The sequence below is a fragment of the Gallinula chloropus genome (genome assembly GCF_964237585.1).
Source record: "Gallinula chloropus genome assembly, chromosome: 4".
NCBI classification, from domain to species: Eukaryota; Metazoa; Chordata; class Aves; order Gruiformes; family Rallidae; genus Gallinula; species Gallinula chloropus.
In genome coordinates, this window is record NC_140088.1 from 50,643,789 (window position 1) to 51,220,504 (window position 576,716).

The 576,716-nt window shown below is 43.3% G+C and overlaps 6 protein-coding genes and 1 pseudogene across 8 annotated transcripts; 4 read left to right on the forward strand and 3 right to left on the reverse strand.

Moving 5' to 3' along the window:
* Positions 1-107,025: 107,025 nt before the first annotated feature.
* BBS12 (Bardet-Biedl syndrome 12) lies at positions 107,026-119,852 on the forward strand (the record flags this gene model as incomplete). Its single annotated transcript, XM_084263831.1, has 2 exons — positions 107,026-107,093; positions 117,695-119,852. Exon 2 carries the CDS (start codon positions 117,711-117,713, stop codon positions 119,850-119,852), a length of 2,142 nt encoding a protein of 713 aa, XP_084119957.1. The 5' UTR covers positions 107,026-107,093; positions 117,695-117,710.
* Positions 108,328-114,183, reverse strand: LOC311191868 (uncharacterized protein). The gene is made up of 5 exons (XM_084264188.1): positions 114,119-114,183; positions 112,877-113,032; positions 110,388-110,516; positions 110,144-110,281; positions 108,328-109,911 (listed from the first exon to the last, which is right to left on the reverse strand). Exons 1-5 carry the CDS (start codon positions 114,119-114,121, stop codon positions 109,822-109,824), a joined length of 516 nt encoding a protein of 171 aa, XP_084120314.1. The 5' UTR covers positions 114,122-114,183; the 3' UTR covers positions 108,328-109,821.
* Positions 119,853-150,335: 30,483 nt separating the features above from the next.
* Positions 150,336-177,840, forward strand: FGF2 (fibroblast growth factor 2; the record flags this gene model as incomplete). The annotated part of the gene is made up of 3 exons (XM_084262799.1): positions 150,336-150,522; positions 171,071-171,174; positions 177,655-177,840. 3 exons carry the CDS (start codon positions 150,336-150,338, stop codon positions 177,838-177,840), a joined length of 477 nt encoding a protein of 158 aa, XP_084118925.1.
* A 248-nt stretch (positions 177,841-178,088) lies between these two features.
* NUDT6 (nudix hydrolase 6) lies at positions 178,089-191,651 on the reverse strand (the record flags this gene model as incomplete). 2 transcript variants are annotated; one of them, XM_084263784.1, is made up of 5 exons in its annotated part: positions 178,089-178,699; positions 182,044-182,098; positions 184,919-184,974; positions 190,796-190,993; positions 191,486-191,651. In XM_084263784.1, 5 exons carry the CDS (start codon positions 191,649-191,651, stop codon positions 178,311-178,313), a joined length of 864 nt encoding a protein of 287 aa, XP_084119910.1. In that variant the 3' UTR covers positions 178,089-178,310. The 2 variants fall into 2 exon arrangements, with proteins under 2 accessions (XP_084119910.1, XP_084119911.1); XM_084263785.1 differs by having other exon boundaries at positions 190,796-190,999; positions 191,492-191,541.
* AFG2A (AFG2 AAA ATPase homolog A) lies at positions 191,635-397,311 on the forward strand. Its single transcript, XM_084263783.1, is given in 17 exon segments — positions 191,635-191,751; positions 191,754-191,892; positions 192,389-192,513; positions 193,596-193,753; positions 197,060-197,118; positions 198,720-199,361; positions 201,546-201,675; positions 202,314-202,370; positions 203,219-203,342; positions 205,119-205,374; positions 220,781-220,935; positions 229,263-229,472; positions 243,374-243,427; positions 243,815-243,894; positions 257,957-258,083; positions 358,632-358,796; positions 397,031-397,311. Coding segments are annotated over 17 exon segments (2,760 nt in total). The 5' UTR covers positions 191,635-191,649; the 3' UTR covers positions 397,208-397,311.
* On the reverse strand, positions 215,066-215,535 carry LOC311191569 (cytosolic iron-sulfur assembly component 2A-like; annotated as a pseudogene). Its single transcript has one exon. The product of its transcript is annotated as a cytosolic iron-sulfur assembly component 2A-like (transcript).
* Positions 397,312-428,145: 30,834 nt separating the features above from the next.
* Positions 428,146-434,698, forward strand: SPRY1 (sprouty RTK signaling antagonist 1). The gene is made up of 2 exons (XM_084262708.1): positions 428,146-428,250; positions 432,355-434,698. The coding sequence occupies exon 2, from the start codon at positions 432,410-432,412 to the stop codon at positions 433,370-433,372; it is 963 nt and encodes a 320-aa protein (XP_084118834.1). The 5' UTR covers positions 428,146-428,250; positions 432,355-432,409; the 3' UTR covers positions 433,373-434,698.
* Positions 434,699-576,716: the final 142,018 nt, after the last annotated feature.

A 576,716-nucleotide genomic window follows, 5' to 3' on the forward strand; every position in this document is an offset into this window, starting at 1 on the left:
AGAAGTGGTGCGCATGACAGCCATATCCTTACTAGCGGAGTTGATGACAACAGCGTGCATCCAGTCCCTGTGTCTGGATTTTTCTTTGAGTATCAGCATATGCAGAATGCACTGAGGTAGTAAGTGTAGGCAGGTACGTGTTCTAGCCCAGCTTTCTGCAGCTCCTTCAGTGATTCCAAAGTGTGTCATTTACAAGTGTGTGAGAGGCGAGAGTTCTGAGGCTCCAGCAGTGAGGCTGGAAATACATTACCGATGGATACATGCACACAGAACACGTATGCATATGTACAGGGCTGACTGCACTGACCATAAGCAAGCATGTGAACAAAACAGCACCAACAGCCTCTCCTCTGCTCGAGGAGAATTGAGGTCCAGGGGTGAGAGTATCTGTACGCATGGTCATATTCTCTCTCTCTATGCATACACACATGTACAGACACACCAGCTATACCTATATGCATGCACATAAGTGACATGTCAAATCTGTTACACATGTAACGTGGCACGTTGAGTCTAATGTGTCAGATCAGACATCACAGATGACATGTCACATGTGGGTCATGTCACACCTCGCATGCATGTTGTGTCACATTTGTCATGCACATCATCACTCCCACGATAGGCACGTTGCCTGTGATGTGCCAAATGCCCCACATCACATGTCAGTCACATGTAGCCTGTAACACAGCAGAGCATGGCTACTGTACAAAAGTCCCATGGCAGTCCCCGAAACTACTGCCAGAATAGCCAAAGCCTTTGCTTCCCTTGACTGTGAACTTGCAGCTGTCTCAGAATATTGCAGCCCAACTCCAAAGCAGTTTGTGCAGACCAGAACAAACAAAAAATCATGTGTGTATGTTTTCATACTGCATGTGATGCATTTCTGAAATTGTTACTGAGCTGTGGCTTCTATCTTGCCTTATGGATGTATGGATAAGTATCTCTTTACTGTCACTTCTTTCTGAAGTACTTGACTGTTCCTAACATTATCTTGCTGTTCAGGGACTTGGTAGAGGTCACCGTTATTCCCCATGAGTTGTCCCAACTGCATGCATTGACCTTAAGGTAGGTTTTACTAAGTCTTCAGAGTTGAGGTTTCACATGCTTCAGCAAATGATCAGTGAAGCCTCATTCATTAACAGAACAGTGTTCAATAAAAACTGGTCTCCTGATTGCTAAGAGCTCGGGCAGCAGTGCAAGTAGACATGCATGGCTGATGCTGGAACACATTTCTCTGCAAAGTCACGTGTTACGTGGGATGCTGTTACTTTAGGGTGTAGCTTTCTGCTCTAGATGCAACTTACTCAAATGCTGTTTATCAAGTCACTCAGTGGAAAAACTAGAAAATAATGGATAATTAAAGCAGCTGCATCACTGTTCCTAAATTATTTTATTTAGTATGCTTTTACCGTTGTAAATCTTACTTATTAGTCTTAAGTGATATAAATTCTTTACTATTGAGCTATAATTGTACTCCCATTCCCTCCCTAATACTCAGCATTAGAGTGCAAATCACCCACCCCCGCGCCTTCCCTGACCACCTTCCCACACTTAAGTCAGAATTTTTACAAATAGATTTCTTGCCTGTTGTTTCATCATCTATGTCATACTGTATTTAGGTTTTCATTTGGATGACATCTGATTTGAGAAGAGGGCGGAGCTGATCTCTGTGGCTAGGATGAGTGACAGTGTTCTGCCTTGTGGGTGGGGACTGAACGTGCCTTCGCTGTGGGAAGAGAAGTAGTGCAACAGGTACAGATACCAGCACTGTAAGTATTTTCCCGGTTTTGGCAGAAAGGTATCATTAACGCCTGTTTTCTCTTTGCAGCATTCAAGAAAACTGCTGTTTTTTCCATTGTTAGTCTGTTTTTAAGTGTAACTTGAAATACTCCATACCACACCCACCAGAAAAACACATCAAAGGCTAAATGATAGGCTGATAACTGCTGTAGTAGGCTTACTTTCATCAATTACAACTTGTGTTAGCATTGTGTGGTGGGGTTTGTATTGTAAAAAAAAACCCTGCTCCTCTTAGTTGTTTTTGCATAAAATGTACGCTCTCACATGGCTGGCTCCATCTTTATTTGAGGCAAGCACTTCTCTGAGGTTTCTCCAAATATTTTTTGTGAATACTTAGGGCGATAGATGCTCACATGGACTTGGATATTAATCATTAGTTTTCTGTCAGTTCTTGCTGGAAGGACTTGGCCATGTAAGTCTTCTCAGACACCAGTACCCCAGTTACTTGCATAGTTGTTACTTCATGTGTGATACTGTTTTAACGATGTTTCCCTGTCTCTGAAGATTTTTGAGTACTCGATGTTTTACTTTTACCAATGAGAAAAACTTAGCCTGCAAAAAAAACCCAGCAAAAATCTTGTATAGCTAAGTAGGACAGCTCAGAAGAAGTTTGGGGTTTTGGATTTCTCTTGGGGGGAAGCAGCTCGGTGCTGTTTCTTCTATACCTTGTGCTGTATGCCAGCATAAACTGGTATTTTATATTGCTTAGAAAACATTATCTGTAGGTGTCTTGAGTCTGATATCTTTATGGTTGTATACTGATAAAGGGTTTATTGTTGGTTGTTTGTGTTTTTTTAAAAAACGAGTAGTAATTCGCTGGTGGAAAAGGCAGAATCATTTAAAAAGGAGACTCCAGACATGATTTTTGTATGTTAATGAAATTTATTAAATACCATCTACATGTAACTTTCAGTAATTTTTTCAATAAATAGTTGTCTCTCTAAGTTCATTGCTGAAGTGAGAACCATTTAGTTTTCCAAAGTACATTTTGAGCCCGTAGGGCTTACAGAAAGGATCAGATATGATCTGAGAACACATTAAACTGTCTTGTCACTCAGTAAGAACACACTGTTGTCCGAAAATGGACAGCAGGCTAGTAAGCCACATATAAATTAGTCATAATTAATTAAATATTTAAATAAATAACATAGCAGTACAAATAAAAATTGTTGTCTGATTATTTTAGCATGGATATCAGGAAGTTGCGCAGTTCTTGGTGAAACACAGGAAATTGTTTCTTGTCATTAGCTTCACAGATCTTGCATCCAGTTCCTAGGGGAATTAGGTTCTGCAATACAAATATTTTTTTTTATTGGTGATAGCTCTCTTGCCCAGCTAGTTTCAGCAGTAATACATCAACTTCTGCATGTTATGTTTTTTGGTTAAGGAAGAAGGACCCTTAATGTTTCCAGGGATTGGCGATTTTTCAGTTGGTGTTAAGGAATGATATGATGAAGCTGCTGCTTATAAAGGAGAATTTTCTGAAAGGTAAATACTCTACAAGATAAACATGTTCCCTCTCTCTGATAAATACTGCAGGAGAGGCTGATCTTAGGATGAGAGGATGTCTAAAATAATACAAGGATCTCTTAGCTGTGGAATTTATGTAGCATACCAAGGTGTACTACGTTTGCTCTTGGGTCCTCAACAGCCCTAAATCTATGGCACAGCTTTCAGTGTTTCAGTTGCTTGTGTAAATAATTGTTTTGCTCCTAGAAGCAGTTCTCTGTCAGCAGGAGATGCCTTGAGTGATTCAGCAAATAAAATAAGTGTAGTATTTTTTAAAATGTTGATGTGTAAGTACTAGGTCTCAATTTTACTGTGTTAGATGATCATGCAAACAGATGTCGTCATACAGTTTAATGTTATGATATTTTTGCATAAAATCCTATATTCTCAAGAGATAACAGCACACAGACCTTGAACCATAACAACACAGATTCTAGCAATGTTTTTCATTAACCCCAAACCACTTCTTTTTTTTTTTTTTTTGCTATTTTCTATTTTAATTGGGTAAAAAGATTGCATACCATAAGACTCTGGAGATTCTTCTTTATATTCTGAAGGTTATCAGCATCCTCATCTTCAATTTCATTCTCCAGGGTGCCCATTTCTGTCAGGTAACACTGTAGAGTTCGCCAGCTGCACTCCTAAAACAGACAGCAAAATCATTATATATAAAAACTTGTTTCCTGAGGACAGTTGATTCAGATTTTTAAAAATTTCAGTTGCCTGTTGTTTTTAACTTCATGTGAGGAACTAGGCTGCTATTTTCTACAACATACAGTTCATTTGTTCCCCTTAAATTTGTATTATAAGTTGTTACACCTGGTCTTAGTTCTGTGGTAGATTATTGTAGCTTTTGAAACTTGAGTAATCTTTACAGGACACGCAGAAGTGTTGGGATGTTTCTTGGGAACACGAAGCTGTAGTATCTGCTCCTAAGCAGAGTGTTCCTCCTGGTCGTCCTGTAGAAATCGTGTCTTAGCAAAATGGTTAATAGTCAAAACCTCTGTCAGTTTTGTGGTGGCTTCTTCAGAGCTACTTTCAATTGATGCGCCTGGGTTGCTCGCTCTGAGGTCTGCATCTGATCTGGCATTTGAATGTGATAAGTAACTTTACACCTCACTCTTAAAAGCTATTTCAGGCACTTAGTATGTTACTAATCAGCCCTGTACATTTTAATTTAAGCTCTGGAGCTCTGAGATAGTTATATCTTGATGTTGCCAGCATATGAGAAAAATGACTCAGGTAAGGAAGTGGTTGCAGAATCTGGCTTTGAATCTTTACTGAAACAGAATTACAGTTACGTGAAAATTCTTCAGGATTAAAAATCTAATTGGAAGTTCTAAGTAGTTAACAGATAACTTCGGTAAAGACTTCAGCTACTTCACACTACTAAATGACTCGATGCTCTTGTTTGTTGGTATATTTGCCCACTGAATTAAAAAGAAAAGTAGCACAGACCAGCAGCCTGTCAGTGATGAAGTGTCTGTAGTAAAGCTGTACTTAGAACGCTGTCTGCATTCTCATGTGCATGTTTCTTTCAGAAGAAAGTAATGATATTCTTCTGGAACTAAGTTTTGTGTATTAAGTAAGTGCCATAACACATGAATATGTTGTTAAAATGTCTAGAATGGTTTAGTAAAGTTTTGTTTCTGAAAAGAAGTAGGTAGAGCATAACTGAGTTTCATCATTCGTGGGATTAAGATAATTTCTTAACTTTCTAGAGGCTCTGCATCTACTTTAGATAAAATATAGGCAGTTTAATAAAAATATTTCTTAGACATAATCTGTTCCTAAATCTAGTTTCATTCTCAAGTTTTTCTCATGCTGATGTTAATATAACAGTCTTGTTCTGCCCTTTGCAAATCTTACACAATGTTTAAATGATTCATAAAACGTTGTTTTCCCACGGATGAATAGGGAGGATTAATTTTGTGTTACATACTGCACAGAACTGCACATCAGCCAGTTAATGTTTGAGAGTACAAATCAGAAGCATCTTTAAGAAACTGCACTCCTTACACTGAATTCAAACTGCTCAGATTTGGTTTATATCTGCCCTTCTGATAAGCAAATTGTTTTGGAGCAACTCAATGTATCATTTTTAAATAGCCATACCTTAGAAATTCTTCTGAAATCAGAAGCTTTAAACTCACCTGTTTCTCATCTGGTGTGTAAAGGTCAAGATGAATCTTCTGTAGAGAGAGAAAAAGTTAATACTTGTGAAAAAAATACATAGGAAAAAAATAGATGAAAAAGCTAAATAGAAAAGGATCTTCTAATAAAAGAAAATCAATCACTTACATCCTTGCTTTTTTCCAGCATATTTAAATCGCTTATTAAAGCTTTAAGAAGGCTTATTTTCTCTGGTGATAGTGTGGCTCCATGAACTGCAGCCATAAGCATGACTGCTGAAATATAGCTCAGGATCAATACTTTGCACATCATGTCAGTGTTCTGATTGTCTGTATGCTAGTATTTGAGTTGTGATAGTGGATCAGATCTCATAAATTGTCATTAAGCTGTTTAGTGTATTTATACCCTTCTTCCTAGTGTGGGGGGGAAAAAGATGGGGGCGTCCCGTAATAGAGGCATATTACACATCTTTTCATATGTGCTACCTGTATGGCAAGAACTTTTTCCTCCCCTGATGACACTTTGGAATTTTTATAAAGTAAGAGGGATTTTACCTACATTCACTGGTATATGAGAAGCCCACACTCGCCTTTGGCAGTCTCCGTGTGATTTCTGCATGAAACACTTTTTCCCTCATGGGTTGTCCCACTCCCCCATAGAATATGCCATAGAATACACTACTGCCACACAAACTGTAGTTCTAAAGATGTATAATTTAACCACTTAGTTTGTTTCTCTCTCTATTGATCCTTCCACAAATCCCACGGCATTATTTAAACGAAGAAGAAAGACGCATTCTCAGTCATTGTTGATTAAACAACAGGAAGAAGTTGGCTTCCTGTCTGAAGGTGGTTTTACCTGTCATCTTTTGCAAAGACAGTTAGTGCAAGCTGAGGTGCGTAAGCCAGTCTTTATACCATCAAAATTAAATTGTTTGTGGAAAAAAACCCACCTCCCAGCAGGATTCTTTGTTTGTGGACGCTAAACTTTAATTTCTATTGCTGTGAAACTTAATGTTACTTTTTCCCCCTGTGTGCACCTTTCACTTTTCTCCATTTTACAATGAAAACACAATGCTTTCTGAAATATTTACAGATTTTCTTACTGATACCGAACCCACTGCATTTTGTGGTATCGATCACAGTGTTGAAGTTGAGAGGGAGCAGGCCTTTGACTCTGAACTCTTGCACAGTGGTGCTGAACTGTGTTTCTTCCCTGCTTCAGGGGTCTGAGGGCTGATACCTTTGGAATGCTACGTGCAGAGTTTAAAATACATAGTTTTTCTTCACTTTGAGTGTAGTTCTGAGCCAAACACTCCCCCTGCTGCCCAGAAGTCTCTAACATTATGTGAAACATGGCACTTCTGCTGGGTGAAGTTAGTTGCTGAAGCTGTGTGGAATAAATTCTGGGTTTGCACGCTGCTGTGGTTTGAAGTTCTCTTGCGTTCAGGATGGGCAGGACTGGGTGGGTAGCTACTTCACCTGCCATTGCGTACAAAACCAACTTCACATGTTCTGATCGTGTAATCTGCAGGGGGGTGGATATGTTCAGAGATGGTTAGAATATGGGTTTTGCTTGGATTAAAACCATTACCATCATTGTTTTTATTAGTGTCTGTCTGCTAACTATTAAACTCGTGTTAATTAGCAGTGGGATCCCAGCTTCTGGAGGTCTTGTATAATTTCCTGGTTTTGAAATAAGTGCAAACTTCTAATATGTATGGTCATACAGAAGTCCTAGTAGCTATTGTAGCCTGCAAGGTGTAGTATTTGTGTAGTCTAAAACCTTTTCTGGCACTGTATTTATTTTTCTCTCTTTTATTTACTTACAATCAAAAAGATTTATGACCACAGAGGTCAGCTGCTGAACACTGGACTATCAGCTTTTCTCCAGGGGGGCATAGGAAAGCTGGCCGTTTTATTCAAGGTGTTTTAGTTACTTGGTTTAAGTTAATGTGTTCTGACTGTATGAAGTGTGAAGAAGTACTTCAGCAGTGAACACAAGTCACATTTCTGTTTGAAATTATTGCTTACCATTTTCAGCACTACACAGCCTTTCTTATGTCAGCTCTGTAAAATTACAGATGGTTCTGTCTTCTTTACAAAATGCTCTGTGGAGATACACTTAGAAGCATTGAATTTGAGATTCCAGATCTGAGGCATTTCTGGAGTAGTTTTTAGCAGTTTAGATTAGAGGTTGCTCCAAGCACTTCCTTTGTGCTGGAGCCTTGGGGAGTTTTTTGCGCCAGTACTTACACAGGCACTTGCCAGTAGAACACAGCCAGCTTTCCAGTTTTCTTTTGCAAGTGTTGGGGCAGGATGGGGGGGAAAGCAAAACCAAAAAACAAGCCTGAGTACTCTGTCAGGTTTTTTGGCAAGTGTACAGATAGGTGTGCTGAAGCGCTAACACTGTTTAAGTCATTACCTCCCACACATCTCTGACCATAGGTCTCCCCGATAGCAGCTGGGGCCGGGCCCGGGCTGCGGGTGTGAGGCGGCCTCCCCGGGCCTGCCTGCGTGCCGCAAGCCCCGCTCCTCAGGAACTGGAGAGCGGCCTCTGTGGCGAGCGGGGCCGAGCGGCAGGGTGCTGCTTTATTTCTTCTCATTTTTTTTATTGGGGAGGTCCAGGAGCGGCTCAAAGGGATTAATGCACACAAATCCATGGGCCCAGATGGGTTACGTCCACGTGTGCTGAGGGAGCTGGCGGAGGTGATTGCTGAGCCACTCTCTGTCATCTTCAACAGGTCTTGGAGGACAGGAGAAGTGCCTGAGGACTGGAGGATAGCCAATGTCACTCCAGTCTTTAAAAAGGGCAAGAAGGAGGAACCTAGTAACTATAGGCCAGTCAGCCTCACCTCTGTCCCCGGAAAGGTAATGGAACAGCTTGTTCTGGATGCCATCTCCAAGCAATTGTAAGAGAAGAATCAGAATTATAGGGGTTGGAAGGGACCTCAAGAGATCATCGGGTCCAACCCCCCTGCCAAAGCAGGCTCCCTAGGACATATCACTCAGATAGGCGTCCAGACGGGTCTTGACTATCTCCAGAGATGGAGACTCCACCACCTCCCTGGGCAGCGTGTCCCAGTGCTCTGTCACCCTCACTGTGAAAAAGTTTTTTCGCATGTTGGTGCGGAACTTCCTATGCTCCAACTTGCAGCCATTGCCCCTTGTCCTATCCCCACAGACCACTGAAAAGGGGCTGGCTGATTCCCCCTGCATCCCCTGCTTCAGATAATTATAAACTTTAATTAGGTCCCCCCCTTAAGTCAAGGCTGAAGAGTCTCAGCATACTCAGCCTATCCTCATAGGGGAGATGTTCCAGGCCCCTAATCATCTTTGTGGCCCTTCTTTGGACTCTCACCAGGAGATCCTTTTTAAACCAAGGAGCCCAGAACTGGACACAATACTCCAGGTGGGGCCTGACCAGGGCAGAGTAGAGGGGGAGGATCACCTCCGTTGACCTGCTGGCTATTCATGAGGAGAGGTCAGCATGGATTCACCAAGGAGAGATGGTACTCGACCAATCTCATAGCCTTCTACGATCTCATGACAGGCTGGGTAGATGGAGGGAGAGCAGTGGATATCATCTACCTTGACCTCAGCAAGGCCTTTGATACTGTCTCCCATGACACCCTGATAGAAAAGCTGAGAGAGCACGGGATAGATGAGTGGACAGAGAGGTGGGTTGAGAACTGGCTGTCGGACCGAGCCCAGAGGGTTGTGATTCGTGGAGCAGAATCTGACTGAAGGCCTCTTACTAGCGGTGTTCCCCAGGGCTCAGTGTTTGGTCCAGTCCTGTTTAATATCTTCATTGACGACCTTGATGTGGGAATAGCATCCACCCTCAGCAAGTACCTGATGATACAAAGCTGGGAGGAGTGGCTGACACGTAGGAACAGTGTGCTGCCATCCAGAGAGACCTGGACAGGCTGGAGAGCTGGGCAGGGAGAAACTGGATGAAGTTCAACAACAGCAAGTGTAGAGTCTTGCACCTGGGAAGGAACAACCGCTTGTATCAGTACAGGCTGGGGGATGACCTGCTGCAGAAGAGCTCTGTGGAGAAGGACCTGGGGGTCCTGTTTGATGACAGGTTGGCCATGAGCCAGCAGTGTGCCCTGGGGGCTAAGAGAGCCAATGGGATCCTGGGGTGCATCCGGAGGAGTGTAGCTAGCAGGTCAAAGGAATTGATCCTCCCCCTCTGCTCTGGTCAGGCTCCACCTGGAATATTGTGTCCAGTTCTGAGCTCCTTGGTATAAAAAAGACAAGGATCTCCTGGAGAGAGTCCAGAGAAGGGCTACGAAGATGATTAAGGGCCTGGAACATCTCCCCTATGAGGAAAGGCTGAGTAAGTTGGGACTGTTCAGCCTTGAGAAGAGAAGACTTAAGGGGGGGACCTAATTAAAGTCTATAACTATCTGTTGCAGGGGGAACCAGCCAGCCCCTTTTCAGTGGTCTGTGGGGATAGGACAAGGGGCAATGGCTGCAAGTTGGAGTACAGGAAGTTCTGCACCAACATGCGGAAAAACTTTTTCCCAGTGAGAGTGACAGAGCCCTGGGACAAGCTGCCCAGGGAGGTGGTGGAGTCTCTTTCTCCAGAGAGATTCAAGCCCTGTCTGGACGCCTATCTGAGTGATATGTCCTAGGGAGCCTGCTTTGGCAGAGGGGTTGGACCCGATGGTCTCTCGAGGTCCCTTCCAACCCCTACAATTCTATGATTCTATGATTTTAAGATCACTTTCCTCTTAAGTCCTTTGTTGGCCATAGTGTACAAAACTATGATTTTAGCTGCAATCTAGTGTACTTGGAATCAGATTTTTATCCGTTAATTGCTTTGAAAGAATGAGAAGCTTGCATTTCAAAGTGGGGATGGTGTGTGCAGTACTTAGAGCTCTGCAGTGTTTGACACATTGTGCACAGAAATTTGAGTCATTAATTTTCTTGTAACATTTTGCTGCAGGCTTTGTGGTACAACAGGAGAAAGATACAGATCTTGCTTTGGCAGTTTTATTGGATGTGCCAGGTGAGAGGGAGATTGGCTTGGAGTGTGTTGGTAAACCCAGAAGCCACTCAAGCTTGCTAGTGCACAACTTAATTGGCATCATAGCTTAAGCATTGGTGGTCTGTCCTGTTTAAAAGTCTCGCTGCTGGCTAAGTAGATTCTGCAGTTGTTACATTGCTCTTAAGGGCTCTTCTGTCTTCAAGCAAGGCAAACCAATTCTGACCACAAGTGGCCAAAAGAAGTTGCATCTACAGGGACAAAGCTCGTGGTACTACTAAGACTTGTAGGCTGGGTGTACAGAGCCCTTTGTGTCATTGATGGTACGATTTTTTTACATTGATACAGTGTGATTGGTGTGCTGGCCTGATGGTATAAGCCCCTCAACAATTCCCAGCAGTGCTATTGCATTTGAATAGATTTGTGGTCAAAATGCCTTCGTGCTTTTATTAAATTAGGTTTTTCTTGCACATTTTTCACTTAAGTGCTGTTTGTCAGATTGTACCAGATCAGTAGGTCAGTGTGTGCTCAGGGGCTCATGTACTGTCAGAGATGGGTGTCTTTTTCTGCTTAGAATATTCTCATGTGCTGTAACTTGTAAATACAGCAGTGCTTCTCTCTGTATGGTGTTGGACTTCTATACTGGTCAGATTTCAGGAGTGATGCTCAATCTGAAGTATTTTTTTGTTGCACAAGGAATTACTTAGGGTTTTATTTAGAGGTATAGTGATATAGATCCCTCCTAGCTCCACCACAGAGTTTATTGCATTTTTATAGGAAATGGATTTACGCCTTTAAATTTTCTGGAATCATACAGGATAAAGTAGTGCTGTCAATGCTGAAGGCCCCATATCTTGCCTTTAAAAAGTATTTGGGAGCAGGTATTAGTGACTATGTCATACTGTGGGGATTTTGTTTGGATTTGGTTTTAATGCTCAATTACAAAAGATCAGTTGATCTATTATCTAATTTTCTCTAAGTGAAATATTGTTATGGTAAAATGACATAAGACAAACACTGTAAAATGCCCCATACCAGAAAAGCTTTAAGGAACACCTTTAAGGCCTTAGCTACACTTTCAGGAAAGGTAAATAAGCAGTAAAGGAAATACATTAAAGGTAAACAGTATTTGTGGATCAGGGAGCTGGGGAGGGAGAAGGATGTCTGTCCGTTGTCCATCTTGCTGTTCTTTCAGTGGATTGCTTGTATGTTCTGTAGTACTTACACCTATTGTAAATAAGGGCTCATTTTCTCTTTTAGAGAAAATGAGTAAAAAGAAATGACTAAACTCCTGATCTGTACAACTTCAAAGTCTGGAAAAGTTTTTACATAGGATCTGACTCCTCTTGTAGTTTTTGTGTATTTCTGAATCGAAAACCTGCAGGGTTTTTTTGGTTTGTTTTATTTTTTTTCCTTTTTCTTTTGCTTGCAAACCTGATGACTGGTGAATTTTGGAGGGAAGTTTTGGTTTCATTGAGGTATTTGGCATCTTGTTGATCAAGGTGCTTGCCACCCTTCTCCATCACCAGAACAAAGTAGTATTCAGCTAGCAGGTATCTTGTTTGGTCTGTAATTCATGTGCAGGTGTGTTTCAGACTCCTACTATAGTAGCATCCTTTTTATAAGATTACTGTCACTGGAGTGGTAGGAACCACAGCAAGAGTTCATACATCTGATGAAGGTGATAACCATCAACTGATGATCATGATCTGTTGATTTAACTCTTTCTATGTGTTCTAGGCCAGATTTAAAGAATTTTGCATAGCAGAGGTTGTCTTCTGTTTGCAGATCTCATAGTTCTGAGCAGTAACCTGTAGAAAGTAAGCCTTTGGTATTCTGCTCAGTAGGGAGATTCATGTTAGCATGTTGAAGACTTGAATAAATAGCTGAGTGGCAGTTGTTTTTAATTTGGTTTTGAAGCCATCATAGAATGCTTTGGGTTGGAAGGGACCTCAGAGATCATCTAGCTCCAACCCCCACTGCTGTAGGTAGGGACATCCTCACTAGACCAGGTTGCCCAAAGCCCCACCTAATCTGGCCTGAAATACCTCCAGGACAGGGCTTCCACAACCTCTCTGGGCAGCCTGTTCCAGTGCCTCACCACCCTCATAGTAAGGAATTTCTTCCTATTGTCTAATCTAAACCTTCACTTTTTCGTCTTGAAGCTATTGCCCCTTGTCCTATCACTACACTCCCTGGTGAACAGTACCTCTCCCGCTTTCCTGTAGGAAAAGTATTGGTAGGCCGTAATTAGGTGACCCCGGAGTCTTTTCTTCTCCAGACTGAGCAAGCCCAACTCTCCCAGCCTGTCATCATAGGAGAGGTGCTTCAGCCCCTTGGTCATTTTTGTGGTTCTCCTCTGGACTCACTCCAACAGGTCTACGTCTTTCCTGTACAGGTGACCCCAGAGCTAGCTGCAGTACTTCTGGTGAGGTCTTGTGAGAGCAGAGTAGGGGGGCAGAATCACCTCCCTTGACCTCCTGGACTTGCTGTTGTTGATGCTGCCCAGGACATGGCAGGTCTTCTGAGCTGCTAGCGCACACTGCTGGCTCGTGTTGAGCTTGTCATTGATGAGGACCCCTGAGTCCTCCTTCTCAGGGCTGCTCTCAATCCATTTTCTGCCCAGCCTGTAGTTGTGCTTGAGATTGTGCCAACTGACATGCAGGACCTTGCGCTTGGCCTGTTGAACTTCATGCAGTTCGCATGGGCCTATCTTTCTAGCCTGTCCAGGTCCCTCTGGATGGCATCCCTTTCCTCCAGTGTGTCGACCTCACCACACAGCTAGGTGTCTTAGGCAAACTTGTTGGGGGTACACTCAATTTCACGATGTCACCAACAAAGATATTGAACAGTGCTGGTCCCAGTACTGACCCCTAAGGAACATCACTCATCAGATACTTCCACGTGGACACTGAGCTGTTGACCACAACTCTTTGAGTGGGACCATCCCGCCAGTTTCTTATCCATCTGTCGAATCCGTGGCTCTCTGATTTAGAGACAAGGATGTTGTGCTGGGCAGCATTGAAGGAGGTAGCCACCTCTTCCCTTCTTCAGCCTGCTCTTGGTCTTAATCTCTTCTGTCAAGAAGTAGCAGAAGTTCGTGATCCTGTCAGCATTTAAGAAGTGGAAAATTAATTTTATTGAAGGTTTTAGGTTAATAACAAAAGACTAAAAGTTTAAAAGAGAAAAGCACTGAACTGTCTGAGTTTAATATATCCTGTAAAGTTCCCACGTGCATGTAATCCCAAACCCCAAAATCTCTAACCTGTTGAATAGGTGACTACTGTATTTTCTGTTGAGCAAGAGCAACCATGGCAATATCCAGGTTACAGCCAGCAAGGTGTGTTTCCCCACTGCAGTGCATTTTTCATGGATATTACAGGTAGAACAGTTTCCAGATGAGTGCAGTGGATTCCATAATATATTAGTATTTTAATATAGGAGTGAACTGGTGGCTGTGCTTATAAGGAAAGATAAAGAAAAGCAGGAGAAAGCATTATTTATTTATGTTTTCGTTACTGCTTGCTTCTGGTGGGATTATAGCACAAATTTTGCTGGTTCACCAGTATACACGGTATTGTTACTGCCTAGCTGTGTGGCCTGATTTTCTTTTTAGAGAAATAGTGTTTTACCATGCTGAGTCCATTTATTTCATTGCAAGTCAATATTGCACCAGATGACTTACAAATGCTGATGGTGTTGGCTCTTTCTTGAGAGGTTAAGAACCATCTCTAACTGAAATTTTCGAAGCAAACTTCACGAAATGTGGAACACCATTACCAGGTTTACTGTTGACAGCAGTGTGTTTTGATTATTCATTTCTGTTGGTATATGAAATACAGACAACCAAAGATCAGGGTGATTGTCTCCTCTGAGAGCAACAACAAAAACAAAAGGATGAGGGGAAGAATCTAAAGAGCCTAGAGGCTGGTTGCGGTCACCACAGTCCCTGGGGAAGTTACAGAGCAGGTCTTTGGGGACTTGAAGGAGAAGGAGGTGACTGGCATTGGGCCAGTATAGATTTACCAAAGGGCACCTGCTTTACCAACCTGATAGCCTTCTGTGGTAAGGTGGTTGAAAGAGAGAGCAGTGGATGTTGCCTATGTCAGCTTTAGCAAGGACAGTTGCTGATGATAACCTTTCAAGATTGTGGAGATATGGCCTGGATAGGAGGACTGTTGGCTTTTCAGAAGTTAAACTTACTTTGGTTATGAACTTAAGGCTCAGGGGTTTGGTTTATGGTAAAATTCTTGGTGGTGGCAAGTTTGAATTATTGTGAGGGTTAAAGTAAGCGGAGTTGATTAACCAAAGGGTAAGGACTCAGTGTCGTACAGGTTAAAGTCCTGTGTTGTATTTACAGAGGAAATAGTTGAATTTTTGAAGACTACTGGGTGAAGTTTAACAGCTGCTTTTTGTGTCCATGTAATCTGTATTCAGTTGGTCCAGCATGCATTTGCAAGGATCATTAGTCATGTTTGTTTGGTTTTTCCCCTTTTGTATCCAAATGGATTATGTAAGAGCTGTTGGCACGGGAAGTATTGCCAGTATCAAAACATCCTTGGTTGTTTTCTCTTGAGTTTTCAATTTCTTCTTGGTTGACTGTACACCAGACTTCTAAAAGTGTTCCTGATATACCCACAAAATAATACAAGTGTTAACCTCTACTAGTTTTGTTTCACACTTCTTTTTAGGTGAAGAACCATAGAGACCAATACAAATGCACGGCTGATGACACACAGTTCTGTCAGTCTGGCCCACTGATTTTGTTGGCATATGGGTGGAAAACTGTATAGGTCCTTCAAGTTCTTGTTCTTTATGACTTCCAAGAAGAAATATGTGCTCTGGACCTAGATGTTGTGTATGTGTCTATCATTATTGTTTTGCAGTGCGGAAGAGGTTGGTATATGCACCAGCAAACTAAGTTGTTGCCAAACTGTTCAGTCTCTGGATCTGAGAAACTTATGGTAAAATGAAAGTTGAAATTCCTTTACTAGGTCAAAAGGCCAGTGTCACATTGTAACAGTACAGGATGTGAACAAACCACAAAGTAAGACTATTGTTTTACCTTACTGAATGCCGTGATAACGCACATGCTATGTAGATGGCCTAGATTCATCACTAGATAGGGACAAAAGCTCTTGAGGTACAATCTCAGTGCTGGCTGGCAGGGATGAAGGTTCAAAATTCTATGTAGGCTTTTCTAGGACAATGTAGCTATTTTCTTAAAGTTCCATTTCTTGATTCCATTTTCTTCTTGCTCATTTTTGCCACTTGCTTCATACTGGATTTACGTGAGGGGGGAGGCAGGGGCTTCCCCACACGTGCTTATTTTGCCTCCTGTCATACCCATGGCCAGTTTTATACTCCAGTACATCCTGTAGAGCCTGCGTTCCTGGTTGAGTTCTGTAAGCATAATCACGGTAGAATTTTTGATCAGAGACTGCATTCCTCTTGGTCCATGTTAGCCACAGTGTCTCTAGAAGCAGGGTTGGAATTCAGTGGAGTTCTGCTGAAGATAAAAAGGGATTTGTTTTGAAATAGGCTAAACAATAACATTGGGAGGAGAAAACAAATCTTCTTAATTTCTGCTTCATCAGCTGAAGAGTCCGTTTAATTCCGTTCTTTCTCCAAAGGTGGCTGCAGTCAGAATCTTAGGATATATAATACTCTGAGTACTTTTCCAAATGCCAGCTGTTCTCAGCTCAGAGGAATTGCTCAGTCTGAAGTGGTTCCTTTGTATTGACAACCCCACATTTTATGTCCCTGCCCTGCCTGGAGCCATGCAGACTCAGCATCCACAGCACAAATGATGAGCAAGTTCCACAAATCTACCTCCTGTGGCTTCACTTACTTTGATCCTGGTTCCTGCTAGGTTTGTTTCATGGTGTTACCTTTCAGTCCCTTGAACTGGAAGAGGCAATGAGTCTTTCTGTCCTCTAGTGCTGTGACACTCAAAAATGCGTGGAAATTTTGTCCATGATAACTGCCTCTTTTCTAGGCTGTCACTCCTGTCCTACTTGTTCATTGTACAGGCCAGAAATGTGATTGTTCTTGTTACCCTTTCTTTAGCCCTCTGAAGTTCTGCTGTTCTCCTTTGGAAATGGGGAGGATGTGACTGATCTTTTTCTTTTCTCTCTTTGTTTTAATATTTTTTTCTCTCCATACAGCTGCATGATGCTATCTTCTGGTTCGTCCTGTGTTACTTTGTAGTTACTGAAATCAGATTAGCTTTTCTTAACAAAGGCAGTACACTGAATTGACACTGCTGGGACACTGTAACTCAAAGATCTTTCTTTTAATTGATTATCATGTTATAGGCTATCTCTTGGCTTGTTTTTGTTCTTACACATGCTGACTTGCATCCTTTGGTGAAAGTGACTGGTATTTTCAAGCAAGTATGTATCATATTCATCATCTGGATATAATCTGTCACTGTCAAATAGGTGGCTTATTCCAAATGTTTATTTCTCAGATTCTTGATTTCTTCAGCAATCACAGAAACAGTTTTTATCTCTGTAGTGTTGGTGGTTTATTGTCATTGTAGTGCTAACATCAACTTGGGTGTTACTCTTAAGATCTAACCCAGATACTCCTGAAAGAATTGTGCGGGGTGGTGTGCTTTGTTCTTCAGTCGTCTTCAAATACGTCAGAACCTGAAAGCAGCATCCTTTTAGAAAGAAGACTTTCTCTAGGTATCACAGAATCGTAGGGGTTGGAAGGGACCTCCAGAGATCATCGGGTCCAACCCCTCTGCCAAAGCAGGGTCCCTGGAACATGTTGCACAGGGAGGCATCCAGACGGGGCTTGAACATCTCCAGAGAAGGAGACTCCACGCACCCCTGGGCAGCCTGTCCCAGGGCTCTGTCATCCTCACCGGGAAAAAATTCTTCCACATATTGGTGTGGAACTTCCTGTGCTCCCAACTTGAGGCCATTGCCCCTTGTCCTGTCCCCACAGACCACTGAGAAGAGGCTGGCCATTTCCCCCTGTGTCCCACACTTGACATATTTATAAATATTGATCAGATCCCCTCTCAATCTTCTTTTCTCCAGGCTGAACAGCCCCAGGTGACTCAGCCTTTCCTCACAGGGGAGATGCTCCAGGCCCTTAATCATCTTCGTAGCCTTTCTACTGTACTCTCTCCAGGAGATCCCTGTATTTTTTGTACCAGGGAGCCCAGAACTGGACACAATACTCCAGGTGGGGCCTGACCAGGGCAGAGCATGCCCATGAAAAATACAATTATATTTACTTGTCGATGGTATTTTTTTAAATATCTTTATTTGGCACTGTGAAACTCCCTTCAGTGATAAGTGGTGCTCGTTACGGCCACTATACAAGTCATTTATGATGTAAATTGAGGGAGATAGTGTTTCTTAACTTATATGCTGTATTTGTCACTGTTACCGAAAGATTTGGTTCGGAGTTATCCTAGCTCCAGAAGAGAGTGAGGTGAACTTTTCAGAACTAGTTGGGTGTTACCTTCAGCAAAATGTGAGAGCTGCTATTTAGAGAGAATTGCGTGGATTTCATTTATCATCTCAGTAGTCTGTCATTTTGTGTTAAGGATGCATGACAGTGAATCTAGTTTCTTAACACCTAATTTTAGGAATTTTTGTAATGAATTGAAAAGATGATGTTATCTCACTGTTTTTCCCAGGTTCAGAGGTAAAAGGAATTCCATTTTCAGTGTTCTCGTTAGATGACATATATAATAGTCATAAAGAGACTTTTTTTCTACACGTGAACCTCTTGGTTGTGGTCTCTAAGGACTCCATGTTCTCTTGGTGCCCAAAAGGTATAGTTTTGCTAATTTTTCTGTCCTGCTGAAAACAACTAAATAGTGTTTGAGACACTGAAAATGCCATCAGGCACAGCCTGAACTGTGGACAAATGAGACCATTGTTTAGACACTTAATTTGTCATTAGGGTGGCTTCTGATAACTGGTGTATAACTAACAACGGTAAGTTATCTGCCTCAGTGTGGAGGGGTAATACAGCCTTTGCCTCTGGTAACGAATAAATTAGTCTTGCTCCCTGCTTAGTTTCAAAGTGGTGAAGCCCACCCTCATTAAATTTGCTTTCAGTGGGTGGATGATGGCAGGAAAGAGGTCTTTATCCTTAAAATGAAGATGTTTATCTAGTGAGTGGTGTGTGATCTCCTCCTGAATTCTAAGAATTGTGTCTGTGCACCTGCATGGAGGGAAGTGTTCAGAACCTCAGAGATAGTTGGTTACTTGTTTCTGCTCTGCGTTCAGCCTAAAATGCAGAAGGCTGTACCAGCATAGTGTTCTACCCATGCTGTGTTTCTTTCTAGGGGTTTTGGAATGTAAACTGGTAGTGACTACTGTATTTGCTGAGGGAAAAAAATTGATCCCTAGGTCTTCGTCATCCAATGTCTTTAAATGCTGCATAGTGTCTTCTTGTTCTGTCTGATTTGAAATTAATTCTTAAAGGAATAAAGTGATTAAATAATAATACATATCAAATGCACCTTGACCCTCTAACAGACTTCAATATTTTACTCTAAGAGTGCTGAAGCACTGGAACAGGCTGCCCAGAGAGGTTGTGGAAGCCCAGTCCCTGGATGTGTTCAAGGCTGGGTTGGATGAGGCTTTGGACAACCAGATCTAGTGGAGGGTGTCCTTGCCCATGGCAGGGAATTGGAACTAGATGATCTTTGAGGTCCCTTCCAACCCAAAGTGTTCTATGATCTGTATTTCAGCTGCCATGAGGAAGATGACTCTATGCAGTAACTCAGGCTGAGAATAACAGTTTGTCCTTTCTCTCACTTTCCTTGCATGTTTTATGTTGAAGAAATTACTTCCCTTACAGTTTCTGGAGTGCTGTACTATTGAATACCCTCTTCACACTTTGTGTGCTGTGTGACATGGGAGAAAGAGGCAGGTGACTAAATAGCTAGTTATTAGAGTAGAGTTTACTGTTGCATAATGGTTGAGATTGGAAGGCACCTCCAAGGATTGTTGAGTCCAAACCCCTGCTTACAGTACGTCAACTAGAGCAGGTTGCTCAGGTCTTGCCTAGGCAGGTTTTGAGCATCGCCACAGCCCTTCTGGACAGCCTATTCCAGTATGTGACTGCTGTTGACATTTTGATTAAAATGCTAAATGACTAAATCTTTTAAGTTTATGCGGAATTTCCTGTATTTCAGTTTCTGCACATTGCCTCTTGGCCTCTCACTGGGCACCATCTTGAAGAGTCTTGATCCGTGTTCTTTAGTCTTCCCCTTCCCCAAACCAGGTATTCATTCACCCTTAGAGGAACACATGAGCCTTGCCTTCTCTGGGGAGGATTATTTCTCACCATGTGAAGGACTTCATCTTTCCCTTTGTTGAACTTCATAAGGTTCTTAGCAAATTTCCTCAGCTCATCAGGGTCCCTCTGAATAGCAGCATAACCATCTTGTCTGTTAGCTGCTCTTCCCGGTTTTGTATCCTCTGAAAACATACTGAGGATACACTCTGACCCATTGTTCAGGTCACTAGGGAATATGTTAAATAGTCCTGGCCCCCTTTTGACCCCCTAGAGGATTAATGGGGCCATCACTGATGAGGGTACTCTGCCTTCCACCTTCTCTCTGCAGATGGAAGCCAGCTGTCATCTGCCCAGTGCATCATAGCTAAGCTGATTATGTGAATACAGAGGGTAGTTTAGGTGACAGTTGAGGATGTCAAGTAAGACTTCAGCTCATATGCAACAGAATGTCCTCTATTAGAATAACTTTGTTTGAATTGGGTCTAAGATAAAACTAAGGTGAGATTTACCTTAGATAGCTAAAATGTAGCTAGTGCCACTCAAGAAGGCTGTGATGGCATTAGAATAGTTTTGTTTGAATTTCATCTCAATACCTGCTGTTAATCAAGAAGCAGAATGCTGGGTACTCTAGGAAAGGAGAACAAAACTGCTGTGTCAATCTGAGGTGCGCCCACAGCTTCTGTAGTGCGTGTGGTTCTGGACCCACACCTGCACACACACACCAGAAAAGAGGATGACCAATGGAATGGAATAAAAACGCAAGAGACAGCTCAATAGGCTCAAAATCTTCCAACTGGTAAAGATGTGAATGATGAAGGGCATTAGAGGTCAATAAACTGTGAGCTGGCAGAGTATAGAGTGAGTATCTTTTTTTAGTTGAGGAATAAACAGAGAAGCAAGCTGAGATGTTTGGTTCCAAATGAAACAAAGCTTTCCTCCTCCTATCTCAATGCAGAGGAACTCCTTGCTATGGAACGTTGTGGGTACCAGAAGGTTCTGTAGTTTCCTAAAGCCATTAGACAAGTTTATAGCTCCAGTAGCATTTTTATTCCTTTAAAAACAAAGATGCTGCATTTTATTCATTATTATTTTTTTACTGAGGTGATCAGTGAAACAGGGGATGCTGGATCAAATGAGGAGGTGGTGGTTGCTTTTCCACTTAGCAGACATGGTGTGTGAATTCTGCCTTTGAAGCGTATCTGGTTTATGCCAAAGACAATACGTGAGATTTGTGGTAGTACCTTAGTCGTCTTGTACTCAACTGATTGATTAATTTATCAACTTAATAAAATAATAAAAAAAAAAACCACAAACCAGGGAAAAGTTGCAACTTGCTTCTGTCTTAGGAGGGGGAGTTTTAAGGGATACACCACAGAAATAATGAATACAAGTGGAAATTTAATAGTGATTACAAGCTTTCCATGCTGGTGATCTGGCATGATGTGAATTTGAAGATAAAGCCAAAGGAAAAAAAATCTTTGCTAGAAAAATCCTCTGTGGGTGTCAGTGGCTGATTCACAGCTAAGGAGTGTTCCTGGTTCTTCCCCTTTCACTCATGTTGAAAACCATTTCACTACTGACATAGATGGAGCAAAGCTGTCTTTGGTTCTAACACAAATACTGCAGTAGGCAAGCTGGATTTCATATGTGCCTGCAGTGCTTTACTGCTATTAAAATGGTTTTTCCCCACCTAGATTGCAGTTTTTTGTGAGTTTGTGTCTGTTCCTGTTAGGCACAGCTGTTCAGTATCTACTTTTTTAAAAAACCATAAGCCTGACACAAGGGGTTTGCTTCTTTATATATAGAAAAATCATGGAATCAGTTGATTTGGCATAAGGTCATCAGCACAGTCATCAGAGCTAAAGTTTTACATGTCTCAAGATCTCAATAGTATAGGTGTTAGCACTGGGGCTGACCACTTGACATGCTTGCAGTATGAAGCAATAGACTTGTCCTTGAAACATTCTAATTTTGTTATAATGGGTAATACTTGTTTCAGAATGGATTGATAAGCTTTTCAGGACAGGCCTCTCTGCAGCATGATGATGAGGAAGCTGAAGTTTCATGCAGCTGTTTCTGAAGTGTTGGTAGATGCTAGCTAGCAGAAACAGTGCTTTGGCTGTGTGACTTACATATGGGAAGAACTCCTGAATATATCCTGACTGATTCGGACCACCGTGCTGTGCGTTTCTGATAGCATACAAGTTATATCTTCCCCAGTCAGATTCCATTGAATTAATTAATCTTGAGGCATCATTGTTTGGGTGTTGACAATGACATGATGCTGTTTAATTAACTGTTTAACAACTGGGAGTTGAAGAAGGCAAATCTTGCCAAAACAAATGTCATATAAAATGTTATATTTATTTTCCATCTACTCCTAGCTTGCTAGGAGTAGTGGGTGCTGTGTTCTTTTAGACAAACTGATGAAAGGGGAAAAACTGTTCAGCAGTCCTCTCAGCAGGTTTTTGTTCACCTGTGTCTGCCTGTGCAAAGTTCTGGGCAGATAATGAAGGCATATTAGAGTTAATGTGGCATAAAGTTTGCATATCCTTACTTCGAGGAGAGCTGATGTGAATCAGAAAATGTGTGTATTATCTTCTCACAATCAAAAGCTGCTTTGCTTGCATGACATTGCAAGTGTTTTTCTTTCCAGATCTGTGCTCTGTGATCCCACACTGCAGAGTGTGAAAAATGCTTTTGGATAGCTGTAGATTAGTGGACACTGAGTTTCAAGCAATTAATGTCTGTGGTTTCTCTTTTCACTCCCATCTTCTATCAAGCTTTTGTCTCTTAGTGTCATTTTCAAAGCAAATATTGCTAGACAGTGCAGCTTTAAAAAGGGAAGAATGGTTTATGCTTCTTGGGGGGAAGAATAAATACAGCAGCTTCTGTATGGATATATCCATTTGTGTAATGAATTATCAGTCAAGACAATACAGGTGTGAGAAAGAGAAGGCTGAGACTGAGGAGACACTTCCTTCAGGTCCTGCTAGGCAGCCCCACTGTCTAGTATTACTTGAGACCTAGCCATCCAGACAAGGACAAGATGATGTACCAGTTCTCAGTGTGGAGAAGCACTTGGTCGCTTCTGCCCAGATAGGATTGTTGATCATTGACCTCTAGACAGGAGGTAGGAATAAAGACAACTCAAGGAACCAGTTTCAGGAAAAACAAAATGCTCCAGTGAACAGGTATTTTCAGTAAAATAAATTTGAACTCAGTCATGGAATACTGAAAATGAAATACTGATACCAGATTTTATGAGCTTAGTGGGAAGAATAGACTCTTCACAGGGAAATCTTTATGAGTATTGGGGATACTAGAAGCATTGTCAGATGGATAGTCTATCAGGAATAACCAGAGGTACATTGTGAGGTAGCAAAGGTGTTTTTTACCTTTGGGTGGAAACTGCCCTACCCGTCACAAAGTTAAGGCCACATAAACACCCATCAGTGAGGAGCCCTTTCTTACCTAACTCTACACATAGTGCTATAGTTTTGTAAATGTGACAAGACTATATACCTAATCTAAATGTAAATATGACAAGACTATATACCTAACCTGGTTCGTTCTTTTCTAATCTTACGTAAGCAGATCCAACTCTGTGGTCACTTGTAGCTGTAGATGCGGTTCTACACTTCTAACCATTTACCTTGACACCTTTTTGCTTTAACTTAGGCTAAAAGCCTCCCTTCATCCTAAGATTATTGAAAGTTCTGTGTAGGTAGTGTTTTCCTCCACAGGTAGTGTTTTCCTCCATCATTCCTACTCCAGGGAACGGGGAGGGATGGAAGAAGAGCCAGGAAGTTAATACCTGGCTCAGAGCATGGTGTAAGAAACAGAACTTTGGGTTCTTTGACAATGGGCTAGCTTCAGACTCATCAGCCTTGCTTTCCAGGGATGGGGAGAACTTATCCACAAGGGGCAGAAGGATATTGTCAAAGAAGCTAGCGGGGCTCATTAATAGAGCTTTAAACTAGATAAGAAGGGGGAGGGGGACAGGGCCAGGCTAGATGGAAAAAAAACTGGTTGTGGTGGTCAAGTTATTGAGGAATGGTGTGCTGGCAGTGACCTCTGGTCAGCCAGCCTAGTCAATCTGGGGGGTAGTGTGATAATTCAGAGTAGAAATGTAACTATTACCAAAAACAAGGCTTCCCTGAGGAGCATAACAAGATCAATAGACCAGATGAAGTGCATCTATACCAGTGCATGCAGCATGGGCAGTAAACAGGAGGAATTAGAAGTCCTTGTTAGTAAGGGAGACTATGATGTGATTGCCATCACTGAAATGTGGTGGGACAATTCACATGATTGGAGTACTGCAATTGCTGGTTACAAACTATACAGGCGTGACAGGCTGGGTAAGAGAGGAGGTGGGGTAGCCCTGTATGTCAGAGAATGTTTTGACAGCCTGGAGCTGGAGTATGATGATGAAAGGGTTGAGTGCCTCTGGGTAAAGATCAGAGGAAAAGGAAATCAGGGAGATATAGTGATGGGAGTCTACTGTAGACCACCTGATCAGGAGGAGGAAGCCAATGAGTTGGTTTTTAAACAACTGGGAGAAGTCTGATCACCAGCCCTCGTCCTTATTGGGGACTTCAATTTAGTGGATGTCTCCTGGAGGTACAATACAGCAGGAAGGAAGCAGTCTAGCAGGTTCCTGGAATGTCTGGAAGACAACTTTCTGACCCAGCTGGTGAATGAACCCACCAGGGAAGGTGCCCTGCTGGACTTGTTGTTTGTAAACAGAGAAGGCCTAGTGGGGGATGTGAAGGTTGGAGGATGCCTGGGGCATAGTGATCATGAGTTGATAGAATTCTTAGTACTGGGAGAAGTAAGAAAGGGAGACACCAGAACAAGCACCTTGGACTTCCGTAGGGCTGACTTTGGTCTGTTCAGGAAGCTGCTTAATAAGATTCCATGGGAGAGTGTAGAGTGCTGCACATGGGACATAACAACCCCATGCAACACGACAGGCTTGGGGGAGGTTGGCTGGAGAGCTGTCAAGAAGAGAAGGACCTGGGGGTGTTGGTTGACAGCAGGCTGAATATGCCAGCAGTGTGCCCGAACAGCCAAGAAGGCCAATGGCATCTTGGCTTGTATCAAAAACAGTGTGGCCAGTAGGTCTAGGGAGGTAATTGTGCCCCTGTACTCGGCATTGGTGAGGCCACACCTTGAGTACTGTGTGCAGTTCTGGGCTCCCCACCATAAGAAGGACATTGAGGTCCTTGAGCAAGTGCAGGGAAGGGCAACCAGGCTGGTGAAGGGGCTGGAGGGCAAATCATATGAGGAATGGCTGAGGGAGCTGGGGGATGTTCAGCCTCAAGAAGAGGAGGTTGAGGGGAGACCTTATCACCACCTACAACTACCTGAAGGGAGGTTGTGGAGAGGTGGGCGATGGTCTCTTCAGCCAGGTGACAGGAGATAGAACAAGGGGAAATGGCATAAAGCTGTGCCAGAGCAGGTTTAGATTGGCTATTAGAAAAAAATTTTTTACTGAAAGAGTTGTCAGGGCCTGGAACAGGCTGCCCAGGGAGGTGGTTGAGTCACCATCCCTGGATGTGTTCAAAGAAAGGGTAGATGAGGTACTTAGGGATATGGTTTAGCATAGGATGGGAATGGTTGGACTCGATGGTCTTCAAAGGTCTCTTCCAACCTTGTGATTCTGTGTCTGCAAAAGCCCTTTACCATTGCTGCTTCTCTAGTTTTCTTAATATAATTTCTGCCTTGCTCTTGAGGTTAGGAGTAGTCATTTTGTTCTGTTCGTGAAGCCCTTGGGATAACAGGAATTTGGGCTCAGGCTCACAACCTGAATGATGGGCTTGCTTTTGTACTACATGTTCAGGCAGCTGTTACCGTGCAGTGGTTGGGAGGTAAGGGCACTTGCTACTGGATCGCTAGAGAAGTTATTTGATTGGCACAGGTGATTTCCACAGTTGTATTGGTAATGTTCTGTAGTCTTTTCTGCAGTGAAATGACAAGCGTGTTTTCCTTTCATTTTTGTATGTGTTGCCAGTTTTTCCCCTTCTGCAGCTGCTCTGTGACCCAGCTTGGCTGGTGTCCTTGATTGAGAAAGCCTTCCTTGATTGAGGAATCCATGGGGATAGCAAAAGGAGTGTGGTGCTGTCATCTGAGTACTAACAGAGTACAGAAGAACAATGGAACATGTATTTGTGAGATTGAAAATAAGCTTGTCATGTCTAATATATAGAGCAGAGACTCATGGGAATAGCTAGGTTGCCTTTTATCTGTGCACAGTGGTTTTTATAAGCTTTGGGCAAACAAAGGGAGAGAGCTTTGCAGCTGAGCTAAAGGAGAAGGTGTCCTCAGATAGGAATGCCTAAAAGAAAGCTGCTACCAAATGATTCCTCTACTCAAGATAGCAGTTTCTAGGATATGCTATGCACCTAATTCTGGGAAAGGAAATGAAGTATATGAAAAAAATAGTGACACAGAAAAAAAATGATATGTTGTAGTATAGTAACAGTGTATTTCATAATGCAAATCCTGCAGCAGTTTTAAAAGAGCACATGCCCCTGAATCTGCATGTCTGCCCCTGCCACGTCATGATGCTCTACCCGTGCAGGACCCATATGTGCGTCACCTTCCCTCCTCTACCTTGGTTTTCTCAGAAAGGAAATGCAGTTGTGTGGGCTGGAAAGGAGATGCTGCGCATTCTAGCTAGGTTGTGATCTGGACGATTAATATAGCACCTGGAGCAGCTCATGCCCACCTCTCAGTCTAGATGGAGAAATCAGAAAACCCCGTTAGTTCCTCAAGAGCATCATAAAATGCCCTGAAAAATTTGAGGATCTTGGTAGAAGCAAGTTTTTCCAAGATTTGCTTGGGAACAGAGGGAGTAGTTTCGCTGGTAGGAGTTAGGAGACTGGGAGTGTGAAACTCCAAATCAGTGGAGACTACTTACCTGGCAAAATTGCAAGAGAGAGGAGAAACACTTGACCTAAACCATATTTTCTGTTGAAATGCATGCACTATTTTTTTTGTTATTCATGTAAGAATAATTCCCAAGCATGATGAGAATCCAAATTCTTTATGTTAATTTTATAAACATGGGAGGGGGGAAGCTACTGTTTTATTGCTGCTAATTAATGATAGGTAATAACATTTCCAGGAAAACTTGCAGTCAGTAGGGTTCAGGTGTTAAGTCTTGCACGTCTAGGTTTGCTGGAGTTTGAGAACAGCTTTCAGAGAGGCAGGGCTGAACAGCACAGTAGCAGAAAGAACATTGCTAGTTTTCACAGGAGAAACTGCACTTTTCTGATACAGTGGATTGTTATCCAAGGAAAGTGGGCTATATCCAAATACCATAACATCGTTTGATCTGCGACCTCATTATACCTGTACATTACCATTTACTTTTGATCATCAGTATTAAAAAGTGCAGGAAATTGAAACTTTGATCATGTAGTTAGAGGTTTCTGAAAGGACCACAATGATCTGATTAGACTTTATTCTTCTCTTGCTCTATTTTTGCAGTTGTGATAGAGTATGAGAAGTCTATTAAACCACAGAGTAGAAGTTTAAATTGCATACAAGTTCTGCCCAAGGTACAGGCTTATTTTGGGTGGTTCCCCATTTCAGTTGCTAGGTATGAAGGTCAGTAGGCTATAATGTGGAAAGTGAAGTGAAGTTTTAGTGCTGACTTCTGACTTGGTCTCTGGACTTTCTTATTGACAAATTTGGCAGTGGAAGCAAAAGTGATGCAGAAATTTGCTTGGGTATTGGTCTTCCCACCATTATTCAAATTACTGTACTTTTTACTTTCCATATCTTGCTGAAGGAAAGATTGACAGTGATTTATTGGTGGCAAATGCATCATAGCAACTTCAGTCATATCTTCCATAACCAAATGTGTGAGAGTAAGCATTTTGTCCCTGCACCCTGTTCAGATCCAGGTTCAAAAGTTGTAGTAATACAAACATTTTGGTAGAAATGCATAGGAACAGAGAGGCTCTTGAATTTATCATTTTGTGCCTGTTCAACTTTGAAGCTTTAAAAAACCCACCTTTTGGATTTGTTCTTCAGGATTAGCATATCAGTAGTACAGCACCCGTGAGAGGCTGGCTTCCATGAGATAAAGTGGGGAATTGTGATCAGTGAAAAGTTCCCTTTTTAACCGCAGAGAAAACCAGTCACTGAAACAAGTATAAAAATGACTGTGGCTTGCTTAGGCTCTAATCACCTAATCATCCTTTTGTCTAGGGACGAGCTGTCAGTGGAACAGACCTGACATTTACATCCAAATGTTAAGGTGTTCCTTTCTGGAACGCAGCGCTGCGCGGAAGGGAAACCAGAGTGGGAGAGGGGAACATGGGATGGACCAGAAAAGAAAAGATACAGTGAAGACAGATAACATGAATAACACCTTCCACTTGTGGAAAATGGCAAAGGACAGGACTTCAATCTGGTGCCTATTAGTACTGCAAATACAAATGGGGTGTAAATATTTTGGATGCTTCAGGGATAGTTGCACCTGAGGTGCTCAGTGCATGAAACTGCTCCCACGTGTTGTCGCAGTAATAATAAAAGGACTTAGCAGTGTCTTTGTCTCAGACTGAGAAGTCAGTGTGCAGAATTGTCATTATTTTTACTCTAGGAATCTGCGGTTACTTTTATGCTGGATTTATATAACATTTTCTTTTTATTGCAAATAATTCTTTTAGCCGTTAATGAACAGAGTGGTGTAATGGAAGCCATTTGTTCCTAATTGAGGTGTAGAGACTTGAGCCAGATACTAAAATAAAGCAGCAGACTTTGCTGCTGGCTCCTAATCCCTGCTTTGGAGAAGCCTTTTCTGGTAATCAGTTTCTGTGCGAAATAGGAGGCTTTGATCAGCCTCAGTCTTTGAGTGCCCCAGGGAAAGCTCTTGACATTTCCAGAAGGAAATGAAACATTACCTCTGTGAAACATCTCCTATTCCAAGGATTAGTGGTGTGATTGATTTTTTTTTTTTTTTCCATATTTTGACATGAAATTACCATCGGATATTTAATGCTGATGGTTCTTCCTGATCCTGTCAGGATACTGTAATTGGTTATGGAGTGTAAAACTCACTCTTTGCCAGCACTGAAGTATCCATCTGAAGATTGGAGTTGATGGAATTATAAATATCTGTGGGCGATTTTCTTCCTTTATGGTGACATGGGTTTAGTTTTGGAGATCTGGGGCGGTAAAAAACTTCATGGCTGAAAATGACTTCCCCTGATGGGAGAGGCAAGTGATAATATGCTTTGGAAAAGAGAGTCAATATGACCTGATAATATTAGACAGTAAAATCTCTTGAAATTCTCTCAATAAGCATTAAAGAAAATGAGAAAAATGTATTGATGAACTGACCAACCGTTTCCTAAACCAAAGAAACAGAGGCAAGAAGCATACATAGTGGAAGGAAGAAGGGAGTTCTTGGGAAGGTGTCACTTCTTAGGATGCCAACATCTAGACTATGTCAGGGGATTCTCTGACCTTTTTAATCCAAGATTCCATTCGCTGTTTTGTTTTTAGGTGTGACAATGAGACATTTAGCTTTTTAAACCTAGACTTTGACTGTGTTGCCAGATCAGTGGAAGAGCCCTCTTACTTTGAGAAATTCGAGTTGATAATGCATAGGGCAGTGGTAATGCAGGACTGGTACATAGGGGAAATCAGAATTGAATTGCAGGTGAAGATTCACAACTTGAGTCTTTCAGTACTTTAAATTTAATGTTTCTGTCTGTGAAATAAAACACTGTAGCATATCTCATGCTATTTAATGCCTGTGATTTCAGGAAGCTCATTTGGAAAGTGGATATGCATATGGGTGGTGTGAGTGTGGAATGCAGCATGCTGGTGAGATATTTTAACAGGAGCATGGAGATAGGTTCTGTCATCTCATAGGCTACATCTTCCAATATTAAAAGCACCTCTTTGAATCCTATCCAGTACTGTGACAGGTGGTGGCTAGCCTGACTGCTCACGATGTACTGATTTGCAGACCATTTTTGCAGCTGTGTTCGGGAGCATTATTAAATAAAACCATTTGCAGCACGACAGGCTTGGGGGAGACTGGCTGGAGAGCTGTCAGGCAGAGAAGGACCTGGGGGTGTTGGTTGACTGCAGACTGAGTATGAACTAGCAGTGGGGCCAGTAAAGCCAATGGCGTCCTGGCTTGTATCAAAAATAGTGTGGCCAGTAGGTCTGGGGAAGTGACTGTGCCCCTGTACTCGGCATTGGTGAGGCCGCACCTCGAGTGCTGTGTCCAGCTCTGGGCTCCTCACCATAAGAAGGACATTGAGGTCCTTGAGCGAGTCCAGAGAAGGGCAACCAGGCTGGTGAAGGGGCTGGATGGCAAGTCGTTGGAGGAGCAGCTGTGGGAGGTGGGGATGTTTAGCTTGGAGAAGAGGAGGCTGAGGGGAGACCTTATCACCGCCTGCAACTACCTGAAAGGAGATTGTAGAGAGGTGGGTGATGGTCTCTTCAGCCAGGTGAAATGGCCTCAAGCTGTGTCAGGGTAGAGTCAGATTAGATGTTAGGAAAAGGTTCTTCACTGGAAGAGTTGTCAGGGCCTGGAACAGGCTGCCCAGGGAGGTGGTTGAGTCACCCATCCCTGGCTGTGTTTAAACAAAAGGCAGATGACGTGCTCAGGAATATGGTTTAGCATAGGATGGGAATGGTTGGACTCGGTGATCTTAAAGGTCTTTTCCAACCTTGAGATTCTGTGAGTCTTGAAATACTCTCCTTCATGTTCCAAATGCACCTCAAATTATGTTGGTATGTAGGGACCACAGAGAGTGGCAGTGCCTGTGGCTTCACAACCAAATGTGAGACAGTAAACAAAAGAATGAGAGGAGGGCTGAGGGCTTCTGATCCAGGTGATGTAGGTAGCTCTAATACAATTAATGTTTTTTGAATTGTTCTTGGTTTGGGTTTTTTTCTCATTAATTTTATGCCAATTGTCTGTCCTTGACTTAACCACCAAGAACACAGTCTGTCTGAAATTTTCACTGCAAATCCTTATTATTCCAAATCTCAGGATATCTTCCAGTGCTAAAACTGATGGCTTGGTATCTCACAAACTTAATGTCCAAATTCTGCATAATTGAGTTAGATTTCTCGTACAGCGCAAGAAGCAATAGCAGTTTTGACCCCCTTTCCTATCAGCTTGATAAAAAAAAAGTTAGGATCAATGCAGAATACCTGTTGTGGTTGGGGTTCTGATTTCATTTTTGACAAAAGTGATTCATACATTGCATGTAGGGGTTTCCCCCTGTGCTCTATGGTATATCCCAGCTTGTGGTAATGCAGCGTTTTTCCCTTCCTGCGTGTTTAGTTTGGTGTATAGTGTAATTCTTCCTTTTCTCCTAGACAACTGTGTATTAATTTCTTCCTTTCTGTCCAGTGCTCATAGGTTTTTGCAGGATTACATTGTGTGGTGAACTATGACCTTAAGTAGGCATGTGGTTTAGAGACTCCCATGTTGTCACTCTAGCTATGACACTGCCTCCCCCGTTGCCTGGGGAAGTTGCTGACTCGTGCTTTAATCTTTGTGAGTAAATGAGAGTGAAATTTCACTGCTGCCTTTTGCAGGAACTTTGTGCCTAGTTCTGCATAATCCAGGTCTAATCCTGAGTTTATGGAAACCAACAAGTGTTATGCATTGATGAGTTGTTTCATCTTTTTGATGTACAGCTTTGGAGCACTTATCGTATAAATATCTCTTGATTTTGGGTCTAGGGTTTTTCCCCAATGGAATTGATGATAAACAGCTCTTAAAAGTAGGAATCAGGGATGTATCTCCCTCGAGGGCCAAGGTTAAATTTTGGTTGTAGCCCAAAAGGAAGGAAAGGTACATGATAGTTTAATGAAGAGGGTTTTGATGCAGAAGGGGTACAAAAAATGAGTATTGGTTCTCAGAAAAGTTCTTACAGTGACACTTCACTGCTTTTTCCATAAGGGTTGGTGATTTTAAGGTCTGTGTTTGATCTCTTGCCTGCCTCTCCCTGGGTCTTGCACTCGTTATGGCTCAGCTTGAAAGCTGGTAGCGCACACTTTTCCAAGGAGATGTCCTGAGACTTGGCAGTGAAGATGGAGAGAGGAAGATGAGTTTTCTGCCTTGGCTATCAAACCTCTTTTTGAGCAGCGTTACCTTGAGAGTGAGACAGGTTCTGACTACCCAGGAGTACTTGCATAATGTTAAAATAGATGTAGAATAACTCTGCTGAGTGTGCTACACATTTCTTATGCGCACTGAAGCCACCCATACTGTACCGGATCAGCTAATTGTATAGATCCACCTTCAGACCATCAGAGGGTTTTTTCAAACTGAGAGCTTTACACCTCATCCAGGTTGGCTAGAGATGCGCTGCTGCTGTCTTCTCGGCCTAGGTCTTGTCTTACTGACATTGCTTTCAGAGCATTTTCTACTGTATGGCTAGATGATTGTTCCCAGAATCACAGAACGTTAAGAGTTGGAAGGAACCTCTGGAGATAATCTAGTCCAACCCCCCTGCCAGAGCAGGATCACCCAGACTAAATCACACAGGAACACATCCAGGAGGGGTTTGAATGTCTCCAGAGAAGGAGACTCCACAGCCTCTCTGGGCAGCCTGTCCCAGTGCTCTGTCACCCTCACAGTGACAAAGTTCCTCCTTACATTCACATGGAACTTCCTCTGCTCCACCTTGCACCCATTGCCCCTTGTCCTGTCATTAGCCATCCCTGAGAAGAGCCTGGCTCCATCCCCCTGACTCTCACCCTTTACATATTTATAAACATTAATAAGGTCACCCCTCAGCCTCCTCCAGGCTAAAGAGGCCCAGCTCCCTCAGCCTCTCATAAGGAAGGTGCTCCACTCCATCATTTTGGTGGCCCTGCACTGGACTCTTTGAAGGAGTTCTGTGTCCTTCTTGAACTGAGGGGCCCAGAACTGGACCCAATGTTCTAGGTGTGGTCTCAGCAGGGCAGAGTAGAGGGGGAGAAGGGCCTCTCTTGACCTACTAACCCCACCCCTTCTAATACACCCCAGGATGCCATCAGCTGCCTTAGCCAAGAGGGCACATTGCTGGCTCATGGCCATCCTGCTGTCCCCCAGGTCCCTCTCACCCACCCTGCTCTCCAACAGGCCAGTCCCCAAGCTATACTGGTACCTGGGGCTGTTCTTCCCCAGCTGCACGACCCCACACTTGCCCCTGTTAAACCTCATTGAACTTCTCCCCGCCCAGCTCTCCAGCCTGTTTCAGTCTCACTGAATGGCAGCACAGTCCTCTACGGTGCCAGCCACCCCTCCCAGTTCTATGCCATCAACAGACTTGCTGATGTTCACTCTCTTCCCTCATTCAGGTCATCAGTGAATATATTGAGTGGTACAGGTCCCAGTGCCAACCCCTGAGGGACTCCAGTAGATACAGGATTTTTTCTTAGTTACAGATAGTTTCTTTAACCATACATTTCCTTAAATAGTTAATTTCTTTAACCTTGGTTTCTTTATCCCTGTAAAATTTAACAAGTGGTTATTAAATCACTTGTGTGGTGATTAAGTAGTTTACTCATGACTATTAAACTTTTTTTTCTTGAGCCCTTACAGGGGAGAGTCCACACAGTCATAGTTTAAAAAGGGGGGAAGAAAGCACTGCGGTCCAAAGGTCAGATCACAGCCCTAACAAGTAGAGTCACAATCTTCCTTGCAAAGTTCTCTGTGTTGAATCCTGATTCAGTGCAAGATGACATTATATGCAGGGGTTGTGGCATTGATCGCTGCTATCTGGGGTAGGGCATGGTTAGTGCCTAGGGAAGGGGAGGGGAAATCCCTTTGTTAAATGTCTCTGCAAGACAGCTCTCAAGTTAATGCCTGAAGTGTAGCGAAGGGTGTTATCTGTGAAAATCTGTGCACTGAAGTGCTACGTTCAGAGAAACCGGAGTATTTCACGATGCGCCTCGCAGAGCGCTGTTATTGCTGTGCCTCCACAAATCTTAGATACACATGGCTAAACAAAAATGTCAAAAGGTTCCATTTAAATGCCTAAGAAAAAGACCAAGACTGAAACTAAGATCTGGGGGAGACAAATTTCCGATGTTAAACAGGAAATATAAATATTCAACAGAAATGTTAGCAAAGCCATCATTAATAACTCTATAGCTGTTCATTTGCTCACTCATTTCCCCCCCAAGGATTATTATTTTATTCATGGGGAACTGAAAATAACGTGACCCATATGATATTAAAACTGGAAATTGCAAAAGTGAAAAGAAAGAAACTTTCTGTGTGTTTACTGAACACACAATGTTAGGAGGAAAATGAACCGGTGCTGTAGCCATGTAGTTTAGCTGCTGCTACAAAAGGAGTTGTGTTTACTGCTGAGTTCAACCATCGTATAACTGACGTTTGTGGTGTGCAGGTAGCTTCTTATTCCTGCTGTTCTGTAATAATACCTGATTCTCAACAAGCAGTGTTGTTTGGTACCCTTTAATGTGTTTTGCAGAGAAAGTTAGCAGAGGTTTTCCACATGCAGAATTTGAGACGGAGGCGAAAGTGGTTTCTGAAGTACCAGCAGCAAAATCAATAAGATGGCAGCGGTCTCTGAGGGTGTGTTGCTGTGTCTGTGATGTGCTGTTGTCTCATTCACATGGAAGCATATGAGTTTCTGTAAATAGCACGCTGTTGGGAAATTCCTGTATTTAAGACTATTCACTTCAAAACTGATGGCTTTTATCAAGGGGGCTGTCAGTTTTAATAATGAAATTGGAACAGGCTTGTAGGCACGTTGGAATTTGGAATGGGAACATGTGGTAATATAGTTAAAACAGAAAGGTCTAGATTTTTTTTTTTTGCTGTTTCTGCCATCTGTGTAAGAATACAGCCAATATAAGTTGTCGGTGTCTTAACTTCATTGTATGTGGAATGGGGATGATAATTCTTTTCAACATCTAGGTTCTTGGAGGAAAATTTAACAGTGTTCACAGGAATTGTTAATTCTTCATATTTAAATTTTGCGTTAATCTTTAGTAGTGTTTTTAAGTAGTCTGTTGCACAGAACTAAACCTTTTTAGCTTCTAAAGAGTTTTACTTTTTTTTTAAGGTTTCCTTTCAGTTCCCTTCTCCCCAGAAATGGTTTAGTACCAGGAAAAAGTTTTGTTCAGTTTTTTTGGAGGCCCGTGAGTTGAAATACAAGCTATTCGTACGCTACTTATGGTGTTCTTTGAGGTCCTGGCTGCAGAGGAGAGCAGACTCAGGTAATGGGAGTGTAGTAGTGACAGATTGAGAGGACAGCTGAGACTGGAAGAGGAAATGCTGCAAGAGCAGTGGCAATAAAAGACTTGGAGGGATGCCTGTAGGATACTGGGGGACAGAATGAGGTGGGAGGCAGCTGGCTCCAAGCAATGGGAGAGGTGGTGGCTGGGGCCACCAAGGCTTTGGGGAGAGCGGTGGATGTAGCTGGACAGAAAGCTGGTACTGGGAAGGGCTCTGGCTCTGGCATGAGGGGTCTGGGTGTGAAGAAAAATACTGACTGGCTGTGACAACTTGTAGTCTCCCCTACGAGGAAAGGCTGAGTGACCTGGGGCTGTTCAGCCTTGAGAAAAGAAGACTGAGAGGGGATCTGATCAATGTTTATAAAGATCTGAAGTGTGGGACACGGGGAAATGGCCAGCCTCTTCTCAGTGATCGGTGGGGACAGGACAAGGGGCAATGGCCTCAAGTTGGAGCACAGGAAATTCCGCACCAACATGCGGAAGAACTTTTTCCAAGTGAGGGTGACAGAGCCCTGGGACAGGCTGCCCGGGGGGGTGTGGAGTCTCCTTCTCTGGAGATACTCCAGCCCCATCTGGATGCCTCCCTGTGTGACCTATCTTAGGGAACCTGCTTTGGCAGGGGAGTTGGACTCTGATCTCTGGATGTCCCTTCCAACCCCTACGATTCTGTGAGTGGATTTTTGTTACTCAGTGGATCTGACTGTTCTCAGAAAATACGAGCTTGAAGTCCTTAGGGCACGTCTGCACAAGAAAGAAGTTACCAATCAGTAAAATTTGAGTTCTTTCTTTCTCCATGTTAATACTATTTTAGTATTCCTTATTCTATGCAATTTACTGTTTTCACAATCACATGGAATGCCTAAAATGCTGAGGAAGTAGAGGGTACTAATCTTGAGCATTTTAAAGCATACTAAAATATACTTCAGGTCACTGTCATTGTACCTGTGATTAGGACCTCACAGACCAACTCCTTTGCACACCAGCAATGGCTGACATGGAAAATAGTTTGCCCCTTTCTTGTCATTAACTTTAAATCCATGTGTGTCTGGGCGTTCTCTGCAAATCTATAGACGTAAAGAAGGGAGAAGAGAAACCACTACAAAACAGACCACCAGCAGGATCAAGCTCATTGGGTGTGGGAGAACTCAAGATGTGTCCTGCAGTGTGCAGGCAATGGGAGGCATTTCTCTTGTGGCTGTGGACAGAGGGGTACATGGGGCCTCTTGCACTGCAGCACTTGTGAGAATCCTGAATTCTAAGTAGGAGTAAAAGGACTTTGACTTGTGTTCAGAAACTAAGCTGATGTTTTTTTCCATCCAGAAAATGATTGAAAATTTGTAAAGAGAAAACAACAAAAGAAAAAGATCAGAGTAAGAAAATGAGTAGGCCTTGACTCAATGTTTTATTATATTTAAAAAGTACAGGTACATTAGTCATATTCTCTGAAGGATTTCTTGTAAAGGAACGTTGCTGTTTGTGAGCTTTTCCTGTCATTATTATTTTTTTTTTAATAGAAGGGTTGTTTTTTTTTTTTAAATTAAGTGAATTGCTACTTTGGAAATTGATAATTATGGAAACTGAAATTGTCTGCTCCTAAGTTTGAAGGACACTAAACAGTCAGAGCACTGTGCCGAGCACTGTGCAGAGGAAGCCATTTCTGCTGAGGTTGAGCCAGCTTGTGGTGCTCAGCAAACCCCAGGAGATGATACAGTATCTGTTCTGGGACACCATCTGCTGGTGCTTCCTCATCTGGCTGCTGTGTATGGCCGTATGTCGTGCTCCCTTAGAGCGTGGAGCACCCACAGCTCTCAGTGAGGTCAGATCCTTTGGCTTTCAGTGAAGGTGGTTGACGTTGCCCCTGGTTGTGTATAATCACGCCCCATGACTTGCACAGCAAAGTAGTAGTGGCCACTGCGTATTTATTGCAGTCAACTAATATATTGTGCCAATAATGTTTTGTTATTTTCTATATGAATTTACAGGAGAGGGGAAGGGAAGAATTGACTCCAGTCCTCCTAGATGAGGAAAAGATGTGGTGGTATCGGAGTCAGTAGACTTCTGCATGCTGTGTGTAACAGGTTTTGACATACTGGCATCTCCAAAAGGCAAGAGAAGGTATGCATAAGGCTGCAGGCTGCTACTCGCACTGTGGTGCACCAGCCAATTCATTAATCTGCTCTTCTCCCCTGTGCTAAAGGGCTGGATGCTGTGGGAGGTTGGAAGCCCGGAGCCTGCAGTCTGGAAGTGGGTTTGAGACCACTAGACAGAGTTACGCGAGGAAGTTGCCTGCTGCTGGGGGTGGAAGATGTAAATGAAAACAGAACCGTCACCACAAGGCAGGTGTGATGAGGGCAGTTCACAGGAGCAGTGTGAAGGTGACTGCCACTGTGACTTCACTGGGATGCTTTAGCTCTATGGGAAAGTCAGCAAAGGGTCCCTGCAAAGCCAAGCGTGCAGTACTTCAGGCACTTCAGCATGTTTCATTAACCACTGGACTCTTCCCAAGTACCCTTATCCTTGTGATCCCCTGCTGAGGGGCTACTTGCTAAGCTTTGTCCTGCAAAGCTGCCTTAGCAGCTCATTGCTGTGTTAGACTTTTAACCATAGTGATACAGGCAGAATAAAATTCCGTGCCGCTCGAGGCACCAGAGTTACCGTGACACAGTAGTACCAGGTAGTGAAGTTTAAAATTTTAGAACTTGAAATCCCAAGTTCTAAACCCTTTTTTTCCTCTTGCTTCCTATCAGCTTATGGGAGTCAAGAAACGTGCACTGACTCCATACCAGTACACCCATCCGACAAGCCTCTTTGTATTTACTGAAACCTTAGAAACCCCTTAACTTGGATGCTTCAAATACCACAGCTCTGGCTGTCGACAGAAATGAGCCCTCAGGCATTTTACCCCTCTCTCTTCGGGATATAAGCTGCTTCGGTCTTCAGGCGAGAGGTGTGCACAGGAGCAGCTGTCCTCAGGTGAGGCTCCATTTACCAAGCTCTAAGTTATGGAAGAGTAGTTGATGTAGAATTAATTTGTTCTGTTGCATTTACGGAGCGTAAGGTCTTTGGATATGACCTTTCCTGGTAAAAGCATATAAGACCCATGTCTTGGTTACTCACAGAGAGAATTAAATTGATACTTTGGAATAGTCTTTAATAGAGGCTTTAAGTAAAAGTATTTCATGAAATGGTCGTACCAGCAGAGAACTGGCTATTTATAGAAATGACTAAAACATACCACTAATTTTTGCAACCTCCAAAGGAATGGAATGGCACCCCGTGCTGGTGAGGTGCTGTTCCCTAACTGCCAAGGCAGGAGATACACAGCCAGCCCAGCTCCCTCATGGTGCTTGGCCTCCCTGCATAGGCTGCGGAGAGCCAAAGTGGTGTCTGGTTAACATGTATTAGTTTACACTGCCTCTGTTGAGAATACAATTTATGGAAGCAGCAAAGGCAGTCTCACTGGATTATTTTCTGAGCCTCCATTACTGAGTCTTTGACATGCTCATAGTGGAGAGGTGACAAGAGCATCATCTCCATCTGGTGTCTCCTTCGGCTTGCTCAGGGCCACCTCCTGTGTTTGTTACCTTTTAGGTCAGACATGAATGTTGCTGCAGTAGGTAAGACTAACGAGCGTTCTCCTTGTTGGGTGAAATTTGCCTGTTTGCTTCTAACACCAGTCAGTAAGACTTGCTTTTTTGAGAAATGTTGACAGTGGTGCTCTCTGTTTCAAAGTGTTTCTTCACTGTATGCCAGTGAGGACATACTCTGCCTATTTAAAACTCACATGGTAAAATAGGAAATAAGCTGTACAGTAGGGTTAGTAGTAGCCTAGGGATAAGTAGAGAGTAACAGGGAAGCCGGTTCCATTTCTGTAATGTTGCAAAGCAGGTAAAATTTATACGTCTGTGTAAGATAAAATGTATTAAATCTGTGTAAATAATAATTAACAAGAGGGACATGTTTCCCCCTTTACTCTGCCCTGGTCAGGCCCCACCTGAAGTATTGTGTCCAGTTCTGGGCTCCTGGGTATGAAAAAAGACAAGGATCTCCTGGAGAGAGTCCAGAGGAGGCTACAAAGATGATTAAGGACCTGGAGCATCTCCCCTGTGAGGAAAGGCTGAGTGACCTGGGGCTGTTCAGCCTGGAGAAAAGAAGATTGAGAGGGGATCTGATCAATTTTTGTAAATACGTCAAGTGTGGGACACGGGGAAATGGCCAGCCTCTTCTCAGTGGTCTGTGGGGACAGGACAAGGGGCAATGGCCTCAAGTTGGAGCACAGGAAGTTCTGCACCAATATGTGGAAGAACTTTTTCCCAGTGAGGGTGACAGAGCCCTGGGACAGGCTGCCCAGGGGTGTGTGGAGTCTCCTTCTCTGGAGATATTCAAGCCCCGTCGGGATGCCTCCCTGTGTGACCTGTCCTAGGAGCTGCTTTGTCATGGGGGTTGGACTCGATGATCTCTGGATGTCCCTTCCAACCCCTACGATTCTGTGATTGTGTGATTTGGTATAATTTTGGCTATCAGTGTCTGAGTCCTTTTAAGGTCATGTGCTAGAACCCATCTACATGACCAATTTTTAGCTGGTTGGTTGTGTCCATTTACTTGGGTCTGGTGAAAAGGGGAATCTGAAATTGGAAGTTTAACTCCATAATGTCAAAAGGCTGCAAAACAAACAAAAAAAATGGTAATTAGCACCAAATTGCTGCTTCTGCAACTGTTGTTATAGTAGGATTCAGGGTGTAGAATTCAAGCTAGGTGAACACTGTGCTGTTTTAAAAGTTTCCCTGTAGCGATACTTCAGTTTATCCTATAAAAACTCACATCCCCAGGCAGCAGGCTTAGAGAGAGGTAGCTCAGAAACTTCTGTCAAAAATGATTACACAAGTAAGACTGTAATCTTTGTGTGCTATGTATTAAGCTAAATAGGTTGCTCTGTAATGCCTTTTGTAGACCATGTGTGGGCCTGGTGACAGTGCTTAAAGGAATAAATACTGGGTTCAAAATGAATTTGGCTGAGTATAACTGCCAGCTTCAGCAATCTAATGTTCAATGCAGAGTATATTTTTCACTGTATAGTGTTGACTATTTTTCTGTTTATTTATCATGTGGTCCTGTCACTTTGGGACAGCCTAGTCTGGTACCATCTGTTGGACAGGCAGTGAAAGAGTATGCCTTTGGGAAGTGAGATATGACACATCCACACTAATTTTTCCAGTTGCCCTTCCTGTTCATAGGATTGGGGTGTGTGTATGTAAACTCTGTAGCTGGTCACATATGTCTGGATCATTTTTTATATGTAAGTAGCAAACAAATAGAGCAACGAAAAGAGCCACAATTTTAATCACAGCTTATGATGACAACTATAAAATACTGTGTTACAGATATATGGTACTACACATTTGTCTTAAACATACGAAGCTTAAAATATGTTTATCCTATATTTTAGAGCAGAAATCATCATTCCTTTAACTTAAAAACTGAGTATGAATTATCCAAAGTCATGTGACTGCTGATACCTGACTGCTGAGCAATTTCACTGAAGTGAATTAGTTGTGTTGGTGATTTGTCTCAGTGGAAAATAAGGAGATCTGTAGGGGCTGGGAAAACACCTTGTGTGCTTTTGATTGTGAAATGGGTTATTGATGGATCAGTACTCATACAGAAAGTTTTGTAGAGGGAAAAGTTGTAAATGAGATGATTATCCATTTTTTGTGTTCTGCTGCTACCTTTCCAACATGCAGGGGTTTTTTATTCCATAAAGGCATTTATTGTTTGCTCGTCTGCTGTTCGTCTGCCCTTCATCACTGTGCTGCCCGCTGAATTTGACTTAAGGGCTAAATAGGCAGATGCTTCAGGCTGGGAAATTTGCCAGAGAATGGTCTCAAACACTGAGGTAAATCTTAGGACAACCAGGTAGAACTAGCTAGAAAATATTTCCCCTTTCCACAAAAGTGTTATTTTTTCAATTTTGTGTCACACTGAAAATATGTTGAAAGCATTCAACTGTTTTAATAAGAAAACCCCTCAAGAAAGAGAAAGAGAGACTGATCTATAGCAGTCAGTAGCCTGTTGAGTAGCCACCTCCTCTGGCATCTTGCACTTCCAAATGGAAATGTCAGATCAAGAGAGCAGGACTTCCAGGCTGCACCTCCAGCAGTCACTTCTCTGGTGGACGCCTATCCCAGAAACCTGATCTCTACTCTGCTCCTGTGCACGTGCTCTTGGTTTGAATAGAAATTCCAACCTGGACCTGAGAAATGAGTTCTGTTTAGTCAGAATGTTTCAGTGAAAGTTGTAAATAAAAGTTTCAGTTTCAGCGAACTTTTATTCTCCAGTGGAAAAACATTTCACTGAAAAATTCCCAGCTCAGTCTACTTCTGAGTTTGCCTTGTATGACATCTTTTTAAGGAAAGTCTTATGAGGCAGAACATTCATGCTTGAGGAGGACCTTTTACAGGCATTTACTGATTAATCATTACCAAATCCAGGTGAGGTTCTTTTCTGTGTTTCTGCTGTGTGCTGCACCCAGCAGGCCAGCCTGACATAGGTACCACAGATGTGCAGCTGGGGCAGTGACCTCACCACAGCTGGAGCTCCTCGAGCTGACTGGGCTCATCTTTCTCCTGGTGCTTAATTCTTGTTCCCATCCTCTGGTCAGGCTAGTTTGTGTCATCCTGCAAGTTCACATCATGGTCCCAGTTCATGTGGTGCTGCAGTGTGTGTGTTAGGGTCAGAGAACTAACCCAGATCAAATATAACTTGCTTCCTTGCCCTCCCCCACCTTGCCTCCCCCAAAAAAAGGACAGCAACCCTTGGGGACTGGTGGTGGCAGAAGTGGCAATGGTTTAAGCCAGCCCTGCCCCAGTGAAACAGATGGAAAAGGTGTTTGAGGCATTGGGCCCCAGTACTTTGTTCTTCAGTGTCATAACAAATTCTTTACAGCCAAATACCAGGGTGGTACCTGGTATTTGCTCAGCTCTTTGTAGGGCCATGGTGTAAATCAGATGATGAATGGAACCCCCCAAGGCTGTTCTTAACTTGAGTCATTCCAGGTTTGAAAAGCGGTTGCAGTTACACTTGCCCAGGTGAGACAACAGTGAAGGATTGGGATTGAGTGAGTCGAAGAATGGATGTGGATGGGGAAAAAGAGAAACAATTCCTGGAGCTAGTCTTTCCACACAAAACCTCACCATGTACCTTTTTTCTAAAAATAGTCCTGCAGAGCTAGGGACTGGAAAAACTTGGGGGAATAGTAGAGCATAGCAGCTGTTTAACAGAACTTGGGACCAAGAGTTCAAGCAAAAATGCTGTGTCCACCAATTAGGGAAGCAGTAAGCCAACAAGGAATGCTCAGAGGTATTGTGCAGGTACTAGGTTAGTATTTCAAAAATGGGACGAGTGCTCCATGGCCAGGAGGGCAGCAGCGCTCTGTGCCACGGGAAGGGGGGCCACTGCCACCCCCAGTCCTCAGAGGGCAGGTTGAGTGATGACTCCAAAGGAGGTGTGCAAACCATTGAGCACTCCCATCTCTTCCTGCCCCACAAGCTCCTTGCCTTCTTTCCTAGCTCTTGGCTGACTCTGTCCCAGCTGTTTTCTTGCAAGAAATAGCTGCTGTTTTGTGCTGCATCTCATAATCTCTGTGAGAGGGAAACTCTGTTTGGAACTGTCAGAAGGGATGTGTGAGTTCTTCCAGGGATAGAAGAGCCTGTAAATTAAATTCTGCTTGTTCTTTTTCACTTGGATATATATTTGTTTTCAAGTGGTACTCCTCTTAATGCTGCATTAATGTTCCTGAGCTTTCATGAGTAGATTCCAGATTCTGAATGGCTTTTGCTGTTTTGTGGATAACAGGCTGTATTTAGCTGAGAAGCCAGCAGTGATACAGGTTCTTCCTAGCTGGTCAGTCCCCCAGCAGCAGAGGTTCATGTACAGGTAACATGCGATTTTCAACCTCTTATAAAAGCACACTGAAGTGGCCACTGGGAATAACTGTGGTGCTTCTCGGAGTATTAAAGGACCTGGGACAATTTTTTGGCAGTGCTTTGTCCTATATGACGTTCATGCAGAATTTGTAAATGTCATTAAACTGGTTTTATATAAAGGAGAGAAGAAGGGTAGAAGAAAAAGGAAGTGAAAGAATTAATGAGGAGGGAACAAATATTGGGAAAGACATTACTATAGAAAGAAGAAATAGAAATAACTATGCAGATGGCATTTGAAGAATGCCTAGAAAAGAGAACACAGAATCACAAGGTTGGAAAAGACCTTTAAGATCAAGTCCAACTGTTCCCATCCTATGCTAAACCATATCCCTAAGTACATGATCTACCCTTTTTTTAAACATATCCCAAAATGGTGACTCAACCCCCTCCCTGGGCAGCCTGTTTGAGGCCCTGACAACTCTTTCAGTGAAGAACTTTTTCCTAACGTCTAATCTGAACCTACCCTGACACAGCTTTGTGCTATTTCCCCTTGTTCTATCTCCTGTCACCTGGCTGAAGAGACCATCACCCACCTCTCTACAACGTCCTTTCAGGTAGTTGTAGGTGGTGTTACGGTCTCCCCTCAGCCTCCTCTTCTCCAGGCTAAACACCCCCAGCTCCCTCAGCCACTCCTCATAGGATTTCCCCTCCAGCCCCTTCACCATCCTCGTTGCCCTTCTCTGGACACACTTGAGGACCTCAATGTCTTTCTTGTAGTGAGGAGCCCAGAACTTGACCCAGCACTCAAAGTGCAGCCTTACCAAAGCCAAACACAGCGGCACAATCACCTCCCTGGACCTACTGGCCACACTATTTTTGATACAAGCCAGGATGCTGTTGGCTTTAACACAACATGGAATGAACAAACTCTTTTAGAACCTTGTAGGTAGGTTTATGCCTATTTGCAGTTTAAGTGAATAAATTTGATGGCAAGATAATTTTTGCTTAAGAATAAACAGTTTTACACTGAACTAACTCCTATTAAAAAGACTCCAAAACCCAACAATGCACGTTGCAAAAATGTTTGGTCTTTTCACAGAGTATGTTTGAGTGGTGGAGTAAATAGTGATGGGGGTTTTGGCTTTCCTGTCTGTTCTTTGCTTGCAGTACCTAGGCAAAGAGCCTTTAGTTTTCTTTTAGTCTAATACGCCAGCAGGTAAGCCAAATGTTTCTTGCTGCTTTGACTTGATTCACTGGTGTCTCTATGTATTCCTTTTCTTATGCAGCCTTGAAAAGAGAGATCCTAAGTGTGAGAGGGAACAAAATACTGTAGAAACTTCCAGCTTCCCTACAGACACTGTACTTAAAATTGGCCTCACCATTAGCAAGTGCACGGTGTCTGAATGGGGTGTCTTGTACCCTTGTGAAAAGCATTTGTAAGATGCTAGGTGAGCTGTTAGGAGGATGTGTGTGTGCTGGGTGTCATGTCTGCATGTCTTCATATGTTTCTGGTAATAAAGCTACTGGCCTGGATTCATCAGCATCATTTGGCTTTGCTCTATGCTTGTGATAGAGAGTTCATCTAAAGCTTTGGGAAAGGCATCTAATTTCTTTCTGCCTGAATTGGTAAAAAAATGCTAATAACAATACCAATGAGATTACTTATAAGACCCTCTTTACTAATACTATTCCTTGTCCCAGTTTTTAACCTGTCAGAATTAATGGTGTCTGTGCAGACATTATCCTCTTAATCAAAGAAAAGTAGGACCGATCAGATCTGTTCCGCAGAGTTAGAGCCATTGTCAGGTAAAATGTTGGATTTTCCCCCTAAGGAAGCTTGAAGTATCTTTGTACTGAAAAGGTCAGCTTTGTAATTTTTGATCATTAATTCCTTCTCAGAAATTGGGAGTATTGTAGCTCTTTTCAGTAAAGTACCTTTGTGAACATTATGTCCCTACATTTGAGGCTCAGTGAGATTACTTCTAAAAGCTGGTGCCAAGAGGAGCGGGCGAAGGTCCATGTTCCTTTCTCGCCTGTCTGCTGCCCTCTTGTGTTGTGGTCCGGTCTTCGCATCGGCGTGTGTAGTCGCCGTCCATCAAGGCAGTCGTAAGCCTCGAGTTGCTTCTCGATTTGATGATATGTTGTATTTGGTGTGCCAGCCTCACCTCACGTTTTCCTGTATTTCATTCCCTGCAGATACTGTCGTCCCTGCCTCAATATAAGGTCCCTGCAGTGACCCCTTAAGGGTTTTCAGGGAGGATGGGGGAGCAGCTCTGTCACAGTGTTCAAGCATTTGTCTGATCTGTTGTGATAAACTTGATATGAAATGTCTCTTCTGTTACATCTGGGTTTTGGTGGTCTCCTCACTTCCAGGGCTTAAAAGTTAAATTCCTTCTGGCTTGTTGCGAGGATGTTCTCCTGTGGATGGTCCTTTAACGTTCAGCAGAGAGAGGCTGCTGTGAGTTCATGAGCAATAATTTTTTCCTGTGTGAACTTACACCAATTGATGAACAGCAGCTGTGATGAATAGGGAGTTTATAAGGGCCACTAGGCATTAGCATTAAAGTTGTTATGTTCAACTGTTTTTCCATTTTTAATAGAACTCTGCAGCGGATGCTTATGTACCATGGGAGTGTCTGAAAACCCTTGAAAACAGAAAGGAAATTGGAGGAAGCATAACAGAAGGAAGAAGGTGAATGATGCTTTTGGGTCACATGATACTTGCACAGAATTCTCAACTCGTGGCTCGGGAGCAGTCAGGAAAGCGAGTTAAACGTTAGGAGCTTAGGAATAGAGAACGCAAATTAAGATCACTATACTGCTGTATTTGAGCAGGCAGTCACAGGCTGCTGGGCATAAAGATAGCAAGGTGCCTGAAGGCAGGGTGTGGTGAATATTTGGTCTTGATATACATTCAGAAGGAGGAACCTTACTCCCTTCTGATGGCATTGGTAAGAACAAGGACTGTATTTGCTGTATACCTTATTGAGTCCTGATTTAGGAGGATTCAGGAGTATACAAGTGATACAGAGATGCTCTGGGTTATTTCAGCTGACCATGCAGGTAAATTGTTACCTGTTGGCAAGTTGGTACCAGCACGAAGTTTTGAGAACTCCATGTGCTCTCTTACCACAGCATACAAGTCTTTATCATAATCAGTGTTGCTCTTGAAAAAGTTTTGGAGGTATTTGTTAAAGGTTATTGTTTGGGATATTTTCTATACTTGGAAGCATTGCTGCCCAAAGACAGTGCTGCAAGTAGCTGTTATCCATGTCATCTTCTCTGCAAACTTCTTTGCTTCTTGGGGCAACAGGCCAATGTCAGGATAAACACCCAGTGGTATGACCTGCCAACCAGGTTTGATCCAGTTCTGTTTTGAAGATGATTCATTAGGAAAATAAGCCAGCTAATGATGTGGTTATCCACATCATGTACACAAGCTAAACTGTATTAAACCCAGAGATGTTACTGTCCAAAAGAAAACAGAGAGACCTTAACCAGGCTCCAGAACATCTGTGTACAGGTAGTATGCTTTGACCTGTGCATATTATTCATCATTTAAGGTCATTTGTCTTACCTTTGTTTAAACTGAGTTTTCTGTGTGTCTCTGCATTGCCATACTTTCAGTCTTCTTCCCCACTTAATTCCTTCAGAACTCTCATCTACCCTGTAAAACCTTCATTCTCTCTAAGTTACTGCTACTCCAGTCTGTTCAAGAGTGGTGGAAAAGATGCTAAAGTGATGGAGTCCTGTGATACATAAATAGGTAGAAAAGAGAGATATGAGAACAGAGAATCAGAAATACAAAATTATGCTGTTTGAATACAGCAACTATCCTGTGTTTTGCGTTCTTAACATCTCTGAGGCCTAGAAAATAGAAACATTTTTGAGTAATTTTTAAGATTCCTTTATTCTGGGCTTTTTAAACACACGCCTCATTGTCTTACAGCAGTAACGCAGCTGGACAGGAAAAGACACTGTGAAGACTTCGGCTGTGTAAAGCAGAAGAAGGGAAAACTAAATGGTAAGTAAATAACTTGGTTGTTGTCTCTGTAGTGTATCTCAAAGCATACTGTCCCGAGAATGGTTCTTTCAGCTTACCCATGGATCTGGAACTGGTTTGAATTTCCATACAATTATCAACAGGTGGCAGTACAGCAATTCACGTCATTAGCTGGGCCCAGAAGGTGTTAAGAATAGGACGTGTTCTCTCACCTTTCTCCTTTTCCAGTATGGTTCAAAAGAGCAAGTACAAAGCAGGAACACTGTGACACAGTTTTGTTTTGTTCCCTGCCCCTACAGGTGTTGGGGCAACATGCAGGGAGTGTAAAAAACCCAAAAAACAACAATCCCCACAAACAAAACCCAAACAAAACACCACAAAACTTGACTGGGAGAAAGAACATGTCATTTCTGTGCAGTACAATCCAATGTGTTTAGATGTTCCAGCTCTGAAGGGGAGTGCTTTCACATCTATGCACCAGTGTCAGTGCACAGATCTCTTGTTCAATGTGGGCAAAATCGAGTCTAGGCTTCTCCGCACAGTTAAATAGTTGAGTTACTCTAGTGTGAGTAGAATTGTCTTTGGTTTGTGAGGCTCTGTTCTCTGCTGTGCCAGCCCATATCCATACAATTCGCAATGTAACCTCTCTGTTACAGCAAAAACTTCTCAATGTACCAGAAGCCTGAAGCTGTTGAAGCTCCTGTGTGATCTATTTCAGGTCCTATGAGGTCTGTTGCATGACAGTTTGAGTTGAGACTATGTCTAGACCTCGAACCATGTACTTAGGAAGACAAAGCAGCCTGGCCTTAGCGCTTCAGGATGTTTTTGCTTTGCTTTGTTTCCTTTGACTTTAAAAGCCAAGAAATAACTACTTCAGGGATTTTCTTTCCTATATTTTCTATCATGATTGTAGCTGTAGGTGGAAACACAAACAGATCGAAGTAAGAAGCACAAGCTGTCTGTATGTGGAAAATTAAGTATGTCATACCAGGAATGAGAGACTGTAGTGTGCACCCAGAGACAGAGCATCAGCCACAGAAAGTATTCTGAAGGTTTGTCTTGCGTCTAAATCCTAGGTAGTTTGAGTGAGATCCATCACATGTAATAACAGGCATCGAACACGGAGTTATCTGAGTAAGAACTATTCCCTGCGTTATTTCTTTTTCCAGTCACCTATACTACATACCGGGTTTGGAGACGGATGACTTCTTATTCCTGAGTATGTCTGTCTCTTCTCATTGAGTGGACAGGTGGCTCACAGTTCCCTAAATGTTAACTCTGGGGGAATCCCAGCATAGCTCACTCCCACCAGTCTCTTGTGTGCAAAAATTAGATTGGATTGCTTGGATTAGAGCCTATCCTTTTGCTCTTCACTCCAAAGACTGGTACTGGGTGATAACAGACTGTAAATTCAGGTGTCTGCCACCAGTGAACTATCTGGAAGCCAACAGGAGGCAACTGACACATCCAGTTCATTGGGAATAAGTCTTGTGGCTCTTTTAGAGGGGAAAATACCTACTGGGCAGAGCAGGACTGCTTGTCTTTTAGGAGAGAGATCATAGTGGCATTGTTCAGCACACTGTCCTTCTGGACTCCCGGATGAACAGTTAGTTTATGCCTGAAGTCTCTGTTGTTTTATGACACTTTCTCTTTGTTTTTATTTATTTGGGAAGGAATAGCTGTTCAACTGTTTAGCCATTGGTTTTGCTAGAGCTTTGTGCTTGTTTGTTGGAACAAAGTCCCTTTTTATTACATTTTAGGGAGGCATTTTAATAAAAGGTAAAATATAGCTAAAGTATAATAGCTAAGAATACTCCTTTTTTGGAGAACTTCAGTACATCCTATCGGATTGGGATGGGAAAAAGGATTGACACTTCAAAGCCAGAGAAGAGTAAGATGAGAGAGAACAGTGAAAACCCAGATAAATTGCTTCTAGAGTTAATTTTTCAGGTCTTCGTTTTGACTCAAAACATGAATTTACCTGGGTCTTTTTACAGCATAGGCTAATAGAGCTCACCAAGGGGTCTTGTCTCTTCCTACCCTTACCACTGTCAAGGTAGGAATGGTCAGAAGTTTTTAAAGAAGAGAATGAGAAAAATTGTATTAGCTAAAGTTATTTAATATCACAGACATATAAATAAATCAGACCACATAGTCTTTGGTATGAACATTCCATTCACAGAAATACAATAAATAATTAAATTAGGTTAATAAATCAGTATAAAAATAAAGAATCTTCTGAGGAAAAGTAAATTTACAGAATTGTGTATACCATGCTAAAACACATCTTGAAGTGCCTTTAAAGGGCACTTATTAATAAAATCATAAATATATTGTAAAACCTCCTTAGGAGGTAATGAGCTTCCACAGTTTACTCTATGTACAGAGTTAATGAAACAGACATTGCTTCTACAGAGAGTGCAGTTAGCACAAAGAGATATCTTAGGAGTAACAGTAAGTCACGATTGTGTACACATCTGGTATTGTGGCAACTAGCCCTTCCTAGGATCACAGGTTCCTCCTGGGGCATCTTCATCTTTTCTGCTGAGAATGATGTTGAAGAACAAGATGATGGTTTCATGAGGGCTGATCTGTCCTTTGCTGTTTTCCTGTTCTTCACTTGGGATTCAAATAACAACACCCTGAATAATTCACGCAGCCTTTCCTAACTCTTACAAGTTACTCTTGTGAGTAAGCCTTACATAACTTTTACAAGTGGAAGAGTCAGCCCAAGGCCTCAGCGTCCTGTAAGTTGAGGAGCATTTGAAGTCTCCACAGGTGCCCACGGTGATTGTACAGATACTGTCCCGAAACATGGCATTAACTAAAATCAGCTGTGATAATTCTATGATTAATATTCTCCATGCATGTCTGGACTGGATTGTCCAATAAATACAGTCTTCTGCAGGATCTCAGAACGCTTAACACTCGAACATGCATTGTTTTACAGTTTTGCCCTAGTTTTTGGAATCCTCTGACAGAGCTACTTTGAATGAAGTTGTTCTGGGAGTACAAGGAATGACATTTAAGACAATAAAGCCCTGCCCTTTAGCACTATGATTGAGGTGATAAGACCCATAGTTTATAAACTAAGTCACTGAACAGAAATTGTTATGTTATTTACTGCATTACATGCTGCCTCCTGTACGAAACCCAGAGCTTGTTCCAGTGCAGGCAGGAGTAACTAGTTAGCTTATGACATTCTGGTAGGAAATTGCATATCTGTCATAGAATACCCATCCTAGGTACAAAAGAATACTTCTCAGTGCCTTAATGATTGCTGATAAATACGTAATGTACAACGCTGTCTTTGCTAGGGCATGCTAATCACATTTTGTCTACATAACAGGAATTGTAACAGGCTCGTTTAGCATGCGGATTTGAACGCGTTTAGCAAATTACTGGAAAAGACATTTACAAATAAAAAACCCAAACAAACCAAAAATTAAGCTTTTCCCCCAAACTCTGCATATGCAACTATTCTGTGAAGGTGAATGAAAAGTGCTGGTTTATTGGTTGGCCTTCTAGAACTTGCCAAAAAGAGCACTTAGTTCATGATGAAGGCATCCAGTTAAACTCCTCCATAAAAATCTCAGTGTAACATTGTGGAAGCATCAGCAGGTACACTGAGATTGCAGGACTTGCTTAAATATTTTCCCTGAAATTGAGTTTTACTCTGACTTTGTCTGCTTCTGTAACTTTAAAATCCATTGCAGTCGCAGCAGCAGCTTTGCATATTGCTTAACAATTGGTGATTAACCGACTTAAAAAGAAAAATGAAGATAAAAGGTGCAGAGCAGCATTTTAAACTTACTTACTTATGTATGAGGGGTAGCTCACATTTAGGATGTTAATTCTCATGCAATAAGGTGGAAACGCTGGGGTATGAAAACATTACTTGGAGGAAAAGCAGGTTTTGGAAAAAAAACTTCAAAAATCCCCAAAATTTACCTAAATCAAGGTGGTCATCACTAGAAACAAGGAGAGCTCACTGTGGAAAATCGGTTCATTGTTGCCCTGTGGATCTTCCTTCCTCTTCTGACACAGGTTTTTGAGGAAATTCACAATTCAGGACAGCAAAAAAAGCTTTTTATATTAGTTTTCCTTTGGGCTGCCATCGGTAGGGATGGAAACATTTTTAATACTACCTCATTATTTTTGGAGGTAACCAAGTTTGTCATTTTCCATCGTAACGTTAGATGTAGTTTTCCAGTTTCCTCTCTGTACCATGTTTTTACTAAGTAGAGAGAAAATCAGTTGTAAAGAAAATTTTTACTGGAAGGCTTTACGCTCTCTTCCAAAATTAGTTTCCTCCTGTGGGGCTAGTATCTGTTTAGGGGTAAATGAGCAGTCAGCTCTCGGGTGGAAGAGTCTAGAGGTACAGAATCCTTCCAGGCAGAATGTGGTGATATATAATTACGCTGCTAAAGACTAGATTGAAGTGCTATGATAGCGCTTCTGTTTGAAAAGGTTTCAGTGGTACCCCTGGCCGTGGCTCCACAGAAATGGTCAGGATTCGGGAGCTGTACCGTCAGGTTGGCATGTAACAGAAAAATGTGGCATCAGGAGAAAAAAATTGCAAATAAAACTTAAAGCGTTGAACTGAATCAGAAGGAGAGAGAAGGAATAGTGTCAATGCTGCATGAATATGAGCGCAAAATACTGTCTTCTGGGAAAGAGCAATATGCATTTGAGCTGCTTCACTCTGAATAATCAGTTACTGTATTTGTCTGGCCTTCTGCAGTGTCTGGCCCTACCAGCCAGTCATGCCTCTGCTGTACTTATCACATTAAATTGAGGGAATCCTAGGTGGAATTCCATCTTCTGATGCGTGTTTCCCTTCACAGACTCCTGCAACTCCACTTAGAGCACGTGGGTTACTCCTCTCCCTATTGAAACCCATGGCAAATGTGCCGTTATCTTCCAGATGGACACAGGTCAGACCCGTGCCATACAGTATGATTTGTAAATGTTTTTCCAGTATTTATGAGGCAGTTAAATACAGGATATCTTTCCATAGTTAGCTAAGATACAGTCGAAGAACTTATAAATAAAATCGTGCGTATGGTATTATTGTGGGTAAGGAAATCAGTATGAGTAGATACCTTTGGAGGCTTCAGAGCCTCTGGTAATTATTTCTTTGTTTGTTTTCTTTAAAAGGTTTCAGACATACTTGCATGAGATTCATTTGCAATCAAAGCAAAAATACAGGAGTAGCCATATCATGTATTTTTAGTTCAGCAGAAGGTGACACTTAAGTACCTTAAGAGAACTTATTTTTTGTGAAATTATGATTTAATTTTCACTGGAAGGTGAGGCTAGGATCGCTTTCAGAGCAGAATCCATCTTATGAATAACCATCCAAATGAGATTCCTCAGTTTTTTGGGGAGAAGCTTTCACTTACCACACACACAGAGCACAGCATGGTAGCAACAGAAAACATTTAAATTTTTCATGTCGTCTTAAATAACATAGTGTCTGCATTAAATAGTAGATTTTCAATAGCCTTCAGCACTGGCGTGTCCTGTATCAGTCCTTGAATAACTGTAAAAACAGAAATAGTGTAAAACAAGGATATCTCTAATTGTTTGCAAGGTGTCAGAAAGCACCCAGGAGGAATCAGCTCTGCTGCTTACCTTTGTGATTAGTTTTGCAAAGCTCTTCAGAAACTCTTTGGGGGTTTTCTTCTCATAAGATTCACACGTAGACTCACAATGCTGGAAGATAAAATCATGCAGCTTGTAACAGAGCATTGAAATCATTAATCCTTCAAGCTTTCCTTAGTGAGAAATTGAGAGGGCTGCAATCAAAGCCTTTTACAAATGGAAAAGCTGAGGCATGGACTGTTCCAAAAAGGGGAAAGAATAGAGTAAAAACACCTTTCTTTCACATGTCTTGCTGCAATCCCTGTCAGTGTGCCTGGCACATCGTGTGACTGCCAAGCACACAGAAACAAGTGACTGGCAGGGTCAGAGTAAACAAACACCTCTCCCAGAAGTGCAGAAAATGGGACATTTTTAACTTCCAGAATAATGAAAAGGAGATTGCTTTTTTTTCTGAAGAGCTTGCTTTCTACACTTGCACCATTGCAGGTGGTGTCTGCTACAGAAAAGGAGCAATGATCACAGTTAGGAGAATTGTGAAGAAATCCTACCGTTCCAGTGTTGCTAATGGTGAATTTTTTCAAGATGTTAACGGTTTGGTTGAATTTAGGTTTTACTTGGTCATTTTCTGGCTGTAATTTCAGTGTGCCGTTGCGGAAGCAGGTCACAGCTGTGAACAGGCATTCATCCTAGGGCAGGAAAAGAAGGAACAGTTTTAAAACAAATGCTGCAGCGTTTTTTTTCTTGCATATGTTGGGTTGTGGTCCATGTGCAAAAGGACCTTAATTGAGAAGATTGACTTTTAAGTTAGTTTTAGATACGCAAGAGATCTTTAACCTTTAATTTGCCTGTTCTTTCATAATTAGTTAAGTATTTCCTTGTAAAATAAATGCTTAAAAAGTCTGCTTGGATATTAATTGTGACAGCAATTGAAAGAAAAGGGTACATATAGCAAGTTTACTCAGGCATGGGCATTTTCTTTTTAAAAAGTTGAGTAGCGCTTTGGGCTGTTCCTCAGTGCCGCACGTGGGGAATATGCTTTCTTCTTCCCAATTTTCATGCCATTTCTAATATTACCTGCTTAATAATTATACTTAGAATAGATCTAAAACTGCATGTTTTCAAATTCTATTGAGATGTTCTCGTTTGATGGTACAGGAAATAAAGGTGATGAACGGAAGGGAACGGAGGCATTGAGGATGAGAGGCAGGAAAAGGAGCTAGGCTCCTGGCTTGAATGGTCTTACTGTGTTCCTTTAAATTCAGGTGCACGTTGAGCCTAACTCAAGGAAAGCAAGTACCATCTGTATCTAACTTCAGAAGTCATCTGTTGTGAAGAGAGAAGCTTTCTGTTGCTGCTGCTTATCTGGAATTAAAGCAACCTGCCATTTTCCTTTCATGGTGCAGCTGCGTATTAATTTTACTGATGCTAACAGAAAGACTACAAGCTCTCCAGAGTCTCCTTTCCTGCACAGCGGCTGTTTTCCTTCGCTAAGCATGCAGCTATGGAAAATACCACCAGAACTATCCTATAGTCAACAGAGAAAAGAACAGCGGTGTTTAATGAAACCAGCTTCTCACTTGCTTTCTGTTTTCCCAAGACGGAAATATTTAGAACTGCTGAGTACACATATTAGAAAGGGTCCAAAGCCATCATCCCTGTTTTGCATACCAACTGCTACCGAAGCTGAACCTCCTCTAGTTGATTAGGTGCTGCTTTGACAAGGGCAGGGCAACCTTCGTCTCTGTTGCTTATAGCGAATTTTAATAGCAACATTTTTATATTGGTTAGATGCAAGATTTTATGTTCCTTAAAAACCACACATTTATGTTTGTTTCAAGCTTCTTACCGTAACCAGTCTTGCTTACTGGAAAAAAAAAAAAAGCACTCATCTTTTTTTTTTTAAAGAGATCAATTTTCCAGCTGAAACTGAAAACATTTTCTGCCTCATCCGTGATGAGCTGAGAAACCAGCATTTCTCATATATGCTGCCTTTTTTTCTCTCTTTTTTTTTTTTCTCTCTTTTTTTGCTGAATTAACAGTTAGCTGTAGGCAGGCCAACAGCCAGAGGACCACAAGGATTGTGGGTCACAGTAGGTCACGTTGGTTTAAGCACTTTGGTGAAGAGGCATTAAGCAGCGTAGACCACTCGCGATGTCTGACGGGGGCTAGGCAAGCATGTAAAATGTTCATATCGGAGGCAATGTGCAGCAGTACTCTGCATCTGACTTAAACTAACTTTACAGATTAGCCTGAAATGCCTTCACTTCCTGAATTAGCGATCATCGGGGCTAGACGCTGCGCTGATGTGCCACTGGCTTCAGCTGCAACATCAGTCACTGGCAGGTCTTGAATCACTTCATCCTTAAGGCTATGCTTTCGGCTTTGGCATGTTTTCCCTCAAGTTGATGTCCTCTGAGCTTTTAAACTTCTCACAAGAAGCTACTTCATTGTTGAGCAAACAAGAAAACTCTGTGGGATTGAATTGGGCTAACACTCGGTCCCCTCACAGGAACCTCAAGGGAAGTCAAAACAAACAGTGCCAAACCGCTGAATTTTAAAGGTTATAAAAGGTAGTCTTCTTTCTGAATAGTCAAGGTCAAATGTGAACCTGGCATAAGCAGGTTACACAGAAGCAGTATTTTGATACTGGAAATAAAATGAAACAGAAAAGACTTCTATTAAATCCAGTTTCACTGGGGTGTGATTGCACCTACCCGCCCTGAGCTCAGCTCTGGTACCCTGTGATTCCTGTCTCTGTGTTTGGACAATTTGGTAAACAAATTTCACCTTGCAGGCTGAAAGTCTGTTCATGTGGCTCCCGATAATAATAATTACTATGAGCAGACTAATCTGGGGTTTTTTTAAGTTTCTTCTCCGAGGTTGAACCTGTATCAACTTAGTGCCTTCTAGATATGTGAATTCTGTCTCCCCTAATTTTCAGCAAAGGTACCTGGGACCTCCCAGGATCAGACTGTAGAGCCCTAAGCTGCAAATGAATTGTTGTCTTCCTTCCTGAGGTGACCATGTTTTTTGAGACCAAAGAAAAAAAGCCACCCAACTGATTAAGCGATTAGTCAGTAGTTGTATTTGCTTTGTTTCAGAGGCAGCGACAAACACTGCAGTAAAATGACAGCTAATCATCTCCTCCTTTTCGCTCTGACACCACAAGTTAGAAAGAGTGTTAATGAGAAAAACCCCAGCAATTAGTTAGGGTGCACTAGGTTTTTGCAGTGCAGTTGTTTCTAGCAATGAGAAGGAGTGCGTATCTGTTTTGGTCATGCTTCTCTCTGTTTTTGGCAAGTAAAAAATGCACCCAAGAGTATAAAGCCTAGGAGGAGGCTAACAAAACCTGTGTGAAACGAGGTGAGTGTTTTTTTTCCTTTCTTCTTGTCGTTTTGCAAGAGAGTTTACAGTCCGGAGTAAATAGTTACATGTGCTGGGCATTTGTCAAAAAACAATGCATAATGACTGTTCTTACATGTTGGCCAAAATCGCTTGCTTTCTGAAGTCATTGTCAGGGCTCAAAAATCAAATTTACCTGTAATTTTAGGACAGCTCATAACAGGAGAAGTCTTAACATTAGATGAGCCGCTGCTAGCTCTAGACCTCGGTTGCATGGTGAGGATTATCAAAAGAAAGCAGGATGCATTTACCTTCTCGGCTTTTAAGGTGGGTTCTTACTGTTTCTAGCACTGAATTTCATGGTAAATCCCGTGTGCTGCTACTTTTGAGTATGCACACGCTTTCTGCTACTCTGGGGTGTGATTTACAGTATGTAAGAAGTTCCTGACCTCGGACCATGCGAAATACCAGCACTAAATAACATATAAATAAGTACCTGTATTTAAAAGGGATTCACAGGAACCTGATCTTGTTAGTTTAACCAGAGAATACTGGCAGAATGCAGCTTTATCTTCCTATTGATGGCATGACCCTCGCATGTGAGTAATCTCAGAGAGACTGGTGAATAAGAGAGGAAGCGCTATGTAATACAGCCTTACGGTGCCCCTCTTGGCATTTGGCTTCGGTGGGATGGAAGGGGGGTTCCCTCCGGTTCAGCTCAGAAGTGCTCCCAGCATGGCTGGTTCTCATGGCCCCTGGAGGCACTTCTACTCAAAAACCTCCATCCCCAAGAGCACTGCTACTTGTCTGGATCTTGTGTGAGTCCTCACTCTGAGCACCATTTCTTAAGCAAACGGAGTATGTACGAATTTGAATCTGTGGGTGTGTTAGGTCACACACACACACAGAGTCATGAAATAGTGGTTAGGATTGCATAATAGAAACACTTCTGCCATTAAAAATCCAGAAACAAGGAACTGTTATCCAAGTATTTTCTTTCTCAAGCTAGCTTGCATTAAGAGCACCAGGTCAGAGATGCGAAAGCATGTGCCACTTGTCAATGGAATCAACCAGTATAAAATCAGGTTTATATAATTAGAAAGAAATGTTAAAGCAGTCTCACCGCAGGGTTGTCTGGTGTGTGCAGCAATTCAGCATCCTAAAATAAAACAAGTCTAAGTTAGAAGAGCTTAACATTTGAAAGCGACATCCCTCAAAGTAAATTCTAAGCAATAGATCATAATCAAAAAATATTTAATCATTTCAATATTATGATGAGTACTTTGCTTACCTTATCTTTCACTGTAGTTTCCAGCAGTTTGATTGTCTTTAAAATCTGTTTGTACTTCGCAATTTTGTGTGGGGCTGTAGTCAGCACCATACTGGAACAGAAGAAGAGCATACAGAAAATAACCATCCTCTCCATACCGATGAGTATTGGGTTTAAAATGTGCCAGGAGCAAAGTTGTGCTATTCAAGATGAACCCTTGAGTTTGAGCTGTGCTCAGGTATGCTCTCTACCTACCTATATATTGCTCCTTTGTGGAGATGTAAAACCCACCCATTTCAGTTTGGAAAGCTTTGTAGAATGGATTAATGAGTAACCCTTTTTTCTTTTCCATTGGCTAGGTGCATGCATGCGAGCTCGTGCGTAGGGGGCAGGGATTGATGGAGTGAATGAAAAAAAAATATGCCCCATATGCACATTGGGCAGGAAAAAAAGAGAAAAGGGTGAATTCCCATTTTCACTTTGAGTCAAGAAATGAACATAGTAAAAAGTAGGTACTTAGAAACCACAAACCTAGGTAAACAAAGATTCTGCTTTTTTTTTTTTTTTTCCTGTTTCTTATAGCAATGAATCTCTCCAATCCATCTCAAGCTCTTCTGTACTGGAGAAATATGACAAAGCTTCTTTTCACAACTTAACTGTGTTTCTCCTACTTGCCTTATGGCTCCAAGGGATGTTTGTTAGCTAGTCTTCCCGGTGTCCGTGAACTGACACTTTTATGTTCTTACCTTGGTTTCTGCAACAGCTGTGAGTAAAAGTTCATCTCAGCATTTGAAGCCAGCTAAAGTTTGCTCTCTATTTACTTGGAACAGGTACCGGGTATTTTAACAGCATCGTAGAGAGTTCTGTCCGCTGGGACTGAAAGCTGCAGGGGGATGCATTGTCCTGGGAGAGGTGGATCCCAGTGCCGTGCCTGTTCCCAGGTGGGAGCGATACGGGAAGGTCAGGGACCAAATCCTGGTGAGTCCCAAGGGCCCCTGTGACTTTGGTCTGATGCTTGTGGCAGCTGGACACATCCAGTTACGTTCTGGAGCAGCTAAGCCTGAAGTTGGTTATGCAGTTCGGTGCAACTCCTTCAAAGGAGATACAAGAATGTAGAAGTGAATTTGTTTTGTGTGAAATCCACACAGAAGTGCATACTTCACAAAATGTAAAGCTGCAATAAAACCAGCACAATGAGCTGACTGTAGAAATAAGGCAGGATCTCATCATTTTCTTCAAAACCAACGCCTCTTGCAATGAATATATGTGCTGCTTTTGAGGAAATTTATTAAATATTTAACAGATGTGCATTAGCAAAGGGAATTCATTCCCAGCAAGTGCTGTGAATGAGTGTTGTCTTGTGCAGAGTTCCGCAGTGGCTTGCTTTCTGAAGACTGCCACTGAAGTTAAAGGTGTTTAAAGGTCGTTTTCTTGAGTATGCTTCTGTTTTATGTTAGTTGTCTTCAGCCAAGGTTTCTGTCACCCTCCCTGAGCTGCGCAGTTCTCAGTAAGGCTCTGTGGAGGCTCTAGGGACTCACTGGACGGTCAGTTCTAGGATCAGTTGATTTTCAAGTCATTATTCCTAATATTTTATCACAGAGTGGAAAATAATGACTGTAAATGGCTCCTACAAGTTATCATTAATAAATGGCTTGGCTCTTGTGTACTGTCATTCATAAATGGTTATCAGCACTGTGGTACTGCCAGCAAAAGTTGTCTCTGTGGAATTAAAGACACTTGGGACAACTTCACTATGGTGAATAAAATACTCTCAAGTGAAGTGTCTTTTGAATTGAATTTTTGCTTCTGGATGTCTGAAGGTTTCAGATGGCTTTGGAGATGCTTCACAAAATCTGCAGACATCATATAAAATAGACCTGTATGTTTCTGTCCTGTGGGTGGACCTGGGCAGTCAAGTTGGATCACTCATTTCTTGTCGTTCATTTCAAAAGGAGCATTTAATCTGACAAGAACTCTGTGTGGCAAACTCCAGTGTGTTTGTTTTCTGGATGCAAGTGATCATTTACTGTACGCTGTTTATGTGCTAAAGCTGTTTTTAATTTTTTAGCAAGTAGATAGCTTAAAGGAATAGGTTTTATAGGTGTATGTCCAGGTACACATACGGCACACGCTGTCTAACATGCAGACATAAAAGCTCTCCTGATGAAAGGGACAGCTAATCATGCCTGACAGAACAGACAGACGGAAAAAGAGAACTGAAATGAGTAAGAAAAAGAGTACTTTCTTCTACCACAAGTCTAAAATTTAATTTCTTGAAGACAAGGGTAGTGTGATCTTTGTTGTTAGTTATTTTGATGGATGTGTCTTGAACTAACTGTAGATAAGCAGCGCAGCTGGACTGAATTAGGGGATATCTCAGTCGGCTTTATTCAGAAGTTGTATTAATTTAGAGCTGAGGTTCATAAATGGAAACCAGCAGCATCTTTTGTTCAAGAATCCGTAGGGTGACCAGTGCTTATTTTTATCCTCCCCTATTCCCCTATCCCATTCATGTGAAGCCTTGCAAAAAAAATTATGTTTTAATCTATTGTTTAACACCACTGAGAGGCTGCTGAGAGGGTGGAGAGGCTATTTCTGATAGTGATGCTCTTTACTTGAAGAGGGTGCTTAGCTCTGCTCTTCTTCGCCATAACTTAACCTTCATCTTCTCTGTAGGTTATTGATTAGGAACTTGGATGAACTGTTTTGTATATGAACGTGCTTTGTATTCTCACTCCAGTTTTTGGCTGTTGTTGGAAGTGTTGACAGTCAAGGAGCACAGTGGTGACAGTGTCTGCTTCTGCTTTTCCTTGTCAGTATTTCAACTGTGAATTCTTCTGAGAAGTTCCTTTGAGCCCAGCTACTGTACGTGATGACACTGGGCCTGTCAGCCTTTATTTTATGCATCTTTATTTGGTTGATGACTTGGAAGCTTTCCATTTGCATATGGAGTATAACACTGCTAGCTCTGTCCTCATTAGGCAGTTGGCTGTTATTAACGCAGAAGTATCACTGCAGATTGTTTGCATTGACCAGAGAACTTCAGGACCTCTCAGGAACTTCATTTAATGCACAGTATGACTGTCCATCTATTTTCAGAAATGCAGGGCTTGAAAGGGCAGCATAGAGAGCACTGGGTCCTGCCATCATACAGCCACATACGGTGGCTTTAATATTCTATCACATCGGCTAGAAATGCAGACTAAAATTGTCTTTTTCTTTGTCCTTGGGATTTGCCAGACGAGAGCATACGTGACTGGATATAGCTGTGATACGTAACTGGATATAGCTGTGTCCCTGGAGTAATTTCCAGACCCCGGTTCTGGTCTATGCAGCCACTCAGAATGAGACCCTACAGCTCATGCTCAGCACATCACTAGTCTGGACAGTCTGGAGATCCTGCTGCTTTAGGAAAGAAGGAAAATACCATGGCAGACAAAGGCAGCTTTAACTCCACCAAACTGAGCTCAAGCCTGACAAGCACTCTTTTGAGGAGTTTGAGTCATCACAAGCTCCGCATGTAAACAAAGCTGTTACATTAGGCTGTGGTTCTCTCTTCACGTTCAGATTTCCTTAACAAGCCCGCAAGCTGAGTCCGAGTGGGAGAGCCCTGCCGGCGGCTCGCGGGTTGTGTGTTCTGTTTGTGGTACCAACGCAACAAACCCCCGGTTCCGCACTGCACTGCGAAAGGCGGGGGTATACAGGAGACACTGGCAGCAGTGAAGACAGCTGCATGTCTTACAGTGAAACCTACTGAGAGGAAGATTGGCTACACAGTAATTCTAGAGGCCGTTTGGGCAGTAAGTACTAAGTGAAGCATTGTCACTTTCTACCAGAAGCGTCACAGAAATACGGCAGAATTTACTCGTTTACTGGCTCAGGAGAATAATTCATGAGTTAGGTGGAGGTAAACCTCCGCCGGATTCATGAGAGGTGATGTGCCTCTGCCTGAGATATTCCTAAATTAAATGTATTATATCTGAAATGAGCTTTAAAGTTGGTGGGGTAATGAGAATGGAAAACCGAACAATAGTTATTGGGCAGTTCGGTAGAGCATGGTTGCATGTCGTGTCTCTAAAGCTGTACAGTCTCCTGTCTTGTGTTAGAGGCTGTAAGGCTACAATAATTGCTTGAAGGAAGGCACACTGTCAGAGAAAGTGAAATATAAGGACAAAAAAGAACTTCCTTTATGTCTAGGTAGTGGAGAAAACTCCTTGATATCCCTCTTATCAGATAAGAGTGAGCAGCAAGCTTTTTAAATACGTCACTTCTCTTTTGTGGCTTAGGAACATGCTGAGTCAAATAATGACACTCTCTCTCACACTGTCGCCTGCCCGGCCCCAAGAGGGATGGCTACAGAGTGGAAAGCTGAAAAACCTCCCATCCCAGGCCGGCGGGGCTGCGTCCTCCTCTTTCCCCTTTGCGACAGTGCCACCCAAGTGCTGAATGACTTCGACCCTGAAAGCCCGGTTCCCCCACCCACATTTTCCTTTACAGTACAGCTGAATGGAGGCTTTTCCCATAGCTTAGTCATTGCTATGGCTCAGCCAAAAAAAGCCTGTAATGTACGGGGCTGCTTTCAAAGAATTTTATACGTTTCATGGGTGTGCTGTCTGAGACTTGAGGTGTGGGATCACCGGAAAGCAAGGGGAGAGAGTTACACTGGAAAATGGGAGAATTAGGAAGAAGACTCCTGTATGCCACTAGTCTTTAAAATATTTCTCACAACTTTGCCAGTTAGTTCCACTATCTTTCAATTTTATTTTCTTATTATAAGCTTTGGAATAATCCTTCTGTCTTTTAACCTTGCTTTGAAGAGAGAAGATCAAACCCAGGGGAAAAAAAATCTATTCCTATAATATATTCCTGTTTTGCTATAAAAATCAGAGTAAGTGCAACTCTGAATGAGGTAACACAGACACTAAAATCTAACCAGCTGCATATGAAAATATAAAACCATTGATGTTCTTCATAACATTCCTCCAGAATTGACTTACAGCCAGTTTCTAATCCATACTGAGGTGGGTCTAACACTGGCTAATGAAAAGATCCCATGCAGTAAATGAAGGAATTTCAGGAAAAATAGAGCAACTCTTATGGCAAATTGTACATTTCTGTCCTGAAAGAACGTGCTGAGAATCAAAGGGATGCCAAGCAAAATCTTTTATTGCAGATTAGTTTTACATCATGTAAGGGTGATTTCTTTGAGGAAAAATATTTAAGACAATTTCCAGTTGCTGGAATGCAAGAAGAGCGTGACAAGTGCTCAGCTGGCTGTGCAGCAAAGGGAGTAGTTCTGTCTTCAAAGAACTTGTTTGAGTGCCAGACAACCTCTCCTACAGTTTGAGGTACCTGGAAACTGTCAGCACCTTTAAATACCATTCTCTTCTGCTTCTAGCAATGAGCATCACTGCCATTAGCATGATAATCTAAGGTTCTCAATCACAATTAAGGATGAGATGCAAAGCCACGTCACAGAAAAAGACATGACGAAAGAATGAAAAAGTCTTGGTTGATGGAAAGTAGAACCTGCTTACAAGAAGAGACCTAATCTTTCTGAATCTAATACAACCCAGTTTATGGTTTTATCTGAGCTTTAGAAACAGCTTCAGCCAGTGAAGATGCATGAGAAATGCAAAGGCAATTTGCAAATGTTCCTGCGTTGCCTCATTTGTACCAGCCATTGTTGTCTTTGTTGTCCCTGGTTCAGCAGAAATGGGTGACTCACTATAAAGCAAAGCAATTCAACTGCAGTTGTTTGTACATAAAATACCTGGTGCATCCTCTTCCTAGGTCTGCCCAACGATGCTTGCTATGCATGTAGCTTGGCTGATGTATTTCTAGCCTTATCAACTACTAATAACAAACCATATTGAGAAGGTGTCCTGTCAGCATCTGGAGCCTGAGACAAGCCTGGACTCGCTACAGAGAGAACCAGATATTCAGAAGAACTGAACTCGTGTGACCACGTGCTTTCAAGTCTTTCCTTCAATGCTGGAGCAGCCTCCCACTGCCCAGGTCACACCTTTCTCTGCGTGTAGGATGGAAGAAGCCTTGCTGGGTCGTCAAGTCTGGTCTTCTGCCGTTGCAGGCATCCACGTCATATAGTTCCTTTCACATCTCAGCTAAAAACTCCTGCATAAGGCCTTAGCAGTTCGATCTCTGTGATGATAAGAGCTCAGAGCTTTTTCTGTGCCTGAGCTGGGTTCCAGCTTTTATGGGGCAACTTAATTCTTCTTTACAGTGCTACTAATAATCTCTCCCCCTACCAGGAGACAGACACCTCCAGAAGACAAGGCAGGAAGTCAAGCTGCCACAGTTGTCTTAACAATTTGAGGGCAGAAAGTAGTTGATCAGCTGAAAGCCGCCAGCAGAGAGAGGTGGGGGGCAATAAGCCAGAGAAGTCACTGCTCCTTTCCTTGGTTGCAGCAATGGCTTCTCCTGCAGCAGTAGCATTTGATGGCACTGCAGTGCAGAACCTCAGGTCCCCTCATGAAACATGGCCCAGCAGCATGTGATCTTTCTACCACAGGATTGATTTCCTGACGACTCTGCCAAGAGATAGTATGGCCGATGGGCTGAACAGCGGTCATCTGGGAGTACTGAAACCCAACGGTATACGTCACGTTATTCAAAATGTTCAGAGAGACAAATCAGAAGAGGTCAATGCAGATGTTGGACAGAGAATGGAGGAAGCAGATTGGCACAATGTAAAATGCTGCCTTTCTTCATTTGCTGTTGTTAACAAACAGAAGTCAGAGGAGCATTAACTCCTGTGTTACATTCTCAGTAGCATAAAGCAAATAACCCCCAAGCCATTAGAGGCTCAAGACAGATGAGTCTGCTGTTTAACCTGTGGCAGCCTCTGGGAATGCACAGCATACCTAACTCTTCCAGTGGCAGTCGGGCCTTCCTCTATCCTCATATACCTTCCATAGTGATGGGTGTGACCCTACAGTTTGTGTTTCAGTGTCAGAATAAAAGGTTTGATGTGCAGATTAATTCAGAAGTCACTCCTGAGGTTCGGTGAGGTTGCAGCGCAGGTGTGGGATCTCCGCAGCAGTGCACAAAATCACAAGGTTGGAAAAGACCTTTGAGATCATTGAGTCCAACCGTTCCCATCCTATGCTAAACCATATCCCTGAGCACCTCATCTGCCCGTCTTTTAAACACATCCAGGGATGGTGACTCAACCCACTCCCTGGGCAGCCTGTTCCAGGCCCTGACAAGTCTGTCAGTGAAGAACTTTTTCCTGACATCTGATCTGACCCTGCTTTGGCACAGCTTAGTGCCATTTCCCCTTGTCCTATCTCCTCTCACTTTCTTACACAGTCCAGAGCAGAACAAGGGTGAGGTGCTATGTCCCCTTTTCCCTCCTCTCCAGCAAATCTTCCCTGACTTTATGTTCCTTACAAATACATTCTGCATAGAATTATCTTTAAAATAAAATGCAGGTTTTGACTTTTTTATTATGCTTTACCTTTTGGCATGTATTGGCAGAAGCAGATGACTGAATACCACTTTTATTTCTAAATAGTTTCACTTTCTGGTTCTCAGGTACTCCCAAAATGTTAACAGGTTGTGCCCTCTTTCATATATGAGTGTTTGCTGTGTCTACACAGTTTCTATTAGAATTATTTCTTTAATGATAGCGTTGGTTTCAAGTTCTGTAAACTCTTTTACGTTTTTCTCCTGTCCTTTTTGTTCTGTTTTCCCAGGCCCAGGAACAGTGTCATGTCATACTGTGCTGGGGCACCTCTGCGGCATGGCAAGAACAAGTGAGGACAGAGGAGCAGTGCGAGATAGCACTGGAAGATGTGGTCTGCCTCCCCTCTGAGCAGCTCCAAGGACCTGCTGGGATCAACTCCTGAACCCCACCGCTGTGTTAGCTGCAAACCACCGTGTCAGCTGTCAGATGCTGCCTGTACTTCAGCTCCCAGAGCAGCAGGCAAGAGGCTCTGGTGTCCTGCTGCATAGCCTAAGGGAAGGCTGAGGCAGAAGCCACCTCTGCAGATCTCAGCATGTCGTAAGGCAAGTGCTTGCTTAATCAGCAAAGCCATTTAAAGGTCTTTCTGCTTCAGGACACTGCTGCTCCTGCTGTATCTCTGCATCACAGTTTAATGTGGTCTGAGGAGCCTCTGGTACAGTAACTCGGGTCATTAAAATAATCTGGGTTAAAAACTGCTCTTGCCAAGGCCTTGATCGATAGTGTAGTTTGCTTTGTTTTGATTGGAATCATTTCACTGTCAACTCGACTCTCTCCTTAGCACAGCTGACAGATTGGCAGATAGAGTTGCTAGAAGTCAGAAACTCCACTTCTGCTGGCTTTACTACTGATCAAAACTGTGGATCGCCTACGCAGCAAGTACCTGCTTAGCACACCAGGCTGAGGGGGCCGGTGGGTATTGTTCAGCAACCTTATCCCAGAAGCAGCAACTCTCTGCCAGCGCGAACAGCATTCAGCCCTTCAGCCCTGACTGAGGTGCAGCTTCTGGAAGAATTGCTCTACAGAAGAGATCCAGGGAAGCCTTAACTCTGCAGTCTGATCTACGTTTATGACTTCTGCAGGTATAGTAGCATCACTCGGGCAGAATTTGTTGTTACTTTTCAGGCAGTTACATCGGTAAAATCTCTGACCTGGATTTTACTATACAGTATTATCTTAAACAGGAATACCAGGTATTCTGTTTCTTGTATGTTAATTACTCCTCTGGACTCGGTGATCTTAAAGGTCTTTTCCAACCTTGTAATTCTGTAATATCACAGAATTGTAGGGGTTGGAAGGGACCTCGAGAAATCATCGGGTCCAACCCCCCTGCCAAAGCAGGTTCCCTAGGACATAAATGCACTTCCTTATGACTTTACGCTAAAATAAATCTGTTGATTTTAAAACTGTTTAAAAAACTTAAACCCATTTTAAAACTTGAAGCTGTTTAATTGTTTGCAGTGGGTTAGGGAAGGCTCTGAGGTGACGAGCTCGCACTGTCCTTAATAGATAAAACTCAAATGCAGTATCTTTAAAAAAAACCAGCTTTTCTCAGTACTTTTTTCTTTTCTTTTCCAAATGTAACTAGACCTTATATAACAGGCACGAACGCGTGTGCCTGTGCCTACGGATAGACCTTTTCCCCTGCGCGTAGACACAGATTTGAAAAGCTATATAGCACGGCTGCTTTGCATAATGAGTTTCATTTCTTTTCACAGGTCAGCACCTTCAGCGGACTTTGGAAAAACTCTGGTGTGATCGGTCGTCGCGCTGAAGCGGCGGCACCCGTTTGGTAAAGGTAGTACTTGGATAAAAAGCTGAATGCTGTGGTTTCAGTGACTTGTCGTTGAAACCTTGTGGTTTCTGTGTAGGAGGCTGTATAAGCTGGACACGTTTGACATCCTTGTTTCTGAGCTGTGAAATCTGTACATCTAATTTATGAAAATTATCTCTGGTTTAATTTTAAATCTTCTTTTTTTAATGAAGTCAACGTATTTTCCTTGCATTCAGTGGAAACAATAATGGAAATGTTTTAAGATGTACTGTATGAGTCTGTTTTGACCTCAAAAAAGGAGAAGAATGAAGATACTCTTGATTATGATTACGGTCTAAGAAGGAAATTAAAATTAAATACAGGGAGTGAGAAGTGAGAGGAAAGCATTTCTCAAGCGTGGAGACAGAGAAATTAACTGTGGGAAATGACATTATAAAACAAAAATCTTCCATGTGAGAATTTGGTTTTTTTTTTAAACCCAAACTACTAAGTGAGGTAACTTAGAATAAGCCATGGTGCTGGTGTCATTTAGGGTAACCAGTCTTTACATGTAAGGCAAATCCAAGACTGATGAATCTAAAGGTAGGACGAAGAGGGAGCTGCAGCAGAAGCAGTTATAATCACCAACAAAAACCCCATAAGTGAGTATTTTTTTCCCTTTGTAGTAAAGTGTTCAGTGAATTGATTGAGTTTGTTAAAGAATGTGGTGTCCTAATGTTGGTGCAGTGGCTCTGGCCAGTACGCACAGCTGGACTTGGAAGGAGAGGAGAATGAGCTCCTTGGCTTTGCTGTGTAGGTGTGGCAGAAAGCCATCCATACCTGCATCACCAAACCGGAACCAGGAGAGCCATGGACCCGCCTGCATGAGCCTTCATTCCCTCCCCTGCTGTTCTCCCTTCTGCACCAGTGAGCACCCGCCGTCCTGTAACGCCCCAGAAAGCTGAGCTGAGGCGATACAGATACCTGAGTGCCTCATATTGGCAAACCCTGGTTCTTCCCTCGCCCTTGTGAGCAACGACTGCCCAAACCATGAGTTTTCACCACCAGCAGCTTTGTCTCTGGCAGGCAAGTTCCCAGAAGCGTGCACACCACACGTAAGTGAAGCTATGGAAATGGAATTAGAAACAAGCCAAAGACCTCTGAACAGAAGACAAAGGAGGAGAAAATGAATGTTCAAGGTGCAAACCAGAAGTTTCTTGCTGAAATATAAATGAAACAGCTGCTTGTGTGAAAATAGCTCTGCAAGTGCATTTGTGGGAGTACAGAAATCTGCCTGGAAATGTCAGTCAGAAGACTTCTGTGTGAGCAGAGGTTGAAAGTGTGCTCACCTGCTGTCAGTTAATTTCAGCAGGATGAGGGTGAGATTCATTGTAATAATTTGCAGTAATTTCTATATTGAAACTTCAATAGAAGATCGTAGGGTTTTCACCTGTGCTGCTGTCTCATCGGCCCTGACAGGGGAGTTGTTCATTGTTTCTCTTCAAGGAAAACCAAAACAAACAACCCCTCCAACAACAACAAAAACCATTACTCTAACAATGTATCTTTGACCAGAAACTTACTTTGTCTTGTCCTGCTTTGTTTTCTTTCCAGAAACCTGAGCCAGTAAACACAATCTGTAGGTGACTATACAGGAAAATAACAACATTGCTGTGTTAAAGTACTCTTCTGGATAATGACATTTTTCATGCCTGTTACTTATGTGTTTCTTGCAGACTTAAGTCTTAATACCCTGTTCCTCGAGCAGGCAGTGCTGTACCTCTGAACTTGCTTGTGGGAACCCAAGAGAAGAAGCTGTGCCTCCCCAGGGAGATGTGCTCCTTCCAGCTGAGAAATGCTTCTCTACAGCATGGGCAAATGACTAAGATAACAATGGAAGCTTGCCTTAGTGGTGTATTTTGTCATTTTCAGTTTTTTAAGGGCATCTTTCATCACTACACAGCCTAGATGGTTACACCTCCCCCGTCACCCTCCTCCCCCTTCATGGAGTCCTTACTTTAGCCTTAATTGTTTCAGGCGGTGATTTACAAGCGGATCATAGGCAGTTGTTGCTGCACCACTGGGCGTGGAGAGCTGTGACACCCAGCAGACACAAGGCAGAGAGGGGGAGGACCTGATCGTGTGGTACCCAGCCTTCACCCTCAAACTAGACCTTCACCTGCTGCTTCCATCAGCGGATGGAATCATCATGCTGGCAACGGCATGTGTGCTTGTAGCTCAGCCACAGGCGGGATCAAATGTGAAGAGCTCAGGTCACTGGGAACACTGGATGTTCCTTTCCCTGCGGGCCACTCAGGGAGCGTGGCGGTGCACAGAGCTGTGCGTCTGTGTCACGCACCGCGTGTATGGCGATGCGCTCTGGACTCCAGAGGCTGCAAAATAGTTGTACTTGATGTTGCTGCAACGAAGGGTGACAGCGTGAAGGGAAATGGAAACACTGAAGCTGAGAACAGGAAAACTCTTTGGTTATGTGAGAATGAGAATGTCGCAGATGGCCTGAAGAAAAAGGGACAAAGCTGTAATTTCCAAAACAACCAGAGATCAAAGGAGGCTGCTCTTTTTCTTCACTGTGAGGCGGTGAGGCCGTGGCACAGGCTGCTCAAAGAAACTGCGTCTGCCCCCTCCCTGGCAGTGTCCAAGGCCAGGTTGGATGGGGCTTTGGGCACCCTGGGCTAGTGGAGGGTGTCCCTGCCCATGGCAGAGGGTTGGGACCTCATGGACGTGGAGGTCTTCCAACCCAAACCAGTCTGTTTGATTCTTTCAAATCCCTGCTCGTGGTGGATCTGCAGGAGAAGGTTAAAGAACAACATTATTTTTAAAGGTGCTGTGAAAAATAGAGAGTATTGCAGAGAAGCTGTAGACCCTGTAGCTTTTTTTCTGGTCTCTCACCATTCTGAGTTCTTTCTAAGAGAAATTCCACAATTTGCTTCACTTTAAATTGTCCTAAATTGAGCAGAGATTAAACAGTTTTATCCTGTGATAGGTGTTATGGAACCTCTTCTTACGCATTCTCTGAACTACCTTGTTTTCTCCCCTGTTGCTAGATCTAGTTCAATGTTTTTAAGGATTGAACTGCACAGATTTTCCCTTTTAGCTCTGTTCTTTATCATGTCCTGATTGATTTTATTGATTTTGTCCCAATTTCTGTCAAAACTAATAAATAATTAGAAACACCAAAAAGTTTCATGCTGGCACTTTTCTTACGAGCATCTCACCTTGCCATTCATGGTATGTCATTAATAAGATTTGTTATATTTGAAATAGTTTTAAAAGCTGGGAAAGAAACATTTCTTCATAGTTTGCTACAGAATGTCCAACCTGAAGAGTGAGTTGGGTTTTTTTTTGCTTGGCTGTCTCAATAGTTGGGATGTGTGTTGTGCCACTTCAGATCTCTTCTGGCAACTGAAAAAATCAGGACACTCACCCAGTTTTAGGTGATCAGTCTAACATTTAATAGCCATTATCTGTGCTTTCTTAGAGGGTTATGATTCATGATACATGGCTCAGAAACATTTCTATGCTCACTTTGTTTTTTCAGAAGTGGGAAACAATGCCAGGGTTTTATACAGTGGAGAATCAGTATTCCCAAAAATGAAGGACAAAGAAGCAGCTATTAAAGTACACAAGAACAGCACCTGGCCCTTCAGTATATGCAAGCTCTGAAAACAGTCCTTTTCCTTCCTATTTCATACATGAGGGTTAGGTCATTCCATACAAAAGAGGTCAGCGAACTACATAAAATTACCCAGGGGCAGGGTTTTTTAAAAGGAGTATATAATGGCCCAGAATAATGCAGGTTGAAGAAAATACCAGAACTTGAAGGACTTTTGGGAAGAGGGGCTGGGAAACTGTGCTGTGGGGAGAGGTGTGGGCCCTTGACCCCAAATTATTTACTGTGGCAGTAAGCCTGGCACCATCCCCATGGCCAGTGCCTCTGCTTCCCTGGCGCTGCACATGTCTGCACCTGGCGCTGCTGTTAATCCTCCCTCAGATGCGCTGGGTGAGACATCTTGAGTCACCATGAGGAGCTGGGAGAGGGAACAGTTAGTCAGTGCCTCTCGGATTAGGTCTGGGGACTGGAGACAAGGTGATGGATGTCCTCCTGCCTTACTATTTGTTAACAGAGCCAGAGGAGTTTTCTTTAACGTACCAGACCAAGCTAGGGAATGTGGATTTACTAGCTGTTTTCACAGGTAGTAGTTTCCTTTCTCTTCTCTCACAGAAAGATAAATACTGGAGCTTTTGGAATCCAAACGATGTCAAAGAATCACAGAATCGTAGGGGTTGGAAGGGACCTCAAGAGATACATTTAGCTGTTCCTTGATGTTTAAAGACAGGCAAGTTTAACCTTTTTATAAGGCTAAGAGAACAGCCAGGATAAGCCAATACTTTATACAATAAATTGTCTTCTCTCTATAAAATCAGTTTTTATGCAATACATTGTCTTCTAATTAGTGTAAAGTTTTCTTCAGTGTTACATGACATCTTCCATAACTTAGTGGAAAATGGCCTACTCTAGCTTCATATGGACTGCTATGCCTTAACTAGTTCTTTAGACCTCCGCAGCACATCTTTGCACCTAATGGAAATGGGGTTAAAAAGCCCTATTTAGCTATTTTTCAGTTCCCATTTTATCTACTGACTGTGAAGACCAGGTCCTTTGGCTGCCTTTTGCTCTGGATGTCTTCCAAAGGCTCGCTTAAGGAAGAGCCTGCGACTCAGCCCTGCATCTCTGCAGTTTAAATGAAATATTCCAAATGGAACACGAGCCAGGATTTCTGTAAGAATGATGATGTGCAGGAGCAAGACCAGAGCGGTGCCAAGAAAGGGCTGTTACAGTGGTGTGAATCACAGCAGTGCGAACCCGCGCCTCCATCGCTTCTCAGTCGAGTACTGAAAAAGCTTTTCAGATCTGATTAGTCATTTGAGTTAAATGTAATAAATGTCAAGGAAACTAATTAAAACCCTGTCAGTAAATGTGAGGCATAGCTGCTCTCTAGTGGACTCGTGAATAGTGTCAGCAGCGTAAGAACACTGAAGGTCCACAGAAAATATCATGTAGGTACTCTACTGAGAGACACTGACAAGAGCTTCTAGATGTGTGAGTTCAGCTGCTGCTTGGTTTTCCAGCTGTTTCCCTCCTCATGTAGCTTATGCCAGGCTTACAGCGAGATGGCAGAAAGCAGCGGTGACTTGAAAAAAAGATCTCCTGTCCTGTGGTGAGCAGTATTTCATTACCTCTGTGTTGCAGTTCTGTTCGTAGATGATGGTGTTTCCATTTAGCTTCACGTGAAAGTGGCAAGTATCTTCGAGCTAAGGAAAACCCATTTATCAGAAAAGGGGAGGTGTAAAAGTACAAGTGATTGTTTCCTTGTGCTGTGCAGAAAACAGAGAAAGAAATACCTTCTGCAACATGGGACCTTCGCTTTTGGGGAGGTGAGATCATCTCAGGCTTTCTCAGGAGAAGAACTACTCCGTGGGATCGGCGTCAAGTCAGCAAGCGCAGGCACAAGTGCGCGCACGCAGAGGACCTCGGCAGCCCAGGCCCCTGAGGCAGGCTGTGGTACAGAGCAGTGCTCAGCCTACAGACACCCCCAGGGACAGCCCCAGGGGCTGAAACGCAGCACTTCTGTGCCTGACCTCTCTAAATCCACCAAAATGCCTGTAATTTATTTCTTGATGAGTAATCTTTGAAAGAATTTCAGAACAAACCTATCGGTTACGTCCTTTTATTACAGTAACTTCAGCAAAAATCAGTGAGAGGTTTCATAAGTAGCCCTGAAATAACTCGGGCAGGGAACAGCATGATTCAAACCCACTAAAGGTTTATGGGGTTGACTGAAAAAGTTAGTCTTTAATACAGCGAGCAAAGCTCTGCGTGCAACAAAGCAGCCTGCACTTAACCCAACGTTGGTCTCATACACATGCAAGGTTTGCGTAAGATGTAGAGTGTATTTCAAAAGCAGTTTTAGAAATAACCTGGGCATTTCTTAGATTTTTTTTTGGTAAATTACTGAGAAATGTGCTCTCACCATCAGGATATCTGGCAAAATACTAAAGTGAGGAGAGCATCCCATGCAACGAAGCCTTACACAACCAGAATAATTTGTGTGTAAACACGACAACTTTAATAACAAGTTGCTGTGGTGCAGTGGTTGTACTGCCTGGCTAAGTGTCAGGGTAACAGTACCCACCTTAGCCCACAGGAAGTTATAAAAACAAAGAATAAAAAATAAAAAGTATTTTCCTGATTAGCTGGGGAAAAAAAGAACGAGAAAGAGCAGAGGCAGTGAATGGCTTCTTCTGGTAGCCCTCCGGTCCCCTGCAAGGAAGAGGACCTGGCCAGGTCTCTCTGCAAGACTCTGCTTGCCTTGTGCTGTTCTGGTGAATGCAGATGTTGTAGCAGTAGTAGTGGTATGTGCCTGCTATAATGGAAAGTACAGTAGATGTAGATGTCGTCTTGCAATCACTTGTAAAAATACCAGAAGTAGGAAGATGGAAGCGAGAGTTAAGGTCGCTTGTGGTAGACGCAGCACCCCTTGTTGATGCAATTGCAGGAACAAAAAGTGTCCTTCATCAGTATAGCCCATCCTGCCCAGAAAAGGGGTCTATTATTTGTCGATGGGAGAAGGCTATAGGTTGGCTGTAGTTATAGCAGCAAGTCCTGTGAAGTATAAAAGTGTATGGCTCCCCTGTGATCAGTTCTTCAAGAACAGGCTGCCTGAAAGATGACTGGGCAGTCTAGGTGGTATTTCAGCAGGATTGGTGCTGTTAAAACCTCTGTCTGGAACCAGAGGATTTTTTAATTTGCTTTAAGAAATGCCACTACATTCCCTTCTCATGCCAGCGCTGCAGAAGCACCCAAGACATGGTTATGCGAGATCAGCGAGCACCCAAAACATACACACGACTACCTCAGCTTTGTCCAAGCACTAAGCTGTTTCCCAGTGTGATGGGTTGACCCCAGCCAACAGGTACGCAGCCCCACAGCTGCTCAATCCCTCCCCCCTTCCCTCGTGGACTGGGGGAAGAGAACAGGAGGAGCAAATGCAGAAAGGCTCATGCATCAAGACAGTGTTTGATTTTGAAGTGAAGGGCAGGGAGACAAGCAGTAGCTCCCACCCCAGTTTTTATTACTGAGTGTAACTTTATTGGGTATGGATGGTCTCTTTGGCTGGTTCATGTCAGCTGTCCAGGCTGTGTCCTCTCCCAGCTTCTTGCCCACACTCAGCCTAGTTGCTAGAGTGGGTGCTGGGACAAGGAGGAAGGCTTGCTGCTGTGCAAGCACTGTTCAGCCATAGACAAAGCACTGGTGTGCTACCTGCGTCTTGTAGTCCCAAATCCAAACTCCAGCACCGTATGTGCTGCAGTGAAGAAAGCTAACTCCATCCAAGCTGAAGCCAGTACACCCACAATGATTGAACTGCTTTGATTATGGATTATCTGATTGTACTAAACCACATTCAGGGACAAAGTCTAGGCTTTCTGATTGCTAACCTGTTTTTGCATCTCCCATTGGAGAAGAGTTCCCCCATCCTTGTCTCATCACATACCTAGAAAGGGGGTGGTATTTGGTTCTGTACCTGAACTGAGGATCTAAACTAAGAATGTGGAAGGGTTTCCACCTCTCCATCTGAGCAGATAGTAAATACTTTTATTCAGACTTAGGGAAGAATTCCTTGCCTTAGTAGAAGTAAGAACCTGGATTTTGTAGTCTGTATCCCCAAGTAAATGTTGCTTATTTTATTTAATTGCAGCGCTCCTCTCCTTGGAGCTTGGTTGCCAGAAGTTTTACAGCAGCCCTTATCAGCCACATTACAAATTTATAACCTCTTTGATGTTATGGATTTGGAATTTGGTTTTAAACTCAGACATTGGCCCTCGTCCCTTCCATTGCATGTGTGTTTGAAGATGTGTGTCCAAGGTGCTGATCTTTGGCATCACACAAACACAGCACGACACATATGTGCTATTTTCAGCAGATGTGTGGCCTCCTCTCTCAGGCAGACAGGTTGTCTTAACTTCAGCATGGGCAGTGTTGCAGGTGCCTGTTAGTGATGCCTGAGCCCCTAACCCTCCATGAGTGCTGTTGCTCAGAGAAGGCACGGCAGATTCTCCTACCATCCCTCAGGCTGTGGCTGCCCCTCTTCCCCAGACACAGAAACCCTGTCAGCTGTGGCACACCAACAGCCTGCTAATTAGGAAATGCCTAACTAAATCTGAGAGATAAGAGGTGACAGCATGCCATATCTGAAAGGCACAAAAGAAAGGAGTTAGGGGTGAAGATGTTCCTCCACAGGGGAAATGGCCAGCCTCTTCTCAGTGGTCTGTGGGGACAGGACAAGGGGCACTGGCCTCAAGCTGGAGCATAGGAAGTTCTGCATCAACATGCGGAAGAACCTGTTCCCAGTGAGGATGACAGAGCCCTGGGACAGGCTGCCCGGGGGGGCGGGGTGTGGAGTCTCCTTCTCTGGAGATATTCAAGCCACATCTGGATGCCTCCCTGAGTGACCTGTCCTAGGGAACCTGCTTTGGCAGGGGGTTTGGACCCGATGATCCCTGGAGGTCCCTTCCAACCCCTAGAATGCTGTGATTCTGTGATGTCTGCTTTCCTATTCACGTCACTGCCACCAGAAACATCTTTAAGCACCTTATGGTGGCACCACACTTCCCCAATTCAAAGGCAGTTCCCACTGCACTGATTTCACCCCTGTAAGCTGATTGTGTTCATCAGCATCTCTGCAGTATTACAGCAAGTAACCTCCCCGTTCCACACAGCCTGTTAAAAAGAGGACATGCTGAATGGAAACCATATGAGCCTTGCTAAATCAGAAGAAAGATGCTTGGAAAAAAATGCATGCTCCTGTTGGTTACAGCCTGGGTGATTCCAGGTGGCTTGTTTGGAGGGAATGGGAAGTGAACCTGGCTTTCACTGTGCTTGAATCCTTCGGTTCAGTGGGATTGAGGCAACAGTGGTTTAAATGAAGAAGGATCAAACTTGCACAGTAAAAATAGGAAATGCTTTTTGCCTCAGTAGCGAATTTACCAGGCTTGTCTGAAGGATAACTGTGATGTGTAAAACTATGCCAGGGTAGTAGTTTTTGTAACATGCCAGTCTGAACTGCTCAGAGGTCAAAATATATATATGAAAACTAATATTTTCTATTTCCTTTTTGTTCAGCTTCCTGTATGCTGAGCCCAGGTTGTTTATTCTTCTGAATGATGCAATGGGTTAACGGATAGTATGTGGGTTATCAGTAAGGAAATCTGAAGGTACAAGGACCATAACAGTACCTAATGTTTCACTTTGATTAAACTGGTGGAATTCCGTGTAAATGGAAAATTGTGAAGGCGTTCAGCCTTCATTGTATCAAGAGGATACAGTAGGAAGTAAGTGAAAACACAAAGCATTGTTTATTTCTAAATAATGAAATGTCTTGTAGTGTTTAAATTCAAAATCCATGCGGTCTTTCTATAGAAGATAAAGTGCATACTTAGTCCTTCCTGCAAGGGCTGAGGCTTAGGGAGATGTGAGGCTCAGGGAAGGGGTCTGATGGATTTACTTAGGAAACCAAGATAGGTCACCAGGAGGCTGCCATTCTCTGACTTAGCTTGCACAAGCTAATGGGTGAGTTCCCTTCTGGAGAATGCTTTCTGCTACAGGCAGCATGGACAAGCACTTTGTTTGCTTCAGAAATCTAAGTGAATGGAGGATATTTTAAACCAAACTTCTTTTTATTAAGTATCTCTCCCTTTTTTGTTTCTTTGCTTCTTTAGAGTGTGTACAGTGAGGCAGGGTAAGCTCAGTTGCCTTTCAGCAATAAAAAGAGTCGCTGCACGGGGAAGCTGCCCTACCCCCCCGAACCCGAGAGCCTCAACATGTGACACACAAGAGCTTGGCAGAGCTTCCCTCACGGGAACCTGCACCAGGCCAGGCATCATCCCAGACCTCATGCAATCCAACCTGCTCCCCTCCAGGTAAGCCATGAAAGACACCTGAGCATCTCTGAGGAAAGGCACACAGGTGTACCAGCGGTAGGACCCTTTCAGGAATTCCATGCACCAGCCTGCAGCTGGGTGGTTCTGCAGTCTGTAGGGATATTAGGAACGAGCCGTTTGTGTCTGTGCAAAAACAGTTGATGCTGCATGTGGCCAGCAGCAGAGATGTTCTTTGAGGTGGGTGTGATATACATTACTTTTTCTCTTAACCACTGTTGCTCAAATAAAGATCAATAATAATGTTTCTTTAAAAACAGCAGGGAGGGAATGCCCTTGGTTTACCCCACCTTAGTGCTGCATGTTGGTGTTTTGAAACTAGGGTGGGGTGGTTTATATTTTGATAGACCATTATCTAGGAGGGAAGCAAATAACCTGAAACCTCGACCTTTCAAGTGCCTGCGACCTGAAGTGTTTTGTTCCTCCCCAGCTTTGTCGCTTCTGTGCCACACGGCTGCCTGTGAGGGCAGCTGGGAGCTGAGGAGGGTCCTTTACACTAAAGGCTTCAGGTGTCCCTTCCTGTGACATGACTCGGTGTGGAGGACAGCAGCGACAAAATACCGTCCTTCACCTGAGTTGTCTTCTCTTTATACTCCACACACATTGCAATGCTGTAAGTGGAGTCTGTAGGTAGTAACCCTTGCTGGTCACCAGGGAATAAATGAGCAGCAAAATGTTTAAAACTAATGGAGAAGGTGGCAGCATGTAAATCTTGTGCAGGGTGCATAGAGGCACTGGTGGCTCATGCCTGAGCACCTCATGGGGCCACTTGGTCCCCTAGGGCAAACCTTTTGCACTGCTCCTCTCTCCTGCAAGCTGTTGGAGAGTGACTTCTTATCCTCTGTGAAGAGCTTTGAGTGAAAAATGTTACAGGAGAGCCCTACTGTTGCTACTGGTAGAGTCTTTTACACAACTCTGGACCAGACGTAAACGAAGTGTACTTAGGTTAGGGGTGTCCTTTCTGGAAGATGTTGACTCTGGTATTGAAGTGGTTACCTAAACTTTCAGTGTGTTGGACAGCAGAATAAGCAGGGCTTAAAGTATGTAAGCTACAGCAGTCCTCTGGGCAGTACCATACTGTAGAGGGTGAGTGGAACCGAGTCTGCTCTGACTTCCTTTCTCTGGTAGCCTGTGCATCTTGATGTGTTGATTTTACGTAGCCCAGGAATTTGTCTCGAAGCTCCTTGCATGGACAGAGTGAAGTGTCTCTTGGTTTAGGTTCCCAAAAGCTGGCTTGTAGTGGTGCAGACCCACATCAGTGCAAGAGAAACAACTCAGACCCACAACTGGTTAAATAACCCTCTGGTGCCCATTTGGAAAGCTGGACAGGCGTTGTACGGATTGTGCCTGAATGCAGGACACATTACTGGTTCGTTGGACAATCTGTGAGTGACATCAAAGCCACTCTCCATAGGCTCCTCCTACTGTTGCGTTTGTTGCTCACATCTGGCGGAGAAAAGGAAATACTAAGTTCTGTGCTTTTGATGCTGCCATGCCTGTTCAGAAAAAGGAAACATCATTGGACACATGTGGGACATGACTTAGGGCAGCATTCGAAGGACCCTTGAGAGGTCCATATGTGGTAGACTCTGTTTATTTGTAATAAATGGCAAGAGCAGCCAATCTAAAGAGAAAAGCAGGGCGCTCAGCCATCCAGGAGGTCCAGGAACACACTACAGCATGCTAATGCCAACAAAGGAAGTAAAGGTTCCCATATACTTTTCCCCTGCTCCGGCTCCCCAGAGCCCGCAAGGCACACAAGTATGAAGGTGATCACCTTATAAATGGCTAGAGGTAAAGAAAGGAGCTGTAGGTTAGGTTCAAAGGGACTCTTCCAATAGGAAGAAGAGGTATCTTAATGTCTTTTTGGAACATATCTCTACTTATCTCTTCCCATAATTTTCTTCTGTATTCCCATCCCCCTGAATTTCCTCTTTCTCCTCTCACTTGTATGAGGAGGACTTTTGTCCTTGCTTTTTGCTCTCTGTTCTACAGCAGCACTGGAGCACTCCAGCATCTTTCACCCTTGCACCAAGCAGTAAATGCCTTTGGGTTATGGGAGGTGGCAGGTTTTTTCTGGGGAGCCACGTAGCTGAGATACATCCCTCCTGGTCACGAACATGGGTCTTAACAATTGAGAGAAGAACAACACCTAATAGTTTGAGACTGAGAAAGGACCTCTAATGCTCAAGTCACCTCCAACTGCAATTCGAAGGGCTCAAGATGTGGTTAGAGTGCATGTCTTGGAGAAGAGAGGGTGACACTAGAGAGGTGAAGTAAGAGTCCAAGACCCTTTCTGCTTGGACGAATACCATCATGACTCAGGAGCACACCTGTAGGAGACAGCTACCCATAGATGCTGAGCCCTGTGTTAGATGACCAAAGAGGTTCTTAAAAATTTGGGCTTCTTGGTAAGATTTGCAGGCCAGCAGGCAAAGGCAGGGCCAGGTCCCAGGTGGTTGCAGAGCACAGGATGTCACCTGCTTGCTCTTGGCTGGGCATGCTGGGCATGCTGCACCTACCTGAATCCCTGCCTGCCTGTCTTATCTTCTCCAGGAGGCAACATCTCTAGTGCCCTTGGGAACGGCTGCTGTAATGGAGGCACCAAATCATCCTCTTCTCCTTCTTCAAGTCCTTCCTGGCAAACAGTTTTCCTGGTATGACTTCACCAAGTAAATTATTTTGCCCAAGGCTCTGTGAATGAGTTGTACAGGCAATATTTCCCTTCTAAGTCTGTAGAAGTACATGAATAAGGGACTTCAGTGCCTAGCGTGTACCTCCTGCTGTGAGTGGCAGGACCTGCACATTCTCAGCACCAGTGAGACTCTGTGGCATTAGTCACAACTGGCAGCTACTCACAGTCACTCTGCCTGTCTGAGCGAGAAAAGTTGTGGTTTTTATTTCAGCTTCCTTGCTAGGAGTCTCAAAGCCATGCCCATTTTGGGCAAGACATCCCCTCCCAAGCTTGATTTACCCCTCTTACTACTTGTCATTTTAGCATCTGTTTCCTCCTTGCCTTTGACTTGATGCTGCCCTTCGCGTTGGCCCCATGAGCACGTCAGAGCGTGGTGCTCCCACAGCATTACATGCTGCCTTGATGGTATCGCCGCATCCTCATCCACCGCTTCCTCCCTGCTCGCCCCAGCTCCTGCCACCCCACTGCATTCGTGACATCACCAGCCGGTGCCTGCGACAAAACCGGTGCCTTCATGTCACAAGCTCTGCACTCCCCTGATGACTAAGAAACAACTCCCAAATACCTCACAGCTTTTAAAGCCCATGTCCCCCAGTTTCATCTTTTCACCTAATACTGAATGTTTCTTGTTGCCGTCAAAGACTTTCTTTCTGTTTAGAGCAGATTAATTTTCTATACCTCGAGAGAGGCTTTTTTGGTACAGCTGTGCCTCACCGATTCTCCACTTCTTCCTAAATCTCAGATGGAAAATGCCTCTTCCTGTCCCCAGACTTGTTTTTCTGCTGGGACTGATATAGCTGGTTATTATTCTGCGCTTCCAACGTTGCTCAAAAGATGCTGAAGAAAACAAAGTTGTATTGTATTGAAACAGAAAACAATTTCAGAATGGGATGAATCACCCTTTCTTCAACCCCCAGCTAAAAATAAAATAAGAAAAAAAAAAAAAAAGATGATTCACTGTAGAAAGTCTGTGTGAGGTTTCTCAAATTCGTTTCTGGTTTATTATCTGTAAGGCAATTCTTCGCTTGTCATTCTGGCAATGTGGTATCATTTTACTTGAAAATGGCCCAGTGGTTTTATCGATTCATTCTGGGAGATGACTTCATTAAATAGGAAGGCTATTTTTTTTGCAGCTTTTGTGAGGCATTTGAAGCATATCTTTTATTTCAGACTATAGAGTATTTTGGAAAATTTAAGTAAATATATAATAAAACATAAGAGGTGTAATAAAAATAAAAACACACCACACACAGCCAGTGCATGGCCACGCTTTTTTTTGCAGCGCACAGGCAATCTGGGTGTTTGCCCCAATATCATTGAGGGCAAAATCTTTGTGAGATTCAGAATGACTCACCCTGATATCATCTATAGTTAAACTACAGAAAATAGATAAAAAGCAAACATCAAAACTGGGGGCAGTGATGCCTGCAGCACATTCCTTGGGCAGGCTCCCAATGTTCTCAGTGGGTGCTGGCCTGGTTTTCAATGCCCTCTACCCCGGTCCTGGCAGAGGCTGCAGCCTCACTATTGCAGTTCCTCAGTGTTGTAGTTCTGCGTGGCTGGGTTCTGGTGGAGAAGGAGGGCTGCGGGGGTGGCTTCTGCAAGAAGCAGCCAGAAGCTCTCTGCAGGCCCCACAGAGCAAACACCAGCCAGCTCAAGGCCAGAGTCTTTGCTGACCAAGGCCGAGCCCATCAGCAATCAACATTCCACCCCTCACCTCTGCAAATCGTGTATTTAAGAATCATCATTAAAATCCCCATCCCACCAGAATTTCCCCACAATGATTACGCTCACCAGCTGTGTTCAGTCTGTTCTGCCCTTTCCCTCTTCCAATTCTTGTCCTTATCTCAAATTCCTTGAACTCCATGTTTTGTGTCAAAAAGGCCTGTGGTGATTTGGCCCTGGCTGGAGGCCAGACACCCACCAAAGCCGCTCTGTCACTCCCCTTTTCAGCCAGAAAGGGGAGAAAATAGATATTGAGAGGTTGAGGAGTGGCAATAAGGCCAGGGAGAGATCATTCCACAATCAGTGTCATGGGCAGAACAGACTCAGCATGGAATAGAGGAAAGAAACTCTCTTAAGTGATGACCCTGCCCTGCACAGCCAGTGACACCAGAGTCAAGTTATGAGAAGTGCAGCCAGATCTTAAAGCACCTCCCCCCACCTCAACAGACTTCACTTTAGCCATGATTTCGCTCCCTTCTTCCCCCCATTGTGGCATGGGGAGGGGCAGGGACTGGGGGAATGGGGGTTTTGGTCAGCTCCTCACAAGCTGTTTCCCTTCTTGGCTGGCGTGGGGGCATTCCTCACACCCTTTCCCTGCTGCACCATAGAGTCCCACCCATGGGAGACAGTCCTCCGTGAACTTCTCCAGCGTGACTCTTTTCCCTTGGGGCTTCAGCTCCTCACTGCTATGGGTGCAGTCACCCAAAACTACAACATTCATCAAGCTGGATCAATGCCTGGATGGGGTGGGTGGTTTGCTGGCTGACTTGCAGTCCGTTGGAGCTTTGATTGAGGGACAGCACTCCCTCTACCTCACCAAAACTCCTGGCCCTATATGGCAAATAAAACCAAAAGTTTGATCCCCAAAGAGGACAACCACCAAACAGCTTCAGTGGAGGTCAAGTTGTGTGTATTAACTGTGGGAGTACTCTGGAGACCCTGCAGCTGTTTTGGGGGGATTGGGTGCATTTTGGGGGTTGGTCAGGGAGGGTAAGAGAAGATCCTTAAGCTTACAGAAAATTGTGCTTGACTTAAATTAAAAAATTAGTTCCAGTATTGAAATGCTATTTAATTTGTGTTTCCCTACCAGGCTTCTTCTCAAAATTATTCCCAAAACAATTGTGAAGTAACGAAGCATTGCTACCCAGGTGAGAGGAAAGTGAGAAGGGGCACACACCTCCCTTTGCAGCATGGTTCCTGCAGCCTCAGCCCCTGAGCAGCTCCTCCGCCAGCCCCAGCACCGGCAGGTCAGTGCAGCGCTGGGTGGCTCGAGGAGAGAGTGTGACTAAGAGGGTGACAAAAGCTAGTGAAGACTTCCATGAAGCCCTGCCACGCGCAAGGGGTGATATTTATGGCAGTGCTGACGTGTGTGCTGTGAACTGATGAGAAAAGGGCACATGAGGTCAAGCAGCCTGGCTTTTTGGCTCTTCTTTGCCAAGGGCTCTCCGGAGCAGCAATCAGACTACTGCAGGGTGTAAACCTTTTTATGAATGGCTTTTGATTAATACTTGTGAGGCTGGTGGGAGGGGGAAATATGAAGAGCAACCAGTGCTGAGTGTGGCCAGAAGCGTTGCTGCTGACAGGGCAAACTTTCCCCGTTGGCAGAGGCAGGACAGCTGCAGTGCTGTATGGAGATCTGCGTGTGCACGTCAACCGTGCGCGCTGGCAGTTTCCCCAGACAAACAGACTGTCAAACTGCCTCTTAACCTAATTTTCACAGTCTTCACACTTTACTAGAGCTAATTTTGATGTGTGTGTCAACCGACTTTACTGTAAGGCAGCAAACGTGATTTGTTTATGATTTATTCAGAGATGGTTTCATACGAGTTAACCAGCGTGCTTTGCTCGGAGGAGTTTGCTTCCTGCTGTGCTAGAAGTAAGTCATGTTCACGCGGGGAAACCTGAAAATCCCTCAATCCCTAACTGAATTACAAGCTGTATATATCACAGAGAGAAAACAAGATACTTATTTTTCATGCTTTTCATGTGTTCTAAGTCTGTGAGATGTCAAACCAATAAGTGCCCATCTCTTAGGGGCAGAAATGGGAGTGCCCAACCCCTTTTCAGAACGGAACGCTCAGCCAAATGCTTTCTCCAGGCTTAAGATGGTGAATTTTAATTGCGAGCGTTGCTGGAAGCGGGATCAGCTTGCGAAGGACATCAGTTACTTCCAGAGAGAGTGGGGACTGTTGGGCAGGCAAAGCATTGGACGTTATGTGGTGCTTCACAGGTGTCATAGTGTTATAGTGAAGAAGGACAACGCAGGCCAGCGTTTGCAGTTACAGCACTTAGCCAAGCTGTGGTAGCCAGACATGGGAACGCTCCTGGTTCTGTTCTGTCCTAGAGCAGTTGCATAGCAGCACACCAAGGTACTGTACTGTTTGTCAGCTGGCAAGTGCTTCCTACTATCATCTTCTTCCTCTCTGCTCTTTGCTCACTGGTAAATATAAAGGGACCGATCTTTGGTTCCAGCTGCTGTGGCCGTTTTCACGCTTAATGTACGCTGAATGGGCAAAGCCTGGTGAGGCGTAACAGCGTGTTCCATCTCTTGAGTTACACTGCAGTGCCACCTCAGCCGGTTCTCTCACGGAGATGGCTGAGGTTGGTGTATCAGACGGGAAATCTGGCTTGCTGAGAAAGGCTGAGTCGAAGCTGAGACTCCTTCCCAGGAACCAACACCTCCGGCTTCCCAGGAAAGACACTATGTCTGTTTTGGTAGCTGCTGATACCCAACCTTAGTATCAGCTGGGACCATCCCTCACATAACTGCAGCTGCATTTTCAAACTTGCGTTTCCCAGGCAGTTCTGTGAGTTTGTCTTCTGTGCTGGTTCTTGGCAGTGGACTGAGCCAAACATGGTTTTGCTACCGGTGGGAGTGATTTTTTTTCAAAGGACTGTTAGATGATGATATGTCTATGCAGCGAAGGGCAACAGAGCCCAGAAAAAAGATGCCAAGGTGAGCTTAGATGGCAAATCACAGAATCACAGAACCACAGAACTGTAGGGGTTGTAAGGGACCTCCAGAGATCATTGGGTCCACCCTCCCTAGGACAGCTCACACAGAGACGCGTCCAGACGGAGCTTGAATATCTCCAGAGAAGGAGACTCCACACCCCCCTGGGCAGCCTGTCCCAGAGCTCTGTCACCCTCACTGGGAACAAGTTCTTCTGCAAACTAGATGTAGGGCAACAAAAATGGTGCATAGGAGTCATCACAAGAACAAGAGAGAATTCATGTGCTTTGTTCTGGGGAGACTGGAGATGTGAGTGGTTCAAAACTGGCAAGAGCAGTGATGATTATTCAGCCTGAAAAGAAGTAGGGGGAGATTGGATGGAGGCTTCCACCCAGCTGCCGTCAGGCTGACAAGGTGTGCATCACAGTCCTGGATTCACTCGGACCCACAGCTCGTTGCACCTACAGGAACAGGAGTACCACCGTTTCTACTAGGGTGCCAGTGGTTCCTTTCATGCGCAGGCTGGTGCCCCTTTCCTCAGAATATCCAGAAACTGTTAGTAAACAGCTCTGTGTCTACGGGTGTTAAAACCCACACCTTCAGAAACCCCGCTGGGGTTTGCGGTCACAGGTGCTCACACCTGGGCACATGCTGCTGTCAGTTTGTTCCCCGGCGGTGTTTTTGGGAGCGCGAGTGCCAGCATGCAAACTTGTGGTGAAAGGGGACACGGGGACAGTCGCGCATCCTTTTTTTGGGTGCCTTTTCCTGAGAAACTTACCCCTTCAATATCGGATGCTGAGTAAGATATGACCCAACCTGCGTGCTGCAACTGCCAACACACAATGGGGCGACGGGGCAGGGGTTTTAGAGGAACTGTTATGAACAAGCTGGCAGAGTGCGAGATTTAGAGAGTTCTTGTTTTAGTGAGGTGAAATACAAAAATGTAGCCTGATCTTCTGTCACTGAGTCCTGGTTTCAGCGAGGATAGAGTTAACTTCTTTCTAGCAGCAGATGGAACGCAGTGTTTGGGAGTCAGGAGCAGAGCAGTGCTGATAACACACGATGTTTTAGTTCCTGCCAAGCAATCAAGGACTTTGCAGTTGTTCATATTTCCCTGCTAATGAGAACGGAGGGGACACAGCCAGGACAGGTGACCTGAACTGGATAAAGGGGGTATTCTATGCCAATTACATCATGCTCAGCATAAAAGGGGGGCTGGTGGGAGGAGGAGCAGGCAGCTCCAGGGTGTGCAGTTTTGGGGATGGTCTGGTTTCGGGACAGTTCTGAGCTGTACGGCCTGAGTTTGTGCAGTTCATTGAGAAACTGCATTGTGCATCATCAGTTTAATATATTTTGCTATAAGGTCCTGTTATTATTATATATCTGTCTTTCTGCTATCCCAGTAAACTATCCTTATCCCAACCCATGACGGTTTGGTTCCTTGGGTTTTCTTCTCTCTCCCTTCCCCCTCACCTGCCCTACTCCCTTTTAAAGAACAAGCAGCTATGTGGTACCCAGTTCTCAGCTGGGGCAAAACCACAACACACCACTTACTTGCTTTGTGTTTTGCAGTCCCCCATGTCAACAGCCATATATTTGTATTCTAACACAAACGTACTCACAGATTTAAATTTCTGAGGGTAAAAGTTCCTTCTTGACAGGCAGACAGGTATTCGGTAGATTTTTGCAATTGTGGGCAAAGACAAATATGTCTCCCAAACCTGAGAGTTTTCCAGTGGCAGGTAGTTCTCAGATGCTGAAAAAGTCAACAGATGTCAAAGTTTCTCGTTCTAGATTGCCTTTAAAATTCTATTGCCTGCCTGCCGCAAACGTTTGCTCCCTGAAGGCTGTGGCAGTAGTCTTTCCTTAGGGGTTACCTCTGCTATGGGGAACAGCACAAGAGGTTTTTACTCAGTGGCCATCGTAGAAGGTCAGGTTTCATGGAGCAGACTGGGACTCAGACACTGCACACAGTTCTCAGCTGAATGAAATATAAAGCTTCTCAGTGTCAATGAACGTGAAGTTAACTTCAATTTACATTTCTGCGAATTTAAGGCCTAGGTAACCTAAACTAAAGAATTCTACACTCACCATACAATTTGGAAAGGTTCTTTGTTCTGTAGCATAACCAAATGAATGCCTTTCCTCTGCACACAGAATCAGGCTTGGGGGGTAGAAACTTACATTGCTGAGTAATTGCTCCTACTAAGGAAACCAGACTGCTTCGATTTGTAACTCGTTTTTTTTTGTAACCTGACGTGCTGCTGCTGTTCATCCTACGTGGAGTTTAGCTTTAGTGTTTGTTCTTACAGATCTGGGCTCCCTGGTGTAGAAAAGACAGGGATCTCCTGGAAAGAGTCCAGTGGAGGGCTACGAAGATGATTAAAGGCCTGGAACATCTCCCCTACAAGGATAGGGTGAAAGAACTCGGGCTGTTCAGCCTTGAAAAAAAAGAAGTCTGAAGTGTCGGACACAGAGGGGAGATAGACAGGCTCTTTTCAGTGGTCTGTGGGGACAGGACAAGGGGCAATGGCCTCAAGTTGGAGCACAGGAAGTTCCGCACCAATATGCGGAAGAACTTTTTCCCAGTGAGGGTGACAGAGCCCTGGGACAGGCTGCCCAGGGGGGTGTGGAGTCTTCTTCTCTGGAGATATTCAAGCCCCGTCTGGATGCCTCCCTGTGTGACCTGTCCTAGGGAACCTGCTTTGGCAGGGGAGTTGGACCTGATGATCTCTGGAGGTCCCTTCCAATGCCTACACTTCTGTGGTTCTGTGATTCTGTGATCTTCCTGTTGTGCCAAATCATGCCTATGTTGCTTGCTACAGCAATGGTGGTAATTTCTGTGGTTGGTTTTGGCGCTAATATGGTTGGAAAAAGTATCAGAAAATATTTGCATGTTTTATATCCCAGTATAAAAATGAGAGGGATGGCAGAAGGTTTCTGCCAGACCAATGCCAACTACATTACGTGCCATAAGGAATGACCTGAACAATGGGATGGGTTTATAAATACAGCAAAAACCTGTTGAAGAAAAATGGTTTTATCCACATACTCATGGAGTAAGATTATAACATGGCCAATTTTACCAAGTTTCACAATGAATAGTAAGTGGGAACTGAAAAAAACAAACAGTTGCCCAAACATTGTTACCGTAAATGTAAAGGAAAAGAAACACTGTAGGTGGGGATAGTATTTCTGAGCCATTCCTTTGGTGTCTTATATGTAACTGTCCCAAAAAACCCCAACAGGACTTCACCGTCAGAAATCTCCCGTTCTTCAGACTGCCTGTCATCTGTTCTTGCCTCATTGGCCACAACCCCTGAGCACGTCTGATGACAAAAAAGAAAGAAAGAGAGAAAAAAAAGCGCATCATTTGACGTATTTCACATTTCCACTTCTGTTCAGGGCTCTTTTTTCCTTCTGTCTGCGGTTGTTTAACCTTGATCCAGTCATTCAGGTGAGAACAGAGAAAAGCGGAAACGAGCCTGTGCTGGGTTTTTTCCCCATGCATGTCGAGGCACAGCGCGGCCACCGTCTCTTGGCATGGTCAGAGATGGACCCAATGGCCTCCAATGCTAAAAGTATTCTTTAAAAACAAAACAGTATTTTGCTTATGGCTCAGCAATACCTAATTTTAAGAGTAATTATTTTACCAGAGGGAGGATATGAATTAGGGGTGGCACTGACGGTAAATGCTGCAATGACCCATGCTGTATTGGTACCAGTTGGTTTTCCCTTTGCCGAAAACAGCGACTGTTGAATTTTGCCCCAACTATGACTTCTGGCAAAGCACCATTCAGGTGCCAAGCTCCAGAAGCTGCAGTGTAACCAACAGTGAGCCCCATGTTTTGCAGAATCTTCCTCTGTGTCTCGTATGCTGTGCCTGTTTGGACCTTCTTCTTTGCAGAAGGTTGGCAGAACAGGGAGCAGAGCATCGTGCTTTGAGACAAAAGCTGAGCCGATGTTTCCAGCCTGCAATTTGGCTACATTACACTGGCATCTACGAGTTAGGTGACTCAGTCCTGTGCGGTCACATTCTGTCAGAAAATAGCAACACTTGTAGCACGCAGAGTGGTATGACCGGTCCCATGCTACTCAGAAAAATCAGTGTTTAAACTGACCATTGCGCTTTTCCTTTCCCTGGTGCAACACCCCGACCAGCCAGCTTAACTTTTTGATATCCTAGCCTAGTGGTGAATATTTGGGCCGGTGCTTTCAAAAGTAAGTCTTGGAAATTGTGTTGTGAAAGTTGCCCCCTCCATGTAGACACCTAAACAAGTGCCTGCCTCCAGATACGCAGTTCTGAAAACCCCGGACTTGATCATTAGTGACATTTTGTTGAGATCTGTTATCTGTGCAGTTCCACAAGTGACCTAGAATAAGAAGAGCAGAATTCTTGTTCTTAGAAATGGAAAAAATTGCCCTTTAGGGAGTACTCCACGACACAGAAATATTCAGGCATGTAGAGGGTGGCCGCTCGCCCTTGCTCCAAGTGTCATCTCGTAGGATGCTCTTTTCTGGGTGGTGGTGGAATTGCCCGGTGGCAATCGGCACGCTGCAAAAGCAGCTGGACATGATTCAGGATGGTTTTGTTGGCAGCGTCACTGCCCCTGGGGCGAGCAGGTTTGGGGAGGATAGATAGACTGCAGCAGGGTGGCAGGGCAGGGGGAGTTCATGGCACGCCGCAACACTTGTTGTGACAGCTGCAGCCTGCAGCCATGGTGGGCATTTGAGGTTGCCCTCGGATTTTTCAGGGATTTCTTTTAGTCTGTCTGCAGCCAAAGAATCATCTGTCTGGGCTCTGTTTTAGCTTCACTTTAGAAGAGCCAAAGCAGATTTCCCCGTGTTAGCGACAGCAGGGTGCTGAGGCTCGGGACAGGGCTCGTGCTTAACGTACCAGAGCAGCACACAGGTCCCGGGTGCTTAGCACAGTTCAGGGGACTTGTGTGGGCAGCTAAAGATGTCAGACAGGTTTTGGCTGCCTATTTCTACTGTTTCATGTTGCACGGAGCCTGGCTGTGTATTTATATCACTCAGGAGTCAGGAAGCATCAAAATACCATACAAGCAGTTGCTTTGATCGTTGTTATTACAAATACAGCACCCCAAAAACCCTAATTCTGGGTGCTGGTTTATAGGAAAACTAGGCCCTGCCTAAACTACATTAGGACTGTGCTTCCAGTTAGTCAGCACTGATTAAGATTACTTACTTTTTTCAGAGGCGAGCCAAGAGCTGGAGGTACAGCCCTTACCGAAAGGGGTACCTCTGAAATTACTGCTTGTGGAGGGGTGTTGTAGGACTCAGTCTCTACGGTGGAGGGTTGGTCAAAGTTCGCTAAGGAAGGGGTCTTTAATTCGAGTTTGTATCCTTAGGAACAATCCTGCAGCTTCCAAAACATAATCCTTTTCTGACTGTATAATGAAGGGGAAAACCTCTGCCAAAAGGGCACATGAAAGGCAGAGCACTGTCTGATATGTCATCAGGACAGAGTTACATTAGGAAAAGCAAGACTTACAGGAGACTTTGAACTATTTTTCCTGGCGGCAATATGCAGAAAGAATCGCCAGGCAACGCCTGCTCATTCATTCTACAAGCTCAATATTTAGAACTTCTTCAGGGTCTTCCTCTCCTTTGGCAACCGACATCAGAAAGAATAAAAAAGAATAAACTCTAAGGGGACCCATCACTCTTAATCCAGAACACAGCTGTCTGCACACAGTGTTACTCAGAAAGATAAATTCTTCAGCAGATCCCAGACTCTACTCTTAGAAATTTGTAGCAGGAACATCAGCTTAAACCAAAGCTAGTCACCCCAAAGCTAAACGGATACTATTCTGCAGTCTTACCTTTTTAGTGTGTGTTCTTCCTCCAAATTACTCATCCATAAAAATGCAAATGTCAGTACTGAAATGAAAGCTGCTACAAGGGAAAAAAAATGGTGATTAATCCATTTGCCTTTGTCAGTGGCTTGAAGACAAAACCCCATAGCTGCAGCTCTGCGTTTCTTTGGTATAGGAAGCAAACAAGTCGGCAACAAGGCTTCTCAAAATTAAAAATTAAAAAAACCCAATAGTGTAACTGCTGGTTCTTGTTCTGCCTGTGTATTAGTACGTCTCTTGGCTTGTGGGGGCTTCTCTTACTCAGAATTGAACCGAGACTGACAGGAACATTTGTTTACTACCTATCTGATCAATCATATAGAACTTTCGCCAAAGATGGTATAAAAAGAAAATAAAGAAGAACAGCACAACGAAATACCAACTCAAGTCTCCAGCTACAGATCAGATACTTTACTGCTTAAATAGACTGTGCTTCATCCCTCTGAATTCAAGTTTCCAATGTTGGGCTTCAGAATTCCTGAAATTTGCATGAGACACAGCCAAGGGCTCATAATGTGTCGAATGAAAAGGAGCTAATAGCCAAGGACCTGCGGAGAAAACCTGGCATCATGCTCAGAGAATATTTTTTATCTCAAAGGATTGTGCCTGCTTTGGAGTGAATTATTCCAAACAAAAAAACCCTAAGAGATTTCCTTAGAAGAGAGGTGGAGGCTTTGGGGTCTATTTGCTTTGGAGTGTGGATTGCAGCCAGGGCAGGTAGCAATGCCCGCTGGTACTCCTGCCCAGCACTTTGTTTGCAGCTCACACTGGCAGGAGTTTTTTATGTCAGGCAGTGGAGTGATTATCACCATCATTAAACTTCTCTTCAAGTGTTAGAAATCAGATAAATCAACTTTTCCCTTCCACCAAAAGAAATGCTGATGAAAGCTTGTTCAGAGGTCAGAATCCTGTGCTCAAGAGTTAAGACATTCCCTGACAGCTTTACAGCTCCAGCAAGACACTGGTATGCTTATGTTCTTTCCACCCACCTTTGCTTTTTATGCCTCCAGCTATGGTTTGCACTCCGAGGAAAAGCCTTTGGGAGTCCCCAGGAGTGTGAAAATCATTAGTCACCTCTCAAAAGAGTGGTGAGGGGGATTGTGAATTTTATTTTCAAATCCATGAAACGCTCAGACACCTTTTATCGGTGCGTATGCATTAAGGCAGCAGTATTAATTCTTTGGCCTCTGGGTAGGGTATGTCTGATGGTTTGGGGCTTTCAGCTGCTCTCTAGATTCCCAAACCTGAAGTTAGGCTTTGCCCTCTCTCTCCCTCCCCTCCCTTCTGTTCCTTATCCCCACAATTAACTCTGCCCCTAATTTGATCATCCCTCACCAACCTCCTCTCAGAAGGCATATATAGAAGCCATTTTGCTTACACAAGCTCCCAGCCTTTGCCTCCCAGGCTCCATGTAACACCAAACAAGCTGTAAGGACTGAGATGTATTTATTTTTTTTGCAACACAGAGCCAGATGCCCAGCTCATGATGTCCCCAGGGCCTGGATGAGAAGGTGAGCACTATCAGCCATTAGGAAGCTGTGCCCTCACGCTAGGTATCGGCACAAAATATAGAAAAGTTGGCAAGGTTGTGTAATTCAAAACTAGTAGTGGGGCTCAGCAGCACACTGAATTAAGGTAAAGTAAGCAAATAGAGAGATTTTTCTTCTTAACTGTGAAAGCTTGGCTTGGCAAGAGTACTGCCTTTCTGTGGCAATATTCTGTGCCTCCAGAGAGCTGTTGCCTCCTGATGAATTATTAATTAGTCACGCCATTCTTGGAGTTGGAGATTTGCTTGAGAGTCCAGTTTTACTCCAAAAGTGCAATGCTACTCTCTGCCATAAAACCTGTGAAGTTAAACTGTGGCATAATGAGAGCTGTCGAATGGGGGAGCATACTAAGGAAATCCTAGCCTCTTTCACCTCGTCTTCACAGGGCTTGGTCTAAAGGCTGAGTGACCTGCAGTTGTTCAGCCTTGAGAAAAGAAGACTGAGAGGGGATCTGATTAATGGTTATAAATACCTAAAATGTGGGACACAGAGGGGAAATGGCCAGCCTCTTCTCAGTGGTCTGTGAAGTTAACTTCAATTTACATTTCTGCGAATTTAAGGCCTAGGTAACCTAAACTAAAGAATTCTACATTCACCATACAGTTTGGAAAGGTTCTTTGTTCTGTAGCATAACCAAATGAATGCCTTTCCTCTGCACACAGAATCAGGCTTGGGGGGTAGAAACTTACATTTCCAAGTAATTGCTCCTACTAAGGAAACCGGACTCCTTCGATTTGTACCTCATTTTTTGTAACCTGACATGCTGCTGCCGTTCATCCTACGTGGAGTTTAGCTTTAGTGTTTGTTCTTACAGATCTGGGCTCCCTGGTGTAGAAAAGACAGGGATCTCCTGGAAAGAGTCCAGTGGAGGGCTACGAAGATGATTAAAGGCCTGGAACATCTCCCCTACAAGGACAGGGTGAAAGAACTCGGGCTGTTCAGCCTTGAAAAAAAGAAGTTTAAGAGGGATCTTATTAATATTTATAAATATCTGAAGTGTAGGACACAGGGGGAAATGGCCAGCCTCTTCTCAGTGGTCTGTGGAGACAGGACAAGGGGCAATGGCCTCAAGTTGGAGCACAGGAAGTTCCACACCAACATACGGAAGAACTTTTTCCCAGTGAGGGTGACAGAGCCCTGGGACAGGCTGCCCAGGGTGGTGTGGAGTCTCCTTCTCTGGAGATATTCAAGCCCCGTCTGGATGCCTCCCTGTGCGACCTGTCCTAGGGAACCTGCTTTGGCAGGGGAGTTGGACCTGATGATCCCTGGAGGTCCCTTCCAACCCCGACAACTCTGTGATTCTGTGAAAATCTCAAACTTTTCCCAGCTCTTCCCCTATTTTGGACTTCTGCCATTCATGTGCAGGAATTTTAGAGATTTCATTTTTGGGTCCTTTGAACTGGCTGAAGTAAAACTTGAGACGTTGTGCTGACCTCAGAGTCCTCCCATGTCTGGAAACTCTGAAACACGAGTTGTCTTCTTTGCAGGTAGGACACAGTTGTGTGCTCGCAGCTCTCATCCATCGCAAAACCAAATCCTGCAGATGATCCTGGTGCTGCTACAGAAATGCCTTTGTAATGAACCAGACAGAGTCTGCTCAGGTAGAAGCTGCTTTGCTCTGCTCTGAATTTGTCTTTGCAGGCTGCCTGATGTGGAAGGGCTAGCCTTCCACAGGTGGAGTTGTGGTGTATGCCTGCACGCTCTTAACTTTTTTTCTCTCTGCATTAGTCTCTTGCTCCTAACCTCTGTTTTCCTCCATCTTCCCATGATTCTGTACTAGAATATATCTTGGTTTTAAAGAGATAGGGATGAGGAGGAGGTGGTTGAAGCAGCTTCACAGGGTTTCTGTGTACAAAAGCATTTCTCAACTAGTTAAAATCCTTTGATTAAAGCAGATAACTATCTGCCAAAAATAATCGCTCAGATGCATTTCCACAGCCACATAAAACAAGCAGCCACCTGTGATCAAATCCTGTGAGTGGTGCAAGCTGTGTAAAACCACCAGGATCTCATTTTCCCTCACCTGTTGTGTCCTCAGTTATGCCGTGGAAGCTGCATTTGACAGCAAGTGCTATGATGTAATATAAATAAATCAGCCACACATAAACAGTTCTACAAATTGTTTTGCCATTTCCCCTTGTCCTGTCACCTGTGACCTGGCTGAAGGGACCATCATCTCTACACCTTTCTTTCAGGTAGTTGTAGGCAGTGATAAGGCCCCCTTATCAGCACATGTTCATTAAGAAAGCTGACAGAGGAAAGGCATGCAGGCCTAAGATGGTGTGAAACGCCTTGGTTTAGCACCACAATTTTCATATTGTAATTAACATAACTTGTCTGGTCTGCTGAAGAAGAAATTATCAAGGGCTTCCATCTTTTGATCGTTAATAGTAAGAAACTGACTTAAATTAGGAAGGAAGTAAAGAGCATCAGTGGAAAATTATCACTGAAAACCACCTTGTTCTTTATGCCTGCAGACTTCTCTGGGTATCCAATAAGCTGCTGAGTCACTCATGTCAGACCTCAGGCTGCGAAAGGACTGATGCTGCGTGCCAGCGTTTAAAAGGTCAAATGGAAAGCGTGACAACTGATAGATTTACCACACGAGTGTCCGTTGCTGGTCTGAGCCAACAAATCAGAGGATCGTGTGTTGTTTTGCGCTCAGTCTTTATCAGTGCTCTAACCAAAGCCTCACTCCCTGTTCCTTCCCTTTAATATGTGAAGATAAATCTTTTATTGCATGTGAGCGAAGCACACAGAATCAGAAGGTTGGAAAAGACCTTTGAGATCATCGAGTCCAACCATTCCCATCCTATGCTAAACCATATCCCTAAGTACCTCATCTACCCATACTTAAACACATCCAGGGATGGTGACTCAACCCCTTCCCTGGGCAGCCTGTTCCAGGTCCTGACAACTCTTTCAGTGAAGAACTTTTTCTTAACAGGGACATAACGAATAACAAATGAACAAAGAAAGAGTGCATGCCATTGGAGATGCTCAAGACATAAGCTGAATAGCACCGGACCTCTGCTTGCTGCCAGATCAAAGACAAACCTCTGGAGCCAACAGCTGCTGTTAGTTTCAGAGAAGCTTACTGCTTCCCTGTGCTTTGGCTTGTGCACATCTGAATTTTAACATAAATTACCTCTCTGAAGCCATGGAGGATATAGTATTTGTTAGCTCCTATTTGGTGTCTTGGTCTTATGAACAGAGTATCTGTTGCACCACTAAAGAGTAAGAAATGAGAGTGTGTGGTGTAGCCAATCAACACTGGGCATTGTAAAATCAAGGACTGAGTGACTGAAGGAAACCCTTCTTAATCCAGAGAGGGGGGAAAAAATGGTGATGGAGGTTGTTTGCAGAAACCGGTGTTGGTTTGTGAATGAGCCGCGGATCCCTGGGCTGAGGTAGGCTGATAATCTATTCACACTTAAGAATTTTATGGTTCAGATAGATCAGCCTTCTGCTTTTACCTTGGAGACATCCTAAACGAGTTACACCCAAGTGAACTCTGATGAGCCCTGTTTTCACCTGGCTTGTAGGATGGGACAGGGCAATGTCTTAGCTTGTGAGCAAGTTTTCCTCCTTCAGGCTATCAGGAGGAGGTCTCTGTTGGGGAGCCCTTGGCTTCCAGACAGGGAATGAGCTCTTTCCAGGTCTCATCTGTTGTCCAAGAAGCAGTGCAGAGCTAGGGCCAGCTGGAGAAACGAGGATATTATGTAAAAATCACCTTAGGAGAAGCTGTGAGCAAGGGTTTTAGTCCTGTACCTTGCCCTGAGAGAAAGCTCAGAGCTTTCTCTGGGGGGAGCTGTTGCTGGAGGAGATTCTCCGAACACAAAGCAGGGAAGGGGGGAAGATGCCAATCATCTGGTTAAAGTGGATCAGTATCTGCTAAAAATAATCCCTCCGAGGCATTTCCAGAGGCACATAAAAAAGCAGCTGCCTGTGGCTAAGGAGTGCAATGCATCCTGTATTTAAAGATGGTTTCTACCTTTGTGCCCATCTAGTTTGGGTGTTGGAAGGGATTTGGAGTCAGAAGTTGCTCAAGTGACTGTGGCAGTTTCCCTCCTTTTGCTCCTAAGGCTTGTGGGATCTTTCTCCATTCGTCTCTGGTGTATGCCTCTTGTTTGTGATTTTAAATGATCTTCTGGTGTGTTACTCTTTAGATAAAGGTAAAAATTAATCCAAATCTCCTTTAGAATTCAGGTTTAACCTTTAAAAAAGAATTTTGGAAAAATTTCCAGAATGTACTATTAGAGGTCAGACTGAGGGTAAGCAGAACTTGTGCTTCTAACTCCTGTGGATGTTTTGTGCTCCATCTCCCCACTGACTGTGACTGACTTTGCCTCTTTGGGCAGTTTGGAATGAGGGGAACATGTGAAAGTGCATCTTGAGGCAGACACTAGGCTGTAAGAGTATGGACTCTGAAGCAGGAGCATACCCACTCTTGCTAAAACCAACTGGCCAGATACGAACAATAAGCAGGAGCCTGGTGTGCTTGCAGTAGTAAGAGTGACGTGCTACTGACACGTAAGTACACAGAGGACCCGGGACTTTGAAAGCCCTGCTTCTGGTGACTGATGCCTGGTTTTTCTCATAGTTGAAGCGAACATAAAGATGAAGGTTAGACATACATAATTCCCCTTTTCCTGCAGTGTATGTATATAAGGAAGGGAGAAATGGAAAAACACAGATGACTCTGGCATCAGTTCAGATTAACCCCATTACCTGCCATAGCTCACAGACCCCCAAGGTCATGCAGGCATCCGTGTATGGTGTGAAGTCGCTGCCCTGCTATAGACTCTGCTTGCTTGGTTCAGGACTGCCCCGGATGGCCTGTCTTTGCTTGGCTTCCCACCTGGCCATGGGAAGGTGCTTCAGCTCACCCATCTCTTGCCTAAGGCTGGGTATGAGGTGAGGTTGCTCTGTGCTTTGCTATGCAGAGTCTCTTACTGGGTAATTAATGAGTTACTCATTGCACCTGTGACTGCCAGATCCTTTTCTCTAGCAATATTTGGAAGGGGGTGGGGGGGATACATTCTGAATCGGCCGTAGCTCTGCCTTCTGTACAGCTCATTCTGCAGGCAGCTGCAAACAGCGGGCTCATGCATCAGTTGTGCCAAGCGAACAAAAACCTGGCTGAAGTACTACAGCACCCTCAGGGGTCTCTGTAACATCTGCACATAGCTATATCTGGTCATCTTGCATCCTAAAGGACAGGGGTGAAAGAGGCCCTGTGCTATTCTGAGGGCTTGTATTACTGTAAGAGCATAACATGAGTCTAGAAACTGGTGCAAATCCCTGTGTAGCGGCGGTGATGTGAAGCAGCTGACGGTGTAGGAGGAGGTGCAGAATGAGGTGGAGAAAGAGCGAGGTTCACTGAGGGTCAGCTGAGCGCAGTGATGTGAACAGGCAGGGGATGCGCTGGCTTTAGGGGAGGGCTTTGGCAGGGGTGGCAAGCACCCCCAGGGAGGAGGCCTGTGAATTGCCTGGCTTTGGGGAGCAGCAGTGGTTACTGCACAGCACTATGCCTGAGGCAGTGAGAAACGTTCCAGGGGCGTATGTGGCAGCAGGCTAGCAGAGAGACATTAAGAGCAGTCTGGTGATGGGGAAGCGCTTTGCAGAAGCAACAGCAGAGCTGGCTGCACGGTGGCTAGTCAGGGATATAAGTGCAGGGTCACAACTGAACCGTCGAGTGAGAAAAGTGACCGTGACTGGGGAAGCAGGAGGAATTGGCAGCCCCTTGTCATGTCCTCCCCTTTTTCTGCTGGTGGCTGCGTGGGCTTCTCGAGGCACAGAATGGGATTCTTGCCCTTTGTGTCCCACCTGCTAGGCTGTCACACTTAGAAAGGATCTTAAGAGTTCTCATGAGCACAGCAGAGCGTCACGTTAGTCATAGCGCTGTGGTTACTGACAGCTCCCCACTGCTAAACCCAGGAAGGTACAGGAAGCACGGTGGAGTACGTGACCCAGCACAAAGCAGTAAGAGGGAACCTTCAGTCCCCTGGACGTTGTAGCCACCCCAAATTCTTGATAGGTCAGTGTCAGGCTGGGTCCTTTGAGTCCGAGGAGGATTAAGGCAGTCTCTGGTAAACTCCAGCTCAAGCACAGCTAGCACATTGTACCATTTACCACTAATCTGATGCTTGTGTGGCAGTCTGGGTAAAGAAGGGGCTGGAAGGTCCACATTGGGACAAAAGCAAATAGCAGAGGGTACACAGGAGGGTGTGACGTATGGCCACCTCAGCCTGTCTGCAGCGAGATGGAGCAAGATGAATCATGCCTGTCCCAGCTTCCCCCTGCCTGGAGTGTCAGCTCCATGGCCCCTGTCTCCATTCAGATCGCTCCGGTGTCCATCCAGCCTTGTACCACTCGTGCTGCCAGACTTCTGCCGGTTCCACGTGGTTGCAAAGCCTTTGATTCCTTTCCCAAGTGCTCCAGGAACTCAAAACTCTGAGCAGCCCCAGGCAAAAGCACCGAAGCTGCGTTTGGTCAGGACATAGAGAGCTGCACAGTTTTGCTTGGCCTGTGCCTGTGTCTGGTGGCTCTGCTCTGGGACTCCTCCAGTGTCCTCTCCACACTGGCAGCGTGGCTACTCTGCAACATGGATCAGGCAGCCACTGGCAACAGAGCTCTGGCTGTTCTTGCTGTTGGAGTATTAAAGCCTTGGCATCTCGCTTCTCGCTGAGACTTGCAACTTGGGCTTCATCTTTGGCTGGGACTGCTCCATACCCAGATAATGCTTGAATCTGGGCATGTGATTCAGTAATGTAAAGGTTTTATTTGGGGTTAAACTTTCATCTAACATCTCTCTTATTGCAGGGCTCCTCTTGGCTTTCCTGTAATCTTTGCCTGCCCTACTGTAAAGCTAATTTTCCAAGCCTGCCTCTCTGCTCAAATAATTTCTGTGATAGCTCTCTGCTCTGCTGTGTTAGATGCAGGTAAAATGCCTGTTCATCCAAGGCCAGCTCTGATGTTCTCTTGGGTTCACCATCATCTCTCACTCACTGTTGGTGTGTTCCCTTCTGCCTTTTACTGACTCACATTCCAAGGCTCTTAACACCCTCCTGGTACATATTTAAGAGTGCATGCTTTTTGATATTTCCAAAGCATCCCAATTTCAACCTTCTTCAGGTGGCTTTGGAAGCATTCCTTTTCTAAGAAATGGGTGTTAACGTTCCTTGGGTTTCTGGCCAATACTGCCTTGTGTATCACAGAATGATAGGGGCTGGAAGGGACCTCAAAAGCCCATACAGTCCAACCCCCCCACCACCAGTGCAGGATCAGCTAGAGTAGGTCACAGAGCAGCCTGTCCAGGTGGGTTTTAAATGTCTCCAGAGAACGTTAGCAGCTGTCTTCCGTTGAAGTTGAAAGCTTTCTAGGGCATGGGGCTATTACTGTTCTGTTTGGATAGTCCCTAAAAATCTCATATGCAAATAATAAATAGTGGTAATTGCTAGGAACTCAGTGAGTGTTATCAAGTAAAATCTACTGAAGTTGATGTAATGTTTTCAACGATGCAGTGCCTTTAACAAGCCAATTTCTCAATGGAAACTGCTGAAATAAGTGTCAAATGATTTCATTTTTGTCAAAATCTTATGCCGCCTTTTGAACTATCAAAGTTTCAGGATGGCAACAATGCCACAAAAATTACTGTCCTAGACTCCATTTTCCATTAAATACCTAGATTCGGTTTGAATCACTGCTTCGCTCTTAAAAACAAATTATTTTGTAGGTTAAAAGGAACTCATCTGCCACCTTTACATTTTCAGGTGGTATTCAAAAACCACCTTAAACTTTTGAACTCCAGGACAATGAGCCAGCAGGCTCACATGCCATTTATTGATATAAATTCATTCGAACTCCAACCTGTCTATGGAAATTCACCCCAAGAATGCAGCTGCAGGTATTTAGAAGCGCCCCAGACGGTGGGCATGAAGTACCCGTAACCAACTACCTGGCCGTCACTACAAAATAGTTTGCCTGGTGATGAAGGCAGTGAAGAGGAGCTGGGCCGATGGCAGACCCAACCCTTGTGACACCTCCTCAGAAGAGGGTGCTGGTGCTGAACACGAGTGTTAAAACATCCAGGAGGTGACCCAGTCATGGTGAAGTATTTTTCAGGCCTTGTTTCTCCCTTGTTGGCATAGACTACAAAGGCAGGTTGTCTAGTCTGCCCACCAGGTTGGGTCAAAGGCACTTGGTCTAGTAAATGCCAAGAAAGGGTTAGGAAAGGCTGGTTTGTTTTTCCCTTGGCTTGTAGCTCTTTTTCCCTGTCTGTGCTTTCCTGTTTGGGTCAATATGAGCATGGAACAAATGTGACAGGGAATGGATGCCAGGAGAATTTTTCTCTCCCTTACTTCCTGCATGGTCTCACTTCTTAACCTTCCTAGGAGAAGTTCAGATGGCTGAACAGAAGGGGGGTGTGGTGGGGGTGGAAATACAGGAGATGCAGGGGCAGCAGCTCTGCCAAGGAGGCATGCAGAGGAAGAGGAGAAGCTTCCAAGGTAGCGTGGTGCTAGTGAAGAAGGATCATGTTAGGGCTGTGGGATTGGCTGGGAAGCTGATGTCACTTCTGAGCTAAAAGGCCTGTAAGCCATTGGGGACTTGGTAGGAAGGCTTGTTTGATTGCTTTTCTAAGGCAATCCCTCCTGGTGCCAGCTGTGCTGCAACCTGCGTGTGAGCATGCATTTGGGGATGGCAGGTCTGACTCCTGGTTAACTTCACAGGAGCACCTTCTCAAAAGAGCTTTTGTCTGGAGTGGCTGCCCAGACAGCTTGGCAAACCCATGGCAGTCTGTCCCCCGCTGCTTTCTTCCCAAGAGCAATAGGCTTGCGGTCTTCTCAGAATAACACCACCCTCAACATAAGCTTGGAAAGTGCCACACAGACCTTGTAGAAGGGAACAGTATGGATCTGTGAGCAATGTCTTCAGTTGCTTTCCCAGCAGTATGCTTACAGAACCATCATCTGAAGCACAGTTGGTGGCATTCGACCGGCCTTGGCAAATTCAGAGACTGGAGCAGCCCTGGCTGATTACAGCCATCTCTGTAATCGTCTGCTCACAGTAAGAGTGAGCAGAGATTGATTGGAAGTGAGAGAAACATCTCTGGTGACCTTCACTGGAGCCCAGACTGGAGCAGCCCTGGCTGATTACAGCCATCTCTGTAATCGTCTGCTCACAGTAAGAGTGAGCAGAGATTGATTGGAAGTGAGAGAAACGTCTCTGGTGACCTTCACTGGAGCCCACCAGAGCTGTGCTGGCCGCAACAGCACAGCAAGACTAGCGACTTGCTCCATACTCAAAGGCAAACAGCCTGGGCTGGATGGCTCACAGGGGAGACGGGCTGGGTGTGACCTCCCACTCGCCAAAGAGCAGAGAGACAGGGTAAGGTGGGACAGGAGATGTGGTTTCCTGGTGGCCCTGGAAGATTCCCCTGAAGGGAGGTAGTGCCGGTCACGTGCCTCACAGCATCGGGGTTGGTGAATTGGTGGGGCCGTGGGCAGGCATGCAGGCAGCATTGGCTGTGGCCTCCGCTCTCAGCACCTTGTGCCCTGAGAGGGTGTCACTGAGGTCCCGGGCCACTGGCCCTGAGCCTGTGGACACCACCTGCACCACAGTCTCCCCTTTGTTTTCAGTGGCGACACATCCAGAGGCTGTAGCCGCCTTTCCTACACCCACTGAGAGGATGTGGGATTTTCCTGGCTGCAAGGCAGAGGACGGCTGCGAAACACAGCAGTGAGAAGCTTTGCAGGCCGGGCCAGTGACTCAGCTGCTGGCGATGGACAGGGGCCGGTCCAGACGGGCTCTCCCCTCTCAGTGCGCTCAGCAACCCAAGCCACAGGGCCTCAGCAACCATTAATCCTTTTGTTTTGCATCCTGCTCTTAATTTTGCCGCAAAAGGGGCAAAGAAATGAATCTCACCAGCAGGAGCTACCCTAACTGGTTTGGAGAAACAAACACATGATTTTTATTTAAAAAACATTTCATTCCTTTCATCATAGTCATTTCTGCAGAACACACAGTCAGAAGTTGCTGTGTAGGAGTATGGATTTCTGGTAACAAGGCCACCTACACAAATCCACTGCAGGAAATAGGAAGCTCGTAGCTACAGCATTCATTGTCTAGGGCCCAGTTTTGCAAAAAGAGCTAAGCACCGCTTGGTCCCGGTGAAGGCAATGGGAATAGATGATGCTGAGCCCTTAGCAGGAGGTGGTCAGGATTGAACCATCCTGAATCTTGACTCAGTGAGTCATAGTATTACATGGCATTCGATCATCGGGAGAATTCTGAATCTTTGCGCAAAAATCCCCAAGTAATAAAAAAAAATATCCTGTTTAATACATCTATTGCATTTTGTTTTGGTACTAGGAAGAATATAAATACTAGCTTCTTCCCACCCTGTTTCTAAAAACCGTTTTGATTCTGGGAAAAGCTCCTTTAACTTTGATACATAAGCATTTTCAACTCAGGTTTTCTCATGGATTTGTAATGTAACTGGGCTTTAACACTGCAAGCGATAACAAAATGGGTTTATGCAGAAGGATCTGAAGTGTTTACTTCTCTCAGGCAGTGACTTGTTTTACTGGCATTCAACAAAGAGTGTCTATGTATTTCGCAGTGCGAGCAGAAGTAACATTCAGACCTGTCAGCCATTTTGTTGACAGCCATTTTGGCCCCTGCTATGAAGGAGGAAGCTGAAAAGTGGCTGTGTGAGGGAGCTGTAAGGGAGCTGTTTACCAAACGCTGCTCACAATTGTGGTAACTTTCTGCTCAGAGAAATTAACTGTAGGTTTTAGACCCACTTCACCTGTTATTTCCAGGTGTGTAGGTCTGCTCTAGATGGACACTAGCTCCATTAACATGGAATTTTTTCATCTAGGGAAAAAACATCCTGTTCTGCTTCTGCAAAATGTACCTGATGTTCCACAAGTGACAGATGAGACAACTGGAACTGAAAAGAGTAATTGAAAAAAAACCACATCTTTGCGCACTTACTGTGCTCATTTTAAGCAAAGCTGGTTTCTGTTTCCTCATGTAACTGATTTAGCCATCAAGAGTTGAGTTAATTGAAACAGCTTTGGAAATGGTAAGTGACAAGGAGAGAAATGCTTCAAAAATAATGGCTGTTAACATCTGCTTTAATCGGTCCTGCCTACTCAAAGTTGCAGAGAGGCCTCATCGGAAATCTCAAGTGGAAGGAACGAAAGAAATACAGGTGTTGAGTTTGGTGGATCCCTTTGTAAAGGTGAAGAGGATAGTTCTGCGTGACCCATTTTTTTTGGACCTATCAATATGTGGGTCCTCTACTAATTTAGTTAACTTGACAGGAGAAAACAACCCCACCAAACCCAGTTTAATTTATCCACCTTCCTTTCCAAAAGGAGCTATGCTACAGCAGTCATCTTCCAACTCACACAACTGACTACGTTGTATAAACTGACTCAAAAAATATCCAAAAGCTGCATGGAAACCATGTCTCTTTGGGTTTCTTCTTTGGCCAATCATGTCACAAACTCCTTAAGGAGGAAACATCTGACACCTTAGCTTTTGTTTTAACATGGGGAACACAGGCACTTGAAACCAGAGAGATCTGATACCGCATTTTTAGAAGGCGGTATCAATGTCAGTTGTTTGTACTGAAATACCTTCTAGTCTTTATAATCAGGTCTGTGATGTTCGCAGTCATTTTTTTTCTTGGTGTTTAGATCCTTCATTGGTGCTTCTTTCTCATTTGGAGGTCTGAAAGAATTAGCAGGGAAGCTTGTATCTGTTTTCTCTGTGGTGAGGGAACTGAGCTGGGGCAGGTGGAGAAGAAAGACTAGGAAGGACCTTCATACAGTAGCATGCATAAAGGTATAAATGTTGCTGGTTTGAGCTAAGCTAGTTTTTTTGAGCAGCCTGTGCTTTAAAACAATGCTGGGAACAGGCTAGGTTGGCATTGGCTTCCTACAGAAACCCTTTTTTTCCCCTCTTAATTTAATGTTGGGGAATAGGGGGGTGCTTTTTGTAGTGAAACCTCTGTCACTACCAGAACCAGTCTGAAGCTTTCAAAGGAGATAAAAGTGGCCCTGAGAACAAGGGCCAGCTCACTGAGACTGTCCCAGTTTGTTGCAGCCGCTGAGCCTGGTACAGGGAGTTCCCACACCAGTTCCCACAGCCCTTGCTGGCCCGGTGGGACCTTCACTCCAGGGAAATAAGGGCTAGCCTTGTGCTGGGAAATAATAAGGGCTAGCCTTGCGCTGCGCAATAACTCTACGGTACACAGATCCTACCCTATTTGGGACTAAAATGTTACAGCATGCACCCCCTCCCTCCCAAACGTGCTTGCCTTTGTACTCTGCATATCAAAAGCACACGAAACCCTCAGCAGTGACAAGACTGCGAGATTCACACGTGTGTGTATGTGTGATATGCACGTGCACCCAGCATGGGGAGGATGATGGATGCATGTGGTGTGCAACTCTTCTGGCTGTGCCCAGAATTCTGCAGGCTTGCTGCTCGTGTTTGACAGCTTCACTTTGTCAAATCTAAGTCAGACAAGCAGAGAAACAGCCTTAGTAATTTTAGGTTTAGTAATTAGTGGCAGAACTCCAAAGAGGGCAAGAGCTATAGTTTTAGATCCCAAACTCCACTCCAGCAGACCCCTGAAATCATTGAGGGCTGAGGCTCTTAAAGGTTGGCACCATGTCGGTGCCATGGGGATGGGGTCTGAACGTGTTGTGCTGCCCTGCATGGGAGCAGGTGTGCTTCTAACTGGAAGCTCTGCTGAGAGATTTGGATCCTCCTTCAAAGTCCCTCTTCCTCTCTCTACTGCTAAAGGAATTTGGGCAGATGGCTTGGTCACACTCCACCCCACAAGGCCAGTGGAATAAGACACATCCCAGCGCAGACAACCTCCTAAAGGGTGAGTACACTCACCTTGGGGACAGGAGTCTAATTCTCAAATCCTTGTTGTTCTTGATCCAGGCCATGATGCCAGCTTTCCTGCATCCCAAGGAAGGGCCACAAGCATCCTGCTGTGGGCCTGGCTCTTCTTGAAATGGTCCCATCTGATATCGGTATTCCCAAAATGAGAAAATAACTCCATGGAGTAGTGGTCAGAGTGCCTGGGGGGACTGTGTGAAAGGTAAGTTCAGTTCTCCCCTCCTCTGACAGCGTGTCTGTAATTAGTGATACAGAGTGGGAGTTTCAGAAAGTGTGGTTTTGGGGGTTTAGCTTTGAACAACTGACTAATAGTTTACATCGTTTTTGCACTTGAGTTGTGTGAGAAGCTTTGTGTGCTTTTTTTTTCAGCAAACACAAATTATGTATCCAACCACATACATTGAGCCCCAGCTGGATGGTGTTTGTTAGCCTACTTTTGTTGTTAAAAGCCACAGTGGAGGGAAATGCACGTTGCTCGTCTTACACGTTAGTAACTGGATGCCCTCTAGCGAGAGTGTGGCACTGTCAGAGCTATCAGTTCTTTATTCACTTGTAAGAGAGAGAGAAAAGTCTTCTACACTTCTCCTTGATGTAAAAATTTAGGAGTGCATCCTGTAGTTAAGCCAAGTGTGTCCAGTTCTGGGCTCCTCACTACAAGAAGGACATTGAGGTCCTCGAGCGAGTCCAGAGAAGGGCAACCAGGCTGGGAAAGGGGCTGGATGGCAAATCTTGTGAGGAGCAGCTGAGGGAGCTGGGGATGTTTAGCCTGGAGAAGAGGAGGCTGAGGGGAGACCTTATCACTGCCTACAACTCCCTGTAGTTGTAGGCAGGGTGTAGAGAGGTGGTCTCTTCAGCCAGGTGACAGGAGATAGGACAAGGGGAAATGGCACAAAGCTGTGCCAGGGCAGGGCCAGATTAGATGTTAGGAAAAAGCTCTTCACTGAAAGAGTTGTCTGGATGTGGAACAGGCTGCCCAGGGAGGGGGTTGAGTCACTATCCCTGGATGTGTTTAACAGATGGGTAGATGAGGTACTTAGGGATATGGTTTAGCATAGGACAGGAACGGTTGGACTTGATGATCTTAAAGGTCCTTTCCAACCTTGTGTCTGTGATTCTGAGTGTATGATGCCCACAGAAGGCAGAGTTTAATGTCTGCACAGCAGTGACCTGCAGAGAAACTTTGGACTGTAGCAAAGGGGCAGTCCGGGGCCCTCTGCCCTCTGGAGCAACTGGGAGGTGTGTGCCTAATCACCCTGGCAAACAGCAGTGTCGTTTGGTGTGACTGTCCACACACAGCTATGCTATTGATATATATAACAAAAAGGAAGGTACCACAGCAGGATTGGCCTCATAGGGTTTCTTTCCTCAAGTGCTGAGGATCATTGCAGCCTGCAGACCTAGCAGCTTGTTTGTTCCCTGCACCAGGAGGCATGTGGGTTGTGCCTGCCCAGTCCCTCGTGATGAAGGATGCTCTGAAGAACATCCCTAACTGATTTTTGGAAGTTGTGTCGGGCAGCTGCAACTAGTTTCTGTTAGCATTTTAACTAGGTTTTGAAACAAAGCTCGTGTTTTGAAGTGTCTCAGGGGCAGTACTTTTACTTCTCTTCATTCGTTATTGTCTGCATAAGGAAAGAAAATCAATTTTCAGACAGATATTAGCAGGAAGAAGGAGTTCTGAGTGAGCAGGAGGGCCACCGGCCACGACACCTGGGTGCAATCTCCAAGGTCAGACTGGGCGTTAACGCTGATGCTTGGGGAGCAGAGACATCTGCAAAAAATGCACCACCTAAAGGCAGTATGTTGTGCTGACGGCCCTGCAAAGGCTGCCCAACGTCTCAGCCAGCGCACGGAAGGGGTTCAGGTCATATGCTATCACAGAGGTTTTGTTGGGGTCACAGATTTAACCTGTGTCAAAGAAAATGTGTGTTCTGGCAGCATTTCCATGCAGCAATGGTGAATTCTGGCCCAGAGCGCTTTCTACTGCTAGAGTCCTCCTCAAAATCCAGTTAGGCTATCCAGGGAGGTTTAAAAGCAAATACCATGTGATGCTGCTGGATTTTTACAAACTCTGTGAGGAGGTTTCCTGGCAATCCATACCTCACGTTCCAGATATGTGGTGTGACTTCACCAGGCAGTTTGCAGGACGTGGGAGTTATTCTTCAAAGCTGTAAATGACCAATTTAAGTATTTAAATATTAATTGCCTTCTCAGTTTCTTGAAATGCTTGGGCTCTGTTAGTAGGTTTCTTGGCACATGAAAGTACCCAAAGGGCTGCTTCTGTTGCTTTCCCCCACCCCCTTTTAAATACCAAGATCGGGGCTGACTTGACATGAAGCTGTTCTTTTTTGGCAGATGACCCTGTGCTTCCTGCTCTACCAGCGAACCCACACTTAGTGAAGAGAGTGGCACTCATTACCAGTTAACTGCATGGCTGGCCTGTTGTTGTACTCACATCTAGCAGGGGTCTGACTGCAAAGTGGTGAATTAATGGCTTTGAGGTTGCTGCCTTTATCCACTTTCCACTGTGATGTGGTAAGGAGGCACAACAAGTCCAGTGTCTTATGTTGCCAGCTCAGAGCACTTGAAACACCTTTGCACACCAAGTAGTCACATTTTGTTGCTTTTTTCCTAAAGCCAGCTGAAGATTTGCCGTACTGTGGGGCTGAAGTAGGATAAAGAACTTAAAAGTTGCATGGTAGAGATAAAAGCAAAGGTTAGTATTTTTAGTCTCTTGAACTATTTTGTATTTTACTAAAAGCTCGGTGCATTTAAGAACCTTTTTCATTGGAAGTCACCTGCAGTATTATCTCCTAAGCAGCTTATCATCCTTATCGGTGCTTTGATACAAAACTGCAGTTCCACTTTCCTTTTTGTACAGTACCTGCCTAGCACAAACACTCAAACTGAAAGTCAAGCTTTGCTGATGCTGCAGAAGGGTCTCAGCTGGATGCCCGCACTGCAGCACCTGGATTGCAACCATCCGAGGGGAATTTGCAAAATGCCAGGTAAGAACCAAGCCTCCCTGTTGGCATGAAGAGGAAAAGGGATGCAAAGGATGAGGTTCAGAGCCGTGTGCCTCCCCCCATGCCCCTGGAGCTTCCCTGGGTCAGTCTGAGGGGAACACGAAACAGGGCTGGGATCCAAGTCTGTCTTCCCTCCTGCATCAGATGCCAGTTGGAATGTGTGCGCAGTGATGACCGCGCGGATTCGGGTGCCGTGAGGGATGGGTCCTTTCGTACAAGGCAATCCAGATCACTGCTTTGCCTCCTCTTTGGTGCTTTAGTGCAAAGGAGTTGAATCCTGGAAGTAGCCCAGCTCTTATTTTTGAGTACAGAGTGAATGGGAGGAGGAAGAGGAGAAGAGGGGTGCAGGTGATCTGTCTCCTCTAGCCAAATCCCTCTGTTTAGGGTAAGCTACTTGAGTAGGTGCTAGAACAGAGCCCAGGGAAAATGTCTGCTGGTCCCTTCCCTTCAGTGATCTGGGTAACATTCTCCAGCACAGTAAAAAGATGAAATTCTTGAGTGGGCAGTTCAGCACCTGCTCCTCCCACAACCTGAGTTCTGCCATTGGCTTCCATCAGGTGCTTTTCCCTCCACCACGCAGAGAGATGTAGCTGAGGAGTGGGCAAGGTAGCCCTCCCTACCGTGTCACCTAAAGCAGCATGAGACACTTGTTCTGTTACGTTAATGGTCCCCGGTTTTGTGCTAATTCAGCCGCTGCCTGACATTCCAGACTTAAGAGATTAGTGGGCAAACCAGAAATAATATTTCACCATTGTGCTATACGTGGTAGGGATGATTGGGTGTCTTTTTCCTACCTTCACCAAGTCAGGTAATGGGAATAGAAGCGGAAGAGAGAGAGGTGACATGCATCATAGGTAAACAACAGTCATCAATCTCTTCCTGTGGCAGCATTAAGAAAAAGTACAGTCACTCTAATAGGCTCCGGGATTCCCCGCGATCAACTAGAACTTCAAATTTCCCTTCCTGAATAGAAGTGGTTAGTACTAGAAAATTTTAATCAGCATAGTGGAAGAGGGAGAGGGATTATGTGATAGACTGCTGCAGCTAAGATTGTCCCTCTCAGAAAGGCAAGATAAATGATAAAGATAAAAGGGGACTTGGTGAGCCACTTAATACTGCAAAATTATTTCTGAATATTTAGTTTTCATAGTGAACACACAAAGCCCTTACCTTGCAAAACAGTTTTATTTCACACTTGTACAAAGTCAATAGGCATTTTAAAACACTTAGCAGTACTACAGGTTACATCTGCTGCCACTGAGTATGTTAATAGGGGACTTCACAGGTCTCAATCTTGAGTTTACCAGGATCCTATGGAATCCCTGTTCTCTCACAGGCTTAAGCCTACTTCTGTGCAAGCTAGAGGTGGGCTATTTAGAGTTGTTCAGAGTACAAACCTTGCAGGGCTGGGCCAGAACATGGCCAGGTCTGCATCTGCACACCAAGAACCAGTAAATGAACGCTTCTTTCCCCTCCCGAAACTAATTCTCCCCCCCTCTGGGCTCTTACAGCTCAGAAGGGCTGAAGCAGCTGTAATGAGGAGCTAGTTCAGGGGCTGGGGCTCTTCCTTCCTTCTACAAACCTCGTTAGTGCTGCACACATGCAGGATTATACCATTTTCCGTGCAGCATCTAATTGGGACCAGAGGGTAAACCCTCTTGTAATCAGATGTCATGTTGTGTATCACTGGTCCGTCACTGTGATACAGGACATGCAGTTCTCTGGTAAATCAGAGACTGCAAGAAATATTCAAGAAAATGAAGGTAGTCCTTAAAAAAAAAAAAACAAACCCACAAAAAACCCCCCAAACCTGTGATGTCTGAAATGCATCTGGATTGCAGGGATCTGAATACATTCAGTGTTTGTTCCAGAGATCTCCAAGATGAGCTATTTTTTCACTTCAGACTGAGTCCTCCCCACAACTTGACTGTAAACAGCCAAAGACAAACTTTACCTTAGTGTGCCACAGAACTGAACTTTTTCAGCTCCTAAACCACTGCGTAACAGCAGCTCTGCAATGTCCTGGGAGTAACAACAATGGCACGAGGTGTTGAGTGGTTATACAATAAACATCATCAATCCAAGCGGGTTACATTCAAGTAAAACTGGGTTTCAGACGATCGGACGACCAGAGGAACATCTGCTGATGGCACATGGCTCCAAGTGACGAACCCAATCTGGTTATCTATCTCCGCTTCTTGCTAGGTCTTGCCAGGGGATGGTAAGAGTGTTTCATACAAAAATACAGATATGCAATGGGCTTTACAGTCTCTCAGGGACATAAACAAAAGGAGACAAACACCAAAAGATAACCTAAAAAGCCTTTAAAGGAATTAAAAATACTGTGCTTGTACCTTTGTTCTGCAGCCTTAGGCAAGTCAAAAGCGGCCTTTCCCAAGTGAAGCTTCTTTCAGTTAAGTAGTTGAACCGCAACTATCTTTATCCAACATGGCAATCAGCACAGGAGGGACCCTGCCTTCCAGGTTCAGTTCATCCTTCCTTTTCGCTTCTGCAGTATCTCATTCTCACTGTATCTCACTGTGGGTACTGAAGCCCCTATTCCCCAATTACCTTGCTGAGAAAGAAGAAAGAACCAAAAATCTGTCCTTTCAGACTTTCTATGACAGAAAATATGCAGGAGACACAAGCCCAGTCCTTAAGTCCTTTCTAGGTTATCTTTTGGAGGGGCTGTATAGCAAAGCAACAAATACTAATATAAGCTAGTTTTCTTCATGATTCTCAAAAATTCTTGCTCACTTACTTCCCCATCTCCATCTCGATCAGCTTCATCAATCATTTCCTACAAAACATATTGTGTATTTGGTCAGGCACTGGACTTTACATGCAAGATCTTTCATTCAATAAAACAACAAATCAGTAACAGTTCATCTAAAACTGTAACTATGTATTTGATTGTGTTTATTTCTGACCTCTTCAGCCCTTTTTCTATAGGCATAAATTTCCACCCAATCTTTTGGAGCTACAGAGTTGGTCTGTGCCTGGAGGAAAAGCTCTGGCAAATCAGAATTTACCTGAAGTTCTTCATCTGTTAAATTTTCTCCCAGCTCCTTGGCAACTCTTTTCAAGTTTTTGAATGAAATTTTTCCTGTCCCATCATCATCAAATAATCTGAAAGCTTTCAAGATTTCTTCTTTTGAATCCTTCTCACTCTAAAACAAGAGTAAACCATACATCCATTAGGTAACACTTGCCACAGAGATGTTCCTTTTCAATATTTTTTATGCTGTAACAGGACCTTCTATTAAGAATTCCTACCATTTTTTGCGTCATCATAGCCAAAAAGTCTTCGAAGTCAATGGTGCCACTTCCTTCTTTGTCAATATCTGCTATCATTTTCTTAATTTCTTCCTTCTTTGGCTCAAAGCCTAAAGCACGCATCGCAACCTGCACCAAAAAGCAGTTCTGTTAGAAGGCCACAGGAATGACAGTGACAGCAGCTGCACTACACTTTAATTGCCTTGAACAAAACTGTAATAACAACTAACTGCAATGAAAACATCTTGATATCCCTTACCAGCTTCTTTCACCTTTCCAGACAGGAATAGTGAGGTTTGAGATTCTTAAGACTCAGGACATAGTTGCTGTTTACAACCATGTAGCACATGGATGTATTTCTGAAACTTAAGAGAAACTTTCCACCTCTGGCTGGGTAAGGGGGGCTGGAGGGCAAATCCTATGAGGAGCAGCTGAGGGAGCTGGGGGTGTTCAGCCTGGAGAAGAGGAGGCTGAGGGGAGACTTTATCACTGCCTACAACTACCTGAAAGGAGGGTGTAGAGAGGTGGGTGATGGTCTCTTCAGCCAGGTGACAGGAGGCAGGACAAGGGGATATGGCCTCAAGCTGCACCAGGGCAGGGTCATTAGATGTTAGAAAAAAGCTCTTCACTTTTAGGAGTTGCCAGAGCCTGAACAGGCTGCCCAGGGAGGGGTTTGAGTCACCGACCCTGGATGTGTTTAAAAAAAGGGTAGATGAGGTACTTAGGGATATGGTTTAGCATAGGACAGGAATAGTTGGACTTGATATCTTAAAAATCATTTCCAATCTTGTAATTCTGTTGATAAGGTAAACAAAGGTTCCAACTACACAGTTCCTAAGGGGACTGGATTATCAAAATGGGACTGCAAGTGAGGTTGGAGACCAGGGATGATATCTCACTCTGTTGGAAATTTAGGGCAGAATACCCAGTGATTCTGATGGGTGCAGATTTACATACAGTTAACTCGCATAATCCAGTACAGAGAGATAGAAGAATTTGGCCCTTTTGGCTAGGTGGTGGGGAGGGGTGTGGGAGTGGGTGGGAACTGACACTAGTCTGTCTCATCAACTCAAAGACTGGCTGCTGTGCTAATTGAGGAAGAGACAAGCAAACCTTACGAGCCTTACAGTGCACAAGCAAAACATTACTGTAAAAACAGTTGTGTGGATTGTTGTACAGAGGCTTAATACTCACATTGTTTCTAAAAAAATCCCACCCCAGGCTCTGGCATTTCACCAGCCTAGAGCAATGATTTTGCTACTCGGGGTGGTTGTTAGTAATTTCACACTCCCTGTTGTGCCAGATGAATACAGCATAGTTAATTCAGACTGAAGTTTCGAGAACATGTAGCTAGAGGAAGATGTGAACTGTGAGCATTTGTTCTTCCTATAAGCTCTAGTGGAAATGAATAGCTAATATTAGGCAGAAATTTTCTCACTAGACGCTCTTCTACTGGAAAATACCAACTCACCAGAAACTTAACATTTAACTGAAGTGTGTTTTCTGACCAGTTTCTTGCAGTGGGACAACTAAAAATGTTCCATTTTGTCTTTCAGAGGGGAACACTTGCTATTGTACAACATCCATTATGTTGATATAATTTTGAGCAAGGAAGACATAGGGTTAAATGGCTGATGGTAAAACATTCCAGTCCACTTCAAGAACTGTATTTTAACAATTATAAGGTGCATTCAGAGAACATGTTCTCCTTAACGGAGGGTGAGTACTTCCAAATAAATCCTGAGATAAGCCACAAGCTGAGGCATCTCAGGTTTCTAGGTTACACGTGCAGACATGGAGGCAGAGTGTGGGTACGTAAGAAATCAAGCTCAGGGAGATAATTAAGAGTCACACTTACAAAAAGATGAGATGACAATAAAACATGGGGACAGAACTGAGAATGATCTCCCCTTTGTACTACCGTGTGTATATGCATGTGAACACACTCTACTTGAATTGTTACTGAAATGCAACCTAGATCTCGGGTTTATTCTTTTTAAATTAAAAAACAAGTCATTTTAATTACATATATGAAAATAATGTTGTATCTTTTCAGAATGTGTGCACAATCTGTGGGGTTAGTTCTTAGATGAAGAAAAAAATAGGTATTCTGACATTCATCCCAGAAGAACAGAAGCCCATGTCCCAGTAACAATAATCTTGGCCAGTCGTGGAAACTGGAATGTGTACTGTGTGTACCTGAACAGAAGAACCATTTAGTTCCCCCAATGCTCATACTCAGAGCTGTCTGACCTGCTGTCTGTGCTAGAGAAGCCTACCTGCTCTGAAGCAGACAGAGCTTTCTGAGGTTAATGGTGTAGCACAGCCCTAACTGAGTCATGACAGCAAGCTGTTACTCTCATGTGTACCCTACAGCTATTTAAATGGCTTTAGTTATGGCCAGGCAAACCAAAACACCAGCTATAGTTCTGAGACCAAAAATATTTCCATTCAAGGTTGGGGGGGTGGGGGGGTAGGAACTTTAAAACCTTCAGTTCTTTGATGTCGATGCTTCCAGACCCATCAGTGTCGAACAAATCAAAAGCTTCTCTGATCTCCTGCTTTTGCTCTTCCGTAAGTTCAGGTTTCAAGCCGCTTTTCTTGCGCTGGGCTGCACTCAAGCCAGGTTTTCTGTAGTTGGATGTCTTCAAAAAGTAAACAAGAGGAAAGATGGGTAATAGCCTGCTCTTGGGAAGGTTCAAAACACAACTAAATCACAAATAACAACAGTGGAGCTGTAGCAGAAGCAAGAGACATTGCTGCAAGTGGTAGCTCCTATCCTTAGGTTGTTCTAGAAAGAAAACAAGCCGAAGGCTTTGTTCCAGGAGAATGTTTTAAACGGAAAGATTGTATATATAAAGGAGCGATACCAGAAAAACAGGTGGGCAGCCCGAAAACGAACTGCTGAGGTGACTGAGGCCCTCTGTGCACCTCCTGCCGGCTGCCCTGAGGCGCTCGGGAGTGCTTTCACCTTGAAGGCGGCAGGAAGCCGTCCCTAGGGGTAAACAAGGCTGGTCGTATGTGGGTCTCGGCTGTCGACGGGCCCCAAACTCCTCAAAGCGCTTGGAACGGGATGTCGGAGCAAGCTTGAGGGGATGAGCGAAGCTCTACCCGTGGTAGCCCGGAGACCTGCCAGAACCAGCCCTATGCGGAGCAGCAGCAGCCTGCTGGTGCAAGCTGGGGTAGCACAGAGCGTCCCCTTTCCCCATCCTTATCTTAAAAAGTAGGATTTATTTTTACTCCCTGCGTTCCACTCCGGGAGGGACCCCCCGAGATGCCTTCCCGGTTGTAGAGACCCCGCCCTTCCCCCCCAACACGCTGCCCGAGCCCCCCGCGGCAGCAGTCTGGGTTTCGTCGCCGGAGCGTGCCCCACGCCGTAGGGGGCCGGAGGGAGCGGGGCAGCTCCGGGCGCTCAGCTAAGATCAGGCGGGCGCGTCTCCGCCGGCTCGCCCCTGAAAGCGGGCGGCTACCGGGGCGCTTTCCCTGGCGCCAAGCCGCTGGGCTTGGTTTGGGCCCCCCACCCCCCCCAACCCCGGGAGGGGGCGGGGCGGGGGAGGACGCGGGCACTCCTCTCCTTTTTCGGCCGGGGCGCTGGCTTCCGCGTCGCGCGAGGGAACGAAGCCGCGGAGACGGCCCCGGCGGCTCCCGCACCAGTCCCTTGCGGCCCTTCGGGGGCTCCCGGGAGGGGCGTGGGGGGAAGCGGGCCTGCAGCAGGGGGTTAGGACGCTCACCATCTGGCAGCGAGGGTCTCACACCGGGGCAGCCCGCTCGGCCTCGCCGCTCCTAGCGATCCCTCCCACACCACCGCGGCACGCAACGGCCGCAGGCCGCCCAATGAGCACGACCGGCGTGCAGGCGGGCCCGCCCCTCCCTCGTAGGCCGGGCCAATGGCGCCTGGCGGGCTCGTGGCGTCAGCGAGGGCGCGGGGGGAGCAGCTTCGCCCGCCGGCTGTACAAACAAGCCGTGGCGGCGGTATCCTGGCAACGGGGCGCGCGCGGCGGCCGTTGGTGGCGCGCGGCGGGGCTGCCTGTTGCCGGCCCGCCTTAGCTTGCCTCGCCTTAGCCTGGCCGCGGGGAGTGGGGGAAAGCGCCGCCACCATTAGTGAAGACCCAGCACCTGGCCGCCGCAGGACCGGCCGGCCGGCGGCCTCTGCCCGTCTTCAGCTGGGAGGAAGTGGGCGGGGCCCCACCGGGCCCCAGCAGGGCAGCTCCGGGCGCCTGCCTTGCTGTTTCGGCCCCTGCCTGCCGCTCCGCCTGCGTGCTGGCTGCTGCCCGCCTCCAGGCCGCGAGTGACGCGGGGCGTTTGGGTTTGCTACACGGGCCTGGCAAGTTGTCTGTGGCCGTAGGTTAGTAGCGGTAATGCTGGCTCGTGGGTAGGCCAGGTAAGATGTGGCCGTTGCATGGGCACGTGGGGTTTTAGCTGTGGGCAAGCCGTTTTCTGCCCGTTTTGTGCTTGCAGAGCACCAGTGCTGGTGTCAGAGGATGTGTGTATGTGTGCAAGGCTCTTCGCTGGTGCTTCACTGAAATACATCAGCTTGTAAAACTGGTCTGAGAATGTGTTGCATTAGCCTAGCCCTTGTGGCTGAGCCACTGTACGACAACGTGAGTAATAAGTGCTTGGCATACTTGTATTCCAGAGTCCTTGAGGTGCCTAAAATCTGTGTGTGTAAGCATAAACCCCGTGTAAGGTTTATTTTGTTTGCAGAGGTAGATAACAATGTAGATGGTGGTAGGTCAGTGAGCATGTTAGCTTAACTGAAGCCATCTGTGTCCTGTACATGGCTGTCCTCCACTACAAGTTTTTTCATCCCTTCTTCTCCAGGATGCTTTCTCCACTTTGCAGGCCTCATGTGTTTCACTTCAAAATGTAATTCCACTAAACCCTTTGGCTTTTCTATCTCGGTGTGGGTGCAAAAAGAGGTAAAAGGTCAGGGCATAGAAGGGATGAGAAGTTGAATTTTGGGTCTGCTCTGTATTGGTTCCTACAGCATAGATTAGAATGATGTTTTTGCCAAAACAACAGATGTAAAACAAAAGAGGGGGGATGGGGAAATATCACAAAAATCATAAATTGCACGTGAAGAGGTTGTGCAAGCAATGACATAAAAAAAAGAAAACCTCTGTAAGCTGTGCTCTGCAGCCAAGCCCTGGGTCCATTTGGCTCAGGTTTATGGACCTGCAGAAATACAGACTGGCATCAAAAATGACAGTACAATTTTAAAGTACAAGTTTAAGCTGAAAGTAAGTGGCACGTTTTTTCACTTATATTTCAGATAAAATTTTAGGAAAACAGCTTGTAGTTGGCTGCACTGAGGTTTGGTGGAAGTGTGTTGACTTGATAGATGTTGCTGCGCTAACTCTAATCGTTTCTCAAGCAGTCCTGGCATCACATTCTTTGAAATAAAAAGGCCGTTCTAATGAGATTTCAGCTCAGCAGTATGAGCTGCTCTCTTGTTTGGGAGTGACCAGGGAGTCAGGAGTTCATTGTACTGTCAAATGGAAACCTCTTTCCCACCAGTCCTTCCATAGTTGTCTCCCATCCAAGCAGCAGCATGGTCTGCTGCCCAGAACAATGTGCCAAGGGTCTAGGTAGCAAGAGCATTACTTGCCTCACAGCATAGCTAAGTTAGTGCTTCGGGAAATTCTATGAAGAGAACCACAAATTGGTTATTTGCTGCTCTTCTACAAAAACAAGAGAGGTTGAGAAGTGACCATTGCTAGTTGAGAACTGCCTGAATTTGGAAACGGTGATCTCAAAAATAAAATTAAAAAACTCCTCCACAGCAACAAAAAAACCCCAAGCAAAGCAATCCCCTGCTACCCGAAAATTAAAACCAACAACAAAATCCCAAGTGACCCCTCCAAGGGAAAAAAACTCCAAACGTAGGGCCGTAGTAAATCCTTAAGAGAAATCGGATGGAGTAAGTTTTTGGGGTGCGAAGAAACATGTTTTCTATTGGATTCTATGGATCAATTATTATTATTTAATCACTTTCATTTTTTGTGTCTATTTCAAAACAAACTACCTGTGATAAGGATTCCAGTTAAGGAAAAAGGGGCTCTTTTATTACTATGGGAAGCACTGATATGGATACATAGCATGGCTAGAGCATTATCATAATGTGCTCCCAAGAAAGATTTCTAGCAAAATCTGTAAGCAGTTTGGACGCGTACTCCCAATGCAGCTTCAAAGTAAAAAGTACTTGCTTATCTAAAAGCCCTTTTCTTACATTGCTGATTACAGCTAACTATAGATTAAGATAACTTCTTTGCTGATGTGTATGGTAATTAAAGGGAATTTCTGTCTTCAGTTTGGACTAGTCGAGAACTTTGAGTTGGTCAGCATATAAAGGTTATTTCTGACTGCCTACTATGCTTTTTAAATGAACACTGTGCCTTCATGTGACTTTATGTAGAGATGGGCTTTCATTGAGTACGGTGGCAAAAGAGGTTGGATTTTTTTTTTAATTTGGAATAGTTTTGCAAAGGACTTTCAGGGCAATGAAATAAATTATTTGAATCTCAGCATAAAAGGTGTATGGCTAAGGCATCTTAATTCTTGGTGTGGATACTTTTCATTTAAAAAAAGAAAAAAGGTAAAGAAGGTTTAGTTTAATCCAGATGGTCTACCACAGTAGTGTGGTATGGAAGAGATTCCAAGGGAAAGAGACTTATTTTTGGTATGCTAACACTGAGTAGCACATAAAAACCCTAAAGTCTTGGCAGTTTGCTTTGTGAAGTATAAAGAAGTGGTATTCCTTTTCACATTTAATGAAGTATTGGTGCACAGAACTGGAATAAGAGAATTGGAAAAAAATAAGTTTGATTATCTTTTTCCATATGTGAAAGTCAGTGGCATAACTGTTGGTACCAAGATGCATCTGTACAGAGCGCTTTGGTTCTACACATACTTGACCATTCTGCTCTAAGGAGCTTTGCCTCTGAGTAAGGCAAATAATAACTGAAATTCTAGATAAGTGGGTCAGGAAAGAAATGGTAGCTTTATAGAATCTATACTGCCTCGTTTAAGAAACCACTGCAATTAACAGCACTGTCTGCCAGCAAGAAAAAATTCCCTGGTATTTTAGCAACGCACCATTTCAGCAACTTCGTGCATCAGTATCATGCAGTCCACTGGTTGTTATACAGTCAGCATCACTGTGTGAGGCTCTCAACAAGGGAGAGCAGTTATACAGTCAGCCTCACCGTGTGAGGGCTGTGTTCAATGTTAGACTGATCATTTTTTTCTGTGATATAAGCTTTGGAGTGCTAAGAGAATGGGGCAATAAGTTTGTGTTCTGTTCACAGATGCTGTCTGCTGCCCATGGCTTTCAGGGATGTGAATGCAAGAAGGCATATTGGACTTCAGCAACTCTCATCCTTGGCATTAGCGGGAAGAACGTTACTGGGGCCAATGAAATCATGTAAATTCATTGTGGATGAAAGCACCAACCAAAGCACGTTGATTTGTTCTGCTGTTAGACTGGTTGAAAGTTTGGATTTAACTAGTGCTGCTGGGCAGCTTCTTAATGAAACCATTCAGGCACAAAACAAGGAGTTTAAGACTGGGATGAGTACCCTGTTGTTTCTTGTCAGTGCGTGGAGCAATGCTGTACTGGAGTGCCTCCAGCAAAATGTTCCTGTTTCAGCAATTGTTTCTGTCATGTCTGAGGGGTTGCGCTCTTGCTGTGAGAGAGTCCAGTGTCTTCAAATTCCAATACATGATGTAAAGAAAGAGCTGTGTTCTAGCTGTGTTAGGCCAAATGCTTTTAAAAGCAAAGTTTACCCAACTGAACATGATGATCTTCTAAATCCTCAGATTTTCTTGTATGTACAGAAAGATATTTCTGCACCAGAAGAAGTAATTCCAGTAAATTCTTCTTCCTGTCAAGGGGATAATTGTAATTTTAACAAGTGCCTTCTTTCACCTTTGGACAGCTCTGGTTCAATAGCTTCTCTTGTCAAACCAGTGAGTGACAAAAGCACGTCTGTGCTTTCTGGAAATGGTGCTACTGCGTCCAGCTGTAACAAACAAAAGTTAACCCATAGCAGATACTTCAGCACTCCAGGAAAAAGCCATTTTTCAAGACAGCAAGATAATTTTGAGGGACACCATTCAGGACAGTCAGCAGATCCATATGAATGTTGTGGTTTAGGATGCTTGGCAATGACTCTGAGCCATGGAAATCAGACAAGCACAAAACTGCTACAAAGCATTGCTGCATATCAACAAGGGAGAGCAGAAGGCAGTGGCTCTTCCCAGCTTAATCTTGCAGAAATTGTGACATGCTGTTTATTGGGCCTTCCTGAAAGCTATTCTTGTGCCTCCCCGGGCTTTGTCACATTAGTATCGCCGGAACAAGCCACGATTATCAAATACTTTGAAGACAAACCCCTTCGGATTCTGCTAATGGATGGTGACCTAACTGAACAATACCGTCACTTAGGTTTTAATAGACCGTGCAATGTACGAACTGTATTGGAGCATCCTAGCCTACAGGAAGGCAGAGCTGGAAACTTGTGGCTAAGCAGTATGCTAGATATTCTGATGCGCTTTGAAGTAAACTTGGTTTTGGTCAAAGGAAGCGTGTGTGAAAACTTAATGGAAAAATGCATAGCAAACACTATATTGGTCATTGGTTCTGTGGCTCGGGATGTGTTGTGTGCCTTTGGGGAGGTCACCAATGCCCGGCCAGTGACATACCTCACCCAGCTGAATGCTTCTTGCGTGGGGAGCGGGGCCCGCGCAGAGCTGTGGAAGGCCTGCGATGGGCGCGCAGTGGACCTGGGCGAGCTTGTGCCAGTCAGGATAAAAGTGCAAGGAATTCCACTGCTCACGGCTGTGCTCACCACAACTGTAGCTTCAAAGATGCAGCTTATTGAAGACCAGTTTTGGACTTTAGTGTATCGGCTCCATAATGCTTTGGAGGATGAGAAGGTTTTTCTTGGTGGTGGTGCAGTGGAGCTCTTGTGCCTTAGTCACATTCGGATGCTTGCAGAACAGCCTTTACAACCAGCAAATACAAAAGCTGTGAGTGAGTTTCACAGTCAATGGGTGGCAGCATCTGCGACAGAGTATAAATCAGTTGTGCTCCAAGCATTAGCGAGCGGCTGGAATCAGTATCTCTCAGCCGTGATGTGTAACGCTGCCAAAGCTGCATCAGAATTGGAAGCGTGCACCTCAGTTGATCATCACCTCAAACAAGCAGCCAACTGCGGCTCTACCTCGGCATATATATTGAAAGAGTTTAGAAGAGGTGGTCTGCTCGGGGGTGCTTCTGGTCCACTTGCTGACCACAGAGAAGGTTTGAAGGTTTATGATAATGTTACAGCCAAGATAGAGGCATGGCGGAGAGCTCTGGACTTGGTGTTGCTTGTGCTTCAATCAGATGTCGAAATTATCACGGGTCCCAAAAGGAATCAGCTGTTGAGCTCAGATGCGTCAAGTGAATTTATGTTTTTATAGGACTTGCAGGCTTTATTTATAAGGCTATGAGTCAGTGGAAGAAGTCCAGGTGCAACCTACGTTTCTTCACAGTTTATAAAGCAAATATTTAGATGGGATTATGACTTTGGAGTCTAACAGCGGAAATCAGAATGCAAGACAGTCACAAGGTAGTTATAATTTCCCATTTCTAGAATGGGAGTTAAGTAACAAAAATCACTTGTGGGTTTCCCTCTAACCCCAGCCATGTGTTTCTAACTAATGATACTGTCTGTATGGAAAGATCATTCTGGTCCAACTGACCGGATCTAATCTCATTTAGTGGAGCAGATGTGCGTTTATTTTTTTCATTAGAATGAGGAGCACTGGCCAGGTGGGTACGTGTTGAGCATCGACGGAGAAGAGTTTGATGCTGTATATATGCTTATGTTCTAAACATATCTGTATAAGGCTTTTGTACTTCGTTCTTTAAATTAGTCTTGTTTAATGTCTTTTAATGTCTTCTAAAAAAGGCTAGAGATTTCTTACCTAACGTTGGCTTACTTGTGTTAAATAAAAGTATATTATGTAATTTTTAATTAATATCTTGCTCTTAATTTCTGCACATCACAAATATAAGAGTTCAACTTGCAATAATTTATGAATGTTATATTTTACACTAAGCGATAGTATTAGGATGTTCTACTTTTGCATATTTCTGTGAGCCATATATCTCCTGCTTTCAAATACATATCCTTTGGAATGCCTCTCGTTTTGACAGAAATTCGGGGTTATTATAGAATGGATGTGTCTCTACACAGAGGTTTCTTTTACATCATGAGGTGGATTTTTAGCTTTAGTTTCCTTCGGGTTCTTCCAGTTATCCTTGTGGAGAGGAAAATGTTCATGTTTTAGCTGTTGGCTGTAAACCTAAAATGTGTCTATCATGAAGATTGAGGCAAGGTGTTTTTGCTGTGTTTCAGCACTGAGAACTTGAAAGCAGAGCCACAGAGAACTGGCACTTTGTTGCAAGACAGAGGTGTGTAATGATGGAGATATTTTTTTTTCTAAAACTGGAATTCTGAATCACACTTAAAGTGAAATGTCTCCCAGCCTGGTGAAAGCAGAAAGGAAAAAGAATGGAAACAGTGATACTAAAGCATACTTTTGCTTTTAGGAACTTTTGCATTAACATGCTAATGGCTGGCTGTGCTGGGGTTAAGCACTTGCTCATTTGATTGCTGGTGGCCCAGAGTGCTTCTGTTGTGAAAGCTAAGAATTGGAGTGGGCTAAAGCATGTTTTCTGAGTCATGATTCTGTGGAAAGACCGACAAAACCCAAGGGGGTTTTACAGTTAGAGACTTTGCTGCTAATTATTTACTATTTTAAGTGGATGTTTTTCCTTCTAGACATGTGGTATCTCCCCACTGCAGAAGACATCTCAGAGCAGAGCCATCAGCTGCCTCAAACCCCCATGACCACTGGCAGTTCCCCAGTTGACTTGTACTGGAGCCTTGACACGGTTCTCTGCATCTGTTCCTGTTGGCGTTGCTCCTTCCTCTGGGAAGGCACTTCCATTCTACACATGCATTTCATGGTTCCTAATTCCAGAAGGCTCGAGTTAATGAAAAGGAAAGACAGTTCCTAAAATGTCCCTCTCTCCTGTGATGCCAACACTTAGGCATTCTGTCCCATTGTAATTGTCAGTAGGTATTTGGCCGTATCTCCTATTTTCTGCCTCTCTCGTGTTCTCCAAATGTTTTTGCTTCTTTCGAGGTATTCATCCCCATAACACGTAACTCCATAAGCTATGCCGCATTCTACTAAAAACAGCTCTTTTTGAGACTTGCTTCCAGCTTGTGGGTCTCCATAGCTGGGAGTTCCCCACAGAGCTGGGGCAATCTACTGAGGTGCTAAATTAGCATTAAGCAGGGGATGAATCTGGGATCCTTAGAAACAGTTTTGAGTGTGGAACTGACCAGAAATTGTAACTTCATTTTTATGTAGAGAAGTATCCGTCTGAATGAATTTTATCCTGGAGCTTGCTTCTATGCTAATACGTATTGTATCAAATTACATACTCAGATCTTTCACAGAGCACTTTACCCAGTGGTTTATCCTAGGTGAATAATTGGTATATTCGGTGTATAAGGAAAAGTAAGATGCAGGTAATGAAATTCATCCTCTACTGTAGCTATGTGTGCAAGTGTGTATTAGTGTTAACACAGTGTGTTTTCAGTGGTTGCATTCTGAGCTCTCATTGATGAGTTGCATATTTTCATCTTAGTATTCTACTTGTGTGTAACTAGAAAGCCCTTAAGGAGGTCAAGGGAGCATATTAATAGCAGTTGCCTTTTAGAAACATAAGACAAAAGCTTTTTCGTATGTAGGAAAGCTGTGCTCTTAGTATTTAGCTATCTCTGCCCTGAAACTGTAAATATTTTGGTTGTCTAACAAACTCCAGAATTCAGTGGATTTTGGCAAAATCTCATCAGTGCTATCTTGGGGGGGTTCATTTTAATTTGAAACAGTAGTTCCTAGCAGCATAGGGATCTAGTTACATGAAAGCTTTGCTCACCCTGTAATTATATTTTCATTATTAATCAGTTAGTTGTTTGCTGCTTGGCCACACTCTCCATCTACTAAGACATGAGGAGAAAGAGTTTGGTAGATCAAGAGAGAAAAAAGGAGCTAGGGGATGTTAGGTGAGAAAGAAATGGAAATACAGCATATAAACAAATACAAACAAATTCCACTGCTCTGCAGGTGTTTGCAGCTCATGGATGGCTTTATACTGTTTTACTTGACTTTCCTGTACCAACCGTTGCATAATCCCTGTTCCTAAGAAAAGAGCCAGTTGCACTTTATTTGAATAATAGAGTTAAGTGGATTATGGAAAAACTGCATACAGGAATTGCATTGCGGTGGTCCAAGCATCTATTTATAGGGCTCTTAAGGCACAGAGCTGACGCACCAAATGTTGAGAAAATCCAAAATGATGTAATTTTTCCAATCAGGCTTTTTAAAAAGCACATAATGATATATTTAAATATTGTGATGCAGAGGTTTTCTAAAACACTGTAAGACATAGTATTTTGATGATTTAATGCTTTTCTACAGGCCAACAAAATGGAACTAGCTAAATATTGTATCCTGAATTACTTGAAACTGTTTCTTTAATATGTATGGCAGGTTAACATGCATGCTGCCCTTGAGGAATCTTCCTTCAGCAGTGGAAATACAGTAGGTATGTGTGGCTTCCTCACCTTCAAGTGTCTCAAACCTCTTTGCAACACAGTGAGGTCCTGTGCTTGTCTGCCATGGTTCTCAGTGCAAGGAATGATGTCAACAAGTGCCATGGGCAATTTCAGTTTCTCCCAGGCAGAGGCGCCTCCCAGGGTACACAAAGGCTGTTTGTGTAGAGTATGATGTGACAGAAGAGCTAAGAGTTTACATGTGGTGTGTCTGGGAAATTGGGAAATGGCAGAGATTTTAGGGAAGGGATTGTCCTGGGGAGCTGGCAGCGTCTTACTTCTTGCTGAAGCCCTGTCCTACTCAGGCGTCTTGTTTGTTCCTTGCATCCCAGTATCATCATTCCTGCCTCATTCCTCCTTGTGTTTAGGGCTGATATAATCTTATTTAACATTTATTATAAGGCAAACTTTTTAGGTCTCTCTGCTCCTTCATGAGTTCCTGAAATGCAGTAGAGGTTTTAGTCATAGCAGCAAAACCCTTCTCTCAATCTGGGATAGCCTAGAGGGCCAGAGGGCATAGCCTGCTTGCAAATTCTGGTCCCATAAGGACCGATAGACTCCTGATCAGTGGTTGTCAGGAGGCATGTGATAATTTGTCTGCTGCCAAGCATGCTGATAAAAGTAGCCTAGAAAATGTATGAGGCAATGGTCCCCAGGTGGGCCAGGAGAGCACTGTGGGAGAGTGGAGGCTGGGGAGAGTAAGGTAGGTGAGCTTGCTAGGGACTTGGGAGAGTCAAGGCAGTCTATTTGTACTCCCCTCCTTTTGATATCCCAGCCCAGGGCTCCTGAGGGAGTGGGGGGACATTTCTCTGTTTTAGGGGAGGGAGGCAGAGAGGCAGACCTAATACAGGAGAAAATTTACAGAGTGACAAGTGACTTTCAGCTCTCCTCACAAGGATGAAGTGACTGGTAGACCTGAGTTAACCCATCAGTTGAAGGACTGATGTAGAAGGTGCATCCCTGCCCCAAGGGGTTACGTGTCCCACCACACAAGCCAGGGGCAAGCTACAAGATGGGTAACAATATAGATTACATGTGCTAGGCGAATGAAATAAACCCCTGACCACTGAAGAAGTGTGCTCGGGCTGAATCTGACTTGACTTGTGGTTCAGGTGTTTGTCACCCTCGCTGTTGCTTTCTCTATATAACTTTATTTCCTAATAGAGCTTCACTGAACCCAAAATTTACTTATGCCTTACAGAGTACGAGCTAGCAAGAAGCTGGTGAGGCGTTTCAGCTGTGCTGTTCAAGTAATTGCTTTCCTGTTTCTATCCCTCTAGAGTTTATGGTGCAAGGAGAGTTTTTTTTAGAGGATTCAGCATTTCAAAAATCTGCCAATTGTCTTGTGCTCCTCATTCAGGGGAAATAACATGGTTTGACTTCTTATTTAGAAGCATCACCTGTCCAGCATGTTCCCTTTTCAGGTGTTGGGGTTTGTAATTGGCAAGACTAGATAACCTTTTTGCTACCTTACTATGGGAAACTGATGTGAACTTGCACAAAAATATTTTTGAGCAATGTAAAATGAAACTAGCAGGTACAAATTTTATCTTTTATATATCTTCTGTACTCTCCAAGCGCTCCTAGGCACCCACAAAATGTCTCAGGGTGGAGTTAGTAGTAGCGTTACATGAGTAAGAAAAAACGTTGCTCTGGAGCCTGTGATTGGAAGCTACCAAACATCTTTATTTCCTTTTTAACTTCTTGATTTATACCTGCCAGTGTTTGTTTTGGAACAAACATTCTCAGCGTGTGTCCCAGTGTTGTTAAGGAGTTTCCTTGTCTAAGGCTTTTTGCCATAGTCAAAGTAACTGGGAATCTTGCAGCAAGCCAACATCAAGAACTGACCTTCCTAGAACCATCTCCGGCAGGACCTCTAGAGAAGTTGCACTAACTCTGCCAGGTCACGAATGAAGTAAATGTCTCATTGACTTTTATTTTTACTTATTTAAATCTTGCATGTGTTTAAACTCTGTAACACCCTGCTAAGTGAGAGTGCTGTAGTCGAGTGTGACTGAGCTGCTGCTTCAAGGATGTGCTTGCTGTTACTGGAACCTGTGGTGTTGCCAGGATACACAACAGGCACTTTGGGGAGAACCTTTAACAGCCGAGACTTCTTACAAGCTTTACAATTTGTGTAAGGCAAATTGATAGGGAGTGTTAAATTGTTCAGTTGGTTTTATACAGCTAATAGAAAAACATGGATCCACTTTTTTTCTTCTTTTTTGTACCAAAACCACAGGCTTCGTGGGATATTTTTAACTTTGTAAGGGATCAGGGTATCATGGAATGTTCAAAAATGTGGCACAGTGATAGATTTGCTCTGTCCCTTGCAGAACTTCTTTTGCTAATTCATTACCTTGGGAGTAAAGCTAAACTTTTTAGCTTTTGGTACCTTCCAGAATGTGATAATCTCCACTGTGGTTTCTACAGCTCTTTCCTCAAAGTCATTTGTACGTATGTAATTTACTGATACTATTTGAAGCAGAGAGAGTATATTTCAGTTTTAATCCTTTCTCTCTGTAGATCACGAATCCTTTGAGATCATTTCCATAGTAATACAGCCAGAGCATAGTTAGTATGACACAAATTTGGAAAAATCCAAAAATCACAGACTAAATTCTGCCACTTGCCACCAGCGTCGCTGCATTAATTGACTATTGCAAAGCTGCAGGATAGAGGTCCTTTTCTTTCAAGATGGTGTGCTAACCAAGTATGAATAGGTCTGCAGTCTCAAAGAACTTTGCAGATAATACTGTTTCAGCACATTTGAAGGGAAAGTGAGAATAGCTCAGGTATGTGCACAAACTGGGGACTGGTTTTGACCCTGAATGGCAGAAGGAAAAAAAAAGAACACTCTGCTCTAACTATTTTGGTTTCCTGTCTGTTGATTCCATTAGTAATACCCATTCCTTTAGACTTGAAAAACACCTACAGTGGTGTCTTTAGCGGCGTTTTACTGATGGTTTGCTGTGGGAAGTGGGATTCAGTTTGTTGCATTCCTGAGACTTTTGTTGGTTTTGGTGTCGTTTCCCTTCTGAAAGCTGCAGTTAGCATTTGTGGCTGTCCACGTGTGCGTGTTTTGCAGATTCTGGATGTGTATTCCACAGTGCCCAGCAGAGCTGGAACTGTTACATGTGTTATAATAAGCCTTAAGAACATAACTTGAGCTGGAAGCTTCTGCAAGTACTGCTGCAAGTCCTTAGACAGCCGGGTTGGATGGCTCTTTGGGCAACTTGGTCTAGTGTAGGGTGCCCCTGCCTAGGGCAGGGGGTTTGGGAGTAGGTATTCCTTAAAGTCCCCTCCAACCCAAACCATTGTACAATTCTGTAAGATACAGCAGGGACTAGACAGGGGTGTGGAGCCAGAGGAAATAATGTCTGAGGTGCAACTACACTTCTGTTCCCCTGCAAGCACTCCCTTTTCCAAGCATGTAGAGTTCCAAGGTTTAGCAGAGGGATGAAAAAAATAAGTTAATCATCACCTGTCTGCATTGTTGAGTACTTTGGTGGCTTCTGAAAAGCCAGTTTTTCTTTGAAAGAAGATTCTAGTGGTTTGCTGTTCAAAGACATTGCCATTTTAAAATAGTCACAGTGAAAATTCTGCAGACTAACACGTTTTCTCTGTGGGGCAAGTGTTGATTGCAGCATTTACAGTCCCCCTTGCATTAATGCCTTTGAGTTCACAGCACTGGATCCCCACAGAGGAGATGTCAGGGAACATCTTGAGTCCCAGAGAGACATGTACGTGCAGAAGAGTCCCAGAAAGTACATGCAGAAGAGTGAGCAGTGAGTTCATTAGTGCACGGATTTACAGACAGAAACCCTGTGGAGCAGCTCTAGTCTATGGAACAGTCGTTGAAACAGAGAGTGCACAGAAAACTTGTACAAGTTTCACTGCCTGCTGCGATGGTCTGGAGCAGAAGGGGAGGGAGTAACAGGGCCTTCCCTGTCACATGCTGCTCAGGGAGGGACAAGGGCTGGTCAGGAATTGGTGTTTCTCTGAGTGGAGAGGAATCCCCAAATTCTCCCTCCCGAGTCTGGCCCCTGATGGCCCCTGGGGAGTGGCTTCATGTCACATTTAATCCAACCCCAAGTTCATGGCACCATCCCCAGCAGCCCGATGGTCACATGATGAGACAAGTTTGGGAGGAATCCTGTGCTTTTAAGAGTGATGGAAAGAAAGGCTGCGCTGTGATCATGCACAGATGGTGAAAGAGCTCGGGAGAAGCAGGGGAACCAAGCAAAGGAGGCCTGTATTTGGTTTCCCTGCCTGGCAGAGATTCAAAACTAAAGTAAAAATCTGTTTAGCTGGAAAGGAATTCTTTCCTTGGGGACCAAGTGCTACTCCAAACAATGGGATTATTTTTTAATTATTGCAAGAGAATAAAAGCCATCATGCAGTTTTTATTTAGAAGTAATAGGAAGATTGGTCCCTGACAGTCTTTTATTTTAGTTCAAATCAGTAGGTTGAGGTTTAGTGCTGTTCACGACTTTTGTCTGCTGTGTTGTGAGAACAAATATTTAACCAGTGTTGCAGATTTGAAGAGATGACTCAAAATAGCACAGTTGGTGAACTGATTTATTTCGAAGGTGTAATCTGAGTCACTGCTTTCACTGACTAAACTGAAAAACAAAACAAACAACAGAAACCCCCTATTTTATAGTACTGGAGAGCCAGACTAACTCCAGTGGAGTTGCATAAATTGAATCATATATATATATATTTGTGTATATATATACACACACACACACATATTCTAGAACACAACAGACACAGTTGATCAGTTAGCAGCACTAACCTATAGTCTAGTCATACAATCCTGAGCTAGGGCAGTTAATCAACTTTCCTCCTGTTTACATCAAAGAAAACCACCCAAATAAGTCTCCTTTTTCAGGATAATTTACCTATTATCAGTAAATCCTATTTTTTTTATGTGCAGTCTTTTATAAATAGAACCCCTCTGGTAAAGTGAAATGAATTATGTCATGTTTGGGTTATTAATCTATTTTGTTTACTGCTGCCTGCCTTTGCAGTTCTGTCTGTGTGTTGCAGCTTAAATATATGCCTATACCATGCACGTACTATTTTAGGGAAAGCAGCTGTGAACACAATTGGGTGTGTATAATTCCATATCAGTATAATGTGTTTGATTCCCTACAGTGATGAAAATGAGACCTGTGCACCTGCAACAATATAGACATGCTGATTAGATCAGTTTAATTGACTGGCAAAGATCTCCAGTATAACATTGCAGTTCCTTAAGTATGCCTTGCAGAAGATAAAAGGCAGTCAGCATTCAGTACTTAACTTCTTGCTGCCCTTCATCTCTTAATTTGTGTAAACACTTGTTTAAATAACCATCCCAAGCATATCATGCAAGTTGTTCTTTTTTAAGGAGATGTGTTTTCTGGAGCCATTTAGCTGTGACAGTGTGTTGATGCTGCCAGAAGCCAGGAAACTCAGATGTATTTGGCAGTAAGAGAGCTTTACTGGAAAAGAAACTCAAATCTCTGTTTATCTGAAGTACCAGGCAATTAAGTTAAAAATGGTTTTATGTGTGACTCTGGCTATGCAGTTATTCTGGTTTGTATTTTCAAAGTATCTTACATCTCAGAGCAGTGCTGTAAATAGGCTCAACAGAATTGCCAAATGTCAGATCAGTAATTACTATACATGGAGTTGCTGTGGCTAATAAGGAAATAGCTTTCAAATCAGCTCCAGTGATGGATACTTTGGACTGTTTCCCTACAGATTTTGAGGAGGACCTTCAGCATTCCAGATTCCTCTCTCAACCATTCATAAGGCTGGTGAAACTGTGGGAGTGAGGAGTTTAAATGCCGGGAGAAGCTGGAGGAAATTACTCAAAATCTGTCATTCCAGTGTCTCTTATTTGTTCATGTCTGATAATTAAGCAGACTTGTTATTAAACTGCTGAAGAAAGATCTTCCAGAAGACAGGGGCTAATGTAAAAGTACGTGACTTGTGTCTGTGCCAAGGGCTGCTGCTTTAATTAACTGTGTTTGCTTGCACGTGAAATAGAACTTTAGACTGCCCTACTACATGATACTTGGAACCTAACATGTGCCCGTGATGTGAAGAAGCATTATACAAATAAGATGTTCCATTCCCTGCCTTCCCTCAAATGCTCACGTTCCTTGTCTTCAGCTAACAAGTTAGAATGGGATTTGTTATGAATTCGATTTTCTTTTAAAAGGCCAATCAAGCTATTTTCTTTCTGTTTGATGGGTTGTTATGAGCCACTACCACAAATTCAGTTCTCAAATTAGAATTTACAAATGCTTCTGGTGATGTACACGTGTGAAAAGATGTTATTTTGCTGATATGTTTTTCTCAGGAGACTGGAGGGGAAGGAGGAATCATGCTTTGGTTGTGAATTAATACAGGAACCGATCACTTTTTCATTAAAAACATCAGTGAAGTTTCCGTTGCTTTGGGGAATTAGAAGCCTTGGTCCCTAAGAAACAGATTATTGCAAAACCATGATTTACCTTCCTCACTCTCCTGAATACTGGAAAAGAATGTCTTTCTGGTAATTTCTTAGTGGAAAGAAATGTAAAATTGAGGCCTGCTAATGCTGATGAGGAGTGCAACCTTCATGAAAAGCTGTTCTTTCCTGGAGGAACCTCTACCAAGCTCTAATATAAGCAGCAATTGAGTATTTAATGATGACCTGGAAAAAATATGCTTCAGAGATGCAGTAGGTTGAGCCATCCTTTCTACTGAAGAATTTGATGAGGATTAAGAGCCCAGTGTTCCTAGTGGTTAAAGAATGTCTGCTGCAGGGAATGTCACTTAGGGAGAGTAGTCAGCTTTGGAGACAGTCTGTTTGCTTATCTCTAAAATGCCTAACTCTAGAGAAGCAACTCTTTATGTAGCATGCAACAGTATGAGGCCTTGGATAACAAATAGGAGTCAGAGTTATTGTAGTAATGAATGAATGTTTGATGTCACTTAAGATTTGGCTTCTTCACCTCAAAAACCATTTCCTTTATTTGCATACCTGATAAAGCTGATGGAATTTGTTTAAAAACCTCCTGCATTGCTTGGCGGTGCAGAATTCCCACAAGACTGGACTCTGTAAGGGTAATACGTAGGACAGGATAGTTCTTAGAGGGCAGTAGTAAACTTTGTCAATGAACACTGTTGCTCTTTTTTGGAATATAGGGTGAAGATTAAGCCACAGTAGTTATGAGCTACTAGTAGTCATACAAGACACAGTGCAAACTCAGTGGAGCCAAGCAGTTTCTCTGCATATAAACAGGCATACTGGCAGGCTGGAATGAATGTCGTCTTTTTAAATAGTGTGGAAATGAAATGAGACTGCAATCTTGGGGGGGGGGGGGGGGGGGGGAGAGTGTGTTTTGAGTTTCACTAGTTCTTTTTACTATCTCTTTTAAAGAATTTCCAGTCACTTACTTTACATGTGATCTCTTTATGGCTTTAATATTAATCTCCATTGCTGGATCTCTGTCTTTTTGTCTTGGTCTGACAAAAGTGTAGGAAGTTGTCCCTTGTCATGTTTCATGTATTGCAATTGTGATGCAGTGCTGGGTCAGATACTTTTTACAGCAATGGCTTTAATACTGCAAGCAGGAAAACAATAGACTTTATTGCTACAGGCTTGAGGAAAATCCTTACCTTTTCTGTCCTCTTCTGTTTGATTTTGTGTGTGACAGGGAGGGGTTTATGGGTTTTGTTGTTGGTTTTTTTTTAAGTGGAAACTTAAATTGCTTTTTTAGAATTACGCTTTCATCTGCGTCTGGCTCTTACCCGTTCTGTTTGCTCTTGAGTCCCCAAAATTAGCAAGAGTAGTGTTCTAGTTTGCAGCGCAGTAGGAAAGAATAACTTGACTTTTTAAAATGTAATAAACAGTGCAAGACCTGGAACAAGTACAAAACCTTCAGACAAGGTGAAAGCCCCCAGAAGAATACCTCTATTCAAAAATGTCTGTGGATGTCTGCAAATACTGCCAGGAGCTTAAGTCTTCTCCTCTTCCTTTCCAAACATGTGTATTAGGTTTTTCTTTTAAAAATACATACTGTATCCTTGAACTCTTCCATGCTTCTAGTCAAAGGAGGTAGTATTTCCTTTAGACTAGTTGATTCATACATAAAATAAAATCTGTGAGACATTATTTTGGTCTTGGTTATTTCCCTCTTGTGATACTGGATGGAAAACAGTCTTTTTGACATATTCAAGCTTTGAAAAACAGTGAGTGTTTCTAGCTATTGAGGAGTTTTTGAGTGGGCTGTAAAAATAAAGTGCTCTTAATTATGCTTCCTTTAGAATAGGTTCATACCCTGTTTTGCTTTCCTCATTTACAGATACATTGCTTTCAGCAGGAATCCTGAATGGATGAAAACCTACCTGCTTTATTTAAATATTTAATCTGAAAAAAACCCTGAATCTGAAAATAAACAAAGCCAAAACCCAAACAAATTTTCTGAGGAGAAAATACACTAGAAGTTACCTGGCTCAACATCTCAGGAATTTTACTGGGTTTGAATCCAGTTTGAACTGAACTGATCCAGCTTTGTTTAAAATGCCACTTATCCTCTAGGACCTATTTGCTGTACAGATAATTTTCTCCTGCCATGGTCAGTGTTGGGCTGAGTCTTCTGTGGCTGGTTGTCCCTGGGATCTGGCCCAGTAAAGGACCTCATTCAGGAAAATATTCTGTACTGTACCATGAATAATAATCAGATAAATAGTCTGCTCAACTATCAGGCTTTGTGTCTATCTTTGTGGGACTTGCAGGAACATGGGACTACCCTCCCCCATGCATGTAGCAGTTGTAAACAAATGTTTTAAGCCGCTGTGCATTGCTCTGCTGATGCCCCTTCGAGAGAAGCAGAGTAAATCTGCTGGGATTGCTTTCCCGTTAGCCGGTTTCTCTTCTTTCATTGCACTTGATTTCTCCTTCATGTCTTGTTTTTAAATGGGGCTAATTATAATCCTCCCTCTTCTTCTTTGTGCAGCAAAAGATCTTCATTAGACAGATCAAAAAGGTATTGTTTTGTGTAGGAAGCTCATTCAGTCTTTCCATAATGCCTATAGGTTAATTTAAAGTTGATGAAACTCTTGTATCACACAATTTGTTCTGTACCTATGTCTCTAAAGCACATGGGATGATTTATATAATATGCATAGCAGATTGTAGTAATTTTTTCCTTAAATATGACCTTTGTCATTCTTTTGGGATCAAATATGATGGAGTGAGAGACTGTCTGATGTTTCATGTGTCATCTGTTCCACCTGGGTGACACCCATCTGTTTGAATGTCACAAGCAGAAGCTAATTTTGTAGCTGTGCTGTTGCCAGCAGCTAAGAAGGATTCTTTGTGGCATTTATTTACTGCTTTTTATTTGCCTTGAAATCACTGCTGATTGCAGCCTGAGTTTCTCTTTGCAGTCCATTGGGAACAATAGCATAATTCCCATTGAAATTTACTGGGAAGGAGTCATAAGTGCTGCATAGGATTTATTCTTGGATTGCTTTCCTATGTCACCATCTGATAATTGCATGACAAGACAGTTAAAGTGTATCTTCTGCAGCAGAGGTTGTCTGTACATGAGGAGATTTTTATATGAAAAATCTAGGTGAGAGAGAATTCTTTGTAGGCCTCCAAAATGTGTGTGAAAGGAAGGGATTCATATAATCATAATCTGATCTAGCCTAAATCCTTTTGGATGTGCCAGCTCCAGAAATTCTTCCAACTTACTTTCTTACAGTCCCCTCTGTATTCTGCTTCTAATGAAGTCCTGTAAGACAGACTGCAACAGATCAGAAAATGAACTCAGTTTTGAATCACATTTGGAAGTGGTAGGAAAGTGAGGGACTTAAAGCCAAACCCCACAACATTCTCAAATATGAAATATTTGGGATCAAAATCCCGGTGTTTTCTTCTGAGAAGAACTAGGGCTACTTGTGATTTGCTGCAATCAATCAGGAGTTTTCAGTCCTGTAAAAGAAGTTAATGTAAGACAGACTCACTGTGAAGCCTTGTCTGGAGACAATACCAGCAGTGGATGGGACTTATTCCCTGGCATTATCTGGAGTATTACATAAACAGGGCTGTAGAATATCAGGAGTCAGTTTTTTGTTGATGCTGTTTTGGTTTGATTTTTTGATAAATTGATTACCAGAGGTTGGCTACAGTTGATATTTGGGATATCCACAGAAGCCATGTGACCTTCTCAGACCAGTGCATTGTCTGTGGGGACTCCAGTGTGCCCTGAGGGGAGCTGCCCACAGGCTGTGCAGTCACTGAACTAACTCTAACTAATGAACTAACAGAACTAATTCTGTATGTATGTATTGTCCTTCTTCCCTTTCAGGGAGAAAATCTCCACTCACATTTTTCCAGTTTACCAGGTGAGCCCAGAAACCATGCCTTGCCTCCAAGTAGGTCGTTAAAGGTTTATTACTTCATTGTAATAATGAATGTCTGCTCATTGCCTTACAGGTATGTTTAAGGCAGCAAAGATCAGCTACAGCAGACTAATAATAAATAGTGATTCCTTATGAATTTGTAGTATGTGCAATTACAACAGACAATCTCTTACTGTCAGATCAGACGTCATTCTGAAGGCGTTACATATTGCTGGTGTTCCAAAGCATACTTAGAGATTGATAGGATATGTATGTTGCAGGCTTTGCATTAATCTGAAGCATGTCAGTTCCACACGAAATCCTGGACACATGTAACTGGCTGAAGCTAAAAAATGTTCCACTGTTGGTATTGCTCTTTTTAAAATTGTATTTTAAAATCTTGCAATTAATGCTTTTAAAATTAAAAAAGGCAAAATGCAAATACAGACCAGCTGTGAAACATGAACTCTGAAAATCTGCATCTATGGGGACATCTGGGCCAAGTGCCGTAACACAACTAAGCATTGAGCCAGCATGATAGAATTATAAATTAAACATCTCTAAATAAAACAAAGTCTAAGGTGAAAATAAAATTAAAACCTGTCACTTCTCCTTAGTTATTTGTGGTAGAGCATCACATTAATATCAGTTTGAGAAATTACCATCTATCCTCCTGCATACTGCAAGGTGCGTGGTGTCTGCGTGCTCTCTACAATTGGGATTTCTTGAGGGGGCACCTCACTGGGCTTTGCTCAAGTCCACATTTCGATCCAAGTAGGCTGAATTCAGGAGGATTTAGAACTAGTCTGGAGCTCGCTGTTTTTTCCAGGGATACTGCATAGCAGTATGCAATCATATTCGACGTTTATGACACATATAAATGCACCTCCTGTCCTGGAAAATGGTATATTCAGATCATATCAACTGGTCAATTTAAATAAAGGGTCAGTGACAATGATATATTGAGACATAATCTTTTTACACTTAAACTAGAACACAGTTTCTAATACTTTTTTAATTTCCTGTAGGTTTTTTGAGTAACATATCCTTTATGTCACGTTTATCTAAAGGGACTTCTTGCTTTTAATGTTAGACAGAACCTTTAAGCCAAACTGGATCTGATGACCCTGGAGACACTCTTCAGAGAAATACATTTTCAGCAGTGTCATTTAAGTATTTGTAATAACAACTTATGTTATCCTTTACTGCTGTATTTCCAGGAGGAGCAAGAACAAGAAGTTGAAACTTTAGTTACAGAAAAAGAAAAGCCAGAAAAAAATGTAAATCTTGTAAATAAATTAAATGGATACTGACACAGTGTTGAAGACATAGCTGAACATTTTCTTTAATGTAAACCAGATTTATTTTAAAATTTTCTACACATGCCTTCATCTCTCATAGAACAATTGTCCCCTGTTTTAGAGGTTAGATCCGTATGTTCAACTGATCTCTTTCCTTCATCAAAACCAGAAGGATTCATTGAAATTGAGGATTATTATAATAAAACAAAATTCTCCAGAATAGCATTTCTTTCGGTAGATCAGAGCAATGATAAGACTAAAATAAACAGATTACTTTGTTGTGGACGTTCAAAATTGCTGCAAGAAAATGGTTTCACCAGTCAGGTACACAATAGCACACCAATGATTACACAATTTTTGGAACCTTAATAATTTAAAAAAAAAATCCTGAATACATAATCAGTGACTAAGATGTTTTGAGTAGGAAAAACTGAATTTTGTGCTTTGAAGGGGTGCATAAAGCAATGGCTTTTAAAGGAAGACTTAGCAGGTGAGCTCTCTGCTCCAAGTCAATTAAGGTGTCCATGGTAAACGCAAGTACTGTAACAAATATAAAAATGTAAAAATTCAAGATTTTGTACTTGCTGATCAGATGTTTTGTTTTACCCTTGTGACACTGTTACAGAAATTGAGATCATGTACTGTGAATTTCTGTACTTGGTTTTGGAACTTAAACCCTAAATTTTTCTTAGGTGTTTCAATAGCTGTAAAGGAATCTGATTTAATTTCAGAATTCTCTCTATTGTGCGTTTTAAGCTTTACTTTGATCATAACTGATTTTCTTTCTGATTGTAAGCCAATAGTTAACTGAAATTTCTTCTGGTTTGCAATGAGTAAAGAAAATATTTCATCCTTTTTCCTTCCTATCTTTTTAAAAAAGCTGCAGCATTCATAACAGCTCATTACTGCTCACTCTCCTAGAAAGAACAGGAAATTAGAGCTCTGAAATGAAAGTAATTTAAGAATAATAGTAGGAAAGTAATGTAGCATAGCAACAAAGGTTGTATTTCATCGTCTACTAAATAGGTAATTCTGAAGCACTGAACAGATGAGTTTCTTGGTCCTGTTTCAAGGTAGTATAAGTATACCACCAATGTATTTTTTTTCTAGAAGGGTTGGCTGGGGATATCAATGGTATTACTTATATCTTTCTTTGTTTCCTAGGTGTGCTACATCATCAAGTCTTAGCACTGCTGTCATCCGGTCTGTACTTTCTGGCGCTCTACCATCTGAAAATCTATCCTCTGCACAAACTGGATTTTGAAGTAAGTCTCCGTGTGCCTCATGGGATAACATGAACAGCAGCAGCCCAGAGCTCTTTTGCTTAGTCAATGTAAAATGACAGCAGCTGTTGATAACAATTAGAACTTGTTAACACCAATATTGCATTGGTGATTCTTAAAAAATAAATGCCTGCTAATTCAATGGTTACTTAATTGAAACCACATATTAAGTAGCCAACAACAGCGGTGACTGGAGAAAGACGATGAGTCCAGCTAACTTCCCCCAGTCTCAATTCTTCAGAGACTGCCTATTGAGATTTTTTGACTCTCCAGTGAATAAGAAATGCTGAGTAAAAGATGTTACATAAACCGGCTGACATTTGCAGTGGACTAGCTAATTCTTCTTGTCGTGTGTGTGGTGGCTGTGTGTATGTGCACATGTGCCTGGTATTGTCAATGAGCTCCCGACCCACTCCCCTCTGCTCCCAGCCAGCTGTTGTGAGACTGAATTTTGGGAGTTACGTAAGAGATGATCCAGGAAAACATGCTGGGCTTTTTGGAATTTACCCTCAGCACTAACTTCTTTCCTCCATTGTGTCATACACTCAAAAAAATTTTGTTGCTGTTTTGTGGCGTGTTGGGTTGTATCTAATCTGAAAGAATTATGTCTGTTTTGGGGAGGGAATTGGGTGTAGCAAAAGACTTTTGCTTGCTTTTGCCTTCCATGGGCTGTGGCTGCAGTTCCTCGAGTCAAAAATCTATTTTTTTCCCCTAAGACTTGGGAATTGAAGATGAACAAGGGCAATAGTGCACTGAAGGGAGGTTAAAAAGCATAAGGGAGTTGCTTAGGGCTGTGTCTTTACTGGACTGGTTGGTGCACAATTGCCCTGCAAAGGGCAACTGCATCCTGGGACAGGGCTAGCAGCAGATGCTATGTCTAAGAATAGTTACTCTTTTCTTCTTTCTGACAAATGATTTGCCTTAAAAATAATGTTGTGAGATTATACTTTAAGGTCAGTGATGATGGAGTTACTTCTAGAGAGAACAGACCAATTAGAAAATCCTAAAGCCTGTGTTCCAGTGAGAGAAAGCACATCTCATGCGTTCCAACGTGAATATTGTTTGCTTGCTGTGTGTAACCCTTCTCTGAGCTGTGCCCATTCTGAATGCTGGTTTATATTCCTACATGTTTGTAAGGATTTGTAACCGTTCTGAACTTGATCTTCTGCAGGTTGGAGTCAATGACACTTTTAACTACAACAGAGTAGGAGTTACAGCTAAATTACTCCCAGGACCACTGCTTTTCATATGCTGAGATCCATAGATCAAATTCAGATATGAGGTAAGTAAATTCAACTCCTTTGTTTATATTCATTTGTACTGTATCTGAATTCTGGCCAATTCCATCTAGTGTATTAAGATAATTGCCTACAGTTTGTTCCAGTCTTTTCATTTAATTGCTTACAGCACGAATTGCCTTTTTGCATGTAACCATCTTGGAAAAAAGTTCTGAGAGGTAACATAGTGTGCTTTCAATTATCCCACATGGTAGTAATCCAAACATTGTCATATATGCTAATCTTTTTTTTTTTTTTTTAAGACAATAAGCAAAGTACAAAAAGACTGGAATAAAAAGTTAGATATTATTCAGTGCTCCTCTATTGTGTATGTAAATGGAAGGGCAAAAGTAGCTTGCTTTACTGATTTTAACAACCAAAATTTTCCACCTCTGTCACCTCCTGACACATGGTACAGTAGCACCAAGTTGCAGCTTTATTCCTAGACCACTAAGAATTTGGTACTGTGTCTTGGGCATCTGGCAGCCAAAATGCATTTGTTCACCCCTTCATAAAATCTCAGGGGCCTCTTTTTCTTCCTCCTTTCTAGAAAAAAATGCTTTCATCTGCTTAGTATAATTGCTTAAAAGAGAACTGGATAAGGCTACAAGTTTTGCTAACTTTTGTTTCTTCACCAATATGTCTGACACATCTTTACTCATGTGCCCTCACTATGTGTCCTAGAACCAAGGTTTCACATATGTGTTATCCTGCATTGGGCCAGGGCTTCTAGTGGGAACTGGCTAGTGTATCAGAAATGTTAAAACAAATGGCTACAATGATCAGTTGATTTTTAATGAATTTGGATCGAGGCCTGGATTGACTCCAGCTTTATTGGTGCTTAACTTGGGGAGGATGGCAGATGTTGTATGGGAATCACATGTTTAAAAATAGTAGGCAAAATGGAGATACCCTGACATATTAAAATTCTCTAGGAATATATGCTCAGGATATTGAAAGTAAGAGTGTAAGGAAGGCTTGTCATCAAATTAACAACTCCAGGGAAAGGAATTTAATTGCAATTAATCCGTAAGATTGAAAAAAGTTTTAAATAAAGCTCCCAAATGGACCCCATTGACTCCTGAAAATACTCATGGGGTATGTCTGCCAGTTGTGTGACACTGGCTGCATTAAATATGGAATCAAGTTAGCTCAAAATAATAGTTGAACTAATTATTTTAAAATACTACAGGTTGTCTTACATGATTAACCTGACTGTGTTTGTTATAAGCTCTTGAGAAAACATGCATTGTCAGTTAACTCATTCCTTTTATTGCATTTTGCAGTTCTCTCTGCTCTCCTAACCCGTGCTCCTGAGAGCTTTGTTATGATACTTAGGATGCCTCATCTATTGCCCTTAATGAGCATAGACTTCTCCTAGAAACCAGACTAAAGAACACATGTGAAAAAGACTGGCTCTAGTGCTTACAGAAAAAGCTTTTCTGGCTTTCCTAAACAAATGTCTTTGGGCTGTACTCTGCAGGTTCACCGATTTTATTTTATATTTTTTTCTCCTTGTTCGTTTGGTTTTTGTTTTTACTGTCTAATAGTAGAAAGCTTGCTCTTCCCATCCTGGTGACTGTTGTGATGAGAAGACAGACTGCATTTACCCCACAGTTCTCCCTTGGAATTTCAGAGACTCTGCTAAAGAGCGCAGTTCTCTGCTACTCTGCTCTGTTCTCCATTCCACAGCCACAGCTGGGAAAAGTATTTATGCTGTGTGGTGAAACTAGCCACTAGGAAAAGAAACAATGTTCCCTAAAAATAACTGTGCTCAATAATGAATTTGCTCATGAGTTTGTATTCTCAATCTGAAAACAAGTATGAGACTTCTTAACATTTGGTGGGTTTGTTCTGTTTTGTTTCTTTTTTTTTTAAAAAAGAAACAAGTCCAAAGAAGTAGTGAGCAGTATACGAGGAAGAAAGAACTAATTAATGCTTTCTAGGCTGTTTGGTGCAACTGCAAAAAGGAGAAGAGAATAAGTAATTGTCCTTGAAAACCATCTCCACATACCTCCTTTGCAAAAATGAAGTAGTTGGCATGGCATTGATGCCATCGTACAGTATCTGTAACAGTATGGATTGTGACGAGACACTTCCTTAACAAAAGCCCATATTGTAGGAATTCTGTTCAGAACACGCTGAAGTAATTTTACATAGGGCCATAAAGGCTCTTGTACACTTTTCTCAGGAACTTGCAAGTGCTGTGGGTAAAAACACTGCTGTACTTTCATTAATTGTCATCTGTATGCGCTGAAAATAAAATCTTGAGGTGACTGCCAAAGAAATCAGTGGAGAGGTGCTATTTGAGACCTGAGAGTAAAAAGTATTGGTTTCATAAATTCTAGACAAATAGGTGAGGTAGCCTGGGGATATAGCCCAGGGATATACCCTCTGCATTTCCTGTCCTTCCTTCTGCATGCCATTGTGCACAGAGACTTGCTAGCTATGCAGTTAGCCTTTTCCTTTGCATGGTAGACCTCTGCCTTGCCTGCTTTGAGGAACAGCATTGTGGTAGCTTTGGAGACACCAGGGAAGACAATGGGTTTACTCTTGTGGAAAGTAAAAACCGAAAAGGGATGATTTCATCACTTTCTCCTTTCTTGTATTCAAATTATCCCAGAGCAAATTTTCTTACGTCAGTAAAAATGAGAAAGGATGTTGGCTCTGAAATGTTAAAGCGCTACTCGAATTGGCTAGCAAACTCTTGTCTGCAAAACTGCCACCACCCTCCCAAGTCTCGTCTGGACAAACAGAAAGTTCTCCCTCGTTGCGTTATGAAGAGCTGACCCCCAGCAGCTGACACCCACAAGCGCACGCTCTGGTGGGCTGAAGCTCCTCAAGGGACCCATTTCATCTGCGCAGCTGAATACGCATTGTTGCTGTTTTGTATGAAGCTCACCACATGACAGATTACATCTTGCTTTCTCTGGGCCCACACAGATGGTGCAAGTGACTAACTGATGCCTCGATTTTGCACAGCCTACACACTGATGTCATAAGAAAAAGCTAATACATCTGAGGTGAGTGTCCTTATTTGTTTGTATTCCAACAAGAGTGGGAAACACAACAATGGGGAAGAAATTAATTAAAGAAAAAACAACTTTGTGTTAGGAGCAACTGACATAAAAAGTGATGTAACCCAGAGAAAAGAGTCATCAATATTAATTTTTACTTTATAAAATAAATGAATCATTAGATGACAAAGCCCATAAATTGATTCATAAACTGCTGTCATTTTAATACAAAGTCTTTGAGATTATTCTGTCTGAAAAACTGCAGTTCAATTATTAGTGGAAATAGCAGCTAAAATCCAGCATTCATCTTGGCCAGGATGCCCAGAGAATTTTACACACTAGACTTCTAAGCACTCGGTTATATGTATATATATGTATAATAAATGCACACAAACATATGCACAAAAAAAAAACTAGTCAGCCACCTTGCTTTCATTTAACTCATTAATATCATTAACTGCAATGAACTTGACTTGCTGGTCCTCGAGGGAAAGGATTTTATCATCATTCACTTACTGAGTGGTTTTGTTGATTTTGCAAGTTACTTGTTGACTCCGGTGAAATGACTCAAGGTGTGTGATCAGTCAGAATGAAAGCCCGTTATATTTATGGCAGTAAAGTTACCCACATATAGCTCTGTTATTTTTCCCCCAGTGAAGCACTCCTAGATGATGTATGAGTTTGTGACTGGCTGCAGTTGCTGAGGTCACATACGCAGTAATATCTTCTATGAAGAGTTTTTTAATAAGAGTTTTATGGCAGTTGTATGAGTTTTAAAACTTGTTTCAGTTTGTCAAGCTTTTTATTAGAAAGGAATTCGTGTGAGCTTGGAACTGATCAGTTAAAATTGCATCTCGTTCCACAAAGTTTTAGGGGCAACTGATTTTGTTACAACCGTTAAACTTGTTCAGATACTTTAGAATAGCCTCAATTAAAACTTCCATCTCAAAGAAGGGCTGGAGAATAGTTGAAAGGGAAATACCAAACAGGCCAAACCAGCCTCCCTTTTCCTCTGCCCCCTCCTTCACATTCTGGGGACAGTAAGTCCAAAGTGATGCGACAGCGTGGAGCAGTGTTGGGTCCCTTGGCCTCCTGTATGCCAGGAAGAAAGGGCTAAGGGGTGGCCTGAGGAGCAGGAGCTGGCTGGAGATGGTCCAGGGTTACCTGTAGTATGTAGCCAGGTGTGCCAGCATGATGGTGACAGGCAGTCTGATGGGACTGGAGGCTACCGCCCTGCAAGGAGAATGAGAGTCAAGAACTACCATGAGGAGGAAAAGTGCTAGGAGAAAGGAAAATTAAAAAAGTGTATGGAAAAACTAAACTACAGGGTTATGAGGATTGGCTGGGGAATGAGAACATGGGCTTTGAACTCAAAGAAAGGAGGCAGGGGTTAAGAAGTGGGAAATGGAAACCCAGCTATGGAGCAGATGGCTAGAAGCCATGGTGAGATACAAAGGAAAAGTAGTCCAGAGGACAGAGCTTGGCATGAGCAGCTGAGGAAAGATTTAGAAACAGGCTAGAAACCTGTGCCTGACAGCAAGGGAAAGGAAAGGAACAGGGTGGGGACAAAGGATGAGGAGACAGACAGGCTGGGGGTGGAGGGTGGGGCAGACAAGAGAAAGGAAGATGAGTCTGTGCCTATTTCAGTGTCCTCCTGGTTCTCATTCCTGGGTCTGGGGAGGATTACCCAGCCTCTCCCTTTCTCTGCTGCTGGAAGACTGTGAAATCCATTGATAAAATGCATACATTGACCTCTAGTGTTAATGCTACAGAGTAATTGTGGCCTGTGGCAAAGAAAGTGGGTCTGGCTTTATCTCTGTGATAGCTGATAGCCCTTTTAGGGTATTGGTAGATAATCTCTGAGTTTTAGATTAGGGCAAATTAACAGACCCCTTAGGCTTCAAAGCAGCTGGTTTACACTGGTAATGGCACCTGTAATTCATGCTTTTCACCTTTAAGGCTCTGTTGCTTGGAGTCTGCACCTTCAGCATTCTCTTTAAGGCACAGCTAGCTTTTCTTGCATGCGATTTTTAACCTTACAGGGGTCTGTGGAGAAGTTTATGCAAACACAGTCTGATGTATGGAATGGATGAATTCGTAGCTGCAGTTGAACAAGGCAGAGGTCATAGCAAGGCACATTAGTGTCAGAGCAAACTTCCCCTTGAGCCTTTGCTGGTGGTTCTTTGACAAGCTTCTACACAGAAAATTAACATGCAACCAGTACAGCAGGAGCAGGTCCTCCTTCTACTGCTTCCTGTGTTATCTGCTGTCACATCTGAAAGCAGTGGTATCTTCACATTGATATTTGACTAGTGGCAAAAAAGCAAACTTTGTGCATCAATCACAGTCGCTGGGATAAGGACTACATAGCAACATACTCACCCTTTTTGCTCTTTAGGTTGCTTTCAAAGACGTGTTCTCAGAAAGTTTCCATCAAGTTCTTGGTGGAACACTGAACTTGATAAACTAATGGGGGTAGAAGGAAGTGGTGTATGCAGGCATTCATTCTCTGATTTTTCCTGAGGGGGGTAAAAATTAATGTAAACTAAATGGTGGTTCTCATGTAATGAGTATTCCTTTTGCTTAGCAAATGACGAGAGATCACTGAGTGGTTTAACCTCCCAGATGGTTGCAAGTTAATTACTGCAGGTCAGGATTGAGATAATAGCCCGGACAGTGTTGGGAAAGTAATTTTTTGGCAGACAACAAATTCTGTTTTGGCATATGGAGAGCAGATTAGTTCTTTAAACTACCACGCAGAAATGTGCGTCTCTCCAAGAAACAAACAAGATTTCACAAGAGTCAGTTGGCTTGAGTTGGACTTACAGTACTTGTAACTTCAGATACTGTAGGAGGTGTAGGTTCATCCGCAGTAACAGTGAAGTTAAAGGCATATAGGAATGATTTCATAGCTGAGAAAGGGGAGAGTTGCAGAAAGCGTTTTACCTAAGCTAGCTGTTGCACGGATGCATGAGTTGGGGTGTGGTGGAACAATAATAACTATATCCACCCCAGCACTAAATGCTGCCTCAGACTCATTTGGGATAGTTCTCCCTCCCTAGAAGTAAAAGCTAATACAGCACGAGGGACTGCATAATTTATTTGCCTGTCTCTATTCCCTCAAATACTGGTGTGCTGTACTAGTGTGCTGATGTCCTAAGCAGTAAATTGGATTTGCAAGATGTTTAATGTGTTGACTGTGCTACTGGAGTTGCGTTTGTGTTTGACATGTGATGCCAGGTCTGTGACCTGCTGCTGCTTGGTGACATGCTCTGGGGAGCCCTTCAGTGGGGCCTAGGTTTGGGTATCCATGGAAACCATCCTGAAACAAAGAGAAAACAAATGGGAGAGTTGTTGTGACATTCCTTCTGGAATACTATCAGTACAGATTGTTACTGAGAGAAAGAGTTTTGGTTTTGTTTTTTCATTCTTGCTAGTTTCTACCTACCACCTAACGTACCCTACAGAAATAACGCAGAGCAAGATTGTGGTTGAGCAACTGGTAGAAACTAAATCCAGGATATAATAAAATAACATGTTTTGGGGTTTGCTTTTTGTTTTTCCTATGTAATGTCTTGCTGATCTCATCTCTCCTTGCCCTTAAATGTGAAATGATGAAAGCTGCGTGATGTGGTAACTCCTGTTCCTTGGGAATTGTCTTTGCTGTATTCCTCTGTGAAGCTAGATTTGCCTCGTACTGTAACATACCAGTGAACAAAAAGAGTTTTTTCCTCACTTCCACCTAGATTTTAATTTCCAAGTGCAGTCCTGTAAATAATTTAGCATTTCCAGATTATCCCATATGGAAGTTATAAATCTTACGACCCTTTTAAGACAAGAACCTAATGATAAAAAGGATAAAGAAAAATCTGCCACACATCTCTCACTATTTCCTGATCACTTGCTGCAGCGTAACACAGAGAGACAGTTTTTAAGCCAGAGTGGTTTGTAGTTGATGTGGGAATGTTTAGGGTGAAAAATGTTAGAATTGTTACAAGTAGACCTGTTGCAACTGGTTCAAATGGCCCTGCTTGAGGTGGGCCAGACCATCTCCAGAGGTGCCTTCTGCACACATGGGCTGTATTCTTGTATCTGCCTCACAATAATTTTATTCCCCACACTATAGGAAAATAAGGTCTCCCTATAGTGTTCTAAGGTCTCTTCAAGCATTTCCAGTTCAAGGGCAACCCTGCTTTAGTGATCCAGTGAAAGTGAAACATATCTTGAGGAGGGGATAAGTTACTTTGGGGCGACTGACAGGACTACTGTCTTAACATAAAGGTCTTTAAACGGCCTTGACACAGAGCCCATGCAGGGGCAGTTCAGCTACTGCTGTCCTGGAGACCACCAGCCAGACCACTGCCCTTCCAGTGGCCTGGGATCAGGAGAGACACATCCATAAAATCATGGTGGCCTCATTAGAATGCAATGCTGTGAATAAATGATGTGGGTTTATGATTGTTCCCACTAAAGAATCTCTTACCTTAATACGTTTGAAATCCAGTATTAACTCAAATTATTTTAGTTTATGATGTTTGATTTCAGAGTATTTTTTTGAAACTTGTCTTTTTTGATTAATATTATCATGCTTTATATTGACATTGTTTGTTTTCTTAGTCTGCAGACATTTTTCTAATTTATATGTATTACTCTATAATGTGGATAGAGAGAGGGTGTGTATATGTGTTTGTGTGTACATGAGAGAAGGGAGAGTAGTGATTTTACTAATTTTGAACTCTAACCTCCATAAATATTTGTACTTAGAACACTATTTCTTGTTTCTCATAAGTTGAGGTCACTACTATATCTTTTACATCTGCAACAGCTGTCACTGCTTCTAGACAGTTCAGTTCTTTTTCCAAGTGCAATCATTTTGGATCCTAACAAATTTGATTTCCTGCCAGTTTAAGCCTCACTGGATTGCTAGTTCTCTTATCTTTGGCCATCCTGAGCTGTTATGTTTCTAACATCAACCATTTGCAAAGACGACCCAGAACAAAGTTTTGGCCATCTGTGGTCTTATCTAGATTAAGCATATATTCAGAAAACATCGCTTTGGAAGGACATAAACAAGTGTCCAGTAGGGCTTTACAGGATCAAGTTCTCTTCAGAACTGGAATGGAAACTACAATAGAGAGGTTCATTACATGGAAATTATTTCTCCTGTTAATGTGATTATTTTTGTTCTACTATTTGTACCAGAAAAAAAAAAAAAGATGAAGGGGGAAGAACTAAGTTGGTTTTCTTTTAATAAAAGGACTTTTCTAGACACTTAATAATTCAGTCTGTTATAGACATATTTGTGGCTGTATGCTTCCATCATGTAAAGCAGCTGAAGCATGCATTTTAAGTCCTGTAGTAAGCTGAGGAATGCCAAGAATATAAATATTAGCTGTCAGTGGTGAAAGAACTAAGAATTCTGGGGAATAAATTGCCACTGAATTCTTAAACTAATGCTCAGACTTTGAAGGAAAGGACTATATTGGAAGTTAAGCAGTAACTTTTTTTCCCCACAAGTGTGTTCTTAAACATAAAATATTTACTAAGTGATGAAGACATTAACTACATTTTAGCTATCCAGGTGTTTGCCTGGACTGCCTACACAAAAGCCATTGTCTCACATTAAGGTTGTCTTCTACTTGGAGGGAACATTGAGGTGGATTTATTCAGGGCCATCTATATCATGCCTATTTTGTGATTTATGTTTTGAGGCTGGGGGAGACATCTGGAGCAGAGAATTGTGACATCCGAGAGTGGGAGAGAGACTGCTCTTTCCCCTTTCTGATCCTAGTACAACTCTATTTTTTGGAAAACACCAGAGCTACAAATTGCCTTTCTCTCACTTTGCAAGCCCCTCTTCCACAGAGTTATTTGGAGGAAGAAACAGCCTTCCTTAATGCTTAGGATTTACCAAGTAAGGCTGAATGAGAACAACTGCAACTCATTGTCAGAGAAGTCCAGCTAGACCTTGGCTGTGTATATGGTCTCTTACCAATGTCTTCTTGAGATTCAGGAGAAGGTGTGTGATCTAACACTGATATTCATTGATGATCTGGAGAGCATGAAGCTTATCCGAACAAAGGCACTGTGTGAGGCCAGATGACATGAAGACTATTCCCTACTCCAACTGAGACCTGGCACTCCCTGGTAGGGTGTTAGTGGCCATCTGGCAGCTCTTGTGTTCCTCTAAAGCAAGGGCCAGACTGTGGACTAGCGTAATGTTGAAGTCAAAGACGCTTACAGAAGATTTGGCCGTGAGTGTTGAACTCTGCAGAGGACATTGCCTTTGACAAGTGAACGTCTGAGAATTTGGTGGAAGGTATTCAGCATCGAGCTGATGAAGCAAGGGATGTTTTTTCCACTGCTAGTGGAGCACTAGACAACACAGGAAAAACTACAAAAGAGACATGGCCAACCCATCTCTTTTGGCTAATCGTTACTTGGATATGGATCAAAGAGAGGAACTGGGAAGCCAAGAATCACAGAGGATCAAATAGTGCTGTGATGGACTGGAGGCCTGGGGCTAATGTTACATTTCTACTACTTGGAAGCATTTCCTGCTGCCATAGCAATACAAACCACCTGCTGATATGTCTTAATGATGGGAAGATGGATGAGCTGGGGGTTCTGATGTGTCTTCCCTGTAGTTTTAATTGGTTTTCAAAAGTGAGGGCTTACTTTGCTTAGTTCTAATTTTATAGTAAATCAAATCTTCTGCATGTCAATTTAGTGAGGTTTTCAAACACCATCTTCATGATACTTGTGTGAACAAACAAGTCCTATCAAACTGTCGTGATATGTGGCTGAAAGCTCTCTAAAAGCAGCTTCCTTGAAAGGGGATTGGAATTTTCTGGGGTTGACGTATGGCAGGATCTGTGGTACTAACTTCTGTAAAGTCTGAGAAAGTTGTAGGCTGGGTTCTTGCACTTAGAATAAAAATTAAAAGCTGATGGAACTGATGGATTTTGCTACTTGTAATCTGAAATATCTCAAAAGTTATTCTTGCATTTCTCTAAGTTTTTCTATAACTAGTCCAGCAATATAGTTTGGGTTTGGTTGTGTGGTTTTATTTTTGGTTTATTGGGGTTTTTTTTGGTTTGCTTTTTTAGGTGTTCCAAGTGTGGTGCTACTGAAGGACTCTAGAAATGTCAGTGCTATGGTCCACGGTTACCTACCATCAGAATGGAGAGGATGTCTTATTTGCAAAGCGCCTTGTATTCAGTATGACCCTTGAGTATGAAAGCAGCATGGGGCAAAACAGGATTTTCTCTCTTTAAGAGACAAGCTAATGAAAAGTCTATCTGGTTACAAGACAAACACAAATGGGTAGATGACTTAGACCTATTCTCTAACCTGCTCCATTTATCTCTAAGATATATTTTTGAAGAAGGAAAGTAGGGTTTAAGGCGCTTTAACATGGAGTTAGGCAGGCCAAGAGAACGCTTATGAATGGGGTTGGAAGCTGGGATAATTAATGGTTTGGGTGGAGGGGAAGTAGCTGCATGGGTGTAATTGTGTGCAAGATCTCAGTTGAGGAAGGGTGGTGGTATGGATAAAGTGGTTGAGGCCACAAGAAAGGAAAATGCTACTGCCAAAGTTGCTTTATTCAATGTTAAAAGAAATATTAATGACCATGTAAGAGTGCAGAAGAAAGCAGAATGGAGAAAAATCCCATTCTCTTTTGCATTTGAAGAAAGAAAAGGAAAATATTAAAAAAAAAAAAAAGAAAATTGGCAGGTCTTGAATCAAGTGTAGATATGGGGAATATGACCTTCCATTTTAGGTTTGTTGCCTTTTATTTCTAGGTCCCACAGATACAAGCCCAAATGACAAACTTCTAAAGAGCCCTCAAGCCCCATAATTTTCCTGGTAGCCAATTACAGCTGCACAAGTTTTCATAAGGATAATTCGGTGATGAATTAGAGCTGATTACCTTCCAAGGTGAGTGCAAGCTGCACTTGTGTGGGGTGCTCCTGGGGTGCAGGGACTCACTCCTGTCCTGCTGGCAGTGTCCTTCTTCCCAGAAGATGGAGCACTGACCTATGAGATTGTAAAACTGGATTGCCCAGGGCAGTGTTCAGGGCTTGATACTGAGTGCTGTGTGTGCAGAGGAGGACAGGTTCAGAAATGGCTGAGGGAAGTTATGGATATTTAGTCTGTGGAACAGGTTTATTTTTTGGATTTTGGTTTTTCAAAGAAATTTCTTACAGGTTTAAAATATCATTTTCACCTCTTTCCCTTGCTGAATCTACCTTCATCTTCTCTTTATCTACCTCCCAAGAAAGAGGCAAGGACTTTGGAAGACTTTATAGTGAAAGGAAACAAAATGACCTGAGTGCAGTTTCCATTGCAGAACAGCAAGAGGAAATGAGGAGGGTCTTCATTCAGAACTCCCAGGTCCAGCAGTAACAATGGGGTTCCAAGAGAAATAGCAGAAAGTGTCCTAAATGTGGATGGAAAGCAGAAAGTGAGATCTGGAGAATGTAAGGAGGGGTGGGGATGCTTTGTGTGATGGGGCTGAAATCCCCATGCGTGGAGAATGACGGCAAACCCATGATGCTTGGCCATGTGTGCCCGCCGCGCTGCTGGGAGGGGGCAGCTGGCTGACACGGGGGTGAACCTGTGCCTGCCCTGGGCCGGGCCGCGCCGGGCTGTGCTTTGCCTGTTCCATTCATCGTGATTAAGCCTCTGGAGTGAGGGTGTGGGAAACAGCGTAATTGTCCCTGATTCCGGTAAAGAGTTACAATTTATGGCTTGTGAGGGGTCAGACTTGGGAAGGGAAGTTGACAAGTATTACACATTGTGCGTGCTGTGCAGTGCATCTCACTTTGTTTCTTTGTGCTGTACGTTGGCTCTGTGAAATGAAAAGACCAGTGTTAGTTAGATGTGCTGGTTAGGATGGTCCAGGGCTGCTGCTGCTGCCCGTGAAGTCACAGAGCTGCTCCAGGTACATGCGTGAACCACTAGTCAGCAGGTTTGGGGTACAAACCATGGATTTGGGAACAAACCTCTTCACCCTGTTTTGTTGTCAGCCTCAAGCCCATAGTGTGACTGATGGGTCGATACGCTTTACAAACTGCTTTACAAACTGCGTAGGGCATTGTGTTAGAAATACTTGCAGTGCTGTTAGAAGGCCGGTGCCAGAATTTTGTAGGTACTAACTGAGCAGTTTGGAACCGAGCGAGTTTCTTTCTGGTAAATGCAACCAAGTGAAATGGTTGTGGTGTGGATTTTAATATGCCACCACGTTTCACTGTACTGTGATTTAAACAATTCAACAAGATACAGAGGCCACATCACTACCGCTGCCTTAAATCCCCTCTCCAGTTACTTTATTCACAAAGCCTGAGGAGAAGATGTCCGACCCTGAATCAGGCAAGTCGTTCCTAGCGCTGCCGGCTGACCGGCGGCAGGCGCCGATGCGCAGCTCAGCTGCGGAACGGAACGAAGCCCCGCCATTCAGGCAGGAGTTCCCCCCGCCCCGCTCCCGGGACGGCCCGGCCCGGCCCGGCGCCGGGACCTGCTGCCGCCCCCCGCACGGGCCTGGTCTGGCCGCCCCCCCTTCCCCGCTCTATCCCTCGGGGCCAGCCGGCTTCCTGGGCCGCGCCGGCCAAGTAAGTGCCGCACCGCCGCCGCCTCCTCCGGCCGCTGACCCGCCGGACGCGGCGGCAGGGAGCGGCCCCCGGCGCGGAGCGGAGGCGGGCGGGGGCGGGGCGGTGGCAGCCCGGTGCCGCCGGGGAGCCCGTCTTCGGCGTGCTCAGCTCTGCCTGCCCGCTCTCCTCCCGCTGGCCGGCAGCGCAGTTGCGCAGCTCCCGCGGACGGCACGGGACTGGACCTTCGGCCGCGCCGGGCAGTGGAGCCGGCCGGGTACAGCTTGGAGCCGGCAGCGGCGAGGGGAGTCGAGGCTGGACGGCCGCGGCAGGGGACGAGGCCGCCCGGGGCTGGCCGCGGGGGGCGGCGGGGGCCCGGGGCGGCGAGACGCCGCCGGGGCTCGGCGCATGGCGGCAGGGGCGGCGGGGAGCATCACCACGCTGCCGGCGCTGCCCGACGACGGGGGCAGCGGTGCTTTCCCCCCCGGGCATTTCAAGGACCCCAAACGGCTCTACTGCAAGAACGGCGGCTTCTTCCTGCGCATCAACCCCGACGGCAGGGTGGACGGCGTCCGGGAGAAGAGCGACCCTCACAGTGAGTGTCCGTCCCGCCGGGCCGGGGCAGCGGGGCTCCCAAGAGGAGTCGGCAGCCGTCCGGCCCTGCCGAAGCATCGGCAGCGGGCTTTGCTCAGAAAGCCCGTGGAAATACGCACGCACTCGTACCTAAATAAACATGTATGTACAGTCATATGTGTTATTCATATGCGCGTACAGGCGTGCATCGCAGCTGGTGGCGCCAGACTGCGCCGGTGGGATGTCCCGCTCGCTGCGAGCGCTTGTCGGCGTCGCCGCCTTCAACCTGCTGCGGTACAGAGCTTGTCAAACACGCAAGAGGTTTGCTTGCGCGCTAGGACGTGCCTGAAGTTATTTGCGTGGCTCATTATCTGGGTGTAATGGTGCTTGACTCCTTACACGGCGGTAAATACATCACCGTCATAAAGGTGGAGGGGGTTTTCCCTGGTGAGAGTAAGTTCTCATGAGTAGAAATACTCCGAGTGTACAGGTGCTCTTAGGATCAGAGGTGTAAATTTGTTCAAGGAATCATGGTTTATGACAAAGTTCTGTCAAAGCACCATTTCGGCTTAAAACGTTGTAGGTTGTGATTATTTTTTTTTAACCTCGATTAAGGATGGGTAAAATCCAGCTGTAACAAACCTTGCGGATTCCAGCAGGAACAGTTTGCGCTGATCTCTTGAGAGAGGAAGAAGCTCCTGAGTGGGGAGCACTGCCAGTGGGTTGAGTGGTTAGTGTGGTCTGAGGGTGCGTGACCTGAGCTTGCCTCTCCTGCCTGTGGTGCCAGGTGCTCCCCGACAGACGGTCTTGCAGGGACCGTGAGGCAGATTACTGTTGCAAACACTGGCTGTTCTTTGTCCCAACAACAAAATGCCTTTTTGTAGACCTCAGAATTCTATTTTGGAAGTATTCAGTACGGAGTTTTTGCAGATGTAGTGGTAAGGTTTATTTAAATGCCTGTGAGGTATGTCCTTCAGAAAACAGGTACAAGGGGTGTAGCTGTCTGTCTGATGGATAGTCTTTGTGATTCCTGGTCTGAGAAAAATTGTTACTAATGAACGTGTGCACCGGGACCAGGTACCCGGCATAAAGTGCAGGTGAAACGTCTTACTGGGATTCTTTGTATGCTTGGCACGTGTGCTCTGAGTGATGAACACACAGATGGAGGACTGAAGTCAGAGGACAGAGGAGAAAGAAGTGATGGGACAGAACTTGCTGTTACTTTCAACTTCGGGCATTCACCATTTGCAAAAACAAGTTTCCACTAATTCCAAAGAAATACTGTAACAGGCTGTTGCTGACTGATGGTATTACTAAGCTGGGCTTGTGCCTGAGGCTATTTTATTTTATGACTCTTTGTAGAAATATTGTACATACGGTGGACTGAAAATATATGTGGAACAGTATATTTTAGGAAAATTAGCATCTTTTATTAGGCCAAAAAGTGTGTTGGGAAAAAGCTATAGGGAGCTTTCAGGCTTGACCTACGTGTTTGCATTTTTCTTTCTGGAATAGTGGTTTAAAAGGAAGTGTTGTTGATGTTGTGTGAGTAGTAACAAACCATATTTATTCAGTGCAGTAAATTATTATATATGGACTTTTCAAACCATGATGCCTAAAAGGAAGTGTTAATTTCCTATATAGATAAGGGGTTTGATTTTTATGTGCACCAGTTGGCTACAACGCAGGATCAAGTCCTGCTGGAAAACATGCCTTACAGCTTGCTTTAGCCTTTTGTATTTGGGAAATATGGGAATTATTACAGGAAATAAGTCTTGTTAGTTCACCAAGCATACCATCTCAACCCTGGAAGCAGCTGTGAAAAGGTGCTGGAAATCTGCTGTAGAGGGAGGTGATGCCAGGCTGGGGACATACAAGGCTGAAGCAGGGTTTCCGGACATTGCCATATCAGGTTCCTGCCCATTTAGTACTCTTTGTGGTGAAAAATGCCAGTGCATGTTGTTTAGTGCTCACCTGGCTGGGCCGAGCTGCTGCGAGTGGTGGTGGTATCACTGTCACTGTCCTTTTAATCACAGAGCTCCCCTAAAATCATGTCTTCCTCCTCCCCCCCCCCTTTTTTTTTTTTCTATTACTCTGCCAGGAAAACTAGTACTGTGTTTATGTTCTTGACTCGTTTGCTGTTCCTTTTAAGCCTTATCAATGGTATGCATGATTTAACTTTCTCCTGCTGCTTCCCTAGTAGTGAATTATGTCTGCAGGTCTTTCTGGTGTTGGCGGTACTGTGTTACTCTTTCCTTTTCAGTTTTCTCTATCCTCCTCTGCAACTTTAATTTTGCTGTCATTTCTGCCTCTCCATTTTCCCTCTGTACTCTTTCTTCTCTGCCTCTTCAGGCTGCTAGTAATCTTTCCCCTTTTCATTAGCACTTGTCTCTCTGAAGCCCCTTTTTCTTCCTACCCTCTTTCCTCTTGAATGAATGGTGGCAACAGGTAGAAGAAAATTTGAGTTAGAAAAAACTAATGTGGCCTCTGCCCTGTGCTGCAAAGTCAGCTGCCGGGGAGCTCCTCAGGTACCACCAGCTTGGCAATCTGGCCATCTCTAGAAAATGCTGTTGTTTAAAAAGAGCAGTTTCTAAGTGGGTACAGCTGAAGGGCTGGTGGGATTCACTTCCAGCAAGAACACCTAGGCACACGAGTGCCACTGTGCCCAAGCTGATCCCTTGTCCGCTGCTGTCACGCATTTCTTTCCTCATTAACAGACAGCGCCTTGTTTTTTTTAGGGGGGCTGGTTTGTATGTTTGTTTTGGTGTTTTGTTTCATTTTCCTGGAAGAACTCTAGTTCTGGGAAGTAGAGAAAGCAGTGTTTGAAGCGTCAGCAAGACATGCTGCTACGGCATTACATGGTTCACGTCTTTAGCATCTTTGTTGAAAGTACGTCATTCGGTACGAATCTGCGTGACGCTGAACTCTGACCTGGTGAATGCTGCTCTCTGGAAGTCCCTGTGAAATCTTATGGTATGCCTGGCGGGTCACGTTGGTGTGGCAGATGGCAAGAAATCTTGGACAACATGAGAATATTAAAAAATAACCCCCAACCAACCAAAACCCGCCGAAAACCACCCAAAGTATATACCTCAAATAACTCACGGTGTTTTTTTAGTTACATAAAACGTTTTTAAAAATGATTTTGAGAGAAAAAATAATAATGGCTGCTGAGAATTTGGTTTAGAAATCTAATTAAAGGACACTTAGGAGAAATGCTTGTGGTAGCCGCTACTATGAATTAATTGTACAAAACAGCATTTGATTAGCACATCCTCAGTTTTACTTTTAAAGGAAGTTATTTTAGAAGATGAATTACTGTCTCTTTATGTTTCAGACTAATATCTAATGCTGGAAACCAGTTTCCATTATCCATGTACTATTTTGTCATGCCCTTCCTGCTCCCCTGCCTTTAGTACTAGGGATGGCTTGTTTGAAGCATGTGGGCTGTTTTCTGTCAGGGCACCGAGAGTTCTGGCTGGTTTACCCCATTCACCTTGGTGTATTCGTAATTGTTTGGAAGTTGGCGTCCTCTGTGCTGGAGGGTTGGAGTCCTGATTCATGCAGCTAAAAACCAGAACAATACGTCTTCCGTGGTCGATATTGCCACATCAGATGTGTGTTGTACAGTGACCAGCGAAATGCCCCTCTGAACGCACCCTGGGGACTTCTGCTGAGTTTTTTTTCCCTTGAAGAGGTATGTTTCAGGCAAACAGGGAACAGAAGGCACTTAGTTTTGTTGCTTAAAGCAAAACAAAACCCATGTTTGTCTTTGTTGTTGTTGATCAACAGCTTTTGATTTATGCCTTGGAAAACATGCAAATAACGCAGTCTTTTTGGAAAGGCTTTCAGAAGCCCTCCGGAGGTGTTTTGCCTGGAAGCGGCTACAGTGAAGGGGAAAAGCAAGGGGAATGGAAAGAGAATGCTTATCCGTGTAGTTTAGAAAAAGTCTAATAGCACAGCTGGTTCCCTTCACAGTTTCCCTCTCCGAGGAATGGTTGGCATTTATATATTTCCATAATTTCTCAAGCAGCTTTATTTCATAGCGAGCATAAACCAAGGCGTCCAAGGAATCCTGAGCCATTCTTGTCTGCTCATTAACAAGGTGACAAGGCTCCAGCCTGTCACTCGAAAAGGATTCAGCAGCTTAAGCTTTTTATCAGCCCTGCAGATGTGTGAAATACCTTCTTTGTGCTCAGTACCTGGCTACTCTTCCACAAATATCTGAAAAAAACTGTAAAATAGGCTAATACTGGTCCAGGAAAAATTCATCTTAAGAAAAGTTCCTTTCATAAGTAGTTGTTAATGTTATAATTTTTACTTGTATCACATGCAACATTTAAATGCTTATGCAGTGGATATTTTGGAAAGACTATACTGAAGTACATACAGACTTTTAGAGCGTACCGGGTTAGTCTAGAAGATAGAAATCTGATCTCTCTGCCAATGGAGGGAAACCTATCTGTGGTCATCAGAAAGAAAAATGTGAGCAAAAGCCAAGAAGTGTTTTAGTATGAAGGTTCAGTACCTGGTGCTTCAGCTTTTATAGGTGTATAAGTTATTTGGGACTCGGAAGATCTCTCCCATTTTGGGATCCTGCAGACATGGCCAGAGCTGTTGACAGGGGATCCTGTTCCAAATCTCAGCACTAGCTGGAAGTGGACTTTTTATAAAATCCTGGTACCAAATGGCCAAATATATTGCTTTTACCCCAGTCCTCCAAAAATGGACTCTTTTTGCATTACGTTTGATTTGTTGCACAGGCCTTAAGCCATTTGCCAAGTACCGACGCTTTGTGGCATAGTCAATGCAGAAATTCCTCCTGGGACTCAGATGGAGGTGGATTTAGGGAATGAGGTAGCAGGGAGCTCCCGAGCACAAAACATTAAAAAGTTGAAAATATGCTTCCTTTGGGTCTTTTGCTTACTTTGTCATAGAAATACAGCTGTGCTGTTTTATGCCCGGTCCTGTGGGGGAAAGGAACACAGCAAATAAATTGCTTATGGTGACAAGGCATGCTGAGGAAGAGTACTGTTCAGGGCAGGATGCTTTCTCATCCATCCTTGTTGCTGCTACTTCTCTTACCTAGATTTTAGTGAGTCTTACGCTCCCCGAAGGTGTGTGACTGGGGAGCGGATACAATCTGAAGATACAGAGCAAGGCAAATACAACATGTTTTTGGTGGGCAATGAGTGAGCTGTCTTGTCTCTCCCGGCTGTTTTCCACTTGGTTTGCAAAGGGCTGTTGGAAGACTGTGGAAGGTTCACAGGGCACCACCATCCACAGGTACACTAGAGGGCAGGATTCAGCTCTTAAATCTCTTGAGCTTCAGAAATCAAGAGCTCTACAGGTACTTATATTTTATTGTTTACAGAAAAAAGTCAACTCCTGCTCAGCTGTTGCACGGCCACACTGAATGGATAAGACCAACGCAGGTAGCAGATAGTACTCTGACAACATGTAATGAAATTATGGAGATAACCACGTAGACGCAGATTCTTGCAAAGACTGTCTTTATTACCCCCTTTCATAGCATCACAGAATGATCTGGGTTGGAAGGGATGCCAAGGATCACAGAGTTCCAACCCCCTGCCACAGGCAGGGCCACCAACCTCCAGGCCTGGATCTACACAAGGTTGCCCAGGGCCCTATCCAACCTGGCCTTGAACACCTCCAGGGATGGGGCATCCACCACCTCTCTGGGCAGGCCATTCCAGCACCTCTCTCTGTAGAGAACTTCCCCCTAATATCTCATCTAAACGTTCTCTCCTTTAGCTTCAATCCATTCCCCCTTGTCCTGCCATTATCTACGCTTTTAAAAAGTTGATTCCCCTCCTGTTTGTATGCTCCCTTCTGATACTTATGTGGGTATGTTTCATCAAAAGTACAATGACACCTGCATGACATTGAGGGATGCTAGACTGGAGACTCTGGAGCATTTATTGTCTCTATAAAATGGGGCAATTTACTCCTCCTGAACTGCTCATTAAGAAAATGATCAAATGGCTCCTCATGGGTTTTATTTGGCCAGTGAATGCTTGAAATTTGTGCACTTGGATCTAAGAAGTTTACCCTGTGGTGGACATATATTTAAAAGCATTTTACAGAAAGTAAACTATGTGAGTAATGTTTTTTAAAGGTAATGATTTCTTTTGACATAGTGAGGGACTAAATAGCAATTAGCTAAAATCTGTGGGGTTCTTGCTCTCTTTTTTTATTTTTAAGTGTGTTTGGGGTATGTGAAGAGTTTTAAAAGTTGTAGTAGTGTGATAAAACCAAGTGCAGGTTCTGAGCAAGAGAATTGCCAAATGTACCAACAGTTGGATGGCCAAGAAGAGATGGGAACGCTGGGTTTGGCACTAGAATGAGCAGTCACAGGGTTCAGAAGGTTCTTGAAGATAAACCCTAGAAAAATGCCCTCCTCTTGTGTTCAGTTTTTCCAGAATATATACACCGTTTGTTCCACTGTAGGATTTGAGCAGAATTATCTTTTACTGCCCTTTAATCAAGTTCTCAAACTGCATTTTAAATGTTAACCTTTGAAGTGGCACATTGTTTCCATAAGATTTCCCAACTTCCTTGGATTACATATATGGTCAACAGTTTTTTAAAAAAATTATTAAGTGGTTTCTATACGTTTAGCTGTTAACACCCTGAAATGAGCCATATAACAAGAGTTTCTTTGAAAGCTTTTCTCCAAACTTAATATTTTTTACACTTTTCTTAATTTTTCTTCCCAGAAAAAATATTTTTCTTATATTGCCTCATTTGTTCAAGCAGCTTGAACTAAATCCGTTAATCCATCCACTACTTCTGATGTGAATAAAAGAAGACTGAAACTTGTATTTTGATTACTATGGTTTTTAGCACTCTGGGGAGTGTTGCCGTGGGATTACTGGCCATCTGTTGTTTCAGAATACAAGGTGATTGAGCCTACTAAACTGATTAGTAACCCTAAACCAGTTGAGCTTTTGGCAGTGTGCTTAGTGCAGTTATCTAGTAAACCTGAGGACTATATACCCTTAGTGGGTATTCTGAGAACGGCCAAGGTGCTGTTAGGGACAAAAGGATGTACGTCCATGAAATCTCCGACCTGAATATCTCTACAGGGTGCTATTGGAAATGTTTATGCAATGACTTTTGAAGCCCAAAAGTTGGTAATGAAATTGCATTTCGATTCGGCTGGAGAATTAATAGCCTTTACTTTTATTAGGATCTGTGTATTTAAAACCAAAGCAACTTGTCATTCTCAGTAGTGTGTTTTGTGAGGATATATGGGTAAACTCGAGTTCCTGTCTGTCTCCTCCACTGCCTCCTGACTTCTCAATAAAAAAATATTTAAAGGGTGACTCTTGGGAGTGCTGGTGGCTTTTCAGGATTAATACCTTATGTAGTTTTTTTTGTTTGTTCAGGGAAGGGCCACATTTTGACTGGAGCCTGATACGATCGTCCGAGAATATAAATGAGATGATGTCTGCAAAGTTGGGTGGAGGTCATCTTGCACAAACTGTCGTGGTACGCTTCTGGTCGAGTGATCCTCTATGAACTTATCACTCATGTTTGACTTTTAGAGCTCGAAAACCACATTGCTTGAGTGATTCAAAGGAGAAAAGATATTAAGGGTGCTAGGAAAGGGCAAAAGTAAGAGCTAGACTCCATAGCCATTTGCTATGAAATGTGGTGGAATTATCATCTTGTATTGTGGAGTTTGTTAGCTTGCCAAGACTTGAGCAGATCCCATAAAACAGCAATCTTTAGGATTCCAACTGGAATGTGCAAATCACAAAATCCCGATGCTTGCGGTGATAAAATATTACGCGGTGGCGTGTTTTGTAAAAGCAAGGATAGGTATCAGCTGTGATACAGCTAGAAAGTATTTGAAGGCAATTTCTTGACTCTCTACTCCCAGGCTGACCTGACCTGGTGCCCATGATGCCTGGTGCCCACCTGCAAACCACATGATGATGTGTTTAATGGACGTTCTGTGGTGCTGTAGCTCTGTGCTTGTTTTTGCTGATAAGGCTGTCCTTAATGTACTCCAGTGCGTAGGCATCACGGCGTCTCGACCTGCGTTTTGTAGACATTTTGGGGAAATGTCTGTAGCATCCCTTGGGACAGGCACCAATTACTTTTTTTGGTAGCCACTATCTTTTCTTGGTGTTTGTGGGTATTGGGGGACAAATATTCAAGAGTTTGATTTCTATCCACATGTCCCCTTTCTGCCTTCCTCTCCGACCCCCCAGAGTTGTGTTTTAACGCCACCTGTTACGTTATCAGCTGTGACTGGCCAAGGGATCCTTTGGTCAGACACTTCAGCTGATCTAACATATCTCTGCTGCTAAAAGGGGTGGTCTCTCCTCTTCCTTTCCCCAGATGCTGTAGTTGGCACCACCTCTGGCACCAAGTTCAGTGAAGGGGCCTCTTGGTTTGCTGAATTGGCAGAAAAGCATTTTCACCCCTTCCACTGCATTAGTGGGAATCCCGCTGCACGGACTTGTTTGGCTGAGCAGTTGCTGGGAAGCAGTATATGGATTTGGTTCATTTGTTTTCCCTAACTAATGGAGCATTGGATGACTAGCTGAACATGTGTCTGGCTGTGCCTCTGAGCACGTAAGCATGAAGGATTTATCTTGTGGTTCTACAGATATTTACAGAATCGCTCTGGGGGTCTTACTAACAGTAAGGTAGTTCGGTCAGGAAAAATGAGGAAAAAGACCTACAGCACTTACATCCTTAGAAATTTGGGAATTCCTAGAAGTTGAAGAGATGTACAAGACTGTCCCGTGTTGCCAGTTTTAATTGATCTCAGTCCAACCTTCTGCTTGCTTTCCTGCTTCAAGAAGCAGTGTGTTCCAGGGCATTCAGCTGTGCTTGAGCAGTACCAGTGATTGGAAGGTGTTACTACGTGTGATTGGAGAGCAGAGTGAGGTGTCTCAAAATGCAGCTGCATTTCAGTGATGAGGCTCGAGCAACATGGAGCGGTGTTGTCTGTGTGATGGTATGGCAGGAAAAGTTGCTGTTAGGAGCAAGAGACATTTGGCCTGCCTGCCTGCTGATTTGATGTGACACCACGCAAGACAGTGTGATTGCTGGTGCTTGTAGGCAAGGTGTGATGCGGGAGCATGTGCTTGCAGTGATGTCTGAAGCAGCATGGATATTCAAGTGAGCAAATGGATTTAAACCTCCATAGTGAGTACCAGCAATGGTCCAGCTGAAGCGGGAGAGGGCCAAGTAAGTTCTTCCAAGCTGCACATTGTAAAGTCTCTCATGTTATCAGGAAAGTGCTCATGTCCCTTCTCGTTACCATTTGAAGGTATTCACAACAAGCAGAGGGGGTTTATTGTGAGAGCTGAAACCTGGGGAAGTGACCACAGCCCAATCCCTCTCTCTGTGGTGCTGCAAATCCAAGGGTTTGGCTTTCCTGTACATGCTGGGTCCTACGGTGTGTTCTGTCTGCCCCCTCACAGTGATCGTGGGGGTCTGTAAGAGTATTTGAAGGGAAGTCTAAAAATGCACTGGGCGTTTTATTTTTCAGCGTTGGGAAATGTGGTTTCTTTCAAAGAACTCCATGTGCTCAAGTGAGGCTGCATACAGAAGCAAATTAGAGCCTTTTTATGAAAACTGGGGTTCAGTACTGTTGTGGGTCAGCAGTGATTGACAGCTGTTGTCCTTCACTGCAGCTCATGATGTTCTCCTGGGGATGCATTGTTTAAATGTCAGCATAGGGTGGATACCCAGCTTGATGGAAGGGGGTAAAATGGGGACTGGAGTAAGTCTGTGGGCTTAGTGTTATTTTTGTATTATCCTTGCAGTAAATGAGGTGGATGGGCACCAGTGAAATACTGAGTGCATGTACATTGGTTTTGATTGGGTTTTGTTGTTGGTTTTTTTTTGCAAAAGTCTTTATTAAACTCAGTGGTTAATTCTGTTTCATTGGCATTGGAGATGGGGAAATGCAAAACCAATGTAGTTCACAGTCTCTGAACATTTTGGCCAGATTCTGAGTAATCAGCTCCAAAGGGCAGCTTAATTCATAGGATCTCCTCCTTACCAACTTGTTCTTTCTTCCTATTCCTGTCTGCTGTGCTGCCTCCCTGGCGCCCTGGGTGCCTGGCACAGTTCCTCGTTCACCGCTGTGCTTCACACTCTTGAAATTCTACTTGCTGGTTCCTCTTGGCAGTCCTAAAATCCATCTTTCCCTTTCCAGCTGTGACACTAGGGCTTAGGAAGCCTATGGGTTGGCAGTCTCTCACCACTGCTCTGGCAGCCTTTTCCTTTCATCTCATCAAATCTGTTACTGCTCCGACAGTAACATGACAGTAATACTCTGCCCTACTGAATAGCTGTTGGGTGAGTTGCACATGAAGAAGGAGTGCTAAAATAGCTTTTAAAATGATACTTACTGTCTCTGTCTTCTGAAGTGATGTTCTTGAGGTTGTCTCAGGTTGTCCCTGTTTTTGCATCTGTTTATTTTGCTGGAAGTGAAAACCAGGTCATCATTACACAGAGATCAGCAAATGCACGGTAAACATAAAGAGCTGAAATTCTCCAAGTTCTGTATGCATCTGCTGCTATTAGTGACACTAATAATAGCTAAACACTTGCACCAGGGATTTTTTTAAAGCTAAAAAACTGAAATTGGTTATTCAGCGATTTACTTCAGTAAATACTAAATGAAGTGAGAGCAGTTGAAAGAAACACGATGGATTACCTTACCCTTGTTAAGAAGAGCCCTTTCAGAGAAGTCCTAAAACCCACGTGTGCGCATGCATTTGTTGTTTTGATGGGGAAACTCTCAAACATTGTTCTGAATTGAGAATTTGGGGTAAAGGCATCAGTAACTGGGAGAAGAGCCTTTATTACCCCCAGTAACGGATGAGATTCTTCTCTGGTAAAGCTAGTACTTTTTTTTTCTGCTTGATTTTCCCCTCTTGACTCTTACTGATGCAGCCAGCTCACCCACAGCGGCAAGGAGACTGCGAGTAGTGTTGCAGCTAGATGTTCAGAAGAATTCCGTGTGACGGTGTACTCGCAGGGCCTGGCGTTTGGAGTCCTTACGTAATGCCACACAGTTGCTGTTTATTTGGCAGCACAAAGTACCCAGGCTGTGTTTTGCAAACAGAATGCAGAAAGTCCAGTGCTTTTAATATTTGATGAAGTTTGATGAACCGTATCACTCAAGCTGTGTGGAATGGGAGAAGTGTAACTCTGTGGTGTCTTATGTGCTGGCATTAGGCAAGGAGCACTGAGCCAGGGTGTAGCCAGGAACGTGTATTCTGAGATTGTTCTTCAGCAGGATGTCCTTTCGGTGAAATTTATCGGCAGTATTTGGTAATCAGTGTCCCCTGGGGAGGATTCCCAGTATGATGAGTATACGGTAGGTGGAATCAGCTGTTTGTAGGAATTGAGGTTAAGATGTAGATGATAATATATGAACAACCAGGATAGGGAAATAATATTCATCATGTTCAGGATTTGTACTACTGTGAATGTCCATGCTATGTGGCGGACTGGGTTAGTGGGGTTACACAAATGATTATTCTGTGTGAAGCCTTGGATTTACTCTTAAGTGTAACCGGAACTTGTGAAGTGTTCATATTTCAGAAGTGTATATTTTTGTTGTACATGTTTACATTTTCAAGACCTTAGCCCTGTCTGTGAGTGGTTTTACGCCTCTGGCTGGCAAAAAGGAAAATGATACACTTAGAATGTTGTCATGCAAAAGCAAAGAAATGTGCCTTTGTATGGGAGCGTGACTCACTGTTTCTCAGTGTGACACTTCATGTGCTTGATTGTTTTTGTTGCTGTTCCGTGGTTTTTGTTTATTTAAAGCCCACCTCTTCTGCAAAGGTTGCCTTGCTGTTTTTCCTATCTGTTTCTCCTTTCTTGCCCACACACGTGTTGCAGGTTTTAGGCAGCATGCATTTCAGCAGCTCTGGTGATGGCACAGTTGTTTTATGATGAGGTTATGAAAATGAGGAAACAATTGGTTTTGTGTTTGCAGTCGTAAGACTGGGGACGCCTCGTATGTAAACATGGAGTTTATCAGTTAGGAGAAGGTGTTAATATGCTTAATATGTCTTTGTGAAAGAGAATCAAAAAGCCTCAGAGACTGGATGTGGGGGAGAGAGAGAGAAAGATGTTTCTCATTCCTAGAGATAAGTTGCAGTAGGCATCCCAAGCTCTGGGCCAGGGTTTGGATCTGACCCAGTGGTCAGCGTTGGCTCTGGAAGTGCCAAAATAGGGGGGGTTACTCTGTGTGTGTGTGTGTGTGTGTGTGTGTGTGTGTGTGTGTATACATGCCTGTGTGTCTTTGATGAACCAGCCCTTGGGTTTGGGAGGGATTGTGATGTTAGGTGTGGAGTTAGTACGTCTTAATCTATGTGTCTTGCTTGAACACCTGGCTGGGAATAGATGCTGCCCCCAAGCATGAAGGAATCATCCAGCTTCAGCCATAGAGTATGTGGGAGTGGGAATTGGGTTGTAGGGTGTTGCAGTTAGTAAAGTGTTGATTTTTATTTTTCCCTCCTTTTCTTTATGAACTTCTTTGCATTTCTGAATCTTATTCCCTCCAGAGGTGATCCGCCTCTGTAGCAGTGAGACCACAAAATAGTTGCTGATTTGTTCTATCCTGCGGGCATGGAGGTGCAGGAGGACGAGGGATGGGGAGCTGGCGCGATCGCTTCACCACAGTGTCATACAGGGGCCTCATGGAAGGATTTTCCTTACGGGGCCTCTGAAAATATGTTGGAGATGGGCCTGAGCCTTTTGGCTTGGGTTTAGCTTTTCCACAGCAGCGCCTGTAGTAACACTGGCCATTGATCCAGAGACGTGCAGCCTCAGATTTTTCAGGGGGTACATAAACTCTGCTTTTTGGAAACTGAGTGCGAGGTGTTTTGCTAGTGACCTTTTAACTTCAAATGAAGTAGCTGTGTGTTAGTGAAAACAGGGGCTGAAATAGTATCAGAGTCCTCCTCACAGGGTCTTTAAGTTGCTCTGTTAGTTGCTCTGTCTGGGTAAGGCACGTGTTTGCTGTTGAGACATTCACAAACTCCAACTAATCTCTTGTAATGTTGGCTGATCGATATTTTTGGGCCCAGAGTCATCTTGGTAAAAAGTTGTATTTCACATCATGTTCTCGCAGGGTGTTAACAGAGGTGTTAGAGTCACGCAGGCAGCTTCTCTTTCCTGCTGTCTTACAGAGGCTGTTTAAGTGAGAGAGGCAAATGGGCAGTGTAATGATGCTGGTGCCTCATCTCAGGATATTCTGGGTGGCCTTTGGGGTCCTGCAGGGAAGGGCAGAGGTGCAGAAAGTGGGTATCCAGGTTGTGCCCTGGGAATGTCATTTTGGTGTGGTGGGAAAGCCCTGCAGAGCATGAAGGCAGCCTCTGCGTGTGTATGCGTGTGTGGGATGCTGTGGTTGTGCCTCATGGCAGGAAGAAGTACGACTGCAGGAAACCTCAGTGAACATTGTGAGCTGTGGTTCAGCTGGCATGTACATGTGACAGTGAAAATATGGCAGCAGGGTTTTCACCGTGAAGTGATGGAGACCCTCGAGCAGGAGGCTGGGCTAGATAGGGTCCTTCTGACCTGAGTTTTGTGCAGTTCTGATTCTGGCAGGGTACTCACGGTTTTAGTCTGCACTGAAGTCTGCTTGTAGGGAACTTAACTAAGTAGACCATAGTGTAGAAGTATAGCTTAGGCTTTAAACATGCCTTTATTTGCTGCATGTGTATCCAAAGCCAGAAGCTCATGGTTGGTTTTTATTTTAGGGTTTCCCTGATGTAGTCGATAGATTCCCCATTTCCTTGTGGAAGAGTAGGAAAACAGGGATTTTATGAATCCATTTGGCTGATACATCTCAAATTCCACCTCTGTGTGGTGTGGGGGTCTGCTGCATGCTCCAGTACAGCACCCTCATGTCCTGTATACACTTACCCTGCCCCTTCTTCACTGCTGCTTGCTCTTTACGTCTCTGTCTCTCTTTCCTAATGTGTTCCTGTCCTTTTCGTTCCCCACTCTGACCTTTGCTTTCCCTCTGCCTTAGTGTTCTGGGCAGGAGTATGCCACAGTACCGTCTTGGCCAACGCAGCTGCTATGAGTAAGATAGCAGCACATGGCTTTGCATACACAGATGGCCTCAGGCAAAGGGCTTGGGATGCAGGAGACTGCTCCTCTGCGGCTGCCAGGAGATTTCCAGTGGGAGCGTGTGAGAAAGGTGGTACGAGCTCAGCAGCAAATAACTCCCAAAATCTTCAGCATTCTTCTGAAGTATTAAGTTACTAGATTTTGTCAAGATCTTTTAAATAAACCAATTTTGAAGGGAATTTTTGGCCGAACCAATGAAACCATTTGGGACCATTTAAGTTAGTGTAGTATTATTTGGTCTGGGCCATTACAACAACTTCGCTGGGTTGGGAGGACTGTAAGAGGGCTTTAGAGTTTTCTCTGTACATGTAATGTTTCGGTTCTAGTGCTCAGGGCAATAAAAGAACTTACGGAAAATGTACGTGTTTTCTGTGTTCTCCATGTTTGCTGGCCTCTTCTCTGTCAGTGTTGTGCTGCTCCTCCATAAAATTCTTCTCTCCAATGCAGCTTTGCATACAGCAGTGGAAATAATTTTTTGAGCTCTTCAGGCAAAGATGGGGAAGATCCAGTTCATAATGAAATTCTGCAGCCTTGCCAACCACGATGCTGTTAAACACCATTATTCTTAGGAAAGCATCTCAGAATTGTGAAATAAATGTCCATTTGTAACTCTCTCTCAAACGTGCTGACTGTTGTAACCTGCAGCTTGTCCATTGTTGTAACCTGACCTTGTGAAAGAGGGATAGTTGTGTATGTGCAATTTCATGTCCGCAATCCACCGATGACATGCATGCACGCAGAAATCCGTGCCTGCTGAGCGCTGCTGCCTGACAGGGAGGACATGTCAGTGTTCTGTCCCTGTTTAACATAACACGGGATCAGGACATGACCTAAAAGACACCAGCCCCGAACTGTTGAATCTATTGTAAGTATACATCAGGGAGCAGTCTGGAAGAGGTTTGATCTTCTTTAAATTGTCTTGCAGCAGAAATGAAATAGGCTGTTTATCTGGTGCTGGTAAGGATCTATCTCTCTGCCTGAGCATTGCTATTGGAAAGAGTGCACCTGGGGACTTTCTGTGATAAGGGAGAGGAAGCTGGCAAAAATACCAGGTTCATCTTGTGTGATCATCAGTGTGCACGTACATGGATCACCTGTATTTCTCCAGGAGGGGCTGTGTGTCATGGGAGGTGGAGAAAACTCTGCCAGGCATCTTGGTGCATGTTGCAGTTCGGTTTAGCATCCTTTAATGCCACAGGTTGTACTAGGTGTACAACACAGCTGCTATGTGTTCTGAAGATTAAATGTTGCCTTGTATGCTTTTTTTTTTGGACTACTGGAAGGCACACTAGTTTTACTCCGAAGTGAAGTGTTTTCCTACTTAATGGTTGTAAATGCTGCTGTTTGGATAATCTGCCATATAGAAATGTAGATGGTATTATAAGCAAGAAGAGATATGACTGTAAAATAAAATCTGCACTGGATATTTCAAGTATTACATTACCCTTACAGCTTTAGAAGGTGCTGCATGTGTGTGTATACATATGTATATATACACACAGTCTTTACGATAGCATTAACAATGTTAGGGCTTCTTTTGCATGTCCTGTCAAAAATGAACATGGTCAAAAACTTCACAGCATTGAGTCTTCCTTTATTTTGGCTCAGCTATGGTTCACTAACCTTGCTGTGAAAAATCATTGACAAACCACTGATGTTCTTCGTTTTGACTGAGTGGAGATGCAGACGTTGCCACAGATGCTGGCAGAAGAGCTGGGGCTCAGCGAGCACTCTCAGCTCAGCTGCTGTAATATGCAGAATTTCCTTGTTCTGGAAAACAGGGATGCACCACCCTCAGCAGCTGGAGACAGGGTTTGGATGCAGCCTGCTTGTGGGAAGCCTTTTGCAGTTCAGAATGGGAATCCTTTTGCAGAGCTCAAGGCAGAACGTGTTACGCTAGGAGAGTGACTAACAGCTGTCTCTGGACTCGTCACTAACCACTTTGGACTTGCACATCTGCAGGGTTTTCCTGTGCTGAACGCTGAAGCTTTGTGATCTGACCTGGGGGACGGTGGTGCTGCTGTGTGTGAGTTCACTGAGAAAGGGCCATGGCAGAGCTGGAGTTACTTCACTCCTGCGCTCATTAGAGCACAGAGGAGTTGGAAAGTGCAGTCGCAAGGAGAAGAGTGGGATGGGACCTCCTCATGTCACGGGCAGGGTGAACGAGGAGAGATTTCTTGTCATGTAATGTTGGACACGGTGTATCTTTTCCCTGTGTCTGGAACATTTATAGGTGTTTCTTGCTTTTGAGCCAGGTAGCTTTTAAAGTATCCCCTTCTGATTAAAATGTGTTTAATGCCTTCTGTCCTGCAGGCTGCAAATACCTACTGCTTTACCTTTACACGGCTTGTCCTCTTTCCCTCCTTATGCTGCCGTATCTGGCTTTGCACTTCCAACTGGAGAGCTTGTCAGAGGGCTGTAGGGTGGCGGCTGCTTCCGGGCTGGGCGTCTTTTCTGGAAAAATCTTCACTGCAGTATTATGGACCGTGTTCATGACAAAATGGAAGTCAGGGATTTTACTCTTAACAGATATGCTTGTTCAGGTAACAGGTGTGTGACTGTGCTGAATACAGGAACAAAGAAAGGCCTCAAAGGAGTTTTATGTAAGGATACTCTTATAAGATTTTATCTTACTGTATTACAAGTTTGGGTCAAAAGAAGGTTTTAAATCTTTTTCCTGAGTTACAGTTCAGTGCTTTAACTTTATTTCATTCCTATCTTCTTCTCAAAGAGACAACTTTATCCTTCTTCCTCAGAGTTCCTAGCCTGGCATGAAATTACATGTGTGTGTCTTGCTCCTTGCGTTTTCTTACTCAGCAGAGAAAGGGAAGGTTACTGTACCACAGCTTATAATGAAGAGATACAACAGAAAGTCTTAATAGTAGTAGTAAACTTACCGAGGCCTTTTTAGTCGCTGGTGCGTAAAGGTCGCATGTGCTAATTGGGATAGGATGTTTTTTATTTCATAACTCTGTGATGACTTTGCCTCAGTTCTCGGGATGTTTGTTCAGTGCGCCGAGTTCTTTGCTGTCACAGAACCAGCAGGCATCCGCCGCTGCCTGGCAGTTGGTGTTCATCACAAATTACAGGGCATGCTAGGAGTGCGCCGAGCTGGAGGGGGGGGCCTCCCAAAGGGGAGGTGTGACTGGGAGAACGTGCCTTTTTGGCCCTCTGCTCATTAATTGCCTGTTTCACAGCAGCCTGTGCTACTGCTTTGGGTTTCAGACTTTTTAGTTGGTTTACTTTCACAGATCTGGGTTTGAGGCTTAGGTATGCCCAAAACAAATATTAGGAGTAGATCTGAACCGATGGCCCATGTCTGAACTGTTACTATAGGACCTAGAGGCTGCAAAAGATACGGATCATACATGTCAAGTGTTACATTTCCCTTCTGACTGATTGTACCTGGCTGCATTGAGCAGCAGTTGTTGCTTCTGGCCATGATTGCGTGGTCAGAATGTGATTAGTGAGGCTGTATTGCATCTTGGCGTCTCCAGATCAACGTAACAGCATGGCAAATACTTGCCTACCGTTAATGAAGCTGTAAAATAATGCTGAAACCTGAAAAATCAACAGTACTGTTCTGGGTCTGTTTATTCATGTGGTTTCCGAGTTGGAGAGGAAAATGCAGTGAAGTTGATTTTGTTTTTGGGGCTTTAAGTACCACAGTGCTTTTCAAACTGCAGGAAAACAGTAGGGCTTTTTCCCTCCTTTTAAAGAGTAACGCTTTTTACAAGCTCCTCCAAACTATACAAATATTTTTCCAGGCCTTAAAAACCTTTACTAAAAGTTTGTTTTTACAGAATCTGAACCGCTGTAGGAGTTGGTTGTGCCTTTTTTATCAAGAGAAAGTCAGGAAGTGTAGTAAGTTGGTACTGCAGTAATTAATGCTACTTCTCTGCTGCTTCATACAGCTGTTTCTTGTTCAGTGTGTGGTGAAAGCTGTGTGCTTGGGCACTGCTCAAAGGCCCTTTCCCCGGTGCCTGCCCTGTGCGCTCCTCCGTGTTCTTACTTCTCCGCATTCTTGCTTCCCCAGAGCGTGAGGGGTTGTGCTGAAGGTTTTTTGAAGCTCTTCACAAGTCTGATTTTGGCCAAATAACTACGGAGGACTGCATTTTGGATACTTGATTCTGGGATGAAATCAAACATTTCCTGAGCTTTTTAGAACTACGGAGGTTTCTGTGTTCCTTGGAAGTCTGGACGCACTAGTGAATGATGAGAGGGCTCCTGGATTTCTGTTTTATTTGCGCAAAATGGGGACAGGCACACAATTCCTAAGCAACTGTTTTATCTTTTTCAGCCTGCAGCGCTTGTGTTAATGTGGCTTCAGTGTTGTATTCAAATTAGTGGATGTACAAACAACTTTCACTGCTATCTATCTATATCTAGGGGAAAATCACAGGAAATAACTTTAATGCTTAAAAAAGGGTTTGCAGCAATTTTTCCTACAGATTTCCTGTTCCTGGTATTCTTACTTGAGTTTCTTCAGGCCCGTTTTGAGGAGCAACAGAGGTAAACCAACAAAGCTTTCAGTTGTACTGCGAAAATCATTTTCCCTGCAACAAAATGCCAAATAAGCAGCAACCTCCCTCTGAATCTCAGGAGGTGCTACCACTCCAAAATTTCTGGTCACTTCAGGCATTTATCCTGGTGGCTCAAAAGGTCCAGTTTTTTAGAACTGCATTGTTAAATAGAAAAAACCCTCTATGTGCCACAAAAGCGGGTAGGTGAACGAAGCTCACGTGTAGGGTGATGTATGCCAGTACATGCCTGCAATTCTTTGGCAAAAGTCATCTTTGCCTTTATACATCCCAAGAAGGTGAGAAGCAGCTTTTTAACTTTACCTCATTTTTTGATGCTTGTGTTGGTCTTGCTTCCTGCTATGGAAGTACAGTTGCTCTTACAGATCCCTGAGTCCTCATTTGGGCTTGCTTCTTGTTGCTTTCAGTGCAAGGGTTTGCAGATGTGGGTTTCCCTGGAAATAACCGCCATCCAGAACAGAGGAACACCCATTTCTTGGGTTCCGCTGTTACTGTGGTGGTTGGGACTGTGCTGGCAGAACCCAGGTGGGATCGTAGTGCCCAGGTGAGCTGGCTTAGTGGGATGGGGATGCAGGGAACAGGCACGTGTTCTCTGTGAAAGGGAGGAGGAAGGAACCACATGTCAGGTGAGTTCCTACGTCAGCCTCTTCCCCTTTAAGTGATGTTTTAAGTAATCAAAGTTAGGTTTTCGGAGGGAGATGACCTAAAAATGGTTGGAAAAGAGCAGCATCTTCTGTGGGGCATAGGAGGACATGTAATTTGCTTCCTTTTCCTTCTCTTTGCCAGAAAAATGCCAGTTCCAACAGAGTGTTTATGTTTCTACTGAGCCACAGGTACCTGAGTCCCACAGGAGATATCTGGTGGGCTTCCCCATGGTATTACATGGTTCCTTGTATGGCACTGGCGAATGGGTGAAAAACCCGAACCCTGAGGTACAGTGTCCCTGATAAGGTTAGGCTGAAATACAGCAGAGATGCTTTAACCACTTAAAGGCTTAATTAATTTCTCTGAGTCATGGAGGGAGAGAAAAGAAGAAAACCAGCAAACAGGTGGAGGGTGCTTTTGGCTTATGCCTTGAAAAAAGCTGTGGGCAAACACTTGTGTGTTAATCTAAACTACTGGATGTCATTGGTGGTAAGAAAAATGAGCTGATGAGACCTGTGTTAATTCACAGGCAGGAGCTAGAAGCGATGTGATGTGACCTTACAGACTTCTAAAAAACATGACTGTTGGGGTTTTGGGGAGTTTTGTAATTGATTCAAATAAACCCACTTTTCTTATTCCTAACTTTCGCAACACTATTTCCTGTTCCTCTGCTAACCCCATCTTCTTTTATAGTTCTGTGTTTATTCTAACTACTTGTTCTTTGTATGATGTAAACTAATTGATACTTTTCTGCTGGGAACCACTATGATGTTCATTCAGTGAGTGATCCAGTTCTGAAAAGTCATAATCATAGGCCAGAGTCATGGTGCTCTGACAGCTTGGCTGTATAGAGCTGCATGGGTTCGATGTCCCATTCTGTTCTGTAAGAAGTGTCTCTAAGAAAATTGCCATGAAAAATTCCTGTTTTCTACCAGCAGTTGGCTGTGCCGTAAGTGGTCCTCTGAGGAATTTTGTGAGTTTTTAAATTGCTTCTTTGTGAAATGAAGACAAGTACCTAGGGTTTATTGTTACCAATTCAACAATAACTTTGTAATAAGCATTTCCTTTAAAAGATGGTATCAGAAAGCTAGAGGTCAGAGGTTGCCTGCCTTCGCTACAAGCTGAAGCTCAGGCGTCCTCTGGTTTTTAGGTTTGAAGCAGTAACTGACTTTGCTGTCAAGTGCTGAAATACCATGATGGCTGTGAAAAACCTACTTCTGTCTTTTTTGTTCACAGTCAAACTGCAACTTCAGGCAGAAGAAAGAGGAGTGGTGTCAATCAAAGGCTTAAGTGCAAATCGTTTTCTGGCTATGAAGGAGGATGGCAGATTGCTGGCCTTGGTAAGCAGCGGGGTTTTCAGTATTTCTCTGTGTGTCTGTCTGTGGTGGTGGGTCCTCTCCTCAGTCTGTATCTAGTGACTTCTACTCCAGCAGGACTCATCTTTTCCATATGTGATTTATTGGGGAGAAAATAGCTCTAGACAATTTCGGTCCATTGCTTGAACTACTACTTGAACTAGGAGGAGGTGGGTATGTCTGCCTAAAAACCACAAAAGTTAACTGGAATAGTCTGAGAGAGAAAAGTCTTAGTCACCGTGTAGAGGGCAATGATAACAAATGAGGAATGAAGTCTCCCCTCTTTTCTCCCCCAAATAATTTCTACCCTTAGAAGTCACCTAAAGTGACTGTAAAGGCTCTTTTCAAATAGGAAGTAAACCAGTTTAAGAAAAAACCCACAGTTTTATGGTTTTGATTGTATTCTGTATTAATTCTTGTCTCTTTTTCCTCTTTGCAAAGAATCAAGTTCTTTTGGTCGTGTATATTTTTCAAACTAGAAAATTGGCGATAAAAAGCATTTCTGAAAATGAGATGATAAAAGGAAATAAAAAAAGTTATTGGACGTGGTTAAATTTAACTAGTCTCTAATGACAGTAGTTTTAAAATCCACGTGTTTTATTGGTATCAGCTTAGTATTTAACTGTGCTTTAAAGTCAAGATTTTGGCAGACTCTGAACATGCCAAAGGTCTCTTAGAGCTAGATTATACATTTTGCTTGAAGAGCTGCAGTTACCCTATTTTGCTTACGAGACACAGACTCTGTAAACCTCTCATCCATGTTCAACCTGCAGTTCAGGCAGACTTCCAGCACCTGTGAAGGACACCTTACTAGAATTTTAGTTTGAAATAATCCCTGACTTAGTGTCTTGAATGCAGCTCCCTTCAGCTTCTGTGCAGTAACGGGTGTGAGTAATAAAGTGAATTCCCAACTCCAGCAGAACAGTGTCTAATGCAAGACCCATGCCAAGGGCTGTGCAGAAACTAGTTCTGATTCCCCTCGGACCAGCCCAAGTGGAATTAGTCTGAAGGCAAACAAAACACTCGAGTGGTTTTAGGTGAGCCCAGATCCTTGGTGTGCTCCTCGGCACCGCACATCTCTGGCTTCTGGAAGCCCATTTGGTTTATTCCTGTGGATGCAGCTAAAGAACCTGTTTCAAGTTACAGTGTTACTTGGGTATTGCGTGACAGCTCAGTTGAAGAAAATGTGAGGAGCAGCCCTCTGTGCTATTCTTGAGTTAGGGATAATTGGGAATTTCCTGTGGTGCTGGTGTGGTGGCATTTGCCTTCCTGTTCAAATTGCCCTCCTTACCTTGAGTGACAATGAACAGCCAAAACAGGGTGTTTGGCATGATACATAAAATGATAAACCCCGGGTGTGTTTTCTATTTGGGATTTCCAGCCCACTGTCACGCGGTGGGTTTTGGTTGTAGGATGTGCTTCTTGTGCAGCTATACACAGCGATTTCATCTGTGTAGTCCTTGCAAGGCGATATGCTTGGGAAGTGTCTGCCCTTTGCTTGAATTACTCTCAGAACCTGGTAAAGTTGGGTCGTTTCATGCTTCCCACTCGAGTGTAGCAAACATGAGTTTCATTTTGCTTTTTCTGGAGAGGGCTATTGAATCGTGTTTCCTGCAACTGCTTCCTACTCAGCTTCGTTTTTCCTATCTGTAGGTGAAAACTCCTTACTCTTCAGGCAGCCTAATGAATACTTCTGCAGTTTTATGATTGCTTTCTGCAGTGCAGGCAGTGTTTTTTCCATGAGGATTTCTGTACTTCCAACAGTTCGTGGCCAATTGTGCCTCTACTGTTTTCTGCCTATAAACACATTCACAGAACTGCTCCTAATTGCCAGCACTTTTTTTTTTCCCCAGTTTGAGCAGTGTTGTGTTTCAGTGAGAGCTTTGAAAGAGCATATGCTGGAAATCTTTGTGGTGAAGTGATCTCATCAGTGCACATGGATTTGTAACTGCTGAAACCTTTGACTGTTTCTTTTAAAACATTATGGAGCTTTAATTTCTAAACATCGAATTAGTTCCTTAATCCATAGTTGCTCAAGTACTATTCTGCCCTCTGTAACATCTGGTTTGTTTCTTCTTTGTTACTTTTCAGTTCCAAGATTGATTTGTGTGGTGTCCTTGTTTTACATGTATATCAATGTCTTCAAAAAAGCTTTCACAAATCATTATTCAGTCCTGTTCTTCATCTAGTTGGATGTTTTCATAATTACTTTCCTGAGACATGTCTTTCTGTTCTGAATTGGGTTTTGCAAAATGATTTATTGCATAGCTGGAGCATCGCTGCTTACACCAGTGATTTATGTGGTGGTGCAGCGCTCTGAGTTCTTGTCTTGGAATCCGGGTGACGAGGCTTTTAATTTACCAGTTTCATGCTGTTTACTAACAGACTCAGGTGGGTACCTCTCCACTCGGGGTAGAGGAAGCTTTACCAGTTTGGGCACTGGAGGAAATGGACGGTTGTTAATACAGCTAATCAGAACTTCCCCTTGTAAAACGCTGTTTTACCTGAAAATATTTATGCAGAAATGTGTCTGTTGCACAAGATTTTTAACGGGAACGTTTCACTTCTGATATGGCTCATTTTGACTTTCCAATTTAATTTAATTTTAGGAATGAAATATTTGCACTTCATGAACTTAAATGCGTTTGATTATTTAGTTTAATCAAGAAATTTTTCAAAATTTCCTATGAAAAAAAAGAATGGTGCTTCTGACTAACGTTTCTGTTTCCTGAGAAATAATTTGGCATCTGAGGATATGAGCCGTTTGTTCTGTCTGTCATGCTGCTGTGGTTTTGCTTTTGCCAGGCTGAAGAACTTCACTTAAAGGGAAATTCCCTTTTGATGTTACGGATTGAAATTGGAGTGCACAAGTGTTGGTGAGAATAACCTTCATTTCCTGGCCCTTCCATAGTTCCTGGGTCATACTTCACCTCCTGTGGGAGTTAGATGTTAGCCCTTCCAGTTTCAATTTTGAGAACCACCAAACTTGAGGAATTTAAAATTCTAATTGGGAGTCCAAAATGTCAAAGAGAATTAATTGGCAGAGTGGGATATTAAGGCAGATGCAGGTTGCACTAAAAAGCCAATCGAGGGAGGGAGGAAAAACACTGTTGCAGGAAGTTGATGCCTCTTTCCATCAGTTGATCTGCCCTGGATGCTCACCTCGAGGATCCCGGCGGTCGAGTAGTGGAGGCACGCGGCAGGCTGTAGTACCAGTGTGGCTACGACCAGCATTGCTGACGTTAGAAACTCCTGCATTCAGTGTTGTGTTTAGTTGCTCTGACTTCTGGCTTGGCAGCAGCCCAAGCACCGATGGGTGGCTGGGCAGGTGCTGAGTGGCACTTGCTCCCCACCACTGGCGCCAGTGTTTGCCCTTCCTTTGCCCTTTTCATGAGGGGCCGCAGGGTTCAGGTGTTGCATGGTGCGCTGTGAAAGCTCTCGCTGCCGGATCACCGCTGGGAATGCAGCCTAGACCAAAGTGTATTAAAAACCCCCAACTCATCCACATCCAGGGTTTTTCCAGGAGTTGAGGCTCACAGCACGGTGGCTGGCATCCCACTCCCGCTGGACAGGAGTCTGGCTGCTGGAATGTCCCTCTTGGCAGAGGCTAAGGAATAGTTCATGAAGCCCGAACTATCATTTGTCACCCAAATGCTCAGAATATTTACATTGGTATCACGTATGCTTTGTGGAGAAGTAAGGGCAGGACTGTTCAGAATGAATCGTATGGCACCTTTCATAATATATTAATATTTAAAAAAATAATATTTGTCACCTTTTAAAAAATAATTTTTATATGACTCATAAATTGCCTGGAAATCTGTTTGAGTACAATATTTTGGTTTTAAACTCGAGTGATAGGAGAGATGCTAACTAAAAGTGAGGTGTTTCTCCAAGCTGGGACTGAGCTTACTTTGTGGATTTAGTGTATCCGAGAGGGGGGTCGTGTGAACTTGCCTGTTGTCTGTATGTGGGGTCTTGTAGCGGCTACTTAAATTCACCCCGGACGTACTGGCAGCCAGTTCCTTCCTAGCAGAGTTGTAAAGACTCAGTTCCCACAGGCATCATGCATCTGATCCCGCTCCCCAGCTGTGCCTGACTGGGAGCGCCAAGAAGTGTTCAATAGGAAACCAGGTGCTGCAGCACCAGTGGGCCAGTACCTCCCCAATGCCTGCTCTTCTGGTGCTTCCAGAAGTGCTGCTGCTCCACGTAGGAGGTGAAGGTGAGGTGTGAGCTGGCCGTGATGGTCTCTTTGCCCAAATTTCCATCTTGGGCAATTGTATTGAACTTGCCTAAATGCTGCTTAAAGTTTGGGTTTTGTTCTTCAGTGTTTCTTTTCTATATGTTTTCTCTGCCCTGTAATCCATTTCAGGCTTGGCTCTGTGCCTGGAGATTGTTATGCCTCTGGTCACGGGTTGTTGGAATGCAAGGCACTAAACTGTGACTTAGCTTGAGAAAGATTACAAATGATATGGAAATTGTTAATTTAATTTCTGCTATTTGAAATGTAAAAATACTAGTTGTTACAGAAATGAGAAAATGCACATGGATTTTCAGTTTCTCTTGTAAGTTCTTTTCCTTAGAAACCAAAATTCACGTCTGAAAATTGCTGAAGGAGCAAACCTATTTGAAGGCACGTGTTTGAGACAGATCATTTTATTCCAGGCTGCATTTGAATGACTTAATTGCTTGTAGCTACAGAAACTTAGAGTATACGAGGGATTACTTTCCTCCTGTATGTTTTCGTGCACACTGTATGAAATCTAGTTGTTCCAAGCTCACTCTTCAGTTCTAGTTGGATACTTTATTAATATTAATACGAGGCTGTAACAGAGACCAGCCTGCTCCTTTAGGAAATTGCTTCACATTGCCTGACTCCTCTCCAAGATTTTTACATGCTTTTAATGACTTTTCTCCTCTGGCATTCCCCAGAATTTTCTGGGCTAATGAGTAAGACTGAATTGGTGGACTGACAGATGATGTCTATGAAAAGAAAGTGCTCCCCCCTGCCCCAGTAAAGTTCCTGTTGTCTTGGACTTCTGCTGTCTTTGTATTGGAGAAAATGATTTCTGTTACCTAAAGCACGGGTTCTGCAGGCAGGTTCGCCCCATGACCACTACGAGGGCATAGCTGCCCACCGAGGGGCTCTGCTGTACCATGGGATAAATGCAGTTGAACACTGATGGTGGTCCCCTTCCTATAGAGTGTGGGGCTCTTTGTACATCCTCTTGCTTTTGATACTCAGTGTGTAAGACAAGACGTACATAGCAAGTTCCTGTATTGGTCTCCCAACCTCTGACCAATCTCAGCTTTGGGGCCTTCTCAGCCAAGAATGGGTTCTACCTATTTCTTTTCCATTAACTTGTCCAAAAGTGACACGAATTCCCATGAAGTGGGGAAAACTGTAACTTCTTATGACAAGGGGCTCCACAGCTTAACCTTTCCCCGTGGTGTGAAGAACGACCTGTTTTATTTGTACGTTCATTCCCTGTAGGCAGTGTTGGTTCTGATGACTTCCAGAAGCCGAATAATTTAGTAGCTGTGCCTCTAGACACTAGTAGAGTATGCTTGGGCCTTAAGAGGAGCAGGCCTCTTTGCCAGGTCTGCTATGATCAGACAGATGCAGGCGTGCCGCTGTTTCAGAGCACTACAGTACCAATAGCGTTGGGATAGTTAAACTTCAAGATTAGAAAAGGCTGAAACTGCGCAATACCGTGTCTCAACCAGTAAAAAGGTTAGTTTGTGGAAGGCGAGGGAAACACTCCCTTTTCTTACACCCTGCTTTTCTTTCTGGTTAAATTGTAACCTAGGATGAGATGGCAAAAACTGCCGATAAATATCTCAAGTGTGGGAGACAGGGGGAAATGGCCAGCCTCTTCTCAGTGGTCTGTGGGGACAGGACAAGGGGCAATGGCCTCAAGTTGGAGCACAGGAAGTTCTGCACCAACATGTGGAAGAACTTTTTCCCAGTGAGAGTGACAGAGCCCTGGGACAGGCTGCCCAGGGGAGTGTGGAGTCTCCTTCTCTGGAGATATTCAAGACCTGTCTGGATGCCTCCCTGTGTGACCTGTCCTAGGGACCCTGCTTTGGCAGAGGGGTTGGACCCGATGATCTCTGGAGGTCCCTTCCAACTCTTACAGTTCTGTGATTCTGTGAGCTTGGAAGTTGGGATCTGTCAGTAAGTGCCAAAGGACAGGCTTCTTCATTTGCCTGGTTGAGCTTCAGAATAAAGAATCACATAGTGATGACAGACCAGACTCTGCTTGGTCTGTGTTAAAGACAATAAGTGAATCCTAGTTAAAGACTGCTAAAAACTGTATTCTAACAGTAACTCTTCCTTTAGACAGGACACGTTTGATGTGAAACTGAATGTTTTGCCATGTTCTTGCTACGTTAATCCCATGAATCCAAATAATTGATCTGTTGTGATGGAATATGACTAATATTCTTCTCTTTCCCTTTTAGAAATGTGCGACAGAAGAATGTTTCTTTTTTGAGCGTTTGGAATCTAATAACTATAACACCTACCGATCACGGAAATACTCCGATTGGTATGTGGCACTGAAAAGAACTGGACAGTACAAACCTGGACCCAAAACTGGACCTGGACAGAAAGCTATCCTTTTCCTTCCCATGTCTGCTAAAAGTTGATTTCCATGGCGGATTCCGAGCACATCATTAAAGACATCGAGTTTGCTACTCCTCTCTGAAGTAACAACAATCTAAGCAATTACTTGCTGATATTAACTACTTTTGCAGATGCCAGATTAAACCATGAATGTTTTATGCTGTCTTTACATTGCTCTTTAAACCTATTGTGCCAGTGGGCGTGGAGGTAACCTGACACAGAAAATGTATCTTCAGGATTAATAACAGTCCTGTTTTCTGCTAGATATCGTTGTAGCGCTATTTTATTTACCTTATGTTTGCTTCACAGAGTAAAGGAAAACAAATCAATGCACAATTATAGCAATATTTTCCTTTAAAAATAATTTATAGCTTATTAGAGCATAATTACTTTCTAATAATTACCTAAAGAGAAGTCCATGGATAATATTAATATGATTATGAAGATAATAGTTCTAGATGATTACTCTAATGAAATGTGAAAAGTGTTGCTCTCATGTAATGTTTCTGTAGGACTCGGGCAGCTCCCTGTGGTAGAGTTTGTAGAACAGGCCTGTGTAGACAGCTGGGAACTCCCTCATGGTTATGTCGATCTTCCCAAAGCCTTCCCGGTATCCATACAGTAGCAGTTTAGCTACGCTGCTGGTGATGGGAGTAGCGTGTGTGGTCCTAGCAAGCTCGTCCAGGTCCATCCACTCACACCTCAGGCACTCCTGCTGGCAGAAGCTGATGTCAAAGGAGGAGGGCTCCAGGCGACAGATGATGTACATATCCGACTTCCCAAAGGCTCCGGGGTGTTTGTGTTGCTGCCTTATGCTTAGGATGGACTTGAACTCTGACTTAATGCCAGTCTCTTCAAAAACCTCTCGAACTGCTGTGTCTCCTGGGTGAAAAGAGCAATCTTTACAATACATAAAAGAATAGCTTAACATTCTCTATGCTTTTTGATCATCGAAAATTTCTGACTCAGAGCATGTTCTCTGTTCTGCTCTGTAAACTTTTCAGAGTGCAAGCCTGTTTGTTTCAACACAAGGATAAGCTAATTTTTGAGTCCCTGAACAAAGCTAATTGTGATGTGCCTTTCTTGTGTAGAAACTACAAAATGACAAGGTAAGAAACTTGGTAATACTGCACAGGGTGTGGCTTTGAAACGGATGTTCTGATAGTCAATGGCTCCACTGAGCTCTGAATCCAAGAAAGCATCACACCCTCGTCAGTCCCTCCACTTCATCCCCGTCTCTCCTTGCCTCTACCCAGGTTCAGACCCTGTGCAGCTGAACACCTGTACCTATGTCAGGTTGCTTGATCTAATCAAGCTCCACGGAGTAACAACGTGGCTGAACTGCTGTGTGCAGCAGGTGGAAGCTGGCACTAACCCTTTTCACAAGGTATCTTGTGTGTCTAGTAAGATCTGAAGTATGCCTGAATCCCAGTCTAGCACGCAGCCGGTTCTTGCCGGAAACATCCTGCACCCCACGCTATATGTCTACATGTTTTGTACATCAACCACACCATCAACCAACTAATTCGATGTTTAGTGTTAACATTCCTCCTTAGAGAAGCAGCTCTAATTTCAAGGGTCTAGAGGGTCTGTGTGCTGCAGCTGCAGCCAGAGCATCAGCCATCTATCCAGTCCTCTTCTCTTGATTTCCAATACTTTTCGTACTTTCCCCAAATTTTGCAGTTTTGTTGTAGTAAAGTCAAATCCTGCTTGCCTGGGGTAACTACTGGTAGGTAATGTGTAAGCTCATAGTTGTGCCTTGTTTGAGTGGTAAATGTGTAGCTGTTTTGCAGCATTACCTGCTTTATTTCATTTTCAGTAAGAGATGAGTGTGGTGACTTCCAAAAGGAACGTGTTTTAGGAGACCTTGTAGAGATCTGCCTTCCTACAGAAGCGTGTGTCTGGATGTGCCAGACATGAACAAAGAGACATCTTAGGACATGCAGTGGCTGGCAGTGTATAACCGTAACTCTTTATCCAGCAGAGCTGCACAGCTGTATGTTAATGGCCCTGACTGCACATACTTCTGCCTCAGCCCAAGTTCCATCTTGCAGTGGAACAAGCTGTAAGAGACCCATTATTACATGGTGCCTGCAGAACATCCATGCTTGTGGCTTTACTACAGCATTAAGTAGTGAAAAGGCTACTGCACAGGGGGAAGAACTGCACGGGGAAGAGACTTATTTACCTTTACTGACCCCAGGGGTGACTGCATGTCATGTTGCCCAGAGAGGCCTCTGCGGTCCTCTGGTTTGATACAGTGTCTGCTGGGCAGGCAGTTTTGTTGTTGGGCAAGGGGCTGTACTGCACAGAGGTGGCTGAGGCAGGCTACAGTAAGGAGTATTAAATAATTAGGGATTTAGTTGAAGCTTTGAGCTTTGCTTTTAGATGCGCCTTGTCCTGTTTCCCTTTTATTTAAACGTGTGTATATATATAAATATATAATGACATTTAAAATAGAAGAAACACTAGAGTCTGAGTTTCAGAAACACTAAAATTCAAAAATGAGTGCACTGTGCTTACCCTGCATTATGAAATGATTCAAGTCACTTTGTACGATTAAAGGAGGCAGCCATATATTTTATCACTTCATATAATCATGGATCTTCAAGCATTGTAACTGCAGTTTGTAACTGTAATTTGAAACTTAGTCCCTTGAATGACTGTGAGTTTATAAAGTTTGATGTAGGATTAAAAAAGAAAAATTAAGCTCTATTATATTATTGCTTCACTAATTTATATCTTGTAATATGAAGATGTGATGCAGAGAATCATCACTTTTATTGTTATATACATTAGTAGTGGTAGGAGGGGAGCTGTAAGAGAGTTGTTCCCTCCCAGGTGTTGACCACTGGCTCACTTGGTGTTCCTCACGGGAAGCTGCTGCCAGTGCCTGTCACTCTTTCGGTACAAAACTCCCTCTGGAGTTCAGTACTTTTCCAGTACAAAGTTAGGTCACTTTTTTAGTACAAAACTCCCTCCCCCAGAAGTGTGTGGGAGCTTGGCTAGACAGCAGACACGGCCTTTCAGAGCCTTGTGCTCTTGACAAGTACGGATCCCTTTCACTACATGAGATGTATTTGCATTGTCAAGCAAATAATTTTGATTTCTAGCATCGTGTTTGACATAGAGAGTTCAATGCAGCTGATGGAAAGTGCAACTCGGCCATGTCCTGCCAACAAGAACCTTTCTCTGTGTGTGGAAATGAACTGGAATAGAGCCCTCGCACGTTGTTGTAGGAAGACTGCTAAAAACAGCAGGTATTTCTAAGGTGTGAAATAGTCAGGAAACCTGGGCTTGCTTTTTGCCAGAGATGCTGCATTGCTCTGGGCAGTATTTTTGAGTTCTGCACTTTAGAGTTATTGGAAGGGCACACTCACATCTGAATGCTGATGTGGGGCTAAATTAATGTGAGGAAATGTAACTTTGGAAAGCAAGACCTAACTAACAGCCACAGTGAAACTTTGGAACTCAACAGCCCTTGGACCGTAATTTTCAGGGGCGAGATAAGAGGAGGAAAAGCACAATTTTCGCTCTCTTCATTAGCTCCCTTGTTCATTCAGCCCAGAACACCATGGCAGCAGTGTTCATCGCCCCCTGCACTACGCTGGGTGGAAGCAATAGGTTTCCTCCCATCACTGTTGTGTTTTAATAAAGGAATGCCTTGCGTCTCTGGCTGGATGCAGGTGCGTGCCCACAAGACTTGGGTGCTGTACTTAATGCTGCTGGTCCTGGGCCGAAGAGCTCTTAATCTAAACAAACGAAATGAACAAGGGTGGAAGGAAGTGTGTGAGTGTGTGTTTCTGGTTTGCACATAAAAATGGAGAGGTGGAAATTTTTGCTCAGTAGATCTCACTGCCCTGTATTCTGGTGAGAGCTGAGGGCTAGCATTTTGGTTTTACTGGGGTTACGTGCCGACCACCTTAATTCTCTGTACTTCTGGCTCACTACAGCGTGTCTAACGAGCCTACAGAAATAAGCTGGCTTCAAGTGCTCCGTCAAAGGGAATTGTGAAAAAGGGTAAATCTTACAAATACAAAGCTGCTCTGCCCTGAAGGTAATGTTATCCTGTTATCAGGGATGTCATGGGATCACGTCACTTCATCTCTCCATCATGAATTCAAAGAAGCGATTAGTCATAGGAGTGATGAGGGTCACAATGTGTTTCAGTACTGTTAATGTCTTTGTAATTCTGTTGATGGCTGACCTGTTACCCTAGGACTTACCGATATCTTCTCCTGGATTAGACAGACCTCCTGGAAATTTCCATGCATTTAGAGTCTGTACTGGAGGAAAAAAATCCATTAATGAAGTATGCAGCCTGTTCTGCGCTCCAATACAGAGACAACTAACACGTGATTTTTTTCTTCTGAAGTTGCAGTATTGTAATTACACTCACACATCAGCAAGGCTATAGAAGTAGGAACTTCTTTGTTCTTGCTAATGTGATGATCAGAGATACCTACAGTCTGTATGAAATATTGGAACAAAACAGCTACTGATCCAAAAAAAACTGTCTAACGGTCATTAGACAACATGATGCTGCTAGATAACTAGATAGAGTAGTTGAATATTATTAAAGCTGCTATAGACTATATAATCTTATATTTCATCACTAATGTATTCCAATTCCATGGTTTTGGCTTTTTAAAAATGTATATATATTTAATCTTACATACAGTTATTACAATTGTAGTACTGTTCTATACTGCACTGGCTTTAAGATGACTTCGTGTGTCTGTAATAACCATGTAGTGTAACTTGTTTGTTTTCATGGAATACAAAACCCGGGGCGTTGTGTGAGATTTATATATAGAAGCATTTATTGACTTGTAATAAAGTTCAGTACTTGGAACATGAAGTGCAGACTCGGTGCTATTGATATTGGTGAGGGAGTCCCACCCAGTTCTTACGCCCCTTGCATATGCATTAAGATGTGTAGGCTTTACATCTATGTACTGTTCTTTTCTTTTCCTTTATGGAGGAGGAAGTTAACTTTCAACTAGAAATTAACACAGTAAAAGGTACACTCAGGGAGGGGGGAAGAGGTAACTTTTCTTGTACATGCAGCAGAGGGAGGGAAGTTTTGTGCTTTCCAGTGATTTGAAACCCCACTGACTACACTGGAAAATGTTTTTTTTTTTTTCCTGGGTACTACTGAAAGGGCTTGGATGGGAATTTAAAGTAATAGATTAAAAATAGCGCGGATGGAAAATACATACATTTGCTGGCTTTCAGACTTGCTTTCAGTTCCTGGAAATCTTTCTTTGTGTGCTGTGGAATAGGCTTCATGATAAAACCCAAGCAGCTACTAAAATTCCACTAGCTTTTATTTTTTTATTTCTTAATCTTTCAGAACATAATTTATACAATCAAGTTACCATTTCAGGGAAAAACGTGTTCATACTCTTAATTTTATCCACTCGGCAAGAGAGCTGTGCAGAGAGGAAGCAGCATTAATAGGTTTTTCCTAGGTGTCAGCTTCATTCAGGAAAGGTGAGCTGATGTACCCATCCCACCTTTCAGCATTGAGCAGAGGGTGCCAGGCTGGTCTGCTTGTGTTCTGGGGCCGGAGTAAGGTCTGGAGAGTATGGGACTGGACCAAGGGCCTCAATAGAGCATCTGAAGTCTCACTGTAAAACTGGGTAGAGATATCTGTGCTTAAAACAGCTGTGAGTGAGCCTTAACGAAACCACAGTGTGAAGAAGTTAAACTTCAGGCCTCCTGGGCTCTTAGGAAACTTTCCTTCTAAATATGCAGAATGTGCCATTTCTGTTTTCACTCTGAGAGCTGCTTAAGATACTCGCTTAAAAGGTAAGTGGCAGTTTTGTCATCTCTGTGTGCATGAAAAAAGAAAAGCAAAGGTAACATTTCTGAACTTTACAGTGTGCTGTTATGTTCATGGGGGCTCCCTGGAACTGGAACTGCCCTTGGAGCCTATAGCTTGCATGCTTTTGTCAGTTAATTACCAAATGTAAGCCAGACTGTCGGTCCTGCTGTAGAGAAGTCCTTGGGATTTTACTTCATGGCAAGTAAAACTATAAAATGAATAGTTTGCCGGAAACAAGAAAAGGGTGTTTCTCTTCCTGGGAATTCTTGCGTTACAAATTGAACATGTTGCATGATGGAACCTGTCCAAGAAAGCACCCTTTCACCCAATGCCTGAACGCTGGTGGTGAAGTGATGGGTTTGGTCCTGAGGACAGATCTCCCAAGTGGCTGGTTCACAAAAGAGAAGCACGTAGCCAGTAAGATTCTGGCCCATATAAATGGAAATGATGCATCCAGGCACACAGGCTGCGTATGCAAGTTCTGACTGTGCCCATGTTACAGGTGGTGTTTAATCTCAATGGACTAGAGATGCTTTTATTTAATTTGCAAATGAAAGGGTAATTGAAACGCGGTGTGTTTCAAACAGAACTGCACAGGCAGCTGGTAATGAGCTAGTTCTACACGTGCTGTATCAACACCTCGGCTAGCCTGGCAGAGGCTGGAAACCCTGACTGGTGATGGGTGTTTGGTTACCTCATGCCACATCACACGCCCCACCATCACCCCACCAACACGCTCTGGTTTGGCATTCTCAGTAGTGAGGCCAAGCACTTCACTCTGCGAGCAATTACTGCTCTTTACACCTGCAGTACAACGGTGGTCTCGGGGTCACGGCTGACCACGTTAGTGCTTACTTAAAGCCACAGATATGCCTGGAATTTTCAAAACCAAACCGAGTCAGAATCCCTCTCCTGAAATCTGCTCTGAGCCACGTGGGTGTGGCTGACAGACCTCTGTCTGCAAGGATCCAAACGCAAGATGCCGATTCTTGGGTCAGTTGCAGCAGAAAACAGCAAATCAGAAGAAGGAAGGATACTTAACTGTGCTGATTCAATCACCAGTTATAATTAACATCAAAGCCATCGATTTTCAAAGTCTTTCTTTTGCCCTGAAACGCGACACAACAGTCTCTTGATAGACGTGTTCCAAGACACACACAAGTTAGTGCCGTTTTTGGACCAGAATGAACAGGAAAAGACCTTTATCTGATACTACAGTGTAGCCCTATCTAAATGAACTTCTCTATTTAATAATGCTGTAACAAACTTACCCTATTTCTGTCTTGTACAACCAACACCTTTCCAGTGCTTTCATCTAGAACAGCGCCTAGCAGTGAGAGAATAGCAAAACAGATTGTTAGGCACCTATGTCCAATCTTCACCGTAATTTAAGAGTTCTGATAAAACATGACAAACCCCTGATGGCCCTCAGCTTGCAGTTAGCAGGATCTGTCTGGATGAATTACAGAAAAGTGGTTTGTTGGCAGAAAACCGATACACAATAAAATAGGAAAAAAAAGGTTAAGTTTCCTATATAAAAAGTCAAAGCTAGCAGTACCAAGATAAATACTGCTCACAGTTAAACTCCAGGAATAAAAAGAATAATTTGCTTGTTTTAATATTATCAGAAATGAGGAATGCAAGATCAAGATATCCTCCAAATAATCTAGCAAATCTGCTTGGTGCAGCAGAGACATGCCTGTAATCTTGCTCAAGTAACAGGAATTTTTCCAGTGCCTCTGGCTGAGTAGTCACCGTGGGCAGGAACCCTTCTCCAGTGAAATTCATGACAAAAATCCTGCTTGAGCATTTCCTGATTAAACAACACACAACGTTTGGTACCCGATGTGCTGACACTACTGATGATGTTCAGCCAGCTGACCATCAACTCAGTACTGTACTACACAGCTAACAACTCATGATAGGAGCTGTGTGGTAACCCCAGACAATTTCTTAATCAAAAGGCATTGCTTCCAAGCGGAGAAGTGAGACTTTCACTTGATTCATACACCCCGATTTATTTAAGTTCAGCTTTTCCTTGTGTCTTCGTGCTCAGCCCATGACTTTCCCCCACAGATTACAAGTTTTCCTGCTTGTTAAAACCAAAGTGCTTTCATGTTTAATCATCATGTCATGCCTTCAAAAACGGCTTGTCTTTACAACATGTATTTTTCTCAGATTTCCAAGCACGCTGTGGTAGGCAGAATGAGCACAGTGGTGCAGGCTCTTTTCCACATCACTCATGGATGGGTTTCAAATTAGTAGGTAATGGTAAAAAAACCCTGTTTGTATCATTTTACCGCAGTAGGAAGAGTATATGGACAGATCTGTGATGACATACGCATTTAAAATGCTACAGGAAGTATTTCCACAGAAAGGAATTATTAAGGAATGACTGTCCAGTTCAAAACAGCCTGTTTTTTAATAATACATGGCAGACTTCTGTGTAGGAGGGCTACTTAAAAGATAAGTTACCAGTCTTCCTTCAAGATATGTCAAAGGACGTGCTTTAAGAGGGTAGTCATGTATCTGCCTCCCCAGGGCTTGTGACTGTATGATTTCATTCCTCCTGTAAATATTTAGCAGTGTCCAGGTTCATGTACTGTGCTCATTAAAAGAGTGACCAAGAGGAAATTGGGAGCAACTTTGATGCAAGCTGTGAGTGTAGGGGTTATTTTCTAGAAAAGACATTCTCCAGCCAAATAGTTTGCTGAGACCAAGGAGGACTGCTGAAGATAGGAAACTGCAGTTTGAATCAAACAGAACGTTCTCTCTCTCCTCTTTTCCCCAGAAATCAACGCCTGTGAATGTATCTTTTGCCAGTGACGTTCTCTGTGAGATGTCCAGAGAATCACACAATCACAGAATCGTAGGGGTTGGAAGGGACCTCCAGAGATCATCAGGTCCAACCCCCCTGCCAAAGCAGGGTCCCTAGGACAGGTCACACAGGGAAGCATCCAGACAGGGCTTGAATATCTCCAGAGAAGGAGACTCCACACTCCCCTGGGCAGCCTGTCCCAGGGCTCTGTCACCCTCACTGGAAAAAAGTTCTTCCGCATATTGGTGCGGAACTTCCTGTGCTCCAACTTGAGGCCATTGCCCCTTGTCCTGTCCCCACAGACCACTGAGAAGAGGCTGGCCATTTCCCCCTGTCCCCCACACTTCAGATATTTATAAACATTGATCAGATCCCCTCTCAGTCTTCTTTTCTCAAGGCTGAACAGCTCCAGGTCACTCAGCCTTTCCTCGTAGGAGAGGTGCTCCAGTCCCGCTCTGCTAGCTGATACCTAAATCTAAAGCAAGAAGAGTAACACCAAGGGGAGTGCTGTCTGGTCTCATTCTCCCAGGTGCAGCTGGAGAGTCCCTCTGCTGAGGCTCGCATGGCCACACCTGGTTAGCATCGGTGAGGTCAGAGCTTGGCTGCAGGCTTCCAACTGCGGTTTTAAAGATTCTCCTTCCTGCTATAAATGTGGTACCCAGAGCTTTAAATCATCCAATGCCAGGATGACTTCCTGGAAAAGTTTGCACTTGTAACCTACCCAAGTAGCTGCTATTACAACACTGTTGTTTTGAATGTTCTCTTTTGGGAAACAGGTATGAAAACTGTATGAAAAGAAAATATCCCGTAACTCCAGACAATGAGTAATAGAGGGGAAAAATATCTTCATTCTACCTGTTTTATGTATGACTGATGAAAAGGTGTTCAGGGTTGAAAAGCATTTGTCACCCATGTAATGAGCACACACAACCACTTGCATCATAAACATCATCAGACAGGAATAGGCATTACTTTGTCAAGTAACTTGGGAGCTGCATCTCCCTGTGCAATCTGACATGTATGTAGCTGCTCACTTCACACATGTCCGTAAGCAACACCGCTGACCCTGGCTGATGCATGTGCATGAGAGCGTGGAGACCCTTCTCCCTCCTTGATAACTTTGTTTCAACTATCGGATTAAGGAAGGTAGCAATGAAAATAACAGCTGTCTCGTGAGGCTTCTACTATGCATGAAGGAGACGAGAATGACTTTTACTTTTCTTCCTCAACTTGTCTTCCTATGCCATTGTCATGCAGTGCATTTACAAGCATGTCACTTTTGTGGCTGGCAGACCGCTTCCCCCAGGAGGTGGAGAACTTTGGAAATGCTTTTCACAAACATCTTAATCCCTTCATGCACCAGAAGTCTTTCTGCACCTTTACATATTTGGAAAATCCTGCCGCCTACAAGCGGATGCAGTAAGTTAGCTGGAAGATGCATCACATATTCCACTATTTCTAAACAATAACGGCCAAGCCCAATGAGTAACGTTTGTTACTCTCTGCTTGGCGACTCTGATCTAGTCTGGCAAAACATGACCTGACCTTGCTTATTCACACCTTGGTCATCACTTGGCGGGATGGTGCCAAGGCACCGGCCCTGGCTGCGCAGCGTTCACGGGGTGAGAAACTCCAGGCAGGAAGAAAACCAGCTGCTGGACTACTTGGCAAGGCAGGCTAGCAAACCACTTGCAACATCTCTGCTTTTTATCTTCAGGCTGCTCGAGGGACTGAGCTGCCCTGTGCTGAACTGACTGGCCACAGCTCTGAGATGAAGACTCTGGCCGGCAGACTCGCTTCTCTGTACTGCGGACACTGTCTAAAATGCAGCGCTTTGTGCAGGGAATAAAAGTGCCTGGGGCTTGGCACATACATGGGATAGAACTTCAGGTATTTCATTAATTTAATCTTTCAACAAAGGCAACTCAAAGTAGAACAAAGCCCTTCACTACTCAAAGTCTCCCTCCTGAAGTAGGACAATGCAATAAACATATGCCAGGTGGTATCCATGCTGCTTGGTGTATTCTTGGAGCGTGCACCCCATCCACTGAGTGTGAGTGGAACAGAAGGAAAAAACAAATTAGTGTTGCGGTCATTATTCCACATACAGAATTCTGTTTACCTGCACAACTGCCTTGAGACTCTACCTCTTTTAAAGAAACTCCCAACAGCGAACAAAACTGTACAGGTTTGAAGGGTGGCAGCAAAGAGTACATACACACCGTGCAGTTTTTTAAATCTGCGCAATAAAGGATGGAATCCCTATACCTGCATTTAGGAAACTTTCTTTCCTTAGAGTTTTTTCTTACTTGTGGAGTGCAGAGTGTTCATCTCAAAGTACAACAGCTAATTATGCCCTGAGAGCACATTTGGTTTTGTATTTGCAGATGTTTATTTGAGAGCTTTTCAAAGTTAGGGTTTTTCTCATCTTAAAACCTCCCTGAGAACCGTCAGGGTCACAACACATCCATCACACGTTTTTCTTTTAAATAGCACTTTCAGCTATGCAAACCCCACTGCAGGAAACCCCCTTCCAGTTAGTCACACTTCCTCAGGCCCGCGAGTTGTAACAGTAAGGAGCAACGCGGCGCTTTTTCTAGAAGGCATTATCTTACCCGAGTCTAATGCCACATATTTCAGCGGTGAGGTTTTCATACCTCAGGGAAACATGCTCTAACATGTCCATTGACAAAAATTCAAGCCCGTCTTCAGCTTCTACGCTGCCCTCTGCTGACTTTGTAACAGAAAACCACCAAGAGCAGTAGCGGTGTACCAGAACCCAAGGAGTTTTCCAAATCTTACCTTCACCTGACCTGCCGCTACAGAGAGTATTACAGCTCCTGGGAGTCTTTCCTAACTGCGTCTTTCTAATTGCTCTTTATGGGCCTTAACACAACTTGGCAAAGACTGGACACGTCCCTGTAAGCCAAGGACAAACTAGTCAGGCTTGCAATGGAAGAGGTTTGCTGTCTCTGCTGTAATGCTGAGTGTTAGGTATGCAAGGGGTATGGGTATTGAACCAGACAGGAGATTCCTGAGTGATGGGACAGGTAATTGCGTATCTGTGGAAGACTGCTGAGACAGGTGGGGCAAAAACATTCAGATTGGTGAAGCTGAGTTTGAGCATTCATCAGTTCCTTGTACTGCACTGTATTTAAGAAAGAAAAAGATAAAAAAAAAGGGCAGGGAAGAAAAAAAAAGGGAAGGGAAAAGAAAAAAAGAAAAAAAAAAGAGGAACAACATCTTGACTACTTCCTTGGGAATGTCCTCAGTTTTTAGAAGCAAACACTTTCCAACTGTGAGAGATCTAGATGGGTAAGAGTATGGCATCCCTGTGTTTGTAAAATAGATTTGTGCTGTGGACTTCTAGACACAGTTTAGAGCAGCTTTTGGTCTGTTGTAATTAGGCTAATAGCTGTGCTAGCTCCTGAACAATCTGTTTGGTCAAGTTTTCCCCATTTACAGACCTTAACCTGAACACTGTGTAGGCAAATGCATATATGAAACACCTACAGTAAAGATGGGGAACAAAGCATCCTGGTTCTGGCCAGGCCAGAGTTGCCCCCCACACACCCCTCACCAGCAGCCAGCACAGGTGAGCTGAGTTAGCCCAAGCTGTTTCCACACCACCTGACATCACTCCCCCATAAAAGGGGCTGGTCAGGGAAGGGTGCTCCTGAGTGAATTCAGAGCTGTGGTGTTGGTGCAGTCCTTGTATTGTGTGGTACTCTTATTGTTCTCCTTTCATGGTGATTTTTGCCAGCAAACTGTCCTTATCCCAACCTGGGGAGGCTCCACCTTTTTCTCCTCTGCCAGTGAGTGTGCAGCATGTGGTGCTAAGCTGCTGTTTGGGGATGAACCACCGCACAGAGAAATGATTAATTTTTTTCTAAAATGCTCATAGTTACCTTTTTACTTTTAAAAAACTGCTCAAACCCTGGAATCCTATCTCTCTCAACTGCAAGGTGAAAGCCAAGATATGTTTCTCAAAATTGTGCTTAAAAACATTTGTGAGGTAAAGTTTAAAGCTTCAGGACCTCATTTTTCTCGCCCTGGGCTGTTGGTGGTTTTTTGAAAAAAAAGTTTTGAGTTCTGAGAAACCTCTTTATCAAAGAATCATAGATTTATTGGCCTGTTCTTAGCAATATGCGTGGTTGTACAGATCTAGTCATGAAAGACACATTTCATTTTGTAAAGTTACCCACAAAGTAAGCAGCTGGTTCAGGTGCTGGTTTCAATGTTTTCTCTACACACCCAATTCCCTACAGAACCAGGTCCTAAGGGCTGGTTCAAAAATCTTTTTGTGAGTCCAACAGCCTTGGTAACTAACCTGCAACTCCCAGCTGGTGGGTGGCATACCCTGGCAGCCTGCTGGGCCCTTCTCCCAGCCACAGTGTCAAGGTGGATGAGCCCTGCTCAGCATGGTGGAAAACAAAACCTTGCGAAGCAGCCGCTGCTGCAAACTGGCTCTGGAAGATGGGGACATGCAGCCAGACAGCGACACGGCCTTCATCCCGCCAGCGGGCCACTGCGCCTGCAAGAGACAGCGAGGGGAGGAGGGTAAAGGCCACTGCTGCCCCTTAGAGAGCCCCTTGCCCCTTCTGCTTTTAAGCCTTCTCACACAGATGCCAGCTAGGATTAACGTGTGGAAATCTGTATTTTTACCTCGTGTACCACGGGGTTAAACTGCCATGGGCGTGAGAAACGTGGTGGGAGGTGCTGAGGTGCTGCCAGCCCGGCATTTTGTGTGGTACCGTTTGGTGTTCGCACATAAACCGTTGGCTTTTAGGCCTGGACCCGCCATGAGGCACTGGGAAAGCCAATCTCTGCTCCCCTTTGCTGCACCGCACGGACCCGGCTGTGCGTGTGAGGGGCGACGGCTGCCTCCCGCCCAGCGCGGCTGAGGGAGCTGCCTCACGGGCCGAGCGCCATAAGGAGACCCGTCACGGCCCGCCCGTCCGCCTGCCCTGCTGCCCCGGCAGTCCCGTTCCTCCCCCCCGCCCTCGGCTCGCCGCCTGACACTTGCCCCGTAGCCACCGCCCGAAGGCCGCCCGCTCCATGCGGAGTGGGCGGCGGAGCTCGGCCAGGTCCACGCTGACCCCCCCGAATTTGTCCGGTCGCGCCCGCAGCCCGGCCAGGGCCCCCCAGCCCCGCGCCCGCAGCAACGCACAGCACAGCCGGACCATGGCGCTGCGCGGAGCGGAGCCGAGCCGGGCCGGGCGGGAAACGGCCCTCCCCGGGGTGGTGCCGGCCTCTGCTCCCGGAAGCGCTCGGCGGCAGCCGGCTAAGGCAGCATGTCCGCCTCCTCCAGAAGGAAGAGTAAAGGGCGAACAGTCCCGGGCGGCGGTAGCTCCCCGCGGACTGCCCCTCCCGGGGCCACCGAGGGCGGGCCGCCGGCGCTGGGAGTCACCGATGCCCTGGAGTCAGGTACGAGGGTGCGAGTGGCGGGGGTGGGCTGGTGCGTGCTCCAGCCCGGCGTGCTGAGACGGCTCGTTTAAAAATGAGTTCCCGCGAAGCCGGGCTCCCGCTCCCCGCGGCCGCTGGAGCTCCCCCGTCCCCTTGCCAGGGCGCGTACCGAGGGGCTTTCTTAGGGCTGAGGACCCGTGAAGTCTGCGCGTTCCTCACGGCGTCGAAGAATAACGACCGCCGTAGGTGGGTGCCGCGGGTACCTGAGACGAATTGGAAAAACCCAGCGAGCAACAGCACGTATCCATGTGCGTTCCCTGCCCCGCCAGGAACGCTGTCCCGTTACAGCGCGGTTTCCCCTCAGGAAGGTCCCTGGGCTACCCTCACGGATGGGTGCTGCCTCTCTGAGGGACTGGTAGGGTTTTATTAGGTGTACTGGTTGGGGAGGGGGAGAAATACCGGGTTAGTCTGACAGGTAGGAAAAAACGATGTCTGTTTTTTCTCTTGAAAACGTTAGGAGATGATAAAGTTCCAAAAATGTTGCGAAGAGCCCTCGCCCAGCTGTCGCTGAGCAGCATGAAGTCTCTGAACGCCTGCATAGGTCGTCCGGTCTTGCTAACCTCCGCTGGTGGGCGACAGGAGGTGAGACAAGTGCTTTCCTTGTGTTTCCAGGGTGTTCTGGTTGTACTCGAGTGCTGGGTTCAGATTTGGGCCCCTCACTACAAGAAGGACATGGAGGTTCTGGAGTGTGTACAGAGAAGGGCAACCAGGCTGGTGAAGGGGCTGGAGAGCAAACCTTAGGAGGCTGAGGGAGCTGGGGATGGTTAGCCTGGAGAAGAGGAGGCTGAGGGGAGACTGCCTACAATTACCTGAAAGGAGGTTGTAGGGAAGTGGGCGATGGTCTCTTCAGCCAGGGGACAGGTGATGGAATGAGGGGGGAATGGCCTTAAGCTGTGCCAGGGCAGGTTCAGACTAGACATTCGGAAAAACTTCTTCACTGAAAGGGTTATCGGGCACTGGAACAGGCTGCCCAGGAAGGGGGTTAAGTCACTGTCCCCGGCTGTGTTTAAAAGATGGGTAGACAAGGTACTTAGGGATATGGTTTAGTAGAGGATAGGTATGGTTGGACTCGATGATCTTAAAGGTCTTTTCCCGTCTAGTGATTCTGTATTCAATAGGCACCAAAATGGAGCACGCCTTGAATAAAGAAGCGTGCACTGAGAGAGAGAACAAATGTGCTTTTCCATGGTTTCTACACTGTAGTTACATCTTTATTCTCATAGTACTGGAAAAAAATTCATGCTGCTGACTTTTTTCAAGAAACTTAGAGGACGCAAGTGTGAATATATGTGTTGTATATTATATATGCAGACACACATATTTTACTTGCAAACCAAGAGTATAACCCTATGCTCTTCTTCACTGATGAGCATCATTTCCTAGTCAGCACAGTGCATGCTTTTGTGTTACTGCAGAATTTGTAGAGTCCTGGTGAATTTTTTTATCTCCTTTGTAGGGAAAATATAACCCCTTCCTTCTTGACAAAAGTTTTGGATGATATCTTAAGAACTCAGTGCTACTTCTATCTTCCAGTTTTAACCTAACCCTTCTTCATCCCTCAGTCCATGGTTTTCATAAGGAAGCATTGCTTATTTTAACTGGAGGACTGGAAACAGGGGGCAGAAATCTCAACTGACTGTTGTTTGCCTTGAATCTTTTCTTAGGTCTGTACTGCTTGGCCCACCGCAGGCTTTCCAGGTGGGAAAGTTGGGCTGAGTGAAACCACACAGAGGAATCTGAAAGTAAATCCAGGTGATGCTGTCACCGTGCAGCCTGTGACTGGTGCAGTCATCCAGGCAGAGGAAGTTGATGTAAAGTTGAGGTATGCAACTTGTCATAACCTAGTGATGTGCTATAAGGTGTCTGCTTTTTCACTGCAGACTTTAACCTCCTATGAGATGCTGGTTTTCTCTCTTGCTTTGATGAAATTAGTGTCCAGACAGTGTCAAACATGTGCAGATGTTTGTAGGATGAAGATTAAAGCTTAGTAACTGTTGGCCAACTGTTACCTCTTTGTGGGTGTTAGAGCAGCTCAGCTGTTGTACAGAAACTCAGCTGAGAAGTGGTGGAGAAGATAATGAATAAGCTTATTAGCCTTAAGAGATTCTTCATTTCATGTTAAATAGCAGTGATAGCCCAGCACCTCCTGCAGCAGAGGTCAAGATGCCTACGTTGTATTGGCATTAGGCAAGGCTGTATAACTGCATGATTAAGGTAGATTCTTTAAATGTCTAAGTCACTTATAATGGATGAGGATGATCTATGTGCATAGAGTTGCAGCTGTGTTGCAGCTGTTGCCGTTACAAGTGTACTGCAAGCTGCTATCGGAGAAGCCCTTGTTGAAAAGTCCTCTTGTGGTTAAGAGAACTGCTGGCTGACACATTGGGGAGTGTGAAGTGATTTTTTTTTTTTTTTTCTTATTCACTTCCCTTCAAAAATTCACCTTTATATGTATGTGGTTTTGTGCTCTGCATTTATTTACTGGAATATTTTTTAGGATTGGAAACTCAGAGATGTGGTTTTGGGCTTTAATGGGAATTCACTCAAAGAAAGGAGCAAAAAGTGCGAATCATAGTTGTCTTGCAATCGTGAATGCTTTGAGAAATCGGGTTTTACTGATACGCTGAATGACTTCTATGTCTGTAATTCCAACAACATGCTGAGGAGTCACTTGAATTTTTACAAATCAACCTTGCTTCCCTGTCAAACCTCTTGTTTTCAAACATGGGGTTTTCATTCCCCGTTTTTTTTGTCATACTCTCCGAAATATAGCTGGGGCTGATCTTGCTTTTTGGGAGTAATATAATTAGTTTTGCTTTAATTACAGTTTCACTGGTTAACTTGGCTGCACATGGTATGCTGACCTCCTGCTTTGCCCTCCATGACTCCCTTCTCACCAGAAAATGAGAAAAATTCCCAAGCCAAACAACTTTATGGCTCTTTGTTATGGATAATTAAGTCCTATAGGAAGTTTTATTGTTATTATGACACACTGTTTGGTTATAGAGGTGGTTGAAAACACTCATTTCACTAAAAAGCAACCTTGTATTATACTAAATAATTAAACCTATCCTATTTAGGATATCTCTCTACAGAGAGAGTGGTGAGGTGCTGGAACGGGCTGCCCAGAGAGGTGGTGGATGCCCCATCCCTGGGAGTGTTCAAGGCCAGGTTGGATGGGGCCCTGGACAACCTTGTGTAGATCTAGGCCTGGAGGTTGGTGGAGCTGCCTGTGGCAGGGGGGTTGGAGCATTATGATCCTTGGGGTCCCTTCTGACCCAGACCATTCTATGATTCTATGGTTTATATTTCCCCATGTTAATAATATGCAGTGCACTATTTCTTTATAGCTGTGCCCTTTGCTGAAGCAGAAGCTAAAGATAAGGTCAGAGGAATTGCCTGTAACTTCTGAAATATTTGAGATGGCTGTAATTTTTTGGGAAGCTTCCATAGCCAGAGTTTTCCCCCCTCAGCCAGTCAGGCTTTGAGGACTGTTAAACATATGTGCCACTAGTGTAATTCTTGAAAAATAATTTATATGATTTTTAATCTAGGAGAGAAAATAGCAAAAGTGTAATGGGTCTGTTTTAAGCCTGTTTTAACTCATTACAAACCACAGTTCCATCCTATAGGGGAAAAATAGATGTTATTAAAAAGAGAGAGACGTCTTTTTATTCAAGCACTGCCTAGGTTTCTAACCCCTTTACAGGTGTAGTTCCTTCTTTGCAAGTTAATACATCTGTGGAGCTGCTTGCACCCATAATTTAGCTTTTTCTTCCTATTAGAAGATGGGTCTCCAATGTCAGACCCCAACAACATAATTGTGTGTGTGTTTACTTGTCAGGAATGGCTGTGATGACTCCAGAGTTCTTGTCTAAATAAGTATCATACCCCTCTTTCCCTCAAGTTGCTTTCTTATCAGTAAATTTGATAACAGGTTGTGTTTTTTTTTTAATTTGTAGGTTTAGAGCTCCCCCTCTTGATCATACTTTTATTTGCAGCAGCTGTATCTTTTTAAATACCTTTGGTGCCTCTGCTGTTGGGTTCCTGGTGTAATGATTTTCCTCATACAGGTATAACATGTGGGTACAAAGGTTGTAGGCATTCATCTGTGAAACGGGTACAGGGAAACATTTTATTTCGTTGTGAAAACAGAAGGGCTAATGGGTACAAATTGGCTGAGGGGGGCAAATCCTAAGGAACTTTAAAAAAAATCAGTTTAATGGGGTTTAGTAAAAGGTGAAGCTGGCAGTGGAAGAGGAAAATGATTGCATTAATAAAGCATCACTAAAAAATGATTGAATATACACAGCCTTACAGGTTGCAGCGTATGTGAAGCACAGGGAGAGTTGATGCCTGTGCTCAGTGAGCTGTATATGTGGCATAAAACACTTCGATATGGAAGCCAGAGAAAGACATTCACATAAAGCACCTTTTGCCTTTCATTTGCTTTGGCCTGAGGGGAGGTATGCTCAGTCGTGTGTTAAATCCCAGCGTTGAGACAGTGTTTGAGACAATGCTGCAGGCCAGGGCTGGAGAGGGAAGTGGCTTAAGGCTTATCTGTGAAGTCACTTAGACTCCATGACATGTAAGACTAGAAGATGCATCGTGGGGGAAACTTGTACTGGTTTGATAGTGGATGCACAGTGCTTAAGACGTGCATGGCTGTGCAAGTGCTGAAGGTGCTAGTTTAGCCAGTAAAAGACGTGTATGTGTGTTTGGAGGGCTGAAAAAGATGGACCTTATCTGGTTGTGGTTTTTTTTCAATTCAGTAAATACAGTGATGGCTGTTCTGCTGGGTGAGATGAGAAGCATGCATTCCATGTTTGTAGTATTAAGAAATGATAAATATAACCTGTGATATTGTTTGTTAGAGCATTTTTTATGGGAAGACTAACCCAAAAGTAAACATGTACACTTCTTTTGTTACTACGTGTCTGCTAGTTTCAGAGTTGAAATCAAATGGTCTGAAGACTGTAAAGGTCTCACTCATCTTTTTTGTCTGTGAGGTTAAATCATTAACTGTGGAATAGGTGGTATTTGTTATCCTGGTGCCTGAGTGGTGTGGACTCTTGGTTTTGAAGTAATTGCTGCTTGGAAAAATCTTATTGTTTTTCTTCTACCACAGGGACAAAGATGCCACTGTTAATCCTGAGGAGATGTCTGTCTGTCTACTGAGAAACCTAGGTATAAGTTCTGTTGCTTCTCTTTTGACTGCTTATCTTTAGTAGTAGATGAAATAAGTCTCTAATTTCCATTAATCCTGGTTCCATCTCTTCTATTATACCAATTGCTGGCTACAGTTATGGTTGTTTATCAGTCATTGCTGGCCTTCTGGCTGAAACGCTTCAGAATTGTCTGGCACCGGGAAGCACAATACTGTGTATTGAAAACAAGATAAGGGGTCAGTATTACAAAGAAATCCCATACTCTGAATCTTTTTTTACGTTGCTGGTAAATAAGCAAAAATGCTATTCATTGGGTGGTAGATATGGATAAGTAAGGCAAAAAGCAAAGTTATTCAAGGAGGTGCTACTCAAAGCACTCACTGGAAATTGTTCTACTCAGTATCTTCTGTTTTAGGAATTAATAACAGTATTGCTGTGCTAAAAAGCAGGAAACATGAACTTGCCCTCATGGCTAAGAAGGCCAATGGCATCCTGGGGTGTGTTAGAAGGGGTGGCATTAGTAGGTCAAGAGAGGTCCTTCTCCCTCTCTATTCTGTCCTGCTGAAACTGCACCTGGAGTATTGGGTCCACTTCTGGGCCCCTCATGTCAGGAAGGACACAGAACTCTTTGAAAGAGCCCAGTGCAGGGCCACCAAGGTGATGAAAGGGGTGGAACACCTTGCTTATGAGGAGAGGCTGAGGGAGCTGGGCCGCTTTAGCCTGGAGGAGGCTGAGGGGTGACCTGATTAATGTCTATAAATATGCGAAGGGTGAGAGTCAGGAGGATGGAGCCAGGCTCTTCTCAGTGATTGACAGTGATAGGACAAGGGGCAACAGGTGCAAGCTGGAGCAGAGGAAGTTCCATGTGAATGTAAGGAGGAACTTTGTCACTTTGAGGGTGATGAAGTAGTGGGACAGGCTGCCCAGAGAGGTTGTAAAGTCTCCTTCTCTGGAGACATTCAAACCCTGCCTTGATGCGTTCCTGTGTGACTTAGTCTGGATGATCCTGCTCTGGCAGGGGGGGTTGGACTAGATGATCTTTTGAGGTCCCTTCCGACTCCCAACGTTCTGTGATTACTGTGTTCCAAACTTGTGAATTTGTCTGGAAATAATAAATCTTGTTTACATTTTTGCCTTTGTATTTTTGTGCCTGTAGAGTGCATTCAGATAGCCTTTTCATTGACAGAGAAAGGTCAGGAAATGCAAAAATGTCACTTTTTTTAGGCCAAGACTCAAAAAAGGTGGGCTAAACGTGGCCTATTGTGAACCTGTGAGCCACAGAGGAAATACAAAATTTTTTACTTCTGAACAACACTAATTCCGTAATCTCCCGTTATATGTTGTATGAAATTAGGAGTTTTGAATGAGTATGAGTTTAGTATGAAAGATTACGTATGATAGTGACAAATGCTGATCCACTGAAGTGTGTTTGTGTACAAATGATCATTTAAATGAAGTGGAATTACATTGAAATGACCTAACTATCTTTTGTTATGGTAATTCATAGTGCACACACCTGCTTCCTGATAAAGAATTCTTCTGATACAAGAATGTCTGAATGCTGCCAAAGTAGATTGACATTTCTTTCTTTGTCTTTTTTTCCCCCAAATCTTGTCACAGATGGGAAGATAGTTTTACCAGGAAACCTCTTGGCTTTCAATTTCTATGGCAAGCTTTGTAACATTGTGGTGATGAAAGTGAAAGGAACTGATGGTGCAGAGCTGACTGCCCAGGGCAGTGCCATTTCCAGTGACATGCTTGAGCCAGACCTCAGAAGATCTGGTTGGGAGACAAGTACATTAGATTTGTCCTTACAGCTCGGTGAGATGGACATTGGTGATAGTCCAGAGGTGGTATCTGTGAAGACACCGTGCAAACCCATGGATCCAGTTACCAGTTCACCAGTTACACCCAGTTCTGCAGTGTCAGTCAGTGGCCAAGACTCTGGTCAGGGAGATAAAGCCCACAGCGAAGGAGATGGTGCCGACCTCAGCGATGATTTGGAGCTGGCTGGGAAAGGAAGCAGTGAGAGACTCCTGTTAACTGGCAATACTGGAGCGATAAGCAATACAGATGCTTTTTATTTCATTTCTTCAAGAACTAGGATCAATTTCATTGAAACGAGGATGGATGTAGCAGAAGATAGCGACTGTGAATCCCGAGTCACCTATGATATGATAGGAGGTTTAAGCAGCCAGCTCAGGACTATTAGAGAAACGGTTGAATTGCCCTTGAAGCAAGCTGAACTGTTCAAGAGTTACGGTATGATGCCCGAGAGTTGGCTTTTTCTATTTGATACCAGTTTTTCTCTTTGATGTGCATTTTCTTTCTTTGTTTTTTTTTTAAAGCCAAGTTAGTTCAGGAATATGCACTGAATATTGTGAAGCGCTAATCTGATATGCTTGTGTGTCCAAACAACATCAAACTTTTATAATTATACTATATGGATACTATGAAGATGTTACGATTAGCTTGCATGAAAAATAACTGAATAATCAAGAAATGTGTGTGTCTAAGAAAATTCAGGGGTGCATTAGCAGAATTTATAGCAAATAGGAAAGATTTCTATATTTGGGCATTTGAAAGGTGCAGATGTCTGTGTCATAAGACTTAAAAAATGTAATTAGCTGACTCTACCAAAACAAATTAAGTTGAACAAAAACTCAGTAATATTAATTTCTGTGCTGTTTTTATCCCTGTGTCTTGTAGGGTTCCTGCAAAATTTTAAGGATATGTTTGAGGCTGTTTATTCAAACTGCTCAGTGTGTTTGGTACAGAATTACAAGGTGGAAAAAGTATCATGATTACTGTTACCATATATATGTTATAACTAAGGTATATATGAATTTAGAGGATTGTTGTGACAAAGATAAAACTGTATCTGTATTTATTACAAATGGGTATGTATAGAGAACAGGCATGTTTGTTCACTGTACTTCCGAGGGCTGCATCACTGTGAGACAGTGCTTTACCTTTTTCCCTTATGTAAGATCTAGAGAGGAGGTGATTTCAGTGGTTACTGGGACAATTTCCATAATACACTGGTGGTTCTTTTCAAGTGTGTTGCTTGGGCATGATCGACAGGTGTCAGTGGGATGTTGTGAGGTATCTTCATCTGTGTGTCGTCCAGCTCAATTCATTGGCCTCTAACCTCAGCATCACCACGTTGTTTTATGTTAGGAGAAAGTTTGCTTCGGCATCAACAGCCTTCATATTTAGCCCCAAAAGTGCTTGATCAGGTTCTGCACTAATGGTGTGAGAGGTGGTGATGTTTCCTCACCAGTTACCTCTAGTAACCCCAACTGTTGAGAGCCCTTTGTGGACTGTCAGCCGAGGGTGAGACCTTCCGTTCAGCAGCTGTTTCTTGCCAGTCAGTACCAGAAGCACCACATGAGGGAGCAGCGTGCGCTTTAACGGACTGGTGTGAAGTAACCTGCTCATAAAGACACTTCATTCCAGTCCTCTGTCAGTTAGTACGGCTTGCTTGTTTGTTTCTGAGTATTTTAGTTCCTAAGATTCGGGCTTCATTCTGCACCAGCTCTATTATTCTGTCAGCACTGGGAGCTGACCTGCCCTTCAAGCATCATTTCCTATCTGGTATTACAGGACCCAACTGCTGTTCCTTCTCTGGTTGTGTCTCAGCAATGTCTTTTGGGACAGCATCAGTCCTTTGTCAAACATTTCTCTCTTCTTTTTGCTTTCTAATTTTTCACCTTCTGTTTCAGCTTTGTCTCGTTTAATTTGGCTTTGAGGTTCTGAAACTTTTGGGATTTTTGGCTCTTTACCACAGACGATAATGTTACTTCGCACCTGTCCAGGTTTAACTGTGCACAGTAGTACCTTGTTCTTCTAGTGTCCCTTATGTTCTGTGCCTGAATGTTTCTGTTTCAGCTCTTAACATTTGCCATTAAAGAGGCAAATTCATCCTCTTGATTTGTATTTTTCAGGTTTCTGTAAGTATTCTTGAATCGAGCCTCAGTATTTCTGAATTTTTTTGGACACTTGAAGAGAAGTGGTTTTCTGGTGTTGGAAATTTGTAATGATGACTCTGTAAGAATCATTAATAACTTAATAAAGGAGGTTTATGGATGTTAGGTACTCAGTCCAGTAATTTTTTGTAAAAAAGTATGCCAATAAATGCTATAACATATAGGTAGAATTATAATGTTCAACTACTGACAAACAGAATTATTTTAACAGCTGCTTTTTCAACAGAATTGTTTGAACTCTAAAGTGAAAAATATAGATGTATGTCTGATAGAGTGCTCTTCCCACTGAAAGCCTGTAATTTTATCATAATGATCTATCTGTTAAAGGCATTAACACTGAGGTCATGTTGTAATTGGTAATATCTGGGGCAGTCGAGTGTGCAAGTGCAGATTGTTCAGCCCAGCATTTATCACAAATAACTTTCTTCTCTGTTTGTGTGCATGTGCTTGCTTAAAGGAATCCCTCCTCCTAGAGGAGTGCTATTATATGGCCCTCCAGGTACCGGGAAGACTATGATTGCCAAAGCCATTGGAAATGAGGTTGGCGCTCACGTTACTGTTATTAATGGTCCTGAAATAATAAGCAAGTAAGTCCACCCAATTTATTTTCATTAATTCTATAAATGTATTAGCCCGAAATCTGTTCTGGCATCTATCCATTGGATAGATGCAGATGGAGAATTGGCTGTGGGCTGTCTGCCCAAGAGAGTCAAAACCAAACAAATGGGAAAGGGTTCTCTCAAGTAGGGCTTATGTTTCTTCTTGCAATATAAAAGGTTTATGGGATTTGGCCAAGAAACTTGTGTAAGGCATGGACTAAATTAAGGAGGGGACTAAAACTGCATCTGCAGTTGTGTATTAGTTCTGCAACAAGGGGACAGACTTGTTAAAGCGTATGTGAAAGGAAAGACGATACTGCACAGATTAATGTCTCCAGGGAGCTAATTTTTGGTTTGTTGTTATAGGTAAAATTGTTTCTAACATAGAATAGAGAAGCTTTTCCTTTTAATCACTTTTCTAGTTACAAGATGGTTTTATCTTGGGCCTGTGCCCCATTTTATGTTAATTTCTTGTCCTTGTGGAAATAAAGATGATTGTAGATTTGCATATACTTTGAAAAAGGGTATCCTATGGCTTTTTGGAGCGCACAAACAATAATTTTACAAGTTGCCTGGAAAAGACCAAAAAAAAAAGTTTTTTTATTAAAATATTTAAATCATTGTAGGTTTTATGGGGAGTCTGAATCAAGATTGCGTCAGATATTTGCTGAAGCTGCTCAGCGGTATGTTCTCTTGGATGATTTTATTCGCCCTCACTTACTTGTGGTGTCGGTTCCAGCATTAATGTTCTTAAAAGAAAAACATTTGCAAGAATCTTTGAATTGTAATTTTTTTTCCTGCAGTCGTTTTAAAAAGGAAATAAATTTGTTTATATAGAGCTTAGCTAGAAGGAAAGCAGTGAAATTCTAGTATGCCTATTAAATGTTTTTGGATACTATCCTTTTTAAGGGACTGTTACAGATGGTGCCAAATTGCTCAATCTGTATCGTTAGTGTATTGTACGCTTACTTCAACAGATGGAAGCGTGAGCCAGTGTTTCACCTGGATCCAAATTTTTATGCCTAGTTTTATCTTTGTCCTGAGACGTGGAAGCCAGCTCTAAATGAACTAGTGTTGGTACTGGATATGGTGTGCCTCTAGATTAGGGTGGCATTCTGCCCAAATTTATTAGACCTGGTTAAGGCAGACTTCAGCCTTCAAATGATTGTTCTTCGTAACACACTAGCAAAAGACCATCACATCCCACGTTTTTTGGAAGTGTCAGATAAAGTCTTTATTCATGGAACTGGTATATTTAGCATGGAGGCTTTGAGAGTCATAGAACAGTAGATTGGTAGGTCATCTTTAAGGCATTAAAGATGGCATTAATATGTTAGTCATTTTAGTTATGTCTTTGAGTAACACCACATTCAGGGTCGAAACTTTCAGTTGCCCAGAGGAGTAGGATGCTTGTTAATTTTTGTAGGAAATTGATGTTTTCCGTAAACAGCTTTGTGCTTCTCTGCCTTGGTGATTTAAATCTTCCTGAGAACCTTAACTTTTTTTCCCCACTTTCCTCCCCTCGGCCCAGTCACCCCTCCATTATATTTATAGATGAGTTGGATGCTCTCTGCCCAAAGAGGGAAGGGGCTCAGAATGAAGTTGAGAAGAGAGTTGTTGCTTCATTGCTGACGTTAATGGATGGCATTGGCTCAGTAAGTAGACCACATTGAGACAGTGTCTATGGGGACTAGCTGAAAAAAGTAATTTTACTTCTATCATGCAGTCAATTGTAGATGCATTGTTGTGAGGGAAAACAATCATAGGGGTTAGAAGGGACCTCGAGAAATCATCGGGTCCAACCACCCTGCCAAAGCAGGGTCCCTAGCTCATATTGCACAGGTAGGCGTCCAGATGGGTCTGGAATATCTCCAGAGAAGGAGACTCCACATCCCCCTGGGCAGCCTATTCCAGTGCTCCGTCACCCTCATTGTGTAAAAGTTCTTCTACATGTTGGTGCAGAACTTCCTGTGCTCCAACTTGAGGCCATTGCTCCTTGTCCTGTCTTCATAGACCACTGAAAAGGGGCTGGCTATTTCCCCCTGCATCCCATACTTAAGATATTTATAAACATTAACAAGGTCCCCCCTTAGTCTTCTTTTCTCTAGGCTGAACAGTCCCAGCTCACTCAGCCTTTCCTCATAGGGGAGATGCTCCAGGCCCTTAATCATCTTTGTAGCCCTCTCTGGACTCTCTCCAGGAGATCCCTGTCCTTTTTATACCAGGGAGCCTAGAACTGGACACAAAACTCCAGGTGGGGCCTGACCAGGGCAGAGTAGAGGAGGAGGATCACCTCCTTTGACCTGCTGGCCACACTCCTCCTGATGTACCCCAGGATCCCATTGGCTTTCTTAGCCATCAGGGCACACTGCTGGCTTATGGCCAACCTGTCATCTACTAGGACCCCCAGGTCCTTCTCCACAGAACTCCTCTCCAGCAGGTCATCCCCCAGGCTGTCCTGATTCAAGCGGTTAAGAAAATAGGCTTAGGCAAGACTTTATGTAGTAATCTAATGCTTTATTGTATGCAAGGCAGAAGAGTCAAGAGGGGAGTTTCTCCTCATAACTGCCATTAAAAGAAAGCCAGTTTTCCTCCATGCACTGTTTTTCCTTTGCCTTCTCCCACTGTCGTAGTTTTGGAGATAAACCAGAAATTTTAGTGAAAGCCCATCGTTGAACTAAGCCAGGTATTTTTAGTTGTTCTGGAAACAAAGTTGTCGAAATACTTCTGGTGGTAGGTATGCAGGTTGGATTATTTCTCATTATTTTCCCATGTGATAGGTGGAGCTGCTTCGCCTGGAGTTGTTCACAGGCAGAATGTATTTTTCTGATGGCAAAAGCTGATGGGTACTCTTTCTGTATAAAGTGTTTTGTTCACAAAAAAGAGCTTGGCACTGCAAGAGACCTCCTAGCTGATTTTGTCTTGCTCTAAAAGTGAAAAAATAGAGCTTAAAGAAATTGGTTAGCATGTTTGACCTTGCTTTTCTTGCTGAACCTACAGGAAGCCTTATAACAAACCTCCTGTCTCTGCTGGTTTTGATACCTTAAATGATTTGTTTTCCAACCTCATTTACTCAAGGTCTGTTCAAACCTTTTTATTCTTGTGTGGTGCTTACTTTCCTGAAATAGGAAAACAGGTTCTTGGGGATGAGAGTGGGAGAGGGGGGGATGAGGGCATCTAGGAGTAAAGCTTCTCTTGTGTTAACCATATGTGTGTGCAACCTACAGTATTCCTAAATTGCGATTAGGGATAGACTGGATAGGATCATTTGTGGGCTACATATTCTGGAAAGTTTGCTTTATTTCTTTAGAGCTAGGATCAGGATTTTAGTGTGTGTTATATTTGGAAGACGTAAACAAGAAGTATGTTTATAAGCTGTGTGACATGATTGTATTTTAAAATTAATATTTTGAATTGTTTGATGCCTTCAGGAGGGCAGTGAAGGGCAGCTCTTGGTTCTTGGGGCTACTAACCGTCCTCATGCACTGGACGCAGCGCTGCGCAGACCTGGGCGTTTTGATAAAGAGATAGAAATTGGAATTCCCAATGCCCAAGACCGTCTGGACATACTTCAGAAGCTTCTCAAAAAAGTCCCCCATTCCCTCACAGCAGAACAGCTGGTGCAACTGGCTGATAGTGCACATGGTTACGTGGGTGCGGACTTAGCAGCCTTGTGCAAGGAAGCAGGTAAGACTTTGTGTGTCTTATTTAGGATCCTACTTTATTTGTCTCTGTATTTTTTTTTTTTTTTTAAAAAAAAGAGCACAGCCGGTGATAATAGCTTTTGGACCAATGAGATCTGATTAGTTGTTGTGTCAAAGAAAGTATGGCCAGGTATGGAATTTAAGGAACACCAGTCTGTTCCTGGGAAGACCAGAAAAACTCTTTTGAGTATTAACAGATTCTAAACCTGAGTTTTTAAGATTAATAACACTGGGGAATCCCCTGTGCCATCTCTAGCATGTTAGCTACCTAGCTGTCTCTCAATTTACCAGAGGTTTAGTGAGTTAAGTGACGTACCCCTGTGAGCTTTTCTGCTCTAGAGCCTTTCCTTTCTGTACAAAACTGCCAAGTCATTCAGGCTAGACAGCTTGTCCTGCAGGTCTTTGCTCCCAGGATATTGACTGGGAGCCTGAGTGGTGTTTACTGTGGCTCCCTCCTGTGTTTTGTGCTCCTCTTTCCGCAGGCAAGTGTATTGTGGCAGGACCTAGGGGACTGTATACACCTGGGTTGGGTCCTGCAGTGGAGCTGGGAGAACTGCAGTGCGTGCCCTGAGCTGTGGAAAGTTTCCCTTGGCCTCCAGTACACGCATAGCCCTGGAGAATTATCCACGCAGCCAGGGTTCAGTATGTTCCAGGGAATACTTAAACACGAGTTCACTTCTGTTTTCATTGGATGAAAGATTAAAAGTACTTTCTATCCCTTCTTACAGTTTGCTAAAATGTGTCTAGGCAGTTTAAGTGTTGGACCTTAAATCTACCCATTTTAAACCAGTCTAGTCAAAATATGACTCTTCAGCTCTGCTTATGCATATTTGTTCCCTTGTAGTTCACAAATACAACTTTGCTGCATGTGCTGGTTACTTTTATTTCCCTTGGCACTGGGACAACTTCCTCTGGCAGTGTGGCAGTGCATGGCTAATTCTTGCATCAGGATTAACTATGAAGATGACAAAAGTTTTATTAGGGGTGATGGCACCTGGAACAGCAAGGTTTTTACTTGCCGGTTTCTGGAATGTCTAAGGGATAGCTCTTAAATATAAATCTGTGGACTTTTATTTGGATCAAGACAAAACAATATGTACTAACACGGACTTTTCTTTTTATAGTACTCTTCTGTTGGCCTCGGTTGTGTTTTAAGCTCTAAGTTAGCTAACATTCTTTTAAAACAAATATATATATAAACAACAACAGAAGATAAACTCATTTTTTATTTTCCTTCCTCTGTGTTTTTGGAAGCCTGTCAGTCTGCTTGTGTCACAGCCTTTGCATAGCAAATACTTAACTAATGTAATCTAACATTTTCAGTGAAAAGTGGTGTGGTTTCAATTCCAAACATGACCTAGCCTGGGCTTTACTTGTGCATGAGCACATTGGTTCTGTACACTTCATAGTCCAGCTGCAAATAGGCAATATTTACCTCGATATTTACCACTTCATGAGAGCCTTTTAGAAAAGAAAATCAAACATTGTGCAAATTGAACGTTACTTGTTATGTAGATCCAAAGCTTCTGGCATGTACCTGCAACTTATTTCAGGACACACTCATATGGGAGGTTTGGATCCAAAGCCAGTGCTGGGAGTGAGGGAAGGAGGGTGTCTCCTCGCTACTGATGTTCTTTCATAAAGTTTCAATGGATGCTGTAAATTTCCTTGTAATTTTTTAACTTGGAGTGACCTCTGCTGGGGAGAAGACAGTCCAGTGCCGTTCACCCTTGGCAGCCCACATGTATTTCTCCTTTTCAAGTAGCAGAAACATGATTTGATTGGAGTGCTACGTGAACTGAATTTACATTGCTCGTGATTAAGGAATGTTCTTATCTGTGGTTTTTGGGTTTGTGGGGTTGTGTTTTTTTATTAAGCTCTTGATATCTATTTTTTATGTGAAGTTTTCACTACCTTTTAAAATGTTAACGCTTTCACTGGAGTTAAACTTAGAGAAGACTAGCCTTTATGAGGTAGTGTTTCTCCTCAGAAGAGGGAGGTTATTGCATATGGCAAGCTTTCCAGTGTTTTGTCTAGTCTTGTTGTTCCAAGCAGTGGGCTCCTATTGCTCCACTTAAGAAGCTGTGCTGTGGGCCAAGATAGCTTGCTGTCCAGGAATGCTCTCTGGTACTCAGCCTAAGTTTTCCTTGTTTAGTTTTATCCTATTATTTCTATTTACATCCTTGTATAACACGTTTGCTCTCCCTCCGTCGTGTTTACACCCTTCAGATATCTCTAGGCTGTTCTCATGTCCCCTACCTCCTCATTCATTACTGAGCCAAACTATAAATATTTAGCTCTTTTAATCTTTCCTCATAAATAAGTCCTTCCTGCCTTCTGAGAAATTATGTTGATTTTCTCTGAACTCCCTCCAGTTTGTCAACCTTTTGGTCATGTAGGGCTCAGAATTGAACATAATATTTTGCATATATGACAACATAAAACATGATATGAACATATCGTTTATATCGCGAAGTTAAGAGTTCTTTCAGAAATTTTAAGGTTATTTGTGCTGCTTTTACACATAATCTGTGTGTAAGTACAAGTGACGCATGGAAACTGATTTAGAATCAGGAATTAAGTCAGAAATACAGGTTCAGTTTTTGGTACAGGACTCTAGTTGCTTGCTAACTGTATTGTGGCAGTGGTCTTAGGGATACTCTTGAGTCCTGGTTACCCCATTTGTATCTTTAGGTACTTCATTTGTGGGTGGAAAGACTGAGAGTTTACAAGCTAAATATGTTTATGTTCTTAATACAAAGTTTAGATAAGAAAGGATAAGTCCTTTGGAAGTTATCTTTATGCTTCAAGTCTATGTTTATGATATGTATATTCTCCTCATAAAAACCAAGGAGGCAGTAATTAATGTAACACGGTAAATGTAGTAATTGCAGGGCTATGATAGGTAAACTTTTCATTATTTCATCTATAGATAGGTTTCCTAAGATACTTCACTTATCTATCAGCTTTGATGTTTGTCTTCTATATAATTCTGAAGAACATAGATTAAAGAAAAAGAAATAGCGGTTGTAGAGGTAAACATATCCCAACTGTTTTCTTGGCCAAAGTTCTCCAGTGCAAGAACTGCGCAGTGGTACTTCTGGGTTCAGACAGGCAAGTGCTCTATTCTGTTCAGCCTTTAATTGTTTAGGAGCCTATAGCATTCAGCTAGCACTGAATGCTTCTAGCCCCTGTGTGTATGGTGTGTACAGAAGTGCAGTGTTGTGAATGCTGGAATGGACAAGGAGAGGCAAGGTGGATGGGAAACCTGGAGAATCTCTGCAGTGCACTCTGGATTCTCCCAAACATGATGACCAACATCTGTGAAATATTTGTGTTTGTGTGTGTGTATATATATATATAAAATCAATGTGATTTATATATAATACATATAATAACCAATTATTATATAATATTTGAGTATGATTATAATAATATATAACATAGAATCGATTATTATAACAATAAATCATGATATATAATATATATCAATTATATAATATATATTATATATAATAATCAATATATATCAATTATATTATATATATCATAATCGATTAAGGGTGGGTGTATTTAATCTGCTGGATTTTTAAATTATTAGTGGATTTTTCTTCCAATACTTTCTTTTCCTCTATAAAAGATACAGTTTGTTGTGAAATGTTGTGACTTTCCAGGAGAAATGCTAGAAATCACACAGCTTACAGCATTGTGGCAGGTGTTGACAATAGGGTGATGGGCATCAGCTCTGAGTGTATATCTTTGCCATAATTGTTGTGCAGAGTACCTGTATCTCCCCCTCACGTGCTGAGTAAGTAGTAGTTGTCTTAAAAATAATCACAGCCATTCACTCAAAATGAGAACTGGTATTTCTAACATGACATGCATTGCTAGCTTCGATGCAGTGCTTTCACAATCGGTGTGCCTGATCTCTGTTTGAGGCTGCGTTATCTGTAGTGGCTGTGTTGGGCAAATTGGGATCTGCTGTGATTCTCTGCTGCCTAGCAATACACTTGTGATTTTCCCAGTTAATTCCACATATAGGCTAACAGCATAGTGTGGAAAACCTGTAAATACCTTGATGGGTACTGGACCACATTCTGTGGACATCAGGTTGCAACAGGCTCCTCGTGATAGACTCTTGAAAGCTTGAGGTACCCTCTGAGGGATTCATGTGCACAGAGTTCTTGATAAGAGAAGGGCTTAGTTATGTGCACAGCTGAGAGTCATGCTCTCAAGATTGGGAGAGGTCTACTGTGTCCTAAATTATTTAGTAGACTACCTTTTAGTGTGAACAGCTGCCTTCTGAATTGTTTTATCTCAAGCAGAGGCATAGCCTTGAAGATAGACTCTGCCACATCCTGGTATATAATGTCAGTATACATATGGCCCTAGGATCTTGTTGCTGCTTCTTTAATTAATTGGCCACACAGTCTCTTATTAATTCCCTTAAAAAAAAAAAAAGTTTTGATTCAACAACAAAGATAAGCACTGCACTTTTTTTTTTCTAAAACATATGAAATGTTAATTATGTAGCAGGGACACGAATGGTATAAACTGTACTGAATGTTAGAAGATGCTTAGCAACAAAGGTTTCCAAATATAGCAATTTATTATAAACTTATCCTTCTATGGCTGCCTGTAGCATTTCAAGAGGGTGAATATAAATATAGCTTGATTTCTTCAAGAAGTGGGTTCAGTTGTATTGTGTACAGAGAAAGGAAGTATTTGCTTTGTAACTCTTAGAATTTATCTTGAACATCCTTGTTCGTTACACATAATTTCAGTGTGCTGATATAAAACACTTGGGCTGTGATAAGATAGCATCATGAGGAGAGGAAGAACAAATGTCTTTGTTTAAACAACAGTCTCTCTTGCAATAACATCTATTTGGTTCCAGTGAGGATGTTGCATTGTAACCACTGAAATGGAGACTTCTGTGAAAGGAGTGCTGGTTGTGTTTTTATTTTGAATTAAAGTTTCATTAAATTACCCAATTGTAATGCAGTTAAAGGTATCACTGTGCTTACCCTTTAGGATTATAACAGTGCACTGGCTTGAGCTGGCCGTTACAAAAAAACCTTACAGAAATAAGAAACTGAGCTGCATCTTTAACCAGTATGAATTGGTGTTACTCTGCTGGATCTGTGAAGCTGCTTGCATAGCCATACACTCTCTTGTCTTCTGACCATAACTTTGAGTCCTGTTGTTTGGCGGTCGTGATTCTCTGTGGCCCTTTTATTACCCCTGTGTTCTCACAAATAATACAGCTAGGGTGGAGAGTCCTTTTATTGCTGTTTAATTGATAGCTCTGTATATTGATTATATGGAGATACTAGATCTGAAAAAGACCTTTTTCCCAGTGAGGGTGACAGAGCCCTGGGACAGGCTGCCCAGGGGGGTGTGGAGTCTCCTCCTCTGGAGATATTCAAGACCCGTCTGGATGCCTCCCTGTGCGACCTGTCCAAGGGAACCTGCTTTGGCAGGGGAGTTGGACTCGATCTCTGGAGGTCCCTTCCAACCCCTACTACTCTGTGATTCTGTGAAAAGATATTTAGGAGGGTACTCTATTCACTTATGCTGGAAGTGAGAAACTTCCTGCTGTGTCTTTTATGACGCAAAAAAGTTTCTGCAATCCACTCCAATTAAAAAGAGAAATTAGAAAAAATAAGCAATTGAAGGGCTGGCTCCTAGATGTTTTTTGGTTTGTGGGTTGTTTTTTTTTTTTCCATATAATCAGTTGGGGAGTAAATTCTCCTGAAACCCAGGAATGTCTCTTTGTTACATCTATGTGGTTGGGGTTTTTTTGTCACGTTCCCCTCTGCCCCCCCAGGTTCTGCAGTTTTGGGAGCCTGACCACCTGCAGGAAACACGAGCTGTTTGGGCTAATGTGATTAACAGTGAGTCTCTGTGCACCCTCAGGACCAGCTTCTGACTGGTCTTTCAATTAGACAAACGCTGCGTTCAGTATGTGGCTTCAACCCTGTGTCTCATATATGAGCTCTTCGCTTCAGCTCACAGTGCTGATGAAACAGCCCAGTGTTAGGGCACCACGAGTATCTATCCTTTCTTTAAGCCATAAAGGTTCAGTCTGAACCTTTCCCAACACAGTTTGGACCCGAGTTCTGCTGGTGGTGTACAATAAATCTAACTTTTAAAAAAAATTGTAATCTTAAACATAGGAATAGGGCTGAGATGCTTTTGGAAGTGTAGATTTTGGTTGATGACCAAGGCAATGGGATTGTTTTCAAATTAACTGACTGCAGTTACAGTATTTAAAGGGAAAGCACTATATAACTGGAGTTATTCCCATCTGGAAAGAGATTGAAAATACAGTGTCTGTGGTGGTGTTTCAATTGGTTGGGTTTGGTTGTTTGGGGGGGTGTTTATAGCACAAAAAATATTGTAATTATGCTGTTGCAAATGATCTCCTGTTGTATTCTTTAACTGAATTCTGGTCCCTGTGGGGCGTTCAAAATGAGGTGGGAAAGGCTGCTTGCCTTTTTTATGAAAAGGTCACGTAGAATCTGGGGTGGGGGTGGTGTTGGGGAATATTAATAATGTGCGTAATGAGATTGTCAATACCAAAAAATGTGTTCTTATGGAATCGAGATATTTTTGCAGAAATGGCAGAATGCTGGATTTTGAAATACTCTGAAAAGTCGAGACACAATACAGGAGTAAAGCTACAGATTAATTTTAGGACTGGAACAACTGAGTTTTCCAACACTGTGTTCTGTCATGCTAAATTATGGTGTAAGAGGACCAAGAAAATCCAATCTCTGTCTTCAGCGCTCGTGAGTTTGAAGTTAGTGCTTTGTTTTCTGTAATTTTAAAGCTATGTCCTTAATGCAGAAGCTGTTTTTAAACCAAAGCAAATGACCTAGTTTGACATCTAAACAGGTTATGAACAAATGTGTCCTTGCTTCAGGAACACGTAACAAAGTGGCTTTTTGGACTTGAACTGTAACATGGTTTTGGATTGTTTCTTAGAGGACGAACTCAGAATGATGGCTTTTGTGCAGAAATGGCCACGTCTGGATGCTGCTGAGCAGCTTGAAGACTTGCTTGAGACTGGGAGGAATGCGTTGACCTTATTCCTGTCAGTGGGATCCCTTGTCCTCTTTCATAGGATTTCCTCCTGCCAACATTTTGTGGGGCAAAGACAAAGTCAGAATTGGTTTCAGAATTGCTGTCTTAAATGTCTAAAATAGTTGAACTGCTTTCCTAAGATTCCACAAAAAAACCGTGCTAGTTTCACTACATAGGGTTAGGCTCTCACCCTTTTACTTCGGTTCAATGTCATTCTAATGTGACTGCAAAATTTCTCAATCTCTTTTTTTTTTTTTTCTCTTCCCCTCCCGCTGTGTCTTTGCATATGCTGAGTGCACAGATGTTTCCTTAGTGTGACTGTATTTGTACCCAGAGAGGTCTTGCTCTGTTTGCCTCTCTGAGGAGATGTGGGTGCACGTTGCTTTTTGTATGTGTTTTTTTTTCTTACATAAAATCTTTGGTCTTTTTTGGTTTGTTTTGTAACTGTACTTGATTTATCTTTTTCTATGGAGAGCACTGCACGTAACGTTGTTGGGGCATATGAACTTCTGGGTTTCGTCATAAACTGATTTTAAGTGTGTTTTGATCTGAAACTGGCTTGCTGACTTCATATACACAGTTGTGGGTTGAGCACTTAATAATCTGTTTAAAGCACGTCCCATTCTGTCTGCTGATATTTATATAAGAATGAAATAGAGAGTATTTTCAGAAGAGCTGATCAATAACTGTCACTAACATTTTAAATTAACTTCCATGGCAGATAGACACCGTGTTCTTGCTTCTGCGCTTTGAGTGGTGCTGAAAAAATGATATTATTCATGTGTGGCAATGCATATAGAGAAGCTTCTGTGTCTTTAATAGATTGGTCAGCCCCAAAACAAGTTGTCGTGATTTGAAGGGTGAGGGGGGTGCAGGATGCCAGAGTGGCCTGCACTGGTGCAGTCCTTCCTGTGCAGACTGAAGTGGGCTGTGAAATATCAGTCAAAATGCCATTCATCAGCTTGAGGATCTTGAAAATTTAGCATTACGTCATTTTGCTTAAGAACAGAGTAAGTTTAGGGCAGATACTGTCTCAGGTTAGGCCATCAGCCTAGCTGTGGTGGGAACAGTCAGTTCTGTGTGGTCCTGTTTGTTTTCTAGAGCTGGGAATCAACACAGTGTTTGTAACGCAGCTCCAAGGCACGTTCACAGGAATGATGTGGTCACTGTTCTTCTGCTTATCAGTCTGTCAGAAGCTTCAGCTCCCTAGATGTGAAGCTGGAAAAGAGCAATGTGTGCCAGGCAACAGAAGAAATCATCAGCTGTCTATATAGCACCTTCGATTTGACAAAGACTAAACTGATTTTTGAAAACACTTTGCAGTTTGCTATCTTTTAACTTCTCCTGTAGCCTTGTATTTTTCCTACAGTGATCTGAGCTGCTTGCTCCTCTGTTAACTTTAAAGCTAAAAACTGAAGAGGACTTCCTGACCTTATCACAGGCGAATCAGACTCGGTTCCTTGTGATGCAGAAAGTCATGAATTGAAATTTGGACTAAAACTATTTCCCCCCCCCCCCCCCCTTCCAAGATACAAGCATACTTTTGGGGGAATTAGTGGTCTGAAGCCTTAGTATGTTTATAGAAGCCTTCAGTAACTTTTTAAATTTTGGAAAGGCTTTTCATTCTGTTCTTTGTTTTCATTTTTGTTGGTGTGTCTAATACTCATTACTTAGTCTTGTTTTAGGAAGAACTGGATTTAACACAGTTGTTTCTAGATTCAGATACCTTTTCGATTTTGACTAAGACTTCTCTCTGTAGTTGTCTCAAATTTTCTTTAATCACTTGGCTTGCTCTTACATTCTTTGAGCGACCAAAATAGGGGAACATCGAGAGCTCAAGTACAATGCTGTCTCTGTGAAGCATTTGGTATGCATTTTTTTCCTTTCAGCTTCTGTGCTGAGTCTGGTTTCACATGTAACTTGAACAGCAATGGGAATCGAATCCATTTCAAATACATTTGAAGTGACATTCTTCCTGCACTAAAATATCTATAGGAGTTTTGTCCGCCTCATAGAGGAATGGACGGTGTTATCATTTTTTTTTAATCCATCTTGCTTTGCTGGCTTTCAAAAGATCTGAACTAACCTGCTTAGAGTGGATGTTTGTCTTCAGCTTAGGATGTGAAAGCAGTCTTCATTCTGTTGTTTAATCAATAAAAGATAATAAAAGATCCTCTGGTGGAATTTAGCTTAATTTGTACGTCTGTGTTAGTTCTTAAGGAGTAAAATCAGCAGTAGGAATTTGTGCATAGAATGGATAGAGGCTCTTGGGGACAGAGCTTACATGTTTTCAGGCAAAGTTTTCACAAGTCTCCTGATTTTAACTTCTAGACCAGCATTTAATTGTAAATATTTCTCTGGACACCAGAAATTACAAAACCTTAACATTATGTACTTCGCTTTATTTTAGAGGCTAATTTGTCATAATTTAAATCTATTTTAGAAACAATTTCTTTTAAAATATGTGGAAGATAAAAAGAATTCAATAATAATTAAGGCCTTGAGTTTAATAGTTATTGTTTTCCTTTTTTTAAAACAGGTATTTTAAGAAATGTATCAAAATAACTCTGTGGGTATTACAGGTACTAGTCAGACTCTGCAACACACTGCTCCACAATTTCACGCAAGTTTTGATTCTCCATCACAGCTGCTACTCTCTCTTTGTGATTGATTTGCTTTTTGATGTCATCTTAGATGGAATGTGTACCTTCAGATATGTAGATATCCAGCTTATGTCTAAAAGGCAAATATCTCTAGAGTTTAATTCTTTAGTGGAGGCCAGTGAGAATGGCCAAAGAGCAATGAGGTACTGTTGGTGTAAAGCTGATCATAACCAGATATTCATCTTCACCAATGTCATGTGCTTCAACACAGCTTTCTGTTACCACTTCCAGTTCTCCTCAAGTATTAAGTTTCTCTGGGTCCCGGATAGTACAGATTATATTGTAAACCTGGAGTGCCTTGTCCTGCTCCATGGCCTGGCATGGCAGCCCCTACACAGCCCAGAGTACCGCAGCACCCTGCTCAGCATGTGTGACAGCAGCAACAGCGACATCCTCCTGCTCCACCACGGGAGGCGTGAACCGCATTGGACCTAACTGTTGCTTCTTGTCTACCTGTCCTTGCTGCTCTGTTAGCCTGGCAGTCCCTGGTTTTCTTCTAACACACATAGGAGTAAGCTCAGGTTAGGTACGTTTACTTATGAGAGCAGGCAGTCGGTCTGGTGTTCCTTTTTTGTCTCTGTTGTCATTGTTTTAGGATAAATGACGTGTGGGTACCTGATCTGTGAATAAACTATTTCCTGTGTGAAAGAAATTTGGAAAATACAGTTCTTCCTTCCTTCCTTCCTTTCCCTCCCCTGTAGTACCTCTCAGCAACTTTTCAGTCAGCTCCATAGACATGTTCCAGCAAATGCCGGAGCTCTTCACGAGGGCCTATAAATTGTGTACATAATCCCTACAGTAGATTAGTGCTCAGGTTAGCCGAGTGAATTTGCAATGTTATGGTTACAAGGGATTTAAGGGCATTATCTTTCCTGTGCAAACAGTATATGAAAGTTCTTTGGGGATTTTCCCATATAGCGCTGGCAACTAAAGACAGATTGCAGAATATGGGTTCAAGAGCAAAAGTAAGGGTTTCTGCTCCCTAGTCTTTTTTTCTAAATGCGTATGCATTTTACGTACAGATTAAATAAAAATAAGTAAGTTTTAAAATGTATTTATAGGAGTTTGGTCCATGGATTTATTTTAATTGGGATTTTTTTTATTTCTTGGTAAATTTGGTGTGTTTGATTTCACACTTGGGGAAAAACAAAACAAAATCAACCAAACCAGACAATCCCAAATAACCAAGATACTCCAAACCCCCTCCAAACAGTAAGGTTTTTAGGATGCAAATGGAAGAACACACCTAAATTTTGCAGCTATTTAGAATCATGGGTCCTGCCCCCAGGTCCGAGAAAAGCTTACCAATAGTCCCCAGGCATTAGGTGCTTGCTTGGGGCTGTTGTTCCTTTATCTGGGGAGTAAAGGGAAAGAGTCTTTGCCCAGACTCTGTCTATGGGATGTTTTAAGTGGAGCAGTGGTCCTTACAGGTGACGGTGAGACTTCTGTCTGCTAGGACAACAGGCTTGTCTGTGGTGTTGTATATTTACGTGTAATGGTAAACAACCTACACGCATGTGATCTTTTGTTCCCCTACTTGGATTTGTCCATCCAGTATCCTGATGTAATGAAGTGCTGTAAACTCCCTTTGTTTATGAGACTACATGTTCAAGAATGCATGTGATCTATAGTTGAAGTTCTAGCTAAGATTTCCTAGGATCATTTTGGGATGGTTGTCACGAATGAGTGCAGAAAGCCATGCAGATTAAATATTGCCAAATATAAAGCAGAAGAGACCCTTATCTCAAAAATACTAAACACAGGAATAACTTTCATATCTGGCGTGTGTGAAGTCAGGTATGCTCCTTTTATGGCTTCTAAAGTTCAAAACTGTTTTTAAATTCTATGAAATTCTTTTCCTATGCATAAAATTTTTAAAGGTTGAAGTATAGTATTTAAATGTCTAGAAGTAGGGGAAGATGCCCCACTCAGTGCCATTAGAAAGCTGAAATCTGTCCATACACAGTCAGGCATGCCATTTCCGGCCACATAGGAATGTATCATGGCAGATCTGACAGCTGTCACGGGGAGAAATCGTGTGTGTCCTCTGAGTTTGATCATAATAATTTGGGAGGGAAATGCCAGATTAGCAGGGAAAGAAGAAACGTTTCCTCCTGTAAACAATCTTACAAGATTATGATTTTATTTTGAAGCTACTTAAAAATTCTGCATTTTGGTTGAGTGAATTCAGACAAGATGGATTTACAGAAGAAATAGCTGCTGGGCCGTGAAAGATGCCTGATGAACAGTTTTGTTTTGTTCAGTTCATTTCCTCAAGTGTTGTGTATATTCTGGTACTGAAACCTAAAGTATGTATGTTTGTCATTTTGAGTGGATGCTTTCTATTATTTACAGTAGCATATAATTATGCACAGACTGACAAATATAGCAGTATTGTAGAGCCTGGTTTTAGGCTCAGACATTTGTGACTGAGGTCTAATGTGCAAGAAAGCATTCCAGGGAAGCAATGCTATCGACCTCATACATAGCCTGGTACTAAACAAGGTTCGTCTGTAACAGAACAGGGCGTTCTGCTGATCTTTTTTGTTTTATCCCCCTCCTCTGTCCACTTAGTTTCCTCTGTTCTAGACAGACAGGATGAGTTGGTGAGGTAGAGCACATAGCTGCTGGACTGGAACAAATTGTTTATTTTCCATTGTTTGTAATCATGCATGACATATTATGCTTGTTTCTTTATTATTATTTTTTTTTCCCCTGGGATTTTCCATTTATACTCCAGTGGGAATCAGTGTCATTCACTCCTGCAGAGGCTGTCTTCTGAGTTAAGTTCCTAAGCCCTGATGAGGGTAGTCCCACTGACCACACAGCAGGCTGACTTCGTATGTGTCCTTCCTCCCTCCTTCTGAGCTTCCAGTCACTGCCAAAAGACTATTGATAGTTATTAATCCTTAAGAATGGAGCAGCATCTGAAAAGGAGGGAGCAAAGCTTAAACAAATGCTGAGCTCAGAGTCAGTTTATAGCAATGACATATACTCAAACCAAAACGTTCCCGTGTAACGATACCCAACCTGAAGCTCAGATGCTCAATGTTTCCTGGGGTAGTATGTCTGAATCTTCAGTTTATCCGCATTATAACTTGCAGTGTTTTCACCTTCTTTGCCCTCTGCGTTGCTTCTAGCAGCATGCTTTGCACTGTACCCAGCATTTCCCTACATTAAATAGATCTTTCAGTGTCTTGAGACAAGGATGTGTTTTTCTGCCTCCGGCAAGTCACTGGTTATATTCTTCTCCTGTTAATAGGACTTTCCCCCCGCCCCCACCCCCTTGCTCTGGTTAGAGGTCAATCTGAAGAGCAGGAAAGAACGATTATGATAACAGGAGGAAACAGGAAGAATCATGCTTTCTTTTTCAATCTGTTTTTTATTATTGTTTTAATGTAAAACATTGTTTCAATTAAATGCTGACCTGTGTGGTGTGTGTGTGCACATGCTGAAATGAATTCAGGCTTTGTTTGGAAAGCTGTGACCTCTTTATTCCTGTTCTGGATCAAGGCTGTTGCATTACATACTGCTGAGGACAGAAATTTCACTCGTTTTTCTAGTAGCACTGGCAGTAACGATCATTAAGAGCAGTGTTCTCCTTGTGCATGTTTATGTGCTGTTCTCTCTCAGTTGTTAAAATAGATTTGTTTGGTTTTAAGAATTCATCGTGTCACAGAGAAAAGCCAACCACGACATAATTAAAATGCATCAGATGGGCACTGAGTTAAGCTGGTACCTGGTAGAGCAGATACCTATAGAAATGAGGAGCAGAGATCTCTATCAGTCACTTGCTTTTTCCAGGATTTAATTTCATACTATATTATTTTTTTTTTGAGAGTGCCATATGAATTGACTTTGCCAAGAAAAATAAGTAGGACTCAACCCCAGTACTTGCTTTCACCCCCCCGCCCCCCCCCAAGCATTAGCTGCAGTGACACTAGAATAAGACTGAGTCTGCTAGTTGCTTGGATATAAATTTTAAATCTGGAGGGGGGGTGGGGAGTTGGTGATGTTCTTGCTTAAGCTTCTTGTTTCCTTAAAATGAACTGTTTCAGAGGAAGGAAGGAGGAGAGAGGAGTAACATGGCAATTGTCTTTCTTGTTAAAATGAGTCAGTTACATTTTATACCTGTCCTCTGGTGACCACATTTTCATTTTTCTCCTTGGCCTCGTGGAATGTTTTTATTTATATGTGTTATTAGCTCTGGATGTTCTGAGCGAGGGGAAACCTGAATTAGAAGGTTTTTTTAAATTATTATTATTGTATTAAGAGCCTGGGTATTGAATGCAGGTGCTCAGACTCCCCCATAATTGGCAGTTTATGGAGAGACACCAGCTGTACTGCTTCACAGGGGAGATATTATATCTCTTCACACGTTGTATATATTGGAGGAAATGCAGAATTCCTGTAACTGTCAGGGACTTTGCATGTCTGCATCTACCAGTGCCCCTGAAGAAAAAGAGACAACAATCTGCTGAAGGTTAAAACCATGTCTGCTTTCAGAAATGGCTTATCCCTTGTATTGTCCTTTCATGTAGCACTAATTGAGGTTTTGTTTGATTAAATATAGGAAAAAAATTGACAAATATTTGTCTTTTTATGGTCACACAGGGCGAACTGGTGCACAGCCTGCCTTTTTTGTAACACATGTCAGGTTCTATTACGTACCTGCATGTGTGTGGATGTGGGTATACAAGACTCTACTCACCATGTAGCAATATAGTAAATCACACCTTCACTGGTTTCAGTTCACAGAACAGGGCTGGAAATGGAAGCAATAGAACTCGAAATTGTATCAGACCTTAAAAGGCATAATTTAACAGTGGATAAAACCATGATGCTTTTGGGCATCTTATGCAAATGGGGGCCATAATTGCTTCCGCCTGGGACCTATTCTTCTTGGGCACTTGGTTCTGCCCAAGAAGAATAGATATAGTCATGTGTGGGACCTGAGTGGCTTTTGAAGGATTGAATTATAGGGGGAAGCTAGGAACTAGCATTAAGATTTATAGGTACCAAAGGAGAAAATAAAAGCTATGCCTGTCTTTGAAAAGTGTCATCACTGAAGGGAACGAAGAGCTGTTGAGTGTTGCAGGGAATATTTGTTGCAGATCAAGAAAACTACAGGTATCTGGCATCTTACTAGATAGCAAAATAGGGTCCCAAGGAAAGTAAAAGGCATTGGTTTGGTTTTAAGAGCATGTTGGAAAATGCAGGAATGGACAAGGTCACAGATATCTTAAGCAAATTCATTTAATATTTGCTGCAAATATTCATTATCCGTCTTCCTTTGTGGTCTAAAACACAATTAAATCCATGCACGTATGTTTGGAGGTTTTGCCCTGGTAGCTGCACCTCTGGGAACTTGGGAACAGGGCTGTTTCATTCTCTGTTTTGGAACAGATTTAGTTTATATTCTGTCTGCTGTTAAATATAAAAATTCCCTTTTTCTTGTTTTCTCATCAGATGATGTTTTTTGCATGTTTTTTGACCTAGTTAAGGCCCAGCATCGAGACGTTCTTTTGAACATCATTTCCTTTCCAGTTCTGTTTGTCTCATACACTTTCTGTTTGTGAGAACCAGGAGGAAGTCTACATATTTCCATGTTGGTTTTTTTTTTTTAATTTTCAATAGGTTTGTACGCATTGCAGAGAGCACTGGGAAAAAGACCTAACCTATTAGACAACGAGGTGGCTGGGTCAGTGATGATTGCTTTCAACGACTTCCTGCAGGGGATGAATGATGTCAGGCCCAGCGCCATGAGGGAGGTGGCAGTTGATGTGCCAAAAGTAAGTTATTTTTTTATAATATGCTAGCAACATTGTTAGAGCCATGTTAAGACTTGCAGCTAGACGTTGAAATGGCCTACCAAAAGAGAGAAATTTTGTGAAGTGGGAGCCTCAAATTACCAATACATGTTGTACATCATCTTATTGTTTGCATATTTGTTTAATTATATTTTTGAAGACCCATTTACAGAAGCTTAAGTTCCTAATTTTGTAGGAAGAGATGGTAGTACAGGACCATATCTCTTGATCCAGAATTTTAAATACTGAGTAGGATAATGGGTACCTGTGAAAGCTGGAGCCTTTTGTAAAGCAGACACAAACTTAAGCAGAAACCAACTGTTAGAGCATTTGTAACCACAGTGTGTTGGAACAAAGCTATATAGACATTGATTGCTGTGATTTTATGTAAAGCAGTTGACTAATTCTCCATGCTGTTCATGCTTCTGTGACATGAATATCTTCAGTTGTCGTTACATGACTTTAACTGAGGGCACACTTAGGTAATGTAGGGAGGTTGCCACTGCCAAGCAGTTACCCATTGGGGGCTGTCATTATATGAACAGTTCTTTTGACAGTGCTAGGTTCATCTTCACCCTGCTGACTGCCCTCTCAGTTATATATTACAGTCTTCAGGAACAGACACAACATACATTGAGCTGGGGAACTGATCTGGTTTAAAATGACTCTAATCTGGTTTAAGAAGATTCAGTGCTATGTTTAATCTTACTGAATCTCAAGGCTCTAGGAGCTGGCGTTTCTCAGCAGCTCCCCGAATCCTGGAATAAAACACTTATGTATCATTGCATGACAACGAGTCATCTGGGAATTTGATTGCACAACTGTAGACCCTTATTCCCAAACTACAGGAATGGGAAATAAAATCTGTGAACAGGATGCTGTGCGCAGCCAGCTCGGATATCACACTTGGCTTGTTAAGAGCCCACGCTGTGCAGTGAAGTGATGGGTGGAAATGCCTGGGCTGGCCCCAGACAGCCTTTCCTGAAAATGGTGTAGTGGCATCAATATCCGCAAGAGCTAATTAGTTCTGCAGAGAACCAAGATTACTAATTCTCTCACTGCTTATTGTGCTACCAGCGCTTGGGCTTATGTCATTATCACCATGCTGTGCTTTTTGGACATACCAGCCTATTTGGAGGCAGGCCAGAGTGCTGCTAGACAGCATAAGAAAGTCATGGAGAAACAAGGTCTCCAGGTACTGCAGGAAATCTCTTCTGAATCCATGTTCAACCTACTACCCAGGCTCCTGTTGTCCACTAAACCATCATGCCAGCGGCTTCTTTGATTGCCGCTTGTTTTTATTTGTTAAACACCAGCTGAGTCACTGGAATGCTACTGAAATGCATTGCTTTTTTTGAAGGGGAGATGAAACATAGTACAGATTCCTTTTGTGCTGACAAGACCTAAATTTTTTGCAAAATAATGCATATTCTGGGAAAATGTAGGATAAATTTCAGGCCATTTGCTTGGTGCTTTGGGTTTAAAGTGGAATGTGCCCTCCCACATCTACCAAAAGGCGGTGGTGGAATTCAGTTTAACCATTATTTTCGGCTGCAGAACTACCTGCTTACCAAGGTGAAGGTACCCGTGCATGCTCATTAGCAGTCTGAATATCTGGGAATACTGACACAGGGGTCCATGAAAGTCACAGTACTCTAAACCCACTGTTGTAACACCACTGCCCTCAAGGCTACTTACCACATTACCAGTTGTATTCGAGGTGGGTAAGTGCTTTAAATCAACTCAAGTCCGTGGATTCATTGAAGGAACTTGTTTATGCTACAGCTAGGTGTTGGGGAATGGCAGTACAGGGGAAGCAAGTAACAGGAATCCAAACTGCAGTTTCCAGGTTACGCATCCTCGCTGGGGATGCTTGGGATATGATCTAGGAACACTTGTAAACATCTGAAACTCATTGATACACAACTACAGTAAAATGTAGTAATTTAAAAAAAATAAGATCACTACATGGTTTATAGACATTCACGAGCAAAAAGAAATGGGAAAAAATTATTATTGTTATTCAGCTTAGGTTACTGTAGCTTGCTCTTTATTAGTAAACGTGTATTCTCACCTGATTGTTAGTGTCTGAGTGCTAGTCCCTTGGCATTGAATGTGCTGTTTAAGTGGCTGATTTGTTGTTTGGAACACAGACTGCAGCACAAAATGTGATGCAGCTTCTAATTCCTTAGATACCTTTTCTTAAGAGTAGTATGCAAAATTGTGTGTCATGCTTCCAGTGATGATTTTTAGGTATATCATAATCTGCATCTCTGATTAAAGCTGTGTGTTCATCTGTTCTGGTGGAAGCTGTGTGTTTGTGCTAAAGTTTGTGATTCATTTGGTGTTGTAGTACTTGGTTTCAGTAGAAACCAAGTATCTGAGAAGGCAAATGTATGCAACTGCAGAGCCATTAATTAGTTGCATCATCTTCTGTTGATGATCATAGAATCATAGAATGCCTTTAGGTTGTAAGGGACCTCTAAAGGTCAGCTAGTCCAACCCCCCTGCAGTAAGCAGGGACACCTTTAACTACATCAGGTTGCTCAGAGCTCCATCAAGCCTGACCTTGACTATCTCCAGGGATGGGGCCTCCACCACCTCTCTGGGCAACCTGTTCCAGTGTCTCACCACCCTCATAGTGAGGGTGCTTTGCTATTTAGTATAGTTATGCTTGAATATCTACTCCTGCAACACCTGTGGGAAAGCATAAACTTGCTTGCCTCAGAACTGATGATAATAGTCCTAATTTCTATAAGAAGTTCTTCCTTTTTGCTAGTTTACCCTTCTTTCTGGTGCTTCCAGTCCATGGACTTGGGCCACTTACCCATTCAACGCTTTCCGCTAGTGGGCTGTTTGCCATGGTGTACTCTGATATGTTACCTGCTTTGGGTGTAATTTATACCAACAGAAGCTTCCTTGTTTACACCTTTTGCTGCATTCTTATCAACATGTGAAGGTTTTATGGCTGGGTGTGTGGGAAACAAACAAGAAACAGATAGCATAAACCAGATAGGAGTTCAGCTTTCTCCAGCAAACCTAGAACATGTGGGTTTTTTCTGTTTCATCTTTGGGCAATCATCATGTATTGCCTAATTCCAGAATCTTTCTGTCTGTAAGGATAGGTTTTTCTTCCCATCCTTTCCTTGCCCCAGATGCTATTCAGGTAGACAGTTAATTGTGTGGGTGATTTTGTTAGAAAATCAGGGGTTACATTCCTTCATGTTTTGAAGTCTGACCTTAACACTGTAATCTAAAAACTCCTTGCTAAAAATAGCTTCAAACCCTAAATAATTATCAGTTATGAATTTGTTTCCAAAGAGAAAATGGAAGTCCAAGCTACATAACCAATATCTGCATTATTGCTGATTCCCTTGGCAGACCCCTTGGTGTGGATGGAATGCATGGGCTATGCAGTTAGTTACAAGTAAACACAGGATCATTCAGTATCTCCACCTTCTCAGCATCCCCCGTTACCAGGATGCCTGCCTCATTCAGCAGGGGACACACATTATCCCTAGTCTTCCTCTTGCTGTTCACATACCTAAAAATTACCCTTTTTATTATCCTTTATGTCCTTTGTTAGCTTCATTTCCAGGTGGGCTTTAGCCTTCCTGGTGCTACAGGCTTGGGGGAGACTGGCTGGAGAGCTGTCAGGCAGAGAAGGACCTGGGGGTGTTGCCTGACTGCAGGCTGAACATGAGCCAGCAGTGTGCCCAGGTGTCCAGGAAGGCCAATGGCATCCTGACTTGTGTCAGAAACAGCATGGCCACCCAAACAAGTCACTTCCTGGTGTTTGATATTTGCTAACCTTTATAGAATGCTTTGCAGTCTATTTCTGAAAAGAGCTCCAGCAAAAAAGGTAGTTATTGGGGTTTGTCATCAACGTAAATTGAACTAATTGAACTGCCTTTTTTTTTTTTCCTTTTTGTTCCCAGCCTATTCAGAATGACTGGTGCAGAAAATAGCCAGAATGGAGTGAGTTTGGGGCAGTAGACAGTGAGGCGGTGTTGGAGGTGCCACCACATATACTTTTTTGTGTTCCTCCTTTCTGCATTCGTTTGTCCTTCCACTTGTGCCCAGATTGCTGTGTGTGTTGGCTGTGACTAAGGCAAATGCAAAATACTTGCTGCCTGGTTCCACCTAGCACCTTGGTTTCCACTTTTACAGAATCTTTCTTGAACTTTGCTACGTTACAAACTTTTTGGAAGGCTGCTTTTTCTGCAGCAGGGATTTAAGGAAGCACATTATAAATCAGGAAGTTAATATTTCAACTCTGTGGAGATTTGTACTGTAGTTGCTGTTCCTCCCTCTCCTGTGGGTCTTCCTGAAATTTTTGTAGGCTGCTATGGGTTTTGGTTGCCTGTTTCACTCCCTTCACTGTAATTCAGTGCTCAGATTTGTGACTTTGCAGCCAAAAGGTTCTGGATGAGACATCCTTTCCACGTCTGCTTTATTTCTTTATTGCTGCTGCTTAACCACCTCTGGGGAGTTGCTGCTCCGCATCGTGTTCTGAGCTCTGTTGACCTGGGGAGAGCTAAAGATTACGGCAGTAATGAAATCTTGCTGTCTTACACGCAGTAACAGAGCACTGTCTTTGTATGAGTAAGCTCAGCCTGAAGGCTAGTCTGTAAAACCATTTCCACCCTGACAGAATATCCCACTTTATTGCTGACGTTGCAAATAAACTTCCCTTTGAGTTTATGTGCAGGTAAAAGTAGTTCAGCTGTCTGAATGAGCACACTTGAGTTTGTGTTAATTGCAGTCAGGAAATTACTGAGGAGTCATTCGTGTGCAAAACCACTTAGTTCTTCCAAGCTTACCTGAATCTAAAATCTTTCTTGAACTGTTGTTCCTCCCCCTTCTCTATCCTTTTGAAAGAGGGGAAAAAAAATGTTCTAGCACTTGACCAGAATGTGAAGGTAGAGTTTTATTTGGTATTTTTGCTTTTAATACCATTGATGCTTGAATTTGGTATCTCATGTTATAGAAATTCTAAGTAATTAAACAAAAATTGACTGGTTAATTTTCTTTTTTAACTCCTAATGGGCAAACTGACACTTAGTGGCCCTGTTTGTACATCCTGGTCCAGTTGTCTCCCCTTCCTCTTCTTCCTGATTTTAAACATAAGCAAAATCAGTAAATTTCTAGATTACTGAAAACATCCTTCATGTACAACTTCTGTGTGCACTTCCATGGCTTGTGTTGATGTATGACAACTACTGAGTCTGAAAGAATCCTTTGAGTAATGCCTCAGGAGACTTGTGCATTATTACCCTGAATATTTGTGAGAGGGTAAAAATAACATTTTAAGTGTTTTCTCCCTGACATTTTATATGCATGCAAAGTATGGATTTTGCCTTCTATTGCTGGAAGTTATAGGGACTTCCTGATGCTTAATTTATTGTTCTTGTTCACGCTTGTCAAAATCATTGTCTGGCTAGAAGGACACGATGATAGGAATGACTAGTACATGAGTAAGGGTTGATACCTAAACGTGAGGAGGAACTTTTTTACTGTGAGGGTGACTGTCCTGGTTCTGGCCAGGCCAGAGTAACTCTCCCTAGGCAGCCACCCCAGGTAAGTTGAGTTACCCCAGGTCAGCTGAGTTAGTTTTCCTCACCACTGTCCTCATCCCAACCTATGGAGGCTCTGTCACTCCAGGAGTGAGTGAGCGTCTTGGGGCTGAACCACCACAGTGACAGAGCACAGTGACAGGCTGCCCAGGGAGGTTGTGGAGTCTCCGTCTCTGGAGACATTCACACCCCACCATGCTGTCCTGTGCAACCTGCTCTAGGTGATCCTGCTCTGGCTGGGGTCTCTGGGATCTCCAGAGGTCACTTCCAACCCCCATCATTCTGTGATACTGAAACATGAGAACAGGCTTCTGTCATATATTATCTTCCCTAGGAAAACATTATTTAAAACTCTTAAGATTTAGTTCTGTGCAGTTTACAGAGGTGCTAGTTAAAATTAAGGGCTGTGGAAATAGGTAATCTGTGTTTTAAAAATGCATTTTCAAATACTGTCACTGTTTCAGATCTGACTTGGAAGCACCAGCTTTTAGAATAAGGGCAGACTGAGATTAACTGTCCGGAGTTAAATTACAGTTGTGAACCATGAAATTTAAGTGGAAGGGTCTGGTCTGCCTGGGTGGAACAGTGGCAAGATGCAAGTGAGGTATCATGCCTTCTCTTTTTATAAACCTGTATGTTTGCTTCAGTCATTAAAAATATGCAGGTGGATTTGCCTCTTATTGTGAGGGGAGGATTCTTCTTACCTTAAGCACATGCCTGAAGTGCCTCCATTGGACACCTCCTCACTGCATGTTCCCTGTAAAGGAAAGAGGGAGGTTGTCTGTGAGACCACCTGTCTGCCTTCTGAAAGAGAGTTTGTACCACAGCCAAATTGCTCGGTGAAGGCCTGTCTCTTTGGGCTGTGTTGGTAGGAGAGTTTCTTCCTTTACTGGTTTTGTTGAATTCATAGAAACACTTGTGACGTGTCCACAGACTGTTTTCATCTGTTCACCACCACTCCTTTAATCTGATTTGTGCAGTTGGTCCTGCTTGGAAGCTGCCAGAAGTTGCGTGCTGCTGAAATCCTTCACTCACCCTGGCTACTATGATATTCCGCTGTGCCTGATTCAATCTTTACTTTGCTCTGACCCTCACTGAATGTGTGTTTCTTCTTTGGTTTGTTGCTGTTGCTTTTTCTTCCCTGCCCCCCCTTTCCTCCATAAGGGAATCCTGCCTTTGGCACATCCTCAAATCCTTTTTAGTCATCGGTGGCGATTTGCTATACATATTTCATACTTCCCCAGGCTTATAAAGTAATTATTTAAGACCTAGAAGCTGCTGATCACTAAGAAAGGGCTGGGGTGTGTTTGGTGCAGGTTTTGTTTGGTTTTTTAGAGCTCCTCTAAAATATTCCTGGTGTGAGTGAGATGTCATTCTGCATGTGTGGCAGCTCCTCACCTTACAGTTAGTCTTTAAACTCAGCGTGTTTCTGAGGGGTCGACCTATGCATATTATTCTTTGGTCTTTCCTCTCTGCTGTCTTTGTAATTTCCTTCTATGTCAAAGACTGTCCACTGAGGGATTTCATTTGTTGTGCAGTTTGCTTGGACTTAAGCAGAAGTACTTGCACCAAATCCAAAGGCTTTTTTCTGAATCGCCTCTTCCAGGGACTTTCAACTTGTAGTTTCCACTCTGCGAACCGGTATCAGGGCAATGGCACCAGGGACAAGCTAGGGGTAACACCAGTTTTCCTATCAGGAGAAAGGCAATAGATACGTTGCCTCTTAGGAGTACCCTGCTTGCTTAGGAGTAACCTCTTAGGAGTACCCTGCTTGCTTTTCGAGTGTAGCTGGATTTGCAGAGCTGAAGCATGATTTATGCCTAGAAAACTTCCGGAGGAGTGTTTTAAACAGAAGATCATTTGATTTAGGTGCGTTTCGACATCTTTAATATTTGAAGTGGATGGGAATGGATGATGACAGGACAAAGAACAGGCAGGGGACGTGGGGAAAAAGTCTCAGGCTTGTTGACAGCAATGAGTGGAGAGGTTTAGGTATAGCAGATTTTAGATCCACCTGCTGTTGTTTTGGGTAGGATATATTAGTTCTGTCCTAATACACGCCTGGCAAGGTTGTCCTGTGTCTTCAGCACAGCAAATTGAACTGCAGTTGGGTCTGAATGTGGCTTTTTTGTGTGTGTGTGTGTGTGTGTGTGTGTTTGTTCTTTTCAAAGATACCTGTCTGTTTGGAGGATTGTTTGATTTTAAGCTTCTATTCAAATCTCCAGAGCCCAAGTTCTGTATAGGAGCGACAGTGTTGGCAAGTGGAGGAACCCCCAGAACTTCTAAAGCTCAGTCCTGTTCAGCTTGGTGGGATTGTACAGCTGGGACCAGGGCCTTACTTTGTAGCTATATATGACACCAGCTTGAGAGGATAGTCTTTTCCTTCAGGGAAGACATCAAAGTAATTCACAAATTCTACATTGGCATCGTGTTAAAAAACAAGAGAACTTTGCTGGTGATCTCAGAGTGTTGCTACCTGTGGGATCATGCTGTCATTTTATTGCTATATTCGTGTATTTTGCTATTGACCTTTGAAGAAGATACGAAATTTTTCCCACATCACCAGCATAAAGCAAGTCTAATCCTATTTACTTTGTGCGACTTTATTAACAAAGTAGCTCATGAGAAACAGCTTCATGAAATAACTAGTACACATTTTACAGATAATTTTGGTTTTCTTTTTTAATAGTTTTGCTCCATTGTATAAACTAAGCAAAATTTTCTGCTTTGCAGGTATCTTGGTCAGACATAGGAGGACTAGAAGATGTCAAGCTGAAATTGAAGCAGGCTGTTGAGTGGCCTCTCAAGCATCCCAATTCCTTCATCCGAATGGGGATTCAGCCTCCAAAAGGTGTGCTGCTTTATGGACCTCCTGGGTGCTCAAAAACAATGATCGCAAAAGCTTTGGCTCATGAAAGCGGACTCAACTTCTTGGCAGTGAAGGTAAGCTGTTTAGCCTTACGTTTGCTTAACCCCTGCATACAATTGACATCTTACCCATTTCCACTGTTAAAATCCAGTGGCTCTTACTGTTTCTGATCATTACAAATGCTACAGCAAACACCGTGATAAATATCAAGTAAGGTTTGTGTTTTCTTGTATGCTTTTAAAAAAGTTATTGTTTATATTATCTCAGGACAGAAATTTTATTGCAGATGGGTGGGTGAGCTGTACAATGGCATCTTAATTATTTGTGTTATTAAATCTTTTTTTAAATGGAAGCAATTAAATTCTTAAAGCACTGTAAGTGAAATACAGCTCTGGATAGTGGGTAGCTCATCAGCTTCTAGAAAGTTTGCAGAATCAGTTATATCTGGAGTACTCTTTGTATGGGTGGGGTATTCTCTCAGCATAAGAAACACTTTAGTATAGAAAACTTTTGGATTTCATTGCCTATGGATCAGTGTAATTGATTACTGGGGGGTTGTATGGAAAATGCTTGAATGGAAGTTATTTAATAATTAAATGGAGCTTCAACGTGTAGGAAGGAAAAAAAGATAGCAGAGTGATTTCACATGATTTTCACACACTGCCTTGCAGCTGTGTCAGTGTTAATGAAATGCAAGAAAAAACAGTTAAGTAATTTAAAAGTAACATCTCCTCAGCAGTAAGATCACGTACTCTTGTCTGTTGACCATCTCTTCACTCACAAAGCTGCCTGTGTTAGCAGTTTCTACACAGCTTCCTCCTCTGCCTGTCCTTTCTGACACACTCTTAACTGTAGCTCTGGATCCTGTGCTCTCTGGGAGCAGAGGCAGGTATCCACTGGCCCTGAAGCCAGCAGCCCCTCACTGCTTGTGCTTCCTGGTACCACACACAGGCCTCACATCAAGAGCAGCCCTGTAAAGCTCAGCCCTTAAGAAACACAACCTTTACTGCCTCTTCCAAAAACACAAAGTAGTTCTTTGTACCTCCAGAGTTACAGGTTTCCTCCTGCACCCCTCAGAAGAAAACATTCCTCTTTGTCTCTTGCAAAGCACTGATGCCTGAGGGGGAGGAAAGGTGTCAGACTGAAAAAGAAAAAACAAAAACTAATGAAAAGCAGTTAAAGATGAATGTTGTTGCTATCGTGTAATCATCAGTCATAGCTACATCAGACCTTTTTGGATCAGTAAAATTTAATTGTCTGAAAGTAACAGGTGGCTCATGCTGAATAGAATCATACAATGGTCTGGGCTGGAAGGAACCCCAAGGATCACAGAGTTCCAACCCCCTGCCACAGGCAGGGACACCAACCTTCAGGCCTGGATCTACACAAGGTTGCCCAGGGCCCCATCCAACCTGGCCTTGAACACCACCAGGAACGGGGCACCCACCACATCTCTGGGCAGCCTGTTCCAGCACCTCACTACACTCTCTGTAAAAAAAACTTCCCCCTAATATCTCATCTGAACCTTCCCTCCTTTAGCTTCAATCCATTCCTCCTTGTCCTGCCATTGTCTGCCCTTTTAAAAAGTTGATTCCCCTCCTGTTTATACGCTCCCTTCAGGTACTGGAAGGCTGCAATGAGATCCCCCCACAGCCTTCTCTTCTTCAGGCTGAATAAGCCCAGCTCCTTCAGCCTCTCTTTGTAGGGGAGAAGCCGAAGGTGCACTGATGTGAATGCTTTTGTGGAGTGATGAAGTGTTTCTTCATGGTGGAGTCAATGATTGTGCAAACCCACTACAATGGTGGAAACCCCACTGTCATTTACAAGCTGCAGTAAAACTGGCTGGCTTGGGCAAACTGCCTTTTATCCCCTGTCAGCTTAAATCCCTTGGCCTGGGACTGATGGAATAGCCCAATGTACAGATGTCTTGAGCAGCACATCTCTAGAGCATGTTCAGCCTTGGATATGTTGACTCCAGGAAGGGAATATAGCCTGCTTTCTCTAACTTCACATTTGCTTCCTGGACAGAAAAGGCAACATCCATCTTGTACTAAATGTGTTAAACGTCATTGTCTGTAGCACTTTGGAAAGCACAACAGTCACAAATTAATTTCCACTCTGTGTTCCTGCAATAAATCTAAAGTAGATGAGTATGTGAGCTTTCTTTGGGTTTTATTTGAGAGAGGATTTTTCTTTTCTTGCTTAAAGTCCTATAAATTTTCCCTATTCTCTACTGTGTCTCAAATATCTGTCCCTGGAACTGATACCAGGCTTTTTTTGAAATGGAAGTTCATTTCTTGGTAATTTACTTCACAGACTTGCATTTTCCTTCCAGCCTCTCCTGCCCCAAATAATTTTGATGAGACATGTCTGCTGAACAGCCTGTAGGATCTGAGTGCTCTTTCAGGATAGTTCAGGTGGCTCAGGTTCTTGTGCCGGTCTGGAGAACAGACTGCAGACGGGAGGCATAGCTCTGGCTTTGGGAGCTGGCTGCTGGCTCTCCCCATGTCTGAAACCTGAGAGGACATTCAGTATGTTATGTGTAGTGCTTACTCGGTCCAGTGATTATTTTTCTTTTTGGAAGATGAACCTTTTATGTCTGCATGCTACACTAAGTCCAACACACTCAAGAAGTGCTGAATGAACTCTGCTTGCCTAAGTTGTCTGTCCTGCTTGGGTGCAACAGGTATCACCCCTGTCCCAGCCTGACTCCAGGAAGGATTTGCACTTGGGTCTACACAATGCCTGTGCAGTTTGGACAGCTGACTCAGTTAAATGAAGTACTTCAGCTGGGTTAAATGTCATCTGTTAAAATGTGACGTTTCCATGTGTCTTGGGCATGGACGGTTGCCATAGTGCTGTGTGGGGCATGGTCAAAACGGCACAGCCTCCAACCCACGTCTAACTTGCCTCTTACAAGGTTTGGAAGATGGGCAGAGTCTTGATGTAATTTCTGGGCAGAGGAGCTGAAGAAAATAACGTGGTAACAGATGTTTGACGTTGCATCCTGTTCTCTCCTGAAATCTATTGTGAAGTTTGAATGGTTCGGCTTACAATGAACGCAGCCTTTTTGTAAACATGCTCTTTGATACTTGGCCAAAGCTTTTTATAGCTATATTTTCACCAAGATTGGTGACCTTTTGCTTTTCCAGGGAAAAGCAGTTGCTTGGTTTGTTTGTTGTACAAAGCAATCTTGCGTATCATTCTTAAGGGGAATTGTTTATTTTTATTCCTTCACTTGACTTTCTTTGTCTCTAATACAATATATCTGCTAAATTTACTGGGGACGAGGAGGTTATCAACTATTTTCCAGGGGATGACTCTCCCTGATCCCTCCCACCAGCCCATTCTCTAGATGTCTTGCAGCGTTGAGGCTTTTTGGGGTTTTAGTGGTCATCTTGATTAATTCCCCCTCCCAAACCTCTGTGGCAGACAACTGAATTGTTCTCAACTTGCAGGGCTTTCAGTATTGTGTGGTCATGGGTATAAGTGAGCATGATAACCCAATTCATTCCTTCACACAGTAACTTTTTCATTCATTAGGATTAATGAGAAGTTGAATTAGCAATAGTTTTTAATCTGATCAAATTCTTATTTCAGTCAGCCTTCTATGCACTTTGGGCTTCTTCATACTCCTTTTGTGTTCACCCCAAAGCTTGTGGCTTTCTTCTGATATGTAGATTAGATGTTTGGAAAAAAATTTTTACTGGAAGAGTTGTCAGGGCCTGGAACAGGCTGCCCATGGAGTTGAGTCACCATCCCTTGGATGTGTCTAGACAACGGATAGATGAGGTACTTAGGAATATGGTTTAGCATAGGACGGGAACGGTTGGACTTGATGATCTTAAGGGTCTTTTCCTACCTTGTAATTCTGTGATTCTATGCATCTTATGCATTTCTTTTCCTGGTAGGGAAAGAAAATTGTATACAGGTATCAAACCTATCAGTATTAATAGAATGGGGGATGCAGCTTCTGCTAGGCTTATGACCCATTGCTGAAATACACAACTGTGCCTGTGACTTCTCTGCTGGAGATACCATCTAGTTTTCTGAAATGGGACACGATGAAAATGAAACCCTTTGTCACTGTTATTCTGTGGGATTTATTTCCCCTCTTTTGACTGTTTATGTGGCGCCATATCTCCACAGTTTTGACAGCTCCTGAACTCAAGGTCAGCTTTGACTGGCTACTTTTTTGACACTTTTGTTGATTAGACCACTAAGATTTTTCTAGTGATACTGTAAGAATAAATTTAGAGGAAACTGCCGTATCTTCCTGTACGGTGTAGATAATTGTGTCTGCATTTGTCTTGAATCTTAGTTTATTTAGATTTGTTATGACTACCCTCTTGGATTTTATTTTTTTACATCTTATTTTTAGGAAATCCTGCTTCATTGTGTCCAGCTAAGAACATAGTGAATATTACTTCATGTATTTTCTATTGCTTTTCTGGGAAGCAACTTGCAGGGAATCTCTGTGGATTTCCTCCCCCCCCCCCCCCCCCCCCCCCCCCTTATTATTGCAGCATCTAGGTAATAAGCTTTATTACCAAACAAGAAAACCCTTGTGCTGTTTTGTTTTTAACCTCGTTGAAAGTGAATGCTGAAGTTTGCTCTTAGCTTGTCCAGGCTGGGAGGCAGCACTGTGGTACCCACCCAGATAAACCCCATCATCCAGTTACAATGTGCTTCTTAGCTGATGGTCTTAAAAGTGCTGTGGGAATTGTAAAATCCTTCTGCCCCTTGAGTTGCCCATTAGCCCAGGATCCTGCATACTAGAGGGGCTGTATGCTATTGATGATATCTTGCATTGCATTACCTTCTACTCAGCCAGCTAAAACCAGAGGGAGCCTTTCTGCTGATTTCAGGAGGCTTTTTCTCAGGGTTATATCAACAGGGGACTCTGACTTCTCTGACTTCTGCGTTGTATCCGACAAGCAGATTACCTGAGTTTGCAAAATAAACAAGAAGAAAAATTATGTAACTTCTGTGTTCTTGTAATGGTTTTGGAAGCATCTTTCCTCTTGCTGCTTAGTGCTTTTTAGTATTTGTCTGTTTAAAATAAAAACTGAGGCCAAAACTCAGCGATAGTGACTTAAAACAGCTTAAATGTTCAGAAAATGTAGATCTTCTCTCTTGGAATTCAGATTCTTGTTTATAAAAATAAATTTTTATAAAACCCCCAAAATTCTTGTAAACAAAGTGAAGCAACATTTAAAAAACCAACCCTAAACCCACCCTTAGTGGCAAGTAACATCTAAGGATGTTAACACCAAGCAAACCAATGGCACAGATGGTGTGTACTATGTTGCTCCAAAACATTATTTGCATCGGTTAAGAGTTCTAGCTATGGCAGGGGGGGAAAATTGGTTAGAAAATATTCCTGACACTTATTTGCTGTTACTTAAAGGCTTGAGCTGAAGCAATCTTTTCTTTTTTCAATTAGCAGTAATTTACAAAAATAGACACTGAGCTCTGACTTCACCTTGGCTTGATATAACTTCCTGTATCACCCTGCTGATGCTTTTGTCCCGCTCCCCGTGCTTGACATGTGCTTAAGCTTAGTTTGTCATCTGGGTGAATTACGTCAAAATATTTTCCAGTTGAAGTTTCCTCTGCTTTTCCCTTCAGCTCTTGGCTTCAGCAGCTCAAACAGATTAATGAGGCTTGGAAAGGCCAACTGCTTTACTTCGTGAAAAACTGTCACTGAATTTTTGGGAAGGTTGTTTAGCTTTTTGGGGGTTTCAGTGGGCAGAAATGTGAAATAAGAAAGCTTGGTGACTGTAACTAGCTAAACGAAACATTTAAGATGAAAAAAAAAGCAGCCTTCTGGTTTTATGAGAAACTGATAAATGATAAAATTTCCCTCAGTTCCCTATCAGTTCATTTACAGTAACTTGTTAATGAGCAGATAGTGAAAATAAGTGGATCCGAAAATGTTTAAATTTTTTTTTCAAAGGATAACAATTTGAGATACTTTAATGAAAGCTTTTAATACTGAAGCTCTCTGTATGTTTTACTCAATTCAAATTAAAATAAAGCATTTCTCCATTCTTACCATAAGGTTCCCAACAGTGAATGGGCAGGCAGAAAAAGATTAAAAGGTAATTCTCTGTATCTGTTTCCTTGTCCCTTCTCAATTACAGTGGAAGATTAATTTTTGCTAGTGCTTGGCTTCTCCCTGTCCAGTTACCAAGGGTTTGTCAGCAGGCAGGTAAGAGTACCAATGACAGAATGGAGTGTTGCTAGAGGGGTAAAGTGTCAGTGGCCAAATATGTTCTGCAGCGTGGATGGCTAATTTTGTGTTGTTTTACTGTGTGACTTTTTTTTTTTTTTTGATCCCATGTGTTATCCTGTGTGGATACTGTCCTGATGGTGCCAAGAAGGGGCCCACACAGAGCAGTGGCTGGCAGCTGTTCAGCCTGTAGCTAAAAGCGGCAGTGAATAGGGACGGGTGCTGAAAATCCCTCATGAACTGGGATGAGTTGTAAAGGTGGTCAGTGCAGGTGAGCAGGATGAGTTACTTTTAGATCTGCTTCAATTTTGTTGGTGACACTTAGCTGAGTGGTGAAGTTAATCTGCTGGAGGGATGGGATGCTATCCAGAGGGACCTGGACAGGCTGAAGAAGCGAACCTCAGGTGAACCTCAGGAGGCTCAACAAAGCCAAGTGTAGGGTTCTGCACCTGGGTCAGAACACCTCCGTTATCCATAAGGTTAGGAGGTTATATGTTTGAAAGGAGCCCTGAGGAAAGGGACTTGGGAATACTTGTGGGTGGAGAAGATGGACAGGAACCACCAACGTGCATCTACAGCCCAGAAGGACAATCACATCCTGGGCTGCATCACAAGTGTGGGCCAGAAGATCAAGAGAGGGGATTCTATCCCTCTGCTCTGGTGAGACATCACCTGGAGTACTGTGTCCAGCTCTGCAGCCCTCAACACAAGAAGGACATGGACCTGTTGGAGCATGTCTAGAGGAGGCTACAAAAATAATCAAAGGGCTGGAGCACCTTTTCTAGGAAGACAGGCTGAGAGAGTTGGGCTTCTTCAGTCTGGAGAAGAGAAGGCTTCGGGGGGACCTTATAGTTTCCAGTGCCTGAAAGGTACCTATGAGAAAGCTGGGGAGGAACTGTTCAGGAGGACATGTAGCAATAGGATGAGGGGTAGTGGTTTTAAAGCTGAAAAGGGGAGATTTAGGTTGGCTATTAGGGAAAAGTTCATCAATATGAGGATGTTGGATTACTGGAACAGGTTGCCCAGAGACACAGTAGAGGCCCCATCCCTGGAGACGTTCAAGGTGGTGCTTGATGGAGCTCTGAGCAACCTGATTTAGTGAAGATGTTCCTGCTTACTGCAGGGACAGTTGGACTAGATGAACTGTAAAGGTCCCTTCCAACATTACACATTCTCTGATTCTCTAATTCTGCAGGGATAGAATTTCACCTCTGACTTGATACTGTTGTGCCTGTGCTGATGCAGCACTTCCACTCAAGTTGACATGGATTTTGCAGGCTTTGGCAGCTGTGCCAGAGTGCTGAATGGGCCCTCTGAAGGCGCTGGTGCATGCAGTGAATTTAACTCACTGTTTAGATGAGATACTGGGGGGAAGTTCTTTACAGAGAGAGTGGTGAGGGGCTGGAATGGGCTGCCCAGAGAGGTGGTGAATGCCCCTTCCCTGGAGGTGTTCAAGGCCAGGTTGGATGGGGCCCTGGGCAACCTTGTGTAGATCCAGGCCTGGAGGTTGGTGCCCCTGCCTGTGGCAGGGTGTTGGAACTCTGTGATCCTTGGGGTCCCTTCCAACCCAGACCTTTCTATGATTCTATGACTTCCAGTCAGTTCAGTCCACGCTACAAGTAACTGGCTTCTGGCAAACAAGTGAATTCGGAGGCACGATGAGTGTTTGATTGTGCTGCTTCTAGCAACTACACCGCAAGGATTGAGGGTGACATTTTTGTGTCAGCCTACTCCCTCGGATGCTTTGGAGACCACAAGCACCTGTTGAAATTGGAAGTTTTTAAAACACCAGACAGGTGTCAACAAGTCTTTAAGGTCCTGTGGAATGCAGGGCAGAGGGAGAGGAAGTGATTAAAGCAGCTCACAGTGCTCAGCCTGGAGTTTGTCTGCTGAGAAGCTGGAGTAATGCAGATTAAATCATTAAACAGCATTGAAAGAGAAGTAGGCTTTATCCTTAACAAGCAAATATACTGTGTTTTCTGAGCAAATATTGTTCTATGTAGCGTAACCTATTAGCAAATCACACATGTACAACCTCTGCATTAGAAACAGCCTTACTGTTGGAGTAAGGGCAGGCTCACTGTTTATCTTGTGAACTCTTTCCTATGGCTGGCCTGTTGTCGCTTTGGTTTGGCTGTAGTATGGATGGGATAGCATTTTGCCATTGAGATTCCAGTATTGAAAGATTCTGTAACTAGTTTTGGAGTCTCTTCCAAATCAGGCAATGTTGTTAGAGTAGATCATCTCACCTGCATGCAACTAGAAAGAAGAACTAAAAAGGAGGCGAGAATGCTGGCTTTATCACAGGCTGATAGGGGTTGGAAGGGACCTCCAGAGATCATAGGGTCCAACCACCCTGCCAAAGCAGGGTCCCTAGGACAGGGCACAGAGAGAGATGTCCAGACAGGGCTTGAGTATCTCCAGAGAAGGAGACTCCACACCCCCCTGGGCAGCCTGTCCCAGGGCTCTTTCACCCTCACTGGGTAAAAGTTCTTCTGCATATTGGTGCAGAACTTCCTGTGCTGCAACTTGAGGCCATTGCCCCTTGTCCTGTCCCCACAGACACTGAGCAGAGGTTGGCCATTTCCCTTCGTCTACCACACTTCAGATATTTATAACCATTGATCAGATGCCCTCTTAGTCTTTTCACCTGGAATGGTGTGCTGGTAGGGGTGGGTGCAAGCTTTGCTTCTCTGAGCTGTCTGACTGCTCTCCTCCTGCAGTCTGATGAGAAGCTAGCACATCAGTGAGGCGCACAGAATTTGAGATAGATGCAGGTCTCTAAAGTGGTTAATGTGAACATCTAACTCACATGCAGATGACTTGAGTGTGGGCAATGAACATTGCCCTAGGTATGTATTGTGAACAGTTGAAGACTAATTTTGATACCTCCTCTCTTTTTTCTTTTCTTTTTGAGATTCAGAGTGTAGAGCTCGGTTTCCAGATGCTGCATTTGAAATAAAATAATAATTATGACTGATATTTTAATGCCTGCATGATGTTCAAAGTAGAAACTACAGCACTGAAGAAATTGTTTGTGATATGTTGTAGATGAATAATATCTTTTGTGTGGCTCTTCTTTCAAGAACTTATTCCAATCCTGTTTTGAATGTAAGGAATTTTCTTTTTTCCCTTGATTTTTTTTTTATTTAAAAAGAAAATTTAAAGGAGGGAAGGTTTAGATGAGATATTAGGGGGAAAATCTTTACAGAGAGAACGGTGAGTGGCTGGAATGGGCTGCCCAGAGAGGTGGTAGATGCCCTGTCCCTGGGGGTGTTCAAGGCCAGGTTGGATGGGGCCCTGGGCAACCTTGTGTAGATCCAGGCCTGGAGGTTGGTGTCCCTGCCTGTGGCAGGGGGGTTGGAAGTCTGTGATCCTTAGAGTCACTTCCAACCAGGCCATTCTATGATTTAAAAATTGGCACTCAATCCAGACCATAAGCAAATGGAAGGTTTGTGATACAAGGGGAATGTATCTTGTAAATGGGGATGGGATCGCTTCCAAACAGAGGATACCTAGAAACTGTTTCTACTTTGAGGCTGAATAAGCAAAACTCAGCTGATACTGTGGGCCCAAATCAGCAGTTTTTATACTATTATTCTGGGTTGTAGCTCACAGGTGCTACAATGTGCATGGCTACAGTGTACATGGCTAAGCTACAACTGCTGCTGCAAATTTCCTGCTCCAAATGTTTTGCTGATTTTGGGAGCCGCTGTGCAAACGACCAGAAGGAACAGGTTTTAATTCTCCGTGTCCCTTCATATGGAAGATGGCTTGTTGCAGGAGAGAACAGAGCTATGCATCATTAAACCGGGCCATTTGTTACTCGCACCTCTGGGTCAGTGTATCAACAGCTGTGAACAGCTTTTAAAGGAATCTGTATGTTCACCTCTGGGCCAAAAAACAGTGTTTCAACCAATGTCGACTTGCTGATTAAGTCAGCCTCATGTTGCTTGGGGTTTTTTTAAAGCATTAGAAAAGCATTGAAAATCAAAAATAAATAAATTGTAAATAAACCCAAGACATCTTCCTGGTGTCTCTTAAGTGGCCTCCAACTTCAAAACCAACTTCCTAAATTAAAAAAAAAAAAAAAAAAAAGAGCTTTGTGAAAATTGGAAACCAGGTCAGGTGACTTTGGGGTGGCCTGCAGGCAACTTGTCATGCAGATCTGGATTTTGAAAGAGTTCCGTCAGTCTCAGCTAAGGGACATAGCCCATTTGTGGACAGCGTCAGGCTGGGGGTTCAGCTCAGGTGGGACCAGAGCTAACCCAGTTCAGTTTCTGCATGCAGCTGATTTGAATGCTTCTGGGTTTTGTGTTGTGGTTTGAAGTGTTTGAATGAGATGAAGTGTATACTGATTCCTCCTTTTTCCTCTTTCTCTTACTATGGAGTCTTTTTCCTTTATGGCCACATATACTCAGACTTCCAAGCTGCTTGTGATAAAAATGTTATTCTGAACAGCAGTTTTGATATGAGTGGTAAAGTAGGATACCTTGAAATGAATTTTCCTCAAAATTCTCCTTGAAGAAGTACAGGTCATTAATACGTAATGGTTTTTCACCTTGAGTTGCTGCTTAATGAAGAGAAAAATGGAGAAAAACTTCAAGTCAAAGCTTACAGAAAAACCATGCATTCAAAATAATTCTCTTTGGAAACATTTTAAACAGTATTTATTGCTTTGATGTTGCCTTGATCGTATTTTAGTGCTTAATTAAAAATAAAACTCTGAGCATCTGAAACTATATTGTACCTTAAAGCTCAAAGAGAGTAGTTATGGTTTTAAGTTGGGTTTTTTTGTGCAGGCAAAAGACAATGTCAGAGTATTTGATGTTGTGTCATATTAGAGGACTACTCTATTGGCATTGATGTAGATGCTGTTGGCTTCCATGAGAATACTGATGTGAGTGAAGATTACTTAGGAGAATAAGGGCATGAAGGAGAAGGTCCACAGGTTCCAAGAAAAAGTTTGTAAAGGAAGTCTATAATGGTAGGTAGAACCTACAGGGGCTTGTCAGTGTTTCAGCTGAGTTTAGCTGAAAGCTAGACAGAAAGATAAGACTGCTCTCATTCCTTAAGGATGTATTAGGCCTGTGCTATTGGATTCCTCATCACTGAGCGTGATGGATGGCAAGGGCCTGGAGCAGCTGGATGCTGTCTCTTTGAGCTGCCAGCCTGTTCCACACAAACCCCTGTGTGCTCTTAATGTTGAGTGCCCACAGTCAATAGTAGGAAAAGGCTTTGTGATTCTTTCGCTTAACTTTTTCTTTCTTTCTATCTTTTCCCTGTGTTTTTCCATCAGTAATGTTGATGAATAATTCTGTTTTCATGCAAGTATCCAACAGTCTCAAATTCTGAGGCTGTCAAAACCCTGCAGGTGACGCTTCAGCTACCATGGCCATTGCTTTAAGGGTGGATGTTCATGAAAGGAAGAAGCAGTGCTAATTGCATCCTGTTTCCTAGGGGCAAGGCCCTGGTACTCTTCTTCCAGTCTTTATACAGTTGCTTTTGCCCACGTGGTATCTGAGGTCTGGACACTGCTGTTTCTCACCTGGTCCTTTGGGTAATGGGCTGCTATTTCAAAGTAAATAAATAAAACTAGTGCCATAGCCTGGATGCTTTGCTGATGCCAGGTAACTTGTGCTTTTCTCTTTAGAGCTTACATTCTTGTCCATGCAGAGGTGCAGGTACTTTCCAGTGGTGCTACTGTCACGACAAAGCCAGTGTATTAACTGTTACTGCAAGGATGAAAAGAAGTGCGGGGAGGGTAGACTGCAAAACCTCAGCATGCTGCTTTTGTAGAGTAATGAGTCTGTTATGCAGATTTGGGTCCCACTGAAAGAGGGGCTGTAACAAGCTCTGTTGCTGCCAATGTAGATCTGTGCACCTGCCATGTGTTCTTAATTTTAGCATACCCATCATTTAAAGCTGTGCTGCTTCTCTGAGCCAAGAGTTTGTCCTGGTTCTGGTCAGGATGGAGTTAATTTCATTTGTAACAGCAGATGAATGCTGTGTTTGAGAGTAAAATGGGAGTAGTGCTGATAACACCCTGATGTTTCTAGTTGCTGTCAGACAGTCAAGGACTTTCTCAGCTCTTCATGAGAAAGGAGGGCGAAGCCAGGACAGGTGACCGAACTGACCAAAGAGAGTATTCCATGCCAGTTACGTCCTGCCCAGGATATCGGGGGCTGACGGGAGGAAGGCCTGGGGCGGCTCCGGGACACGCGGTTCTTGGGGGACGGTCGGGTTCTGGGACGGCTCTGGGTGGCACGGCCTGAGTTGTGTGGTTTGGTGAGAAACTGCATTGTGTATCAACAGCTTCATATATTTTGCTTTGAAGTCCTGTTAGTATTGTTACATTGTATCTTTCTGTTATCTTAGTAAACTATCCTTATCCCAACCCACGGGCCTCTTAATTTCTTGATTTTGGGGTTATTTGCCCCTTTCTCTTCCTTTTTTCCCTTCCCTTACTTCTCACCCCCCTTCCCTCTTCCCTTTAACCTGCTCTTTTCCTTAAAGGAGCAGGCAGCTGCGTGGATCTTGGCCCTCATCCGGGGTGAAACCACGACAGAGTTACAGAGTTGTAGGGGTTGGAAGGGACCTCCAGAGATAATTGAGTCCAACCCTCCTGCCAAAGCAGGGTCCCTAGGACAGGTCACACAGGGAGGCATCCAGATGGGTCTTGAGTATCTTCAGAGATGGGGAGTACCTGAAGGTACTCTTGTTTGTGAAACATAGAAGGGTTGTTCAGTTTTCAGACTATGAAGAAGGATGTTGTTTTGGCTAGTGGAATTAGGAGGACACCTGTTCCCTGGAAAATAAGTTGAACTTGATGGCTTCTTTCGTTCAGGGCAGTGGATAATCATCGTTGGTTGTGGCTGCGGGTCAGTGTTAATGCAAGCCAGGCTCAAGTCAGTGAATCATTACCAATCCCATGAGAATCTCAGTGCCATTAGGAAGCATTATTTAAGCAGCCTATCCTACAGGATATAGCAGAACAGAAAATGCTTTGAGAATTCTCTATTGTTTAACTTACTATAATTGTAAGTACTTGTTCAAGACCTGCACGTTGACCCTGTGCTCTCTGGTCTGTCCTAGTGGACAGGGCTGTGAGTATAAACAGGCGCAGTGGCAGCCGGCACTGATAATCACGCTGGGCAGTCTCAGCAGAGGGGAGAAAGAATGTGAATGAGCAAAGACACTGAACAGCTTTCTTGCTGGGGATGGAGCACCTCGTGGATGGGTTTCAGGTGTGGTGCTGCGGCAGCTGCTTCTTTCTGGACCTGCAAACTGTCAAGTTCCAAGAAGCGCTGCTAAACGTTGGTTTCAGTCACTGCTTTGGTGCTTGGCTGGACAGGATGTGTGTTGAGAGCACAGTGCTTTTCTGTAGTTCATCTTTTTGGCCAGTTTGCAGCCCCTTTGTTGCTGTTGTTGAACCAAGAATATTTGAGAAGCCCTGACCTTTTATTTTCTTGGTTAATTCTGTTTCTCTTGAAAGTAATGTGATAATACTAGTGTGAAAGGATTAACCTACTTGCATAGTTACGGGCATGCACAGTGCTATTAGAAATGGAGGAAAACTTGGTGCAGGTAAAAGGTAAGTCTGAAAAATGCACAAATAAGACTTGCAAGTGACAAATTACAAAAATTCCTTGCCGCAGAGCACTGGTAATGTAGCTTGTCTCAGTCATTTTCTATACAAATGTAATGTGCTTTTTAAACTAATTTTCTCAAATTTTGCAGGGCCCTGAGCTGATGAATAAATATGTTGGTGAGTCTGAACGAGCAGTAAGAGAGGTGAGAAAAGGGCAAGCTACACATAACATTGTATGCTAAGCTTTCCTGGCATTCAGATTCTTCTCTGCTTACAAGGCTACCTTTAAGCTGTCCAAAAAAACTTCCATCTGGCTTAAATTTAAAAATGAAAAAAAAATGCAGAAGGGGTATTTTGTGTTGTTTAACTTCCTTCTGCATCGGCGTAGGGTTACATGTCAAATTTGGGATCTGATAGCAGGTGTCACTGTAAGCATGTATCCTGCAGTATCACCAGTAACTTCTGAGGTCTGTTTAAAAAAGGCTTATGACTGTTCTGTAATGCTCTCTGGTTTTGGAGGTGTGTGTGGGGCGACAGCGTTCTGCAAACATTTTCCATCCCTTAAAATTGTTTCATTGTTGTTTTTCTAGATCTTTAGAAAAGCCAGAACGGTGTCTCCTTCAATTCTTTTCTTTGATGAAATAGATGCCTTGGCAGTTGAGAGGGGAAAGTAAGTAATCCTGTTACAAAAATCAGACATTATTTTCAGATAAATTACTCTTACATTGTGCAATCACCAGCATAATACCTTGCTAGAATTATTTAATATGCTCGTTCCACATGCAGAAGGATAGCATTTGTGACTTCTTCCCAAGCGTATTTAACTTGGTATAAACAGGTAAGCCAGTGGAATTCCTCTTTTCTCATTTCATTAGCAGGAATGATTCTGCTGGTTCTCATGCCCTCTGGCAGTTTTCTGTGGTTTTAGTTTGCATTTATTTCCAGTAACTAACTCCCTCCTTTTCCCAGGGTTGTTGCACTGGCCTAATATAGCGTTTCCATCAAGTAAACAATATTGTATGCTATGTAACATGAATTACCAAGGAGACTGCTCATGTCCCTGAATTTACACATACATGGAAACATTGCTGGGAAAAACTTCATGGAAAGATTAGGAATGCTTAGGTCTCTTCATCTGTGATGTTAAAAAGGGAATGTTGTGTTAGCAGCTAACACTGTTTTTTAAAATATCCTCCTTTTTGATGATTCCGAGATACATTTAGCTATAATCTGAAGGAGGATTATAGCAGGTTTTCATTGCTGCTGTAGCAGTTAAGATTTGACAAGCTAGTCAAAGTGGTCTATCTTGAGGGATACCTTCTTATAAAATACTAGTACTTCTTGTGAGCAAGTACTTTTTTCCGGTTTGTTTTGGAGGAGTGATCCCCTGTGTGCCCAGCGCTGTAATAAAGGATACCTGTTTCCTAGTCACCAAGGCTAGTGAGTTTTGATTCTGGCTTTTCAAGGCTTCACAAGAAGAATTATGTGCATATAGAAAGTATTTGTCCAGTTTAAAGGTGCATCACAACTTCACCATTTTTCTGGAGAAGAAGCTGCCTTGGCATCCTCACAGAATGCTTTGTATTGCAAAAAGGCCTTTTGTATCTGCAGGAAAGGACAGAAGATGTCATTCTGATGTTGCAGAGGCACAAATCGCTTACGTTGTAGGAGTCAGCACAGAGCTGCCCTGTGAAACTGCTAAGAAATGAACACACTTTGTGTTGAATAAGTAAAATCTGGTAGGAGATGTCTTCAAAGATCAGCATCCTGCTCGTACACAATGTGTTCAGGTGAACTTTGTAAGCTTCCTAGAAACACTAGCCACCCTGCAGTACGTGCTCAAACACCTGCCTCCTTACTGAAACAGAAAAGTTGCAAAGATGTGCGCTGGAATCAAGCCAGTGCAGGTTGTGAGGGGGAAATATCCATCCTGCAGTTCTAAATTATGTTTAGCTTTCAGAAACACCACTTCATCAAGAGAAAAACCTTTCGGAAGAGTAAGCTCTAATATCTTTCAATCAGCCTTTTCACACAGTGTCCTGCAGGTGTTGTTTGTTTGTTTGTTTGCTTTATTCTTTTAGGCAGTAAACAACCCAATTTTCCTTTTACCTGGAACTGTCTGTGGTGGGTAGTAGGCCTGGCACGGCTTGCTGAAGAATGTGGTATGACCTGCTGCAGCCGTGTTGTGCTGGAGACATCTGGTTTTGGAGCTTTAAAAAGAACAGGGTGGGACGCACAAATATTTCATTGTCAAATCTGAACCAGATGGGAGGTAAAATATGTAGCAGAGTTCTCATAAAATGCATCTGAAATTAAATGGTGTAGGAAACCAGACAAGGCACTTATTAGAAATGGCCCCCTTTTTTTTTTTACAGGCTGACTTTGCACAGTAGGAATTTGCAAATGCATTAGAGATGCTAACGATTTGTGGCCTCTGGAGATCCATTTCCTGTACTATTACTAACCATACTGAAGTTTGCAAGGAAACACCTGTTTATATTGTCTCCCTATTCCCTCTGTTGGTTGAATTAGTTTTCTCTGCCTTGGCAGTGAAAAACACTGTAATACAGCTTTGTAAAAGTTTTTCAGCTCAGTTTAAATCCTTATTGGGATTCTGTGGGCTTTGTGCAGAATGTGCTGTATCCCAAATCTCTGGGGTAGGTAACCTCTTATGATCCTAACGGGACGTGTCCAGAGATACAGAGAAGCCTAAACTGTGAAGCTGTAAGAATAGTTTAATGCGTCATTCAGATTGGAAATACAGATGTGAAATAACATTGAGTAAATTCTTCATGCTTTTGCTCTTCAAAGCACTTTGCCAAGTATTCATTAACCCATTTTTGCTTGTTTAGATTTCGCGATAGCATGCAGGTTTAAAACACAAATATTTGGCTCGCAGCCTTCTGTGGAGATCACTAAGCAATTCCTTCTCATGGGGAGGCACATGCTAACTAATTAATTATAACACAGATAAATCAAGAAAGCACAGAGATTTTCTTGTTTATGCCATTCAATAGAATGTCATCTTTGCATCCTGTAGCGGAGCCTCTGTCACTGCACAAGCCGCTACTTCATGGCAAACGCTGTGGCTGCATTGGGATACGGCACAAGAGTTGGTTTTATATTGCACATTGCCGAGCTACAACCCGTAACTGCGATACATCTAGCGCTCTGCCTAATGTAACTGCCTCGTGTAGAGGTTTGCTTTGCAAAGTATATTTATGTGCATATATCAGCTACAAGAAATAATTCTTTAAAGTCGGCATAAGTTGGATTGATTGATGTTGTTCAGTGTCAAAATATATTGTTTCTGAAAATGCTTTCTTTTTTTTTTTTTTTTGGTCCAGCTTACTTAGAAGTTGGATATGTTTCATATACATGAAATAAGCTCCTGGGTTTTTCTTCTTGTCTGTCCACACCCCCTACATTGTTCTACTTGTAGGCAACAAATTCATACATATTAATCAAAGAATTAAAAAAGTAGTCTGGATGTACGTACCAGCCTGAAAGAGGATTTACAAAAATAAATCCTGAACCTCTGATGAAAAATAGCCTAAGGAGCAGTCGCTTGATGGAGAAGTCTGGATATCCTTCCTGCAAGAAAATGAGAGGGTGATTCTGAATGGACTTGAGTTTCCAATGCGGCAGTAAAGACAGATAACTTGAGCTGTATTGATTTCTGCATTTTGTTCTGTTATGTTGCACTTTAGCACCCTTGGAAGACTCTTCCTTCTCTGACTGGTTTATGTTGAGATGTTAGAAGAAGTTTAGAAAGGACTGAAAATAAAAGATCAGAGGCCAAATGGAGTGACTGTGAAGAAAAAGAGGGAGTCCGTGTAAGTGATACTAAAGAACAGATGATACACCTGCAGAGGAAAAGAGGGCAGAAAGTTAGAGGCGTCACAGTCAGTTTTTGTGTAGGAAGAATTATTGAGATAGGAAAAACTGCAAATCAGAAAGGCTTTCGTTAGAGAATTCTTCTTCGCTGTGAGCCATGTGGCAAACTCTCCAGCCCTTGACATTTTTAAAGGGAAACTGACTTTTCAAGGATTAACGTGCAGCATCAAGCAGTTGTACACTGGAAGAAGTGACCTATGTGATGTACGGAGCCTTTTCCACCACTCTGTGGTTCTAATCAGCGTTTGCTCCCACAAGCAGGTTGTGACTTTTTTATCTCTCCCTTTCTCCTCACTTTTGAAAGGTTTTCTGACTTCTTGTAGGAGAGACTGTACTGAAGCGAGAGCCATAGGACTGCTCCAGATACAGCAGCACGTGAGGAGGAAAGTTTGCCTTGCAGTAATCCCATGCCCAGGCGAAGCTTGAGAGGCTTTACAGATTGCACAGCTGCAAAGAGTTATGGGTATTTGTTATCCCTTGGTATCCTGACCATGTAAAACCTAATTCTTCTGGCCATTAGAGGTTGCCAAGAGGGAAATGGCTTGGTAATTAGACTTGAAAGTGATGAATGAATGTGGCTCTGTGTAAATGCAGTACAGACAGTCTGTTTGCTGAACTTCAGAAATCTCTGTGCTTTGGAAATGGGACATTGTTTATGTAAGTGGGATTTTTGGGATTTTTGGGCAAGACATATATTTGTTCCTTTTCTTCTTTTTCAGAAGCAAAGCATTTTCCCCTTTAACTGCAAATCATTGTAACATAAGATGGGAAATGTTGTAGACTGATGTGAAAGGCGCTGATAAATTAATTTTTCAAAGGGGGGTTGGAAAAGAAAGGCAAGGGACAAAATCAGCACCTTGCATTTGAAATGGGGAGGCCAAGACAAGTTGGCAGATGAATAATGCTAACATTTTCAGAGTGAGGGTAGAAGTGGCAGAGCAGAGGGAACCAATCCCCTGAAGCTACAATATGATGATGCTTTTCTGAGGTATGTTATCTTGTATGCTGGGAGGAGGACAGATACATTCCCAAGCCACAACTTAAAATGCTCAAAACCTCTGAAAGATGTACTGGTTTTGCTTTAGGTATTAAAATATTTGCAGTCTTAACTTTTGAGGCCCTCAGGCTTCTGAATGAAGCTGTGAAGAGCAGCAGCTTCTCTTCTGTACTGTGCCAGCTCTGCTTCTAACAGGGACTGTGATAAATCTTCTGGTTTTTACACCAAGCTCTCTGTCTTTTTGGAATATTTTAGCACATATTTATTTTGTACACTTATTATACTGTACATATTACATTGTACTATATATACCGTACATATTACACTTGAACATACTGTTGCATTTCTGTATCTATGCAATTTCCCCAATGTAATTAGCAGCCTCTGCCATGAAGGAGGTGAACATGTTGCATCCTAACAGTGAAACCTATGTGCTGGACCCTGCAGTGACAGAGCAAAGTGGCATTGGATACGATAGAAGTTCTCAGCTGAAAGCCACCTTGCAAAGGGTAAATTACCCATAGTAGAGCTGGGGGAGGGAGGTATTGTCACCTTAATATTACTCATGCAAAAGGAAGTGAATAAAGAACAGAGTGAAGAAATGGAGCTTCCCTGTGCTATACTTGTGTTTGAGGGACCTGATTCTAGCACCTGGCTCAGGCAAGGTCTTTGTGTTTCTGGCTTATGTTGGCACTGGTTGTTGCTGAATTGGGGAATGTCAGCTGATCCCCTGCAGTACCTCAGCTGTCTGGATGTGAAGGATTTGAAGCATTCAGAACTTTTGTGACTGCTGTGTGTATTCTTTAAAGTTTTGGAATTTGGTATCCAAATAGAAATACTGTCTGGGAAAAAGGCTGCCTGCCTAGTGCCAGCTTTCTATTTTAGGCCTAGCAAGGGGTGGTGAAATGTAAAGTTTTCAAATTATTTAATCATTCAGTAGAACTTTTAATTTTGCTTTGGAATAGCAATTGGAACAAATAGCATTACCTAGAGGTTCTGTGTATATATGATAAATGTCTGCAATCTCTTTAATTTTAAAACAAACTCAATGCTTCTTGTCTAGCAAGAACCCTTTATTGCTATGTGTTTTAAACCTATTTTTCTTCCTTTTTGTTTAAAAAAACCCCAATAATTGCTAACTTTGCTGGCCTGTATCATAGTTTAGACATTTGAAAGTCAGTAGAGACTTTCACTGGCATCCAGCAGGACTGGATCTCTAAAACATATTCTTGAATTTGAATTCAAGTGCCTGGATGAATGTACAGGGCGTAGAGGGACTAACCAAGGCAGTTTACATAGATAAGCCCATTCTGCAGTGTTTGGGAGTGCTATGGCAAAGTTGGCCTGCAGCTTACCCACACTAAATGGGCCCAAACAGGCTACAACTGTCTGAAGGGTTAGGCCTATAATGATTTGAAGTCTTTTTCTGTTTATTTATTTATTTATTTTAAATGAAATACAAGGGGAAACAAAGTTGTAACTAAGACTTATAAATGGAACTTACTCCAGATGAAAGCGAACCTCTTATACTTAAATATTGTTATAATGAAATGAAATCTAGTGTACTTAGTTGCTTCTAGGTCTGTAATACTTCCAACCTAAACTGTGCTTGCTTCCCTGGTAGACATGATTGATTACAGTTTTCAATTTGATTAAATTCCAGGAATGTACAGAGGAGAAATGCTGAGGGAAACAGAAAAAAAAGGAAATGGGAAATTTACTGTGCACCGTGTGTGTTTGGGGTTGTTTAGTGTTGGAGGGTTTTTTTATGGCAAGGTCAGTGTTAACAGATCAGGAGGACTCTTGATGTTAGCATCCTTCCTGTTTCAGCTAGACAGTGCCAGGGCCAGATGAAAGCAAGGTCTGACATCCATCTTTCATGGATGTGTGTCTGGAATTAGTTGCAGGCTTATGGAAATGGATGATGGATCACCACATAGGGATGTGCTTGGGGAAAGCCCTCTGGAAGAAACCCTGTTGATTCCAAACCTGTCTCAAACGCCTCCTTTCCTCCTTTCCTCTCGTTTCATTGCATTTCATTTTTCTGGGCATAAATTCCTAACTTCTGGCAGCTGCAGGAGTAAGAAGTTTAGGCAAATGGTTGCATGACTGCAGGTGATAATGAAAAAGCTTTTCACAGCAGTCTGTAGGCCATTTGTTTCAGTTACCTGTGGAGACCTGAGTGCTGTTTCCTGATTTCACAAAGCTCATCTTCTCCTTTTAGGAAATTTGCTTAGAGGTTGAAGGCCACTCAAGGAGGTCTAGGACCTCTTATTTTTCTATGCTTTTTTAATGTCTTAAAAAACAAATTACATGAATCTCATGTAATCAGCAAATTGACGATTGGCAAAACATCAGTTTTTCCTGGGGATGACCATAAAGCTAAATATCTTTTCCAATCTCTGAATGTCCCAGACTTTCCTAGGTTTTCTCTGGAGGTGGCCCTTCAGTAGCAGTTGAATTTTGCTCTTGAGGAAACAAGGAAGATGTGAAACAATAGCAGTGGGTAATAGCTGGTACAGGTGTATATGGAATACAGCAGCATCTAATTACAGCGTGCTGATGGAGGAAGCGGTTTGGGGTTTATCTGCTTTCAGAGTTTTTCTGGTGACACAGGCGTCTGCTGCAATGGAGAATGTTAATTATTCTAGCCATTGAAGGGGGGTTTGTTTATTTCTTTATTTTAATGAAGTACTGTACATTTGCCAGAAGTGAATTTGGCCTGGTGTTTTACTAACAGTCACTTAGGCCTGGGTATGCTCACTGTGCCTTTTGGTTCTATGAAATACCTCTTCTGTGAGAGCACATATGGAGAGGAATCAGGTAATAGCTGTGGGTGACAGTTTTGTGTCTCAAAATGGGCATTGTGCTTGTAAGAATAAGTAAGGGTATGATGTAAAAGGTGTGATTTTGCAAGGAAGAGGGAAAACTGCTGTAGGGGGGAAAAATAGTGATGTTGTGCTGCTTATGTTAATGTGCGTGTGTCTCTCTGTAAGCCTAGCATATTCAGTAAAGTTTGGGGTTGGAGCCTCAGTAGCATTCAAGTGAAATGAAATACTAATGCAAAGGCCCGCTCTGATATCCTTGATATAAGAATATTCTGACTTAATTAATATTTTAGCAGAGTATATCTGTGTGGAAGAGCCTGAGTTTTCTAACTGGCATGGTGATGTCGGTCCTGTTGGACAAAACGCCCCACTGACAGGATTTTTGAGTGAAATTAGTTATCTGGGAAGATGCTGCAATTATTATTTTTCTGGTAATGCTATTGAAGTAGAACTCCCTCCCTCTGCTCCCACTTCCCCCCCCAGATGCTATGGAAAACCTTGACCTGCCAAAGCTATATTTCACCAGAGTTTTTGAGGGAAGGAAATAAAGCAGTGTGACAGGTAATTACCGTCACGGCAGTTGGACTGAAAAGACGGACTTGGCAGGTGCTTCTTGCTGACAGGTTACCCCTGCAAAGCCCTGACAGAAATGTCAGACTCAATAAAAATCCTTCAGACTGTGCAAGCGAGGAGACTCTCGCGTGGGAGCATGCTGGCAGGGGGCTTTGGTATTTCAGGAACCTTTTACCTCAGTACTTTGCTGAGAAGCAGAGTCCTGCCAGAAAGGTCTATTTCAACCCATATTAATTTTTTTGATACCAACCATTTTGTCATGTCAATGAGTTTTACATTTGTTTTGATAGGAAATTATTTCCAGAGATTCCAGTGAGAGAATTATTTGAGATGATATCCAGTCCATGAATATTTTTAAAACCTGTAAATTTTGATTATGATTGCAGTTCTATTGTTGGGGGGGAGAGAAGAAGAAAGGCAGCTTTTATCTGTATGTAAATCTTGCCTGATACGACGTTTTGGAAAAGAAGGTGAGCTGTACTCCCTTCTCAAAACCTGCGTTTTAGATTTCAGCTGTGTGGAGATTAATCCCTCTGCCGTAATTTATCCCGGATACTCCTCCTGAGGTCTGCCTCTTTGACCTCGCAGATCTGCCTGAGGTAGGGTCATCTGTGCAGAAATGGGGCTTTTCAGGAGAGGGGCCTTCCCCAGCTTCATTTTGGTTTTGTGGCTTCATGGTTGCTGTGAATTTAAGCGTGCTCAAAATGTTATTGTTCGAATATTTCCTGCATTTCCATGTCTACAGTTTAGCGGCACAACTAAATTAATGGCCTGATTCTAAAGCTTAGGCGTTCGGACAGGCTTCAATGCTGTCAAAGTCAGTGGTGGGATGGAGTCATTGGTTCTCCTTTACAGGATTTAAATGGTGATTGAGACTTAAATATGTTTTCCAATGGAAATGACATCTGGTATTCTGAAAAAACATTCATTCCTTTGGCTTTGGAAGTGTTCTGGGTTGTCAGATGATGCAAGTGTACGTTTGCATTAGCTCACAGTGGTGATGCTTACCAAACTTCATCATGAGGTGAAACAGCACTAACTGCATTCTCAGACTATTGATAGTTTTCAAATATTAAAAAATGTTAGATAAAGGGGAGGGAAAGTTAAAGGAAGTTAAATGGAAGATCTGGAAAATCTAGTAGTGAGTTCTGACAGGTCGTGATGTGGATTGAGATCTGGTTGAAGGGAAGAAGCCAGCAAGTTTTGATCAATGGGACAGAGTCCCATTGGCTGGAGGCCTATATCTAGTGGAGTCCATCAGGGGTCGGCACTGCGATCTGTACTGTTCAATATATTCACTGATGACCTGGGTGAAGGAAGAGGGTGTACGTCAGCAAGTCTGCTGATGAAACAGGACTCGGAGGGGTGGCTGACATCCCAGAGGGCTGTGCTGCCATTCAGTGAGACTGAAACAGGCTGGAGAGCTGGGCAGGGAGGAGTTTAATGAGTTTTAACAGGGGCAAGTGTAGGGTCTTGCATATGGGGAAGAACAGCCCCAGGTACCAGTATAGCTTGGGGACTGGCCTGTTGGAGAGCAACATGGGTGAGAGTGACCTGGGGGTCCTGGTGGACAGCAGCATGACCATGAGCCAGCCATGTGCCCTTGTGGCCAAGAAGGTTGATGGCATCCTGGGGTGTATTAGGAAGAGTGGCGTTGGTAGTTCAAGAGAGGTCCTTCTTCCCCTCTACTCTGCCCTGCTGAGACCACACCTGGAATATTGGATCCAGTTCTGGGCCCCTCAAGTCAAGAAGGACATAGAACTCCTTGAAAGAGTCCAGTGCAGGGCCACCAAGTTGATGGAGTGGAGCACCTTTCTTATGAGGAAAGGTTGAGGGAGCTGGGCCTCTAGCTTGGAGAAGAGACTGAGGGTGTGATTTTATTAATGTCTGTAAATATGTAAAGGGTGAGAGTCAGGAGGACGGAGCCAGGCTCTTCTCAGTGATGACCAGAGGTAGGTCAAGGGCAACGGGTGCAAGCTGGAGCAGAGGAAGTTCCAAGTGAATGTAAGGAGGAACTTTGTCACTGTGAGAGTGACAAAGCACTGGAACAGAGTGCCCAGAGAGTCTGTGGAGTTTCCTTCTCTGGAGACATTAAAACCCTGCCTGGATGTGTTTCTGTGCAATTTAGTCTGGGTGATCCTGCTCTTGGAGGGGGGGTTGGACTAGATGATCTTTTGAGGTCCCTTCCAACTCTTAATGTTCTGTGATTCTGTGAAATAAGTAAAAATGTACAAAGCAAGAAGTCAGTTGCAGTCAAAAAAATGCCTATAGCAAGAAGGGTCACATTTATATCTGGTGACTTCATACATCTGGTTATGTCTGGAAACAAAATCTCCTTGGCTTGGAGAACTGTGTAAGGTATGTGCTCCTCGATGCAGTGATAGAATCAGGCTGCAGTTGCTTTTATATCCCTAGCAAATAAGTATGAGATCGGCTTAAGATGTTCAAGAGGAAATGTCGGTGCCTGCTGAGATCTGAATCCAGCTGGTTAGAACGGTGATTGGATAAACTGAAATGAGAAAAAGAGAAGGTGCTATGGAGAGCCCTCACCTGCATTTGGGGCTGGGGTTCACAGTCCTTCAATTCCATCAGACGTACTGTGAGGCTTCGGTGCACTGTAGAATGCATGCTTTACTCTCTGGAAATGTGTTTTGGAAGTGTCTTTAGCCAAGAAAAAACAGCAACAAACAGAGTGGAGTTTTTATCATGTTCACCTTCGGTAGTCTGCTTTAATCCATGGGCTTTTACCACTCAGGGAGCTTCTCTGGTCAAGTGAAGTGCGTGTGCAGTTACGTTGAGACCGGTAGGACACTTGCAGGATTAGAATCATAGAATGGTCTGGGTTGGAAGGGCCAAGGATCCTTGGGGTTGGACCCCAAGGATCACAGACTTCCAACCCCCCTGCCACAGGCAGGGCCACCAACCTCCAGGCCTGGATCTACACAAGGTTGCCCAGGGCCCCATCCAACTTGGCCTTGAACATCTCCAGGGACAGGGCATCCACCACCTCTCTGGGCAAGATATCGCACGTGTGAGGATATCTGGCCCATCTGAAGTAATGAAGAAGTAAGCAAAGACCTTTTTTTGTTTTTAAAACTCCTTCATTGAGGATTTTAAAGAAAGAGGGATTGGTAGAAAGATTGAAATAACACATAGCCTACAGCCTGGTGTATTTCATTAGGACAACACAAGAGATCGCTTGACATTCTCAGGCCTTTTTGGAGCAGCCAGACTCCTCTTTGATCATGCTTTTTTTGTTGTTTTGGAGTTGAAGGTATTCCTGTTGCAGGAATGGCTCTTGCACACACGGCCCCATGTGGATTATGTGAGGGACTTCATTCGCACTGCCTGGATTTGCAAGCGACGTGTTGACAGGAAATTAGTTTGTAACGGGACATGCCTTTTGAGGACTATTTCCATGCAGTTGTGATGATGACATCAATGTTTGGAGGTCAGGTGGTGGGGGCAAAGACGGCCCCTTGGCTGGAAGTTGGTTTTGGCAGTGCCTCTGTGGGACTGGAGGGTTAATCATAATTTGTTTCTCTGGCTGCTGTTTGCGTCAAAAGTCCGGGCAGCCTTAATGAACGCTGCCTGCATTAATTTGAAACCCTTGCTGGGAAATCATGGGAAAATGGAAAAATGCATATTTGTGTGTCACCCTTCAGATTAACAGCTTGGGCAGCGCTGGAGTTCTTGCAGCACATGGTGTGGCTCTGATGCAGCTCCCAGCAGCTGGTAAAGAGATCTCTCACTGTAAACGTGGGTCCGCCTCTGGTTTTTATAGGCTCTCCTGCTAAGCCAAAAGCTAATTTGCTGTAGACTCTGCTAAAAATGGTGCTTCGTGTGGCAGCTTAGTGAAATATGTAAATAAAAGCACTGAAACTGGAAATTCCTGGTGTCGCAGGTTCCTGACACCTCTTTATTTGATGGTGTTTTTGTTATTGGTATTTTTTACATGCATAGCTTTAAAACTGGTTTTAATCCACTTTAAAGAGATGATAGTAAACCCCTTAGTAATGCACTGGTATCCCCCCTCATTGTTTGAGTGGAGTTATGCCATCAGTAATTTCTGAACTGCAATTTTCTGATTAGACCCTAATTGCATGAAAGCCTTTGCAGTGTCCGGTTGCCCAAAACAGGGGGGAGCGTTCTTTAGAATAAACACTTCATTTTTTTTCCTGTCTGAAACTCGTAAGAGAAACACTTTTATTGGGGTAAGATGTAATATCCGTTGTAGTCATCTCTCCCTCAAAGTCTTGTAGCTTCATGTTATATCATACAATGTTAGCATTTTGGTCCCAGTCTTGCCATTACTTTTCCCCTTTGCTTGGCTGGGTTTTTTTGTGTGCAGTCTATTGGGTATAAATTTGAGTAACTGTGAAACTTCTGCGAGATGGGAGGCCTGAATCTCCACCAAGACTAGCTTATGTTACAAAGGTGACTTTCATTTCCTTTAAGCTCCGTGTCCCTCAAAAAGCATTTACTATTCTTGTCCAACACCTGAAGTGTTTTATCATCCTCATCCCTTTATAAGTCAATGGGTCCGTGCCCCATGGGTATGTTAGAAAAGCTCTGATATTGCTTGGGAATCTCCTAAAGCGGCTGCAGCAGCTGAAAAGCTGGCAACTAGCTAACCCAAGTCCCTTCTCTAGTATCTCTTAGCAACCTAAATATTCTGCTAGCCAACATTTATTATAGCTCCTCACGGATATTTTCCAGACTAGGTCTGATGAGTTGACTGCTTTATACTGGAAAATTGCAGAACCGGATGCAGAAGAGAAAGAGGATTTATTTGGAGGATAGCTATACAGCAGTGATGGAGTCATTACTGTTGCTTTGGCTCTGGGATGTTTAGGAAGCTCTTTGGTTGCAGGCATGCTGGTGGTGTATGCAGCACTGCAGCAGTATATATGTGTGTAGTAATTGTATATGTGTATATTCTCTATCTGTTGGAAATAATTGCAGTGGCTCTGTTTTAAAATAAAATACTTCTTTTTGGAAACGTGCTTGGCAGGATAATTGTTCGGCATTTGTGTGTATAAGTGTCTGTGTATCTGTATAAACATTTAAAAGTACTTTTGGAAAAGGACTTAAAAAAAATTGAGATTAAAACATTTTCTTAATCCTGTGTAGATATGGGATGACAGTATAAAAACGTACATTGCAGGAAGAAACGCAGCTTCATTTTAAATATCAGGCTTGTTTTCACTTCTTAGCATGAAGTTCCCTCTGGCTCTGCTCAGCAGAGGGATCTTTGGGACGAGCCTGTGCTTGCCTCGACCTCTCCTCTATTTATATAGAGCTGGGTGCTGCAAGGACACATGCATCATTGCGTAATGTGTCTGCCAACATGTGAGTTATCTGTGATGCTCCTGGTATCTCCTAAATCTAGTATCCTTTCAAAAAATCAAAAGTTACATGGTATGTGATCATGCCACTTTCAGAAATAAAGCCTCTTTACGTTTTAAAGCGCACAGCCATTCAGGAAACCTGTTAGATTTATCACAATGTATATGCTAGGTCTCTTGATGTGGTTTATGCAGTGTCTTCCTTTTCTGCACTTTGTTACACGTGTGAATACGTGCGCACACATATAGGTATGCGCACACGTACTTGTGCATCAGAGAACTGCCTAGGAAGAAGATGCTACATCATTTGGTTATTCTTTCCAAAATACTAGGAGAACAGGAATAACAGTTCTATAATGCATTTTGTTACAATTTATTAAGCAATTTGAGCAAATTTTCTGTAAACTTCAAGGTTACCAGAGTTAATTGCAAGCTAAAACAATAAATGATAGTTTATGCCTTGTCTGTTTTGGTTTTTCGCATATTGGTGACTTCAGAACTGGAGTTTTCCATTTCTCAGCCTTGGTTTGTTTTTTTCCCTGGTGTCTGGAAAATCAACTGAGTTAAAGGACTGACTCTTCTATTATGAAGGCAGCTAGTCAACAATCAATGGGGAGAACAAAACATTGTAGAACGAGTTTGCAAAATACATAACTACCCAATGTTTTATACTGCAGAAGGTGGTGCACACGTTCATTTGGATGGTGCTAAAAAGGAAAGTTTGACTACTAAAGAGGCTGTGTGAATTTTGTTATCTTCAAAATGTTTATTCCAGACATCCATGTTGTGTTAAACTCTTTACAACTGTTCGTAGCAGGGTAGTAAGTAAAAAACCCAAACCCCTTAGTTGCTTTACCAGATACCAAGAAATCTTTTGATGGATGAATTCTCTGATTTGCTTTTACTTACTTTGTTTGTCTGATACCATTTCAGGGATTGAAGGTGAAAATAAAAATCACAAAGAATTAAGATAAAACGATGGATCCGTGTAAATTGAAAGGAAGAGTGTATCTCTGTTTTTCTCCAGTTTTCTAGGAAGGGAAAGCTAATGCTGTGACTTTATTTTTTTTTCCCTTTCCTTTAAATCAGCTCTTCTGGTGCTGGAAATGTAGCAGACCGTGTCTTGGCTCAGTTGTTAACAGAAATGGATGGGATAGAGCAGCTGAAGGACGTGACAATTTTGGCGGCTACAAACAGACCAGACATGATAGACAAGGTACTAATAGATGCACTGTTGTATATCCTGTTCTCTTGAGAAGACCAGATTTTGTTACAATTCCGTTCTCTTTTACTCTCCCAACTGTTGCGTAGTCACTATAATGCTTAAGATTAGAAGTCTGAAAATGAAGACAAGGCAAAGGGAAGGATTATATACACATCACTTCTTGTTTTCCCTCCACAGCATTTTTAACAGGAACAAAATGTTTTGTGATAGCCTTAAGTATCTGTTTCCTAGAAGAGATTTTCCTTAAATCAAGCTCACTGAACTTGTGCAACAACATTTCTGTCAAACTACTTCTGTGGTTTTCGCTTCTGTTGTGTTTGTTTATGCAGGAGTTCGGTGGAGTTTGTTGGTTTCATTAGTTACTTCCTTTCAAAAGATTAAATATCTCCTCTGTGCCATTAGCCCACTGCCAGCAATAGGGTTTCCAACTGTAAACAGTGCAGTTTCTCTTTGGATCCTGCAGGAGCTCCGCTGGAGCGACAGAAACATTTCAAGCTTTTAAAAACAGGAAGGTTGTAACTTCTACTGCAGAAAACTTCCGAACACTTAACCAGCCCAGCAGCCCTCTAGAAAATCCACATAGAAATTGTCTTCAATTGTGTTCTCACAGCTAAACACAGTAGGCGGGCCAGCCTGAAGTTATTTCCTTTAAGATACATTTTTTAGTGTTGGTAATGTGCTTATTCCCACAACATTTCACTTTCATGAAGTCTTGAGGGGGAATAAAACCCCTTGTATTTTGGCTCCAGCACACAGCCTTTTCCCTTTTGAACTGAAGGAAGTCACACAGCTCATGGTGTCCTGACAAAGATGTAGTCAGGGCTTGCTTAGTCACTGTCTGTGTGCCTGCTGTGCTGAAGTAGAGCTAGCAAAGGCTTCTCAGTAGAAGACAATGAAACTTATCAGTGAAAAAATATGCTTGTGCAAAATTGAAATGTTCGCGATTCCACTTCTGTCAAATGGATTTCAGTTTTCTTTGGTGGCTATCCTTTGGGGGCAGAAATAAGCTGAATATGAATTTTTGTTCTGTTTGTTGAACAGAAAGGAAATTTCCTTCTGAGTCTGCTCCACAATGTGCCTTATCCCCATCTCCATCTGGGAATTCAGTTCTCTGGCATTCTCCTTTTTGCTGGGTTACTCTTGGACCTACAGTTAATGCTGTTTTCTTGTATTTTAGTTTTTATGATGTCTGATATACTTTGTGCGACTGTCTTTAGCTTTTTAAACTGGGAAATGTTGGAGGATTGCACGCAGTGTAAATGTGGTCTTACATGCTTACCAAATTGGTAATAATCCATTCGACATCTTCATTTATAAAGTTCAATGATAGCATGAAATATTACTCCAGCCTTAAGTTCTGTCCTGTGTTTGTAGCACTTAGCTACTTTGCATCCCATTCATGTGATGCTGGAAATACTTTGAGATAGTTTCAAGTTTTCAGAAGAAAACAAACCCAGCACGTACTGTTTGCAGTTATGTATGATACAGAAAGGGATATTTCTTGGAAGGGAAATATTCTGGAACGAGATGTTCCGTACATTCTTTGAAAATGATACAGAAACAAAACGTTTTGAGTGAGTAATAGAAGTAAAATCTTCCCTCTTATTCTTCATTCTATAAGTAGAATTGATGAGCAGTAATTGCAAAAGTGCTTTTCATTTTTGGCGATTTACCCACTCAGGAGTGATTTTTTTCATACCTAAAATACTTTGCAGTAGCTTTATGGAGCTGCTTACCATTCAAACCTTGTCTCTGTTTTCCCATGCATCATTTGGCCTAACAAGAGGGATCCCCATGAATCTCGCGTTAAATGCTTTGAATGCTACTCTGTCACAATAAGGGTGACAGAACCCTGGGACAGGCTGCCCGGGGGGGTGTGGAGTCTCCTTCTCTGGAGATATTCAAGACCCGTCTGGATGCCTCCCTGTGTGACCTGTCCTAGGGACCCTGCTTTGGCAGGGGGGTTGGACCCGATGATCTCTGGAGGTCCCTTCCAACCCCTACGGTTCTGTGATTCTGTACAGGTGGACAAGCTTCGCGATGCGGTCTGACATGTTTCCATGGAAGAAACCCTAGACCAGCTCATAAGGATTTGAGTCCTTTTTCTCCTTTTTCAGCGCATCCTGTTTTCCCACCCTTTTAGTACTGGGCTTTTTTCTTGGGTGAGAAGGCTGAACTGCTATCGTTACCTCCCCATGCAGATATCTTCCCCCCTCCAGCCCTCCTCCTTAAGCAGTGTTTCAGTCTCCATTAACAAGAGTGAAAGGGAGGAAGAGAGAGACTGTCAGATCCCCAGGAACCTGGGTGAATGTTTTAGCACAGGAAGCAAGATGTGATGTTCCTGTAGACTCAGATAGCTTTACCTCCTGCTGGGTCAGGTTTGAATGTCAGACACATTAGCTGTGATGTAGAACACAAGGCGCTGAGTGAAGTGATGGCCTGTGGTATAGAATGACATCCTGATACTCCTGACAGCCTTGCTTCTTATCAGGGGGTGCAGAAAAGATGTATCCTCAAATATGCTATTTGCATAAGAATGACAGGATGTGATAGGACAAATGAAGATTAATGAGATGCTGTGCTGTCAGTGTTGCCCATTGTCTCTAGATTGATGATGGTCTGGATTTTGTCCCGTGTTTGTGGGCTTCAGTATAGCTTAAACAAGAATTTATCCTGGTGCAGTGAATACTGAAGAGCTGAATCCTTACGAAAGCTTTGTTAGCACAGGAGGGCTTTGAAGCATCATGCGTGCTGCTATAAGAACATGTGTTCTGTGTATTGTGCCAGCACAGAGGAGTTTTGCTGCTTCCTTTTGCATATTTATTTTGCTTTTTAAAACCTTCCTGCTCCCTAGCCCTCCCCTCGTTTTCTTCCTCTTCTTGCCCACTTTCAAGTTTTGCTGTTCCTTAGATAATCTCTGTGGTTATCAGTGTATTAACCACTGAGTTTAATTTCACCTTGTTTTAAAGAACCATGTGGATATGGATACTACTGAGTTGTCTGTTCTGCTTATGTGAACAAAACAGAGAAAAGACTGCAGCCTGTATTCTTCCTAGCAACTGCCAAGCTTGAGAAAAGGGAATGAAACTCCCTTTCCTCATCGCTTACTTGCATTCTGCTGTAAGGTGGCCACTGCTTTTGTAAGGCAGCAGAAGATGCTTGCATTGGCAGGAGGTAGGCAATAAATGTCATTCCAATTCTACTGAATTTGGATGATACAGGTGAGGTGGGTGGGGATATGGCAAACAAATCTAGGTAGAAGTATAGGTGAAAATGACAACGAGAATTAAGGAAAATAAAGCCAAACAAAGCTTAACAACAGCAAAGATAAAAATGTATTGAATTGGACCTTTGCAAAAGGTGTTGGATGTTGGCATCTGGTCCTGTGGAGTTGGGGGTTGGACTCAATGTTCCTTCTGGGTCCCTTCCAACTGAGGATGTTCTATGATTCATTTGGATTTGGAGAATTCTTTCAAGCAGAGAAGTCAAATGGAGGTTCATGGAGTTCATCTAGCCCTCAGAAGGTTGATTACTGTATAGTTACAGGACAACCTTAATTTAAAGTGGCTTGTTTTGATGGAAATGAAAAAAAATGCATGATAGAGCCATTTGGCTGAATCAGTGAAGAAATTACAATTTCTTGCCTGCAGCAAAAGTAAATAATCTTTCCTCTTTAAAAACATCAAAGTTCTGTCTTTCTGAAGGCTTATGGAATAAATTCAAATATGTAGGTTTTCAGTTTTAGAAGTTAAAAGGAATAGGAAAGAAGCTTGTCTATAAATTCGTTATTGTCTGGAAATGTGTATGTGCTGTTACAGAGCAGGTGATGCTACAAGTATATTTAGCGGTCAGATGCAGTGGCACAAACTGAATTCACTGCCAGGTAATTTCTTTCCTTATTTACATATTTGCTCATTTCTGATTTCCATTTTGGTCACGTATATCTTACTAAAGGTTCTTCCTGTACTACAGCTTTGACTTGGTAGGGTTTCATTTTTCCCAGATGCAGGGTAGGAATGTAGAGTTACAAACTGCATAATCCATCAGTTGTGTGCTGCATCTCCCTGTGTGACACCTCTCCACCCCCTGGTTTGATCAAAGATCGTAAAATACTCCAGGTTGGAAGGGGGCCACTGGGGGTCTCCTGCGCTCCTGTTTGCGCAGGGCCAACTTCAGTGTTAGGTGAGGGTGCTCGAGGCTTGTCCTTCTTTCACTGTGAGTTTCTCCAAGGATGGAGATTCCACAGCCTCTGGGCATATGCTGTTTGACCACCTTCATCAAGAAGACTTTTCCCTTATGTCTAGCAGTCTAGCTTGCTGTAACTTGTGCCTGGTTCTGTCTTCTCCACAACCCATCTCGCTACTCCCTGCTGCTTCAGGTACCTGAACAGAGATGGAGTTGTATGTGGAATTGTGAAAGAGAACTTTGATTTTATTTTTTTTTTCTCCTGTCCCTAGTGCTCAGGTGGGAAATTCCCTAATCAAGCTGTGCTTGAAAGAAGGTCCCACCTATGCAGTTCAGGACCCTGGAAATGTAAATATCTAGTGTTCTGTGTTGGATTTGGCCTAAGGATGAGAGCTCGAATGTCCACCAGCCAGATCATAGGCTAAACTGCTTGCCCAGATTACCCTAATACTGAAATCAGTCTTCATTTGCAGATGGGCTTTGTAGGCATTGTGAGAATAGAACAGGTGGGAAAGTATTTCAGAGTAGGAATCAAAGTATGTAAAGGCAATTGCCATGTCTCTCCACACTGCTGAACCATCAGTTACTTAATTTTCTTTTTCCGTTAAATGCTGAAATACCTCTCTGCTTGTCAAGGACACTCCTTGTATTCATGTAAAGCTCTGGGATTAAAAACAGAGACCGAGACTTTTGGGGGTCTCCTTTTCAGTCAGCCAGCACCTAGAGCACTTACATCGTTTTGCCCATGTGCAAGTGTGGTTCTTTGAAATAGCAGAAGATGTAGGATTTCTTTTGAAGACAAGATTGTTCTGGAGCATATAATAAATTTTCAGAAAATTAAGCCTTAGGGGAAAATGATATCAAGCTACATGAGGATCTGAAATTCTAAAATAGTTTTGCAATCTTGGCACAATCATGTTTTCCATCAATTTGTTTTCTCTGGTATGTGTTTGGGTTTTTACCCTTAATCTCGTTAAACTTGCAACTCTGACTAGGGCAAAGAGGTGCTCTGGAAAGTAGCTGTTTCTCAAAGGTCTAATGCTGCTTTTATTAATATCAGCACTGTTTTTTACTGGTCAAGACTTCCAAGTTGATGATTTGAGGCTGGATTGCGTAGTGAACCCCCAGTCCCTAAAAAGCCTGCCTGCTCTGAACGCAGAGGTAGTTTATCTGCTCATGTGCATATGCATGAAGTTTCTCTTTAAGTTGAGGGGTAGGTTTTGATTCACCTGAATCCCCTGTCTTGTATTCTATCCCTTGTCCACCCTCCCCCCCCCCCCCCCCCTACTCTGTTGAAAACTCTGTTTTCTCATGAGTGCAGCAAATAAAATATTTCCAGGTGTGCGAAAGTGATTTTTGTTTCCAACTATTCGATTGTCAGAGCGTGGAGGGCTGAGTAGTAAATCAGCCTTAAGGCTGCTGCAGTTTTAAAAAACAAAATCTCAGTGGTGACAGCTGAAGAGCATGGTGACTTTTTCACTCAAGATTTATTGCTTGCCTGAAAAGAAGGGTTGGAGGGAAAACTTGTTGGGCTGCATATTTTCACCTTTAACAGATAGACTGTAGAGCCTGGATAAGTTGGCTTTATTTTGTCTGTGAAAACATACATCCAAACAATGTATGTAAAAACATGTAATAGTTTTACTTCAAATGGAACAGAAAAGTAAATATGCCTCCTCTTACCCTTTATAATGGAAAGCATTCCTCACGTTGACTCAGTCCTGTATTTTAGCATCATTGATACTTCCACAAACTTCTTTGCACCACACGCCAGAAAACTTACTTGAAGGTATTCAAATGTGTTCATTTTATTTGGAAAAGTTCAAAGATGGGAAGGGAAAGGACAAGGGCCAAAGTGTGTTCTTATTCGTACCTCATAGACTCACAAAGTCCAGATAAGGAACACAGCATGTTAGAAAGCCTCCAGATTATCAACAAGGTAGGAAATTCAAAAGGCTGTCAGATTCCTGTTTGCTCTGCAAAGACTAGCCTTCAATTCAGTGAGTGTGACTGTGATACCAGGTGGGGTGCTTTGGGTTGATTGGTTGGGGTTTACTGTTTGTTTAACAGTAACATGGAAATGGCACTGTATTTGTAAGATGACTTGGGAATGTAGGGGATTCAATGAATCATAGCTCTAAAAATGAGGTGCAGTGTGTGGAGACCAGGTATAAATTCAATCATCACAGAATCACTAGGTTGCAGAAGACCTTTAGGATCAAGTCCAACCATTCCTGTCCTATGCTAAACCATATCCCTAAGTACCTCATCTACCCCCTTTTTTTTTTTTTAAACACATCCAGGGATAGTGACTCAATCCCCTCCCTGGGCAGCCTGTTGGATGGCACGAGTCTTGTATTTAATAAGCTTCATTAGGGTAGTGATAACAGTTAAGGAAGAGACACTCCAAAAAGTCTTGGGTTTTTAAACATTTATGGGAGCGATGCTGAAAAAGATGTTAGTGTAATACTGTGAGCTACAGAAGCTATAGGAACGGCTGCAATTGTGGTGCTTGGGCTACAGCCATGGACACATTTAGGACTTGCTTTGCAGTTGGTCTTATGCCCAGCTTTCTTCTTTGCGAGTGCAGAATACCCAGTGTGTCTGTAGCTTTTTGGGTATGCTGTATTAAATCAGTGTTACAGCACATGTTGTGTTTGCGGAGCACCCCTGAGTTATGAACTGCCATAGGTAAAATTACAGGTACAATCTTCATTCTTTTCTATGTATGTACAGCCTAATGCAATCTTTAATTACATTAATTAAAGTGGTATTCATTGTGCATGATTAATTAAATTACATTAATTTAGAAAATTATTTTTACAAGTCATTATGATCGCCTCTACTTTAATTACATTAATATTCACATTTCCTTATTTTTGAGGGCTTTGATTTATGCTGTTTAAAAATCAGATGAACAGTTACTAGCTTCTGGGATGGAGTATCCAGAGTCCATCATGTGGTGTCATACTGAGATCTTCACGGTTATCAGCAGTCTGGAACCCTCTAGCTCTGCCTTGGAAATCTTTCTCCTTTGATATAGGTAAATTGAAAACAATATTAAACTCCTTGGCTGTTCTTTGGGGTCTGTTATGCAACAATGGGACTTAGTTAACTGTTAGCCAGGATATTTTCTGACAACATAAGAATGGGTAGATGAATTGCTTTTTCAGTACTAACTTTTCTTCCAACTTTCCATCAGCGTAACTCCTTCCTAATATTCTTTCCTTGATGTTTCTTCCTCTTTGATTTGCCTGCTCTCTCTTTATGCAATATTGTCTTGATCTGTATTGCTGATGTCTACTGAGTAGACTGATCTCTACTTCATAATCTTCAGTAGACTATTAATCTAATCTCAGTTTGATTCTGGCTTCTTGTCTTTTTGCTCAATCGATGTCAACTTTTTTTCCCCCGTGTTTGTACTTCTCATCGGGTGCATCTATGATCAGTCAGGATTCCCTTAATCCTCTTCTTCCTTCCAGGCTTCAACGTCTAGGCTCCTTCCTTAATGAGCGTCAGTTTTGCCCCAGTGTCCAGACTCCAGATTTTCAATGTATTCACTTCTCATATCAGGTTTTTTTTTATGTAGAGTCAGTTCTGGTGTCCTCCTGGTCCTCCTCCTGTTTGACTAGATTCAGGGAGAGGTGTTTTTCCTTCCAGCATTTTGGGAGCCTGGATTGAGCATGGCCTCCAGACTCCCTGAGCCTTGGTAGGATCAGTCTGTGAGTGGTCAGCACTTGGAAAACGTGTCTAATAAATGTCAGGAAACCTCACAAAGCTTTTTCAAATTGAGATGTTTCAAGTTTTTCTAATGTGGTCAGATCTCAAGACTTTCCTCCAAAGGTTAGGGTGAAATAGTTTTATTTTTGTTAAGTTTTAAAAATTGTAAATAAAGTGACATTATTTCCTGGTCTCCTTCTCATGCAACAGCTGAAATGTTTTGACTGGAACCTTACAAAACAAATCAGTCCAAGGCAGGCAGCCAGCTTGGAAAGGACAAGAAGGTCAAAGCTCAGAAATAGCATAAGCTACTAAATGCATTATCTTGTAATGTAAAATGTTGAGTGACTTCTATATTAAGTGTTGATACTTATCTCTCCCCTAAAAGGGTGGAAGCTGTTTCAGTAAAAATGGGAGTCCTGGTGAAAGTCTTACAATGAGCAAGTTGGAATATGATCAAGCTCTCTCATTAGTAAAGTGTTCTAAAGAGCAATTAAATGTAAGGATTAGCTGACTTGCACTTGTTTCTTAGTAAGCATATCAGTCATCTTTTGCTTAAGGATCTTTATGGATATTAGATGCTATCATTAGTCCACTCAGTTGATTCGGACCATTTATTTTGTTTGTGAAATCTCTGTTGGGAGATGGAAAATTAGAACATCATAGGCAGAATTTCCACTAGTTGCCTCTGTTAGGTTTTGCTTGCTCCTTCAGTGATGAAAGCTGGATGTCTCACACGTGTGATGTACAGACTGCTTCAGTAGAAATACCATTCATGTGCAGTACATGAAAGATAATAGGTTTGTTCAGGAAAAACAGGTTCTTTCTGCAAGATCATAGTTATTTAAAAAAATGTAATTAACATCAAGCTAAATGAAGGCAGGACTGTAATAACATAGCATAAGAGAAAAGGGAACAACATGGGGGTCGTTGATTCGTCGTATATCATTTTCATAAGGTATGTGGGAGGATTGTTACTCATACATGCAGGAGCTAAAGCTAGGGCTTTCTTCATGTCCAAATGAGACATTGACATCTCTTATGAACAACAATAACATCTCTTATGAACAGGGGAAACTTGGTGGATGACTATTCAGGTCACTGGAGTACCTCAGGGTTGCATATGCCAACGACGTAATTTAATAGGAAAAGCTTGCTTGAAGCTCCGTATGATTTGGTGTATGTACAGCTGTAAGAGTTGACTCAGAATCAAGATGGTTTGCTAGAGTTTTGGGATAATCTGCAAACAGCATAGACCACAAGGTGTTTGAAGCCTAGAAAGAAGGTTCTGAAAGTCAAATAGGTATTTTGAGTGGTGCCAGTAGGACTCCACTCAGCAGTTCTGAAAATCTGAAGTGACTGTTCCTCTTGAGGGGTTGTCTGTTAGATGTTCTTACTTAGCTAAGGAGTTGCATTCAACAGGGTGTTCCTACTCCTTCCTCTCTTTCAAAAGTAGCTGTAGTCCCTCCGTGGCAAATTAGGCTTTGTGCTAACAAGAAGCCTCTCCCAGATGTACAGAAAAGATCTTGAAAAAGCCCTACCTTAATTCTGCTTTGTACAGTCACTAGTGGGGTTCCCCGGGGTTCCATTGTAGGTCCAGTTCTTTTTAATATTTTCGTCAACACCCTGGACATGGGACTAGAGGTTGTCTTAAGTAAATTTGCAGATGACACCAAATTGGGAGGAGCTGTTGACTCCATTGAGGGTGGAGAAGCCTTGCAGGGAGACCTGGACAGATCAGAGAGTGGGGCAGTTGCCAACAGCATGAACTTTAACAAGGGCAAGTGCCCAATTCTGCTCCTGGGAAGGGGCAGCCCCTGGCTCCACGTACAGACTTGGGGGATCAGATGCTGGAGGCTAGCTGTGCTAAGAGGCATTTGGGGGTCTTGGTCAGCAGCAAGGTAACCATGAGCCAGCAGTGTGCCCAGGCAGCCAGGAGGGTCAACCCTGTACTGGGGTGCATCAAGCACAGCATGGCCAGCTGGTGCAGGGAGGGGATCGTCCTGCTCTACATTGCGCTGGTGTGGCCTCCCCTTGAGTCCTGGGTGCAGTTTTGGGCTCCACACTACAAGAGGGACACAAAACTGTTGGAGAGTGTCTAGAGTAGGGCAGTTAGGATGGAGAAGGGTCTGGAGAGGAAAGCCTTACAAGGAGAGGCCCTTGGTTTTTTCAGCCTGGAGAAGAGGAGGTTGAGGGTAGTCCTCACTGCAGTCTGTAACTTCCTGACGAGGGAGAGTGAAGGGGCAGCGCCAATCTCCTCTCTTTGGTGACCAGTGATGGAACCTAAGGGAATGGTATGAAGCTGCGGCAGGGGAGGTTTAGGTTGGATATTAGGAAGAGGCTCTTCACTGAGAGGGTGTTGCGTCATTGGAAGAGGCTCCCCAGGGAAGTGGGCACAGCACTGAGCTGGGCTGAGGGCAAGAAGCGTCTGGGAGATGCCCTCAGTCCCATATTCTGACTTGGCTGGCCCTTTGTGGAGCCAGGAGTTGAACTCAATAATCTTCATGGGTTCCTTCCAACTCAGGAGATTCTAGGATTTTATAATATCCTGATTGCTGCAAACAGCATCTTCTTGAATTGACTGTTCCCTGTCAGGTGCTAGAAAAGTGATTTTGGGAACTCTGCTTTTATTTTGATGATCACTTGATACCTCCAATTCTTGCTTCGTATTACTCTTTTAAATCTACAGATGTGCTGCTTTGGTTTTACTCACCACTACTTCAGATAGGATGTGTGTTCCATTTCCCCATTAATAACTTCATCCACAGTTATAATTCCAACATAAATGTAACAAAAATTATTTTAGAAAAATAGAAGAGTATCTTATGAAATTAATTATGTACATTCAAGTTATGCTCCTACTGTTGGCGTCTTTTCCCTGTAACCTCACATCAACAGCTGTACCTCTCTGTAACAAATCATTTCCATCCTTATACCCTTGTGTTTCTTCTCTCTTCTCCACTCCCTGTCTGCTTTATCTCCTGCATGGGGAGTTTTGCTTTGGAAACTGTTGTTTCACTTTTCTCAGGTGAAGTTGCAGAGACAGAGAGGTAACGGAGTACAAAGGTAAATAGAAGTAAAGAAACTAGGTGAAACACTGGACTGTTTATGCAGAGGGCTGTAGCTGGTGCTGTCTTAGGCGTTATGGCCTGTGTACAAATACCATTGCCTGCAGTTGTACCTTCTACAGCACTGCTAAGGGAAGGGAAGGCAATTTAAGTAACCATTACTTCATGGATTGAAGAGATGAAACTTCACCGTGGCTTCCTTATTCATATTTTATGGGCAAGCCAATAACCAAAAGAATTTAATGGGCATTTTAGAACCTGTTTCGGAACAGAGATGGTGATAGTTTTTCACATTCTCATAGGAAATAAACAATAATGATGCTTTTCATGCCAGACCATGCCTTTGTATCCCATTCCATACATCTCTGTGCTTTATTTCTGGGGAAGCAGCTGGTACAACTGATGTGCAAACCTGAAACTTCACCTTTCCCCTTCTACCTTGCCACGAAGCTATATAATGTTTTCTTTATCTTTTTTTTAAAGTAGTCAATTTCTGAATAACTGGAGAAGGTGAACAAGGTGGTCCTATGCAGAATGAAAGGAAAGCCAGCTGTTAAGCCTTAAGCAAAACCTGTTTTATGCCTTTGGTCATCCTCGCTGTCCTTCTCTGAACCTTTTCCGTCTCTATTGTAGCCTTTCTGAGAGAAAGGGACCGGGACTGCCTACAGTATCCAAGGCGTGGGTGCAACATGGGTTTGTATGTGTGCATAATGATGCTTTCTGCTTTGGTCTTTACTCTTTCATTAGCAGTTCTTTATTTTTAATGTGTGTTTTGCTTTTTTGACTGCTGCCAAGAACTGAGTTAAAGTTTTCATCACTGTCTGTTAAAAACTAGAAGTGGTAATGATTCATCTCACAACCTATCCTTTTATATATGAAGGAAGGATTGAATTTCCCATGTTCATTGCTTTGCATTTACTTAGATTGAGGATTATCCAGTAGCTAAGGCTCCTGAGAGTCTTGGACTGTTCATTTCCTTACCCTTAGTTTTAATCCTTGTTGCTTGGAATAACTGTATCATCAGGAATCATATCTCCTGTATTACATAATTTCTTTGGTATCAGACCTCATAAAGGGGATGCAGACTGGAGGAATAGGCAAGATGAAGGGGTCTGTATTGTGTCGCAATAGAGAGGTAACATAGGAAAGGTCTCAGCCCTGCCAGTGCATGCTGTTATCTATAGACGGATCCCAACAAGCACAGTTGGACACTTAATGAAAACAGAGGCATGAGAGATAAAGCATCACACACAATATAATGAGCTTAAGAGAATTTGAATTCCTCTTGTACATTGGTTCTCAATAAAGAAAGAGGGAAGAATAAGCAAAGCATGGCACTGGCTTTGCTATGTCTTGTCAGAAACAGCCACAATAGGTGAGCTGCTGGTTGTGGTGTTGATATCTATATGGAATTAAATCCTGTGACTAAAAAAAATTTAAAAAAAAAAAAATAGATTGGCTTCCAGCAGGCTGAGAAGTTAATTTTCTACAAAGCATGCCTTTCTGTTACTGCTATTATACACTAGACAGTAAAAATAAAACAAAATTAAATTAAAATAAATTGAAAAAAACAATGCTAAAAGGAGGCCATCTGCACACCATGGTATACCTTGTCACAGTGTGGAGAGCATGAGGACACCCTTTTTTTTTTTAAAGGGAGAAATTAGTGAAACAGGTAGTTATGGAGAGTAACTAGCTGGTGCGGAAAAAGCAATATGGAAGGAAGACCATGCCTTTACGATAGGCAGCAATGCATGCAGAAGAATGCTGAATGCCACCCCAGTCTGGAGCAGAACACATGGAAACCACGTCTGACAGTGGTACAGAGCATGCAGGCTATCAAAGAGTTGGGTATTGCAGACAGAGAGAGAGCGTACCTAAGACTGCAAAAGTCTTCACTCTGTTACAGAGGTTGTTTTTCTTAGCAGTGAATGTTTTTTGCAGAAGTCACTGAGTGAGAAGTGGCAGCATTAGCCAGTTTGCAAGGCAAGTCTTATTCCATTACTTAACAGGGAGGCACGTGAGATATGTAAGCAAGAACACATGCCAGGGTGTGTGTGTGTTCATCAGTCAACATATGAGGTGTGTGTAATTGGCACACACGCACCTTGGAACATGTTACTGCACTTATAAAATGGCCATTTATTTTAGTTTTATTAAGGAATGTAAGTGCTCTCTGGTTGCTTACAACATTCTCCTTTTTTTAAGTTCAATTGGAACACCATTCTTTCATGCATTTAATACTGAAGTGTGTTAAAGTCTTTAAATACCTGTTTTAGTGCTTAAGTACCATTTTGATTTGATATCTGAACTTCTGTGTTGACTTCGTGCACTAACGATGCCATTTGAGTGGGTGTGAGGAAACGTAACTGGCTTCACCCTAGATTTCCCTATCGATTCTTATTCCTTGTGCTCTTCTGAGCTTCCCAGCCTGTGTTCTCAGGAACAATGCGTTTCCCAGGCAAGCTAGAGTGCAAGCCTCACTCTTCACCCAGAAACATTGGCTAGAGAGGATATCGCTCTTAAATAATGGTTTGGTTCTGTGCAACAGAGAGCAGGATAAACACTTCATTCCTTGAATGAAAGGTATGTCTTAGGTAGGTTCAGCAGTACTAGCGCGCGCTAAATAATACGCTTTTGCTATTTGGAAGATATGAGGGTTGTTCGTGTGTTTTGCTCTCAGAAGGTAGACCCCACACCATCTGGGAGATGTTTTATGGCATGTGCCTGCTCTCCAGAAAGTGTTGTCAAGGTCTGGAGGAATGCGAAGGTTTGGTGTGAAGTGGAAGTAGGTTGTGCTCCTCTCTGCAATTAGGGCTAGCGTAGCGCCTAGAGAGGAGCGATGCCTTCTTATTGAAACCTCTTTCTCCTTTGTGCGTCCCAAACAAGAGCATTTGTAATAGTGATGGGAACAAAGTAAAATAGCCATAATTGCTCTAGGCCCAGAGGACAAAATTCTCCTGTTTTCTACAGTTGTGCAACCCTGCTGTGTCTTAAGAGATTTCAGAATTGGGACTGAAAGGGAAGTCTTGAGTTTTCTTTGTTTGGGTTGCTTTTATTTCTAGCAGGCAGAGCAAGAAAAGGAAGGAAGCCACCACTGAAGGTCCTAAGTCACTTGCAGGATTTGTACAATATCCTTTACAGGTTTTGTAGACAACAGGAGTCTGTTCTGTCTTTGTTTTGCCTGTGAAATTAGAGCGCATTTCACAGAAGGTGCCACATCACAAATAAAGAGACTGCTTAGGCAGACGCATTTCCACAACAAAGGCATATTTTGACGTGGTCTGCCGGCAATGCTGTCACAGAACACAAATAGTCTAAGTTCCTGGGAAAGGAAAAATAGAAATTGGAACCACAAACCTTCTGAGACACTGATTATATTTTAAAATAAATTATTTTAATTAGTACTGTTCTTTTTTTGTGGTGGGTTTTTTTTTTATTCATGTGGGTCTTATTCTCCTACAAATAACGATACAGAAGATCTTAACCTGGAACTTGAGTATGTTTGCTGAAACTCCTTCAGTCCACACTTAAACTTTTATAACTGTTTTCTTTTCCCATAAGGCAAAGATGGCATTTGTTTCCAACACTGGGATCACTTAGGCATTAGCTTAAAGGTAAGGCTAAGCATATATTTGAATGTTTGCAGAATTAGAATTTTAGGAACTAGAAAAAGGTGACTAAAGTTAGTATCTGATGAGGCAGAAATGTACCAAGGGTCCTTGTTTTTGGCAAGTTTTTGACCCTTTGGCTTTTAATAATCACTTGTTTTTTCTACCTGCCTCATATAATATGGAGTGAAAGAACTATAGTTTTGCTGAAGGAACAAATTGAGAAGGAAGGTAGGACATAAGAGCTCTCCCACCTCATCAAAGATGAGGGAGTGAAAATGAACCAGGTATTTTCTCAGCCAGATGGTCCTGATGCCCTGATATAGTAACTTTCTGTATGTGCAGAGACTGCTCAGTCATCTGTTGTAGACACACAAGCTAAAGCTGTTTTTACTAGGACAACTCTTCCTATATGGAACAGGAGAATAAGTCATTTAAAGTCCTGTCCTCATCCATGGTGTGGTCACATCCAAATAGGCTGGTAGGTTTGGTTGTATTCACATCCCCATTCCATCAGTTCAGCAGCAGCACCTCATTCATCCCTTCACAAAGTATAGCCTGATCTTGAAGGAAAGAAAAAAGTAACATGTGAGGGTCCTGAAAGTGAATTAATTTTGTGTGTGTGTGTATGTGTGGGATACAATGAAACAATAACTTTACATGATAACAATTTTTTTTGTGGCAAAATGGATTGTGGTGATGTTCTACCTTACAAAGAAGTATAAAGGTCTAGTCTGTTTCGATTTTAGGCTTGTTTTTTTAATAGCTGCTGCAACTGTGCTTCTCTTTAAAGGCCTAGGTGTTGTAACTGATTCTCTGTTTCTTACTGTCACTGCGGTCCTGTGTGTTGCGTGCTTAATTGCCATCTTCTTAATGCACACAAAATTATTTCATTTGCTGTGTGTGTTTATCTGAAAAATAGGTAAGGATGCTAAGTACCAGAACATTTTGTCTACTTTGATTTCTCTAAACATAAGTAGCTGTTATCACTAATTCTCTAATTTCCTTGTTATCAAGAGCTGGAAGAATAAACACAGAATAATTTTGAAAGCTTTGCTTGCACGTTCTTACATGAGTCCTTGGGTTCCCAAAACACGGGATCAGCAGATGGCAGTCAAACTAAAGTTCAGCCTGTTAGCTAGCTTGCATGAAGGTTTCAAAATGCTGTGCCTCTATGAGAAATGGAGAGTGAGAGACAGCATGGCTGAGTGGTGTCAGAGGAGGTGTTCTTACACATTTCTAAATAGATATAGGTTTGTCAGACCTTAGAAAAGAGGAGCTTTGATTTCTGCCCATCTGGGATTTGCGTGTGTTTTGTTTCAGGTCTTTGTACTTGGGAAGCTCTTGGAGTTTTTGACTGCAGCTGGGGATATTGTGAAAGGAGCAAACTGGTGATTTAGTTTCTCACTTGTATTCTAGAAATCTCCCTGGTTAAAAATACTTTTCTATTCCACATGTGTGAGCAAAGAGCTTTGCTTTTATGCCTGGAGTGTCTGTCTCAGTATGGGATAATGTTTGTTTTTATTAATTGGTTTGTGGTGGTTTTTTATATTAAAAATGGGTTTATATAAAAACCCATGTGTTTCTCTAATTCACATTTTCTAATACTTATGAAAATATTTTGATATTTTTTAATTTTTACTTCAGTCATGCTATGTTGTAGAATACCAGCTAAGAGGCTGAAGAATGTTCAGTATTATTTGCCCTTTTTCTTTACATCCTGCTCTAAATAGTTAGGACACTTGTACACCAGTATAGAGGTATGTGAATAGTTGATGGAGAAGTTTCCTGAAGGTGCACCTTCCACATGGCATAGTCATTGCAAAGGTAGTGAAAGCATGGGAACCGAGCGTTTATTGTTTTATTATTCTATTTTCATGTTGGTTTGTTGGTGTTTTTTCCCCCACTCTACAACAGGTCATCAAACTTCAGTCCTTGCTTTTTCTCATTTTCTAATTTATATTGCAAATTCCTCTATTATGTTTTTTCCTGTTACAAGGGAGGGAGGGAAAAATAAAAATCCCAAAACCAAAACAAGCCAATGAACCAAAACCAAAAAACCTCGTGGGAAAAATACTCAAAGGTTTTATCATGAGTCAGTATTTTCAGTTCGCGCTTCACATCTCCCTTTCCCCTAAAGGGGTTAACACTGCTTATTAATTGAAGAGCACAGTTTATACTAAGCATTATTTCAGATATACTGGTGGTATTACTGTACTTCCTGTTTTGTGTTCGCAATAATAGGTTGCTGAAGAGTTCCCTTTGTATAAATACCTCGCTGACATCTTAGGCAAGTATATTCTTGTCTTGGAGTAAGCACGAAAGAGTAATGTGTTGGAACACTGCTAAAGAAGGAAATCTCTTTGTGTTTCATAAATGATACCCCTAAAGCCTTTTAAGAATATATATTTTTAAATGACAGCTAGGCATTTGTTTTGTTTCTTTACTTTTTTTTTGTTATTCTGGCTTGAATTGGCTCTAATAAGCCAAAAAGGGGAAAACTGTAGTTTCAGCAAGGAATCGTCCCTGTCAGTGTAGCGCTCTGCTGGTAAGCCTGAAATACTGTCATGTTCTGCAGACTTGCTTTTCACAGAATCATAGAAAGGTCTGGGTTGGAAGGGACCCCAAGGATCACAGAGCTCCAACCCCCTCCCACAGGCAGGGCCACCAACCTCCAGGCCTGGATCTACACAAGGTTGCTTTTCCCTGTATCTGTGTCTAAAGGAAGCAAAAGCTTCAGGACAAACCTGAGCTATTAATGCAAGTGCTGATTTCCTTGTGTATCTATCAGTCTCATTTAAAGTCACTTGCACAAAAAGTAAGGGAGCTGAGGGGAACCCAGGGAGTAAGGGCTTTCACCGGACTTTGTGTCCGAGTTCTGTCTATAGTGGTTGCGGAACTGCAAAGTTCCTGTGTTGGCCGAAGCTGATAATACACAACGGAGATCAGGTCAGAACTAATTAGATTTTATTATCAAAAGCCATTTTCCAGTGCTTACTGACCATCTGGTTATTTCTGAGATTGATTTGGAGTCTATAGAAGGAGGAAAGCATTATGGATTTTCTTTAAATTAATTTTGTAAGTAATAGAAAATATTTAGCTTCTGTCAAGGAGTTTAAAGTCTTGTGGCAATATTTGAATTTGTTATTTATTCATTTAGAGTGTGCAAAATTTGCATCTTTGAAGCATCTAAAAGAGTAATTTTGCAGATGACCCTTTCTGAGTCTTCTTTGCCCCCCTGGGTATTATTTGCACGTACTGTTTGCACCATCTGAACTTACATGGGCATTAGTGGTGTCCAGCTGCTGTGGGGTGGAGGAAAATGCAGTGAAGGGAGCCTCCTCTTCTTCAGAGTAGCTCAGCAAGCCCACATGCCGGCCCTGCTTACGATCTGCTTTGCACCTTGCCCAAACCAAAAGCTCGGGGATATAAACTATGCCTGACGTGACGTGGTGGCATTTAACATTTCCTCTGTGAGGTGACCCTTGGTCTGGGACTAAGTGACATGCCTGGCAGCGGCAAGCTGGAGGTCTCAAGTGGAGCTGAGCCAAGCCTCTGGCGCTGTCAGCTGCTGTGGTCCCTCTGTCCCCTCCTGGCTTGTGCCCAGCTGTCATCTCCTCCAATCCTTTCAGCTGTGTGCTGCAAACTGGTGAAAAACACCCACTTCAGTCTGAAAGAGCCTGCTCAAGGGCCCGATGTTCTCTGAGCCTCTGAACACTCTAAATCTCCTCAGCAAAAAAATACGTGGTGGATCTGTAAGGACTGATAAGACTGGCTTCTGCCGTGGTAGAGAGAGGATGTTTTGCCTTTTCTGAGGTGGCCTGATCTATGTACGTGGTAAAGAAATACTTGTTTTGCTCAGGAAAACATGTTTTAGTTGAATTCTGCCCCTCTGGATTGCCAGAGAAACGCAGTGCAGCTTTTGTCATAAGTGAGAAGGAAGGTGAAGTTCTTAAGGATCTTTATGATCCTGTTCTGGCTTTTGAAAGTAAGACGTAAGAGCCTGGATGCTCTGGGCATAATCCCTGCTGCTTTTCTTCCTTGAAGAAAGGGAAAAACCATGCAAGGCTCCTGGAAAACAGTACCCATCAGAGCCACGGGCACTGGGCTTCGAAAGGATTTTTGTCCAGCTCTTTTTAGCACTAACTGCTGACCAATTCTTGTGTAGCACAGAAAGGTTACACCTTATCTCATTTTAAATTGCATATGGTTACTGTAATGCTGTTTGCCCTGATAGCAAGTGATGCCCCCCATGTACCCTTCCCTTCCTGTACTCCATCCTTCAGCCTCTTGCTGAGGGACCATGGGCACAATTTTTGCCAGCAAGCAGTGGCTGCCCAGTATTCTCCATGCAATCACGTGGCAGCGGTGAGAATCCTGTCTAACCAGATATCCCCATCTAAGTAGATGCTCTAAAAATAAGTCCCCATCACGTGGCAGTGACAGAAGATGCAAGGAACTGAGAAGGCAAGTCAGTCAAGGGGAAAGAGCAATTGAACAAAACTAAAAATCATTGGTCAGAGAGTCCAGTGGAGAGTTATGAAGATGATTAAGGGACTGGCACTTCTCCCCTGTGAGGAAAGGCTGAGTGACCTGGGGCTGTTCAGCCTTGATAAGAGAAGGCTAATCGGGGATCTTATTAATGTTTATAAATATCTCAAGTGTGGAACACAGAGGGAAATAGCCAGCCTCTTCTCAGTGGTCTGTGGGGACAGGACAAGGGGCACTGACCTCAAATTGCAGCACAGGAAGTTCCGCACCAATATGCGGAAGAACTTTTTCCCAGTGAGGGTGACAGAGCCCTGGGACAGGCTGCCCAGGGGAGTGTGGAGTCTCCTTCTCTGGAGATATTCAAGCCCCATCTGGACGTCTCTATCTGTGACCTGTCCTAGGGACCCTGCTTTGGCAGGGGGTTGGACCCAATGATCTCTGGAGGCTCCTACAATTCTGTGATTCTTTCAGTGGGAGGATGCTGTTGCCATTACAGCTGTGGTTTGAAGTAACTGTGCTTACTTCTACAGCAGCACTTTGTTCTGCCAACCAGGCAGTCCAACAGTATGGTGTGTCTGAACATTGGTGGCAGGAGCAAGCAAGGAAAGAGAAGTATGGGATGTAAAAGACAATGATTTGGGTCAGGGTTACTAGAACAAGAGTATTGCTGTGGTCTGACACAACACTGTTTAGACTGGGACATATCACTGGCTCTGTTTTCTTTACCTTGTGATTAAATTCACTGTATCGTACAGGCGCACAACTGCTCTCCAGGATGTGCAGAGTGGTCTCTCTCATTACAAAATGCATAGGAAAAAGTAAACCAAATCACCAGGAAGATAGTTTGTTGTTGGCTTTCTTCTCTTTCAAATTTAAGCTGCCAACTGTGACTTTATGTATTTGAAGGTTAAATTCTCTGATATACTGTGAAAAAACAGTTTGCTGTGTTCGTGCTCTCACGTCACTTTTCATCCCAAAGATATCATGTGTTTAATCCTGGAATCATCTTCATCCTGTTTTATAGTCTGACAGAAGGGAAAGTTAAAAAAAAAAAGGGGGGGATTTTCCTTTTGAGATACCCGTGTTTCCTGCCTTCTTTTTAATCTGCATACAAGATAGGCTTCCTAGAGAAATGTCAGCTGGCAAAAGAGTAGCTCCAGTGGATATGCAGGCCCTGAAATGAAAAGGTATTCAATCATTGTGTTTTTGTGCAAGGTAATGCAAATTATACACGAACTCTAATTAACAGACCTTTACCTCAGCAGTCAATCTCTGCTGTGCACTGACTTTGAGCTGCTTGTCTGACATCCTGCTCCTTTCTGGTCTGCTCTGCCAGGTTGGTACAGTTGTGACCGTGCTGATGTAGTGCTGAACGTCTTCAAGAGCCTCGTTTCTTTACTGGTCTGTCAGAAGACTTTGGCGTAGCAGCAGCATATTCATACAGGAGATTTTCTGCTGATATCACTGTCTCTTTTCCCCAAAGTCCAAATTCTTTCTCATTCTTTGACTGCTGTGCTATCAAAACCTATAGGTACCACTAAGGAAATAACCTCCAGTGTTAGCCCCTTGCTTTTTGCTTTGGGATGACTTGTTTCTTTAAGCTTTCATGACAATGGTGCAGTTGATTCTGAGAATTCAAAACAAAACCAAAGGGAATAGCTTATCAAGATTAAATCAAGTCTGAAAAACTCCAGGCTCTTCATCTTTGGAGCACTGGTGATGATCCAAACAGAATTGCTTTCCCTTGCAGTATTCACCTAGGTTTGGCCATGGAAAATATATTTGCTCAGCAAATTTAATCAGCTTATCGCAAAGTTCTGCAAACTTCTTCTCTGTGTTTTGGGTAGTCTGGACAACGTACTGCTTTCTGTGTATTAACTGCAGCCTCATCTTCCAGGTTGTCTTTTCTCTGCAAAGCACAACATTAGACTTTGGGCTTTGGGGAGAGGGAGGAGGTGAGTCTTCAGAAGCCCCCATGCTGTCCTTTGTGGTAAAGGGCAAAAGCATCCCAAAAAAACCTATGTGTGTATCAGTCTCCTGAGTGACTGTGAATTCTCTGCATTTCATAGCGGTTGTGGCATGGTATTGCAGATAGAAGGCAAGCAAGGAGCACTCGCCCGGCTTGCAAATGACATGATTGAGATGTTGCTTGTGGTCATATTAGATACTTGTGGAGAAGCAGAGGTCTAATTGTAACTGTACCAGAGCTCTTAAATAGCATCCATTTAGTCACCCAGGCTTTCAGAGAAGTCTGTGTTTGGTTGTGATGCTGGTAACCACTGGACCACATTCCTCCTTAGGGGCCAGAAAAAGAAGCCAACTCTTAAATAATTTCTCTGCTGCCTCGCAAATGGTATAATCCACAGGGTATGTATCTGTGGTAGGGCGTTTGAGTGGCTGGTCTACGTACGGAATAACATCCTCCTGCTACCCTAAATTGTTCTCTTCATCCAGATGGAAAAGTGTCTGGTCTGTGGATTGGCTATTTATTTTGGTATATGCAGGAAGGCTAGTGAGAGCCCTGCTGATAGACCAGGACTGGATTGTGTTGGGCACTGTACAGAGAAAACCCCTGTCCCTTGCCACCATCAGAGGTGAGGACCCCAAATTCCCACTTTGTCAGCAGTGTGTCATGTGATAGACTCTCTGGTTTTCTTTGCAGATAACTCTTCTTTTAAGCTTCAAACACACAGACACACACACACCCCCCAAAGAAAAAAAACAACCCAAAACCCAGTAGAATCTGATAAAAGATGCTTCAAGTTTGTAAAGCCAGACTCTGCAAGTTTACCAGACCTGCATGGGCAGCTGCAACCTTATTTTGTTCTCCTTTATGTGCATGTTGTAGGGTCCTGCCCGAGATTTCATGAGCGCAAGGTACTTGTTTGAGGGATTACTTATGGATGGCTCGATGCCAGTGAAAATATCTGCTCTGAGTGCAGCAACAGTCAAAAAACAAACAAAGCTTTAAGATATAAGCTGAACAGTATAGGGATGCTATAAAAATAGTTCAGTGTTATGTTCTCCAATGGAACAATGTGGCCCGTGCTGATAAGGTGCCATGGAGGAGGTTCGGAGATCAGCAGTCTCGATTGTCCGGGGAGTGCAACAGCTTCCAGATAGGAGAATGTGTCTTTTATCATTCTAATACTAATCTTGCCTGAATGGGAGTAAGAAGAAGGCAAAAGCAAGCGCAACAGCAAGTAGAAAAGAAGGTAGACTGAAACTACCTATTTGTGTTCCCTATAACTTGGAGATGATTATGGTGGGTAGGTAAGTGGCCAACTGGCGGCTGAAGGTGTGAAGTCAGCAAAGAGAGAAATAGTTCAGAGCGCTTGTTGTTATACAGTGTCACTGAGATGAGCATCTTGGGTTATGCAATGCCCTTTACATCTCTTCAGGTAATAAAACTGTCCAAATTTAAGAAGAAATATTATATAAATGTGTTTTGTCATGTCTGTGTTTTAAAATTACCGTCTTTGTAAATTAGTCACCTTTTGCTTCCTGGAGCTCGGAGGATCCTCACCAAGTAGCGACTGAACGTTTTGATATGCATCTTCGTATGGAGGGTGGGAAGCAGCAACAGTGGTCACCTGCATGGTGGTAACTCTTTCTGGGCATGGTGCATCCTGTGGATAAACCTGTGGTAACTTACGCGCTTCAATTTGAGTCACAAGCCTCGTTGTGGGGGAACTGTGTGTCCAGCCGCCACTGCAGCGAAGTTGAGAGGCAAGACATGGTTGCTTCTCGTCATCGAATGAGTCATGGTGGTTCCAAGTCTGTAGGTACATGCCCAGCTCGAAGGATGGAAAGTACACAGGTAATGTTTCTTAGCTCTTGACAAACTCTCTGTCAGATACACATGGAATGAGATGTTAAAATAGACAGGTACTGGTTTTATCTAATATTGGCTGCTGGTTTTGGGGGTTGTTTTGGGGTTTTTTGGTGTGTTTGTTTCTTTAGAGCAGTTTCTTGCTTTTTAAGATACTTTATGAGAGATTGTGTTATTGCAGGCGTTTTAATTATTCTGGTATTTTTATTGTTGCTTTTGCCATAGCTGCAGAAGTAGTGCCAAATCCTCCTTGGTGTGCTGTAGCAAAACCCTGTGGGATTAATCAATATGCTAAATAATATCTATTCTTTCACTTTTATAGGGTAGGAACCCTATAAAGGTCTTTTCCAACCTTGTGGTTCTGTGAATCCTGTCTGCACGTGTCAGTTGCATTCAAGGAAAGTTTTCTTTTGCACTGTTATTTCTCACAGAAGTAGAAATATTATAATTGCATTGTTTAATCTTTTCTTTGATTTTTTTTTTTTTCGGTGTCCAACACTTACTGTGAAGGTAAATAGAAACAATTTTTTTTGTTGTTGATTAGTTGCTTCTTTAAATGTCAAAAAGCCCAAACATAAGCTACCTTCTCCTGCTTTGTTTCCCTCTCCTTCCTCTTTTCTTTTTTTCCCTGTGCTTTGAAATACTGTAGATGCATTGGATGATGTTCTCTCCTTTGCTGCTTTGGAGCTGTCTCCTCCGCAGTACCATGCTGGCAATTAACAGGGGCAAAAATTAAACCCAACTTCTATGCAGTATGAATAGGCAAGCAGAAAAGCGATACAAAACTATTGCCCTCTGTGCCCTGCATGCATCAGGTGAATATTGGCACATTTGGTTTACATGCAAATAATTTTGCATCGTGTAGGCACGTACAAATTACATTTATACCAGCTCAGATGTATTTGATAACTTCTGGAGAAGTTGGAAATAGCACAGTAAGGAGCAATTGGGTTCTTACATGGTTCTGGAAGGCTTGCTTGCAACTGGCAGTGGTGGCCAAACGAAGAATGTTTCATTCTACTTACCTGATTCTTCATATCTTAGTGTAGGTATCTCTGAATGCTTGCTTTAGTTATGTTCTCCTGTCCCCACTTAGCTCAGCTTTTAATTTTGGCATGTCAGGGAGGAGGAAGAAGAGAGACTGCAAATGTTGCAGGGACAGTCTAGTGCCTATGGAACAGATTACCTCAGGGACATACAGCTAAAAGTTCAAAATGCCTTTGAGTTTGGCAGCTTTCCCTTTGCTTTCCCTTTTCCTTCCTTTTTTAGTCTTCCAGTAATAGCTCCCTTGTTCCAAAGAACAAAACCAGCACTTAGTGGTCATTCAGAAAGATTCATTAAAAACAGGAATGGAGTAATTGTAAACAGGCACCCAGCGTCCTATCATCCCCCCTTCCATTCTAGCCTAGGGCACAGCAGCCTTGTGTTGTCTGCCTCCAGACAATTTTTAGGAGAATAAAAGGAACAATAATCTTTGGAGGTTAAAATAACCGTTCCTTATTCAGTTGTTACAGTACTTCCTTAGAAAACTGAAGACAATCACCCCAATTTTATTATTATTTTTTTTTAAACACACACTTTAACTGATAGAATTTATCTTGTAGTAAAATCATAGCATGGCTCTCATGGTAAAACAGAAGTAGTAAGCACACTAAGATTTTATTACAGGAGGGAAGAAAGATGGCAAAAAGCAAGAGGAAGGTTAGTTATGGCAGCTTTCTTACTGACTGGGTTAATTGATAGCTAATAAAGCTGTGATTCACACACAACATGTCATTTTTACAAGAGCCATCCAGTAAGCATTGCGGGTTTGCTAACCTTTGTGCTTACCAAGAATTATTGGCAGTGGTATAGGTTGTGAGGAGCAGCATTAAGTTGCTGGATAGGTGGCATTCATGGAAATTCTTTCATCACAGAGAGCTTTTTTTTTTAAATTAAGAGAGTTATGGCAGGGAGCTGCAGAGATGCTCTGCATCCCTCTCCTCCTCCCCTCCCCTCTGCGGAGCCCTTGCAGAGTGCATCCTGCCTTCCCCACCCTCATCAGTTCTTCCCAGGACTGCACTGAAGCTGCTAAAATGGCAGGGCTTTAGATGCAAAAGCAGGTGCAGAGTATTTTTAACACTTGCAACTGCACCAAGCTTGAGCAGCTTATTGGTAGCAAGTGGTGGGTGCTGAGCAGCGGGTAGGTAATAAACAATTGCAGCATTTTTGAGAGACAGATGGGTTGGTGGTGCTTATTCTAGAAACTTTTTTGTTACTAAAGCCTAAATCCATTTAATTTATTCACTGCTGTTACACGAGTGATCGGGAGGAAATTAGATGGTTAGCATGCTGATGAAGCATTTCCTTTGGTTACGATTTATTCCATTTAAAGGCCTCTGAGTGCCCTTTTTTCTCTCCCCCCCTCCCCTTCCCTTTTTTTACCCCTCTCTTTCTTTTTCTTTCCCTAAAGCAGAAGAGGCCAAAGCAGGAACGCCCGGGGAGGGACAGCACGTATAGGGGTCTCTTCTTGTAACAAATGCAAAGAGACAGGTTTTGTGTGCATGCTGCCAGATTGATAGGTTGTGGCACGGCTTCTTTCACCTCCAGCCTAACCTAGTGGCACAGAACGGTAGAAGCGGTCCCTTAAGTGATAGGTACATAATGGGAAGTCGTGCGTGGCTGTTGAGTCAAAGCTCCACACCTGTTCTGTGTCATAACAGCTTCCTTCGCGCATGGGGGGAGCAGTGGAGGGGAAGCCAAGTGCCCTACTTTCTTGCAGGATCGCCGGAGGCCCAGTAGCTTTGAGTCAGTAAAAGCTCTTGGGGTAAGGGCTGGCATTAAAGAAATCAGCTCGTAGCTGTACAGCTTGATCTTCACGTGCTCAAGACATGGCTTCGTAGCCGCTGTTTTATCACAGAAGTGAGTTCCTTGTAATCTGAGAATCACAGAATGGTCTGGGTTGGAAGGGACCCCAAGGATCACAGAGTTCCACCCCCCTGCCACAGGCATGTTTTGTTATGCGCTCCTGTCTGAAGTGCTTCGGGTTTTTGCAAAAATTACTGTCGATGAAAAAATACATTGCCTGAGTTCTTAAATTATTCATTGAGTTGGAGAACTAGGTCCTGAGGCCTTTCCTCTTTCTGAAAAGCCAGAATAATTTTCTGATCTGTCAGCAAAACTGTGACGCAACTCCCTTTGGCTTGTCCTCATGAGCTTCCTTACAACGATGTGAACGTCTGCAAAGGCCGTTATTATAAAGGCCTCTGAAACCGTACGGTGGTGAAGGATAAACATTTCTTTCTACACAACTTTGTTTTCTTTTGGCTTCATTAAGCAAGCCAAGAGTTCTCAGGAAAAATTGAGAGCCTTTATTTCTCTCCCTCCTTTTTTTTTTTTTTTTTTTAAATTTTTAAATAATGTTGGTTAAATTAGTGTCGTGAGGTAATTTGGTGCTTCAGGGAATGGATGTCTCACATGATGAATTATGGAAGAACATACTAATCACACACCAAGCTTGCTGTGCTCTTGCCCCTTTCCCCATACCTTTTGTTCTGGAGCTGACCCAATTTGATTTTTCCAGGACAGCATTTTCAGTCAGAGACTGAAACAGAATCACAGCTTGGCAGCATCCTCATGCCCACACAGCCATGTTTTTCTGTGGTGTTTGATTTATTAATCTGAATCCTTCATTGGTTCATATGTGGTTATGCTGTACCTTTTGGAGAGCATTGCCAGAGCTGTGTGCTTCAGCTTACTGTTAGTGATGATGGAGTTTCTCCCCAAATCTGTTCAAATCACGTGAAAAGTGAGCAGAATAATGTAATCATCATCCTAACAACAGTAGTAATTTGGGTCAGATGCAGCATAAACTTTGGTAAATAGTCATAAATGCAAGCACAGCCAGGGTGTTTTACAGCTCACCTTCGTGAAGGGCTTATGCTGATGTGACTCTGAGTGGTACTTGAGGGCTTTCCTTTATAATGATGCACATATTCAGTTTATTGTGCTGCGATGATTTTAAAGCTCAGGTTAGCATGGCACTATATATCTATATACCTCATTCTCATCTATATCTTCTTTCACCCAGATATTTGTTTTAAATTGCTTACATTCTTTGTGGTGAAAGACACCTAATAAGAGTGACTGAGCTTGGGATTCCATGATTAGTACTATCCTGGATCTACAGATACCATTTAAACAGATGAACCCTGTTGTTTGTCTGATATGGGGCCCTGGTTTGCATCAGAATTGCTTGAGAAATTTGTGTTTAGTGTCTTCTAAAAATTTCTAAATATGCTTTGAAGGAGTGAAACCTGGGGTTTAAAAAAAAAAAAGTCATGACACATTATTGCTGTCACATTATTGTGATAGTTTGGTAACAGAAAGCATGCGATTTCTTCTTGTCGCAGAAGATGCCTGTGCTGTCAAATATGAAGGTGTATATGGAGTACCTTGGCTTTCTCTGTTTGGGATCCATGTTTTCAGCGTGACTTCCACCGTCGACATTTTTCACGCTAGCTTCTGTAATATGTAACTAGGGAGGGAGTCTGATAAAAGGGAGAAGGTAGGACATGGTCTCACAGAGAGGAGATAACACTAGATTTAAAAGAAACGAGAAAAAAAAAAGCACATGGGCGATATAAATTATACGGATGCAGTTAGTTTTGAAGTGGTAAGTGCTGCAGTATTATCATAGTTGCTCTTTCTTGCCTTTATTCTGTCATTACCTAAGAAGAGCTTGTTGTTGGATAAACAATGTGCAGCGCTGGATGCCAGATGAAAGCATAGCCAAGAGATTAGATTACATTATTAAGGGAGAGGGGAAGGAAGATGCATTGAGAATGGATCTGTTACAAGTCACCAGGTAATTATCAAGCTCCGTAATTATGAAGGGGTAGCCTCTCCTTTCTAATGTCTGTTTTTAAATGTTAGCTGTGATTAAAAGCAGATTATTAAGGGGGATGGGTGGGGAAGGAGGAGAAAACTTTGGGGTTTTTTTCTCCATTCAGAATGTCATTTAAACAAAGAAAAGCTGCAAAAATGCAAGAAGTCACCTCATCGTGTGTATATAGGTGCTTGTTTAGAGAGCAAAGACAAAGGAGATTGTGAGAGCTCTGAACTTTCATTTCCTCAGCAAAGGGTGTGTAAAAATCAATCTGAAAATAAAGTGTGGCATGGAAAACATTACTTTGTCTTCTGGTAGTGAAGTCACAGGTCTGGATAGCCAATGTGCAGAGAGAGACCTATGTCAAGAGAACCATTTTTCAGGCAGTGATGTATGACTGTCTTGAAGATCAAAGAAGCATCAATCCCAAGAGCCCAACAGCCTTGTACTCCCATGAATCCAAGGTTGATACTGGTGTGATACATTGGAGTATCTCCACCTCTGCTGTCAACATAGGTTTCAAAACTGAGGGAAAGTTCAAAATAGCAGGGAGCATATTGCACCTAATGCTGGTACCTTCACTGACAGACAACTTTATTTTGTCATGTGCCATGTTTTTTCCTCTGTCAGAGTTCATTATAAAGATAAATTTATTTTTCTTGCTAGCTGCAATTACCATAGACTTAAATATATATTGACATATATAAATAGTTTAGAGCAAAAGGAGAATACCAGAATACAACTCAAGGAGTCCCTAGCATTGTGCCAGTACTGTTTCAACCATTCTGTCCATCTGTCTTCTATTTTTTTGAATTACTACTCATTTTAATGAGATATTGAAAGCTGGAGAGGGACTTCTTACAAAGGCATGTAGTGGTAGGACAAGGGGTAATGATTTTAAACTGAAGGATGAGAGAGTTAGACTAAATATCAGGAAGAAACTCTTCATTGTGTGGTGGTAGGGCCCTGGCACAGGCTGCTCAGAGAAGCTGCATCTGTCCCTGGATCCCTGGCAGTGTCCAAGGCCAGGTTGGATGGGGCTTTGGGCAACCTGGGCTAATGGAGGGTGTCCCTGCCCATGGCAGGGGTTTGGGATTAGGTGGGTTTTGAGGTCCCTTCCAACCCAAGCCAGTTTATCATGATTCTGTGTCCTCTTATTTTCAGAAGGGCATCATTTAATCCAATTGCAGTACTCGTAGTAGCAGGCCATCTCTTATTGATCAGAGCATAAAATGTTGGGGCAAACTTCATCATTCTTTCTGGTCCTATGTTATGCTTCCAGTCTTCCCGCTTGTGGCAGTCCTAGATGTAAATAAAAATACTAATCACTGGGTTCTCAGCCATAAACCTCTGAAGCTCAACCTAACCAGTGTGTATCTTCTACATTATGAAGGGCCAAGCTCTGCTTTCTGATTGGGTTTTTTTGGGCAGTGTCTGGAGATAATGGAAAGAAAACTCTTCTTTCTGTACCCATAACACTGGTTTGTGCCTTTGTGTAGAATAATTCTATATCGATCCCCTGGCTTTGCGGTGCAGGGAGTTTGGAGGAGGGAAATCCAAGTGAACTGAGTGCTGAGTTGAAAAGCTCTCTGTTGCTGAAAAGCTATCTAATCGATGCAATTGCAAGTTAAAGCTCTCATGGCACAAGAGGTAATACAGAGTTGTTGTCTTCTTACCCTTTCTTGCAGAACTTGCCTAAAACTTAATGTTATGTCTGAATTATGAGCTCTGGTTTTTTGTTTGCTAGTCACAGAGGCAGCAGATGCTGACAGTACGGTGAAATGTCCTTGCAGGTTTTCAACTGAAAAAGTATTAGATAAAATAAGGAGTAGCCAGTATTTTGTGAGATAGATTTCAGGGGAAACCTGCAAAATACCTGATCATGGAGAACATGTACCTTTATTTCACATGTAGGAAGCCCAAAATTTAGGTTTTTTGATAGTTACTTGCTTTATGGAACTTGCAAGGCGATTGTTAGATGTTGTCTATTAAAAAAATTAAGCATATAGTAATTTCATTGCCAATGGTAATCCTTTCCAATCATATTTCCAATGGAGTTGCTCATGTTCTCTGTTGTGGTTACTGAGTTCTAATCATCCATGCCCTTCCAATATACAGCTGGCTTCTCCCATAACACTAACTGTAGAAAGGAGATCATTCCTGACATGGTGCAGATTGTTCTGTTCTTTGAAATGTATCGTAGTATTGCAGTTCTACCATGCATATAAAACTGTTGATAGTAAAATGGTATATTTTTATATTATATTACTATTAGTATTAAAAGGGATATAAAACCCCTATATCTGTAGCTGAATAAAAGTATTTTTTTTGGCGCATAGGCTGCTCTGTTCTCATGTTTGCCCTGCCAAATACTATAACGCCAAAAAATCCACATAAAACTGTCTAAAATCCCACAAATAATGCTGTGGAAAATGCCTGTATACCCACTTCTCCTGACTGTGCCGTATCATCTTAGATTTGGGAGCATGACCTAAATTTTCAAGCACCAAGTATTTAGTCTTTGTGCTAGGAATATGGATGTTTTTAAACTGCATAGTTTTTGTAAATTGTAAATGTGAAGTGTAAAGTCAAATGGTCAGTTCTCAGCTGTTAACATGAGTTGCTTGTGTCACTTCAGTAAGCAGCATTAAGTTAATGAGCTTCACGTACAAAATCTGCCATTGAGAATTCCTCCTTTCAGAGAAGCCCTTCTGCCAGAATACCTTTCGGACAACATGTCCTGGAGAGCCAAGGAAAGAACAGGCTATGGCTGGAAACATACTTTAATTGAAAGAACATCAAGGTGCCTTAGAAAGGGGAGGGAGGAAAAGGAAAAGGAAACCAAATTATCCTTATGGGTCCCTTCCAACTCAGGATATTCTGTGGTTCTATTCTGTGAAAAAAAAAAAAAGGACAGTGAAGCAGCATTCAGAAGCATGAGAGACCTCCTGATTTGGGCTCAGACCTGTAATATGCTTTAGATCTCAGGCCACTACCTCAAGGTCAATTGCAGAAGAGAGCAGATGCATGCCTTTGGAAGCCAAAGGGAACTACTGACCAGAAAGCTGCTTTAGATAGTTCTTCCATTCCTAACAAACAATACTGTTAAAGAGGATGAGGATGCTGTTTTTAATGACATTCTAACCCATGACTGGAACAGCTTCAACAAAGCAAAATCTCATGTTTTACTTAAAGCTTTGTGAATGGTACTGAAACTGTAATTGTGGTCAGGGCTATTGTGAGATGACAACATTTGAAGATGTGATCTGCAGTATGAGTTTTCATGTGCTCTTTTTTATGTGCCTGGTGGCTCAGGTAGGAAAGCCTTGTCAAGCTTTGAAGAGCAGGGAGCAAATTAACTTGCCGGGCACTCACTCTTCAGACAGCGTACAAATTGCTGTGAACTCAGCAGCATTTCTTGCGTGGGCTGCTGTATGTTTTGCACAGTACTGCTCAAGTGCTGTGTCCAGTTCTGGGCTCCTCACTACAAGAAAGACATCGAGGTCCTGGAGTGAGTTCAGAGAAGGGCAGTAAGGCTGGGGAAGGGGCTGGAGAGCAAATCCTATGAGGATTGGCAGAGGGAGCTGGGGATGTTTAGCCTGGAGAAGAGGAGGCTGAGGGGAGACCTTATCACTGTCAACAATTACCTGAAGGAAGGTTGTAGAGCAGTGGGCGATGGTCTCTTCAGCCAGGTGACAGGACAAGGGGAAATGGCACAAAGCTGTGCCAGGGCAGGTTCAGATTAGATGTTAGGAAAAAGTTCTTCACTGAAAGAGTTGTCGGGGCCTGGAACAGGCTGCCCAGGGAGGGGGTTGAGTCACCATCCCTGGATGTGTTTAAAAGACGGGTAGATGAGATGCTCAGGGATGTGGTTTAGCATAGGACAGGAACGGTTGGACTTGATGATCTTAAAGGTCTTTTCCAACCTTGTGATTCTGTGATTTCTGGCTACTCTAGAAATAATTTTTAAATACTCCGATTTAGATTCCTGCATTAGACGTGATTCTCTTTCAGTTGATTAAGAATATGCAGGATATTTTTTGATGTTCAGTACTGTATGTAGTCAACATAACATGGGCTTGTCTGTGGGAAGCAGCCTGGCCCGATTAAGTAGTGCTTAATATGGTCCCAGCCTTACCAAAAAGCTTCTCTCCCCCTCCCCCAACTTTTTTCTTTCTCTTCTCTCTCTCTCTTTATTTTTTAAATAGGTTTTGTGGCAGTGAAGTTTTACTATGGTATTTCAGAACAAATTCTTCAGACCTTAAAAAAAGTAAAAATGAAAAGAAAAGGGAAAAAAAAAAGGGGGGAGGGAAAAGAGGGATGGAGGTAGAGAAAAGCTCCACATGGTAAACCATTGTCTCTTGAAATCAAACATGCCCACAAGGTATTTTTCCATTGGAAACTATTGAATTAGTCCTCTGCATCCTGATCAGAGAGACCATATAAAAGTAGGATGCTTGCAGTGAATAGACTTTTTTTTGTTGTCAATAGCTTTGAAACCGCCTGCCGGAGCCCGCATGCTATTGTGAGGTAATTTATCATTACTTCCTTCCTATGAAAACAGAATGAAAGGAGTGAGGAGGAAAAAACCCACCACGTTTGGATGAGATTTAACAGTCTGAATTGTTTTGTAGGAATAATTTGATGGTGTGCATCTGTTCCCTTGTGCAGTGGGAACCTGGAGAGGAATAGCTGCTGTGCTCTTCAGGAGGTGGAAAAGCAGCAGGATGCTCTGTGTCTGCAGGGGACACGGTCTCTTAAAACATGAAAGAGTAAACTGCATTGAACTAGGGTCTTGAAATGCTTCCACATCATACAGGAAAAAGGTGCTTGGCAGCACAAATTAGCTGCATCTCATGACTACAGCAATACGACAGCGTACACAGTGCAAGTATGGATTGGCAGTCACAAGTCACGGAGTTATTGGGTTGCCTGACTTTCCTACCCCTGAGCTAGGAATTGCTGCTGAGATGAAGTAACTGAATTACATGTGGGCTCTTCTCCTGTGCCAAAGCAAGCGTCATAGCTTGAGCTGTGAAGGTGATTTGACTACGCTCATTTTGCCTGGGATTAATTGCGGTGTGTTAGGATTGAGGAGGTCAATCGCTGTGCTTCAGTAGCAGGGGAGGAACTTCACTGAGACCAAGTAACTCCAGTTGCTTTTCATTGTCTGCCTGTACTTTTATTCAGGTAGTTAAGACCTGGACCTGCTGCTGGCACCGGAGGTTTAAGTCTTGCAGCCTCTAAGAAGCATTTCTTGTCTCTGCACAGGAATTCACTATTGTTCTCATTGTCCCTTTTTTTTGAGGGGGAACATTCTTTAGACAGATTTAATTTAAATTCTGAAAAATGTGAAATAACAGCCCTGAGAAATTAAGCCTTTCCTACAGCTCCCTGCCTTACTTGCTCAAGTCTGCTAACAAGTCTTAAAATTAATTTGAGGAAACTGCTTCCTACATCATGCAGTGTATTTTTTGGGTTTCAAATATGGGAATGCTTGTCTTTATAGGTCCCTATATTTATGCTCTCATTCTGGCATAGGGCTACTGGTTTCATTTTGTCTGTGCTTTTGGCCCACCTTAATTGCCTTAGCCACTAATGGCAATGAAAGTGAAAGATACTTATCTTTAACTGGGCTATGTCTGTGTGCACAGAGTTAAATTTAGGATTCAGGACCTCAGTGATTGTTTATCAGTGTAAACGCAGATTTTAACTGGAGTCAGAATTAGGCCTTCCGGTGTGAATTTAGGTGGAGGGTGATATCTTCAGGCAGACAACACTTTGGTTGATCCCTCTTCTTTAATGGCAGTGTCTAAGTGAGGAATGTCACAGCAGGTTGGTGGCGGAGGTGGGATGACTGAACAACCATTCATACAAGCTAGTGAGTTGGGCACAAACCCATTTAACCAAACAGCTAGGAAGTAACAGTCATGGGTTTAGATCTCAAAAGAGTAAGTTGGTGACCTTCAACATTAAGCCCTCCCTATCCCATCCCTTGAGTGGCCTTGTCTCTGGAGCGATAGGGGTGTTCATATTTTTTAATGTTCAAAAGAGAAGGCATCATTTCAGTCAGATCATCTTTAACAAAATAACTTCTTTTACAGGCAAGTGCAGCACAGACTCAGTTAAAAAAGTTGAACATCCCTATTGTTATATACAAGAATTTGTTATTAATTTCTGTTCTGATAGCATGTTAGCTGTTTCTATTCAGATAGCTCTTACTTTGGGAGGTGGTTTAGAGGTTACGGTGGTGTAGGGCTGACGGTTGGACTCAATGACCTTGAAAGTCTTTTCCTACCTTGATGATCCTATGATTCTATGTAATGCCTGGTTTTTTTCATGTAGGCTTGACATAGTCAATAAAACATTATAATTAAAGAAAAAACATCTCAAAATATAGTTTGTTTATCATTGAGAGGAAGTGGGTGAGGGCATCAGAGTGAGTGGTACACTTGGCGGTGATGAGACCATCGTAGCCTTACATAAGCTGTCAGCACCAGTGATGTACAGAGAGCCTGGAAAGCGCAATGCGTTTTCCATAGCGAGTCATGGGTGATTAGCAGTTGGCAATGAGCTGATATGAAATGATAATTCCAGAGTGGCTGTGGTAATTGTTGTGTTGTCTGTGTTTCAGGAAGAGGTGTGGCTGCCTCTTGCCTGCAGTAAAATTGATGACATGGTCTGATAGACAAGTGCTACATAAAGAGTGAGAGGAATTTATAGGCACCTGAAGGCAATACAAGCCGATGATGAAAGGCGTTCTCGATGTTAGACACTAATTCATAGTGAAGTGAAATCCTCACAAGGGCTTTGTGTCTGCCATACAGCTTACCAGGATGAAAGCCCACCTAAATGGCAGCAGGTTGTAATTCAGACATGGTTTGGTGCCATGTTGAGGTTCACAAGAAAAAAAAAAAAAGTTAAAGTATCAAATAGACCTTATCCACAAACTTCTCCCTGCAGCTCGTTCATAAGAATCTCGGCTATTCCACCTTCTGCTCTTAATTAGTTATTTTACTGTCTGCTTTTTCCCTTTTGGTTTTCTTAAAGGTATGTATTCAATAGACTGACTAATTGGGTTAGAATTATACGATCGCTCTCCTGCTCTTCACATTATGTTCTGGGGAATAACAGATGTTTTCTCCGTCTTGTTCTCTGCCCCCGAAGCCTGATATCTTTATGCAGTTCATCAGGTTTCTGTGAAATGGTAGTAAAGTGCCACATTCAAAAGATTCAGTAGTGTTTAAGAGCAATTTCACTTCTTAAAATGTTGCTGTAAATTAGCCCTACTTACCTTATTTTTTTTTTCTTCCAGAAAGTATCAATTTCCAGTGATAACCCAAAGAATTTTTACAATACCAAATGCAGAATAGATGACCAGGGCAATTTATGTGAGTGAATTAATTACTGTTATGTCCTGTGTTGGAATTGTGTTTAAGGTCATCGTGGTCTGGGTCTGTAAGAAAGGCAAAGCTTCTAGAGAAATATGTTCAAGAAATGGAAGAACTTTCAGGCATATGCTCCCTTGCTCTAGAGAGCCAGGTATATTTGCCAGGAACCTTATTCTTACCAGGGCACAGTCTTTCATTTCGCACACAGTAGCTGCTGAATTCCAATGTGTGCCATAATTCTGAGACTGCATTTTTATGTATGTATAAATGTAATTGCACTGTAAGGTTGGAATTTTGCTCCCTTTTCCCCTCAGATACTCAAAATCTCTTTGTTTTCCCGCTTACGATCTGTATCGGTAGGTTTGCTTGTAGAGCAAAAAGCAGCGGAGTGGCAGAGTTAGACATGTTAGATAGAGATGCCAACAGTTACGGTGTTGATCAAAGCTCACAAGCGTTGGATTCTTTTTATTACTTCAAAACTCATTTCTTTCACAGCCAGCCTTTACTCCTTGTCTTCTTGTAAGTTCCAAGAGTGTTGGACAGAATCTTTATGTCCTGTAAAAGGCTGCCGACTTGTACTTCAATGCCTAAAGTTATCTGAGGCTCTTCTCAAATATGCTGGACAAGTTCTCCATTTCCAAGGTCAAAATCCACTAGATTCCAGTGACTCTGGAGTCCTTTTTTTCTGTTCAAACCATCTTGCTGTTCTCTGGATGGCACCTTCTCTATGCTCTTTCAGTTCATTCACTTGAGTCAGTCTTTACCAAAATCTGTGTGGTTTTTGTTCCCCCTCCTCTCTGCTTCCCCCCTCCCCCAAATCTTTCTCAATTGTTTTTCTCTGAACCACAACTTGCCCTTTTCCACCACTAATGGTGCTTTTCCTTCTGACTTGCTCCTTTTGTGAACACTGGCCTATTCAACGACTGAATTTCTCTGTGGCTCCCAGCTTGACCTTTCTTCATTCTGTTGACTTCATGCTTTCAAATTTTCCCCTGCTTTTCCTCCCTCTCTTTTTGTACTTCTTCTCTTGTCTCTTCTCTGGCACTGTATTTCTCCATCTCAGTGTGTCTCACCCTTCCTGTTCATGTTAGCTGCCTCTCGTTTTGTCACGTCTGGCAAAATCAAACACCTCTGTAAGGAAATCATCAATTGTATTTTCCTTTCCTTCTTTTTTTTTTGTTTTTGCTTTGTATATGGTTTCTCTGATTCTGCCCCCTCTCCAGTAATCATTTATTATCTGAAGTTTTACTAATTAGTAGATTAAACATTTTGACTCACTACCTCTTCTCATCATTATTCTCAAAAAGTGAAAAGAAGTGGTAAATTAAAAAAAAAAAGTCTTGAAAATAACTAATGGCATCAGGATTAGCTTTTTCACAACAGCATCCTTTCTGCCCAGAACTAAACCAAGCAGTTCCACAACACTATAAGCAATAATTAAACTTCTGATGAATTTGTTCATCTCCTGGTTAACTGGCTGCTTCCGCTGAATTTTAGGAATGCAGCAGCTGAATTTATGGCATATTAAACACCACAACACTCGCAGCAGGAAAGAAACATGTCTGATCGAGTCACTATCTCCTCTCTGCTGGCCTCCAGTCATGGCACAGGTCTGCCCTTCTGATGCATATGGGTAATGTGGGCTGGTGTTAAGGATGATACTGGCTCAGTTATCCTTGGATGTGGTGTGATGACTGGGACCTAATTTCCTGGTGAAACCAGACCAAAATATGTCAACAGTCTCATGATTTAGCAGATTACAATTCAGAAACTGAAGACTGATATATGTTGGTGTTGGGTATTTTGGGTTTTTTGGTTTGTTTTTTTTTTAACTACCTTGTTCCAGATTTCAAGGCTTTGGGTATTTTTCTGAGGTCTTTTTTCTTCTGATTCCTTTTACCCACATCCAAAAGTTTCTTCAGTTGTATTTCTTTCTTTACTGACCACTGTCTCCTCCCTACCTCTGCGCTTCCTTCCCAGACTTCATTTTCTGGTGTTTCAGGTTTTGAACTGATGGTTGCTCAGTTATATATCTGGGCTTTTTTCTGAAACTCTGTCAGTGAGTTTTGTTTCTTATCCTCTCATCTCTACTCTTTGTGACTTCTCCCTTGCTTCTCCCCACTGCCTAAGCGAAGTCATTGTGTTTTAAATTCACATTATTGCTGCGTTTTGACCACTCAGTCCCTTTTCTGAGACGGGTAAGTGGTTTCTTCAGTAACAAAAGTGGCGATGCCACCGCGCTGCTCCTTCCCTCTCCCTGCAATAACCAGTGAATTAATGTTACAACAAAAGGAGAATCGGAAAAGAACTTGTGATGGCAGAAGTGGGTAGCAGTGGTGCTTTGGTTGTCATAGAAACCGAGTTGCCCATTTTTGGCACGGAGCATGAAGTATCAAGAGATTTAAGTAATGACATCTATTAAAATATATCGTGGGTTTCCTGCAAGTGAGCCACGTAGCCATGTGATTATTCTCAGCTATCTGGGGTGGGGTTTTTTTGGCTGCTCTCTTAACCTTCCTGTTTGACCTGTTTGCAAAAACACTCTGTATCCCCTCACTGCCTTCCAATCGGCAGCAGCCCGGAGGGTAAAGTTCACCGTATAATTCCGCAAGTGCTTATGGACAATGCGTATTATAAAGGTGCATAGAAGACTGTTGTACTTGCTCTGCAAGTGTTAATGGAGCCAGTGTATTTGTCAAGAGGGGAAAATACAGCTACCCCTGTGTAGAAAGCAAGCACGCCGACTACTGCTGTGGCTTTTGCAGAGTTTCTCAGACTTGAGATACTCAGCTAATTAAGGACCTGGAGGGGAATAAATTAGCAGTGTGTTTCATGGTGGAGGTGTTGATTTCTTAGGCTGGTGTCTGAAAGGCATTTTGCTGTCGACTTGGACATTTGGGCCTGTTTGCAGACGTATCCACAGGTACAGCTTTTTAGAAGGTGATTTTTCTTTTGTCCACGGTGACATTACATAGATGTTTGACTCATTTATTTGCACTTTTGGAATCAGAGGGACTTTTTGTCACCAGGTACTTTTGTCAGCAGAGGGAACCTTAGCAAACAATTCCAGATGAGATCATGACATAATCATATTAAAGTAAGCATCAACTTTTCTAATCTTATCTGCTCAGTAAGGAGGGAGAACATTCACTTTGTGAATTACTTTTGATAATTTCTGTGCCTAGAAATTAGAGTATTAAATATAACAATATTGCTTTATTTAAAGCCCTGTTGTTGTTTTTTCTCCTTGGAAGTACAGTACTTGTTGTCAGGGAATACCAACATAGAGCCTTCATGTAAACCTGCTACCGGAGCTACATAAATAAAGCTCTCAGCTGCTTGGAAATTCCAGGCAGCTTGAACCCATGAGAATGCTTCCTATAGAAAGAATGCCACTTAGGCACTCTGAAATTCTCTTGGTGGTCGAGGAAATAACCTGTTATGTAGGTCATGGAACATTTTTCTCCCTTACTTTGTTTGTACCCGTTGCACCAAATAAGGCTTCCCCTCTCTTAAATGTTACTTTTTACGGTTGCTAAAGAGACGCTTTTATGCCTTGCGTTTATTGTAGCTATTGGCAGGGGGCAACAGGGACTAAACATGTTCTGAGTCTAATTGCGAGCGATTGGTTTTTCATTTTTCCTTACGTGCCATTGTTTAAATTCTGCTCTTTTGACATGTTTTGTCCTAGAGTGCTGCCTGTTTACAATTCAGTACTTCTATTAGCTTAAGGCCCAGCTAAGCAAATCCTGTTCTGTGTTAGTAAATGCCTTAGCTCTTGACGGACGTTGCTGGAGGAATCTGATGGATATGGCATCTGCAGCGGTAGAGCTACAACCATGAGAAATAATCTGTATCTTGTCATCTTATGCTACAATGAGACCTCTCTTTTACTGAAACAGTGCAGTAGTCCTTTCCCGCTGCAAGTAACACTTTTTGTTTATTTTATTGGTTTGTTTTGTGGGGTTTTGTTTTTTAAATTTAGTGGAGAAAAAGAAGAGCAAGCCTCTCCCACAATCTGAATTTGTAAAATAAATCGTAGTTGTTAAAAAAAACCCTTAAGTGTTTGGTTCCATAAGCATGAGGAGATAAACATCAGTATTTCTCAGACTCGGCAGGCTAATTTCTAGTCTTTGTTTTATGCCCCAGATGATTTGGATTTACTGGGTCTACACTAAAAACCGTGGGTGAATTTGGCTTAGAAACTACATGACTTAATCACAAAAAATTGTGTTATCTTGGGAGAGAGAAAATTTTCATGATAAGATGTAGTAATCCCTGAGCTGTCCAGCGGTTTCCTAACTAGCAGTCAGGAGAACTGCTGGTGTTAGCTTCCCTTTTCCTTTTAAGTTAACAGCAAAGGAACAGATGAGCAGCAGAGATAAAAGGCTTTATTCTCCAAGGAAGCTCCTTCATCCTGTGGTGGCTGTTCCAGTGTAAATCCTCACAAGGACTTGGTTGAAGATTCCCTTTTTTTTCTGTTTTTGCTGTGTACAAAATACAAGTAGAAGAGGCATTAATACTGGAACATGTGTCCCACCAGGATTAGCATAGCCATTAATGTCTTTGTAGACAAGCCTGAGAAGAGAGTCTGTATTCTCTTAATTTTCTTCTGAAAGTTCAAAACACCCATTACCATGCCCAAGTCAAAGTTCCAAGTTGAGGGATACTTCATTGTGGTAATTTTTCCATACCTTACTGTACTCATCCTTGTGGGTGTGACAAAGAAGTTTGTGTGTATCAGGAGAGGTGAGATGCTGTCTACAGAAACGCAACCTTTGCTATGAAGTGGTGTGAGAAGCTGCTTGGAGCTCCAAAAACACCAGTGTGGGAGAGGGGCAGGACCTACTGAGCTCGGTGGAAAGTTTCCCAGGGCACATTCCTGTCGACATATACCACATCCAGAATTTGCAGCACCTGCTCACCTGTAACACTCGCAGACTTAGGTGGTGGGGAACCACCAAGGTAGCTTTGCTGTGAGGCGAAGTAATACGAGATACGTCTTGCTTCCAGAGCTTGGGGTTATTTAGCATGCACAGTCATTGCTGACTGACTTTCTTTGTTTCTCTCTTCAGTGAGGTTGTGATTTTTAAGGACAGAAGTCACAGTGGCCTGAATAACAAGGAAGCTGCTGATAGGTTTACTGGTCTCTTTAATTGTTGTTATTCTCTGCTGGCAATGTTGCTGTTCCAAAAGTATTTCTCTGGGCAGTGGGACTCTGAAAATCACTCCCCGAGTGTTTAAAAGATGCTGTATTTTGTCAGTGAATCGTTTACCTTTTTTCTGAATTATGCTAGCATGGAACTTGCTGTTCACTTTTCTGAACGCACACTACCCTGAAATTGTCCCCACTCTGCCTTATAGCTGGCATTCTGGTTTGTGCACAGCTACTAGTTCTCTAGGAATATCGGATCCTCAACAGTAACAGCTGGAATTGTAAAGTATTTTTCCAAACTCCCATACAGGCAAAGCAATGTCCTTGCTTTATCAAGAAGTGGCTGAGTAAATCATAACTGTCAATTGTGGGAGCATTCTTAAAACTTGTGTGGCACATCCAGTCATACCGAGGGCATGAATCACAGATCAGAGGGCTTGGAAGGGACCTCAAGAGATCATCGAGTCCAACCCCAAATGTTATCAAGGTTTTCATGTTTTAAGAAATAAGTCTTCTGAAGCCAATTACATTTATAATATATATCATGTGTGGAGCATTGTGCCTTATTCTTAATTACACTGTGCAGGTTGCTGATTACATGTACCCTTTGAGTACATCCTTTGGCATGAACAAAGCCACACCGTGTTCTCCTCTACCAGCAGTGTTATGTGTTTGTCATTTAACTAAACAGCCTTTGGTTCTTCATGGGTTTCCCTCTCTTTTAATGAGATTGGAGATTAAGAATCGAATTAAAGAGGAAATGTGGGTTGATATAAGAACCTGTTAATAAATAAGTGAAGCTACCAGTCTTTTCAGTTGAAGGCTTTGAAGAAACAGTTTTAATAGCTTATGAGCTGTTTGCTTTCTTTTGACACTGCTGAACCATTGGGAGTAACTTTTTTCTTATGATTGTAACCTCTAAGGAATAATCGGCCCTTGGTTTTTGGTAGCTGAGAAACCAGTGAACTAAAGAAGGCAGCTCCAGAATGGGAGTGTGTGATTTAGGAAAGATCATCTGAAGATCCTGCGGTTTAGAAAAGATCAAGCTGTGGGGAGGAGAAACCACCAATTTTTCTAGACTGCTTTATAAAGATTCACAGCAGCAGGAATTCTTTGCAGCCATATCCTACTGCTGAGTGAACCTCTTCAGCCAATTTAGGCATATAGCCACATCAAAGCTTAAATAGGGAAACGATGCACAGCTCCCACGTGCATCCTAGAAATGATCAGGTGATGCTTAGTGATCTTATTTCTCTCTTGCTCCTGTCTGCCATGCTTATCCTTTGCCACCTTGTGTTTTTCTCGTATCCTGAAGGGAATTTTATCTCACTGCAGGGCACTTTATCTCCTGTTGAATGGGTGTTTGCCCATGGCTGCTTGGGGATGTTCTCATTTTCCCCTTCCTCATCCCTTCGGCTACCTCCTTGATAGGGACCGTTTAAAGCCAGCTGCTCTTATCAGAAGTTCACATGATAAGTGGCAATAGAGGGTGAAATCATTGAGGTAAGAAGGATAAAAGACCCTCATGAGAGTTTGGTATGTGTTTCATAGGCACAGTCACATGCTTTGAAGGTGTGGTGGGCAGGAGAGAACCCCTTTTAGCCCCAGGTGTGTGAGTAAGAGGACATCCTGTGAGGCAGGGAGAGGAAGCCATGGGACTTCTTGGGGCTGGTTAGGCATGCTTGTGGATTTTGCTCCTTTTGGCCCCATTTGGAGGTACAAAAAGGAGTCAGTCATGGTCCAGGTCTCTTTTGTAGTTGTAGAGGAAGTTGCTGGCTGGAGATAAGGTTTCTGAAGATCCGGACCAGATCAGACTGCATGTCTGGCACTTGCTTGGCGTGAGGAAGTCTTTTGGCATCGGAGTGAAATGAAATGCAGGTCAGAGTCTATGGGGTCAGAAGACAGAATTTGCAAAGTTAGCTTGAAATCCCAGGTCAAGAGCTTTTCCTCCTTTAATTAACAGAGCAGAAGGCATTTCTGATTACCGGTGATACTGATAACGTGGTAGCGTCTAGAGATCTGTGTCCTTTTGTACTCGGCCTTGCACTGACTGCCCGTGCTCTGAAGAAGTTTCATGGAATTGAGACTGATACATGCAGACATATTACAGAGGTTTTTTTCTGCAAGTAACCTGTGACATCTTTAAAAAAGAAAAGCACCAAAACCTTTCATATCTGAATGTTTCGACTCTCTTTTAAAATGATTACGTTATAAGTAATGAAAACTACTGGTTCATAGTAGCAGGGTGAGCAGAAACACATATGTTCCAGAGCCTGTGTCTCATCACTGAGGGTGTCCTGGAAAGGAGAGGGGGTGTGTTCCCCTTGAGATCATTCTCCCCTCTTTCCATACTCTGGTCTTATAGCCTTGTCTCCCTGTCAGTGGCTTCTCTTCTTCTTCATCTTGTGCTCCTGTCCTCTCCTTGCCCAGGAACTATCTGCGTTCAGGGGCATGAGTGTTTGCCCTTTGTGGAATTTAATCCTTTTTCACCACCTTTCTCCGCTGTGTTGCAAAATAGACTTCCTGTTGGTCTGTGAAGCACAACAGGATTGTCTCTTGAATAGTTTAATTTGTTGTCTTCAAAGATTTGAATGATTTAGCTTTGTAAATAATTTAGCCAACATATTTTCTTGTTAGTAGTCCCAAACTATAAATCATAATAGTCTAATCTAGTCTAGTCTAGTCCAGAGAGGGCAACCAGGCTGGTGAAGGGTTTGGAGGGCGAATCATACGAGGAGCAGCTATGGGAGCCGTGGTATTTTAGCCTGGAGAAGAGGAGGCTGAGGGGAGACCTTATCACCACCTACACTGACCTGAAAGGAGGTTGTAGAGAGGTGGGCTTTTTCAGCCAGGTGACAGGAGATAGGACAATGGGAAATGGTACAAAGCTGCGCCAGGACAGGGTCAGATTAGATGTTAGGAAAAAGTTCTTCACTGAAAGAGTTGTTGGGATGTTGAACAGTCTGCCCAGGGAGGGGGTTGAGTCACCATCCCTGGATGTGTTTAAAAGATGGGTAGATGAGGTACTTAGGGATATAGTTTAGCATAGGACAAGAATGGTTGGACTCGATCTTAAAGGTCTTTTCCAACCTTGTGATTCTGTGATAGTGTGTTTGTGATTAGAATACAGCATGTTCTTTTTTTGGAGACAGTGTTGCCCAGCCATTCCATCTTGTTGCGTATAACTATTTTTCTCCACTGTTAGCAGTCAAATGTTTCAATTCCATGAATTAAAACCGTAGAACTTCTCTGCTTTCTCAGATAACGGAGGCTTCCTTTACATGATTTAGATTGGTTCAACCTTTTGAATTTACCATTCATTACCTGTCCATGTCTGTCTGCTAAGTAGCAGGCTTGATGAGACTGCAACTAGGTGGCAGTTTGCCATTTATTCTTAGTTTTTCTTGGAACATTTAGCTTAGGAAGTGGACTAATTAGCACGTAAACATGGTTTAGCAGAAGAACTCCGATTAGCACTGTTTGGCCTGGCTTCAGCAATAAACAAAGTTAGATGCACGTCAGTGTTTGTCCTAACAGTTTATAAAGTCTATTTTGTGATCCTAGGGGACAGCACACACCAGATACATTAAGTAGTCATTGCAGTCAAGGCCATGAGAAAAAGCTTACTGTGGCATGCTTAATAGGCTGAGCATGATACATTAGTGAGCTAGTTTGGAAGCCTTCCATTTATCTTAATTATTCGAAAATGCGAACTAAATCTTTCCAAAGCATGTCTTTTTCTTGCTCTTGTCTGTCTACTACCATATGGTGGAAGAGAAGAGAAAAAAAGACAAACACACTCTTCAGTTATTGTTAAATAACGCAATTTGTTTTCAACGTGTATTTTAGTGTCATTGTTGTATTTTCCTCATTCAGTTAAAGCTGAAAACTGAGCTAGATTCTTATCAGTACAAGTATAGGCAAGCTTCTTGCCCCGAGAAAATTGCTATCCACATTTTGGCATGACATAATTAATATTGGTAAACAGGTGGGATAAGGTCGAACTACCCTTTTGGTAATACTGCAAGTAGCAAAGTGTAGTAACGTATGCGTGCTTTGGTGGTTCTTAAGGGAGGGGTGTTTGTTCAGCTATGGCAGGCTTGTCTACAAGAAGCTGGAGACTACGAGGTTGTCAAAGTGTCAATTAACTGTTTTTCCTTTCCTGCTTCAAATGCCTTAGCCACATTTTTTTTCCCCTGGTTGTCCTATAAATTCCTTGAGCCTGTAAAGGAGCAGGATAATTGGAGAGAGTGGATAACTTCATGTGCTGTCCTTTGTGTGGTGACTAATCAATGGGGTGGGCAAACTGGAGCTGTGGTTGAGTCCTGTAGTGGTATCTTTAGACTATATTCAGTATTAGATGACTAAATCTAACCTGTATTCTATGTGTTCTAGAAATAGTTAAGCTAATGGAATTAATCTGAACTCTGTGTGAGAGGATGAAGGAGGGAAGCAGTTCTTTAAGTTTTCCTGCATCAGCTGCATTTGTATTTTAGAAGCTGCTACAGCCAGGGGATCCACGCAAGACAGGTCTGGTTTTAGTCATTTGAAAACCTCCTTTATTCCTGGTAGGAGTGCACTGACCACAGAAGCAGCTCAGGTGCACAGAGCACAGGTTCAATCTTAAAAATCAGATTTTTCTACTGGGAATCTTTTTGACTAATTGGAAAGATTAGTAAAGAATCCAATTCTGATTTTTAACAATTAGTCAACTGAAAAATAACATGCAAATGAAGTAAAATTATTTCCATCACCTTCCTTCTTTAGACAACTTTAGACAACCCGAAGAATCTAGAACTTGTGGGCACCCATGCACGGATGTCTGTTCTTCACATTGGGACTCCAGACTGCATGTTCAACAGTGTGGGGTGTAGAGCTGCCCATGTACTTATCCCTGCCTGCTTACCTGAGAGAGTGAAACTGCTGGAGAGGAGGGAAGCTAACCTGGCCTTTAACTCTTTGCTGCCACCCGTGCTCTGCTTTCCTTGTGTAGGAGATCAGTTCTTCATGGCTGATGTTAATATTCCAGATGCAGGAGGATCATGTGTTCCTCAGATTAAATTTCTTACACAGTTCTTATTGCAGTTGAAGAAAATCCTTTCTCCAAAAATAAACACCAGAATCTACCATTAAAGCAAGTTGTTGCTGAAGTAGATGGGACGTGATAGGTGTCTCCTAGGACATGGTTTAAGTTCCTTGTTAGATGGTGAATACACGAGCTGCATTCACTTGTCTAACATTTGTTCTGTGAACTTTTTACTATAATATTTAAGAGTTTACTATAATATTTAAGAGTTTTGTGTCTGATACTGTACTCAAACACTTGAAGAATTATCAAGTGAATGATGCCCAGGTCCTAGGGAAAGTATTGCTTCATAAAAGATTTTATCTCCTAAAACCAGATTCAGTAAATTGGATTATAATTACATTAATTAGAAAATAATACTCTTTTCCTACCTGCCATCACATGAAGGAACTCATAGGACTAGCTGTATACCTTTTCAAATTCTGTATTTGGCTGGTGGTATTGAAGGAGTCCTCTACAAATTTAGCAACAGCATATGTCCCCAAATACACACCACATGAAAAGATGTGCAGAAATTAATTCCATTTTAGATGTCCAGATTTCCTAAATGTATTTTATAAAATTTGCAGGTTTAGTTCTCACTTGCAGAGAACCAATAAATGGTGTCTCATTTATTTCCAATTGTTAAAGTTTTTGGTTTTCTAATTGCAAGGGGCCACTCTTGGGAAATATTGCAAAGACCAGGCTAAAAACGAGCTGTGATAGTGAAGTTTCCATAAGAGATGGGAACAGATGAATGGCAGGGTAAATTGATCCAAATTGGTCCCACGGTAGAAAGTAAATTACTAACGGGTTGATTTCCTAAAGGTCCACTTGCTTTCTCTCATATCTTGTGAACTTAATTGGGGTTCCAAACCCAAATACACCCCTGATTTAATTCCAGTACATGCCAACTTAGTGTTGTGTAGTTCTCCTGCAAGTTTTAAAGAGATTGCAGACATTCTTTGTTATGGTAAAGCACTTGCAGCCTTATTAACTGTTACAGAGCTGCTGTGTGACTGTGTTCTGGAATATATCATTATCAAAAAGTAAACCTACATAGCAGAAAAGACATGAACCACGAGTGGAAAGCATGTGAGTGGATGTAGGGTGGTTCCTAAGATGTAGGTGGTGCTCTCTGCTAAAATATCTGCAGAGGACACAGTCGTTAATGGTGTTTGTACATCTGAGGAACAGGTGAAACGGTGAGCAGCTGTAGTAGCACAGGTCAAATGCATGCACTCAAAACCGTATGGGAAACTACAAGTGAGTGAGGAATTAGTTCCACGTTTCTTTAAGTCCAGTATCCCATTTTGCTTAACCACTCTTCTATGCTTTTTTTCCCTCCTCCATTGATTTTTTTTTTTTTTTTTTCAAAGTCGTCTATAGAACAGGGCTCTAGTGAATTGAGCAGCAACTCATTTCCTTTGCGATCGCCAGGAAATACACTGAGCAATTAAGGGTGGCTGGATGGGAAAAGGTCTTTCATTTCACTGAGATACAAAGGTTCCCAGGCCTTCCTGGCTTTTCAGCAGCCTACCAGGTGGTCTGACTTGGAGCTAAGTCCCCCCATGTTCCGATGTCCGCAGTAGTGGGAAATTTGAGGAAAAAGGACTGACAACCTGAAGGATTTAATTTAAAAAAAAAAAAAAGCTGAATGAACTGGGGCTGTCCAGCCCTGAGAAAAGAAGACTGAGAGGGGATCTGATCAATGCTTATAAATACCTCAAGCGTGGGACACAGAGGGGAAATGGCCAGCCTCTTCTCAGTGGTCTGTGGGGACAGGACAAGGGGCAATCGCCTCAAGGTGGAGCACAGGAAGTTCTGCACCAATATGCAGAACTTTTTCCCAGTGAGGGTGACAGAGCCCTGGGACAGGCTGCCCAGGGGGATGTGGAGTCTCCTTCTCTGGAGAGATTCAAGAACCATCTGGGTGCCTCCCTGTGTGACCTGTCCTAGGGAATCTGCTTTGGCAGGGGGGCTGGACCTGATAATCTCTGGAGGTCCTTTATGATTTTGTGATATTGTGAAAAGTTTTTTTTAAAAAAAAAAGTTTAAAAAAAAAAAGTTTCATTGCTTAACAGCAAATCCCAGGCTCTGCTTCCTATCCATTTCTCCATTATCTAGGTCAAGAGTGGAGTCAAAGAGCTTCCACCAACAGTGTGTAGATTCACACAGCATTATTACAAAGGAGTATTTCCTAGTAATCCCAGAACTCTCAGTGGCTGTAAGGATTAATAAGTATGCTGTATGTTTGAAGGGAAGGGACCATCCGCTGTGCTGCATGCAGATGCCTAATGTCTGGTTTTGCTTTCAAATGTTCACCTACAAATGTACCGTTTCCCCAGCGATGCAAAGCTACCTTTGGCAGCAAGTCGCAGCTTGTTGAAATGCAGTATGCCCACTAGTGTAAAATGAGAATATTAGTATTTCAAGTGGAAACATGACTTTGGCTTGAAACTGATACAAGAGATTTACAAGATAAAACAACTGAAAACTCCAGCAAGTCCTAACAAAAATCCTCTCTTTAAATAACGCGCACTAAGTAAATGTTACTGTTTATTGAAAACTCTTTCACTGTTACAGTGTAGTTTTGCCAGTTACTTCTGCTGGATCTGAATAACAATGGCAATGCTATTTGGTAGGAGAAGAAAAAAATAAAATCTCTGTTTTATATTCCTGAAAAATTTAAATGCCTTTTTTTTTTTTTTTCCCCATTGCTGACTTATCCAAACGGAAGGGAACTGGACCACAGACATATTTATAACTAAAAAATAATTCAACCCAAAATTCTGGTTCCTTACCTTCATTATTGAAAAGTTGCTATCCTCTTTTAAAAGACATCTCACATTCATAACAGATGCTGAATTTATTAAACTTTTTTGTTCATTTGTTATCATTGGTATGAATTTGTTTATTGTTGAGGAGCGTGTGTGTGTGATTGTATGCATGTGTGAGTTATCTCCATTTTTTTTGTCTCTCCTTGTTTCCCTCATTTTAATGTTGATGCCCATGGAAGAGTTTTCTCTGAAGCTCATAGCCAACCACCGCTATTTTAGATGTTCATTCTTTTCTGAACAGTACAACAGTTTCTGTGTCCTTCAGTTCCCTGGCTCCTGAAAGCAATGTGGTCTGTGGGGCTCATCACAGGATTAAGGACCAAGAAGTGCTAATCTGGGTTTTGCCCCTTCCTGGCTCTGCAGTTTAGACTAGTCAGTGTATCTTCTGCCAGGAAAAGGAGAAAACTGACCTGAGTGGCTCGACAAAGTGGAGTGAGGATTAATTAACTGCATTTACAAACTGTTGTGGGAATGTTTTGGTTAGGTTTCCAGATGGTGTAAGCTGGTACAGTTCAGCTGAACAAAAATGGTGCTCGAAATTAAGTGGAAGATGTGTTGATTGCATTTGTTTTGAACTGTTTAGTATGTCATCATAGAAATTTGCATTTTGTTAGGAAAAATACGTAATCGTGAGGGAAATAGATCTGAAACGCTTTTTAGCTCTGTAAAATGCACAGGAACAATTTGACTGCACCTGTTGTGGCATCCAACTAGGATTTCTAAAAGGGATGTGTCCAGTCTGTTACCTGAAATGGTGAAAGTCTTGTATTCATTTGAAACGTTCCAACTCATTGCAGAGATGGGTGTCTTATTACGTATCAGGGAAATGTTTCATAAGCCTTCATAAATGGCAGCAGAGAATTTCAAATGCAGTTCCCAAGAGGCCTCTACTGCCTTGGGCATCCAGATCCTTGGCTATTAAGGCTCTGATGCAGTCTGCTAGAAATCCTTGCCTACAAAAATGTTTGCAATTTTAATTTGCCACATCAATTTTCAGCCCATATTCTAGTTTACAATAGTATTTCTTGTTAGTTGAATCCGAGAGCAGGAAAATAGGAAAGCTGTGGAATCCATTGTTGCTGTTGTGGAGGTTTGATAGCCTTATACACAGGGAAAATGGTACACTCAAAGTGGTGTTAATGTCATTGAAACACCTGATTTTTGTATAATCTCATATTTTAGGGAGCGAAAGAGAAAGAGGGTTCTACATACATGTGCACATAATAAATGTCAGTCTGGTTTATTCTTTTGGATTTAATGTATGTGGAACTGGAACTTCTGTAAAAAGCATTAGCCTGGGTGAATATCCTTGCCAATGCAGCATTTACATGATTGATGAATGATGTCTTGGTCATGCAAGCCCTTGAGGAACAGAGTACAAATAGGAGTTGGGGTGTGTTTTTTTTTTTAATTTAAATCCTTACCCTTTCAGAGATTTTACAGGTAAATCACTGAATAGGGTGGAATTTTAAAAATGTTGTCTTTTGCCCATGGTGGTAAAGGGTGCTACATTTCCTTCTCATGAGTTCCTGTTTGGGACAGACAAAACAGATGTTTGGCTTGGAAGCAGGCTTTTATTTGATGTGGTGGCAGGAAATACTATGAGATTTGCTATTGACATTTAATCCCTGATGTTTCTGTAGACTCTAAGACCAATTTTTCTTTTCCTCTTTATTTCTTTTTCTTCCTTTTTTTTTTTCCCTTGAATCTATGTAAAACGAACTGAAGTCATAATACATATTTGGCAAGGGAGCTGGAAATACTGTATTCTGTTTCTTATACTCTTGACAGTCTTACTCATAAATCCTAGTCTTCTCATTCCTCTGATCAGAGTGAGATTTTTTTTTTTAATGCAGGTGTTTAAAATGTGAAATTAGATGTTTCCCCCAAAGCTGTACGTATGATCTCCATCACTGCAGCGATCCAACTGAACAGCCTGTCCTCCAGATCATTCTGGCTTAAGGAAGTTTTTTCCTGCATCTGGTCCATGCTTTGTAATATTAATCCATTTTTTGATTTGTTTGGGGTTTTTTGAAATCAAAAAGCAGCTGAGAAGATAACTGAGCTGTGAAGGCAAGTGGAAATACTGAAATTAATTACTGTTTTAATGAACTCTGTCAGTTTTCAGGCAAAACCTCCAAGTTGTACATTGTCATGCACAGAGTTATTGCACAGAGAATTTTGCTGCAAAGAATCTTCAGCATTAGAAAAAGAGCTTGACCTGTTTTTTCTGTATTTCTATGTTCATATAATGGTTGTGGTACTATGGCTCTTTGTAAGTTAGGTATAGAAAAGAAAACATGCTTTTTTAAAACAACGGGGCTTGACAGAATACTTGGGTAACTCACTGCTTTTCTGTGTAAGCTTTACTCTCCCTTCTGGGTGATAATCTTGATTCAAGAGAGGGCCTGAATTTCACAAAATTTTACAGAATTTTAGGGGTCAGAGACGATCTCCAGAGATCGAGTCCAACCGCCAAAACCCATTAATTTTCTGACAATGAGCTGCAATGAGCATTTCTGTGCTCTATGGGAAGCAGTGAGGTGATGCTCTGAATGCTCTGTCCGTGGTGGATTTGAATCCAGCAAAAGTAAAGTTTCTGGGGGAAAAGCAAAACCTTGGAGGAATTCAGAACTTGATTGTGTGTTTGTGCCTGAAATGCCTGGGGTTTAGTGGACTGGACTGAGGTAGTTTGAATGCTATATTGGACTTCATTTAAGGAAACCCTGTGATGTTCTGCAGGAGTGGGCTGGGAGCAAAGTAAACCTTGCTTTTTGCTTTATTGCTTTCATTGACTGTGTTGGGAGGGGATGTGAAAGGGAATATGGGAAAGGAAGAGAGAATGATAGAGCTGTACCAGACATGCATGATGGATTCAAATGCTGCTTGCACCTAAGCTCCCCAAAAGGTGATAGGCACAGGGTGTACAGCATCAAGTGCAAGGTTCCATTTCTAATCACGCTGCTTGCACCCAACTGCTTCTGGGGCAGAACAGCGCCTTAGAACTGCTACAGCTCATACAAGGATATGCAAGGACTGCTTTTACTGCAATATGAAGGCTTTGGAACCATCATATAGCTCCTGCTATTAGGCAGTTAACAAAAGTTTTAAATGGCTTTTATTATTAGTTTTCTAAAATGGTAACAACCGGTGGTTTCCTGTTTAATTTGAATATAGCTTAATTTACCAGCTTGCCTTTCAAGATGGTCCTGGATTTACCACCTGAGCCACAACTTCCTTAATATCATGCCAGAATCGTTTTAAAGTGTAGGATATATTCCAATAACACGGGTCCAAGAGAATGAGTGTGTTATAGCTCTCGGGTTACGGCATGCAGCAGTGACTGTAGGAGATGATGACATCTATTAGCCATTAATGCTTCGCAGAAATCAGTCCTGCAAAAACTGAGTAAAAAAGAAAAAGCCTAATTACTTTTTTTCCCCCTAGTTAGTTTTATTTGTCACACCTTTCTCCTCATTGTTACAGTGTGGGTATGCTGTTTTAATGAGGAGGTTATCTGTGTAATTACACAATTCTGTTGTTAAGTACTGAGTGTAGGGTTACCACCAGTAGTTTGTCCACACCGATTGTAGCTGTTCATGGGTGGCACTGAAGAAGAGAGGGTTTTTTAAAAGGTATTCAAAGAAATAGTGAACCACTGAGCATATAGGGGAGAGGAGTAGTGGGAGTGTGAAAAGCTCTTCTTTGTTAGAGGAGGTGGCTTCAAGTGGTACACCATGAAATGTAAGTAGTTAAAACATTTTACGGGCCAGAAACACAATGCTCCTCCTGCCCTCCCACAACAGGAATATTATTCATTCTGTGTTTTAGTTGCAGGTCTTGTTTTTGTTTATATAATCTTTACATCAGGTTTCAGGGTACGTTCCTGTGCATAGTTTTTCCTAGTACTGACAGCCAGAAATGGTTTCCAATCATTGTTTTTAAAACTTTTCTAGGGTAACTGTGAATCAAATTAAACTGCCTCAGGTCCAATAAATTTATTCATTAATGGGGTTTGGAGCACTCTGAATTTCCATTATTCCCACTACAGTCTACCACCAGACCTTTCTGTGCAGAAAGGGCTGCCAAAAAATCAGAATGGGAAAGAAGAATTGCATGACTCAAGTTGTAGTCATGTTGTTTGCAGGCACATTTCTGAAGCCAGCCTGCTAACGGCATGCCAGTCACCAGGGATGGTCTTCCAGTTCAGAGCAAGGATTGGCAGGGGAGGGACTGCAGGGTAGGCTTTGCCTTTTCCTTTTTTTTAAAGCTGCAATTAAGGTTGACTTTTTTTTTTTCCACAAAGTTAAAGAAAAAGGAAGAAAAATCACAAACAAAACAAAGCAACCACCAGGCATGTGTCTCCCATCTGCATGAGGAGCTGGAGCATTTCACAAGTTTGCCAACCAGCTGTGGTGCTTGACTGGTGTCCCCTGGATGTTTTGCTCTCTTGTCCACCAACCTCAGTGTAATGGGAAAGCTGCAGGATTGAGTTCCCTAAGAGTTCCCAAGTTTTTTTCCTGGCTTCTGATGAATTATCTTTTCTTGTTGGGGGTGAGGGGAGGAAGAAGAAACTCTCTTCCTCCATTGGTCAACCAGAACATATCTGGAGAACTTCCCTGTCCTTCAGAAATGAGATTATCCATCTTTTCTTCCACTGCTGATCAGCTCTGCCAGGCCTGCCTACAGGTCCTGGCTGTTGGCAGATAGCTAGTTTGATGCGGGGGGAGATCTCAGCAGCTGCAGCAGCTCTGTTCTCTCAGCAGGGAGAGGGAGCACCTATCTCTTGGTGCAGGCATATGGCCATTGATCCTCAAAACAATCAGGATTAGCTTAGCAAGTCTCAGAGTGGGTAGCATGTGCGGTGATGTCTAACGGGCAAGGTCTGTGGAATAGAAGTATAAATTCAAAAATCAAATTTGCCATAAAACCCATTGAGCTCTACAGATGAAGAATGTCCCATAAGCTAAGTTAAAATAATCATTAAGCTCTGTGGTGGGGCCGCTCACAGGCTGCTGGTGTTGGATTGTGTTAGCTTCAGGCCATGGATGTGATGCTCTGGCCCAGTGTCAAGGTGGTTTAATTCTGGCAAGTGGGTTTTAAGTGCAGGCTGTTGGGTGTGCTGTGGCAGCAGGAGCAAAGAGAATCAGAGAATCGCAGGATCGTAGAGGTTGGAAGGGACCTCAACAGATCATGGAGTCCAACCGCGTCCTTGGCTGTGTCAGCAAAGGTGAGAGGCTGTGCAATGGGGCGTACATACTTGTGTTAAGGGGATGCTGGCCAAACTGGTGGCTTAACTAGCTAAGGGAAAGTGAACCAAAGGGATGAAAGGAATCGCCATCTCTTGAGAGGGGCAAAGCACAGCCTGCCGTGGTGTCCCGCACCACGCTGCCTGTGTCCCCTAACCCTTCTTGTAACTAATGTGGGTCATACATGGCAGAAATGTTTTAGATGGGGCCACTCTGCCAGCATCTACTTTATTTTGGGAGACTTGGGAACGGGAAAGGTTGAGACACATGGTGAGAAGGGATAGAAATTTTTGCCTTTTCTGCTCTGGTTTCTTTTGGTAGGAAGGTTTTACTACCTAGTGACTCCAGGACTTGTGCCTGGGGGCTAAAGGACAGCAAGGATAAATTTACAATAAATTTAAAGACCTTTAATCTGATTTTTATTATCATTTCCTTTCTCCCTCTCCCCCACCCCCAAGTAAAACAAGGTAGCACAGTCTGATATTTTTATCTGCAGCATTAATGTGAACAGTAATCATTGCCAACCCCTGTAATCATTATTTTGTGATCTTTTGGGAGCCTGCTGTAGCGAGGCATTCTCTTCCCGTTGCTTCGGCACCTGGGAATTCGGGCTCCAATGATATTTTCCAGCAGATGTGACTATCAGGGCTTGTTTATTTTTAGCTGGGGATTGTGCACCTTGATCTCGGTGGGAAGCTTCCTGTCCTCATTGTCTTTTACAGCCGGTTGTAAAGGCAAGTGGCTTATAATGACCTACCCTTACTTCCCCTCCCTTGTTCCAAAAGACACAGGAATGTCATCATCAGATGTTATAATTTACTCAGGGACTTTCCGATGAGGACCTCACAGGTTTAACCTTTTCCAAAAGCTGTGTTTATTCAAGAGGGGTAATAGTATTGGTAGCTTGAATCTTGAGGCTGGGAACTTAAGCAGATTCTGTCGGACACGTTAATTGATTTTTGCCCACTGAACAGTTTTTATTTTGGGGCAAGTGAATCTGTGTTTCCCAGAGAGATGCATATTTAGATGGCTTAATTCCATTATAAAACAATCTCAGAGGAAAATAATTTTCAATGTTAATGTTGCGTATTAAATTATGTGAGGTTCTAACTTTTCCTAAATCAATTTTCAATAATGGAGGGAGGGGGGAGCATTCAGAAATGGTTTATGTTTTTCCAGAAGTGGCAGACTCTAGTTTTTCTAAGAACATATTTTAAAACATCCTAACACTTTAGGCTTTGTATGTCTGTCGGCGTGTGTGTGTGTTTGTGTGTCTGTGCACTCCTGCAAAGAGGAGCCTGTGTATATTGAGTGTTTTAGACTGGTGTGACATGACTGCATAAAAGCCTCATGTTTCAGGTTGCAATGTAACGTTTTTCTTTTTAATTATTATAAATGCCTTAAAAATAACTAACTCATAATCTGGATGTGAACTAGGCTCTGTATTGTCACAGAAAGTAAAACCTTTTATTGTTAAATGAAGAAAGCACACAGCAAGAAGGAGCTCCGATTTCAGGATCGGAACTTGCTTTTGCCTCCATGGATGTTACTCTTGTGATCCTGTTTTGTCTGTTTCCTGTTATATGAAAAACAGTATAAGAAGCAGATTTCCATCTATTATATTCTTTAGAAAACAGACGTGATGATCCAACTGATGGTTGGGTTTAATATATAGGAGGTTTGGAATAAAGCCCAAACTTGCAAATCATTTCTTCTTGCTCACTTGTTTTGCCGTTATATGGAAAAGAAGAATGTTTGTTTCCTAAATACTCCCATGTGGTAGACTGCGGAAACTACATGCGCTACCTTTCCCCCAGGAAATTTTTTTCCACTAATGATATACACGTTATATATGTGGCAAGTATTTTGAATTTTAGAAGAGGGACATGATACAAGGATCCCCTTTTTTGTTGGTATGAAAAAACTGACACATCTTTTTTCCTGGCAAGGTAAGCAGTTAACATAAGAGTGATACTGCTGGTGCTGCTTGCCACCTGATATTTAACATTGGGTAATGTTGGGGAAAGAAATCTAATTCTTCAGGATTCGATGACTTGATAATCTCCTGAATACTTACTCCCAACTGTGAGAAACCACATGAAATATTGTGGTGAGGTGACCCTGGCGTCTTGCAGAAGCCACCCCTGCAGCCCCTACTACCAAAACCTTGCCACGGAAACCCAAACCAAATACATACTTGGGAACAAACTTCTGGAATTGCAGTTTTCACAGTAGCACCGTACAGGCCTAGTATTACTGCCGTATTTATCCTTAGCTGCTGCTCCTCTCACTGAATTCTGTATGTGCTTGCTACTTCAGTGGTAGAATGGAAGCCAGGTGACCAAGCAGGGTAAGTCCTCTTTGTTCTCTTTTAGGTGTAGGGTAGCTGATGGGACACTTGACCAAGGCCTCATTTTAGGAGGAAAAGGTATTTAATGAACACCATTAATGGCTTATAGTCCAGAATGCTCCATGTGGGATGTTGTTTTCTCGTCAGCACAGGGACTGATAGAAGGGACACATGGGATGCTCTGTGTAATTTTTCCACTTACCTTTTACAGTGTTAAAATTGGTCCACTCAAAACTCAACTAACCTGTATAGGAAAGGTTCCCCTGAGGTGGTTGTTCTGTTTAATGTAGTATTGCCGGTGAATGAACGTACGGAACTTACCCCCCCACCACCCTGGCATCTCCTGTAGTTAACAGTTGACCAACCAATGATAAAAAGTGAGTGTAAGAGAAAAATCTTGGTGTGGAAATGATAAAATGGGGCTGGCATAGACTGGTATGGAGAGCTCCTTGTTTTGTTCTTAAAATGTTCATGTTCACTCCTGGTACCAATACTGAAAAAACCCTCCCGACATGTACCTACAAAGATCTGTTGAATGGCACATCCTGACACGTGAAAGGAGAAGCTGGGAGGCTGAGCTACCTTAAAGAATGGCTTGGCATTCCTGTGGCTGAAAGGAACTGCTTTTGAGGAAAGCAAGCAGATGGGGAGGAGCCTGGGCAGTGATGAGGGTGCATGGCAGATGGGGGTGGGGGTGTCGAGGAGGTAGGCTGGAACTAGAAAGACCATAACCCTGTTTTTCCAGGTGTCCCTTTTGTAATCGTTATTTTTTTTAAGAAGAGGCAGCAAATCCAGTCATTCAGAAAAATAAGTGACAATGAGAGAGAGAAAACAGACTTGTGGTGTGCTTTCATTAACTGTTTTACTGCAGTTACTGCCAGTGGTACCTCATTTTATAATGCTTTCTCAATTACAGTGTCTCCTGCATGCTCATTGCCCCTCATTTTATTCCTCATTATTTTATTGCTTTGTTTAATCCTTTATAATGTATCTAACCCACTGTTGGGGTTGCTTGCAAAGGTCAGGCTGCTGTTGAGGAAAGGTTTGGTTTTTTTTTTCTTGAAATAAATTAAATGGTTCCAAATTGTCTGGGCTTAATGTGACAAAAAAAAAAAAAAAAAAAAAATTAAAAAAATCTTTTCAAGGTTCAGATTGTGCCAAAAATGAGTGACTTCTTCACTGATCAAACAGGACTTCCAGAATTGGCACTTGCCTTCTACCTAAATGATTCAGGAGGCCCCTTCCACGCTTGAAATGTATATAAATGATGAAAACAATTAAATGTGTACATATTTTACAAGATTTAACTTGACAAGCCTGAATAAACTAGCTTCTGCCCTGCACCTTTGTTCTTGCCCTAGGTCTTTCTGTGTACTTGCGATAGACTTTTAACTCAGTCAAAAAAATTCTTCATAGCCAAAAGTCTTGGCATCAGAATTAAAACACAACTGTTTAAAGAATTGCTCATACCTTTCCCATTACTTTGGCAACGTGACAATTACAGGTTGAAAAATTAAGCCACAAAATTCTTGGGAGCCCCTTTTGTTTGGTGTGTTTTCACAAAAGGATGTCCTGCAAAACAGCTTTGTGAAGAAGAGAAAATTGAGTTTGTTAAAAATCTGTGTGTTTTTCAGGCTAAGTTTGGTCTTTGCCCTGTGCTGTTTCGAAGTGAGTTTCAGTTATCAATAGGTAATCTATCTGGAAGTCTGTGCTGGTGTATCTTGCAGGCTATGCCTAGTTGCTAGCGATAAGCTCCCATTTTGTTATCTCACCTAAATTTAGTTTCATTTTTATTTTATATGATTTCTGATGAACCAAATTATATTTACGTGTGGATGTTTAAGTTAAAAATACTCGAGTCACTGATTTCAGAAGGGCAGATACTGTGCTGAGAATACTTATTCAAACTTTCTCAGTGAAAGTAAATGAGAATATTTTGATGGCACATGGTGTCTTTTTTTCCCCCTGTTTTTCTTGAGAGGTGAAATTTAGTTCCACATTGCTGGCCTTTTGACTCTGGTTTTCTCAGCATGCAGTTCCAATAGCTTTTTTTCCGTTGTTGCATTGCTTGTGAATCTGTTCAAGATGCCCTTGATCATCACTGTAAACTAATACATTGATGCAACTTCCTGTACTGTTGGAAAAGCAAAGCCTAGTGAGTCTCAGACATATAGAACATATGAGTTTACAGCTATTTGGTAGGTCATCAAGATTACAATCACCTCTAGAATGTTTTATGTTGAATTTATGACGAACTTTAGCTCTCAGAAGTAGTAACAATAAAAAGTCTTTTCTGCTAAGAAGGCAGTGGCTAGATTGCATTATAATAAATTAAGGACTTTGGAGTATCATGTTTCTATCCTAGTATGCATCTTTCCTGTGTATGTTATATAGTCAGCATGAAAGAAGAGATTTGGAATGATACTTTTACCGTTTAAGCTTTCTTTCCCAACTGCAAGAATATCCTTCGTTAGGTTAGCGTGGTGGGTTAACGATATCCTCATTCACTTACACAGAAACCAGTGAGTGCTTGGTGTGATGCTCTGAGGAATAATTCTATTGTAGGTGAACTGATTTGTGTGGTTGGATGGACACGTAACATACCAGTCCAGACAAAACACATGCTCATACCAGCTTTTCTTCCTTTCCCTCTCTGCAGACTTTGCTGTTAGTACGATTTTGGTGGCCATAAAGTGTAATTCCCATGTATATACAACTTTATAAGTATCAGAGCTACATGCATGTATATACATACGCACACATAAACATCGAATAATATCAAGGTGTAAGGAAGAAGCACGTGGAAGAATGTTGGGTTTTATTTGCAAGAGATGGTGCAAGCTTCCCCAGAAGTTATGGTTACCTTGCTGGTTGTAGTTGGTTTAATAGCTTATTGAAAGATAAAGGGACTCCACTACAAGAATAAAGTCACCCCTGGTGTGAGGGATACTGTTATTTAGTATAGATTGATAAATACTAGTATCTTCCTTAAAATTCTGAAATCTGGAAATAGTATTTGTGGGCATGCAAAGCAGTCAAGAAATACTCCTTCCGCAAATGTACTTATTCAGAATTTTAAATCATTTCATTGATTATTTTGTTTGTTTTCATGGGATACCATATGGTGCAGGAATTAACATGCTTGAGGATGTGTTGAAGGAAAAACTGAACTGGAATTGCTGGTAGGGCAAGAATTACTCCCTGGCCCCCAACTGTCTCCATGTTCCCTTCTTTTAATTCAGATGGGTTTATAGGAAAGAAGATTTTTTTTTAAAGGTATTTTTTAAAAATGCTAATTCAAAAATTGTCATGTGCCTTTGTCTCGTTAGTGTGTAGTGAATGATCTGAGCTGCAAAACTGATGGAACCACCTTGTTAAAAGGGCATTAAAGGATTCCTCTCTGACTTTTTATTGTGTAGAACACACATGTATTGTGTCCTTTATTATTTGATGACAGGCTAGGAGGTAGCCAGTGATTTAAAGGACATAATTTGGAGAAAAAAAACCTTGTCCTTTTTTAAAAAAAAAAAAAAAATGTTGCTATGATGATAAAGAAACCTGAGACATGAAGTTATATAAGTTGCAAATAGCATTGAGCTCAGTTTACAGCATATCTCTGTGTGATGCTTCTACCTCTCGTGTGAGTGTAAATTCGCATTACATGTCACCGGGTTGTTATTGTCTCTATTTTGCCTATAACTGCTGTGGGAGGGGAGAGGGAAGCCAACTTTGGTCATGACCCGGAGTCTGATGAAGGTAGTGGAAAGATTTTCATTGACTGTGTTGTGCCTGACGTCAGATCCTTGGAGCCTGAAAAAAAAATCAAGAAAGGAAAACAAAATCAGAGGTTTGAAAAAGAAGACTTTTCTTTTTCTTGTGTGATTATCCTGTGAAATTATAGCTCAATTCAGAGCAAGTATTTTAATCCGGAGTAAAGAGAAGTAATTTTGACTTGTTTTACATAAAAGGAAGTTTTTACTGAATCATCATAACATGAAAAATTTTGTGTTTTGAAGACTTAAGTCTTACACCAATGGCAAGCATGTGTTTTAAACTAGTTACTGATTTAAAAGAAACTGAGTGTGCATTAATACTTGAGATTATGATTACGTGTTTGCTAGTAGCTTATTGCTGTCCCCTGCTCTGTATGAGTGTGAATGTTCGTTATGCCTTCATGGTAATATGTAGTGAGGAATTCAGCTAAAAATCGAGCCTAGCAAAAATAAACTTGATTTCCATTTCCCTGGTTGTGGTGCCCACAAGTGTTTGTGACAGCAGAGGTAACAGAATGTTAGCAGAGTCTCTGAAAATCTCAGGAGCATGAGGTTAGTAAGGCTTTAGGATTCATCTTGTCCAATTTCCAGGCTCTAGCAGTTGCCAAAATGTAGAGACCTAAGAAAGAATACAAGAATTACTTAAATTCCCAGTCTGCTTCTCCTTGCAGGTAAGAGCATCAGCACTTTTATCAGGCATATCATCATCATGGTGTTTCTCTGGTGTCCATCAGAGTAATTGCCGCAACTTACACAACCAAACTGTGCCGGTATTTTTACCGAGAGAATTGCAAAGCAAAAAAAAATCCAACCCAATGGTAAGTGGAGCTCCTGAAAATGTCATGGAATCATGAGTTGGGTTGGAAGGAACTCGGAGATCCTTTAGTCACAGCTGGTGGTTATTATTTCATGGTTTTCCCATTTATAAGTATTGTCTTCGGCGATTTTTTTTTTCAAATATTGTTGGATCATGTGTATGAATAAAGGTGCCTGCGGGACGTTTGCAGCTAGTTAGGTGGTGTCCTGAGTACCAATCAGCGCTAAATAAGAAACTATTTGTTGCTTTTTTTGTACTCAGCAGTAACAAGTTTTAACATTAAAGCATTACAGTATCTGATTGCCTACAGGAAAGGGATATAATATTCACTTAGCAGCCAATGAATGAATGATTAAAATCTTAAAAGCATTTAATAAGATTGAAACACAGAGCAGCGCTGTTCTCCGGTGTAGAGTTACAGAAGAGGTTCACTGGGTCAGAGAAAGAGTATGGGAGATAGAAATTTTGTGGGTTTTTTTTCTTTTTTGGATGGAGGAAAGGGTAGTGTTGTTTTTGCTGTCAAGTCAAGACAGCTCTGAGGGGAAAAGTGTACAAGAGCAGTGGCTTGTTAAAAACAGCACAAAACAAAAGAATTGTTTCCACTCCTATAATGTGCTTAAAAAGAGAGAAAAGAAGTCATTATTATGCCTATATAATAATAGGCATGCATCCATATTGGAAGGACCTCCAAGATCATCTAGTCACAGCTAGATGCATATTATATATGTGTGCATAGACTTTCTCTCCTGACCCTTAGTGAAAAGCTCTCTGCCAGACTTGCACCCCTGCTCATACCCTTGTTGCCCTGACCCTCTGAAGACACTGTAATTCCTAAGAAAGACAGGTGGTCTCCAGCAGCCATCCCAAGTGCTGAGGCAGAAGGGTGCGTGGCAGCAGAGCAGGACCGTTCCCACCCATCTCTTACTCCTGATGTCCTGGGTATGAGGCTGTAAATATTTCTCTCTTGTTAACAGCACCATATTGGTGTAGTCCCAGGAAGATCCTGGTTGTAACAGTTGGAGTGATGTAAACCAAATTCGTGTTTCAGGTAAGTACTTGGTCGAAACTGCAGTTCCAGGAGTTAGTTGAACCCAGGGACCTGTGACAAGCCTTGCAGAGCGTGCCAGCTGCATCGTGCTTCCTTGCTTGTTCTCTGTTCAATAGAATGCAATTCCTAAGCACTGTTTAAGAAGGATACAGGATGAAGCAGCCTGCGTTTTCATGCTTCTTTCTTGTAGATGTAGCAACAGGCTTTAGAAGGTGATGTGTTTCAAAGAATTGAGAGATTTGGTTGCATCAGTTGAATTTTGTAAATAGCTGTTGAAGCATAGGTGCTCCCCGTTAGTTGATGGATGAACACAGGCTTCAGAACAGTAACAGTAACAGTAAGGGACGTGGCGATTTAATACAAAGGATACAGCTAAGGAATACTGTTCCATCACATCGAAAAACATGTGAAGTTGCGCATGTTCGGCCTTTTTACATGGCTGCTTCCCACCCTTCCTTTAAAATAAATTTGAAACTGGCAGGCTGTTTACTGTTTGACACCTGAATGCTGCAATAGATCAATATATTGAAAGTGTTTTCGGGCATTTTGTGCATTTGAGTCTGGTGACACTGTGTGACATCTTCCCTGAAGATAAGAGGTTATAATTGGTTTTGTAAGGACCATAAGCTTGCCAAAGATTCCTGCTAAGCAGTTTCTTGTGAGGAAGGGGAGCTCCTCAGTGAGCTGATGTGCCCATTCTGCCCAGCCACAGTCTGCCTAGTGCCCAGGGTAAGGAGCAGACAGACACACGCTGCAAATGAAACAGAGAAGACAGGACTTTGAAAAGATTAAGTGATTTCTGTTTAATCTTCCGTAGTTTGAAGGAACTTTGTGTTTCGTGGGTAAGTTAGATTGGAAATCTGGCTCTCGCTCAAGGCCTAGGGAGACACAGCCTTGCATCTGAGAACTCCAGTTATTTTCCTGGGATTATTCCCCTCCACCTTCATGCTAATGCTCAGAGGTAGAGAAATCAAAGCTGTGCAGTTAGAAGTCAAAAGGTTCCCAGAAACACTGTAAAACCTTTGAATACCATGGGCTTCACCTGAAAATGCTCCAAAAGTCAACTACATGGTAGGTTGATTATTTTTTTTTGAGGACCCTAAACTGTTTCAGTTCTACTCCATTTCAGTCTTCTGTCCTATAAAACCCGCATTGCGAGTAGACAGTTTTATTCAGGTGGAATAGGATGGGCTGTTTGTTCATTAAATGACTTGACCAAAACTAATAAATGCTCATGTAGGAGCTAACCTGCCTCACCAGCCAGAGGAGGGCATGCGTGTGCTGGGGTGGGTACGTCAGCCAGGGCATGGAAACAACCACAAGCTTTTCAGTCCATTTCTCCTCCCCGTGTTTCATTTTCATTGATTTTTCAACTCTAAGAAAATAGCATAGTGAGAGAAGAGTCTTAATCCTTTTGATAAAATGACAAACCAAAAGCAAACAAACAAAAAAGTCAAGGCTGGGCGAACAGTTTTCTCTAACCCAGCACTCTGTATTACAAATATGTTTTTCCTTCTCTCTGTCTCCTGGGTCCTCACTCACCCTAAGGAGAGCATCATGGCTCACCTTTCCCCGTCAGTGTTGGTGGCAACAACCAGTCTGACCTGAAAAGGAGCTGAGGCTCTGAGGGTCTCTTTTCAGACCTGGAAATGTCCATAATTCATTCTTTCATCCCACTGTCTTTGCTCAGGAGCCAAGCATCACCGATGACACACCGTGTCATCATCTGATGACATATTCACAAAGTAGCCAGAGGCTTTTGCATGGGGTGCCTGTGGCTGGGTGCAGTTTGAGTTTCATACGTTCTTGATGCTCTGGGTGCATCTGTCAGCAAGGGAAGAACATCCAAACTTGCCTTTAAAGCACAACAGAGACCAGGAAGGTGGCAGTGGAAGGTGCCCGGCAGGTCCCTAGCAGAATCACAGAATCACAAGGTTGGAAATAGACCTTTAAGATCATCGAGTCCAACTGTTCCTGTCCTATGCTAAACCATATCCCTAAGTACCTCATCTACCCGTCTTTTAAACACATCCAGGGATGGTGACTCAACCCCCTCCCTGGACAGCTTGTTTGAGGCCCTGGCAATTCTTTCAGTGAAGAACTTTTTCCTAACATCTAATCTGACCCTGCCCTGGCACAGCTTTGTGCCATTTCCCCTTGTCCTGTCACCTGGCTAAAGAGACCACTGTCTACCTTTCTGCACCCTCCTGTCAGGTAGCTGTAGGCAGTGATAAGGTCTCCCCTCAGCCTCCTCTTCTCCAGACTAAACACCCCAAGCTCCCTCAGCCATTCCTCATATGATTTGCCCTCCAGCCCCTTCACCAGCCTCTGAGGTCCTTACCTGAACTGCGCGTGAAGTGGTGCTGGGAGGAGCCATGGACCCAGGGCAGGGCCCAGCAGCTCTGCAGCTCCCACTGGGAGAAGTGGTGCCAGAATTAGCACTGCACAAACCATGCCCAGAGGGAATTGTGCGTCTCCTGTGAGCAGAGCTGGCTGGCAATAACCCAGGCTGTGCCAGCTCACGTGAGGGCCTGAGCTCTTTGTCCCACTGTTCCTTTTCTGAGTTGTGGGCTGATTTTCTGGTGTTCTGTAGGAGTCCTAGGTACAAAATGAGGCATTGTTACACTTTTGTTAGGTTGTACTGCAAGTGTACTTGACTGTGAAGTTATTTCTTAAGGTCTTGTTACTTATTTGCAGGTGGAAGAGCCCAAGCATGGCTTCTAATGTCATAGTCTTAATTATAAGCCAGCACTTATAAAGTTACACTAGCTAAATTGGGAATATTCTCAGTTAGTTGCACTTTATTCTCAATAACACTGTTTAAGACTAAAAATTATCTTTTTTTACCAATAATAATTGGCAGACAATCTGATCAGACTCAGCAGATCAAGAAGGTATTTCTTTTTCATCCGAATGCTCAGTCTAAGTGAAGAGAAAAGGCCTTGTTGCTCTGCAGGTGCTCACAAAACATTCAGCATATTTTCTCATCATGAAAGTGGTTAATTTTCTATTGTCCCTTTAGTATTTCTTGATTAATTTGCTGGGTAATACCTATCTGCATAGGTCAACAAATGAAAGGATATTAGGTGGGGTTATATTTCAAGGCCTTGTTCTCAACCTGTATGATTTTGCCAGCAGAAACTAATTGATTTTCTAGGTCTTCATTACTTCACCTAGAAAATGGAAGTTCTGATGTTTTTAAAATACTTGATGTTCCTCATGCTTGAAGTTGCATGTTTTTAATTAGTATGAAGCACTAAGTGGCATACTGGCTTTGGTTTTGCCGTAGGAAAAAGAGGCATAACACAGGTATTAGAGGGCTGCAGAAATCCCAGAAATGCAGGTTCTGGTTAGTCTTTTAATAGCCAGTATGCAGGAGAGAACTGCATATTACTTCGTTTTGAAATATTATAGTTGGGCAGAAACTTTAATTTTTCATTATGTACTGAAGTGGCAATGCCTCTGTACTTTATTTGAGGACTGGAGCCCATTCCTTAGAGGCAGGGTGCCCATAAGCTTTCTGACTGAAAGAAATTACTAAACTCAGTATGAGACTTGAGGCAACAGAGCAGGCAGGAGGGTGAAAACAGCAGAGGAACAAAGGCCTCACACGCTGGCCTCAGTGTGTTAATGGACCAAATTTTTTCAGGATTGTGGGGTTTAATGTGTTTGGGGCATTTATTTCGTAGCTGTGAAGTCTGAAGAAGTGCAAGGAAGACGTGAAAGATAAAGATTTCGGGGAAAAAAAAACCACTCTGAAGTGTTGGAGGAGGTCCAGGTTAGAAATTAGAAGACATTTCTTCTCAGAAAGAGTGGTTGGGCACTGGGATGGGTTGGCCAGGGAGGTGGTGGAGTCATTGTCCCTGGGAGTGTTCAAGGAAAGGTTGGGTGAGGTACTTAGGGATGCGGTGCAGTTTTATGTAGCTGGGTACTGATAGAATTGATACTTAGAACAACTTTGGTGGGTGTCTGGCCTCCAGCCAGGCCTAAACCACCACAGTACATGGTTTAGTAATACAGGTTGTAGGGGGCAGTTGGGCTAGATGATCTTGGAGGTCTTGTGCAACCTTAATGATTCTGTGAGGCAATGTCATGTGTTCTAGATTTTGTTCTCTGTGTGTTTTAAGTACACAGAGTATCAAATGTGCCAGCAATGGAGAACATCAGTATGAAATGAGGTGAGGCAGGGGTTGGTGTTTTGATATCAAGTGAATCTCTTTTAGAAATGTTTTGCAGAAAGAACATACGAAGTTCAGGTCTCTCGTAAGTGTGAAAAATGCAGGAAATGGCCTGAGTCTGAAGTGGTCAGGTTCTACTCTTGATTGGCAGGGTCATTTTCTGGTTCACAATGTGGGGGAAAAGTAATGGAGGTAAGTCAACTGCTGTATCCATTTTATTCCCGAGCTGACAGTGGCTCTCTGCAAGGAGTTTTTGAGATGTAGCTCAAGAAGTTTGTAGAAGAGAGTGAAAAAAACTGCAACAGTTAAAACGTGAGTATTCAGTATGAAAGTGGTAGTTGTGTTCGTGTTTATGGCTAAGCAAGCTGAAAGACAGCTTGCTGGGGAAGAAAAGAAAGGCAGTGAGCAGCAGGAGCCTTCCAGGAGATCAGAATATAGCGAAGTGGTGGAAAGGATGCCTGCAGCCAAGTTTTGGGGAAACAAATACATGTACCTATGTTGATGTCAGGTGACGACTTTGGACAATGGAGAAAAATAGCTTGAATATTGATGAGAAATGTGCTATCAAATGATGTGTGGGAAAGAGACTGTAGTGGAAAATGCCAGTTAGAGGCGGTCTGGGATGAGAATGTGAAGAATGGGGCTCTGCACAGAGATTGGAAGAGGCTTGGGACTGGGGTGAGAAGTATGATTTTTGGGGTGGTAGAAACTAACTGGGGTTTTTCCGTGGAATGAAAGAGTTGGAGAACCCAAAAGGCAGAGGACAGGACAGATGCGGATTTGAAGGACCCAAGCAGATGAGTTGGGTGCGTCCAGAGGGGACAAGTAGATGAATGAAAAGACTGGATGAGAAGTGAGAAACTGCAGCTGGGGCAGAAAGGCAAGAGGAAAGACTTGTAGGGATATGAACGATGGTAGAAAGTAGAAATGGTTTTGATATTTTCTGTTGGAAGAAATTTTCTAGATTATATGCAGGAAGAAAACAAAGGTAGGAGGAGAACTGGATGAGAAGGTGGTAAGGGGGACTTAGGATTTCAGAAATTGTTTTCCCTGAAGTTGAGGAAACAGAGCTGGCTTAGCTAGGAATGTGGAAAAGTTAAAAGGGAGAAGGTACTTGCAGTGGAGGGCATCAGCCAGATCTTGGGATTTTCAGCAATGATCCATAGCAGAAAAAACAAGAGGAGAGGAAATGGGCGTTGGTCTGGTTGGGAACGTGCAGGCTGCATGCCAGAAGTTTGATTATCAGTTTGTCAGAGGGCATAGATAGTGTTTCTTAATTCACTCTTTAAAAAATTGTTGCTCTGAAAAAGCCTCAACCATGTTGTCCTCTTACAAGAAGTTATTCCTGTCCTAACATGCTGTGAGTTGGCAGGAGAAAGTGTGACTGTTCCTGCGCTGTCTGGAATTTGGACAGTTTTTGGCTGTAACCTCTCAAATAAAGGTAACAATAACAAGAAGTCATTTCTTTATTATTTTTTTTTTAAACTATAAATTACAGACTTTGGTTCGTGCTGTCGGGAATTTAGAGCTGGAAGCAAGTTTCTGCCACCTTGTTCCATTTAGGCTTTGAATCTTATTCAGTGAGTAATACACAGAGCAGGCACTTGAAGCGAGCCAGAATCAAGTACTGGGGAGAGATTTTTGGAATTCACAACGAGGGTGTACTGAGGCACAAAGAACATACTTTAAGGAGTTGGGCTCAGAACCTTGCAGTTACCTAAACCAACAAAATCAGGAAGCGTCTCTCTGGGACGATACATTGTCTTAGCTTGCCGATTACTGGTTAGTGGCAACGGTGATAGTTCTTACTCCCTCTCACACTTCTAATCTCCAAGAGTTTTAGAAGTCTGTCCACGTAGAGGCAATGAAAGAAATAAAATGGAACTGTGTGTGACTATACACATGTATAAACCCTCAGTAACTATTTTGCATCTACTGGGACCATCAAGTACTGTGACATTGGTTTAAGTGAGAGAAAAATGAGGCTTACCAGGGAGCAGTGCAAAAATCTATGAAATTTATTACAGTCTTTTTGACCATAACAAAACCTGGACTACCCAGAGAACTTGCTTCTGTTTTGTGAAGTGCTTCCTTTTCTGATGGAAGTGAGGATTTTGAGAACAATGCTTGGGCATATGGAGTGACATACGAGTTTCAAACAGGTGTCCTTGAGCTTTCAAATATTTTTGCTGCACTCTAAAATTCTTCATAAGTAGTTCAGGAGAGGAACCAGTGTTTACTTTTAACGTAAGACCTGCAGCCATGAGCAGCAGCATGACTTGCGCTCGAGCTGAAGCTCGAGTTTGCAGAAATGTGTTGCTCAAGCCAGTTGAGGTTGCAGTGGAGCTTCAGTCCCCATCTCTGCCAGGCTTTCTTTGCTCTGGTCTACTGCCAAAGTCCAAATTGCCTGTCCAAATGTGACGGGAGCTGGGATGTATAGGGCTAGCTTGAGATGTGTTTCAGGGAAAGAGGTGTTTTCTGGGATAAACTTACATCCTTTTTCTGTGTTAGGTGGCAAGGCTGGCCTGCAGTGTTGTGCTGTTAACCCAGCTGCTGACCAACAGCTTGTTTCTAACCCAGCCACCGCATCTTGCTTTTCCATGTTGGTGGTTTATCACGGAGCTAGTGTTGCTTCTGATTGCACTGTGGCAGTGTGGAGGAGTTCATAAGAACTTTGGAATTGCTTGCGGCCTAGGAGGATTAAAAAGCCACACACATGTAAGACTAGAAGCAGAAAGTGGATACTAATTATAATTTGAACACTGACTTCCTAGGACGCTTCTGAAAAAAAACACTTGAAGTCTGGGCTCCCCAATTTCCACTCTTGTAAAAATGTGGTGCGCTTTGTTTCACAGAGATGTGACAAACATAAACTGTTACTGTTAATATTACAGTGTGTTGAAGATGTAGAGTATAAATTATTTGTCTTGTTGTCTGATATTGTTCGGCACAGTTCCTCTACCAGTGTTTTTATGCATATGTTGTGCAGTAGGGTTAACAGAAGTGGTGAACAGAGGGCTGGAGCACCTCTCCTATGAAGACAGGCAGAGAGAGTTGGGCTTATTCAGCCTGGAAAAGAGAAGGCTCCAGGGAGACCTTAGAGCATCCTTCCAGTACATGAAGGGGCTACGGGAAGGCTGGAGCAGGGCTAGTTACAAGGGCAGAGAGTGACAAGACAAGGGGTGATGGCCTTAAGCTGAAAGAGGGGAGAGTTAGACTAGATATCAGGAAGAAACTCTTTCCTGTGAGGGTGGTGAGGCCCTAGCACAGAGTGCCTAGAGAATCTGCAGCTGCCCCTGGATCCCTGGCAGTCTCGGAGGCCGGGTTGGGTGAGCCTTTGCGCACCCTGGGCTAGTGGAGGGTGTCCCTGCCCATGGCAGGGGGCTGGGACTAGAAGGGCTTTGAGGGTCCTTCCAACCCAAACCAGTCTGGGATTCTATGATTCAAATACTGCAGAAGAGGATGCAATTTGTTTGGTTCATTCGTAGCCCAGTCTACAACTTCTACATCTTCTGATTCTGTTTTGCTTGTGGAGTAGCTTGCCTGACAGAACATCCACTGCAGAAGGGTAGTTTGAGACCAGGCTACAACGGTGAGTCCTTGTCAGTACTTGGCCTTTAAGTCAGTGATCTCTGTGTGTGGTGACTTTGGGGGCGGGGCGGGGGGGGATAGCATGAGAAAGCAGAGAGGCCCTCAGGTACTTTCTAGAGGTGCAAATATTGGGAAGGGGGGGGAGGGTTGTGTTGCCTTTTTGTCTCCCAGCTTCTCTCCTGACGGAACCATTTCCTGCCGATTCTCTTTCCCAGTAACACTGTGTTTTGTGTGAAGTTACGAATGAGAGCGAGATACATAATTTTAATGTCAGGAGTCTGGCTTTCATACTCCCTCCCTTTCCAAGTTCAGGCCTGCACTCTGTCCGCTGCGTATCTGATTCATTTTAGTTACTCCAGGGATGTGTTTATATAACCTTTTCATACCAGGGACCTGGGTGACCTTGCTGTAACACCATGAATCATATATGGGAAATGTAAAGTTACCGAGAAGAAACAAAGCGAGTGGTTTTTATGGTCGGAAAAGTAATTGTACGAATCTCATCTTAGGCAGCAGATACACTTCTTGTGTATGTTTTGAGTTGTCTCTGATGACTCTCCTGACAAAAATGGGACCCACAGGGAACTTAATTGGCTCTAAAACCCAATCTGATTTTTGCAGGCTGGTAATTACTGTGTTTCCATGAGCATATTTATATACATGTTGAAAATAGACCATATCTAATTTAGATACTATTGAGAGACACAGGACAGGGACATCCCACAGTGTGATTTCATTTATATTTATTTACATGCACTTATAGAACTCATTAAGTATGCATTCTGTGCTCTGAACTCCTGACATAAATCAACCTGTTCATCGCTAAATGTATTATTACTTTATATAAAGGCCTACTCAGCACATCTTAAATCACCAGCTAACAGTGAAACCGGTAAGTCTGTAGCCACATAAATCTTTCCAGCCTCCGTCCATCTCCTCTTTGGAATTCAACTACACATCAAACACAAGATCATGTGTGACGCGTGTTTGGATTGCAAGCACTAGAGAGTGAGTTATTCCCAAAAAAAATTCTGAAAATTGCTTTTCCCAAAAGGACTCTCCTTTTTTTGTCTCTTTTCCCATGCCCTACAGCTGATGACAACTTGTTAGCAACTTGTGCTGCGTTGAAGGTGTCCCAGAAAACTGTCCGAGCTGTAGTCATTTCTCTAGGTAACAAAGATGGTTTATACTGTGTTGTTAATTCAGTATGATACGAGCACAAGGAAGGTAAAGCTTTCACAATTAGTTAGCTCAAACTTTTCCAGAATGGAGTGCCTGCCTTGTCACAAGGGGTACGAAAAAATCTGGTATTTGGGACACTCACTCCTAAAACACTGAAGAATTTTGAAAAGCAATATGATACTTAGAAATACCTTCCCGAGCTTACTTACCGACTCTGTCCTGTGATTTATTCTAGCTAGGCAAATGATGCTCATGAGTCAGAAGAGCTCTGCTGGCCTTTTGGCAGAATGTTTTGGAGAAAACAGTATTTTGTGCTTTCTTAGATCCGTTGGTTGTCATATGTTTCCCCGCTTTTGCCTCCCTCCAGGTGAGAAGTTGATTTTCTTCAACACTCGTAGAACTTTCCCTGCACATGCCATCTAGTAATTTAAATAACTAACAAGTTCTTATTTTAATATGTGAACGGAGTATTTTAGAAGTAGAAAATTAGTAGAGATGCTAATGTCTATATGGTCCTTAAAAAGCTATTGGAAGACTAGTTGATTGACTACAAAAGGGTCACAGACACAAATTAACAGATTTGTGGGAAAAGCAGGTGCAACACCTGCGTGTACAGAGTTACTGATAGATATCTTTGTATTGGTGAGGACATACCTCAAGTACTGTGTCTAGTTCTGGGCTTCTCACCATAAGAAGGACATCAAGGTCCTGGAGCAAGAGGAGAAGGCTGAGGGGAGACCTTATCACCACCTACAGTAACCTGACAGGAGGGTGTAGAAAGGTGGGTTAATGGTCTCTTCGGACAGATGACAGGAGATAGGACAAGGAGAAATGGCCTCAAGCTGCACCAGGGCAGGGTCAGATTAGATGTTAGGAAAAAGTTCTTCACTGAAAGAGTTGTCAGGGCCTGGAACAGGCTGCCCAGGGAGGGGGTTGAGTCACCACCACTAGATGTGTTTAAAAGACAGGTAGATGAGGTACTTAGGGATATGGTTTGGCTTAGGACAGGAATGGTTGGACTTGATGATCTTAAAGGTCTTTTACAACCTTGTGATTCTATGGTTCTGTGTGACTTTTAAGGATGATGTTCAGCGCCCTTAATTATAGGCAGGTAGTACCTTCCCTGAGCTCTGTCTGGTATTCCAGGCTACCGATTTGTTCTGGAAACCAGAATGGGAAGTTTGCATCTTGCCTACTGCTGGGGATCCAAACACTTTGGGGAAAAGAATGTGGATTTCTGTGTCTGACAGATAAAATAAGGACACACTTGTATTACTGGGAGATGAAACTCTTATAATGAAAAGCCCGAGTGCAAAGGTAAAGATGTAACAGTTGTTAATTGTATTTACAAAGTAGAACTTGTTCTCTGTCCTCTGTAATCTGCATAATATTTAAACCACAGCCAAATGATTTGCCAAATTTTTGTGGCTTCCAGGCATCATAAGGTGTTCCTTTGCATGCAGAGGAAGGTGCTTACTGTAGTTCATAGGTAGAAAACCAGGAGAAGCAGCTGCTGTGTATTGTCAGGTGATGTGAGGGGACACCACTGGTCATTGGCCAAATGTACTTTATCTCTCTTCCCCTTGCTGTTTCCAGAGGGGCTAAAAGCATCCAACTAGGCTTGCAGGAATACATTTGCTTGGCCATTTTGTTAAAGGCTGCCTGTCACTGTGTCATGGTGAAGACGAGGGGTACCTCTAGGCAAACAAATGATGGGCACTTTCTTTGAAAACATGGCAGTTTCAGTAAATATTTCAGGAAATAGCAAGTGGTGGTATGAATCCGTTGTCAGTTGTTTTGTAGAAATTATTCTGGTCTTATTTTGTATGTTCATGGTAATTCTGGATACCCGAGGATGTTCAGAAAATAGCTTTATGTCATTAGATTCCCCTGATTGTTTTCCTGATTGTTTGCCTCTTTACATCCTTTTTTGAGGAGGTTGTTTTGCTTTTGAGGGGGATTTGTGGGTTTTGGGGTTTTTCTTGTTTCAGAGGAGAAAATATTGCAGGATTTTTTCCGCACGCATTTATTCTGCCATGAAGATCTATGTACATCTGTTTCTTTGTAAATAGCTGTACTGCTTTAATTGCTTCTTTTTTTCCACTTTATTTATGCATAATTTTATAGCCAGAAAACCATGTTAAAAGATGGCTCTTTAAGGAATAGTTCCAAAATGTTTGATGTGTGTGAGACTTTGGCTTTATGCGACAAAGCGTATGTTTTGTTGAGATTTCGACCTGTTGTTTGAAACGATTTTGACAACAGAGTCATACTGCTTATCCTTCATGTGAAATCTGGTCTTTCCCATTATTGTGGAGATTCCTACAGCTCTCTGCCTGCCTTCTGGTGGTGACTGCTTTGGTAAGTGAGGATGGGATGCAATAAGGAGCTGACACTAGTTTCATTGATAGTATTTGCTATGATGGAGGTAATTCTCATGTGAGCTTCCTCTGAATTAAGCTTTTCAGACTTCCCAACTAAATTTGTAGGTTTTGTAGGTTTTGTTTGATTGCCTTAATTCCTTGAGAATTTTACGTTCTGTGATCACCTCTACGGGATCAAGATCCCTTGTACTGTAATGCACCACGTTCCAATCCATTTATTCTCTTTTGGAAGCCAGTGTGTTTTCATGTCATAATCATCCCTCATTATCTAGGCATTGCTGCAGGAGGAACCTTGTATTTCTGAGAAATATCCAAAGCCAACTGGCGACTAAGGCATTCCAATGTAGTTAACAGGGAAAGGTCTGGCCACGCTTCGCCAAGAGTGTGTGAGCATGTGTGTAACTGGAAACATTTGTTTGTGAAACTGGGGAAGGCTTATTGCCAAGAGAGGAGCATCAAACAATGTTGTAATGTCTTTTGATGTTTCTTGCTTGGTCTTAAATCCTGCTCTGATGTTAATTAGTTTGGTGGGGTGGGTTGGTTTTTTTTGTTAATCATTTAATGATTCGAGAGTATAAGATAATTTTCTTTGCCTACACCAAAATATTGCAGGCTGGTGAGATGCTACTTGAGGTTAGAGAGGCTATGTGAAAACCAGGGTCTTAAACAAAAAGCCAGTTGGTAACAAACAGAACGAGTATCGCTACAAATTCTTTAGCAGCTTTAGGGTCTATAGAAGCAAATGGCAAAAGGTTAAGAGGTGGCACAGGGTTTGTAAAACCCTCGCAGCTAATATCTGTGCTTGATAACTTGGGTTTGTTCTGAACCTTTCCAGTACTTCTTTCTTGACTCAAATTTTCGTCCATCCTCGGAGTACCCTTTATTTTCATGGAGTTTGGGACTCAGATCTTTAACGTATTATGGAGTATTTATGTTCAGAAAAATTTTTCTAATTAAGTCATTAGAGCGATTTAAACAAAGAAGGACAGTCATTCCTGGGACAGTCATTCCAGGAAGCTGGCCAATGAAAACTAAAATAAAATGTGAAAATGCACCTAGGAGAGCCAAATTATATAAATTCATCTCGTGACTACACAAAACAAAATTATGTTAGCTGTACTTCTGGACTCTCATCATCTACATTTTAAGATGAAAAATACTGAATTGTTGGAAATATTACATGTATTTAATATTTGTTGTTACATTAACATCTTGCCACTAGTCAGATCTTTTAAATAGGGTTGTTCTTAGTTATGCTGTTTCATAGAATATCCCGAGTTGGAAGGGACCCATGAGGATCATTGAGTCGAGCTCCTGGCTCCACACAGGGCCAGCCAAGTCAGAGCATGAGACTGAGCGCGTCATGCGGACTCTTCTTGACCTCAGTCAAGCTCAGTGCTGTGACCACTTCCCTGGGGAGCCTGTTCCAGTGCCCGACTACCCTCTTAGTACAGAACTTCTTCCTAATATCCAACCTAAACCTTCCCATGGCAGCTTCGTAGAATAGAACCCTGAGGTTCTATTGCTGCTCACCAAAGAGAGATCGGCACCTGTCCCTTTGCTGTCCCTTGTTAGGAAGCCACAGACTGCGATGAGGTCTCCCCTCAGACTCCTCTTCTCCAGGCTGTAATTCATTGTCCAAAGGCTAAAATTATTTCGTAAGACAAGTGCTAATTGAACTGTTTTCCTTTGTAATCTATTGCACTTTTATAGCCAATTAGAGATTTAAGGGCATAAATAACTTTATTTTGGTATCATTTGTAATGAAAATATTAATTATGTATTAAAGTCCCCTGACTATCAGTAGTGCACTGTGATTAGCTTGTGGGCAGGTAACTGTGTTTAGCCAGATTAAGCCCATTTCACTGTGGTTCATTATCTGACATTTAGCATATTTATGGCCTGACACATAGTCTGATTTATGCTCTGTTTAAATAAGAAAAAAAAAATCACTAGATTATTCTAAATAGCAGATTTCTGTAGGCCATGGTCTCACATGATGATGCCATTGCTTCTCTCTGTAGAGCAAGTCAAAGCCCCTAAATGTTTTTCTAGAAAACTTTGAACAACATGAGCATGTTCCTGAGTAATACTTTTGAGTTTAGCAAGCTTACAGATTTTATTGGTGAGGCAGTCTATCAATGAGAACCATTACCATCACTAACCGTTTCAGTATTTGAAAAATCTCATGTGAAGATGCTCAGTTTGGTAGGTATGATATTTTGCCTGCACAGAGAGATGATGAATTTTGAGCATTTCCCTTCTTAAAAGTCTTTGGAAGCGCTTGCTGCTCTGAGAGACTGGAAGATAAGTGCCTTAAGTATAGCTAATTATTTACTTACCTCATCAAAGGTAAGCAATACTTTTCCTTGGGGTGTGTATGTGACTCACTGTGCTTATCTGTATCTGCTGCCTTTTCCTCTGCTTATTGTAACCTTTTAAATATTTTAAGTAGAGATAGTGGCATGTGAACGTGCTTCCGGACCTATCAGCTGGAATGTCAGCGTGCCAAAAAAATAAAAAATTAAATCTATAAATTATGGCATCTTAAAGACCCAGTGGCATCTCTGGGGCTGCGTTTTTATGAGTGGCTTGTACTAATGAAGGTACATATCGGGGAATTTAGCTGTTCCTTTTTGCACTCTAGGCTTTTGACTACAGCTGAGGCAGCAGGGCTGGAAAAGAAGTGGGGCATGAACCTTGGGAATGGCCTACACCAGGTGCTTTGGTTCCCTGAGCGCATACGTTGCCAAATTGCCTGCCATTTTGCACTCAAAGGGATATTAACTGGTTTTGTTTCAATTTAAAAGATCTCATTTATATTCATTTCAAAGATATTAAAGACAGGATTGGATGGTTTTAAAAATTCTAATGGGAACGGGGGTTCAGCAGTGAGGTCCATACAGATCCTGTTCATTCTTTTACCACCGTGTGTTAAGTCATGTGAAGGTAATGCCGGTTAACCATTCCATGGGACATTAATGAAGCCTGTGGAGTCTCTTACAGTCAGCTAATTCTGAAAATGCTGTGACCTCATCAACGAGGTAGGATGACCCAAGCATACATCTTGCCTTAGTGAAGCTGAAGTCCTGGCTGCATTTTAGAATTATTATAAGTGATCGAAGTAGTGCTGCCCATACTTAACCTTGTCTGACTCTTTGTCAGTGGTTCTGTAGTAAGAATCTTTATGCATTATGATTCGTCGACCATTAGGGCCGCTACCTCCTTCAAGCTTTCTTCATGTCAGCAAAACCATCACACTTGTGTTTCTCAGGACAAAACTTAGAGGGGAATGATCTCTTCCCCCATGTGTTGGTGTTGCCCGTAGCGATGCTGAGTTTTGGATTTATTTTTTTTATTTAACTGTGATTTAGTTGAGGAGCTCTGTCACCCCCGGTATACAAGAGGACAAACTTCCAACTTTTTTTATGTGCATACCTTTTGTTATCTTTGGGGAAGATCTGGGTTGATTTGGGCAGATTTTACTTCCAGTAAACTTCGATTTTTGCGTGTGTGCTAGAGGGTTGGTGGAGCTTGGCAGCTAAATTAAAGAGCTGTCATGGGGTAAGGTCTGCTCTGGCATTGCCAACACTTTGGTATTCTCACACATATTCCTTGTCATGAGTATGAGGCAGTCGGAGGTATTGAAGAGAAGTGGAGGGCAATGGTATCCGTGTAGCTGTGTATCAGGTGGCTAAACAAATTGGAGAGAGCTGCTGTGGAAGTCAATACTGGCAAAATCTAACAAATGGATCTTGTAACCAGCATGTTAACTGTCACGTAGAATCTAGGTTTCTCTGCATACTTTTAAAATCAAAACAGAGCGGTGAAACCCCAAGGCACAGTATATTCTTCATTTTCCTCTGGTGAGTGGCCCACCTAATAGACCGCTACTGCTTTATTAGCTCCAGTGGTGGATGTCTGTACTTGACATTTCACATAAAAATCTGTTCAATTCCACAAGCTGGAGGGTTTCACTGTTATGCTTCCTTTTCTAAAGAGTCAAATGAGAAAAATTCCCACAAACGTACTGTTTTCCCCCAAACAATGTTCATAATAGAGATGTTTTTCCATTCTTGTTGTATAAAGCAAGTTGAGTAATTCTGGAAAACATTGACCTAGTTCTTTCATGTACAAAAATTAAAAAGAAAAGGATAGAAATGAACACTACAGTTAATTCCATGTGGATCTCCTTTTGCATTTATATATATAAAACAGCATTGTAGGCAACAGTAAATAGACTTTTAATGTGCTAGGGATTTAGCTTCAGGTATTTGGCTGGCTTCCCAACTCCTGCTTCTAATGCTGTGTCAAATGATACAAGGATAACCTGTCATTGTATGTTATGTGTAGATGATAGTAGAGACTCCAAGGTAAAACATGTTTAAACAGTAGGGAAGGTTGGGCATATTCCCTGGAGGATTTCTGGTATGTGCTTATCAGAGGATATGAAATAATAGGCATTGTTACACTGTTCATCTTTCAGATTAGTTTTCATTTATGGTTATATAGGTCAGGTCTTATGTACCAAACTTTGTGCTTTCTTTTACGAACTCCTGTGCTAAGAGACAAAACGTGTTGATGTGTAATAACTTCAGACAGCTTTTTTTTCCCAGTAAAATATTAACAAATAGTTTTCATGTCCCTCAAATTATCAAGAATGATTTCTAAAATGGTCTGACCGTGATTAGTGTTGGTAGAGAAAGCTAGAAGTTTTAAGCATTCCTATTTCTAGAAAACCAAGAGCTTAACTTCGTGTTGATAGCTCCCTTTAACATGGAGAAGACCTGATGCAATTTCTTTATCTCACCAAGAGCTGTTAAACTGTAGCCGAGATATCTAGAGCCATCTGACTGAATAAAAACTGGTTTCATTTTTCACTTGTGTCAGGTAACTTTTTAGAGATGCTCCTGTGGTAAAAGAAGTAAGATTAGGGTTTTTTATATGAAGAATAAATGTTTCTGAGTGGTTTATTTTAACAGGAACAAGGGTTACCTTTATTAACCAGTTGGGGTTTTGTATGAGAGACCTACTTCACTAGAAGAAGTACATTAGTTTGAAGATTCTGTTACCTTGCTTGCTAGGTGTGGTAGCTCAGGTGCTTTGTCCCTCTGCTCTGGGTCAGTACTGGGTGTCCCTGGAGCCTACGCACTGGGGCCATGCAGCCAGCAGCTCCCCACAGCACCGTGTGATGCCGTAGTGGCAGGGACAGGCCCGTGCATTTCAAGGGACGCAGCTTGGCCAAGACACTTGCAGAACTTGTTTTCCCCAAAAGTTTATGGTATCCAAGGAGAAACTCCAGGGAGGTACCATATAACTATTCCTGAGTCTTTTACTTGCTTCTCTGACCAGAAAGTTCTTAGCCTAAAGTCTTCTCTGGAAAGTGAAGAGATGCAAAGTCTGAGCCGCTCCAGCCACTGGTGTCATACTGCAGTGCTAATTATGGCACATCCTTTTAAGAACCATTTGTGTATGTGAATCCTGTCTTTCCTCTGACATACCTTAATGGAAACTCTTCTCTCATCACTTTCTTGAATGAGTCCAGAGAAGGGCAACCAGGCTGGTGAAGGGGCTGGAGGGCAAATCATATGAGGAGCGGCTGAGGGAGCTGGGGATATTTAGTCTGGAGAAGAGGAGGCTGAGGGGAGACCTTATCACTGCCTAAAACTACCTGAAGGGAGGTTGTAGAGAGGTGGGCAATGGTCTCTTCAGACAGGTGAGAGGAGACAGGACAAGGGGAAATGGCACAAAGCTGTGCCAAGGCAGGTTCAGATTAGATGTTAGGAAAAAGTTCTTCACTGAAAGAGTTGTTTGGGCCTGGAACAGTCTGCCCAGGGCGGGGGTTGAGTCACCATCCCTGGATGTGTTTAAAAGATGGGTAGATTGAGGTACTTACAGATATGGTTTAGCTTAGGACAGGAATGGTTGGACTTGATGATCTTTAAAGGTTTTTTCCAACCTTGTGATTCTGTGATTGTTTGACTTTTTCTGTTCTCTTCTCGCTCTTCAATTTTTCCCCTTTTTTCTTTTTCCCTCTTTCATGGTCTGGCTCCAACTCCAGGTGCTTCTGCAGTAGAAACACCGATGGTTTGCATTTTAGCTGCAATTCCTGGGTAAGAAACCTCTTTAACCTGTGCTTTAATTCCTTAGGGCAGTATAGAGCCATCTGTAATCCTTAATCCTTGTGCATTGATCACAGTGAGTTAGAGATAATTTCTGAATTCTGGAATTCCATAGCGGCCACAAAGACTCGATGACAGGATAATGAGTAAGATTCAACCCCACAACTTTTAGGATTTTGAGGTTTTATAAAATTGCTGATCCTTCTCATGGAAAAGCCACTAGCCACTCTTTAATTTGGGGATGCAGTGCTGCTGCTGCAAATATTAGCAGAGTGCCAGAAGATGACAGTGGAACTACAGTGAAATACAACAGTGAGATGAGTCTCTATTAATAAATGTAAGTGTACATAGCTCCAGTGATTCTCCCTTCAGTAGACTCGTCAGTGAAGAAGTGGGAGAGGAATGGAACAGTGCTATGAACAATACCCAATTCTAATTCAGTGAACTGAGTGATCAGCGCTCCAGTTGAGCTCAATCCTTACCAATGTGATATTGCATAGGTGAGCAACAGATAAGCTTTGTGTGTTACTAAATGTCATATTAAAATGATGGCTGCTGTAAAAGAAGGGGTTTTTTGTCTTCCAAACACCACGTTTCATGATCCAGTTTCATACTGGAAGAGCAAAACTTATGTAGATTAACAGCTACTTTTCTACTTTATAGATTTATAAATGTTGCCTGAGTGATATTCTCCCTTCAGTTATAAATGCTATTTGAATAGCTTTTTTCTGAATTAATGCTCGGATTTTGAGAGCAGGCTGTTAAATCAAACCGTCGTTTGGAGAGATTTTTACAAAGCTGAGTGGATATTTTAAAAGTGTTAGAAAACAGGACTTGGAAATCTGGTCGGGTCTTCAATTCCATGGTTTTCTCTAAATATTTTACAGCTGTTTGTAGCCTCTTGTAACTGATTTTCATTAGTTTTATTGCTTCAGCCTGTTCCTGCCAAGTTCGACATAGATGCTGGCGTACACAGGGTGGATTTGGTGCAGGCAGTGAGTCCGTGTGAGAGCCATGTCAGTCAGTCCAGTTCCTGCCTATGGTGGTTTCTCATGGGACCACTCATTAAACTCTCCTAGCAGCACAGTGGAATAAACTACATCTACATTACTTTTCAAATATTATATTGTAATTAATGTAAAATGACTCGCAAGAGTAATTTTCTTTGATAATTGTACCATTATTTAACAATAATTCCTGCGGGTTTACTTTTAAGGAACTTCATGCGAGGCCTGTATGTCCCCACAGGTACTGTTTAAAAGCTAGTTGAGTAATTAAACATTTCTGCTGTAATTGGTACCTCTTGCAGCTGCTTCACTGAAGTTCAGAGGAATGAAAACCTGAGGAAAAAACAGCAGGAAATATGATGTTGGGGGCGGGGGGGGGGGGTGTGTGTGGAATCTTTTGGTATATTCCAATAGTCTGTCTTAATTTAAAGGAGCATATATATTGGAGGTTTAAGGAATTGTTTCTGATCTGACTTGCAAGGTGTTGAGTTTCATTTCAGCAGCAGGAATAGTAACATCTCTTGTATTACGATCACTTAGAATCCATTTAATAATTAATAGAAATCCAAAAGACTTCTTAATTCCAGGTTTATCAAGTCATAATTCAAACACAGGTGAGAAAGTCCTTCATTGTGATGAATTCAACGTAGTTTTGTGCTGTTGATTGTAACAATGGTGGAAAAAATGTTTTATTTTGAGTAAAGGAGTTTTTTTCCTAATGGATTAGAACCATTTCTGCTTACTTTGTGTACAGTATTGCCCATGTGAACCTCTAAGCAGTCATATTTAGATTACAGCTTTCCTTTTCCAGCCTGAAAGTGTGGATGGGCTTTTGAAGTCATTTCAGGAAGTGTTTGAATGAATCTTCTGGTAAATTGTTTAATATTAAAACAGCTTGTATGAGATCTAATACTCCAAAAACCTGTGTACATTTGAAATCTTTATTTAACTGGAACACAGTGGGTGGGATAAAGGCATCAGTGGAGTCAGTGCAAGTTCCTGCATTTGCGAAATAATGGAGGCTCAGGAGGAGAGGGACAGGATGAGGTATGTTACCCTGGTGACAGGAGAGGGTTCTCCTAATGTGAAGCTCTACCTGCAGCTCTCAGTTGAACCTCCACCTAAACAGCAACACATTTTACTGAGGGCTGTTTTCTTTTAAGTGCAAATGAATTTGATGACTGTGGTACCCGAATGCACACAGTGAGGTTATGCCCAGAACTTAGCCTTTGTTACATGTTCCTTGTTGTAATACAATCATGATACTTACATGGTGCAATATCAGAACATCTACAGAAATCTACCCCTGTACAGGAAGGGAGTCCAGGAATGGTGGGAAGACCTATGTATAGCTGAACCTTTAATAAATGTCTGCTCAAGACAGGGGTGTTGCATGGCCCTTCTGAACAGATCACTTTCAGAAGCAACGTCCAACTACTTTGGTCTGATTTTCTTTCTCTCTCATGACTTCTTCCAAAAACTTCAACAGAATTCTCTTGTAATAAAGTGGTCTTGTTCTGTTTGTACAGACCTGCATTTCTCTGTATATATGGTTTATAGCTCGATGGCATGTTTAAATTATACTGCTTCAGTTCTTTGTATAGTATGCTTATTTTTTTATGTGCATATACCAGACAAAATGTATGAAAAACTTTGGTTTTTTGCTTTTAACAAAGGCAAATCTAGTTCTTAGAAAATGGATTATTTAGGGCATTTATAGTGTGAGTGCAAGAATAAAACATGAATAATTGACAGAAGTACCAGTGTCCTCATAATTTTCCATAGATAGAGATGCATTGCCATGGTCTTTTGTCAAAGTAAGAGATTTTAATTTTGAATTTACTGGAAAAGCTTCCAATATGTATTTTACCTGAATCTGGCCCTTTCTTTGTGAAGGAGGTCATAGAATCATAGAATGGTCTGGACTGGAAGGAATCCCAAGGATCACAGAGTTCCAACCCCCCTGCCACAGGCAGGGACACCAACCTCCAGGCCTGGATCTACACAAGGTTGCCCAGGGCCCCATCCAACCTGGCCTTGAACACCCCCAGGGACACGGCATCCACCACCTCTCTGGGCAGCCTGTTCCAGTATCTCACCACTCTCTCTGGAAAGAACTTCCCCCTAATATCTAATCTAAGGATGTCAGATTTGATACTGAAATCTCAACTAAACAAATAACTGGGAAGACTTTTGGGACTCAACCCTTAGCCATTCTATTCCTATTTTCAGTGAATGCCTCAACGTCCCACTCTACTTGATTTAAAAGGGCACCCAAGGGCATAGCTGCACTTAAGAGTACACCTGCAGTCCCTTCTCCATCTCCTTTGTTAAAATTACCTAGATATCTAGATCCTCACAGACAGCTTGTGGTGGGTTAAATGCCCTGTTCCACTGGTGGGCTCTGTGATGAAATCCCAACAATGTATAGACAGGTAAAGCTTGATGTTTGAGATGAAACTTCAGAGATCCCCAAACTTCTACAGATAAATGTTTTCTTCTCTTTGCCTTCCGTGATTCGCAGGTGGAGGGCCAAGACCAGGACTGTTCACCCACTGAGGCCCTGAGATGGTGCACAGCTGTAGCAGATCAGGGTTTTGTCCATCTTAGGACTGCGTTGATGTAAGGAAATAAAATACCAAGTCCTGTGCAACAGGAGCCAGCTCTAGTGTGCAAGGACTTGGAGGATGTTTCTGGAAACATTTCCCATGTGCAGAGTGGGATAAAAAAGCAACATTAACTCCAAGATTCATTTCCATTCCTCCCGGCCCAAGTTTTTGTCTGTGGATGTTTGTGTTCTCAGAGGACCCAAAGGCCATCATGTTGGCTAATAAATCTTCCAGGTATTCTAAAACCCTGTGAGTTATGAAACACTCATGTTGGTCTGTATGCCCATGTAACAGAAATGAGTATGGACTCTGCAGAGATTTAGAGTATTGTCGTTGCTGGAGACTTTTCATGCTGCTGAGGGTGTTGTCCAGCACAGAGTCCAACACCCATCTGTGCAGTTTATTGTAGTGTGGCCTTTTTTTTGGTGGGTTTACTTCTGAATGCTCGTGGTTCTGTAGTTACGGTTTAAGAACAGGAGGTTTCTGAGTTTTGAAACTACACTCCCTGGTATGCAAGTATTGATTTTCACTAAGCCAAGTGTGTCTGCAAAGGGATATTTGAATCATGCATCAACAACTACATTTACCTTGAGCAGATGACAATTGTAGTTGCATCAAAATCTGACAGTTGTAATCCCGCAATTCTGTCTGGGGAACAAATTGTTTCAACTTACACTTTAATTATCTTCATGTTGGTGTTCAAAAAAATGGGGTTTGATTCATTGTCAGCACCCTTTGTGACATAAATTACAGCACCAAGAAATCTCTCTAGTAATTCTTGTTGAAAAGCAAAGTGTTTCCTGTTCTCTGCATTGAAAAAATGGCAGAAGTGCAGCTAACGGTAGAGAGTAACTGCTGGGGAATCCTACTTCTGTCAAGCTCATAATTTCAGGTATCATGACAGTGACCTTTAGTTTTTGGAAACACTGATAAAGTTTCTTTTTCTCCAAACTTCCTTTTCATTCGTTCTTTGGGTCCCCATCCCCACATGCCCTCAGGATGCTAGACGTTTTGTTTGTGTCCTGAATACTATATACTAGGGCCCTGTCCCCATTAAATGGAGTTCCTCACTGGTGAGTGGCATCCTCTGAGTATGCTGTGGTCTCCCGGAAACTAAATTTAGACTAATGTGCTTTGCTCCTGATGGTGTCTGGTGTGTGAGAAATTCAAAATGGGGTCCATTAGGTAAGTGATAGTGGCCAAGAAAGGATGACTCCTCCTCTGTTTAGGTCCAGTGTTCCTTTAAATGGATGATGGGAGCTTGTTTTGGGTGTGAATTTGATTTAATGTAGTGTTTGCCCAGAGTACCACTGCACAGGCTGAGCTGATGACAGTTTTCCCTGGGATTTGGTACGTACCAGATCAGGGTTCTGAGGATATGTGCAAGCCCTCAGGCAACACCCAGACAGTTCTCCCAGTTCTGTAATTATTTTGATTCTGGTGCTCATCATGAGAGGAGCTGGATTTCCTGGCATAGACATCCCATAGCTGATTCCTGCATGCATATGCCACAGGTACCCAAAAGATTCTGTCTTTGCATCTGTCAAAAGAATCTGAAACTGTTTTTTTTTTTCATCAGAGCAGCTGGAGTAAAATGAAATTCTCTGTTTGATCCTGCCTATTCTGGCCTTCATCCAAAGCATGGCTTTATGGATTCAGAGACTTGAAGAATTAATATAATTTTGAGAGCTAAAGAATATGTGGGAGGAAGTTTCAGTAGTTCTGAAGCTCTCGGTGCTACAGGTGTCATTACTAACGTGAAGTAGAATTTTTTTCCTTAGGTTCCTTTGATAAAGCTTAACCCTAGAGCTGTCCATATTCAGAGGGCAACCGTTTGTACATTGTCTTCGTTAGAGGGCAGCTCTGAGTACCGAAAACACCGTGAAGTAAATTAATCTCAGTTTAAAATGTCTCAATACAGTTCCTGCGATTTGCAACTGTTCCAGGAAATCCAGATCAATCAAAAACAGAGATAGGTGTCTCCTTGCAAGGCACACAGCCTTTGGGCAACGTCAAGCTCTGGGCACAGTAAACCTAAACCTGATCTTGAACTGTGCTATTGTCTGTCTTAAATGGTATGTTGCATGCCTGCATGATGCCTTGAGAGTAGTACTGCAGACAGACAGATGGAGAAATCAAATGGTTACATTAAACTGACTACAGTTCAAATCTGTTTCTAAGCAGTGATTAGAGACCAAGATAAATCTCGTAGTTGAAAGTGATTCCCAAGCAAGTCACTAACATGGCTAAGTTCTGGGAAGGCCTGAGCTATGACTGCTGAAAGTACTACCTGTTTCCACTTTGCAAATGAGCAATAACTCACCAGCCATGTGTGGTAGAAAAAACACAATGCTTCTTTCAAGTGATGGTGTGATTAAGTGGGTGGTTTTTTTTCTGCTTGGCTGATATGTTACAGTTCCCCAGTGCTGAAGAATGGGATTCTGTGACACTGGCAATGGGATGGGACTGAAATGGCTTCCACTCCATTAGCTGAGAAGATGTACAGCTCAGGTGTGGCAATGGCTTAAGCATATATGCTTTGAAATTACCAAAGGTTTCCAAAATGCATGTTCCATAAGGCAAGTAGCCTTGTTCATTTAGAAAGCTCCCATCTATTTGGACACCCATAAACAGAAGAAGAGTAAGATTCCCAAACACATTACAAAAAAGCCTGTCTGAAGAACAGATCTACCTCAGGAGCTCATTGTGTCTTGCTTTGGAACTTTCTGCATGACAGCTTCATACCTGCCACAATAAATGTGGCTTTCCGTACATTAGTACAACATAGTCAGTTTATGTATGTACAGGTTGTGAAAGCTGGGCAAATTAACTGTTTAAACATGTACGCTTTCAGGGGAGGACAGAAATGTCTATAAATTAGACCACAAGTAAATGAAGTGTGACAAAAGATACATTGATGACCTTACCAAAGAAGCATGAACAAGTGTTAAGAATTGCCACGAAAACACTTTACCAGCATGCATTTATTCACTTCAGGAGGTCTACTAAGGAAAAACCCAAATCTTTATAGCAAAAAGGGACGAAAATAGGCAATGGCACAGCCGTGCAGTGCAATACTCTATCAGTCTTAGCAGATAAATGATCTATAATCAGGTATCCTAAAGCTCACAGCATAAAGGGAAGGACTTGATACAAAAGCGAAAGAACAGGGAAAGCTATAAATGAATATAGCCCCCAGAAATTGAAAAAAGCCACTGGTAAAAGGAACTGTATGTTTTTAAGTATGGAGTCAGTAGAAAAAGTGTATTGAGGGGGACACAAGTGACAACTACTCCCCCCAAATGAAAACTAAAGATGCCCCGGACTCCTGTAGTAATTAGTGTGATGCCATGCTTTTTTTGTTGGTAGAAAAATCTTCTCCTGTGCTGAGAAGGAGGCAGAATAAAGGGATCGGTTGAAGTTCAGTAGAACAGAAGATCATGTGTTAATCAGATTTAATCCCCACCATAACTCAACAAAACACTGGTTTGAAACATCTCACCCGGTGTTTTATAACCTAGATTATGCTCATAGATTGAAAGACAATACTTGACTGTGTCCATTGAGATCGAGTCTGTAACACCTTGCAATGACAGGGTATGTTAAGAGAAATAATTGCCTCATCAAGCCTTTAGATCAAGGTGCAGCTTAATTAATTGAAGCGCAAATTCACCGGATGAATACTCATTAATACTCCTTTATGCAGACAAATGGTATCAAGTAGAGATGCAATCTTTCCCCTCTGCTATTTGGAGCCACTGTTTGTATAAGTGGGAAGAAGTGAGGAAGAAAAAATTGACTCAGAAGATGTTTTATGTTACTTAACAGAAACCACAGCAAGGTTGTTTTCCACGTAACCCAGACCCAACAGAGTCTTGAGCACAAAAGAAAGAACAAAAAAAAAAAAGGGGGGGGGAGGGGGAAGTAAGTTGAAAAACAGATATACATAATGAGAACCACAGTAATTTTTGACTGAAATAATGCGATACAGAACCAAGCTGTATGCAAAACAGGTGCCTTCACATAGCATAGCAGAAAGATGTGAATGGACAGGATGCCCAGAAAGAAATAGTGCAGGGCATCAGTGAGACAGCGGCTGCATTTACCAGCATGAAGAAGATTTAGGTGTTGATAGTCCACAATTTCAAACCCATCTATGAGTCTTCCACTGAAATATTGCTTCTACCTTAACAGTTGGATGTAAACCTGGAAATCCACCAAACATACAGACAGACATCTAAGCTTTTGAAACTAACTGCCTCGGGGAAATAGTAGGTATTAAATGGAATGAATTTATAACAAATACCGAGATTCATCAGGGAGTTGAACAAGACTTAATCTCCTAAATTATCCAGAAATGAAAATGGAAATATCTAGGATATGTGGTAAGAATAAAGGCAGATCTGATGCCAGACTGTCTGCCATGGCAGGAATGCCTTCAGGCTGACTGTAGAACATGTGAAAGGGGCTGACCAAAATAATTCCTCTACTGAAAAGTGCTTAGAGGTGGAAACATTATGAGTGACTTCACGGAGTTGGGGACAGTCAAGGAGAAAGCCAGATATACAATGGTCAGCAGTCTTGCCTGTCTTCAAATGAACTCTTGGCGGCATAGGGAAAAAATATGAGGTGGATGGCACCAAAGGTTTGCATCTAATATTTCATGTCTGTTAGGGGCTATAAACACTTGGCAGATCTGTAAAATAATTTCAGGACTTTTATCAGCACGGCTCCAGGCCTAATGGCTAGAAAGTACCTGTTTTAATCCCAGAGACCAAGCTCGTTCTGTCACTTGCAACTGGAAGCTGCAGCAAGCGCTGTAATTTATGTAAACTCAGCACCACCCACAAGTTTCTAAGATTAACACACAGAGTGGTTTCTGCTGGTATGAGGGAGAAAACCACCAGGTTGTCTTCCTGCATCCGGGTGGAGGAAGTCGGTGATTGTCTGCTTGCAATAAAAAGACAAGGCATGTCTGCCGAGGCCTTTCCTTCAAGCAGAGTATCTTGGCTTCTGACCCAGCCAGTGCACTGCTGTTCTTAATTAGCCTGTGTCTTGACTGTATTAATGTCCTGGCACGTAGCTATCGGGGATTTTATAGTCAAGCATGCAGTTCTCTAGCATTACCCATGCTTCCTCAGTCTCTGGAACCATGTCACCTGTGCTGGTAGCATCCTTGGTGACCATGTCAGGCTGTTCCCAAAAAATCATCTTCCCTGACGTGCTCACCTGGCCTCTTTACCAGCACAGCTGTGTTTAAAGACTCATACTGTGTGTCTGCTGCTAGATGCCCTACATCAAGCAGTGCTTTGCTGTGTGTGCGCCATTTCGTAAATGCTCCTAGGTAGAGGCTTCTTTCCTACAGCATATATTTGTATTTGTCCATCTTTTGACCTCAATTTATAACTAAAAATTGATTAATGCTGTATTTCTTGAAAGGGGGAGAGGGTTTCAATGATGTTCAGGCACCTGGACTGCTGGGTAGGGAGTTAAAAACCTATAGTGCATCTTCTGTTTGTTCCTGTATCAGAAGATCACATGGGTGGTGGCCTGAACAGAGGCCTACTGTGCTGCCTGTTCTGCTCAGCAGGCTCCTACGGGGCCACCATCTCTCCCCTTGGCAGGGAGAATGGTAATACCCGCCAGCCCCAGGGAGGTACCTAAGGTACAGTTGCTGGTCTCAAATGGTACTGGCAATTGGGTTGGACCCAGGATGTGTTAGCTGTGAAAGGGCAGGAGGGCTGTACCTCCCAAAGTGAGGGGTTTAAACTGGGATTTGTTTGTTTCACTCTCTGTCTTTTAGGGATATAAGCCTCAAGACAGATTTTAAAAAGGTGAGATCATGTTGGTTTCCAATTTCAAGTGCAAATGAGTTATTTCTTGTATCGTGACTATTCTCTCTGCTAGTGGAATGATTTTTTCCCTTTAGCTTACAATTATTGTGACCAGCATCTATTTCATTGCTTCAAATGATCTTCCAGAGCCGTGGTAGTAAAATAAGATCTTTCAAAGAATGAAAAACAGAAACTTTTTTTTTCCTGCCACAGTGTTGGCTGTAATGGCAGAAAGCCATTGATTTCCCTTTGAAACTGTTTCTGAAGTGTTTCATTGACATTGCCTACCTGTCTGCTGATCTTTCTTTAGGAGCAGCTTATTTCACATGCCTGTGGAGTCTTCTTCTATGGAGACATTCAGACCCCACCTGGATGCTTTCCTGTGCGATTTAGTCTGGGTGCTCCTGCTCTGGCAGCGGGGTTGGGCTAGATGATCTCCAGAGGTCCCTTCCAACTCCTAACATTCTGTGGTTCTGTGTTGGTCCATGAACGTTTCTTTTCTGCTCTGTTTGTCTGTAGTTCGTTAGACAGGTCTGTAAAGTTTGGTCACAAGCCAGGTAAAGTCATTGAGACTTTTGTGGTAGGGTGGTCACTGAAGTCACCAGGTGTAAGCTATACAGAATCTGATATGACAGAAGGTTATGTGAAATGAATCACTTACCTTTACAAGTATATTGTCTTCTGTGCTGCATGCTTTTATTGCTGTTTGTTACTGTCCTGGTTTGGACTGAGAGCGAGCTGATGTTCTTTCTAGCAGCTGGTATAGTGCTGTGGTTCAGTTAAGAGTGAGAATAATGTTGGTAACATGCTGATGTTTTCAGTTCTCACGAAGTAGTTGTAGCTTCTACATGAAGGCAAGGAGTTTTCAGCTTCTGAGTTGCATAAGCAGCTGGGAGAGCACAGCCAGGACAGCTGACCCAGACTGGCCAAAGGGATATTCCATACCATGTGACATCATGCTCCATATAGACCAGGACAAGCTAGCTGGGAGGTGGGATCGCTGCTTGGAAACAGGCTGGGCATCAGATTGTTTTTCTTGCATATGTGGTAAGCAGTTGCATTTATGTGTTATTGTAGTTATTCTCTTCCTTTGTTACTCGATTAAACTGTTTTTATCTCGACCCACAAGGTTTGTTCTTTTCCCCCATTCACATCCCCATTCCCTTGGGCATAGGAGGAGCGAGCGAGTGAGCAGCTGTGTGGTGCTCAGTTACCGGCTGGAGTTAAACCGCAACAATCCATTTTGGTGCCCGATGTGGGGCATGAAGGGTTGAGATAACGACAGATCTGACCACAGTGCGTTAAAATAAATTTGTTATAAGCATCTGTTGTATTAGTTTAATCATCGCTGGTCACAACGTTGGTTTATTTGTCTGAAGTACCTGAAGGGAGCACAGAAACAGGAGGGGAATCAGATTTTTAAAAGGATAGACAATGTCAGGACAAGGGGGAATGGATTGGAGCTAAAGGAGGGAAGGTGCAGATGAGATATTAGGGGGAAGTTCTTCACAGAGAGAGTGGTGAGGGGCTGGAAAAGGCTACCCAGAGAGGTGGTAGATGCCCCATCCCTGGAGATGTTCAAGGCCAGGTTGGATGGGGTCCTTGGCAACCTTGTGTAGATCCAGGCCTGAAGGTTGGAACTCTGTGATCCTTGGGGTCCCTTCCAACCCAGACTATTCTGTGATTCTATGATTCTATTCTGTCTCAAGACGTTACGAGAGCAGGTCCTGTTAATGAATCCTCTGAAAACAGAAGGTAGGAGATGAAAAGCTGTTACAAGGCAGGTCCTGATGGAGCTGACCTGCTGCGGATTTTTGTCATTTGAGGTGAAGTTGTCTCAAAAGAATCTCATCCCTTGCTGGTAATTTAATCAGTCAGAGCAATGGGAATATAAAGGCAAAGTTGATGTATGGAAAACATTGTATTATGTGGTAGATCACTGTTACAGCTTTTGAAAGCTTCTGAAGAGAATTGTAATATTTTGGCAGAAGTTCAAAATTCTCTTTCCTACAAGGAACAGGTTTGGTGGTTGTTTTTTTTTTCTCTAACATGTCATTTTGAGGTTACATGGTAACATCTGTCAGGGCTATGCTAACCTCTGTCATCCAGCTGTTATAATTGTGGTATTTTCCTTCCTTTTCCTTCTCTTGCCTCTCCTTTCTGCTTTCCCTTTCTCCTCCCTCAGAGAAAGAAGAGAAAAAAAAAGGCAACCAAAAAAAAACCCCCAACAAAACCCCACCTCCTTTTATATTGAAACTTCAGGTGGAATGAAGTGGTTATAAAAGCATCTGTCAACACAGGAATAGTTTGCCAAGCCAAGTATTTGGGTTGGAAGTCATGCCTTCCCAACTGCTTGAAAACAGGAAGTATCTCTGTTAAGTGATGGATAGCTCTACTTTGCTGAGAGGAAGAAAAGGCTTTTTTTTTTTTTTCTTTCTTAGCCTTTTTTTCTCTTTCTTTTTTTTGCTTCTGGGATAATAAATGAGTTCTGCAGTTGTTCCATGTGTGTCAAGAAACACTCTTATAAAAATGCATATATAGGTGCACACATCTCTCTGCATATAAATATATATATGTGTGTGTGTGTGTTTGAATATACAAAATGGGATAAAAAACCACCACCCACCCCAAAACAATCCACTTTGTACAAGATTGGTCCCTGTCAGAAGCCAGCCCAGGCACATCTTATCCCAGTGATTCCTGTAAAGCTCTCAAAATCTCTCAGAAACAGCCTGCAGGATCGCAACGGCTCCTGGGTGATTAATTGCCAAAAGAGTCTGGTTCCAGGTTCCATTACATGTAATTGTTATCTTTTCTAAAGGGGTTCTTTTATTAAACCCCCAACCCCCCCACACCCCCTCCAAAAAAAAAAAAAAGAGGGAAAAGAAAAAAAAGAACTGACATTCCTGAGGTTTTACACCTCTTAGACAGGAGCAGGAGAACTCTCTTATGTAAACATACACTGAAAAGGGTGTGTTACCTTGTTTATTAGCTGATGATAGATTATTTTTTAATTCGGTTAATTTTAACTTCACTAAAAATCACTTTATTAGAAATTGGGGAGGAAGAACTACATAAGGTTTAGAGGAGAAGAGAGGGAGTTCCGGTGCCTTCTCCACGTCAGCCCCAGCAAGTGGCAGAGGACTAGATTGCTTCTGCTTCTTACTAAAACGGCAGGAAAATAGCCAAAAAGTGGGACACCTTCAGTTCGTGCCCCATTGCTCAGGTTGGATGTAGGGAGAGGAAAAAAACCTTTTGTCTGATAATCCTCCCTTGCAGAGGAAGCCAACACCACAGCCCTGAGCCGAGACTGCCGCTCAGCGCGGGTGCAAGGAGACACCGGCGCAGCTACACCCTGAACAAGCAGAGGAAGAAAGGTCAGGTGTTTCTTCCAGAGTTTGTGGCTTAAAAATAGGTGCTTGAGTGTCCTGAAAGCATGGGCTGGTTGTGGAGAATCTGGCATTAATTACTTTGGGTTTTTTTCCAAGACTGTATTCACAAAGAAGGAGGTAGGAGACGCTGTGATTCCTTGTGCGTGCCTCCATGTATATACCTGTGAGAGGCTTGGTTTAGTGGTGCCAAATTGGAGTATCTGGAACTGTATCAGTAGGGTTGCTTGGATTCGCACGGCTTTTTAACCACATTGAAAATGTGCTGTGTTACTGACAGGTCTAGACTTTTGTAGATGGAGGCCTGGGCAAGGCTTGGCTCCCAGTGAGCACTACAGCAATTTGTGCCAATTGGCCACTTTAACTGTTTGAAATATGGGGGGGGGGGGGGGGCGGCGGGAAGCAGCATGGAGATACTGGTTCTGCAGCTGCAGAGTATCTGCCTGCAGACGTTTCTGCCAAAAGCAGCGATTGAAACTCATTTTCTTGAGATATTTTAATCCTATCTGAACAAAACCACATAAAAACGTGCTCTGGTATTGTCTGCATGGGCCAAGGAGCACATTGTTCCTCACAGTTGTGTTTACACGGTCTCATTGCTACAACGAAACAAGTCTCCTCAAGTCTCTTTTCTCCAGGATTTCCCTTGAATTAGCTATATTAATTAAGCTCCGTCAGTGGCAGGACAGTGATGTACAGCGGTTGAGACACTGATGTTACTCTGCTTTGAGAGATGAGAATATTTTGGTGCTTTGTGCAGGTTTGGAAATACAAGCCTGGCTCTCTGAAGAGGTTTTTTTTCCCCCCTTCTGCAGCCACAAAACAGTTTCTTGAGATGGCGGAGAGGCAGTAATGCTACCGCCCATCCCTCTTCCCTGCTGCCCCTTCTCCACGCATGACCTCAGCTGAGGCCTGGCGCAGCAGGGACTGTGGGAGGTGAGCTTGGGAGGAGGCAGTAGGCCACAGCAGCCTCTTCCCTGAGCTGTATAGGCCAGATAAGGCATGTCCCCAGAGGCAGGGAGGCACAGCTGTCTCCAGCCTGAAGCCCCATGGTTTGGCAGCAAGGTGAGGGCTGTGGTGCAGATACCCAATGGCAGGCAGTGCCGCTGGGGCCTATGAGCCGGCTGTGTGGTGGGCATTGTGTGGTGGTAGCATGGCAGCGGTGGTGGGACTCATGGTGGGACCTTGTGTGTGCCTGACAGCAGATGTCAGGGATAAAATGCAAGATCAGAAGTCGTTCTGAGTGCTTTTACCACATGGAGGCCTGATATGCCTGTAAATTTTTGCTCTCTTGAAGCACTTTTGATGCTATTTATAACATTGTTATTTAAGTAATGCTCATAACTGTTTAAAATCACCACTGCAAGTGGAAATGACTGGTTTGCTGTGAAACACGCAGAAAGAAGCAGGATACGTCATTCAAGCAAGCGATGACACTGTTTTCTCTTGATTCAAGGCAGTTCTTTCCCCAGGTTTCATTTTATAAGGAAAGATGAATTTGTTATTTCTCTGCATACTGGAACTGTAGGGTAAGCTGTGTTTCACTGTAGTGACTAAGATCTGTAGCGATAGCTGAAGGTGTTTGTTCCTGTTGATCACCAGCAAAGAAAGCAATTCCAGAAGATGCACTCAATTACGCAGAAAAGTTCCCCTCTGTTGATGGTGTGAACTGGAAATGGGTAGAAATCAGTGGCTAAAGGAAAAGGATTAACTAATGTGGCAGACCCAGAGGATAATCAATGCAAATAGATGAGTTCTGTGCAAGCAGGGGCATTTAACCGGTTAGCAGTGAAGGACCGGTTGCATTGTTCTTCTTCAGGTGGTTAACTCTCTGTATCACTTCATCTTGGTTTGGACTCGGATGATATAAACTTGTTTCTCTCTGTTCAGGTTGGTTTACTGTTTGTCGGTGTAGCAAACCACGTGTTTTGTTCTTTGCCTTTTAATTAGTGCTTCTGGTTAACGCCTGAGTAAAATGTTCCCGCCGTGCTCGCTGCCACTTGATAGCGCGCATTCTTCCTGAACACCTGCTGTCAAACCTGTCGTGTCTTTTCTTGTCTGCTTGCACAATGCTCCAGGTCTTGAGTAAGACCGACATGATGGAAGGGTTGTACAGCCTGGCTTTTAGAAACCTAAGTGCAAGTTGAAGCCTTCGCATAGGGACTGAGAACAGGAGATCGCAACGTTTTGTAGGAGCTGGTTGCCAGCAATGCCCACTCAAATTCCGTTTGTGAGTGAGTTTTTGAAGTAGTGGGTATCCTGTAGGTGCAAGCAGCAAACTGTACCACCTCAAGAGGAATCATAGATGTTGTGTAATGACAACAGGGAATAATCTGCACAAATCTTGGGAGAAGTACAAGGGTGGTGACTGGCAATCAAGTTATCAAAGAGGGGAACTGGTTAGGGATGTTGGCATGTACTGATGGTGGTGACTGATGTCGACGACAGACGTTGGCACAGAAGGAAGAAGGTGGGGAGGATGAAGAGTATGGAGAAAAGGGGTCTTGGCAAGAAAAAGCAGTATCACTTGACTCAGGAGCCTGTAATTACAAGATGCCAGGCTTGTGACACAGCAAATAAGCATGTGACCTGAAACAGGAATTTGAGGTTGCCACCTGGAGCAGCTTGTGCCAGATGGAATAAAACCCTCACGAAACACTAAAATTTAGCTCTGACTTGACTGTGGGTTTTACGTCCTTAATAGTGACACTCCCAACGTGGCTTTTCCATCAGTACTTAACGTGGCTTTTCCTGTCAGTACTTCCTAATTCTGTTAATTAATCCACGGTTGAAAAAAGCCTCCAGTAGCCTGTCTAGCAAACAGGATGGATGAGCTTCCCGTACTTGAAACTTTCAATGATCCTAAAATGCCAAGTGCTTCCTGGTCTGTTGCCGTGGGAGCGTGACCTGCTCTGGCACAGAGCGAGAACAAAAAACATCAGGCACTGGATTGAGCCTCGAAAGTGTAGAAGCAGCACCTTGATGGGAACTGACTTCATTCCTGTGAGAGATAAATGTGATGGCAGAAGAAGGCCCTTTCATCACTGTTAATAAATTAATTTCCACAGCCTTTTACCTTAATAATTTCCACGCTTGCAACAGATCCATCCTGATGTGGGCAAAACCACTACGAGGATCTCACAAACAGTCATTGCTTGCAGACTACAGGAAGAATGTGCCTGACTTAAAAATGCTTCACAGGTGTTCAAATACTGTAAAGATAAAAGTGAAAAAAAAAAAGAAAATGACCAAATTAGAATGCAAGATACGGGGTATCACACATATTTGGGAGTCGGGGTTCATAAATAACAATTGTTAAGTGGGAAGCATTTAGTTACAAAGGAAACAGATTATTCTGTTATTTCCAGTCCTCTCATTTTTTATCTGTGGTCTAATCCCAGTGGGCTCCAAAGGCAGGATTAAACTTTTAGTTGCTTTTTTTTTAGGTTCTGCATTAAAATTAATGTATTTACTTGAAAGGAAATGTCTTAAATTTAGTATAAAAATCTGTTCCTACTTGTGGAGATTGATTACAGCAGAGAACATGCAGTAACATTAATTCTCCGGATGAACTTTGTTACCTGCTGAACCTACTCGCTCTCTCTTACACACCTCCATATGCTGTTTACTCTGCAGATTAAGTTTTGCCATGCAAGTTGCATTTTTCTAATGAAACCTTTCACCCACATTTGCCACATTTCTGGAATTATATATATATTTATATGTCTGATTACCCCCTCGCAGCATCTACGTGTTACCTTTTGTTAGGTGAAGTGATAGAGAGTGATGCTGATGAGTTAGGTATGGCTGTAGAAGTATGTCAGTAGGAAAGCTATTTTTCCGGTCTCAGGAGAAAGCTCATCAGCTGGGTATGCTTCTGTCACTGATTGGATTCTGCATTGTTTGACAGTCAAGTATCTGAAATGGTCAAGTATCCTTTGAAAATGCTAACTAAAGATGGATGCTTAAGGAAAAAAAAAGCTAAAGGCAGAGGAGGAGAATTAGCAAAGACCTAAGATTAATTCTAGTCCTTTCTTGACAGGAACCACAAATATTTTTCTGGCTTTACCTGTGTAATTACCTATTATTTCCTTAAATAATTCTCTTTGTAATTGCATGCAAAATGCATGTTTTTGACCAGCTATCTTTTGATATATGTCATATGGGGGAGTTGGACACGATGATCTCTTGAGGTCCCTTCCAACCCCTACGATTCTGTGATATGCCATATATTGAAGTCATGCTGTCTCTAATTAATTTCTTTTTGAAAGGAGGGCAGTTTTGTCTTAATGAAAATGTGGGTTTGCTATTGATGGTATTATGTATCACATGATGATTGTCCCACCTTCCTAGTGCTCCCCTGAGGAATATTGTGTCCCTGTACCATTCATGACCTTTCAGTGAATGTGCACTTGGACCCCTTTCGTAACTGTTGTGGTAACAACAAAAAAAATTACGTTAACTTGCAAAAGAATTGCTTAATGGTATTGAAGTATTCTGGTTTCTACCAAAACCCCAATTACTTAATTTTGTGCCCTTCCTGGCCTACATAAATTATGCAACCCTCACATCTCACTGTGAATGAATTATGTAGCTCTGTGCACACATCAATTAATTTTGGCCCCATCAACTTCCCACCTTCTGTGTGCTGCTCGCCTCAAATCAGCTTTGCATCTCCCAGCCGCAAGCGGTTAATTTTGTACTCCTGGCAGCTCATATCTGCCTGAACCTGCAGCCCCACTTCAACTCTTCACCCCCCCACCTCCTCTCCTGCACAGCCAAGCCACTGCCTTCTCCTGCTGAACTCCTCCTCTTTCAGCTCCGCAGTGAGGATCTATCCCATGCGGTTTCACCACCTGCCTGGACAGTGGGTCAGCGCTGGATCCCAACGCACCCTGCAGGCAGCAGGGCTGGTCTGGAGGTGACATGGGTCTCCTCATGGTTTTCAAAGTGCATCTTGCGAGACTGAAGCTCCATCTTCTGGAATGGCCTGTGAAAGTTGTGGTGTGCTTAGAGCAACCATCTACAAAAACCCTTCCCCTGGGGAAGCCTGCCTCAAGCAACACCCCACTGAGAAGATAAATCGCTTCTAGATCTGTAAGAAAAGCGGCCTTGAGGGAAAAGGTGGTGCCAGCATCCATCAAACGCAGCACTGTTGCCAGCAGTAGAAGTACTCGTGACCCAGACCTTGGTGTTAAAGCTGACACTGCTGCTGCAGGTGTCCACACTGAATGCCACAGTAGGCTTCTCTTAAGTTTTTTTTCCTCCAAAAGAAACTTCTGTGCGCAAAAAAAATCAAGAGGGATATCTTGTTTCCTTACTGCTGGCCTGTACGTGCGGCTCTGTTTGGAATTATTTTCGCCAAGAAGGAAAAGTATCTCCATGAGGAGTGTGCAGAGACTGAAAGCCTGAGAGGGCAACATGATGTCCTGCAAACAAAAACGGCCCCAATATGCCACCGCGCTCCCAATTGCTTTCAGACCAGTGGACAGCAGAGCAGCTCTGCCGCCCACCTACGGCCTCTCACCAGGGATTTGTTCTCCAGTAACGCAGGACGGGTCACAGTAGGGCCCCTTCCTCACCCCCTCTCCCTCCACTTTTAGTTCCTCGGGAGCACAGAGGGGAGGGGGCTGGCAGCTTGCCAAAGGGACGAGGGTGGTGACAGGAGAGCAAGGAGCAGCCGGGCTGTGCCCGGGGTCTCCCAGGGTCACCGCATTTCCCGTCCAGCTGGGATGGCTGGTGGAGACTAGCTCTCAGTTCAATCCGCTTTTCTCTCCAGGGGCTGGAGGGAATTTGACTTTTGTCTCAAGTGAGGTTACAGCATATTTTTCTCTCCTCCTTTTTGTCTGCCTGTTGAAGCAGTGAGTGCTGCAGAGCCTTGACTTGTGCTTGTTTTGTACAGTTCCCAGCACATCTGGCCGTCTTGGATAAGGTCCCTAGGCCCAAATGTAGCAAAAAAAAAGAGTAGTGATAGCGTGTTTAAAACTTGGGCCTCCAACTATGACTATCTATAAAACATAAAGCATTGGAGACAACCTGAAGAAAATACAATTTTTAGTAACTGAGCAAAAAACCCCACCCCAAACATTCGCTCTTTTACATCTGCAGCCGTGCTTTGCAGGCACGGAGCATCCATGCCTGGGTGCTCTGTCATGGTAGAAGACTATCTCAGAACCCAAAGCCAATGCAATGCAGGGGAGCGCTTGCTCCCAGCTGATTTCCTGTCCTGCTTGCATATCAGCTGTGGTTGTTCATCAGTGTTGAAGCTAAGCTAGCTTTAGACAACACTCTAATTATCTCGGCGTCCTGATTAAACCTGCCATGATTTAAAAGAGGGGCACCACTGTACTCATGTGAACGCTGCTTCTTCCTCCTAAATAATGGGCTTAGCTATGGGCATTTCCTTAAGAGCATGCAGAAAGCAATTGTGGTGTAATTCCTCTCCCTCCAAGCCTAGTCTTGAAACATGCAAATTTTTCTTTCAAGTGTGTTGGCAAAAAATGGTGATATCCTGATACACACGTGATTTAGGCGCTGAATTGCACACTGGTTAGGTTACCACCAGTGGGTTGAGTTCATCTGCGAATGTGTCAAGAGCGCTACAGAAAGCAACACAGCCTGCTGAGGAAGTATCAGTGGTATCAGTGGGTGACTTGCTGCTGCTTCTCTTTCGTAGGGATCCAGTGCTGGCTGCTGCCTGGGGCAGGATACTGAGCTGGGCACAGGCCTTTACCTTCCTTAGGTAGCTCTGTGCAACATGCCGCAGCGCCACGCGCTTTCTGCTGAGGGTTTTTGTGTCCTGTTTTAAAAATAACAAGCCATCTCTTAACATTCAGGATACATTTTTCCACTCCGAAGCACCGCAACGGTCTTTTTAAGGAAACTCTCGGAAGGGTGTTAACTTGATCAATGCTGCGCAGGAAGGAAAGCTCTTTCCTACTATTTTTTCAGCATGACTTTCACTGACATGATCGGGCTGGGAAAAGACTTATTGGCTGACAGCCCAGGACAGCCATGCAATATCTCTAGTCATCTGGAACTCAAAACTACTCTGCCCAAGGGAGAACCATAACATAAAAACAATTTAGGTTACATGCTGAATCTTACAAACATTGTTTAGGTTTTAAAAAATAGTTTAAATGCTGTTTATGTGCATTTGCTCTGCACAGGTTGAGGGTTTTTTTGGTGGCTTTTCAAATGTCAAATAAGAAAGGGTGGAAGAGTTGCTCCTGTTTTAAGTGTAGATGGTTTTCAGAAAACTTGGAGAGTTTTAGAAATACAGGGAAATAAGCTTCCCCTCTTTTGGTAAATTTATGAGCTTGGCTTTTCCTATCTATTGGATATAATTGTTTTATATATAGATAACGTTTACTTTTGAGTTTATCCAGAGAAAGCAAAGCACTGCTGTTTGGAGGGGGCTTGCAGAGTCCCTGTGGTTACCCTCCCACACAACATGGGACTGCTGCCAGGACCAGATTGGAGACAGTTTGGCTTCAACTGCAAAACCCCCAAGGACAGAGTTTCTGCAGTCCCCCGGATGACCTGCCCTGTGGCTTCCCTTTGCTTCTTCAGATCCTCCCCCACCCCAGCCCTCATCCACTCTGTCCTTCGTGGTTGTCCTTCCTCATAATCATATGAGGAGCAGCTGAGGGAGCTGGGGACGTTTAGCTTGGAGAAGAGGAGGCTGAGGGGAGACCTTATCACTGCCTACAATTACCTGACAGGAGGGTGTAGAGAGGTGGGAAATGGTCTCTTCAGCCAGGGGACATGGCCTCAAGCTGCACCAGGGCAGGTTCAGATTAGATGTTAGGAAAAAATTTTTCACTGAAAGAGTTGTTTGGGCCTGGAACAGTCTGCCCAGAGAGGGTGTTGAGTCACCTTCCCTGGATGTATTTAAAAGACAGGCAGATGAGGTGCTGAGGGATATGGTTCAGCATAGGATGGGAATGGTTGGACTTGATGATCTTAAAGGTCTTTTCCAACCTTGTGATTCTGTGTTGTTGTCCCCTCTTACATTGTCTGTCGCTGCTGCCCAGAGTTTGTTCCATCACCCTCCCTTCTCCTCAGCGTACGTATAAACTGAGTAACTCTGGGAAACGAAAGCGTAGGGGCTGATACGCCTGTACGAAACTGCAAAGCTGTAGCTCATAACTGTTGAATTTTTCAGTTGTCTCATGGCACAAGAGGAGGAAAGCCCAGGGCTTTTCCAGGATTTCAAGGTGATGCTAACTGTATTAGCTGTAGTGCTTTTGCAGGGCTGTGTTTTTTCCTCTCCCTTTCTAAAGCTGCACATCAGGGGCCTCTGTCTGTTGTTACCTTATTTTGCATAAAAATCTGTCAGAGTAACTGCCCTGCTGGAGCCACAGGGTAAGAGAACCTGAATCCCAAATGTAAGCTCCACTTCAAAGATCTGTTTTTCTCCACTTATTGACTTGATTGAAGGTCTGAATTCAGGATGTGTGTCCATTGCCTCCTGTCCGTCTGTGAAGTCCTAATCTTTCAGTGCACTTTACAACAAGCTGAAAATTATTTCAGGGACGTTTCTATGATTCCTTTATCAGTCCTTTTTTTTTATTATTTTATTACAGCCTTACTGTCTTTTTGTTCTAACACAGGAGGATAGCTCTCATGCATAACTTCATTACCCCTGGGCAGCTTCTTGCTTTCATTGAAATTCTTGGTTATTTCGTGACGTCGTTGTTATAAACTAAGCTGTGGTTTTTACTTTCTTGATGTGATGTGCCACGTGCTGTAACTCTTCCTGCGATGCTTTCATTGCAGGCCTTGCTGAGACCAGGACGAATAGACAGAATCATCTATGTGCCGTTGCCAGATGCAGCCACTCGCGGGGAGATCTTCAAACTTCATTTTCGGGCCATGCCAGTCAGTGACGAAGTCTGCTTAGCAGAGCTCATTCAGCGCACAGAGAAGTACTCAGGAGCAGAGGTAAAACTTTCTGAGTGGCAATGACCGTGGGGTTGATGCATAAAATTGTTTTTTTTAAATTAAAATCAAGATATTGTCCCTTGAGTCTTCTCAAAGTGGTGGGGGACTTATGAAAAGGACCGTTTGAGAGACTTCTGTGTTTCTCCTCAGAAAACAGAATACAACCTGGGGCTTTTTTCCCCTCAAGATCTCCATCAGAGGGTGGTTACCCTGGGGAAGAATCTCTTCCAGGGTGAGCCTGGACGATCACAGGTGGCCTCACTAAAGATGTGCTGCCAGGAAGAGTGGGACTTGTCAGTGCAAGTGCCCCCAGCCTGCCCAGGCAATTCACCTGGGCCTCCCCACATCCCTGGGAATCTTTTGCATTTAAGATTGTGACTGGGAGGGAGGGCAGTCAGAGTTATGAGACAGCGTAGGGAATTGCAATGGACTCAGCCACTTTGAAGCTTGTGTTTTCCTGTTCCATATAATCAGGACCTCACAGCAGCACTTATTGTTACAGCTCGTTGCTGTTAGTTAGTCAGCTTCTGACAATGGACATCAGGCAGTTATTTCCTGTCCTGGATAGGAGAAGCTTTCTCAGATGCTGCTGCTTGGAAGCTATTATAAGCATTGGGACGTTAGTGGTCGCCGCTCTGCTCCCTGCATATTATTCATGTCAGTGTCTCATGAATGGATATTTCACTCTTTCCTTATTCTGATTAATTGCAAGTAATTATATTGCTTCAAAACTTTAAAGAATGTTATCAAGGTTGCAAATCTGAGCTCTTAAAAAGTATGAAATACCAGAATTAAAATTCCCACCTTGCTCTAGCCAGTCCTAGTGTATGCATCCCTTGTCATCTTTAATTACATGGTCTCCTTACGCTTTTTGCATGGCAGAGCAGAAAATGTGATGTGCTCACCTCGGCTCCCCCATTTGTCTGTGTGCTGTTTACAAGGAAATAAGCTAAATCTTCATCTTGGTCCAAAAGAGAGGGTGACTGTGAATTATTTGTGTGATTCCTATAATACTGAAGGCCCTTCTCCACTGGCTGATTACTGATATGCTTTTGGCAAGACTTTCCCTTGTTTAGCTATCACTTAAAACTTAGATTTAGCTATCTGCTCTTGTGGGACCCTACCAGAAGTACTGTGTCCAGAGCTGGACAAGACGTAGAGCTGTTGGAGCAAGTCCAGAGGAGGCCACGAAGATGATCAAGGGCCTGGAGCACCTGTCCTATGATGACAGGCTGCGAGAGTTGGGCTTGTTCAGTATGGAGAAGAGAAGGCTCTGGGCTGACCTAATTGCAACCTACCAATACTTAAAGGGGTCCTGCAGCAAAGTGGGAGATGGGCTGTCACCAGGGAGTGCAGGGATATGACAAGGGGCAATGGCTTCAAGCTGAAAGAGGGCAGAGTTAGGCTAGACGTTAGGAAGAAATTCTTTACTCTGAGGGTGGTGAAGCACTGGAACAGGCTGCCCAGAGAGGTTGTGGAAGCCCAGCCTCTGGAGGTGTTTAAGGCCAGGTTGGATGGGGCTTTGGGAAACTTGGTCTAGTGAGGGTGTCCCTGCCCGTGGCAGGGGGTTGGAACTAGATGATCTTTGAGGTCCATTCCAACCCAAAGCGTTCTATCACTCTGTGAAATGCTGATATGCTGTAAAGAGCTGCATTGCCTACCAATAACCTCTGGCTGGTGAGGGCACTTCTGCGAGAGCTCCAAGTCCAAGGGATGGGGTCAGCCCTTGCCGTACGCAGCAGCCGTGTCTGGGCTGGCCTCCAGGCTCATTCCGGGAAGTTGTATCGCGGCAGACACCAAAGTCAAACCCGCAAGCGCTTTCTTCCTCTACGGCAGAGGACAAACTGTGCTCTGGGAACGAATGAATGAAAGCTGCATAGTGAGCAAGGCTGGTTTGTGTAGGACATCGGTTTTTTTTGCCACAGAATGTGGGATCTCCTAATGAAAAAAAGGCAATAATAAAACGGATCGCAGGCTTAAATGTTGGTCTGGAAAACTGTCGCAGCTCTACCGCTTGGGAATAGTGACTTGAAACAGTACTACGTTTTGAGCCAGATGTCAGTGATAATGACTTTTGCTGCCCTGGGAAAATTTATCTGCCTCTGGCTGAGTTACAAGTCCTGCAAAAACATAAATATAAACATATCCTCTTGTTGTGTATGGAAACTGTCTTCTTACCCAGCAACAACTGTAACGCTTGTATTTCAGAAATTCCAAGCATATGGGGATTTCCTTTGGATCTGGATCAGCTGGGGCTCTAGTGGTGAATTCCTGTGCTCCGTTGTTGATAATGAGTCGCAAATGTCTCAGTGTTGGCTTTGTACAGAACCGAAAATAAGCTAACGGGTTCTTGAGTGCAGCTACAGGCTAGTATGTAAGGGAAACCAAGCCTGCCTGTTTCTAATAGGGCATTTCTCCTGAATTTTGTTCTTTTGCATCATTCCAAAAATTATAATAACTGGGATGTAAAGAGTAAATACAGAAAAAGCCTCAGCCTGTGTTCCTTGGAAGAATATATAAAAAGTCTTGACAGTTGGCACACACAGTGGCCAGTTTCATTAAAGCCTTTTCTTCCTAGTGTCTCCAGCTTCCCAGCTTTACAAATAGTTTCCGCTGTTGAATGGCAAGTTCCCATTCCACTGTTCTGCCTTTTGTTTAGAAAAAGAAATGGAAAATGCTTGGGTTTTGTGACTAGAAGATGCTGTATGAATAGAGAGTTGCGTGTAAAGATGTGTTGAATCATCCTGACATGAGCTGAATAAACAGCACGTAGAGTGGATAATTCAGTATGCATCAGGCTTCCAACTTGGCCCTGTCTCAGATCAGATATTTGGATCTTTTTGCCTGTCATCACTTATGACCAGAGATTTCTGTTCACCTGATGGATGCACGTTTCTCTTAGTAAGTACCCTTAAAGGTATATCGAGATAAGAAGAAAGGGTGATTACTTCCCACTGCTTCATGTGAGAGAAGGTGGAAGATAATGAGGGTGAATCCCGATTTCCTTCTCTCCTGAGTGAAGTTTAATGTAAAAATAAATTTAAAAGTGCATTAGAGGAGCAATGTCTGTACAGTTAGCTCTTATTATGCTAATAGTATAGGTCAGAGCCTCAGCTTTCTAGAAACGTTTGTGTTTGAGTTCGATCTTTATTTCCAGGCCCTTCTGAAGTAGTGCTCTGCAGCAGTGCTTCAGGCTCTTCTTCAGGGATTTTCCTGTATCTGCGAATCAGGAAAGTAAGAAATTGTTTTTAGAAGCCTTCAAATAGCCAGGTTTAGCCTCGGAGCTGATGTTCACACCAAGGATTATTCCCTCCTCCCTTGAAGGCAATTTCTTTGGTCCCGTCTCTCCCTTTTCCCAGGACCACCTCGAGCTCTTTTTAGCTGAACCACAGCCGGGGCAGGTCTGCTTGCTGCAAGGCCAGGTCTGCAGTAACCATACACCTCGTTGGCCCTTGCACACAGCCAGTGGGTTTCTCCGCTGTGCTGGAGGAGGGATCGGAACTGCTCTTGTCTTTGCCCCCCACTCCTTTTTCTAGGAAACTTCTGAAGGTCATGCCCAGGCAGCTGATGCCTGGCATGGTTCAGGGTGTTCTATGGTTTATTCTGGTGTTCCTGCATTTTATTTGGGGCAAAATTGCAGGAGATGCAGCTTTTATAACACAGATTGATTTATTTTTTTGATGGTTTTATATAATTGGGATGTCTTCACTTGGACGTTGTTCAGTTTGATCACAGCTTTTTTCCTAGAGCGTTTTCACTGTTATGCTTCACGCTGAGAAGTTTTATCTGATTTCTCTACTGTGCTGTCTGTAAAGTGGGATTAATTGAAGATCCAGCCACTGTGCTGTTTGTAAAGTGTGATTATTTGAAAGCAAAGTTTTTAAAGTGCAAGCAATGTGAGCTCTTGGGATTTACTTTGCTTGCTTTCGTGATGCTGCTGCAACCAGCTTGCTTGAGGAAAGATGGACCTTGCACAAACTTAGGTGCTCTGATTTTTTCATTTAGGGAGTTAGATTAGGTTTTTCATACTTATGGCTGTTCTCTGTCATAACAGAAAACACCAATAGTTTCAATGCATTTTCTAGTGCAATTAAGAACACAATTACCTGTCCAGTAGCTGATAGGAAATTGCTTGTCCTGTAATTTTTAAATTATATTCTATCTCAAACAGAAAAGAAGAAAAGCGAGAATGTGTCATGGCCTAGAGGAAGGACACCTACCGTTATAAATGCGAAGACTGAAGTCTTTGTTAGACAGGAGTGGTGGGAAGATGGTCTTGTTTGCCTTACAAATTAAATGGAAGGTGTCTGTCTTCAAATCCTTGGAGTTTGCTCTGTGAAAAGGGATGAGTAAGGGGTGAAGATAGTGTTTTCCTCAGAAAGTAGATGATAAAAAGGAAAATAAACCAGATGGAGTGAGGGGCCTTATCTTTTTTTCCCTCTCAGCCTTTTTGTTGCAGTTCAGAATGCAGAGAGGGAGGATTCAGGCACCGACTGAAATCAAGTGTTGAGTTTCAATTGGTTAGGAGTAGTATAAAATTCAGTATTCTGGATATGACGGCAGTATTCTTATGTCAAGTGTCCTTATAAAAGTAAGTCAATGGGACTGACTGCTTCTAAATTGGTGGAAAGCAGGTCACAGTTAAAGCAAAGGCTGGCGTTGTTTCTATAGTATTTTCAGTTTCCATGTTTACAGGACACAACAGTAAAGTGGGAATCCGTGAACCTGTAAATCTTTCATTGGATCTTAGTCAAAGTAGGATAGTTAATGTAAAAAATGTCTTTCTCACTTTGCAATAACTCTCACTGGCAACACAGAGAATGAAAGGGGGAAAAAAGCAAGCCAATGAAGATTTGCTCTGGCTCAACTGAGGCCGTATTTGATGCCAGAAAAGTATCTTCACAGCAGCACACTAACATCAGCTAAAGCCTTTGACTGTTAAAATAGGTATTCCAAAACATCTGTGTTCTTGCTTATCAGATATTGACATATTTAAGCTATAAACTTTAATAAAAACCACCCCAAACAAGCCAAAGCTTCCCAGATTCCTCTCCTCCTTTTAGAGGAAGGTACCAACTGCAAAAGTAGTGAGGATGCATTCCACCATAGGTATATATATATATATATATATATATATATATATATATAAAGAGTCTTTTAAGAGATTGGGAAAAAATTGTCTCTTTAATAAAGAGTATCTACAGTAAAAAAAAAAAAAAAAACCCTTAAGGGAAAGGCTTTCTGCTTAACCTTTTTGAAGGGCAAAAAGATCCGATCCTGTATAGTAGCCTAAAAAGAGACACAGACAGGCTTTTGGGAGTGAAGGCCTCAAAAAAACAGTGGAAAAAGAAAAACTACTAAAGAGTGATGTTTCTGTATAGAACCCTCCTCTCCCAAACATTAGACCCTTCAAATCAAGTCCTGGCTAAAGCTCAGGGGTCTAATTTTTAAATCAAAATATGTTGGGTTGATTTATGCTTAGTTACGCTAAGCATAAAATAAGTCTCCATGGTTCGAGTCACCATCCCTGAATATGTTTAAGAAAGGAGTAGATGAGGTACTTAGGGATATAGTTTAGTATAGGATGGAAACGTTTGGACTTGATGATCTTAAAGGTCTTTTCCAACCTTGTGATTCTGTGATTCTAAAGATGCAGAGTGTGTTCGGTTCCCATTGAATTCAGCAGGCGCTGGAGGAGCGCAATGCAGCATGCCCTGGGACTGGGCCCACAGGTTTTGAACTTCTAAAACATCACAAAAAATACTTATGCCTCATCAGAAATGTGGGATATGAAAATGCACTTAGGTAGTTAAAGCATCTGTGCTGCAATGACACTGGCTGGATTCTGCTGGATGTCCTTTCCTTCTCAAGTTCGGCCTAGCTCCACATCAGGATGTGGTATCACAGTGAAATGCCTTTTTCAAAGTGAGGAACGCCGCCAGATATAAAGGCAGCAAGATTAAGGCCTCATATGAACCTCTGAAGTTTGTCTTGGAAGGATGCGTGGCATCAGTTAATTTATATCAGTCATTGAAAAGTGAGCATTTTTGTGTGGGTGGGTGAGGAAAAGAGGCTCAGCCTTCATCCCGTATGGGCAATATGGGATCACCACCTTCCTACACAACGTTTGTCAGGGCTTAGGATGTGTTTGGCACAGGTGGCTGGAAGGTGAGGAAATACCTGGCATTCGGGATGTTTTCCGAATGTCAGTGTTTGGGATAAAGGAGATGAATCACCGGAAAGGAAATAACTAACTACACAGGACTTCCCGTGGGATTTTGCTTAGTGCTGGTCTTGCGAGAACCTCGTACGTGCGGAATGTGCTTGGGCAGATGGGGAATGAGGGCAGTGCGAGTGTCTGGATAATCACTCATCGGCATGGCGGTACCGAACCACAAGAGCCTGTGGCATTATGCCACCTCTCCCCACTCTCCTTTTTAGTCACTTTAGAAAGATCTGGTTCCCCTTGCACCTTTTTCAGAGTTGGGGGGAGGGGTTCATTGACCTGTGGGCTGATAGTCATCATGTCATGGCTCAGCTGAGACCCGATAAAGTACCATATGCATCCATACATAAAGCATGGTTGGCAGTTAGCATGGTTATGCAACACGTAGGGTTTGGTGTACAGGAGAGCATTTGCACTGAGATGTGTGCGTGGCTACGTTATGTGGTAAAGAACATCATCTCCTTTGGGGAGATAATGGTTTGCTAATAGTTTAATCAAGCAGAGGAGATTTTAATGCCTCTGGCTAAAGGGATATTAGCGTTTCAGAAAAGGTCAAACCCATTAGCAGCACAGGAGGATACAGCTGAAACTGCTTTCTAAGTAACTCAAATAACAGTGATGCTCAGAGGAACCTGGGGGAGACAACAGAGGGAATTTGAAGGAGCCCCCCAGGTGAGCACCAAGCAGTGTGGAGGTATGAAATTTAGCCCGCTTCTCAAACCAGAGGTTTTCTTCCTCTGTACAGACCAAAGAGCTGAATGGTTTGTTCTTTAAATGCTTAGGGTGCAGGAAACTTACAGCTAATTGCACTACCTTTCTTCCTTCCTGTGTCTTCATTAACTGTATTAATGGCATCGGCCACCCAGGTTCCGTAAGTGACCACTTGTATTTGCTTTTGCCTTCCCAGTGCTTTTGAAGGGTTATTCTGCATCGCATGCCTGGCTGGATGAAGCACCAGCAGTAGCAGCACCATTCGTGTCAGGCCTAAGCAGTCCTCTGCTGAGGGGGCTGCTTGCTTCCATCAAACAGCAGTGGTTTCACCAAACCAGCTGAGGCCATGGAGACACCTGTGTGTACCAGCAGTGCTGACCATGCTCTTTTATTCCTTCCCTGTTCCACACTGCCTCGCCCATGGTGGAGTTACCAGGAGCTCCTCTTGGCTGAGGGTGCCGGAGGGGAGCGTGTTGCCCACAGAGCAGGGACTGTTGAGCTGTCACCAAAACACCGGCTTATGGGAGAGGGACCTAGGCTGATGCTCTGTCAGCCAGCTTCACTTGCCCTCTGCTCTTGCCTGTGGCTCTGAAGCTTTATTGTCCTGGTTTTGGCTATAATTCCCAGCAATGGAAAAACATGTTGCTTTTTAAAAGCAGATGGGAATTCATTCCTGAAGGAAAAAAACTTGTCTCTTTAGGCTACTGCTATTGTTTTATTTTAGCTTTAATTTTTGCCTGTGAGTTATTTCTAGCAACTTTTAATTTAATTCATTCTTCTTTTTTATTTTTTATTTGAAACCAGACAGCAGGGATTATTCTTCAGTGTCTTAAAGCACAGGCTTTCAGTATGCCAGTGGTCACAAATGGGAGTGTTTTAATGTGCAGAGTAAAGAGTGCGTTTACGATGATCAGGAAGGCATTGAAGACGTTGGTTTATTTTTGCCTTTTAAATTATTTTCACTCCTGTAATACGAGTGCCTGTATCTGATCAGAGTGGTAGCATTTGCTTTTATGTTAAAAAAAGGAAAAGGAGGGGGGGGGAACCCCAAAACACTTTTTCTTCATGCTGACCTGTTCTTCTGATTGAAACCTGTAGTTCTGACACTTGATCATGTAAGTTATGATGCATGTCACAGGGTACGTGGTTAGAACTGAGCTTGCTGCTTTGAGCCTGACTCGACTTTAGTCCTAAAGTATAAGACAAGGCCTGCAAATTAGAGAAAGTCTCCAAAAAGTCATTGCACTTCATAGAGAATTAACTCCTGATCCTTCACTCTTACAGACCAACACCAGGGCCAGGTCCTCAAACTATAGGACCTGCTGTAAACACTGAATATGTCTTGGTACATCAAAAAAAGATATTCCAAAGGGGGGTTTTTTTGTCTAATTTTCCACGACTGCTGATTTGATTCCACTTTTTTAATAACCAAGGAGAAAAAGTAAATATTCTTACATATCCAGTGTTATTTCTCATGCCCTTAAGATTGGCGTGTGTCTAAGAAGTGCCTGTTATGGTTGCTTTTATTAGTAGACAATGTCTGACTATCAAACCGCAGTGCTCGATTTACCTTTCTCTACATGTATATACCTTTCCCTCTGGGATGGGCAAAGGGCTTTAAGGAGGTTTTCTCTTGGAAGTAGCACTGAGGTCTAATCTCGGGCATCGGCTTGGCCAGGAGAGCTGCAGAGGGCTCCCCACTTCTTCAGTAAAGTTTCCTTTCCATCCTCAACAGAATCAGTTCTCCAAAACTAAGGGCAGTACTTGGACAGTTATATCCACAGTAATCCTGATTATAATCTTAATTGGCGCTAGGAATATTTCAGTGCAGTACCTGAAGGCTAGCTCAGATAGGGTGTTTGTACCAGATGAAAGCGTATGGAGGAACACCTTGTGCTGACCTACTTGTATTTCTGGTACCGTGCCAGCTAAATTGCTGTCAAGGTGGAAAAAAAATGTTAATGAATGGCAGAGGAATAATAGATTCCGGGTATAAAAGCTTATTAATTTACCTGAGTATTGTTGTTGTGAATGAGGAACGTGTATTTTAACAACACCGACTGTTTACACTTCACTGAACTGCAAAGATTGGAGAGGCGCGTGTGTACGAATTAAAGCGTTCGAACGTATACGGGTATCTCTGTGTACATACAAAATGGGATGTTTGCCTTTGGCAGCCATCGGCAGAGCAATTGTTCTGCTGTGAAAACTTAAACAATAAAAGGATATCTAATAAAATCAGTAAGTGGGTTGTTAGACAGGGAATACCTTGAACAATATGTGTGCTGAATTTCGAATGTAGAAGCTGTCACTTTGAGCAAGAGTTGTGTAGAATGAGCCCCAGCTTTTCTGCTTCTATTGCTTTCTCCTACAACAGCAATGATAATTCGTTTGTCTAAATGTTTGGAGAGGTTTTTGGTTTTCTTAATTGTGATATGCCTTAATTCCCATCCCTAAAAATATTTATGAGCTGCAAGCTCACGTATTTGTTGTCATCATATGAAGTTACTTGAGTTTGAAAACACACTCTGCCATATGCCTTCCAAAGAGGTTTTGTTTATGTATGATTTTAATTTTTTCTAGGGGCTTTTGTTCCACTTTCCTTTTTTATTCCCAGATTGACTTGCTAAACATTATTGAAGTTGGAGGCTTTTTCGGTGAGGTTAAGTGGCCCAGCAGTAATTCTGAAACAGTCTGGAAAGTTGTTTGTAATAAGACAGACAACGATGTTGAATATGGGACCAGGGAATCTTTGAAGTATTTGCAGCCAAACCTACGTTGTCAAACAGGGAAATTGTCATTCTTGCTGTGTAACTTCTGTTTCCACGGCGTGCTTGAATGCAGGCTGTTTGAGAGAAGGAAAGTTGCAATCCCATTGAAGAAGGCATTCTAAGGGGAGCTATCTGGAGCTAGCTTTCTGGTTTGTATGTGAATGCCAACAAAGATTTTGTATTGGCACGAAACTTGGGTCTTACCATTCAAACCATTGCCCAGACTTGAAGCTGTCAAGTAAAGTTCCTTAGCACTGCTGAGAAGCTGATGGTTGCATGCACCGCCATAGCGCGGATTTTTGTGTATCAAAAATTGGAAGTTGTTATTTCCGAGTTATCTTTCATGGTTCCCTTAAATACATATGGAAATACATAAAGCTTTAGATTGCCTTTGGCAAAGAGGATTAAATGGTTATTGGCAGATGGAAACAGCACAATAACAACTGCAGGAAATTATTAGCTATGTTAGAAGCAGTTCCATGGGCCGTTTTGCTTGTTAATTAAACTTTTTCAAAATATCACCTGGTTCTCAGCTTAAGCCTTTTGTTTCCTGTCTTTGAGTAATGAAAATGTTGAGGATAGTCAGGTAGAGGAAAAAAATCCCTTTGGGGTCTTAGTCTTCTGCAATTTGTCCACAGTGTTATGTGTATGGAAGTGAGCCATTGGATATGGGTTGACCACTTGCAGTGGAAGAAAACAGAGTAAAACCCAAGATGACTGCAATTGCTAATTGGTTTTGACATTCTCATTGTCAGGGGAGGAGAACTGAGAGTGTATTGCCCAGTTTAAAAAAGCTACTTTGGTTTTCATTAGATGAATTATTTTCTTATTTAAGGAAGGGGAGGGGGATGTTAGATACGATTTCAGAGCAATTGGCGTCTTAGAGAGATTGGCTTTGTGGTGTTTGATATTTCATTTCCTAACAAAAAAAGTAAACTTGTGATAAAGCTAGATGACAATGATGATGATGATTATTAATGTTGCATGGTTAAGGATGCCGCTGGAGGGAAAAGAGGGGAAGAGCAGTGATCTGTCTTATGTTTTTCTTGTATATTGTGGTCTTATTGTGCTTTTTACTGGTATAGCCCAGTTTTGTCTCTTTATGGAACTGCTTCTTCTAAACCCTCATTTGACGAGAAACTGATGAAGAGGGGGCTGGAAAAAAATGAACCTGGCTCGTAGGTTAGACTCTGTGGGTATCTGCAGCAGGATATTTCCAAGTATTAGTGAGTCCATGTCAGGAAAACTCCTGCTCAACCTTTCCTCAGCAGCCCCTCTCCCTGCAAGGCATGGTTTTCATCGGAATGACGGACTGAAGGAAGAAGCCAGGTCAACAGGTTGTTGGGGATTTTTCTCATGGCAGGCAATGATGGGGACTTGGGCGTTCAGCACTGTCACAGTGCCACAAGCAAGCAAAGAAACCCTAAACCCAATAGTCACATGCCACTTGCATTTTCCATTTCCTCTGCAAATCACACCTGGGGCTGTGTACCTCAAGAGATGTGTTTTGGGGAGTTCCTTTGCCAGAGGACACTCAGTATGACTGTAGGGACGTGGGCTCATTGCTGACTCTTGTAATCAGACATATTTCTGGGATTTTACCATTTCTCTGGTGGCTTTTTTGTACCCACATCTTGTATAAACCAGGGGGGGGGAAACTGTGCCCGTGCTCCTTTGTTAGCAAAACAACATTTGCAGGCAAGAAAATGCGCTCCATAATTTAGTATAAACAAGAAAGAACAAAACTTTTCTTGAGTTTTACTTTTCTAGTTTAAGGCCTGAGGACTTCCAAAGAAGAGTTGGCAGTCTTGTTTTAATGTCCAAACAGTAAATGCTCACCATAATAAGATGCCAGTTCTCTTCAGAAGTGGAAAACAGTCAAAATGTTAAAAGCTGAAAACTTACTCTTCATTTCTAACATTCATTGTTACTCAATTTGCAAAAGTATTTATGAATTCAGTGAAGAAAACTAAATGAAGAAAAACTGGGATTTCTTTTTTTTAATTATTTTAATAAGAGCTTTTTGTATGTGATGCTATATTTTTAATAAGCACATTCTTATAATCTCTGAAGCCTTTCCTTTTCTTGTTTATGACTTGCTTCAAGCATATATAGAAAACGAGTTCTGTGAACTTACCCATCCACAGTTTACTCTGCTCTTCCCTTGCTTCTCCTTTCTCGTATGCTGTTGTTGTACCTTTTTTAACTCGTTGATTTTGAAGAAGAAAAAAATTCTCTTTTGTCTTCATTAACCCTTGGTTATTGAAAAAAATATTTGTGGAAGAGCAGGGGAAAAAAAGCACAAAATTAATTTGTCTTGTGTCAATGCTTAGAAGTTGGAGGAATAAAGGGTATTTGAGAACTTAAACAGTATCTTACCCTAGGCTAATTGTTTACCATTAAAAAGAGACCTTGCATGCAGGAGGGAGTATTATGTTTTGGGCTTACTTCCTGGTAACTCATAAATCTTGGTTGTGTAAATGTTCAGTCATTAATTAAGGCTTTCAAATTAATCTGTTTCCTGACTGGACTTGGCTGTTTTTACATAGAGCAGTGCTGTTGCCTGACTTCCCAGTTTAGGAGTGTTCTCAGATGTGTGATATGGAAGTATGATGTTTGTTGCGGAGAGTTAGTTAACGGCACCTATGGAGGGGGGGAGGCATTTTGTTACTAACATGCAGGAAATAGGGCAGTGGTATTAAAATGGACTCAAGTACTTCCCTTGGTTTAGTCACTTTTGTGCCTTCAGAAATCTGAACTTCATTCTCAGGGGGAATTGTGCTAGCGTTCTGTCTTTGCAGGTCTATAAATACAGTCAAAAAGTCTCTCTCGTGTGATGGGAGAAGATCCCAACTTCTGTGGTGGTATTATCGCTCAGGTAGTGTTATCATTGCATTAATTTGACCTGCTCATATGGTAACAGTGTGTTCATTTGGGGTGTGTGTCCTCCTTATGTTACACTTTACCAACATGTTTATACATGTCTCCTTTATTACTTTTGAAGGCATAGTAGGGGCTTTTACCTTCTCTTTGATTGTTTCCCTAAGATTTAGGATTTTCAGAAATTCCTATATGGGTGCATACTGCACTATAAATATTGGCATTATCTTTAGCACTTAATTGTACACAGGTCTGTCCCTGTAGTGTTGGAAGTGAGCCTGCCAGCTCTGTCTCTGAAGTTACCATCCCCTAGTTCATGAAATGAATTTGCTGTTACATGTGAAGCCGCCGAAGCTGCAAATGCATCGTCCGGTCAGGAACGGTAGTTGAAAACCAGGTAATCCTGGAGATGTACTACATACTGTAGCTTTTTCAAGCCAAAAATGGTTTCCTTACCTGGGTTGGAGTTGAATAGATGTGTACTGCGGCAGTCAACTTCCTTCGATTCTGCATGGGCAACGGATTTCATAAATAACTTCAAAGTATTCTGTTCCAAACTGTCTCATTTGTAGGATTTAATAATGAACCTGATCTCACAAAGATCTCATTAGCTCTTTAGAGACTTAGTTTTCAGTCTGTGAAAGTGTGTTACTGCTCATGACTTCTTTGTGATGACAGTGCGGAGATACCACAGTGCTAATTGATGTATCTTCTACCAAAGAACTACGAAATAGTCTGCAATCTGTGCTTACAAATATGAAACAATTTTTATCACAGTATTACAGAATGGTCTGGGTTGGAAGCGATCCCAAGGATCACAGAGTTCCAACCCCCTGCCACAGGCAGGGCCACCAACCTCCAGGCCTGGATCTACACAAAGTTTCCCAGGTTTTCCAACCTGGCCTTGAACACCTCCAGGGACGGGGCATCTACCACCTCTCTGGGCAGCCCGTTCCAGCTCCTCACCACTCTCTCTGTAAAGAACTTCCCCCTAATACCGAATCAAAACCTTCCCTCCTTTAGCTTTAGTCCATTCCTCCTTGTCCTGGCAGTGTCTACCCTTTTAAAAAGTTGATTATCAACCATCAACAGAGTTTTAATTACTTTCAAATATGTGTTGTACCAAGCCAGATACTTGTTTCTTAATGGCTAATTAGAAATTGTCTGACCAGTTCAACTCTTCAGCTGAATTTCATGAGCTTTGTAACGTAAGCAAAGCCAGACTATCAATACCTTCTCATTTCCAGCCTCGACAGAGTTTAGATTGTTACCCTACAGCGTTTCAAAGATTTTCATGTGAGTAAAACATTCCCTGTAACCGGTAGAATTATTCAATGCACTGAAAATCAAATACATGTTTGATCTTGCTAAATCCAAGGATTATTTCTTTAATTTCTAAAGATTAAAAGTCTTCTAATTTAATGTATATTATTAATTAGAAGAAATAACTTTTGTATCAAGCTTTTATTTCGTTATTTTTTACTTTTCAAGGTAAGATGTGTTTTTGCAGCCGTATTCTATTGCTGTCACTTACGTGCCTGTCATTTCCTAACAGTTTATTTTTGTCAGACCAACCGATGCATGAACTACCCAGGGCCATTTTGCGCGATGAGACTTTGATACAGCAAAAATTATTTTTCCATGACCAAGTAAACCCTTTGTTCTTTGATGGCATCAAAGAGTAGGCATGGCCCATTTCGTTCAGTCCCAAGCTAAGTTATTGCAGAGGTTTCCAGGTCTTTCTGTATCCCTGCTTATGGATTTCTACTGTGAGATATGGCTACATCTGTTTGGGAGGGACTGTGCCTGGATGATTCCCCCTCCTTTTCATTGGTGTTTTGAAGTTACGTACAACTCAGTGTGGCCTCAATGTGACTGTAGGCACAGTAAGGATCAACCTGACTTTGAACAATAAATCTGCGTCTTTTTTTGAAGCAGAAAACTTCCCCCCACCACCCCCTGTGAGATTATTGCTGCCCAGTAAGTTCTTTCAAAAACAGCTCCATCTGTAGAAACCAGCTATGGAGATGTGGCGTCAAAGGCATGCAGGCTGCGAGTGGAAATCCAGGTGAACCTGTCATGCTTGGTGAAAGTACCACGTGGAGCATGATAGGAAGGCTTGCTGTAATTATAAACCATAGTGGTAAGAAAATGTGGTCATAAATCTCTCTTTTACCAGTCTACTTTTCATTTGAAACATTCCTGGACTTGCTGGGAGACAGGTTGGATTTTCTCATTGGCTTCTTCTTTCTTGGGAATTTGACAAATCATTTGTCTCGTATTTGGTATTGAATAAACCATATATGAAAGCCTGAAATTACGCCCGTGTGACATCTAAAAGGTGACATCTGCTGTTACATAAGTCTCAGAAGGCCTTTGGTGTCACATTCAATAATATCTGTGTGCTCCCGAAGTAACAGATGAAATTATAATTTACCTTCTTTCTTGCCACATACGAAGTAGGACTCTTTTTTGCACTGTGCAGATTTGGATTCAGAACCTACATTTAAACTACCTTTGGGGCATGACGACAAATTGTGTTTTTCTCCAGACACAGTTGTTGGGATATCTGGCTCCAGGGGGATGCTACCAGTAGGTCACATCAAGCTAGTACAAGGTGGCTGGAGCTGGTTTCACTGCCTTCCTGACACTGTGTCATTGAAAGAGGCACTTGGAAAACAGAGCAAGGGAGGTTAGAAAGTTGATACATTAAAAAATTTGATAATAAAATAAAGAAATATTAATAGAGCAGAGGTAGTTTGACCTATTAGCAGAAAATTGCTTAAAATTTTTGGCTTGATGAGTAAATAAAGAGCAAGGAAATGTAAGTGGTGAGAGCCACGGCCAGTGACAGAGCAGCCGCGGCCAGTGACATACCAGTGACTGAAGCCACAGCCAGTGGGAGCTCCCTGGAACACACAAGCTGCTGGTCTCACAGTCCTGGGGTTCCTAAAGAGCCAGCGGGGAGACCTGTGCAGCATCCTCTTGCACTCATTGCTCACACTACGGTTTCTCAAGGCAAACAAAGCCACGTTACTGGCGTTAGGGTGATAAACCTAGTCCAGTCCTAGCCCAGTCAGGATCTGCGCAGAACGGGTTGTTCCAGTCAGAACACCACCAATAGCATTTAGCAGGAAAAGCAAATACACAGTAATATTTTCATTGTGATAACAGAGGGAGTCTATTTTGAGGTTTATATTTGATACTAATAATTCATCCTTGGTTTTGAGATGATTCCTGAAAGAAAGTACCTCTTTCCTTTAATGAACGGTCTTTCTTGGAAGTCTCTCATTTTTAAAGCAGAGAGCTTTTAGTCACTTTATTCTTACCATATAAAACCCAGCAGTTTTATTGTACTAATGTTTAGCCTGCCAGGACTTTTCAGCACCAGATATTATTTTTTTTTCATTTAAAACAGTGAGGTTTATTGTTGTTTGTTTCTTCTTACTTCTTCTGCAACATTGAAGGAAAGCTTAATTAACCCCAGCATGCAAGGAGAGAGAGAGGAAACAGTGATCAGCAATTGAGAATATAATTAGCTACATTTATACACGAGGGGTTGTGTTACCTAAATCCCCCACCCCTTCTTGTTTTGGGGCATTTTTATATTTTTTTAAATTTTATTTTTGGATGAGTTTTGGGGACTAGGAAGGGAGAGGGTAGGCACAAGCTCTCTGAAAAAACTGGACGTAGTAAGCGTGCTTGTCTGGATCCGGAAAACAGAAATAGAGTGAGCTATCTATGTTTCTGCGTAGAGCTGGAGTACTGGTCTTACTCCTAAAAAACTCCTGGACAAAGTCAGAGTTTAAATTTCAGCTTAGGTTCACAGAGTTTGGAGGAACTCTGCAAGTTGAATCCTATTCTCAAGGTGTAAACATAGGACTGGGCTGATCCTGCATACAAAGGCCCGTCTTTTTACTGGGTTTTATTAAAATACTTCGTTACTTCTGCTACAAATTAACATTGGTTTGAACATTTTCTCTCTTAAGTATTGTTTGGTCTTCCTCATTAAAAAAACATTTCCTCAATAATAATAGGTTCCATATGTAGATGTACTATGTATGTAAAACGATACATATTAATGTAAGTAATCGCACATGAAAATGTGTTTTTTTGCTTTTCACCGGGTAATGACTCCTCCCGCTCCAGCCTTCCGCCCCCCCAAAACAAGCAGAACAACAAGAAACCCACTGAAAGGAAATTTGCCGTTTTGAATAACTTTCCAGATACCACGTTTTTTCCAAGTTCAAGTGGAGAGCTGGCAAAGGAGGCGGCCAGCCTGCCGGCAGAGATTGATCGCTGCCTGTTCCGGGAACAGCTCGACTTTGTGCAGCGTGGTCGATACCATGGGCTTGCGTGCGCCTGACAGCAAGCGTACCGAAAGGCCTGGCTTCGGGAAGGCTGTTCACCATGTGCTTCCCTTCAAAAACTGAGGGCGAGTCCTTTCCCCTTCAGGATCCTTTGTGCTGCTGAGCAGGAGAGTTACTCAGGTGCTTACAGCTGAGCATTTGCTGGAGTGCTCTGCTGAGCTGCAGTGTTGCGGTGAGACAGGAAGAAGATGTCACAGCGCACCGCAGGGTGTCTCAGAAACATATGGGGAAAGCATTTCTTAAAAAGAAAAAAAAAAAACCCACCCCCCCTTTCCTTTTCAGAGGGTTACAACAAGATCCCAACATTTGCCTGTACAAATAACACCCAACCTTAAATTTCATTTTAAAAAATAGCCATAAAAAGCCGAGCAACTTTGTGAAATCCCTGTACTTTGTCGTGTTTTGCGTACGATTTTAACAAAGGGAAGATTTCTTGTGTGTTCTAGTTATGTGTCATAATGTGATGCAATCAGCCAGTTTGGCCGATGAGATTTTCTGAAGATACACTTGTTGATGAGCTTGCCGGCTTCTGTGGGGTCGGACAGTGTATGGGAGTGGAGGTGGGGGAGAGCCGCCAGGATTCTTCACTCCTGGCGGTTGCATGTGCTACAACTCTTAAAAGATCATCACAACCCTTTCCCAAAGCCAAAAGGGGCACCTCAGATTTTTCTTCAACCTAGAAGTTGATGACAAAGGAAAAAAACAAACCAAAGCAAAAAATCCTGAATAAGATGAAGTGGTGCAGGGGGCAGCTGTCTCATTGCTTACATGGAAAAACAACGCTGTTATTACAGGCATTAATTTAACTTCAAATTAATTTTAATTTAAATTTTGCTTTAGACTTTCTTCTGGTAAAAACAAATTTAGAAACGTTAAATTGAATAATTTATTTAGCTTTGTCTCACTGTCTTAATTTTTTACATTAGAAATAGAATTCAAAATGTTTCAGATGAAAATTATTTGAAGTATTTCAATTCAAAATGATTTTTCAGGTTTCCTTTCAATTTTGTTGCTAAGAGCAATGGGTGAGGTTGAATTTGACCCTTTCTTTATTTGGGTTTGGATTAAATGGTTTGGATTAAATGGTATAGAATATTTCCCAAGCAGAAAGCTTTTATGATTTTGCTTTTGGATTAACCTAAAATTAGAGGGAGCTTCTGGAACATGCGGAGAATAAGAACAATGTTTGGGTTTTTCTGCACATGTTGGTGGAAGGGCACCTTTGCTTCAACATCCATATCTCTTTTTAACTCTTTTCCTGCTGATTTTTATCATTCTTTTGCCAAGAAAACCAAGCAGACCAGGTAGCACTAATACTCTGCGGGCTGCTCTTCCATGTGGACCCACATGTTTTGTGTTCTTAACGTTTATACGGACTCCAGAAAAGCTTTCTAGCTCAAGTGGAAACGGTAAAGCTGTAGGAAATAGATGCTTGAACGCCTATAGAGGAGTGTGTAGTTGATCTGTATCTTAAAACATACTCTGTTTTGAAAATGTATTTAAATGATTGTATCATTATACATAGTTGTGGGTGACTAATCTACTCTATTGCTGCAGGTCATGGGAATAGTCATAAAAAGTATTTATTCTGAACATGAACCCGGATGCATGCTTTCCTGACGTGTTTCCCATATGGTCTCTAAGTAAACAGTAAATCAGATAGAGAGGTCTTGAGGAAAGAGAAGCAGTGGGTGAGTGGGGATTCTCCAGCACTAAAACTGCAGCCCTCCGCCGTTTGAAGCTGTTAACTAGTTTTCTCTCAGAAGCAAAGAAAAGAACAAGTTAGTCTAAGAGGAACAAAGATGTTCTGCAGACCAGGGAACCCCCCTGAGGTACAGGCAGAGACAAAACCATGATTAAAATCTTTATCAGGAAAGTGGTGATGGAAGTACAAGGAAAGCTGGTCACCTCCAGAGATGATGTGCCATTTGCTTGCACTTGGTGCTGCAGCAGAGGCTGGTGCTTCTCTGCAGACTTCAGTCCACACACGCATTTCCTGAAACCAAACTGGTTTTAGGGAACCACTGGTTCCATTTCAACAGCTTGCCATTCCTGTCGTTCCTGACCTCACCTGGTTATCCCTCACAGGGTGTATTGTCCAGAATATCCCGATCAGACACATAGTTCTCTGCTTGGTCCTTTCTGCTGGGGGTGGGAAGCCTGAACCAGGGAGATGGGGACATTGCAGATGGTCTCTGTGGTGTATGGTTAGGGATTGGAGCTGTGAGTACGATGTTTTCTGTTGCAGCTGAAGAGCAGAGAACCCCCGAGTTACCGACTTTGTATGCTGGCTGTATGAGTGGGAGGGTAGGAGTTGCGCTTGGCAGGAGAAACCGTATTTTGACATAGTCACTCGAATATACATGAAAAGCATAAGTCTCAATTCATTTGCTCCATGTTTATCTATTTTACCTGACTTACCTTTGATTCGAGCTGGGTAATCAGTCCCAAGGCTCTGCAGAGTTGTTCCTTGCTACTTGTAGCCTAAGCAGTTGTTCTTTCAGCCACCGTGGTAGTTTCTCAGTCACTGAAAGGGACTGTTTTGTAGCTCTGGTATCTTAGGCTGGGAAATTTGCTCTTGGATGCAGCTTGCACAGGCTTTCTGTGCCCTGCAATCCCTCTGATTTTCCTAACATACTTCCCTTCCTTCGTGGGCTAAAGAAAGTACGCGTGTTCTGTGGGAAATGATTGAGAGATTAGAGAGAAGTTGGTTGCAGTCCAAAGGGTGGTGATATATATATTAGCACGGTTTATAAGATAAAGCCAAATCTCTATTCTCTGTTAACCTCGTGAGACTTCAGCCTAGGGCTAAACACAGCCACAGACGAATGCTCTTTCTTGTACTTCTGAGGGCATGTCAACCTGAGGAAGTTATCCTGGAATGAGATAGGGTGTGAATGTAAATGCAGTAGCTGTTCCAGCATAACATCCTGTGGAGACATGGTCTTGGTGAAGTGACTAAAAGCAATGGAATGACTTCAGTGGAAGCTGAGGACACCAAAGCCCCATTGCACTTCCCCCCCCCCATACCCGCAGCAGCCAGCCCTGGGGGCAAACAGCGGGGACCCTGTGTGTAACCATCTTTGCACTGGCTGCTTTTCCTGGCCATGTAACTCGTGGAAATTGTGATTTACTGCTTATTTTATCATTGTCAGAAGGAGGTCAGAGGTGATGGCTAACACTGTTACTGTAGGTAACTTATACACGGGTTAGTTTAACACCCAGTGTGTGGATGATGGGGAATATTTCAGCTCTGCCATCTCCTCGTGGTTTTTGTCATTCCTTCAGATTATAAAGCGGGCTTTGATCGTCTCTGCAGGCATCTAAGGCTTGTTGACCTTGAAGTGATGCAGAAGGAAAACTTCTGCAAGGGGAGAATGTATGTGCTTGCTTCTCTTTCAGGAAAACACCTGAAACATTAATTCTCTGTTTGCAGTGTTGGAGAGGTATGCGTGCACACACGCTCTTCAGGTGGTACTTTGGGAGTTGAAAATCTCACTGTTCTTAATGCTTGTGAGGTTGCTACACCAGTTTTTAGGCCTATGCTATGTGTTTCAGTTGTTAACTATTCTTCATGGTTTGCTGAAAAATTAGTGTTTATTCTTTAAAGTGTCTTTTCCAAGATTAAGTAGAACATTAATTAGTGTGAGGAAGAGTGCATTATTCTACCACATCTTTCCATCATGTCAAAAACTCATTACCAGATGCAGAGATCATAAACAAACACACATGGCTGCTGCATGTAAATCTTCTGCAGGATAAATTACTGCTGATCTCTTCTGATTAGATCGCTTTGTCTTCCAGCTCATTAATACATGTTCAGCCATGGAGAAGATTCAGGTGCTAATAACTCAGAAAACAATATATAGAAGAGCATTAATTTTCCATATTTGTTAAACATTTTTCTGGATTTTTTTTTGCCCGTGGTCTGCAGTCCTCTTATTTTATCTTGAAAGAACAGTTATGTAGTCAAAATCTTCCTGCAGAATTGGTATTTGCTCCTGCAAGGTCTGCAGCAGGATATACAAATAGTCTTCCCAAAGCCACGCAAAGATGATGCTACAGAAATCCATCTGAAACTGTTAGGCCAAAGTATTTGCCAGCACATTCCCCTAGGGACTTACGCCAGCAGATAAATTGTCCCAAGGATGAGTAAACTTCAGGAAAGCTGGAAATTGTTACTGTAGGGCCCAGTCCTGCCTGCTACTGAGGAATGAGGTCCCACTACGGTAGTTCCCACGGTAGTCCCTGGGACTAGCCCCTGCCATGCCAGGTATCCCAGTGACTGCTCTCACCCTCTGCTGCCCATGGGCAGAACAGGCCAGCCCTGGGCAAAGGGATATTCTGGAGACAGGCAAGTCAGGCTTGTGCCTTGCTGCCGCATCCTCACCGCATTCCTTTGTGCCCGTTTCAATTATGTATTGACGCTTGTTCAGCTTTGGGTCAGGCTGCTTTTGCTTCTCAGCCCGCAATTTGTTATGAGGAGAAGAGATGTTAGAGGCAGTATCCTGTCCTTAAATAATAAGCGGCTGTGACCTCAAAGTCTTGTTTTTTCCAGTAGGCAAGTGATAAATTTTAAAATGAGTACCTGTATGAACTCGACACATGTACGTGGACATTACTGTACAGGATCTAACAAACTGGAGTCTGTCCCAGGGAGCTAATAAAGATTAGGATGTGAACAAGCACTGGTCCCAGGGAGGGAAGCCGTCCCAGGTATCAGCAGAGCTTGCTAGCTGATGAAAAATTACATCTGTGATAGAGCCCAAGACCTGCAATCCTGCATTCAGACCCTTAGAAAAATGGTAAGTCAAATGGCTGACTCCTGTTTCAAGCGACTTTTGCCTAACCCCTTTTGCCAGGGTCCCCGGTGTGCAATGTCTCCCATGCTCCAGTGGAAGAGCCCATACCTCTCCCGCCCAGCCACACACTGTCTGAGCTGCCAACCACAGCTTCCAGCCCAGCAGCCTTAGCAAAATTATCCATCAGGGATGAGTAGCCTTGTACCAGATCTTCACATCTCTTCCTATTCCCTGTTCTGGAGACATCAGCAGTTAAAAACCTAGGTAGAACTCCATAGTGACTGCTCTATTGCCTGCTGGCCGCGTGTGTTGTGGCTCTTGGGGGAAGCCTCTCGCTTTTTTCGATGGGTGTTTAACAAGCTTAGATGTGAAATGCAGAAGGTTTACACCTCACCAACAGAAGATTCGGGTGAGTTTGAGAACAAAGATCATAGTTTCCAGAAGATCCTTGTGTTAAATACATACCGCATGGGAGTTTGGGAGCCCAGGATGCCACTACTTCCAATGGGTGCTTTGCATGGAATAGTTAAACCATTTAATGTCAGCGCTGTGTTTAAGATAGGAAGCACCAAAGAAATGTAGCACACTGGTATTGATCGCAACTACCTGCTGTTACCACCGCACATTGTTTAGTGTCCATAAATTGATTGGTTGAATCCTGCACTAGAAACTCTCTCATCCTAATAATGGGTACTACTGACTGCAAAGTTTTGCAGAACCAGTAAGTGCCATCACGTTAAAGCTGAAAGATGTCCTGTTTGTTGGTTGAAATGGTTCTGCTCATTGATTTATAGCTTCCATTTAGCTTCCAATTATTAAAAGCAGATAAGTGTTTCGCAACATATTTAAGCGTGTGCTTCACTTCAGTTGTGTTTACTGACGTCAGGGGACACAAAGCAGATGCTTGTGTGCTTTCTTGATACAAGGAGAGAGGAGGGAAAAAAAAAGAAGTCTCTCCTTCCCTTTCTGGCTCTCCTCTTTTCATGTGTGAGTAACATATTGTGTGTCTGGTTTTGTTTAAATTCAAGGATGGCAAACAACCACATTCTGTAAAAACTTCCTACTTCTTCCCATCCTTCTTTATGGTTTGTTTTTTTTCTTCTTGTTATTGATATTTGGTAACCTGCAGAGACAAAGTGATGTGAAACTTGGAGGTCTTTACAGAGTTTATTCTAGTAGTGTTTGTATAGAGCCCTGTGGTCCCACTAAAGCCTCTGAGTTCCTTTGCTTGGTTTGCTTTTTTAAACACAGCCTTAGCATCAGCTAATGCTTCGTTGGTGGGGGGTCTGTCCGGAGAGGAGGTAGCAGGGAGGTGGATAGGAGAATCGCCACGCTCACGACAGTTGAATTGCCTCTTTATACTAAAATAGCGTTCCTGAGGCCTGTTCTAATCCTTTATAGCTCTCATGAAATGTGAGGGTACTTGCTGGTAAATTACCAGATTGTGAACCCAGTAACCTGTTGGTTCTTCTCGATCAAGCATGTGTAACCTTCGGATGAATTTGTATCCTGATATTTAAATGCTGATAACACTCATTACCTACTTTAAATTTAAAATAACTATAAAATAAGAGGGTATATACAGACTTGGCTTCTAAAAAGGGAAAGAAATCCATAGTGGTTTTGTTTGGGGCTTTGCTTTTTTTTTCCTTTTAAACAGTGAAGCATTTGCTGACATGTTTGCAACAGCTAGGCAGGATGTCTGTTGAATTCGCGTGTATATGTAAGTGTTACGTGGCTACTCCTGCTTTGCCAGCTACTCAGCACTGTGACAGACCAAACAACTGCCTAAGGACAGCACGGAAAATAATGTTGCTGGTTTCTTGGGAAAGTGTAAAGACTAGACACTTCCACTGGCTAAGTTTTAAGGGCCGATTGCATTGCATCTAAAATACTCTGTATCTTTTGAAGGTGAGGAAAAGAAGATTTTGTAAATAGCCGAGTGTGTACAGCACAAAGAGCTGAACGTCATGTCTTTTCTCCCCATCAAAGTTTGGGCTGGGAAAATACAGTTACGTTGACCCTAATTATATGTCCGGTGCTGATCTCAGATTTCAAACCTGCTCTTCTGTGCACAGAAATGTCAGTGTAAACTATTCTTGAAGCCGCGTAAACTTGAACAGTATCTCCTTTTAATAGAGAAATCATATTATGGAATACATCTGTTCCAAATAGTTTTAAGAAGAAATGCCTTGTGGTGATTAAAGCAATTGCTCGCTCAGGAAATAATGCCAGGTATATATCTGGCACGCTGTTAGTGGTTTCTAGATATATACTGTGTTAAAGAGGAGGATCAGCAGTCCATCAGTAGTACATAAATTAAGAAGTCCCCCCGTGGCTGACTTAATAATCTAAGTAGTACGTATTAGCTAACAGAGAGCTGGGAAGCAGCGCATACGTTTGCTGCGTGGCTGGCTTGCTATAAGGCTGTCAGGCAGTACTTATTTATAAATCTTGCAAAGTGGGGGAAAAAAAAAAAAAGAGATAAGATTAACATGACATGACAAATGCCAGCTATAAATAGATATTTTCGTTTTAATTCTTCCTCATCTCTTTTTTTTTTTCCTCCTGCCCTTCAAACTCCACACCATTGTAACAGACTGCCAGGGCTGTGTGGCTCCCCCAGGTGAAGGTCAGCTCTTGATGTATTTTTGATCATCGCGTAGAGTTCTCCTGTTAGTATGTGGTCCCCGTTTTAACCTTTTTGCAGATTCCCCTGATTATCCCAAATCACTTTCATATGGAGCTGAGGTTAAGCTTTATTTCTCTTGGCTTGTCCCTTCTGTAGCAGACACTTCCTCTTCACTTTGAAAGGACAAAGCGATGTTCAGCTGCCTGGGCCTGCGCCCAGCATTTGATTTATACATTATTTAATTTCCTTTAGAAAATTGGAAGCAGAACTTTAGGAGTGGAAGTCAGTCCTTTTCATTTGTTTAAGGATCTTTTAGGGCTAATATAATCATCGATAGTAGATGTCAGCGTGATTAGGGTGACTTAAGGTAAAAGCAAAGAAAACTGAATACCAGGGGAAATTCTCCTGTAACGGCAGAGGGTGCCAAGATTTATAGCTGCACACAACATCTGTGCGTTATGAATTGTGGCATTAAAAAACGAAAGGGGAAAAGCATCAGGGTTTTTGAGCGACTTGCTGAAGGCACCTGCCTCCCCTTACTGCACAGCAGGCTGGGGCAAGAAAGGTTTGCACTGTTTGCGTTAGGTTTGCGAGCGTTTCTTGGGCTGCGGTGTGCTCTGGAACTTAATTCAACCGACTAACTAATTCTGCAGAAATTCTTCTGTTAGTCCGGAGGTTTTCATTTGGGCTGACTCTGCATTCACTTCTGCAATTAGGTCTGCACATGCCGTGAGGTAACTGCCAAGGCAATTTGAAAATTTCTCATGCAGAAGAGTCAGGAAATTAAAAATTAACTCTGGAAAGGACATCATATAATATTTGGCTGTGTGGTTTGAATACTGTGTCCACTGAGGGGTGGAAGGTCCTCCTCTTACCAAAAAAAAAAAAAGGAAAAAAACCCTTAAATATTTATTCAATGAGACTTTGAATGATCCACAGCTGAGGGAAATATTGGAAGGGGAGAGGCCTGTGGCATACATGTGCTTATGGATACGACGTGACTTACTTGTGGCCTTTTAATTTAGAAAAATAGTATTTAATGATGTAGAGCAAGATCATTTCAGGGCTCTCTGATGCTATGGCTGCTATGCTCTGTGTGTTTGGGGTACAGGGAGGTAGAAGACTCCAGTGCTGGAGTGTCGCCGTGATGCTGTGCCCACTACCAAGTATTGCAGAGTTACAGTATTTCATTTGTAGTTCATTATCGCACTTGATAGGTAGGAGATGCCTGAGCGAGGCTTTCTCAATTCCAGCTGGGCTGTCCAACCTGCACCTTCTCATGCAGCCTGTGAACACATGGATGAGGCACTTCATGTGCTCTCTATTGGCTAAAACCAGCGCCAACACAAATTCAGCCTGCTCAGGTAGGTTCCAGTTGGGCAGTGGCACACCAGTGAAAGGAAACAATGAAATCCAGCTTCCACACGATGTTTGATGCGTGTAAAACTTGCTCATAGCATAAAGAGCCAATGATTGATATCACAAAGTCTTCTAGATACCATGAAAAATACTAAATTTTCTATCAGGTAGGAAATGTGAAGGACATCTGATCTTCACAATACTTTATAATTACAAAGTGGAAAGCAAAGAGCATTTGGGGTTTGGTTTGGTGTGGAAACCAGTGCTTCTGTGGTGGCATCCTCTATGTGCTATTTTCATTCTTTTGGTCATCTTTTACTGTGTTTGGAGAGGGACTGGGAAACTTGCCATCCCAGTCCTAGTTTCCGCTTCTCACATAAAATGAGCAAATACATCGGGAAGTGGAAAGCTCGCGCTTTCTCGTGCACATGAGCCTTCTTATGAACTCATCTCTTGACAAGGGGTCAATACCAGTTATAGAAATCTACGCTAGGAAGACAGAGCAGTGTGAGCTACAGACAGTGTCAGCATTTCCCAGTAATTAAGGTGTCCTTTGTTTCCAGCCTCTTCTACTCATGGCCACTTGGTGCATGCTGTTGGATGCTGTCATCCTTAGTATCCTCCTCTACACTTCTGTGCCATGCAAAGTAGACCGCTAGGTGATGTCCAGGCCTGCTCCAAAGTCTGGAATGGCACTGAGGGGAGCAGTTGTGCTTTATTGTGCAATTTTATGACTTGGTCCCTCAATCCAGCATAGTAAAATGTTTATGGATATTCGTGAGAAGGCATACGTGTGCTGCAGGTTCTCGAAAGAGGAGCACTGCAGCGAAGAGGAGCTTTCCCTATGGATTCACCCAGCTTCCCCCAAAAAAGACTGCTGGATATTTTGAAGACCCACGCTTGCATATTGCTTGCACAGAGGTTCGCAGTCCAGCCTAAGGCTGCTTTTTGTTCTTACTCTTCAGGCTATAGATTTGAGGGCTGGCTAGGATCTGTACAACCCACAGCATTGTTCTGGGTTTTTCCTCATTCTCTCCTTCCCTGCTGCTGAAAGCTCTCCCAGCTCAAGGGTCCTGTCCGTCTTTCCTATTGCTTTCCATAATAGTTGTTCCCATCATCCTTCTCTCCTCCTTTCTCTTTGTAGCTGCTTGGACAAATAGAGCTGACAGAATTCCTTTCTCTACCAGTGGATACTGGTGAGGGAGTCAGAATCTTTGGCTGAGCTTAGGCTCTGCTAGGTAAACCAGGGCAAGAGGCATCTTCCATCAGGGAACCTGACGGTAACTTCAGTTGGTCACTGTCCCTCAAACATGGTGCCTCAGGAGCACTTTGGTTGCACAGGCCTGTCCTGTTGCTAGTTTCACTTTTCTTAATGGCTTTTGAAGGGTTCTTTTTTTTAGCTGTGGTCCTTATTTTTGTTAGTTGACCTTTGTCAGCTGGCTCTTGTGGCATCCTCTGCTGTGCTGCAGGTAAAGCTGCTCCTTTGGGCATCGTTCCCTCCTCCCTTGATCTCAGCCTCTGCTCTGGTGTTCGACGCAGTCCTGGCCAATCTTCCTGGTGCCAGGAAAGGCGGGAAACACCTGGCTGTTATCTCAAGTGACTTTGAAAACAGTAGCACCATATACAACAGTGCCTACAGTGAAACGTTCATCACCTCTCGCCTCCATCTGTCACTGCTGGGAACAGGTAGATGCCTCTCTGCAGGGCTTGGGTTCCTGGCCTCACGCTGGTAGTCTGTGACTTCTGGAAAGTTCAAATGCTGCTAACATTAAAAAGCCAGCTGCATGCAAGCCAGAGGAGAGGGAAAGGAGACTCCTCTGCCTTCCTCCTATGCATATTTGCAAAAATGTTGAGGATGCATTTTGAACATAACACTTTGTTAAGTGAAGAGAAATGCAAATGACCCATTTTCTAAGTCTTCCTAGCACTAGAAATTTGCATTACATTGTCTTGCCTAGACTGGGAAGGAGGGGGAGAAAACCCAAGAGACCAAGGAGGTTTTTACAATAACGTGGCACAACTGAGAAGGAGATTACAAGCATGAAAGAGAAGAAACAGGAGGAATTTCCTAAGTTGGAGTAGCAGCTCCGGTTATCCAGAATACTAAAGTGTCTTTCAGACATGACATGGATTCCGTTTTCTCAGCTGCAGGAGGGCACTCTGATGAGAAGTTTTCACATTAACGATGCAAAAGTAGATGTCTGGTTAATCTGGACACTCATAACTTTTCACTGGAGTAAGTGACAGCTCTGACTGCAAGTTCCTGCATTTCAGCATTTTCACAAAATCACAAGGTTGGAAAAGACCTTTAAGATCATTGAGTCCAACCATTCCTGTCCTATGCTAAACCATATCCCTATGTACCTCATCTACCCGTCTTTTAAACACATCCACAGAAGGTGACTCAACCCACTCCCTGGGCAGCCTGTTCCAGGCCCTGACAACTCCTTCAGTGAAGAACTTTTTCCTAACATCTAAACTGAACCTGAACCTTATGCCCTCTCATTCTGTTCTTTATTCTGTATTTTTCACAGTCTCTAGAAGACTTTGTGATACCAGTCTTTTTCTGGAAGTTTTCTTTCCCTTTTTTCCTTCTCCTCTCCTCTCTCCTCTCCTCTCTCTTCTCTTCAACTTGTGTTAAAAAGTATTTTAAATTTTTCCCAGCCTCTCTGCTTCCTCCTTAAGGAGCAATAACTGTATGCAGAGGCATCTAGCTGTGGCTAACAGCATTGCTTTCTAGGTCTAATTGTCATCCCAGCCGTATTCTGCCTCCCTGGAATACAGGCACGCCCTCATTTTCTTGGGAAACACGAGCAGTTGGGTACCATGGGAAGCTTCAAGAGGAAAACTTAGAAACAGTCTGAAATTCCTCTAGCACTCTGCTGAGGAAATAAGATACTCCACAGGAGACACCTCACACCTTCCAGGAACCGAGAGCCCAGTAACAAAAAGAGCAAGAGAGCTTCCATTAAGGACGTTAATCATCTTGTAACCTAAACACCCTGTGCACCAAATGGCTTCTTTCACTCCCTGCCTCACCTCAGGCTGCATGTGCATGTGTGAGCAGCTTCAGAGAGACCCAGGAGGAACTCATCTCTCTCAGATTTTCATAGGATCCGTATCCAGATTCACAAAAACACTGAGTCCAGAGGATCTGCTAGACTTTCTGGCCACCATTTTCAACTGAGTTTGTTTGCTTTTACTTTGTTGTGTGATGATATTTCATGTGTAGGGCACTACAAATACACTTGCTATTAACCTGCTCTGTGAGATCTAAATCAGAGATAGTATGTGCTGTAGCTCCAAAGATAGGATGAAAGTGATGAAATTTTTTTTTTATTTCCTTTTTTCTGGGTGCATTCAAAAATGTAGGGCTATAGCAACTTTTAAATGGTGATATAATGGAAGAGAAATGCTGCTGGAAGTGAAAGCAGTTGCAAGGCAGTTCTAGACTGGCTGTGCTCTCCTGACGTAAAAAATAAATATTTTTAGGGAAGGGAGGGCACAAGTGATTCCTTTTGCAGAATCACTTCTGTTTGCTTTCTTTTGATAGGAGTTTAAGGCCTCTGCTGCTGTCCCACATTAAACTTGAGAAAGAAATTACTAATTTGAGAGAAACAAAGGCATGAAATATTTTTCAGTGCAAGAAATTCACAGAATGACAGAATCTTAGGGGTTGGAAAGGACCTCCAAAGATAATCGACTCCAACCCCCCCTGCCAAAGCAGGTTCCCTAGGACAGGTCACACAGGGAGGCATACAGATGGGTCTTGAATATCTCCAGAGAAAAAGACTCCACACTCCCCTGGGCAGCCTGTCTCAGGGCTCTGTCACCCTCACCGGGAAAAAGTTCTTCCTCATATTGGTGCGGAATTTCCTGTGCTCCAGCTTGAGGCCACTGCCCCTTGTCCTGTCCCCACAGACCACTGAGAAGAGGCTGGCCATTTCCCCTTGTGTCCCACACTTAAGATATTTATAAACATTGATCAGATCCCCTCTCAGTCTTCTTTTCTCCAGGCTAAACAGCCCCAGGTCACTCAGCCTGTCCTCGTAGGTGAGATGCTCCAGGCCCTTAATCATCTTCGTAGCCCTCCTCCTTCCAGGAGATCCCTGTCAGAAATGGGGAATATCACAGAATCACGGAATGACTAAGTTGGAAAAGACCTTTAAGCTCATTGAGTGCAACCATTCTTTTCTTGAAATGTATTGCCCAACATCATATCTATCTGCCTCAAAATCTGAAAAGGAAGTGAGCAACTACTTGATGCCTATGCTTCCATAGCTTTCATGAGGTAGAAGCTGCCAAATCTGTTTTGTATTTTTTTTTTGCTTTTGTTTTCCTTTTTTGGAGAGAAATCCATGAGAGCTGCAGTCAATGATGTCCGCCACATCTTCTAGTGTTACATTTTTAGTTGCATAATTCAATCTGTCTCGCTAGCGGCATTCAGCAAAATAGCGTTGGCTCTGGGTACTGGTCCTCTGTAGCAACGGCGTACTGTGAGCGAGAACACGGCATTCTGTTAATTACTTTTAATTAAAACAAGTGCACACACACACACACACAAATGCACGTGTAGAAAGGCTGTTTTTCTAGTGGCTTGGCTTCCTTTTCCTCATTGAAGGGAAGAAGTTAAACTTTCTCATTAAATGTTTATATAAAAACAAAATAATTCTGAGGTTAACCAGAAATGCAGCTCGATCTCATATAGAAACATGTGTGTGATTTTATTTTTTATTTTATTTTATTTTTTAGTTGCACAAATATAGCTGAAACTCGAAGTTGGCAGAGAGTGCTGTTTAAAAATATTTAGTCCCAGCATGTAAAAACTCGTTTTGTTACGGAATTCCTTTGTGAAAGGTGTAGCTATGCCATGTCTCTGCCAAAGTGATGGGAGCCATATCGACAGAGCGTGCTTTGGAAAATAGCTACATTTTGGGCTTGTAGTTACAAAAGTTAAGTTGGAATTTACATGTTTTATATATTGCTTGGAAGGATACCGCATCCAGTAATATATTTGAGAGAGTGGAAAGAAGAAAAAAAAGAAAGCTTGCAGATGCAGGCAAAGCTTCGCTCTGTTAGGACATGTCGGGATGAGCAGAGGTATGTGTGATGACACTTCACATGTACCACTGAAGGCTCTGGTTTATTCTCTTTAGCTGTCATCATGTGCTATAGTTATGATACATATGCTTAATTTTGGCTACATACCTCATCCTTCCCTTCTCTCCTCTGGGCGTGTTTAAGCTTTATGGAATAATAACAGCTACTGATACACATGACCGTGTCTGCTGCTTGGGCACAACCTGTGCTCAGGTACTGTAGGAGGAACTAGACACAGCATTTTGTATTCACTGCTGTCTTGTTAGTTATTGCCATGGTGCTGCTGTCCCACAAAAGCAAGCATCCAGTTGTCCAACTCAGGCCCTGGCTGCCACGCCAGGCTCTGTGGCACTGGCTGACTGCAGCAGGGAGATGAGGTAAATCTGAAGCCCAGCAATTCTATCTGGAACCAGGAGCAGAGGCAGGAGGAGAACTTGGTCTCTGCTGCAGCCCCACTGTGGAAGGAGTTGAATGGGAACCATCGTCTGGTCAGAGCTGATGTGTTCAGGTACCATGACCACATTAATGTCCCTGTGCAGCACCTCGGCACCTGTGGGCACCCACGTGCATGGCCACACACACACCAACCTGCAAAACTACGCGAGTAAGCAACTGTAGGTCAAAGAATGAAGGTTTGGGCTGGTCTGTTCTGAGCTAAGGTCACGTAGAGACACCATGGAAGGAGTGGGTTTTGTTCGATTACATTTCCTTAACAACTTCTCGTTAAAGAAATAGGGAACAGTGGATTGCTTGCTCAGCCCGTTGGAGCAGAGACAAGAGACACACACAATACCTGTCCTTTTTAAGAATGGCGGAGGTGCTGATGCTTCACTACAGACCTGTTTTAGACTATCCAATGCCTGCTCATATTGAAGATCTCTTCAATACACAAAGAAGAAATAAGTCTATCTTTTTCTAAAATGTAATAGTTAATTATAGGATATCATCACAGAGGATGGTTGCAAAACAAATCAGAACACGTCTGTGCTGAGGCAGTGCGCATGAACACAAAACCTTATAGATAGAGGCACTTGAGGAAAACTAATAACATTTTAAAACATAATTTCTTAGAGATCAAAGAGCCCTCTGTCTCACTGGGGAGGCACTTTTGTGACCCGTGAGTGCCTTATCCGCTTTAGTGAGGTAAGTTTTATAGAGTTGTGATCATATATTAAGTAAATCCACTCTGGACCTCTATTAGTAGGTACAGAACGTGAGTCTGAGGAGTGAATGAATTCTATATGAAAAGCATGATGCTACCATACTTCTTCATTCTCTGGGTAGAAGAGATTATTTTCCATTTGCAGAATGCCCAAGCGCATAATCCATCCCATTTAAATCCATAGATCATACAATTGAGTGGAATAAAGAGATACACATATGGGACCAATGCTTTGTCTTTCAAATTTAGATCAAAATTTATCACAGCGTGATTTCATAGTATTGGAAACTTTGTCTCATGAACAGAACAAGTTTTGTAGTGGTCTGTAAGAATCTCTCTTCTGAGAGAAGAGAAAAAAGGTGTGTTAACTTTTTTTCCCCACATTTCATCTGTTTCGTGCATGAAACGGGAAAGTTGAAGCTTGAGGTAAGAACTAAACTTAAGCCTTTTAGAAAATAATCAAAAATGCTGCCTCTAACCAGTTAAGAGCCTCTCAGTTTAGCCCATTTTAAGGAAAATGTGGTAATTCTGACATCTTAAAATAGGATTTTTATCTTTAAAAGTTGTATGTAGTACAAGAGCGTTATCTAGGGCACATCGCTTCAGCCCATCATCATGCAGCGTACCTGAGCTAGTTCAGGCAGACCACCGTGTGCATCAGAAGCAGCGCAGAGATGCTAAAACAGGGTAAGTGAGCACAAAATGTCAGGAGGCGATCCAGCAGCTCTGCAGTACTGGAGGAAGAGATGATTTTCATGCTCGCCACTCCTCCCGTGCTCGTCAAAAACCCCCCTGTGAGTCTATCTCAATACCCCAGCAGCAATCTAACGCTTTTGCTTCCCACACACCCCCCCACCGGATTAGTTTTCTGATGGTCTGGTGCATTGAATTGGGTAGTGAAAGGGCCAGCTTAGCACCGGAGTCAGCACAAGAGACGGATGGGAGCCTGCAGCGGGTGGTGTCCGCACAAAGGAGAAGGGGAAAGAGGGGCCGCAGCATCCCACGCTTTCAGCAGGAGTGACCTGCTGGGGATGGCAAAAACCTAGAGGCATTTACCTCTGAGGTATTTAGCATCTCTGCCCAGCACTGCTTGAGTGCCTTGCTGGACATGCCTTGAATCGAGATATTTATGCTGATTTTAGGATATGGCCAGCAACCTTTCCCTGCTATCTTCTTTTAGCCTCTCTGCCTGCAGTGCATCTTCTCCCGATGTACTTTCTCTTCTTTCTTTGGAAGGGCACCCATGTGCATCTCTTCCTCAACCAGGTGAGGCCTTCCTGAGAGCTTTCCCGCTTCCCTGGTTGTGTGGGGATGAGGCTGTTGCTCTCCAAAGAGCAGCTTCTGTGACGCAGGGGCAGTCTGCCTGATATGGGTAGGAATTTGCCCAAGTGAGAAACAGATGTCCTCACCCAGGAGTTATTCACCTCTTGTTAAAACGCCATGTAGGAACCTTTTATCTGTCCTTAACAGAGCGGGAAAGCGAACTCCCTAAACCTGCAGGCAGCCTTCCTTTGACGTGGCCTAGCAGGCGCACACTGCACGGCGCACAGCCTCGCAGGTAGTTCTCCTCCAGGAAGCACCGCAATTTGGGCTATTCACAAACCACAGGGTACTATTCTGTTTCCAGGCTCCTAATCCCTCTTACACACAATCCCTTACAACTTTAACTGGCGGGGTGGAGGAGCAAGTTATAAAGGAAAGGCAGGGGGGGAGGAGGGAAAAGGAAGCACAATGCAAAGCCAGGCAGAGGCTGCCCATGACTGTGTGCCGGCAGCTGCAGCCCAATTAAACCCGGCATCCACAGGTGTTCCTCGCAGACCCCGCGCTAACAAAACCATTTTCTTGAAAATACCTAGGGCTTTAACACACAAGCTCATTTCTTTCTTTCTTTCTTTAAAAAAAAAAAAAAAAAGATTCTTTAAAGCTATTTAGAGCACTTTAAATACAAAGAAGCTGAAAAGGACTTTCAGTTGGCGCTTAATGCCAGAGTGGGGGAGAACCGGCCTAGCTGAATCAGCCGGTATAACCATTGGTTTCTGAGAAAGATGGGTTATGGCTGAATTCTGTTTTTTCAGGGAACGGTAACTGGCACCAGGCTCTCTATTGTTTCTGGGAGTGAAATGGGGAATGACTAGGTGTAAATCCGTTTCTTTTTGGGACTCATGTTGTTTGCACCAGGATAACTTGATACTGTCACCTGTTTCACTTTGAATCATGGAATGGTCTGTGTTGGAAGCGATCCCAAGGATCACAGAGTTCCAACCCCTCTGCCACAGGCAGGGCCACCAACCTCCAGGCATGATCTAGACAAGGTTGCCCAGGGCCCCATCCAACTTGGCCTTGAACACCCCCAGGGACAGGACATCCACCACCTCTCTGGACAGCCCGTTCCAGCTCCTCACCACTCTCTCTGTAAAGAACTTCCCCCTAATATCTCATCTAAACCTTCCCTCCTTTAGCTTTAGTCCATTCCCCTTTGTCCTGCCATTATCTAAGCTTTTAAAAAGTTGATTCCCCTCCTGTTCGTATGCCCCCTTCAGGTACTGGAAGGTTGCAATGAGGTCCTCCTGCAGCCTTCTCTTCTCTAGGCCTCTCTTTGTAGGGAAGGTGCTCTAGCCCTCTCATCATCTTCGTGGCCCTCCTCTGAACCCTCTCCAACAGTTCCACATCTTTCTTACATTGGGGACCTCAGAAGAAGGGTTCTAAATTAATCACTGACTTTCTGAACTTAAAGCACTCATTTGGATGGTAAATGTGGCCTTTAGAAAATGATAACCTGTTTTTCACCCACGAATTCAAAATTACTTCCATGCCAAGAGAGGACTGCAGACAGCAAACTAACGCGCAGGTCACTAACTTGCTCTCTTTCCATTGACAATGGGAATCGTGTTTGTTAAACGTTCATTTCTAATGATACTAAAAATCAAGCTAAGGTATATTCTAGAGTCAGTAGTATTCAGCTGCACCTGGCTGGCTGCAATAGCACCCCACACCTCTGTTATTGCTTAATTACCTGCTGCCTGGCCTGTTGCTGTTTAATCACTTGTTTCTCACAATCCCTGAATGTCTTCATTGCAGTCAATGCTGAAAGCAACTCTATCTTTAGCTGCAGTCAAGGATATCTATTTTCTCCTTCAATACATCAGGCTGCAATTCTGACTTTGAAACAGGCGTCATTCCTGTTCCTCACTACGCAGAGAGATCAAAGGCTGCACCTTTTTTTTTTTAATACTGAAAAGGTAAAAGTGGCCATCCATTGGATTTGTATTTGAAAATAATTTAAAATTGCCTTGCAACGGGCAAACAGGTAATGGTGGTTCACTGCATTCACTTACAGAGGCAGGCAGAGGCTATTCACGCAGGCGGGCTGCGGCATGGGTGAGTTCCGCAGGAGCGGGGACTGAATCGCTGAGGACTCTTCAGCTTGGAAAGGCTGAGAAGGGGATGAGATAAAAAACCTCTGTAAAATCATCAAAGACATGGGGAAGGTGAACGGGGAACAACAGATGAATCACCGTTCTCGTAACGCAGGAACTGGGAGGCACTTGTTCAAAGGACAGGTTTACACAATGTGTGATTAGACCGTGGCACTCGTTATAGGGTGATGTTGTGGAGGCCAAAAGGAGAGGTGATTTAAGAAAGCAGTTGGACGAATTCATTGAGAATAGGTCTGTCGTGAGGTTTTACACCTGATGACCTAGGTGCGGCCCCTGGTTTCAGAGAGCCACTAAGGAAGGATATGTACCTTGCTGCAAAGTCACTGGGTTTCTTCCTGTGCAGTTAAACCCCTTCTGCTACCTTCCCTTGTTGCCTCACTTGTCTCAATCTACGTTGCTTTTTCATCTAGACAGAAATGTAATTTCAAACCCTGCAGTTGCTTGTCTCTTAAGGAGTGCCCCAACCTGACTGTGGCAAGAAATATCGATGAGAAAGCAGCAGACCTTAGGCCAACAATGCAGCAAATTTCACCAAATGAATTCACTCTCGTTTCACTGTGGCTGTATTTCTACTTGTGTTTGCTTTCCAGGAGTGATTTAGCTTTACTAGCTGGTGAGAATGTTTGTGAGGACTCTTTTTTTTGTTTTTTAAAGTTGGCATACCTGAATAAAGAAAAATAATCAAACTTGCCTTGTTGAATCTCTTGCCTCGGAAACCCGACACTCTGGGCTAGCCAAGGAATGGAAACAACTTCTGTGACCAGACACAAGGGCCCAAATTTTAAACGCCATGCCATAATGCCTGCTGTTTATTACTCAATATTATATAAAAAATTGTGTCCACAGAAATTCTGAGTGTAACCAGGAAAAGAGTTCATGCCTTAAAATTATTTCCTCTTCCTTTAAAAGCAACTCAAATTCTCCTGAGAAGCCAACAAAAAAAAAAAACAGTTTTCTGTAGCTTCCTCGTGTAGTTTTTCATTATTGCAGAACTTAGGGTTCAGTTTTTAAGAACAAAATTAAACCAAAAAAGTCCTTTGGAGGTAAGTTATCATTGCTGTCACCGATACTCTCAGCAGAGCACAGAAACAACATAAAAGCAGCACCAGAAGTATCAGCTGACGGACAAATTCATCCTAAATCTATCAGTGTACAAATGAAAAGGGAAGAATAAGGGTGGCAATAGTGGTGTTCCCTTTTCCGATCTGCCAACTTGACTGTCTTTCCCTGAGCTTCTCCTTGAGTAAAACATTGTCAGCTCCTAACAAGTGGATGTCTTATGGTGGAGTGATACCCTGCTTCATAATTTTGATGCTGTGGATCGGTGATGATCTCTGTGAGCAGAACAGGACGGTCAAAACCTGCTACATTGTGTTTTAGGTTGCAGGGTTTTTTACTACTGCCTGTGAAAACTCCCAGAAGGTCTTTTAACTTTCTGGAAAACTTGCCTTTATCAAGGGGAAATGTCTCCCTCCTTCAGAGCCCGGCACATTTAGAGTCCAGGCCACTTGAGATCTCTTTTCCCGTCAAGAGTTTTGCCCTTTTTGAAACAACTCTGGGTTTGGTGCTAGGCAGGGGAGGGACATGCATTTGACCTGGATTGGGTGGATTTTTTTCTTTAAGTAGGTTTATTTTTGTGTTAGAGAGAGGGAAACAGCCACACTGTCTACTTAGGGAAAAACCTGAATGGAATGACCAAGATCGTCATGTTACTTTTCTAGTTGTTGTGTTACTGATCTCCACAAGAAGTTGGTGCCCTCACTCTCCACTGCGCTTCCCCTTCCCCATTTAACCATCTTTGCAGTCCTGAAAAGCATTAAAATGCATAACAGCAGTGTTTAGCTTCGCTGCTCATTAGAGCAGCACAGAACTAATAGTAATATTGTTGTAACTTGACAAAGCCATCTAAATCCATGCGTGTTTTCTTGTGAAAGCTTCCTAAACACGCTGCTAAATCCTCTAAAAAGCTACTAAATGGCTTTGGCAACCATTGGCACAGCATAAGCAGGGGGAAACTCTTTTCAGTAAGTGAACAAACAGAGAAAATATGCTGAATAGCTGGACAAATGTGTTTCAGCTGGCTCTTTCATTTACAGATATAAGGGAGCAGTCAATATCAATCACTGTTTTCCCTGTTGCACTGGAAATCACAATATCTCTTTTCATTCCGTGAGCTCTTTTCACCACAGTAATGTGTCTTTAGAGTGACACTGGCATCAGTCTGTTTCCGCTGTCTGAAGTCCAGAGAGCTTAAAAACACATTGCAGGGTATGAGACCTTAACCCTCCTCCCCTTCCACACACCCCTCTCCTTCTAGCCTTCTTTTCTGAATTAATTGTTTTTAACTTCTTTCCCAGTGTAAAGCTGAGAAAGAAAAGTGCCCGCGGAGCCTGGGAATTATCTGCTCTTGCGCTTTGGGGACAGAAAAATGTACTGCTGGCTGTTGGGGTTTTAATTTATCAGGTGTTGCAGGGAGTTCTAACACAAGGTAATATGATTATCAAGTTAATTTGCAACGTATTGTAATATGAAATGTAACATTACTGTGGTTTGAATTTTGAGCTGTATCCTGGTTCTTGGATGTCCTGATCACACACAGCCTCATTTATTATTAAAAAAAAGGGGAAAAAAAAAAAAGCTGGAGAAACTCTGTCCCTGTGAGTGCCTGGCATTTGGAGCATATTGACATTCTAGCATTTGCTTTCTTCCTTTTGTGTAATATATTCTGCAATGTCAACGCTGTGTTTTTGGAGTGGGTTTTATTTTGTTCTTCTTTCTTTGCAGATAGCAGCAGTCTGTAGAGAAGCTGCCCTTCTTGCTCTTCAGGAAGACATACACGCCAAATCCATCGTGGAACAGCACTTTCGGGACGCGCTGACTGTTGTGACCCCAAGGATTCCCGATTCGTTAATCCAGTTTTATGCAGATTATCAGCGCCAAAGTGGACTGCACACACTCTGAAAGGCAAATTAATACATAACCCTCGTTCACAGTGTGAATAGCAAGTTTCCTTTGTAAAGCTGTCAAAAGTTAAACCATTTTCTACTGTGAGTGGAGTGTCCGAAGTTAACTGAAGTGCAGAATCGTCGTAATAAATGCCTGTGTGGGATTTTGAGTGTAACAGATATCGCCCAAAACTTGGTATTTTACAATTCTAGTGGGATAATCTACATTTTGGAGGGATCAGGATTGCTGGTTTAAAGCCAGTTGATCTGGGTGTATATCTGTGTATCAAAAAATAATCATCGGGTTCCAGTTTTCAGCAGCTTCTTGGCCGCAAAGAGAGCGTCCTTACTGTCTTCGCTTCCTCCCACCTCAACCATGGTTTGATTTCAGGGACCATCCCAGTGGGATGCAGACCCAGGGAGTGGCCTCCCTACAAAAAAAAAGCTGAAAATTATTCTGAATCTTTTGATGTATGAGCTCCAGAAAAGCTGCCAAACAGGCTTGTCGAACATAGAGCTTTCCAAGGTGAGGCTAAGGTACCCTGATTGATTGCAGCAAAACATTTAGCTGAGGTCTCAAACAACCCCTTTTTTACACATGCTGGGAAGCAGGCACCTTAAAAATTAGACTCACCTCTAACCAGGCATCAGCACAATATTTTGTTCATTTGTTTGCTTCTATCAAGCTAAATAGGAATGTCGATTGGTAATTCTGAGCTGGCCAATTAAAATCCTAATGAATTCTAATTAATGAGAAAGAAAATCTCCTTGCGCAAACGACTACAAAATAGTTTAGGGACAGATAAAATCTTTTCAACTTATTTCTTTGTTGTATCATCTATCGAAAGGATGACAGGTCCTTACGGGGCTCTCTGCTCTTGCTCTGGGTATGAAACATAGGTAAGCAAACTCATTTTCCCCACAACAGAGAGACCGAACTTTTTGATTCCAGACATGAAAAACAGAGGGGAAGGTACAGCAAAACCAATACAAACTTTAACAAAAATTCATTTTAAAAAAAAAGTGGTGATGGACCTCTGAATTTCAGTGGGTAACTCTGTGCTTTCCTGGTGTTTTGCAGGTAAGTACAAGAATTTACAGGTCAGAATTTTAGCCAAATCCTGCTTTTGCTTGTTGGAGTAAATAAGAAATATAATGTCAGGCTTTGTGTATCGTTACTTTTTGGATTTGCTTATTGATGGTTCTGCAGACTTTTCTTTCTTGCAGTCATTATGTATGTATTCACAAGAGACTAATGATTATTTAGACAGTTATATAATTTTAGGAGAAATTTGTATGTATCTGTCTAAGGGAGATTTCTACTCTATTCATCAATATGAAACCTCAATAGTAATCTCTTAGCCTTGATTATGGCTTTTCTGTCTTTACTTAGTTCTGCTCTGCACACAGTTTTTAGCTTTGAAACAAAAATCGACTGTATTTAAATTAGGACTTTCCTGTTACTTATTTTTTCTAACCTATTGTTGCTATAATTAGCATTTAATTTTTACTATCACTGGAAAGGATTAGAGGATGAGGAAAAGCAGGTCATTCACTCAGTTCATCTGATGTATGTGCCTTGGGTTTTTTTTCTTTTTTTCACTGTTTGGCTCTTTAACAGTACAACAGGCAGAGGGAATTAAGAAAATTATAACTGGGCAAGGTGCCTTGAGGACCAAGGCTGCATTTGAAACTACTTTAGCCTTCTTTTCTAAATTCTGTGTATTCCAGCCGGAAACTCTGGATACAAACCGTTTATCATAGCCATTACAGTTTTGATGTTTCCAAAAAACCTAAATGCCGTATGGTTATCCCCCAGCACTTCCCTCCCCTGTGTGTTCCCAAAGGGAGGAACAAGAGGCTGTAGCTTTTACTTCCAATAATGAAATCTGTTTGTAATTTTGCACCCTAAAAATAACACAAAATAAGCGTGATGCTCCCGAGAAGCAGCAATACTCCATCGCCATTCTTTGGGATGTGCTCACATCCCTTGGGAGTGTGCACCAAGGCAGGAATCTCAGTTGAGAAACTGAGGCATGCAGGTGGGAGCTGGCTGCCCTTTCCATACGTGGACTCCTGTTGCCTCCTGTTCAGAGGGAATTTTGCACGTTGAATTTTAGGCCATTAAGAGAGAATACTGACCCATGACTGCTGTGTGTGCCTGGGGAGAAACCCAGCCCTGCAAACTTTTATCTTCTCATCAGCTTGGTACCACGTTGATCCACACGGTACAAACTCTCTTTGACACACGCCTGCACGCTTGAAGTGATTTTTAAATGCAGGAGGTTCCCCTTCCTGTCATTGGGTTTGCGGAACTTGATTTTTTAAAAAGTGAAATACTCTTATTTTTAAAAAATTAACTTCTGGCGAATTTGGGAAGTTCCTCAAAGGTTTATGCTGCTCCCAAACACTCTGTTTGGAAAACTTAGCTAGTCTGATGCCAGTCAAAGCATTACTCCATCCCAAGCCGCAGATAAATTGAGATTTTAAAAGTATGATGATTCCCCTTCTTGTTCCTGATGCCTCAACACTGATATCGTGGGCTAGCAACATGAAACCTCCTTATCAGAGTTCTGGAAAACAGACAAGTCTTCAGTTTTGGTCAAAGCGCGTCAGCGTGGTTGTCCCTCTACAATGCAGTCCAGTGAGTGCTTTTGCACCCTCAGCCTCTCATCAGAACTTACTGATGAGGGCACTGTAGGACAGAGCACTTCAGAAGTCTCTTCTGTTAGCCTTCATTTAAATGAGTGGGGTTTTTAATTCAGAGCTGAACTTTTCACAGCGGCTTTTACTGAACACATTGTGCCTTGGCACCAAATCAAATCGTTTGCAGTCTGAGGCCATATAAGCCTGAACACCTCTACTCTTCAGAGTAAATCAAAGATAGAGGCGTTCTTTCTTCTGCTGGATTAATCACATTTATTGTTGTTTGGATGTTTCTGGGAGATTTGATTTCGATAAAACGATGGAGGCTCAGTGAACAGAGGAGAAGGCATCTGAGAAGAACATCTCTCTCCCTGTCTTTTTAGCTGCTGAAGCAGTTCCTAGACTCGCTTCTTTATATCTTTTGGAAATACAGTCTTTTTCCTGCCTGCCATTATCTTTTGGAGCCAGCTTTTTGGCCCAGATACTGCTTGAGTTGCAGAATTGTCAACGTTAAATCAGCTTTTCAATGTTTCAGGCACATTTTCTTTAAATACAAGAAGCCTGACTTTTTCCTCAAATAATAACGTTGTGCAAAATGGCATAAAATGTCTTGTGACAGGTCTGCCTGAAATGAACAGGGGAAGATTTATGATCAAAATGCAAAAATGTCTTCACTTAACTTGAAAAATAGTTCAGTCCTGTGTTCTCCCTAATGCATAAAACAGTTTTTCACTGCGAGTACGATGCACCATTCTTAATCCTGGAGAAAAAAAAAAAAGACTTAAGTTTATTGTTTATTATTATTTAAGTTAATTTTCCTACAGTCTTTAAGTGAGAACAGGATGTAAAGTTCGCTGAGCTCAGGTGCGAGGGTGAACAGCGGGCACGGGATAAAGACAGTTTTCCAAGGCGGTTATTCAAAGTCATTGAACTTAAGCCCTGTCAGCCCTCTCATGTATACTGTGTCCTTAAAGTTGATTTTTCTGGTTTGTGTATCCTGGCTCTTTCCTTTTAGCTTCTTTACTCGTTTTAAATGTCAAAGTACGGTGGTTCTCCTTCAGCAACTGGGCGCGTGCCAAACATAATGCTCCGGTAACCGAGCATCAGTCAGTTAGGCAGGCTGTGCATGATGTTTGCTGCGAAGCCGGCATCAAATAGGGCTTGGAGAGGGGCAAAGATAAAGCTGGGCTGTGAAGCCTGGTGGTTTGCCATCTGCCGAAGGTAACCGATGGACACGGGGAAATGGACAGCCTCTTCTCGGAGGTCTGTGGGGACAGGACAAGGCACAATGGCCTCAGGTTGGAGCACAGGAAGTTCCACACCGATCTGTGGAAGAACTTTTTCATGGTGAGGGTGACAGAGCACTGGGACAGGCTGCCTGGGGGGGGTGAGGAGTCTCCTCCTCTGGAGATATTCAAGACCCATCTGGACGCCTCCCTGTGCAACCTGTCCTAGGAAACCTGCTTTGGCAGGGGGATTGGACCCGATGATCTCTGGAGGTCCCTTCCAACTCCTACAAGTCTGTGATCCTGTGATTCTGTGACACGAGTTCGTGGGCAGGAAAATTATCCCTCCGTATTGCAACAGGCAAGGGTCAGGGCTGTGGGTGGAGAAGACTGACCCTTAAGGCTTTTAGTTGCATCTGACTCTCCTAGAGAAAGCAAGCAGTTGGGCGCATGAAACTGTATTACTGGTCCTAGAAAAACAAATGCCCAGTGTTTGTGGTAGCTCACTGTCTAGTTCTAGCTAGGACACAACCTGTAAGGAAGATGAAGAGTCACGCACGTGCCTGGAAGGCAGGTACCCACTGACAAAACCCCAGCACAGCCCCCTGAAAGAATTAGTAAATAGCAGGCACAAAGAACTTGCCCTACTCCCTGGAATCACAAAGTTGGGACAAAACTGAATGTGCTTTCCTCACGCTTCTGTGCCTTGGGATTGCTGCCATGCTGATGCAGACAGCAGCGTGGGAAGTGGGAGCTGGGGACGGACTGACCTGGGAGGTTCACTGCTTGGCCACCACTGACAAAGCTGGCACATAAGGAGAGACAAGCTGAAGGGAGGATGGGTAATCAGGGCATTTCAGCTACCCCAAAGCAATGTGTTGGCCACAGGACACAGGAGCCAGATAGCGTATGTGAAGCTTTTTGTAGCTGTCCCAAACTCTGTCTTGAGGTCCTGGTCACTATGGAGCCAATCCATCCCACAGCTGCGTTTGGAAAACTGGCTTTGCATTGTGCCCCTTCTGTATTTGTATCTAATGTTGTTGTTACGGTTACAGTGAATGACAGAAGAATTTTATCTACTGTGAACCTCCAGATCTTTTGCTTTTGCTGCCACATGTTTTTCCGCCCCTCCTTTGAGAGTAGGGAAGTGAGTAGTGTTGTACTCAGCTCTGGTGAGGCTGCATCTTGAGTACTATGTCCCGTTTGGGCCCCTCTCTACAGGAAGGATGTTGAGATGTTGGAGCTCTCTGGTTACAGAGATGTTGGGGTTGGTCTCTTCTCTCAGGTGACAAACAATAGGACGAGATGGAATGTCTTGAAAATGCACCAGGGGAGATACAGGTTAGATACCAGGAAGAATTTCTTTACTGAAAGGGCTGTCAGGCATTGTGACCGGCTGCCCAGGGAGATGGTTGAGTCACCATCCCTGGAGGTGTTTAAAAGGCGTGTAGATTAAGTGCTTAGGGACATGATCTAGAGGTGGGCTAGGCAGGGTTAGGCTGTGGTTGGCCTCAATGATCTAAAGGGTCTCTTCCAACCCAGGTGATTCTATGATTCTATGAAAGGTAATGCTTTAGGTGATCCAATGTGTGTGAATTAATAAGAAGCTTTTCCTGGGGAGTAGGTGCAAGGAGCGTACAGAATCAGTTGTACCTGGGCGTGTTTTGAATGGCAGGCTAACATCTGGAAGACAAATATTTCGGCTGAAACCTACTCCAGAGCTTGGGGCTTGCGTCTGCTCTTTATGCAACTGCTACCTGGTCATTTATTCATCGTCTCCGTACGAAACTCAGCCGTGCGTTTTCTCCAGGGCTTTATACAGAGATGTGTGTTTTCTCTGTTAACTAAGTCTGCCAAGGACCGGGCCAGTGAGGGGGAAAGAGCCCCGCTCCGTGTTTGCATGGCAGACCTCCAGCAAGAGCGCAGGTGTTGCAGGAGAAGGCAATGGCAACCAGATGACATTCCTTCCCCTTGAACTAGAGCAGAGCCATCGCTCCAAACAGAGTATGGGACCTTCCAACAAAACTCAAGGCTAGCATGTTGCCTCCATGTGCTGGTGTAAAGCCCATGGCAAGAAAGCTTAGATTCATCCCACTAAAAGATACGGAGCAGAATTGCTCTGTGTTCCCTCAGCAGTCATTGGAGAGACCCCAGAAGATGGTCCAGACAGTGATTTATCCCAGCTAGGAGGAGTTTAAAGGTGGCAGTTGATGTCAAGAGAGGCCTCACGGCACCTACCTAGGGAAAGTGCCTACAGGTAGATGAAAGGAAAGGACAGCAGTAGCTCTCAAAATACTGAGAAAAAAGATTTTACAGACGTGTGCAAATATATCCTGTTTGCATAAATGGTTCTGGAAATGCTGTTGGCATTGTCCTCTCAGTCCCTGTGCCTGTGTGTCATGACAGCGTGCTCTTCTTTGCAACCACCCTCATTTTTTTTATCTCCTTTGCTAACACAGAGGAGTTTTTCACATCCCTGTTTGGTAAAGTAAATTCCTCCACACCAGTAGAGTGTGGAAGGGGCTTTGATAACCTTCAAGGTGAAACACTTGTCAGCTCTCACTTTATCCAGAAATGGATTATCTGGGCTGTGGAATAATGAGGTCATGTCTTTTCTCCACACCACTGGCAGGAGCTTCAAATTTCACAGAGGGGTAGCTGTTTACATGGAGCCTGCTCTGCTTAATGCCATTTAAAGCTCCCTCCCCTTCTCTGTCATCAAGTTTTCCCCAAACTGAGGGTGTGAAACGTGTTCCTACAGCCTCGTTTGCGTTACGCGGGAGGCGTTTTGGCGGTGAGTGGTCTTAACTGAGAGTCACAGAATCACAAGGTTGGGAAAGACCTTTAAGATCTTCGAGTACAACCATTCTTGTCCTGTGCTAAACCATATCCCTAAGTACATGATCTACCCTTTTTTAAACACATCCTGGGATGGTGACTCAACCCCCACCCTGGGCAGCCTGTTCCAGTCCCTGACAACTCTTTCAGTGGAGAACTTTTTCCTAACATCTAATCTGACCCTGCCCTGGCACAGCTTGAGCCATTTCCCCTTGTCCTATCACCTGTTACTTGGCTGAAGAGACCATTGCTCACCTCTCTACACCCTCCTTTCAGGTAGTTGGTGGGGGTGATGCAGAAGTGCAAGACGCGAGTAGCAGAGTGACCCGCACATGCTGCTCACAAGGGATGAAGAGCAGGATCTGGCGGGTGACCAAAGCCACATACGTGGCTCTTTTCAGGCGAGCGTCTCACAGGTCAGCTCGCTGCAAAGCAGTGACTCTACATCAGCAGCTTTCATGCAGAGCTGTAGCACCCAGAGCGGCCGTGGACATGCAAGATCCCTAAAGCAGACAGGCTGTGGGTGTTAGCCAGTGGGTGCTTAAGGAGATTATCAAACAAACAAATCCTGTGATATTCTGTAATGCTTCCTCACCACCTAAGCAGGGATTATTCCACCAAACCAGCAAATTCTACCCTTCTACCTAGTCAGGTCTACCCCAGAAAGGGCCCTGCACCAGCAGACGTTATCCTCAGCACTTGTCTTATGGAACTCACTATCGGTTTATGTGCAAGCACGTGGGGTAACTGACCCACCACTTTCTTCTTGGTGCTGTGAAAATCGTGGTCAAACCAGTCTGAAAGGTGTAGAAACAGTTTACCTTGCTCTGGTTCTACTTCCAGTCTCTCAGCATTTCTAATTTTCGTAAGGAGCGGCTTTTATAAGTATGTACATGCGTCGTAGTGACCTGGTATGCTTTTACTACAAAAGGGTGTTTTATTTTCCTGAGGGATGAGTCGTGATCGTGGATCAGCTGGTGGTGCCCAGTGCCTTGATAACACAGTTGGCTGCATACAGCTTCGTTAGGCTCCTTCCCATGCTTGCTGGAGAGACCCAAAGGAAGATGTTAACAGGAGACAGAATGGGGGGCTGTTCCTTACCTTCCTGACTGCTGGGGATCTGAATTTTGGGGTAGCTCTGTCTGCTGGGTGAGAAGGTAAAACACCTGCGTGAAGGAGCATGTGAAGGCCTTTCTGGTTACAGGTGGTAAGGGGAGGGTGTGAGAACAGATAGATAGAGAAAGTGTTTGAAAACACATGAATTAGGAAGGTTACCCTGAAGTTAAGCACTGGCTGATTGTAGTGTGGAAGGGTGTGGGGTGAAGGGAGTTGGGAGGAGACAGAAAGTGGGAACACTGATGACAGTCAGAGCAGGGTCTGATTTGTGTTCTTTGGATGCCTGATTTCAGTGTGATGGTGTGCTGCAGGAGGGCTGCAGGTCACCCTGGGCCTACAGCAGGAAGCGTCTCACTGCAAAGCACGAAGTGGAGCCTGGCTTTGATCTCCTTAACCCCACCAGCACTGGATTACCAGGTGTGCTGCTGAAGCTTGACTCTTACAGGCTCCGCAGGCATATACAAAGTAGCAGGCACTATGATTCATACTCGCTCTGCGTTGTGTTGGTTGGTTGCGGGTCTTTTTCTTAACCTCAAAGATAAAATTCTTCTAGGCCAGCCCTGGCTTCTGCACTGTCCTCTCTAAATGTTTCCTGTGCAGCAGGAAGAACCCTTCCTTCCAGGCAAAAGAAATTCTGATGTCTTTTCCCTCTCCTCCAAAACGGTCTTTGTGTCTGGAAAAGAATGATTGCAGCAGGGCAGCCACAACACAGCACTTGCTGCCTATGGAAGTGAGACACCTCTGAAGTCTTTGGAGCAACCCCTCTGGAAAAGCAGCAAGCCCCATGGGTGCAGAGAGTTTTTACAGGGGTTTTGGGCGGGGTGGGGGGGTTGCCCCTTCCTGGAAATATTTCATTGTCGCATTGGTGACAGAGGTTAGAACAGTTGCAAAAACTTTAAAAGGAAAAGTTAAGATGCAGATTCTTTTTGGAATTTTTCAGGAATCTAGTGCCAAGTAGCAGTATCAAGAGGGAGGAGGGGGAGTTTTGCCCTTTTTTTCCAAGGAGCAAGGGAAAAGTTGGGAGAGTAGAAATCTAAGAAAAAGTGGGGAAGTAGAAAAACGAGTAGGAAGCATGTGTGCAAAGTTTCCTCTGTCCTTCTAAGTCTGCTCAGTTCATTTCTAAACTCAACAAGAAAAGGAATGAGATGGGTAAGAAGGACAACCAACAGTGACAATAACAATCTCAAAGAGGTTTTGTTTTTTGAGAAGCCGTTGTAGCCATCAAAATGGTCTTGCACCTTCAGCAGACCATTCTGTTCCTCGCTACTGGTTTTCCTCTGAGTCTGCTTGGTCACTGCCTCCTGAAAGGATTGCATAGAAGATGCGTGGTGTTTGAAAAAAGATGTGCTAGCAAGCTGGTGTGAGTTATGTGGAGGAAAACAGGAGGAGTGTCAGGGGGAGAGGTGATGCAAGGCAGGAAGGGCCACATGATATGAAGAATAGCGTCCATACTGCTGCCATGCCCCAAGCTGGGTGAGAGCAGCTGTGTTGCGCTGCGCTGTCTCCAGGGGCAGAGCTGGAGCAGTGCTCTGAGCAGAACAGCGTCCTTGGCCTGGCAGCCTCTGTGCTGCACAAAGCCCAAGTGAGCTCAAAAGAAACTGAGGCAGTGCCCTGGTCTTTTTCTGTGGCCATCACCACTGGTAAGCCGTGTTAGACTGCCCAAACAAACGTAAGTCCAATTGCTGTTTATAATCCCCCTCCACCCCCTTTTTATTTTTTCCCCTGTCAGTGATGTCACATTTTGCAGTCTTTTCCTGACTACTCCTGCAGTCATTGATGTGGGGTTTGTAAAGCTGTCTTGTCTTTAAAGCCATTCCTGGGCCTAAAGTCTGCCATGCGATACATTTAAAACCTCTGGTTTTAAAAACGATCGCAAGAAAACCTAAGAGCATCTGCTTTGCTTTTGCAGACAGAATGTCAGCAAACTGCTGGGTTGGCCAAAATGATGTGGTCTTTACATCACTGTGATGTTTTTCGTCGCCAGGTTGAAGTTCTATCACTGGAGCCTAAAAATAATAACTTTCAATTCTGCATGTGTGGGCAGTCACTTTACGTTAAGGGGATTGATTAAACATTCTGCTGAAGTTTGCTCTGTGAAGACATTGCTACCAAAACTGGATCTTCTTCTCTCCTGAAACATTCTTTTCATTCCTAAAGCTTCTTTTAAGAAACCAGACAGCCTATTCAGGCTCAGCCTTGAGCATTCAAAGCCAGATTGGATGGGGCTTTGGGCAGCCTGGTCTAGTGAAGGTGACCCTGCCCATGGCAGGGGGTTGGAACTTGATGATCTTTGAGGTCCCTTCCAACCCAAAGCGTTCTATAATTCTACAATCCACCCCAGTATGGACATAGTGATGGTTTCAGGTTAATTTGAGGTTACGTTGTCAGAGTTCACCCAGAAAGAAGCTTGCCTGGTGTGATGACAAAATCATCTTCATGCTGAGCATCAGGTGGAGAAGAGGACTGCTAGTAACCCTTAGGCTTTATGTTTTATTTCTTTTTAAGTCCTCAGGTTTCACCATAAGTACAAAATAAAAAATCCCTAACCCTGTGAAAGAAATGACTGTAGATTAGATTCAGAAACAAAATTCTGTGCTGCTGCAGGTGCCTATTGTCACGGTATCTAAAATGAAAGTACACGGACATCGAGGACATTCAACAAAACCACTTGGTTTTGCCAGGTGGTTCCCTCAGAATAAAATGTAGCTGGCTGATTGCCTGGGTGTGTTTCCAGAGGTGCTTGCTTGGAAGACCGCCTTGGACATGGCTTTGAACAAAGGTGTGCTTCATATTTTTAAGCTAGGATTGGACTTGGCTTGATTTTGGAGGGAATAGTCAGTATAGTCAGTATTATGAGTGCCCTGTAATTGTAAGCTAGATTTATATACTATGGCATTGTCTTGGGCTGGGGAGGGGGGAACCACAGAAGAAACTGATGAAGCTGAGACAAAGCTGTGCAGACCAGGGCTATCAAGGTTCTGAACTTTGCTCTGAAGAAAGTAAGGAGCCTGTAGAGCTTGGAAGTGTGAGCAAGATGTGTTCGAGCTGACTGCCCTTTTGAGGCACCTTGCCATGCACTGGAGGAACCCCATTTATTTTTGTAGAAGTTTCATTCAGTGCATTCTGGACAGACAGATAGATACACCAATTGGTCCTCGTGGGACAGGAGGAAAGCTTCGTAGGCCAAAAAGATTTTTAAAAATCCCTCTTTTCCAAAGACTCTGCACTCTGTAGCTATACAAGAGCAGCAGGACCTCCATGGCAGTGGGCAGCAGACACAGCAGTAGAACAACATGAGGTCTGAGGCTTAGGTCTTTGCTCCTTCACAAACATCTCCAAGTGCTCTCTGCTTTGCGCAAGCCTCATGTTGGTCTTAAGCTGTCTGGTGCTCAGCTTCCTGGTTACTTCCTTCCTCAGGCCTCTGAGGTGGTGTGAATCAAGGTACAGCTGTACGCATGAAATACATCTGAAGTTATATTTCCACTGATTTCTTAAGCTGCTCAGAATTGTGCTCTGCGTCCCAATCCCACGTGATGCTAAAATGGTTCTTTACTGGATGAGATACTCAAGACCCATCTGGACACCTCCTTGTGCAACCTGTCCTAGGGAACCTGCTTTGGCAGGGGGGTTGGACCCGATGATTTCCAGAGGTCCCTTTCAACCCCTATGATTCTGTGAATCTGTGAGAAAAAATAGCTGTGTAGGGCATGTTTCCTTTCCCTGCAGCTGAGGATGGGTTTAAGTGAAAGTTGGGAGGTTTGCTTGGTTGGTTTGTTGTTTTTCTCACTCTGGCTATTTGTCCCACATCTAGAAGCTCCTGTTCTATTGGCAGGTTTTCAGGCTAGGAGTCAAGAAAATTGGACTATCCCAGCTGGCTCGTCTTGTGACACCTTTGGCAATTATTTCTCCCCCGTGAGACTTTCTCCCTCTTTTGTTAAGTAGTTTGAGTTCTCTGACTGAAGAATACAACAGTGAAGTTCTGCCCCAGCTCGGAAGTTCTGCTCTTCCATCAGTTGAAGGAAAGATCCCCACCATGACTTTGATAGTAGCGCATGTGGAAGGAAAATGCTGATTGTTACAACTTGCTAGGACACTCCAGTTGAAACACATTTGTCCTGCCTTATGTAAGGGCTGGAAACAAAACGCCAATAATGATAACCTTGGGTTTTTAATCTCTGCACAACATAATTAGCCGTTTGAAAGGGTGGTTGGAGGGTTAAGCTAGGAAGAATAAACTACTAGTATAATAATATCTATATTAAAATAAATAAATAAATAAACCCCAAACCAAACAGACGGATTTAACGTGTTATATAATCTCTGTTAAACTTGCTCTGGGAAACCCTCCAAGAGCCAGTGTCAGTCTCCATTTTGTACAAGTCTGTACACAACCTTCCTAAGAATTTGTATGAAGCTGGGTGGGGGAACGGCGAAAGGAAAAGTTAGAACAGAATGTAACCTGACCAAAGTATCTCTGCCATGGAGCAGGAACGGAGGGAAGTTTATTCTTTCAGAGGTCTTTCTGCAAACTTGCCCCCTTCCCCCAACCAGCGCAGGTGATCTCCAGTGCCTTCTGCCAGGGCTTCCCAGTGTCACCACGTTTCACTTTTGTCATCAAGCAGCAGTCTGAAAGGCTTCTAGGTGGATTAATCTCATAATTACCACTGCTTTGGGATGTTATGCTATGTTAAAAACAACTCATGCTCCTCTCTGCTGGATGCTGCCATGCCATGGGAAGAATCTAGTGTGTTTAGGCCCCTACCAGCCACAGGCAGCACAGATGGTGTTTGTTCTGTTGCTTACAGATACAGCAATCAATTTAGTGACTGCTAATGACACAGAACATGAGCCACCCCTTGCAGCTATTTCTTACTTCTTTTCCAGGAACTCAGTCACTGCCTGTCTTGTATGTAGATGGTATCATAGAATCACAAAATGGGCTGGGTTGGAAGGGACCCCAAGGATCACAGAGCTCCAACCCCCTGCCACAGGCAGGGCCACCAACCTCCAGACCTGGATCTACACAAGGTTTCCCAGAGCCCGATCCAACCTGGCCTTGAACAGCCCCAGGGATGGGGCATCCACCACCTCTCTGGGCAGCCCATTCCAGCCCCTCCACACTCTCTTCTGGATTCACCTATCTCTCCTCTGAAAGCAAAGTGATCTGAAGCTCGCTCTTTAGATACATGTTGGAAAAGGTGCTGAAAACAGAGGGAGTATTCGTGCTCCTTTTGTGAAATGGGGAAGAAGCTCTTAGTTTCTGCCAGAAGATAAGCCCGATTGTATCAATCTGCTCCTGTGGAGCTTTCATCATCTTTTGTTCTGTCCTTTCCACCTTTCCCTTCTGGCATGGTTACCTTGCTGCTTTCCCATTCCCGACCAGAAAGGATTGCTTTCCTCTACTCAGCTCAGCAAAGCAGCAAGTAGTGCTGAAAATATTCATGATGTGGAAGTGATTTGGAACATGGCATGTTTCATCATCATTTTTCCAGTGCAGGGCCACCAAGGTGATGGAGTGGAGCACCTTCCTTATGAGGAGAGGCTGAGGGAGCTGGGCCTCTTCAGCTTGGAGAAGAGGAGACTGAGGGGTGACCTCATTAATGTTTATAAATATGTAAAGGGTGAGAGTCAGGAGCATGGAGCCAGGCTCTTCTCAGTGATGGCCAGCAATAGGACAGGGGGCAATGGGTGCAAGCTGGAGCAGAGGAAGTTCCATGTGAATGTAAGGAGGAACTTTGTCACTGTGAGGGTGACGGAGCACTGGGACAGGCTGCCCAGAGAGGTTGTGGAGTCTCCTTTTCTGGAGACATTCAAACCCTGCCTGGATGTGTTCCTGTGTGATTTAGTCTGGGTGATCCTGCTCTGGCAGGGGGGTTGGACTAGGTGGTCTTTCAAGGTCCCTTCCAACTCCTAATGTTCTGTGATCAAACAAACACATAATGCAGTGACATTCATAAGCTTTTACTGAGGCATCCTTTCCAGTGAAGGCAGTTGGATATCTGTGAGGTAGAGCACTGGATGAGGAGATTAGCATTTGACTTTTCTGCTTCTATTTGCTTTATGACCAGCCCGTCAGGCTGATAAAGATATGAAGTTCTCCTCGGGGAATGTAAATTGTGGAAAAGCCTATTGCAGAAAGTTACATTGTGTTTGGTTTTGCAGCATGATCCAGCTGCCATTGAAAGCAATGAGTGTGTCTTAATTGGGGGGCTGTCTTTCTGGAGCTCTGCATATCCAGCCTTGGAATGGATGAGGAGGAAAGCATGCAGTGCTGACTGGTTCTGCTGTTTGAATGCTTCATTCTGCAGCCCGTTCTTCAACCTGCCTTTAAAATACCAGTTTCTTTATGTGTGTTTTTTTTTAATGTCTGCCCCTTCTTCATTGTGATTTCACTTGAAATCAAGCAGTCTTTCATAACATGCACTGAGAACACTTTTTTCCCAGGTTTTTTTTTTTTTCTTTTAGTTCAAAGCCTAAGTTGATAACGGAGCCAATGGACCAACTGTCTTCCATCTAAGAGACCTCTAATGTCAATGGTTGAGCTGTTCTGGAAGCAGCAAAGTTGAAATAAACAGTGTTTCACGTTTACTTCATTGCTCACATTTGCTTTGCACCTTTATAGGTACAAACTGGAATACATACTGGTATCCAGGTACCTAAGGGTGTATAGCAAGATGCCTGCAATTTAGAAAACACGTAACCTTCAGAGTTTCTAAATATCGGTTGATAGGGAACCTACAAATGCTCTTGAGATTAAATATGCTTTTATTGATAACGTGTCTGTTACCAATCGTGACTTCCCAGTCCTGCTCCAAAGTGAAGGAATGGCTTTCAGCTGTTCTTTTTTGGGTTTCCGTACTCTGAGTTGTAAGGCTGAGCTATACACACAGGTTCCAATAGTGCCTAAACAGAGCAGGCGGCCTACGGGGAGTTGTAATACACAACTCAGTCTTGGGCTGCTTTTAAGCTCTTTGTCTGCGGAGACACCTCATGGGGAGCTGTGTAGATGGCTCCGACTTGAGTTGTGTTGTAAACAGACTGAAGCGGGCACTTCACAAAACCTGAAAAACCTGTATGGAGCCTTGCTAAGCCTTGGCTTCCTTCCACAAACATATGTCCTGAGTCCCAATCAAACCACTACTCAAACTGTTTGACAAGCCCTAAGGGTCCGCATTTGGTTTCGATGGGCCAAGACAATGGGAATATGCAAGAGATAGGGCCGGAGGTGTCAGGCCCAGCCCTGCATCCTGTCACACACATCAGCAAAATGAACCAAATAAAAGCCCTGGCATTCGAGCTAATATTGGGAGCCGTTCCTCCAACCTTAGGAGGAGACCCTTCCCCCTTAGCCGGGCGGCTGGCTGAGGTAATGTATTGGGAGCCCTTACCTGAGAGACGGGGTAAGTGGCTATTTGATATGTTTTAAGTGTGTCGTTCTGGGTGACTAACGTATGGGTAATATTTTGTGTGCTTGTGAGCCGTGATCCTATGTTTTAGGGAAGCCACAGTGGTTGTAGTAAGAGTATTTTGTGGATCTTTTGTGATTGTAATCAGTGTGGTCATACTTCCAAACTGCAATAGTGAATTCCCCATTGTATCCAACAATAACCTGCAAGTGACGTACTGAATCTGCATTTCTGGTTTTTTTTTTTTTTTTTGGAATAAATTACTATTAATTCTATTTTAAAAGCCTGTGGTTCAGTGTCTTTCCGTCACATTAATTGGCGTAGTCGGCAGGATACAATGGAGGAACTTTTTGCAGAAACATGGTTGTAGACCCTCTCTCCTGGATAAGGCAAAGGCAAATATGTTGTTGAAAAATCAGGAGAAAGTGTTGGAGTGGGTGAAAGAGATGTACGGTTAGGTACGAAGTGAGTGCGGGGCCCGGATCCGCGGGTCGTTGTGTTTATAACTGGGGTTTTCATAACCATTGTTAAGCTTTGTGTGTGCAAGAAGTTTTTGTGCCCGGTACCGTGTGTTGGAGAGGTTTGTGTGAGAGGTTTTCTTTTCTTTTGTTTTGTTTTTGAGTAAACAAGCCAGTCTGACTGCGGGCGAGTGCTGATCCTCCACGAGGAGAGCAGCTGGGGACGGACAAAGTGAATGGCAGATTTAAACTGTTAGTGTAAGGGAAATGAGTTTTGAAGCAGGTGTTGTTTCCTGGTGCTCTGTATGCGGATCTAAGGATTTTTGTGTATCTGTAAACTGTTATTTGTATGTTCTGTATGTAAGCAGGACGTTGTGATGCAATTTGGAAGCAATCTTTGGTGTGATGAATGAGAGGAAGATTGGTCTGATTGGGATGGCGTTTTTGGCTCGAGCCAGCTTGAGCAAGTGGTGTGTATGGATTTGAAAAGTGATAAAAAATCGGTGGTGTATGGGAGGAGGACTGTTAAGAGAGCTTTTGGGTCTCCCGACCAGGGTCAGGAACGGGTCTTTGCCTGTTTTGTGAACAATGTTGTTTGTGTATGATGTTGCCCTTAGAGTTGTGTAACGTAACCGTGTAACTACAGTGTGACCTCCTGAGAGTGAATAGGGGAAATTTGGATACTAAGGTGTGGCCCTCTCAGGATGTATTGCCCCTGTGAAGTTTGTGCCTAATTATAGGATGGCCGCCCCTAAGGCAGTCAATATCTAATGATGTCTCTTCCCTGGCCCAGGGGATAGATAAGACAATCCTGAGATGCACTGATCTCGTCCCTTACCCCAGGGACAGGATTGGGTGAACAACTGCTAGCTCCTTTAAATTATCTGGGCTGGCTGAATCAGTGCAAAAAGGCTGTGTGTATACAAGCCATGTATGAGCGTGGGAGACAGGATGTTCCCCTTGCTGCTCCAATTGACCCCACCCGCCTTAAACCATTGATTAGGGGTCTCCCGGATGCCTTGAAAAACTATATGCAAACCCTAAAGGAAAAGATTGCACGGACAATTGACTGTAATGCTCACAACCCAAACCAGCTACAGCCTGTTTTAACGTGGGGGGAGCTATTACAAGAAATGGTGATTTACGGCAGAGAGATGGGCTGGTTAGAAGAGAGGGTCCAAATTTGCAGCGCCGGGTCCGCCAAGCACGGTTTTCGAGAGAAATAATCCCCACCCTCCTCGACAAACCAATATTCTGATAGATAGTGGAACTGGAATAAGTGTTATCACTGAAAGAACAGCCAAAAAGTTAGGACTTGCCCCTACTGCTAAGAAAATAAATATAATAGGAGTAACTGGAATCCCTGAAACCAGATCAATTAGTATGGTATGTGTTTGGCTTCTAAGAGAAAACCTAATGACGAAAATAGAGGTGGTCATTCGTTCATACAAAAATAACATGCTAGGATTTGATGGAAACGTTTGGAAACTGTCTTCTGGACAGTGTGGAGCTTTGTATCCCCACCGTGGGTACTCAAGGCACCCATTCATACTATAGTTCCCCTCTATGTCCAGTATGTAAATTGTGCAGGGGTGGCAGCTGACGATCGACTGTAGGAAGCTGAAGAGTAACTCACAGCTGCCAGTCCTTACATTGCTGAATTTGTTACCCAAGTCCAAGCTAAATATCATGCATGGATGTCCACTCTGGATATTTAGGATATGTTTTTTTAAATTATTACTCTTCAAAAGAAGGATAAACCTTAATTTGTGTTCACTTGGGAAGGGAGTACAATATAGCTTTAATGGACTTCCCTGAAGATTCAAACACTCCTCCAACTGCCCAAAGTACACTGGCAAGAACATTAATGGAAATAGAAGTCCCAGGTGGGATAAGCATGTATCAATATATTGGTGATATCCTCACAAATGGATTATGCCAGATTTCTAACCAATTCACTGTCGAGCGTATATACGGTCGAGAAGCTCTCTTTTTGCAATTGCAGGACTGCTCCAGTAGATGGATGAGGGACAACTGAGAAGACACGGGGTGGAGGCCTCATAAGTGTCAACAAGAGATTGAGAAACTACAACCTTGAAGCCCAGCTGGAAGTTTTGGTCTTCTTATTTTGGTTTCATCTGTTTGTTTACCTGTTTATATATATATATATATATATATATATATTTGTTTGAGTTTTATTTTGTATTTGTTTTCTCTTTCTTTTTATTTTCTCTCTTTTTTTTTAAGTAGCATACTTGTTTTTACACAAGTTTTATATTATGGCTATAATTGTAAAAATAATTATAATTTCTACGATAACATTAGGCAACAGTGAACAATCTAGTATATGGGATAGACAGGTGCGAGCTTTTAAAAAACATGATGATGGTTCTCTTATTATAAATCACGCTGAACCAGACAATGTGGTCTATAAAATGATACAAGGTTTTGCTCGTATGCTTAACTATTCTCATGTCACTGCCTGTCTGCCTTTACCATATACCCCTACTCAAGGGATCCCCATAACAGCTCTCCCTGTGGACCTGGGTAAAAATCTAGATTGGCTCTGGAACCAAAATAAGTTTATAATCTGGGGACAATTTAAATAGAAGTGGTTGTTTAACAATACATTAAATTGAACCTCCTTTTGGAGCCTAAATTGTTCCTATGCCCCCCTTTGCTGAGACAATAGGACTTTGGGATGCAGAGGCAAACAGCCATGATCCCTAAACCAGCCATGTTACAAACACCCTTGGGCGAATACACGACATGGGGATGAACCATACTGGGGAAAGCGTTTGGTCCTGAGGTATGTGGAACCAGTAAATACACAGTGGTGTTTTGAATTTCCTCCAACACCTAGCAATTCATGTACCTGGTTTGATGTGATGCAAGGACCACCTGCCAATTGTTTATGGTCTCAAGCCCATGAGGAGAGATGACAGCAGGGATTGCTATCCCTGGCGGCCTCGACAAAGGGTCTTAGCAAAATCTGATGTAAAAACACCTTTGTGGAATTGCACAAATATTATAAACTGTACCACTGGTGGGGACCTAAAAAACAGTTGGTTGTGGCTGATCCCTTCATTACGGCATCTAGTCAGTACCGCCTGCTTGTGTCAGAATTACTCAAAGCCATACCCACCAGCAATGAGGTGTGATAGTAGCACAAGCTATAAAAATTTAGAACATACTAAGAAATCCCTCTGTCAAGTCCCTCAAACTATGGGCAATTGTGATGACTCCCCTATATATGCTCCACGACAATTAACTTGGGTATGTTCAGATGGGACGATTACAGATATGTTAAACCCTCTTAATCCCGGTTTACAGTGTACCTTTGGAATACCATCATTATGTCCATCTTTTTACTCTGAGAAGTTCACTTTCCCAGGGTTGTGGCATTCCCGTACCAAACTGCTGGATGGATTGTATCTCAGAAGCTGGCAGTATGGGCTGAAGGATTCTTTGGATTAGGAATAGGTCATCTTAGGACCAGAATTATGTTGTCCAATTTAACTGCACAAGTGGAAGCCTTAGCAGCCCTTACTAATGAAAATTTTGATTTGCTCAATGAACAAGTACAAGCCGTCTCGAAAGTTGCACTTCAAAACCGGCTTGTGCTAGATATGATACTACTTAAAGAACAAGGGGTATGTGGACTCTTGAAAGCAGACCATGAGCAGGAAGAATGCTGTGTTACAATCCCTAATGTGTCACTACCCCTTCGAGAAAACCTCCAGGAGATGAAGAAGATAGCTGAAGTCACACATGAACTGCAAGAACAAATAAAGGACACTTGGTTGGGAAATATTTTTGGTAGAATAGGATGAGTATTTTCGGGGTGGATTACTAACCTGTTGCAAACCTTAATTGTTATTATAATTTGCATTATTATAGTAAGTATTGCTATCAGTTGTATCAAAAGAATCATGGTAAAATCCATCTCTCATGTAAGGGTTCACTTAAAAAAACGAGGAATATGTAGCTCTGCTAAAGTATGCAGATGAAACCCATGCATCTGCCAATAATAATATATAAGTGGTTGAATTGTGACTCAGGTCACGGGGTGGAATGTAAGGCTGAGCTATACACACAGGTTCCAATAGTGCCTAAACAGAGCAGGCGGCCTACGGGGAGTTGTAATACACAACTCAGTCTTGGGCTGCTTTTAAGCTCTTTGTCTGCGGAGACACCTCATGGGGAGCTGTGTAGATGGCTCCGACTTGAGTTGTGTTGTAAACAGACTGAAGCGGGCACTTCACAAAACCTGAAAAACCTGTATGGAGCCTTGCTAAGCCTTGGCTTCCTTCCACAAACATATGTCCTGAGTCCCAATCAAACCACTACTCAAACTGTTTGACAAGCCCTAAGGGTCCGCATTTGGTTTCGATGGGCCAGGACAATGGGAATATGCAAGAGATAGGGCCGGAGGTGTCAGGCCCAGCCCTGCATCCTGTCACACACATCAGCAAAATGAACCAAATAAAAGCCCTGGCATTCGAGCTAATATTGGGAGCCGTTCCTCCAACCTTAGGAGGAGACCCTTCCCCCTTAGCCGGGCGGCTGGCTGAGGTAATGTATTGGGAGCCCTTACCTGAGAGACGGGGTAAGTGGCTATTTGATATGTTTTAAGTGTGTCGTTCTGGGTGACTAACGTATGGGTAATATTTTGTGTGCTTGTGAGCCGTGATCCTATGTTTTAGGGAAGCCACAGTGGTTGTAGTAAGAGTATTTTGTGGATCTTTTGTGATTGTAATCAGTGTGGTCATACTTCCAAACTGCAATAGTGAATTCCCCATTGTATCCAACAATAACCTGCAAGTGACGTACTGAATCTGCATTTCTGGTTTTTTTTTTTTTTTTTGGAATAAATTACTATTAATTCTATTTTAAAAGCCTGTGGTTCAGTGTCTTTCCGTCACATGAGTGTTGCTCCTTTGATAAGGTAGCAGTATCATATTCAGTGGTCAGTATAACAACTTGGGTTTTTTCCCATAAGTGAACTATTTTTTTGTGTACTTCTTTGTATACTTGGAACAACAAACTTATAAATATCATTTTTTAACCTGATTGGTACCAACGTATTGGCAGCTGGTAGGACATCCTCGTCAGATATTGTTATCACTTCTTTGGAAGTAGGTAGTAAGTTATTCCTAACAAATAAACTCAGGGTCATTAAACATCCACCCCCACTTCAAACGTTTCCATGGTTCATGGCTGGTTGAGGCCTTAGTCAGTGTCATGTCTACCTCATCTTTCTCCTTTGGTTGTGCCTCTCACATGCGCTGTCTTCTACATGCCCTCTGCGTTTGCTCTACACATCACAAGCAACCTATTTGGTTTTTCTGAGATGGTTCTCCCTTTTTCTATCTCTCTTCTTTGGGGCAGAGGAGGGGAAGAATATCTCCTGGCATGATGGAAAACCTTTGTGATGAAAATTAATTTGTTCCATTCATTCAGAAAGAATCTGTTCTTTCTGCTAGTTTGCTATTAATGTGGGTATGAGATAGCTGAAGACTCAGCTGCTCCAGTGGCAGACTCAATTTTTAATACCATTTTAAATATCAAATATTAACTATATTTCAGCAAGAAATTACTTCATGAAGGTTCTATTTTTGAGTTTGTTTTTCTTTTAAAGCTTTACCTTTTCAGTGAAGCATCTACTTTTTGGTTGGGTTATCTTTTCTATTCAGTACTGCCATGAGTAGTACATTGAAGGTGATGCTGCTAACTTATCCTAATTGCAGTGGATAATTGCCATATAATTGACTTCACACCTGGGTAGGATTTATTGCTGTGGTGGTAGCTGTCAATAATACTGCTAAGAATAAATAGGCGATGTTTTCAAGATCTGCCCAGGGAGGTTAGACAACAGAAATTCTCCCTTCCTGCCTTGGAAAGAACTCCCTGAGACACTGATTCTTTCTGTTTCTTCCCAAGAAGTGCTGGGCACTTTTACTTTAAAGCAACTGGCACCCTGGAAAATTAGGTCTACAGGAGCTAATGGGTTTACAGGAATGTTTGTAATTGGCTCCAAGCTTTTGTGTTTTTTTTTTTTATCATGTGGCAAGTTTAAAAAGGAACAGCAAATTGTTTTGAAAAGCAATTCTTGATGCCGATCCAGCTCCTGAAATGTTGTTTGCATTTACTTCCCATGCTTCACGCTGTGTGATGAAACATGAGCAGCGCTACTTCCGAGAGCCCGGATGTGCACCCTGCACACCACCTTCTTCAACAAAAACTCGGAATGCCAAAAACACTGGTTTTTACCTGCCTAAGGGTGCTGCAGAGATGGGGCATTTGGAGAAGAATTAGAGAAGTCACGTTAGTTTGCTGTAAGAAGACAGTGGTGTTTAAGTTCTAACAGATTGATGTTTAAATTTTGTTTAAGTTTACCCTCTACAGAGCTGAAATCCAGCCTGGTGATGACAGCTATTTCGCTTACTTTAAGAGGTATGGACGTAAATAACAGTTGAGCAGCTGACCTCAATACTCACTGAAACTGAAGAAGACTTTTCGAAGAGTCCAAGGTCTCTGTCTATCTTTCCATGGGTCTAGCACCCATTAGGGCCCTGTTGTTGGGGGTTTTGGTGGTTTGGTGGGGCTTTGTTTATTTTAATTAATAAACAGGACAGGAAATTACTACAAACACCGAATTCAGTCAGGCAATTTCTGTGCTAGCATAAAAAGCAGGGGAAACACATGTGGTAAGAATGCTGGAAAAGGCACTGCCTGTTGTAGTTTTCAAACTTAGCATTTTTATCTTTATTAAAAGATTAAAAAAAAAAGCCTGAAAGATGCTTCTTTTAGGCCGGATTATACCACTGTAAATCTATGCAACAGGCTGCGAGCAACAGTACAGTACCCCCCCTTGTGAATAGTTCAGTATTACAGCAGTGGTCCAAGAAATGTCACTTTGCCGCAGTGTTAGGACAGTGTTTTGGAAGGTCATTGACGTGCTACTTTTAAGTGGGGGGGGGGGGTTGGGGGCTCAGGTGGCGGGAAATATCTGTTTTCTGCATAATTTTCAAAACTGTTGAACTTGAGTTTCCTGACCTTGGGAAGCCATAGATACAAGATCCCAGCTGGGCTTTGAGGTGCTTCAAGCAGAGTATGTTTCAGTAGCATTGTGGCCGTTACGCGCTGAAATCCTTCGGCTTCCCAAGAAGCGTGTGCCTAACACATCGCGGAACAAAGCAAGGGTTGCAGTAGTGATTTTGAAAGAGGGAGTTACTGAGGGGAAGCTACAAGAGGGACCAACCCTCCTGCCGTGCGCACACAAACATACACTTTTTTGGTGTCATAACAGACACGTGTTGGTGTGTGCCTGTACACGTTCCTCTGGGTGCCCGCCAGCAGGAGAGGCAGCGCACGCTTTCCTACAGGCTTGCGTTGAATCAGAGCAGCACGGATCCTGCCTTGTCTCCCATCCTGATGGAAACGAGTCTCCTGACCTCATCAATCCCAAAGGAAAACAAGATTAACTTTGATTTCCCTAGGAAGAGAAATCTGGCCCTTGACACCAAATATTCCTTAACAGACAGTTGTTACAGAGCACAGCTTCGGGATGTGAATGACAAGCTCTTCCGGAGTACAGCAAACCACATCAAATATGCATGGGGGATCTTGGCACTTAATGCAAAACAGAGTCTTTTGGAGAATTAAGACCCAGAAAATGGGAAAGGAAAAGGAAAAATAAAACAAACCCAAACAACCAACACACAACAGATTAACAGCAAAATTATGTTTTATCATTCTCTTACAGGGAAGCAGCAAATGACTTTGCTGCGCTCTTGTAGTTGCGGTGAGAGACCTTTTCCATGTCTTCAACCATAAAAGAGTAAAAAGAAGGTGTGGGGTTGGTTGGTTTGGTTTTTCCCATGAGAAGTCAAAACCCATCAATAGTTATGTATTGAAGTGGCTGGTGCTGCAGCCAGAAATACATGCGGTTGTTACAGGAGACATTCTGCAGCACGTTCGTTTTCCTGGAGCCAATTTCTGGCCCAAAAGCCATGATGATGCCCTAGCTACTTGCGAACTGGGTCTCCAGATACGCGCTTTCATAAGCATCGTTTGGTATTGTACACCCCCATTAAGTTTCAGGGGAAGAAGTTTCTCTTGATGCAAACTTCTCCTTGAGTGATACGCGGAAAAACCTACTCCTTGCTTTGTGTTCCAGGGAATCAAAGGTGATCTGATAAAATCTCATCAACTGGTAAAACAGAACCATGAACGTGACACGGATGGAAGCTGCCACTTACCTACAGAAGCTGTTAGAGCTGTGGAGGGAACCAAGACGTAGTTGTCGACACATCATTCTTGGGGAGGACAAGAGTGTGTTCATTAGGCTGAGCCCATCATTCTTGCTAAAAGTGGTCTCGGGTTTCCATGTATATTTTCAAATCAAATTAGAAACGCTGCTCCCAAGACCTCCTTCAGCTGACAGTGACGGATTGCACAACCTAATAAATAGTCGGCATTCCTAGGGATGTACTAACGCCTGCCTCGCCACGAGGGGTGAGATAATAAACACACATACACAGGGCCATGTATTTAAATGAGCAAAGAGCTTTTACCTCTTCCTCTGATATTGCAGTCCATGCCTGGGGAGTGGCCATTGCTCAAACAGAAATGGGAAGGCTTTGTTCCTCGGTCGGTTTGAAGCTGACCGCTGTTACTCAGTCGCGGTGGATTTCCTCTAGCTGGATCTTTATCAGCTGTAATTAAAGCAGCCACCTCCTTTTCCCTTGGCTCTCAGCACATGCTCTCACAGCGAGATCTAGTTACTTAATCCCACCGGGAGAATCTTTGTAGCTCTACCTGTTTGTTACCTATCACAGCTGTGGAAGCAAGCAGGAGAAATGGAAAAACAGGCTTGCTGGCCTTCAAAAAAAAAATTGGAGAACCCGCTTAAAACTCATATAGCTGCAGAAATTCAGTCGCCCAGGTTCCCTCTGCCCACGGAATCAGTGTTGCCTTCATCTCAACATCGCCGCTTTCTTATTTCAGTCGCATGCTGAAAAAGCAGCAGAATGCAGCTGGGATTGGATGCCATAATCCAGGAACCTGGCACCTTTCAGAAAACATAATTCACGTTGGAACGAGCTGTCTCGAGGGAGAGAGGTGAGAGCTGCTCTGCGGAGCGCGTTCTTGCTTTGCATCCTCTGTAACTTTCGTGTTCCCAGGCTCAGACACCCAGATTCCCTCGGGAAAACTGGGGTTTGCTCAGCCATTTGATCTCCTGTGTGGACAAAGCTCATGCCTGGTGAAATCTCAGTAGGAAAAGTGAAGCATCCAGTCAGATGCCAGGCCTTCAAACGAGAGGTAGGTCGAAGGAGACACCCAAGCAATTACTCTCTTTAATTGACTAATACTTTTATAATGTGGCTTTGTGGTGATGAGTCTTTTCGCAGTCTCTGACAGCAAACAAACAGCGTGGAGTCAGGACTGAGACGTTTTGACATCTGTGCAATCCAAAACCGTGATAAAGAGAGAGCTTCTAACACTTAGCCCTCCTCTTGGGTCCACAGGCCTTTGTTTCCTTCTCCTTGGTGATGTTAAACCTGAGATGCGTGTATTTATGGTAGCGCTCAACATGGGAGAACTCTGTTGTCGGTGAACACTGAAACAGAACAGGACTTATTCTCAATTCTGTGCAAGGAATCACTCCTCAATGGATGGTAAAAGGCAGTTTGCTTACTACAGGGGAAACAATGAGCTGCTGATAATGGAATTTACAATAGGTGTGAATTATTACCTGCATTACGATACTTTTTCACAAAGTTGGGGGGGGGTTTATACAGGCAGATGAAGCAAGATTTGCTGACAGAGTCATCGACGAAGACAAAGTAACGAAGACATCATCAGTCCCTTAGCAGAGCTGCTGGTACAAGTGTAGGCACCAGGTGCAGCAGCTAAACATGAAGTCCACAGTCACCATTCTCAGAGGAAGAAGCAACCCTGGTCTGAGAACAAGTAACTGTGGATATCTCAAGGGGAAATGTGCATGTACCAGTTGCCTACATGGCAAGTGAGTAGTGAAAAATGAGAGACATGCTCCAACCTGCACTTAGGAGAGTGAAGTTTTGCCTATTGCTAAGTCCGTCTACCGACGTGTTGCCTTTCCTACAGCTTTTCTTCAGTGCTGCTTGTCTTCAGTTACATTTTTGACAGCAGAAGGTTCTTTGTTTCTTATTCTTCACAGCAAAGCAAGAGAGCATTAAAAACTATCACTTGGGAAGGGCAAAAAAATCCCATAGATTCTATCAGAGTTGCAGCTTCCCTCCCTCATGTGTGTCCCCCCCGCTCCGCATTAATGCCTAGTTGCCAAATTGCCATTTGCCAAATTGCCCTTTCAGTGATTCAGAAGTAGCTAGCATGTACCACTGGCCTGGCATCCCCGGCTGCTCTCCGTGCTTGGGAGACATCCCCAAGGAAAAGACTGGCTTCCCTCATACAGTCCAAGGGATGGGGAGGTGGCAGGGGGAGCATGTTCTCAAACTCTCAACCAATTGTACAAGCCTTTGAGTTATCCTTCTCGTCAATTTGTGCTAAATTTGGGCACAGAGCAAAGCCCTAGATCTGCGGCATTTCCCCTGTACTTTGATTCCGCGTTCAAACGTTCACGAAGCAGGTTCACGTCGAGGTTCGTGCCTTTGTTCTCAGGGCTTTGCCTGGCTGCTGCCTTTTACTATCTCTTCTGCCTCTAAGAAAACTGATGTTATCTTCTAAGGAGAAAAACTCGAGGTTGTGTTTGCAACAGAGAATTTCCCGTGTGCCTATCCCCAGCCTCTCGCAGCGACAGTAAGGAGCAGCTTTACATGGCTGCCCTTCCTCAGAGAGTTTGAAGGATAGTCCTTGCACAGAAGCCAAAGAAATCCCCGGCTGCCGGTGCCTTTTATCTCAGATAAAGGTCAACCTGTCTAGCAGAAAGCGTGATCGGAAACGCTACCTCACGTCATCCTTCACTTTCCCTTCCTTACCCTCAAGTGCTTCACGGTCCCTTTCAGTTTACGCCTTTGCCGTGGCACCCATGTTTTTTTACCTCAGCTCTTCAGAGTAGCTTTATGTCATCTCATGCACCAGCCAGCTTTCAGCCAGTGCCACCAAGGTTTCCAATGAGCGGATAAGAAGCCATCACAGAATCACAAGGTTGGAAGAGACCTTTAAGATCAACGAGTCCAACCGTTCCTGTCCTATGCTAAACCATATCCCTATGTACCTCATCTACCTGCCTTTTAAACGCATCCAGGGTCGGTGACTCAACCCCCTCCCTGGGCAGCCTGTTCCAGTCCCTGACAACTCTTTCAGTGGAGAACTTTTTCCTAACATCTAATCTGACCCTGCCCCAGCACAGTTTGAGGCCATTTCTCCTTGTCCTATCACCTGTCACCTGGCTGAAGAGACCATCGCCCACCTCTCTACACCCTCCTTTCAGGGAGGTTGTACATCCACAATGCTTCTCACAGCAATCTTTAATAGCTACTGTAGGATTTGATTGGTTTGTTTGTTTTTTTAACCACTCTGATAGACCAGACAGTGTAAATGTTAAATGTTCGCAGTTGTGCAGGACCTTTCCCCACAAGCACACATTGCTTCCGTGCACAAGGGTTTGTGAGGCTCGCTAAAGCACACTGTGAGTCCTGAGCCTCCAAACGCCAAGTTCCACCAAGTGCAGCATCAAAGGTGCTGATGCACAAAGCTTTTAGGGAGCTGCAGGGCCCGGTGGTCTCTCCCAACACCCACCCACCCCTGCAAGATTATCGCTGCGTGGCTGGTGGGAGAGATTACGCGTTCTACAGAGGAAGACCAGCACAACACTTGTGTTTATAATTCCATTAGCAATGGCATTGTGTGGGGCGCTTTTCTAAATTGCCTTTGAATTCCTGTAGAGCTCCAGAAGTGTTCCTACAGCTGCAAGGATTGCTTATTAACTGATAAATAACTTGCATCAAGGTGTAAACACTTTCTCCTCTGAGTTTGCTCAACACCGCGTTGGCTCGAGATGGTTACTGCTATGGAGGTGAGTGATGGGAACAGTGAATAGCCAATGCTGCAAGCGTGGGCTGTTTGTCACCTCTTCTGTCTGAAGCGAGGTGCTGCTGATAGGACACTTCTTGCTTTTCACAGACAAAGCCACCCACGCCGTGTTGAAGGAGGAACGAAGAACCGGGGACTGAGCGCACCTCCTCCTCCTCCTCCTCAACTGGGATCTGTGCCTTAGCAAGGCCTAGGAGTTCATAGGATCACAAACTCTTTAAGGTTGGAAAAGACCGCTAAGGTCATCGAGTCCAACCATCAACCCAACGCTGCCGTGTCTCGAAGCACCACGTCTACAAACTTTTGCTGCTTAGGGGGCAACATTCCCAGGCAGGATGCAACACGGAAGCAGCATTACTCGTTACTGATAGCAGGAGGATCGTGGTTTATCCAATTCATCTTCACAGAGGTGTAGTTCACTGCCTGTGAAGGTCAGCTGAGTGACATCATAGAGGTGAAGGTTGCTTCTGGGTGTGGATTAGGAAGAAAAACCAGAAGACCATGATGGACTTCTCTGCTTTCTCTGTAGTACACCAAAGCTTGCATGAGGGAGAAGGAGCATATGACTGCGGAACGTGGAGATTATCTCCAGTACGTGATCCTCAGAGTGAAAGCGGAAATGGGGATTGAGTCACAGCTACTGGCCATCACCCAGTCTCTTGAACCTAAATTGTGGGAGTTATTTCAGAAGAATTAACTTTAGACATAGAGTGCTGGTCTCTCTTGGCTTCTTTAGTCACCGGTGGGAGAGCCAGGTACCTTTAGACAGCAATTCGGAGACGGAAAATAACTTGGTTGTATTTGATCCCGTGTGTCAATCCACAAATTAAGGTTGTGCCAGGATGTAGTCATAAGGCGTGTCGATCCTCTTCCAAGCTGCCAACTTATTCTCCAGAATTTTAGCTTTCCTTTACCTAACAAAAGCTTCTTGCTGCTATACTTCCAAGAAAACTGAAGGAGATGACTTACATGACATGCGGGCATGCTTGCTTGAGTCTGTGGAGAGCCCTCAGATATAGCCGTAGGGTTTTCCCTTGTTTCACTGAAATGTGCCAAGTGATAGGAAACTGCTGCCAGGATTCTTGGTTATTTTACTGACCCAGTTAAGCCCAGTATTGTATTTCTAAAACTCAAGCTGTTACGCTTGGCATGGTTATTTAAGGTAGGACCCACTTTGGAGATGTGAAAGAAGAGGTGTCAAGCGATGGTTTCACAGCAGTAGCCTAGGAAAAGCGCAGCGTGACTCTGGCGAGAAGGCAGGCAGTTGCCAAATGTGAACGTTCCCAGCTTTGAGCCCGAAAACCCCATAGGCTCAGTTACCCACCATTCCCCTCCGGCTCGCCCTCTGCCCATGCCATGATGCCGAGATGTCAGTGCTGTGCCTTTGGGTTCGCCTAGATTTCAGAGGAGGACTGTTCTGTGAGAGCGCCCTAAAATGCAGCAAAGGGAAGAGAGACAGTGCTGCTCCGTGGGAGAAAACATTAGGTTTTTGGAATAATTTTTGTCTCTGGTAGGGATTTTTGTTTAATTTGATGGGTCCTGAAGTTTTCAGACAGGTTCTGCTGAAAATAGTCTCATCTTTTGCGCTCGTAGCCTCCTGTGAATGCTTTTTGGTGAAGCTGCCGCATTTTCTAACTCCCATAGCAAAATTAATGATGAATTAGGGTAATTTTTAGGACCGCGCCGAAGATTCTTATGCTGCTGTTTTGTTGCTTGAGCCTCTCTAGTTGGAAGGCGGCCTTTGTAGTTTGTCTGTACTTCATGACAAACTGGGAAGTACTGGTGCTATTCAGTACGTAACCTTTAGTGCAGGCGGACTTTATTTCACAGAGAAATGGGTGGTTGAAGTAAAGTTTTTGTATGATGATGGAAATGGGGGGGGGGGGGAAGGAAATATAAAAGCAAGTTTGGGCATTTTCTTTCTGAGCTAAGTGAAGTTTAATAGAAAACAATTGCACTGCCTCCGTGAGCGTGACCTACGTGCTCACACTGGCACGGAAGGACACCGTTGCACCAGTGAGGTCCAGTTTGTAGGGGTTCTTGGCTTGTGCATCAATGTTCCTGCTAAGCAGCTCCAAGTATTCTTAATAAATGGTTGGTTTGTTGGTTTTTTTTTTTTTCCTTTTGGGGAAAAAATGTGGAAGACTACAGTTTTTGGGAGAGAAGTTGTAAAAAGACAATCAGAATGTGTCAGAGAAACTTGGGGCTGCAATGAGGTTTAGCCAGGCACTGGAAGCTGTTCTGACACGCTGCACGTTGTTTGGAAGTAATTCTCAGAATTTTGATTTCTTTTTCTACATAGTTTTCTTTCCGTGTTATTTTAGTCGCTGAAAGGAGGGGGGGGAAGAACCCAAAATCCAACAAAAAAGAACTTGGAAGATGGTGTTTGGCCATACAAATAATGGCTTTGAAGGCATCACTGGGATGTCTTCAGCAGCCTGGCAGAAGCACAGCGATGAGCTTGGATCGGACCTGGCCAAGCCCCGGCTGGAAGGGCTGCAGAGAGAGGGATGGGGGGCCGCTCCATCACCCCTCGTCGGTTCACCACTGCTGGGAAGAGCCCTTGCCCACCGAAGGGAAGCACTGCAAGGGCCAACGCTCCCTGGAGCCCTCGGGCAAATGCTCCCTGAAGCCCCGGGCTTCCAGCTTTCCTGGTCTGAGGGAAGCAGGAACATTTCGTGGCTAGCAAGGGTTACTGCGCCGGGCCGGCCGCCGCCAGAGTGCCGCCGATGCTGGGGCACGAGTGTGGCACAGGCGTTCCTTCCCTGCTCCGCCGAGACGCGGTGCGGGGATCCGCACCGAGACCCGCGGGGCCCGGGGCATCCCCCCCAGCCCTGCCCGCCCCGGTAACCCGCTGTCCCGCTGCGCTCCCCCTGCCGGCCGGGCGCCGGTGGCCGGGTCAAATCACCGCGCGGCCGGGAGCCGCCACCCGAGCGGCGGCGGGTTCGCGCACACGCGCAGCCCGGCGCCCCGCCGCCGGTTCGCCCCGGGAGGGCGGGAGGGGTTGTGTGCTGCGGCGGAGCCGCCGCGGCGGGAGAGCGCGGCCGTGACCCGTGCGGGAGCGGCTCCCGGGGAGGGCGGGGAAATCCACTCCGGGATTTCGGGGGCGCCGCGGAGTGACACATTGACATCACGGGGGCGCGGCCGGGCGGCGGGCGGGGGCTGCGCGCTGAAAGGCGGTGGTGCGCGGTCCGAGTCACTGCGGGACGGCGGCGGGACAGCGCGGAGCGGGCGGCGGGACGGCGCGGCTGCCTACACTGCCCGGGCTGGACTCCGCGCCGGGGCCGCCAATGTGCCTCGGGAAGCGGGCGTTCACCTTGGCCTTAGGTAAGCCCGGGAGGTGCTCGCTGCTTCCCCTCCCCCTCCGCGATCTCCCGCCGCCGGATCAGGTGCGGGGGGTTGCGGGCGGGCGGCGAGGGGGGTTCCCGCAACCGACGGGGGAGACCGAAGGGCTGCGGGGCGGCCGCGGTGCGAGCCGGAGCCGTGGCTTCGCCGCGGCTGTGTGGGAGGCGAGAGGCGAGCCGCCTTTGCTGCTCCCCGCTCCGCTCCTCCGCACGCCCGGCGCGACCCGCGGGGAGCGGCTGCCGGGCCGGGGAGCCGGGGCTCTCGGCTTCTCGGGAGAACAGCGTTAAGCCGGTCACGTCCCGCTGGTAGCTCTCAAGCTTCCAGCGCGGTGACGGGTCTGTCCTGCCGAACGCGGGGACCTCGCTTGCGTGCCGGAGCTCCGTGTCAGCCTCGAAGCACCGGGTAGGCTTCCGTGCAAGGCTTTCGCTGCCCGGGGCTGCTTCGTATCCGCCGTTTTTCTTCCCTGACGTGCCGGCCGTGCTCCGAGCCTGTCAGTCAACCTCCCGACAGCAACAGCAAGCACATGGCAACTCGCGGAGAGCCCGCAGAGCCGTCGCGCCCTGCCTCCGGCTCCATTCGCAGCTGGCGGAGCTGTGCCGTGCGGGCAAGTGCCTCTTCGTGATTTCCTACGGCGGCTGCAACACCCCCCCCCCCCCCCCCCGCACTCGGGGCTGCGGCCACGCGTTGCCAGGAGGGACTTGAGGCAAGGACCGTGCGGCGAAGCCGAGCGCCGGACCCGGGAACGCTGCCGTGCACTCCTTCCCCCATCTCCTTTTACCACGCACCACCCCCCCACGCCCCCCCTCCCGCTACCCCAGCGTGGAGGGATCGCCGGGACTGCTCAAGCCAGAGAAGGGAAATAATAATAACCCGAGCTGGGAGCCTTTGCGTTCCCCGCGTCTTCGTGTGGAGACTTCCTTCGCCAGTAACCCGCTCTGCCGGAGCCTGCGCCCCGGTGCCCGCGGCTGGCTTGCGCCAGATCCAGACAAGCCGCCCGCAGAAAGGTTTTGGGTTGTTTCCCGTCGCCCCCGGACCGAGATACCTGCGGCCGAAGGAGAAGCGCTTCTTTTACCCCCCCACCCACCCCCCGGCGTCCCGCGGAGGAGCGAGTTAGGGGAAGCGGCCCCGCTGAACGCTGGCCCCCGAGAGAGGAGAGCTGCGGCGGGCAGCGGAGCTGGATCTTCCTCCGCTCGCCGAGTAGGACGTGGAGATCCGCGGGAAGGTGTGTGTGTGTGTGGGAGGGGGGGATTCTGCGGAGACGAGGAGCGCAGCCCGCCTGCCTTCCCCCTACCGCGGAGCTGGGAGGGCGAGGAGCCGCGGCCCCGCCGGCACCCTGCCCTCCGCCGAGTGGATTTGCCATTGCTGGCGACTCCGTGGAAATCAGTAAGTTTGGGACCCGTCGTGCTTTCCTTTCTTTTACACCGGAGGCGAACTGGGCTGCGGCGCCGCGGCTGGAGCGGCGAGCAGGTGCCGCCGGACACCCCCGCGATGGGTTTGGGCACCGGCGGGAGGGGAGCGCCCCACGCTCGCCGGTGCAGGGAGCGGGCGTCGGGCGGGATCGGCGCGGCCCGGCAGAGCTCTCGGAGGGACGCGGGGGGTGTATATGTGTGTGGGGACCGGGGTATGCGTGTGTGCGGGGGGTCGGGGCCGCGTCTCGCTGCGGACCGCGGTTTGCCCGCAAACGAGTGTAACGTTAAAAGAAGGAAACGCAGAAAGGGGGCTTCTCGCAGTCGGCCCCGCTGGCGGTGCGGGGCTGGGGGTGCGCGCCAAGCCGCGGCGGCGGGGATTCCCCCGCGCTGTAGTGGACGGGCGGCCGGGCGCTGCCGCTTTAAACGCCGGGAAGTCTGCCCTCCTGAGGCAGCGCCGACCTCGGGCTCTGCCCTCCCCCTGCATGAGAGGGAGGGGGAAAAAAAAAAGGGAAAGAGAAGGGGAGGGGGGAGGAAAAAAAAAAAAAAAAGCCCTTGTTTTCATTCATAACTTTTTTTTTCCTCCTTTTTTTTTCCCCTCCCCTTCCTTCCTCTCCGTCAGCGGCGTGCTCCGCGCCTCGCCCCGCTCGGGGCGCAGAGGGCGCCGCGCCGCCGCCCGCCCGGGGCTGCCCGGGGAGGGGAGCGGAGAGGGGGAGTGTGGGGAGGGGAGGTGGGGGCTGGCGGCGTTTCCGAGCGGGTGTGTGGAGAGGAGAGAGGGTGATATGGCTGAGATGCGGTGCAGAAGGTGCAGGCTGTGCCTGCCGCGGGAACGGGAGGTCTCCCGGCGTTTTCGCTGTATGTTGTTTTATTTTTACTGAGAGGGGGGTGGTGAGGCGGGGGGGGGGGGGGGGGGGGTGCGGGGACCCGACCGGTTTAAAAGCTGTTTGCGCGGGGGCGGAGGTGGCTTGTCCGGCCGTGCCGGCCTGCAGCGGGTCTGCAGCTGGTCTTGTCACTCTGCGCGCCGCGTTGATGTTGCGCTTCCCCCCCCAAAGATGGCACTGGATGTCTTTCGCATTTCCTTGGGATATTACTTTCTATCCCCTGGGGAGCTCCTGGTGCGGCTGTAAATCTTTTCTCTCTTCGCACTCATTCACCTTTGGTCTGTTGCGGATTTGTATTCAGTGCTTGTGAAGAAGGCGGCTTGTTATGTGGGGTGAATTAGAAGCGAACGTGGTTGGGGGGGTCCTGAGTTTTTTCCTTCCCCTCTTCTTAATTTGCCCACCCTGAAGCCCACGCAGGTGCCGTTACATGTCAAATGAAGTCTCTGAGCACTGGGTCAGCACAAAGAGACTGTGCTCTGGCAGAAGCTGTCCCCATTTACTGGTGGTTGGGGTGCTAAAGATGCTGACTACCTCTTATAGGAAACCTTTCTGTTCTCCTCCATCCCCGGGCTTCCACACCGCTCTGCCACCCTCCCTCTTCGGTGGGGACCAGCTCCAGTCCGGGTGAGCAAGATGAGTTTTGGAAATGCTTTAATGGCACTTACCTTTCTTCTCTTTTCGGGTAAACCTGTGCAGCCTCTCAGGGGGAGAGGAGAGGGATTTTTCCCCCAGCTTTCAGTAAAGCAAAGCAGTTTGTTGTCTTGGTTCCCTGTGTAAACGCGGCATTTAGGTGCTCATCTAAATTTTTAAGTAGGGACAGGACTGTCACTGCAGCTTTCTTGTCAGCCTTGCAGTCTTCACATCCATAGCTAGGCAGCGTGAAGGCATGGAAATGCCTAATGTTTATTTAAAATACAGGCTAGAAGATGCTGTATTGATCTGAGGAGCTTTTAATCTGTTGGTCTTGTGAAACTGAATTTGTTGTTTCATTGTGTTTTGAGGTCGTCTGGGGTATTTTTGTCACAGTCTCTTAATGTTCTTACAAATTCTGTTTTATCTCAGCCTTTTCTACACCTCTGGCTTTCACGACCTGGCCCGTGATCAGAAAACACTTGAACACGAGTTGTTTGCACCCTTGCTTTAATTTTACGAGGGCTGTATTAGATTTGTAAGTCGAGTTACTTGGTTATATAGCAAATGGCTTGACCGCTTGACAGTACTTGGTTGGAGACTCTGCAGCGGCACATCCGTCACTTGAGAAAGGAGACGTTCCGAAGGTCCTAGGGAGCAGACCTGAATGTGTGGCATCAGAAAGTGTGACAGAGTGAGGACTGTGCATGTGCTTTACCTGGCTGTGCAGAGCATGCCCCTGGCAGCGTTCCTGCCTGTCTCTGACCTAGCCAGGGGAGCATCCAGAATTGCTGTTGCTATGTAGGCAGGTGTTTGGTTTGGTAACAAGAGAGAAGCGCTTGCTGTGGCTTGCCAAGTAAACATGTAGCTTAATACTGATTTTTTTAAATATGTATATATATTTTAAATGGTATGGGGGGCCTCCTTTGCATTCATTGTCTCTGATGCCATACCCAGAGCCTCCCTGTTACCGATCCTCAGCGTTGCAGCAATGTCCCGCTGAAGGAGAGGGGTGCGAGGTGGCAAGAGCAACCTGTGGTTTGCCGTGTCATTTCTGTTTTCAGAAAGTATCTCGTTCCTTATTCCTCTTCTGTCTTTGGTCCTGTGCATGCGTGTGTAGGTACACACACATGATGTTTATTTATTCTGTATCCTTGCTGTCGTTTCAGGATTTCAGATGCATGCCAGGTTCCCACTGAGTGCCAGAAGTAGAGATCACTACAGATGGAGCCCCAAAGTCAACACGGCAGCGGTGGTTCGCTAGTGGTGATTCAGCAGCCCTCCCTGGACAGCCGGCAGCGGTTGGACTATGAAAGGGAGAGCCATCCGACGGCTATCTTGTCACTGGACCAGATCAAGGCAATCAGGGGCAGCAACGAATACACCGAAGGTCCATCTGTGGTGAAAAAGTCGGCACCACGGACCGCACCGAGGCAAGAGAAGCATGAAAGGACCCACGAAATCATACCAATTAATGTGAATAATAATTACGAACACAGGCCCGGCCATGTGGGGCACGCGGCACATCAACATAATGCAAGGGCCCCTGTCTTGAGCAGGTCCACCAGCACGGGGAGTGCAGCTAGCTCTGGGAGTAACAGCAGTGCTTCCTCAGAGCAGGGCCTGCTGGGGCGGTCACCTCCATCCAGGCTGGGCTCAGGCCACAGGGCCGATCGGACGATCCGGACACAGCCCAAGCAGTTGTCTCTGATGGTGGATGATCTGAAGAGTCCTTTGAAAGAGGACTTGGCGCAGCACAAGTTCATCTGCGAACAGTGTGGGAAGTGCAAGTGCGGCGAGTGCACGGCCCCGAGGGCCCTCCCTTCTTGCCTGGCCTGCAACCGGCAGTGCTTGTGCTCTGCGGAGAGCATGGTGGAGTACAGCACCTGCATGTGTTTGGTCAAAGGGATCTTCTACCACTGTTCTAACGACGATGAAGGGGACTCTTACGCGGATAATCCCTGCTCTTGTTCCCAGTCACACTGCTGTTCTAGGTACCTGTGCATGGGAGCAATGTCCTTGTTTCTGCCTTGCTTGCTCTGCTACCCTCCTGCAAAAGGATGCCTAAAACTCTGCCGGGGGTGCTACGACCGCGTCAATCGTCCAGGTTGCCGATGCAAGAACTCCAACACGGTCTATTGTAAACTGGAGAGCTGCCCCTCCCGGGGTCAGGGCAAGCCCTCATGATTTTTGGGGGGAGGTTTACTTCCTCCAACTTACGTTTTTCAGGTTGTAGCTGATTTTGTTTGTTTGTTTGTTTTTCTTTTCATTTTCCTTTCCCTTCCCCCATTTTGAGGGGGTTGGGGACCCATTCTTTCCTTTCTGTCTCCCCCAACTTCAAATACACAAGTTCTTCCCCTTAGCATCTTTGCTCTCCTCTTCCTATCGACTCAGCTGAGTATGAAGCGTTTTACATAGTCGTTGCTGCTCGTTGGTAAGTGCGGACCTGGTATCTGCGCCTGCCGCTCAACGTTGGCAGGGTCTTTTTGAGTTTGTAACCGAACCACTCCTGAAAGAGACAGTGGGGGTTCACTGGGCTCTCAAAGCTTCTTGCTCTGTGAATATCTTCCCAAAGATGTTTTTTTTGTTCTCAGCAATTATTTTTTCTCCTTAACACCCCTCCCTCCACCTCTACCCCCGGGTACCAAGGAAGAATAACTTTCATGAGTGACCTGAATTGTGGAAAAAAAAACCCTTTTTGTATGTGTGAGGGTTTGGGTTTTTTTTAATTTTCTGAAGAGGGATGTAAAATAAAGGCTTTACCAAATGAAAGGCCTGACTCTTCTGTAAGCAGCCTGCATTTTTTTTCTTTTTTCCCCCCTTTACCCACCTCCTACCCCTTTTTGTCTTTAACTTTTGGCACATTCTCATCACTGAGAATTACCCTGCCTCTTCCTTTTATGTTTTCAGTGTAACTTTGTTTTTTGCTACACTATGTAGGTCTTCACATTGGAGATGTTACAGCTGCAATGTGCTCACTTGTTTCTCTCCCTGTCAGATCTTTGAAGGATATCGCTAACTCCACCCTCCTACTCTTGGTTTTTTATAGTCTGTCAGTCTCAGTTGATATTAAAGTTGGTGGTGTTCATATATCCAAACAGCCTTCAGGTGTCACTGAGTCACCTAGATGTTCTTGAATCCTTAAAGTTTCTCCTGATCCTTTTGGTTTAGTGAATTTTAGCTCTGTTCTGTACTTTATAATTTTATTCTGTCCCTTTTTTATTGCCTTAGCCACAAATTGTGGTCCTCTCTCTTTTTTTTTTTTTTTGTATATTTTATGTATAAAACACAAAGTTGAATGCCAACTATTTTTAAGACAAAAGTCTGTTAAAACTTTTTTTATTGTAAAGAATATTTATTATGTGAATCTCTATTATTTTATGATATTTATTGCAAAAAGACTTTGAAAATGTACTCATGTCTGAATATAACAAAATATCAATACTTAACGAAATAAGGGTGACACAAAGAAAGTACATATGTTAACTATAATGCAGAAAATATATTAATTAATGAAAATGGCTCTTGAGTTCTTTTGTTGTGATGGCAGGTTGTGAGTGACAAGGTGCCTATTGCTGGGGCTTTTCTTACTTGCTGTCTGTCAGGTAGCAGATAACTTCCTGTTGATACCTCAAACCCACTAGTCTGTGGTCTAGTGTAGTTTACCTGATTTTAAGTTGGCTAAATACATACATATTAAGTATGTTTTGGTTTTGGTCTTTTGCTTTGGGATAGTTAATAGAACTGAATACATACATCGTGCTTAACAGTGCCAAGAAGGGTAGGTCCTATTTATTTGCCAGAGCACTTGGAAATACAGCTGTGAAGGAGGAAGCTGTAAGTGAAGAGGTCTTGTTATTTCCTACAGAATCCCAGAGCAACATGTAAGCCTGTTTTAAATTTTCCTCTGTAGAACTTCTTGCTTGGTTAACTGGGACCTCAGCTGAAGCAATCAATCTGCCAAGCTCAAAATGTAAATTACAAGCAAAGGCAGGATAAAAAGTAGCACATGCATTGCTGGAGTTTGCTAGCTTTGAAATTCGTGGTGGGGAGGGGTGTTTGTGCCTCTTGTCTGCCCGTGGCTTGTTTGGTTCTTTTCCTATATGTTTTCCCTGTCTCAGCTGAATCTATCTTCTGCCTCTAAGTTAAAGGCTTTTGAGGTTGACCTGAGTGCCATGACTACTTGTGGCCATTTGACACGTGTTGGCAAGACAAGGTTTTCATTAGGGGTGAACGGAGAAACCTCGTTCTGCTGTTCCCATGGGTCAGGGCTAACGCTGCAGTGCTCCTGGAGGGAGGAGTTCATTAAAGGGGTGTAATTTCCCGTGGCAGTTGGAGTTAAGCAACTCTAGAGAAGCTCCACTTTAGGGACACGGTGGTAACTTGACAGATGCATCGTATCTTGCATTTGGAAGTCCCACTGCCTTGAGCTGCCACATTCAAGCTGTTCAGACTCGGTGTGTAGTGACAGTGTGAGTACGCTCGTCTTTTTGTAGCTAGATCTGTCAAAGCTGATGCAGTGTCATAGAATGAGCTGGCTGAAAACCTTGCATTCTCTATTGTATGGCCCAGATGGTTTCAGCAAGGTATAAAGTGAACTCCTTGTCTGGCTGCATCTTGGAAACCACTTGCTTTGCAGCGTGTGGTTGGTAACAACTGCTCCCCCAGCCTGGGCGTGATGGGAGCGCAGGGAGGCTTGTGGGACAGCCACAAAGTCTGCTCTCTAAGATTCACCCTTCATCAGGTGAAGCAAAGCCAAGTGAAGCATGTTTCTGAGGAGTAGGTGACTTGTTTTGCTGCTGCTTTCTTGTCCCTGATGCTTCTCCAGCAGCAGCAGCTGCACGCAGCCCTCGGAGACAATGAAGTCCTTGTCAAGCAGTCACTTTTGGTCAGATAGGACCATTTTTAAGACTCTGTTTTGATGCTGAAAAATACTGAGCCAAATGCCTTTTCATAACAGGATCCGATCCAGCTCTGTGTTGAGTTTGCTTAAAGGGTGTTAGTTACTCCTCTTTGCGAAGAATGTACTGCTTACCTCTGTCTCTCTTTCCAGCCAGGTACTTTATTTGGGGACTTGGTTTGGTTCCTAGCAGAAGAGAAGAAAGCCCAAAAGACCGGCAGATACTTTGTCTTCTAACGATTGCTTTTTATATCTGGAGCTGTCACAGCAATTCCTTAAAAAATTATCACCTACTAACTTTAGTCACACTAACTGGTACTCCCTTTACTAACTAAAACCTTGGAAATAACTTCAGGTTGCAGTTCTTCAAGAGGACAATGCGACTTTGACCTGCACAGTAATGAGAAGATAGTAGTTCCTTGTGTGTCTTAAGTGATCTTCTAATTGCCAGGTGTTACCTAGAGAAAGCAGTGTTAATGAGAGCAATAAGGATTTTTTCCCTTGGGAAAGATGAGGTGTTCTTTAATATAGACCTATGTACTTGAGCTCACTTTAGGGTCTTCTGGAAGGCAGGGTCGTTAGTCACTTCCCTAACATATGTTAGGGCTACTTTCAGACTGACCTATCTTGTGGTGTAGAGCCATGCAGGATGGCATGGGAGCAAGCAGAGGTCTTTGGGAGCCAGCTGACAGATGTGTAAAGTAAATGTCCGCAGCTTGGAGAGACAAAAGTTCCTCAGACGCGCCTTGAGCGGGCAGTCGTCATGATCTGTTGTATGTTCTACAATATAGCAACCGGAAGGACCTTCTAGAGATGCTGTATTTTGTTGTAAAGGGGATTTGTTAAAGGCTAATGAGATTTCTGGCGACTGGGAGACTCAGTTCTTTAAATTTGTCAGTGGGCTGGTCAGGTTACTTTCCATGTGTCTGTGGAGTGCCAGATTGTCAGTAGTCCGTTACAACGTAGATCACAAAAAACACTTCCTAACTGTTTTTAGATAGTTTTGAGATCTTGTTTTGAAAAATAAAGAGAACCCTGTATAAAATGATGTTGTAATTAGGCAGTAAGTTCAGCTGACCTACTAACCCAATTGTATAGGTCGGTGATGGATTTGAAGGAGCCTGCCATCTGGTTATACACAGCAGAGCCTTGACACGTGTCACGTAAGGTCTGGGGCGAAGGAAGAAGGGAAGTCCCTCCAGCAAGCTGGAATTGAAACCTTGGTTTGCTTGGTGTCTTTAAACATGTGGTAATAGATGAGTTTTGGGGAACAGATGGTGAGTAAATTTCCACATTCCCTGCTGGAGGAATACATGGCTAGGGTGAGAATTTGGGAGAGTGGGGGTGTTTCTCCAAAGATAGCTTCATTACACTAGCCCTTGTGTGGATGATAACGTTATCCAAGGAGGGATAATGCTTAACAAATGAAAAGTGCTTGCTCTTGTTTATGGTTCTGTATCATAAAGACAGGTGGGAGAGGATTAGCTCCTCTGCCTGTGATAAAGCAAATCTGTTAAGAGGGATTAAAAGGGCTACATGAAGTGTTTAATGGACTTATATGAAGTAATAGATTTTTGTCCTGGAGGAATGTTCAGGACTCGCTGATACTTCTGTATTTCTTGTTCTGCTAAAATTGCCTCCAAATTCTAAGGAATCCTGATTAATTGTTGGCTTTCTTCCAGCTGGAGCATTTGTGTCAGTCATGGTGGTGCTTCAAAAAACCTGGAATAAAATTCCTTCTCCTATCACCCAGCTGGATTTGCCAGCCTTGCGCAGTGCGTGGGCTGCACAGGTCTTGTTCTGATTAGCCTTCATCAGCAGGCAAGTTGCATTTAGGGAAGCTCTTAAATCCTCTCTGTGGTTGTTTTCCCCCTTTATTTCACTGAGAGATGTGCATCAGGGCATGGCTTCTACCTTTGGCATGAGGTACATAGCTGTACGGGGCCTGGGTTAACAAGCTTTATGCTTTCTGGAAGGATCTATTCAAAAAACTTCTAAGCTACCCAGAAACCTTCCTTCAGCATGTTCTACTTCCACATTAGAGCGTGCAGAGTTGAGCTGTCGCCGGTACACCGGACTGATGCCCCACCATCCTGTGGTGGGATAAGGATGGGCTGTCAGTAGGGCAGCAAGCACAGCATGCAGATCAGATTTCTGATGCTGTCTCAGCATTTAAGAATCCCACCGTGGTGTTAATTCAGGCTGTCTGTGCACCCTTGTGCTGCAAGTACTCCCTTGCTGCAAGTTGAGAGCTCTTGCAGTGTGTGTCCCCACCACCAGCCACGGTGCAGAAGGCAGGGCAGGCCCTGGCTGCACACTTCTGGGAGGCATAGATCCCTTCCAGGTTATTAGAGAATGATGGTACACATGTTTATTTCTCTACATGGTTAATGCTTCTGGGTTGCATTTTCTGCATGTGTGCTTCGAAATGAGCCTTGGTCTGCGTGTGCACAGGTAGCGCTCTTACAGCGATGGATCTGCTCTTGCTTTGACGTGATTGGGAGTACCCTGCTGTGTCGGTATGCCTGTGCGCTAAATGCTGCGTTTCTAACACAAACTCAGGGCTCTGCTTGGTGCTGGAAGAGGGATATGGATGTACTGGACACCCAGAAGCCAGCACTGTTGGAATGAAGCACGATTCCCAGGGTGGTGTTTACTGCTGGGTTTGCGTTTGTGATAGAGAGATGCAGAGAGCTGCTGGTTTCCCCAGCACAGTGCTTGCAGTGGCCACCGCCACCTCTCCTGGCAAGGTGTCCTGAGCTGAGATACTTTCTCAGGTACTTACAAATACAAACACAGGACAGACTTCCTACAAGGCCTCTCATGGTCCTGTTTCTTAGGTTTAAGTATATAGGGATGAGACTCTCTGAGTAACTTTTGATTTCTAGCTTCTTAAAAGGACCAGAAATTCACCTGGATCTTCCAATCTTCCTGACATATGCCCATGACCATACTGTAAAGAGAGGAGAAACGGTGTACTTCCAGGCTAACGGCATTGTTCTGCGTATTACAAAGCAAGCCGCCTCCAGCTTGAAAATGTAATTGTTGTAAATTACTTGGGGTTTTTTTTTTTGGTGTTTTTCTTCCCAAGAAATACAGATTTGTTTTAGTCCTCAGAGAAAGGTGTGCCTTTCTACAGCACGCCCTGTTTTGTAAACCTTTGTATACAGGTACAGGACTAGGGAGCTGAAAACAAATACCCCACAGAACACATTGTCCGAAGGCACAAACGGTTGTCAAGAGGCTGTACCCCAAAGGGTTGAACTTCATTGTGTTTGTGCAGCAAGGAGCACAATGGGACTCACACCCTGCCTGACCCTTCAGGGTCGCTGCGGCAGTGTGACTGGGTTTTATGCTGTGGAATATTTCTTCTGAATGAAGCTGATGGATTTACACCAGTGATTAAGTTGGCCGGGTGACAGCGGCCTACTTCCACTGGGGCCTAATGCCACCGCAAGCTGCTCTGAGTTGACCCCATACTGGTTGTAGGGGTTTTTCCTTGTTTTCTGTTCTTGTTTTTATTAGATTGATTGGTTTATATCATAGTCATGGAAAGAAGTAGCTGGATTACCTCAATCGTAAGATGAAATCATGTAACTGATTACTTAATGGATATTTAAAATTAAAATGCCTGTCTTCTGGCACATGCTTCAACTTCCAGACCACCTGGCGATTCTTCCAGTGCCACACGGATTCCTCTTCTGTGCTTTAAGCTGGAGGAAAGGCTGAAGTTACCTATCCTGGTAAAGGGCATCACTCCTTGTGTGGTGTTTGACTTGGTGCTTTTGGATCTGTGCGCACAGTGAGTGGGACACTTCACAATGACAATGAATAAACTAGTCGCCTGGAAGGAAGGGGATAGTCTTGGGACTCTTCTCTAACCTAGATATCGGGACATTGCATGGTGGCTTTTTTTTATTACCAAGGTATCTTTAGCTGCTCTTTCTCAAAAATCTGTTTTCAGTGATTTATTTCTCATAAAAGTCATGTCTCATTTACCTGACACACACCCCCCTTTTTTTTTTTTAGAGAGAATAACTGTACACTTGTTCATTTTTTTTTTACATACCACTCAAAGCTCTTCTGGATGAAACATGTTACGACTCTGTGAGCCATCTGTGATACCTGCTGATTTCATACAGTTCTCCATGTTCTCTATTTCTTCTGAGTCTGGATGAGAAGGAGCCCAGTTAGTCAGGGTGGGATGAATACCATGTAGCTGCATCTCACGATTTTGTTTTGGTCTGAAATGCAGATCTAAGTATGAATGTTGTCAAAGTTTGGCAGTACCCAGTGTCTAGTCTTGAGTTTACGGATCTGCAAGAGGATGTGAGGAAATACTGTTATAGTTGAAAATGGGTCAATTCTGGTGCAATAAATAGAATGTCTCTGGAAGCAAGTGGTAGACATACAAGAAGCCTTTCTGGAGTCTCCATAACGATTTTTTTTGTATGGGCTTTCAAATCTTGAGCTTTAGAGCCTGTGTGCTTTTTCCCCACCTCTTCCCATCTCTGACCTGTACTGGAGCACTTGCCACGGTAGTTCCAGAGCCATCCATCACTGCTGCCAGGCACAGATAACACCCCCATTAAACGTTCATCTGACAGCTCTGACACCCTGGGTTTGGGTTAACTTCATCTGTCCAGGTGGCAAAAATTGCGGTACCTCCTTACCACGTAGCTCAAAGCATTCTGCACTTGGTCTTCCCATTCTTTAAAATAAACCATGCCTTATTAAACAGCTCCGAGGGCAAAAAAAAAAAAATCCCCCTTTTGCTGCTGGGTAAACTGCATCCGGAGGTCTGCGCGGAGTCACGCTGGGAGCCACCAGCACAACCAGAAGAGTCTCTGACCGGCAGTGTGGGGTTTTAATTACTTAAGTCACTCTTCCGTACAGAGGGATGAGCGGATGGGAAAAGCAGCTTCGCGCCAGAAGCTGCAGCGGTTTTATATAAGCTGTTTGTTCTAACATGTCACAGAGGGGGTGTGCATGCGTGCAGGCGTTGGACTATGATGGTTTAGATACATTGCTAATGTATACGTGCATAATCCTAACACGGTGACTGATTATAAAAGTTCTCAATGCAGCGCACTGTACAATATGATCCATCTGTAATGAACCGTTCCACATTTATTCGGGGGGGAGGGGGGGTTGTTTGTTTTATGTGGGTTTTTTTTAATGATAATGGGCAGCGATGCCCATTTTCGGGATGGGGATGTGGAAAACTAGGTAGGAGCCTAAGTAATACATGTTACTTGCCGGGCACTTGCAGGGCTAGGAGCTACAGCCATATCCTATGGCCTTCTAATTAAAACTCTTTATTTCCACAGATTTATTCTATGGGCCTTCCTAAATAGATCAGCCTTGGGTTTCTAATGGTGACTACTTGAGGAGGAATGTAGCCTTTGTTACTCTGAATAGTTGGGAGCAGATTACCGGGCTGCCAATTTCCTGTTGCCTTTCAGAGCTGCAATTTGAGCCCTATTTGCTCCTGGCTCTTGCACAATTGAAAACAATGGGTGGCTTCTTTCAGGTTTCACTTCAGAGCTCTTAGAAACTGGGGAAGTGGCAAAAGCCCTACTTTACAGGTAATTAACAATAGATAATGTTTGCTCTGCGGGTTTTATTTTTTCCCTTATCCCCTCCCCACCCCACCCTCCCCCCAAAATAATATATATATAATGTTATTATATTTTATATTTATATATTTATATATAATATATATACCTTCCTAGATATATATACGTATCTACCTTTTCCAACTCTTTATATATTTGTCATATATATATTCTTTATATATAAATATATATAGCTGACAAAGGTAGAATCACACATCAAGCTCACAATATAGATACTGCACATATAGCCTTGGGGATGCAGCCTTGGGAATGCAGTCCCACACATCACCCTGGCAAGGTGATGGGGCAGGGGCAAGTGTAGCTCCAGCTAATAAAGGGAAAAAGGGGAACAGCAGAGCTGTTGGGTGGCTGCAATGCTGAAGGCTGAGCAACTAAGCCTGGGCAACGTCCCATTTGAGTGCTTGCTGTTGTGAACCTGCTCTTTGATTTAGGGCCCCTTTTTTATGGTACCCTTTATCTCCTTTATTAGGTGCGCACTTCTCGTACCCTGTCGACGTTTATGTAGGATAGTTAAATGTTTTCCTGTGTATGTTTAGTACTAGGAAACCACCTGTCCTGTAAAGTTTATCTTAAATACAGAAGCTTGTTTTACTCCATAAAGATATGTCTGTTGTCTAACGTTATCTTGCTAATAGGGAGCTGTGGACACCTAGGAAGGAGACACAAAAAAGACACTCTTGCATCATTATTAGTACTTATCTAAAAATAAAATATTAGTATTTATCTAAAAATTAACTAACAAAATGTGTTGGGACAGACAGAAAATGTCTAAATTGGGAGCCTTGCGCTCCTTACCAGCAGCAGGGAAGCGAGGAGCATCAGAATGAGAGCAACATTCCCCCAGAAGTGAAGTTCCTGCCTGCCCATTGTAGGCTGTGAGGTAATATGCCCACAAGTTTTGCAAAAGGAAACGGGAAGAAGGGAAGCAGACCTTTGAACATGGCTCTTGCAGAAATTTGGCACGTAGAACTGGCGACTCATTTGGCCTCGCTGTGTATGTGGGAGCTTCCTTGGGGACACGGGAAATTGGTGTGCACGCACCGTGGAGTTACTCAGCACGTAAATGCCCGCTTGCTTTCTCTGTCTGCCATCCTATTCTCTATCTGTGTGCTGGAGGAGAAATAAAAAAGCTCTCTCTGGTAGTGCCTGATCCGATAAATGCTCTCTAAGGCAAGCAGCACCACTCAGGTTGTTCTCTCTGGGTGAAACTCCCAGCAAGCCATGCTTGCACTTGGCATCTCTCCTACATTCGCCTTTCTGAGGCAGCTTATGGGGTTTGGTGGTGGGATTTTTTGGCTTGAGAAGTCACTGTCTCCCTTGGCAATATAAATGCAGTCATTTATAAAGCACAGGGTACCCAGGTGAAAGGAAGGGAAGGGACTTGTTGAGCTTCGCTCTGGTGGCCAGGGCCATTCTATATGGTGCCATAGCAGGAGGCAGCGTGTACTGTTTAGGGCTGCCTCTCTGTGTTAAATGTGCTCTCAGGCTCTGAGGCCGCCATCGACTCTCCTTCCTTGCTTCCCTCCCTGAAGACAAGGCTTTGTATGTGGTTACAGAGCCTGCGGACATGGGTATGGTGGGACTAGGAGCCGAAAACAAAAGGATGTATCTAGCAGCACCTGAGGAGACCCTGACCATACGCTCCAGCCACATGCACTTGAAGAAGTAAGCAAAGTATTTAAAAAAGAAATTAAACCAAGAAGCGATTCTGCACTTTATGCCTGTGTTTCTGAGTTCCCCGTGAGGCTTGTAGAATTTCATTAGCTTTAACTGTGAACACAACTGTTGCTGCTTGTTCTCACCATCTGCGAGACTTGGAAAAAAACCTGCCTGACTCCATAACCTACTTCTTCCTGTTTCTCCTTCTTCCTGATGTGGCTGCCCCTCATACTTCTGCGACTTAAGTGGTATCTTTTTGGCTGTAGGCCCTGCAATATCCCAGGAGGAGAAAAGGATGGCAGAATTCAATGCTTTTTATGTGCACCTTCTTCAGAGTGGGAGGAGGTGAATGGGTGGCCATGTCCACTGCTGCTGACCTTCATTGGGAGCTCTCAAAAAGAGGGAGAGATTCTGAGCAGAGCCAGGCTGTAAAATTCCCTCACTTAGGTAGCTGTGTTGTGGGATTCTGCTTATTTCCTCTTTTCTCCAGTTCCTCGCAGATAATTTAGGACGATACAGGTCATATACTTCAAAAAATCTTTTTTCTTTGGAAAACCATGATACATTTTACTAAAACTTCAGTAATTTTATTTTGGCTTTTACTACTACCGCTTCTAAATCTTGTACCCTTGCATTAGGAATGGATGAGCTGCTGTAGCACTAGGCGGATTTACATGCAATTTATATTTTCAATCCAGTTATATTTGTCAAGGCAAATTGGTTTGGACCACTACAATCCACTTAAAACCCAGCCTCCTGTTCTCTGTTTCATTTTGCAGCGATGTAAGCACCTCCTGCATGCCTGAACTTAGTGTTCAGGTTTATTAGATTCCCTTCTCCAGAGGAGAAACAGAACAAGCCCTTGGTGACCAATGTGCAGCTGCGGAGATCAGGCTGCTGTGCCTCGGTGGTCCTTGAGCTGTTAAGAGTCCTTCCCAGGTATGTGCCCATCACCTTTCCCACCAGCAGCTCTGTGACAGTGCTTCAACTTGCCCCGGGAAAGCCGCGCACCTCCCTCAGCAAGCCAACGTACCCTGGATATTACAGGTCCCTTTCTTTAAAAGGTAACTAAGCACCAGCTGCTAAACCTTCTGGAAATCCCAAAGTGCCTGATCTCTCCCTCTCAGAGTTGGGTGATTCGCTCTCGAGGTGCAACTCAAGTCAGGAAGGCTAACTTCTAACACAGCCCAGTAAGCCCCAGCAAGGATTGCCTTACCAGTACAGGTAAGGGAATCATAGAATCACAGAATGGTCTGGATTGGAAGGGACCCCAAGGGTCGCAGAGTTCCAACCCCCTGCCACAGGCAGGGACACCAACCTCCAGGCCTGGATCTACACAAGGTTGCCCAGGGCCCCATCCAACCTGGCCTTGAACACCTCCAAGGATGGAGCATCCACCACCTCTCTGGGCAGCCCGTTCCAGCCCCTCACCACTCTCTCTGTAAAGAACTTCCCCCCAGTATCTCATCTAAACCTTCCCTCCTTTAGCTTCAATCCATTCCCCCTTGTCCTGCCATTATCTGCCCTTTTAAAAAACTGATTCCCCTCCTGTTTGTATTCTCCCTCCAGGGACTGGAAGGCTGCAATGAGGTCCCCCGTCCCCCCCCCACCCCCACAGCTTTCTCTTCTCTAGGGTGAACAAGGTGGAAATACCAGCCAAAGCAGCAGGGTGCCCCTCTCCTATTTATTTTTCTTCTCTTTCCAACTGAATGTGTACCGAAGAATCCAGGAGTTCCCGGTTCGCCCTCGGTTGCTGTGGAAGCGCGTGTCGGTGCGGGTTGCGTGAACCGGCCTGTGTTTGTACAAACATGCACTTTGCAGGTTCCACGCTGAGCAGAAAAACCAAGTGTGTTGGATTTAGTTGCAAATTAAGGTTAATGGGTCCTGTGGGATGGGAGCCTGCAGTGAAGCTCACAAGTCCATACAAGGGCTACCTAAAATTTGGCCTGCTTCTCTGAATGACGCAATTGCAAAATTTCTGAAAATCAGGTTGACTCGGCTCCTACGTATGGATTTCAGGAGCTAACTACAGGCTAGTGGCTTTAGAAATATTGGCCTTTCAAGTCCACTTTGCCCTTAATTGATAACCTGAAATGGCCAAGATGAAGCCATGCACTGACTGAGGTACAAGGGGCACACCGTGAAAGAAGAGCTGGGAATGGAACAGTGGGTGCAAATGAAGAGGAGTGCTTATGTGCATCTTTATTTGTCTCTCTACATGCTTCACACTTGAGGTTTTGTAAACCTTAATACTTTTAAAATTTGCTTTTGAGGTTTCATTTGAGCTAATTGTACCAATGGGAGCAGGGGAGTGTTGTGTTCAAGGAATATCATTTCTTTGCATCAAAAGAACATCATTATAACCCTTTATTTTTTTTCCTCCAATTTTGTTCACCTGGAACTTGACACCAGTCACTCCACTTTTACTTCCACTGCAGGGGTAAGGGGCTTTTTTCCATTGTAAATCCACTCATTTTCTTTCAAACAACTCTCCTACCTTACTGGAGACTACCATACTGCTGGTCAGTACTTTTCAGTACAGTAGGTCACTTAGAACTGCTGAGATAAAACATGTTTTCCCCTTAAATTGTTTAATTCTTTGCCATTTCATGGCAACTACCATTTCTTTCTTAGCACACACAGGTTAGAGAACTGGAGCCAGGCTGGTTCCTCTCATCTGGACCAGCTCCTACGTTCTTACCCCCACCCCAGCTTAATAAGGGCAAGGAAAGGACCTAAACTTATGCTTTAATCAAAAGAAAAGTCAAACCAATGCAAATGAGCCAGGCACAAGTGCTTTTTTGACACAGCACCTCCTGCCACAAGCATCGTCACTGCCAGTCACTGTCTCTGCTGAATGAACCTCTGGTCTGACCTGGAGCATGCTGTGGCCAGACAGTCTCTTTTGGTGATTGGGCTGATGTTGCTAGACTGCATCTGTAACTCTGTCAGTGTGGAATCTATCTATAAATAAATCACCACTATAAATCACAGGGCTAGCTCTGTAAAGATGGCCAGAATGAAATCTGTGATGTGCGGAAGATGATTTCTGTTAGCTAGGTTCCCCACTGAGCTATGGCCGTCTGCAAGCCTTGGCTTCAGCTGGGATGTAGTTCTGCTACTGGATGTTCAGATTGCTGACAGTTGATGGTCAGGCTGGTTGCCTGGGCTTCCTCTGCAATCCAAAGGGTGAGAAAGGTAGGACCGGAGGGAGGTGATTGTGTCCCTGTGCTCAGCATTGGTGAGGCTGCACCTTGAGTGCTGGATCCAGTTCTGGGCTCCTCATCTTAAGAAGGACATCAAGGTCCTTGAGCATGTTCAGAGAAGGGCAACCAGGCTGGGGAAGGGGCTGGAGGGCAAATCATATGAAGAGTAGCTGAGGGAGCTGGGGATGTTCAGTGTTGAGGAGGCTGAGGGGAGACCTTATCACCACCTACAACTACTTGAAAGGAGGTTGTAGAGAGGTGGGCGATGGTCTCTTCAGCCAGATGACAGGAGACAGGATAAGGGGAAATGGCAGAAAGCTGTGCCAGAGCAGGGTCAGATTAGATGTTAGGAAAAAGCTCTTCACTGAAAGGGTTGTCAGGAAGTGGGACAGGCTGCCCAGGGAGGGGGTTGAGTCACCATCCCTGGATGTGTTTAAAAGATGGGTAGATGAGGTACTTAAGGATATGGTTTAGCATAGGACAGGAATGGTTGTACTCAAGGATCGCAAAGGTCTTTTCCAACCTTGTGATTCTGTGATTCAGTGATTCAGCCCAGCCTGAGGTCAGTGGGGTGAAGGTCTCAGTGGAAGTACCTTGCTCTGATGGCTCTTGAGCAGTCATAGCTGGACAGATAAAACTAGATGCCCCACATTTAGGTGGCTGAATTTAAGTGAGGTGTATCCACCCACAGTCACTTAAACTCAGTATCTCTTTCTTGCATTTCATTTTTCATCTTGTCTCTGGCTTGCTTTCTGACTTTCACACAGACGAGTTGGCAAAGGATCTTTCTGCCGCTTCTGGAGTGTTTAAATAAAATATGCTTCATGATAAAAATACATCCTGTGACATGTATGATGAATAACCCTTTCCTCCTGCTGTTGCATTCTACGGGCACAGTGTGCCTGCACGTGCCCTCAGCCTAAAGCTGAGACAGTTTTTCCTGCCTTCTCAAATCTCCCCAGCACATTCGGGGAGACCGGTCTGTTTGTCAGCCTCGCCTGCATGCGATGCTCTGCTGCAGAAAAGGGTGCCTCCATCGTGGTTTTCAGAGGGTGTAAATTTGCCAAAACAAATGATGGGCAGAGGAATGGCTGACAACGTCGTTTGGATTTTATGTAACCTCTGCAGCATCCTCCGGTAACGCCTCCCAAATAAGTAGGTGGTATGCCAAAAAAAAAAAGAGCATAGTTAAAACTTCTAATGATCTCATCCGATATCTCTGTTCTAAACGAGGTGCTTTTTGATGGGTTATGAGACGTGACATCAGAGTTTCCGGTTTCATGCCTGTGGCGTAATAGAGGGGGCCTGCAGCTACGGTGGTAAGATCCCACAGAGGCAAACACAGTCACCGTGTAGTAAGGGCTAAAGGCAGAAGAGATGTGAGCAATGACAGCAACAAAACAAAGGAGGAGCTGGATAAGGCAGTGTGAATGAGAAGACTAAGTCAGGGAGATCTGCCTTCAAATCTCAGCCTTGTCCAGGGACACCAAACAAACCGTCCCATCTTCCAGTCTCTGTTTCCATAGGGTACAGGTAATTCTGACCATGGTGGGTGTTTTATGAGGTGTCATTGCTCTGTGTGGGTACTGTGCTTCAAAAACACACTGCAAAATGGTTACAGGCATATGAGTTGTACGAAGTATTCTTTATTCTGCTTTCTGGAGGTATTGGTAAGAATCATAGAATCACAGGATGGTCTGGGTTGGAAGGGACCCCAAGGGTCGCAGAGTTCCAACCCCCTGCCACAGGCAGGGACACCAGCCTCCAGCCCTGGATCTACACAAGGTTGCCCAGGGCCCCATCCCGCTTGGCCTTGAACACCTCCAGGGATGGGGCATCCACCAGCTCTCTGGGCAGCCCACTCCAGCACCTTACCACTCTCTCTGTAAAGAACTTCTCCCCAGTATCTCATCTAAACCTTCCTTCTTTTAGCTTTAATCATGCAAAGGTTTTAAAGACTTCTAGATCCTAATTTAACTTTTCGGATGACACTTGAGAGTTTATCTCTCATTATTTAGAGATATCACTCTTCCTGGCATTTTTGGATAAGTGGAAGCATTCAGTTTGCCTTCCTCACTTTGGATGTGCTTCTTTGGCCAGCACCTTTTCGCTTCAGGTGGTCTCTCCCCAGCAGGACTGCCATGTCTCTCTCTCAGAATATCAACAGGAATATGAAATATGGCAGCTGAAGGCTGTGAGACACTCTGCTTTCCCAGATGATGGCCACAGAAGCTGGATCTCACCAGGATATGGTTATAAAGGGTGACTTTTGGGTAGAGGCAGCTCTGTCTCTTTTGTTCCCCTGTGCAAGGCCTGGAGGGAGCGGCACACCACTAACATGCCTCTTACACCTTGGCTTCAACAGCTGGATGGAAGGTATTAGGCAAAGCCCCCCCCTTTTGCTCCTGAGCTTGACAGGATGGGTTACGACCATGGGGACTCAACAGCAATTAAAATTAGGCCAGGGTAGCAGTGCTGGAGCTATGGGACCATGGTAATTCTTCCACATCAGTGGAATGATTTCTGGTTGTTTTTAGTCCTGTCCTTGAGCATGATGACAGCAGCTCTTCCTCAAGGATAAATAGTCTTAGGATCGGTTTCTGTTAGGGTCCAGATCCACAGGTCTGTGATCTTTTTGGAAGGACCAGTAGGCAGGACTGATTCCAGTACTGGCAGCATCTCATCAGCCAGCTGGCTTGGCAGTGTTTGCTGTCTTTCAGCCAGCCATGTGGTTTCACCTGATCAGGACGATGGGGCCACTGCACCGCAGTCAGTCCCACCACTGCCTCACAGGGCTGCTCTGCAAACCCCATAATACTGCTCCTGTGCATGGCATGATGCCACCTGTCCCCCAGCTGCCTACCTGCCTTGCTGGTTGCAGTCACCAACCCAAATCGTTCTTCTTCATCTTGCCTGCTTTGGTCTTTCCTTGATGTCCTTTGTGGCACTACTCTTGGCCCTGGTTCCTGCTCCTTCCTGACTGGCTGAACAGATGTGGTTCTAGTCCTGTGTCCTTCTCACCCCATCCCTTAAGGTAGAAACATTTGGGCTCCTGTGCATGCCTGCCCTAGACCCCTTAGTAATGGAGAGCTGCAACCCTCAGCCAGACTCCCAACCACACTTCTTGCCTGAAGAGTCTCAGCTTGAAGTTTCTAGGGGAGAAACAGTTTCTTCTGCTTGTCACAGACAGCCTCAGCTCAGTCCAGGCGCACAGAGGAGATGCTACCTAGCAAAGGGAAACAGGTGACAGCACTTCATCATCTGCAATCATTTCCTTAACAAAAGGACTTCTTGATATTTTCAGACAGTACGTAGCCTTGGGGTTTTATTCTTATCTAGACCTGGACAGGAAACCCTGTGATTTACAATTGGATGTAAGAAATAGCAATTGCCTCCCTAATTTGCACAGTAGATTACTGGGATATACTTCCTGTGGGGGAGAGGATCTAACCTAAAGGATCTCAAATCAGCAAGACAGAGTAGGTGCAGGGTGTGGCCTGTTGGCTAATCAAGTTAGGATGCTGAGAACATGGTAGACTAACCCTCCAGACTCTTTAAATTCAGAATAAAATGGAAAAAAACCCAAAATCTGATCTGGAAGCTCTAAGCAAGCAGAGACCCTTGTGTCAGACTCGTCTCTGCCCCTCAAGAGCAGCTGTGCTGCTCCACAAAGTTAGCAGGTGCAAATTTACCACGGCTGAGGGGACACCCAGGAGAAGAGCCTTGGCTTATATATATATAGTGCCTTCGGGAGGGCTCCTGCTTTTTTCCTTCTTTTCTGGAGCTATGCTGGAATATGCAGCATGTTTTTGCTGAGTTTCTGCTAGGGGCATTGGATGCTGCAGTGTGTGCTTGGAAAGTGTGTTGGTATTAAAACTGGCCTGTGATTAAGCTACAGGCTTTTGATATGTGGTTTATGGTACCTCCTCCCCTCAAAACGCTTGGATTGAGTCTGCCAGACTAGGGAAGGAAGGTAGGCTTGTTCCCCGTGGGGTGCCTAGGCAGAGATGAGCCTTGTCCAGGGCAGGGGCTTTGAGTGGCTTTTGTGATACAAATGGTGCATGTTTAAATCCCTGCAAGCCCTGTGTGTGGCTGGAATGGGGAGCTGTTTGTTTGAGGGTATTAACTGTCTGATAGCATGTCTTGCCTGAGTCGAGGTGGCCCCAGGAGCTGGGCAGCTTGGCAATGCCACTTGCAATCAAAACCTGTACTTTCAAGTGCAACTCTGCTGTTTGTTCATGCTGAGAAGGGTTTCCTATCTTTCAGAGCTTTTTGGTCACTGGGCTACAGTTAATAGGATGAGAATTTTTTTATGGTTTTTTTTTTTTTCTTTCCCCCACGATCCACAAAGCTGCCAAGCTATCCAAGAAAGAGGTTTGTAATTAATGCTAAGTAAAGTGGAAACTAGGGTGGCTGCTTAGCGTGGGGCTAGTAGGGCATGTTCTGACCTCAATCGATGTTGGGGTAGCTCCAAAATAACTTTGGGTCTGTGGGTTTTTAGCCGTGGTACAGGGGAGTAGAAGCTGCCTCTACTGCAGAGAAGATGCTTGTCCATGTTGTTGCTGGAATATGGTGTTATACTGCTGGGCCACAGATGCACCCCTATGGATGGATTTCTTTTTTGGGTACTGCAGGAAAGGCTGGATTTGCTTCTCTTTAAAAGCTCTGTGTAAGTTCCTGTTGTAGGTTGTGACCTAGGAGTTGAGAGCTGTGATCTTTCTGATGATAACCTTGTCATCTAGCCTTGACTTGTCTGTAAATGGGCTGCTCTGGGGACGTGTTTTCTTAGAAACCTCCCTCTCCTTGCACGGAATTTTGTTGTTCCAATAAGTGGTTTCACTTTCTTGAGTGTCGAAAGTGGCTGTTAAGGCAGCAAGTCTTAACCTGAGGCTCCCCTGGTTGTAGGGTTGGTTGTGGGGTTTTTTCTGCCTTCAGGTTTTTTTCCCCCGCTGGGTTTGCAGAGCGAGTGGAATGTGGTTTCCATGTGTGTTATGCTGGCTATATACACCTCGCTCTGAGCAACGGGACAACTCACCCAGCTCTTGAGGAAATCTTCTGTCATCTGTGGGGACAGGACAAGGGGCACTGGCCTCAAGTTGGAGCACAGGAAGTTCCGCACCAACATGCAGAAGAACTTTTTCCCGGTGAGGGTGACAGAGCCCTGGGACAGGCTGCCCAGGGGGGTGTGGAGTCTCCTTCTCTGGGGATATTCAAGCCCTGTCTGGATGCCTCCCTGTGTGACCTATCCTAGGGAACCTGCTTTGGCAGAGGGATTGGACCCGATGATCTCTGGAGGTTCCTTCCAACCCCTACGATTCTGTGATTCTGTGAAATAGGGAGCATGGTGGGAAAGTCCTTTCCCTGTGCTTTTCCGAAGCCTTCTGGGTGTCTAAAAAGCCCTGGAGAAAAATGCCTGTGGCTGATTAGAAAACCTTCATTGGGTAAAAACTGTGAGTAGATCAGTACTGGGTGGCAAAAAAAAAAAAAAAAAAGTGGCAGGGTGAAGTAATTTATTTATTTTTGAAGAAAATCCACTTTATAGTAGCCTGCTTCAACTTAATGGTGTTCCTTTGTTGGCTTTGTCTCACTCAAATATATTCTGCATCTCCATATCTTTTTGAAAGCTAGTGTTTTGTTGAGACTGTAGTCAAAACACTGGTGTCTTTGCACTGTGCTTTAGCTTTGTGGAGCTGCCCAGAGTAAATCCTGCAGCCATTGTTGCAGTCCTGGGTTTGACCATTTGGTCAAATTGCTGTTGGTAGAGGTTTTTATCTGTTCCATCCCAAGTAGGCTGTGACAGAGGACCCGCTGTGTCACGTTTCTCAGTTTCAACTCTTCCTTTGTGGGGTTTTTGGTGGTTTGTTTGTTTTAAAACAAAGCCCATTGAGCATCAAGCTGTGCCAGACCTATTCAGAATTCTTGAATTTTCCTTTGTGAAGGTGACCTTACAGAAAAATCGATGTAAGGAATATTTTTTTTCCCCTCTCACCCGATGTCTTGGTGGACTTCTCTAAACTGCATGTTGGTGTTTCCCAGCTGCCTCGGTTTTTCATGCAGATGAGCCCTGCCAAACGGTTTCCTAATGCACCCTGTTAGGACAAAGGCTCAGTTGTTGTTTTCTGTTGATAAACTGGACATTTAGCTGCTTCGTTTCCCTCCCTACTACAGTGGGATTAGTCGGTGGCTATTTGCTCAGGCCCCAATCCTTGCGCTTGCTGGGGACAATTGCTCGAGAGGTTCAGATTTAGAAACCAATGAATGTCAAGCTGAGCTTCTGAACTAAACTTTCTTTGAGATGAGCCAGAGTGACCTGCAGCGAGCTGTAAAGAAGAGTGCAATGACCCCCCACCCTCCCCTTCCCTTCACCGAAAGGAAAAATATTTCCCAGAGCACTGGGAACCCTCCTGACTTCCTCTCCTGTGAATTCTGGATTAGTGTGATTTGCATGCTTAAAGTTAATTCAGTAGTGAACTGGAGGAGGTGTCTGGGAGCTTGAATAGATTCAGCTCCTCGCTGCTGAGTGCCAAGGCCCTCTGGTACGGGCCACGTAGCGAGGGAAAGTGAGGACATGTAGGACAACTGCAGGGGTGAAGGGAGGGGAGGGAGGAGGGATTGTACCATTTGTACTGAAGTGTTTGCAATTCTGCCCTCCCACAGGCCATGGCAACTGGACTGAATGTAATCTGGCCCTTTTATTTTCTTGCTTTCATTCAAATGAGGCCATATAATAAGTGGAGAGGGAGAGGAAGGAGGGGAAATGCATGAAGCTAAACATAATAAGGGTGATGCTGCTAAAAATGCTGTTTAAAAATGCGACTGAGCTCTGTGTGTGCGTTGGGTGGGTCAGGAATTTGTGCATGCTTTGGGAGGTTTCTTCTGAAGCCATCTCTTAAAACAAAGCAAACAACAAAAAGCCACGTCTGGTTATCCACGGGACTTGCTCCCTGATAAGGGCCATCTATCATAACCAAAGTAAAACATGGGCTCCCTCATCTCATAGCTAGCGCTTGATAAGATGCGCCTGCCTGTTGTCTAAGTTTCCTCTTCCGATTTCTTGGTGCTGGGAAAGCTGCTTTTAAATCTCAAAAAAAAAAAAAAAAATAGAAGGGGGGGAAGAAAAGTTTGAATCATTTCACGGAGTCACTGGCCCCGCTGAGGGGGCTTTCTCTCTCTTTCCTGAAGAACAGACCACGCACAAAGCCAGATGGTTCCCGTCTGCTGGCTTTATTCAATGCACTTCCTCCCACAGACGGGAGCCCTTTTGCCCTCCTTCCACACCCCCCCCCTCCCCTTTCAAGCATCCACCACTGGGCCTTTCTGTTCTGCGGCTGGAAATAATCTTTTATTGCCCAGTTGTTCGGAAGTGACCTTTTGCCCTTGATTAGATAGCACCAGGCTCTATCACCGGATTGCTTTTGAGCTGGCAGTTGCTTTTTTGTGTTTGCTGATCCGGTGTCAGGGAGAACAATGCAAGGCTTTGCAAAATTTTAGTTCAGCTAAGGCCCCATGCGGGATGGCTGGGGGCAGGGAGGAGCAGTGTTGTATGGAGCAACCTTGTGGACCATGATTAATTATATGAAAACATTTCCTCTAATAAACTGCAAAAACAAATTGTGTTTTGGTTCAGTTTTTTATATTCACCGTGCGCACTGAGGCAAGCTACTGCGGGTTCCTTTCCAAGCTGTTAGCCACTCGTCCATGGTGAGGAGCGGAACTGCTCCTCGTTTCTCTTCTGCAGGCTTTTCATGCCTGGCTGTGCAGGCAGGTGAGCTCATACCTGCCCCAAAACTAGGAGGCCCAAACCCTCCAGCTTTGAATTGCTGTGTTTCACTGACAGGGCGGCCAGAAGAGTTATTTCTGGGGAGATGCTCTCAGGCTCAGAGGGCTGATGCCTCTTCTTAAAAAAAAAAAAAAGCAGCTCCGATGGCTTTAGGAAGAGGAGCCTTTCCAGTTACCTGTAGGCAGAAGAGGTGATGCTTAAGGAAATACTGTAAGACATAGAGACAAGAATAAGGGTATCTAGAGAAATGTTAAAACACAAAACCTAGAACTGATTATGAGTCGCTTGGCACAGCGATTGCACACTCTAATTTTCTATTAAACATAAAATGCGCTGCATCTATTTGGGAGGGTAGGAATCTCTTTCCTAAACAAGTGGATAAACTCTCCTTGAGCTTTAGCCTAAAACCAAACCAAACAAACCCCAAACCTACCTTTCTACTCCAGCTTGATCTGGACTGACTGAGAAATAGCAGGAGAGGAGCTGTTATCCTGTAGGTTATTCAGTGATCCAAAAACTATAATCCAGAAACCTCTGTTGGTGCTTTTATTTTATTTTTGTCTTTAAATTAGGTTTTCAATGTGTGTTCAAGCCTGCTTAGTCTTCAGCAGTCTGGCAAAATAAAAAAACCCCAAACATCTGGTTTCCAGCCTTGTAGAAGTTAAAGGAGAAACGTAGCTGTTCTGCCAGGTTTTTACTGTTTGTTTTTGTGTTTGGGGTGTTTAATATTAATAAAAAATTATTTTAATGAAAAAATTTATTAATTTTTTATGCACATTGGAGCTTTTCCTTTGGCTTCTGCTGCTACACAATTTTGTAGCAATTTTCTTCGGGGTATAATTTGTTGGTTACCACGGTCCCTTTGTTGCTGGTGTGCACCCCACTGCTCCCTTTAATAACCTTAAAAATATATTTATTTATATTACACATTATATTTATATATTTATATTACACATTAGCTGTCTTGGACTTGCTGATTCATCAGCAGCTCTTTAAGTCTGTCAAGGCTTCCCCTTCCTCTGGGAAACAACACAAATGTCTGTTGTATGAGCTGGATGCAGTCTGCATCACGACAGCAGTTAGTGAGTTCTGTTTCCCAGCTGTCCGGCTTACAGCCATTGGAAACCTGGACCCAGTGAAGAACCCATCTGATGTGCTGTCATCCTAGGTACCTGGGCAGGTACCTGCACCCAGGGGCTGGGGCCTCCTCCTGGCTTACACAACTGGAATGCAGCCCAGCTTCTGTACAGAGAATGAATAGCATTTAATAGCATTGGGGTTGTTTTTGTTAGAGCGAGCATTTGTGATGAAGTTTCTAATCCTGCACCATACCATGTATGTTCTCTCCCCAACACCTTCTCACCTTTTATTGTCTTTTAATAAAAGATAATTGCATGCAGAAGTCTGCAGTGAAATAACATTGTTAAGGCTTTTTGGTCAGCAGGAATGATCAGAGGTAGGGCTTCCCATGCATGGTTTGTGGGTAAGCATGTGTGGCCATCAGTTACATTGCAGCACTATTTTTATTGAGAGACTTCAGCCTCAGCTGGCTGTGGTGAGTGGGTCTGCCCCAAGGCTCTCCCAGGCTGAGGGTTTGGGGGGGCTGAGCACAGCAGGTAGGTGCAGGAAGAGAAGGGACATGGGTCATTTCAAGTGAATGGTGGTTGCCCTGGACAGTTGCATGTGTTTTCTAACCCTGGCCTCTTAAATGTGATTTTTTTTTTTTCTGGTGGGGGGGTGGGGAGTGTTTGTAAGTAATTGTGTTCTTCAGTTCTTGTGGATGCCTGCCTTGGCACCCCAAGGATCTGGCTTACAGGATTCCTAAGCCCATTGACATAGGTGGGGAACCTTTCCCTTTCCTACCATTTGCCACCTCCCAGGCACCTTAAACTGAGCCCCAAACCTGATGGATGTGTTGGTTATTGCTGCCTGCCTTTCCCACCTTGGTGTCCTTTGGGGTAATCAGGATGCCCTCGGATATGGTACTTCGAGTGGCGATGATAATTATGTTAAAATTACATGAAAATTAATATGCACATATTGAAGGAACACTGGAGGAAGAAGAGAGATCCGGGTGTTTCTGTTAGGCTGCTTGCTGGTAGTCACAGGGGCAGCTGACTTCTGCCAGAGTTTTGCTACCCAGAAGCCAATTAGCTTCATGCTCCATCTTTTAAAACAACAAGGTTAACAATACCCATGTCATAGGGGTGGCTGAGACAAATCAGCACATGTGAAGCGAGTGGTTACAGGGGTGAACTTCACTGCAGGAGAACTGTTGAAGTAACTAATTGTTCTGACTGTGGAGAGGGGGTTCAGTGTGATGTTCAAAGGCTTCAACACAGGCTAACAATTGCATGGAGAAACTAACAGCTTCCCACTAAATATACATAAAGCAAGGTGGAGATGCTTTACAGGGAAGCTATGTGCTCACTGGTGAGGTCCAAGAGCTGCAGGGTGTGTGTGTGTGCCATGCATGTTTTGTGTGTGATCCTGTCCAGTTCAAAACTGCAAACGCTGATAGTCCTGCTGTTCCTGAACTTAGAAGCATTTCTCTGTATGTATTGGTCTGCTTACATCTCACAGTGCTTTCCTCTTTGAAGTCTGTTAAAGAATTACCTCCCAGGTGATACCAGTTGGTCCAGACAGGAAGGTTTTTGGTCTTCTTGCCTCTCCATAGAAGACCCATGCATGTGTTTTCATAGCCTTTTAAAAGGGCCCATTAATAAAAGTTATCTTGGTTTGTTTGGGGGTTTTTTTGTATTTAATACTACTCTTAGGGTGTGAAATTTTCAGTTCAAGGGTAAATCACTCAAGAATGAGGTATTGTTTAAGTTCTAACATGAACTCTGAAGCACGCTCTGTCAAGGCACCAGCATGACCAAGTATATTTGGAGCTTTGTGGGTCATGCCTAACTGTATTCCTGTTAGCTAGCCTTGGACCATCAATGTCAAAACATAAGGCAGCCCATGCTGATTTAGCAGGGAGGACTAGCTTTGTGAAGCAGATTAGTTGACAGAGTAGTTTTTGTTTAGTGATGTTGGCCACAGAGATGATCAGAGGGCTGGAGCACCTCTCATGTGAGGACAGGCTGAGAGAGTTGGGCTTGTTCAGCTTGGAGAAGGCTCCAGGGAGACCAGGGAGCCTTCAGTACCTGAAAGGTACATATAAAAAAAGTTGAAGAACTGTTCAGGAGGGCACGTAGTGATAGAACAAAGGGTAATGGTTTTAAACTTGAAAAGGGGAAATTTAGGTTGGATATTAGGAAAAAGTTCATCAATATGAGGGGTGGTGGATCACTGGAACAGGTTTCCCTGAGACGTAGTGGAGGCCCCATCCCTGTAGATATTCAAGGTCAGGCTTGAGCAGGCTCTGAACAACCTCATCTAGTGAAGATGTCCCTGCTCACTGCAGAAGTGTTGGACTAGATGACCTCTAAAGGTCCCTTCCAACCTTAGACATTCTGTCATTCTATTTTTCTCTTCTCCAACTGTTCCCCAAGTAGAGCACATAATTATTGGTACATTACTGGAGTTCCCTTCCTGTTTTTCTCTTGTCTGATACAACAGATTGTGCATAACTTGTTGGTGAGCCTAAATTTGACTGACAGTAGCTAATGTTATGTGTCTTGGGTAAAAATATATGTACAATGTATATACTGCAGATACGGGGTCCGGTTCCAGATTTCTACTGTTGTTGGTGTTCGGAGGCCCGAACTTTTGTTTTTGTTGCCTGTATGAGCTCTGAGCAACAGGGGGTTTTGTCTGGGTTTTAGGTTGGGGGCTTTTGTGTGGGTTGGTTGGGCTTTTTTGCTAGCTTGGTACCTGGTAGAACCCTATGTTGGTTCATAGGCAGTTGGGTTGTTCTGCACATGTGTGTATTCATACATGAGCGTCTGAGTGCACGCAAAATACAAGTAAGTCTGTTGGGGACTTGGCTACACTTATATATGTTCATATATAAATATCAGGAGATTTTTGTATTGGCTGAGGTGTTATGGGCCAATGGGAAAATTGGGTTAGTTGTTGGCTGTGTATGCCAGGCATATGTGACTAGAAGCTGCTGAGCATTGATGTGAAAGCTGGTAGCTGATAGAGGGTTTCAGTGTATGTTTAAAAGCTTCAAGTGTGTGTTTGTGGTTTTGGGTGACATAGGGTGAACCACACACAGTGGCAGAAGGGAAGGGCTGTGTGCCCTGCATACTACAAGCTGGCAGCTCAAAGAGCAAGGGTGTTTAGGCTCTGGGTTTGGAGGAGGGGCAGTCCAGGCTTGGCTTTAATTGCTTAGGAGAAGCAAGAACAGACTTTGAAGCAGGTGTTTTGGTTTTTTTGTGAGATGAGTGGGTAAAACACCTGCTACCTGCATGTCCAAGAGAAGTGTGTCTTCTCTGTGTCAGTCCACCTTAGTCCAAGGGTAGAAGAAGAAAAATGTTGTCAGGGAGCCGTTTGAAAGAGGTCTTACTGGAGCAAGATAATAGGGATTGGAAATGACTTACTAGTGTGCTTGCTTGCTGTCTGCAGCAATATTTAGATCTTCATCCTAAAAAGAGGCTTGAAAGTGGGAAGAAAAATGTTAGCAAGCCATGGAAGTGACACTGAATAAGGCAAGTGAAGAGAGGATGCTGGGGAACTGAAGGAAAAGCTGTAACTATGAGTGCTAGCAGGCCCTGTGAAGTAGGCTTTTGGACAGCATGGTCTGGTGCAAAATGATGTGTTCATGTGTTTTGTAGGTGCAAGGAAATCATAGATGAGCAGTCCTTCCCTCTTTGCCTCAAACACTTCTGTTTCTTCCAGAAGGATGTGTTAAAATGAGGATATAGCACCTGGTGCATGCATGAATGGCCTTTACCTCAGTTCTGTTGAAGTAATCAGGAATATTTGGAATTAAGTTAGATCCTAAGGAAGGTCTACGCTGTGTGGTTGTTTGACTGTACACAGATTTAAGTTCCTGGTGGGATTCTTTTGAACTCTGAAGTGTCTGGATGGTGGAGGAGCTGGTGTTTGGCATGTGACACTTAAATTTCTGGAAGCAAGCCCTAAAACACCAGGACTAGAGCGATCTCCTATATAAGCCATTTGGTTTCACCACTGTTAGATGTCTTAGGACCTCTTCATGAAGAAGAGTTTTCCTATGATTCCTAATGAATTTTATGTTTTTTGCTTGCACATATATTTTATGCATTAAAATGTTCTCTTGGGATGGTAGGAAACATTGAAATACTTGTATAGGTTTAGTTGCACTGAGATGATTTGTCAGACGGTAGCTTGAGTGCAGCTAAGAAACAGAGGTGTTATCAGCTGAAGCTCTGGAGGCTACAAGAAACTGTGTGATTAACACAGGCTTTAGAGCTTCCTTCATCCTGCACATGCTGCACCCACGTCTTTCGGCTGCAATCAGAGTAAGGACCGCTACTCTGTCTTCTGTGCCTAAATTTTTGCTGTTACAAGGAATTTATTTCCTCAAAATATTTTAGAGGGGAAGGAACCTCAAAGCAGTTATTTCCAGTCTAAATTGCTTTTATGTAGTTGATCGTTTGTGCAAGCTCAGGATACTTTTTTGTAAAAAAAGACAATCGATGAAGAACAGCCATAGGAAAATTCATGCTAGCACATTTATTTTAATTCTTTCCACTTGTCAGATCTCTGATGTGGGTTCAGTGATGGCAGCGTGATAGTTGGGTTTGAAAGAAGTTGATAATGGCAGAAGAAACTTCAGAGTAACTCGTGATTTTTTAATCAAGCGGAAAAAAAACATAACCTAGTATGAGGCAAGGGAGTATATCTAGTTCTCATCGTCCTGCGCAGGAACCCACATGTGTGAACTACAAGGCTATTTCCATTTACTGATGTCTCTGCTGTTGTTAGCCAGTGAGATGCCCATGAGTGTTTGCAATGTTGTTTATTCAGCTGTCTGTGTGTGTTTTGAGATCTTTTTCCGCAGATAGTGACAGCTCTTTAACCACTGACTGTATCTCGTGGGCCACCAGGCTGGGCTTGCAGCCCACGGCCCTCACGGTGTGACCACAGGGCGATGGTCTCTGATATATGTCAATGCTTCTGGCTGCAGTGTCGTAGTGCAGAAGCCAGCCACCACAGCGGTGTGGGCTCTCATGTGGGCTGCCTTGCCTGGCTTCTTCCCGTATCGCCCAGGATAATGTGCTCACAGAGGAAGCTGTGCTCTAACTCACATCAACAAGTGGTCACTTCAAGCCCTGAAGTAATGGCTGCATCCTTTTTTTAATGTATAAACCAATTATTATACCCTTAAAGCAATTTCTATTTTGTCACAAGGCAGTGCTTGCTCACCCAGTCTCAATTTGTGCATTGTACCTCACTGGGGCCAGTGGGTAAGTTTTTGATTCAGTGTCATACTCGGTGCATGCTTCTTTACCTACCCCCAGTGCTGCAGCTGTGCTGCAGGCTTTACCACATCAAGCTGTCTGTTGAATTGCTTTCACTGTGTGCTACCTGGCTCTGGAAAGCCTTGAGCTGCAGGTTTCTCTTGGACTGAGGCTTTGTCTTTTCCATCCTTTACTGGGGAGACCACCTGTTCAAGATGGAGAACTGTTTCTCCTTGGCTAGAGAGGGCACCTAGTCTTCTGCTCAGATGGAAGTTGCTCTGGCTGGGCTGCTTATGTTTGGCTTGTCTCTACTAGGTCCAAGCCTGCTTTTAGCTTATGGCATGTTATCATTCGGGCACAGCTCTGCTGCCACTGGTGTGCCACCGGTCATGGCAGCTATATTGTTCAGTCCTGTCAGCTCTTGCCTGGAGTGATCAATTGAAGTGATATGCCTGTGGTTATCCCGCATGGAGGAAATGGGGATTCCAACTCCCCTACCAGAGCAGGATCACCCAGACTAAATCACACAGGAATGCATCCAGGCAGGGTTTGAATGTCTTCAGAGAAGGAAACTCCACAGCCTCTCTGGGCAGCCTGTCTTGGTGCTCTGTCGCCCTCACAGTGACAAAGTTCCTCCTTATATTCACATGGAACTTCCTCTGCTCCAGTTTGTACCTGTTGCCCCTTGTCCTATTGCTGCTATCACTGAGAAGAGCCTGGCTCCATCCTCCTGACTCTCACCCTTTACATCTTTATAAACATGAATACGGTACCCCTCAGTCTCCTCTTCTCCAGGCTGAAGAGGCCCAGCTCCCTCAGCTTCTCCTCATAAGGAAGGTGTTCCACTACATCTTGGTGGCCCTATGCCATACTCTTTCAAGGAGTTCTGTGTCCTTCTTGACCTGAGGGGCCCAGGACTGGACACAATATTCCAGGTCACAATTATCTAATTTCTACAGTGTTTGAATACAGTTTCCCTTGATGGTTTGTTTTAATGTTTTTCTTTTAAAATGCTTCAAGGAGGCTGAATATCAGACCTTGCTTGCTCATGATGTTTTATTTAAATAATGTCTTAAAATTTTTTGCTGTGTTAGATCCAGCCAAATAAACTCCCTTGGGAAACTAATAAAGCATTAAGATGCTGGGAAAAAATTATATACAGGAGAAACTTTTGATATCTGTAGTAATTTCATGAGTTTCAGGCTATATGTGTGCATGACAGGAGATGGGAAATGAGTTAATTTTCTATATTCCTGACTTGTTCCTTTCTTCTCCAGCACTGTTTGCCTAGGAAAACAATTATTCCCTTTCAGTCTTGTCTTCCCTTTCAAAGAACTAGAATTTACTCAATGAGACTATTTACATGCAAAATGTGAAGCATATGCATAAGTGCTTGCAGGACTGTGGCCTTTTATTGTTGCTATAGTATCACTGCTTTCCGGTTTCAGATGAACTTGTCATTTAAAAAGTCGTAATAAACAAAACTAAGCCATTGCGGGCAGGTAATTAGCCTTAAGAAAAATAAACAAGCTTTAAGGCCTTCAATAAATGTTTCCCCTCACCCCCAGCTCGGGAAAATGAGGCACTGACCTTAGAAATACTGTTAACGTGCAGGAATAAGCATCTTGAAATACGAGAGGTGATGTCAGTAAAAGGATGGGGGTGGGTGAGTGGAGGGAATGTGCACTTACTTGCATTGACAGTAAAACTTTGAATATGACCTTGGACAGCGTTGGGTTTTTTTTCCCTCTACTTAGTTTATATTTAGCTTTGACTTATTTTCCTGCCTCTTGCAGATGCTGCGGTGCCTTCTGAATAGCTTGCTGAGCAGTTTAGCTTGCCTTGTAAAATAACAATAGCATGGTAACCAGAATATCCAACCCCTCTGCTGCTGTTCAGCCCAATAGCTTTGATTTTCTTCTTTGGGTAGGTCAACCAAGGCATTTATGTTCTAATTTGGTGACTACAGAAGACAGGAAACTTGCTTATCAAGATGTATCATAGAAATAGCCGTAACTGCGAGGCGATGTTGCAATGCCCGGAAGCAGCTAGGCGTCACTGGGTGTTCTTGTTGATGCTCCTTGAGGTGGGAGAGAGCTTTGTTGTAGCAGGGTTGTGTGATCTTCATGTTGCAGGTATCCTACTTGAATTGCACAGGGGTCAAATTCCAAAAATTCACACTTTCCTTGGGTGTTCAGCCAGGATTTTTACAGTCTGTAAAGATTCAAGCCTGAGGTAGGCCGTAAAAATTACTGGCTTCCTAGATGGCGAAATAGGGCTCCTCTCAAGCTCTCCCTCTATCATTAATCCTCCACTGCGGTAACCAAAATCACTCAAAATAAAGCCAAGAAATGACCACGCTCCTTGCTACGAGCAAGGGCTCTACAGCCCGCTCCTTGTAGAGCGCTTTTTGAAAGCTAAACAAATACCAACCCTATTGAAACAAGCCAATTTAAAATGGCAGCAAGTAAGGGGAGCACAATAACAGCATGTTCCTTTGCCTGACTAATGCTTGGATGTAGTCAGCCCTCGGTGCTATTGCCCTTACGAGATTTACACAAATTAGTCATCACATCTTATCATTTTCCCTTTACATATGCATGGCTGTTAGATGTGTGGTGAGGAGGAGGGAAAAAATATTATGCTATAAGTAGCAAAGGTCTATTTGCATTAGAATTTCCAGTGGAAATGTCAAGTATGACCTTTCCCTTGTCTGGGTGGCTAATCCCATTTGAAATTCCTGCTGTGCCCTGACGGAGGGTCACAGTGCTCCTGAATTGAAGCACCGCACCTGCTGCAGCCTCTGCTCCTCCTCTTCCTTCACCTGAGCTCAGATGATGGAGCTGGCAGCCTGTGGACCTGGGTGGACACTCTCGGCCTGGCTGTGGTTCACCACAATCTCTACTCTCCAGCTATGGGACTAAAATGCTTTGTTATGGATTTTAGTAGGTTTTTTTTCCCCTTGGTGTGTTGTTTTTGGAGACTTTAAAGAATATAATCAGTCTATTGAGCTGTATCCTTTATTAATGGTTACTTTTGAAATAGAGGAATAGCGATTAGGAAACTTTAGGGCAGAAAAATAAGACTTTCTCCTCTTAAAAGGAGAAAAAAGCCAGAATGAAGATGTGTGCTGGTTCATAATGCCTCCTGGGTTATCGGGTAAGAGATGCACCTTGTATGATGGGTGACTTGGAGTCTTCCATTGTGGCAAATCAATCTGGATGCTGTAAACAGGTGCAAATATATTGGCAGGATATCCAAATGTTCCTTAAGGCTAAAATAAACCAACCCTGTTCTGCCATTAGGTGGGTCTGTTGACAGCTTCCCATTACAGGAAACGCTTTTTGCTATTAAAGAGGAAAACTGCTCTTAGATTATAATGTTTATTTCTGTCATAGTGACTTTTTTTTTTAATCCTGTTGGGTGTTGAGGAGATTTTGAAATAAAATTTCCTGCAGCCTGTGAGAGAATAACTTTTATAACCTTGCTTATCTCTAATTACATTTTATTATTTTTTAGATGTTGGCTTATTTAAATATTTACTTTGGGAAATAAACATCAGAGATTAAGTTCTTGGTTCCTGTAGTAATGTGGGCGTTATCAGTTTATGGCTCCTTTCTGAACCAGTCAAATAATTTTCTCTCAGACTGGAGCTGTATTGGCAAGAACAGGAGCCACTGGTGCCTTTCTAATCAGTTCCTGACATTAGAGATAGGACAGCCAGTTCCTGGGCCTCCCTGGTCTTATATAAAGTTCGATTAAAGCTCAAAGCCCAGATAATGGGAATGCCAAACTTGCTCCTAATCCTGGTGCCAGAGTGCTCCGTGAGCTCTAACAAATAATTCATTTGTATTCCTTAAACTTTGCTCCCACCTATGAATTCAGAATAACATCCCATACCATGCAGTAAACACTTGGTGTGTTAACTGGCCTTGCACATGGATGAGGCTTGGACTCTGCAGCAATCCACATCTGCTCCTGGCTTGGACCTCCAGGACAGGATGGGGACCTAGTACCCATGGGATGCTACCAGCAGTTTAGGTCCACAGAGAGCTTCCCTGTTCCTGCAGCACACAGCAGCCTGACACAGTGACTCATTAACAGCTTTTCATCCATGGCTTATGAAGTTAGTTTATTAGTAAGCTCAAGCTGTATATTGCATTGTGTAAAAGCAGCCTGCTTAAATTACTGCACGACAGCAAGGTGTTAACTTAGTGTGACAAAACTGATCTCTATATGAACTGAATTAATCCCTTTCCTTTGTAGTCAGAGGACTGCCTCCCTGCAGAATCTGACTGCAATCAGTCCCAATGTCCTTCATTTTTCCCAGGGATACAGTGTAAGTGTATGTCCTATAGCAAATGTTTTGGTGGGTGATTACCATTCTCTGTTAGACTGCGACCTTCAGCTCTCTTCCTGAGGAAATGAGCTGTGCTGACAAATGAAACATGTTTATCTGTTGAACTGGAGGGGAGGCGGGGGGAGGGGGGGAGGGGTTGGAAAAAAAATCCTTGTAAGAAATGTGTTTAACCAGGAGGTGACTCAGTATGAGACAGGTGGGATGCTGGTTACATATTTTCCTTAAGGAGAGGTAATAGATGACGCAATCAAATCTGTCATGTCCTCCCAGGTTGGGTACGTGGGTGATGTGAATCAATATATTACAAACACAGAAAGTTTGGGGGGTAGCTTTTAATTCAGTGCTTCTAAATCACGGGGCGGGAGTTAAAGATGAGGTCTTTAGGTCACCACCTGCCCTAATGCACTTTAATATACCCCCCCTTGGGTTTTAGTGATGCTACTTTGGCCGATGTCAAAGCAATCGCAATCAAGATTGAGTCCACTGAGAGTGATGCGGAGTTTCCTTTGTGAAAAATCCTTGTTTCATAGAGCAGCCTGTTCCATGTGTGTGTTTGAAAATGGCATGTTTTCTGGAAATGACTAGTTAAGGTCTGCTAACGTTTTTACAGTAAAGAGCCTTGCTTGCCTCTCCAGGGAGCAGTGGAGCCTGCTGCCAGCAGAGCACCTGGAGGACAGCCTGAGAAGACTCTGGACATAGAGATTCCCCTACTGTGTCTCTGAAAGTCTAGATGTGATATAATCTTCACTGTCAACTACTCTGTTATCTCCCTGTGGCCTGACACCTGAACTGTGCACACTATGCGGTCACAGGGCCTTTACAGATTTAGGATCTTTTTTTATCTAATAGGAATCTTGGGATGTCACTCAGTCAGGCCTTCCTATGGCTTTTTGTTACTGAGACTGGAACAGAAGAGGAAGCAACTCTTCAAGGCATCCAAGTAGGGCTTACCCTACACAGCCAGTAGTGGCATTTTGTTCACCATAGATTCTCTCCGGTAACCACTTCTGGGCTATTCTGTTCCTGAGGTTGCTCTACTGGGGGAATGTGATGCTGACAAAAAGATAGTGATTGCTGGACTGTCTTGAGCCCCTCGGTGAACTTGTCTTTTTGCTGCCTGGTTTTTCCTGTGAGCTTTTATGAGTATTCCCCTTGTTGGACAGTTCACAGAATCACAGACTTGTAGGGGTTGGAAGGAACCTCCAGAGACCGAGTCCAACCGCCCCTGCCAAAGCAGGCTCTTTAGGACAGGTCACACAGGGAGGCATCCAGACGGGGCTTGAATATCTCCAGAGAAGGAGACTCCACACCCCCCTGGGCAGCCTGTCCCAGGGCTCTGTCACCCTCACTGTGAAAAAGTTCTTCTGCATGTTGGTGTGGAACTTCCTGTGCTCCAACTTGCAACCATTGCCCCTTGTCCCGTCTCCACAGACCACTGAAAAGGGGCTGGCCATTTCTGCCTGTGTCCCACACTTGAGATATTTATAACCACTGATCAGATCCTCTCTCTCCAGGAGATCCCTGTCTTTTTTATACCAGAGAGCCCAGAACTGGACACAAAACTCCAGGTGGGGCCTGACCAGGGCAGAGTAGAGGGGTAGGGTCACCTCCTTTGACCTGCTGGCCATGCTCCTCTTGATGCACCCCAGGATCCCATTGGCCTCCTTGGCCCCTGGGGCACACTGCTGGCTCATGGCCAACCTGTCATCCACCAGGACCCCCAGGTCCTTCTCCACAGAGCTCCTCTCCAGCAGGTCATCCCCCAGCCTGTACTGATACAAGCAGTTATTCCTTCCCAGGTGCAAGACTCTACACTTGCTTTTGTTGAATCTCATTTGGTTTCTCCCTGCCCAGCTCTCCAGCCTGTCGAGGCCTCGCTGAATGGCAGCGCAGTGTTCCTGTGTGTCCAGCCAGCTGATCTGTGGGAAGTGTTTTCATGTCATCACATCTTCCCATAAGCCTAACTTTTCCTCTAACGCAGAGACTGTTTCCTTATATAGGAAGCACAACATCTCCTGTGAAGGTTTAGGAGCCTTTCCAGGCTGTGTGCTGTATTTTTTTCCAGGCACTGTGCTGATAGAAACAGGCTGGATTTCTGATTCTGTGGAAACCTTACAAGGTAGAAGCCAGGGCCACTGTAATAAAACCTTTCTGTTTATTAATAGCTTCCTGTAGCTTTCACAAGCTATGATGCAAGCTGGAAACAGCCGTTCTCCAAGAATGCCATTTCCAAAGGCTTCAACTACTCAGGTTAAAAATTCAAGCTGGATCAGAAATATGCCTTGGTGCTGTTAGGAATAATGGCTTTGAAAAAACTTCAATTAAATGGCACATGCGTGACAGGGAATATACCTAAGGAGAGCAGAAGACAAACTAGGATCACAGAAAGGTCTGGGTTGGAAGGGACCCCAAGGATCACAGAGTTCCAAGCCCCCTGCCACAGGCAAGGCCACCAACCTCCAGGCCTGGATCTACACAAGGCTGCTCAGGGCACCATCCAACCTGGCCTTGAACACTTCCAGGGAAGGGGCGTCCACCAGCTCTCTGGACAGCCCGTTCCAGCCCCTCACCACTCTCTCTGGAAAGAACTTCCCCCTAATATCTCATCTAAATCTTCCCTCCTTTAGCTTTAATCCATTCTCCTTTGTCCCGCTATTGTCTACCCTTTTAAAAAGCTGATTCCCCTCCTGTTTCTCTGCTCCCTTCAGGGACTGGAAGGCTGCAATGAGGTTCCCCCGCAGCCTTCTCTTCTCCAGGCTGAACAAGCCCAGCTCCCTCAGCCTCTCTTCATAGGGAACGTGCTCCAGCCTCTGATCATCTTTGTGGCCCTACACAATTGTAAACAATCTTTACAGTGCTAGAACTGGGAAGGGAGAAGTTATTATTCTGAGGCATGCTGTTACATCTGAGCTGTGCATCTGTCCCCTTCCCACTTCTGCTCCGTTCTCCTCAAATCACATCAATGTAGATTGGCAATCCTCTAATATGGTCAGGTGAAATACCCCAGGTTGGGATGGGAATTTTCCCTTGGTACAGTAGTGGTATAATGCCCTTTCTTGTTTCATTTTTGCACAGCCTTTCTAAGAAAATAAGGGGACTAGCTGAGGTGTCTGCTGTTGAGCTCTTGTCATCAGGGTTTGTTTAGGCTTGCTCACACATCTGAAAATTGATGTATCTCTGCACTGGCTGAGGGGCTGAAGAACAGATATAATTGATGGCATGGGTAATCTGCTAGGTCTGATCTGTACCAAAGCAGTTTGAATTGAACTGAGGTGTAGTCGATTGTCTTCATGACTCATTTTGATAAACACAAGCTAGTTAATGATAATGCTGGCTTGTGAGTTTACTCTCAATCTAGAGGAAAAAGCACAACAGTTTTGGCCTCAAAGGTTAAGTCCTAATCCATTAAGTCCATTTGCTGGGCAGGCAAACTGAAAACAGTCCTCGAAGTTGCAGCAGACAGTTGGTGGCACACACCTGGTTAGCAGTGTGGGTTCTATCTCCATGTGTTTCTTGAGCTAGCAGGCGAGAGCAGTCTGTCCTGGCATATCATCGTGCCCAAACGCTGTCCAGGCAAGTGAGCCTTTTGACTGTACGGGGACTATCATGTGTTAGTGTTTCCCAGGTTGGAGTGTCTTCTGGGTCAATACCTTGCTGAAGATCTAAAAGATGTTTCTTCACATGTTCAGCATCTAGGTCCAGAGCTGCCCCCAATGCACAATATTTGACAAATTGTTAGCTGATAGATGGACTAAATACTAGATTGGTTGACCAGCAGGTTTTTTAAGTTTCTGTATTTTGTATTACTGTGATTTCAAATATGTGTGGTTATAAACTTATCAGATTTCTAAAAATGAACTTTCTATAAAAATCACACTGGGCCCCTCAGCTGTGTTTTCCTCTATTATTTATAGGCAAATTGAAAACAAATGGGTCTTGTCTTTCAAAAACACAAAAGCACAATGAAATGGAAACAGCTGTCAATGTGCCTTTCCTCCCAAAGTCATCTGCAATACAAAGTAAATATGAGATTACTTCCTTTAATCTGAAGTATGTTGCAATTGAGCGGTGGTTTCGGTGGCGATTCAAGTGGGTGCTGAAGGGAAAAGTGTCAACACTGTTGCAAGGGAATTTAAAGGGTGGTCTGTTTAATAAAAAAAAAAAAGAGTCCAAATTAAATGGCTTCTGCAAAATGAAGAGGGAATTAATTATTTTCCCTTTTTGTTTGCATCTTTTTTTTGCAGCTGGATTTTGCTTCTGGGTAGCTAGAACTGTTGCTTTGGATTTTGGGGCTGGGACATGCAGCCCAGGAAAGTGTGCGGCAAAAAATTTGTTGCCCAAACCCTGTTTGAAGTGACTGGTTTCTTCCTTCCTTCTTCCCTTCCTCTAAACCCCCCTCAGCACCAAAGGATGCTAACACTTAATGACAGTGCCCTGGCACTTCTGCTTCCTCCTGTGACACACCCTGAGGAAGATGACAAGCCTGCTCTTGTGAATAAGGCTTGCTGTGGGATCAGGCATAGTATTAGTGCTCCTTGTGTGTTGCCCTGTCTTGCTGTTATCTTTGTCTGCGGCAAAACTCATCGTGTGAAAGCCCAAAGCCCCTTTCTTGACCATGTCACCATCTGCATGGTATGGTACTGTTATGGGAGTGTGAAGACAATTGCTTGATCGCTAGAAAGGAAGACACACAATCCTAAGGGACCGATAGGTCTGTGGCCAGATTCATGCCTGCACGAGTTAGTTGGGGTGAGGTTGCATTTTTCTAGCTCTTCATGTCACAATTTTAATAGGGACTGTGACTATTTAGTAGGGACTAATGATCATGGAGAAATGCTGAGCTTGTTCTCTACCTCTCTTTCTAGAAAGAGGTTTCATGCCTCTCTGGTGAGCATGGCTGCAGTCAGTCAGGAGTTATTCATCTCCCTCATGCTTGAACAAGGATACTTCAGATTCCTTCTTCCCTTGATACTTATGCTGAAGCCCTTCAGCTGAGAGAAGGCAGAGGGCTGGCAGAAGCCACACAGGTTTCCCAAGGCAGTGCAAGAGCTCCTGCCTCATTAGGGAAGAGATGATTATCTGGTACCTATGTCTGTGCCTGTTCAAGGGCTGCAATTAAAACAGGAGGTGTTGATGAGGTGCTAGATTCAGGCATTTCAGTCACCTCTCAGCCCATGCCGAGGTGGTGGCTAGGCATCTCCTTCCTTTTCTGGTGCCCTCCTGCATTCCTTCACCAGTCTTTTGGTTTGTGCAGGTGAGGAACTTGGTGGTGCTGTCGAGAAAGCAGCATGGACAACATTAGGACAGGCTGCGAAGGGTGTACAAGCAGAAAAGGGAGTGCTTGTCCTGCGGCATGACGTGGATAGCTTAAGGAATTGGTCCTGTTCAAACCAAATGCACACTACTGTACTCGTGTGAAAAATTACTCACCTAGGAGCAAAAAGTTGGGCAGAAGTCTTACCTCCTGCATGAGGTCTGCATCCCTTAAAACATACCTGGGAAAGGATCTGGAGCTCAGAGGGGACAAAAGTCTTAGCGTAATCCCTGATGCTTGAACAACACAATAGCAAGGCTGGCACAGGGGTACAGCACACCCTCTGCCTACCTGTGCTTTCAGAGGATGCTAGAAGACCAAGGAGCACAGGGAACTTGAGAGCCATTTTAAAGGCTTGAGTTTTGCATGAAGAGAAAGAGATGGAGAGTTTAATCTATTTAGCTTATCACAAAAAAAGACTGAGGCATGGCTTGATTACATTGCTTAAGCACCTTTTTGGAGAGGGAACATGTACTAAAGGACTCTAATCTAGCAGGATATAAGTCACAAGACTGAACTTGAAACCAGAAAACCCAGAGTTAGGCATGTATCTTTGTCAGTGAGGTTTGATAACCACTATAATAAAACTACCAAGCACAGGGATAGATTCTCCAGCTCATGATCTATTCCAGTTGGGACTGCAGGCTTACTTGAAAGAAATGATTAAACCAAACACAAGCTGTAGGGGATGGTCAGAGAGTCAACAGTCATTAAATAGCCTCTCATACAGACTCCGGGCTTTTAGGTGATGCAGTAGTTCCACTTCATGAATTTATGAAATAAACTGATTCTTTTGCTGGAGTCATCTGTTCCAGTAACAGACAGCAGCTTGAACCTGCTGAGTAGATCACCTCATGCACAGAACAGGTCCATAGAGCAAGCTGTGACATCACCCTTAGAAATAATGACATGGCAACAGCGAGTGTTATATAACTCCTCACTGTATCACACCACTACTGTAATTCTTCCGGGTTCAGGTCCTGTTGGAAAAGATCCAGTCTGAGCTTTTACTCCTACCCTGATTCCGAACTCAGGTATTCAAACTCCTGTTGGCAAACAAAGCCACCTTCTGTTTGTGTGCATGTGTAGAGAAGCGTATTATAGTTGTCTTTTAGGAAATAAGCATAGAAACTTTTATCAAGTAAGCATACACAGAAAATCTCTGGTATTAGATGAACTAATTTGCTTGAATTTAACTAGAGTGTCTGTGTGCCTCCAGACAGCCTTCCTTCCGTGAGCCTGCTAAGAGCAGTAACCATATGTAAGTTAGTAAAAGCTAGTCAAATAGCATTTACAATGGGAGGGGCAAGAAATCAAGATGATGAATGAATGCTTTGATAGTGGAGAATGTCGTTGTATTTCTGAAAGCTGAAACAAGGGCAACAGGGGGGAAAATAAAATCCACCCTGTAACCTTTGATTTTTAAACTTAAGGGTGCATCGCTTGCAAGATGTCTCTATTTCTGAGTTATAGAGGCTTGAGGGAGAGCTGGCTGAAAGCCTTTTCCCGGATCAATGGTGTTTTGTGTGCTTCATGGTCTTCCCTCGTTACCATACTTCTGCTTCTCTGATGTCCAACTTTTCATCTCATGTCCCAAGTGGTGCTCCACACCCACCACACTTAATATAAGTCCAGCAGCTTTATGCAGATCCATAGGAAGATCTCCAACATGCACTTACACTGCTGTTAATTTAAAAAAAAAAAACAAACACAAAAAGTTATGTATCTTATGTGGCCACAGACTTTTTGGCCACCTAAAGATACATGGAGAATCTGCACCTGTCAAATGATCTAATCACTAGCCTGCCTCAGAACCGAGCATCTCTTGGTGGCATCAGCTCAGCTGCAGTTTCCCAGTCCCCTAGTGAAATGTGATGATGTGGTCTCCTGGTCCGTCCTTCCTCTTCATACGGTGCTAAGTAGAACAGGATTGCAGGCTAAAAGCACACAATCTCCAGCTATTAAATAATATACAATAGTTATAATATATGACTTGATATTTTAAAGGCAGAAGAACTTGAGTAAGGGTCATGAAGGATCTTCCAACCAATTAATGCTTTGGAATTATTATATGTAATCATAGGCACAAGTTACTGCATTGAAGACCATTCACCATACTCTGAAATAGCGTCCTGAGTCAAGATTACGGGCAAGAGGAACTACTTGTAAACCCTATTTTCCTTACAGAAAAAGGAATCAAAATCAGGATCAAAGTCTTACAAATACTCAAGCATGCATGACCCTGCATATGTTTTCAAGTTTTTACTTACAGTGTATATGTCCATGCATCTATGCTTTTACTTACACAAACACTCACTTCCTGTCGTATTACCTGCTAAAATGATAAGGTTTGAAACCTTTGCATGGGGCTAAAAATCTCTGTACTTCTCTAGAAGAAAGCTTGCATGTTTAATTGGATTAGCTAAATACTCTTCATCCTGTTTCTACTTTCCCTGTTCTCCTTAAACATCAGCGTTATTTTGCAGCCGTCCTTGTGCATTGCGTTGTGCAAAACTGTTGCATTAGGAATTAGCATCTCTTAACTAGAGAAGGTGCTTTGTCACCTCTTCTATTTTGTTTTTGAATCTTGCCTAGCACACACACACGGCTAGTGGCGATGACTGAAGAAAAATATCCATTAGAACAGAGCTACTGTGTGGTATATGCTTTGTAGCCATTACTTTCAGAAATCACTTAGTTTAGGGCACTTCCTTGTGACTTTTCTCTCAAGCACACCCTATTAACAATGCACTTTGTCTCCAACTGTATTGCAGCTGATGATAAACAGATGGATCTTGGTCACTGAATGAATTTGAGAAAGCTGTTTGAGCATGGTATGGTTTGTATTTTCATCCAGCTGCCTCAGGCTTCTGTCCTCTTGAAACCCTGCTGAACAGCGAAGGCTTCTAATTAGGTTTGAGGGTGAGGGTCTCTTTCTGGCAATATATTACTTTCTTCAGCAGAGTGTCCAGTGAATTTGCAAGACGGAAAACGCAAGGCGCTGTCAAAACAGCATCTTTTTCAGAATGATCTGGAAAAAAAATGGGGCTTTGTGTGAAAGCTGGCCCTTTGGGAACAGGGGAGAAGGGAGATGAGGAAAATTGCTGGCGTCTCCCATGAAACAGCTACTGCCATTCTGATGGGATTGAAATGACGTGAGTCTCTAGGGACAGAAACCAATGTAACAGACTGCAGCACAGTGTGGATGTGGGCAATATCACTTGTGCATCATTAAGCAATGATCTCTGGGTGTTTATGTTTTGGGGTTTTTTTAAGGGTTGTTTACTTTCATGTTCTGCACTGCATAGGTGTGCCAAAGCGCCGTCCGCCTCTTGCAGAGATGCTTCGTCCACAAACCTTAAAAAATGATAGTATTTGGTAATGAGATAATAGAAAATCAAGTCAGATGGCTGTGTTTTGGTGACCCAACTTCACGTATGAAACACAAACCCACTTGGATCTTACTACCACAGGGCTGCCCCTGTGCACCACATGCGTGAAAACAGCTGGGATGGTTCAGCACAGAGCAAGTGAGGCACAGTGATGTGTGTGGTGGCACTGAATGAATGACAGCGGAGGGCATCCCTTGCCCTCCAGCTGCTGAGCTGCGCGGAGGTGGCAGGTGGCTGCAGCTGCTAAGGAGATGTTGACTGTTATGGGTACTGGTGGCCATGGCACTACTTAAATCTCAGTGGGAGACACTGGTTGACTTGTGGCTTTCCCCCTTGCACCTACTGGGGTACAGAAAATGGTGGGGGCCACTGGCAGCCCTACTCCCTTCCTGTCTGTGAGGTCCCTCACAAGCTTGAGGTACCCCAGTCAGGGCCAGATGGTGCTGAACCACTTTGTTTAAAATTTATGGAAATAGGCTTGTCTCAGCAGCCCGCTCCCCTGGGGTTGCACTGGGAGGCAATTCGGAAGCCCTGAAAAGCCCTGTGTGCTTGGCTGCAGCTCTGTCACTTGCACAGTGGAGGCACAAAATATTGGTGGTGTCCTGTGAAGGTGGCTGAAGGTCAGAGAAGGCCACGGCAACATGGGGATGTGGCACCCTAGGCCTTGCCTGTGGGTTTCCATCTCAGTGATGTTGCAGAGCTCAGTGCACATTGCTTTGTGGCAAGTTAAGAAGGTTTTATACATACCTTGTGATAGGAGAGTCTGGCTGGGACTGCTGGAGCATTTCTTACGCTTATAAAGTCACTCTGTCGCAAGTTTGGGTTGTTTCTGCTCCCAGCCAAGGTGATAAACCTCACCTCCCCAACAGCAAATAAATTCTCACCGTTTCCCGAGCATTGGGAAGCATCCTGTGATTCAGCCTGAAAATGGGGTTGGTAAGCAACCTGTTTTCTAGCTGCTGTTGGCTGTGATTAGCCATGAGGCAGCCAGTGATTGAGCCACGTTCCTCCCCAAGAAGTGTTGATATGTGAAAAGAAAAAGGGAGTTTTACTGATGCTGTGTTTAGCAGAGGGATCTTATATCAAGGCCGATGGTGTTTGAAAACCAACAGGAGGCTGGGGTGTTCTAGGATACTAGAAAGTCACTGTAAAATCTCAGAACTTAGTTCTCAAATAAACTTGTGCTTTTCCAGTGGCTTTGCTCACTGTAGGGGCCATCACAGTTTAGATAAATTGTTTAGAGGGACATTTAAAAAAAATCTAAAACTGATTTTAGGTGAGTAAGGGCAGGGGGAGGGTAGGGGTGAACAGTAATATGAAGTGAGGATCTTACTTTATTCATGAAAATTGGATGTTTGATCTCTCTTAGCTTTACCTTACCTGGACTGTAGATTTGCTAGAGGTTTAGACCTGTTTGTGTGTTGATGTCCTCCCTCTCAACAAAGCATGATGATGCTGCATGCAGGAAGGAGGACCTGTTGTTTCCACACAGCTCTCCCTGCTCCCCCCCCATCTCTTCTACATCCTATATCATGCTCTCAAACAAACCCCAGACTGTTGGGGTTTTGCTGTCTTCTGAGCTGGTTTGAAAAGTGATAAGACCACCTTAAAATATTTTTCTCCTATATGCTTCTAATACTTGGGTTGGGACAGAACATGTTCAAACACAGGTTAAATAAGTCATATATTTCTACTGTATTATTAGGAATTACCATCAAGACCTTCCAGGAGTGTGTTGTTTTTTCCATGAGTTAAAATAATTTGCGCTACCTTAACATTAAAAATAAGATGCTCGTAATATTTTTTAAAGGTGTGTGGAAAATCTGTTATTTAATCTTTCCCCTTACTGATGGAAAATATTCATATATCAATATATATTTTACTTTATATATAGATAGCAATATAAACATATTAATATCTAGATATGGATTTCACGCACGTCTCCTAATTTCTCTTGTACAACAGTACTTTTGCTGTATGCTCTTGTGGGTTACAGTAATCTCAATAGCTCTCTTTTACCTTAGGAGTGTAGAAACAATCACCTGTACATGTGTCTCAGAATAACAAAACCTTTATGGTCCCATGGCTATTTATCTCCAAGCATTGATGTGGATGGGGCTGCACAGAGCATTGCAAAGCGGGATGTCCTGTGGCAGTTCATCATGGCTAATGGCAGAGCACAGGGGGAAGGGGAAATGATTTTATGACTGTAAGAGGAAAAAAGGACAAATAAACAGGGCTGGGAAGAGGAGCTGTCGTGTGCAGGGGAGCCGGAGGCTGCTGGTGTGGTGGCAGGAAATGGGCCATATGCATCATGAGAGGCGCCCACAAATGCACTCAGGGCTTTCAGAAATGTTTTTAGGTCACTGATGCTTTGAAAGCTTTACACATTTTGAGCCTAGGGGCTGTAACAAAGGCATGTAAACTCAGAACGGAGGCTAGCATCCATCCGTGGCTGGCCTTATTGTATCCACCGGAATTCCAGATCGATTTCAGATGTTAGCAATTATGTGCTGAAATAACTAAGTACAATGGGGATGAGGTAAGGAGGGCGCTTCAGACTTGCATTTGAATTTCTTTTGGCTTTTGTCAATTTGTGTCAGCACCCCTTGCGATACTTAGCCTGTCTCTGGGGCTGTCCCATATTGTTCAGTACAGGAAATTTGAGACACACAAATTTGACAGCAAGCGTCCAAGTTGCGTTTGTGGATGTGACCTTTCTTCCCTTGTGCAGGCCACTCGCTGCCTGGGGTGGTTTCGCTGCTGGGTGCGTGAAGGTATTTTATGGATGTGATGCTGGCGCCTCTCTTTTGGCACAAAATCCCTTAGAGCAGGTATTGTCCTGGATTTTAAGGCTGAGAAGAAGTAACAGTCGTGTCCCTTGACTTCCTGCAAAAGTCCAGCCCCCAGCAGCGTGCCATAAAGAAAGTCCTGTGTGCTGCCTCGTGCTCCGCTTGTTCCCTGCAGTTCATTCTGCTTGTAATTCCCAAAGGGCCAAACCCAGGGCTATATGCCTGATCCCCTCTATCCAGGCCACTGGACTGACTGAAGCAAGGAGGAGGAATTCCTTCGAAGTTGTGGAGCTGCTCCCCAGAAGCTGACTTAAGCCTGGGGTGGGTGCAGTGTGCCAGGGCTCCTCACAGTGCCTCCTGAAAGGGATCTGATTACTCCTCCGCACAGCTGCCTTCTGTTCCAGAGCAGTGGGGTGAGCCTGGCTCTAAATGATCTGAGAATGACAGACACTTGCAGAAAACTCCATTACAAACTTCATCTCTTAAAAGCCAAAACACGCGCCAGGAGAGCCCAGAGTCTACGACTTCCAGTTAAGACAGTTCATCAAGACATTTGCCATGTATTGTGTGAGCTCTTTCACAGTTTGTGCATTTATCTCTTAAACATCTGTGGAACAGCATGGCTTGGATAGGTTTCTGTTACTACTCCGAGCCTTCATTGGCTCTTGAGAATGAGTGAAGAGGAGCCAGACAACATAAAGGGCAGACAATCAAAGCTTTTGACTTTTAGATCCTTGCAGATGGGCCTTCTGACGAAATTACTAACAACTGTTGCCAGATCAGCAAGTAGCAACCACCAGGCACCTGTATTTATTTAACTTTCATTTTGTCAAGATAACTCGTCTTTATGCTCTTGGAGTTTTAACTATGGATGAAAAGTCACAAGGCTTCCTTCTGATCTCCCTAGCACAAGTGCAAAATGAGTCACTTGAGATTGGTTGTTGATAAGAGGAGTTCTGCTGTAAAAGCAGTGGAGGCAAAGGCAGGATCGGGCCGAGGTGCAGACGATGAGTCCAGTGTCTGGTTGGTGTGAGACATCTCTGTTGTTAGCCTCTGGGATGAAGCTTTCTAAGGGCACGTCCTAGTGGGAAGGAAAGGTTTTTAGCAGTTACTGTTAAAAATAATTAAAAGGAAATCAATGACCTCGTTTTCCTTCTCTGAAAGCATATGCATCTTGTGAATTCGACTGTGGGAAAAGGAAGTGAGACAATCTGCAGCCAGGGCCCCCCAGCTACTTCAATCTGCCCTGGGTGAGCTTGAGGTGAGGGGCAGCCAGCTTTCCTGACCTCACAAGCTGCCTGCCAAAGCCACGATGCTGCCAGATGCCTCAGGCCACGAACCTCGCACCTCAGAGCCCCTGTTCCAGGAATGGCTCGCAGGTGGCCTTGCCAGCAGCTCTGCAGGAGCTTCATTGCTCTGGCCATTATGGAAAGGAACAAAGCCATGTATGTGGCCGTGTCCCAGGGTGACCTAGCGGTGTTGGCTTCTGTAGCTCCTGATGTCTTGCCGCCTTTCACGGGCGCAGACTCAGATTGCCTGGTTGCCCCTGTGCCAGTCTAGCCCTGCTGCCAGATGCGTCAGTGCAGTCCTGGCACATGTTGTGCCCTGCTTGCTCATGGGCTGCAGGAGGCTTGCCTTGTTCATGCCCCTTCCCTTGCCCTCCTTGAAGGCAAACATCCAAAATGTGCAACACTGAGTGTTGGCTTCTGCTGGAATGCGTTAGAATGTGCCTTGTAGCTCTGATTCCTGCTAGTTTTGGGTGCTGCAAAGGGGCTGAAGGCGGGTACTTGTCTGTTCCTGGAAAGCTTCTGTGTTCCTGAACGACAGCAAGTGCCAAATCTGTAATTACTCCTGTATGTATCACTCTCACAGTTTATAGCTGATGCTTTGCTGTGTGCTTTTGGTCACTAGTGGCTGTTGTTCACCGAGTAACATCCTTTTTATATCTGTGATATGGCTTGTTGACACAGGATAAAACAACAAGTGAACCTGCCCAAGTGAGTGAAGCAACTATGCTGTGCTACTAGGAGACTTGGCCTGTGTTTTTTAGCAATCTGCAGCTGTGTTCCCAGCTTCATGATTTAGGGATATGCTTTTGTGTCTAAACAAGCCAAGTGTATTTTCTTTCTTACTGTGGAAACTTGTTACAATATTGGCTTCTGCTAATTTTGATCTTCCTTCTTTTCTCTGTACATCTACAACAAGATCAGTGGTTTAAACAGGATTTTATGTGACTTCTGCAGAGGATGGTTTTCTTCAGTCACTTCTCGCAAGCTCTCTTCTGGCTCTAAATATGGTGAAGATAGGACATAGCTGATTAGGTATGTCAAGCTGCTGAAATCAGACCAGATTGGTTAAGGACATGTGTGGTAAGCACAGCACTTGAAAGTGTTAACCAGCTGTTCCCTCCTGTGAAATGTTCTTACAGAGGGATATGAAATTCAGATTGATCTCAGGTTTTCACTGTCAGGATTGCTCAAACCTTTCACTCTGCCTTATTGCTAACTTTATGTTATAGGGGATGATCCACTGTCAAGCTAAGTAAGATTTTCTTCGGCAAGAAATTTTGCTGAAAGAAGTGAAGTGAGCCAGGGGATGCTAATCCCATCTTTCCCTGGTTAAGTGTGGCTTCTTTTCCTGGAGTCATCTCCTGCAGAGATCACCTTGAATCTGAATTGATGCAAATATAGGAGTGCTGAACAGTATCTTCTGTTGTCCAGAACTGTGATCATGAAACATTAAGTGCTGGTTTTGCTCACAGGTTAGAAATAAGGCTAACTGCAAATTTCCTGGCCTTTGTGAATTTTAAAAATCAAATTTACTTGTTAGTTTATAAGGTAATGAGACCAGAAACAGGTCTTCATTCCATCAAGAATATGTGGTGAGGCCAATTCTGATTAGATTTTACCAAAAAAAAAGCAAACAAACAAAAACTGGCTATGTTCGTTAGTTGTAAATCAGTTAACATATATATAGAATATATATCCTTTTTCCTCTTCTAAAACTAAATGTCCGATGTTTTGCCTCCATGGACAGATGTTGGCAATATTAACATTATCACACAGCTTTTTCTAGAAATTATCAGTGACTGAAGAAAACCATCCTCTGCAAAAGTCCCATAAAATCCTTTTTAAACCATTGACCTTGTAGATGTTCTAACTAATTTCCACTATCAGAAAGAGAATACACTTGCTCATTCAGACACAAAAGCATATCCCTAAATCATGAAGATACGTGGTCTCTCTTCAGTAAGTATAGTTAACGTTTGTTGCTTCTGGAAGTAAATATTCTGTATGTTATGAGGAGGGATTGACAGAGGCATCTTTTATTATCCTATTGTTTGTGATGCTTGAGTCAGCGATGCTGATCAGGAGTCATAAGTGAATATACAGGTCTGAGCCTTGGCGTGGTTCTGGATGTGGTTTTTTTGAGTTTATCAGCGAAGAACAGGGAAGGGCTGAGTTTAGAGGAGGGTAAGGCTGCTATAGTAAATGTTCTTCAGTTGTGACTTACGTGGGATTTGCTCACCCTCTGCACAGAGCTGGTTTGTCCAGCTTTACGGATAAACACACAACTTGCTTATCACACAAAAAAATGCATGAAGGAGGTTGACAAAGATTTTCTTTCCTGTGCAGTTCCTGTACCCGTCAAATGGATTTTATGAGTGGGAGAATGAGGAGGATATGCATTTCCTTAACAGTGACTGAAAGGAGATGGACTTGTAGGATGATTTTGACAGTATCCTTGCTGCTGGAAAGGAATGCCTGGGAAATCCTGTCCGGTGTACTGGGAGTGTGGCAATCGCCTGGGTGCTCTTCCTTGTGCTGAACTACAGTAACTGGGACGGGGGGACCAGAGCACACATTGCTCCATGTGTAAGAAAGGTGCTATAACCCTTTCTGCAGCAGCTTCTCTAACTTGGTGGCCAGGGGTGGTTTTGCTGACTCAGCAGCATTACAGGTTCCCTGGCAGGCAAGACTATGTGCAGAGCTTCGTTTATGGTTCGGGGTGGGCAGGGAAAGGGCACAGGAGAGCTGGGTGTGAGCAACGTCAGTGTAAGGAGCAGGACTGTTTATCTTCAGTGCTCCCGCTCGTGTGGTATGACGTGAACTTGCTGCCCCGCTTCTGGTGCTGTTTACGTGGTGGTGTTTCCTTTGCTCTTGCCATTAGCTAATTCTACCTCAGACTGCCTGTTAATGAAATAATTCCCTGCACCTGCTTCCACTTTCCATGTCACGGGCAGCCCTGGCTTTACAAACTGTTTTCTGTTTGCCAAGCTACTCTGCTGGCCTGGAAATGTTTTGCCTGCTCAAATTTTTTAGGCTCCTACCTCAAGGACTTGTTACTAGGTAACAGAGTCCCATTTGCCAATTGCCCACTATTTCCTTCTCACCGTATTACAGGCCTGATTATTAACATTTAGTTCAGAGAAATTGCTGTCATTATGTGAAGTAACTTCCTTCAGAGGTTACTCATTAACCTTAGGTATTTTACTGCACGATTATAATTGTCAAATGCCGTAGGCATGGAAAACCTTTGAACTCTGCAAGGTATTAGTGTATGGGAGAAACGGTATCAGCTGTGATTTTTTTTTTTTTTTTTTTTTCTGTTCTCTACATCCCACCACCCACCCCCAGTTATTTTCCCTTTTGCCTGTATTCTTGTTCTGCTCTTCTTGATGTGCTGAGTCGCACACATGGCTTGTCTGGCTGCTAGAGGGGAGGATGTTTCCTTCTCAGCGGGACTCAGGCTTTCCTGTTCCCCTTTATAGATCTGAGGTTAGCCCTAGCGAGCTCAGTGGTATCACAGTGCTTATTCCCCTCCCTACTCTGCCCTGCTCTGGCCCCACCTGGAGTATTATGTCCAGTTCTGGGCTCCCTGGTATAGAAAAGACAGGGATCTCCTGGAGAGAGTCCAGAGAAGGACTACAAAGATGATTAAGGACCTGGAGCATCTGCCCTGTGAGGAAAGGCTGAGTGAGCTGGGACTGTTCAGCTGTGAGAAAAGAAGACCGAGAGGGGATCGGATCAATGTTTATAAATATCCACACTGGGGGGGTGTGGAGTCTCCTTCTCTGGAGATATTCAAGCCCCATCTGGACGCCTTCCTGTGTGACCTGTCCTAGGGAACCTGCTTTGGCAGGGGCGTTGGAATCGATGGTCTCTTGAGGTCCCTTCCAACCCCTATGATTCTGTGATTGTCTGCTTACCAGTGCAGCTAAGACCAGAATTTGATTTCTTGATCTGATGTGAACAGTGAAATAACCGTGAAGCTAATGGTCTCATGTGTCGTGGTCCATGCTTTTACTGTGTACAATTGTCCAGCACTTCAGATGCGCCTTCTGTATTTGCTTTGGGGAGATTCTCATTCAACTTTACTGCTATATATTGTGTTGGGGAATGGAAATTTTCAGACAAAAACTCACCATTTCCTTTCCCCCCCCCCTCTTTCATCGTCTATATGAACAGAATCAGCTGCGTACTCAGGGCAACGTGTGTTCTCTGGACAAATCCTGCTAAACATATTTGCCTTTCTCCCTCAACCCACTCCTCCTTAGGAAGTCCATCGACATTCCTGGTAACTTGATTCCTCTGACAGGATAGAGCAAAGCTGTTGTAGCCGCAGTGTGGGCCTGTATCGCTGTGTGACTTCATGAAGAACTATACATAATATTCAGGAAATCAGAGGACAAGCGAGGTATAAGCGTAGTGCTTAAACAAAATGGGGAGGGGGAAAAGGGGGGAAAAAGAAATAGAGAAGTTACACAGGAAGTAGGCACATGTTTATATGGACCCAGACCTGGTTTTGATGGTAGGACAGGAAACGTGGAGAGCAAGGAAAACTTAGTCTGGTAAATCTTCTAAAATACAGCAGTAGAATAACCAGTGTTGTAAATAAAAAGGGTAAAAAGGAGGCGGGGGGGGGGGGGGGCGGGAAGCTGAGGTGGTCTTAACCTCAAGTCTGAGCTGGGCAGGGGAGCAGAATATAACAAGACCATGACAGAACAACTTCTATCAAGCCCTTGATTTAATATTGCTTGCTTGCTCTGCTGTGCAATCTGAGGGGTTTTTTTTGTTAAAGGGGGAAAAATTGAGAGGAAAATCCCTTGAAACCAGTTACGTGCTTGCATGCTGCAAGTCATACAGTCTCTGTGATGAAAGTGCAAAGTGGGCAACCCTGATGTTGCTATTAGTGGAAAAAAGCTTAATACCACAGTTTCTGATAGTGGCTTTTTTTTTTTCTTTTACTGTTAATTTGTTTCTTCCTTCATCCTCTAGAACAAATATTACTCCCAATTTCAGTGGATTGTCTCATTTGATGATGTGTCAGCCGTTAACTTATCAACTACTGTGTGTTGCAATGAGCTAAACAGTGGCATTTGTGTTGACTTCTAATATTACTCTCTAGGATAAATTCAGCAATCCATGAAGTCCAAGCAGTGCAGAGTAACACTTCAAAACTATTTTTTTTTTTGTCATAAAGATGTGCTTCACTGGGTTTGTTAACTCCTTCTACTTAACCTGCTCATCTGCAGCTCCAGGTCTGATTCATGAGATCCAGAATCCAGCGCTGTGGAGGTAGCTTGGCATTCTGTTGTTGCTGTATGAGGTTTATTGTCAATAATCCCATGTCGCTTAGTACCAACTAGCAGTGTAGTTTTAAAACTACCAAGCCCCAAAATAGTGTTTAACTACTTAGAGCCCTTCTTGAAAATACAGCCTGCGCTACAGCTTGGTGCATAGCGTGAAAACTGCAAGCAAATTTAAAAGCCTATTAGAGGCTATAATCACATATCATATCAAAGGCTTTGAATTGCAGGTGGGTACAAAAGCATGCCCCAAATCCTAGTTCCTCACTGGAAATGTCTGCAAGAGGACCAGGGAAGCATGGTGCCATCGCAGCGAACACCTGAGACATGAGGCATGTTGCTGCCAGCTGTGGCACGTTCCTTGCATTCAAGATGACCAGTAAATCATAGAATCACAGAGTTGTAGGGTTTGGAAGAGACCTCGAGAGATCATCGGGTCCAACTCCCCTGCCAAAGCAGCTCCCTAGGACATATCACTCAGATAAGCGTCCAGATGGGTCTTGAATATCTCCAGAGAAGGAGACTCCACACCCCCCTGGGCAGCCTCTCCCAGGGCTCTGTCACCCTCACTGTGAAAAAGTTTTTCTGCATGTTGGTGCAGAACTTCCTGTGCTCCAACTTGCAGCCGTTGCCCCTTGTCCTATAAATGCCTCAAACGATTTACTGACTGAAAGGTCTGAACATTTCTGCCCTCTATGAGAACTACAAAATATTTAGCCTTATTTTGATGTGTGGTTTGAGCTGGTGCAGTGGAATAATGTGTAGTGTCACAGACTAGGGACCTAATATTTTTGTCTACAGAAATATCTCGTGGTTGTTCAAATGTTAGATATTTTCCAAGTGTTGAGTTTGCAAGTGCAAAAGAAACAGATTTATTTTTAGACTGGAATCAGGCTATGTGTTAATACACAGTAAAGTCCTTTCTCCCACTGAAGCTGTGGCAAATTCTCTGGTGAATGACGATGGTTAGGTTTCCACAGAAGGCAGTGCACTGGCGGAAGTCTCTCTTGTAGCAACCTGCATTAGAACTGGGGGATGTGTGTGTGTGTGTGGGGGGAGGTATGCTTAGAGCACAGCATAAATGGTGCTGCCCTTACAGTATACAGTAACAGGATGAAAGTGTTGTAAACACTCTTTATTTTCATACGGCTTGGGTACATGACTTTGCAACTCTCCTTGGAAGCAGGACTTATTAATCTGAAACCTCTGAAAAAATACCTGTGAGGTATAGTTTACATATTTTATATAAGCCTCTTTCTTTTTGAAAATGAAATGTGTACTGATCTTCTAAAATGGACAAAACATTGACTTCCTGGTGGCCAGTCAATAATATTTAAACTTACTGGGGGAAAAAAATATACTTAAGATGCTTGGTAAAATATTTAGTTGATTTTAGTTGTGGGTTTTTTTTAAATAATTCCTCTTGGCTTGTCCTAACATGGTCAGGTTTTTCCTCTCATCTGTAAGGGAAAAATGGAACCTCTGCTCAGCAGCTGTAGACCTGAGCGATGGTATATCGCTGTTTAGGCTGGTATATGGAGGAGGAGTGATTAGATAGATGTTGAGGATGATTCACAGAATTGTTGGTGTTGGAGGGGACCTCGAGAGACCATTGAGTCCAACACCCCTGCCAAAGCAGATTCCCTAGGACAGGTCACACAGGGAGGCATCCAGACGGGGCTTGAATATCTACAGGGAAGGAGACTTCACACACTCCTGGGCAGCCTGTCCCAGGGCTCTGTCACCCTCACCAGGAAAAAGTTCTCCCATGTATTGGTGTGGAACTTCATGTGCTCCAGCTTGAGGCCATTGCCCCTTGTCCTGCCCCAACAGACACTGAGAAGAGGCTGGCCATTTCCTCCTGTGTCCCATACTTCAGATATTGATAACCATTGATCAGATCCCCTCTCAGTCTTCTTTTCTCAAGGCTGAACTGCCTCAGCTCACTCAACCTTTCCTCGTAGGGGAGATGCTCTCGGCCTTTAATCATCTTCATAGCCCTAAGATGAGGAGTGGTCATGGGGAGGAGTATGTATAGATATAATCAGGGCAGAAGTTGCTGTCAGTTACGAGGGTGGGGGCAAAAAGACCGAGGTAGACATGCCAGTAGACAAACTGAGTACATGGCAAACACTGTGAGGTTTCCTATGGGCCTTTTCTGGCCTTTTTTTCCTCTCTTGAATTTCCAAAGGCAGACCAGGATTGGCTGTCTGCTTTTCCTTTCCTAGAGGGGAGTGAATAAGGAGCAATCTTGGTCTCTTTTTTTTCTTTTTTTTTTTTTTTTTTTAAATCAAACTGGTTACACATGATTTGTAGGGCCAAGAAACATGGTGAGGTATGAGCAGTAACATCTCACCTGCTGCATTGCGACTACAATGTTGGATTTTTCGCTTTGCCTTTCCCCCTTCCTCCTTCAAACACAAAGCTGGGATCTGTTGTTTTCTGATTACATCTGCGGTGAGGTGTGTGCCTTCAGCAAATTCAAAATACTCTCTCCCCACACCTCCGTTCCTCGTGGTCTCTCTTGCCCAATGTGGAAGCTGTGGCTCTGTGGGGATTTACCATTTCCTCCTCGGATCACCTGTGCGGTAGCTTTAAATAAAAGCTTGTTTCTTCAGCTGTCTGACTCCTGAGTTTATCTGACTTGGGCTGACCCCTTAGATTTATAATGAGCCACTTTATTTGCTTGCGCAAATCGCATTTTCTTAGAAATATAAGAGACTGTGAAGAGGCCAATCTCTTGATCATCTTACCTCTGGAAGGGAGAAATCTGCGATGCCTTTCTGCACTCTTGGGGCTGTCAACAACCTGAAGTTATTCCCTACAACACTTTGTTGTAGGAGTTTTTTGGGTTTTTTTTTCTTACTACCATGTTGTAAAAGTCTGGGATGTAGAAAAACGTTGCTGCTTCTGCCTACGCTAGGAATATCGATAGGGTTTAGAGGCGAATTACTTTCCTATTCACAGGAAATACAGACCCTTTGCTTAGCAACCGGCGTGACTGCTTCTAGTTCTTAAAAATATGTCCTTTCTGCACCTATAGGCCTGCAAACAGGGAAGCACACGGGGGAATGCTGGAAGAAAAGGAGTAAACACTGCGGGCAAACGGTGCCAGTTTTTCCTCGACGGGCCTCGATCCGCTAATACAGCCCAACAAAGCTGGGAGCGATGTGCCAAAATATCTTTTTAATAAACAGCATAGGCAGTAGGAAATAATACTGGTCGGGGCTTGTTTTTCTGGCTCGGGGCCTCATTCCAACCTGTTGCAACCAGCTATTGAACGTCTGCGGGGACACCCCCGTACGAGAGGCCCCACGGAGGAAAGGAACTTCTACATTTCTGTTTGACTGGGATCCTTGCCAGTGGCTAAGTTCAAAGTGCAGTTTCCAGTAATTTGCTGTTACTACTCTGCGTGTTTGATAGGCCAGGACAGAAGCATGCAACCCGAAGTAATATTTCCTGATTTCTGACATTTCTTAAGATATGAATGGAGGTTGCTAAAGAACTAAAACCTCAGAAGGGTTTTCCTGACTCCAACACTTTCCATGCTTTCCTTTCTCTCCCCTTGTGCAGCCCCCTTCCCTCCCCCAACCCCTCCCTTGGATAGCATCCCCTGCTGTTGCCAGTTCCGTATTTGGATGACATTCGTATTGATTGTTTCCCTACGCAAACACTGTGCGGCCGTTCTTGTGCAACCAGAAAAACCCTATTGATTTACTGAGTGTGAGGGTTGCCTAGATTGATATCCTTCTGTAGTAGCAATAGCTCTTTCCTCTCCCCTTAGCATTACAGTTAACCTTTTCAGTTTTGGGGAGGGGATGTGAATTAGTTTCTTTCACCCTGTTAACTGCGGTAAGAGGGAGGTAAGCACAGGGAGAAACCTGTAGAACAGTTGCTGTTCTATAACAGACACAGTTCTAGGCCATGTGTCTGCCAATGTGGTTAGGGAAGAAGCATCCTCTATAATGAAGACTGTATAAGCATTCCTATCATAATTCTTTTGATTTCAGCTTTCCAAAATTCTCTTCTTTTGGGCTGATGTCTTCCTGGCTTTCTCTTGATGGGGTCACAATTTGTCAGACAGGGACACAAATGTTGGAGAGCTGAAGAATCCTTCTCTGAGATATTCAAGACCTGTCTGGGCACCTCCCTGTGCTACCTGTCCCAGGGAACCTGCTTTGGCAGGGGGGTTGGACTCAATGGTCTCTGGAGGTCCCTTCCAACCTTTACAATTCTGTGATTCTGTGATGTCTCTTCCCTGTTTGAAAGAAATTCCTTACTTTTTTTCTTTATATAGAGCCAAAAAGAGCTTTAGGTAGAAAGTTGCCTGTCAAAGAGGGGAGAAGGCTTTTGCTGAACATGTGTTTTATTATCAAATAATCTACATTTGTGCAGAAAGTAACAGAGGTGTGCTGGGTAAGGGTGAAGCTGAGGTAGTGAGGGCAGCCTTGAAGGCTTCATTCTAATATTTTTAAACTTTTTTTTTCCCAGCTTGAGTATACTGGCTCCCTAGATACGCAGGGGTGTGGGGGGATTAGTACAGCTACCTGCAAAAGCTGAGCAGTGAGAAATTTAAAGGTGCAGTACTCGGTTCTACCTGGACTCCCACAGGGAAGAGAACACTTGTGTGGACATCGGCTCCATACAGAAACTGTGTGTGCTGATTTTGCACCAGAGCTTCACTTTTTCTTGAGGAAACCACCCTCTCCCTCTGTTTTGAAAACCAAGTAAAATTCCTCTGACTAATATGTAGCTAGAGTTTTCAAATAAATAAGCAAGCAAATACTTCTTCTCCCAGAGGTTGACACACTGACAGGTGTTCCCGCAATCCGAGCGCTCCTGAGGCTTTAATCATTAAACTAAACAGTTCCTTGAAAGCAGAGGAATTTGGAGTCAATTCTGATCTCTCTGCTTGTGCTGCTCACTTCATATACACTATGGCATGTCCGCTGCAGTGACATACGAGGGGCTGCCTAAACAGCAAGCTGAAGGAAGCAGTGTGAGCATATTTTTGAGCTGAATGTTTCAAATGCTGTAGTTGGAACTGTGTTATTCATGATTAGTGCCTTTTTTCCGATGCTTAGTCAAAAAAATTCTCTAGGGTGATAGAGGGAGGAAGCATTGAGTAGCAAATAATCACAAGATCATCTACAGTGGCAATTAATTTGCCCGTGAGTGTGGTGCATCACTACTTGTACCAGGGTGTTTGTCATGTGGCAGGCAGCTGCATTTCACTGCCGGATGCTCAGCTCTCCCCTGTGACCAGCTGCAGTGTGTTGGCCTCCCTCTGTTTTGATTTTTGGCCAGAAGGATGAGTGTGGAGTGGAAGGGAAAAACCTGCAACCTGGTTTGTATTTTTTTTCCTTAATTTTAATTTTTTTTTTTTTTAAATTGTGTGCGAGAATAATTCACCAAAATCTGGCTGCAAGAATTTGTGAAAACCACAGTCTCCGGCGGGTGGCAACAAACCCTCTGGCTATGTTACAAGCCCTGTGAAGTCATTGGAGTGTGTCAGGTTTCATTGTGAGACCAAAATGCAGGTAAACAAAAGGAGCATGCCATTTTCAAATGAAATATCTCCTTGTAAATCTGAGGGATTGCAGCAAGCTTTGTGCAGCTGTGTTACCACTGAGTAGCTTCCTGGCCGAGAGAAGCACTGAAGATGTCACACTGAGTATCTGTAAGGGGTAAACTAGGCTGAAACTGCAACCTTAACTCTCTTGAGGAGGGTGTAGGGCTCGCTACAGCACACAGGAAACTCTCAGTATAATCCTTTGCAACTACATGTGAAACCAGAATAACACTCCAGAGGCTTTCTTTGGTCTCCCTAGTATCTGCTCAGATGTGTGTTGTACAGGATGCTTTGAGATCCCAAGAAGTTGGGAAGGGAGGAGTGTGTCCTGTTGCTTGCTGTAACAAACGTTAAAAATGATTCAATAACTGTAAAGTTGAGCATGAGCCTTACTCAAATAGTGACACTTTTATGAGAACGGAGCAACTGTCACACTAGATTAGATCAAAGATTACCGTGACGAGCAGGCTGGCTCCAGCAGAGACTGGCGAGAGAGAAGGATGGGGAAGGAGCCTGAGAAAACAGGGATGTGTGTGTGTATATATATATATATATATATATATATATATATATATCTGAAATTATCTTTCCCCTGCTGTATCTCTTCAGCCTCTGACAGAGCTGCATAGCAGCACTTTGCATTCAGACCACCGTGCCTGATAGCTGCTGCTGGACATGTTCATCGTTCGTTTCTCTGATCTCCATTTGAACCTGTGCGCAGCTCTGTGTTGGCCAGCCCCTGTGGGCACCAAGTCCTACACTGCAATGGTTATATAAAAAAGGCCCTATCATTCCATTAATTCTTTTCTAGATGTTGCTTTTGCCCTCTCTTAGCCAGTTGGAGGGTCCTGATTTATCTAGTTTCTTGTCCTCTACCTGTTACTGTCCATGTTTCCTCTTTCTCTGCTCTTTCCTAGTTCTGCTGCATCCTCTGGGAGATGTGTGGTGTGGAGGGGACTGCAGGGCTGTAAACCTAATGTGTAGCCCACAGTGTGTAACCCTGTAAGGCTGCTTGCATGAGCAAAGACCCGTGAACTTCAGCCAGAGGTTGTACCGATTAACCTGAGAAGGCCAGAGCTGTCAGGCTTTGTCTGTGTGGTGATGGAACAAGGTAAAGCTGTGCAAGTGCTTCTTGTTATGTGCTTGAAGCTCTTCATCTCTGTTATGAAGTTACGGCTGTGATGCCAAAGCTTTGGGTGAACCCCACTTCAAGTGGGTGCCGATAGAAAAAGATGATATGAGCTATCATGGGATGACGGACAGTCTGTGAGATGCTGGGGGAGGAGGAGCAGGGGAGAAGTTCCAAACTTGTTCAATGAAATGCTATTATACCCTCACAAACCTTGAAATCTGCAAGTTAGGTAGTTTTTCAGGGTTTTTCATAATTCTTTTTGCCTATTTGCATATGTGGATTTCTGTCTGTGAGTGTTGATGTGCTTTGCCCTTAAAAATAGCGATTTTTGTAGAGGAAGATGGGGATGCATGTTTGAGACTCCTCTCCAATCTTGGCTTCACAGAGCCCCGAGGGCCCCTGGTGCTTCAATAACAGCCATTTGCACAAACATAACCAGCAAATACTCAAGTGGTTCCTTTTGTGACAACGTTACAAGTCAATTATTTGAGCTCAGATTGTGTCCGCGTCCAGCAAAGAGTGAGTATTACATCCTCCCTTCCCCTTGCTGTCCTGATTAGAGAATCCAGACCCCTTCCCCACAGGGAACTGAGCAGGCAAAAGGAAGGGAGTATCATCCTTTTGGGAGCTGTTACAGCATCCACTCCGCCCCAGGAAAGAGGAGGGAGGAATTCCGACAATTCCTTGCCAAGCTATTCCAAGGACAGAGCATTTACACCCCACCAGCTAATCAGGGCTGTTCCTCAAGGCCTCATTTTAGCATCTGGACTTCAGTAACATTTTTTAAGCCTAGTTTTGTACTGAGGATTACTGTGAATTCAGATCCAAACCATTTCTTGAGTTGCATATCCAAAATAAGCATTGTTAACCAAAGCCAAGTGCTAGTATTTCATGTACTGAAAGAGACGTAGCTGTAGTGTTTCGAGCTGATTCGGGAATTTTGAAGCAAATCCTGCAAGCCAAACTGTAATGCCTGTGATTATACTACCAGCAATTGGTTTGATGCCGTTGAGACGTGGGTGCAGAAGGATACAGGACTGAGTCCTTACAGGAAGACAAATGTATGCTTTGCTGTGTTTGTTGAATATTCTATTACTAGTTTCTTTTTTGAAGTGCCCTTGCATATATCTGCCCACGCTACCTTTAAAAACTGTTTCCAGGTCTGCTACCATTCAAATGAACTGTATAGCAAAGCAAGAACTTATCCTGTCTCCTCATAAAGCGCACAGGCTTAAGGAGGAGACTTCTGTGCCTAAGTCCTTCTACCAGTTATGGTTTTATAAGGGTTTAAACAAAATTCTGTAGTTTCTTTGGAGAAATGTAAGGGGAAGGGAGGAGCATGGTAAGAAGAGGAGAGTACTTCTCTCTTCTCCTGCTGCATCAGTCCAGCCTGAGCATCTGAGCAATGGAGTTTTGAGCCTTTCACTTTGTAGGAATCCATGAACACAACACGGTAGAATGAGCAGGGCTCAACTAGTCTGGAAGCTGGATTGCTCTGTGTGGCACAGCAGTGTGTTTCTCCAGCTCCACTCCAGCATTCTGGCTTTGTGCTGCAGGTAGCTACACAAGCAGAAGCAAAGCTGCTTTTCCCTTGCATTGCTTTTGCTCTTTATGCTCTAGATTTTATAAAGAATGCCATTTTTTTGGTGTGCTGAACCAAAAGATTCCAAAGTGATGGAACAGAGGAGTAGTTCCACAACATGCACGATAGTGGAGAGTGCAGAGCGCTGGGTGTAGCTCGTACCAAGACTGTGTGGTACCTGGGTGTAGCGAAAGCTTCAATTTGCCTGGTGGCTTTTTGGCAAATACAAGGGTATGGAAAGAAAAGGAACAGCTCTTCTCTTGGAAGACAAGGCTCAGATAAGAGTGCTATTAACCAGCAGGGAGAGCAGTTAATGACCAGATGGAGAGCACCCAGCCCAGGTGCGGAATCTGAGTACTGAAACAGCACTGACCTTGAATGCTGTGAGGTGGCTTAGACAGTAATTGATAAGAATGGAATATGCAGATAAATGAAAGCAAACTTGGTGGTGGCTGGGTATGACACCTTTGTCACACCCCCCTGTATTATCGAGCGTCCTTGCGAACGTGAGCATCAAGCTGTAAGTGTGACTGGATTCTCAATTCTCTCGTTTGTCACTGCTCTTGGGGAGAAATCAGCATTGACAAACGTTTAAATCTATACAGGAATGAGAGAATTCAAGTACGTGCATAATGTGAGAAATCATTATTACTTGAAAGGTAGAGAAATGGCTGTCAGGAGATTATTGTCAAAGCTTTTAATTGTAATTTGGGATCCCAGGTGATTACGTTCTGTGGAGACTTTATTAGATTTGCTGTCTCCCTCTCTCAATATCCTGGGATAGTGATTAATTCATGCTCCCAAGCTCTCTCTAATAATGGGATGAAAGTTGCATTCTCCTGCTAAAACTTTTTGCAATAAAATAATTGTTTTAGAGTTGCATTTGCATGGTAATGCGCAGGCTTTGGCTGTTGTGGTAGCATGGACAGAGGTTGCAGGGTCACCTACAGATTTGGGGGTGTGGGTTGCGTTGGTTTACAGGATCCTCACGTACAGACTGTTGGGCAGAGAGTTGCCCTTGGTTCTTTTGGAGTTGTTCTTAAGTAATCAAGCACTTGGGAAGCTAAAGAGAGATATTGGTGTCTAGGCTGGTGTCTGGAGAAGGACTCCATCTCCTTGCTCCAAAGAGCATTTGGGGTACAAATATTGCAATTCATCTTTCTTCTCTTGTCCTGCTGTTTATGCTTCCCCAGCATCAGTCTTTCGGGATATGGAAACTGTATGAATAGAGCTGTTAGTGATGCTGGGGATGCCTTCTCTACCTACCTGCCACTAAGATGTCTGTCTGGAAGTTGCCTGGGGATAGATCTTCTCTTGTGATCATGGCCAATATGTTTTCTGGAGTGAGGCAAGTGCAGTAGGCGCTTTTAGAAGAAAAGTTAGCCTGAAAAATACTATCAAAAAGAAAAAGGAGCTGAGAAAATTGGTGGTTTGGGACTTAAATTCTGAATTTACCTGCTGATTAAAATCCAGAGGTGTGTAGGAGTAACTGGGCCGGGGCTTGAAGGCCGTTGGTGTTACCAGAGAGAGATGCCAAAATCCATCTTTTGGATTTAGCTTTGTGTATTAACTCCTAGAAAGATGTAATGTGCTAACCACACAGTTAAGCTCAGAGCATCCCTTTCCTATTTCCCTTGGCAGCCAGTTTGTTTAACTGTAGGTCATGCCAGGAAGGAAGAAAAAAACCAAACCCAAACCCATCAAACCCCAAACCAAACAACCTGAATCAAATCAAAGCTCCTCTTCGTTTTCTAGCCTGACTTTCTCACCTGATACCTTGCGGTGCATCACTGTAGGAAGCTGCAGTTCTGCTGTGTGCTGCGATACAGCACAACCTGACTTGCCCAGACTGTGTCAGCTACAGGAAGCCTGAAAAATGTGGTTTCCTGAAAAAACAAGTGAAAGGAGAGGAAGTACGTAGTTTTTGTTTTGAAGGTGGCATTATTGGAAACTCTGTGAGCATTTATGTCAAAACAGCTATGAAGTAGCTATTTAGTCATAGGAATAGTTGCTACCTATTTACAAGGCATCTGTGTGTGAAATAGGAAAAATCCTTTAACACGTGTCAGACCTCGCAGGGATGAGTAATTCTGTGGAAATAGCATGCGTGTCAGACGTGACTTATCGCTGTTACCCTGTACTCTGTCCTTTGTTTTTGAGTAAGACTCAAATATACGTGCTAGCAATAATTAAGTATAACCCGGGCAGTGTCTGGTGTATTCTACTTCTCTTGCATTTCAGTAGAAGACACAGGATTTTCTTACTGAGAACCCATTTGCTTGACAAAATCGAATTCTGAGGCAGCTTTCCAATTGGAGTTAGCTAGTAAGCGCTGGTTTGCATCAGATTTAGGACCTGATCTCTCTACTTCTAGGTTAATAACCACTATCCTAAAAATGTGTTTCCCAAAATGTGTAAGTACTTGTTAGTGTCACAAGCCTGTACCATGCAGGCATGGGTGTGGCTGTTACCTTTCCCGAATATAAAATGTGTAGTTTCAGCATCTGTGGCCTAAGGTAGGGGTGGGATCTGTTGTACGTGGCTCAAGTACGAGGCTAAGAACTGGAATCAAATGCAGTGCTCCATATGTTAATTTTAATTGCTTTTTAAAGTGATTTCCTTATTTCATGGTTTTCCTGGTGCTTTAATACTGAATCTTTTATTTGCTGGACAAGTGCTTGAGCAACTTGATCTAACTGGACCTGCTTGGAGCTGGGAGTTGGACTAGAGATGACCTCCATGGGTCCTTTCCAATGCAAACTATTCTATGAAAAATAAAAGATGCTTTGGGGGCTGATAGATGAGGGTTAGCAGGACAAACCATGGATCTCAGAAGCTGCAAGCACTCCATCTTACTCAAAGATGAGAAGCACTGTTGTTTTCTTGTATTTGCTATTTCCCTCTCATTGTGGTAAATTTACTTACTATTGTGCAGGACTTGTTCACAGGGACCCTGCTAAAAAATTGGCTACAGAAGACTGAAGATAAAAATTGTGGTTGGCAGCTTGTGTTAAGTCAGCCTTTCTTGACATCAGAATTGATGCAACTTCTGTATCTGAGGACATGTAGTTTTAAATACAGGTGGAGAGTAAATATATGGCATCCAAAGCAATGGATATCTGCAGAGAGCTTTAATGTGAAGTGATGCAGCTTCTGTGAGCAAAGAAACGTCTGGAGATGCCAGTAAGTAGAAACTAGAGCCTAGATGTTTGGTTTTCCTGGTAAGCAGACAGAAGGGCCAGGGAAGATAAAGTATATAAGGCACTTTGTCCCCATGGAAGATACTGCCAGTCTGAGGGACTGCAGCAGACCTTGCCATGCCCTGTATGGATTTCAATCCAGTCAGGGTAGCAGTAACCCTGCATGATTTGAAAGAAAAGACAGAGCACAGTCCCATTTGCAGTGAGCTAATTTGAGTTGGTCCTTTTCTGTTAGGATAGTTGCAGCCTACAGAGCAGTTGTGGGGCAACTTGGTCCCCAGCTCTTCCCTGGAATTGCACTGCTGGGATCTGTCAGCCACTTGTACAGTGAAAGTATTTCTCCTGGACCTCTATTAAACCTCTTTGTATTGAGCTCCCCCCTAACACAAGTGGTGTACCTGTATCATTTTGACAAGCAAAAAAAAAAGTCTCAACCGTGCACCTTGAGCATGTACAGGTATGTGTTAAACACAGACCAGTCAAGCCCCAGTGCTGTGAAAGCTCAACTGGGAGTTTTGCATTATAAGCCAAAATTTCCCCATCCTTCGGTGTCATTCGTATGCACGTATGTACAGGGATGGTTTCCATGCTTTGTGGAATCGGTTTTGCAGACAACTGAAACAGTGGCTTTTTATAAAAATATGTGCACAGCAAATCCAGTAAGTCATCAGCCAAGGATTGTCGACGTAATATAAACACACTTGTATGCTCATGATTTCTTCTACGTATTTGTGGTTGCAAGTGTGCCTGTGCCTAAAGAACAGATGTGGTAAAAGAAGTATGGATCTGCTAGGATAGCTGTTGAATTACTGGAGCTAGTGTGTGTACTATCAATTTTCTAAAGTAAATGTATGGTGTATATTTGTTTCATAGTTCACTTGCAGCAAAAATACCAACATTGGTACTATGTCATTCACCAAAACATCTGAATCCTATGTCGTGCTTTGTACAAAGTCCCTGCACAAGCACAAGCACTTCAGAGTTGTACCTGCTCAGAGCTTCCTGCTCAAGGCTTTGTCAATAGATGCACAAAGTGCGAGAATTGCTGCTGACAGTGAACACTTTATTATGGGGCAAAAGATCCTCTTAAGAATGTAAGGTCAGCAGTCTGCGAGCGAAGAATTTCTTATGCACATCAACACACAAATGTTTGATGCCTAATCCTTTTAATATGATTTTTATGGATTGATTTCAACTGGAGTTCAAGGACAAATCTCCGGTGTAGCTGAGCAGCCTTCTAAGCTGGCTTTGTCAGAGTTTGTGCTCAGAAGCTATCTCGCTTTAACTTCTGATTTTGTGATTGCTACGTGCCAGTGGCCAAATCCTGGGGCTCATCCTGTAGTTTTTACTACTCCTTACTGAAGCAAACCACTACCGATCTTAACTATTTCTGTTTCTAGAGGGGCTGAATGGTGTTCAGTATTCTAATGGAGATGTATTTAACACTTCATTTAGGGCATTTTGCTTTGATACTTGCAAATTATTGGAGAGTTACAAAAAGCTTTGTGGTAAAAGGTAGCGCTGCCTCCCCAAATGCTCCCTGGTTGTTGAATCAAGGCAGTTATTGAATATCCTAGAGCATTTCTTCTAAGATAGGGGCTGTAAAGATTGAGCCAAAGAATAAAAGAAGATGGCAAAACTGTGCTGTCTGATTTAGCTTGTGTGGCTATAGGGGTATGCGTGTGTGAATGCTTTCCTATCTAAGTCGCAGTGACTTAGAGTGGTTTGACATTGGAAGCACAACGTGCTGTTGTTTTATGTTAATTTTATTGGTAAGTTCATGGATAATTTCCAGCAGACATTTCTTAATATAAATGTATTTTGTTATCCATGTGTTTTTAGTGTTAGAAGTGAAGCTAAGAAACTAAATAAGTTGAGCTTTCAAAGTAAAGAATGATAGCTTGAGGATGATCTTTCCTCAGATGTTAGGTCTGTGTCTGGGAAGACATATATTATCCATTTAACGATAGGGAATCCAAGACACTATATGCTTATACATTATAACACAAGTTTTACAAACATTGGGGGTGGGGGGTGGGCAAGGAAAGCCTAGATGCAACCTTTGACGGTAGGTTAGTTTGTGATGCCTCCTTTGAGGAAGATGCTGCTGTAAATCTTCTGCAGTAACCACTCAGTGGAGTCTGCTTCATTCAGTATTGGTAGCCTGAGACTTGGGTATTGCTTGATGTGAGATCCCTATAATGCAATTAAGAGTTCTGCAATAGGTCTTCATTTTGCCAAAAGGTCCCTCCAGAAATGCAATTAATGCAATTAATAATCATAAAATAGAAAAATTATAGCAAATATTTGTGATCAAGCTACCAAGCCAAGCTAGGTTGGCAGTATTTGTGTAACAGCCAAGGTCTTGTGTGTCATGTGTGCAGTTGTGTTGGTTTCTTTTTTTTGTTCTTTCCTGTGGCATGAATGATACTGAGATTGCAGTTACCCCCAGAAGAGCTTGGTTGTGTGATATCCTGGGACCCTGGTGTCTCAGGGCAGGCAACAACAACATGCGGATGACAATCGTGCACATTAGTTTGAGCTGACGCTTCTTTGCCATAGGGTTTGTCAGTCTTGTGAAGCTGCTGCATTCTTGAGAATGTAACTTCCATTGCATGTGTCCCTAACAGCCTTGCCCCTCAGCTGGACTGGGTGAGTTCTCTTGCATGGCAAAGTGATTTGCTTTGAGAGTGAGCTATTTGTCCTTCAGTAATTTTTTTTGGGAGAGTCTGTCCTGAATATCTGTAGAGCTCTGGCTTGCATACTCCTGAGGCTTGTGTACTCCTCCTTCCCTTCCAAAAATTGCCTTTTAGGTAGGTCTGTACAAAGTTTTTTTGAAGTTGTCAGTGCTTTTCTGTTCTGTGTTAAACTGAGATACAGGAGAAGCATGTTCTATGTGGAACGTAGCCCTCCTCCTCCTAACCATCACTTAGTTGGTAGTGAGCTCAGGAAGAAGAGGCATCTGTAAGCTACTGAAACCATCAGGGGTTTTGAAACCAGCTGTTGTCAGAAATAAAGATACTTTTCGGTTTAAGTGATGGCTAAGCTTTTTCCAGCTGTTGCTCTTGTCAAAGAATTTTAATGTGGAAGGAAGTGAAGGCTTTCAGTGTACTGTTCCTCCACCTGAGGTACTGATACAGGTCATTGCACTCCAGGTATTCACTGATCTCTCAGAGCAGAGGAGCTGGACACAGGTTTATTTTGTTTAGTGTGTGAGCTCTGCCTGATCCACGCTGTTTACTGTGATTTCCTTGTTCAAGGACAATGAACTTCTTCAACTACACCTGTATTACTTGACCCAAGAGGTCTTCCCAGTTCCCGGGACTAGGTGAATGATGAAGACATACCCCGAAACTGTATTGGGATGAGACTCTGGCTCAAAATGACTGCCAATTTCCTCTTGTTTCTCCTCCTTAGAGGCAATCCAGGTGAATAGAATGGATATGAGCTTTAACACACTCAGACATGTTCCAGATCTGGATGGTTTGAGGGCAAAGAGGGAATGTCAAGGCTGGAAAGCGTGCCAGGTTATCATCAGCAGGAATCGGAGCGAGACCTTAAAAGACCCATTACCTACAAAGTATCTGAAGAGATCTCATCTGTTTAATTTCTCAAGTTTCTCAAGTTTGTTTTACTGCAAGCCTTCTGGTCATATAACGTCGCATGGATTATGCCATGGGTTGTCCGTCTCACCCCTGGAAGATGTGGGCAATTCCAAGACGAGGAGCGATTTCAGCAGATGTTTTTTGTACCTCAAAGTGAACTGAGCTTTCCTTACCTAGGGCCTTTCCAACACTGTAAATTCTGAACATTGCCTATCGTTCTGCTAATGCCTGGGGTTTTATGGTCACTTCTGATACTGCATTTCTGACCCTGTATTGACCTGAATACCTGCACCCAAAATAAGTGTTCAGTTGGAGTTGTTTTTCCAGTGAATGTTTCTTACGTTGGTTTACATTGCTGTCTGAAAACCCAAGATTTATATAACAATTTCTCTGTATTTTTTTCTTTCCTCCTGTAGTTGAGAATATTTAACAACATGGGAAAAATGTAGAGGAAAAGCTTGTGGTTTGTTTGTGTGTGTTAAACTTGGGTTTTATTTTTTTAACTGTGTGGACAGTCAGAAGAGAGAATAAAGAAGCAAGAAAAAGTATACGCAGTGGCTATGAAGCTGGTGGCTTGAAGGGTCCATTTTAATCTCAGGTCTTCTTAGATCTGTTTGTGTGACCTAGTAGGCTTGTGCTAAAAATGTTCTGTAATCCAGGGGCACCAACAGATCCTTCGGGTAGGCCACTTCAGCAGTTGCAGCGGAGGCATTCAGTGCCTTTCCTGCGAGGAAAGGGTTATCTACCCTCTCAAACAGGAGAGCACGCCCTGCGCTAGCCTGCAGGCACACAGATAATAATAGCATGGAAGGATGGCAGCCTGCGCTCTGGAACGGTTTATGAGGAGGAAGTCCGCAATTACATATTTCTGGGCAAACATTAACCAAGACTGAAGCCTAGCTTCGAAGAAAAACAACAGACTGAACCTCCAGTAATATAGCTTGCTGTGCGGACTGGAAGCAGCGGTCAAACATTCACATAGTTAGTGTGAAGTAAGAGCAGCCAGACAGCGGAGCAGGCCCTGTGATAATGCTCCCATATCCTGGGGTGCGCTTGCAGGAAGTGTCTCCTTCCCCATTCAGCCCTCTAGTGATACTGGAAAGAGAGCAAGGGGGTTTTTATAAGTACTTTCTGGCTTTGTGAAAGCAGACCTAAGCCAAAAGTAATGGAAGTATTGTTTGCTGTGCTCACGGCCTAATCCATTTATGTCGGTGGTTTCAGAGCTTACTGCCACAGACTGAAGTTTCTCCTTTAGAAAACAAGTTACTTTGGGCGTCTCTCGATCATTGCGGTTACCGTGCTAGAAACAATTGCTATTCTGCGCTGTGGTTTTGTAAAGTAGCAGTCTTATTTAGAGCTTTGTGTGCTAAACTCGGATACAGCCCGTTCTATTATAGACTCTGTGTACCTAAAAATGGAATTGCTACACTAAAATTAAGTAAGATGGCCAAATGATACATACTTCCTCTCCTTTGTTTTTCCTGACAGACCACAATTACTGTGGAGAAGCTGTCCGCTCATTACTGTGAGCTCTGGGGAAAAGGAGGAGTGACGGAATGTAGACCAGTGTAGGAGAGGAGCCTTAGTCTAAAGAAACACTTGCTGTGGCAAGCATGATATGTAAATTGCAAAGTTAAGCACTTTGGAAAAAGTCCAAAAGATAGAGATACAGCTACTAGGGTGAAGGAAGGGAATCTTAAATGCCTCCATATAGAAGATTTGCTTGCCTTTTTTTTTTTTTCCTTTTTTTTTTTGTTTAAAGGGCAAGTGTGCTGTAACTAAGAAACCTTACACTTGGATTAGACTATTGGAATCGGGTTTAGTGGTAAAGGTTAGTTTATTCTGGTTTTTACTGGGCTGTAACAGACTAGGTAGTTCAGGAGATAAGCTTAGTGTTCTTGCATCCTTCGCTGCTGGGGCAGACACCTACTCATTCCTGCTAGTGACCTGACATCACTGACACCCCATGGCCTTTAGGAAAGATAAAATGGATTTAATGGCTCAACTGACTGCACATTGGACAGATGTTCCTGCCCCAGACCCTGTCCTGAGTTAGTACTGCTTAACAGCCGTGCTGCAACTAATACTCCCCAGCGAGACTTGAATGGGAAATGTGGTCTCTGTGTCTCTGTTCTGAGGTCCCTCACAACCACAAAATAGCTTCAAAAAGCAGCTGATCCTGCTTTGCCTGATCTGCAGGCAAAGGGTTCTTTATTCTGCTTTTCTCCTTCTCTCCTGTGCCCAATACGGCACACTTTGTAATGCCAAAGCAGCTTTTTAAAAGCCCTTGCCCAGAGTATTTTAAGAGATTAATCTCCTAGAAGTATTTTAACAAAACACAAAGTAAATGTTGATTTCTGTGTCATAGAATGGTCTCTGCTGTTTTTAATTTTGTGTTCATTTTGAAAACCCAGACTATTGCTAGGCAAGTATAGGTAGGTTCTTTCACGTACATCTGAAGAGATCCATTTCTGGCATTTTGAGAAGGGCCCAGGTTCAGAGAGATATAAAGAACTTGACCCATTGTGATTTTATTGTAATAAAGGAATAAAGAATACTGAATACTAGACAGTATTCTAGCTAAAATAAAAGCAGGGTTGTGTTAAAATAGGGAAGGTGATTAATGGGAGAATGGGAGGGGACCTGGTTTCACCTCTTATTGTAAAAGCAGTGCAAGTCAAAGCTTGACAAAAAGCTGCTTTTTTTTTATCCGTTTTGGAGATAGAATCACAGAATGGTCTGGGTTGGAAGGGACCCCAAGGATTACAGAGTTCCAACCTCCCTGCCACAGGCACGGACACCAACCTCCAGGCCTGGATCTACATGAGGTTGCCCAGGGCCCTATCCAACCTGGCCTTGAACACCTCCAGGGATGGGGCATCCACCACCTCTCTGAGCAGCCCATTCCAGCACCTCACCACTGTCTCTGTAAAGAACTTCCCCCCAATATCTCATCTAAACATTCCTTCCTTTAGCTTCAATCCATTCCCCCTTGTCCTGCCATTATCTACCCTTTTAAAAAGCTGAGTCCCCTCCTGTTTGTATGCTCCCTTCAGGGAGCCTTCAGGGACTGAAAGGCTGCAATGAGGTCTCCCTGCAGCCTTCTCTTCTCTAGGCTGAACAAGCCTAGATGGACAAATCATGAATAGCTTACCTGTAAGAGCTGCACAGCTCTTCTGGATTGTCTTTTTTTAACTTATTGCATCTTTCAAATGATGTTCATGAAGGCCCAACCTGGATTTAAGTTAATCTTTCAATGTGTCTATATCAGCTTTTATAGAATGGTATTGTTATCTGCTGCAGGGTAGCAAATACTGCAGCAGATAACAGTCCCTGGCAGTCCCTGCCAAAGAGGCTGTCTTCTAGTATTTCCTTCTCCTTTCAGGACACTTAGCACTATCTTGGCGAACCAGCAGAGGATGAGAAGCTAAGCAGAATATTCAAGTCAGAGTATTTTTGCCTGCTAAAAAAGTTAGTCATTGTGTTGTCATTCCTAATCATCTTCTCGTGTGACAGGATGGGCTTGTCAGATCCCAGAGAGATACAGCTGGGTTTGTCAGCTCCTCGAGGGCCAAAGTAAGCATCCTTCTGACTAACAATCCTTGGGCACCACTGGGAGTGGTGTGAATTTGGATTTACGTGCTGTTCAGTGGCACAGAAAGTATGGTTGTGTAAATGTGGTCAGTGGTTAATGACTGACTTCTCATTCTGTCTCTGCCCTCTCTGTTCCTTACTCTGTATGCGAGAGCAGGAATGAGGATCCGGATGGAGTAATACAACCTCTTTGTCTCTTCTGAACTGATTCAGTGGTGGTGTTTATTTCTAGAAGTAATTTTTGTCCTTCTCTAAAGGACCATCAATAAATGAGATATCTTCCAATGCTGCAGCATGGAAGATGGGACTTCAACATTCTCCTGCCCACTGGGAGCTCTGCCTGATGGCTCTTCTCCCATCTTTTCTTGCAAAAAACTTGAGATTGCTCAAGTGTTTTCCTGTATTAGCTGGTACTCTGCGAGGTGAACTTCCCATAACAAATCTATTTACAACCCAATAGTCCCTATACCCAGCTGACCCCACAAGCCAAAATGACGTGCACAGATCAGATGAGATATTTGAGAAGGAGAAAGAGTGAGCCCTGGATGCTGCAACTAATTTGGAAGAGCACTTTAATCATCTTTATGCTGGTGTTCAGGGTTGACAATGAGGGTGAATTAAGCTGATCTTCAACAGGTGTGGTGGTTACCTTGCAAATGCAATTGAGCACTGACCATCGCATGAAACCTTACCGGTGCAGTGTGATATGTTACACTGTCTGAGACTAATTTTGAATTGTTAATGCATTGCTTCAGAGCATGGGCCTCTGACATGGTATGTGAGAGACTGCCTTGTGTAGGCAGCGCAGCATCGACAAATGCCTTGTACCATCTGCCTCCTTCCTCCACAAATCCATCAGCATCCATGCAGCAAGCAGCTCGTACTTGGTAAAAACACTGAAAGGAGATGTGATTTGGATTTAATCATTAGCAAATGTCCCTTGACTGTTTCTCAGTTGCCCATCTGAGTTTAATTCCAAGAGGAGGAAACTCTGATGTATTCCTGCCTTCAGGTATAATTACTTCAAGACAGATTGACCGTTTAAGCACACACGACACTGCTTAGCTTTAATTAGAGTAAATTGGCAGAATTTATATGACCGGTAGTTTTGGGGACTGTCAGATGCATGAAAGTATATTTTGCATATCATTTCCTGCTGAGGCTAAGACCAAGGTACTAGCTGAAAGGCTTGTAATTAGGGCAAAAACACTTTGTAAATTTAACCCTGTCTCTGTTAGGAGTGGAATGGAACTGGCGGGGTAAAAGGCTGGTGCTCTGGGAAGAGAAAAACATTTGGAAAAGAACATGAAGCACAAGTTGCTGGAGACTCTGCTGTAACCCAGGGAAGTGTTATTGCCCAGCTGAAATCTGTGTAGTCAGGCACAGGTGATTTGTGAGCCTGGAAGTGAGATTTACAAACCTAAAGTTTGGGGGTTTTTTGGAAAAGGCTGTTCTGGTATATCATATAACCCTAGTGTTGATAACTTTTATTTGAGGAGATGAAGAGGAAAAAGAAGCTTGGCCAGATGTCCTGTCACAACAGGTTCTAGTGCACTTACTTGGAGTGCCCTGGCATAATGTTACCCCTTGCCATATCTGTTCCTGTCTTGACCCTGGCTGTGACTTGCCTGCTGGTTAACAGCAGCACAGTACACAAAAAGGTCCCCAGTTGTTGAGGAAGAGTAAGTAAAGATAAAGAGTTCTACTGAGCCCTGAGGGACTACTCTGAGAAACCCGCAGAGAAGTCTCCCCATTGCTGTGCCCTAGCCCTCGTGGTTAGGGAAGCATTTCCCCAAACTAGGAACAGGGAGCTGCATGGTGCTGAGCACCTGCTGATGGTTAGTGGGTGCTGTTTGGATGCATTTTGCAGTCTGTCTCTGCCTGGCTGCCAGTGAATTGCCATTAAAAAAGTTACAGATGATGAACAGTCCTCAGTTTTCCCAACGAAAGGGAGTAGCTGCCTAGAAGTTCAAATCCAATTAACTTACTGCCATTGGGCTTGCTAACTGTCTGTCTGATGTTGGGACCTCTTACTGATGGCATTCCCTGAGAAGCTTGTGGATTAACAAGAGTTGCAGGCAGCAGAACTTTTTTTTTTTGGAATGGCCCAAAATATATTTGATCCCATTTAATTGCTTGGTGTATGAGAGGTGGCAATATCACCCTGCTTATTTATAGTTTGGTGTAAAAGCCTAGTGTGAAATTAGCCTCGAACCGGTTCTATGATGGGGTCAGGGTGCCCTGTGAGTCTGTTCACCTGACGGTGCTGCAGATATGGTGCACCCAGTGTACTTTATTCTGCTTTCTGTTTTCTTCATAATTTATCCTGGGCCTGATATCTTTGAAGAAAGGGGAGGGGCTGTGGTCTTTGGTCACCGGGATGCTCTGGTCCCAGTGCTGAAGCTGCTGAACAGCTCAGTGCTTTTTTTTTTCTTGAGATGAGAATTATTTCCATGTCAGCTGTACAGGCTTGGATACAACTTCCCTGTAACTTGTTCTGAGTGTGCCACTATCCAAATGTGGTATACCTAGATCGGATAGTCCCTTGAAACGGTGTTTTCTCTAGTCAAGGTGATGGAATCCACGTGTTGATAGAGGTGGATATACTCATGAGAAACGGTAGCCCAGCTGCTCCTTGGTTCTTGCTTTCATGGGACATTTGGCTCTGTGACGTAGTTTGAATACAGTCAGCAACATCCACATCTGTTGACAAGTAAATACAGTCAGCAACATCCACATCTGCTGACAGGTCAAGAGCTTGCTGTCAGCACCCATTCTTTTAGTACTTCAGACTTCAGTCACCCTAATCTCTCTGCTTTCAGAAATGGAGTCCAGCATCCCTGAAAAACAGACCTAGCTGAAATGCCTTTGTTCTTTTTTTCCCTGAGATCATGCATTACTAACATGGTGGCAGGACCAAAGTAAGAAAGTTTGAGAAAAAACTCTAGGAACCCCTCTCTGTTCATTTTTCTCCTGTCTTTTAATACAAACGTGACCATAGCAATTTGTGATAAGTAAGTTTTTTTTCTGAAGTCACATGTTCCAGGCTTAAGTGGCAGAAATAAGGACTCAATATGAGTAAAGAGTATTTATTCCACTAGAGGAACGGTGGCCTTCTTGAAGGTTCAGCTGTGCATTTGTTTCTAAGCCCAGCACAGATATATTTTATTTTTTTTTTCTGCCGCTTTTATTTTTAGCGGGAGGCTGGGGATGCAAAGCAAATATGAAACAGCAGTTTCGGACAGCAGTTTGTGTTGTGACTAAACTGTCTTCTGTGAAACTAATAATCCTCCCAAATATTTTTCTGAGGGAAGTCATAGACTTGTATTTTTCACCACATGGCACATCACAAATGAGAAATGTGGTTAATGGCTGCTAATAACTCCCTGAATTCTCCTCTTCAGGGAGCCTGTCCTCAGGAGAGCCGTTACCCTTAATCTGGTTAAATCGGGATGCTTTTCCCTTCTCTCCTTGTTTGCTCTGCTTTGAGGTAGCTACAGTTCATTTATGTGTAGGGAAGGGGCAAGTGGTGTTTGCCACGGTTGGCTTCGAGGGCTCACGGTTGCCCGTTTGCACAGACCTCATTACAAAGGCAGACCGCATCCTGGTGAGGACAAAGTGCTGTCTGATGCACAGCCTGCATACACCAGTGCGTCCCTGGAGGGGAGCCAGGATGTGGGCAGGCTTTGTAAGGAGGCACTGTTTTAGCCTGCGTGGAAGTTGAAGGAAGGGATAAACTAACTATATTAATCTTTCTTTCCGTTCTCTGGCAGAGCCTTTTCACCAGTCAAAATATGCATATGATTCACTACAGTATAATTTTTTCCTGTGCTTTTGGTTTGCCGTCATCTAGGAGAAAAGCAGTGTGTCATTCACCCGGCTGCATTCTGCTTGGAGCTGTAAATATTTGGAGAAGACTGAAGACCCCAGCTTAGGTAGCTTCTTGCAAACATAGTCTTGCTCTGTGTCTTTGCAAGCAAATGATAAATAAAATAACATGTTCATCATCTCCCACCTAACATGTTTTAAAAAATCCCCAAACCCACAGCATAAGAACTAGGATTTAAATGTCAAGCCCTTACAGAGATGGGTAGGCAAACACCTATGTGCTTGTCACCTGTGCCTGCCTCACATAATACAAAACCTGAGCTTGTGGGGAAAAGGGTGAAGATGTTGATGCAGTACAAACATAAATCATTCTTATCTGCCAGGTAAGGGCTGCTAGATGAATCCACAAAATGTTCAGTAATTTGTCTGAGGTTATACTTGGTGGAAGAGTTGGAGATACTACCCTGTATTTCCTGATATTGGGTATGTTAAAAAAAAATTGAGAAACACCTGTTGTACTTCTCACTTAAAGAGCACAATAACATACAGACCAGGTGAAATGCTACATAAAGCTTTGGGTGATTTTTAAAAGGAGTGAGGACTCCATAGGGGTGTTTAGTTTTGGGGTGGGTTTGGGTTTTTTCCTTAAGCCTCTCATTGCATTTCTTAGTTGATAGAATTATCATGTGGCTGCAGGGTTTTAATAAACCTTTCTGCAGCTAAAATAAAACGTTGAGGTTTGATGGGAAAGCAGATTGAAGTGGAACATCGGTTACATCAGTAAATGGGTCTTATTCTCAATTGGCAGTGGTGAGTGTGAGTCAGTATGTTTGTTTCAGCCTCTAAAAATACCATATATCTTTATAATTCCAAACAAGTCCTTATGATGGACAGAAGCAACGCTCTTTATTGCTTAAATATGGCCTGGTGTCTGCTGTGTATTGAGTATCTCTGAAAACAAACTAACCCACATCCTCATTGACTGCTGTTTTGCTGCTGCATACCTCATCAAAAAAGAATGAATTTACAAAGGTGTAAGAAGTTCAGTTAGCTGTGGGGGAAAGCAGGTCTGCTGCCTTATGTTTGCAGATGCTGGAGACCAAAGTTAGTCCTGGCATAAACAGGTGAGTTTTCCATTCAACCTGATGGGAGCTCTCCCAGTCTGTGCCAAGAATGAACTCTTTTAAAATGCACTTGTGGGTGAGCCCCTCGCAGATTTTGTTTATCCAGTTTTGGGGAAACATCCTAGAAATGATTGCATGGTGAGCCTAGCTTTACCATATGATTCAGTATTAAAAATATGCAAAATTAGCCATTTTCCTTTGGATCTCAGGGTTTTGATCTGAGAATAATTCTGAGGTTTTTAGTTTATTTGAATGTCAAAGTTGAGCAAAAAATGGAGTGCACAATGATTTTGCTTAAATCAAAATGGTGCTTGGGGAAAATATTTGTCTCCTAGAATAGCTGCCAGGGTCCCTGTTGTATTTAAGACATTTAAAAGTAGTAAAATAGACTGTATGGCACTCTCCTGTTCTTCACTGACTTCGCTCAAACCTATTCCTTCCTCTGAAAGGCGGTAGATTTTTCGTTTTGTTGGGAACAGACCAGCCATTCATTGATGTCATTCAATTCCAGTTATCTTGAAATCTTGGAGACTTTTTTGCTTTGCTGGTATAGGTTCTGGTAGAGACTACAATAAATCATGGCAGACACTGGGTATTTATTTGTCTGATCAACTCATCTGTAGGTGTTGGGAAACTTCCTTCACATTGAGGAGGTTCATTTTTTTCAATCTTAGAAGGAAAAAAACCCACAAAGCGCCAAAACACACATCTTCTGGTCTACACTTGAATTACTTTCTTCCTCATTCTGAAGCTGCTAGTGCAGGACACTACAAACTAGCAAGGCATTTTTACAGTCTCTTATGTTTTTGTCAAAAATCTATTAATAACTCCAGATTTCTATATTCTAGCTGTAGTTTTAAAACGCTTTGCTCTTTATTTTCTTTTCTGCTTTTGTGACTATGAAAAGATAACTAGAAATACTTGGTAAACCTGCTGAATTGCACAGAGTAAGTGTCAGAAGCATCATAGAGAGGATTCCTTATCCAACTGTGGAGTGACATTGAATATTGCGCCAGTTTTTGTCAGTATCGCTGTGAATGAGTGTATAGCACTTTTTCAGACAAGTGCTGGTCTCTTAAAAGAACCAAACTAAAGATGAGTGTGGTTTCTGTGAGTAAAAGCTGTTTAAGTTGATAGAATTTAGAGTTCATTTACAATACTTACAATGTCCAACTTCTTTCTATGGTTGTTGCCCTTTTTCTCTCCCAGGTAGTCCCAAGTCATATTTACTTTGAGGTGTATGATGTGCATAAAATTTGATTTTACTCTTAAAAGGTAAACTTCCAGGGCAGTCTCTGAGAAATTTTTATTGGAGTTTGGAAACCTTACTGGAAACTGTTAATGGGTCTACTTTTGCCCTAACCACAAACCTGTTGTGGGTGACCTGTTCATCTTAGATGGTGAGTGTGGGAACATCTGGAAGAAAAATTTTTTTTTTCTCTTAGCATGTTATATAACTTGATTATATTTCCACTCCTTCAGAATGCCTGTGTGGCACCACTTCTTCCCTGATGGTGTAAAACCAGTAAGGACAGATGCCATGAGGAGGGTCATTGTGCTCTGTGTTGTTCTCTAATGGCACAGTTTTTCTCCAATGTAGCATGCATTGCTTTTTTTTTTTTTTTCCAGTGTTGTACTTGACAATTTTACTGTGGTATCAGGTGATTATCAGACACTTGAGATCAGATAAGACTCATGAGAGTGTTAGAGCAGAAAAACTAGCCTCTTCCTTTCCCGACCCAGTCTCGTAGCTTGGTCTTTCAGGATGGTATTGGCTTTTGTGGATGGGTTCTTTTGTTGTTGTGGGTTTTTAAAATTTTTATTTTAATTAGGAGCATGGATATAGGAAGTACTAAAGCTTTACTAGAGTTGCATGTGAAGGCGCAAACTACTGTTACTTTGTGTGGGAGGAGTCTGCTCGACAAGCCAATATATGGGTTTCTATGTCAGCTGATAGTATCTTTGTTAAAGCAAATTACTACAGGCCTGCCTTTCCTCCTGTTCCTGTCACTTGAAAAGCTCTAAAGCGGCTGCTCTGTTTATTTGGCTTTAGAGAGGATGGGAAGAGCTGTTTCAAATCCTGGGGAAACCCAATGACCAGAGGATATGATTTGCTAGGCCAGGCCTTGCCTCCTAGCTGCTCTCAGCCTTTGACCTTGATCAGTGTTGCAGACAACAGCAGTATTTCTTGGGTATTTTTTGCCAGATATCCATCCCGATGAGAGGCTACAATGAGAGGCTGCGTGTTTCATTCCTCTGGCCAAAAAGAACTGCTGTTTTTATACCTTGAAGCCTGACTAATTGGTTTGGTAGCATCGGCTTTGTTAGTTCAACGGCAAATGTGGCTTGCACCTGAGGCTTTATTCCAAATGTTTGCCTTGATGTGCTGGCTGACTAACAGCAAACATAGAAAAAGAGGACTAAAGATGTGACTCAAACAAATCTACCTTCCCTGAGGAAGTTGCAGGAAGAAAGTAACTGCTAACAGCACAGGATCTGTAGAGCTTGAAGCTACAGCTTATGCTCAGGAGCAGGAGGGAACATGGAAGTCTCTGTGGGCTTGGTAGACTCAGTTCAGTGCTGGACACGTGGGATTTCATGTTTTGGGTTGGTTTTTTTTTTTTTTTTTTTTTTTTTTTTTGCTTAGCAGAATTTATCTTCTGTATTATTTGATTTTAGATAGGAACAAAGTGACCCTGGGGAATCTTTCTCTTCTGTTCTTCCTTTTCTGGAGAAGAGAGGATCATGGAATTGAGTGGACAACAGAAGATTTGCAAACCAAACTCAGAAAATCTTCTTGGAAAACTGAAGTGAAAAGCTTAGGGTTTTTTTAAAAAACCAAAACAGAACAAAACATAGGGTTTTGGTTAATGTTTCATATTGCAAAATCCTGGTTTCAAATGTGACTGTTTTGTCTTAATATTTGCTACTCTGAAGAATACAGTGATGGGCTCAATCCATAAATCCTCCTTGTCCCAGATTGCCCTGGAAGACCACTGTAGGTCAGCTGCTCAGTGTGTATAAAGCTAGTCTTGCCTTGCAGAAGAGATGTGTGGTGTGTATAGAGCTTAGTGCAGTGTTCTCCACTCTTGCCTTAGCAACTTTGAGCAGAGCTATAGTCATGGGAGTATAAGGGATCATGTACAAACCACGGCTATTTATCTGCACGTGTGTGACCCCTGTTAGCAGCACTGTGGGCTCCTGGAGAGAAAGGAACTGTTTCCATGCATAGGAGATGCCATTGGAGCACTTGTGAAAAACAGAGTAGTTGCTACAAATGGCATACTTACTGACGAGGGGGAGGGGGGAAACTAACCCACGGAAGATGAGAGATTTTATGATTTCTTTGGATTTTTCTATTATCTCCTCTGCTTATTTTAGGGGAGATTCATGCTGGTGTGCCTGAGAATTGGCAGGCTCCTCATCACTTCTGTGGCAGAACCTAGCGTGTTGGTAAGATATGCTTGCAGGCGTAAAGATTTCTATTTTTAGAGGTTGAGAATTCCTAAGTGGTGGGTCTGCATGCAGAAGGCTTGTCCGTGGCTCTTGGAGGCATGGTTAGGGGGTGGTGTTCCCGGATTACATGCTGTAGCAATCCTTGCAGTGCTTGGGCTGGCTCAGGCAGGATTCCTTCCAGGAGTCTCTGGAGAGTGTAAATCAGTGACAGCACTGACATACCTACCAAGAATGAAGTGTGTGCACTGGTGCAGAGCAAGCGTGAGATCATGACCTCTTCCTCTGTCCTTTTGCAGGCAGCAAGCAATTTCCATGTCTCTTTTTAGGGCAAGAAACTGAAGATGCTAAGTGGTTTGCTAGGGTTGCACTCTGAGCACGTGCATGTGTGTGTTAGGAGAGTCTTGTTAAGTGTCTGGCTTGTATTTTTTCTCTAGTACTCTAGTTGTTCTAGGACCTGGATTTTCCATTTCTGATTTACACTCCAAGTTGCACAGTACAGAGTGAATAAAATAGAGATATTAAGAATCTTTCTGTCCTTCTGTTGTCAAAAGACTGTGTTTCTGCTCGGAGACCTCACCTTTTTTTTTTAAAGGGGCTTTCCATATCTTCAAGTCCCACCTTTGCCTCCACTTTATTTCAAATCTGTGGAACAGAGAAGAGTGATGCTTTGTGACACAAGGGCTAGTTTAGGTGATACAGATATGCTTCAGTCTCACCTCAGAAAAGCCTCCAGAGGGAAAGGTGCCTTGTTCAGGTACCGTGCGTGGTAACAGGAGATGATGCACTGAAGGGATGCAGTGCTGACTAGCATCTGGGCTGAGTGCAGGTGGCCGAATTCCCTCCTGCGCAAGGGGTCTGCATAGCTGCTTTGCTCTGCTTCGATCCCACTTCAAGGCTATTTTCAGTGCTTAAGTAGGACTTAAGTACTACAGTTCTTGCTGGCACAACAGTAAGGAGGGTTATGGGTATAAATCTCTCACAAGTCCCAGGAGATGGTAACTTTGATGCTTCTGATGGATTTATTTTTAGCCTTATGAGGTCTTCCTTGTTGTGGTGAAAACTGGTGAAACTTTGGCTTTGATATTGTGGTAGTGTTTGAAGTGTTTCTATGCAGTCTCATTTCTTTCTCTGTCTTCATTTAATGTGTCACCACAACCAAGTTTCTAATTAAAGGTAGTTATTTGATGGTTTCAGTTGCTGGTTTCTCCTTCATGGATTTGGAGCCAAGCAAATAATTTCTCTGTTATCCTCTGGTGCAGCTTGCAGCGTCACCTTTAAATAGGGGTGGACCTGCAGACTTTTGCTTGCTTTAAGATACCTCGGAGGCTGTGTTTAGCTGCCTGGTTAAAAAACTTTGAAGGCTGAGTTGTTTTCAGGCTCCCAATTGCCATGTCCCCAGGAACTTGTGCATCTAGATGTACAGTTTTAGTCAACCTTATCAAACTCTTTTGTTACTTGTCGATTCCATCACGGTAGCCTGTGTGATGGTGGTGGTGGTGGTGGTGGGGTGATAGTGGTGGAATCACGAGCTGTTAGGCACGCAGCCTTGCAAACTTGGGTTGTAGTTTTCTCCCCTTCAGTAGCAGTAAAATATCGCTGACTTGCATACCATGGATACCTGTCTATCCACTTAAAGCAACCAGATAGTGTGCTTTATGGGTCCAAGGGTCAACTGGACAGGTTCATGAAAGAGAAATTAATTGAGGGTGACTAAATAGATAAAAAGAAGTCTGGCACAGGAAGTCTCTGATCCTCAAATGGGCTGGCTGTTGGGAGACTGCCAGGGAGGTATTGTGCAGGCTCACCCGGTTCTTCTGCTGTTTCTTAGATACCAGCTCTCCACTACTGCTTGGGGTCAGGCTGTTGAGATAGATGTTTTGTTCTGAGACAGCATGGTAGCCCTTACACTTTCATATGCATCCTCCTTCTCCAAAACAGAAAATATTACTGTATGAGCAACTGCTTTAAACAGCTAAAACCTTATTACATCCATCAGGTGCAAATCTGAAGGACCTGATCCTGATGTGCTTTATATTTAAAGCCTGCTCTCAAGCTTAAAAAAAAGAGAGCCTTCAGCTGTCTGTAGGGCTCCTGTTCTATCTGATATGGTCAGAAAGGTGAAGTGATAACATTTGCATAGTTGTGGAGCTGGGAAAATGACTAGCTTGAGAACCCAAAATATTTGTCCTTAATTCCTTTTCCCATTCCTGGATTGGTCCTAGCCTAGTAGTTACAATTCCTAGCTGGACAGAACCTATAGGAACCTGCTTGTGTCATTTTTCCAGGAGGGTTGAATTCACATATCATGGAATCATAGAATGGCATGGGTTGGAAGGGACCCCAAGGATCACAGAGTTCCAACCTCCCTGCCACAGGCAAGGCTAGCAACCTCCAGGCCTGGATCTACATGAGGTTGCTCAGGGCCCCATCCAACCTGGCCTTGAACACCCCCAGGGACACGGCATCCACCACCTCTCTGGGCAGCCTGTTCCAGAACCTCACCACTCTCTCTGCAAAGAACTTCCCCCTAATATCTATTTTAAACCTTCCTTCCTTTAGCCTTAATCCATTCCCCCATGTCCTGCTATTATCTACCCTTTTAAAAACTTGATTCCCCTCCTGTTTCTCTGTTCCCTTCAGGGACTGGAAGGCTGCAATGGGGTCCCCCTGCAGCCTTCTCTTCTCTAGACTGAACAAGCCCAACTCCCTCAGCCTCTCTTTGTAGGGGAGGTGCTCCAGCCCTCTAATCATCTTTGTAACCCTCCTCTGAACCTCAACATATGTTGAACCCCTTCTTCCTGTTCAAATGAGTACATGCAACCTAAAGCCAAGGAACTTGCGCAGATTTCCACAGCTGTCTGTAGGGGAACACTGTGGCCCTGGTGTCCTGGTTAAATGTTAACAGTCTGCTCCTAGCAATGTATATCCAGGGTAGTATGCAGTTACTAGTGACTGCAAGTTCAGCATGCTCCAATGGCAATATTAATGTGCCTTGGCATGCTTTCAGAAGTCTGTTTCCCCTCTTGCAGTCTGCGTGTTCCCTGCATTTGTAGAGTCTTATATAGATTGGAATTAACTTTACATAGGGTTAAATCTTTCACTGTGAACTTGTCTTTATGATGCTAAAATTTTTTGAAGCAGATATATTGTTTGCTTTTCCGCCTTAAAATTCAAACAATGTTGGACTCTGATCTTACACCAAAGGAATAGTTTGTCTTACTCAAGGCTTGCATTTTTGAAGTGCTTATAGCTGGTTTAATTATTGCTGTCACTTTGAGTCATTGTTTGCTGTGACTCGGAAGTGGAAATGCCCAGTGAGCTCGTATTACCATCTGAAATTCCCATGTGTTAATATACTACCCACTTAGGCACTTAATTAGCATAGTAACTAAGTAACTGGGCTGCAAGTAAGTTGTGTCAGAGTTGACACCGCATCAGGCTTATGATGGGCAGTGTTAGGAGCCACCCAATTAGCAGAGAGCGCAGCATTTCTGATAGATGGAGGGTGTTCTGTCCAAGTTAATGAAGCCGGCCACAAAGTCAGATAGCGAGCGCAGGTAGGAGCCAGAGCTATTCAACACGTAAATGATCACCCTGTCTGCAGCTGTACCTGCCAACTGTGAGGCCTAGCGAGCGTGGGGCGAGGCCTAGCAAGTGTGGGATGCACATGTGCGCTGTGCTAGTGCTGGGCTCTTTGCCTTGTTGGGTTCTGGGCCAGGTTGCCATGCTGCCATTGCCACTTCTGCTCAGTTCAGAGGCTTGGTACCACCTTAGGTACAGGAATGTCCCCGTTGGCTTGGGCAGTTGGGTTTAATGGGGGTTGAACTTTTCTGTGAGAATTGTCCTAATGGTCTGTGGTTGTCCTACAGCAGGGACTTGTGTTAGGGTTGAGGAGCCACAGAGCCTTGCATTGGTGCCCTGGGGACCTGTGCCTGGTGTCACATTCGGCAGAATTTGTGTGCAAGAAAGCGTGTATGTGTGAAGCTTCCTTGAAGGTTGTGGAAGTATTTGTTTATCAGTAGTTTCCAACTAGACTGGGCACTATGTAAAGGCTTCATGTAGATATTTGAAAGGGTCAGGGTGTCTGAATTAAATTATCTTGAAGGAAACTTATCCAGCTGCAGTGCCTGCATATCCCTCAAATCCTGTTTTAATCCCTTAAATGCCTTTTCAATGCCTTGGCCTTGTGCTGGCCTTTGTGATAAAGGGGTGTTGTGGTTTAGCCACAGCTGGCAGCTCAGCACCCCCCTGCTGCTTGCTCACCCCTGGCCCCCAGCGAGATGAGGAAGAGAATCAGAACAGTGAAAGAGAGAAAACTGGTGGCTTGCCATCAGTTTAATTGGTAAACAGACAGTTTAATTGGTAAATCAAAAGCCATGCATGCAAGCAAAGCAAAGGCAGGAATTTATTCCCTGTTTCCCATGGGCAGGCAGGTGTTCAGCCACCCCCAGGAAAGCAGGGCTCCATCATGCCTAACAGTTACTTAGGAGGATGAACTGAATGTTATTCCCCCCTTCCTCCTCCTTCCCCCAGCTTTATATACTGAGCATGATGCCATGTGGTACAGGATATCCCTTGGGTCAGTTGGGGTCAGCTGTCCCAGCTGCATCACCTCCCAGCTCCTTGTGCACCCCCAGAACGCACTCTGGGATGGTGTGAGGAGCAGAAAAGGCCTTGGCTCTGCGTGAGCACTGCTCAGCAGTAACAAAAACATCCCTGTGTCATCAACACTGTTTCAAGTGTTGTTCCACAAATCCAAACTGCAGCCCTGTACTAGCTAATAGGAAGAAAATTAACTCTACTCCAGCCAAAATTATGACAGCACCCAGTGTGAACGGGTCTAGAAGAATGTGTGTGATCATGTGAAGTAGGTAACACATAGGGATGACTTAATCCCGCACTGAAATTCAGCAACAGCAAACACCTTTTCACTTCCAAAGGGAAATGAAGAGGGATAGCCAAATATCCACTTGAAGGCTGACAACATGCCTTAAACAAGTGATCTGTAATGACCAGAAGTGGTATTTCAGTGAGGATGCTGGGGTTTAACAACCTAATGCTTCGTTCAAAACTGCCCCAGGAATTTTTGGCAATCACAACTGGCCAAGGGCTTGTTTTAAAATGCTGTCTAAAAGCCCATGCCCCAGATTTTGACGTTATCCTAATACTAAGCCACATGGTTAGAGGGAAGTTATTCTCATCTTTGCACAAGTATAGCAAATAAACTAATTTGGCCTGGTGTCAGTGTATGTTAATTGGCAGAGTCTGTGGCACCATAAAGAAAGACCATTTGCTGTGTTTGCTTCTGTAACATGGACTGCTCCTGTCTGAAACACGACCTCTCTCTGCAGCCTTGTGAAACCACTGGAGAGAAAAATCAGTCATATTATTTTGCAGGAGGAGTCTGTATATATTGTGTTTATAACATAGCCTGCTGCAAATATATTAGAAAACTTTGTATATAGAAAGATTGAGGTTGCCACAGAGTATTTAATTTTTTTTTCTTAAAAAAAAAAGCTCCAAATGAGTTCTTATTGATTTAGCTGTGGAGGTTTTTTTAATTCACCCTTTGCACTTCTTAGTAAATATTGTAACCTTATAGGGTTGTCTGTAGGTTAGAGACAGACAGCGCCCTGGGCAACCTTGTGTAGACCTAGGCCTGGAGGTTGGTGGCCCTGCCTGTGGCAGGCAAGTTGGAACTCTGTGATCCTTGGGGTCCCTTCCAACCCAGACCACTCTATGATTCTATGTTTGGGACTTGGATTTGCTTATCCTTTGGATTCATTAGTAAGCTAATTTTTGCCAAAGTATTGCATATTAAAGTGTGAGTGATGTTGGATGGGGACAGAAGTCAGTGTCACCTCAATGACTAAAGACGGCAAACCTACCATCATCCCTCTCCCAACCAACCCAAACCAGCAAAAATGTCCCAGAACAAAACCCAACTGTGCTGTTTAATATTGCTTGTCCCGAGTAAATGCCTTCTTGGGCAGACTATTGATTGGAAATCTTGTTTAAGCTGAGACTGTCATGAAGGTGAAACTCTTGTTGTCAGCAGCATGCTGCCTTTGAGGTGTCAACGTCAAATAAGAGCTCCTGTGACTAGGCTACGTATGTTCTTGTAACACATCTTTTCATTCTTCTGTAAAACAGTTACTGGTGTAAGGGGTGATGCCAGACAGTGGTTTGTGCATATGAAATCATGTGCAAAAAAGATTTGCGGAGTTTATCATACTAGGATGCAAAGCTGTTCTTTATAACACAAGAGGGGAAAAGTGGTGGACAGTTTGAGAGACATGTCCATGGTGGATGCTTTTATTTGTTGCCTGTGAGATACGCCTGTGCTAGAGATATTGCTGGGGGTAGAAATTACTTGGGCTGTGGATTACATTCCTTTTTCTGCTGCTATGGGGTAATGAGGTATTGTGTATGTACCACCTAGTCGACTGGTTTCTTCTTCTATAGTATGCGTGATATTTCTCTCACATGCGTGAGGAGCCTGGGATCGCTTCAAGATGGTAGAGTTGCTCAGCAGGAGAGTTAGTTACGTACCAATGTGTTTCCTGTTCCAATGTGTTTCCTCCTCTGTTACTCACTGACAAAGAGGAAGAAGGGAGTTTTTTGTAAAGGGTGAAAATGAACCTCAGGCAGCTGCTTTCCAGATTTTAGAGAAAATAACTGATTTTTTTTTTTCCTTTCCAGCCCCCTTGCTTCTCAGAAACACGTGTGTTTGCTCCCTGCCACTGTTGTTTTGCACTGTATAGTAACCAAATGTACCAGAGTCTTCTGAAAGGCAAGTGAAAAAAGCAACTTGGTGGTATGGGAACTGCCTCAACAGGAGCTAGCTGCTGCAATGAGCAAGGGTTAAAAATTGGCTGGGGAAAGCTGAAGGCAATGAGAATAAGCTCATGTGGTTATGTCACAAGGAATCTACCAGGCCAGATGGTTGGACTGAAACAAAAAGCAAACCCCATTTTTGTCACTTTTCTCTCGGCTCCCCATGGGGGCTGTGGGAAGGCTGAATAAGGCAAGAGACGACCTTGCTGTTAAGTATTGTGGCCCGCTGGATTGTGCCTTTAGCATAGAGTTGTATCATCATGTTGTTTTTTTGGGGAGGGGAGTTTGTTTTTTGGTTACTTGCAAAGTCTGTGCCTTGAAAACAGCTGTCTGCTGGACAATGGAGTACTAAGCGTGGCAAGCTTGGAAACAGAAAGGAGTCCTTTGAAAGGAAACGTGAAAACCCTACCATCTATGCAAGTGAAGGGAAGAAAAAGAACGTCTTGTGGAAGCCCTAGCAAATGAAACTCTGACATGGTCATGCCTCAACTTGTGCTTTTTTTTCCTTTCCTGTTTTTAATTAAAAAACCCCTCCAAAGTAACTGTAATACTTGCTGCAGCGAGTTCTCTGTTGTGGTTTTGGTATTTTTATTTTTTTATTTTTATTTAATAAGCAGAACAAAAGGAGGCGAAAAGCATTAACAGCTTTGCAAGGTCACAGGGACCTGAGCAGAATTATTAACTGGTTTCTCTCTCTGTCAGGCACTCTGTATTCACTGTATCACAAGCTTGAAGCCAGACCTTATTTTACTAAGCAAAAAATGGTCCTTTTGTTGCCGTTTTTTCCCCCTAGTGTCATCTCTCATGGTTGCCAGGGAAACCGGTGTGTATCCTTTCAGCATAGGTTATTAGGCCTCAGGAAGGAAGTGCTCCAGTGCTGGCCTGCTATTTTTATAGAACCGTTACATAATACAATCTATTAAAGCTTCCTCTTGGTGTTTTATGGCACAAAGGGGAAATTAAGTTTGATGACTCCTAGATGTTTGATGGAGGATGTCAGGTGACTTCTGGATTGTTTTGTGCTCGCCGCATAGCAACAATATTTCTGTACGCGGTTCAAGAAGAACAAATATACATTAGTGCCATTGGCAATATTTGCCTGCGTGCAGATCGCCAGAGGAAATTGAATTCTAAGCAGAGCAAGTACAAACACTGTAAAAGCGCAGAGCCCTATCAGCTAGGGAGGATAAGATGGCAGAGCAGTTGATGTTTTGACGGTATAAGGACAGGAGGTTTAAAGGAAAACAGTACTTTTTTTTCCCTTTGCTTTATTCCTTCTACTGCACAAAAACTGGGAGGCACCATAATGCACTTGGAATCACCGTACACATCTGCAACACACACACTGTAGTAGCTCTTTCTCTATGGAGCTGATTTCTCGTTGTGTAGTACCGTGAGAGATTCTGGATTGCAGGTCTGGTGTCACAAGCCTTGATAATTTAAAGAGAAAACTGTAGTTATTTGTGTTGGCTATATGATGTACTTGAATGGCTCCCATATATATTCCTATCCTAGGCAGGCTGTTCTTTCACATGTATACTGATTGTTAGACATATTTTGAAATGAATAATTCTCATTTTAATACCTGGACAGGTGGAGACTCGGGGTTCACAAATCCTTTGGTTACTCCTTGTCAAAGTTGGATACACACTGTGTCTTGACTGATCAATAGCTACAAGTGTCAGGGCTTAGCACATAAATGACTTGCTGTGGAATAACAACAACATTGCTACACATGACTTGCTCCAGCGGAACTCTCCATGCACTTGCTCTTGGCTGACATAAAATATGAGATAATTTGAGACAGTTTAGTCCTTAGTGTCTGTTCTTTGTCTAAGGCCACATAGCAATTGATGATCTTCATAACTTCCTAGCTGTCAGTATGAAAACTGATTGGTGTTTCAGCCCAAATTTAACATGGACCTAATACGGATGACACGCAAATGGTGCGGTTGCAAACTTTGGAAAGACCAGGAAAACATCCTTTTAAAAAACTGAAGTGTGGGTTCTAGACTGCCTTCTGATCTTTACTACTCATGAAGAAGTGTCATTTCTGCTTGATACTGAAAGCTGCCAAGAAAAAATGATGTCATCTCTATGCAGGCAGAAATTCTACTAAAGCTGAAACTTGAAATTGAACTATTTCAATTCACAGAAGTAGTTTCAGTGATATTGTGCACTGTCAGGAGATTCATCCCTCTTTTCAGCTGTCTCTGCTTGTCTAGAAGATGGCACTGCTCTTCTGAAATGGCAGGGCACAAGTAAAGACTTTTTTGGTTGCTTGTAACTCTTTGGAAGTAGCAGGCAACCTTTTGTGCTTGTCAAGTCTGTGACCCACTACTTGGGGAAGACATCTGAGATGAACCCTGTAGGGACAACGGTTTGGTATTACTAGGTGAAATGCAAAAGGGAAAGTCACAGAGACTCAGGCCTGGATGCTTTGCTCCTGACAAACAGCAGGAGTTTCATTCAGAAAAAGAGGTACTGCATATTTGACCAGGAGTTTATAGAGGGCCCAGGGGACGCAAGTCTTTACATGTCCCAAAGGAGGGGTGGAGGAGAAACCAGAGCTCAGTACAGTTTTACTAGGCTCCAGTTAGCATGTGTAGAGCCAAGTGCTGTAAATTTGTGGCCATGACTTAACATGAAGGTTAGAGCTTGCTAGGAATTTTCCAGGAGAACATTTTTTTTTATCAGAACTTTTCATGGAAGCTTGTTATTTTGGATGAAACTTTGTGAGGAAAAATTTCTGTGATCTGGCACTAAGTTCCTGTACGAAGCCAGAACAGAGCGCTCAGAATAGCCAATACCCCAGAGGGTAAAGCTTTTCCTGGGAATGCAGAAGACATCTGCCAAACATGAGGTCTTGATTCTCAGGTTCCTGTTCTTTCACTGTTACGAGCTATGACTACTGGGCTTTTGGCTGTCTTCCTTTCCGAAGCAGGCCAGGGCGGGAGGGGGGCAGGTGGGGAGAAGATGTCTCTCATTCTGTCTCCTTTTTTGTGTCCTGGTGCAAAAGAATTTGTTGTTGTAATCCTAGAAAATTTAGCAGGATAGGAAACAAGCTTCCCACCCTGTTCTAATGATGCCTTTCCACGTGTTCCCCCATATGGAGTCTCTGTTTACTGTAGCATGTTTACAGGCTGTGGGTCAGGTGGAATCTGATTGGCCCAGTCCTGATCTCTCAAACTGGTGACTTGGCTGGAGAAGTTGGGTGGCTACCCTTCTGCATTGCTGCTTGGGTTTTGTCTGTGGTGGAGCCAGGCTGTCTCAGGAGGCTGCAGTAGAGTGCACGGAGCTTGCTTAGCTCTCTGATGTGGGGTTGGGATGTCCGCTGCTGCTCAGAAAGAATTAACTCTGGCCCAAAAGAAGTAGCTGCTCCATTACCCGAGGGAAATACTTGTCAGAGGATGTGTCTTGCTATACAAATGACAATTTTTACAACTTGGGTTATTTGGTGATTAAGAATGAAGGAGGGTAAGAGCAGCCATGTGCTTGTTCCAGATTCTGCTAGCATTAGGACTGACCCAGGATCTCAGGGGAATTTGAAAAGCTGGTCCTCTCCCTCCGTTCTTGGTTTTTTTTTTTTGTTTGTTTCGTTTTGTTGGCAAGTGTCTTGTTTGTCCAAGAAAAATTTAAATCTGGAGTTTTAGTTGACCTGGAAATGCTTGGATTAAGTTTTCAAGATAAATTTCCTTGGATGAAGAATGAAGGAAAAAAAATTTGGCAACTTTGAAACTACAGATTTTGACACTCCCCTCACCCATGTACTAGGCTCCTGTGTATCTTCATTAATGAAGTTGGAAATGAGTTGAGTGCCATTTACATGAGAGAAGAAATGCTGGGCCATTTCTTAGCTGGCTTCAGTTTGGAACAGGCACTTCAAAAGTAGGTCTTCAGACATTGACCTGACCTCAGCCTCCAAAATTTTCCATTTTATTCTTTCTGCTGTAGTTTGTAATTCATGTAAGCTGCTTAAAGCAGGTTTTAGAGACCTTGAGCTAGACCTTGAGCTTATCTCTACCAGGTGATATTCTGTCTTGGCTCTCAATAACATGTAATTTAAATGAATTGGAACAACTTTAGGAGGACATGCTGAGGCACCTACCTCTCAAGCTGAGCAGGTATGACCTTTGTGCAGGTAGGAGACTAGTTTGAATCATCTCTGAATTGGGTAGATAACAAACTTAATGTATCTTGGTAAATAGCTCCCACTCTTTCCCCTTCCTTCCCCCCTAGAGTCGCACCTCTGATTTGAGATGACTTGTTAAAACCCTGACTGACTTGCAAAACTTTTGGTATTTGTGAAACTGCAATTTCTGTAGGGAAATGAATGAAAAAGCAGATACATTTCTAAGGCTCCTGATTTTGTGCTGTAGAGAATGAAAGCGCCCAGTGAAGAGTGTATGAGGCAGCAGGCAAAGCAGAGGAAGGGATGCGTAGGAGACTGGAGAAGATACTTTCTATGTTTGCTCTAAAAGCACCGATACATGAAAATCCTTGTTTGTTTTTAGAAGAAGTCTGTGGAGGAAAACAACTGTGGGCAGGAACGTGCAAAACACAGAGCTAGAATTATCTGACTTCATCCCGTCAAATGTTAAGCCATACAGGAAGGTTTATTTTTCTCCCTTTTTTTTCTTTTGGCAACTACTTCCCTAAGCTTCCTATGGGGTGGAAACGGGCAATAAATAGCAGGGTATCTAATGGCATTGTTCCAGGCCTCCCAGCTACTGGTGCTGGCAAGGAAATGGTTCTCCTTTTGCTTCCGTCTTATTTTTAGAGCCCTGAGTTTTCAGGGGGTGGAGGGAGGGTTGGCTATTATCAGTGAGAGTCAAACCACAGCGGCTGCCTTCCGCAGAGCTCTTACCACCCTGCCAAACTGGAGGAAGTCGGAGTCGTATAATTCACACCACTAGTGGTTTTGACTTGTAAGCGAGACTTCCTTCAAATTTAAAATACACGCACACAAAACTGAACTCCCTCATTCCTATAGAATCCCTGTTTTAAATGTGTTCACGTTCTTGTCTTCTGGCCTCTCCTTCCCTCCCCCCTCTCTCCCTCTCCCCCCACCCTGCTGCCACTTCTTCAAGTTTAAAAATGCTCGCTGGTGAGATGAACTGCAAACAGAACCAATGTTGCCCTTGGAAAAATTGCTCAAAGTATGAGCCCTAGGGAGCAACAGCGTGAGAAAAAAATCTTCTCTCTGATTTGATGACTTCCATATAAAAATTATCTCTTCCAAAATGCTATTTTGAGCTTGGTGTGTCTGAAGATTATTTATTTAGACTTGTCAGTTGTGCAAACTGTAGAAAATACAATTGAATTTTTGCAAAATTGAAGGGATTTTTTAGTTAGCGTGTGGTTAAAAAAAATACACAAGCCAAAAACCCAAAGAGTATTTTTGGGTTTCAGAAGTAAAGTGGGCCTTTTTTTTTTTTCCTATGAAACTTTAAAAACTATTCTTAGCTTTTGCACAGGCGTGCTCGATTTTCATTGTAAATTTGTAAGCCAGCTCAAATAATTCAGGAATCATTCACACACAATAGACTTATATTTCTATTTGGCTACACAGCTTTAAACCAGAGAAGTTCAGCTTGGTTTTGATTTTGATATGAGCATTTCCAAAAGCCCTATTTCAACCAACTTAGTCCAGGAACATTATTTTTTTTCTATCTTTTGTTGCATATCCTGGACCTAGACCATGGCTGGAAGCTTTGATCTCCAGCAAGTACCCTGGGTTGCTCCTTCCCACAAAGCAGACTTGGCTATACCAAACTTTTTCAGACTAACATTTGACCTGTTCTGAAGAGGCTCCACGGGTGGAGACGATACATCCTCCTTGGTCAGTGTCTTCCTGTTGTTAATCAGCACTCACGTTCCTCTGAAAAGCAAATTCAAGCAAAGTCAGTGGTTTGAAAAAGGGCAGTGGGAAAAGCCTGTGCATTCTATGCAATGTGAAAAATTTTTTAACCAGAAAACCCCCCACCCTCAGCTGTGAACAAGTAGGAATATTTCTACAAGATGTTAATTACTTTTACTTTGATGACAAAAGTGAAAGTCTCTCCGGACAGATTAAAGAAAACTTGATTAGCATGTTTTTCCTGAGACCACTGAATATATGCCTAGAAAAATCTGCGTTGTCTAAGTACCAACTTGATTATTTTGGAGAATACAATCTAATGACTCTATTATTACACTAAAATACTCCCGTTAATGCTGTGTTCTCAGCTCATTCACATTCCAAGTGCACCTTTTCTCCAAGTAGAGTTTGATGATATGAGCCGGTAAGCACAATGGATACGTTATTGACCTTCTTTACACTTAACTTAAAAAGTTCTACTTGTTATATTAAAGACAGGATTTAATAGTGTTCTGTGCTCTGTTAGCATTTGTTATCATCATACTATGGTATATTTGTCTTGTGGAAAGTGTAAATTTCTTTTTATTACTAGAGTGCTAAATCCATAGTGAAATAATCATTCAAATAATCACGTCAAAGCCTCACTTATGACTGCAAGTTTCTTATTGTAACAAGATTTCTCTAACATACTTTTAAGGGTTTAGGGGCTCTTCTCCCTGTACTCTTGCCCATGAGGGCCCTGGTTTACTGGGATAAGGCATGATGTTTCCTGGGTGGCAAACATAAAACAGAGCACTTGGTGTGCTATGAATAGGAATTAATGATAGAACAGCCCTTTCTGAAGTGGCAAAGAAATCTCTTATACTAGGCATGGGTGCTGAGCCTTGGACTAAACCATGTTTTGGGATAATGCATGTCTTGTATATCCATGGATGCTGTGATACAGTGACATTCCAAAATACAGTGCAGTCTGTTAAGTGATTACCTGATAATTTTATGCCAAACAAACAGTGTTTTTTTGGCAGAGGACCTGATCAACAGGACACGATCCCATATAGAAGCGTGTAGTTGAATGCTATAAATACAAGCATAAAGTACAGTACTTGTGCCGTAGCTACGGCTTTTGAAGTGAACAGTCTCTATATAATAAGCACTTTCATGGCTTTCAGGTTGAAAATATTTGGTCTTTAGGGAAAATAAAAAAGGAAAATAGTTATGACTTTTACCCTAGTGGGATGATCTGAGCTTATTGTGGAAAGCAATGTTTTACCAAAAGTATAACCTGGCATGCAAAGGTTAAATCTCATGCAAATATAGCTTTGTTTCCCTCTAGAAAAACTGAACAAACTCTTCTATGTGTATCCATCACAGCCAATAGTTAAGTTCAGTTATTTTCTGTAGGTATCATTCGGTCCTCTAAGAGGCATACTGAGACTGAGGAGCACCGTGGAAGGTGATCTGTTTTCTCACCACTTAACATCATAGTCCTGATTTTCCCCAAGTGGAACTTTTCTACTAAAAGGTGAATTTTAAAGTACGGTTAAGGAAGCAGCAGAGGAAAGAATGTAAAAAAAAAAAAAAAAAATTGTTTCCTTTGTTTTTGTTGGATTCTGGAAGAAAATGAATTCTGCAGGGAAAAACACAGTATCGTGTTCCATGGTGGATTCCCCAGGGTGACCTGTAAAAACTCTGGGAGAAACCATTGCCTGTGCTCGCTAGGAGATTCTGGCTGCTGAGGTATGGTGTGTGTGGGTTATAGGGCAGGGGGAATATGTGCTCTTGACACGTGACACCTCTGATAAAGTGGCTAAGAGGTGGGTAGACGGTGACCCCTCAAGCTGCAGTTTTGGTCTTCCTGCAGCTGGACTCGTGTGTAAAAGACCAGTGGCTCCAGCATTGCTGTACCCGTGATTCCTAGGCAGGTTATTACTTAGTGTCTAGATTGGAGTGACTGCTGCCACTGCAGTCATTTTTTAGTCGTCTTCATTTGTTCTAAGATGACCTGTCCAAAGGAGGCAGAGATAAGTCAGAAAGCAACCCGCAGCGGGTCGGGGTGGGGAGGGGTGGGGGTGGGGGGAGAGGGGAGGGGGGACGGGGAATGAGGTGGAGACTTGTTTTTCAAGGTCAAGTAATCAATGGTGTTGCTCCATTAGAATTGGTAGCACTTAACCACTGAGAATTTGGTCCACTAACAGTAAGTCACAGCCCAATATGTGTTGTGGTCTGAAGATCCCATCCTGTCATGAAGTTGTTGGGCCAGCATGTTTGGCTAGCTCTAACGCTCTTGACTGCAGCTTGGGGTGGCTTAGTTAAATGTAGAAAGAGAATGGGGATCCACTAAAGGGGCTGCAGTGCCAGGGAACAGAGAAAGCATCTATCTGCACAATTTCTTTCTCTTACCTCCTTTTTTCAGTTTGGTAAGTTTGATGGAGGTTTGTAATCCAGGGATTGCTAACAAAATGGAGATCAAAGCTAAACTGAGGTGATCAGAAGGCTTACACTTTAAAATATTAAAACTTGTAGATTCCAATTTAGCACAGTCTTTTAACAGCTCTATTTGAAACCCAGTGGGTGCTAAAGGACACCCCTTTCCCCTGAAAGAACACAAATAATGCTGTATCTCTTGATAGACAGGGAACCTGACTGGTGATTCCCATTTATATACGCATGCTCTATGTATATTCACCTTCTGTAATAACAGGCTGGGAAGCTCCTGTACGCAGCACCTTTGTGCAGACTCTTTTTTCTTTCCCTGGAATAAAACCAAAGATGACAGCCTTCAGGTGTGTCCAGAGAGCTCAGTGACCTGAAAACAGAACAGATTTATGCTGCTGTAATTTATTTGAAGCCTTGTCACCCGCCTTTACTTTTGCAGCGAGATGCTAATCTTCCCAGATTTTGTGCACTGTTAGTACATGTAAAAAGCTGTCCAAAGCCTTGATATCAGCATTGTTTGATGACATTTACAATGAATGTTTCAAAACATATTTGCACTAGTTTAGAGCAGGCTTTACAAATTGATTTCAACCTTTGCAAATAATACTGAGGGGTTGGAGGGGGGAAGCCCAGGATAAACATTCGGAGTTTGGATTTTTGAATGTGGGCACTACAATGTGAACTGAGCATATAAGAAAGAAGGTAGAGAGTCCTGTGTGTTGGAAGAGGCTTTTCCTGTGAGGCTGGTTGGTTAATTTGGTCAAAAAACTGTGGGATGGGAGAAAGAAACTTTCTGATGAAATGAAAAACTTAAACGGAAACTTTCCACTCGGGTTGAATTTCTAGGCCGTCTTCAAAAAACACTAAAACTTGCTGAACCGAGAAAAGGTTTTTAGTTGCCAAAACCAAACAAAATTTAACTCTGTATGTGAACGGGAAACTCCAATTAAATTGGAAATTGCTCATTTTTCCTAAAAATGCTTTTGTGTGGGTTGGGAAGTGGGGGGTATAATTTCTTGATCAGCTCTAACCCAGGCTTGTGGTGCTGCTGCTTTTTATACTTGTAGGCTGCCGGAACTGGTGACTAAGGTTTCGCTAATATTGCAGATTCTATGAGCTGGTTGTTTGTGAGCACGTAATTGACCTTTGCTGGCAAAATGATGTGACGATAAGGAAAGGGAAAGGATAGATTTCAAGTCACTTATTTTGTCTGGCTTGGAGGAATTACATGCCAATGCTGCCTCTTGTTTTCGAAAGCCTTTCAAGTGCAGCTTGTAGTAGCTGTTTCAGTACCATGCAAGTCCAACAGTGCCTGCTTAATTGCACAGGTAGGCACCCCAAGTTATTCAGCAACATCTTCAGGACTGAGATGGCTCCTCATCTGCACTGATCTGATAGTAAACAATAGTATTCTATAAACAAGCAGTGTCCCTAATCCCTTACCATCCATGGATTCAGAGGATACTTCTCCTCAGCAGTCTCTGGGAGGTGAAGAAAAACCACTTTCTCACTCCCTGCCACCTTATTCGTGTTTTCTTTGCATCCAGAAACTACAAATTAATCAATGACAAATGGGGACAAAAAGCCGTGACAATTTTTTTCAGTCAATTTAGGGATATGTGTGCATGCAGCCTAGATTCTGTGCCTAAAATCTCAGATTTGGACCACCCTGAATTTGGTAGTATCCAATGAAAAGTCTATTTTGCAGCAAAAAAAAAGAGCCTACTTGAATGTTGGACCTCAATGGCAATTTCCACATGATTCCTGACTTTGTCCAGTGACTTGATGCAGCTGTGTGACACCACGCTCAGGTGTAAAGCTTCCAAGTACAGCGCTTGCAACCGTGTTTTGAACTGATTCCCAGCCAGGTGGATGTCACCGGGAATGAAGGAAATGTTGATAGGGAGGGGAAATAAGGGTTAGCCAGGGGACAGGGCCAAAGCTTCTGCTGCAGCCATTATTCATCTTAAATGCTCCAAATAATTCTCAGTTGTGGAGTAGCAAAAGATCCATTCCTGCCTTCCTGGAGGCTTCTTTCTGAATGGTCCATCCATAGCACTATCCACAGTGGCTCTAGTGACTGAAGAACATAGGGGTGTGCGTGACTGCCATGTGGCAGAGTCTGTGGTGTTTTATAACCCTCGCTGGTGTGGCCATTTCAAGCTCAGGTTTGCAGTTTTGGACTGTTCTGGCAATAGGTTCCGAAGGCAACGTGTCGCACAAGTGCAGGGTAAGTTTCCCCTCCACAGCAAGTAGGATCGAACCATCTCTTTGTCTCTCTCCTTCGGAGTGAGAAGGAATGGCAGTTCTGAGGTGCTGAATGCCCTTTGCCGATGTTGAAGTCAGCAAGGGTAACATGCTTGTGTAGGGCTGTGCCCAAAAAGCATTTTCATTTCACCACCATGAAGGTAGGAGCTGAGAACAGACTGTTTTTTCTCATTGTGTTTATTCAGCCGTGTCTTGTTTCTGAAGACTGGGTTCAGGAGCAAGGTACCACGCAGTCAGCTTCTCGACTTGCTGATGTTTGCACTCGCCTTCCCCCATGACTCATTCCAAACACATCTCATTCATTCAGGGGGGTAATTTTCTATTTCCACTTTGGCGCACTTCTCCTCCTCCTCCTCCTCCTCCTCTGCCCCCGCCTTCCAGATCTAAAACGTCCTGTCAGCTGCTGTTTATCTGATGGTTCAAATGTCCATGCTTGGTTTCTTTTTTCCCCGTCGCTACGGTTTCTCCTTCCGTTCCAAAGGCAGTTTTAGTTGTCATTTCTGTTCCCCTGTCAGCAGCATTCTTCATCGTCTCTGGCTCAGGCAGTCTGTCTACATGGTTTTCTTTAGAGGTGTTTTTGTGCTAAATGAGTGCCTCCTAGGAAGCCCAATGTAGCATAACATAATTAAGTGACAATATATGAGGTGCCAGTCCTTTACCAGGCAGTTAATGACTGGCTGGAAGATTTACAGGCATGAGGTAGCCTCAGAGGAAATTTAGCGCATCAGCTTGCAGCTAAATGATAGGTAGAGGATGCTTGATCACTCCTGCATACCAAATAGATACTAGTTTAAGCTTAGCCAATGGACAACCTGCTTGTTTCTGTATTAAATGGAATGGATGTTAAGCTTGTCAAGGCTGGGAGATGCTTCATGATGCCATTTCCTTGGTGAATGGTATCCCTGGGCTCTCTTTGTGAGGTGAAGGGCGGCAGCAGGCTTCCTTTTCAGTCTGTATCTTGCAGTATTTGCATGGTTATGTCTGGGAAGACGTCACTTAGGGTTCTCATTGTTTTCCCTCGTCGTTATCTTAATTGCAATGGAGCCTGTGCTCTGGATCTCCCCACAGTGGCCTGTGTGTTCTTTATCCCTTACACTCACACGCTTTGCTTTTGCAGTGTGCTCTGGAGGGTTGTGCCTTGTGCTACACAGTCCGGATACCGATGTCCTTGGCAGGATAAGGAGAAGCGTTCTCTAGACCTGCAGGCAGGTTGCAGGTCATCTTCAGATTCCAGGTTTTTCTAGACACAAATGGGTCATTGAGCTCTCCGGCTGCCTTTCATGGCTTGCAGAAGTGAAGTGCAAGTAAAAATCAAGTTTATGCTTTGTTGTTTTTAGGTGTTTGGATACACTGAAAATGGATGTATGTATCCTGTTCCCCATTTGCCCCTTCCACAGCTGACATGGAGAGAAATATGAAGATTGTTTACCTTGGTTTGTGACTTAACTTTACATATTTGAAATGTTTCCAGTGGGTTCTATACTTTTAAACATATTAAACGTGAGTTTTCAAGGCTGGGAGAATTATGCTAGCAGGAGAAAGACTGTGGATGTGGCACACACAATGTAAGTTGAGCATTACCTATTCACAGTCATCTCTTAAAAAGATGAAAGCTAAAAACCGAGTATCTTTGAAACGAGGTTTCCAGGTTTATTCCAGGGGCTACTAGATCCTTCTACTTCTAGCTTCCTCCCCACCCCCTAGTTTACTAATATTTCCACTCTTTCCTTTTTTCTTTTTCCTTCTCTCTTTTTGGTAGCAAATTACTGTGGCCACTAAGAGGTACTGTTGATACAGCTCTAGTTACCACAGTTTAGTTACTGAAATAGTGATCATCTTGTGTGCTCTTTGCATATTTGAGCTGTTCTTTCATTGAATCCTCTTATTTGTTGCTGTTTTTGCTTGTTTGTTTTAAATGAGTAGGCTGTTTACATTAGCTTAGATACTCAGTTTAATGCCGCTCAGCTTCATGCATGTGCCTTGGGACTATAATGCCCAGCCGTAGAAGTCAGTTTTAGCAATGCAGCATGTACCTGTGCTCAGCTCCTGGTTCCCTCCCAGATGCTGCTGCTGGAGGAGCCAGATGTTTGGAGGTGATGGAGGTGTCTGCCTGTTCATCAGGCCACGCTGATAACAGGACATAGTAGCTTTTATCATGCCCAAAGGTGATGTGCAGGCACTCTGCACCTGTTTGCAAGTGTATGTATGCCCCCATCAGCAGATCACCCCCTGCTCCAAAAAACTGCTCGAGCAGTAGTTCCCCCCCCGCCCCCTGCCAGACCTTTAGCAAAGGAATGATTTTCCCTGGAAAGTGCACTGACATCTGTCTTGGTGTGTGTGGTGTTTCTGTGGGGCTGGGTAGTTTGCTGTGCTGAGATGAAATTGCACCAAAGACGGGAATACCGAGTACCACTGAAAGAAGGGTGCAGGCTTCTCTGGCTTCTTTCAGGCTTTTGATGGCAGGGGCTGATGCTTCCAGATGGTACCCAGACTTCTAGAGTTGAACCCAAGCAACTTCAACTACTTCTTTTGGCTGGCTGCAGCCTTCCCCGTGGTTACAGGACCAGGGACTTGCTGACCTGGTAAGCAAGCAGGTGGCTTTTTGTTTCTGAAGGGACATGCATTACACTGTATAGCTATTTCTGTGTAACTAGATGATCATCTTATCCTTTGTTGTGGTTCCTTTCAGACAGGAGAATATGGATTTGGCTTTTGTTTTTTAAGTGTGTATACCGATTTCTAACTCTTGAGAGGAGCTCATCTGGACCACTGTCTTTGCATATGTGAATTAGGGGAGCTATTTAAAATGATTTCCTTTCATGTAATTTCTTTGTGATTTTTTTTTTTATTCCTTGAAGCTGTTCTGGTTGACTTAAGTCAGTTTCTCCATCTGAAGGATTCTGGATTATCAGGTTGGAAGGAGTGCCAGGTGCTGTGCTGATACTGCAATGCTACTCTGCAGACATGGCATACCATGCCACTACTCTGTTAGGTGCTGGTTCTGCCAGTTGCTTTCCTTAAAACCGCTCCACGTTGGCCTGCCTAGCCTGGTGCTGCACTGTGCCTGTCCCTGCCTCCTACATGGTTGCTCTTGCTGCCCAGACAGCTTTGGTATGAGTTTCTCCTTGATGAAGTTTCAAGTGGCTTGTGCTGGGCTAGTGTTGCCCTTGTAGGACACTCACCCCTGTGCTGTCCGTGCCCTGTTCCTCCCAGGGGGAACCAGGGCACTGCTCCAGTGTCTCTTTGTTATTCCTATTTTGAGAGACAGTTTTTGGAGCACTTTTCAGCTGTGTAGAACAACTTTGTCTCAAGGACTGTGTTTGTACTAGTGGTGGGATTAGCACTGCTGTGTGGTGGTTTTCCACAGTTGTGAAGCTTCACCATTAAGATGTTTTCTGGGATATACTGGGCTTCTCAGTGTGCTTTTGAGGGTTCCCCTATAAACTGGCTGAATACAGGTTTTCCTATTAAAGGAATGTTTGTGGATAGCTATTAATTAGCCTAAGGCACCTATTAATACCTTGGTGCTTGCAGTGGATGCATCAGAGATACATGGAGCCCATTTCCTTGGGTTTAGCTCATCTTTACTCCTTTCTTTTTGTCAAGTAGTTGACTTTAAATTGTCCCTGATGATTTCTGGGGTTTTATATTATGGAGTATTATTTTTTGTCTTGAAGTTTTCTCTCTGACCCCTGTATAAAAAGATAAAAATAGTCATAATCCAAGTGAACGTCTTTGGGAGATAGTTGGCTGTGGGAAGATGTTGAAATACTTTCCAAACACGTAAGTAAAGATATTAATGAAAGTTTAGTAGACAGAGTCTTAGGAGCAAGTCTTTCTTCAGGTTTTCAAAGTGTCACAAACTTACTATTAAAACACACTCCAAACTTGGATATATACTGGTGTTTAGATGCCAAAGTCCTACTGAATCCAGTGATGAAATGGCTTGCAGGTTTTAGCTTTGGATACTTGAAGAACCTCCTTTGTTTTCCCTTCTACCATCCTGTGGTTGTAGGTATCCATATTTAAATAAAAAGTTGTATTGACCAGAGGTTTAAGAAGTGACAAATTGGATCTTTGCTTTCTTCCAAGCTGAATCTGTTTGTCCCACCAGCATATCCTGTATCTTTTACACTTGCTTTTCAACCCCACGCATTTGATCCCTGTTGTTTAGTTCCAGACTACCTGCGTTCATTTTGAGTTGTCATCAAGAGGCTGATGTATGCCATAGTTGGATTAACCTTTATTTAATTTCATGATCATAAGTGACATGTGAACCTCCAGGAGAGTCATAGGCTCAAAGGAAACATGTCCAAACTAATGTCAATTTAACTGCTCTGTGTGTGCATGTGTATGTCGCTGCCCTCTCCTGCATAGAATAGGTACTGCTCCAAGATGTGCCTCATGCCATTTTATTGAGGAATTTAAGGATGTGTAGTCCTTTTTTCTGTATCACAGAATGTTAGGAGTTGGAAGAGACCTCAAAAGATGATCTAGTCCAACCCCCCATCAGATCAGGATCACCCAGACTAAACCACACAGGAACACATCCAGGCAGGGTTTGAATGTCTCCAGAGGAGACTCCACAGCCTCTCTGGGCAGCCTGTCCCAGTACTCTGTCACCCTCACAGTGACAAAGTTCCTCCTTACATTCGCTTGGAACTTCCTCTGCTCCAGCTTGTGCCCAGCTCCTTCAGCCTCTCCTCCTAAGGAAGGTGTTCCAATTCCGTCATCACCTTGGTGACGCTGTGCTGGGCTCTTTCAAGGAGTTCTGTGTCCTTCTTGACCTGAGGGGCCCAGAACTGGACCCAATATTCCAGGTGTGGTCTCACCAGAGCAGCGTAGAGGGGAAGAAGGACCTCTCTTGACCTACTAACCACCCCCTTTCTAATACACCCCAGGATGTCATCGGCCTTCTTAGCCATGAGGGCACATTGCTGGCTCATGGTCATCCTGCTGTCCACCAGGAACCCCAGGTTCCTCTCACCCATGCTGCTCTCCAACAGGCCAGTCCCCAACTTGTGCTGGTACCTGCGGCTGTTCTTCCCCAGCTGCAAGACCCCACACTTGCCCCTGTTAAACCTCATTAAACTTCTCCCTGCCCAGCTCTCCAGCCTGTCTCAGTCTCACTGAATGGCAGCACAGTCCTCTGGGATGCCAGCCACCCCTCCCAGTTCTGTGCCATCAGCAGACTTGCTGATGTTCACTCTCTTCCTTCATCCAGGTCATCAGTGAATATATTGAATGGTACAGATCCCAGTGCCGACCCCTGAGGGACTCCACTAGATACAGGCCTCCAGCCAGACTGTCCCATTGATCAAAACTTGCTGGCTTCTTCCCTTCAACCAGCTCTCAATCCACCTCATTACTTGACCTTCCAGACCAGACTCCCTCAGTTTAGCCAGGAGAATGCTGTGGGATAAAGGGGAAGGCCTTGAGCCTTTGGTCTGGGAAATATTCTGCCTGCTGTTTCTGTGAAGCTTGGAGTGACTCTGGTGAGCTGCTGGAGGATAATCCTCTGTGCCTTCAAAAAACAAAGGGAGAAAAGAGGGGGAGGACCTACCTGGCTTTGTCTCAAAGCAGATTAGAGCATAGCTGTTAGGTTGGTATGGCTTTATTATCAAAAGCCCTAGGAATTAAACAATGATTCTTTATTGCTTTTCCTAATGAGGAGGGGACAGCATCCTTCTCTCATACAGGTGACCAACAGCGTTCCCTAACACTTTCATAACGTGGCTGTTTGGCTGTTGGATGTACACGGGCACAACTGGCCCAGGTAAGGTAAATTACAAAGCTGGGGTCTGAATCAGAAATTGCTCACAAGTGCAGCTACTTGGATCTAGGATTTTGGAGTGGAACTTGAAATAGCATGACTAGATCCAAATCCAGAGTTCAGTGCACATTTTGCCAAAATTAAGAGTTTTCTGAACAGAACTCATCTCTACACGGAGCTGAAAAGGGCAGTCAGAAATCTGATTGCTCTTTGTTACTTTCTGGAAGACTTCTGTTGCCATACATCTATAGGATATTGTTGAAACCAACTGAATCGTGGTGCCTGTAAATGTCAAGAGGCATATCGACCAGCAACAGAGAGCTGGGAGAAATGACACCAGTAGAAATACTGTTTAGTTCCAGGACTATGAATACAACAGCCATGCGGGAGCCACTGGGCTCCAGCAAGAGAGCACAAGTGTGGGACCAGGTGGCTTGGGGGACTGGGAAGGTATATGAAGTCACTTGCCTTTAGGTTATGAATTCAGGCGCAGCTCAGGCTTTTATGCTGGGCATAAGTTATCTCTGGTGGCACTGTACTGTACTTTCACGTGCTAGCACATAAAATTGAGCAGAAAGGGCCACCAGTGAACTAAGAAGCAAAGGTCAGTGTTATAACTGATGTGAAGGGCTCCATTTCCAAAAAGTGCTTTAGCTGATTTGGTATAGTGTTTGGTAAATTGCCTGGCTCATTTAGGGAGTGAAGCTTGGCTCCTTTTCAAAAGCAAACAAACAAAAAAAAATGTGGGAAGGGGATGTCCTGATCTACTAGCATCTGATTCCTTTGTTAAAAACTTCATTCAAGACTGAAATGTGTGAGCCGAGACCAGCTTAGCATGGAATGCATTTTCTTCCCGTCTTTTGTGTTAGGAAATAATCAATCTTCTGAATTGCAGACAAGCACCAGGTCCACTTATGCTAAGCAAAGTTTTATTGTTTGGAGTCCAGACAGTGGTAGATACGATACCTCTTTCATTTAGAATGGGTAGATACTAATAAATGAGGAGAGGCTTGAGGCTGGGGTAAGGTTATACTGTTAACAACTGAATTTTCATTGTAGGGGGTTGTTTCTCCGAAGGCTGCATCCACAGAACAAGGAGTGAGGGAATAGTAATACTGACAGAGCGAGATGGAAAATGTAACTTTGAATGCTTTGTGTGCTGGGAGTGGATTCATGGAGGTTGGGGTTGTTGACATCATTTCTCCTGCTTCTCAACCGGGGTCTATCAGCTTCCCATTTTTCGGGTGCTGAGTGTTGCTATGGTATGTTGGAGGCACATGACCCTTTGGGAACACTGTGCAGAGCTAAACCAACCACTAGGAAGGGTGAAATACCACATAGCCCATGGATGTTGGAAGGTCAGTCTCCATGTTTGTGTTTGGGCTGTGGCTGCATGTGCAAAATACGCGAGACAGCCTTGGCTATCATCTGTGATCTCTGGACTGAAAGTGGCCAAGGTATGGAACAATTAGGAACTTGGGACGATGAGGGCATGTTTGGAGACAGTTTAATCCAGCAAACCATCGCCAAATGGCTTGTTCTGTTCAAGACTGACAGATAACAGTGGGAAGGGTGATGGTTCAAAATGGAAGGGTGACAAAAATGCAGCAGAATGAACGACTTGCATTATGCACTTTTAACTACAAAAACAGTCTCTCCCCTGTGATTCTTGCAAACATCTGCCACCAAATTTGCATCTTCTATGAGCCAGATGTTGAGGTTTATAATCGCAAACAGTGAGATAAAGCTGCACAGCCTGTATCCCAAGTACTCTGCTAACCAAGAATGACTTCTATGTTCATCAATTGCTCTTTTTTCTTTTTTGTCTTCTATTTTTATTCTTTATTTTGTGCTTTGGGCTTGTTTTCTACATTCCTGAGCTCAGTATGTCTCAAAGCAATCATTTATCCACCTACTGGCTCTTTGCAGCTAGAGTTTTGGGGCAGTAATGGAGCACAACTCGAAGAAAAAATATAATCAGTCATTCAATGGAAAAATCCACAAAACAATCAGTGATTCTTCTTGACTTTTAGTATGCTCCAAGCATTTCATTGTCTTGTTTTTCAACTCAGACTTTTCAATTTATGGAGGAAGATGGACTTGAAATGTTCTTAGCTTTGACTCACAGATTAATCCAGGCATTTAAACAGTGCTTTTGTACATGCTGCTTATATGGTCAGTGAAGCAACTCAGATGAGTAAGTTATGATAGGTTGGTTACGGTTATTAAGCGTGGCCAACTTGTAGCTGAATATGATGGCATTAAATCTGATAAACATTATGTCTCAATATTTTGTGAAATTTCAATATGAAGATATGTAAAACACAGTGGTTTTTTGTTATGTCTGTATACTATGAGATTTCAGTTCTTTGGCATGTTTACCTTAAAACTGGTACAGAAAAATAACCTGTTTGATTGTTGTCCACCTCATCTTCCTGTTTGCCTGGCTACCATGCATAAAACGCATTTTGGAAGGCAGGCAATTCTGCACTGAGGGGCTGATTCAGAGAATCTAGGTATGAAGAGCAAACTATCAAGAGCTGCTTGATGAATTGTGAGGGGAGGAGGAGGGAAGCATTGAATGAGAGGTGAACAGAAATTAACAGATTTTCATGCCAGCTGACACAAGTTTCTGTGCTGATCGGAAACCACAAAACAGGAAAACACACTTAGTTTGGAATAGAAGCTACATCTCACCTTTTTGTGTTGCTGCCCATTTCATTTCAGCCTGGAGAAAAGAAGACTAAGGGGGGACCTTATTAATGTTTATAAATATCTTAAGTATGGGATGCAGGAGGAAATGGCCAGCCCCTTTTCAGTGGTTTGTGGAGACAGGACAAGGGGAAATGGCTGCAAGTTGGAGCACAGGAAGCTCCGCACCAACATGCGGAAAGAACTTTTACACAGTGAGGGTGACAGAGCCCTGGGACAGGCTGCCCAGGGGGATGTGGAGTCTCCTTCTCTGGAGATATTCAAGCCCTGTCTGGATGCCTATCTGTGCAATATGAGCTAGGGAGCTGCTTTGGCAGGGCGGTTGGACCCGATGATCTCTCGAGGTCCCTTCCAATCCCTATGATTCTGTGACTCTATGATTCTATGCTTCTTTCATGTGCGCATTGGTGACTATTTCCACGTATTCTGTTTTGTATTTTTAGGAACTAATTTTTTCAGTATTTGGAGTCTTTGGGCCTGTAGAAGTTACAGTGGCTTCTGTATTTAAGTAAGGCTTGCATCACCAAGTGTCATTGCATTTATTTTTTGCCTGGGAGGATAATAACAACTTCCTTTCAAAGATGAGGTTTCATTATCTTGACACATCGGTGAGCCACATCAAAAAATGTCTGACTTCAAATAAGTTTTAAAAGAACTGAACGCAGCGTCTCAGGTTCTGAATGTAGAAATAGCAGAGACTTGTAGCCTCTCATTATGCTTGGGCCTTTGGAAAAAAAAACCCCAAAAACATGCCAGAAATATTACCTGCCTTTGTTTTTTGGCATGGCTAATAAATTCTTCTAGTCAACTGGATGTTCCTTTAGAAGGTTACAGTAAATCCTGGGACTGGACACGAGCCAGGATTTCCTTCTGCAATGCAAGTCTTAAAAGCTGCAAAAAGGCTGCATTGGGCTACTCTCGGATCCGGCTTCCTTATGGACAGTCTGCTCACAAGTACTAGAGCCACAAGAGGGCAACGGATCTTTTATTTATATATATATATTCTTATATACATATATCAAGCTGGATGTAGCAAAAGAGAAAAATTTAAAACATTTTCAAACAGTTAAATCCTTCAGACAATGGCAGAAGGTAATTGAAAGGAAAACAGGTGGGTGGAAGTTGAGGAGCGTAATCCTAAAGAGCTCTGTTCAGGTCTGCAGGCCTGCTCACAGAGCGCGCTGTGTGGTTTTTGTTTGCTTAGTGGTTTTAGAAAAGTTGTATGGTCTTACAGTCCACTTAAGGGAAGAAGTCTTCCTCCTTGCATGCAGTTATTATGCTCCTGTGCTAGATTTATTATTGAGCTTACTGTGCAATTGGCACTTGGAGTGTATTTGCATGTACTCAGATCCAGATGAAAGCTACAGACTCTGTTCCTCAACTCCATTGCTATATCCTTCTTTTCCTTTCTCCCTCCCCACCCTCCCCTTTATTTTTCTTTGCTTTAAAGGTAGAAGCAAAAGTTTTGGAAAGGTCTGAAGAATAGATTCTAAAGTTTGACTTATCCAGGAAAAATTCTTCAGGTCCTGAAGAAGTGCACCATATTTCAAGACTCCCTATTGAAGAAATATTTTCCTGTTCTATGAATATTCACTGTATTAGATAATATTTTTTTTAAGTGGGGGCTTGTACAGGTCTCTTGAGGCGAGTGGTCACCTTTGAAGAAGGAATATTATAGAAGCCTTATTATACTGGACTTAAGATTGACCCACTAGGGTCAATCATGTTTATTCACAGGTTGTGGGGTTTTTTCCAAGTAGTTGAAGGGAGGGATGTCTGAAAACAGTCACTGGAGGGGAACAGTTTATTTCTCCCCGTTTCATCTGGGGGATTTACATTGCCTGTAAAGAAGTGGTACTATGCTGTCCTTTCCATGAGTGCTGTGGCAGATGTGCCAAGCACAGAGCCCTTAGGGTGGGTTTCCTTGACCAAGAAGAAGAGGTGGGCACCAGAGCCTTGTGTTCAAGAGGGAACTGCCTGGTTACAACTGTGCTGTGCGAATATCATGAAGTATTCATGCTCCACAGGCTGCAGATGGAGTCATGGGTAGAACAGGGTTTTTTTATCATCATGAGTCCTTTTGTGTAAGTGTATATACTTCTCTATTTTCAGAGTATACAACAAGTGTAAAATGGCCAACTTGTTTCTGAAGTGTAAATTTGGTTTGATTTTTAAGAACAGGCAACCCAAAGGAGGGCATTGTGTGAAGGAAAAGTTGGCTTTAAAGGGTTAGTGGGGGGGAAACTTGCACTTCTGTGGTTCGTATCCCATGATTTGTCAAATAAATACACTTTTTAGTAACAAAACCCTGTAGTTATCATAAAACAGTATCAAGGAGTGAGATGTGTTACATCCATATTTTTGCATAAGAATCATTGGGTTAGTGCTCTTTGAATTGTGAAAATGAATAGAAGCTTACAGAATAGTTTTGCAATTTGGAGTTCAGAAGCAAATGAAGTGAGACACAGTACTAGGCAACAGTAGAAGTTTGACTTGGACTAAATTACATTCATTTCCATTGCCTACAAAGGTTGAACAGCTTATTTGTACTAGTGATGGAGGCAGAGAGAACATAAAAATAAGGTGGGATGTAAGCAGGGGATAGTCCTGGTGATCCTGCACCATTCTGTTCTTCCTCTTTAAGTGCTGGTACAGCACAGTGACTTATTTTGATATCTGAACATATGTGCAACATACAAAAAGAAGACAACTTCCTCACCCACTTCTTTTGGTACATTTTAGAAATGGCAATGTGGCAACATATTAGTGCTTTGCTGGCATGATGGTAACTGAGACGCACTGTTGTGATAGCTCAAACTTCAGAAAATCTTTATCGGTTTCAAGACTCATGACAGTTGCTAATTTTGGAATGCTTTCAGTGAAGCACTTACCAGCTCAGCTGAACTTTGGTTCAATCTATTAGTAATTACTTCCAGAAGTTATGCTGAGTGAGAGAGTAAAAACCTCATCATCTGCTGACTAGGATGATGGCTGCATGAGAAAGTGCTCTGCTCTGTTTTAGGGCTCCACTATATCGTCTGTTTTGGAAGACAAGCTGGGTAAACCAGGCTGTCTTGCTTCATCCTTTCCACTTGTTTTGATGAGCCAGTCTCCTGCTTCACTGCTAATTCGATATCTGCTAATTATTGTCTCCTTGCCTGACGACTCAAAGCAGAGCTTCTTCATTGTGTTTCTGAAGCCTTCTCTCCACTAATATGCCTGGAAGTTCCCTGGCAGCATGACAGTGTTTTCTAGTCGGTTTTTTTTCTTCTCCATTGCATGAACTTACCCAAGAAATCTTGTGAACTAACTGCTCGAAGATGGAGGAGGTAAAAACCAAACTCACTCCTGGGGCACTTCCCCTGCTCCAGGTTCTTGGTGCAGCCACATTGATTGGTTAGGTTTCATGCTGACACAGCTGTGTTGCTCTCTCAACACTAGCTCATTAGAATGGTGAAGTCACTTGCTGCACTTGTGAATGCAGAACTTGACCCACTGGCTGGTCAAATTGAGTGTGCTAGAAAACTGAAGTCAGCACAAGAACTGAATGTTTAGATAAAAACATGTTTTTGATAGTGACATCCAGCCTAGTTGGTGGGTCTTAAGCTTGTTCTGTTCACTGATGTATAGAAAAAAAAAATTAAGTGTGGAAGCATGTATAGCAGTCTCTCAGTTATTGAGGTAGTAAGAAATATTTCTGTGGCTTTCAGTGACCTTGTGAGTCTCTAGTCTTACTTTGTTATTAACGGGAAAGAAAGTAGGAAGTGAGCTTTCTTGAATTTCAGGTTCTTTTTGAAATGAGTCAGCACAGTCTAATCTATACTATGATTAAGTGCCTCTAGCCAGGAGATTTAAAGAAGAAACAAACACAGTCCCCTTCCTCCAGCCTCCTGTTGTGCCTTTTCCATGCTTTTTTTTTTCCTTTGTCCAGACTTGGCAGACGTGCATCCGTGTGGAGAAGCGCACACGCACGTGCATACGTGCCTTCTCCTTGCACACCCCTCCCGCTCCACTTTTTAACATGGCGGGGTGATGCGCAGTCTGCTGCCTGGCCGTGTCAGGACTTGATAGTTCTCCTAATATTGTATTCCTTGTTGCCATAACGCTGGGGAAAATAGTATGGGGTACTGCATTGTAAACATAGCCGCAGCCTTGGGGAATAGCAGCACTTCTAAATGACTTGTCTATGACTTTGACTATGTCAAAGCACATAATTCTTATGAATAAATGAGAACATAATTACTGAACGTTAACTGGATTTTTGCCTGCTGTGGCGCTCAACCTTGCTAGGCAATTATTATACTAAGGGATTATCTTTTAACAGAGCGCAGTTATCTTTTCTGTTTTGTTTTTCTTATTCTACTATTCACTCAAGCCAAGGGAAATGAATAGTGTTCTGATCAGTCATGGAGCTTTTCACTGAATTACCTCTGGCTTTATTTGGGAGGGTTTTATGCAGTACTTTCGGTTTACAACTGGAGGGAAGGCTAAGGGTGAGGAGAGAATTTGAGAGGTCTGTTTTACAATATCCACCTTGGTGAGGACGTGAAATGAGGGAACAAGCAGATAAACATCAGGTTAAACTGCATTATAAATGAAATATAAACTTGACTGTGGGAACAAAACCATATTCTTCATTTATGGAGCTATGGCACATGAATTGAAATATATTATCCTGATGCAGTCTTTTTATTTGTACTTCAAATGAGACCCTAAAGAAAGAAAATTATGTAAAAGATATGACAAAAGCAGTGCGTCTTGCTAAAACCAGAAGTCTAAACTGTCATTCCACATTTGAAAAAAACAAAATCTTGCTTTGGTGTCTGTCCCTCTATGCCCCTTTTAAATTCACTTGCCTGATATTCCCTCTTCATACTGAAGAACAGCAGCAGTGTAGCACAGTTTTTCACAGATGGGAAGTACACCACAGTCTTCTGAAGCTTTCTTGGTATTGAACAGTGCTATCTGTTACTGGAAACTATACATCTGGTTATAGGGTGGACAGCTCAGCTCTCAATGCACTCAACTGTGACTCCACCCCAATAACGTCTCCTATAGTGTGACTATCTTTTGGTGGTGGTGTTTCAATCATTCAAATTTCCAAGATACTTGGAAGGAGGCTTAATAAAAGAAACTCAAAATAACACAAAGCTCTTGGGTTTCTAGCTTTAGTACATGCTTAGAGAGGAACTCAAGTAGTAAGGGTCACACTGCAGTTTTTATTTTTCATGTAACTTTAATGATTATTCTAATAATTGAGCCTGACAAACTTGCTGGCCTTCTATCATGCAGTTACCTACTTGGTGGATAAAGGAAGAGCAGCTGATGTCATCTACCTAGACTGGAGCAAAGCATTAGATGCTCTCCTGCATGACAACCTTGTCTCTGAATTGGGGTGACATGGATTTGATGGACCACTAAGTGGGTAGGGAATTGTCTGGATGGTTGCACTAAAAGTTGTGGTCAATGGCTTGACGTCCAAATGAGGCACTGGTGATGAGTGGTGTTCTTCAGGTGTTGCTACTGGGACTGGCACAGCTTAATATCTTTGGTGATACAGACAGTGGGATAGAATGCACTTTCAGCAAGTTTGCTGATGATACCAAGCTGTGTGGTGTGGTCAGCACATTGGAAGGAAGATACACTGTTCAGATGGATCTCGACAGGCTTGAGAGGTGGGCCTGTGTGCATCTCATGAAGTTTAGTGAGGCTAAGTACAAGGTCCTGCATGTGGTCAAGGCAATTCCGAGCACAAATACAGGCTGGGGAAAGAACAGATTGAGAGCTGCCCTGAGAAGAAGGGCTTAGGGGTGCTGATTCATTAAAAAGCTCAATATGACCCACCAATTGCTTTTGCAGCCCAGGAAGTTGACTGTATCTTGAGTTGCATCAAAAGCAGTCTGACCAGCAGGTTGAGGGAGGGGATTCTGCTCTGATGAGACCCCCCCACTGGCAGTACTGTATTCAGCTCTGGGGTTCTCAGTACAGGACAGACATAGAGCTGTTGGAGCAAGTTCAGAGGTGGCCCTGAGGATGGTCAGAGGGCTGGAGCACCTCTCCTAAGAAGACAGACTGAGACAATTGGCCTTGTTCAGCCTGGAGAAACCTCTAGGGAGACTTTAGAGCAGGCTTCCAGTATCTAAAGGGTCTGCAGGAAAGCTGGACAGGGACTGGTTACAAGGGCAGGGAGTGATAGGGCAAGGGGTGATGGCCTTAAGCTGAAAGAGGGGAGATTTAGACTATATCATAGAATCATAGAATGGTCTGGGTTGGAAGGGACCCCAAGGATCATAGAGCTCCAACCCCCCTGCCACAGGCAGGGACACCAACCTCCAGGCCTGGATCTACACAAGGCTGCACAGAGCCCCATCCAACCTGGCCCTGAACACCTCCAGGGACGGGGAATCCACTACCTCTCTGGGCAGCCTGTTCCAGCACCTCACCACTCTTTCTGTAAAAAACTTCCCCCTAATATCTAATCTAAACCTTCCCTCCTTTAGCTTTAGTCTATCCCCCCTTGTCCTGCCATTATCTGCTCTTTTAAAAAGTCGAATCCCCTCCTGCCTATAAGCTCCCTTCAGGGACTGGAAGGCTGCAATGACGTCCCCCCGCAGCCTTCTCTTCTCCAGGCTGAACAAGCCCAGTTCCCTCAGCCTCTCTTTGTAGGGCAGGTGCTCCAGCCCTCTAATCATCCTTGTGGCCCTCCTGAACCCTCTCCAACAGTTCCACATCCTTCTTGTATTGGGGGCCCCAGATCCGGACACAGTACTCCAGATGGGGCCTCACGAGGGCAGAGTAGAGAGGGACAATCACCTCCCTGTCCCTGCTGGCCACTCCTCTCCTGATGGAGCCCAGGATACCATTGGCCCTACGAGCTGCAAGAGCACACTGCTGGCTCATGTCAAGCTTCTCATCCACCACAGTCCCCAAGTCCTTCTCAGCAGGGCTACTCTCAAGGAGCTCTTCTCCCAGTCTGTATCTGTGTCTGGGATTCTTCCGGCCCAAGTGCAACACCTTACACTTGGCAGTGTTGAACCTCATTAGGTTCCCCCGGGCCCATCTTTCCAGCCTGTCAAGATCCCTCTGGATGGCTTCCTTTCCTTCTGGGGTGTCGACCACACCACTCAGCTTGGTGTCATCCGCAAACTTGCTGAGGGTGCACTCAATTCCATCATCGATGTCATTGATAAAGATGTTAAAGAGCACCAGTCCCAAGACAGACCCCTGGGGGACACTGCTTGTCACCGGCCTCCACCTGGACATAGACCCATTGACCACCACCCTTTGGCTACGGTCTGTTAACCAGTTTCTTAGATATCAGGAAGAAACTCTTTACTGTGAGGGTGGTGAGGCACTGGCACAGGTTTCTCAGAAGTTGTGGATGCCCCCTCCCTGGCAGTGTTCAAGATTAGGTTGGATGGGGGTTTGGGAAACCTGGGCTAGTGGAGGATGTCCCTGTCCATGGCAGAGGGGTTGGAACTAGGTCATCTTTGAGGTCCCTTCCAACCCAAACCACTCTGGGATTGTCAATTGAACTCAACCTATGTTGGATTCAGGTGATCTTGTATTCTTTTTCTCCCTATCACCTCACTTTTATTTAGCCTTTTCAAAAATTAAAATGCTTGAAACACATGGAATTACTGTTTGCAGACTAAAAAAATAATTACTAACTACATAGCTTAAAACTCAAGATCACTGAAAACTCTAAGCTGAACAAAAGACTTGGTTTTACTCTGTGCAACAAATCACATATTACCGAGTCTCTTCTGCTGTAGTCTAGTGTGGCTATACATGTGGCGTGGTAAGAAGTTGGACCTGGGCAAATAAATGAATGGATTTTTTCCTCCCTTTACCTCATGTTTTATGGCAGTCTCACAAAGCATATGAAGGAAGGGGGGCTTGTGTTGTCTTCTTCTCTGGAGATATTCAAGCTCTGTCTGGATGTCTCCTTGTGTGACCTGTCCTAGGGAACCTGCTATGACAGGGGGGTTGGAATCGATGGTCTCTGGAGGTCCCTTCCAACCCCTAAAATTCTGTGAATCTGTGCTCCCTTTCTTTCTACTGAAGGAAGCAGCATTAACCTTTTACCTCTACCTCACCTGCCTCAGCTTGCAAATGCAACAGCTGCAAATAATATTAAATATAGCAACAGAGTAGTGATGTAGCAATTCAAAATAGAATACTACTTTGGCATGTTTACTGTCTTTAACAAGAAGTGTATTTCTAAATGCTTTGCGAGAGTTATACAACTTCCAGTGTAACTTCCATGGATTAAATTCCAAAACAGTGGGGGATAAAGGAGATTGCAGGTAGTGGAAGTCCAAGACTAATCACAGATAACAAGAGAACTTGAAAGGGGCAGGGAAGGGAAGAAATGATGTAGCTGAAAAATAAGCGGAGAGGGGTTAAGCAGAGGGAATTATAGGGAAGATAATTTCGTCTGTCAGTTGGGCAAAAAATAGACTGCTACCAAAAAATTAAAAAAGAGTCTGCATAGTCTGTGGTGGAAGATGCATGTGCACAAATGCTTTTAATCAATGAGGAAAAAGAACTGGTAAAGAATTAGGTGGGCTGTACGGAGAATAAATTTTGTGTGCCTTGGAGCCTGCATGCGTATAGAAGTCTGGTTTTCATCCCACTCTGTGAGAGATGGAAGTGGCACATGCGGACAGTGGAAGAAAGATAGTCACAGAGATGATCTGTACAACTACCCTGTCATATAACCTGGCTAAATCCAATTTTGATGACTTCCTAAGCTTCCATTTGAAATTTCAATTGGAAAGTAATACTCTTCACTTATTTTTCAAAACCCCAGAGGCAGTAATATTTAATGCAGGTGGAAAGAATCCCTGCTTAAGATTTTACTCTTTCTAGGTCTTGTGTCAGTTCTATTGGATAAGTATGAGTAATCATCTGCCAGGAACCACGCTGACTTTGATGCAATCCACTGGGGATGCTTGAGAGATAAGGGCTATTGCATGTGAAGCACTTTTGAATCAAGATTCTGCTGAAAGGTGAAAAGTTGCGGGTCATGTAGATTCATAATCTGGCATTTTAGGAGGATGTCCAGCCCAGCCTCATGCTAATTGGGTCTTGAAATCCTTGAAGGACTGAGTTTCCGCAGCCTCCCTGGGCAAACTATTTGTGTGTTTGACTACTTTTTATAGTCATTTCCCCCCCCCATATGAATCTAGTTAGAAGGTCTCTGGGTTGAATTTTAGTATAGTCTCTTGTTCTGCTTTGCACTGCTGTAAGGATCCCGTCTCTTGTCTCTGATATCTCTGCAATCTCTTCTTGCATACTGGCAAGCTGCTGGTGGGTTCCCTCAAAGCCTTCTCTTTTCCAAGCCAAACAAGCCTGTTTTCCTCAGACTCTATATGGCTGTCCTGCTCTTCAGCCCCCTCAACCATCTTGGTGGCCCTCTGCTGAATTTGGTCAGGTTTATCAATATCACTTTAGCACTGGGATTACCAAAACTGGATGCAATATTCCGGGTACAGTGTAATGAGTGCCAAGCAAAGGAGAATAATAAATATTCTAAAACTTTTGGAGAGTGATGTTTTGTCAAGGATAATGGATTAAGCCTTTTACAATGCTGATGTGATGGACCAGGAATTTTTATTGAGGCTGTACCTGGCTACCATCCTAGAAACAATCCTTCAGACAGTGCTGCTTCCCTGGAAATAGGTTAGCTAGAAATTTGGAGCCTGTGGAACCATTAGGTGATATGTTCCATCTTGTAAAAATGAAAAAGGATCACAGACTTGGTCTCTAGGTTTTCTTCTTTGTATGTGCAAAACGATGGCAGAAGCTGTGAAGAAGTGCAGTAGAAAGTCAGTAAGGACTGGTAATCTTATTTCTGCTACAAATGCCATAAGAGCTGTTCTGGAGCAGGAGGAACAGAATGATGTCTTGGCACCAAAACTAGGCTGGAAGAAATTTTTCTCCATACTGACTTAATTTCTGGAAACGTTAAGAGTTTTTCCTTGTAGTAGCCTTTGCATTTGCACGTGAGAACCTGATGAATGAACAAAAAGAAAACTGGTTCCAAAGTGTATGATGGTCTAGAGAGAGGCTTTATGCCCTTTAAGGTCTAGCTTTAATGCTATTTGATTGTTGAGGGATTACAGAACAGAGTATTTAAGTATTTTAATTTCAAGTCTGAAGTGCGTTACGGAAGAAACTAAGAAATTGTACAAAACTTTGCAGGGAAGTCTGAGTGCCATAGAATTTCTGTGGTGCTTCCAGCAAGAGACTGGAATGTGGCAACTGCAGCTGGATTGTTGTTGATACAGTGTCCTACTCATGTCTTAATAAGTCAGGTAGAGCCCTCCCACCTTATCAGCTATCCTCAATCTCATTTGCAAGTGACATCTCTTTCCTGTTAAGGGAGGCTCAGCTGAAGGAGTTAAGAAGAATTATTTTTTTTGACTCAACATGCAGCTTTGCCGGGAAGGGAAGGCATGTTTTGTAGGCTGACTCCAGTGTTGCATAGTGAGGAAGCTTCTGGGGCTTGATCAGAAGTACATCTGGGAAAATAAGGCTCTTCCGTTAATCAGTTTTTGTTAAACAGATGATGGTAATTCTCCTCTCACATCTTTATACAGAGAAGAACATTGTGCTTCAAAATAAAGCAAATTTTGAAAGTCTGGAAAGCTGGCACTATTAGCGGGTTTAGTCCTGACTGTGAAGTGTCTTGATTGAGGTTTATAGAAAGCAAAAAAGATGATGATTTTCATTCTTGCATTTCTACCACAATATCTTATGGGAGTTTATGATCCTAATTAAGCCTATCTAGTAAAGAGATTACGTTAGTGTCACTTATTATTTGGAGAAATATAACAAGAGAAGTTAAGCTGAGGTTTTTAGTAGGTTAGCATAAATACCTGCTCCAGGGCCACCTGGCTGCTGTTGAGCATGGCCTGTGTTAGCAGGTGTAAGGAGGTGGTCCTGCCTGCAGAATGAAGGGGAAGCAGGGAGCCATACCAGTTTGTGATGGAGATGGCAAGAAGCTACTGGCTCGCAAAGTGTGGCAGTCAGCGGTGAGTTCTGGAAGCTCAAGATGCCAAATTTGAAGGAATTTGATGATCTTCCCTATCTCATGATTTATGAAGGAAATCAAAGCATGCAAGCTCTTGAAGGCACGTTATTATGCCAGTTTGTTTCCTGTTGTGCTGTTGCCTTTTGTCATCAGAAAGAAGGGATGGCATTTCAGTAGCTGGTGTGCCCCATGAATGGCTGCATTGTGCCGTGCAGCCCTGACCTTTTTAATATTCTGTCATCTAAATGCCAGTTGCCTCTTCATAACTTCTATAGCTTCTGGAAATTGTGAGGCTATGGGGGAATGTAGACTGCGACACAAGACTAGAGTGATTCATTGTTGTACACCACAAAATACAAAGGGTATTACTCTGATAGGGCCAAGCGATTGCAATGAGAACGGGCTGAGGAAAGCTGGAGGGCGATCAGAGACCTTCATGGGCTTTCAGAGACCTTCTGTTCAGAACAGCATGGTTAGGTAAAATAAGTAAGGAAATGGTGTTTGTATGCATGGGTGAGGCACTGCTTACCTTCAGCAGAAAAGGTAAGACTGAGCTGCAGGTACAGCAAGCTGCTGGGAGAATGGATGATGTTCTGTACCTTCCCTGTCTCTGGTCTGTTTCGATTGTAAGCTGAAGGACTGTCTTGCTCAGTGCATGCCCAATACAAGAGGCCCTCCTGGGTCTTTGGCTGTTACCACAATAAAGATAAATAGTAATTGCACACGGAAAGCAGGTTGAGTTTGGTTGTAGTTTTTTGTGGTCTGTTTGGGTTTTATTTGGGTTTTTTGTTTAAAAAAAATAATAATAATCGCCCTATGGATTTTGCCTCTAAGTCCCTGTCAGTGATCTCCGAAGAAAGCCTGAAAGTCTTGTAGGAGAGAATTCAACTGAGTCCTGAGGCCTCGTGCCTATCCAACACTTTGTCCTGTCTCATCTGATGCTGTCTGATGATTTCTGAAGTTGTTAGCATTCCCTTTGGCAATCCTTGAGATATTCCTGACCTGTAAAGCTTATTTGGTAGTACAGTGTATAAGTAAGTGAATAAATAACTATGTGGGGGTGGAAACTGGGATTTTTAACTTTTAGATAAGTAAGTGGCAAAGCAGTAAATCCCTGTTAGAATCCACTATGTCAGGATAACTGGATGTTTTTCTTCTGCTTGTTCAGTTTCTCTGACCTTAGGCAACTTGCCTCTGCTCAATTTTGCACTTTGATTTCGTTCGCATATGTATGGAAGAAGTCATGTTCTAGTTTTGAATTATATAGGGAAGTGCCAGAAGCCTGGGAATAAAGTGTCAGCGTAGCACCAGTCTGGCTTTTCCTTCCAAGTGTCTGCTCCTCCTCACAAACAGGGTTGAGGAACATTTCAAGTTACAACATCCCTGTACTCTTTTTTTTTTTTTTTCTACAAATTCCTTCATTCCTAGAACAAGAACATCAGTGCTTGCTGAATTCTAGATTGTTTTCTATTCTCTTTTTTTTTTTGTTGAAAACATGGCCTGTGACTCATTTGCTGTGTACGTTCGTCAAACCCAGCTTTGAATACCAACTTTTTAATTTTCTTCTCTTTTTATCCCCCCTGGTGCTTATCAATGCAGAAACTGTGCTGGGAAACTGGTGTTTGAATTTTGTGGTAGCTCAGGAACCTTGAAAAATGTTTCTGCTCCAAGTTAGTGTTTTCTGTAGAACAAAATTCTGAAATTATATTTTGGAAGAGCTAGTGGAGATGTGTGCATGTATATGTTCTTTTGGAAGAATCATGGAATTGTAGGGGTTGGAAGGGACCTCAAGAGATCATAGCGAACTAGTGGAGATGCGTGCATGTATATGCAAACATCTTTGTGTGCAAATATAGGATAATTAAAAAATGTTTAGCTTTGCTTTTGATTTCAATTTACATTGCAAAGTCATACTATTTTTACTTTTCAAAGGTCAAACTACTGTAATAGTCTAAATGTTTAGACTTACTGAATTGAATATTGGTAATTTTATTTGGCAATTAATGTGCATATTTGATATTTAAAGAAAGGAAAGCCAGAAAGATTTACATACAGTATGCTGTTATATTAAGATCCTACCTCGCCCAGTGAATTTGGGAACCTGCTATGCGTGTAGCCGGAGGACTTGAGGAATTTATCAGCTCACAGAGGAGGTTAACTCAGTTTATTTGGTTTCTGTCAAAAGGCTGGGAGGAGTTAATGGTACTGCAGTATGTGTGCTTTCCATGGAAGCACAGTTTGCTGATGGCAACTTTTTGAACAGTTCGACTAATGATATGCAAAGTCCCTTCTTCCTCAATCCACCCCACCTCCAGTGATTCCTTCTGCTGAAGTCAAACATGTGGACAGTTCAGTCTAAGATGCTGAAGATAACTGTTTTGGAATAGTTTTGCAGGGTGGTGTGTGGCCTCCTTCTGTACCTGCTGCCTCTGGAGTACGATTGCATACATGCTGGATGTCTGTTCTGTGGTACCGAATAATGTATGAATGAGGGATTGCATCAACAGTGGGACCCAGCAAGGTGCTTGGTTTCTGCTCTGTGTAGTGCAAAGCAGCTGGGAAGCTGCCTTAATGAGAGAAGGGAGGATTAATATCGGCTTAAAGGGAGCTTGGGATGTCTGCCCTTGCATGGCTGGAAGGAAGGATGGTCGAAGCAGGAGCATTGCATGCCTGTGTTATCCAGGGACCACCTTTACCTCTTACTTGGCCTAGACTTAGATGGCAGTAGAGAAAAGAAGACAGTGTGAAATGGCTTAGAAATCTGATTTCTCTTGCTCCTGTCTCCAGCCTGCAGAGGAGGGAATGCAGCCCATTGGGAATGTTTGTGCTAATCTTGCCATTTCATCTTGAAGCTTGTGTTCATGTCTTTTAAACGAAAGCATGTCTGTAAAGAAGGACTCGTGGGATGTGAATGACTTCAGTTGCTGGAAATCAAGATGTACTTTGGTTTTTTCTTCTCTCTTCATCTTCTCTTTTTGCTTAATGTTAAGGCTTCTAACTACCTTTCAACCTTAGACTTACTCCTGCCTACTTTTTACTGAGAAAACCAGGAGAGGGAACACTTTTACTTGAAGTTATGTGAGCTTTTCGTATCTATTTACTCCTGTGCTACTATAATTTCTGTCCCCTTGCCCCATACCTCAAATCAGCAAATGTTATTCTGTCCCAAATCTAAAAGATTCTTCCAAAACAAGAACTCCTTCCTTCAAAACTACCATGTTTTGGAACATAATTCCTAGCAGATGGTCTCAGCCTATGAAAGCGGGCCTCGTATTAAAAGCAACGTTTGCAGTATTAAAATGGAGCAATTATGGAGTTTCAGAAGTACAAAATATTCTTACCAAGCCTGTGACACATTTGATTAATTTGGAAAAGCACATTTGAATAGGTACTAGCTGCAGTTGTGGGGAAGGACAAGCAATCTTTCAAAAAGGCAAGCATAGCGAAGACCTGCATATTTCGTGATATGTCATGTGCTGCTCAGGTGCAGAGGCAAAAATTCAATACTTTACAAGTGTGTCTGTCCAAACTGGAGCAGAGGTAGCAATTTTGCATCCTGCCAGAGTGTGTTTGATCTTAGAAGTTATGGAATATTTGTTTTATGACTATGAGAGTGCCAAGAAATTCTTTGAGGCACAGTCTGTAACCTCTGAGGCTGAGATGGAATGGGATGAAACAGGAAAGTTAGTGGAAGATGACATTGTTAAAAAAACTCAAAAAAACCCCAAACCCAAACACAACCACCTTCCCCTCCAACTACTTTTAAACCTGGCTCTTAATTATACTGCCTGTCATGACTCTAATTCTTTAAATTAATTATGATGACTGATATGGAGTATGAAATACCTTTTCCAATGCATATGTGATATGATGGATTGTGATTAATTGCAATATAGAGGTCTGAAGCTCGATAGCTTGTGAGGTTCAGTTTTTATGATAGAGTCTTAGCTTCCTTTTTTTTTATTTTATTGAACTGTGTTTTTCTGAATGTCATTAGTCAGAGTATTACACCCAGAGGGAGACCATATAAATTACAGATCACTACTGAACAAAATTCCAAGTTTTCCTTTTTTTCCTTCCAGACTGAGGTAGCATATTGCACTATTACCCTGTTTTTCCAGGCTGAAAAAAGTGACCAATTTTCATTTTAATATTAAATCTGTACTTGCATAGTGAAGCTGTACTGGTCCGTTTGTGGAGTTGCTGGATAGCCCAGTATGTAGGTGCAGCTGGAATATGAATATATATGAATACGTACTGTGAAGAGCTTGTTTTGTCCTTTGCTTTTAGTCATTAAATTCATTCACATGGAGTCAGTTGTGTGGCACCAAGCTGGAGATGTTCAGTAGAGTGAGTTGGCTGGTGAACAGAAATGACCAAACCTCAGTCTGGCCTAAATGATTTCCCTTCTCTGAACCAAACTTGTTCTTTCACCTCTTGTCTCCCAATAAAGTTAAGTTCTGGGCAGCTATGTGAAAGACCTTAATAATTTGAACAACTTGAATAACTCTTCTTCCAAATAATCCTACAGGGAGGGTTGCTGGGTTTTTGGGGTTGATTTTTTTTTTCTTTTATTTTTTTAATTGCCTTAAAATAATCTGCAGTGGAAGGAGTATCTCTATTTGTGGTTTGTACAGGCCTTGAGAAGTAATTCTGACATCCTGAAGCTAACTTCAGTAGGTATAGAAATAAGATATTTAGGACTTGCAACTAATGCTGTGAAACTATCAGATTTTGCTGCTGCATTCTGAGGCTCTTTCCTTGCTGTTGCAGTTGGGTGTTGCAGAGGTGTTACAGGTCTCTACCATGTACGAAAATCCAAAGGGGTGAATTTGTGATGTTTTCTTGAAGAAACCAGTAGAAACAGCACATATATTATGGAGACAGCTTTAATAAATGTCTTTACTACCTCTTATTAATTTTCTGTACCACTAAGGGTAGCTAATGAGGTTCAATTTGAATATTGGACATGACTGTGGCTCCTTTTAAAGATCAGGCGTGATGAAAGGGGGTGGGGGTGCTTATTTGAAACAAACTCAATGGGCAGACTTAAGGGACTCTAGTAGAGGGCAGCTGCTATGTTCAAGTAACCACACTAAATTGCAGGCATGACTATAGACCGCAGATGGTGGACAGGCTTCTCTCAAAAGCTTTGAGTGATTACTGAACAAATAAACAGTGAGGAAAATGCAGTGGCCAAAGATGATAATCTGGGAAGAACGGAACAGTGTAGCTCACCTACTGCTGTTGCAACTCTTTGGTTATATAGATGGCAAATAAAGAGTACGTAATACTTCAGTTTGTATCTCTAGCAACAGTCACTGACAATTGTTACTGCCACAGTATCTGGATGGTTTTCAGTTGTCAGGCAAAGGAGGCCAACCAAAACACTGTAGGATTCTGAAGAGTAATGACAGCTCAAAAAGCAAGTAAAGCTCTCCCAAGTGGGTTGAATGCCTTCAAGCTGAAAAGCCAATATTTCAAGTTTGGGAGGTTAACTGAATGTTTGATAAAGAGGAGGCTGTATTGTGGAACACAGCTGTCCTGAAGTTGCTAATGAATACCCAGAATTTTAAACCTAGAGAAAGCAATAGAAAAGTGCCAGGACTTGACAGAATCACAGAATCATTGAGGTTGGAAAAGACCTCCAAGATCATCTAGCCCAACCATCCTCCCACCACCTATACCACTACCTAAACCACATCCCTAAGTACCTTATCCAGTCTTCCCTTGAACATCCCAAGGGACAATGACTCCACCATCTCCCTGGGCAAACCATTCCTGCCCACCATTCTTTATGAGAAGACATTACTTCTAATTTCTAACCTGAACCTTACATGGCACAACTTGCAGCCACAGAAAACCCATGGTTCTAAAAGTAGCAATACAAAAGTACTGATACCCGAGAAAGGCATGTAAAACTCAGTTACAGTGTGCAGGAACAGCCCACGGAACTGTGCCAGCTCTCATAAGCTATGCACAATAAAGCCTGATGTTTGGAGAAAAAGATAAGTGAACAGCAATTGATTGTATTATGTTGCAAGAATTTGTAGAGCGTGTGCATCCTGGAGAAAAGAGGGTTGACAATCAAGCTGTTAGCCCCAAGGAATTCCTCATGGGAACACCACCATAGGAGAATATGAACAGTGCTGCAGAGCTAAAAAAAAAGGCATTTATTTTAAATTGAGGATACTGACACTTAGGAGGATGTGAAATTATGAGATAAACATTGAAAAAAAGCAGTGGTCAGCTTTACTTCAGAAACTCTGAGAACATAGGGAACAGCACTCTACCTTTAAACATGTAAGAAGCATTCAGTCATCTTTGGGAGGAATTTTTCTCCACTGATTGAACAAGAAATGTAGAATTCCAAGTTAAGATATAAAGTAGGTTGTCATACAATTATCTTGTGAGTGTCATCATTGCCTATTTAATCACATTTTTAGGATAGAAGTACCGATTATATGTTTTAAACCTACTAAACCCTTAACTTTATAAATAGGTGTACACAAAGATGGATTTGGGAAGATGACCTTCACATCCTCCTTTGAACAAAAGTCCCAACTCACACATAGTTGACATAATTCAACTGTGCCCCGGTTTGTGATTCTGAGAAAGAAAATAGAAAATAAGAAGTGTTCTCTCAAAGTCTATTTTGCTGATCTGAAAACAAATAGAACTATGTGTTAGTCAGTTTTAGAACAGAATTTCTACAAAATGCTTGTTGGTCTCAGTAAAGAAAAAAAACTAGGATTGTTTTTGTGAACACCCCTTCAGATAACTAAGGGAATTACTTCTCAACAGTCACCATGAGAAAACTGAATGATCTTTTCTATGACTGGGAGATTCTGTCAGGTGGCTTAGAGACACACGGATGTATGGGACTTGTTGGGGGTTTATTGAATATTTGCCATATTTAGTGAACAGAGGTATAAAAGCATTTCAAGCTGTAGGCATTAATGTATTAGAGAAAGGAGCATGTGGGAAAATACACAGAGGACATATTAAGTATGAACCAAGTGGCACATGAAACATCCCCAGGTGCATTTATAACCCAGGCATTGAGTGAAGCACTGCAGCAGCCATCTCAGTAGCATGACGAGGTCAGTGTTTCTTTATATCTGCGCTATAATTTCAGTGTCTCTGCAGGCACTGCAGATCTTTTCAGATCTTCCTAATTCACCATGTAAAAGAGGAGTTTCCTGTCTAATCCTATACCTGCTTAAAATTTTACATAGGATCATTAGTAGGGTTAGCTCTAAGATGTTTGTCTCATTAGTGTGTTGGTGAAAGCTTAACCTCGAGAGTTGCCAGTTTATGTTAAAATGTTATGCAAATTCCCCATCTCGCTTGGGGAATCGGAGCGAAACACAGATGCTGTTTTATTAATCTCAACTCACTTTTGACTTGTTTTACTAGGCTTTGGGCTTGACAGCCCCAAATGTAATTAAAGGCTTCCTTTGTGCTGTTTGGAAAATCCTTCATTAGTGGTGTTCACCGCCTTCAAAATTAATGCTGTGTATGCCAAAGTGACCTGCAGAGGAGGGATATATAAAAGGCACTCTTTAAAGCTGTAAGGGGTTGATAATTCTTCTGTTTCATAGTGCTGTCTTAAACTTAATATAGATTATACTTATACGTCTCACCTATTAGAGAGGGGGATGTTCAAAGTTAGTCTGGGGTCTTCACTGATTTTCTTAAAAGGAAAGTTAAAGGTATGCTCTAAGTAGTCAGCAGGCTTGATTTAGAAAAGAGGAGGAAAATGATGGTGTGAATATTTTCATAATGATCCCTGCAGCCAAGACAATAATGATGATTTGAGCTGGCTTGCCTTTAGGTTTGAGGTTGTCTCGATTCCTAGACTGAAAGTGTGGCTCAGGAATGTTAACTTCTTCTAATTAAGATGAAGTGTACCTGAGTTCTCTGACAGAAACATTATTACTTTTTTAAAAAAAGAAAAAGAAAAAAAAAGCCTGTTGGCTTAGTGGTAGTATGATACCATTGATTAAGGGTATTTAAGTTTCTACCTTGGATTATTTTAAAATTACCATGACTAATACAGTATCTACATCCAACCAAACTGTTGTTATAATCAAGTCAGGTGGGCAGCTTGAGTGATCAAAATCCTTCATTTCTAACCAGGCCCTGCTCCCCATCCCCATGCAACAGATTTTTCATCTATCTTCTCATAAGTATTTTGTCACAAGTAATTACAGGATTTACGTGCTGACTTGGTTATTGATCCTCTTTCCTTCTGTGACTGTTGGCTTTAGCCAAAAGGTGGTTGTACTTTTACATAGAGTAGCTGGGAAAGGAAGACTAGTTGGACAAAATATGTGGTTTGGAAATTCCTTGAAAAATCTACTGAGATGCCTGGCTTTTAATGTAATTACTTCCTCTTGACCTTGTAACGGATCCTGAAACACAGCTGAACAAAAGAACTTTAGCAGATGCATTTTTAACAACTTTGTCCTTCAGGTCAGTGGGACTGCTTCTTAAGGGATACTAGTGTGTTGAAACATGTTGTGCATTGCCTTGAAGTTATGTCTGCTTTGCCTAACATTTAGAGATAATAACATTTTTTGTCAACTAAATGTATACACACAGTCTAGAACCAAATACATACTGCTAGAGAATGCTTTGGTTTTGGAAATGCTTCCTTTTTACTGCATGGCAGAGTTAAGAAGGTCTTTTAGAGACTGGTAGTTAGCCAACTTGCTTCATGTATTTGGTAGGACACCATGAAAGACCTAGGCTATTCTATATGAGGCTGGGAGAAATGCACAGTTCTATTTGAACAATCATACTCTGAAACTCAAAGGAGGATGGATGCAACCAGCACTGCAAGTGTGATGTCATATTGCTAAAATATATTAATGTTTTCAAGAATCTTTGCAATAGTTGCATTTGATAGTGAGAGCTTTGCAAAATTTTAACACACCAGGATGTCTTCTTTAGTTTCCAGGCAAGTAATTTCCAAATCCAGTGCAGTGACTTAGCATTATTTTCCTGATTTTTTTTTTCTCCTCATATGTCAACATGAAAACCTGATCGTGTCAGTACAGGAGGTGTATTACTGATGTCTGATGTAGTCCACAGGATTTCTGAAATCTTTCTGAGGAGTTTTGCTGTGGGCTTCAGTCCTACCAGCTTGTCATTGACTAATGATTCTGTGCATGTCTTGGATTATAGGACATAAATATGTTGAAATCATATTGGTCATATCATAGCAAGAATATTAACGTGGGTCAGATAAAAGGCTAAATGATATATTATATTATTGAAAATGTGGGTGAGATTCTTGGCATTTAAATATTTCTCTCTCCTCTAATATTGAGAGTATTGATGCAGAATTCTAAATCTGAAGTCTAACTCATGACTGAGTCTACAGCCTTGGCTCCACAGTTGCTCCAGCACCTCATGTAAAGCTGCCATGGAAATATCTTCAGCAACTGCATCTTTGGAGTCCGGTGTGCTTGGGGTGCATAGATATTAGTAGAGTGGAATTTTGCTGGTTCTGAAAATGTTAAGATGCAAACTCTAATAGTATGTGCTTTTAAAATATTGCCAGCTGATGGCTATGAATCATGCTTTACTTGAGGCAGAAATCATTATTTGACTTCAGTGCATCAGACAAAGAAGGCTATGTTTTAATCCTTTTGAACTGTCCTTGGTTTGATCCTTGATTGGGTTAAAATGCCATATAGGAAAACAGGGAGGATAATTTAGTGTTGTCATCCATCTAAGTAATGATGATGCACTTTAATTTATTAGTGTCTAAACTCAAAGGCTTGTGAACGTCTGAAGAGCAATAAATAACTAAAATCAAACTTATGACAAACAAAAAGCATATTGATGTATCACATTGGTCTATTAATTAAAATAAAAGTAGACAAACCCTATTTTTTATTTCTGAGAGAAGATAAGGGAAATAATCCTTTATTATTGCTTAGTCTTGAACAGTTAGTATTAGTAGAAAATTGAATGATTTCCTGTTTATCTTCTGCAGTGACCACTTGCATCCTAGTCAAAGCTTTAGCTCTGACTTGAGCAGAGAGGTTCTTCAGTTTGTCATGTTTTTCTTTGAGAATCATCACAGAATAGTATATTGGAAGGAACTTCAAAGATCATCTGGCCTGTCCTTTCTTGGCAAAAGCAGTCTAGAAGAGATCACCCAGCACCCTGTCCAGCTGAATCTTAAAAATGTAGTGTTGGAGAATCCACTACTTCCCTGGAGAGATTATTCCAACCGCCAATTGTTCACATTGTGAAAATTTGTCATGTGTCCAGTCAGAATCTTCACAGGAGTAACTTGTACCCATTACCTCTTCATCTTTCCTATGTCATTCCTTGTAACAAGAGACTCTCAATCTTTGTAGCTAAGGTTTAAGTACTGAAACACGGTGATAAGATCCTCAAAGTGCTGAGCAGAGTAGAATAACAATGACTTTATTTCTGCTGGTGATGCTGTTGTTGATGCAACCTAGCATACTGTTGGCTTTCTTTGTGCAACAGCAGGCTGTATACTCGTCCTGAGCTATTTGTGCACCAGGACCCAGAGGTCCCTTTCCACAGAGCCAGGTAGATGCCAGTCTGTGCTGCACTCGTGGATTATATTTTCACAGGTGCAAGATTTTATGCTTGTCCTTGTTGATCTTCATAAGATTCTTGGTCACTTACTCTTCCAGCCTATCCAGGTCTTCCTGCAGGGTGGCTCTCGCTTCTGAAGTGCCTACTTCCCCACTCTGGTACCATGTGCAAAGTTCAGAGTGCACTAGATCCCATCATCCAAACACTTATGAAGATATTAGTGTAGGGCCCAGTATTGCTCCCGGGGAGACCCAACCTGTGACAGGCTGCCAGTCTGAAAAAGAGCTATTTATCACCACAGTCTAGGTATGGTCTGTCAGCCAGTTCCCCACCCACTGCACAGACCACTTCTCTAAATATAACAGATCAGTTTCTCTAGGAGGTGGCTTTGAGGAACCATATTGAAAGCCATGGAGAAACGCAGGTAGACAATATCCACCACTTGCCTCACATCAACCAGGTAGGTTACTTTGTAGTGCTGATTTTTTTGCTGGGGTAGAGTAAATTTTCTTCCTAGTAGCTAATACAGGGCTGTAGTTTGGATTTGTGATGGAAACAGCATTGATGACACAGGGATGTTTTCATTCCTGTTGAGCAGTGCTCATGCAGAGCCAAGGCCTTTTCTGCTCCTCACACCATCCCAGAGTGCAGGCTGGAGGTGTATGAGCAGTTAGGAGGTGATGCAGCTGGGACAGTTGACCTCAATTGACCAAAGGGATATTCCATACCATATGATGTCACGCTCAGACTATAAAGCTGAGGGAAGAAGGAGGAAGACAGGGGGATATTTGGTGTGATGACATTTGTCTTCCCAAGTCAGTGTTAGGTGTGATGGAGCCCTTGTTTCCAGGGGTTGGCTGAAGGCCTGTCTGCCCATGGGAAGCGGGGAATGGATTCTTGGATTTTGCTTTGCTTCTGTGCATGGCTTTTGATTTATTGATTGAACTCTCTGTATCTCAAGCCACCATTTTTCTCCCTTTCACTCCTGTGATGCTCTTCCTCATCTTGCTGTGGAGGTTTAAGTCGCTATGTGTGGTGTAGCTGCCAACTGGGGATAAACTACTGGTTGTAGAAGGCAATTGAGTTTGTCAAGCAGGATTTGCCTTTGGTGAATCCATGCTGGCTTTTCCCAATCATGTGCTTCATTTGACTTGTGATAGCCCCAGAAGGATTAATCCCATAACTTTCCCTGGCACTGAAGTAAGACTACTAGGCATATAATTTCCTGGATCCTCCTTTAAGCCATTCTTGTAGATTGGGGTGACTTTAACCTTCTTAACTTCTGGGATGTCTCTCTCTCCACAACTTGTCAAAGTTTAGAGAGCAGCCTTGCAATGATGTCAGCCAGCTCAGAATGCATGTGGATAATTCTAGAAACATGTGATTGCCACCACAGGCTGTGCAACCTGCTATCATTTTACCAGATCTAGCTAGGTAGCTCATCTGTCTTGGCTTTGTAGCTTTGAAGCAGAGGAATGCAGTATTTCAAATGTTCCCAAAAAACTTTAAGAAACTCCAGGCTTGATACAGCAATCATTTTCTCAGTGCAGTAGGATGTTGCTAACCTTTCTAAGCCTGCAAGCTGGATGCCAATATTGTACTTCCTCTACATAATATTCACAGAGCTCAAAGAGTATGTCATAGGCAGAGGAAGATGCAGTTTTGCCGGGCTGATTTAGCTCCATTTCAGGCCAGAGTAAGCTTGAGCATGTAGTTAGGAGCCAAGGCAACTTGACACTATTTGTGGCAGTATCCCTACTGTCTTGTTTCCTGGGAAGTCAATGCTCTTGGGTTATCCCAAGGACGCACTGAAGCCCAACTCCAGAACCGCTCAAGTTGGCCAGTCACGCCTAGTGCAAGAACAAGTTCCAGTCTTGTTATGAAATATTTAATCTTTGGGGAGGGGAGGGGACAGAAATGGTAAAGTTTCAGAGTGAGATTTGCTGGTTTTGCTGAGCTCTGCTGTAATATTTTTATGTTAATTTGGCAAATAAAATTACCTGCAACTTAATGCAAGTTTTAATGGAATTTCTTTACCTGCATAATATGCTACACTTCCTATTTACTGTGAACCCTCTACAAATTAATGCAACAGGTTCCTCAGCAGGTTGGTTTGGCTCTTTTTAGAATTTATTTTTGGTCTTCGTGCTTGGTCTAGAGGTATAATTCTGCATTGTCTGAAAATGTGAAGAGCTGGAACTCTGCTGCTCTTCAACATTAGCTAGCTTTTCTTTTTTTTTTTACCCTAAGTACAATTTGATATGGGATTTGGGGTTTTATTTATTGTCGAAGCCAAAAGATGTTGCTGTATGGTGCCCACACCTTTAAATAATAAAACTCCTAGATTTGTTTGCAGATACTCTAATCTGTTGTTAATAAACTTGAAAGAATACAGTCTTGTCTAATAAACACATCAAACTAATGGGTACCAAAGCAGTTCAGAAGAGTGTTTGTTGTTTGGTGTTTAGATTTCAGTCAAAATTAATCAACAAAGGATGGGGCCTGCTGCATTTATTAGCAACACAAATCCCTGTGATTCAGTGCCAGGTCCCTTTGACTTGTTCCAGTGTATGCTGGCAGGGGTACAGGACTGATAAATACTTACATCCTTGTGACTTTGAAAGAAGGAGGTGGGGGGGAAATACAGCGGAGAAAACAGGCCTCACGGTTGGCATGAATTCCTTGAGAGCCATTTTGAATCTCTTTCTATACAGCTAGCCTGTAAATGGGAAGTCATTGATTCAGGAACAGTAGAGGCTTTTTTTTCTTTGTGAAACCTTCAGCTTTGCAGATGGCTGGCTGCATAAGCCTGTGTGTTTTTGTTCTCGCTTCCCCTCCAGGATGCTCTCTCGCCGCAACTTTAATTTTCATTCTCCTTTGCTTTTATTGAGTTTCTTAAAGAGCTTCTGTTATTGCGAGGAGAAATGCTGTTGCAAACATGCTCCTTCCTGGGAGCAGCTGTAATGGTCTAAAACATCCTTTGTCAGATGAATCAAAAGGAAGGTGTTTGAATTCTTGATGTTCAATTTTTTAAGTTCCAGTTGCGAATTAAGGCAAGTTATGGCTCATTTTGTGGAGAGTGGAAGTGACTTACTAGCAACAGAAATGCTTCTGTCAAATTAAAATCTTTACTTATTCTCTCTGTGCCAGACACTCAAACTGGAGATACAGAGGTTCCACTTGTGGTGCTTTTGTGTTTTGCAAAAATGGGAAAGGTTATTTACCCTGTAGATATCAAAACATTGTTATTTTTCATCTGGAACATTAAATTCTGAGTCTAGCAAGTAAACACGCTCCAATTCTGGCCAGAAGGATATTTAATTTCTTGTAAGAACTACTTAGTGATAAACCATGCTACAAAACAAGTTGCAGCACGTTATTCACACAGTGCAGGAATTTCAAAAATGTTATCTCTAAGACTAACAGTTGCACTTAATACTGATAAATAAATCAGCCAGGTCACAATATCTGCTACAAATTTTTGCTCTTGATATGACACTCACTGTTTTATGGCTTAACCTAATTTTCTTTTTCAAATGGGAAAATGACTCAAAGTTCAGGATATTTCTTGAAGAAGAGGGACTCACAGCAGAAGGAACTTCTGAAATAATTGTTTGAACACAGTGAATTTAGTTGTTAACTGTAGGAGAAATGACAATGTGGAGAAAAAAACCCTGGCAGTATTCCTGTATATTGGCCTATCTGTGCAGACTTTGCAGCTATCCACTGTCCCGAGCTTCAGAGTTTGCAGCCATTTGAATATGTGGCCAAACCACAGTTAAAATTAAACAAATTTCCCCTTTGTAAGTATGAAGAGAACTTTGCATTTGTGACACAGGTGTAAGAGATCTACTGGAATAAGTACAGCCAGGTGAGGAGGCATGGCAGTACACAGCTTGCAAACAGGGAAAGCTGCAAGAAGAATCGGTGTGAAGTTTGTTTCTGTTAGTACTGCTTTTTATAGTTTTAATTTTTCAGCTAAAAGCATCACATTTTCTTTTCAAAATTTAAGGATTTTTTTTTTTTTTTAAAGGAAAGCCACATGCTTGTGCACTTGAAACAAATGTTGAAGGTTTTGGATGGGGAGTCACAAGAAGAGTATCCTGTGCACTTGGTAAGGGGGTGGGGAACAACTACTTTGATTTAGGGAAGAATCAAACTCCTCTGTGAAGGTAAAAAGTTCTCTTTTTCAAAAAATCTAGGAAGGAGAGGAGGAAGATCCAGTTTCTGTTTCACAAGTTATCCTGACATTTGTCACTCTTAGACTGGGTATGAACATACAAGTTGCCTTTTCACAGAAAAGATGGTGATAACTCCTTTTGGGTCTAGTTCTTGGTGCCATTGTTTTCACTTGTTATATGCAAGGAAGATGGGGGTGACTCTCATTGGTAGACAGAAACAACCTGTGGACAAGTGTTTGCAGAAATATCAACCACCTTCTCAATGGTCCTATATGTGTAACTTTCACACTAGCTTGCTGACAACTTCTGTACATCAGGGCCTGTCCTTGTTATGTTTTTCTTTTTCCTGAGAGAAAGCCTGTGCAAGAAAGGGGAGAAATGTTTTTGTCTCTTGAGAGCTTCATCTGACAGTGATGGTGCTTTACATTTTCCATCTTAGAGTGTGAGAGGGAACACAGGCAGTTTGCTTCCTTTACTTACTCAAGTCTCAACATCAGCCATTTAATGTCAGCTAATTGTAATGGCCTCTGTCACTTAGGGCCATTGGTGGTGGTGGAAGATATTTAAAAATGAGGAAGAATAGGGAAAGGGAGTTAGTGTTTCCTCATGGAAATTGTTGGGGAAAGAGAATGAATTGCCGAGTGTGAGCCTGCAGTAGGAGGTAGTAGCGTGGCTCACGCTGACGCCACGGCAGGCATGAATCTACAGGCACTGAGGCAAATGCAGGCAGATTTTCCTCCTGAGTTACAGAAACTGCCACATCAGGCCCCTCGCTGGAGTAAATGCTTGACTTTTTGCCAATTTTGTGACTAATATTAAGCACAGGACTGCACTCCTCTCTGATCACAAAGCGGTTGTCAGTGTATAGGATCTGAGGCCTGGTGTCTGGGAGCATGCCACACAAAGCGGGAGCATGGGATGGGCAGGAGACTTACACAGATATGAATACAACTGATTTTCCTGGAAAACAATAGTTTTCATTTCAGTATGAGCATAAACAATTTGGGGACAAGGTCCACATAATGTAACAATGAATGCCTTAGGTAAAACACCATACTGACTTGAGTTTATGACAAACTAATCAGCCTAAGAACAACTGAAATTTCTACCCTGTATTTTGGGTCTTCCTGTTACCTTTCCATCTAGGATCCCTCCAAGATCCATTGATGAAGAGATTTATCTATGTAGTATCATCTTTTCCTGGGCTTCAGGAAATACATTCTACCTGAGTGAGCTCCATAAGGGCTGCATCTTTGGTGTAAGAGGCTTTTTTTCCCTTATTTTTTGGAAATTTCAGAAATACCAAGTCTGCCTGTGAAGGAGTTCAGTGGGTGGAACTATTCACAGGCATAGTTCAGTGCCTTGGATATAATTCGGTATTTTCTAGGTTGAGAATATTTTTTAATACTGTTCCTTTCCCTCTTTTATTGTTCTAGTTGGTGTTCTCTCAGGTATGGAGTTAAATGTTTGGTGAACAAAAAGTTCAGGAGAGGAAGATTATGATTCAGAATATAAGCTACATACGAGTTACAGTTCTCACACGTTTATTTTTCAAATTTATTTAGCAAGTGGTCTAACAGAATCAGCATTATGTATTTTGTTCAAGAAAATGTTAGTGTCTTCTCAGGCTGAATGATGTGTGAGTTCCACGCTTTTGAGGCTGTGAAATTTATAGTTCTGCATCCTGTGGTATAATATCCATGTCCTGATTATCGAGTGTAACTCAGTGATCAAAGTACTGATTTTGAGGTGAATGTTTAAACTTTGGCTAATAGGTAAAGATGTTAATATAAAAGGCTCCTTTCCTACCACCATGCCTTAAATGCATTTATTAAAGCATTTGTTGAAAACTATTGTGCAGAGATGTTTTGGTCCTTGCCCCAAGCAGTCACTGTCTCTTTCCTTCTTTCCTTTTTTCTTTCCTCACTGGTGCTTCTTTATAGCAAAGTCCTAAAGAATAACCATGTAGTTTCATTACACACACAGCCTTTATAAAGGTCTACATTCCCAGCCTGGGCAGTAGCAAGGTTGCAAACAACTTGCCTCAGTAGATCCAACTGCTACTGACAGATAGCTTTACAACTTAGAAATATAATTTACAAGCTCCTTTTCACTGGTTTTCCCTTTTAGGATCAGTTGGGATCTTGTTCTGATCCAAATGATCCCTTTTAGGATCACTTGGGGTCACTGAACCTGAAAGTTCAGTTTCAGTGAAATAGTGGCAGGTTTAGAAACTTTCTATTGAAGTGTTCTGAAAAAGAGGGGAAGGCTGAAGTGCCTTTTTATCATTATGAAGAAAAAAATTGATATAGACACTGCAGAACAATTTTGAGATGTGGAATCTATACTTTCAGGTGTTCAGGGAGTAGGGAGGAAAAAAACCCATAATGTGTTTTGAGTTAAATCCATAAGACAAAGTAAGTTGTTTTTTTTTTTAATTCCTAATCAGAATGAACCTGAACATGAAGATCTTCAACAAAATAGATTTTTTTTTTTACCTGGCATCTGTTGTTCTGAACACTTATGGTACTTTTCTGATGAGTAGGCATAGTTTAATATTTGGCAGATACTTTGATGAGATGCAGCTGACCTCTGTGCAAGGATTCAGAATGTGGGGGCTTCATGTTTTTAGCTGTCACATTGACAAAGTTCTGTGTGAAGCAGGTGGTTGAATACTCTTGTGTCCTTATCTGTAACGTGTATGCATACCAGGTTTCTCCTTCCCCCTTCCTCCCCACAAGTGCTTTGGACACTTGAAAATGAAATGAAGGACTGGATTCATAAGGGTTGGCATGACTGTGGAGGGATTTTGGGATGTCCAGGTTTGATTCCTCCTCTGCCGGACTGGTGCATATTTTTACCCCCGTTTCTCCAAGAGAAATGTGCTCTCTTACAAGTGTGCTCTCAATCTCTGCTCTTCTTTGATGAAGAAGGTCTCTCTCAGTAGGATGCTGTCTGCTGAAACAAGGCCTGTGACACTGATATGTCATCCCTGGATAATTAACCAAAGCAGGAGTTAGAAAGCCTTTGGACTCATTTTGCTGTGTTTCATCTTTAGAAAATATATCAGCTTCAGCAAGATGGACTGAAAGTATTAGTGGCCAGAAATTTATTCACTTAATTTGGGCTCCCTTGGGCAGAAGAAGGAAAGAAGGTTTCATGAAACCCAAGTTTAAGTGAACAAAAGGGAAGGAGAGAGCAAGAACGGTTGTGTTAATCTAGCATTTTGTCCCCCCAAACAGCTGGAAGTATTTGATGAGTTCAGAAACAAGTTGGTCACATGGTTTTTGGATAGCCTGAGTTATTTTTGCCATTCTGGGGAAAATGAATGCTCTCTGGAAAAATAACTGAATAATTATCCAACTCTATTCATTATTACCAAGTGCGCTGGCTGCCTTCCCTATTGCTCTGCCCTTTTTTCGTTATTGTTTTTCTCTTCTGGCTTCCTTACCTAATTCCAAAGAGGAATTTATCTTTCCTGGAAGGAACCCTAGGAACTGTAGAAAGGGACAAAACATTCTTATTTGAGTCAGAACCCTCAAGGACTTTTCATTAGTAGAATCATACTGTTGTCGGTAGTAAACTTCACCTCCTCTTCCTACTTCTAGAAACCACTGTCAACCTTACATTGTTGTAGCCCTGGGCTATTAGGCCTCAACTGGTTTGATTCTCAAAGTAGGTGTTTTCCTGTCCTGCTCATCACACCTGACTCAAAGTATGTGCCAACTGAATCTAGCCAAAAAGTCCTCCCTATAGCTCAGAAGGAAAGTAGACACAAGTATAATGACGCAGAGAAAAACAGGAACTTTAAGACATGGTCAGAGGCTGTATCAGCATATGTTGAGATGGTGTAATGTTTTGGCTCTTGCTTGTGATATATGGCTCTTCAGTTTTGCAAAGGGAGCTAAGCCTATTCTCAGCTGTAGCCCTGCTCATTTCTTTGGCTAGTGACTGAGCATTGTAAAACTACAACTGTAAAATCAGCCCTGAATGCCTACCTGGTCAGAAACAGAAGCAGAGGAGTCACTTTTAAGTGAACTGTTAGTGTCCCACTTCATAAATCTTTTAAAGCAGTACTAGAGAGACCAGGTGCCAAGCAATGTCCTGTGCCGTGGACCCTGGCTGTGTTACATGTTGTGGTAGGAACATATGTAAACTGAAATGGTGCTTGGGATGCAGACAGCTGCACAATCTGTGCATTGCAGGGGGATTCAGCTCCAATTAGCTCTAGTCTAGAGTGAGTACCCAATATTTGTAGACTGTGTTAGGTGCTTCTCTGGAGTTCATGTCCCAGTTTGGTTTCATCTTCCTTGAATTTATTTCATGCAGTAGTCCTAGTCAGGTTTTATGAAATGAGTGTTCAGTAGCAACTGAGGCACATTAGGTGTGTACTTAGAGCACATCTCTCCTTTTGTCCTGGTTCTGGCCAGGCCAGAGTCAATCTCCCTAAGCAGCCATCCCAGGTGAGCTGAGTTAGCCTGGGCTGCTTCCACCCCACCTGACATCACTCCCCCATAAAAGGGGCTGGTTGGGAAGGGGTGCTCCTGGGTGTCTCTAGGACAGTTTGAGTGTGGCCAGGCATTGGGTCAGTTGGTCCTTGTGTTGTGCAGCGTTCTGTAATTGCCAGGTTGATAAGGCACTCTGTGTAATCACTGGGTGTGAGTGTAATTGGCTGTTATTGTTCCCCTTTCATGGTGCTTTTGTCTATTCCAACAGAGGCTTGGTCTCTTTGTCTGGGAGCAAGCGAGTGCTGTTTGAGGCTGAACCACCACACCTTTCCACTAAAAGGAGCCAGGGTCTATACTCTGAGACAGCCTTGCCATATAAACCAAAGTGCAGTTAAGTAGGGAAGATGGAAAGATTCACCTCAAAAGCCCCCTCCTGATCCTAAAATGCTGTAAAATGCTCTCTTTCTTGGGTTAGCTGAAAAGGACTAGGTATGTTCAACGTTTTCTAGTTCAGCAGCAGGGAAAGAGTAGCTTGTGGACCTCTTCCTTGCAAAGGGAAGAACTTGCAGAAGCTGTGGCACTAGTGCCACTCCAGAAATGTGAATAGTGTTAATAATGTAAAAGATATGGAATGATGAGTACAGGGAAGCGAGAGAGAAATCATATCGGAAGGTAGCTGGAGGCATGATGTGATGCTTGTGTCCAGTGTCTGAAACTTAGCTGTGGGATGAGCACTGAGTGGGCACTGGGGAACAAATGCATTGTGCTGCCCCATCAGTGTCATGAGAGGCTGCAGCTAACAAGAATTCGATGCTGAAGGCTGGCAGGTCCTTGATCTTTCTGGTAAAACTGCTGACGAGATTGCTATTCATGCCAGTTAAAGTGGTGAGTGGTGATTTTAACTGTAGCTGTTTCCCACAGTGATAACAGCTGATCACTTAATTTTGTACCAGTTACCAAAGAACCAGTAGATGACCGTAACATTTGATCTCCATCCAGTCAGATGTCGTCACAAGCAAGAAGATGACGTGAGAAAGGCATGTGTCATATTCTCAAATGACTTCTATTATTTAGGCTCTGTCATTTTCCTCCGATGTTTGGTAAAACGTACACAACTCTTCCTTCCTTACCTTCTTTTTTGAGTACTTCCTTGGAAAAAATTAAACAAATCCCAGCGTGGAAGTTCCCAATGGCACCTCTTTGCAAACACGCCTGGCCAAAAGCCTGACTTTACCAGTTGAAGTGCATACTCCCCACCCTTGTGACTGTTCTGGAAATAAACATGAAGAGGAAAAATGTAATTTGGCTGGTAACATCTCCTGGAAGGGTCAACTCTGTGATATGTTGGGGTAGAGTGGGAGGAGTCTCTGATGTTAGTTTAGTGATTAAGTTACAGGAAGGAAGATCACAGAGTAGCTACATGAATAAAGGAGGAAAATATCTTCAAGGAGGCCACCCACACCCTGCACAGGTCTTAGCTGCATTCTTTCCAAATGCCATTCAGAGAATCCCCCTTCACTAAACATAACCAGTACAACCCCCACATTAAACAATGTCAAATGACATGGCAAGCCATTCTTTTTTTTTTTTTTTTTTAAATTTTATTTTTATAATATTGTTTTGATTGCCTTTTAGAAAGCATAAAAGTTGCTTTTATTTTTGTTTGGTGTTTTTGAAAGGAAGTTTTTGGCTTCCAACTATGTACCAGCTGCTGAAATATCCCTTCTGCATTTATGGGACCGTAGTTAAAAATCCAGTTACAAACATTTGCTTCACCTACTGTCTTCCTGATAATTTTTTACAGGACATCTCTGCTAGAAAGGAAGGGGGCAGGGAGGGTGGGGTGTGGAGGGGAGAAGGCAGGAAGTAAATTAAGCTGTAGCAGAGGCAGTTGAGCAGCCCAAGTTTTGGGTGTCCTGCTATTCCATGAATCCACAGGTCTAATTCAGATATCCAGGCTTATCATCTCAAAGCTGGGATCTCAATTGATTCAGGCACAAATAAAATAACTCGCTGACAAAAAAGGTAGTAAAGGATGCTCAGGAAAAAGATAGTGGGTTAGGCCAAAGGGAGAGAGAAAGGAGAAGAACAGCATCATTAAAATGTCCATTGAATATTGATATATTTGTATAAAGAAGAATAAAAATCAGATTTCTCTCCTATTATCAGAGTTGGGCAAATTCTAGAGATGTAGATTCAATTCCTGGCTCAGTAGAACTGGGCAGAAGGTGTGGAATCAAGCTTTTCTTACTTTTCTGGGTAGCCAGCCCACTTGATCATATTTAACTCTACTTGGGGAATGCAGTGTTTGTATGCTATATTGCATGTTAGCTGGGAGGAAGCCTATATGCATTTAGTCTTGCAGCTTCTAGAGTTGGCCTGAGAACCAGATTGACTGGGAAAGAGAAGGGTTCAAAAGCTTCTCAGTGAAAGGAAAAAAAACCCCTCTGGTTGTACCAGAACCCCCTAGTAGTATGTGAAACAAGAGAGGCCGTTATGCTATATCAGATCTTCCAGTGAAGAAGTTAACACAGCTACAGAAACAAAGCTTGATGGGAGAACATTATTATGTAGGAGAAAAGAGTAGTGTCTGTAGCAAGGGACTGATGCAAAGGATGTTGGGTAAGTGTTGGACTGGACTATGTTGGCAAAGTGGATCTTTGCAATTAGTTAGGATTTGTTACGTGCACCTTCAGACTGTTCAGCTGGAAGGAGTCATGAAAGCAAGGTATGAGTCAAGGGTGGAACTAACGCCACACACAAATGGAGAAAAGGGTGTTTTTCCCTCACCAGTGGGAGGAATGGAGTACAAGCATGGAGGTAAAAATGTATCTGACTCACGACAAAGAAGTCATACATCAGTTTGATAGATTTTTGTCACATTTCCTTTGCCAGTATTCAGTGTAAATAACCTGTGACCTGCCCGCAGTAATTTCCAAGTCCAAAAAGTACTTCAGCATGATACATACTGGAATCTTACAAGGACTTTGAAACAAAAGTAAGGCTGTCACGATACCTTTTGGTCCTAAAATAACAACTGTTTCCAGAATAACTGTCTTGCAAGAATAAAGGTTTTGCTATTGCTGTAAAGGTTCTAATGTTTGCGTGTTTTTTTTTTCTCTTTTAAACCATGCAAGTTCCTAAATATGCATGTGTCTAAACCACTTCAGTGAGGTTACGTAAATCATGATTGTCAGTGACAGTAATTACTGGCTTTGGAAGGTGATGACTTCAAAATAAACCCTTCTTTTTCCAGACATTAGAACTTAAAACATGTGCATCTTGCCAGGCCAATAGGAAGCATGTTAGCACTCTGATTCATTTTTACCATACCGTGTTTGCCTCTTTGTATTTTGCATGTGAGAGTCGGTGGAAATAGGTAAGTCAGAATTTTCCATTCACCATGTGTTACTAGAATTTTTGTCTGAGTTTCCAATAGAACAGAAATATATGTATTTATATGAAAACAGATCCTAGATGCATTTTTTTAAAATTCCAGGTCTTTGCATTGGTATTCTTCTGGGTCATCCCTTTCTATAAGAATTAATGCCAACCCCCCCATCATTATTTTAATGAAAGGGTTGGAGTGCTGGACTATCATTAGGGTGTTTACTGGTCTTGTAGCTTGAACTCGGAGATGTACTGCAACTCAGAGGCTATAATGGCACCTGTACACACTACTAGTAGGTTACCATTGGTTATTTCTCCTGCAGCAAATATATAGTTCCTCATTACTTTTGTGTAGCTCTTTTTACCAGCAGAGACCTGCTAACTTCAGTTGAATGTGCTGTCTCCCATTTAAGTCCTTAAGTGACTTGTGTCACTGTCTTTTGGGACATGGGGATGTTTTGTTTTCATGTGGATGATAAGCGACACAGAATTGTGGGCTCGGGCAACAGCTGGAACACACATTGTGGCAGTTAACTGGATAAGGCTGCTGAGAAGAGAACGTAACTAAACAAAGCTATAGATTTAACTGAGTAAGGAAGTGTTTAACTTCCAGATGTTTAAACTCTTAATTCCTCTGATGAAAAGTCTTAATCCTTCTGTGTTTGGAATAAATGGGTAAGCAACATGTGTCTGCCTGGTAGCTTCTGTGCCACTGCAAGATACCCAAGGTGCAGCTCTCTGCTACCATGTGTGGTGTGGGAGGAGTAGTGAGTGGTTGTGCTGTTCCTTTCTGAGGGGGCTCCAACCATTTTTTCTTATGAATGAGCAGGTACCTAGTGAATGCCACAGCTATCTTTTGGGTTTTTAATTAAAAAGTGTTGGTGCTAAATATCACTGAGGGTAAAACTGAAAATACCTATCATGAATCCATAAATCCCTGAGCCTGGTTCATCATTTAAATGTGTGTCTGCAAGCTAGTCAAGGTTGCTGTAGCAACAAACAGCTAGGCAGAAATCTGTTCTCTGTCTAGGGAGGAATTACCCCAGCATGGAAAATCCCTACACGTGGTAAAGGTCTGCTGCCAAATTTGAGAACTGTCCAAAAAAATTGTTGGCATGGAAAACATCTTAGGGGTGGTTCAGGTAGCTGATCTCTCATATAGCATGAGCTGGATAGTGGCATAGCAGGGCTTGGTTCCTCCAATAGCACTAAACCAGAACTGGAGGCAGACCTGGTTATAGGTGCTTCTGCTGTAGGCATTAGACTCTATCTTGATGCCTTCTGTGAGGACTTCTCCCACCAGCCTCTGCCTTCCCATGGTCCTGGCCATGGTATCCTGTCTCAGAGAAAGGGTGTTACATGCTCTTGTTCTCTTTCCTGTTTTCTTCATCTCCAGCCAACTCCTGTAACCTTTCCACTTGTAGGTTGTCTTTTGCTTGTCTGGTGACAGGCAAGTGTTGTCCTTGCTTCTTTGTGTGATTGTCCAAGGATCTCATCCTGGTCTATTCTTCAAAATGGCCTGAGGTGCTTTGCTCCTTTGTAGCAGAGCCATTCTCTTTACTGCTTGTGCAGCTGCTGTTCCTTTGCCAAGTAGAGCGTGTTATCCTGTGGGGGAACAGTTGTAGTTTCCAACCTGCCATTCTTCTGGGTTTTGTCTGTTTTTTCAGGGAATGGAATGGCCCAAAAAACCCAGGTGGGGATTTCCCCCTGTTGTCTCTTCAGTGGCCCCACCAGCAGCAAGATCACCTGTGCTTTAGGTAAGGTCAGAGGCTTCATAGAGTTTAGTTCTGATTTCAGCCTACATTTTCTGATCTTTTTTGCCCAGAGGAGTTGTGGAGTCTCCTTCTCTGGAGATATTCAAGACCTGTCTGGACGCCTCCCTGTGTGACCTGTCCTAGGGAACCTGCTTTGGCTTTTGGAGTCAATGGTCCCTGGAGGTTCCTTGCAACCCCTACAGTTCTGTGATTCTGTGATCTGCATAAGGCCTCTGGGGAACTGTTTATTTTCGTTCTTATTTTGAAGGGATTCTGGCAACATATCGCAGCACTTGCAATGTACATATGCAATATCTGTAGTTGATTTGTGCTGTTTGTTTACCAAAAATGGGCAGTACTGCCACGTATAATTTTTTCCTATTCCTTGGGGTTTTGAAAGATCTGACTACAAAATACATCAGGCACAGCAGCAAACATAGTGCAGTTATTTCCATGGGACCTAGTTTGTGTTAGCAGTGAGGAGAAAAGTGAGCCTTCTAGACTGTATGCTTTCACTTCCACCATATTTAAAGGCTTTTACTTCATTGTGCCTCAGAACTCTCCTTTCTCTGGGAACACCAAGTCGGAAAGGAAGAGGACATACAGACTGTTATTTTAGTAGGTAAATTTACCTAACTCCAGTCTAAGTGAGTATATAATTTGTGTCATTTCTTGTCAAAATCACATTAATTGGCAGGGAAATGACTGAAAAAAGGAGCAATTTCCTAGCTGTTTCTTGACTGCATGCCTAGAAGACTGGACGTTATAACTAAAAGATACTGAGAAGGTCCCAAGAAGGTAGAAATCATCATACTTCATAGTAAAGAGAAGCAACAGCAAATGATGGCATTTTTTGGATGCCAAACAAAACCCTAAAGCCACATGTGCTCCGTAAGATGTTTTCTTGCTACAGAACTTGTGGTTCAGGTAATTTTGGAAATTTATTCCATCTTATTTCATGGATTACGTAGACTTGCCTTCTAAAAGCGGTCTGTGTACCTGCATTTATTTCCTACTACTGTGGTTTCACATTTTATTTTGCTATGAATGCAGGAGGGCAGGAAGGCACAAAGCTGACAGTATTAGCTACCCTAATTCCATGACAATAAAAGGTTTTATGGTGAGACAATGCAGTTTGAAGGCTCAAGGACATGCTTTGCAACAGAAAGAGCTGGTCCCTAAAGTTAGACAGCTTGATTTGAGGAAAGGGTTGATTACTCAAAGTTGTCTCAAGGGATTTTTATGGACCTTTGTGAACAAAGCAGTGACACTGCACAAGTTGTCTTAGCAAAACTGTGCAGCCATCCACAAGATAGGTGCTACATTAAGTACTTTATTTTATTCAACAAATAGAAATACACCATGATCCTTACCTGTCATGAATTAACTTTCTTAATTAGCATGTGAGAGGCACATGAACTGGAGCCCGGCTTTGTGTCAGGTTGAAGAATTCAGCGTGCCATAAACCCCCAAAATTGTGGTCCTTGATGGACTGGGCTCCAACCAGTCAAGCATCCTATTAATCATGAGGACCCCTGCACAGTCTGGCATTAACTTTTACGATTCAGACTAGTGTGGAACTCTGTTATACTCAATCCATCAGTCAAGTCTTGTCTGCACAGTTCCCCTGTGTGCACATCAACCTTTATAATGCTGGTCATTGACAAGCTGAGTTGTGATCAGTCAGTCTCCTGTCATGCTGCACAGCAGCTGCAGGATAACACAAGCTAGTCTGCCCCATCAAAAAAACCCACAGCTCCCCCCACACCCCCAAACACCACAGAAAAAACAAACAAAGAAATAAAATAGTCTTTAAAAGAAAATCCATCTATTCTTTACCTATCAACCCCAACAACATCCTCCTCCACTTTTTCTGTCAATTATTTTGTTCTGTTTTGTTTTTCTTTTCCAAACTCAATTCTGATGAATGTTTTTAATTATATGTTTTTTATTAAGTTTTATGTGTGTGTGATTACCTAATTGTTTGGCACAAAGAACTGTCTCTGATCAGGCCCAGGCCTAGAATAACACAAGTATGGCAGGTCAGGATGGAAGAAGGTGGATTGGCAGAGCGAGTGTGTTTACATCATCTCTGGCTCTAGTTTGGTTTATCAGTAGATTTGGACCTATTTACTGTTCCTTTACAGCTAATGATGGTGTAGATCATGTAAACCAAGAATGATTTACAGGATAATAATTGTTTGGAAAAGCTAGTAGTGAAAGATACTGAATTAGAGAGAGCGCATGCACTAATATTCATGGTGTGCCCCTTGTGTGGGCAGAGGGTGTGGTGATAATTGGGCATTCATATAGCTACTAATTTCTCCATGCCCTTCAGTTTTGGTAGAAATAACTAGATTTTATGTATATGTACGTATAAATTGTGGATATATAAACAATACTTTTTTTTTCTGTGGTGTCGTTCTTCTCTGTCATTTGTATTGATGATTTTCCAATGGGGGGTTTTTTGGCAACGCTTTTGTATCTGGGAAATACTGTAATTATACTCTGAAGAAATCTCAGTTTTTAACAATTCTTAAGCATTTTGTAAAATTTTAGGGAAAAAAGAATAAAATCTCACGACTCCCCCAGACCTTGGTAAACAATGGCAGTATATGAAGTTATAATTTCTCTTTTCCATTGATGGGGCCAACAGTTTGCCAGTATTCTGGGATGGTCTAAATTTTGGGCTAGCTTCAGAAAAATTTGTAACAAAAAATTCAATATAATTGAACCTGTTTGTCTGCGGTTCACCAGGTATTAGGAATGTAGGGAGGGGGTAGTGACATGAGGTACAGGCTCAGTTGTACAATGGTAACCTTAAAGTTATGGGATTTGCACTGAGGAGAGCAGGGGGAGTAGCATAGCTTCTTGGTTCAAAGGTGCTACTTTCTAGGGCATGGACCAAAGTACCGTGAGTAGTTGTGTGTTTATCGCTTCTAGGAGTAAGGCTTCTTTTGCAGCAGGCAGTGCAGCCAATACACTGTCACCTGGCAACACCCATGAAAATTAAGTGCCTGCAGATTTGGTGAAATGCTTGAAGTGAATTCAGAAAGACTAAACCTTGTTCCTTACGCCTCATCCCATAGTGTTGCGAGTTAGGCAGCTATTTGGAAGAGCAGATCCTCTGTGGCTTTGGTCCCTTTATCATCCAGATCAGGTCTAGAGCAAGGTGGGACACATTCCTGGCCTGGATTGAAAATTTTAATTTCTGTTGCTCTCTCAGCCATTGTATGCCTGGTGACCTTGGCCAAACAGCTCCCTTTCTCCTCCTACCATTTCTCCTTGGAGATAGCAATATTCTGAGATCTGCTAGTGAAAGGTAGTAGACAAAAACTGGGTAGATTTCATTGCAAATCTGTGTGTGTGTAGGAAATAGCTTGTGAACCTCGGTCCTACAAATACTTAAATACTGGTGAGGTAATTTGGTAATTTATAAGTCTGCATCTTACTTGGCAGGGGTAGAAAGCTCTGAAGTCTCTCTGCCAGGCAAGTAGTGCTAATGAGAAAAGTCAGGCAGGTTTGTATGAGGCCTGGGGCATCCTAGGGCAAGGATGTAGTGGATTTCCAGATCTCAGTGTGATAGGGAAAGGGAATCACTGCTCAAATAAGCCATGGGGAGATGACTGAACTAGAGAAGAATTAAACCTTACCTTACCCACCAAAGGGTTTCTGTATAAAACACGGGCCCCTGTGTCAGCATGGGAAAAAGTCCAGGAAAAAAAGTTGTTGTAGTGGATTCGCTGGCTCTTTTTCCCTCCTCTGTATCCTGCCAAAAATGCTATTTTGCTTTAAGTTTGTTTTGTGTTGTTTTTCATGATGCTAAAGCATTGCTTGGACACAGATGTAAAACATCAGTACAATACTGTAAGGCATGGACCACACAGACGTGCAGTTCCTTTCAAAATGCAAACCAGAGGAAACAATCTGCCTTTAAAATTAAACTTCCTCATTAATTTCATTAAAAACGTGTGCAGCTTCTAGGGAATGGCAGAGGGTGACTTAAAACATGGCATTATCCCTTGAAAGCTGGCAGGCGGTGAATGTGCTCTGGGGGTGGGGGAATAAAAGGTGATCTGAATGAAAGGTTGGGAAAGGGAAGCGGATCTCCTGCAGTGGTTGCCATTTTTCTACTCCTGTCTGCTTTTGCTGTGCTCTGCAGACACACAATAATAACCCCAGTGGGCCCAGGGATCAAATGACGTGTTGCTGAAGGATTAGGAGCAATTCTATCCCCCTGGCATGGGCTTAGGAATTTTCATTAAAATGACCTTGGGTGTGGTGAGAAAGGCATTCGGGCTGCATGGATGGTGAGCTGAACATCCTACCTGGGGAACAACAAAAGGGCCTCTGCAAGACTCGCCTCCCTGGGCCCCAAGCAGAGCTGTCACGCTTTTTGCATGCTCAGTGCAGTTGTTCATGGATTAGCTTGGGGATATGCGGAGGGTCAGAATTAAAAATCCAGGGGATGGAGGGGGAAGGTGGGAGGATGGAGGGGAGGAACAGGCGAGACACGCTCGCTTCCTCGAATTGCTTAAAAACAAATACTCAGAAACAAATATGGTTTTGGTAAAGAGTGGAGTTGCGTTGAATTAAGGGGGGAGCATTGTGCATATGTTCTGCTGCAGTGGAAAACAGGAAATTATCGGTAGATTGCGCAGCCCTGTCTTGTTCATCTTCACAAGCACCCCTTACACAGTCTGAGTTTCTTGTGTGTGTGCTTGCTCAAACCAAAATTTTTAATCCCTGCCTAGGAGACCTGGTAAATATCTTCTCAAAGTTTGACTGTGTGTATTCAGGCAGGCAGCGTCTTGCACCTCACGGTTGCGCTTTTTTCCATTCATGTTAGCGAAATTCAGTTGGTTTTGAGGGAGCAGTTCACTGTAATGCCGTTTCCTATGAATTATGCCATAACATCTTCAATTGGTAGCAATATTCCAGAAGAAATGAGTTTGCCAGAAGAAAGCATGATGTTGTTAGCAACAGAGCAAAAGCATGAAAGCAAGCAGAACATAAACACCTGTGCTTAAGTTTATAGGACACCTGGTTGAATGATTCTGTGCTTGTATATACAATCTTGACACATTTCATCACCTGCTGAAATGTCTCTCCTTATCTTGCATTCAAAGTAAATTAAAACAAATGGTGGGAGCACGTGTCATTCTTTTAGGGCTGACCT

Coding starts and splice junctions, on each gene's coding strand:
- SPRY1 (XM_084262708.1), top strand. CDS start 432,410: ATGGAGCCCCAAAGTCAACACGGCAGCGGTGGTTCGCTAGTGGTGATT.
- LOC311191868 (XM_084264188.1), bottom strand. Junction 110,282..110,387: donor CTATGATGACGCAAAAAATG/GTAGGAATTCTT, acceptor CTCTTGTTTTAG/AGTGAGAAGGATTCAAAAGA. Junction 109,912..110,143: donor TAACAGATGAAGAACTTCAG/GTAAATTCTGAT, acceptor TATGTTTTGTAG/GAAATGATTGATGAAGCTGA.